Source organism: Rana temporaria, chromosome 1, assembly GCF_905171775.1.
Source record: "Rana temporaria chromosome 1, aRanTem1.1, whole genome shotgun sequence".
Lineage (NCBI taxonomy): Eukaryota > Metazoa > Chordata > Amphibia > Anura > Ranidae > Rana > Rana temporaria.
In genome coordinates this window covers 643,046,792-643,623,507 of record NC_053489.1, presented here as the reverse complement: position 1 = coordinate 643,623,507, position 576,716 = coordinate 643,046,792, and the positions used below count along the sequence as shown (strand labels likewise).

Genomic DNA, 576,716 nt, shown 5'->3' with positions numbered 1-576,716 from the left:
CGCCCACTGCCTTGCTACTTTGAATTACGCCGGCCCATTCACGCTATGCCGACGTAACTTTGGGAGCAAGTGCTTTCTGAATACAGTACTTGCCTCTCAATGTTACGTCGGCGTAGCGCATATGAGATAGGCTACGCCCGCTCAAAGATACGACAATGTATCTGAATCGCGGCCTGTGTCTACACACTGTAAAATCAGACCTTCTGGCACTACTCGTTCCCCTTGTTTTTCCACCCCTGTTTATTCTGTTTGTTGTTTTTCGCCTTTCTTTTAGGGGCACTTAACAAATAAAATTCCTAATTCTTGGCATAAATGGCATGTTCTGTCCTAAGTGCATTCTCTGGAAACATGTCCTTCCTTATCGGATGTAGCTCACCACTTTTCCTAACATTCCTCTTTTTTATGTTCTTGCTCCTTGCAATTCCTGCACAAAATAGCCATGTCATCATGTGATCTTTCCCAATGTAGCTGGATGGTGAGAAGAACCAATGGTTACCAGTCCATTCAACATACATTCTGAATTTAACCTATGTATCTTCTATTCAAGCAAAACTCTACTGGAACCGTGAGATGTTTATCATCACAACTATTCTTTCTATATACCGGTAATGTGGATAATCTTTAAAATGTAGCTGGATAGTGTGAACAGATGCTTACCAGTCCATGTGCAAAACTTTGAGTTTTTCCCCATCTATCTCCAGCTCAAGCAAAACACTTTGAGAAAACGGGCAATGTGCTCTACTAAAAATGTACATTTTTACCACTACAACTTTTCCTTCCTTATAATACCTAATAACTTCTTTCAAACACTTGTCATCACAACTCCTTTAAGACCTAGAAAACAAGTCTTTATAAAAGACCAAAGACCACTGATTGTTTAGTTCTGGGTCTTTAGTGAGCTTGGAGCCATAACATTCAGTCACCAGCTCTCTGCTCTGCCCCTACAGTGCTCACTGGAGTGACTGGCTGTGGAGGGAGCTTGGAGAGGCTCTTAGCAGCATGCTGGGAGGCTGAGACAGCTGCCAGTCAGACATCAGGGTGGATCCCAACATTATTGTCAGGGGCCCTGCAGAACCTGGACCGACTCTGTGATGTTAGCTGACAGATCTCAGTGCACTCCTGTGATAAATATGAGAAGCATAGCCAAAATGGCATTAGTCATACTTCTTGATATTTCTTTAGTCATGACTATAGTAACTAAAAAAGATAAATATGTACAAAACCTCTATGTATTCCTTTTAGATGATTTTCTAATCCTCTTTTTTTTAAAAACATTTTTCAATCTAAACTGTGTATATTACCATTCCTCTGCACAATACCGGGGGCCAGATTCACATAGAATTGCGGCCGTGTAACGTAACCCATTTACGTTACACCGCCGCAAGTTTTCAGTGTTAGTGCCCGATCCACAAAGCACTTACCTGTAAACTTGCGGCGGTGTATCGTAAACACGTCCGGCGCAAGCCCGCCCAATTCAAATGGGGCGGGTACCATTTAAATTAGGTGCGCTCCCGCGCCGGACGTACTGCGCATGCTCCCTTATCAATTTTCCCGACGTGCTTTGTGCGAAATTACGGCGGCGCAACGTGTTTGTGAATCGCGACGTGCGTAACGTACTTACGCCGGGAAAAACAAAAAGTTCAAAAGCGACGTGGGAACGACGGGCATACTTTAACATGGTGGAGTAATTTTACACCATGTTAAAGTACCTCTAATTTTGCGACGGGAAACTAAGACTTGCGCCGACGCAACGACAGGAAAAACCTTTGTGGATCGCCGTAACTGCTAATTTGCATACCCGACGCTGGAATACGACGCAAACTCCACCCAGCAGCGGCCGAGGTACTGCATCCTAAGATCCGACAGTGTAAGTCAATTACACCTGTCGGATCTAAGGGCTTTCTATGCGTAACTGATTCTATGAATCAGTCGCATAGATACTCAGAGATACGACGGCGTTTTAGAGAAACGCCGTCATATCTCTTCTGTGAATCTGGCCCCCTGTGTTTAGGCTCTGCTAACAAACATACTTCCTGTTGAGCTACTTGTAGGTTTCAAACCTGACAGCTCAGGGTCCTCACTAACAATAAAGAACCAACCAGAGTGGTCCCCAGTTATGTGATCACGATGTCAGCTATGACAGTAAAAACATGTGGGCTGAAGGTTCTATTGACAAAATAAAAAATAAGTCTTCAGCCTGCAAATGGTGCTGAAAATGCCATTGAAGCCTGAAGTGTCCTTCTGTTTAATACTGCTTCAGATACAATTACAGTGTTAAAAAGATAATACATTTTTTTTGTTTTTGCGCAATTGTCAGCCTATAATAAAAACAAAAAAAAAGCAGGGTTTAAATTAAAACAGTGTACCAAACAAAATAATTTTACAAAATGTTTTAATTATGCATATTTGACAGGTTATTGTCAACTCATGCTAATAAGTTTGGCCTATGCATATAAGCACCAACGGCCTCGAATCACCAAAGGGCAAATTGCCTGATCGCTTAATTCCAAATATAAACTAATTTTACAACTCCCAATTCATGCAACTTTCCATGACGTCTCTATAACAAGTAGATTTGGGACTGGTGACACAGCGCTCAGTATACTAAGCTGCAGCTGATGCCCAGTTAGTTGTATTGATTGCAGAGACTGAATGATGGATGGCGAGTCTTTTTTGTCCGACAAACCTTTTGCTGTTATCTTAAAGACTTTAGTCGTTTTCAGACCATTTGTACAGTCATACCTGATCTAATGGTGCCACATTTAATCAAAACACAGCTCCAAATAATATGAAGATCTCAAATTAAAAAACAAAATAGAAAGCTTCTGGTATTAATAAACAGAGGAAATCCCTGCCAGCAAAACATTAAGCGTTTTAATAAAATAATATTTTGCCAATGAGAAAGAAAAGTTTTCCCAGGAAAAGTTCCTAATTCCTAATTAGTACACTCTTCTGCTATAAAGCCATTCTGTGCAATCAACGTACATCTCCAGCCACTTGCTGACCTTGGCTTTTTCTGACTAAAAAATATATTTTTCTGACTAGAATATTATATGACTGAATAATTTGTTGTTTACAAGTAAAAATCAGAATTTTTGTTAGAAAATTACTTAGAACCCCCAAACATTATATATATATATATATATATATATATATATATATATATATATATATATATATATATATATATATATATATATATATATATATATATATGATTGCAAAGACCCTAGAGAATAAAATGGTGGTCATTGCAATATTTTATGTTACACTGTGTTTGCACAGCGGCCTTTCAAACGCAAAAAAAAAAAAATACTTTAACTGAAAAATAAAACAGTAAAGTTAGCCCAATGTTTTGGTATAATGTGAAAGATGATATTACGTCGAATAAATAGATACCCAACATGTCATGCTTTAAGATTTACATAGGCAACGCTTTAAAAATGTTTACAGGTTACCATTTTAGCGTTACAGAGGAGATCTTGTGTTAGAATTATTGCTCTCGCTCTAAATGATCGCAGCGATACCTCGCATGTGTGGTTTAAACACCACTTATATATGCAGGTGTGACTTACGCTTCTGCGTGCAAGTACAGAGGAATGGGCACTTTAAAAAAAAAAAACATTTTTTTTTACACTGTATGTTTATTTTATTAAAGCGGAGTTCCAACCACTATTAGCATTTTTTAAATGTATGTCCTTTCATCCTGCGTTTTTATAATATAAATCCGGTCACTTACTATTTCATAATCCGCTGCCGATCCGCATAGATATTCAAAAAAGATAGTTTATAAAACTATATCTACACCGTTGTCATTTTGCTTGTGGCCATTGTGAAGCCTACAAGCACTTACTTCCTGGAAGTCTTGGATGGGGAGTGATAATTGGACAGCGCACTGCATCCTGGGAAATTATGACACACATTTCCCAGGAGCATTAGAGGGAGATGATGTCAGAATCCTAGGTGGTTTCAAAGGCAGATTTCGTAGCAACAGGCATTTTCAGATGAGTAAAAAAAAAAAAAAAATATGTTTTTTTCTTTTTTAGGTGTAAGCTACAGTTTAAAGCAAAATAGTTTTTTTGATGGAACCTCCACTTTAATATTATTTTTTATCACTTTTATTCTTATTACAAGGAATGTGAACATCAGTTGCAATAGAAATAAGCATGACAGGTCCTCTTTATTGAGAGACCTGGGGTCAAATAATCTAAAAGCTGGCCACCTAACAAACAAGAAAAAGATACCTGGGTTGTGGCAGCTATCTATCTATATGTAATCCCAGTGCACCACTCACCCAAAATACAAAAAAAATCCCCCTGTAGGGATGGATTTATAGTTGTGCCATCGAGTTTGACAGAGAGAGAGATCAGGGGAAGGGACACATGGGGGAGGAAGAACTATAAGTTCGGTTTCGGATAGATTGAGTTTGAGGAAGTTGTGTGACATCCAGACTGATATGTTTGTTAGTACCATATATACTCGAGTATAAGCCGAGGCACCTAATTTTACCACAAAAAACTGGGAAAACCTATTGACCCGAGTATAAGCCGAGGTACCTAATTTTAACACAAAGAAAATGGGAAAACCTATTGACCCGAATATAAGATGAGGTTGAGAACTACTGTTAGGCCTCGTACACATGACCGAACATGTCCGCTGAAACTGGTCCGTCGTGTGTAGGGCCGACCGGACAATTTTCCGGCCGACTGGACAGGTTTCCAGCGGACAAATGTTTCTTAGCATGCTAAGAAACATGTCTGCTGGACATGTCCGATGGTCAGTATGACTCATCGGACATGTCCGCTGGCCCGAGAAGTGATTCGACGCATGCGTGGAAGCATTGAACTTCCGGGTTCGCGCACGTCACCGCGTCATCGTCGCCGTCACGTCACCGCGTATTCTGTCCGCAGGGATTTTGGTTTGATGGTGTGTACAACCATCAGACCAAAATCTGCTAGCAGACATGTCTGATGAAAACGGTCCGTGGACCATTTTCATCGGACAGGTCCGCTCGTCTGTACGAGGCCTTAGCGGAAAAGAGGGTCAACAATGCCCATTTGCACAACTCACTGTGCCCATTGCAACCTCACTGTGCCAACCTCACTTTGCCAAGTGTCACTGTGCCAATCCTCACCGTGCCCATCGTCACTGTGCCCATCGTCACTGTGCACATTGCCATCTGAAATTGAGAGGCTGCGGGCGTCCATTCGTTGTTTAAAACTCGCTGTCTTCTCCTGGTCCCTTCCGTTATAGGCGTTTCTCAGCTGACAAAATTTCGCCCATCACGGACGTTCTCTCATCCTCGGACTCAGTTTCCCAGCAGACACTGTTCAGTATTCCACCAATCACAGGCATCCGTGATTGGCGGAACACTGAACACAGTGTCTGCTGGGATGGATGAGGATGAGAGAACGTTCGTGATGGGCGTTTCTCAGCAGACAGAGTTCCGCCTATCACGGAAGGGACAGGGGGAGACCGCGAGTTTTAAACGATGAACGTCCGCAGCCTCTCAATAATTTTAGGTACACTGACTCGAGTATAAGCCGAGGGGGGCAAACTGAAGTTCCTGACGTACATATCGCTACCATTACCAGTAAAAAAAAAAGTCCCTAAATCTATTCAAAACCAATCAATATACGCCAATTGCGATTTTTTGTTTTTTTTTAGCAAAAATATATAGAAGAAAATATATCGGACTAAACTGATGAATACATTTTTTTTATACATTTTTGGGGAAAATATTTATTATAGCAAAAAGTTAAAAAAAAATGTATTTTTTCAAAATTGTCTTTTTTTTTTGTTTATAGTGCAAAAAATAAAAAAACCACAGAGGTGATTAAATACCACCAAAAGAAAGCTCTATTTGTGGGAAAAAAGGATGTAGATTTTGTTTGGGTACAGCGTGGCACGACCGTGTTAAAGCAGCACAGTGCCAAATTGTAAAAAGTGCTCTGGTCAGGAAGGGGGTAAACTCTTCCGGAGGGTGAAGTAGTTAAATATATACAGGATATATACAGGAGTTGAACCTGAATACCTGGCTTGTGCACAATCTTGCTGGAGCAGGAAAGGCCCCACCCCAAATGTTGCCACAAGGTTGGAAATGCGCAATTGTCTAAAATGCCTTTGTATGCTGTAGCATCATAGTACTGACCACCAGGGCTGCTGTTGGAAATCATGGGGCCCTATACGGACTACCTTAAATTTCAGAGGTCTAAACAGAGGTCTGGTGGTATTTGATCACCTCTGCAGTTTTTATTTTTTGCGCTATAAGCAAAAATAGAGCAATAATTTTGAAAAAAAAAATGCAATATTTTTTACTTTTTGCTATAAATATCCCCCCCCTCCCCCCCCCCCCCCCAAAAAAAATCTTTTTTACCTCAGTTTAGGCCGATACGTATTCCTCTACATATTTTTGGTGAAAAAAAAACGCAATAAGGATTTATTGATTGGTTTGCGCAAAAGTCATGGCGTCTACAAAATAGGAAATTGTTTTATGGCATTTCTATAAAAAAAAATGTTTTACAAGTAATGGCGGCGATCAGCGATTTTTATCATGACTGCGACATTATGGCGGACACATCGGACACTTTTGACACCATTTTGGGACCATTGTAATTTTTACAGCGATCAGTGCTATACAAATGCATTGATTACTGTAAAAATGACACTGGCAGGGATGGGGTTAACCTGTAGGGGCGCTGAAGGGGTTAAGTGTGTCCTAGGGAGTGATTCTAACTGTTAGGGGGTGTGGCTATGAGTGACATGTCACGGATTGCTGCTCCCGATGAGAGGGAACAGATGATCAGTGACATGTCACTAGGAAGATTGGGGATTCGTTCTTTAGCTCTTTGACCCGATCACGGGACACCGGCGGACATCGAGTCCGTGGGTCCCGTAGGCACGGTCACGGAGCTCGCGTCAGGGTCGGGAGCGGCCCGCCAGCGACACGCGCGTGACCACGCGGTGGCAAATTAAAGGGGACGGTGGCAAATTAAAGGGGACGTATATATACGACCATTTGCCCAGCCGTGCCATTCTGTCAACGTATAAGTTCCTGCGGTGGTCGGCAAGCAGTTAATAATTACTGGATACGAATAATACAGATTTGCATATTTTTAGAGGAAAAGTGTAGAGTTCACCGAGTGTGTGTAAAAAAACAGTTGACAGATGATTCGGTGTCTGCTGGGGTGTTGGCATCCATTCTGGGACACGCTGCGCTCTCATCTTTTGCCATTATGGACCATCTCGGGTCAAACAAATCTCAAACCAGAAATCTCACTAAATGACTTTTCTTAGATGACCCAGAATATTTCTGAGAATTGGTTCTGGCATTGATGTCCTTCTCTGGAAATAAATATAACTTACATTATAATTGTGTTATTATTTATATCAGGTTCTCACAGTCTGTTCTGAGCTTTTCATCTGCTACCAATTATTTGGCGCTTCAGTTTGTACCTATATGTGTGCGCAATAGCTGTTACTACATTAACCACTTCTGGACTGCCCCAGACAGATATGCTGCCGCAGGGTGGCCCTCCTGTCCGAAATCACGTACCTGGACGTGATTTTGTGCACGTGGTATGGGGTGCGCATGTGCGCCGCCGGCGAGCTGCTACCGCTCTTATTAAACACAGCAGGAACCAACCAGCTGATCATTCTGAGGAGAGGCAGAACAGAGGTCTGCCTATGTAAACAAGGCAGACCGCCGTTCTGCCAGAGGGGAAAATGGAGATCTTGTGATCTTGGCAGCCCGTGCATTAAAGGGGTTGTAAAGCTTCGTGTTTTTTCACCTTAAAAGCGGAGGTTCACACAAAAAGTGAACCTCCGCTTTTTGGATCCCTCCCCCCCTCCGGTGTCACATTTGGCACCTTTCAGGTCTGAGACAGGTATTTGCACCACTTCCAGGTTCCGACTCCCGCGGGGAATACAGCCCCTTCACGTCACCCCCCCTCCCTGCTGTCTTCTGGGAAACACTGTGCAGTAGGGAATCGGGCAGTGAAGCTTCACTTCCTGATTCCCTCACCGAGGATGGCGGCGGAAGCAGCCGAGGACTGGGCGATTGCTCAGCCGAGGCTGCTGACATCGCGGGCGTGCTGGACAGGTAAGTGTCAGCAGCTGCAGTATTTGTAGCTGCTGGCTTTTAAAAAAAAAAAAACGGCGGAACCTCCACTTTAATGCATCCTATGCATTAAGGTGAAAAAACACCTTGCACTCTCGGGCCCCCCAGCCCCCAGTTTTACTTACCTGAGCCACAAAGGCAAGTATGGTATGTTTGTTATTTAACCACTTCCCGCCCAAGGACGTCATATGACATCACGCCCGGGTCCTGGAATGTAAACACAGCCGCAATCGCGGCTGAAAGCATTAGATCTGTGATTTTTTTTTCACGATCTAATGCTTTCCAGCCTGGAGGAGAGATGTGGGGTCTTATTGACCTCGCATCTCTCCATAAAGAGTACCTGTCACAAACTATTCCTATTACAAGGGATGTTTACATTCCTTGTAATAGGAATAAAAGTGATCAAAAAAAAATGACAAAAAAAGTGTAAAAATAAAAGAAATTGAGTAAAATAAAATAAAATAAAAAAAATAAAAATAAAATGACCAATGGATACATTTATGCATTGCATGAATCTATCCATGGCCGCCGCTGCCACCCTCCATTCAGGCATCCGCCGGGCACCTGAATTTCAGTGGTGGGGGGTATTTTTGAAGCACCTGATTAGAGCCATAGGCTCTAATAGGCATCAAAAATGGTGACCTGCGAATGCCATTGTTGGCGCTCGCAGTTCACTCAGCTGTGTTAGGAAAGTGAATGAAGATTTCGCTTTCCTAACACTGAACCGCCTCTCTGCCAATAAGGTGCTCGGGTCTGTTACCTGTCACCCGATTGGCTGAAACAACAGGCGCCGCTATTGGACGCCTATCCGGAGGAGAGGAAGGGAGTCGGGAGATGAGGACGGCATGAGACGCTGATTTGAAGGACCCCACTCGTCGCCGTCACCCGCTGCCTCACTGAGATGGGGTAAGTGCTGAGCGGGATGGGGCACAGGTCTGGGCAGGAAGGGAGTTTAAGTGCCCAGTAAGCAAGTGGTTAAAGGGGACATAACCCCCCAAAAAAGGGCTAATTAACTATTTATTTTTTTACCAGTACTTTTCCTTTATATTGGCTTTAAAAATTGACAAATGCAGCAATTTGGATGAAAAGTTTAGCACTGGGAAACACTTTCTGAAAGTTAAAAAGTGCATTTTATGTACAACTATATAGATCAAATGATGAGGAAAGAGGGACAGAAGGACATTGCTCCAAATCAGGGACAGTCCCTCAAAATCAGGGACAGTTGGGAGCTATGTATATACATATGGCAGTCAGGAAGTGATTCAAGCGACCTTGTCACTGAAAGGAAAATTATTTAAAGCGGGAGTTCACCCATAAATGTATTTTTACCCTTAGATGGATGCTCATTTAGTCTAGGGGAATCGGCTAGTTGTTTTAAAATCCGAGCATTACTTACCGTTGTAGAGGGCGATCTTCTCCGCCACTTCCGGGTATGGGTCTTCGGGACTGGACGTTCCTTCTTGATTGACAGTCTTCCGACAGGCTTCCGACGGTCGCATCTATCGCGTCACGAGTAGCCGAAAGAAGCCGAACGTCGGTGCGGCTCTATACTGCGCCTGCGCACCGACGTTCGGCTACTTTCAGAAAATCCTGACGCGATGGATGCGACCGTCGGAAGCCTTTCGGAAGCCTGTCGGAAGACTGTCAATCAAGAAGGAACGCCCAGTCCCGCAGCCCATACCCGGAAGCGGCGGAGAAGATCGCTCTCTAAAAAGGTAAGTACAGCTTCGTTTTTAAAAAAAAATAGCCGATTCCCCTAGACAAAATGAGCAGGAATCTAAGGGTAAAAAGTTGTATGTCCGGGTGAACCCCCGCTTTAAGAAAAAAAAGCTTCTGTAAAAGAAGACGCTGTATACCTGAAACTTCCCACTTCTATAGAATCTGCTCTCCGAAAAAAAGCCATCCAACAGATTTTCACATCTGATGCATGTGTGACTTCTGTCCCCTGCCCTATTGTTTGGTTCCTCCAAATGACCACTTTGTCATGTACTGATGTAGGTGCTAGCAAGAGGAACATAGAATGGAACTGGGACAGAGGAATCCCTAGAAGTGTCACAACAGGATATGTATAGCGCCAAAAGTGAGTGGTTTGCCACAGACTCCATCGTTCAGTCCCTGGGTGCTGGTCTGGCTCATTGTACTTCGGCCAATATAACAGCACCGAAAATGACTCGCTGCACTCCAGGTCGCAGCACAAGTTCTCGTGTGTTTAACCACTTGCCGACTGTCACGCAGATATACTGCGGCACAATGACTCTCATGGGCGAAATTCCCTATGGGTACGTCCTACCCATTTTCGGCCACCAGAGGGCACGTGCTTGGCCCACTGCAAGGCGGGGGACCCCATGCACGCTCGCTGCCGTCCACGCGTAATTGCCGGCACGAGCGCCAGGACGGGGATTTGTGTGTGAAAAAAAACCCCTGTGCTGTCAGAGGAGAGGATATGACCTCTCTCCTAGTCACTCACATCCCCACACAGTTAGAACATGCTGAGGGAACACACATTTAACCCCTTGATCGCCCCTGAGTGTTAACCCCTACCCTGCCAGTGTCATTTACAAAGTATTCAATGCATTTTTATATTACTCATACACAAAAGTGTCAAAAGTCTCTGATCTGTCTGTCACAATAAAAAAATTAAAAATAAATCGCAGCTCACCGCCATTACTAGTAAAAAATAAATAAAATAAAAAAGCCATAAAAATGCCAAAAATCTTTTCCATAGTTTGCAGACGCATAACTTTTGCGCAAACCAATTTATATGTGCTTATTGCAAGAAAATTTTTACCAAAATTATGTAGAAGAAGAAGAAGAATATATATCGGCTTAAACCGAGGAAAAAAAATGTTTAAAGAAACCTTTTTAGGATATTATAGCAAAAAGTAAAAAATATATTTTTTTTTTCAAAATTGTCGCACTTTTTTGTATATAGCGCAAAACATTAAAAAAACGCAGAGGTGATCAAATACCCCCAAAAGAAAGCTCTATTTGTGGGGGAAAAAGCATGCAAATTTTGTTTGGGTACAACATTGAACGACTGCACAATTGTCAGTTAAAGCAACACAGTGCCAAATTGTAAAAAGTGCTCTGGTCAGGAAGGGGGTAAAATCTTCTGGGGCTGAAGCGGGTTAAGGGGTCATCTCTGCAATCGGTGGTAATGTGGGGGGCTTAGTTGAAGCGAGGGTCACCAAAAAAAAATTTAACATTACATTCAGCCGAGTTGTTAGAATGACAATCGGCTGTTTTTTTTTAATCTCCTTGCCGTACATACCGTATATATATATATATATATATATATATATATATATATATATATATATATATATATATATATACACACCGTATTTATCGGGGTATTGCGCGCTTCGGCGTATAGCGCGCACCCCTAATTTTGACCCTAATATCCTGTAAAAAAAACATTTTATTACATTTTACTACTTACAGTTTTGGTGTCTTGCCCGGCGTCCTCGTCCGGTCCGGCGTCCGTCTGCGGCCTCGGTGGTGTCCTCCTGGCTTCTCCCGCGCTGTCTTCATGTCGAATCCCCGCTTCCCACGCTCAGTTTGAAGCCTCCGCTGACGTATACTGAGCGCAGTACACTCGGGTATATTCGGCCAGGCTCGGCTTCTCACGCATAAACGTCACAGAGCGTGACTACGAGCGAAGCCGAGCCTGGCCGAATGTACCCGAGTGTACTGCGCTCGGTATATGTCGGCGCAGGCATTCAAACACGGCGCAGGAAGAGGGTATCGGCGTATATGGCGCACCCACGATTTTGCGATCTCTATATATCTATCTCTATATATTATACTCGCAGTCCGGCTTCTTTCGGCAACTCGTGACGTGCTGTATGCGCCGGTCGGAAGCATGTCAATCAATTAGGAACGCCCAATTCTGCAGATTCCATACCGGAAGCCGCGGTGAACATTTTTTTATATATATATATGTAAAAAACGGTATGTACGGCAAGAAGATTAAAAAAAAACAGCCGATTGTCATTCTAACAACTCGGCTGAATGTAATGTTAAAACATTTTTTTGGGGGTGAACCCCCGCTTTAAGAACCACATGGGAGGTGTAAACATCCAAAAAAAAAAACAGATGTGTGTCAGAGCTCAGCAACAGCTCAGGGCAACAGTTTTATGTATGGCTGGTTAGTGGTGCAATGGGGGGTGTTTACTAAAACTGGAGAGTGCAAAATCTGGTGCAGCTCTGCATAGAAACCAATCAGCTTCCAGGATTTATAGTCAAAGCTTAATTGAACAATCTGAAGTTAGAAGAGGATTGGCTACAATGTACATCAGCACCAGGTTCTGAGTGCTCCAGTTTTAGTAAATCCCCACTGATGCCTTATTTTATTTTTTTTAAACCACTTCTGACCCGGAAGGATTTACCCACTTCCTGACCAGGCCATTTTTTGGGATACGGCACTGCGTCACTTTAACTAACAATTGCGCGGTCGTGCGACGCTGTACACAAACAAAATGTATGCTCTCTTTTTCCTACAAATAGAGCTTTCTTTTGGTGGTATTTGATCACCTCTGCGGTTTTTATTTGTTGCGCTATAAACCAAAAAAAGACAGACAATTGTGAAAAAACACAATATTTTTTACTTGTTGCTATAATAAATATCCAAAAGAACAAAATGTCTTCATCATTTTAGGCCAATATGTATTCTTCTACAAAAAAAAAAACACGCAAAAAGCGTATATTGATTGGTTTACGCAAAAGTCATAGCGTCTACAAAATAGGGGATATATTTATGACATTTTTATTATTATTATTTTTTTTTTTTACTAGTAAAGGCAGTGATTAGCGATTTTTAGTGGGACTGTGACATTGCAGCAGACAGATCGGATACTTTTAAAACTTTTGGGACCATTGACATTTATATAGCGATCGGTGCTATAAAAAAAACACTGGGCCAGATTCAAGAAGCAATTGCGCCTGTGTAACCATAGGTTACACAGCGCAATTGCTTACTTGCTCCGGCGTAGCGAATGCTCCTGATTCAGGAACATCGCTACGCCGACTGCAGCCTAAAATCTGCGTGGCATAAGGCTCTAATGCCACGCAGATCTTAGGCTGCATTCTTGCGTTGGCCGCTAGGGGGCGCTCCCATTGTGATCTGTGTATAGTATGCAAATTGCATACTAACACCGATTCACAACGTTGCGCGAGCCCTGCGTACGCAAATTACGTAGTTTGCGTACGTCGGGTTTCGCGTAAGGTTACACATCCTAATAGCAGGCGCAGCCAATGCTATAGGATACCCACGTTCCCGCGTCGCGATATTTTAAATCGTTTGCGTAAGTGAATCGTGAATGGCCCTGGACGCCATTCACGTTCATTTTGAAGCAAATTACGTTGTCATTTGCCGCAATGCACGTCGGGAAAGTTTCCCGACGGAGCATGCGCTCTACGCTCGGCGCGGAAGCGCGCCTAATTTAAATGATTCCCGCCCCCGGCGGGATCATTTACATTGCGCGTGCTTACGCCGGGCAATTTTGCCGGCGCGCCCTCGCAATTTACGAAGCTACTGCTCCGTGAATCGAGGGCGCGCCGGCAAAATATTTGCGGGGGCGCAGGGCAAAATCGTTGCCCTGTGCCTCCGCAAATAAAGCGCAAATGTACCTGAATCTGGGCCACTGATTACTGTGTAAATGTCACTGGCAGAGAAGGGATTAACACTAGGGGGCAAGGTGTTTCTAACTGTGGGGAGAGGGGACTGACTGGAAGAGGAGAGAGATTGCTATTCCTGATCACAGCAGATCTCTCTCTCCTCCCCTGTGTCTGTTTACATTAACAGATCCCCATCCTGGCTCTCTGTGGAGCGATTGTGGGTGGCCGGTGGACATCGCAGCCACGCGCATTGGTTCCAGCGTCGCTCCTCCGGCGGAACGTAAGTGCCTCCCACAGCACTTAAAGTATCTGACGTACAGTACATTTACGGCAGTTTGCGCAGCCGTGCCAACCTGCCGCCGTATAACGACGCCGGATGGTCGGAAACAGGTTATAGAGAATTCTTATTAAAAACAATTTTTTTATATTTAGATTTTCAATTCCTGATGGCATTTCTTATTGATCAGTTGAGGAAACTTTGAAAATCTTTACTGTATATATAACAGAAAGCTACATGGAGCCTAGAAGTTTGGATTTTTCAGAAATAGCACCACATTGAATGTAGTGTTATATTTAATATTATTCTGTACATTGGTGGGCTCAGAAAAAAAATAATAATACTTTATTGAGCTTCTATAGGTATTGGAGATGGGATGGAGATGGGTGATGCAAGCTCTAGAGTGGTTGTTTGATGTTGAGTCCAGGACACAAAAGCAAGCTCTGAAGGATCTCTTATACTGGTGTACACCATCATTACTCTGAAAGCTTTCAGCTTATGACCTTGAGTCTTGACACTTTACAATAACCATTATTATGTGCGGTAAGAGATACTTCTATCCTGTATGAAGCCTGTTCTAGAAATTTATTAGGACTGCACAGAAAATCTACAGCTATAAAATTCTTCATTTCTAAGGACTAATCTATCTGGGGCAAAATCAATTTTTAAGCCATTACTATCATTAAAACGAATCCCTATAGAATGAGCCAACTCTGCTTTTTTTTTTTTGGGGGGGGGGGGGGGATAGAAATACTGTATGCATTTTATTTCTCAAAAGGAAATGTGTTTAAAGTGAATGTCAGGACAATAAAAAAATAATAATAATAATAATAATGCATTCCTGAAAGACATGTACGTATATTTCCTCATGTTTATTTATTTAAAGACCCTGCAGTTATAGAAAATACCCGTTGATCTGACAGCTAACTACCATTGTGGGATTACAAAACACAGCATTTTTGTACACTTAGTGACACTAAGGCCCCTTTCACACTTATGCAACTTCAAAGTGGCGTGATTTTACCGCGATTTGCGGCCGCGATTTTTACAAGACAGTCATACGACTGTGGATCCGACTTTGCCCCACGACTTGAAGTACGACTTCAAAGAGCAGGGATGCCGACTTTGATCCACAATAATTATGGGGAACTCCACGCCAATTTTTTTGAAAAAAAAAAAAGAAAAAACGGCATGGGTTCCTCCTTCATGACTCATGAGCATACCGAGTCAATGGGTCTGGTATGGATTTTAAGGGGAGACCCCACGCCGAAAAAAACAGCGTGGGGTCCCCCCCAAAATCCATACCAGACCCTTATTCTGCGCCCCCCCCACCCCAAAGCACCTTCATTCCACGGGACTGTGAAGTCCTATGGGGTGGGGTCACCAGGTGACATCACCTGGTGACCACGCCCCATGCCTATATAAATGGTTGCGCACCAAACACACGGCATTACAGCCAGAGAGATCATTGTGTCAACATCGGGACAAGAGTAGAGGGAAGAAGCCGACGGGGAAGACCGGGCCGCTGCTAGTAAAAGAGCTGCAAGAAGATAGCAGAGCCCGGCAGAAAGCACCGAAAAGCGCAGAGAAGGCACCGGAAAGCGGGAGAAGAGAGCGGAGAGTCGGAAGAAGACCCCCGGAGTCGAAAAGAAGACCCCCAGTGTCGGAAGAAGACCCCCGGAGCTGCCTAATAAAATTACTTTAAAAACCTGTGTAGTGTGTTTTTTTTCTTGACATCCCCCCCCCAGGTGAATGGCTAGGGGTATTCATACACATAGGGTGGGGGGCCCGGGAATTTGGGGGCCCCTTAAAGGGGGGGCTCCCAGATTCCAATAAGCCCCCCGCCCGCAGAACCCGACAACCAACGGCCAGGGTTGTCGGGAAGGGGCCCTTGTCCTCATCAACATGGGGGCAAGGTGCTTTGGGGTGGGGGGGCGCAGGGCCCACCTGCCCCAAAGCACCCACCCATGTTGAGGGCATGTGGCCCAGTACGGCTCAGGGGGGTTGGGCACTCGCTCGTCCCCACCCCCTTTCCTGACCGGCCGGGCTGGTGCTCGGATAAGGGTCTGGTATGGATTTCGGGATGACCCCACAGTGTTTTTTCAGCATGGGGGTTCCCCTTAAAATCCATACCAGGCAGGAATTTGGCGGGAGCGCCATGGATTCCAGCTGCCTATAGGGGATTATTGGAGTACGTATCCCCCCTGACTAAAACAACACTTACAATATGGGATAGAATGAACAAGACAGGAAGGTTTGCTCCCCCGATATCACCCATAACGCCCCTAGAAGGGTTCCCTTGGTTCCCCCTGGGAGAGGAGAGATGTAGTTGGGGTAGGGGAAACTGTGCTGGAGTGGCCCCACAAAGGAAACTACTGCCATTGGTAGATATGAAAAATAATTTGGGGGAAGTATCAATGGCAGAGTGGAAATATGGTCAGTTGAAGGATTTATTTAACAAATGGAAACATCAGATTAGACCTGCAAGTTTTGAAGAGGGGTGTGTTAACTTATTAGAACCGGGTGACATGTTATCCCAAATGTATAAGTTGGTATTGAGTGCCCAAGGCCGCACAACCCCTTACTACATAAGGTAATGGGAAAAGGAGTTGGGCCATAATTTTATGACAGAACAATTGGACAGATTGATGGAGACAACACACCACTCCTCAATAAGCTCTTATGAGATGTCCTATAAATTTCTCACTAGATGGTACCTCACACCTACTCGACTGGCACAGATGTATCCATCGGGAGATGCCAAATGTTGGAGGGGGTGTAACCAGAGGGGCTCATTTCTCCACTCATGGTGGTATTGTCCCAAGATTAAAACATTTTGGGAAGAGATAACACCCTGGATAAAAAAGTTAACACTTAGATCTATAGAACCCTCCCCGCTACATTTCCAGGTTATTACATGAAAGTGGTCTAAAGACAGGAAAACACCTTAGATTTCAGTATATATATAATCCTTCCTTTATCTACTTATGTCACTATGGTTAAAATGTCTTGGAGAATTTTTTTTTTTTTTTTTTTTTCCCCCCTTTCCCCTCCTTCCTGCCCCTTCCCATACATCGGTAAGAATATGCACTTACATACGCATACATATATTTCTTCTTTCTTGCTTCAGTTAGAAAAAAAGAAGAAAATGAGAAAACACAACTTAAAGCGGGAGTTCACCCATTTCTAAATTTTTTTTTTTTCTTCCCCTAGATTCCTGCTCGTTCGGTCTAGGGGAATCGGCTATTTGTATTAAAATATGAGCAGTACTTACCCGTTTTCGAGCTGCATCTTCTTCCGTCGCTTCCGGGTATGGTCTTCGGGAGCGGGCGTTCCTTCTTGATTGACATTCTTCCGAGAGGCTTCCGACGGTCGCATCCATCGCGTCACTCGTAGCCGAAAGAAGCCGAACGTCGGTGCGGCTCTATACTGCGCCTGCGCACCGACGTTCGGCTTCTTTCGGAAAATCGTGACGCGATGGATGCGACCGTCGGAAGCCTCTCGGAAACCTGTCAATCAAGAAGGAACGCCCATTCCCGAAGCCCATACCCGGAAGCGACGGAGAGGATGCATCTCGTAAACGGGTAAGTACTGCACATATTTTAAAATAAATAGCCGATTCCCCTAGTAATAACGAGCAGGAAGCGAAGGGGGAAAAGTGCCCTCTAAGGGTGAACCCCCGCTTTAAGGTGGCGGATCTGCTATTTATGCTCGATTTCCAAAGATAATCCATGTAATAACTGAATGGTTGTATTCTAACTATGCCAAAATTATCTTATTGTCAAATTGCCTTCTTATTGTATTATGTACTATGTATGGTACACTGTTATTCACCCAATAAAGAATTTGTGAAATAAAAAAAAAAAAAAAAGAACCCTCCCCGCTACATTTCCTCTTTCATGGGATGCCGGCTTCTATTACATTTTATAAAAGAAGCGTTACTCCACATTTGCTAAATGCAGCCAAGGCACTAATCCCTAGATACTGGAAGCAATCCACATGCCCCACGATAGGGGAATGGAAAAGGGAGGTGGAGAAGATTATGGAAGCAGAGAGATGGGTGCATACGGTGAGAGACCAACAGGACAAATTTAAAGATACATGGGCAGGGTGGATATATTACGCTCCCGAAGTGGGGATGGATTGATTTAGGAGTGGGGGGGTGGGGGAGGGGAGAGCCAGGTAACTTTTTTTTTCCTTTGTTTTATTTTATTTTTTTTGCGGGGGGGGGGGGGGTTTCGAGTGGGAAAGTGTAGCCTCCCCCAATCCCGGGGAAGTGCGCTGGAGGGAGGAAGAGAGCCATGGAATGGGAAGGGGTAGAAAGATAGGGCCAAATCCACAAAAGGGATACGACGGAGTAACTGCTGTTACGCCGTCGTATCCCTGTTCCTAACTATGGAACTGATCCACAGAATCAGTTTCCCATAGTTAGGCAGAAGATCCGACATGTGTAAGGGACTTACACTGCCGGATCTTAGGATGCAGTACCGCATCCGCCGCTGGGGGCATTTTGTGTCGAAATGCCGCCTCGGGTATGCAAATTAGCACTTACGGAGATCCACAAAGCTTTTCAGCTTCGTTTTTTCTCCGTAAGTTTTAGTTTGCATACGCAAAATTAGGGCTGCTTTTACAAAGTGTAAAGTTAGTACACCATGTAAAAGCAGACCCTTCTGTCCAGCGACGCGTTTTTTTTTTTATTTGAATTTTTTTTTCCGCGTCGTATCTTTTTTTTTTCCCGACGCGACTTTATTGACCCGTCGCAATCCACAAAGCTCGACGTAACGTAATTTTGCGCTATGCAGGTCGGGAAAATGACGTCACGAGCATGCGCAGTACGGCCGGCGCGGGAGCGCGCCTCATTTAAATGGGAATCGCCCCCATTTGAAGAGGAACGCCTTGCGCCGGCGGAATTTAAGTTACACAGCCCAAAATTTCTAGGTAAGTGCTTTGTGGATCGGGCACTTAGGTAGAAATTTTAAGGCAGTGTAACTTAAATGGAAACAATTAAGTTACGCACGATCTTTGTGGATTTGGCCCATAATCCCTTTTTTATTTTTATTTTTTTTATTTATTTACTTACACCTTTATGAATTTCACAGAGAATATCTACAAGAAAGCAATAAGTATTTAAAGTATTTTAAGTATTTAAAAAGTGTAAAATGAAATAACACATAAAGGGAGGTAGGAAAAGAAGGATTGGGTGGAGGGGGGGAAGAAACACACAAGGAGCAATTTAGCTCCTTTCGAAACTTAAAAGCACGAGGGGGTGTAAAGTGTAGAGTGGAGGAGGACGACGAGGACGACGAGGATGACGAGGAGGACGAGGAGGACGAGGAGGAGGAGGAGGAAGAGGAGGAGGAGGTAAACGTAAACCCACTCTCATCCTTTCTGAACTACTGCCATAGTTTTTCACAACATTGTGTTGATCCATCTAAGGGCTTCTACACCACATCCTATGTCCTTGAAAGGTAGTCTTGTTTGGGGGCCTGGTCCTGCAAGAGTTTGTGTGGGTAAGCATGCAAACTGTCTTCCTTTGGGGGCACCTATTTTGGTCGTACATCATGTACTATATTTCATTTATTGTTTATTGATGATTCTTTGGCAAATGAAAATGTTTTTGTTCCACTTAGTTATAAACATTTGAATGGATTTTGCTTTCCCCTGAAGAAGCCAAAATCGCGAAACATGTCGGGAATATGCGATTTCTGTATGCTTTAAAACTGCAATTTTGTAATTTGATGACCACAACAATTGATGACCATGTTTGGATCAATTTTAATATACTATGTATTTAATAATTTATTTTTGTAAATTCTTTTAAAAAAAGATACGCATTTCTCATCATTACTGCATCACTAATTAGCACCGTAATTTATCCCTTCCTGCTTGTCCTTCACAATTTCAATGTTTTTTGTCTGGGATTAGGTGCTTTAACTAATGGGTGATTCTATAAGTGCTTGGACGAATCAAAAACTACTGTCATAGTGATTATCTAGAAGGATATACATGACATGTGCATGTACCCTTACCTGTCAAATGTTTCCCCTCTGTCTGTTACAAGAACAGAAAAACTGCAGATTCTGTGGGTGGATCTGTTGTCTGGAGCTCGGTGGCTGGAGTTGTGATGTCAGTAGACTCCCAGCCCACCTCTACACTCTCCTTACAATGAATTCTGCTATGATCACTTAGGCCTCCTACACACGACCGAGAATCTCGTCGTAAAAGAAACGTTGTTTTCCTCGACAAGGTTCTTGACAAGCTTTCCTTGCATACACACTGTCAAGACAAAATCTCGTCATTCTCAAAACACGGTGACGTACAACACATAAGACGGCACTATAAAGGGGAAGTTCGATTTCACTGGTGCCACCCTTGGGGCTGCTTTTGCTAATCTCATGTTACTGCGTGTTAAATAAAAGTTTGGTGAGAGACGATTCGCGCTTTTCAGTCTGTTACAGCGTGACGAATGTGCTATCTCCATTACAAACGCCACTTTTACCGAAGGTGCGCTCCTGTCTCATACTTTATTCTGAGCGTGCGCGGGTTTCCAAGCATACACACGAACGTGTTTCTCGTCGTAAACCAGCCCGATGAGAAACATGACAAGGAAATTGAGACTCCCGATGAGAAAAAAGAGAGCATGTTCTCTTTTTTTTTCGTCGAGATCCACAACAGTTTTCTCGATGAAAAACATACACACGACCGAGAAAAACGGTCGTGTGTACGAGGCCTAACATCCAGGCAAAATCCAGAAAAGTAACCACATGACTTCAGAAAAGGAGTTGGGGTTGGAATTAAAAAATAATGCCTGCCTCCAGGCTAGTGCATGATATATGTAAATAATCTGTCACTCACAGCAATGGGGCGGAACGGACTAAGGTTTTTCTCTGTAAGTCCGTTTTTTTTTCACTAAACAATAAAAGAGGATTGCTCGGAGCTGGATTAACTCTGTGTGGCAAGACTGGGCACAGATGATAGGAAATCTTATACCGTACATTGTGACATCAAAAAATAAAATAAAACATTTTCTGGTTTACATCCACTTTAATGCATAGTATGCATTAAAGTGAAAAAACATGATGATTTACATCTGCAGAATATTGAAACAACATTTTTAATTTTTAAATGGAATACAATAAACGAAAAAAAAGTGCTTGTAAAGTAAACTCCAAACGTGCTCATTCCACTATTCTTCCCTGTGAGCCGCCATCAACATTTGAGTGAGAATTCACACTTTGATTGACCCCCGGCCTAGATCGAGTAGGTCACACGTGATTTGGCAGATGGAATGGGTGAACCAAAGCTCCACACAATATTCTCCAATGAGTATTAAAAGCAGAAGATGCAAGATCCCATAGAATGTTATTTGTGCAGCAGCCCAAGAGACAAATAAATATTGGGAACTGGAGAGCACAAAAATTAAGGAGAAATACATGGCTGATTCGGTTTCAGCCAAATGAAATCAGTCATTACAATTTATAACTATTCTAATTTCTAAATTGTCTTAAACGTGGATACATTGATATCAAATTTGGTCATACACACATACAGCTTTTTACATTTTTCTTCCCCAATCCTTTTTTCTGTTACATTGATCATTTCATGAACCCGGTCCGAGGGGAACTGAGCGCCACTTGTTGCATATTATTCTTTTTAATCATTCAATAAAAACGTCTGGAATGGAAATAGATTGTCCTATGTTCCGGCATTCTCTGTCTCCCATTGAAGCTGTTCTGTTATTTAATATCAAAGGTGATAATTTTCTCAGCCTTTATAATCTTTACCTACTTGGGATTCCTCGGAGTCTGTTACTACTGATTATATACTTGAAGGGAAGTGCACATTTTTGCAGAATGGAACCGAAGAGCAATCATTTACTGCAAGCATAACAATTCACTGAGACATCGAACAATTGTCAATCTTAAAGCGGGAGTTCACCCGATTTTTTTTTTTTTTAACATTAGATTGGGCCTAATTACGGGAAGCAGAATCGGGTGTTTTGTTTAAAATCAATGCAGTACTTACCGTTTTAGAGATAGATGTTCTCCGCCGCTTCTGGGTATGGTCTTCGGGACTGGGCGTTCCTATTTGATTGACAGCCTTCCGACGGTCGCATACAGCGTGTCACGAGTTGCCGAACGTCGGTGCGGCTCTATACGGCGCCTGCGCACCGACGTTCGGCTACTTTCGGAAACCGGTGATGCGCTGTATGTGATGGTCGGGAGGCTGTCAATCAAATAGGAATGCCCAGTCCCGCAGCCCATACCCGGAAGCCACGGAGAACATCTATCTCTAAAACGGTAAGTACAGCATTGATTTGAAACAAAACACCCGATACTGCTTCCCGTAATTAGGCCAAATCTAATGTTAAAAATAGATTTTTTGGGTGAACCTCCACTTTAAGACTCATAAACACAATCAAATTTTCTGACGGGAATTGTGTGATGACAGGATGTTGTTGGATGTATGCTCCATCGCACAATTGTCTAAATTTCCGACAACAAATGTGGCATAGCATGCTTTAGTCCCCTTTCACACGGACGGCTGTTCTGCTGCAGTTAAAAGCATGTTTATTTTCTGTGAAATTCAAGACGCGATCAGCTGCACTTGTACGATTAGCTGCGTTTACATGCGGTTGCGTTAAGCTGCGGCACGATATTGAACAGGGATCCGACTTGTACATCGTACCCCTACCCATTCACCTGAAGGAAAAAAAAAGTGTAAAAAAAAAAAACACACACTACACAGGTTTTTAAAGTAATTTATCAGGCAGCTTCGGGGTCTCTTCCGACTTTTGGGGTCTCTTTTTCTGCTCTCCGGTGTCATCTCCGCGCTCTCCGGTTCTTCTCCCGCTCTCCTGTGCCTTCTGCCGGGCTCCTCCGCTATCTACTTGAGCTCTTTTACTAGCGGCGGCCCGGTCTTCTCTGTCGTCTCCTCCTGCTCTCTGTGGTCCTTCTCCCGGGCTCCTCCGCTATCTTCTTCCAGCTCTTTTACTAGCGGCGGCCCGGTTTTCTCCATAATCTTCTTCCCTCTTCTCTTCTTCGATGTTGACAACGCTTCCTCCCGCTGTAATGCCGGGTGCACAGTGATTTATATAGGCATGGGGCGTGGTCACCGGGTGATATCACCCAGTGACCCCACCCCTTATGTCGTCACCACCCGACGCATTATGGGACTGTGACGTCATAAGAGGCCTATATAAATCGTTGTGCACCGCGCACACGGCATTGGAGAGGGAACCCATGCCAGTTTTTTTATTTAAAATTTGTCGTGGAGTTCCCCCTCATGATTCATACCAAATGCAGCTGACACTGCGATTACCAGCAGTTATGTGCAGATAGCTGCGCCAAATCGTTCCTGGACGCAGTCAATTTTATTTTTTCTAACTGCACCAAACTGCATGTATCGAAACTGCACCTAAACGCAGTGTGTGAATGGGACCATAGGAAAGCATTGTGTGCTAACTTGAGAATCCGCAGCTAAATGCACCATTCTATCTGTCCGTGTGAAAGGGGCCTTTCAGGACAACAAATGTGTGGTGTTGGATTTTCCAATTGTGTGTACACAATTCCGTCAAGCAAAAAATCTAAAGTACAAACACGCGTGCTCAGAAGCAATGCTAACCATAAGACAACATTAGCAGAAGTTGCCCAAAGGGTGGCGCTAAAGAGCAGAAAAATCACGCAGTTTTTGTTTGTTAGCCGACAAAGTTTTGCCGTTTGTATGCAGAACAAGTTCACGGCCAACGCCCTCCTGACAAAATTCCACGGCTTTGTCCGATGAAATCTGATTGTGTGTACGAGGCTTAAAAACCAAAAATGTCTCGTCTGTCTCAGGTCATGGTGACCCCCTGAGTAAAGTAACTGCCATCATATTTATATATAGGAGGGTATAAGGGGGCAGTCATGGATTTTTTAATCACATATTTTATCAGGATTATCTAGAATTACCATTGTTTTGCAGAGTAAAATGCAGTATACCAAGAACATGGAGCAGGGATAATGCAGTGTAAAAATATCTATGCAAACAAAGCGTATCTCTGGCTAAAACCATTTTTTCAAATACATGTTGAAAATACAACATTTCATTTTCGTTATTGTATGGAAGAGCTGAATAAGTAAAACAGAGTGCAATAGCGTAATGCAGGTTTTAATAAAACACAACTTAAAATACAATACAAAGTGCCCACTTACTTTTCCCCCCCACACATATTGTTGTGTGTTTCTTCCAAACAACCAGTGATGTATTATGGCCTAGGCCGACAAGGCCCAGGCCTAGGGCGGCACTTTGCGGGGGGCGGCAAAATCCCATCCCACCCTGCCCCCCTGTGCTCATCCCACCCTGCCCCCCTGTCCTCATCCCACCCTGCCCCCCTGTCCTCATCCCACCCTGCCCCCCTGTCCTCATCCCACCCTGTCCCCATGTCCTCATCCCACACTGTCCTCATCCCATGAAAATGACAGGACGGGTCTTAAAAAGGAAGCGGTGTGTCATATATAAAGTAGGTGGTGCGCGAGTTTCACCAGGCCTCGGGCGGCACAAAACCTAAATACACCCCTGCAAACAACTCAACTTTGGTTTCATCTGTCCACAGAATATTTTGCCAGTACTGCTGTGGAATATCCAGGTGCTCTTGTGCAAACTGTAAATGTGCAGCAATGTTTTTTTTGGACAGCAGTGGCTTCCCCTGTGGTATCCTCCCATGAAATCCATTCTTGTTTAGTGTTTTACGTATCGTAGATTCGCTAACAGGGATGTTAGCATATGCCAGAGACTTTTGTAAGTCTTTAGCTGACACTCTAGGATTCTTCTTCACCTCATTGAGCAGTCTGTGCTGTGCTCTTGTAGTCGTCTTTACAGGACGGGCATTCCTAGGGAGAGTAGCAGCAGTGCTGAACTTTCTCCATTTATATAAAATTTGTCTTACCATGGACTGATGAACAGCAAGGCTTTTGGAGATATTTGATAACCCTTTCCAGCTTTATGCAAGTCAACAATTGTTAATCATAGGTCTTCTGAGAGTTCTTTTGTGCGAGGCATCATTCACATCAGACAATGCTTCTTGTGAAAAGCAAACCCAGAACTGGTGTGTGTTTTTTTATAGGGCAGGGCAGCTATAACCAACACCTCCAATCTCATCTCATTGATTAGACTCCAGTTGGCTGACACCTCACTCCAATTAGCTCTTGGAGATGTCATTAGTCTAGGGGTTCACATACTTTTTCCACCTGCACTGTGAATGTTTACATGGTGTGTTCAATAAAAACATGGTAACATTTAATTCTCTGTGTGTTATTAGTTTAAGCAGACTGTGATTGTCTATTGTTGTGACTTATGGGCCGTACACACGACCGAACATGTCTGCTGAAACTGGTCCGCGGACCAGTTTCAGCAGACATGTTCGGTCGTGTGTAGGCCCGAGCGGACAGGATTCCAGCAAACATTTGCCCGCCGGGCCTTTTTCCAGCGGGCAAATATTTCTGGACTTGTTTTAAAACAGCCCGCTGAAATCCTGCCCGCTCGGACATGTTCAGTCGTCTGTACAGACCTACTGTACATGTCCGAGCGCCCGCCATCCCTCGCATGCGTCGAATGACTTCGACGCATGCGTGGAAGCATTGAACTACGCACGGATTTCTGTATGATGGTGAGTACAGCCACCATACAGAAATCCCCGGGCATACATGTACGGTGAATACGGTCCGGCGGACCGGTTTCATCGTACATGTATGCTCGTCTGTACGCGGCCTAAGATGAAGATCAGATCACATTTTATGACCAATTTGGGCAGAAATCCATATCATTCCAAAAGGGTTCACATACTTTTTATTGCAACTGTACATAGCGGCACATTTTGCTCTTAGATCTGGGGAAGTAGAAAACTCAGAGCTGGTTGGATTTAATGACAGGAATTTGAGGAAGGGTTTGATGACAGTATGCTTATAAACTGAAATGAATATCCCTGTGAAAAAAAGATAAGGTATAGGAGTAAGATAGGGGAGAAATGAATGCAAAAGAAATAACATGTAAAGAAATAAGGAGGAAAGTCAAGATGTGCTGAAATAGCCTATAATGAGTGAGCAAAAGAGATAGACACATGAGAGAAGACTTCAAGTATAAATACAAAATGTTCTTTATAAGCAATAATAACAGGCAGTGACGGCTCATGATTTTTTGTTTGGGGGACGTGGCAAACAACAACCCCTCGTGGCACCTCAAAGCCCCCCCGCTCGCTGTCTACTTACCCCATCTAGGCGGAGTGTATCGGGCATCAGTGGACATCAAGGAGCAGCAGGCATAGGCAGACGTCAGGCTGCGCCGAGTATTGGGACATCGTGTATCGGCTTCTTGGTCTTCCTCTCCTCCGCCTCCTCCTCCTCCTCCTCGCTTCCAGCATGCGTCTCCTCCCATTCTCCTAGGCGTCCAGTAGGATCACCTGTTCTTTCAGCCAAACTTGTGACGGGTATCAGACCCACTTCCCGATTGCCTGGGAGGAGGATCAATGTTGCAACAGCAAATGTTCATTCTCTGCGCTACGAGCCCACTCTATTTTGAAGCCTATTAGAGCCTCTGGCTATAATCATTTCCTTAAAAAAAAAAAAACACCCCTGACGCTGTAATTCAGGCTCCTGTCATCCTGAAAGGGGCTGGATGCATGAATAGGGGTTGGCAGCGGCGATGGATAGAGCATCACATTGGTAGAAGGTGGAGGAGATGTGGGCCATGAATAGTGGGGGCGGCGCTCGGGCCACCACTGATAATAGGAAATAAAATAAATTTACCACGCTTAGAAATTGGCCATTACAGTTAAAGCTCCACTCCGGGCATTGGGGAAAAATTATCCTCACAGAGAGGCCTACCTGCATTGCATTAAATTAAATCTAGATTAAAGTGATTGTAAAACAACTGATTCAGTTTAAAATGGAAACAAAAGCAAAAAAAATTGTGTATAAATAATAAATATATATATATATATATATATATATATATATATATATATATATATATATATATATATATATATATATACACCCTTTTTTATAAGTGATCACATTCCCTCTGTTCTCAGCTACATAAGAGGTCGGGGGAGGAGAAGCAGCAGTACACTGAGCTTCCCAGTGAATGGCTGAATGTGAGGGGAGAGAAGAGTTGGCGCTGGATTGAATGAGGCCTCAGGTAAGGGGGATGCTAATGCCAAATTTTTTTTTGCAAGGAATGCATTAAAGCGGAGCCCCACCCAAAAGTGGAGCCTACGCTTATCTACTCCAACTCCCCCCCCCCCCCCATTTGGCACCTTTCAGTGGGAACAGGTACCGGTTTCTGACAGGTACCCTTCCCCACTTTTGGGAGACAGCACTGTGGCGCTGTCCCTCGAACCTTTGGCCCCCTCTTCCTTCCCCCCGCCGCCGAGCCAATTAGAAAGCGTGCAGTTGCAGTTAGGAACCGTCAGTGAAGCCGAAGGGCTTCACTGCCGGTTTCCCTTACGAAGAATGGCAGCGACAGCACCCATTAGCCGATATGCAAAAAAAAAAAAAATTCCCCCCCAGACGCTTTAAGGTAAAAAATGTTTGGGCTTTAGAACCACTTTAACACATAAAGCACAATAAAAAACATTCTTCAGTAAAGTACTGGATTTGTTAACATTCTTATTAGACAGGTGCACTGCCGAAAAAAAAATTAATTTTCATTTTATTTGTTTTTGTTTTTGTTTGTTTTTTTCAGGTTATTCGTTGTTTTCGCAATTCAAAAAATGTGTAAATTCGAAAATTTGTAAAACCTTTATCTCCAAATAAGAAAGTCGTTTGCTTTAACTGCTTATAAAGTTGTAGCTGGAGTTTGGCTTCAAATTGTGATGGCTCGTACACACAACCGGTTTTTCAGATGGGAAAACTGCCATGTTTTCTTTTGGTCGAGAAAACCGTCTGTGTGTATGCTCCCTAGCAGTTTTCCCGACGGAAAAACTGCGGGAAAAAAAATTAGAACATGTTCTATTTTTTCCCGTCGTGAACCACGCCGTTTTTTTCCCCCGCAGTTTTCCTATGGGGAAACACAGCTGTGGAGCATACCCACGGCCGGTTTTCCGGACCAAAGCTCTAATGCTGCGTACACATGATCATTTTTCAGGTTGTAAAAAACGACGTTTTTCAGGCTCTAGAAAAAACAAAGGGCTAGATTCAGCAAGAATTTACGCCGGCGTATCTATAGATACGCCGCGTAAATTCAAAGCTGCGCCGGCGTATCTTCTTTCTGTATTCAGAAAGCAAGATACGCCGAAATTAGGCAAAGATCCGACTGGTGTAAGTCTCTTACGCCGTTGTATCTTAGGGTGCATATTTACGCTGGCCGCTAGGTGGCGCTTCCGTCTTTTTCGGCGTAGAATATGCAAATTACCTAAATACGCCAATTTACGTACGTGCGCCCGGCGGAATTTTTGACGCCATTTGCATAAGGCTTTTTCCGGCGTAACGTTGCTCCTGCTATATGAGGAGCAACCAATGTTAAGTATGGACGTCGTACCCGCGTCAAATTTTTTATTTTTTACGTCGTTTGCGTAAGTCGTTCGCGAATAGGGCTGGACGTAATTTACGTTCACGTGGAAAGCAATGATGAATTGCGGCGGAATTTCGAGCATGCGCACTGGGATTCTTTCACGAATGGCGCATGCGCCGTTCGTATAAAACGTAAATTACGCGGGGTCAACAATAATTTAAATAAAACACGCCCACATCATCCCCATTTGAATTAGGCGGTCTTACCCCAGCCCACATACGTTACGCCGCAACTTACTGCTTTAGCTGATTTCATGTTAGTAAAAGACGATTCGCGCTTTTTTGTCTGTTACAGCGTGATGAATGTGCTTACTCCATTACGAACGGTAGTTTTACCAGAACGAGCGCTCCCATCTCATCACTTGCTTCTGAGCATGCGCGGGTTTATCACGTCGTTAAAGCCCACACACAACCATTTTTTACAACCCGAAAAACTACAACGTTAAAAAATAGCATGTTCGAAAAAAAAATTGCCCGTTTTTCAGACCCTGAAAAATGCTCTGAAGCCCACACACGATCGTTTTTAACAACATAAAAAAAAACGTAATTTTTTACAACCCAAAAAACGGTCGTGTGTCCCCGGCATCAGGCAGTTTTTCTGTCTGTACACAGGGAAAAGTGACCGAGCCGGTTCTCGGTTTTCCCCTCGGGTTTCCTGGCGAGAAACTCGATTGTGTGTACATTAGGGCATTAGTGTTTCCATTTATTCTTGTGCATTAAGCACACCCCTCCCCCCAGACTGACAATGTTGCTGTCCAAAGGTGCCCCTGTGCGCCTTCATCCAGAGTGGGGGGGGCACTCTAATACAGGAGGTGTGTTACTTATTTGAGAGAGGGGAAAAAAGCCTACAAATACAGAAAACTAATGCAGCCTCCACGTCTAATGGTCGGAAATATATTACATTTTTAATTTTGGGTTTAATAAGAGCTTAAAAGAACTTCTATGTCTACACGGCATTAATGGGCGGCAGCATTACATGCACTTCTGGGAAATAAAACATACATTCTCTGCAGCCGTACAAAACAATCTGCTTCCAATTTAGTTTTATTTTGCAAATATAAAATGTCCATTGCGTTTATTGTAAACTATAAAAGCAGCTCAAATAGACAATTGTCCTTTTTTTCAGTAACTTGGCAATATTATCGCATTAATTGTACAATGCAGATCCCCGCAGTGCATTAAGGAGCTATTACTGTATTTATCAACAAACTAGGCAATAATCCCTGTGGCCTAAACCGAACGTTCTCCGCTACTTTGTTATACTACTGAAGTTCAGAATTGACACACTTTAGTTACAATTCAATAAGAATACACAGTTCAAAGCTGAAGATTATTATTTTGAGAATTAAGCAATGATTTATAAATCGCTCACATAATGTTTGCTGAATTGGGAAAAGTTTGCTAACCAGGCCAATAATTGCAGCTTTTGATCAGTGCTTGGGCCACTTCATAGCTGAAAGAGTGGAGCATCTACCTGCAAATAGGTCCAGATCCTTTATATCAGGGGTCTCCAAACTTTTCATTATGAGTGCCAAATTGTAAATTTTACACAATTTTTTTATTTTATTTGTAAATAAATCTGCAGCAGCAGCAGAATAGAATACAATTTGGGGGCTTCAGGAAGTCCCACTCCTCCTGAAGCCCCCACCCCCCCCCCCCAAAAAAAAAAATTACATGCCAAATGTGGCATGTAAGGGGGCGAGGAGTGGATTAAGCGGAAGTTCCACTTTTGGGTGGAACTCCGCTTTAAGGCCACACATCTGTGTTCCCATCAGAGTCTTTCCGCACATTTGTGTCCCTATCACACATCAGTGTTTCCCTGCAAATTGATGTCCCCATCACACAACAGAGGACCCCTGCAAACTTGTGTGTCACCCAGAGCCCTTCCACACATGTGTGTGCCCATCAGAGCCCTTCCACACGTGTGTGTGCCCATCAGAGCCCTTCCACACGTGTGTGCCCATCAGAGCCCTTCCACACGTGTGTGCCCATCAGAGCCCTTCCACACATTTGTGTACCCATCAGAGCCCTTCCACACATTTGTGTACCCATCAGAGCCCTTCCACACATTTGTGTACCCATCAGAGCCCTTCCACACATTTGTGTACCCATCAGAGCCCTTCCACACATGTGTGTACCCATCAGAGCCCTTCCACACATTTGTGTACCCATCAGAGCCCTTCCACACAGTTGTGTACCCATCAGAGCCCTTTCACACATTTGTGTGCCCATCAGAGCCCTTCCACACATTTATGTGCCCATCAGAGCCCTTCCACACATTTATGTGCCCATCAGAGCCCTTCCACACATTTGTGTACCCATCAGAGCCCTTCTACACATTTGTGTACCCATCAGAGCCCTTCCACACATTTGTGTGCCCATCAGAGCCCTTCCACACATTTGTGAACCCATCGGAGCCCTTCCACACATTTGTGTGCCCATCGGAGCCCTTCCACACATTTGTGAACCCATCGGAGCCCTTCCACACATTTGTGTGCCCATCAGAGCCCTTCCACACATTTATGTGCCCATCGGAGCCCTTCCACACATTTGTGTGACTATTGGAGCCCCCCGCACATTTGTGTGCACATCAGAGGATTCCTGCAAACTTGTGTGTTCAGAGCTCTTCCACACATTTGTGTGCCCTTAACCCATCAGAAGATCCCTGCAAACTTGTGTGTCCATCAGGCCCTTCCGCACATTTGTGTACCCATCAGAGCCCCCCAGCACAATTTTGTGCCAATCAGAACCGTTCCACACATTTGTGTGCCCATTGGAGCCCCCCCGCACATTTGTGTACCCATCAGAGCCCTTCCACACATTTGTGTACCCATCAGAGCCCTTCCACACATTTGTGTGCCCATCAGAGCCCTTCCACACATTTATGTGCCCATCAGAGCCCTTCCACACATTTATGTGCCCATCAGAGCCCTTCCACACATTTGTGTACCCATCAGAGCCCTTCTACACATTTGTGTACCCATCAGAGCCCTTCCACACATTTGTGTGCCCATCAGAGCCCTTCCACACATTTGTGAACCCATCGGAGCCCTTCCACACATTTGTGTGCCCATCGGAGCCCTTCCACACATTTGTGAACCCATCGGAGCCCTTCCACACATTTGTGTGCCCATCAGAGCCCTTCCACACATTTATGTGCCCATCGGAGCCCTTCCACACATTTGTGTGACTATTGGAGCCCCCCGCACATTTGTGTGTCCATCAGAGGATTCCTGCAAACTTGTGTGTTCAGAGCTCTTCCACACATTTGTGTCCCCTTAACCCATCAGAAGATCCCTGCAAACTTGTGTATCCATCAGGCCCTTCCGCACATTTGTGTACCCATCAGAGCCCCCCAGCACAATTTTGTGCCAATCAGAACCGTTCCACACATTTGTGTGCCCATCAGAGCCCCTCTCCCCCAAACACACACACACATTTATGTGCCCATCAGCGTCTCCCTGCACATTTGCGTCACCCTCAGAGCCATCACACCCCCATTACAACTGTCACCATCACAGCCATCAGACTCCCACACAATTGTGTCCCCTTCAGTGACATACACCCCCCACAATATAGATCCTTCATTTCTTTGTATCTTTGTAAGTGGGCAAACTTACAAAATATGTAGGGGATCAAATGATTATTTTCCTCACTGTAATAAGGGTTCTGGGCATGAGCAAAGACACTTTGCGAAAACAGCTCAATTATACATGACAACAAAATGAATGCTGGACCAGATGAAAAACAGATATGTTCCATCTATCTATAGTAGTTTTTGTTTAAATTGGCTGGTTTATGAGAAGCATCCATTTAAAAAAAAAAAAAAAAAAAAGCAATTTCTTGTGAAAACACAATTTCACATGGCATTGCTTCTGAATACAGACCTGAACTATGGATAAAGTCTCAGGCACCATACACACGATAGAATCCATCCGCAGATAAATCTCAGCAAATGGGTTTCTGCGGATAGATCCTATGGTGTGTACACGCCAGCGGATCTGTTTCCGCGGAGAAATCTCCTCTGGGATGGATTCCAGCAGATCGGATATTTGCTGACATGCACAACAAATCCATCTGCTGGAATCCATTCCAACGGATGGATCCGCTCGTCTGTACAGACTTACCGGATCCATCCGTCCAAAGGGATTCCCCGCACGCGTCGTAATGATTTGACGCATGCGTGGAATTCCTTATATGACAGCGTCGCGCCCGTCGCCGCGTCATAATCGCGGCGACGGCGCGACACGTCATCGCCAGAGGATTTCAGCGCGGATTTCAATGCGATGGTGTGTACACGCCATCGCATAGAAATCTGCTGAAATCCTCGAGAGGATTTATCCGCGGATATGGTCCGCTGGACCGTATCTGCGGATAAATCCTCTCGTGTGTATGGGGCCTCAGATCTCTTCCATGGTGTGGATTGCACAGATCCCACAAGTTAAAGCAGATCTTGATCCAATAAGTAAAAGTCTTATTAGACTTAACCCTAATGCCGCGTACACATGACCGTTTTTCGGGTTGTAAAAAACTACGTTTTTAATGGTCTAGAAAAAATGTTTTTTTTCAACCCGATCGTTAAAAACGGCCTTGCCTACACGCGATCGTGAAAAACAAATGCTCTAGCAAAGCGTGGTGACGTACAACACGTACGACGGCACTATAAAGGGGAAGTTCCATTCCAATGGCGCCACCCATGGGGCTGCTTTTGCCAATTTTGGGCCGGATTCAGGTAGGAGATACGACGGCGTATCTCCAGATACGCCGTCGTATCTGAGTTGCGGCGTTGTATCTATGCGCCTGATTCATAGAATCAGTTACGCATAGATTTCCGTAAGATCCGACTGGCGCAAGTGTCTTACACCGTCGTATCTTAGGCTGCATATTTACGCTGGCCGCTAGGTGGCGCTTCCGGCGATTTACGCGAGGAATATGCTAATTAGGTTGATACGCCGATTCACAAACGTACGTACGCCCGGCGTAAGGTTGCTCCTGCTCTTATGAGGCGTACGCAATGTTAATTATGGACGTCGTTCCCGCGTCAAATTTTGAAATGTTTACGTCGTTTGCGAATAGGGCTGTACGTAAGTTACGTTCACGTCTAAAGCATTGACGATTTGCGGCGGAATTTTGAGCATGCGCACTGGGATTTTTTCATGAAAGGCACGAATGCGCCGTTCACAAAAAACGTAAAATACGCGGGGTCATGTTAAATTTAAATAAAATACGCCCACAACATCCCCATTTGAATTAGGTGGGCTTACGCCGACCCACATACGTTAGGCCGCCGTAACTTAGGGCGCAAGTTCTTTCTGAATACGGAACTTGCGCCCAAATTTACGGTGGCGTAACGTATCTGAGATACGTTACGCCAGCAGAAAGATCCGCTGATCTTTCTGAATCCAGCCCTTTGTATTAGTAAAAGACGATTCACGCTTTTCAGTCTGTTGCAGCGTGATGAATGTGCTTACCCAGAACGAGCGCTCCCATCTCAAGTTATTCCATCAAATAGCTGGACTAGTCAATGTTAAGTATGGCCGTCGTTCCCACGTCGAAATTTGAAAATTTTACGTTGTTTGCGTAAGTCGTCCGTGAATTGGGCTGGACGTAATTTACGTTCACGTCTAAACCAATACGTCCTTGCGGCGTACTTTGGAGCAATGCACACTGGGATATGTACACGGACGGCGCATGCGTTCGCTTCTGCGCGTAAGCTCGTCGGGACGGGGCGCTTTAAAAAAATCATTTTTTTGTTTTCTTATTTATTTTATAATTTTTTACACTGAAATATAAAAAACTTTTTTTTTTTTTTATCACTTTTATTCCTATTACAAGGAATGTAAACATCCCTTGTAATAGAAAAAAGCATGACAGGTCCTCTTAAATATGAGATCTGGGGTCAAAAAGACCTCAGATCTCATATTTAGACTTAAATGCAAAAAAAATTGAAATTTTGTCATTTGAAAAAATGACAACAAAAAAATGTCTCTTTAAGACGCATGGGCAGGACTGACGTTTTGACATCACTTCCGCCCAGCAATGCTATGGGGACGGGTGGGGGCCATCTTGCCCTCACTCGCATCCCCACACAGCAGGCATCAGGACCCGATCGCCTCCGCCGCTACCGACGGCTCCGGTAAGCAGCGGAGGGCGCGGGAGAGCCCTCTCCTGCCACCGATAACGGCAAACTTGCGGCGAATCCTGCCGTTACCGAGATATCCATCTTTAAAAACAGGACGTATATTTACAGTGGGCGGTCGTTAAGTGGTTAAACATCATTAAAAATCAATGCTCCAGAAAAAAAACGACCGTTTAAAACTTTTTTTCCATTGATACATGTTCCCTGGGGCAAGACCCGGGTTCTCAAACCCGTTTTACGACAATAACTTGCATATTAGGTTTTAAAATGAGCACTTTTGAATTCGAACGTTCGAGTCCCATAGACTTCAATGGGGTTCTAAATGTTTGCGCAAACGTTCGGTCCGTTTGAAGATTCTGGTGCGAACCGAACGGAGGGGGGGGTGTTCGGCTCATCCCTACATAGGAGTCCCGCTGAGATCCCAGTCTCTGTACTGGGAGCAGGCCGTGCGGCTCACTCTCAGCATAAATGGAGAAACACATATATGCAGCCCCATGTAATAAAGCTCAGTGCAGTGAGGCCGCATATATGTATTATGTTAGCATGAAGGGGTTAAAGATCTATTGGTTGCAGAACTTTAACAGGAAAGGAATGAGGTGGTATGGGATACTCCAAAGTGCCTAAAGGTCAGTTGGCAGAGGACACTCTTCTATTTTGTAAAGGTAGCACAGTCTAAGTCCCCATTCACACCTAGGCGTTTTGTCGCCTGTAGTGTGACGCCGCTGCCGCCAGAGGGCTGGAAACACATTGTCCTCTATGGAGATGGTTCACATCTCCACGCCGAACGCCGGACGCCTGTTTTTTTGTCGTTTTTCAGAAGACATAAAACAACGTTTTCCCCACACACGGTCATTTAAAATGGCGTTTTTAAAAACGTTGTTTTTTTGCATAACTCTCACAGCTGGGAACTGTGACATATTTCAGAATAGTTAAAGTCTTATAGCTGGGGACCATGAGATACCTCCAGAACAATTTAGGTGATTGTAAATAGTTTTTGTTATTATTATTTTTTAAATAACAAACATGTTATACTTACCAGCTTAGTGCAATGGTTTTGCACAAAGCAGCCCCAATCCTCCTCTTGTCAGGTCCCGTGTGGGCTTGCTCCCAAGCAGGCTCTGTGTGTCCATTGGCTCAGCCCCCCCATTCCCTCTTCACTGGCTGTGATTGACAACAGCATGTGCAAATGGCTCCCACTGCTGTGTCTTAACCCTTTAAGGAGGGGGAGAGCCAAGAGTACCTCCGCTCTCATGCACAGCGCTGGATCGAGATCAGGCTCAGGTAAGTATAGGTGGGGTTGGAGGGATGAATGCAGAGAATGCATTAAAGGGTCACTAAAGGCAAAAAAAATTTTTTTAAATAAACATGTTATACTGTACTTACCTCCACTTTGCAGCTCGTTTTGCACAGAGTGTCCCCTAATCCAGTCTTCTGGGGTCCCTCGGCAGCTGTCTCAGCTCCTCCTCGCAAAAGCTTTCTACCTTCATGCGAGCAAGCTTGCATGGTGGAAAGCTTTTGCGAGCGCACTCCCATGATACAGCGGCGGGCATAGCCGCCGACTGTGTCAGTCGGCCCTGCCCCCGGCGCGCTGCGTCATCCACTGTGATTGACAGAAGCGCCAGCCAAAGGCTGCGCTGCTATCAATCCGTCCAGCCTAGCCAATCAACGGCCAGGCTGGGAACCGAAGACCATCACATGGACGCGTGCGGGACTTTCGAGGGGTCGGGTAAGTAAAACGGGGGTTCGGGGGGGGGGCTCTACCATCGGATGATTTTTCACCTTAATGCATAGGATGCATTAAGGTGAAAAAACATTTACCTTTACAGCCCCTTTAAGGTACAAAAACGCTTCAGCCTTACGAACAACTTTAACGTCTCACAGCCAAGGGCAATGAGATGACTCCAGAATAGTTAGAATCTCATAACTGAGGACCATGAGATACTGTATGCCTCTGCAGGGGAGTCACTCTATTCACAAGTCATAAAGCAGCTCCTCTGACTCAATCCTTTGATAGAGAGTCCAGAGGTGCTACAAGGTCAAGCAGACCCTGAAGCTTACTGATCTATTCCTGACAGAGAAAAGGGCAATCTCCTCAAGGCTTCAAGCTATTTACCACCTTCCAGGCACACCTCCCCAGGGCTTGTGGCTGGTCTTTTGAACTTCATGCCCTAAGCCCTGGAAAATTCTTACAGAGGCAGGAGAAACATACTTCCAGCCTGTCAGGACCTGGGCTTGAACCTGGGACCTCTTCTGTGTCTGGCATTAAAGCGGAGGTTCACCCTAAAACAATTATATATCATTCCATCCAGCATACTGCCGACATGTACATTATGCTGTTTTTTTTCGCTGTACTTACTGTTTTATCGTTGTTTTTCTTTTATGCCTCACGCGGGGAATAGGCGTTCCTATGAAGAGGCGTAGATGATTGACAAGCGGCTAAGGCGCGTCACGCGTTCCGAAAATAGCCGGACTGGGATTTGGGTCTATACGGCGCTATAAGCGCCAGCGCACAGACTGGGAGCTGACTGCGCAGGCGCCGTATAACGGTAAGTACAGCGGGGAAAAAAAACAGCATACTGTACATGTCGGCAGTATGCTGGATGGAATGATATATAATTGTTTTAGGGTGAGCCTCTGCTTTAACTCTTCCCATTGAGCTATCTGGAATGCTGGACAGCTCCCTGTCTGATCTGCTGGATAAATCTGATCCATTAGACTACTCTGCTTGGTGTCTTGATTTCCTTGAACCTTGAACCCCTTGTTCCTCCCATGAACTTCCTACATAAGCCTTATCTCAGCACTTCCTCTTTGCCAGGTTATTGTGCCTTTTAATAAATGGACACTTACCTGTCCTGGAGTTCAGCGACGTCTGCAGCAGAAGACGAGCAATCGCTCGTCTATCTGCTGCCCCCACCACCATCCTCGTGAGGGAATCAGGAAGTGAAGCCTTCCAGCTTCACTGCCCGATTCCCTACGGCACATGCGTGATTCGCGCAGCGCTGTCCTCGCCGGTCCCTGTTGTGTTCTGGGAGCCGAGTGTTTCCCTGAACACAACGGGCGAAGGCGGGAAGTGACGCACTACCTGCAGAATCCCAGCAGAGAGGACTCCTGGAAGTGGTTGCAAATACCTGTCTTAGACAGGTATCTGCACCCCCTCCCCCCTGAAAGGTGTCAAATGTGACACCGGAGGGGGGGAGGGTTCCGATGGGTGGAGGGTGGAGCTCCGCTTTAAGTGGTTAAGGCAGGAAGTGTGTTACTAGCAGGAGCACAAGGTAAAAAGAAAATAAATGCAGCCACCAAGTCTAAGGACTGGTAAACTCTAATATATATATATAAAAGTTTTGGGGTGTAGTAATTTAAGTAATTAAAAATATTTCACAATGTCTACCAAGAATCTACAAAGAGTAAAAAGAATATTTAAAGTTATTTTTGTGTAGACTAAAGAAGTAGCTCGACCAGGCTAATGAAAGCCATATTAACATTTATTATCCTGAGTATAGGACAAAGCCAGGCTTTTAAAAAATTAGCATACAATAAAAAAATAAAAATCACCTTCAGTGTCAAAACATCATATCGTCTTGTCATTATAGTGAATGTTCAGTTTGAACTGCCCATCTTTGTGACAGATTTACTTTGGAATGAACAACGGTTATTAAGTTGTTGGCAGTGAAAGTGACTTAGCATTAGCTAATCTATGCATTCAATGTATTAACTCTCCTGCAGGCAGTATTTTATTTCTGGATGTCAGCCTGCAATTTGTAAAAGGTATTCTCTGTGTGACATTGCTGTCCTAAATAAAAAAATAAAAAAATACAACCTCCTTGTTCAGCCTGTGGCCTTTTTTATTTTTAATTTAATTTTTTTTTTTTAAGTTGGTGTAGTCGGAGCAGAACATTAACTGGACTTACCATTTGTTCTTCGAGTTGCCTTGTGTTTGCAGTTCAAGAACAGTGTGCAAGTACCTTACAATTTACTACTCACATTCACTGCCTCCTACAATTTATTCATTGTAATAACTTATGAATTATTATCATTAACTTATTATTTTTAAGTATGTATTTTATCATGAATTTATTAATGTTTTTATTAATTAAGTATGCAATAAACCTTACAATTTATTACTTATGTAGCATTTCCCCCAGTGGAGCTGCTGGCTTTTTGGGCGGAGTGTTACCTCGTGGCTCCTCCGAAATTCCTAGGGGTGAATGATGCGTATTGCATGTAGTAGAAGTAAAGGAATGTCCAGACAGGTGCTCTTTGCTGTGCTCTTTATTACCCAGCCGGGTAAAAACAATAAACTTGTGGTGAGGAAAGTAAAGCTGAGGAAGATAGGAGAATAGCAGATTCAGGCGTAATGATAGGAAACAGTCCTGCTCCCAAACGTAACACTTCTCTGCGCCACTCCCGCCGGAATGGGTTCAGTGTACCCGGATAGGCCTCTCTCACTGACCTGGCGGCCGGAGTATCACTCGGACAATTGTAGGATAAAGTCTCTGCCACAGGCCCCTCTCAATGAGCCTCAGAAGATATCTCTGCCACCAGTGCTGGGACAAGGTCATTTGGTGCCCAGGGCAAAGATGGCAAACTGCGCCCCCCCACCAATTATCGTCACCGTTCATCGTCACCATCTGTGCCTGTCTGGAGATTTCCACAAGTATTCTTGCCCACTCAGAACCCTTCCCTTTTGCTAAAAGGTACTTCTCCCTTATAAAGGGCTTTTGCAAGAATGGAACATTTTCTCTCCTGCTACCCCTATATTTTACTTGGGAGGGGCTCTTTTTCTTGAAACAAAGTACCCTAGAAGCCTGGAAGCCAGTCCTCTGCTTCCCTGGGGATTTTCCTATGACCTTTTATGAGAATGTCCTCCTTATTCCCCCTGTCTTGCCCCAAGCTCTGTCAAAACATGTCCTTATTCCCATGTCAAGCTCTTTCCACATGTCTTATGGATGGGGTCGGTGCTCTCATGCATTAGTAATTGACAAGTAGCAGTAAATTAACCCCTTTGCGCTGCATTAGTGGCACCAGTGCCAGGGTTAATTAATGTCACTGACCTCCTCTCAGGTGCACCATGCAGGGATCAGTCGGCCCCAGCTTGGTGGCTCTGGTTTTCCTATGGTCTCCTCTCCACAGTCCACACATGTCTGACTTCTCCCATGACCCCAATCCCGGTGATGATCCCTCTCTTGACTCCTCTCCAGACTCCCTCAGAGACTGCAGACATAATATAAGAGATGGTTAGAGGCTGCGGGCATGATACAGGAGATGGTTAGAGGCTGAGGACATGATACAGGAAATGGTTAGAGACCGCAGACATGATACAAGAGATGTTTAGAGACTGTAGTGCTTCACTGTGCCCATGATGCAGCCTCACTGTACACACCATCACAGCCTTACTGTGCCCCCCACCATTACAGCCTCACTGTGCCCGCCATTACAGCCTCACTGTGCCCATGAATGCAACATAACTGTGCCCACCATTACAGTCTCACACTGTGCCCACCATTACAGTCACTGTGACCATCAAATGCAGCCTCAACTTGCCCAACCATTAGTCTCACTGTGCCGACTAATTCACAATTCACACTGCTGGCTGAGTGTGCTGGCAGGGGGGGGGGGGTCTGGCTGAGTCTGCTGGCAGGAAGGGGGGGGGGGGTCTGGCTGAGTCTGCTGGCAGGAGGGGGGGGGGGTCTGGCTGAGTCTGCTGGCAGGAAGGGGGGGGTCTGGCTGAGTCTGCTGGCAGGAAGGGGGGGGGGTCTGGCTGAGTCTGCTGGCGGGGGGGGGGGGCACTGGCTGAGTCCGCTGGATGGCTTCTGTGTTGAGCTGAAGGAGAAAGAAAGAAAGAAAGAAAGAAAGAAAGAAAGAAAGAAAGAAAGAAAGAAAGAAAGAAAGAAAGAAAGATTTTTTTTTTCTATATTTTTTGGGGATATTTATTATTATAGCAAAAAGTAAAAATATTGCTTTTTTTTTTCAAAATTGTCGCTCTATTTTTGTTTATAGCACAAAAAAAAAAAAAACGCAGAGATGATCAAATACCACCAAAAAAAAGCTCTATTTGTGAGAAAAATAGGACATAAATTTTGTTTGGGTGCAACGTCGCATGACTGCACAATTGTCAGTTAAAGCGACGCAGTGCTGAATCGCAAAAAAATGGCCCAGTCATTGGGCAGCCAATTCTTCCGGGGCTGAAGTAGTTAAATCACGCATAAAACAATGCCTGAGCTACTAAAGAACCAATTACGGTACAGAACTTATTTTAGTGTTTCCAGTCTTACATGACAAATAGCGATAATTTATCCAGAATCAGTAGGAAAGTGCGTTTTATCGTTAGCCAGGCTTTGTACAACACGGAGCTCAATGCGTTGATCACTTTGCATTCTAGAACACACTTTACTGTTCTCTTGCATTGTGTCTTTCTCCTACAGAATACTTAACAGCAAGCTGAAGGACTTCTATTTCCCACCTGAGCCACTTACTGTAAGCCCTCCACTAAGAAACAGAATCCCATTCTAACACAGAAAGCATCACATGGGGTTCTGTACTTTGTACACACCACAGTATACTGGCTTTTCAGGTACGTGATTGTTACCATCGCTGGTGGGATTGTGTATTATATAAATGTATTTGTGTAGGAAAAAGGAAACGTATGAAAACATTATTGTGTGGGAAGAAATTAGCCTTCTCCAAGTAACGCTGGCATTATATCGGGCAATGTTTTCCTGCCAAGCTTTAGTATTATTTTAATTGCATTTATGGAGTTGGTATACTGCTAATAATGGAGCAAATAAGGTTACGGAGGTGGCCCATTGCTGGAGAAAGTGGACCCATGCTGTAGAAGGACATTTTATTTATAGGAGAAAGTAAATATAGGTCTTGGTGACCTTTAGCCAGTCAAAACAGTACATGTAATAGGTAGTGGGGTTTGATTAAAAACAAAACAAGCTTGTACGGCGCTGGACTTCTACATCACCATATTGGTAGATAACTGCAGCCAAAGTGGAATGTAATGACAATTAATCGTAGAAAGGGCTGCCTCAAAGTGACCACTGGGGTAGGGGGGCAAGGGAACACGAAGACATGATATTGGCAAGGCGCTCCTAGAATAGGGTGACCAGACATCCCCGGGTCCCGCCTTCCGGAGCCTGCATCACCTATGATGGATGTCCCACTGGTCCAATACCGGGACGTGTGACGTCCATCATAGGCTCTGCACGCTCCAGAAGGCGGGAATTACAATGTGGCCGCCGCATCACATCACTGTGACAAGATCCCCACTCGGCGCTCGGGCAGGTGGCTCTCCTCTTGTCCTGTCATGGCTCCTGCTGCCTGGAGTCCCTGCTGTCTACTGTACTTCGATGGGCGCGCCACACTCTACTGTTGAGTTACAGAATGAGGTCACGTCAGTGTGTGTCAGCGTGTGTCAGCCAGGTAGGTCAGTGGGGGTCAGGTAGGGGTAGGGCAGTGTGCATCAGGTAGATCACACACACAGACCCCCACACAGTTAGAATCACTCCCTAGGACACACTTAACCCATTACCCACCCCCTAGTGGTTAACACCTTCCCTGCCAGTGTCATTTACACAGAATCAGTGCATTTTTTTTAGCACCAATCGCTCTATAAATGACAATGGTCCCAAAATAGCATCAAAAGTGTCCGATGTGTCCGCCATAATGTCACAGTCACGATAATCGCTGATCGCTGTCATTACTAGTTAAAAATATATATATATATATATATATATATATATATATATATATATATATATATATATTACTAAAAATGCCATAAAACTATCCCGGGGAACCATGCTCCACATCTGGTGGGAATGCCCTCCTGTGCAGGGATTCTGGCAGCGGATTTTCAAACTATACTGCAAACTGATGGTGACCTCTATTCACCCTTCCCCTGAGATGGCTCTCCTACCTATACTTCCTGGCACGTTCAAATCCATCAAAAACTATGTACTGCGACACTTCCTAGAGTGGTGATCCCCTGTCATTGGAGATCGGCAACCATGCCTTCCCTGGGGATTGGGCTGTTGAAGTGGACCGCATAAGGGACCTTGAGCGTCTGTTGGCGGAAGAGGGTGGTAAAAGCGAACAGTTTTCTCTCACCTGGACTTCATGGTCCATGTTCCGATACTCTTCTGAGTTTATCTCTTGGGCCGAGTGTGGCCTGGATGATGTGAACCTGATGCCGTGATGGAGCGATTCTTGTCCCCTGTCTCTCTGCCCCCCTTTTGTCTGCCCCTGCTTCTTCTCCTTTTCTTGATCTCTAAATACTTCCTTAGGAATTCATTGAGCTAACGTATCATGGCCTCGTCCCGCTTATTGTTACGGATTCGTTATGTGACCCCATATGTCTTATTTTACTTTCAGATTTATGCATAATCTCTCCTAATGTGCCGAGTGCGGTGCAACACTGACCCCCTCACTAATGTGAGGTTGGTGGATACAATTAATGTTTATTTTATATATCTGGGGATTGTTTAATTGACCGGCCTTGTGGTGGTCCGCGTACACATGCTCTCGTTCCTTTTTCTCACGTAACTTAGACATGATTTCGTTATGTCAAATACGTTGCTTACTGTTGATGTAATTGTTTTCACTGTATGTAATGTTTGAGACGTTATCTGTCTTTATGTCTCTTCCTTTTCTTCTTATGAATAAAATAAGATTGAATTAATAAAGTCATGGTTTCATGAGTTTGGTGTGAAGGAACTCAAGTTACCCGGACAGAGCCCTGACCTCAACCCTACTGAACAGCTTTAGAAAAACTTGGAACACCCATTATGAGCCATTTTGTTTTTCTCCGGCATCAATACCTGACCTCCAAATGCTCTTTTGGCTGAATGGGCTCAAAATTTCCACAGACATACTCAAATTTTGTAGAAAGCCTTCCCAGAAGAGTGGAAGCAGTTATAGTCGCAAAAAGAAGCCAACTCCATATTAAAGCTCATCGTTTTTGAATTAGAAGTCCAACCAGCTCATATAGGTGTGTTGGCCAGGTGTCCACAAACTCTTGGCAATATAATGTAATTTGAATGGTGGGAGAATTCACCCGGAATGCTTGGCAAGCTTTCACTGAAAATGCTAAACAGCTGCAATTTTGTTTTTTCTGGAAGTGAATACAGATGGCTTGAATTGCATCAATAGCCATTTTGCCTCTATGTGTTAATAGGAGATCAAGGCTTGGTTGGTCTTTGTGGACATCACAGGAAATCACAACATATTCAGTGAGCATGAAAACCCATTTTGATTAGTAGACACTGTACACTGCAGAGCTCATTCACCACCCCATAGTTCTAGAAAGGAGCTTCACCCAAGCAAAGTCCCACCAACTGCTGTAGACTGGGGCCGGTCTTGCTGTGTTTAAAGGAAACTAAAGACAAAAGGCTGGAATGTGGAGGCGAAATACATGTCAGGAGAACTCAACTAATGAACTGGAAATGTTATATATTCCCCTGACAGTGCTTTATGTAAACAGTTAAACTAGAAAAAAAAATGGAAGCCCCACTGTTATGACAAAGGCTGTATGAAAGTCTCTCTGGTATGTGCGATTGGGACATTGATGCCGCGTACACACGTCGGAATTTCCGACAACAAATGTTCGATGTGAGCATTTGGTCGGATATTCCGACCGTGTATATCAGGGGTCCTCAAACTTTTTAAACAGGGGGCCAGTTCACAGTCCCTCAGACTGTTGGGGGGCCGGACTATAGTTTAAAAAAATATATAAACAAATACCTTTGCACACTGCACATATTTTTTTTGTAGTGCACAAAAAACAGTTAATCAACATAAACTTATTAGTATTTCACATAATCCCTTCATCACAGAGTGCCCTCATATGACAGAGTCCACCTCATATCAAAGAGTCCACCTCATATCAAAGAGTCCACCTCATATCAAAGAGTCCACCTCATATCAAAGAGTCCCCTCATATCACAGAGTCCCCTCATATCACAGCACGAGTCCCCTCATATCACAGCACGAGTCCCATCATATCACAGCACGAGTCCCCTCATATTACAGCACGACTCCCCTCATATCACAGCACGAGTCCCCCTCATATCACAGCACGAGTCCCCTCATATCACAGCACGAGTCCCCTCATATCACAGCACAAGTCCCCCTCATATCACAGCACGAGTCCCCTCATATCACAGCACGAGTCCCCTCATATCACAGCACGAGTCCCCTCATATCACAGCACGAGTCCCCTCATATCACAGCACGAGTCCCCTCATATCACAGCACGACTCCCCTCATATCACAGCACGACTCCCCTCATATCACAGCACGAGTCCCCTCATATCACAGCACGAGTTCCCTCATATCACAGCACGAGTCCCCTCATATCACAGCACGAGTCCCCTCATATCACAGCACGAGTCCCCTCATATCACAGCACGAGTCCCCTCATATCACAGCACGAGTCCCCTCATATATGACCGTGTGTACGCGGCATCAATGTCCCAATCGCACATACCAGAGAGACTTTCATACAGCCTTTGTCATAACTGTGGGGCTTCCATTTTTTTTTTTTTTTTTACTTCTTTTATTTTCTAATTTAACTGTTTACAGAAAGCACTGTCAAGGGAATATATAACATTTCCAGTTCATTAGTCGAGTTCTCCTGACATGTATTTTGGGATTTTCCAAAATATTCCAATTTGGATTTAGTATTTTCGTTCTTTCGAAAAATTAGTTAACCACTTGAGGACCACCGCACGCCGATATACGTCGACAAAATGGAACGGCTGGACACAAGTTCGTACATGTACATCCCCTTTAAGATCCCAGCCATGGGTCTTAAAGGGGACACGGTCCTCTTCTTCGTGACCGTCCCTGCGGGAACAGCAGACCCAATCGCTGCTGGTGTCCCGTGATCGGGTCACAGAGAGAAAGAACGAGGAGGGGTAAGTGTAAACAAACCTCTCCCCGTGCTTCCTAGTGAGCCTGTCACTGATCGTCTGTTCCCTGTCATAGGGAACGATGATCAGTGACTAGAGTTGAGCGGACACCTGGATGTTCGGGTTCGGACCCGAACCCGAACTTTAAAAAAAAAAGTTTGGGTTCGGGAACCCCAACCCGAACCCCATTGAAGTCAATGGGACACGGACTTTTAGTAAAAAAAAAAAGACGTAGGGTTCCCCCTAAATATCCATAACCAGACCCTCCAGGTCTGGTGTGGATTTTAAGGGGAACTCCACCCCAATTTTTTTTAAAAAAAGACGTGGAGTTCCCCCTAAAATCCACACCAGACCCCTTATCCAAGCACGTTGACCTGGCCGGCTGCAGAAAAGATGGGGGGGACAGAGTGCGGCCCCCCTCTCCTGAACAGCACCAGGCCACATGCCCTCAACATTGGGAGAGTGCTTTTGGGTGCCCCCCAAAGCACCTTGTCCCCATGTTGATGGGGACAAGGGTCTCATCCCCACAACCCTTGCCCGGTGGTTGTGGGGGTATGCGGGCAGGGGGCTTATCAGAATCTGGAAAACCCCTTTAACAAAGGGGACCCCCAGATCCTGCCCCCCCGTGTGAAATGGTAATGGGGTACACTGTACCCCTACCATTTCACGAAGGAAGTGTAAATAGTAGTTTTCAGAAAAAAAAACACACACACCGTAAAACAAATTACTTTATTAATTAAACCAAATAAAAATCCAGCGGTGAAAATAGACGATCGATGCTGCTCGCTGCTCCATCGTTGTCTCTATCCAGCGTCGGGTGATCTCTCCAGCGACGGGTGAGGTCTCCAGCGATTGGTCCAGCGATGAGAACATCCATCCATTCAGAGCACAGCTCAGCGAATGACGCGCCAATGCTTTGACGTTTCTTTTAAAGGGGAGGCGGGCCACGCGTCACGTGATCCCGTCCCCCTCTGGGACAGCCCTTGCGTCAGAGGGGGACGGGGTCACGTGACGCGTGGCCCACCTTCCCTATAAAAGAAACATCAAAGCATTTGGTTTAATTAATAAAGTAATTTGTTCTACGGTGTGTGTGTTTTTTTTTTCTGAAAACTACTATTTACACTTCCTTCGTGAAATGGTAGGGGTACAGTGTACTCCATTACCATTTCACACAGGGGGGGGTCAGGATCTGGGGGTCCCCTTTGTTAAAGGGGTCTTCCAGATTCTGATAAGCCCCCTGCCCGCATACCCCCACAACCACCGGGCAAGGGTTGTGGGGATGAGACCCTTGTCCCCATCAACATGGGGACAAGGTGCTTTGGGGGGCACCCCAAAGCACCCTCCCAATGTTGAGGGCATGTGGCCTGGTGCGGTTCAGGAGAGGGGGGCCGCACTCTGTCCCCCCCTCTTTTCTGCGGCCGGCCAGGTCAACGTGCTCGGATAAGGGGTCTGGTGTGGATTTTAGGGGGAACTCCACGCCATTTTTTTTTTAAATTTGGGGTGAAATTCCCCTTAAAATCCACACCAGACCTGAAGGGTCTGGTTATGGATATTTAGGGGGAACCCTACGACTTTTTTCTAAAATTGACGGCGGGGTTCCCCTTAATATCCATACCAGACCTAAAGGGTCTGGTTATTGAATTTGGGGGGACCTCCGCGCATTTTTCCCCCAAACTCCGAACCCGGACCCGAACTTTCAGCAATTATTCGGGTTCGGGAAAAACCCAAAGTCCGTACCGAACCCGAATTTTACAGTTCGGGTTCGCTCAACTCTATCAGTGACGTCACACACCCAGCCACGCCCCCCCCCCCCCCCCCCACAGTAAGACTCACTCTCTTAGGGCACACTTAACCCTTACAGCGCCCCCTCCTGGTTATCCCCTTTACTGCCAGTGTCATTTTTACAGTAACCAGTGAATTTTTATAACACTGTTCTTTTTTTTGCCACCATTACTAGAAAAAAAATATTAATAAAAATGCACTAAAACTACCCCCTATTTGATAGACGCTATAATTTTTGAACAAACCAATCAATAAACGTTTATTGTGATTATTTTTTTTACCAAAAATATGTAGAATACGTATCGGCCTAAACTGATGGAAACATTTTTTTTTTTTATATATATATTTTTTGGGGATATGTATTATAGCAAAAAAGTAAAAAATATTGTATTTTTTTTTCAAAATTGTCGCTCTATTTTTGTTTATAGCGCAAAAAATAAAAACCGCAGAGGTGATCAAATACCACCAAAAGAAAGCTCTGTGGGAAAAAAAGGACGCCAATTTTGTTTGAGAGCCACGTCGCACGACCGCGCAATTGTCAGTTAAAGTGACGCAGTGCCGAATCGCAAAAAGGGGCCAGGTCCTTTAGCTGCATAATGGTCCGTGTCTTAAGTGGTTAAATGGGTTTTCGTTAATTTGAATATTTCTGAATGCAGGGTTTGACAAATTTGCTTGGAATCTAGGAGCTAGCTAAAAAGGTTAGGAGCCAGAAAACGCACCCCGTCCCGACGAGCTTGCACGCAGAAGCGAACACATACGTGAGTAGCGCCCGCATATGTAAACGGTATTCAAACCACACATGTGAGGTATCGCTGCGATCGTTAGAACAATAATTCTAGCCCTATACCCTTCTAGCCCTCTAACTCAAAAAATGCAACCTGTAGAATTTTTTAAACGTCACCTATGGAGATTTTAAAGGGTAAAAGTTTGTCGGCATTCCACGAGTGGACACAATTTTGAAGCGTGACATGTTGGGTATTAATTTACTTGGCGTAACATTATCTTTTACAATATAAAAAAAAAAAAATTGGGATAACTTTACTGTTGTCTTTTTTTTTTTTTTTTTTATTAAAAAAAATTGTATTTTTTCCCCAAAAAAGAGTGCTTGTAAGACCGCTGCGCAAATGCGGCGTGACAGAAAGTATTGTAACGATCGCCATTTTATTCTCTAGGGTGTTAGAATAAAAAATATATATAATGTTTGGGGGTTCTAATTCGAGTGAAGGAGATGGCAGTGAAAAATTACACATTAGAAGTAGAACTGGTTTTACTTGTAATGCCAACGGCCACCACCAGATGGCGCCAGGTCACAGAAGGAAGCTTGGGACTTCACAAGGCCGTAAAGCCACGGCCTCAATTACCGGCCATCGCGGGCCCACGGCGGGGGAGGTGGGGGCGCACGGAGACACAGGATCCTGTGCCTCCGTGCGCCCCTACTTCTCCCGCTGCGCGATCGCGGCGGACCCGCGACGGCCGGTAATTGAGGCCGTCTTTTTACGGCCTTGTAGGCCGCAAAGCCGCGGCCTCAATTACCGGCGGGCGCCAGGTCACAATTTCTTGTCGCAATTGCGACCTGGCGCCCGGATATTGTCGAGCCCTGAATTAATGAATTTGTCAAATTTTGTTGAAAAACGAATTCGGAACAAAACTAATTGCACATGTCTAACCCTAACCAATCCATCAGAATGTACTCTAATCCAGTGTAGCATTATTCATACGGCAGTTTATGTTTATTTGCACCGATTATTGCCGATTTGCTTATTCAGGTATTACTCTTAGTTTAGTGGTATAGAACCTAGGGCCAGATTCACAAAAGAGATACGACGGCGTATCTCCTGATACGCCGTCGTATCTCTGTTTCTATCTATGCGACTGATTCATAGAATCAGTTACGCATAGATAGCCAGAAGATCCGACAGGTGCAATTGTTTTACACTGTCGGATCTTAGGATGCAGTACCGCGGCCGCCGCTGGGGGGAGTTTGCATCGTAAACCAGCGTCGGGTATGCAAATTAGGAGTTACGGCGATCCACAAAGATTTTTTCCCGTCGTTACGGCGTCGCAAGTGTTAGATTTCTGTCGCAAAGATAGGGCACCTTTAACATGGTGTAAAAGTACTCCACCATGTTAAAGTATGCCCGTCTTTCCCGCGTCGCTTTTGAATTTTTTTTGAATTTTTTATTTTTCCCGGCGTAATTCTTTTTTCACGTCGCGATTCACAAAACGTCGGCACGTCGTAATTTCGCGCAAAGCACGTCGGGAAATTTGCGACGGGAGCATGCGCAGTACGTCCGGCGCGGGAGCGCGCCTAATTTAAATGGTACCCGCCCCATTTGAATTGGGCCGCCTTGCGCCGGACCTGTTTACGATACACCGCTGGCAAATTTCCAGGTAAGTGCTTTGTGGATCGGGCACTAAATCGGAAAAATTGCGGCGGTGTAATGTAAACCGGTTACGTTACGCTGCGCCCACTCTACGTGAATCTGGCCCCTAATTCTTAGTCACTGTGACTGTGATTGTGTCTGAATTTAGCAGTTGTGTGCTCATTTATGTTTAAAACACCATTTAGGTTTGGTCGAGGTCGAGGCGCAGAAGAGAAAACCCCAAATTACCAAGCTGCTTCGGGAGAAACATGCACCTTCCTTCCTTTCTCAGCCAAGTGGTTAAATAGGACATGTATTTGTTACTTAAATTAAATAAGCATTAGAAGTTGAGATTAATATGGTCTCCGTTTTCCTTAATGTTTTGTCATGATGATGATGATTGTATAATTGAATTCCCCATGGCCTGTTCACATCAATATATGGATCTAGATTTACTATATGTAATTACCAGACCGCTGTGAAAGCCTGTTTTCAATACAACATACAGTATTCATCAGTTCAGATGAAGCTGTGTTTGGTATTTGCCTTCTGCCAGGGATTGTTCGGGTTCTCAAACATGACAAATCACATAAACAGGGACTAATATTATATGATTTATGGAACAGCAGCTGCAGTGTGAACTCTGTCTGGACCAGCGGGGCTGAATGCAGAAAACAGGCACCATTTTTCTGGCAGATAAAGGGGCTCGCTATATCTGTACACTGCTTAAAGCGGACCTGTGTATGTCGAATGGAGACTATGATGTAATAACGCAAAAGATGGGGAAAACCCCACCAGTGAAAATCACATGCTGCAAAGATCAGCAGATCTAGAGGTAGAAACAACAATTATACACTATGGGCCAGATTCAGAAAGAATTACGTTGCGCAGCGGCAGCGTAACGTATCCCATTTACATTACACCGCCGCAGGTTTACAGCGTAAGTGCCTGATTCACAAAGCACTTACCTGTAAACTTGCGGCGGTGTAACGTAAATCCGCTCGGCGCAAGCCCGCCTAATTCAAATGGGGCGGGAACCATTTCAATTAGGCGCGTTCCCGCGCCGAGCGTACTGCGCATGCTCCGTCCGTCAAATTACCTGACGTGCATTGCGCTAAATGACGTCGCAAGGACGTCATTGGTTTGACGTTAACGTAAATGGCGTCCAGCGCCATTCACGGACGACTTACGCAAACGACGTGAAATTTAAAATTTTTACGCGGGAACGACGGCCATACTAAACATTGCTTAGTCCAGTGTTTTTCAACTCCAGTCCTCAAGGCACACCAACAGGTCATGTTTTTAGGCTTTCAATTATTTTGAACAGGTGATTTGATCAGTTTCACTGCCTTAGTAATCACCACAGTCGTTTCATCTAAAGGAAATCCTGAAAACATGACCTGTTGGTGTGCCTTGAGGACTGGAGTTGAAAAACACTGGCTTAGACCACCTAGGAGGCAGCCTTAAACTTTACGATGCGTATCGCTACGGAAACGACGTAAATTTAGATCGAGGGGCATCGCGGACGTTCATGAATCGCCGTAACTAGTCATTTGCATATTCTACGCCGACCACAATGGCCTCGCCACCTAGCGGCCGGCCTAGAATTGCAGCCTAAGATCCGACGGTGTAACACAAGTTACACCTGTCGGATCTTAGGGCTATCTATGCGTAACTGATTCTATGAATCAGTCGCATAAATACGACAATCGTATCTCAGAGATACGACGGCGTATCAGGAGATACGCCGTCGTATCTCTTCTCTGAATCTGGCCCTATCTTACCAAAAGTATTGAGACACCTGCCTTTATACGCACATGAACTTTAATGGCATCTCAGTCTTATGCCGCGTACACACGATCGGAAATTCCGACAAGAAAAACGTGGATTTTTTTCCGACGGAATGTTAGCTCAAACTTGTGTTGCACACACACGATCACACAAAATTCCGACCATCAAGAACGCGGTGACGTACAACACTACAACGAGCCGAAAAAAAATGAAGTTCAATGCTTCCGAGCAAGCGTTGACTTGATTGAGCATGCGTGATTTTTTTGTGCGTCGGAATTGCACACAAGTCGATCGGAATTTACGATAAGAACTTTTCTTGTCGGAAAAATTGAGAACCAGCTCTCAAATATTTATTGTCGGAAATTCCCGGCATAAAAAGTCCAATGGAGCCAACACACAGTCGGAATTTCCGACCAAAGGGCTCACATTGAACTTTTTTTTCAAATTCCAACTGTGTGTAAGCGCCATTAGTCCGTATCGAGTTGGCCCACACTTTTGCAGCTATTTTTTTTTTTTTTATTATTAACTTTTTTCTAAATCTTTTTATTGAGTTTTTGTACAAACAAAGAACCTTACACACTTTTCCAAAAACCATTCATAAAAACACAAGAATGAAACTAGAATGAAACTATCCATAACATAAACTCCTTTTTAGTTTCCCTAGATGAAAAAAGAAAAAAAAGTAGAAATAAACATAGAGCCAAAACAACTATACCAGAAACCCAACGGCCACTCTTTTTTTTTTCTTTTGGCACGCACATGAACTTTAAAGCGGTGGTTCACCCTAATTGGCAACTTTTCTTGTTTCAAACCAGCTTCCACAGTACGCTCTGCATCCGTTTTTTTTTTTTTTAATCGGCCTCCTTACCTTTGAACGAGGGCCTTTAGTGAGCTGTCACTCACTTTTCCCCGCGGGAGTGGGCGTGGCTTTCAATCCCCCACCAGCGCTATGTCTCCTGGGAGTTAGTCCTGAGAATCCCAGGAGACGCGCCGTGTTAGAAAATCCCGCGATATCTCGCGGGTCACGTGACTAGTAACTTGTCTGCTAGTCACAGCGGGGAGTGTCCTTTTCAGGACGCTGCCGGCCGTTGTCCTAGCAACGACGCAGTGTTGACGGCGCTGCTCGTCGTCACACTGTGCGTGCGCCTGATACATTCACCACATCCCGGAAGGGCTTCAGGAGGGCTTCAGAGTGCCCGCAGTCAAGATGGCAATGTCCATCATCGATTTTTATAAGATATTCTTTTGGGGGAAATCGTCTTGGTAGCGGCTGCAAGTAGGAGACTGGTGAGTACAATTTTCGTTGTACCATCAGTGTTACAAAAACTTCTTTAAAAAAAAAAAATGTTTTCCCGCGGAACTCCCGCTTTAAGTCTGTAGGGTTCAATATTGAGTTGGCCCACCCTTTGCAGCTGTAACAGCTTCAACTCTTCTGGGAAGGCTGTCCACAAGGTTTAGGAGTGTCTATGGGAATTTTGACCATTCATCCAGAAGCGCATTTAAGAGGTCAGATATGGATGTTGACAAGAAGGCCTGACTCGCAGTCTCTGCTTTTATTCATCCCAAAGATGTTCTATCAGGTTAAGGTAAGGACTCTGTTCCGGCCAGTCAAGTTCCTCCACCCCAAACTCGCTCATTCATGTCTTTATGGACCTTGCTTTGTGCACTGGTGCTCAGTCATGTTGGAACAGGAAGGGGCCATCCCTAAACGGTTCTCACAAAGTTGGGAGCATGAAATTGTCAAAAATGTCTTGGTATGCTGACACTCTGTGTAGCGGCCTCATTGGCTTTGAGTAAATAACAAGAAGAGAGTCTGACGGGTGCAGTACTTTTATTTATTTTTCCTCAAAGGTGTGCATTAAGGTTGAACAACACCATAAGTACCATTTGCACCGTGAAAACTGTAAAATTACATACAATACATTAGTTTACAGAGATCACCATAAAAGAGAGTTACAATAACAAGTGGACGGAAATTGAGAAGCTATGGCTGGCCCCAGTCCACCCCAATAGTCTCCTGTGGAGCGCAAACGTAGACCCTGATCGTATGCTTGGCCCAATGTCGGTGGCGTAAGCTGATACCCCACCTCTGATAGCTTGCTCCTGACCTTGTTTGCCTGTAACCCCAAGGTAAATAAAGAGTTGCCTGTAACCCCAAGGTGCCAGACAGCCTCACCCACCGCATGTCATTCCCGTGGACCTCTAGGAACCTCTTCCACTTTGGCAACTTGGTAGACCCTCTGACCTGTAAATTACGCTCCTTTGCTGAACTACGGACCCAACATGATCTCCCGAACCAGGAATTCTACGGGTATCTCCAAATACGCCATGATGCCTTGTCAATAGCTCCAAAATTGCAGTTATTGATAAAAAAAAAAAAAAAAAGAGTTACAACAGAATTACAAATGTGGAGTTACAAAGTGGTGTTCCATTATCTACACGCATATGTCTAAATTAACGTAGCACTACCCCGGGAGGAGCTGCTGGTTTCTTTTGGGTGACACATTTACCTTGTGGCTCTATGGTGCATATAGCAGTAGTAAAGAAATGTTCGCAACAGGTGTCTTTTGCCGTGCTCCTTAATACCCATCCGGGTAAAAACAATGAACCAGTGATGAAAGGGATAGAGTTTGGAAGAAGAAGAACAGCAGATTCAGGCGTAGTATTTGGAACAGTCCTACTCCCATACTAAAGGCCGCGTACACACGGTCGTTCCAAACCGATGAGAATGGTCCGACGGGCCATTTCCATCGGTTCACCGCTGAAGTGGCCTGATGGTCTGAAGTGCGTACACACCATCGTTCCAAAAACCGATCGGGTCAGAACGCGGTGATGTCAAACACACGACGTGCTGAATAAAACGAAGTTCAATGCTTCCAAGCATGCGTCGACTTGATTCTGAGCATGCGCGGGCTTTGAACCGACGTTTTCTGTACTAACCATCGGTTTGGACCGATCGGGCATCGGTCCATTGGTTCGATTTTGAAGCATGTTTTAAAATTTTGGACCGAAGGACAACAGACCGATGGGCTATACACACGGTCGGTTTGGACCGATGAAACTGAACCTCGGTCCATTCTCATCGGTTTTGTCCAACCGTGTGTACGCGGCCTAACACTTTCAGTACCACTCCTAACTGAGTGGGCTTAGCGTACCCAGACAGGCCTCTCTCACTGACCCGGCAGCATCACTCGAACCTTTTGAGGAAATGTCTCTGCCACAGACCCTCCTTGGAATGAACTTCAGGGAGACACCTCTGCCACAGGCCCTCTCTGATTGAAAATGCGGAGGCAATCCTCCTTGGAAGAATTACACCTGGATCTCCTTCTTAACGTCGCCCCGGTACCAACTGACAGGTGATCAATCCTTCAGTGTTCGGCTACCTTGATCCCTGATGGTTTGTCAAAAATCCTTTTGGAATGCCAGCCTCTCAATGGCGCTCCTCAGATTAACTCCCCACCGAACAGCTCTACCACTTGGGATCTTCAAAAATGGGAACCCAGTCGATCACTGGGTCCCCACCGTTGCTCAAACGTTCCGGACCAACATGGTCCCGGAACCAAGAACACCGCGTGGCACGCGCACTCCGGACAGGTAGGCCATAACAGAATCAGTCGCATAGATACAACGGCCCAGATTAGGACTTACGACGGCGCAAATGGCGTTGCGCCGTCGTAAGCCCTTTGAGAATCTGGGCCTATAACTTTTGCGCAAACCAATCCATATACGCTTATTGCATTTTTTTTTTACTAAATATGTAGAAGAATACATAACGGCCTACACCTAGGATTTTTTTTTTATATATATACATATTTTGGGGGGATATTTATTATAGCAAAAAGTAAAAAATATAGATTTTTTTCAAAATTGTCGCTATTTTTTTGTTTATAGCACAAAAAATAAAAACCGCCGAGGTGATCTAATAAAACAAAAGAGAACTCTATTTGTGGGGAAAAAAAGGACATCAATTTTGTTTGGGAGCAACGTCGCAAAAAATGGCCCGGTCATTGGGCAGCCAAATCCTCCGCGGCTGAAGTGGTTAAAATAATACCTGGTGATCCTGCCATGAAGGTCATATCTGTGCACTTTCCTGGCTGAGACTACAACTGATATAGTACGGTATCTTGTGTTATAAAAATTACAATTACGGTATTTATGATATGCAGTGCTTTAGCCAATTGAATGTAATCCGGTTAAGGTTTAGATTTACAAAATACGGGCTCCCTGGAAATACTATACCGTCAAACGATTTTTCGATGTGATCATCTGAGTATCTTTATAAAAACATAACTCACTGTAATCCTTCATGTGTGGAATCTAGAGACCTTGGGCCAGATCCTCAAAAGAGATACTCCGACTTAAGTGCTGTTCAGTCTGTGTGTAACTTTGGAAACGATCCTCAAAAGGCTTTTTCCAAAGTTACACAGAAGATCCGGCATGTGTAATTGATTTACACTGCCTAATTTTAGGATGCAGTACCGCATCCGCCGCTGGGGGCATTTCGAGTCGAAATGCCGTTGCTAGTATGCAAATTAGCACTTAAGGCGATCCACAAAGCTTTCTAGCTTCTTTTTTGCGCCGTAAGTGTTATTTTGCAAGTGTAAAATTAGGGCTCGTTTTACAAAGTGTAAAGTTAGTCACACCTTGTAAAGGCCCATTGCAGCGACGGCATTTGGTATGCTTTCCCGAGGGAGAACTCCACGTCAATTTGTAAAAAACAAAACCGGCATGGGTTCCCCCCCAGGAGCATACCAGGCCCTTATCAAAAATTGACGTAGGGGGTCCCCCTACAATCCATACCAGACCCGTATCCAAAGCACGCTACCCGGCCGGCCAGGAAGGGAGTGGGGACGAGCGAGCGCCCCCCCCCTCCTGAGCCGTGCCAGGCCGCGTGCCCTCAACATGGGGGGGTTGGGTGCTCTGGGGCAGGGGGGCGCACTGCGGGCCCCCCCACCCCAGAGCACCCTGTCCCCATGTTGATGAGGACAGGACCTCTTCCCGACAACCCTTGCCATTGGTTGTCGGGGTCTGCGGGCGGAGGCTTATCGGAATCTGGGAGTCCCCTTTAATAAGGGGGCCCCCAGATACCGGCCCCCCACCCTAAGTGAATGGATATGGGGTACATCGTACCCCTATCCATTCACCTGGAGGCAAAAAGTAAAAGTTAATAAACACACAACACAAGGCTTTTTAAAATATTTTATTATTCTGCTCCGGACGCCCCCCCTGTCTTCGTTATTAGCTCAATTACCAGGGGGGGCTTCTTCTTCCGCTCTCCGGGGGTCTTCTTCCACTCTCCGGGGGTCTTCCGCTCTCCGGGGGGGCTTCTCCGGACTCCGGGGGGGCTTCTCCGGACTCCGGGGGGCTTCTTCCATCTTCTCCCCTCTTCCGCTCTTGACTCGGCGAACCCCGGTTCTTCTGCAGCTCTCCGGTGCCTTCTTCTTCAGCGCTGGCTGCCTGCTATGTTTGTGTGTTAGCTCGATTTCAAACAGGCAGCCGGCGCGGTCTTCTGTGGCGTCAGGGTCTTCTGGTCTTCTGTTCTTCCGATGTTGTCTCGTCGCCTGTTGTCGCTGTAATGATGGAAGCGCGCCTTGCATCACATTTATATAGGCATCACCGTCCCATCATGCTCCGGTAGGTACCCACGTGGTGGGTGCACGTGGGTAGGCACCCACCACGTGGGTACCTACCGGAGCATGATGGGACGGTGATGCCTATATAAATGGGATGCAAGGCGCGCTTCCATCATTACAGCGACAACAGGCGACGAGACAACATCGGAAGAACAGAAGACCAGAAGACCCTGACGTCACAGAAGACCGCGCCGGCTGCCTGTTTGAAATCGAGCTAACACACAAACATAGCAGGCAGCCAGCGCTGAAGAAGAAGGCACCGGAGAGCTGCAGAAGAACCGGGGTTCGCCGAGTCAAGAGCGGAAGAGGGGAGAAGATGGAAGAAGCCCCCCGGAGTCCGGAGAAGCCCCCCCGGAGTCCGGAGAAGCCCCCCCCGGAGAGCGGAAGACCCCCGGAGAGTGGAAGAAGACCCCCGGAGAGCGGAAGAAGAAGCCCCCCCTGGTAATTGAGCTAATAACGAAGACAGGGGGGGCGTCCGGAGCAGAATAATAAAATATTTTAAAAACCCTTGTGTTGTGTGTTTATTAACTTTTACTTTTTGCCTCCAGGTGAATGGATAGGGGTACGATGTACCCCATATCCATTCACTTAGGGTGGGGGGCCGGTATCTGGGGGCCCCCTTATTAAAGGGGACTCCCAGATTCCGATAAGCCTCCGCCCGCAGACCCCGACAACCAATGGCAAGGGTTGTCGGGAAGAGGTCCTGTCCTCATCAACATGGGGACAGGGTGCTCTGGGGTGGGGGGGCCCGCAGTGCGCCCCCCTGCCCCAGAGCACCCAACCCCCCCATGTTGAGGGCACGCGGCCTGGCACGGCTCAGGAGGGGGGGGGCGCTCGCTCGTCCCCACTCCCTTCCTGGCCGGCCGGGTACCGTGCTTTGGATACGGGTCTGGTATGGATTGTAGGGGGACCCCCTACGTCAATTTTTCGGCGTGGGGGGGTCTCCTTACAACCCATGCCAGACCTAAGGACCTGGTATGCTCCTGGGGGGGGAACCCATGCCGGTTTTTTCTTTGAAAATTGGCATGGAGTTCTCCCTCAGGAATGCATGCCGCTGTCATTTTTTTTTTCCCCGACGCAACTTTAAGCCGTCGCGATCCTCAAAACTCGGCGTAACGTAACTTCGCGCATGCGCAGTACGGCCGACGCGCATGCGCAGTACGGCCGGCGCGGGAGCGCGCCTCATTTAAATGGGACTCGCCCCATTTGAATAGGAACGCCTTGCGCCGGCGGAATTTTAGTTACACAGCCTGAAATTTCTAGATAAGTGCTTTGTGGATCAGGCACTTAGGTAGAAACTTTAAGCCAGTGTAACTTAAATAGGATTTTTTAAGTTACGTCAGGTTTTTGTGGATCTGGCCCCTTATGTCATCAGAATAATTCCTATTACACTTAATATTTTTCTTTAGACTAAATCCTTGTAAGTCCTGTAAAAAAAAAAACTGTCAACATTTATCAACTTCTGCAACCACATGACTGGTAGTATGCCAACGCTGGTAATCATTAAAAGGCCAGTTATATGGGATCGAGAAAAGCCCTTGTTTGAGCAATTAAAAAATTCATATTTGCTTTCATTTGTCAATGAATTTTTTTGGAACTGCAAAAAAAATAACAGAAAATGTTCATAGAGCCAAATCAAAATACTGTAAGGCCAACTTTACCGCAACTTCTAAACATTAGTGCCTTACTTGTGTCAGTGCTTCAGAGGTGAATGGTCATGCTGGCCACACGTGTAATGCCGCGTACACACGACCGTTTTTCATGATGAGAAAACTGCAATTTTTAAGATTGGTCATGAAAACCGCTCGTGTGTATGCTCCATAGCATTTTCTCAACAAGAAAACTGCCCGCAAAAAAACTTAGAACCTGCCCTATTTTTTCTCGTCGTTTTTCCCCGTCGTTCTTTTTCTCGTCGTTAAAATCGCTTGTGTGTATGCTTTTCCGAGGGGGAAAAAAAGCGCATGCTCAGAAATAGCAACAGAGTCCCAAAGGGTGGCGCCATTCGAATGGAACTTCCCTTTTATAGTGCCGTCGTACGTGTTGTACGTCACCGCGGTTTGCTCGACCGTTTTTTTCATGAACGTGTGTATGCAAGGCAGGCTTGAGAGGAATCACGACAAATCACGTTGAGAAAAACTAAGGGCCAGATTCACAGATATCTGCGGCGGCGTAACGTATCGTCTTTACGTTACACCACCGCAAGTTTTCAGCGCAAGTGCCTGATTCACCAAGCACTTCCGTGTAAACTTACGGCATTGTAACGTAAAGCCGTCCGGTGCAAGCCTGCCTAATTCAAATGGGGCGTGTACCATTTAAATTAGGCGCGTTCCTGTGCCGAACGTTCTGCGCATGCTCCGTGTGAAAATTTCCCGACGTGCTTTGCGCGAAATTACGGCGCCCCAACGTATTTTTATAACGACGACGTGCGTTACGTCGTTTCGTATTCCCGGACGTCTTACGCAAAAAAAGAAATTTGAAATTCGACGCGGGAACGACGGCCATACTTTAACATGGCTGTTCTAAATGTAAGCCATGAAAAAGCAGGCTTATGTTTGCGACGGGAAAAACCGACTAGCGACGACGTAAGAGATTGCGACGAACGCGCGTATCTTCGTGGATCGCCGTAATCAGCTAATTTGCATACCCGACGCTGGAAAACGACGCGAACTCCACCTGGCGGCCGCCGGAAAATTACACCTAAGATCCAAAGGCGTACGAAGCCGTACGCCTGTCGGCTCTTAGCCAAAAGCCGTCGTATCTTTGTTTGTGAATTACAAATAAAGATAAGACGCTGCAACTTTGAAAGTACGCCGGAGTATCAGCAGATACTCCGGCGTACTTTTTCTGTGAATCTGGCCCTAAGTTTTTTTGCAGGACAGGAAAAACGGTCATGTGTACGGGGCATAACAGTTTCAGAAATATCACATTTTGATTGACATAAAAAAACAATTGCGTGGTACTGAATGTTCTGCAGCAATTTTTCACCCACTTTTTTAATCATTAAATTTTTTTTATTGAATTTAAAAGTGTTTTTACCTACGCTTTAAGGTGAAAAAATACCTCACTGTCACAGGCCCCCAGCCCCCCCCCCCCCGTTTTACTTACCGGAGCCCGTTCACCTGCTGTGCGCGTCCCCCGGCGTCCTATTCTCCACGGAGTGTCGGCATTGATTGGATAGATTGATAGCAGCGCAGCCATTGGCTCCCACTGCTGTCAATCAAATCCAATGTCTATGGACGCCGAGTGTCTGACAGGGAATGCGCTCGCAAGCTAACCCCCCTTTGGGAGAGAGCTTCTCAGAGGGGGTTAGCTATTGTGGGGACAGGGGCGTCCCTAGGGGGGGGGCCAGAGGCGGCCCTGACCCCCCCAACATCATGCTGTGCCCCACCATGTGCCCCCCCCAAAAAAAATTTTTTTTTGCAATTTTTGTATTTTGCTCCCCGAGAGGGAGAGCGTCCCCAGTCAGCTCTGCGGGGGATTCCTCCCCCTCCCTCTGCTCGCCATCACTGCATAATGCGAGCGCTCACACAACCAGATATTCTAGCCTGGACCGTGTTTAAGTGTGTGCACTGCAGACTGCAGTACACTGTAATCACTGAACTACATTATCTCCATCCCTTCTCTCTCCCCCCATCTGTCTCCCTCCCCCTCTCCTGTTCTTTCAAAACATTCACAATTTACTTTCACTTTCAGTTAGGCAGATAATATACGGTGCAAATTTCTTTCCTGCATCCACAGATTGCAGGAAAGAAACTTGCATGATTCCCCCATCAACAGACAGTGGTGACAGGGGAATATCCCTCCTGCCCAGCAATTATATTCTACCGACAAACAGTGATTATCACCAGTGGCTATACAGCAACCACTAGTGATAATTATAAGAGAATCTGCTCATTAATGGTTCAAATCTCAGCCAGTTTCTGCTGAACCAGCTGAGATTTAAACTGTCTATGGCTGGTCTTAGCTCTTAGGCAGCCCATACATTGATTAGCACTGTGGAGTGTCGGCTTCCTGGCGGGATCGGGCATGTGGCATTTCAAACACACCCGAGCCCATCTCTATTGGTTGTAGACAGTTGAGCTCCCTGCAGGTTGCTTAGCAGCAGTGGACCCTTCTCTGATATGCTGATCGGGATGCAATCCAGGTGATGCTCTTAGTCAAATCCTAGTGTTAAATATCAGTGATTTTATTGATCAAAGCCCACACTTTACAGGCATAGAGCCCACATGGCTGCTGATCATACGGTTGATTATATTTATGTGGTTGTACTCCTGATGCTAATAAATACTGTGTTTATTAGATCTGACTGGGAGCATCACCTTGATCACATGCCGATCAGCATGTCAACAGAGAAGGTTATACAGCATTACTGCTGCTAGGTGACCAGCTGGGGGCTCGGCTCTCTATAACCAATAGTGCCAGCCTTCCCCTGCATGCACCCATAATGTCACCAGCACTAGGTCCTAATAGACTGCCGCCGCTGCCAAGGAGACAGATGCCAGACCAGTGCTGTAAATAGCAGGGACAGGACAGCTGGGGATCCCCACTGTGGCAGAACACCAGGGCCCGGTGGCAAGATAACCTTTGCAACAATGATAGTTCTCCCACTGCTTTGGACCCTTATATTTTCTTGGTGTGCTGGTGACATATATCTCTTGTTTTCTGCCACCCTGGGGGGCCCCAGTATAGTAGGAAGGGAGCTCACTGCAGAACATATGAAAGGGCCCATAGTGGGATCGTAGTAAAGGGCCCCAGGATATATATATATATATAATTGCATTTTATAGTTGGCCCCCCTACTTTTGTCCCTGTCCCCCCATGTGCCCCCCCTAAATATGAAAGCTGGAGACGCCACTGTGTGGGGAGGAGCCGAGACAGCCGCCAAGGGGGACCCCAGGACAGGAGGATCGGCGCCACTCTGTGCAAAAAAATAAAGCTTTACATTTACTTTAAAGCAGTGTTCCAGCGGTAAAATAAAAATGTTTTAAAGTCAGCAGCTACAAACACTGTAATTTAAAATTTAATAAGGACACTTGCCTGTCCAGGGAGCCCGTGATGTCGGCTCCCGAGGCCGATCCGTGTGTTTTTATTTTTTAGGGTGGACCTCCACTTTAACCTAGAGGATTACTACATGCTTGTGAAGCATCCCCAAGTACCCATTGGTCACTTTAAAGGGGCCCTTCACCCCCCCCCTTTATAAAAAAACACCATCCATTAGTGGTGAGAAGTTTGAAGAATAACTAAAGGCAAAAAATTAGTTTTCAATTTTGTATGGTGGTAAGGGATTCAAACACCTTTCCATTTTTATTGCTGTCTGTTCCCCGTTAGGGAAATTCACCCCCTCTGTTGTCCTGTGTACAATTATAATTGAAAGTGGATGTAAAAGAAAATTCAACATTTTTTGTTGTCCCCAGAAAAGTAATAGAGGGGAAATCTTCCAATGGGGACACCAATTCTGGTGACCTGGGGGTGGGGGCAAGGAAATCCCTTAATTTGCAGGAATTTCCACTCACTTCCTGTTTTGGCTATGAGACAGGAAGTCAAAGTGAATCTTTACAATGGGACAAAAAAAAACTGACAGGGGTTATAACCTTCCCTTACGCTATCCAAAGTCCAAAAAGAAAAAGTTTTGTCTATAGTTCTACTTTAACATTGCTGTGATTTCAGAAGTTTACTCTTATTCTACTACTGATCTGTGGTGCCTTGTAAATACTGTATATATTGGCGTATAACGATCACTTTTTTACCCTGAAAAAAGAGGGTAAACTGTGCCTGCGTGTTAAGCCGCATACACACGACCGTTTTTCATGATAAGAAAAATGCAATTTTTTTAATTGGTCATTTAAAACGACTGTGTGTAGGCTCCAGAGCATTTTTCTCGACATGAAAAATGGGCATAAAAAATTTAGAACATGCTCTATTTTTTCTCGTCATTTTTCACGTTGTGTAAAACGGTCGTTTGTAGGCTTTAACGACTGGGAAAAAAAACGTGCATGCTCAGAAGCAAGTTATGAGAAGGGAAATTTGCACAATCAGCCCAAAGGGTGTCGCCAATCGAATGGAACTTCCCCTTTATAGTGCCGTCGTACGTGTTGTACATCATCACGCTTTCCTCGAGCCTTTTTTTTCACAATCGTGTGTATGCAAGGCAGGCTTGACAAGAATCACGTTGAGAAAAACGTTTTTTCCATAACATGAAAAATGGTCGTGTACGCGGCTTAATACGCAGGGGGCTGTGGAAAGTTTGTTCCTGAAACGTCCCACTTAAAGTTAGAGTGCGTGTTATACGCCAATAAATACGGTACCTAATAGCAAACAGCCTGAATTCCCAATCTAAGCTCATGTATGACAATAAGGTAAAGCTGGGTTTTGTATTTTTCCTATACTAGAAAGAAAAAAAAACACAACTTGTCTTGTCGAAAACGGTAGAGGAATTCCATCTCTATAAATCTACAACTGTTTCACAGGGGTAAGTGAATAGTTTAGAGCGAATGTTTTTTCTTTATGTAAAATGTGTCTTCTTAGTAAGCAATGTACAGTAAAAAGACAATTTATAGCATTGCATGCTCGCAGTAAAGGGTACGTCAGCACCATTAATCCTGGACAGGGCACTCACGGCTGAAACACAGGAAATAATAGAAGTCGATAACGGAACCATCCATTCAGTATAAGCAAGCACAAGTTGCACATAAAACTGGATAGATGCGGAATTACTGCTGAACCATCCAGTAGATGTCATAGGAGGCATATAGGACTGATGGTTCTGTTCAGCTGATTCATATATATTTGATTTAAAGGTAACCTATCAGCACAGGTAACTGTTATCTGTAAAAGGTTGTTATGCATGGCTGGAGAATGGTGTTGTCCACATTTTTGGAGATGGTGCCATCTTCAAGTTCCATAGTAGTGTTTCTTATGCTGGGATACTCTTCCCCGGAACTAGCACTACCTCCGGGAATCAGACAACATCAACTCTTAGGCCCTGTACACACGATCAGTCCAAACTGATGAAAACGGACTGAAGTTCAGTTTCATTGGTTAACCAATGAAGCTGACTGATGGTCTGATGTGCCTACACACCATCAGTTCAAAAACCAATCGAGTCCAGCGCGGTGACATAAAACACAACGGCGTGCAGAGAAAAATGAAGTTCAATGCTTCCAAGTATGCATCGACTTGATTCTGAGCATGCCCGGGTTTGGAACCGATGCTTTTGCGTACTAACCATCGGTTTTGACCTATCAGTCAGGCGTCCATTGGTCCAATTTTAAGGCAAGTTGTCTGTTTTTGGACCGAAGGACAACAGACCGATGGGGTGTCACACGGTCGGTTTGGACCGTTTTCATCAGTTTGGACTGATCGTGTGTACAGGGCCTAATACTTGATCTGAGGTTTTTTTAAAGAGATAACTGTACTAAATTAAAAAAAAATAAAAAGAAACGTGTGTATATGAAGATGTGTGGAGTAATGAGTGACACAAAATTTAGGATTTGGCCAGCATTTTTTTGTCAGAACGAGAAAATCTCAATTACTATTACTGAGCTGCTTAGGCAAAATTTGCTTGAAAGAAAACAAATAACTGTTACTCTTTCTTTCTTTGTTTTTTTATTTATTTATTTAGAAGATTTCTTATTTTGGGTGTATGCACTCAGGGGCGGATCTAGGGGGGGCAACGGGGAAATTGCCCCCTCCGAGAATGCAGGTGAGTGAGAGAGCCGGCAGGTGGCTCCGCGGGTGAGAGAGCCGGCGGGTGGCTCTGCGGGTGGGAGAGCCGACGAGCAGCTCTGCGGGTGAGAGAGCCGACGGGCGGCTCCGTGGGTGAGAGAGTGGGTGAGCAGCTGTGTGGCTCGGTGTGTGAGCAGGCTGCTGGCCAATCAGGGACAGGGAGCAGGCGGGTGGGGGAGCAGAGAGATGACATCATCACTCACCGCCCGGCGCCTGACCTGAAACCCTGCAGTTCCACCCTCACTGTGCAGGCAGCCGTGGCAGCAGAGAGATTACATCATCTCTCTGCTGCCTGACTCTGGGACACAGCAAGAGACCACCATAGAAGGAAAGTGACACAGCAAGTGACAATCTGCAATGTGTGGCATGAGACGTGGCAGGTGACAATCCGCATCTGGTGACAGGCGACGTGGCAAGTGACAATCTGCATTTAGTGACAGGTGACGTGGCAAGTGACGTGGCAGGTGACAATCTGCATTTGGTGGCAGGTGACGTGGCAAGTGACAATCTGCATCTGGTGACAGGCGACGTGGGCAGGGACAATCTGCATCTGGTGACAGGCGACATGGCTAGGGACAATCTGCATCTGGTGACAGGCGACGTGGCAAGTGACAATCCGCAATGTGTAGCAGGAGATGTGGCAAGTGACAATCTGCATCTGGTGGCAGGATATGTGGCAAGTGACAATCTGCATCTGGTGGCAGGAGATGTGGCAAGTGACAATTTGCATCTGGTGGCAGCCGATGGTGGCAAGTGACACACTCGGGGCTCCCACTGATTCTGCATTATGGTGAGTTGAACTATTTCATTTTTTATAACAATGTAATAATAGTAATAATGCGCTTCAATCATCCTGACACCATAACAACCATGGTGCCATGATGATTGAAGCGCCAACACCAGCCATGTCCCCGATAAATTTACCCCCAAAAAAGTATTTTCTGGCAGTGCCCCTTGCGAGACTACACTCTGGATCCGCCCCTGTATGCACTGTATAGTAGTTTAGTTAATTTAGTGTTCGCATTTATTCCCCTTGATGATTATGCTGAGCCACCCGAGATGCTGGACAGCGTCCCGTCTTATTAATTTCGTAAACCTTGCCATGTACCTTGAACTCCTTGCTCCTCCCAGGAACTTCCTATTTAAGCCATACCTTTGCACCTCCTGTTTGCCAGATTATTGTGCTCTCTACAGAAGATATATTGTTCCTTGTGTACCTGCAGCTGTCCTTATCTCCACTACCACTCGCTACTGACCTTTGGCTTGTTCCTCCACTACACTTCCACTTGATTCCAACCTTCAACCACTTGTTACCATCCTTTGGCTTGTTTACTGACTGCTTTATCCCTACCTGCTATATCTGCTACTGGACCCCAGCTTGTTCACCTACTGGTGGGGTGATCCTGAAGGACCGCAACCTGGTACTAACACACAGCAAAACGCATCTCCATCAGGATCTCTGGTGAATGCTGGTTAGTGCTTAGACCCTGCACCTCAGGTAAACCTATATCATCCACCAGGGTGACCTGTTTATGTACTTATCTAGCTGGTCGGTTGGAGCCTCTCTAATGCTATAGTTACTGGTCTCCGAATCTGACCCCTGACCGTGACACCCCACCAGAATCCTCTCTTACTTGAGAGTCACAATCAGAGTTCATCTTATATGACACGGCTCTATAAAATTTTGCAGCAGGCCAAAATTAACATACAAGTCGTAGTTTGAAGATCACTATTGTATAAAATGGGACTTTGAATTACAATACTTCAGGACACAAGAAATCAGAGAAATCTTTCATGCACAAGTATATAATTTTTAAATAGATTACATATTATCACTAGTGTTGAGCGGAATACGCCATATTCGATTTTGCGATATATCACGAATATATAGCCGAATATTCGTGAAATATTCGCTAAAATCGAATATTCGTGATATTTTCTCAAAAAAAAATGTTCGCAAAATTTCGCTAATGCGAATGCGAAACTGATTGCGAAATTTCGCTAATGCGAATGCGAAATTGATTGCGAAATTTTGAAACATTCAATTTCACCTGCCCTTTGGAAAAAGTGTGGTTTTACGTTATTATATAGATTTGAGGGTTTACTTTGACCAATTTGTATATTGATTAGTTTAATAAATATTGAATAACCATAGATTTGGAAAATACAAGTAAACCGTTTACGTTGACATCTCATAAATGTCTTTATGTTAAACAGTTATTATTCTCATTAAAGAGGTGAAATGCAAATGATGATGACACGGGACAAAAGATGTAAAATTCTTTGAAGATGTGATACACTGGTAAAAAAACGCACAGAAACACTCCACTCTCTCCTATGACAACTGTGGTAGGAGAACTCTGATTGGCTCTGATGCAAAATAAGGGCGGAGAAAGTATTTGCGAAATATTCCGAAATCGAATATTCGCGATTGCGAATATTCGGCAACATAAAAGGATCGCCTCAGCTTAGCTACTCGGCCCAGGGTCTCTAATCATACCAGCAATGCTTTTAGGCCCCGTACACACGACAGAGTTTCTCGGCAGAATTCACCGAGAAACTCGGTCAAAACCCGGATTCTGCCGAGAAACTCTGTCGTCTGTACAGTTTTGGCTCGATGGAGCCGCCGAGGAGCTCGACGAGAAAATAGAGAACATGTTCTCTATTTTCTCGTTGTTCTATGGGAGAAGGCGGCCCGCCGAGCTCCTCGGCGGCTTCATCCCAGAACTCGACGAGGAACTCGACGTGCTTGGCACGTCGAGTTCCTCGGCCGTGTGTACGGGGCCTAAGACGTCGATGGAGATCACTAGGATGTGATCTGTTTTAAAAATAAAATTGAAAAAATACGAATATTCGGAATAGCGAATATTGGCCGGGAAATTCGAGTTATTCGCGAATATTCGAATATGCCATATTCGTAACGAATATTCGCAATGCGAATATTCGTGAGCAACACTAATTATCACATGGACCATTAAAAAATACATCCTACACAATAAACCACCTTTAAAAATATTAGTTAAAGCCACCATTGGCAATTTATGTAACGTTATTTCCTCAGACGTTATTTGGTCAATTCATTTTGTACATTACCATGCTTACTCAGGACCAAAAAGGAAATAGCTAGTATACAATATTATCCAAAAAAGACCCAGTATGTGAGCCACTCAGGCTTTAGAAGGGGTGCAAGTCCTTGGTATCCACTGCTGTAAATGCTAGCTTGGGAGGGAGATCATCCCAGCTCCTAGCTTTACTGAGTATAGGAGAATGCCTCCCTGTGACTGCACATCAAAACAATCCCTTCAATCTATAAAGTGTGGCAACCTCAGCCTGAGCTCCAACCAGGCCATGCCCCCAATAGGTTTGACTCCGCCCATGATCCACATTATTAAGCTCTGAGGGAACGGAATGAAATGTGTTGGGGCATGGCCTGGTCGGAGCCTAGGCTGAGGTTGCCACACTTTACAGATTCACGGACTTGTTTAGATGTGCAGTCACATTGAGATTTTCTTCTGTACAATATTATCCAATTATAGTTATGCCATGGCCGGCTACTTATTAAATAAAAAGACCAATGCATATAAGAGAATAAGTGAAAATTCACACTAATGCCCCGTACACACGATCTGATTTTATGTCGGAAAAACCTTGGATGGTTTTTCCGACGGAATTCCGCTCAAGCTTGGCTTGCATACACACAGTCACACAAAAGTTCTCTGAACTTTCGACTGCCAAAAACGCGGTGACGCACAACACTACGACGAGCCGAGAAAATGAATGGGATTGTAAAGGAAAACAATTGTTTCCCTAAATAGCTTACTTTACCTTAGTGCAGTCCTCCTTCACTTACCTCATCCTTCGATTTTGCTTTTAAATGTCCTTATTTCTTCTGAGAAATACTCACTTCCTGTTCTTCTGTCTGTAACTACACACCGTAATGCGAGGCTTTCTCCCTGGTGTGGAGAAAGTCTCTTGAGGGGGCGAGCAGGAGGGTCAGGACACTCTCTACTTTGCAGATATAGAAAGGAGCTGTGTGTTAGTAGGCGTCCTGACACTCCTGCTCGCCCCCTCCCCCCTCAAGGGGCTTTCTCCACACCAGGGAGAAAGCCTTGCATTACTGTGTGGAGTTACAGACAGAAGAACAGGAAGTGAGGATTTCTCAGAAGAAAAGAAGGACATTTAAAAGCAAAATCGAAGGATGAGGTAAGTGAAGGAGGACTGCACTAAGGTAAAGGAAGCTATTTAGGGAAAAGAAAAAAACTTTACAACCCCTTTAAGTTCAATGCTTCCAAGCATGCGTCAAATTGTTTCCGAGCATGCTTTGGACTTGCTGCAGATGATCGGATTTTTCGATAGGAATTTTTTTCCGTCTGAAAAATTGAGAACCAGCTCTTAATCTTTTGTTGGCGGAAATTCCGACAGCAAAAGTCCGTTGGAGCATACACACGGTCGGAATATCCGTTCGAAAGCTCACATCAGACTTTTGCTGTTGGAAAATCCAATTGTGTGTACAGGGCATTAGGCTAAAACCCTTAGAACACACACTAAAAATGTATTCAGGAGAATCCTAGGTAAGAAACGATATGGGTTCAGGCATAGGAAGGCTCCAGGGCTCAGACTAGTCGTATGATCAGATGTCAAAAACAAGGAAAAGAGTCCAACGGCGCCCCAGAAGTGAATGGCCACTTGTAGTCTCCATTGAAAGCCCATGTTACAGGGTGATGGTGCAGGACGGAGCACAGCTGGCAGACCAAGAATATAACAGCAAAGGCCTGAACAAGGACCTTTATGGTAGGTTCTCCAAGTTACACTTATAATAAAAAGGCCGAAAGACTTTTGAAATAGAATTAACTTCAGTTATAGGGTTTATATATACTGTCCCACTACATATATACTTTATTTGTAGATAGAATAGAGTTATTAATAAGAGACTGTCCATGGGAATATATTGGTTTTCACGTTCCTTCAATATATTTCTGTTTCTTTTGATGCATTTATTCATTTTCTTTTTGCTCAGTGCTTTTGGGGGTCCCAAATCTGTTTTCAGGAAGGAATTTATGAGAAGTACCACAGTAAAGATGGTAGTAAAAATAAGACATAAAACTGACATTGGTGGCTCGTAGGAGAATTTATATCCTTGAAAATCTGCTTCTGCTCGCTTTCTTTATCTAAACACTGTGGCTTCCCATCTCATGCATGGTAATCCTACAAGCAGCTCCAGATGGAATGTTTTATTTAGAAACGTCCTAGATCAGGGTAGAGGTCTCATGGGCTTGCAGAAAGTTGGTTATATAAAATGTGCTCTACAGATAATCTACTCCCATCATCTATATTCCCACCTAAGACTTTATTAGCGCTGCATCTTTACCTTGTATCTGTATATATAACTTGTATCCAATCAATCTAATCAAAGCAATCCTGGAAAACATATATTTTTCTTGTATCTCTCGAAAAAACCTGAAAGAGAGTTATTTTTTTACTATGCCTAATTGTGGACGGAGTCTACTTACCCTACACATGGAGGTACCTTTCACGTGGAGCACGCTCATCAATGCCCGGGACCAGACGAAGATTGTGGTCTTGTGAAGAATCTAACATTAACTTCTTCAGATCTGCGCTATAGCCGAATGACAGCTACAGCGTCAATAGACTATCTCCCCTTTGCACGCTCCCCGCGCGCCCCGTGTAGGCCGATCCATGCCCCTTACCACGTGATCAGCTGTCAGTCAATGACAGCTGATCACGTGATGTAAACAGAAGCCCAGTAATCTTTTTTTTCCCTCGCGCTGACAGTGTGAGGAGAAAAAAAAGCTGATCACCGTCTTCTGTGCAAGGGACATCGGTCCCATAGAGGAAGAGGCGCATCTGCCTCATCTGTGCTAACCAGTACCCCCTGCCAGTGCCACCTGCCAGTGCCCACTGTGCCACAAATCAGTGCCCTCCAGAGCCCACCAGTGCAAAACAGTGCCACCTATCAACGCCTACCAGTGGTGCCAATCAGTGCCACCTAGCAGTGCTGCCTATCAGTGTCAACTACCAGTAACGATCAGTGCCCATCATTGCCACCCATCAGTGCCCATCACTGCCTCCTATCAGTCCCCATCATTGCCAGCTATCAGTGCCACCTATCATTGCCACTTATCAGTGCCCACCAGTGCCACCTATCAATGCCCTTCAGAGCCACCCATCAGTGCCACCTCTCAATGTCACCTCTCAGTGCCCACCAGTGCCATCTCTCAGTGCCCACCAGTGCCGCCTATCAGTGCCTATTAGTGCAGCCTATTGGTGCCCATCAGTGCAGCCTCATCAGCCTACATCAATGAAGGAGGAAAATTACCTGTTTGCAATTGTTATAACAAAATATAAAACGGTTTTGTATTTTTTTCTATTCTGTCTTTAAATTTTTTTTAACAAAAAATAAAAACCACAAAGGTGATCAAATTCTGTGTGTACTCAGAGTAAGACTCCACGGCACCTTCCAGTGGGCCTCCTACAACCCATACCTAGTGGCTTAGGCATTTAACCTTCCTTCTAATATGCGTATCTCAAATGTGTTTCATGTTTCCTTATTGAAACCTTTGGTCTACAACCGCTTTACCACCGCGGTGCCACATCCTCACCCTATACTGGTTGAGAACCATGAGGTGTATGAAGTACAGTCCATTGTTGACTCCTGTAGGTTCCATTGGCGCATACAGTACCTGGTGCATTGGAAAGAGTGTGGTCCAGAGGAACGCTCTTGGATTTCATCCTCGGACATACATGCCTCTGTCCTCCTCCGTGATTTCCAGAGACGTTTTTCCCTCAAGCCCGGTGGTCCTCCGAGGGCGAGGGGTCATTGAGGAGGGGGTACTGTCAGGGCTAGGCTCAGCCCTTCCTTCTCTAAACTGGCCGCTCAGCTGTTGGCTAATTGTCAGCTTCCATCTCTCCACAGTGACTCGTCAGTCCTGCCTACTTAAGCTGTCCAGTTCAGATGATCTCTGCCTTCGCCTTGGTCAACATCACAGAGACTATCTCCTGTGTTTCTGTTAAAGACTTGCTTGGCTGACAATCCCTTTTGGCTCCTGATCCTGCTTGCTGTTCTACTACGTTTATCTCTGGCTCCCTGACGTTTGGCTTGTCTGACGATCTGATCCGGTTCCCTAACTCTGGCTTTGTTTTGACCATGTTTACTCTGTTTATAATTTTTTTATTATTATTAAACAAGTGTGATTTAACTGTACTTCTGTCACTGTCAGGGCCAAAGCGCTGTACTTCCTCCTTTAACACACCAGCGTAGTAGATTAGCTTCCCGGCGGCTAACTGGGCACTTTAGGCGTGTGCGCATACGCATGTGACCTCTCGGGGCCAATCACCAGCGTGACCGCCCTATTTAAACCAGCTCCTGTCAGTAGACAGGTTGCTGGTTTATCGTCAGCTACTTCCTGAACCTGTGTCTCTGGAAACCATTTCCTGTTGGAATTCCGTTCGACTCACCTCTCACCTGGAACTTGACCTCGGATTGCTTCACCACTCTATTGAACTCTTCTGACCCCGACCTTGGCTTGTGACCTGGACTCTGTTGTTGTTTCTCCTGCCCTTGAACCTCTTGGCTTGTGACCCGGATCTGCTGTCTTCTCTGCTCCCCGAACCTTGGCTTGCACCCCGGACTTTCCAATTTGTTTCTTGGACTCTTTCAGTACCGGTTATCCGGCTTCAGTATCGTTTGTTCCTGTTTCTGTCTGCAGTCACCCAGAAGCACCTGTCATCTACAACCGTCACCGGTCAACGCTTCTCCACTGGCACCGGTACCGCCTCGTGCTTCCGCCACCTGTTCCAAAACTCAGTGGGTGGGCGCGCTTGGTCGTAAAGGTGAACCACCCTCGGCAGTTTGGTCTCGGTGAGTACTTGATTCCTGATAGTCTCGCTCTGATTCATGGTTCCTGACAGCCATATACGACAGCGCCGACATACTCGGCGCATGCGCACTGAAGAAAGGGCACGATCCGTGCAGTTTCTATAGTGCTTGTGCCATAACCATCGGCTCCCGCTCGCATGTGCGGGAGTGACGTCACAAGACTCTGGCCAATAGCATAGCTGGAGTCCTCGGCCGTAGAAGGAAGATGGGTTGAAGATGGACGCGATTAGACAGCGCTGACATTGCAGGCTTGTTCTGCAGGTAAGTGGCACCTAATGGGCTAGTATGCGACGCATACTAGCCCATTATGCTTTTTTCTTTGCAGGGGAATAAAAAGGAAGTACAACCCATCTAGTTTACTTCCTCTTTAAGGTTATCATGCATGGTTAACTCTAAACTGATGAGCTGCAAAGGATTTTACAGCGTTGCCTATGGACAACGACACAACTCAACCTCATCTTTTATATTTATCAAAAATTTGGGTAAGATAAGTTAATTGTAATGTTACTTATGGGGGGAGAGCGAGAAGTGGGACTTTAAATGAAGCACACAGCAGTAAATTGAGAAGTCAAGTGAGTTGAAATATTGGATTTATTTTGTATTGTACATTTACTTATAGCATATATTGGGCATACAGCCTCTAAACCATAAACATTTAAATGTTTACAAAACAAATACATAAAAATACATAATTTGATATATATTTACACAATGAATACAAAGATTGCATGATTCAAGTAGCAGACAATTAAAAACATGATTAGGGTCATAAAAGATAATAAAGGGTCCATGGTAAGAAATGATGATGGTAATTACTGGATTTACGCATTTTGCGACCTTGTAATCGCTCATCAGGAGTAAAAACCATGGAATTTAAATCTAAAAATTAGAAAATAATACATATCTAAATAATAATAATTTGGGTTGGGAATTAGGAAAACAAAAAATGATAATCATGAGCATGGGGAGATTTTTTTTTGGGGGGGGGGGGGGGGGAGGGAGATTCATTTGGTAGAGAAAAACTTATATCTGCAAACCACACGAACGTGGCGCGCCAGCGGGAATCGCCAGTGCACATCTGAGCTCCAACTCAGGGCACTGTAGTGGTCTGAAAGGGTAGCAACATCCAATAGAGACAAGTCCCAGGCAGGTAGTGTTGGTTGATGCCCTACACAAGAGTGAAGAAATTGCCCCATTGGGGGGAACCTGAAATGTAAATAGGTGTAGTAGTGTGTGGCAAGTGTTACTACACTACAGCTCCCTGAGTTGGAGCTCAGATGTGCACTGGCGAGTCCCGCTGGCGCGCCACGCTTGCACGGTTTGCAGATTTAAGTTTTTCTCTACCAAATGAATTTCCCTTTCTCTCCCCCCAAAAAATCTCCCCATGCTCATGATTATCATTTTTTGTTTTCCTAATTCCCTACCCAAATTAATTTAATATTATTTAGATGTATATCTTCTAATTTTTAGATTTAAATTCCATGGTTTATGCTCCTGATGAGTGACTACAAGGTCGCGAAATGCGTAGAGCCATTAATTACCATCATCATGTCTTACCATGGACCCTATATTATCTTTTATGACCGTAATCATGTTTTTAATTGTCTGCTACTTGAATTATGCGATCTTTGTATTCATTTTGTAAATGTATATCAAATTACCGGATTTATCGGGCTATAACGCGCCCCGGGGTATAGCGCGCATCCCCGAACTTGAAGGAAGATTCCTGCAAAAAAAAAAAAAAAAATACTTACAGTTTGGATGCCCCTCGTCGTTGTCTTGCCCGTCGTCCATCGCGTCCTGTCCATCGGCGGCCTAGTCCGGTCCGGCGTCCTTCTGCGGCCATCCCCGCTCGATCCCCGCTTCCCGCGCTGTGTTCGAACCACTGCACCGACATATACTGAGCGGAGTACACTCGGGTATAGTCTCGCGTAAAGGACGTACAGGACCCACAGGACGTGACCGCTAGAGGAGCCGAGCCTGCCCGACTATACCCGAGTGTACTGCGCTCGGTATTTGTCGGAGCAGTGGTTCGAACAAAGCGTGGGAAGCGGGTATCGGCGTATATCGCGCACCCACGATTTTGCCCTGATTTTCAGGGCAAAAAAGTGTGCGGTATACGCCGATAAATACGGTATGTATTTTTATGTATTTGTTTTGTAAACATTTAAATTTTTATGGTTTAGAGGCTGTGAATGTACAATACAAACTAAATCCACATTTTCTACTCGCTTGACTTCTCAATTTACTGCTGTGTGCTTTATTTAAAGTCCCACTTCTCGCTCTCCCCCCATAAGTAATTTTGATAGGGATGGAGTCAGTTACCCCTTTGGTTCCTGCCTCATTTAAAGTCCCCAAAACTCTCTTTTCTCTTTAATTGTAATGTATTTTTTACTGAAAATATGGGTTTTATAAAGATTAAAATCATAAAATTGCAACCACCATTGTTTTATTTTCCAGGGTTAGAATTAGATTTTATATACTATACAATGTACAATGATTTTAACTAATCTTCAGGTCTGAAATGTGCATTTTAACAGGTGTGCAAAAAAAATGTAAATAAACGTCTCAGGCAGTGAAACCGTTATAGACAGCCAGCAGTATAATAACAATAACCATCATTTCTATAAACCATAAGGTCTGTCTTGGTCTTTGAAGTCTAATTCAGATTTACATCTTGACTGAATTAATTATTTTTGAAAATTGAATTGAATTAATTTCCTAAATATCAATGCTGCATCAGAGCTTAGTCTTTTGGGAGCAGCGAAATGATAGAAAATAGCTGTAGGCTCCTGTGTTTTGGCCTTTTATATTGTTTTTGTCTGGAAACAGATTATGTATTTATGTATTGAGGATGTTTAGCACTTTGGAAACTATTACAAGGGCATGAAAAGATCAAAAATTAAGACAAATATCTGGCCGTAGTCTCATTTTGTGGAATGTTTTCCAGTCTGTGGACAACAACATGGCAAATTATGAAATGGAGATCAGTGGACTGGAAGTGGAGATGTGTGACCTGATCACGGAGCTGAGACAAAGATACGGGTGAGATATTTTGACTTTAACCACTTAAGGACCGGGCCTATATTTTCAGACTTGGGGGCAGATCCACAGAGAGAGTACGCCGGCGTATCTACTGATACGCCAGCGTACTTTCAAATTTCCCGCGTCGTATCTTTAGTTTGAATCCTCAAACCAAGATACGACGACATCTGGGTTCGATCCGACAGGCGTACGGCTTCGTACGCCTTCGGATCGTAGATGCAATACTTTGGCGTCCGCTGGGTAGAGTTCGCGCCGTTTTCCGCGTCGGGTATGCAAATTAGCTTTTTACGACAATCCACGAACGTACGCGCGGCCGTCGCATTCTCTTACGTCGTCTCTAGTCGGCTTTTTCCGGCGTATAGTTAAAGCTGGTATTTTGCGGCGTATAGTTAGACCTGCCATGTTAAGTATGGCCGTCGTTCCCGCGTCGAAATTTGAATTTTTTTTGTTTGCGTAAGTCGTCCGTGAATAGGGATGGACGTAATTCACGTCTAAGTTAAAAAAATTACGTCGTTGCGACGTCATTTAGCGCAATGCACGGCGGGAAATTTCGGGACGGCGCATGCGCAGTTCATTTGGCGCAGGGACGCGCTTCATTTAAATGAAACCCGCCCCCTACTCGCCGATTTGAATTACGCGCCGAGAGATACACTACGCCGCCGTAACTTACGGCGCAAATTCTTTGTGGATTCAAAGAATTAAAAAGTAAGTTACAGCGGCGTAGCGTATCTCACATACGCTGCGCCCATCTAAATGTATGTGGATCTGGCCCTTGGTGTTTACAAGTTAAAATATTTTTTTTTTGCTAGAAAATTACTTAGAACCCCCAAACATTGGGCCAAATCCTCAAAAATCCTGCCTAACTTATCTTTTCCCATTTAAGTTACACTGACTTAAAATTTCTACCTAAGTGCCCGATCCACAAAGCACTTACCTAGAAATTTCAGGCCGTGTAACTTAAATGTCTCCGGCGCAAGGCTTCTCTTCTGCAGGGGGCGATGACAATTTAAATGAGGCTTCGCTCCCGCGCCGGCCGTACTGCGCATGCTCGTGACGTCATTTTCCCGACGGGCAGCGCGCAAAATTACGTTACGCCGGGCTTTGTGGATTGCGACGGGACAATAAAGTTGCGTCGGGTAAAAAAAAAGTTACGCGCCGGGAAAAAAAATTCAAAATTTAAAAAAAATCGCGGCGATCGAAAAAAAGGTCTGTTTTTACAAGGTGTTACTAGTTTACACTTTGTAAAAGCAGAACTAATTTTACGTATGCAAACGTAAACTTACGCAGAAAACACAAAGCTGAAAAGCTTTGTGGATCTCCGTAAGTCCTCATTTGCATACGCTAGGCGGCATATCGACACAAAATGCCCCCAGCGGAGGATGCGGTACTGCATCCTAAGATCCGGCAGTGTAAGTCCCTTACACATGTCGGATCTTCTGCCTATCTTTGGAAAACTGCTTCTGAGGATCAGTTCCAAAGATAGGCACAGAGATACGCAGGCGGAACAGCAGTTCCACCTGCGTATCCCTTTTGAGGATTTGGCCCATTGTGTATATATATATATATATATATATATATGTGTGTATATATATATATGTGTGTATATATATATATGTGTATATATATATATATATATATATATATATATATATATATATATATATATATATATATATATATATATATATATATATATACCGTATATACTCGAGTATAAGCCATCACGAATATATGCTGAGGCACCTAATTTTACCACAAAAAAAATGAAAAACGTATCGACCCGAGTAAAAGCCTAGGGTGTCCATCTGCATGCCTCACTGTGCCTCACTTTGCCTCACTGAGTCCATGTGCATTCCTCACTGTGTCCATGCCACACTGTGTTAATGCCTCACTGTGTTAATGCCTCACTGTGCCCATGCCTCACTGTGCCCATGCCTCACCTGAGATCTCATTTAAAAAAAAAAACTTCCCTTTAAGAGTATTGGGCGTAAGTGACGTTTGACGTTGCTTCCGCCCTCCAATGCTATGAAGCTGAGGGGGGGCCACCTTTCCCTCACTCGGCCTCCAGGATCAGAGGAGAAAGGACGCAATCGTCTCCGCCGTTACCGAAGGCTCTGGTAAGCGGTGGAGGGCACCGGAAGAGGGGCCCTCTTCCGCCGGCGATAAAAGTGATCTTGCTGCGAATCCGCTGCAGAGACCACTTTTATCTTTAGCTTACCAATCATTAGATGTGGTGACTGCATTTGTATTCTGTTTTTTTCCCCTTTGTGTTCACCTGGTGATCTGACCAGTAATCCCCCTCCTGTATTAGAGTACCTCCACTCTGGATGAAGGAGCACCTTTGGACAGCAGCATTGTCAGCCTGGGTGGCGGGGAGTGTTAGACAGACTAGCAGATAAAGAAACACTAACAAACTGAAGCCAAAATAAAGACGCGTACACACGACCATTTTTAATGTCCTAGAAAAAACAACGTTTCTTTCGACGTGATTCTTGCTCGAGCAAAGCGCGGTAATGTACAACACGTATGACGGCACAATAAAGGGGAAGTTCCATTCAGATGGCGACACCCTTGGGACTGCTTTTGCTGATTTTGTGTTAGTAAAAGTTTGGTGAGAGACGATTCGCGCTTTTCAGTCGTCATGCTTTTCAATCTGTTACAGCGTGACACTAGTTTTACCAGAACGAGCGCTACGTCTCATAAACTTGCTTCCGAGCATGCACGTTTTTTTTCCTGTCGTTAAAGCCTACACACGATCGTTTTTCACGACGTGAAAAACGACGAGAAAAATTAGAGCATGTTCTAAATTTTTAATGCCCATTTTTCACGTCGCGAAAAATGCTCTGGAGCCTACACACAATCGTTTTTAATGACCATTTAAATATTTTTTTTTTTTCACGTCATGAGAAACGGTCATGTGTACGCGGCTTAACACTGGAGATACACAAGCAGTGACAACAACTGTTTTTTTGTTTTGTTTTGGAGGGGGGGGGGATAAAGGTGATCATTGTAAGAACCCCTGTCAGTGGTAAATGGTTTCTCTCAATGCTCTCAATGCTCTTGAAGAGGAAGTAAACAAAAAGAATACTTGCTCATTATGAATTATTTACCTGAGAACGAAGCCCCCACAGCCGTCCTCGGACACCTCCTCCATCGCTGCCATGATACCCGGAGTGCCTTCCGGGTATCGCTGCTCCAGCGCTGTGGGGCAGCAGCAATGGGGTCTTAGGACAGGAAGTTGAACCACCTAGGACCAGGAACTAGGCAGATTATGAAATCTGCCTAGTAAAAGCCAGATAGAAGTGAGTAAAATTTTTTTTTTTTTAAATCGCTTTTTTTTTACATTAAAAGCAAGTTGTTAATAGAAAGTTCATTTTTAGGGTGGAACTCTGCTTTAATGGCTGTATGCAGCCTTGTTCAGGTAAATGACAATGGATTCTTCATCTCTTAACGAGCGTTTCGCAATAGGAGCATTTTTTGGTTAAAATCCTGACTCGGTTTTGCGAGTGTTGTCTCGCAAAACGAGCAGGATTTAAGCCACAGCGGTGTGCAGTACCGCATTTGGCCAGAGGTGCGGGGGCGCCGGAAGTTTTTCGCAAATACTCAGAAATACTCTGTTCCCGAGCCTTTTCCGAGTTCAGCCGAACTGTCCCGAGCATTTTCGTGGCTCTCCGGTGCCCCCCCACTTCTGACCACATGCGGTATTGCATGCCATAGAAGTCAATGCGCGACAAATTATTTTTGCTTCCATTGAATTCTATGGAGAAACTCGCTTTGATATGCGAGTGCTTTGAATTACGAGCATTCTCCTGGAACGGATTATGCTTGTAATCCAAGGTTACACTGTATTAGTTTATACATTATTTATTTATGTACCATCATACATTTATGCAGAGTTTTTTTATATATATATTGTACAATCACATCAGTTCCTGCCCTCAAGAAGCTTACAATCTAAGGTCCCCAACTCACATTGATATATACACATACTAGGGCCAATTCAGACGGGAGCCAATTTACCTTCCAGCATGTCTTTGGAGTGTGGGAGGAAACCCACCCAGGCACAGGGAGAACATACAAACTCCAGGTAGGCAGTGTCATCACTGGAATTCAAACCGACAACCCTAGGGCTGCTAGGCAGAAATACTAACCACTTAGCCACTGTGCTCAATAGACATGTGCAATTTGTTTCATTCCAAATTCTTTTTTTAACAAATTTTGATGTAGCACTACCCCCTCAGGAGCCGCTGGTTGTTTTGGGATCGGCGTATTAAGTTACCTCTAATCGTTGTCTAGGGGTGATAGTAGTGAGTAGAGCAGTAAACGAATGTCCAATCAGCGAATAAGATTTTCTGAATGCTTTATTTCTCGGCCCAACACGACCAACATCAACATGAGGTAGAGAGAGAAAAGGTTGATGAAATAAGAGAACCTTGCAGTATCAGGCTTGGATAAGAGACGAACAAGCCTGCTCTCAGTAGTAATGAATACAGTTCGTCGCCACTCTAGCCAGAGTGGGTGGAGTGCCTCCAGACAGACTCCTGCCACGAGCCTGGCAGCCGAAGTGCCACTTTAAAGTTGCTGAGAAGAACAAGTCACTGCCACTGACTTGGCTCTGATTTTGAATAAGATGGCAGATGAGGCCTCTGCCACAGGCTCAATGCTGACAATGGTGAACAGCAGAGCGAATCCTCCCCAGTCTTTCTCCTTGGGGTCACCGACTGACAGTGCCGAGGTTATCTGTCAGTCTTCGGTTACCCAGATCCCCGATGGTTCGTTCAAGTCTCTCAGACAACCTGCCTCCGGGTTCTCTTGAGCCGATCCCCCACCGCACAGCACGTAGCTTCAGTAGAGTTGGGGACCCAGTAAGTCACTGGGGCCCCTGGTAGCATCAATCGCTCCAGGCCATGAGGGCCCAGAGTCAGGAACTCCACGTTGCGCGCGACCCCAGGCCTGATAGGCCATAGTGGTGGGGCCCGCGATGTGCGCACACCCTAAAGGTGGGTGCCGCACCTGGAACCCGCGAAGAACCAAGAACAACGGCCTCCGCCACAGAAATACTCCTCCCCAGCATGCCCCACGAGGGAAAACTCCTCTAATTGGCTGCTAGGAAAAAGCGTCTCCGCCTGGACCTCTATGGTGCCACCTGCCGCCCAGGGATGGCACCTCATCCCTAGAACGCAGTCTGACACACAGAACAATCCAGATTTGGCGACAGCCAAATTTGACATAATTCGGAATGAGAGCAAATTATCTCTCTCATTCCCCCGCTAACTTTAGCGTAGTGCCTTTACTGAAAGTTGATATGAATCAGTGGTCTCCAAACTGCGGCCCTGGGGCCAGATGTGGCCCTTGGCTTGCCTCTATCCAGCCCTTGGAGCATTATTCCTCCAACTGACACCAATTACTGGGCACTATTCTTCCCACTAAAACCAATGATGGAGTATTTTCTACTCCCACTGGCCACAGTCTGACCCCCCCCCCCCCCCCCTGAAATCCTGAAGGACAGTAACCTGGCCCTCTGTTTAGAAAGTTTGGGTTTCCGGATTTTAACCATCAAATGAGAAAAAATGTCATGCGAGGAATGACTCAGATTGTGCTAATATCCCCGTCAGCAAGCAGCCAGTGACTCAGCGATGTCTGAAAAAATGAAAGCCAAACCATTAAAATTATCCATGAACAATACAGAATTTCGCAGAGGAGCGTAAAAAACATGCAACAAAGGGGAGAAAGTCAATAAAAATGTTCAAAGATGAGATGTAATAATAAATAAAAGAATAATTTTTTTCTTTATTAAAAATAAAATGAATACAGAAGCCAATACTAAGACTGGTAGACATATTTGTAATAATGAGAATCCAGGAACATTCCTGATTTCATCCTCTGGCACTTACAACTTCCTGTGCAAAAGTTTTAGGCAGGTGTGAAAAAATGTATGCTTTCAGAAAGTGTTATTGGTTTATTTTTATTTTTTTTATTAGGTAACAAAATGAAAAGTAAATGAACAGAAGAGAAATCCGAATCAAATCAATAATTGGTGTGACCATCCTTTACCTGCAAAACACCATCAATTCTTCTAGGTACACTTGCACACAGTTGTTGAAGGAACTCGGCAGGTAGGTTGTTCAAGACATCTTGGAGAACCAACCACAGATCTTCTGTGGATGTCGGCTGCCTCAAATCCTTCTATTAGCCGGATTCACGTAGGCGGGCGCATTGTTAGGCAGGCGTAGCGTATGGCATATACGCTACGCCGCCGTAAGTTAGAGAGGCAAGTGCTGTATTCACAAAGCACTTGCCTCCTAAGTTACGACGGCGTAGCGTAAATGGGCCGGCCTAAGCGCGCCTAATTCAAATAAGGAACAGGGGGGCGTGTTTTATGTTAATAACTCGTGACCCGACGTGATTGACGTTTTTAACGAACGGCGCATGCGCCGCCTGTGGACATATCCCAGTGTGCATTGCTCCAAAGTATGCCGCAAGGGCGTATTGGTTTTGACGTGAACGTAAATTACGTCCAGACCCATTCACGGACGACTTACGCAAACGACGTAAAAATTTCAAAATTCGACGCGGGAACGACGTCCATACTTAACATTGGCTAGTCCAACTTTTTGTTGAACTAACTTTACGCCGGAAAACGCCTTACGTCAACAGCGTATCTTTACTGCGACGGGCAAGCGTACGTTCGTGAATCGGCGTATCTCGCTGATTTACGCATTCTAGGCGTAAATCAGCGTTCACGCCCCTAGCGGCCGGCGGGAACTAGACAGCTAAGATACGACGGCGCAGGCTGTCGTATCTTAGCTACATTAAAGTGTAACTCAATTTGAGAATACACTAAAATGTACGACGGCTTGGATTCAGAGTTACGCCGGCGTATCTACTGATACGCCAGCTTAACTCTTTCTGAAGCCGGCTATATCTCTTTATGTAATCTCAGACTAGACATGGGCACTGCCGAAAAATGTGTTTTTTTTTCGTTTCAATCTCTTTTTTTGTTTGTTTCTTTGTTTTTCAGGTCATTCGTTATGATCAAAATTTGTAAATTCAAAAATCCGAAAATGTGGGAATTCGTAAATTAAAAAATAAGAAAGACAATTCGAAAGAATGAAAATCAGAAAATTTAAAATAGCTAACTAACTAACAATAACTAACTATTAAATTATAGGTATTGGAATTTTCTTTCAAATTTGTCTGTAAGGCCGCTTACACACGATCGGTCCATTCGATAAAAACGGTCTGATGGACCGTTTTCATCGGTTAACCGATTAAGCTGACTGATGGTCAGTCGTGCCTACACACCATCGGTTAAAAAAACAATCGTGTCAGAACGCAATGACGTAAAACACAACAACGTGCGGAAAAAAAACGAAGTTCAATGCTTCCAAGCATGCGTCGACTTGATTCTGAGCATGTGTGGATTTTTAAGCGATGGACGTACCTACAAACGATCGTTTTTTTTCTATCGGTTAGGTATCCATCGGTTAAATTTAAAACCAGATTGCTTTTTTTTAACCTATGGATAAATAACCGATGGGGCCTACACACGATCGGTTTGGACCGAGGAAAACAGTCCATCAGACCGTTCTCATCGGTTTAACCGATCGTGTGTACGCGGCCTTAGTCAACATAACGAATACAAATTTATCTGAAGTAAAAAATTATCCAAAATAACGAATGCCGCATCTAGACAAATGGAACAGAACAAAGTAACAATAAATAATAATAATAAAAAGTTTTTATTATTATTATTATTGTCATTTATTATTAACAATTAGTTACGTTTCATTCATTTAGATGCAGCATTCGTTATTTCGGAGAATTCGTAACTTCGGAAAAATTTGTATTCGTTACATTCACTAACAGCCAAATTGAAATGAAAAGTCCAATACCTATAATTTAATAGTTAGTAATAGTTATTATTAGTTAGTACTTCAGATTTTAGAATTTTCGGGTGTTTGAATTTTTGGATTTGGTTCTTATTTTCGCAATTTCGTTCTTTAGAATTTTCGTTTTTAGTTTTAGATTTTCGAATTTCCGAATTTTTGGATTTCCAATATACGAATTTTTGAATTTCGAATTTCTGATTTTGCAAAATCTCGAATTTTCATAATTCCGGATTTTCGAATTTACAAATTTTCGAATATTCGAATTTATGAATTTACGAATTTTCAAATATTCAAATTTAATAATTTACCTTTGAACGACCCACTGCTCTTATTCCCACCCATTTTCTGTCTTCTATAGTACTGCACAAGTCTGTCTGGGACTAGAGATGTGTAATTTGTTTCGTTCCGAATAATTTTTTTAACAAATTTCGCCAAATGTATTAATTTGGAAACATTCAAATTAACAAAACCGTTTAACAAATTTTTCAGAATGTTCATTAAATGGGTTTTTCGTTAATTTGGATATTTCCAAATGAATACATTTGGCAAAACTTGTTAAAAAACGAATTCGGAACGAAACAAATCTCTAGTCCCAGACAGACTTTGCAGTACTGTAGAAGACAGCAAATGAGTGGGAATAAGAGCAGTGGGTCGTTCACAGGTAAATATTTGATATAAATAATGATTTGAACATTTTGTAGAAACAATCAAGGCTAGCAAAAGCAAAATTTACCTTACTGTAAGTATAGAAAATGTTGCTAGAATTATTCTTTTCTTTTCTATTCCACTTGATTCTATTTGAATTTTCGGAAATGGTTGTATTCTTTCTATTTCATTCTATTCTATTCTTTTATTCTTTTCTATTTTATTATAGTCTATTCTATACTATTCTTTTTTTTACTATTCTTTTTTTTCTAGTTTGTTTTGTTTTACTCTTTTATATTATATTCTTTTAATTGCTGTTATATTCTTTTCTGTTCTATTATATGTTTTTTCTACTATATTCCTTTATTTTCTATTCTATTTTTTTTCATTGGAAAATGGAAAACTATTTGAATTCAAAAACTATATAAAATTGATTCGAAAATGATTTGAATCGATTCAAATTCCGTCCTAATTTTTTCCGTTATTTCGGATTCGTTTAAACACGGTACTATTGCAATTCGGAAATTTGAATCTATCTGAATTTCTGAAAAAAACTATAATAGATTTGAATTTCAAGTTGTAACAAGTTCTATTTTATTCTATTCTATTATTTTCTATTCTATTCTACTCTTTTCTAATCAAATTCAAATTTCTTCTATTCAAATAGAAGGAAGATGGTTATATTCTTTCTATTCTGTTGTTTTTTTCTATACTATTCTGTTATTTTTTTAGTCTAATTTATTATTTTCTATTCCATTCAAATTTGAATTGATTTTATTACAATTTTGGGAAATGGTTATATTATTTCTATTTTATTCTATTACATTTTTTTTATTCTATCCTTTTCTATTCTATTAACCACCTCAATACAGGGCACTTTCACTCCCTTCCTGCCCAAGCCATTTTTCAGCTTTCAGCGCTGTCACAATTTGAATGACAATTGCGCGGTCATGCAACACTTTACCCAAATTAAATTTTAATAATTTCCCACAAATAGAGCTTTCATTTGGTGGTATTTGATCACTGCTGCGGTTTTTATTTTTTCCGCTATAAACAAAAGAAGAGCGACAATTTTGAAAAAAAAAGCAATATTTTTTACTTTTTGCTGTAATAAATATCCCCAAAAATATATAAAAAAATGAATGTTTTCTTCGGTTTTGGCCAACACGTATTTTCTACTTATTTTTGGTAACAAAATCGCAATAAGTGTTTATTGATTGGTTTGCGCAAAAGTTACAGTGGCTACAAAATAGGGGATAGATTTATAGCATTTTTTTCAGTGATTTTTATCGTGACTGCGATATTGCGGCAGACACACCGGACACTTTTGACACTATTTTGGGACCATTCACATTTATACAGCGAACATTGCTATAAATATGCACTGATTACTGTGTAAATGTGACTGGCAGGGGTTAACCACTAGGGAGCGATTAAGGGGTTAAATGTGTACTGTAGTGAGTGATTCTAACTGTAGGGGGAGGGGACTGACTGAGGGAGGTGACCAATCTGTGTCCCTATGTGCAAAGGACACAGCATCGGTCTCCTCTCCCTGACAGGAAGTGGATCTCTGTGTTTACACACAGAGATCCGCGGTCCTGCTCAGTTACAGGGAGATCGTGGGTGCCCGGCGGACATCGCGGCCACGCTGCCGGCGGCGCACGAGCGCCCCCTGGTGGCTCGGCAAGGCAAGGACGTCATATGACGTCCTCACAGAGATGAGAGCATTATCATGCCGCCGTCAATTGACGGCGGGCAATAGTAAAGAGGTTAAAGTCTTTTTTATTATATTCTTTTTTTCTACTCTTTTATTTTCTATTTTGTTCTGTTTTACTCTATTATTTTCTATTCTTTTAATTTCTGTTATATTCTTTTCTATTCTATTCCCATTTTTTTTCCATTACATCCCTTTCTTTTCTATTCTATTTTATTCTCTTTGGAAATTGAAAACTATATGAATTCAAAAACTTTTCAAATTTGAATTTGAAACAATTCTAATTTGAAAACGTTTCTAATTCGAACACTTTTCGAATTCGAAAAACTTTTTTATTTTGAAAACTTTCAAAAAAGTTTCGAATTCGAAAACTTTTTCAATATAAAAACTATTCCAATTCGAAAACTATTCCAATTTGAAAATGTTTTGAATCCGAAAACTACTGTTAGACCCCTTTCACACTGAATCGTTTTTACAGCGTTTTAGTGTTAAAAATAGCGCTGTTAAAACGCTCATAAAATGCTCTCCATGCATCTCAATGGACCCTTTCAGGCCCCGTACACACGGCCGAGGAACTCGACGTGCCAAACACATCCAGTTCCTCGGCCAGTTCAGCACTGAAGCCGCCGAGGAGCTCGGCGGGGCGAGAGCTCCCATAGAACAACGAGGAAATAGAGAACATGTTCTCTATCTCCTCGCCGAGCTCCTCGTCGGCTTCCTCGGCCGAAAGTGTACAGACGGCCGGGTTTCTCGGCAGAATTCAGCCAGAAACTCGGTCGGAAGCTGAATTCTGCCGAGGAAACTGGTCGTGTGTACGGGGCCTCACACTTTCACAGTCCTGCAAGCAGCATCTTTGGAGCAGCTTTTGGGCGCTGAAAAAAACGCTCCAAAAACGCCCCTCTCCATTGAAATTAATTGAAATGCGCTGTAAAAACGCCTTGCCCTTTCACACTGAGGCACTGCAAAAACGCCCTAAAACGTTAGGGTCTTAGCGGTGCTTTACCAGCACATTGGGATTGCAGAAGAGGCTTCGCTCAAATAACGGTCAAATAACGCTCGAAAAAAAACCCCAGTGTGAAAGGGGCCTTATATTCTTTTCTATTCCAATTTTTTTCTATTACATTATTTTTATTTTCTATTCTATTTCATTCTCTTTTGAAATTGAAAAATATTCCAATTCAAAAACTTTTCAAATTTGAAATTGAAAACTATTGTAATTCGAACACTTTTCTATTTTGAAAACGTTTTTAATTTGAAAACTTTTTGAATTTAAAAACTATTCCAATTCTAAAACTATTCCAATTCTAAAACTTCTCTATTTCGAAAACTATTCCAATTCAAAAACTTTTTGAATTAAAAAAGCTATTCCAATTTAAAAAAAAATCCAATTCGAAAACTTTTTTGAATTCGAAAACTTTTTGAATTCGAAAACCTTTTGAATTTGAAAACTTTTTGAATTTGAAAACTTTTTGAATTTAAAAACTATTCAAAATTGGTTAAAAAAATTATTGATAATTATTCAAAAACTATTAGAAATTGATTTGAAAACTATTTGAATTACTTTGAATTCGAATTCCGTCCAACAAAATAATTCTGGGCCAGATTCACAGATACCTGTGGCGGCGTAACGTATCGTCTTTACGTTACACCGCCGCAAGTTTTCAGCGCAAGTGCCTGATTCACCAAGCACTTGCGTGTAAACTTACGGCGGTGTAACGTAAAGCCGTCCGGCGCAAGCCCGCCTAATTCAAATGGGGCGTGTACCATTTAAATTAGGCGCGTTCCTGCGCCGAACGTACTGCGCATGCTCCGTTTTGAAATTTCCCGCTGTGCTTTGTGCGAAATGACGTCGCCCCGACGTAATGTTTTGAATGGCGACATGCATAACGTGCTTTCGTATTCCCGGACGACTTACGCACAAAAAAAAAAAAAATTAAATTCGACGTGGGAACGACGGCCACACTTTAACATGGGCTGTCTATTGTTACACCACCTCAATAGCAGCCGTAACTTTGCGACGCGAAAAGACGACTAGCGACGACGTAACGAACGCGCATACCTTCGTGGATCGCCGTAAAAGCTAATTTGCATACCCGACGCTGGAAAACGACGCAAACTCCACCCAGCGGCGGCCGAAGTATTGCATCCTAAGATCCGAAGGCGTACGAAGCCGTACGCCTGTCGGATCTTAGCCAAATGCCGTCGTATCTTGTTTGTGAATTACAAATTAAGATACGACGCGGCAAATTTGAAAGTACGCCGGAGTATCAGCAGATACTCCGGCGTACTTAGTCTGTGAATCTAGCCCTCTGTTCTTTTGGATTTGTTTAGATTCGGTACTATTGTAAGTCGGAATTTCAGAAAAAACAAAAATGCGTCTGAATTTCAATTTTGAACGAAACAAACTTCACATGTCTACTACTCTCCATCGGGGACCCTGGCAGAAGCAAACGCTGTCTGAAGAACTAACCTAACTATTTTTTGTAAAGAAAAAAAAAGTTTGGTCTGGAGTTGCACTTTGAAACGAAAGTTACTTTTCCGTGAATAGAATCACATTATCTTAGCCAAAGATTGGAAAGACGCACATATTTAGAAGAGTCACAATGGGGCCAGCACAGCGATGATCTCAGGGAAGGTATTTGCAATTACAGAATTGCTGCAGGAGAAAAGGAATAAATAAAGATGAATGCACTAGAAGTGCACTTACCCTTTACTATAAACATTATTATCATTCCATTATGTTCCCATTTGTGAAAGGTCATCTTTATACATCCTCTGTGTGGGTATTAGAAGTCAATGAGTAAGTCATTGATGGCTGTGTAAATACAGATCTGCCTCATCAGGATAACACGTCCTGCACCATTTACTAACACTCCACTAATTACAGGAGGCACATAATAAGCCCAAATGTTCTCCAGAGGTCCATTTCTCAGGGATCTTTTCCCATGCATTATGGAACAGTGTGCCGGGCTCTCCCTCCCTACATATCTATAGATTTGTATCATACATTCTTATTGCTTTTCATTACTATAGTTAGGATTAAGATATTAGATTGTGTATACATTGAGTTATGATGTCGCATTAATAATAATATTACCCGAAGGCATACTCCATTTACGTTCTAAACTGACTGTGACGCTCGTTAATTATCGGACAGATTGATTTTTGTGTTGCTTTGCTTTTCAATACAGAATTATTGTATTTTTTATACCAGATCCACAAAGAAGTTATGTTGGCGTATCTATTGATACGCCGTGTAACTTCTAGGAAGCGCCGGCGTATCTTTTTTTCTGTATCCAGAAAGCAAGATACGCCGGATTTTTGCTTAGATACGACTGACATAAGTCTCTTACGCCGTCGTATCTTAGTTGCATGTTTACGCTGGCCGCTAGGTGGCGCTTCCGTAGATTTACGTGTAAAATATGCAAATTAGGTAGATACGCCGATTCACGAATGTACGTGCACCCGGCGTATCTATATGCGTCGGACCGGCGAAAAGTTACCCCTGCTATAGTGAGGCGTACACAATGTTAAGTATGGACGCCGGGATAGCGTCGAATTTTCCGTCGTTTGCGTAAAACGTTCGCGAATAGGGCTTTACGTAAGTTACGTTCACGTCGTCTAGGCATTGAGCCGGCGTAATTTAATTAGAAAATTCGACGTGATACTGAGTATGCGCGTGCATGCGGCGTTCGAAAAAAGCGTCATTTACGTGGGGTCATGCTTAGTTTACATAAAACATGCCCCCCTGTTCCTCATTTGATTTAGGCGCGCTTACGCCAGCACATTTGCGCTACGCCGCCGTAACTTACGGCGCAAATTGTTTCTGGATAAGGAAACTACGCTCTAAGTTATGGCGGCGTAGTGTATCTGAGATATGCTACGCCTGCCTAAAGATAGGCAGTTCTTTGTGGATCTGGCCCTATTATGTCAAATATACAGCCAACGGCCACTTTATTAGGTACACCTTGCTAGTACCGGGTTGGATTTTTGTCTTCAGAACTGCCTTAATTCTTCATGACATAGATCAGTGGTGGCTGGTGCTCAAAATTGTTGGGGGGGAACAAACTGAAAAATTCTGAAAAAAAAACCATCAATTGCAGCCTTACTGTGCCCATAAAATGCAGCCACTGTGCCCATCAAATGCAGCCACTGTGCCCATCAAATGCTGCCACTGTCTCCCATCAAATGCAGCCACTGTTCCCATCAAATGCAGCCACTGTGCCCATCAAATGCAGCCACTGTGCCCATCAAATGCAGCCACTGTGCCCATCAAATGCAGCCACTGTGCCCCATCAAATGCTGCCACTGTCTCCCATCAAATGCTGCCACTGTCTCCCATCAAATGCAGCCACTGTCTCCCATCAAATGCAGCCACTGTTCCCATCAAATGCAGCCACTGTGCCCATCAAATGCAGCCACTGTGCCCCATCAAATGCAGCCACTGTGCCCCATCAAATGCTGCCACTGTGCCCCATAAAATGCTGCCACTGTGCCCCATCAAATGCTGCCACTGTCTCCCATCAAATGCAGCCACTGTTCCCATCAAATGCAGCCACTGTGCCCACCAAATGCAGCCACTGTGCCCCATCAAATGCAGCCACTGTGCCCCATCAAATGCAGCCACTGTGCCCCATCAAATGCAGCCACTGTGCCCCATCAAATGCAGCCACTGTGCCCCATTAAATGCTGCCACTGTGCCCCATCAAATGCAGCCACTGTGCCCATCAAATGCTGCCACTGTGCTCCATCAAATGCTGCCACTGTGCCCCATCAAATGCTGCCACTGTGCCCCTATCAAATGCTGCCACTGTGCCCCATCAAATGCTGCCACTGTGCCCATCAAATGCTGCCACTGTGCCCATCAATTGCTGCCACTGTGCCCCATCAAATGCTACCACTGTGTTCCATCAAATGATGCCATTGTGCCATCAAATGCAGCCACTGTGCCATCAAACGCTGCCACTTTGCCCCGTCTTTGTATTATACAAAAAAATTATTAGTTATCCACTTGCCTACCGACATATTGTAAAATGACGGCAGCAGGAGCCCTTCCTCCCTCCAGGCGGACGTCATATGATGTCTTTGTCTACCTGGCATTGTGCCGAGCGTGATCGCCGCATCACTGTGGACCCGATGCGCGTGCCCAGCGGCCGCGATGGCCATGGGCACCCGCGATGGCCACCGGGCACCCGCCATTACTCTTTACAGAGCCGGGACGTGGATCTGTGTATGTAAACACACATGATACACGTCCTGTCAGGGGAGAGGAGAACTTATTGTACGTTCCTTGTATATAGGAGATCCCTTCACTGGTTGCCAGTAAAAGGCAGAATCACTTTCAAGGCACCCTGCCTAATGCATAAGTGTATTCAAGGTAACGCCCCTCAATATCTATGCGAAAAGATAAAAGCCCACAACCCCATTCTGCGATCCACCAATCAAAACCTACTCCAGATACCCAAAGCCAGATACAAGTCCAAAGGAGAACGAAGATTTGCAGTCCAGGGACCTCGACTGTGGAACGCTCTACCAACCACCATTGTTGGATCTTAGGATGCAGTACCGCAGCCGCCGCTGGGGGCATTTCTCGTCGAAATGCCGCTTCGGGTATGCAAATTAGCACTTACGGAGATCCACAAAGCTTTTACGCTTTGTTTTTTCTCCGTAAGTATTAGTTTGCCGTCGCAAAATTAGGGCTGCTTTTACAAAGTGTAAAGTTAGTACACCATGTAAAAGTAGACCCTTCTTTCCCGCGACGCTGTCAAATTTCTTTTAAAAAATGTTTTTTTCCCGCCGCATCTTTTTTTTTTCCCCGACGCAACTTTTTTTACCCGGCGCGATTCACAAAACTCGGCGTAACGTAAAACCACGCAAAGCACGTCGGGAAAATCGTGTCGGGAGCATGCGCAGTACATCCGGCGCGGTAGCACGCCTAATTTAAATGGGACTCGCCCCATTAGATTAAGGAACGCCTTGCGCCGGACGGATTTAAGTTACACCGCTCAAAATTTCTAGGTAAGTGCTTTGTGGATCGGGCACTTAGGTAGAGATTTTGCGGCGGTGTAACTTAAATGGGAAAAATTACGTTGCGCCGGGTTTTTGTGGATTAGGCCCCAAGTGCCCAGAGGCGATTCAGTTTGCATGTTGTTGCGCTATATACGTTTTTTACTCACTCATAGGAACAACGATCGGTCTGCTCTTCTCATCAGTCCCCTCCCCCCACAGTTAGAATCACTCCCTAGGACACACAATTAATCCCTTGATTGCCCCCTATTTTTAACCCCTTCCCTGTCAGTCAAATTTATACAATAATCAGTACATGTTTATAGCACAGATCGCTGTTTAAATGTGAATGGTCCCAAAATAGTGTCAAAAGTGTCTGATTTGTCAGTCATGATAAAAATCGCAGATCGCCGCCATTACTAGTAAAAAAAAAATATTCCTTAATATTGGCTTTTGAAGTATACAAATGCAGCAATGTAGTAATTGGATGAAAGATTTAGCACATTGAAACACTTTGTGAAAGATAAAAAGTGCATTTTATATACAACTATATAGATCAGACCAAAATAAGAGACAAATGAGGAGGAAAAGGGACAGAGGGACTTTGTTCCAAATCAGGGACAGTTGGGATGTATGCAAGTTCAGTTATGTTGTTCAATGTTCATCCCACCACAGGGGGCACTGTGGCTGAATTCTCATGCTGTAGACTTGCAGGGCTCTTGCTGTAGACTCACCACTGCAACTTTGCTCTTGCTAGGGACTTACAGCCAAATTTGCTACAAATTTGAAAAGTGTCAACTAGAACTTGTGCTTCAAGTGCTCTGCAAGTGTACAACTTGTCAGTGAAAATGTTCTACTTTTTTACTGAGATCTTAGTAGCAAAACATAGGGCCATATTCAGGTAGATCTGCGGCGGCGTAACGTATCACATTTACGTTAAGCCGCCGCAAGTTTTACGGGCAAGTGCTTGATTCACAAAGCGGCGTATCGTAAATCCCTCCGGCGCAAGCCCGCCCAATTCAAATGATCCGGGTAGGGGGCGTGGATCATTTAAATTAGGCGCGTTCCCGCGTCGAACGTACTGCGCATGCTCCATTTTGAAATTTCCCGCCGTGCTTTGCGCGAAATGACGTTGCACCAAAGTAAGTTTTTGAACTTCGACCTGAGTTACGTCCTTTCCTATTCACGGACGACTTACGCAAAAAAAAAAAAAATTGACGCGGGAACGACGGCTATACTTTAACATGGCAAGTCTATCTATAGGCCACAAAATAGCAGCTTTAACTATACGCCGGGAAAAGCCGACTAGCGAAGGCGTAAGAGAATGCGACGGCCGCAGGTACCTTCGTGGATCGACGGAAAAAGCTAATTAGCATACCCGACGCGGAAAACAACGCAAACTCCACCCAGCAGGTGCCGAAGTATTGCACCTACGATCCGAAGGCGTACGAAGCCGTACGCCTGTCGGATCGAAGCCAGAAGCCGTCGTATCTTGGTTTGAGGATTCAAACTAAAGATACGACGCGGCAGATTTGAAAGTACGCCGGCGTATCAGTAGATACGCCGGCGTACTCGCTCTGAGAATCTGGCCCATAGTTTTTGCAGTAAAAACCACCAACATTTTGGAGACACAGACGTCCACTTTCTGTAGCCTTGAGAAAGGGAGTCTCTTTGGTGGTTTTTATTGTCTAAACTACTAAGATCTCAGTAAAAATTAGAGATCCACAATTTTTCGTGTATTGGCCATTTTATGTCTTTAGAAATAAACACCCAACGGAAGTTTAGGATCTTTCCCACTCTAGACAACAAATAAACCAATAATGTTTTTGGCTGAATTTAGGCTTTGAAGCGACACCATCAGTGAACCAAAAAAAGTTTTAATGGCAGTTCCTGACCCAAAAGAAGTTTGAGATTTTCCACATTTCCAAATAAATAAATAAATAAATAAATCAATAATGTTTTTGGCTGAAGTTAAGTCAGTGAACCAAAAAGCCTTTATGGCAGCTCCCAGCAATAAAAAAGCTCTTATAGAAGGCCCGGTGTCTGCTACCTTTCCACGGTCAAGATTTACAGCCTCTGTCCAACTCTTTAGTATTTGACACTTTGATGGCCCCCTCAGGCCTTAATTGTCTCTAGTATGTGTATGTATGAATGTGAGTTAGGGACCTTAGATTGTAGGCTCCTGGTGGGCAGGGACTGATGAGAATATACAATATTTTATCAAAAGTTTTGGGACACCTGCCTTTACACGCACATGAACTTTATTGGCATCCCAGTCTTAGTCTGTTGGGTTTAATATTGGGTTGGCCCACCCTTTGCAGCTATAACAGCTTCAACTCTTCTGGGAATGCTGTCCACAAGGTTTAGGAGTGTGTCTATGGGAATGTTTGACCATTCTTCTAGAAGCACATTTGTGAGGTCAGGCACTGATATGGAGGAGAAGGCCTGGATCCAATCAAATTCATCCCAAATGTGTTCTATCGGGTTGAGGTCAGGACAGTCAAGTTCCTCCACCACAAACTTGCTCATTCGTGTCTTTATGGACCTTGCTTATGCACTAATCCAAATCATTAAACCCTACGAATTAAGATTTGGTTCAATACATTTGCCAACATATGCCCGGATTCACATACATCATTGCATATTTATGCCGGCGTAGTGTATCGAATATACACTACGGCGACACAGCGCAGAGAGGCAAGCACAGTATTCACAAAGCACTCGCTCCCACTCGCTCTTAAATCTACGCTGGGTTTCCCCGGCGTAAACCAGCGTAGGTGAAAGTGGGCGTGAGCCATGCAAATGAGGCGTGACCCCATGCAAAGGATGGGCCGAACTCCATAAAGATACGAATAACGTACGGCGCATGCGCCGTCCCGTGGACGCATCCCACTGCGCATGCTCAGAATCACTTCGGAACTACTCCCTAAGATACGACGGATCACTGCCTACGACGTGAACGTAACCTACGCCTAGTCATATTCACGTACGACGTAAACGACATAAGATACGACGCCTGTGTTCCCTGGCCCATACCTTAGCATGAGTTGCGCCTCCTATATGGGGAATAACTTTACGCCGGACGTACGACTTACGCAAACCGCGTATATTATGCGCCTGGCGCAAGTACGTTTCTTGAATCGACGTATCTCCCTCATTTCCATATTTGAATAGGAAATCAATGGGAGCGCCACTTGCGTCCAGCGTAAATATGCGCCCACGATACGCCGGCATAGGCAAGTTACGTCGGTCGGATGAAGCCTATTTTTAGGCGTATCTCGGTTTGTGGGCACGGCGCACAGCTACGACGGCGAATATTTGCACTTACGCGGCGTATCTCGAAATATGTCGGCGTAAGTGCTTTGTGAATCCGGGCCATAGTGTATGTCAGGCGCTGCACAAATTGTCAAAGCTACATAAGTACCTGTAATAAATACATTTTCAGGCTTCCTATTGGGTTTTAAGATTTTTTTAGTTGGCTGTATCACTTAAAGGGGTGGTTCACCCTAAAAACTACTTTTTTTTATTACAATGGCCCCCCACATTACAATACGATTAAGGCTATTATTATTTTTTTGAAGCTGTACATACCTTTGTACAGCATTTTCACCCGTTGCGAGTCCCGCGGCAGTGGGCGTTCCTCACATGTCTGTGATTGACATTTTGACCAAAAACGAGCTCCCCCCATCGCGTAAGCCGCGTCACAATTGGCGAAAGGAGCCGAACGGCGATGCGCATGTGCAGTATAGCGCCGACTCGCCTCCTTTCGCCAACCGTGATGCGGCTTACGCGACGGGGGGGAGCTCGTTTTTGGTCAAAATGTCAATCACAGACATGTGAGGAACGCCCACTGCCGCGGGACTCGCAACGGGTGAAAATGCTGTACAAAGGTATGTACAGCTTCAAAAAAATAATAATAGCCTTAATCGTATTGTAATGTGGGGGGCCATTGTAATAAAAAAAAGTAGTTTTTAGGGTGAACCACCCCTTTAAACATCCCATGCCTAAACTTAAAGGGGTTGTAAAGGTACAATTTTTTCCCTAAATAGTTTCCTTTACCTTAGTGCAGTCCTCCTTCACTTACCTCATCCTTCCATTTTGCTTTTAAATGTCCTTATTTCTTCTGAGAAATCCTCACTTCCTGTTCTTCTGTCTGTAACTCCTGGTGTGGAGTGTCATGCTCGCCCCCTCCCTTGGACTACAGGAGAGTCAGGACACCCACTAACACACAGCTCATTTCTCTATCTGCAACATAGAGAGCGTCCTCGTCCTGACTCTCCTGTAGTCCAAGGGAGGGGGCAAGCACGGCACTCCCCACAGTGCGCCCCCCTGCCCCAGAGCACCCAACCCCCCCATGTTGAGGGCATGCAGCCTGGTACGGCTCAGGAGGGGGGCCACTCGCTCGTCCCCACTCCTTTCCTGGCCCCCGGGTAGCGTGCTTTGGATACGGGTCTGGTATGGATTGTGGGGGCACCCCCACGACAGTTTTTCGGCGTAGGGGGGGGGTCTCCCTACAACCCATACCAGACCTAGGGGCCTGGTATGCTCCTGGGGGGGGACCCATGACGGTGTTTTATTTAAAATTTGGCGTGGGAGCTCTCCCTCTCAGGATTCATACCAAACACCGCAGCTAGAATTGGCGGGAATCCAAGTCGGATCTCCCGTCGCTTCTATGACGGCTTTGTCTCTATCGCGGCAAGCCAGCTTTGCTCTGGCTCCCGCGATGGGGCTCGTAGGTGGTCAATCTCGCCGAGAAAGGGAGCGAGATTGACACAATATCGGGGTCACCTACTGTAACCGCGCTTTGCTAGAGCATTTTCAGAAAGCGATGGTGTGTGGGCAACGTAGTTTTTTTGTATTTCATCACAAAAAACGACCATGTGTACGCGACATTATACATACATTCATAAAAGTTCTGCATATAAGTTTTAATAACAAAAAAGTCCTAAAGGGGAGATAAACCAGACCCAGTCTTCCGAATGAGTGCTTGTGTGATTGACTCACTGATTTTAAAGTCTGGACTGAGATAAAAGTCTGATTTTTGAGCATCCAATCTTCCTGCAAATCCTCATTTTTGGCGAGATAGGGAAATTACATCTAAAGCAATGCAGACCCTGCCAATTTCCTCATTAGAGCCTTGCAGGTGCAGCAGCTGATAATTATAAAACCACTCCCATACGGATTCACTCCGCATATAGACACAGACAAGCAATCAGATATTTCTTCAGAATAACAAAAAGGTAGAAATTTGCAACAAACGTTGTTAACCACTTGCCGACCGCCACTTGTATATTTACATCGGCAGAATGGCACGGCTGCGCAAAGGGACGTACCGGTACGACCCTTTGAATTTTGCCGTGGTGTGGGCGCGCGGACTTGACGTCCGCTGGGTGCCCGCAATCGCGTCACGGAGCTGCAGAACGGGGAGATGCCTATGTAAACAAGGCATTTCCTTGTTCTGCCTAGTGACAGGAAAGCGATCTACTGCTCCCTGTAATTGGGAGCAGTGATCAATGTCATGTCACAGTAAGCCCAGCCCCAAAACAGTTAGAATCACTCCCTAGAACACACTTAAACCCTTCCCTGCCCCTAGTGTTTAACCCCTTCCCTGCCAATGTCATTTACACAGTAATCAGTGCATTTTTATTGCTCCGATTGCTGTATAAATGACAATGGTCCCAAAATAGCGTCAAAGTGACCAATGTGTCCGCCATAATGTTGCAGTCACGATAATAATCGTAGATCGCCGCCATTACTAGTAAAAAAAAAATGCCATAAATCTATACCGTTGTCCTCTGTTTAACCTATCGTGTGTACAAGGCCTAATAAGTGCATTTTTATAGCACTGATCGCTGTATAAATGTGAATGGTCCTAAAATAGCGTCAAAAGTGTCCGATGTGTCCACCATAATGTCGCAGTCACGATAAAAATCGCTGATTACCGCCATTACTAGTAAAAAAAAATATTAATAAAAATGCCATAAAACTATCCCTATTTTGTAGACGATATAACTTTTGCGCAAACCGATCAAATACACTTATTGCGATTTTTTTACCAAAAATATGTAGAAGAATACGTATCGGCCTAAACTGGGGGGAAACATTTTTTTTTAGATATTTTTTGTGGATATTTATTATTGCAAAAAGAAAAATATATAGTTTTTTTTTTCAAAATTGTCGCTGTGTTTTTGTTTATAGCACAAAAAACAAAAACCGCAGAGGTGATCAAATACCACCAAAAGAAAGCTCTATTTGTGGGAAAAAAAGAACGTCAATTTTGTTTGGGTGCAATGTCGCACGACCGCGCAATTGTCAGTTAAATCGATGCAGTGCCGAATCGCAAAAAATGGCCCGGTCATTGGGCAGCTGAATGCTCCGGGGCTGAAGTGGTTAAAATCTTTGCAATGTACATATGTAGATCACCAACAGGGAACAAAAAAAATTCTCAACAAAAGTGGAGTTAAGCCTCGTACACACGATCGGATTTTCCGCAGACAAAGCGTCTGACTTTTGTCTGAAGGGCGTGTGCCTGGATTTTGTCAAACAGCACACAATTGTCGATCAACAAACACGAACGTAGTGACGTATTACGTGTTTTTTCAGCTCTTTAGCACCACCCTTTAGGCACCTTTTGCTAATGTTGTGTTTGGTGAGCATTGCTTCCGAGCATGCGTGTTTGTACTCAGGCCGTTGTCTGCAGAAAAATCGTCAACAATTGTCCGATGGAGTGTACAAATTGATTCTGACCGAAATAATAGAAAACAAACATTTGGCCACACATTCTATTCTAGATCCGATTCTCTGTGAGCACATTCTTTTCTGTCTTTCATAACAGCACAATTCATTAGAACAGACAACGGAGGATACTGGTACACAATGCCCCATGCTGCATGTGATTTCATTTGGCACAGAGGCTGAGTAGCGTCATACAAGCCTATAAAACAATCAATCCTACTTCAACTTTCATAAAACTTTGAAAGCGTCACAATAGAAATTCCTCAATTGGTCCACGCCACTCAAAATACCTCAATGCTTTCTGATTGTATATGAAAGATACACACAAAAAAAAACAGTTTAAATCACACTCCAGAGAACCATAAAAGTGGAGATAGCGTTTGTCTGTGGCCCAATAAATCAGTTTATTGTCTGGTAGATCAGACACTAGACAGTTTGTTATTGTCGGGCTCCAGTTCACTTTTACGCTTTTCTGAGCTGGAAACTTTCAGCAACTCTACTGATAAATGATGTTAAAGTTTTACCAAAGTTTATCCAAGTATGGAAAAACAACTTTAGTGAGAGTGTTGTGTGATAGATAAAGATTAGGGCTGTGCAAATTAACTTTTAATTAATCGATTAATCTTTAATTTTTTTGATCGATCAAAATCTTTTGGATTCATACTCACCTCTCCGTCGGCTTCTGGGCCTTCAGGGAGTTCCGTCGGAGATCCAGTAACGTCACGGACACCGGCGGGGCTTGCCATGTCCATCTGAAGGGCTCCTTTGCTGTGCCTTCATATCTGCATGCCGGCGGGACCTTACTATCTGCCACACACAAGGGCCCAGATTCAAGAAGCACTTGCGCCCGCGCAACCATAGTTGCGCGGCGCAAGTGCTTACTTGCTCCGGTGTAACGAGTGCTCCTGATTCAGGAACCTCGTTACACCGAATGCAGCCTAGGATGTGACAAACATAAGCCTCCTTATGCCTTCACATCCCAGGCTGCATTCTTGCGTTGGCCGCTAGGGGGCGCGGCCTTTGTGATCGGCGTGTAGTATGCAAATTGCATACTACCACCGATTCACAAAAGTTGCACGGGCCCTTCTCACGCAAGGTACGGAGTTTCCGTACGGCGCCTTTAGCATAAGGCTGCTCCTGCTAATAGCAGGCGCAGCCAATGCTAAAGTATAGCTGCGCCTCCCGCTCGCGACGTTCAAATTTCACGTCGTTTACGTAAGTGAACCGTGAATGGCACTGGACGCCATTCACGTTCACTTACAAGCAAATGACGTCCTTGCGACGTCATTTGCCGCAATGCACGTCGGGAAAGTTTCCCGACGGAGCATGCGCTGTTCGCTCGGCGCGGGAGCGCGCCTAATTTAAATGATTCTCCTCATCTGGATTCAGCAGTGGTATCGTTGTACACATTTTTATACCAGTATCATACTTGGCTATATGTTTTTATGACTGCTTTTGTTACCGTTTGGTATTACTCACACCATTTTTACAGTTTATGTAGCTACATCAACTTTATCTCCAGTGCAATATTTATTTTGTTACCTACTTGAAGACTATAAACTTTTTAATGCTATTCCCATCGAGCGCTGCCTTTGTGTGTTTTTTGTATCCTGCTATCCATTTTTCCAGTGGTTGGTAGCTGCACGGGAATCAGCCTGCAAGGAGATCAGCTAAAAGTAGTTGGATCTGTATGTGCGTTATAATTAATCGAAATTAGTCGATTAATCGATAAAAAAAAAAAAAAATTAATCGAACAGAAAAATTTTGATCAGTAACAGCCCTAATAAAGATAGATAGATAGATAGATAGATAGATAGATAGATAGATAGACATATACAATAGGACAGACAGACATATAGATAGATAGATAGATAGATAGATAGATGGATAGATACAGGGCATTTTTTCAGCGGGAACGCAGTTTCGGCACCACCTGGACTGACTGTATGTAATGACAGGGGGTGCTGGGGTGTGCTGCGGGGTATTGATGCTGGGGCATCTATTCTACCTGGAAGGCATCTATTTTTGCAGGGGGCGATCTATTGTTGCTGGTGGGAGATCTTAAGTTGCTGGGGGGGGGTCAGTTGTTGCTAAAAGAGATCTACTGTTGGGGGGAGGGGTCTATTGTTGGCTGATGGCTGCCGGAGAGTCTATTAATGCTGGCTGTGCAGAGATCTGTTGATGCTACTGGGAGTCTATTGTTGCTGGGGGGGGGATTTTATTCTGGGTTGATCCTTTGCTGTTAGCAGGGTCTATTGTTGCTGGCTGCAGGGGATCTGGCTTTTCTTGATATCATTACAACATTCCATACAAATTACTTAAACAAAAATGATACTTGGTTCTGTATTGTCCAAAAGGGGCGGTACTGGGAGATGGGTAGGGGGATGGAACCAAGGGACAGTGCTCGGAGGTGGGTAGGGGGCGGAGAAAGGGGTGACTCAGAAGGGGGGGAGTTCCTGCACCTATTGTCTGAGAAAAAAAGCCCTAGATAGATAGATAGATAGGCCCCGGAACCAGGAACACCACGTGGCACGCACGCCCCGGCCAGGTAGGCCATAACGCCGGGGTGCCGTGATGTGGCCACCCTAAATGTGGGCGCCACACTGGACGAAGGAGAACCCAGAACCAATGGCGTCTGCCCCATAAATACCCTCCCCCAGCATGCACAGCGAGGCTCAACCCTCTTGATTGGCTGCAGGGGAAGAGCACCCAAACCTTGACTCCACTGCTGCCATCTACTGCACAGGGGTGGGAAGTACACCCCTGCACAACAGAATGAGCCCACAGCATAGTCAAGCTGAGACAGAGACCCTGCTTTGCACATAACAATTTGGATCAGAGTTTAACTACACTCTGATCTCCCTCTAAATTTAAATAGCACCGGTGCTTAAAGTAACCAGGCGCTACACATGTTTCTGACTGTAACGGTGAGGCCCGTGGGACCCAGAGGCTCTTGAAGGGTGTGGGGTACTCCTGTTTCAGCTTCACCAATGACTCTTGTGTCTAGGGTCATCCTATGTCCACTAGGGGCATAGGATGACTGAGAAATGATATCATGGATTACATGAGATGGGACAGTAATGATAATTCACAATATATTGCAGGATATCTTGAAATATTACAGGTTGTTGATTCTAAACCCAACCGGTCAATAGAGTGATTCATTCATGTGGGAACACAGACTGTTAAGGTGGTAATTAAGTCTGCTACTGTCATGTAAAATAACCTTAGATTGGCTTCTAAGACCTTTCATTGTGTGTGCTAATTGACACTGTATTGTGTGAAGTTCTATTGATGATAAATGTGTTGTGAGCTAGCACAGTCTAAAATGTCAGATGTCTGATGTGTCAGACCTGGTGCCAGAAAGTCTACCCAAGATGTGTATTAGAGGCTCGTTAGGAAGCATTGTATAATGTTGTGGGTGGAGTTGAGTCATTGTTCATATTTGGTTGCTAACTGTATAAGAGCCTGAGTTTACCATTAAACTGTCTATTCGTTTTGAACCAGAGACAGAGCTGTGTGTCTCGTTTCTGGGGAATTCTTATGGGTCCTGTTCGCCGTATTGTGGAGTGTCGATAAGCTGTCGTGGGTTGGTGGAATGGAATATCGTAAAGGGCGTTAACCCCTGACCGTTACACTGACATTTTATACATTAACATGTGTGTGTGTATAAGCAGAATGCCTGAAAACTCCCATCTAAACATAGTAAGGTATATTTAAAGTGGTTGTAAAGGCTGAAGATTTTTTACCTTCAGGCATTCTATGGTAAAAAAAAGCTTCAGTGTCCAGCTGCCCCATCTGCCCCCCTATTACTTACCTAAGCCCATAGCGCCCAACTGTCCCTGATTTTGAGGGACTGTCTCTGATTTGGACTAATGTCCCTCTTTCCTCCTTATTTGTTCCTCATTTTGACACTTGTGGATTTAATTTACTTTTTTAAAAATAATTCCCCTTTAAGGGGGTGTGGCAGGGGCGTGTCTTATGCCTACATACAATTGCTAGTAGGTGTCCCTCGTTCCCTTCTCAACACGGTATGCCTAAGCCCGATCCTGATCCAGTGATGTGCATGAGAGTCAAGGCTCTCACGGGTCTGTCCCTCCTGACTGGTTGAGATGCAGGAGCCATTGGCTCCCACTTCTGTCAATCACAGCCAGTAAGGCAGGACTGAGCCACGCTCTCTGCGTCCTATGGACACAATTAGCCAGGCCGGAAGCGAGCATGCATGAGTGCCCCCCATAGCAAGCTGCTTTCTATGGGGGGCACTCGGCAAGGGGGAGGGGCCCAGAGCACCGGCAGGAGACCGGAGAAGAGGAGGATCGGGACTGCTCTGTGCAAAAACCACTGCACAGAGCAGGTAAGTATAACATGTTTGTATTTTAAAAAACGGCCACACATATGCATTCATATGTTATATGTTCACAGCGCAGTGAATGAGCTGTCACTGACAGCTCGCTGGCCTCTATTTAACCACTTAAGACCCAGACCTTTAGGCAGGTAAAGGACCTGGCCAGTTTTTGCGATTCGGCACTGCGTCGCTTTAACTGACAATTGCGCGGTCGTGCAAAGTGGTTCCCAAACAAAATTGGCGTCCTTTTTTCCCACAAATAGAGCTTTCTTTTGGTGGTATTTGATCACCTCTGCGGTTTTTATTTTTTGCGCTATAAACAAAAATAGAGCGACAATTTTGAAAAAAAATCAATTTTTTTTTTACTTTTTGCTATAATAAATATCCCCCAAAAATATATATAAAAAAAAAAAATATTGCTCAATTTAGGCCGATACGTATTCTTCTACATATTTTTGGTAAAAAAAAAATCGCAATAAGCGTTTATCGATTGGTTTGCGCAAAATGTATAGCGTTTACAAAATAGGGGATCGTTTTATTGCATTTTTATTAATTTTTTTTTTTTTACTACTAATGGCGCCGATCAGCGATTTTTTTTTTTGTGACTGCGACATTATGGCGGACACATTGGATAATTTTGACACATTTTTGGGACCATTGTCATTTTCACACCAAAAAATGCACTAAAAATGCATTGTTTACTGTGAAAATGACAATTGCAGTTTGGGAGTTACCAATAGGGGGCGCTGAAGGGGTGTGTTTCTAACTGTAGGGGGGCGGGGCTATATATATATAAAAAACCTTAGTTTAGGCCGATTCATATTCTTCTACATATTTTTGGTAAAAAAAAAAAACGCAATAAGCGCATATTGATTGGTTTGCGCAAAAGTTATAGTGTCTACAAAATAAGTTTAGTTTTATGGCATTTTTATTAATATATATATTTTTTTTTACTAGTAATGGCGGTGATCAGCGATTTTTATCGTGAATGCGACATTATGGTGGAAACATCGGACACTTTTGACGCTATTTTAGGACCATTCACATTTATACAGCGATCAGTGCTATAAAAATGCACTTATTAGGCCTCGTACACACGATAGGTTAAACAGAGGACAACTGTCTGATGGAGCGTTTTCATCGATCAAAACCGATCGTGTGTGGGCACCATAGGTTATTTAACCATCGGTTAAAAAAGCCAACTTGCTTTAAATTTAACCGATGGATTCCTAACCGATAGGTCAAAACCGATCGTTAGTAGGCACGTCCATCGGTTAAAAATCTCGGAATCAAGTCGACGCATGCTTGGAAGCATTGAACTTCATTTTTTTCAGCACGTCGTTGTGTTTTACGTCACCGCGTTCTGACACGATCGGTTATTTAACCGATGGTGTGTAGGCGTGACGGACCATCAGTCAGCTTCATCGGTTAACCAATGACAACGGTCCTTCAGACCGTTCTCATCGGATGGACTGATCGTGTGTACGAGACTTTACTGTATAAATGTGACTGACAGGGAAGGAGGTTAACCACTAGGGGGCTAGGAAGGGGTTAAGTGTGTCCTAGGGAGTGATTCTAACTGTGTGGGGGCTGGGCTACAAGTGACATGACACTGATGATGACAGGGAGCAGTAGATCACTGTTCTGTCACTAGGCAGAACAGGGAGATGCCTTGTTTACACCCCTGTTCTGCCACTTCGTGAAACGATCGCGAGACACCGGCGGACATCGAGTCCGTGAGTCCCGTGGGCACGGTGACTGAGTTTGCGGCAGGGGTGCGCGCGCATCGCCGGCGGTTTGTGTGTGTGCGCGCCCACGCGCCAGCAAATTTAAAGGGACGTACCTGTACGCCCATTTGCCATTCTGCCGACGTAAAAGTGCATGCACTGGTGGGTAAGTTGTTAATGGGAATGTTTTATTGCAGAAAGATTTTTTTCAAAATTATCGGTCTTTTTTTGAATATAGCGCAGAAAAAAAAAACACGCAGGAGGTATTCAAATACCCCCAAAAGAAAGCACTATTTGTGCGAAAAAAAGGACATCAATTTTATTTTGGTACAACGTCGCACGACCGCGCAATTGCCAATTAAATAATGCAGCACCATATCGCCTGGTCATGAAGATGGTAAAACCTTTCCGGAGCTGAAGTGGTTAAGTTCGGCCTTCACATGGATGAAAAGAAAAACGAACCTTACAAGGAGCTCCTTTGGCCGGCGTGGTGAGCCGAGACTGTGTCTGGTTTTCTGTGATGTCCAGAAGATTTAGGAGGCGTTAAATATTAAAAACAGATGATCAGCGATGGGCGGTGCAGATAATGTATGGAGCAGACAGAGCCCCCGAGAGGTGAAGGTCTGGGAGGTCAGAGGTGAATGTTGGGGTTGTTTTACTGAAGAGGTGACCTCTCCCTCGGCCCTTATCAGTCTTTTCACAGAGAAGTCACCCGGCTATGACAATAGACATGAATAAATATGGAAACACAGTCGTTAAATTTCAGTTTCAATTCGATTTTCCATTAAAAAAAAGAATCTAATAAACAATCGGTCCACCACTGGACGATCAAGTAGAAGAAATCCCATTCATAGGTGGTGGAAATTCCAAGGGCTTTCTATCAGATTGCTTCACGGGGTTGATCTCTATTCAATTGCAATTATTCTATAAAAGTTAAACTGAGACTATCAGCAGTGGAGTTCTCCCTGTGACTCCATTTCTAAGCAGGACATGGCTAGATATCCTGGAGTGAGGCTACCCAGGGCCGCCATCAGGGGGGTACAGGCAGTACACCTGTAAGGGGCCCAGAGGTCTCCAGAGGCCCGGATGGCAACCCCCTTTAAAAAAAAAAAAAGGGGGTCCAGAGGTTCCCAGGGGCCTGGAGGCCCACAGGGCCACAGATGGCAACCCCCCCCCTTTTTTTATTTATTTTTTATAAAAAAATATATATTTTTTTAATATATTTTTATTTTATTTTTTATTAAAGGGACAATTTTTTTTTTAGGGGTCCGGAGGTCCCCAGGGCCCCGGATGGCAACCCCTCTTTTTTTTATATAATTATTTTATTTCTTTTTTTTTTATTTTTATTTTATATATATATATATATATATATATATATATATATATATATATATATATATATATATATATATATATATATATATATATATATATATATTATTAAAGGGCTCAGAGGTCCCCAGGGCCCCATGTGATAAACCCCCTTTTTTTATTTTTTTATTTATATATATATATATATATATATATATATGTATATATGTTTTTTATTATTAAAGGGCCCAGAGGTCCCCATGGCCCTGGATGGCAACCCCCCCCTTTTTTTTTAATAAATGTTTATTTTTATATTTTTTATATTATTTTTAAAAACCTTTTAAACCTCTGGGCCCTTTATTTTTTATAAAGGGCCCAGAGGTTTCTTTTTTTATATTGTTAAAGGGCCCAGAGGTCCCAGATGGCAACCCCCTTTTTTTGTAATTTCTTTTTATAAAAAAAAAAAAATTGTGTAGATATATATAAAGGGCCCAGAGGTCCCAGGGCCCCGGATGGCTACCCCCCTTTTTTTATATATATTTTTCTTCACTTCTTTTTTTTGTAAAGCCCCCCCCCTTCTCAATTCACGGCAGCCCCCCCCCCCGTTTTTTTGCTCCAGGGGGCCCATGCCTGAAGCTGTGTAAGGGGCCCCATAATTCCTGATGGCGGCCCTGAGGCTACGTAAAGGGACATCTGATTGGAAGATGGAGATCTCACAAGAACTCTGGATATGTCAAGAGTTCTCGCTCTTCACATTAAGGCTGGCTTCACACTGAAGGGTCAGCCGCGGTGACGGTATAGCCGCGCTATTTGTAGCGCGGCTATACCATCGTTTTTACCTTGATATTCGGGTGCTAGCGGTGAGGTTTTAACCCCCCCTAGCGGCCGAAAAAGGGTTAATACCGCCCGCGTTGCGGCGGTATTACAGCGGTATTACCGCGCTTTCCCATTGATTTCAATGTGAAGGCGTGGTATAGGAGCGGTGAACACACCGCTCCTATACCGCGGTAAAGAAGCGGCTAGCAGGACTTTTGGAGCGTTCCTGCTAGCGCGCCGCTTCAGTGTGAAAGCCTTCGGGCTTTTACATTGAAGAGTACAGGGCATGATTTTTCATGCGGTATAGCAGCGCTATTTTTAGCGCTGTACCGCATGAAAAACGTCCCAATGTGAAAGGGGCCTTAGGGTTCATGTCCATGGGCATTGTTTGACTCGATTTGGAATGCACTTCAAACACAAGTCCATTCCCATTGACATTATTGCGCAGGAGACATGGCTGTTCTTTGAGATTCAGGGGTAATGCCTCAATTAAAAGATTAAACAGATAGGGTTGGGTCATAGGTGTGCGCAGCCTATTGCATTAGGGTGTGCACCCCAAAGCCCAAACACACTCTACCAATCACTCTCGATGTTCATTCAGAAAGGGAAGGGGTCGGTAAATTACATATTTACTGGCCCCTTTCCCACTTCTAAAACATTTCAGCAGCAACAGCCCATAGGAGAGAAAGGAAGCTGGCAGCGCTGCGGCGGGAAAGATAGGAGCCAGGGCAGTAGGGGGAATCTGTGCTGCTCAGGGCGATTAGGGTCGGCTCCCCTGCGCAAGAGCCCGTACTATAACGTCGGCTCTCTACGCGGCCTCTACTCGTCCCTGACTCCCGTGCACGTGCCCGCCGGGCACCCGCGATTGCTCGTTACAGAGCAAGGACTGGGAGCTGTGTGTGTAAACACACAGCTCCTGGTCCTGTCAGGGGAGAAATGCCTGACTGTCTCTTAATACAATGTATGAACAGCGATCAGTCATTTCCCCTATTGAGGCCACCCCCCCCTACAGTTAGAACACACCCCTTCCCTGCCCCCTAGTGTTAACCCCTTGCCTGCCAGTGGCATTTTAATAGCAATCCAATGCATTTTTATAGCTCTGATCGCTATAAAAATGCCACTGGTCTCCCAGCATGCCCAGCGAGGCCCAAACCTCCTGATTGGCCGCTGGGAGACAACACCCAAACCTCAACTCCACTGCTGCCACCTACCACACCAGGGTGGGAAGACACCCCAGCACGACAGAATGAGCCCACAGCACAGCCAAGCTGAGACAGAGACCCTCTCTAGAATTGAAATTGAAATCAGAGTCACTTACACTCTGATTATACTCTAAATTTCGATAGCACCGGTTACCTTGGAAGTAACCAGGCGCTACACACCTTTTTAATAAAGTGCCCATTAAATGCAGCCCACCAGCACCCATAAAATGCAGCCTACCAGTGCCCATTAATGCAGCTTCACCAGTGTCCAAAAATGCAGCCTACCAGCACCCATCAATGCAGCCTCACCAGTGCCCCTCAATGCAGCCTGATCAGTGCCCATCAATGCAGCCTACCAGCGCCCATCAATGCAGCCTACCAGTGCCCATCTATGAATGTTTGCCTGCTTCCATTCATTCAGGAGTCGGGACACAGACACAGTCCTCCAGGGATGGACTGGCCATTGGGACTACAGGGAGTTTCCCGGTGGGCCGATGGCTCAGTGGGCCGGCTTCAGTGACAGCGGACTGCCGCCCCCCTCCGCTTCTCTGTCTCTCCCTCCCCGCAGCGCTCACCTGGGGGTAATAAAGAAGCAGGGGGAGGAGCAGAGGAGCAGGGCGGATGACACAGGAGCATGGGGGAGGGGACAGACAGATGACTCAACAGCTATGGCCTGGGAGTTTCTCACTTCTGCCTAATCTTGTCCCATAAGGGGGGGGCACCAAAATGATTCTTTGCCCTGGGTGAAATAATGTCTAGCTTCCCCACTGGTACTGCCTATAATAGTACCAGTACCAGCCGTTCTACTCTAATAAAGTAGAACGGCTAGTGAAGGGGGAGAGGGGGCTTGGGTGGCCAGGGGGGGGGGGGGGCGGGAGTTGTCCGGCCGCCATGGGAGAGACCTGTCAAAGTGGGCCAGTCTGGATGAAGTCCAGGGCCAAATTTCTGTCCCAGTCCAGCCCTGCAGTCCTCCGCCGTTGCTGCCCCTTTGACACTATGTGCGAACGGAGCGACGGCTGTCTGCTGATGCTGAGACTTAGTTACTTGCTGCAGAGAGAAGAGAGTAGGAACACCAGTAGCCGGGCGCCCTGGGCAGCAGTGTGCCCTAGGCGGCGGCCTAGTTTTCCTAGTGGTAGCACTGGCCCTGGTTTTGTAGTGCTACAGACTAGATATCTGTAAACACAGCAGTGAATGCTGGCTCTTGTAGTTCTACAGACCACTTATCTCCTGGCGTTACTAGTAGCAGAGACCCTAGACCAAGTGGGATAATGCAATGTCATTATATAGAAAACAAGGAATGCTGGCTCTTGTAGTTCCTCAGCCTAGTTATCTGTAAATGCTATAATCATATTAAGTACCCTAGTGCGTGCTGGCTCTTGTAGTTCTACAGACTACTTATCTCCTGGTGTCACTAGTATCATGGGCCCTAGACCATGCTGGATGATGCAATGTCATTATATAGCAAACAAGCCATGATGGTTCTTGTAGTTCTTCACCCTAGTTCGTACCAAGTACCCAAGTGCATGTTGGATCTTGTAGTTCTACAGGCTACATATATGCTGGTGTCACTAGTATCAGGGACCCTAGACCATGCTGGGTGATGCAATGTCATTATGTTGCAAACAAGGCATGCTGGCTCTTGTAGTTCTACAGATCACATATGCTGAATGGTGCAATGTCTTTATATAGTAAACAAGGTATGCTGGCTCTTGTAGTTGTTCCCCCTAGTTATCTGTAAATGCTGTAATCATACCCTAGTGTATGCTGGCTCTTGTAGTTCTATGGACTACTTTTCTCTGGATGCTGTCTCTTATACCAAGAACCCTAGATCATGATGGTTCTTGTAGTTCTACAGACCAGATATCTATAAATGTGGCAATGCTTACAAAGTACTCCAGTAAATGCTGCAATCATACCGAGTACCCTACTGTATGCTGGCTCTTGTAGTTCTACTGACCAATTATCACATGGTGTCACTAGTATCACTGCCAGGGACCCCAGATCGTGCTGGATGATGCAATATCATTATATAGCAAACAAGCCATCCTGGCTCTTGTAGTTCCTCAGCCTAGTTATCTGTAAATGCTGTAATCATACCAAGTACCCTAGTTCATGCTGGCTCTTGTAGTTCTAGAGACCAGATCATGCTGGGCGACGCAATGTCATTATAGAGCAAACAAGGCATGCTGATCCTTGTAGTTCTACAAACCAACTTACTGTATCTAATGGTGTCTATGCTGGATGAGATTTCACGTTAGTAAAAAAAAAACAAGCCATGCATGCTGGCTCTTGCAGTTCCACAGACCACTTATCTCCTGGTGTCACTAGTATCAGGGACCCTAGATCAGTGGTCATCAACTCCAGTCCTCAGGGCCCACTAACAGGCCAGGTTTTATGTATTACCTTGGGGAGATGCAGACTAGAATACTGCAATCACTGAGCAGCAAATGATATCACCTGTGATGTATTTCTTGTTATCTTGCAAACCTGACCTGTTAGTGGGATCCTGAGGACAGGGTTGATGACCACTGCTCTAGACCATGCTGGGTGATGCAATGTCATTATATAGCAAACAAGGCATGCTGGCTGTTGTAGTTCTTCAAACCACTTCCTGTACCTAATGTCTATGCTGGGTGAGATGCAGTGGTAACTGGTGCTCAAAACTTTTGGGGGGGCGCAAACGGAAAAAAAAATTGCAGCCTCACTGTGCCCATCAAATGCAGCCACTGTGCCATCAATTGCCACCACTGTGCCATGCCATCAAACGCAGCCACTGTGCCATCAATTGTCACCACTGTGCCATGCCATCAAACGCAGCCACTGTGCCATCAATTGTCACCACTGTGCCATGCAACACAGCAACTGTGCCATCAATTGTCACCACTGTGCCATGCCATTAAACGCAGCCACTGTGCCATGCCATCAAATGCAGCCACTGTGCCATCAATTGTCACCACTGTGCCATGCCATCAAACGCAGCCACTGTGCCATCAATTCGCACCACTGTGCCATGCCATTAAACGCAGCCACTGTGCCATGCCATCAAACGCAGCCACTGTGCCATTAATTGTCACCACTGTGCCATGCCATCAAACGCAGCCACTGTGCCATCAATTCGCACCACTGTGCCATGCCATTAAACGCAGCCACTGTGCCATGCCATCAAATGCAGCCACTGTGCCATCAATTGTCACCACTGTGCCATGCCATCAAACGCAGCCACTGTGCCATCAATTCGCACCCCTGTGCCATGCCATTAAATGCAGCCACTGTGCCATGCCATCAAATGCAGCCACTGTGCCATCAATTGTCACCACTGTGCCATGCCATCAAACGCAGCCACTGTGCCATCAATTGTCACCACTGTGCCCTTTAATTGTCACCACTGTGCCCTTTAATTGTCACCACTGTGCCCATTGTCCCCACTGTGCCTATTGTCGCCACTGTGCCCATTGATGTCGTCGCTGTGCCCTGTAAAGTGCCCCTTCCCCCGCCCGGCACTTACCTTTACTGGAGTCAGCCATCCACGTCCCTCGATGTCTTCTACCGCCCTCGATGACTGACAGGTGTCTCAGCCAATCAGGTTACCGGTAGCCAGAATCAGCCAACCTGATTGGCTGAGACGCCTGTCAGTCCTATCCAAGGAGCGCATCCCTAGTGCGTTCCTTGTATAAGCTCTGATAGGCACTTCCGTACAGCCAACCAGCTGCCATTATTCAGATGGCCGGACATGAGCGCCAACCATCTGAATATAACAGCGGCAGCGGCGATAATAACATAGATTCGTGCAATGCATGAATCTATGTTATTAGACTGTGGCGGTGAGAGCCAGAGGGGGCGGTGCTCCAGCGCCCTCTATGGAAGAAACGCCACTGGTGAGATGCCATTTTAGTATAAAAACAAGCCAGGCATGCTGGCTCTTGTAGTTCTAGAGACCAGACCATGTTGGATGTCATGATACAATGCCATTATATAGCAAACAAGGCATGATGGTTCTTGTAGTTCTACAAACCACTTACTGTATCTAATGGTGTCTATGCTGGATGAGATTCCATGTTAGTAAAAAAACAAGCCAGGCATGCTGGCTCTTGCAGTTCCACAGACCACTTATCTCCTGGTGTCACTAGTATCAGGGACCCCAGACCATGCTGGATGATGCAATGTCATTATATAACAAACAAGGAATGCTGGTTCTTGTAGTTCTACAAACCACTTACTGCACCTAATGGTGTCAATGCTGGATTATATACAATTTTAGTACAAGCCAGAGATGCTGGCTCTTGTAGTTCCTCAGCCTAGTTATCTGTAAATGCTGTAATCATACCAAGTACCCTAGTGCATGCTGGCTCTTGTAGTTCTAGAGACCAGACCATGCTGGGTGATGCAATGCCATTATATAGCAAACAAGGCATGCTGGCTGCTGTAGTTCTACAAACCACTTACTGTATCTAATGGTGTCTATGCTGGATGAGATTCCATGTTAGTAAAAAAAACAAGCCAGGCATGCTGGCTCTTGCAGTTCCACAGACCACTTATCTCCTGGGGTCACTAGTATCAGGGACAGGACCCCAGACCATGCTGGGTGATACAATGTCTTTATATAGCAAACAAGGCATGATGGCATGATTAGGCGCTTACTGCACCTAATGGTGTCAATGCTGGATTATATACAATTTTAGTACAAGCCAGGCATGCTGGCTCTTGTAGTTCCTCAGCCTAGTTATCTGTAAATGCTGTAATCATACCAAGTACCCTACTACATGCTGGCTCTTGTAGTTCTAGAGACCAGACCATGCTGGGTGATGCAATGTCATTATATAGAAAACAAGGCATGCTGGCTCTTGTAGTTCTACAAACCACTTACTTTATCTAATGGTGTCTATGCTGGATGAGATTCCATTTTAACAAGCTCTTGAAGTTCCTCAGCCTAGTTATCTGTAAATGCTGTAATCATACCAAGTACCCTAGTACATGCTGGGTCTTGTAGTTCTGGAGACCAGACCATGCTGGGTGATGCAATGTCATTATATAGCAAACAAGGCATGCTGGATGTTGTAGTTCTACAAACCACTTACTGCACCTGACGGTGTCAATGCTGGCTGAGATACCATTTTAGTAAAAAAAATACAAGCCAGGCATGCTGGCTCTTGTAGTTCCTCAGTAAATTGGTATTTTACACCCAAGGCAGGCACATGTAATAAAGTCATGGCCATAAATATAAAAATCTCATGAAAACATCTGAAAGCATCCTTGGAATCACCTTGGAATTTCATGGCTCTTCCAGGAAATCATTAATTGGCTTTAACAATAACAACACGCGTATGTAGGCAGGCTAAGCAGCATGCCATGTTTTCCTCTTTCCTGAGAAGAAAGCACACAAGGAAAATCCCAGAGACTCTTTGATCTCACTGTGTATTCTTAGTAGCCATAAACACGGAACCACCTGCCGCCCTCTGGTGGAGATGGAGGATAATACAGGAGCATTCCTTATCACAGAGTAGCAATGAAAGGAGGCGGGGAGGGGACCGGCAAAGTGAATGAAGCACAGCCAGGGTTGCTTTCATTTATCCATTCAGAGAGCTGCTGCCTTTTTTTTTTTTTTTTCTCTCTTGCAAGCAACTCAGGCTGATCTCATGCACTGCACAGGACTGCCATGGAGAGTGGAGTCAGCATCACTCTGTGCCATGTTGCTGGAGGGGGGGATCTGAACCATCATAAAGGGGAGTAGCAATTGCTGTGTTCTGCATTTGACTCAGTGAAGCATCTTTGGGCACAACAATGACACTCACAGGAGGAGGTGCAAGGCACTGAGAAAAGTTTTAGTGCTGACACCTTTCTGGAGAAGCTCTCATTGCCTCTCAGCATGTGGGACCAAAGAGTGAGTGCCAGCCTGGGATTTGGGGCAGGAGAAGACTTACTGAGACCCCTGGAGATAAGATGTGCCAACCTTCAGCCATAGGATCTGGATCTGCTTCTTATATGGAGAGGAGCTTGGATTAACATGACTTGGTTAGAGCCCAGCAATGAGAGCCTGTGGAATGAATCAAGTGCCTACCTGCCAGGTGAGAATGGGACTGATAATGGCACCTCCCTGGCAGAAGCTTTGGACCTGCAGGCTCTGAGTGTGGGCATTGTCCTGGCAGTTTTCATCCTCTTTGCCATTGTTGGGAACATCCTGGTGATCTTGTCTGTGGCATGCAACAGGCAGCTGCAAACGGTCACCAATTATTTCATCATCAACCTAGCCATAGCTGACCTCCTGCTGAGCACCCTGGTGCTGCCCTTCTCTGCCACCCTGGAGGTGCTGGGCACTTGGGTCTTTGGTAGGATCTTCTGCGACATCTGGGCAGCTGTGGATGTCCTCTGCTGCACTGCTTCTATCATGAGTCTGTGTATCATATCCATAGACAGGTATGTAGGTGTCAAACATTCCCTCAAGTACCCAACTATAATGACTGAGAAGAAGGCTGTGGTCATCCTCATCGTCCTGTGGGTGTCCTCCATGGTCATCTCCATTGGACCTCTGTTGGGTTGGAAGGAGCCTCCACCAGAGGATGACAGCCAGTGCAGCATCACTGAAGAACCTGGATATGCCCTCTTCTCTTCCCTCTTCTCCTTCTACCTGCCCCTGCTAGTCATCCTCATCATGTACTTCAAGGTCTACATTGTGGCCAGAAGGACCACCAAGAGCCTGGAGGCTGGTGTCAAGAAGGAAAGGAACAAGTCCATGGAGGTTGTCCTCAGGATTCACTGCAGAAGTTTAGTGGAGTCCAATGCCAACTCCAGGAACAAGGGGCACACTTTTAGGAGTTCTCTGTCTGTCAGGCTGATCAAATTCTCCAGGGAGAAGAAAGCAGCCAAAACGTTGGCCATAGTGGTTGGGGTGTTCATCCTCTGCTGGCTACCTTTCTTCATTGTGCTACCATTAGGTAAGTGGGCACTGCCTATAACCCACCACTTGTGGTTTGAGATCTCAGGTTTTATCAGCATTTCTATTGGTAAACGTGAAAGTTGTTACATTTGTTGCTGTTTTGTTGTTTCAGTTTATCCATTTGTGTATGTTTTGTAGCTGTTGTTGTTATATAGTAAGGACTTTATTTTATGTTTGTATTATTGCTATGTACAAGTGTTCTGTAACACTATACATTGTTCCTAATCTGCTTGTTTTACGCTTCACTTCACATCCTTACTGTCGTTGCCAGTGTTGATTTTGGCAGCAAATTTCGATTGTGTTTAGAGCCCATTCACACCTAGGCGTTTTGTCGCCTGTAGCGCGACGCTCACAAACGCCAGAGGGACCAAAATACATGAAAGTCTATGGGGATGGTTCACATCTGAACGCTGATGCGCCTGACACCCATCGCCTGTAGCCAAAAAAAGTTCCGGACCCTTTTTTGTCGCGCGTATCGGGCGGTTTGGGCATATTTGAGCGTTTACATTTCCCATAGAAAGTAATGGAAACGCTCGATTCAAGCGACTTGCGAGACAACGGGCGTTTGCTACGGGCGTTTCGTCGCTTTAATCAATAGAACTTGTCGCCCATGCAGAAGATTAAAAAAATCTACCAACATAGCAACAAGTGATGAAAAGATGATAGTTTTTCCTATTGGCTAAAATAAAAAACGTCAAAGTACAAAAACGTCGGACAACGCTGTATGCAAACGCGCAAATAAGCATGAATACGCCGAACGACCGACGCTCAGGTGTGAATGCAGCCTTAGTCTTAATCTTAGGACTAAAATGGCATTTCAGTTTTAGTCCCATTTTAGTCTTCTGCAATTGTTTTAGTTGTATTTAGTCGACTCAGGGGCAGATCCACAGAAGAATTATGCCGGCGTATCTAGTGATACGCCGCGTAATTTCAAAGTTCCCGCGTCGTATCTTTGTTTTGTATCTACAAAACAAGATACGACTGCTTCTGGGCTCGATCCGACTGGCGTACGTCTTAGTACGCCGTCGGATCGTAGGTGCATTTTTCCGCCGGCCGCTAGGTGGCGTTTCCGTCGAAATCCGCGTTGAGTATGCAAATTAGCTAGATACGGTGATCCACGAACGTACGTCGGGCCGGCACATTTTTTCACGTCGTTTGCGTTTGGCTTTTTCCGGCGTATAGTTACCCCTGCTATATGAGGCGTACTCAATGTTAAGTATGGCCGTCGTTCCCGCTTCGAATTTTGAATTTTTTACGTTGTTTGCGCAAGTCGTTCGCGAATAGGGATTTGCGTAGAATGACGTCACCGTCGTAAACATTGGCTTGTTCCGGTTTAATTTCAAGCATGCGCACTGGGATACCCCCACGGACGGCGCATGCGCAGTTGAAAAAAAACGTCATTTACGTCAGGTCAAGACGTATTTACATAAAACACGCCCCCATCACATCCATTTGAATTGCGCGCCCTTACGCCGCCAAAGATACACTACGCCGCCGTAACTTACGGTGCGCTTTCTTTGAGGATACACAAAAAAAAGTAAGTTACGGCGGCGTAGTGTATCTTAGATACGCTACGCCCGACGCAAATATGCGCCGATGTACGTGGATCTGCCCCTAAATCTCCAGTACATTTAATGCCTCGTACACACGATCGGAATTTCAGATGGAAAAAGTCAGATGGAATTTTTTCATCAGATATTCCGACCGTGTGTGTTACCTTCGGACTTTTTCCGACGGAGTTAGAAAGAGAACAGAACGGAAATTCCGTTCATCTGTATGGAACTCCGACGGAGAAAAAAAACACGCATGCTCGGAAACAATTTGACGCATGCTCGGAAGCATTGAACTTAATTTTTCTAGGCTCGTCGTAGTGTTGTACGTCACCGCGTTTTTGACAGTCAGAATTTGGTGTGTCCATGTGTATGCAAGACAGCTTGAACGGAATTCCGTCGGAAAAACCCAGTCGGAGTTTATTCCGACGGAAACTCAGATCGTGTGTTTTAGGATTAAAATGGCATTTTAGTTTTAGTCCCATTTTAGTCTTCTGCAATTGTTTTAGTTGTATTTAGTTTTAGTTTTAGTCTTTTAACTAAAATGCCATTTTAGTTTTAGTCTTATTTTAGTCATCTCAATTGTTTTAGTTTTAGTCTACTAAAATAGTATTCATTTAGTCGACTAAAATCATTTAGTCGACAAAATGAACACTGCTATTTGCTAACAATTTTAAATAAGGATCAATGCTGGACATACAATTTAATCCAGCTGTCAATATTATTATTATTATTCCAGCTGTCAATATTATTATTATTATTATTATTATTATTATTGAAAAGAATGAATAGAATGGGACAGTGGCGGACTTATATGGGGGGGGCAAAAAATAATATAAAACAATATAGAAAAAATACATAAAAAAATAATAATATAATACAATATAAAAAGTATATAAAATATCTAATGATTCAAAATTACTTTCTTTAGATAAAATAATAATATAAAACAATATAAAAAGTTAAAATATATAAAATAATGAATAATAATAATAATAATAATAATAATAATAATAATAATATATACATTATACAATGATTAAAAAGAAAAATGATATAATAATATAATATAAAACAATATAAAAAGTATATAAAATATCTAATGATTAAAAATTACTTTCTTTAGATAAAAGTATTTTGGCAAGTAATATTTTGCCAGCCATCATCCGTAAAGTCTTTACTTTGGACAGAAGGGGCCCCCTTCTATGCAAAAAATAATATAAAACAATATAATTTTTTTATAAATAATAATAATAATATATATAATATACAATTATAAAAAAAGAACATAAAGAAAGAAAAATGACATAAAATAATAATAATATAAAACAAAATAAAAAGTATATAAAACATCTAATGATTACATTTTTTTTTTTTAAATGTAGCTTGGCAAATAATATTTTGTCAGCCATCATCTGTAAAGTCTTTATTCTGGACAGAAGCCCCATCTATGCAAAAAATGATATAAAACAATATTAACAAAATGATATTTAATAATAATATATACAGTATACAATGATTAAAAAAAATACTTTTGTTAAATAAATGTATCTTGGCAAATAATATTTTGCCAGCCATCATCTGTAAAGTCTTTATTCTGGACATAAGCCCCCCCCCCCTCTATGCAAATAATATTATAAAACAATATAAAAATATATAATAAATAATAATATATATATACATTACTTTCTATTAATAAATGTATATAATATGTTTCCGGCCATCATCTGTAAAATCTTTACTCTGGACAGAAGGGGCCCCCTCTATACAAAAAGTAATATAAACCAATATAAAAATTATAAAAATATATATAAAATAATAAAAAATAAACAATGAAAAAATATAAAACAATATAAAAATAATAAAAACTAAAAAAATAAATAATATATAAAATATACAATGACAAAAAAATGTAGTTTCTTTTAATAAATGCATCTTAGGAAATAATATTTTTCTGGCCATCATCTGTAAAGTTTATACTCTGGACAGAGGGGGCTCCCTCTATACAAAAAGTAATATAAAACAATATAAACATTATAAAAAAAATAAACAAATAAATAATAAAAAATATAAAACAATATAATCAAATATATAAAATAATAAAAAATATATAAATAAAATATATAATAATAATAAAATTACTTTCTGTTATTAAATGTATATTGGGAAGTCATATTTTGCCGGCCATCATCTGTAAAAGTCTTTCATCTGTACTGGTATATTGTATCGTTTTTAACAACACTATTTTGTCAGCTCAAGCAAACCACACAGAGAGCACTACGAATGCAATGCGCGTGTGTACGCATGACCTCAGAATGACATTGTATTGTGCATTTTAAAAATGTGTGACTGTCATTGAGAATGTAAACTAACTCTGTGTATGAGGGGCCCCCCGAACCTGAACTGCCCAGGTCCCCCCCCCCCCCAGGTTTAAATCTTGCCCTAGGAGGGGGCATTGGACACTAAACATCTAAACTGGATCACAGATATTTTTATTTTAGAAACGTAAAGGAAACCTACCAAGGAGCCTGTCGTCGTTCACTTTTCCTTCTGAAAATGCCACCTGCCTGGCTGTCATAGGGACCCAAAACAAGTGAGCTGATCAGGTTTATTTATGATCTAAATAAGTGTTCTGGATATGTGACTCAGAAAGTAATGAAGACAGAGTGCCAGAAATATAGCAATTTCAGGAATGATCACCTCTGTATTACTCTCACCATAGGTTGATTTTAAAAAATACTAAGGGCCAGATTCACATAGAAGAGCGGTGGCGTAACGTATCGTAGATACGTTACACCGCCGCAATTTTTCATCGCAAGTGCCTGGTTCACCAAGCACTTGCGATGAAAACCTACGCCGGCGGCCTCCGGCGCAAGGCGGGCCAATTCAAATGGGCGTGTGCCATTTAAATTAGGCGCGGTCCCGCGCCGGACCTACCGCGCATTCTCCGTTTCCAAACTCCCGCCGTGCTTTGCGCGAAGTGACGTCATTTTTTTGAACGGCGACGCGCGTAGCGTAATTCCGTATTCCCGGACGGCTTACGCAAACGACGTTATTTTTTAAATTTCGACGCGGGAACGACGGCCATACTTTACACAGCAATACGATTGCTGTGTAAAGTTAAGGCACCAAAAAAAACGACTAACTTTGCGACGGGAAACTAGACTAGCGGCGACGTAGCGAACGCAAAAAAACATCAGGGATCGCCGTAACTCCTAATTTGCATACCCGACGCTGGTTTACGACGCAAACTCCCCCCAGCGGCGGCCGCGGTATTGCATCTTAAGATCCGACAGTGTAAAACAATTACACCTGTCGGATCTTATGGATATCTATGCGCAACTGATTCTATGAATCAGTCGCATAGATAGAAACAGGGATACGACGGCATATCAGGAGATACGCCATCGTATCTCATTTGTGAATCTGGCCCTAAAGTCCTAAAATCCCCTCTTGCAGTGAGGTTCCCCCACAGTGCAAGGGTTAGATGCTCGTTTAGATCTAGGGTACTGGAAAAAAAATGTTTTACTCACCTGATCCCTTGCTCGATCCCCTGGCAACTGGCACTCTCCTCCCCTCTGCTCCAGCGGTGGACTGTGCGCTGGCGTCCTTACATCCAATGCAAAGCTATGGGTGTTGATGGCGTCAGAGGACCTGCGACAGTCTGAACATTGGGGGGAAGAGGCTGCTGGGACTTGTCTAGTATTGCAGAGGGGTCCGGCACCCTAGACTAGTCTTCCTCACAACCTTTTCAACATAGAGGAACCCCTGAAATAAATTTCCGGTGTCAGGGAGCCCCTGATAAAAATGACTATATCTACAACTCATGATACATTAGTGTGATGGTCAGCGGGAAGAATGGTCCTTACACCTGTGGTCTTTGGAAATAATTCCCCCCTTACAGATAGCTGAGTGGCCGGGCAATCTTCTGGGACCTGTGACGTGTCCCAGAAGATTGCTGGGAGAGGAGGAGTCGCCTTGGCGGCCCGGAGCGGAAGTGGGAGCTGGGTACCTGTGAAAACTAGGTACCCGCTCCCCCCCCCCCCAAAAAAAAATTGTTAGATGGTCAGGATGCCACTTTTGGGATAAACTCTGCTTTAACTGCTTGCTGCCCACCGCCCGTCAAGTGACGAAGGGGCGGTGAAGCTCTCTTTCTCGGATGACGTCATATGATGTAGTCCCAGAACGGCATCTATTGGTCGCGCAGCGCTGCGATCGTGGCCGTGCCGCGTTGCTATGACACAGCGCAACCCCAGATCTCTATAAATAGTCGCGGCTCTTTAACCATGTGATCGGCTGTGTCCAATCACAGCTGGTCACATGTAAACACGGAAATTCCGATAATCATCTCTCATCGCTTCACACTGACCGAGTGTGTGGCGAGGAGAGCCGATCAGCGGCATCTCCTCACAGTCAGTGCTGCCCATTAATGCCCGTCATTGTATCCCAACAATGGCCATCATTGCTGCCCATGAGTGCCGCCCATGCCACCTATCAGTGCCCACCAGTGCCAACTATCAGTGCCCACCAGTGCCACCCATCAGCGCTGCCTCTCAGTGCTTATCAGTGCCACCTATCCATGCCCATAAGTGCCACCTCATCAGTGCCCAAGAGTGCAGCCTATCAGTGCCCATCAGTGCCGCCTCATCAGTTAGTTTTGCATTACTGTGACCCGTTTTCATCAGAGACCTGGCTGAAATCCTTTCACTGCTGACGTTACAGAAGACGGTCCAGGCTCTGCGTCATCACGACAATGGAGTCGGGATCCGCCAGATCCCTGGACCGCCTCTCAGCGAGCTGCTAAGAGCCTGAGTCGGCTGCCCCTCCACAGCTCAGCGCTCCAATGAGCGAGGAGGGAGCAGAGCGGAGAGCTGTGATTGACAGGCAGCAGCTCTCTGCTCGAGGTGCTGTGAGAATCGAGTGATCTGTGGGGTTCGATCGCTCGGTTCTCAGTGTTAGAGGTGTCGGGGGGACAGATGCAGCATTGAACTGATTCTGCATCTACCTAGGTATGTATGAATCTAAAAAAAAATACCTACTTCAGTTGTAAGTAGCGCACTAAAGCCTTCATTGAAATGCCACATTATTCAGTTTGATAAAATGAAGAGCCAATATAAAGGAAAAGAAGTGCAGTTACCCAATCATTTTTGTCAGTTAAAATAGTTGTAAAGCCTGAAGGTATTTTACTTTCATGCACTGTATGCATGAAGGTATAAAATCTTCAGTATGCAACTCCCCCTAGAGCCCCCCCCCCCCAATACTTACCTGAGCCCTATTGCGATCCAATGATGTGCTCAAGAGCGACTGCTGTCTTGGCTCTCTGCCTCCTCATTGGCTCAGAGACAGCGACTGGAGGCATTGGCTCCCACAGCTGTCAATCACAGGCAGTGAGGAGGTAGCAGAGGTGGGGACGAGCCCCATTCTGTGTGTCTTATGGAGAGAGAGGGGCTTGGGAGCGAGCATGCATGCGTTGCTATGGAGGGCACTCAGAAGGGGGGAGGAGCCCAGAGTGCCAGCAGGAGACCCGAGAAGAGGAGGACGGGGCTGCTCTTTGCAAAACCAACTGCACAGAACAGGTAAGTACAACGGACCAGATCCACAAACGAATTACGCCGGCATATCTATGGATACGCCGCGTCATTTTTAAAAATGCCCCGTCGTATCTGTGTTTTGTATCCACAAAACAAGATATGACTGAATCTGGGCTCGATCCGAAAGGCGTACGTCTTAGTACGCCGTCGGATCGTAGGTGCATATTTACGCTGGCCGCAAGGTGGCGTTTCCGTCGAATTCCGCGCCGAGTAAGCAAATTAGCTATATACGGCGATCCACGAACGTACGTCCGGCTGGCGCATTTTTTTACGTTGTTTCTGTAAGGCTTTTTTCGGCGTATACGGTAGTTACCCCTGCTATATGAGGCGTATCCTATGTTAAGTATGGCCGTCGTTCCCGCGTCGAATTTTGAAAATGTTACGTCGTTAGCTTAAGGCCCCATACACACGATAGAATTTATCCGCGAATACGGTCCAGCGGACCGTTTCCGCGGATAAATCCTCTCGAGGATTTCAGCAGATTTTAATGCGATGGAGTGTACTCACCATCGCATTGAAATCCGCGCCGAAATCCTCTGGCGATGACGTGTCGCGCCGTCGCCGCGATTATGACGCGGCGACGTGCGCGACGCTGTCATATAAGGAATTCCACGCATGTGTCGAATCATTATGACGCATGCGGGGGATCCCTTCGGACGGATGGATCCGGTGAGTCTATACAGACCAGCGGATCCATCCGTTGGGATGGACTCCAGCAGATGGATATGTTCTGCATGTCAGCAAATATTCGATCTGCTGGAATCCATCCCAGGGGAGATATATCCGCGGAAACAGATCCGCTGGCGTGTACACACCATAGGATCTATCCGCAGAAACCCATTCGCTGGGATTTTTCAGCGGATGGATTCTATCGTGTGTACGGGGCCTAAGTCGTTCGCGAATAGGGCTTTGCGTAGAATGACGTCACCGTCGTAAGCATTGGCTTGTTCCGGTTTAATTTCGAGCATGCGCACTGGGATACCCCCACGGACGGCGCATGCGCAGTTGAAAAAAAACGTAATTTACGTCGGGTCAAGACGTATTTACATAAAACACGCCCCCATCACATCCATTTGAATTGCGCGCCCATACGCCGTCTAAGTTTCGCTACGCCGCCGTAACTTACGGCGGAAATTCTTTCAGGATACAAAAAAAAAAACTGTAAGTTACGGCGGCGTAGCGTATCAGAGCTACGCAACGCCGGACGGAGGAATGCACCGCGCTACGTGGATCTACCCCAACATGTTTGTTATTAAAAAAAAAAAAAAGTGATGAGATGTGTTCTTTGCATACTTTCTGCTCTAATGTGATTTGTTTTCCTGTATCAGAGTTAAAAGGAATACTGAGTGGTGGAAAATCTAAAGCCTTCCCTGGTGAACGGCTCTACTAATCATATTGGATCTGCTTGTGTTGAGTGGAAATCTATGTAATCAGTGGTGTTCTAATAGGCAGGGCAACCCACACAGCTGCTATGGGGCCTGGGGGTAGGAGGGGGCCCCATTAAATTGATACGAAAGGCTTAAATTAAAAAAAGATATAACAATAACAAACATGTTATACTTGCTTGCTCTGTGTAATGGTTTTACACAGAGCAGCCTCTTCCCCCCCCCCCCCCTTCACAACTACCTTAAAAAGTCGGTTAAATAAAACTCTGCAGTCTAGAAGTCGTTAGGATTTTCCTTGTCAGAGACCCCCATTGTTTTCTAAGTGTAATTAGGATAATTCGTTTAATGTATAACTAAAGGCAATTTTTTTTCCGTTTTGGATAGAGTGGAGATGGATCAGAACGCTTATCAGTTTTTATGGCTGTCTGTGACCCCATTAAAGCGGAGTTCCGGCCACAATTTCACTTTTTAAATATAAATACCCCTGTAATACACAAGCTTAATGTATTCTAGTAAAGTTAGTCTGTAAACTAAGGTCCATTTTGTTAGGTTGTTACAGAATTTAGACACTTTATAAAATAGAAATTGACTGGGGCCATCTTAAGTGTGGGCATCATGAAGCCAGACTGTATGACTTCCTGGATTTCAGCCTTGCAGATCTCGCACATGCTCAGTGCTGCACAAGCAGTGTCAGATCAGGTTTCAGCACCTGTGCTGTCCGAGTCACATGATTCTTTGAGACTGGGGAGTGCACAGACTCCTGGAAAGTTACACCCACTACATTCCCAGGAGTCTGTGCGGTGTAGTTTTGGAAGCATTAAGCACCTAGGTGCAGGAATTGGGAAGATTAACTATTCTGCCTAGCAACAACACTTTGAAGGCATCTAAAAAAAAAAAAAAAAAAACGTAAAGGACTAATGACATGTTTTCAAAACTACTGATGTAATGTTATATTTATGGGTGGAACTCCACTTTAACCTTTTCACAAATCATGCTATATCTAAATGACAGCTAGGGCTCAGTCACACGTTTCCGGGAGGGAGTCTATAGATGTGCTGTGATTGCTCTTACCATGCGCCCCCTGCGGCGTGCATCGGCAGGGATCTGTGATTGCCGTGTCCTTTGGACACAGCTGCTTACAGATCGGGGTAAAGAGCCAATCAGAGCGGCTCTTTACCACGCAATCAGCTGTGTCTAATCACAGCTGATCACAGTGTATACAGGATTTGCTGGTTATTGACAATCCTCCCTTCACACTGACAGCGGTGGGGAGATAAGAGCCGGTAAGGCCGCGTACACACGGTCGTTCCAAACCGATGAGAATGGTCCGACGGGCCATTTCCATAGGCGTGCGCAGGGAGTATGCCAGGTGTGCCTGGGCACACCCTAATCACTCTGTGCATTGCCAATTTCCCCTACTGCCCAGGCTTCCCTCTGTTTTTTGCCCCCCACAGTGCTGCTGGTTTATTTCCTTTCCTCTCCTCTACCCCTGGCTGTTATGGGGGATGTTTCAGGATGGAGAGCAGGGGAAGGGGCTAGCCCATGGGTGCCCAACCTGTGGGCCCCCAGCTGTTGCGGAACTCCAAGTCCAATGAGACACTGCGGTCAGTTACAAGCATGACTCCCAAAGGCAGAGGCATGATGGGACTTGTAGTTCCGCAACAGTTTGAGGGCCACAGGTTGAGCACCTATGGACTAGTCAATATGTCATTGACTGGCCCCTTCCTTTTCTAAATGAACATAGTGAACACACTCGCTCTCTGTGTTCATTCATAGCTGAAGCATATTATATTGTGATTACTATGCTTCAATTTGTGAATGAACAGGAAGCTTCTCAGCAAACCCCTCCTATTCATTCCCTGTGCAGTGCACTGAGGCTGCAGAGAAAGGGGTGTGTATTTGAGCTTTGGGGTGCACACCCTAATACAATGGGCTGTGCACACCTATGGCCATTTCCATCGGTTCACCGCTGAAATGGCCTGATGGTCTGATGTGCGTACACACCATCGTTCCAAAAACCGATCGGGTCAGAACGCGGTGACGTCAAACACACGACGTGCTGAATAAAACGAAGTTCAATGCTTCCAAGCATGCGTCGACTTGATTCTGAGCATGCGCGGGTTTTGAACCGATGCTTTTGCGTACTAACCATCGGTTTGGACTGATCGGGCAGCGGTCCATCGGTTCGGTTTTGTATCCTGATCTCCCAGTGAGGAGCTGTGGAAGGGGGGTGGGGATGGGGTTGTCAGCAGGAGGCAGAGAAGCAGCAGTTTACAAATTTTCCCAGTAAGGAGCTGTGTGGGGGTGTGTCAGCAGGAGGCAGAGACCCAGCAGTATACAGATTTCCCAGCGAGGAGCTATGCAAATGTGCATTTCAGCAGGAGGCAGAGAAACTGCAGTACACTGATCTCCCCAGGGAGGAGCTATGCAGGGTGTGTGTGTCACAGAAGGCAGAGAAGCAGCAGGACACTGACCTTCCCAGGGAGGAGCTATGTAGGGGGAGGGGGGTTTGTCAGAAGGAGGTGGAGAAACAACAGTACAATCTTCCAAGTGAGGAGCTATGCAGGGGCAGAGAAAGAACAGTACATTAATCTAATGAGTGAAAAACTGTGGGGGTGGGGGGGCAGAGCTCCCAACTAGAATGCAAAGAAGAAAACTGACCACGCTAAGTTGGATGTGCTTTGTAGTGTTGAGCAGAATATGCCATATTCGATTTCGCGATATATCTCGAATATATATTCGAATATTCGAGATATATTCGCTAAATTCGAATATTCGTGATATTTTATCGAAATGAAATTATTGCGATTTTTCGCTATTGCGAATGCGAAAATAATTGCGATTTTTTGATAACTGCGGTAGGAGCACTCTGATTGGCTCAGAATATTCGTGATATTTTATCGAAATATCGCAACATGCGAATGCGATATTTATTGCGCAATTTCGAGAAATGCTGGAGGAGCGCTCTGATTGGCTCAGAATATTCGTGATATTTTATCGAAATATCGCAACATGCGAATGCGATATTTATTGCGCAATTTCGACAAATGCTGTAGGAGCACTCTGATTGGCTCAGAATATTCGTGATATTTTACAATACAAAATAATTGCGAATATTCGGCAAATGCGGAAGGAGCACTCTGATTGGCTCAGAATATTCTTGATATTTTACAATACAAAATAATTGCGAATATTCGGCAAATGCAGAAGGAGCACTCTGATTGGCTCAGAATATTCTTGATATTTTACAATACAAAATAATTGCGAATATTCGGCAAATGCAGAAGGAGCACTCTGATTGGCTCAGAATATTCTTGATATTTTACAATACAAAATAATTGCGAATATTCGGCAAATGCAGAAGGAGCACTCTGATTGGCTCAGAATATTCTTGATATTTTACAATACAAAATAATTGCGAATATTCGGCAAATGCGGAAGGAGCACTCTGATTGGCTCAGAATATTCTTGATATTTTACAATACAAAATAATTGCGAATATTCGGCAAATGCAGAAGGAGCACTCTGATTGGCTCAGAATATTCTTGATATTTTACAATAGAAAATAAAAAGTGTTTTGCATTGGTGGTGATTCTTTACTCTATCCATCTGTCACAGCCATTTGTCAATCAAACACCTTGAAGATTGAACACGTTCATGCTGCATGCTTTGGACTTTTTTTCACTTCACATATCAAAGACATTTTTATGAAAGATTATTTTTCTATTATTGGGACTATATTTCTTTATATATTTGTTTCACTGTGTATTTCACAAGTTATTTGCGCTTGCTTATTTTATAATTTGCCCACATGTCTTGTCACTAGACATATTTTTTATTCTTGTAGAGCGACTCCATTTTCTGTCTTGTATTAATTTATGTTGTATAACATTTTTGAGTTGCTGCTGTATTCTCCCCTTTTTTAAGGTATGCGCAATTTTTTCCTTCTTACAAAAAATAATAATATCAAACATACAAATATTCATAACATACACATACACAAAGCCCCCCCCCTTTTGCATCAGAGACAATCAGAGTTCTCCTACCACAGTTATCGAAAATTCGCAATTATTTTCGCATTCGCAATAGCGAAAAATCGCAATATTTTTTTTTTCAATTTGGCAACATAAAAGGATCGCCTCAGCTTAGCTACTCTGCCCAGGGTCTCTAATCATACCAGCAATGCTTTTAGACGTCGATAGGATGTGATCTGTTTTAAAAATCAAATTGAAAAAATGCGAATATTCGGAATTGCGAATATTCACCGCGAAATTCGAAATATAGCGCGATTTCTCGAATATGCTATATTCGAGCCGAATATTCGCAATGCGAATATTCGTGAGCAACACTAGTGCTTTGGTGGCTCAACACGATTGACACGATTCACCTCTGCAGCTAGGGGTTCGGATCCCGGTCTCAGCTACATGTGAATTGAGTTTGGTGGTCTCAGCCCGGCTCCTGGTGGGTGTGCTATGCGAGGTAAGCCTGCGCTTAGTACTCCCACCCCCCTCCCACAAAAACCACCACACTTACACGCGCACTCGAAATTGGGTTAACATGCACGCACTTTGACCATGCGGTCTCTAAAAAGAGAGGCGAAGGACTAACGGGGCTGGTTGAGCGGGCAAATCCTCTCACTCCCTTATAGGGAGTCCCTCTGCCCCGTTGGGCTTCAAAGCGGAGCTGGTAGGGCGGGCTGTGTGGGAGGACCCCCTCACACACCCACCATTGCCACCCGGGGCATGGAGAAAGGTGGCAGATTGCCTCTGGGGGAGGCCTGCCTACTCCCAACTCCTGCAGTCCGGCTCCTCTCTCGAGTTCACGCACAAAATGCACTTTAAAAAAAGAAAAAAAAAAAGATGGATGTGCTTTAATGCCTGGCATGGTCAGTTTTAGGAACACAGTAGGAAGTCTGGCAGGATCACAAATTTCGCACAAAGGAGCACTACAGAGAGAACAGAACACTTTTGAATACAATACATGGTAGAACAGGCACATATCAGGAGCATGAAAAGTTGGGGTAACAAACACTTTAACAGCATCAGAAATCCTCCGTTTGTACTTCTGGAAAACATATAAAAGCTCCTTGACCCGGAGTCCTCTTTTTTTTCGGGGCGTTTCATGTTTATTGTGATTGGCCACAGTTTGCGGCGTATTAAGAACCTCGCCATGGGGGGGAGAGAAGAAATAAAAGTGCCTCTCCTCTTGTTTTCTGGTGTACACAGGAGGTCCTGTATCCGCCCAGCGTGCCCTTTGATTGTGTAAATATCAGACGTCTTTTGAGTTCGGTGTCGGGATGGTGTTACACAACAGGTTGTAGGGAAGTGTTATTTCTTCCCCTCCTCGCTCTGCTGGGTGACAGAGCCGCCTTTATGTGAGCGCTGAAGGCTCGCTGATCCCAGCACGGCTGATAAGTATGTTTGGCACAGAGGAAAGTTGTCTGCTAGGTCTTGGCACACGAGCGCGGTGTGGAGTAGCAAGCTGACTGCTAATGTTAATCCCGCTGAGCTGTCATATGTCTGCAGAGCGGGGTATTTACAATTAGTCATCAGTACCACCTGCACTGCATGCTGAACACGGGGCCAGGGATTCATTTTGGCCATTTCTTTGGAATCCATTAACATCAATCAAACCCATAAACTGGCTATTAGACATGTGCATTCGTTTTCGTCCGAATTTCGTGTATTTTCGCTATCGTTTTAACAAACGAAAACGAACGCGCAGAATCCGAAATCTGACATAAAAAAATGCTTTATTTTCCTTTTCGTTGCTACAACAGTTTGATATTGATAGGATATTTGACATGACGCTGACAATATCGATCTGTGTCTATCGTATCTGTGGTCGAATGTGCCCTCTATTAATCCAAGATTATTCTACATAGAGAGGAAAGATTCGACATTATAGAGACAGTGGGGTGGATTCAAGAAGCAATTGCGCCTGTGTAACCATAGGTTACACAGCACAATTGCTTACTTGCCCCGGCGTAACGAATGCTCCTGATTCAGGAACCTCGTTACGCCGACTGCAGCCTAAGATCTGCGCGGCATAAGGCTCTTATGCCCGCATATCTTAGGCTGCATTCTTGCGTTGGCCGCTAGGTGGCGTTCCCGTTGTGCTCAGTGTATAGTATGCAAATTGCATACTAACACCGATTCACAACGTTGCGCGAGCCCTGCGTACGCAATTTACGTTGTTTACGTACGGCGGTTTTCGCGCAAGGCTGCCCCTGCTATTAGCAGGGGCAGCCCATGTTACGTATACCCGTCGTTCCCGCGTCGCGAAATTTGAATTTTACGTAGTTTGCGTAAGTGAATCGTGAATGGCGCTGGACGCCATTCACGTTCACTTTGAAGCAAATGACGTTCTTGCGACGTCATTTGCCGCAATGCACGTCGGGAAACTTTCCCGACGGAGCATGCGCTCTACGCTCGGCGCGGGAACGCGCCTAATTTAAATGATTCCCGCCCCCTACGGGATCATTTAAATCGCGTGCTCTTGCGCCGGGCATTTTGCTGGCGCGCCCGCGCAATTTACGGAGCTTATGCTCCGTGAATCGAGGGCAGCACAAAAAAATTGCGGGGGCGCAGGGCAAAATCGTTGCCCTGCGCCTCCGTAATAAATGCGCAAATCTCTTTGAATCTGGCCCAGTGTTGGGGTAGATCATTCGTTATGAACGGCGAAGATTCGACGAAGCAGCGAAAAACATACAAACGTCGAATCTGTCATTGAAGGCTTATGGTGTCTGTCGAATGTTCTAAGAAGATTCGACAAGCAGCTAAACTGTACATTTCGGTCAAATTCCCAGCCCATAGACTATAGCAGAATTTGAATGTTGGTTGACTAGTAATAATAATTTATAAATATAATTATTACTAGTGTCATACAACATTAGAATTTCTTCTATAGCTTGTAGGCAGAACATTCGGCCGGAAACGTACAATTGCGGCGTCGTACAGTTTAGCTGAGATCACTCAGATCTCTCGTGTCCCTCAGCCGCCACCTCCTCCCACATCCACACAGGAGGGGGAGGAGACCGAGGAACACATAACACTGTGTGTTCTTAGGTCTGTACACTTTACTATGTGTAGTCTAGATGGACATGTACAAGGGGGGCGCTATGGGAGGGCAGAGGGGGTGTCTATACTGATGTGGGAGTCTGCATTAGGGGGGTGTTTATACTGATGGGGGTTCTGGACTGGGAGGGTGTTTATACTGATGGGGGGTCTTCCTTGAGGGGGGGTGTTTATACTGATGAGGGTCTGCACTCGGGGGTGTTTTTACTGACGGGGGTCTTCATTGAGGGGGGATGTTTATACTTATGGGGGTTCTGCATTGAGGGAAGGTGTTTATACTAATAAGGGTCTTCACGGGGGGGGGTGTTTATACTGATGGGGGGTCTGCATTGAGGGGGTGTGTATACTGATCGGGGGTCTGCACTGGGGGGGGGTTAAAACTAATGGGGATCTGCACTGGGGGGGTTTATACTGATGGGGGGGTCTTCATTGAGGGGAGGTGTTTATACTGATGGGGGGCCTGCATGGGGGGTGTTTATACTAATGGGGGGTGTTTTATACTGATGGGGTCTTCACTAAGGGGGGATGTTTATACTGACGGGGTCTGCACTGGGGGGTGTTTATACTGATGGGGGGGTCTGCACTGGGGGGTGTTTTTACTGATGGGGGTCTTCATTGAGGGGGGTGTTTATACTGATGGGGGGGTCTGCACTGAACGGGGGGTTTATACTGATGGGGGGTCTGCATTGGGGGGGAGGGTATTTATACTGATGGGGGGTCTTTACTGAGGGGGGGTGTTTTTACTGATGGGGGGTCTGCACTGAGGGGGGTGTTTATACTGATGGGGGTCTGCATCTAGGGGGTATTTATACTGATGGGGGGTCTTTACTGAGGGGGGTGTTTTTACTGATGGGGGTCTGCACTGAGGGGGGTGTTTATACTGATGGGGGGTCTGCATTGAGGGGGGTGTTTATGCTGGTGGGGGGTCTGCATTGAGGGGGGTGTTTTTACTGATGGGGGTCTGCACTGAGGGGGGTGTTTATACTGATGGGGGGTCTGCATTGAGGGTGGTGCTTATACTGACTCACATGCCTGACAAAGGAGTCCTGCGTGATTTCGAAACATTGCACTTTTCTTGTGTTGTGATCATGCAATAAACTACCCGTTTGGACGCCACTCTGTGCTGATCCTTGGTGTGCTGGCAAATATCTACCTTATGACTTGAACCAGTATCCAGCTGGTTGTTGCTACAGCACCCTATTTCTGAGTGCTTATACCAGGAATGTGTGTGATGGGAATATGAAACATTATACTAATGGGGGGGGGGGTCTGCATTGAGGGGGAGTGTCTATACTGATGGGGAGTCTGCATTGAGGGGGGTGTCTATACTGATGGAGGGGGTCTGCACTGAGGGGGGGGGTCTCTATAGTGATGGGGGATCTGCACTGATGGAGGGGAGTCTGTACTTAGGGAGGGGGTCTGTACTGATGAAGGGGGGTCTATATTGAGAGAGGGGGTACTGAGGGGGGACTATAGTTGGTGGAGGAGGGGTGACACTATTTTTTTCTGCACCGGGTGACACCAACCCTAGTGACGCCACTGGGACAAAACACACCCTTAAGTGCACTTTTCAGTGTGTGTTTCACATGCACATTTTTTTCTGTTTTGGATCTTCAGCACCACCACAGATTAAAAAAAAAGAAAGAAAAGAAAAACAGAATAGGGTCCCGTTGAGCACCAAGCATGGACCTCATACAGGCTCTCACTTAACTGTTCCCTTCCTGTATCTTGTCACCAGACCATAGATCTCTGTAATGTGGGTTTGGATCCAGTTGATATTGGATACTGGCCACTAGGGAGAGATCCAGAACATCGAGCCCCTAGCAGCTTCCTGGTGCCCAAATGCTGAGGGGGGGGGGGGGGCATAGTTAGGTTCTGGCACCCATTCTCTAAGAAAAAAAGCCCTGCCCTCCTACAGATGTCCTCTCGTCCGAAGCTGAGGATTAGAAGACATTCGTGATAGGCAGAACACCGATCACAGGCTCTGCTGGGAACCCGAGTGTTCTGCCTATCACGGAACAGCACAAGGAGGAGGCGCGGCTTTTGAATAATAGATGCCCGAGACAGGTACCGGCGTATAAGACGACCCACGAGTTTTGAGGCAAGTTTTTAAGCACAAGGAGAGCCACTGACCATTAGACATGTGCGTTCCCGTTCGTAACAAATGGATTTTCGTACGAATTTGTTAGTATTCGTACATTCGGATCAATTCGAACATCCGAAAAGCTGAAAGAACCAAAATACGAAAATTACGGAATTCCGAATAAGCAAAATAAGGAACAAGCGAAAATACGAACGTATGATTGGACAATCTTACTAAAATACGAAACACCGAAAACGCAAAAGAACGAAAATGACATCTATAACGAAAGATTTGCATTCCGTATTTTAAATCCTTTGTCTGTTCGTATTTTCATTTGTGTGTTTTGTAAATCCGTTTCTTTGTCTGTTCGTAAATTTGTGTACTTGTATCGTTCTTTCGAATGGGCACTGGGCAGTGTAGTTAGTGAATGATGTATCTTACTTAAAATCTTAGCCAATCAGCTTATCTCTTTTGTGCTGAGTCACATTGTACAGTGTAAAGCCTCGCACACACGATCGGACTTCAAACAAACTTTTCCATGGATTTTTGTCTGAAGGGAGTTGGCCGGACTTTTGAAACCGAAAAAGTTTGTCCGATGGACACGGTCGGATTTTTTGGAAAACGCTCATTTTGACGTTTGTTGGCAAAAAGTCTGACTGTGTGTACGGGGCTTAAGAGAAAGTCTATCTTAATATGGATTAGCGTGTATGTATTTACGAAAGTACAACATTTCAAATCCATTAAACGAAAATTATTATCTAACAAAATTACGAATTTCGAATCAACGAAAATAAATTAGACAGAATTACGAATCATTCAGCATAAACGAAAATAAAACTGTTACGAAAATACGAACGGGTCCGAATAGGAAAACTTGCGTCTTACGAAAAAAGAACGGGTCCGAGTAGGAAAACTTGAGTCTTACGAAATTACGAATCTTTACGAATCTACGGAACGAGACGAAACGGAACAAAACAATATGAATTTTTTTTGTTGTGCACATGTCTGTTGACCATAATAGGTGACAATAAATTGAAAAGGTACCTAGTATTTGCAATGGTGTAAATGGATTATTGTTGGAGATGTAGGGACTGTACCATCAGAAGCTACAGGAATGTTTTGTTTAGAGCAACGTTTGTTAATTTGTGAGGTCACGGGGATTAGAGCTGCAAATTACCTGTAAACTGGTTATTGTTTGAAGATGTAAATTGGTTATTGTCGGAGATTGAGGCTCGGTTCACACCTATGCAAATTGGATGCGGATTTCCCCGCATCGAAATCGCATAGCAGCAGATTGTGACGGGCTCTCCGTTGAGCCGGTTCATACATACCTGCAGTGGCTCCAGTGCGAATTGCACAGGAGCCATGTGCGTCTTTTGGACGGTTTTAAGTCGGAATTCAGCCCAAAATTCGGGCTTAAATCAGACTTGAAACGGTTAATGGGGACGCACCGTAGTGCTGCGGTGTGAATCCAGCCTTACTTTATATTATTGTAAACTGGTTATTGTTTGGAGATGTAAATTGGTATTTTTGGAGTTTTACAGTAAATTGGTGTGAACTGGTTATTGTTGGAGATTTATGGGTTCTACCATTAGAGGCTACAGGTAAGTTTTGGTTTAGAATGAAGTTTGTTAATATTTTTGTCACCAGGATCAGAGCTGCCAATTAGCTGTTAAGTAATTATTGTTGGGAGATGTAAATTGGTGTAAACTGGTTATTGTTGGAGATGTATGGCTTGTACCATTAGAGACTACAGGAAAGTTTCAGTTTAGAACAACGTTTGTTAATATTTGAGGTCACCAGCATCAGAGGTGCAAATTACTAGTAAACTGGTTATTATTGAAGATGTAAACTGATGAAAAGTGGTTATTGTGGAAGATGTAAATATTTTTTTACTGGAGAAGTATGGGCTCTACCATTAGAGGCTACAGGTTTTGGTTTAGAATGAAGCTTGTTAATATTTTGGTCACCAGGATCAGAGCTGCCAATTAGCTTTAAACAAATTATTGTTTGGAGATGTAAATTGGTGTAAACTATTTATTGTTGGAGATGTACAGTAAATTGGTGTATATTGGTTATTGTTGGAGATGTACAGTAAAATAGTGTACACTGGTTATTGTTGGAGATGTATGGGTTCTACCATTAGAGGCTACAGAAAAGTTTCAGTTTAGGGTGATGTTTGTTAATATTTGAGGTCACCAGGATCAGAGGTGCAAATTATCTGTAAACTGGTGTACACTTTATTGTTGGAGATGTATGCGTTCTACCATTAAAGGCTACAGAAAAGTTTAAATTTAGAACAAAGTTTATTAATATTTGAGGTCACCAACATCAGAGGTGCAAATTAGCTGTAAACTGGTTATTGTTGGAGATGTAAATTGATGTAAATTGGTTATTGTGGAAGACAGGGATGGACTGGGCATTGGGACTACAGTTTCCCGGTGGGCCGATGGCTCAGTGGGCCGGCTTCAGTGACAGCGGACTGCCGCCCCCTTCCGCTCCTCTGTCTCTCCCTTCCCGCAGCGCTCACCTCCTCTCCCTGCCCACAGCGCTCACCTGGGGGGAACAAAGAAACAGGGGGAGGACCAGAGGAGCAGGGACGACGACAGAGGAGCATGGGGGAGGGGACAAACAGCTGACTCAACAGCTATGGCCTGGGAGTTTCTCACTTCTGCCTAATCTTGTCCCATAAGGGGGGGCACCGAACTGATTCTTTCCCCCGGGGGAAATAATGTCTAGCTTCCCCACTGGTACTGCCTATAAGAGTACCAGTACGAGCTGTTCTACTCTAATAAAGTAAAACGGCTAGTGGCTAGTAAAGGGGAAGAGGGGGGTTGGGTGGCCGGGGGGGGTGCGGGAGTTGTCCTGCTGCATTGGGAGAGATCTGTCAAAGTGGGCCAGTCTGGATGAAGTCCAGGGCCAAATTTTTGTCCCAGTCCAGCCCTGGTGGAAGATGTCAATTTGTTGGGCTCTACCATAAGAGGCTACAGGCAGGTTTTGGTTTAGAATGAAGCGTGTTAATATTTTGGTCACCAGGATCAGAGCTGCCAATTAGCTGTAAACTAATTATTGTTTGGAGATGTAAATTGGTGTATATTGGTTATTGTTGGAGATGTACAGTAAAATGGTGTACACTGGTTATTGTTGGAGATGCATGGGTTCTACCATTAGATACTACAGGAACGTTTCAGTTTAGGGTGAAGTTTGAGGTCACCAGGATCAGAGGTGCAAATTAGCTGTAAACAGGTTATTGTTGGAGATGTAAATTGGTGTAAATTGGTTATTGTGAAAGATGTCAATTGTTTTTTTTTTAACCAGAGAAGTATGGGCTCTACTATTAGAGGCTACAGGTAGTTTTGGTTTAGAATGAAGCTTGTTAATATTTTGGTCACCAGGATCGGAGGTGCAAATTAGCTGTAAACTGGTTATTGTGGAAGATGTCAATTGTTTTTTTTTTTTTACTAGAGAAGTATGGGCTCTACTATTAGAGGCTATAGGAAAGTATTGGTTTCGAATTAAGTTTCTTAATATTTAAGGGTACCAGGATCAGAGGTGCAAATTATCTGTAAACGGGTAATTGTTGACGATGTAAATTGGTTATTGTGGTAAATGTTTTTTTACTAGAGAAGGTAGGGCTCTACCATTAGATGCTACAGGAAAGTTTTGGTTGAGAACAAAGTTTTATTAATATATGAGGGCATCAGGATCTGAACTACACATTAGCAGTTAATTTCAGATCATCATGTACCTGACTTATGTTCTCTTTGTAAGCAAAAAAAGTTCTGTGGAAAGCCTCTTGCATGATAAGACCGCGCATAATCAGAGGCGCTCTGCTTCAGTAATCTGCACAATTAACAAACAGTGCTGCTGCTAGTAATCTTGTGATTGCTACTGATGGAAGGTGAAATTGTACAGGAAGCCGTAATGAAATTTGGCGATCCTCCAATAAGTGCCCGCAGTGTGGAGTTTTCTGTTGTTTTGTGGTAACAGATTATTGCAGCATAATGTTATACAGTGAAAAGTTGTACGAGAGCATTGCAATTGAAGAATAGAGACCATAGTTGATGCAGCATCTCAAGCTTTTATTGTAGTGCAGTTTAGACAGAAACATTATTCATAAGTGGGATGGCAGGTCTCCATAAAGCCCAGCTCCAGCCAAAAACCTTTCTCTGTGAAGTTTTCAGTGGAGTAGGGAAGGGTTAGGACACCTTTTTATTGCTCTCTGGGTCTTCTTGCCCTGGTTACACCCTTCCCTTCCATTCCTTTTCATGAAGCAAAGAGTCTGACATAGGGTTGCCACCTGTCCGGGATTCACCCGGACGGTCCCGGTTTTAGATCCTGTGTCCGGGTTTCAGTCAACCTGAAACCCGGACACATTAGTGGTAGCCCTGCAGCACCAGTCCTCCCATCCCCCTCTCCCCTCCCAATCATCTTACAGTGTTTTTAATTATATTGGTGAGGGGTACAGACTGGCCTGGTGGGGATTAATTATACTGGGGGACAGACTGAACTGGGGGGGGGGTGTACTGGGGTACAGACAGACCTGGGGGTGGGATTGTACTGGGGGACAGACTGACCTGGGGGGTGGGACTGTACTGGGGGACAGACTGACCTGGGGGTGGGACTGTACTGGGGGACAGACTGACCTGGGGGGGGGGGTGTACTGGGGTACAGACTAGGGTTGCCAAATCATCCCTTTAATCCAGGACACACATTCATTACAGAGGTTCTAGGGATACTTATGGTGATAATTAAACTCACTTAGTGCCTTATCTGCATTAAATCAGCCTCAGAACCTGTGTAATTCATATGTGTCCTGGATTAAAGGAATGATGTGGCAACCCTAGTACAGACAGACCTGGGGGGTGGGACTGTACTGGGGGACAGACTGACCTGGGGGGGGACTGTACTGGGGGACAGACTGACCTGGGGGGTGGGACTGTACTTGGGGACAAACTGACCTTGGGGGGTGGGACTGTACTGGGGGACAAACTGACCTGGGGGTGGGACTGTACTAGGGGACAGACTGACCTGGGGGGTGGGACTGTCCTGGGGGACAGACTGACCTGGGGGTGGGACTGTACTGGGGAACAGACTGACCTGGGGGGGGACTGTACTGGGGGAAAGACTAACCATGTTTGATTTAACTACATTCCTTTAACTTCTCCCATTATTAAACACAATTTGGCCACACCCACTGTTCCTCACAGGATTCTACATGGGCTGCAGTACTACTCTTCTTGGGGCACCCGGGTCTTTTACAATCCTAAAATGCAAAAAGTGTTTGGGTTTGGCTTGATGCAATGGTGGCAACCCTAGTCTGACACTTTACACTTACAGTGTGCTAATAATAATTCTGGAGCATACTAGCTCATTATGTAATACTCACCTCCGATCGAAGCCCCCGCAGCTGTCCTCGTATACCGCTCGGGTGGTCGACATCTCCCCCGGGGGTTACTTCTGGGTATCGCGGCTCCGGTGCTGTGATTGGCCAGAGCCACAATGACGTCACTCCAGTACATGCGTGCGGGAGCCACCAGTCACAGCACGGGCTCCTTTAGGAACGGCACGACCGCTGTTGCTAAAGTGCGCCTGCGCCGTTGTCTACGGCGCAAGCGGCGTAGACATCGGCGCTCGTCATTTCTATAAATATCTCCTAAGCCGTGGAGGTTTGGGAGATATTTCGAGCACCTACAGGTAAGCCTTAATCTAGGCTTACCTGTAGGTAAAAGTGGTTGTAAAGGGTTTACAACCACTTTAAAGCTGAACTCCAGTCAGTGGAAAAAGAAGTGCAAGGGTTAATTGCTTATTTGGTCTAAGGGTAAAAAATAAAGTGAAATACTTACCTCATTCCTCACTCCAGCAGGCCTCCTCCTTAAAGTGGAAGTCCAGGCTAAAACTAAAAACTCTACATCTATAGCCACCAACATTCTAACACTAACCTATCTAGCCCTGAAAAGAAAAACAATCAATATACATACCTGTTCTGCAGGCGATCCGACCTGATCTCCAGCAGCAGAAGCTCTGCAGAGGACACAGCCGAAACAGCTGTGAAATGAATGGGAAGTAACATCAGTTATTATGGGGCTTGACGGACGTTTCCTCTGTACCCACCTGCACAGCGAAGCTGCGGCTGACAGCGGCATGATACAGAGGAACATAGCAAAACCTTAAACACACATTTTACATGTGAAGTTGAAGTTCTAAAGTCAAAACTTTTTTATTTTAATTTTAAAATTGGGAAAAGCTAAAACCCTTGTCAAGTTTTCCTTAATGTCTGTGTCCCCACTGGGCAGATTTACCATCTGTGTCCATCCTGGTGACCATTGTCACTGGTGCAGATGTTGACGGAAAGTCCAACATTTTACAGGTGTCAACAGATAATCAGGAGGATAGTGGAAATCTTCTATTTGGAGACACTTGTCAAGGTGACAGTTCTCTAATACAGGATTTCATCTAACTTTGGAAAGATTTCCTATCCTAGTTTTTCTGTCCTTCCTAATGTGTGTTTGGCACATCAAATCTCCTTAATAGGCTTGCCCAGAAAAAAAGTTCAGATAGAGTTCTAAGCATTCTTTAGATTCCCTGATTTTTTAATAATGTTTATGTTTTTGAAAGAGAAGGGAAGGAGTAGAACCATGGTTAAGTTTTTATTGATTTCCGTGCTTCACCAGGGAGATTAACCTATCTGTAGGGAACTTTTCTACAAGAAGAGGTAGTCAAGGTAAATCTTCCAATGGGGACACCTGTTCTGGTGGCATCTGTCTTATGCCGCGTACACACGATCGGAAATTCCGACAAGAAAACCGTGGATTTTTTCTGACGAAATGTTGGCTCAAACTTGTGTTGCATACACACGGTCACACAAATCTTGTCTGAAATTCCGACCGTCAAGAACGCGGTGACGTACAACACGTACGACGAGCCCAGATCAATAGGCAGTTTGGCTCGATTCTGAGCATACGTGTTTTTTTGCGCGTCGGAATTGCATACAGATGACTGGATTTTCCGATAGAAACGTTTTCTGTCGGAAAAATAGAGAACCTGCTCTCAAACTTTTGTTGGCAGAAATTATCGACAGAAAAAGTCAGATGGAGCCTACACACGGTCGGAATTTCCAACAAAAAGCCCACATCGGACTTTTCTTGTCGAAATTTTAGTGTGTACGTGGCATAAGAGGAAAATTCTCCTCACTTTGTAGAGATTTCCTCTAACTCCATGTTTTTTCTCCAAGACGAGAAGACAAGGGGGGTCTCTCTTAAGCAAAAAATACATTTACAAGGAGTATAGCCCTTCCCTACTATATCCAAAAACACCAAAAACATTTTAGCTATACATACACTTTAATCCTGCTCTGGGGCAGACATACTTCTAAACGTCTGATTCCTTATACTTTGTGGAGATTGAAGACCAAATTGAATTCTATTCAACCAAGTTGGCTCATACATACTGATAGGAATCATCCTCTAAAAATGTGTTAGACAATTCAAATGTTTTCCTCCTTTAACCATTAAAGAGAAGTATTTTCAGATAAATTGGCCACGTCTCATGCTGCATTCATGTCTTGTTTTATGCTACAAACCATACTTAGTCATCTCAGATGATTAAAAGATGATAGGGTAGGGAACTGGTGAGGAAAGGTTTGAATTTGCAGCATCCTTATGAATTAGTAAGAACGGAGTTATCCAAGTACATAAGATGTCTCTGATGAGCTGCATGGCTTGGGAATGTAGCCCCCTGGCAAATGAGTGCCTATTTGACTTATTAGATAGATTGTGTCTAAGTGTATATAGGGCAAGCACAGCACACACCTCACCCTGGCCCCGGGCACTGGATGCTCTTCCCTTCTTTAAGTGTTTCAGTTTAACAAGAACATTCTTGCCATGCTTGAGATAATAATAATTACTAATCTGATGACTGTGCTGCAGTGTCTGCCAGCTTCTGCTGTTGCCTATTATTGTACATACCGACATTGAAAAAGCTGGTGAATGGCTTTTTATGAGGCAACTTTTTAATAAAAAACATTTAAGTAGGCATTATAGAAGACCTACACTAAGCACTATTTGCATTTCATTATATCTACCAACATAATTTAGAGGTAGTTTCAGAAAAAACACTGACTACAACAACAAAAGCAGAAAGGTGTAATTGGATGCTTTTTAGCCCCCCAAAAAAACAATAATATGGTTATTTAATTACTTTAAAGAGACCCTTTTAGTGTCCAAAAAATTGTACCTGAAGCTCCCTGTGATAGAAAAGCCGTTATGCTCACCTCTTCAGTGGCCTGTGTCTTTGATCTCTGCTTCATTCCAGTGCTGCAGCCTCTCCAGTCTCTTTGGAATCCAACACCTCCAAGAGTGTTGGGTGCCGGTGTCCCGCAAAGCATGCTGTGGTCTTTATGTCTATGCTGAATCCTGGAGTGACGTAAGTTTCAAAGGATGGAGCCAAAGTGCATAGCGGAAGGGAAAAGGCATCCAGAGTCAAATGGAGGCTGTAGAGTTGGAATAGAGGGTAGATAGGAAACATGGACTGCTGTGTGATAGTAAATAAAATTGCCTTTCTCTTAAAAATTTTACCATGGAAGAAATTTACCTCGATTTCCTGTAATTTCCTGCCAAAGTAGACATGGCTGTTTACAACTCTAAGCAGCCATTGATGTAAAAATGGCTGAAAGACTGTTGAAGAGAGGTGAACTGGGAGGATCTAAATGGAGTCATCCAAAGGTGGTCATGCCTTGACTTTACATATGTACAGACAGGTGGTGCCGGATTGGTCATCTTGTCTGTAGTATTTAAGTGATCACTGGTCAGTTTTTAGTGGTGTCAGTGGGGACATTCAGGGCTAGATTCAGGTAGCCCTGCGTAATCTTGTGTGGGCGTAACGTATCTCCGATACGTTACGCCGCCGTAAATTAGGGCGTAAGTTCCGTATTCTGAAAGAACTTGCGCCCTAAGTTACGGCGGCGTAATGTATGTGCTCCGGCGTAAGCCTGCCTAATTAAAATTTGGATGATGTGGGCGTGTTTTATCAAAATTTAGTGTGACACCACGTATTTGTTGTTTTTTACGAACGGCGCATGTGCCGTTCGTAAAAGAATCCCAGTGCGCATGCTCGAAATTCCGCTGCAAATCGCCAATGCTTTAGACGTGAACGTAACTTACGTACAGCCCTATTCGCGAACGACTTACGCAAACGACGTAAAAATTTCAAAATTTAACGCGGGAACGACGTCCATACTTAACATTGCGTACGCCTCATAGACCCAGGAGCAACCTTACGCCGGAAAAAGCCTAACATAAACGACGTGAAAAAATTCACTGGGCGCACGTACATTTCTGAATCGGCGTATCCAGGTCATTTGCATATTCTACGCTAAATTAGACGGCAGCGCCACCTAGCGGCCAGCATAAATATGCACCCTAAGATACGACGGCGTAAGAGACTTACGCCAGTCGGATCTTTGCCTAATTTCGGCGTATCTTGCTTTCTGAATACAGAAAGAATATACGCCGGCGCAGCTTTGAATTTACGCGGCGTATCTATGGATACGCCGGTGTAAATTCTTGCTGAATCTAGCCCTTAGTATCTTAAGTGGGTAGTTTTTAGTAGTTTTAGTGGGCAGATTTTAGTAGTGCCAGTGGGCAGATTTTAGTGGTGTTAATGGTCAGATTTTAGCCATGCCAGTGGTCAGATTTAGTAGTCAATCAGGAGCTGGACATCACACAAAACGCTCATGTGAAGAGTTGTATGAGGTCAGATTTTCTAGTGTCAGTGACAGATTTAAGTGGTGTCAGTGGTTAGATTTTAGTGGTTCTAGTGTTCAGATTTAGTGGTGTCAGGGGTCAAATTCTAGTAGTGTCAGTGGTCAGATTTAATGGTGTCTCTGGTCTGATTTTAGTAGTGTCAGGGGTCTAATTTTAGTGGTGACATTGATCAGATTTAGTTGTGTCCGTGGGCAGATTTTAGCAGTCTGTGATTAGGTTTTAGCAGTGCCAGTTGTCAGATTTAGTGGTGCCAGTGATAAGACTTTAGTGGTGTCAATGGTTACAATTTAGTGGTACCAGTGATTGATTAAGGCTGAGGCATTAAGAGCAGGCATTTGAGAGGCGTTAAAAAGGCCCCTCAAACGCCTATGCACAAGATACAATAGACAGCACATAGTGCTGTTCACACTAAGCATTAGTGTCAAAATTGAAGCCTCATGTCGAGTCAGGAGGCATTTGAAGCCTTTCAACACCTCCCATTTAAGTCTATAGAAACACCTCGCAAATGCATTGGCAGGCAGTTAAGGGGGCAGTTGTGGGGCGTTAAGATTAGTTAATTTACTGTAATGGACTAGGCATTTGTGGAGCATTTTTAACATTTGTCAAACGCTTCAAAATTGCCCATAGGGCATTTGGGGAGCATTTTGAACTCCTCATTAAAGCTTGTAAAATGCCTGTCTAATGCCCATACTAAAGCTCATTGACGTCTGTCTGACACCCATACTAACGCCATACAAACGCTATAGGAGCGTTTGTTGAGCGTTAGAAATTTAGTCAAGTGTGAACAAGCCCTTAAGCCTTGTACACACGCTCGGTTTTATACAGAGAGTGTGTACGAGGCTTACAGGTTTCTCATCAATAAAACTGCCTAAAATCTCGACGAGAAAAATAGAGAACATGTCCTCTATTCTCTCGTCGTGATTCTCGGCAGTGTTTTCCTGCCGAGAAACCCGAGCGTGTGTATACTTACCTGTCGCCGTGAAAACCTGCGCATGCTCGAAATGACTTTGACTCATGCGCGGTAGCTTCCTAGGCACAGGTAGGATTCAGCAAGATGGGGGTGACGGCATCGAATGTGACGAGCGCATGCTCGTTGTACTCAATGACGTCACCGTGTTCTTGCCTTTCAATAGAACCGCGGTTCTTTTGAAAGGAGTGTCTGTACACTCGGGCGGCAAGACATTCTTGCCAAGAATCTCATCGGGAAAAATTGAGTTTTTTTCCTGATGAGATTCTGGCAGTGTGTACAGGGCTTTAGTGGTGTGGTCAGTGATTATGTTTTAGTGGTGCCAGTTGTCAGATTTAGTGGTTTATCGGTTAGGTTTAGTGGTGCCTGTGGTTAGATTTTAGCGGTGCCAGTGGTCAGATTTAGTGGTGCCAGTTGTCAGATTTAGTGGTGCCAGTTGTCAGATTTAGTGGTGCCAGTGGTCAGATTTAGTGGTGCCAGTGGTCAGATTTAGTGGTGCCAGTGGTCAGATTTTAGCGGTGCCAGTGGTCAGATTTAGTGGTGAAAGTGGTCAGATTTAGTGGTGCCAGTGGTCAGATTTAGTGGTGCCAGTGGTCAGATTTAGTGGTGAAAGTGGTCAGATTTAATAGTAGCAGTGGTCAGATATAGTGGTGCCAGTGGTCAGATTTAATAGTAGCAGTGGTCAGATATAGTGGTGCCAGTGGTCAGATTTAATAGTGCCAGTGGTCAGCAATGCCAGTCACATCAAGAACAGACCAGTCACCTGAAACTATTTGAAATCTTATTTTTTTTCCTCTATATTTCAGGATCAGGTATAATAACAAAATAGCCCAGAAAGAAATATTTTATTTTCTAGCCGATTGAGCTTTTTATGGCATATTTAATGATCTCTCAGTACTGTACTTTAAATAAAACCATAAAACAGGAGGCATTTAATGCTATCTGTGAATTGTTTATAAATGCTTACACTTGCAAAGAGATAAAAAAAAAAAGGAAGCTGCAACATAACTTATCACAGAAATTCCTTGGGTTGTACATGTGTTATTGTTATTTTACAGATAAGGCCATCACTGTGTTGCCTTAATCAAGTCCATTTGTCAAATGGAATTTCATCTGGATGTGCCCTTCGCAGCTTGAAACATTGGTCTGTTCAGCATCAGATCCTCAGCCTCAAACAAATGTCCTGCTGGCCTCTTCATCACCGTAATGTTCTTAGCGGCTGTTAGTTTGATCTTATCTACTCTTTTCCATGGTACACTTGGCATCACTTCACATGCCATTGCTCAGTACTGCTGGCTTAAGCTTCGCACTCAATGCCCCCTGAAAGGATAGCCATCAGGGCCATCATCAAGGGGCAGCATTATGGTAGAATACCTGCCCAGAACGGAATGATGTCTCTGCATTATCATCCCCCAGGACTAGAGATCTAGTGAAGTTAGAACTTTACAATGGGCCAGATTCAGGTAGATCCGCGCAATATTTGCGTGGGCAAAGGGCAACGATTTTTGCTCTGCGCCCACGCAAATATTTTGATTTGCCCGCGATTCACGGAGCAGTAGCTCCGAAAAATTGCGCGGGCGCTATGCTAATTAGCCCGGCGTAAGGGCGCCTAATGTAAATGATCCCGCCGGGGGCGGGAATCATTTAAATTAGGCGCGCTCCCGCGCCGAGCGAACAGCGCATGCTCCGTCGGGAAACTTTCCCGACGTGCATTGCGGCAAATGACGTCGCAAGGACGTCATTTGCTTCTAAGTGAACGTGAATGGCGTCCAGCGCCATTCACGAATCACTTACGTAAACGACGTGAAATTTAAATTTCACGAGCGGGAAGGGCGGCTATACTTTAGCATTGGCTGCCCCTGCTATTAGCAGGAGCAACCTTGCGCTAAAGTCGCCGTACGGAAACTCTGTACCTTGCGTGCGCAGGGCCCGCGCAACTTTTGTGAATCGGTGGTAGTATGCAATTTGCATACTATACGCCGATCACAATGGCCGCGCCCCCTAGCGGACAACGCAAGAATGCAGCCTGAGATATGAAGGCATAAGGAGGCTTATGCCTGTCATATCCTAGGCTGCAGTCCGCGTAGCGATGTTCCTGAATCAGGGGCATTCGCTACGCGGGAGCAAAACAGCTATTGCGCCGCGCAACCTATAGTTGCACGGGCGCAATAGCCTCTTGAATCTGGGCCAATGTCTACAAGTTGTCTAGTAGCAGAGGTCTCCAAACTACAGCCTGCAGGTCAAATCCACCCGCTGTTAGATTTTATCTGGTCACCAGATAGGATTAATGGTCTCTCAAACATGTCTTAAAGCGGGGTTCCAACCACAATTAGCATTTTTTAAATGTATGTCTTTTCATCCTGCGTTTTTATAATATAAATCCGGTCACTTACTATTTTATAATCGGCCGCCGCTCCGCATTGTTATTCAAAAAAGATAGGTTTATAAACTATGTCCACACCGTTGTCATTTTTCTTGTGGGCATTGTGAAGCCCACAAGCACTTAGAGCCAGATTCACGTAGGTGAGCGGCGGCGTAACGTATCGTAGATATGTTACACCGCCGCAAGTTTTCATCGCAAGTGCCTGATTCACAGAGCACTTGCGATGAAAACTACGCCGGTGCAAGGCGGGCCAATTCAAATGGGCGTGTGCCATTTAAATTAGGCGCGCTCCCGCGCCGGACCTACTGCGCATGCTCAGTTGCACAATTCCCGTCGTGCTTTGCGCGCCGTGACGTAATTTTTTCGAACGGCGACGCGCGTAGCGTAATTCCGTATTCCCGGACGGCTTACGCAAACGACGTTCATTTTTAAATTTCGGCGCGGGAACGACGGCCATACTTTAGACAGCAATACGTTTGCTGACTAAAGTTAGGGCACCCAAAACGACGAATAACTTTGCGACGGGAAACTAGACTAGCGGCGACGTAGCGAACGCGAAAATCCGTCGTGGATCGCCGTAACTCCTAATTTGCATACCCGACGCTGGTTTACGATGCAAACTCCCCCCAGCGGTGGCCGCGGTACTGCATCCTAAGATCCGACAGTGTAAAACAATTACACCTGTCGGATCTTAGGGATATCTATGCGTAACTGATTCTATGAATCAGTCGCATAGATAGAAACAGGGATACGACGGCGTATCAGGAGAAACGCCGTCGTATCTCTTTTGTGAATCTGGCCCTAACTTCCTGGAAGTCTTGGATGGGGAGTGATAATTGGACAGCGCACTGCATCCTGGGAAATGATGACACACATTTCCCAGGAGCATTAGAGGGAGATGATGTCAGGATCCTAGGTGATTCCAAAGGCAGAATTTGTGGGACTGCATAGCAACAGGCATTTCCAGAGGCATTTATTTTTTAGGTCTAATGAGTACAATAATGAAAAAAAAAAAATTGGGATGGAAACTCCACTTTAAGCCTCGTACACACGACCAGTTTTCCTGTCGGGAAAACTTCCATGACAGCTTTTGTCTGGTAAAACTTGCCGTGTGTACGCTCCATGGCAGTTTTCCCGTCAGGATCGTGGCGGGAAAAATGAGAACGTTTCCTTTTTTCCCGCCAGGATTCCCAATGGATTTTAACCCGGCAGTTTTCCTATGGGGAAAGCCTGTGGGGGAGCATACACACTCCCATGGCCATGGGCATCCGCTCCATAGGGCAAGGGGGGGCAATTGACCCCCCCTGGAAAATCGAGAAGGTGTTGAAGAGTTTTGCGGCTGCGGGCTGTCTGAGCGGTCCCGGGCCGCATGTCACACAGGCACAGCGAGCAGAGTGAAGCCGCCTCCCCCTCCAGTGTTTATGTGTACACAGGGGGAGGGAACCTGCTGTGCCTGTGCCACACTGATGGCTGATCTGAGGTACTGAATGGGGTGGGGGGAGGAGGGTCCATCTGTGCTGAAGGGGGGGTCAGTACATTCTCTAGGCTATATTCATATGGGCATGGAGTGAAGATGAATTATCTCAAGCTATTTCAAACTGCCAGCTGGCCGCGTTATCTGTAAAGCTCCGCTAAAAAGTGGCGCTTTACCATCGTTTTAGCTGCGCTGTTCGGACACTAGTGGGGCACGTTTAACCCCCGCTAGCGTTTGAAGAAAGGGTTAAATGCGACTGTGTATCGCCGCTGCCGAAGCGCCCCTCCCTGAAAAAATTTCAGCGGATGCCCATGCTCATGGCATCACTAAAATCTGACCACCGTCCGTATGTAGAGGAAAAAAAGCTGCCAAGCCGGTTCTCGGCTTTCCCCAACATCCACAACCCCCACCCCTGTCCTCAGCACTGGTTCCCCTGGCTGTTCCTCTGGCTGTGCTGTTCCACAGTCGTTATTATCCCTTAAATCCCATACATTGAATTTCCCCCTTTCATAAGAGCCCCTGTCTGAGTTCCTCCTTACATGAGAGCCCTCATAAGAGTACCCATCACAGTCCCCCCTTACATCAAGGACGCTGGTGGCTCAAGATTCATTGGAATTTCATTGCTTTGCTTTTCTGTTTTTCTGTTGTTCTGACACATATCACAGTGATTAAGGCTCCATTCATACCTAGGTGATTTGAATCGTGGGAAAAGTTGCTGCGACTCTGCCCACGATTCCAAATCGTGGCAAAATGCGGGACTCGTTTTGCAATGCAATTACTTCTTAAAGGCAAAGTCAAAGGTAGGAATGGCGGTGAAGTAAAAAAAAAAGAAGGTTGACACAAGGCGTCATATGTGGGTATAGAAAAAGCATCACCCACTTTTTGCTGCATCTGTGCCTTGAGGTCTTTTAGGAACCCACCAACATCCTTGCAGAAGATTTGGGGCCAGATTCTCGTCCAGCGGCGTATCTTTGCGGCGGCGTAACGTATCCGATTTACGTTACGCCGCCGCAACTTAGACAGGCAAGTGCTGTATTCTCAAAGCACTTGCTCCGTAAGTTGCGGTGGCGTAGCGTAAATCGGCCGGCGTAAGCCCGCCTAATTCAAATTTGGAACAGGGGGGCGTGTTTTATGTAAATGTTGTGTGACCCGACGTGATTGACGTTTTTCACGACATGCGCCGTCTGTGGAAATCTCCCAGTGTGCATTGCTCCTAATACGCCGCAAGGACGTATTGGTTTTGACGTTAACGTAAATTAATTCCAGCCCCATTCACGGACGAGTTACGCAAACGATGTAAAATTTTCAAATTTCGTCGCGGAAACGATGGCCATACTGTACTTAACATTGGTACGCCGCACTTACGCCACCATATAGCAGGGGTAACTATACGCCGGGAAAAGCCTAACGTAAACGGCGTAACTTTACTGCGTCGGCCGGGCGTACGTTCGTGAATTTGCGTATCTAGCGGATTTACATATTTCGAAGCGTAAATCAGCGTACACGCCCCTAGCGGCCAGCGTAAATATGCAGTTGCGATCCGACAGCGTAAGAGACTTACGCCTGTCGGATCTAAGGCCTCGTACACACGACCGAACATGTCTGCTGAAACTGGTCCGCAGACCAGTTTCAGCAGACATGTTCGGTCGTCTGTACGTCCGACCAGACAATTTTCCGGCGGATCGGACAGGTTTCCAGCGAACAAATGTTTCTTAGCATGCTAAGAAACATGTCCGCTGGAAGCCTGTCCGTCGGACATGTTCGGTCGTCTGTACGACTTACCGGACATGTCCGCTCAGCCGAAAGCCCTCGCATGCGTCGAAGTGATTCAACGAATGCGTGGAAGCATTGACCTTCCAGGGTCGCACACGTCGCGGCGACGGCGCGGCCACGTCACCGCGTATCCTGTACGCAGGGATTTTGGTTTGATGGTGTGTACAGCCATCAGACCAAAATCCGGCAGCGGACATGTCCGATGAAAACGGTCCGGCGGACCGTTTTCATCGGACAGTCTGTCCGTGTGTACGAGGCCTAACAGATATCTATGCGTAACAGATTCTAAGAATCAGGCGCATAGATACGACGGCACAATGCAGAGATACGACGGCGTATCTGGAGATACACCGTCGTATCTCCACTGAGAATCTGGGCCAAGGTGTACAGTAGGGTGATGGTCTCCATAGAGTGTTTATATGACAACTCGTGTTGTTTCTGCACTCTTCATATGTTACCGCCACGCTCTTTTCATTGAAGATATCAAAGGTCTTTTATCATAATAACCTCCTTAACCTAATCTCAACAGGCGAGGTTCTTTGAGGTTTCCAGATGTCCCTAACTAAGTGTGACAATTGGCATCTGGTTCCACTTAGGTTGGAAAGTTATGCTTACAATAATTAATAGAATATGTTGAAAGGAAAAAAATATTATAAATGGAGGAGGAAAGCTGGGAAATACCTCCAATGGTTAAGTGGAGTTAAAACAAATGCCTTGCAGGTCTATATTATTATTTATTTATTACCGGTATTTTTTATAGCATTGACAATTTTACATAACACATCAAATGCTGTACATTCCCATCAGTCCCTGCCCTCAAGGAGATCACAATCTAAGGTCCTTATCTCACGTGCATGCATTGATTATTATTATTATTGTTATTATTATTAATATTATTATTATTATTATTATTATTATTATTATTATTATTAATAATAATATTATTGTTATTATAATGCAGGATTTATAAAGTGTCTGTTCAGTACCGTATTTGCCGGCGTATAAGACGACCTTTTGTACTTAAAAATATGCCTCCAAAATCGGGGGTCGTCTTATACGTCGGATGCAGAGCAGTAAGAATGCAGGCGTCCATTTTTTAAAAGCCGCGCCTCCTCCTCGTGCTGTTCCGTGATAGGCGGAACACTCAGTTTCCCAGCAGAGCCTGTGTTCAGTGTTCCGCCTATCACGGACGTCCTCCGAGGACGAGATGACGTCCGAGATAGGCGGAAAACACTGAACACAGGCTCTGCTGGAAAACTGAGTGTTCCGCCTATCACGGAACAGCACAAGGAGGAGTCGTGGCTTTTAAAAAATGGACGCCCGCAGTCTGACTGACTCTGCCAGGGATAAGGTATGGAGATCGTTGAAGTGAGGTGAGGCAATGGCACGGTGAGGCAATGGCACAGTGAGGTGAGGCAATGGCACAGTGAGGTGAGGCAATGGCACAGTGAGGTGAGGCAATGGCACGGTGAGGCAATGGCACAGTGAGGTGAGGCAATGGCACAGTGAGGTGAGGCAATGGCACGGTGAGGCAATGGCACAGTGAGGTGAGGCAATGGCACAGTGAGGTGAGGCAATGGCACGGTGAGGCAATGGCACAGTGAGGTGAGGCAATGGCACGGTGAGGCAATGGCACAGTGAGGTGAGGCAATGGCACGGTGAGGCAATGGCACAGTGAGGTGAGGCAATGGCACAGTGAGGGGGGAAGGGGGTCGTCTTATACGGCGAGTATATGCCAAAACCAACATTTTAGCTGGAAAATTAGGGGGTCGTCTTATACGCCCAGTCGCCTTATACGCTGGAAAATACGGTAGTTGTCTAGCGCTTTACAAAAAAAAGGAAGACTACAGTTATATTACAATTCAAAACAAAGAATTATGAGAGCCCTCCTTAGAGAGTTTACAATCTAAAAGGGAGGTGCAAGTGATACTAATGATAATACCTGTAAGGTGAGCTGACGGAGAAGGTAAAAGGCAGGATAGACATCCTTGAAGAGATGAGTTTTCAGGAATTGCCTAAAGGCAGAAGATAGCTGGACAGCTTGGGGTAGGGAATTCTAGAGCAGTGTTTCTCAAACTTTTGTCTTGCGACGCACAAAAAAGATCTAAAAATTTTCACCACACACCTGAACAGATTTAACATTTTTTTTGTGTGAAAAACGTATTTATTTTTACATATATATTTAATTTAAAATTTATTGTGAAGGATGTGCCTGTTCTTGAGAGCAAATCAGATTGAAGCGATTGTAATCTTCTTTGTACTTTCGCTTCCTTCCTTGCTTTTCATTTAACAGTTTCTTGTTTAGAGTTCCAGACTTGATTAAGTATTTTTCCATGGCTAAACTTTATTTATAAGCATCAAAGTTGGAATGGAACAGCCTCTATTATTACAATATAAATAGAGCGATCGCGTTCTCCCGAGATCTAGAACAAGTCTTATGTTACGAAAGGAACCAATGAATGTCAGACTGAGAGATTGCGTTTTTATATATGTTACTTTTTTTACTTTTGTGACATTGATTTAGCATAAAAATGTTCAATATGTTCAAGGTTTCATGTGCGTGTAAAGGCAGGTGTCCCAATTCTTTTGGTAATATAGCATAGATTCCTGCCAGCATCAATAGACAATCCAACATACCCCAGTACCCCTTGCCATTACATACATTCAAGGCTGGAGGTGCCGGAACTGCGTTCCCCCACGTTCCCGTTGACAAAAAGCCCTGACTAAAATAATTGTATTTCCATATTCTGTGTACTGTGGGAGACCAGATATAACAAACGCAGGGGCCATGGGTTTAGTAACACTTTAACCACTTAACGCCCGCCGCACGACTATTTACGTCCGCAAAATGACACGGACAGGCAGAAGGGCGTATATATACGTCCTTGCCTTTCCGCGGGTCGGGGGTCCGATCGGGACCCCCGCTGCATGCGGCGGGCGGCTTACCTCGGGGAGCGATCCGGGACGACGGCGCGGCTATTCGTTTATAGCCGCTCCGTCGCGATCGCTCCCCGGAGCTGAAGAATGGGGAGAGCCGTATGTAAACATGGCTTCCCCGTGCTTCACTGTGGCGGCGCATCGATCGAGTGATCCCTTTATAGGGGAGACACAATCGATGACATTAGACCTACAGCCACACCCCCCTACAGTTGTAAACACACACTAGGTGAAGCCTAACATGTTCAGCGCCCCCTGTGGTTAACTCCCAAACTGCAACTGTCATTTTTACAATAAAGAATGCAATTTAAATGCATTTTTTGCTGTGAAAATTACAATGGTCCCAAAAATGTGTCAAAATTTTCCAAAGTGTCCGCCATAATGTCGCAGTTATGAAAAAAATCGCTGATCGCCGCCATTAGTAGTAAAAAAAAAAAAATTTATAAAAATGCAATAAAAATATCCCCTATTTTGTAAACGCTATAAATTTTGTGCAAACCAATCGATAAACGCTTATTGCGATTTTTTTTTACCAAAATTACGTAGTAGAATACGTATCGGCCTAAACTGAGGAAAAACATTTTTTTATATATGTTTTTGGGGGATATTTATTATAGCAAAAAGTAAAAAATATTTTTTTTTTTTTTAAATTGTCGCTCTATTTTTGTTTATAGCGCAAAAAATAAAAACCGCAGAGGTGATCAAATACCACCAAAAGAAAGCTCTATTTGTGGGGAAAAAATTACGCCAATTTTGTTTGGGAGCCACGTCGCACGACCGCGCAATTGTCTGTTAAAGCGACGCAGTGCCGAATTGTAAAAACGCCTTTGGGCATTTAGCAGCATATTGGTCCGGGGCTTAAGTGGTTAAAGTGGAATTCCACCCAAAAGGGCAAGTTCCAGTTTTCTGCTACCTCTACTGTGACCCCTTGAGAAAAGCCTCAAGGGGTCACTTCTGGCTTCTTACACTAGACATGGAGACACAGCGCTGGATCTATGGACAGCTAAGTATCCTTTAATTAAAAGTTATCTACAGTATTTGTAGTTGCTGACGACTTTTTATTTATTTTCATTTTGGGGGGGGGGGGGGGTCTCTGAATTGGAACAAGTATGTCCATCAGATCTAACTTCACCCTGACTTTTTCTAGGCCAGTGACCGGTCTAAGTAGTGGATCCAGAGATAACCTGACTACCACTTGTGTTTTCAGAAGTAGGTCTGCAATGGTATGCCTGCATTCCCCTCGGAGCAGATTTCCTTCAGATACATTTATTGACTAGAGACAGATAAGATCTGCAAATCTGTTGACATTAACATTCCCCTCCCTCTACAATCCATCAAATTCCTTGGAAACTCTAATTAAGGGTGCAGGCACAGTGTCCTTATTAGAGTAATGATATCATAGGAAGCAGGGAAACCCTCTGTCTTCCTTACAGTGTATTACAGGGAGTTCTTCCCTGCTGGACTAAAGAACACCCCCCTCCCAAGGTATTCTAGATGAGAAGAGAAAGGGAGCTCTGTATAGACATGTTACATATATAGTTACATCAGGGCTCGACAAATCCAGGTCGCCATGGCGACTAGAATTTTTTTTTTTTTTTTTTGCGAGCTGGGGCCATCTGGTGGTGAGCCGTTGGTATTACAAGTTATTACCACCAGATGTGAGCTGGCGCCATCTGGTGGTGGCCGTTGGTATTACAAGTTAAGCATTACAAGTTAAACAGCAATTCTAATGTCATTTTTCACTATTTTCACTGCCATCTTCTTCCCTCTAATTAGAACCCCCAAACATTATATATATTTTTTATCCTAACACCCTAGAGAATAAAATGGCGATCGTTGCAATACTTTCTGTCACGCCGTATTTGCGCAGCGGTCTTACAAGCGCACTTTTTTTGTGAAAAAAATTACACTTTTTTTAATTAAAAAATAAGACAACAGTAAAGTTATCCCCATTTTTTTTTATATTATGAAAGATAATGTTACGCAGAGTAAATTCATACCCAACATGCCACGCTTCAAAATTGCGTCCATTCGTGGAATGCCGACAAACTTTACCCTTTAAAATCTTCATAGGCGACGTTTAAAAAATCTACAGGTTGCATGTTTTGAGTTACAGAGAAGATATAGGGCTAGAATTATTGCTCTCGCTCTACCAATCGCGGCGATACCTCACATGTGGTTTGAACACCGTTTACATATGCAGGCGCTGCTCACGTATGTGTTCGCTTCTGCGCGCAAGCTCGTCGGGACGGGGTGCGTTTTCTGGCTCCTAACTTTTTTAGCTGGCTCCTAGTTTCCAAGCAAATTTGTCAACCCTGAGTTACATAGTTAGTGAGGTTGAAAAAAAAGTCCAATCTGTATGTGTGCTTTTAAATTCCTCCAATCAGCAATTTTTATCTATCTTGGCTGTATGCTCAGACATCACACTCTGTGTTACCCAAGAAGAGAAAACCTCCTAACACGATCTGAACTTTTTAAACAGTATATAAATGTGAAGACAGCAGATATACATGTAAAACCTATGTAGGGAGATTTGTTTCATCTCTGTGTATTAGGGCCGAAACAACTAATCGATTAATCGACAACTAATCAATTATGAAATTAATCGATTACAATTTTCATAATCGATTATTGGCCAGTAACATAATGGGGTTAAAAAAACTAAAATTAGCCCTTTTATAGTACAAAAAAAGCAAATCGCTACTGTAAATATTACTTTCACTGTCCCACAGTAAAAAAAATGAACCCCTTACAGTAGCGATTATTTGCTCTATTTGTACTTATCTTTGTTTTTTTAACCCCATTATGTTACTAAACATCTCAGGCCTGGGGTCACACCTCTGTTTTTTGTGCTTTTTTGCAGAAACACACTACAGTTTATTTACATGTTTTCCTATGGGACACGTTCACATCCATTAATATTTTTTTCAGCTGCTGCGTATTTGGAAAGGGCACGGACTTTTTAACGCAAAATGGTGCTATTTTTTTTTTTTTTTGGTTCAATATACTTCAATGGAAAAGCTGCAGAAAAGCATGTAATGTGTTTTTGCGACAATTTGTGTTTTTTATTCTGCCCAACAACAAATTGGCCCAAAAAAATTTAAAATGCAATTTTTTTTTAAGGCTATTATCCGATTAATCGAAACAATAATCGGCCAACTAATCGATTATGAAAATAATCGTTAGTTGCAGCCCTACTGTGTATCATCTGAGGCTGTTCACTTCAGTGGGTGTATGGAGGGTTTACATCCACTTTAATGGCACCCCCACACACACAAAAACGCAGTGTGTTTTATGAGTGCACCCCAAACCACATGGTGCTGCAGTTCCATGTGGACCTGTGAGGCCGCTTTTTGCATTCAAATTAATTGCCTGCTGTGCATGCGCAAACGTTGCATGCAGGACCCACACTAATGTGAATTTAGACTAATAGCTGGATTCAGAGACGCTGCTGCAACTTTAAGTGGGCGTAGCGTATCGTATTTACGCTACGCCGCCTTAAGTCAGAGAGGCAAGTACTGTATTCACAAAGTACTTGCCTTCTAACTTACGGCGGCGTAGCGTAAATAGGGCCGGCGTAAGCGCGCCTAATTCAAATTAGGATGAGGGGGTGTGTTTTATGTTAATGGAGGGTGACCTGACTTGATTGACGTTTTTTACGAACGGCGCATGCGCCGTCCGTGTACATATCCCAGTGTGCATTGCGCCAAATTACGCCGCAAGGACGTATTGGTTTTGACGTGAACGTAAATTGCGTCCAGCCCTATTCACGGACGACTTACGCAAACGACGTAAAATTTTCAAATTTCGACGCGGGAACGACGGCCATACTTAACATTGACTGGTCCAGCTATTTGATGGAATAACTTTACCCCTGAAAACGCCTTATGTAAACGGCGTATCTTTACTGCGACGGGCGCACGTACATTCGTGAATAGGCGTATCTAGTAATTTACATATTCTACGCCAAACTCAACCGAAGCGCCACCTAGCGGCCAGCCTAAATATTGCACCCTAAGATACGACGGCGCAGGCTGTCGTATCTTAGCTAGGTTTAAGTGTATCTCTGTTTGAGAATACACTTAAATTTAGGACGGCGCAGATTCCGAGTTAGGTCGGCGTATCTACTGATACGCCGGCCTAACTCTCTCTGAATCCAGCTATAAAAGAGAAAACTAATGTGGGCTTGTAAGCTGCGATTGATCCAATTTTTTTTCTTAGGTTTAGACGCTGTATACTGTACTTTGATGGCTTTTGAGATCTTATAGTTTTTGGAATGTGTTCTTCATTTCTTTATATATTTATCAGGGAACCTAGAGTTAGACATTCTTACTGTAATCCTCCGTGTAGACCGCAGCATTGCGTGATTGCAGCAATTGGCATTAATATCCTGGACGTGCCTTGTAAATCCCGGTGATTGGGGTCTACTTAGCTTCATGTCTTTTGGGGAAATTAGTTTCTATGGCCTTCTCGCACACATGGTTACAATTGTGGCCACGCTGTTGTCTGGTATCGGGGAAGGTTGTTCTGGTGCCTGGGAGGCTCCTAAACCTTTGATTCTGGAAGGAAAATAAATCCATGAATACGGTCCCTTGTTGCATCTAAATGGCTTAATTTGTATCGTTAAATGGTGTTTAGTTATTCACAAAGTAAAAAGGTGCTGATACTTGGCAGATTGCTGAGGCAGAGCACAATCATGAATTATTAATCAGAAAAATGCTAATTTTGTCCAGTTTTGCATATTGTTTAAAAAACACATTTTAAATGCCTTAAAGGGCAGGTACATCTGAAGTATAGGATTTTATTATGATGATAATAATAAACACAGTGGACCAACACCAGCAGATGACATGGCTCCCCAAATCATCCCAGACTGTGAAAAATGTTACATTTAATTTGCAAATCGCGGTCCCAGAGTCTGGAGGAAAAGTGGAGAGGAACATATAATCCAAGTTGCATGGGGTCCAGTGTGAAGTTTCCACAGTGATGATTCGGGGAGCCGTGTCATCTGCTGGTGTTGGCCCACTGTGTTTTATCGAGTCCAAAGTCAGCGCAGCCTCTACCAGGAAATTCATGCTTCCCTCTGCTGACCAGCTTCATGGAGATGCTGATTTCATTTTCCAGCAGGATTTGGCACCTGCCCACACTGCCAAAAGTACCAATACCTGGTTTAATGATCATGGTAATACTGTGCTTGGTTGGCCAGCAAACTTGCCTGACCTAAACCCCATAGAGAATCTGTGGGGTATTGTCACGAGCAAGATGAGACACCAGTGGCGGTTCGTCCATAGAGGGCGCTGGAGCGCCGCCCCCTCTGGCTCCGCACTGCCACTGACTAATAACATAGATTCATTGCATTGCATGAATCTATGTTATTGTCACCGCTGCCGCTGGTCTAATTCAGATGGCCGGACCTAGAGTGCCGGCCACCTGAATAACGGCAGCTGGTTGGCTGTACGGAATTGCCTATCAGAGCCAGCGGCTTTCCGAGTACAGCCCTCAGGCTGTAGTCGGCTTCCGAATGCTTATCCTCGGGACGTACCAGCGGTGCGTTCCTTGGATAAGACTGACAGGCGTCTCAGCCAATCAGGTTCACCGGTTCTGGCTATCGGTAACCTGATTGGCTGAAGCGTTATCGAGGGCGGGAGAAGACATCGAGAGACGTGGATGGCTGACTCCAGTAAAGGTAAGTGCCAGGCAGGGGGGGGAAGGGACATTTTACAGGGCACAGCCGCGACGAAGGGCACAGTGACATCAATGGGCACAGTGGGGACAATTGGCACAGCGGCATGAATGGGCACAGTGGCGACAATTTGGCACAGTGGGGGGACAATGGGCACAGTGGGGACAATTGGCACAAAGGCATGAATGGGCACCGTGGCGACAATTTGGCACAGTGGCATTTGATGGCATGGCACAGTGGTTGGGTTTGATGGCATGGCACAGTGGTGCGAATTGATGGCACAGTGGCTGCATTTGATGGCATGGCACAGTGGCTGTGTTTGATGGCATGGCACAGTGGCTGCGTTTTGATGGCATGGCACAGTGGCTGCATTTGATGGCATGGCACAGTGGCTGTGTTTGATGGCATGGCACAGTGGCTGCGTTTGATGGCATGGCACAGTGGTGCGAATTGATGGCACAGTGGCTACGTTTTATGGCATGGCACAGTGACTGCATTTGATGGCATGGCACAGTGGTGACAATTGATGGCACAATGGTGACAATTGATGGCACAGAATTGTACAAAAAAACAAGATTGGTTAAGCCCACAAGTGCTTTTTTTACCACTACTATTCCTTTTTATTGGCTTTTGGAATTTACAAATGCACCAATTTAGAAATCCAATGAAATGTTTAGCTCTGGAAAACACTTTTTGATAAATAAAAAGTGCATTTTATATACATCTATATAGATCAGACCAAAATGAGAGACAAATGAGGAGGAAAGAGGGACAGAGGGACATTGCTCCAAATCAGGGACAGTCCCTCGAAATCAGGGACAGTTGGGAGCTATGGACACCAGACCCAACAATGCAGATGAGCTGGAGGCCGCTATCAAAGCAACCTCTTTGATTTTCAAAAATAAATTGTTTGTAGTGCTGCAGTCTAATGCCGCATACAGACGATCGGACATTCCGACAACAAAACTGTGGATTTTTTTCCGATGTTGGCTCAAACTTGTCTTGCATACACACGGTCACACAAATGAATTTCAATAGCCAGTGCGGCTCTTCTGCTTGATTCTGAGCATGTGTGGAATTGTGTGCGTCACAATTGCGTACACATGCTCAGAATTTCGGACAACACGTTTTGTTGTCGGAAAATTTGAGAACCAGCTCTCAAATTTTTGTTGTCGTAAATTCCGACAGCAAATGTCCGATGGAGCCTACACAGGGTCGGCATTTCCGACAACCATCGAACATTTGTTGTCGAAAATTCCGACCGTGCGTACGCGGCATAAGTCTTCCCTTTTATATGTTGTGGCTGCTTGGGACAGCCATGTTGCATGGCACTCGTTGCATAAAGCCCAGGTGCTGTTGACCTTATTTTTATAGGGCCGGATTCAGAGAACACTTACGCCAACGTATCTACTGATATGCCGCGTAAGTGCACGGATGCGCCGTTGTATCTATGCGCCGGATTCTTAATACAAGATACGCCTGAATTTTGGCTTCCTCCGACCGATGTAAGTTTTCTACGCCGTCGGAGCCTGGGCACATATTTACGCTGGCCTCAAGGGGCGCTTTCATTGATTTACGCATTGAATATGCAAATGACCGAGATACACCGATTCACGAACGTACTTGCGCCCGTCGCAGTAGTATACGCCGTTTACGTAAGGCATACGTCCGGCGTAAAGTTATTCCACCTATAGGAGGCGCATCACATGCAAAGGTATTGGAGTGCGGCTGTCCAATTTCTTTTCTTCAATTTTGCCATGCAAAGGTATGGACGACGGAACAGCCGTCGGATTTTACGTCGTTTACGTAGGACTACGTGAATAAGGCTGGGCGTAGGTTACGTTCACGTCGTAGGCATTGAGCCATCGTATCTTAGGGAGTAAATTCGACGTGATTCTGAGCATGCGCGTGCATGCGCCGTTCGTTCGGCCCATCATTTGCATGGGGTCAAGCTTCATTTAAATGGATCACGCCCACTTCCTTCCTACTTTGAATTAGGCGGGCTTACGCCGGACAATTTACGTTACGCCGACGCAACATTGGGAGCGAGTGCTTTGTGAATACTGTTCTTGCCTCTCAATGTTACGTCGGCGTAGCGCATATGAGATGCGCTACGCCCGCACAAATATACGCCACTCTACGTGAATCTGGCCCATAGTATATAACCTCCTCTCCAACTCCTCTTAGCATTTGGGTCCCTTACCATTGGACCTCTGCTATTCCCAAGCTTCACGCCCTCCTTGGGTCAGCTGATACCCTCCCATGGCTTCTGCTACCATTTATATGCCGGTGGCACCCAAATCTATCTCTCTACCCCTCAGCTCACCCCAGTCTCCTCAATCATCACTGATTTACTAACACACATATCAGCCTGGATGTCACACAACTTCCTCAAACTGAATCAATCTAAAAATAAAAGGAAAATATTTCCTCCCCCACGTGCCCCTGTCCCTGACTTCTCTGTCAAGATCAATGGCACAACTAAGGCCCCGTACACACGATAGAATCCATCCGCAGATAAATCCCAGCAAATGGGTTTCTGCGGATAGATCCTATGGTGTGTACACTCCAGCGGATCTGTTTCCGCGGAGAAATCTCCTCTGGGATGGATTCCAGCAGATCGGATATTTGCTGTGATGCACAACAAATCCATCTGCTGGAATCCATTCCAACGGATGGATCCGCTCGTCTGTACAGACTTACCGGATCCATTCGTCCAAAGGGATTCCCCGCACGCGTCGTAATGATTTGACGCATGCGTGGAATTCCTTATATGACAGCGTCGCGCCCATCGCCGCGTCATAATCGCGGCGACGGCGCGACACGTCATCGGCAGAGGATTTCCGTGCGGATTTCAATGCGATGGTGTGTACACTCCATCGCATAGAAATCTGCGGAAATCTTTGAGAGGATTTATCCGTGGAAACGGTCCGCTGGACCGTATCTGCGGATTAATCCTCTCGTGTGTATGGGGCCAAACAGTCCGTCCCCATATGCCAGGGTGCTAGGTGTAACCCTAGACTCTGAACTGTCCTTTCAGGCCCACATCCAATCCCTATCCAAATCACGCCGCTTTAGCCTCTACAACATTTCTAGAATACGCCCCTTTTTAACCAATGACAGCACAAAGCTTCTAACTCACTCCCTGGTCATCTCTCGCTTCGACTGCTGCAACTCCCTCCTCATTGGATTACCTCTACTAAGGCCCCTTTCACACGGGGCGGATCAGTAATGATTCGCCCCGTGAACCTACGCTTGCTCAGCAGGGATCGCTCCGTTGATCCCCGCTGAGCCAGTGGATGACAATGCGGTCCCCGCACACTGTGCAGGGCAGTGTCATCTTAAGAGCATTATAGGCCCCCGGGCAATACAGTGCACTGGGGCCCTGTCTACACAATCACGCACGAGAATTTACTGACAAAAATCATAAAATTTACTGGCAGAACCACGTCTTTTACTGCCAGTGCAAAAAAAGTACCTAAAATTACAGTTTTCAGTGCCCAACAATGCAAATGTCATTATTTAAACTATAAACATATACAGTAGCTAGTGCTACGGTATTAGCAAGTTATTAAGTTAAACAAAAGTAAAAAAAAGAAAAAAAAATGTCTTCATTGACATGAAGGTCAGGTTACTATAACCCAGCCAGCACAGAGTTTCCTCTTACATCAGAGTCTGCAGGATTCCCCCTTACAGTGAAAGGGAACTCTTATGTAAAGGGAAACGCTGCAGATCATGATCTAAGGGGGGAACTCTGATGTGGAGGGGGGCTCTGGTGACCAGAGACCACCTTATATAAGAGTCCACTGCTTTCTCTTTCCCACTTACATCAGGGTCCGCAGACTGAGTTCCCCCTTGCATTGTAAGGGGGAATCCTGCAGACTCTGATGTAAAGGGGAACTCTGATGTGGGGGGCACTCTGGTGACCAGAGACCACCTTCCATAGAGTAAATACACTAAGGTAAGGGGGGTCACTAATATAGGAGGGGGAACCTTTATATCAGTGCCCCCTTACATTTTTGCATTCACTCCCCCCTTACATCAGCAACCCCCTGTACTCGTGGAGGATCGGATCTTCTCTGTGATTTCCGCAAACTGGGCATGGGCAGTTCTAACCCGTCACTCTCCACAATTTTTTACTTGCTGGGCAGTCGGTGGGGCCCCCCAGGCAAGCGGGGCCCCCGGGCAACTGCCCAGCGTGCCCAATGGAAAAGATGGCCCTGGTGCAGGGACCGCCCTGTCTTTTCTCCGCTCTCCCCTATGGGGGATCGGTTGAACACAGACCGTCTGTCCGTGTTCACCCGATCCGCCAGACAGATTGAAAAGTAGTTTTTTTCTCCGTCACACCTCGGCGGATCGGAGCGGGTCGGATGTCAGCGGGCATGTCACCGCTGACATCAGCGGCTCCATAGAGGAGCACGGAGCGCCCGTTCAGGTCCGCCTAAAAAACTGGTAGGCGGACCTGAACCGCCCGTGTGAAAGAGCCCATAGACTCTCCCCCCTTCAGTCCATCATGAATGCTGCTGCCAGACTCATCCACCTTACCAACCATTCAGTGTCCTCCACCCCTCTCTGCCAATCTCTCCACTAGCTTCCACTTGCCCAACAAAAAAATTCCAAAGTACTAACAATAATTTACAAAGCCACCCACAACTCTGCCCCAGCTACATTACTAACCTAGTCCCAAAATACCAACCAAGCCGCTCTCTTCGGTCCTCCCAAGACCTCCTGCTCTCTAGCTCCCTTGTCACCTCCTCCCATGCTCGCCTCCAGGATTTCTCCAGAGCCTCTCCCATCCTTTTAAACTCCTGGGGCCAGATCCACAAACAAATTACGCGGCGTATTTATGGATACGCTGCGTAATTTTTAAAATGCCCCGTCGTATCTTTGTTTTGTATCCACAAAACAAGATACGTCTGAATCTGGGCTCGATCCGACTGGCGTACGTCTTAGTACACCGTCGGATCGTAGGTGCATATTTACGCTGGCCGCTAGGTGACGTTTCCGTCGAATTCCGCGTCGAGTATGCAGATTAGCTAGATACGGCGATCCACGAACGTACGTCCGGCTGGCGCATTTTTTTACGTCGTTTCCGTAAGGCTTTTTTCGGCGTATAGTTACCCCTGCTATATGAGGCGTACTCAATGTTAAGTATGGCCGTCGTTCCCGCGTCAAATTTTGAATTTTTTACGTCGTTTGCGTAAGTCGTTCGCGAATAGGGCTTTGCGTAGAATGACGTTCACGTCGTAACGTCACAGCTTGTTGCGGGTTAATTTCGAGCATGCGCACTGGGATACCCCTACGGACGGCACATGCGCGGTTAAAAAAAAACACACCCCCATCACATCCATTTGAATTGCGCGCCTTTACGCCGCCAAAGTTACACTACGTCGCCGTAACTTACGGCACAAATTCTTTCAGGATACAAAAAATACGCTGTAAGTTACGGCGGCGTAGTGTATCAGAGATACGGTACGCCGGACGGAAAGATGCGCCAGGGTACGTGGATCTGGCCCTCGACAAGTATGTCCATCAGATCTGACTTCACCCTGACTTTTTCTAGGCCAGTGACAGGTCTAAGTAGTGGATCCAGAGATAACCTGACTACCACTTGTGTCTTCAGAAGTAGGTCTGCAATGGTATGCCTGCATTCCCCTCGGAGCAGATTTCCTTCAGATACATTTATTGACTAGAGACAGATAAGATCTGAAAATCTGTTGACATTAACATTCCCCTCACTCTACAATCCATCAAATTCCTTGGAAACTCTAATTAAGGGTGCAGGCACAGTGTCCTTATTAGAGTAATGATATCATAGGAAGCAGGGAAACCCTCTGTCTTCCTTACAGTGTATTACAGGGAGTTCTTCCCTGCTGGACTAAAGAACACCTCCCTCCCAGTCCCAAGGTATTCTAGATGAGAAGAGAAAGGGAGCTCTGTGTAGACATGTGCAATTCATTTTGGTCTGAATCTAAATTCAGAAGAATTTTTGGTAATTAGGAGATTTGGATGCATTAAAATCTCTGGATGATAGTAGTAGTGTCGATACCAATGATTCAACACTGTTCCTCCCACTGACACTAATGAAGGGGCACTGTTACTCTCGCTAATACCAATGATAGGGCACTATTACTTCCAATAATACCAATGATGGGGCACTATTCCTCCCACTGACACCAATAAAGGGGCACTATTCCTCTGACACCAATGATGGGGGACTATTCCTCTGACACCAATGATGGGGGACTATTCCTCCCACTGACACCAATGATGGGCCACTATTCCTCCCACTAATAACAATGATGGCCCACTATTACTTCCATTGACACCAATGATGAGGCACTATTGCTCCCACTGACAGCAATGATGGGCCACTATTCCTCCCGTTTGATATCAATGATGGGCCACTATTCCTCCCACTGACACCAATCATGGGCCACTATTCCTCCCACTAATACCAATGATGGGCCACTATTACTTCCATTGACACCAATGATGGGGCCCTATTTCTCCCACTGACAGCAATGATGGGCCACTATTCCTCCCGTTGATACCAATGATGGGCCGATATTTCTTCCACTGACACCAACGATTGGCAATATTCCTCCAACTGACACCAATGATGGGCCACTATTCCTCCCGTTTGAGATCATTGATGGGCCACTATTCCTCCCACTGATACCAATGATGGCCCACTATTACTTCTATTGACACCAATGATGGGGTACTATTACTCCCACTGACAGCAATGATGGGCTACTATTCCTCCGTTTGATATCAATGATGGGCCACTATTCCCCCCACTGACACCAATGATGGGCCACTATTCCTCCCACTTACACCAACGATTGGCAATATTCCTCCAACTGACACCAATGATGGGGTCACTATTTCTCCTACTAATACCAATGACAGGGCACTATTCCTAATCCTACTTCGCGTTAGCAGGCATTGCACTAAGGCAGCCTATTGAAACCACTGGACTTCCAATACAGAAAATTAGCCCAATTATCAGACAGATTTTTGCAGCAATGCGTTATGGTGTGTTGCCGTGCATTGCAACATATGTGCGTTGCCTGAGTGCATTAGGGTGCTACACAAAAAGAATGGCACAGCAATGAATTAATGTTTGTAACATGCTTTGCCATCTTTTGCAGTAATGTATGTGTTGACGCAAGTATTTCCACACATAGATGTAAAGTTGCAAATTTTGAAGGAAAAGATCCCCGACGTCCCAATAGGCAGATACAGTATAGCAGTAGCGGCTGGTGCTAAAAAAAATAAAAAAAGTTTAGAAAATTAAACAATTCCGCCACTGTGCCATCAAATGTTGCCACTGTGCCATCAAATGCAGCCATTGTGCCATCAAACGCTGCCACTGTGCCATCAAATGCAGCCATTGTGCCTTCAAACGCTGCCACTGTGCCATCAAATGCAGCCATTGTGCCATCAAACGCTGCCACTGTGCCATCAAATGCAGCCATTGTGCCTTCAAACGCTGCCACTGTGCCATCAAATGCAGCCATTGTGCCTTCAAACGCTGCCACTGTGCCATCAAATGCAGCCATTGTGCCATCAAACGCTGCCACTGTGCCATCAAATGCTGCGACTGTTCCCATCAAACGCAGCCACTGTGCCATCAAATGCAGCCTTTGTGCCATCAAACGCTGCCACTGTGCCATCAAATGCAGCCATTGTGCCTTCAAACGCTGCCACTGTGCTATCAAATGCAGCCATTGTGCCTTCAAACGCTGCCACTGTGCCATCAAATGCAGCCATTGTGCCATCAAACGCTGCCACTGTGCCATCAAATGCTGCGACTGTTCCCATCAAACGCAGCCACTGTGCCATCAAATGCAGCCTTTGTGCCATCAAACGCTGCCGCTGTGCCATCAAATGCAGCCATTGTGCCATCAAACGCTGCCACTGTGCCATCAAATGCTGCGACTGTTCCCATCAAACGCAGCCACTGTGCCATCAAATGCTGCCATTGTGCCATCAAACGCTGCCACTGTGCCATCAAATGCTGCGACTGTGCCCATCAAACACTGCCGCTGTGCCATCAAATGCTGCGACTGTGCCCATCAATTGCAGCCACTGCGCCATCAAACGCAGCCACTGTGCCCATCAATTGCACCCACTGTGCCATCAAATGCAGCCACTGTGCCATCAAATGCAGCCACTGTGCCTTCAAATGCAGCCACTGTGCCTTCAAATGCAGCCACTGTGCCATCAAATGCTGCCACTGTGCCATCAATTGCAGCCACTGTGAAATCAATTGCAGCCACTGTGCCATCAAATTCTGCGACTGTGCCATCAAATGCTGCCAGTGTGCCCATAAAATGCTGCCACTGTGCCAAATGCTGCCAGTGTCTCGAATTATGTCAGTGTGAGTGTGCCCCCCGCCCGCTCACCGTCTGCCCAGCACTTACCCTGTCTTGTGGGGAGCGGGTGACGGCGACGAGCGGGGTCCTTTATGTCTCCTGCACTTCTTCTCCTGTCCTCTCCTCCCGTCAGGCGACCAATAGCGGCGCCTGTTGTTTCAGCCAATCAGGTGACAGGTAACTAGACCTGAGCAACCTGATTGGCTGAGAGGCGGGTTAGTGTTAGGGAAGCAATTTATTCTGTTTCCTAACACATCACTGAGTAATCGGAGAACACACAGCAGCGCGCCCGCTGTTTACCCTTTTGGAAGCCTTTTAGAGCCCACAGGCTCTAATCAGGAAGCTTTTTAGCGCCTATGGCTCTAATCAGGCGCTTCCAAAACACACTCACTGCTGTAATTCATATGTCCGGCGCCCAACAAGGGGCTGGGCACATGAATAGGGGGCGGCAGCGGCGACCATAGATAGATTCATGCAATGCATGAATCTATCTATGGTGAGAAAGAATGAGTGACAGGGGGGGGGGGGCGCATCTGCACCCTTTATGGACGCACCGCCACTGCAGTATAGGTGTTCAGTATTTTTTTTATTTATTTTTTGTATATGTGTATCCCTATTTTCACATAGAGGCCCAGATTCATGTAGGAGATACGACGGCGTATCTCTGAGTCTGAGGCATCGTATCTCTGCGCCTGATTCAAAGAATCAGATACGGCAGAATTTGTATAGGATACGACCCGCGTAAGTCTCCTACGCCGTCGTATCTTAACTGCATGTTTACGCTGGCCGCTAGGGGCGTGTACGCTGATTTACGCCTAGAAATATATAAATCAGCTAGATACGCCAATTCACGAACGTACGCCCGGCCGTCGCATTACAGATACGCCGTTTACGTTAGGCTTTTCCCGGCGTAAAATTACCCCAGCTATATGAGGCGTAGATGAGGCGTACCAATGTTAAGTATGGACGTCGGGCCAGCGTCAAATTTTCCGTCGATTACGTCGTTTGCGAATAGGGCTATGCGTAATTTACGTTCACGTCGAAAGCATTGGCTTTTTGCGGGTTAATTTGGAGCATGCGCACTGGGATACTTTCACGGACGGCGCATGCGCCGTTCGGAGAAAGCGTCATTTACGTGGGGTCACAATACATTTACATAATACACGCCCACATCTTCCACATTTGAATTAGGCGGGCTTACGCCGCCGCAACTTTGCTTTGAGAATACGTAAATAGGATACGTTACGCCGGCACAAAGATGCGCTCTCCTACGTGAATCCGGGCCAGAGTTTCTAGCGCTACATTCCTTCCATCATTGTTCAGTAAAATGTCTACCTTTTAAAAGCTGTCCGTGAACACTAGTTAAGTAGCTGCCTAGTCTGAGATGATGTCATCGGTCTGCTGCAAGCAGGAGCAGCGTGTCCTCAGTCTCCTCTCTCCAAGTGACATTGTAATTTTGTAGCAAGTCAGGAAGAGAGTTGATGCAGCAGAGGCCAATCTGCGTTAGACCTTCATGGACACAGCCAAGAACTGTGCAGGCACCAGAACTGATATGGTTGCATAATCTCTGAGTCAGCATCTCGGTTCTGGAAGGAGACATTGACCCTGGATGATGATGGTGGAATCTGACTCTAGCTTTATCTCTTTACATTTCAATCAGAAGTTAGAATCCAATATTTGTGCTCATGGATCATACCCTAAATGACTTTTCCTGGTGTTTTATATTGCTTGGACTGCATTTTACATCTATTACATTGTTGTTGTTTTTTTTAAGTATCCCTGATTTACTCGCTGCCTCTGGGCCAGTTATCTATTTGAAGGAATTTGATGCTGACAGCCTGCACACTATAATTGTCTTCATTGCCTAATGTGCTGATCACTGATGAGATAATCATGAGGAAGAACACATGTGTCTGGCTTCCATGATGCTTTGTTTACTGAGCTTTTTGTTAATAGCGCACAATAAAAGGACAGTCCCCTCTCCCTCCTCGCTTCCTCCACCGTATATTTCAAAGCTGAGATGACATTTAGTTGAATGGGCTGCTGCTGTGTCTGGAGCTCAGACAGAATCCAAAGTGATTTGTGGCTCGGCGGTGTTGCAACAACTGTCCACTTGCCATTTTAAACTGTAGGAAAAAAATAAAACAAATCATTCTCATGTAAAGCATTTCGAAGCCTTCACAAAGGCACCCCTACAACAGCTCCATTCTAACAGAATTCTACCAATTTTAAAGGGATCCTGTGGTCAGGTTTGGGAGAGGGACTAAACCCTGATAGGTTTTACTTCCTCTTTAGCCAGCTGCAAAGCCTGCAAATGAAAAGCATAATGGGCTAGTATGCATCGCATACTAGCCCATTATGTGCCACTTACCTGCAAAATAATCCAGTGATCTCCTATGTGTAGGCAGCGTCCATCTACTGTCCCCTCTTTCTTTCGGGCTGCGGACTCCGGCTCTGTGATTTGCCGGAGCCACGTGACGTCACTCCCACGCATGCGCATGAGAGCCGCCATTTATGGCACAGGTTGGTTTTCGTTTCTTCCCCACGCATGTGCGGTTGGGATTTTTGGCGGACTACAAGTGAAATATCTCCTAAACGCTGCACGTTTAGGATATATTACCACTACCTATAGGTAATCGTCATTCTAGGCTTACCTATAGGTAGAAGTAGTCAAAAAGGGTTTACAACCACTTAAAAGCACCACTCTGGGATACCTTTCACTAGCAGCCCACCCCATCCTTCCACCCCTCTCTAGATAAGTACCGTATTTATCGCGGTATAACGCGCTCCCGCGTATACCGCGCACCCCTAAAGTTGCCCCGAATCCTGTGGGAAAAAAAGTTTTTTTTGTACTTACAGTTTTGGTGTCTTGCGCGGCGTCCATCGGTGGCTTCGGGTGTCCTCTTCGTCGGGTCCAGCGTCCTTCTGCGGCGTCCTCCCCGCTCGTTTCCCGCGCCGAGTTTTGAATACTGCGCCGACATATACAGAGCGCAGTACACTCGTGTATTGTCGGGCAGGCTCGGCAACACTCGCGCTTACGTCCTGTACGTCCAGGACGTGAGCGCGGAAGGAGCCGAGACTGGTCGACTATACCCGAGTGTACTGCACTCGGTATATGTTGGCGCAGTATTCAAAACTCGGCGCGGGAAAGCGGGTATCAGCGTATACCGCGCACCCACGATTTTGCCCTGATTTTCATTGCAAAAAAGTGCGCGGTGTACGCCGATAAATACGGTAAGTACTTTTTTTAACTTACCTGATGTGTCTTCTGGGGTGGTCCTTCTTTGGAGGACCATGTCACTGTCTGTGATACCCAGAAACATCCAAGTAGTGGGGTGCTCTCAGGAGAGAAAAGAGGACAATGTTATTACAGGGGGCAGCAGGGAACTAGTGGTCTTAGTACTGGATCATTGGTCCCCACCAGCGGCAGTGAGGGACCTGGACAGGGGACTTAAAAGAGAAATAGTATTTTTTTTTTATGTTAATCATACTTACCTAGGTGGATAAAGCATCTGGCTGATGCTGCATCTGTCCCCTGCTGGCTCTAAGGCTGAGAACTGAGCAATCAAGCGCTCAGTTCTCAGAGCTCCCTGAGCAGAGAGCTGGTGACTGTCAGTCACCAGCTGTCATGTATCTGGGTGTATTCCGGGGGGTTCCTGGTCCCACAGCTGCAGCCTTACTTGTTGTGCCACGGAGGAGCTCTGGAGTTATGGCAATGTTATTCCAGTTTGATGCATTACCTTGGACTCACTAGCCCCACCTGCTGCCAGCTGTGGACAATCTACAATCAAAGCAGCCCATAAATAGCAGCACTTCCTGTCTCTCAGTGCCCATTTGTGTGGACTAGATCCCTGGGTGTTGTGATAGCTTTGTGACTCTGATTACCGTGTATGAACTTCTGCCTGTATTCCTGACTACTCTCTAGCCTGCTGATTTTGTACTTCACCGCCAGCTGGTGTATGACCTCTGCCTGCCTGACCACTTTTTGGATTTCGATCGTGTACCACTTTGCCTGATCTGTTGCCGACCTGACCTGCCTGACTAAGTTTTCGTCTAAATTCCTCAGCACGCAAGCTCCACTTTGGGCACTACCTATCACAGGTACCTTACACCGGCTCTCTGCTCTGCGCCCCCTCACTCACTGCAGTGCTGGGTTGTGGAGGGGGCCGAAGAAGTCGGCTCAGGTTCTCTGTGGCTCGCTGAGAGGCTGAGCTAGGTGCCAGTGAAGGCATATGTGGGTCCCGACCATATGGTCACGATCTTTCCAAAGCCTGGACCGGCTCTGTGACATCAGCTTCTGCCCGCTGTCTGCTGAAAATGGGTCACAGGAGTGCAGCATGAACTACACTCCTGTGATTCACAGGAGAATTACAGCCACACAAGCTTTGGCTGAAGGTAAGGGGGATGGATTAGAGAGGGGTGTCAGAGAAGTACATTAAAAACTTGTTTTATCCTGGAGTGGGGCTTTAATAGCTTCACGTAGGGCGGCGTATGTTTGAGCCGGTGTAGCGTATCGTATTTACGCTACGCTGCCGTAAGTTAGAGAGGCAAGTGCTGTAGTCACAAAGCACTTGCGTCCTAAGTTACGGCGGCGTAGAGTAAATGTGCCGGCCTAAGTGCGCCTAATTCAAATTGTGAAGAGGTAGGCGTGTTTTATGCAAATTAATCGTGACCCGACGTGATTGAAGTTTTTTACAAACGGCGCATGCACCGTTCGTGGACATATCCCAGTGCGCATGCTCCAAATTACGCCGCAAAGACGTATTGGTTTCGACGTGAATGCAAATTACGCCCAGCCCCATTCACGGACGACTTGCGCAAATTACGTAAAAATTTAAAAATTCGACGCAGGACCGACGTCCATACTTAACATTGGCTAGGCCAGCTTTTTGTTGGACTAACTTTACGCCTGAAAACGCCTTACGTAAACGGCGTATCTTTACTGCGACGGGCAAGCGTGCGTCTGGAATAGGCGTATCTCGCTGATTTACGCATTCTAGGCGTAAATCAGTGTTCACGCCCCTAGCAGGCGGCCTAAATAGAAAGCTAAGATACGACGGCGCAGGCCGTCGTATCTTAGCTAGATTTAAGTGTATCTCATTTTGAGAATACACTTAAAGATACGACGGCTTAGATTCAGAGTTCCTATGGCGTATCTACTGATACGCCGGCTTAACTCTTTCTGAATCTAGCTATAAGTATTTATTTACTTAAAGTGATAGTAAATTTAGGCATTGTGGAAGAAAAACCCTGCAGGGTAAAGGCAATATGAAACACATACCCTACAACGAAGCCCTCCAGTGGAGCGCTGTCACTGCTGACAGGGCTTCCATTTTCACCTGGTCTTCCTTCCACCTGACTGGCCGAACCATGATGACATCACTCCCACACATGCGGGCATGGCGCACAGGTCTGAAGCAAAAAATGGCCTGGTCATTAAGGGGATAAAACCTTCCGGGGGTGAAATAGTTAAAAACTAAGCAAACCAAACAGTTTTCTGGAAGCCCATAACTGACACACAGTCCACAGTTATGCCGCATACACACGACCGTTTTTCGGGTTGTAATTTTTTATTTTTTTTAATGTCATTAACCACTTAAAGCGGGAGTTCACCCATTTCTAAAAAAATTTTTTTTCTTCCCCTAGATTCCTGCTCGTTCGGTCTAGGGGAATCGGCTATTTGTATTAAAATATGAGCTGTACTTACCCGTTTTCGAGCTGCATCTTCTTCCGTCGCTTCCGGGTATGGTCTTCGGGAGCGGGCGTTCCTTCTTGATTGACAGTCTTCCGAGAGGCTTCCGACGGTCGCATCCATCGCGTCACTCGTAGCCGAAAGAAGCCGAACGTCGGTGCGGCTCTATACTGCGCCTGCGCACCGACGTTCGGCTTCTTTCGGAAAATCGTGACGCGATGGATGCGACCGTCGGAAGCCTCTCGGAAACCTGTCAATCAAGAAGGAACGCCCATTCCCGAAGCCCATACCCGGAAGCGACGGAGAGGATGCGTCTCGTAAACGGGTAAGTACTGCACCTATTTTTAAATAAATAGCCGATTCCCCTAGTAATAACGAGCAGGAATCTAAGGGGGAAAAGTGCCCTCTAAGGGTGAACCCCCGCTTTAAGCCCCGGACCATATTGCTGCCTAAAGACCCAAGGGGTTTTTACAGTTCGGGACTGCGTCGCTTTAACAGACAATTGCGCGGTTGTGCGACGTGGCTCCCAAACAAAATTGGCGTCCTTTTTTCCCCACAAATAGAAAACACAAAAATAGAGCGACAATTTTGAAAAAAAATGCAATATTTTTTACTTTTTGCTGTAATAAATATCCCCCAAAAACATATATAATTTTATTTTCCTCAGTTTAGGCCGATACGTATTCTTCTACCTATTTTTGGTAAAAAAAATCGCAATAATCGTTTATCGGTTGGTTTGCGCAAAATTTATAGCGTTTACAAAATAGGGGATAGTTTTTTTTGCATTTTTTTTTTTTTACTACTAATGGCGGCGATCAGCGATTTTTTTCGTGACTGCGACATTATGGCGGACACTTCGGACAATTTTGTCATTTTCACAGCAAAAAATGCATTTAAATTGCATTCTTTATTGTGAAAATGACAGTTGCAGTTTGGGAGTTAAACACAGGGGGCGCTGTAACATTTAGTGTTCACTTTGTGTGTGTTTACTAGTGTAGGGGGGTGTGGCTGTAGGAATGACATCATCGATCGGGTCTTCCCTATAAAGGGAATCACCCGATCGATGCGCCGCCATAGTGAAGCACGGGGAAGCCGTGTTTACACACAGCTCTCCCGGTTCTTCAGCTCCGGGGAGCGATCGCGACGGAGCGGCTAAAAACAAATAGCCGCGCCGTCGTCCCGGATCGCTCTCCGAGCGGACCCGACCTCCGCATGTACCGGGGGGGGGGGTCCCGATCGGACCCCCCACCCACGTCTAGCAGAGGACATACAGGTACGTGATTGTGCCTGTCCGTGCCATTCTGCTGACGTATATGTACATGAGGAGGTCGGGAAGTGGTTAAAAACGATCCTGTGTGACCTCCAGAGCATTTTTTCACGATGTAAAAAATGGCCATTAAAAATTAAGACCATGCTCTTATTTTTCACAACGTTTTTAACGTCGTAAAAAATAGTCGTGTGTGGGCTTTAACGACGTAAAAAAAACACGCATGCTCATAAGCAAGTTATGAGACTGGAGCGCTCGTTCTGGTAAAACTACCGTTCATAATGGAGTAAGCACATTCATCACTCTGTAACAGACTGAAAAGCGCAAATCGTCTTTTACAAACACGATATCAGCTAAAGCAGCCCCAAGGGTGGCGCCATCCGAATGTAACTTCCCCTTTATAGTGCCGTTGTACGTGTTGTACGTCACCGCGCTTTGCTAGAGCATTTTTCTCATAAGTCTCAGTTTTCGGCATAAGTCTCAGTTTGTCCATGTTGAACCTAAGGCTCCATTCACACCTAGGCGTTTTTACACCCGACGCTATTGCAGCCTGCAATACGCTGGAGGGGTGAGTTAACATTGTCGGCTATGGAGATGGTTCACATCTCCACGCCGAACGCCGAAACGCCGTACGCCTGAAGCTCAAAACAAGTCCCGGACCCTTTTTTTCAGGCGGCTTCGGCATAGCCGACAATGTTTAACCACCCCTCCGGCGTATTTTAGGCTAAAAAACAACGCGTTTTGTCGCGGCAAATCGCGGGACAAAACGCCACAATTTGTCGCGGCAAATCGCTGTACAATACGCCGCGTTCAGGTTTGAATGCAGCCTAAGCCCTGTTCTCCGCTAGAATTAAACCTCACTCCATCCATTGGTTAGTCCAATGCCGAAGCTTCTGTTGGCATAGATTATACACCTAATAGGTTTACTTCAAGTTTTATTTTTATTTTCAGACTGCAATCACTGGAGATGTGTTCTATTATCTCAAATGGATCAGTTCTCCTCCTGAGGGCTGTTTAGTGTAACACATCGTGCACATTTCCAGATGGAAAATTTTAGTAGACCTACATTGCCAGCTGTTGGAAGCTTCCCCAGTCTTAGAAGGTAGCAAAAGACATTTCTATATATAATTGTTGAAGTTATCCATCTGGACTGAGAATGAGGTTACTAACCTGGAACTAGCATACAGTATATGGAGCGAAGAATACTTGTTCCCATTGGAGATTTTTTGGTTTTCTTTATTTTTTTTGCGTATTTGTTGGCCCAAGAAAATCCGGTCCATTGAACCTTAATGCCGCGTACACACGATCGGAATTTCCGATGGGAAAAGTCAGACGGACTTTTTCGGAAATTCAGTTGGTGTGGAGCCCCATCAGAGTTTTTTCATCAGAAATTCCGATGAATTCCATCGGAGTTTAGATTTAGAACATGTTTTATTTTTCTCCGATGGAATTCCGATGTGATTTGGCCGGATCGTATGTACGCGGCATAAGCCACCTTAATGCCCTGTACACACGATCGGTTCATCCGATGAAAACAGACCGATGGATTTTTTCATCAGATATTCGATGAAGCTGACTTTCATCAGTCTTGCCTACACACCATCAGTTAAAAAAACATTTCTGTCAAAACACGGTGACGTAAAACACTACGACATGCAGAGAAAAATTAAGTTCAATGCTTCCGAGCATGCGTCGACTTGATTCTGAGCATGCGTGGATTTTTAACCAATGGATTTACCCACAGACGATCGTTTTTTTCTATCGTTTTTTTTAACCATCAGATAATTTTAAAACAGGTTCTTAGTTTTTTCACCGATGGGAAAAAAAACGATGGGGCTCACACATGATCGGTTCGTCCGATGAAAATGGTCTATCGGCCGGTAGGAGGATCAGTGTTGGGGAAGTGATGTGTGGAAATGGCACTCTTCTCAAGGTGGAAGCAGCAGGTGCAGGCTAAGCATATAGGGCCATATTCTTATACATCTAAGGCGGCGGAACGTATGTACTTTACATTACTCCACCGCAAGTTTAAGTGGCAAGTGCCTGATTCACAAACCACTTACCTGTAAACTTGCGGTGGCGTCGCGTAAAGTCCACCCGCGTAAGCCATCCTAATTCAAATGATCCTGGCAGGGGGCGTGGATCATTTAAATTAGGCGCGCTCCCGCGCCGATCGTAATGCGCATGCTCCGTCGGGTAAATTACCCGACGTGCATTGCGCTAAATGACGTCTCACGGACGTCATTTGTTTTGACTGTAACGTAAATGGAGTCCAGCGCCATTCACAGACGACTTACGCAAACGACGTTAAATTTTGAAATTTCGACGCGGGATCGACGGCCATACTTAACATTGAGTACGCCACCTAGGGGGCATCTTTATCTTTACGCCGCGTATCGCTTACGGAAACGACGTTAAAACACTACGGCGGGCAAGCGTACGTTAGAGAATCGGCGTGACTAGTCATTTGCATATTCTACGCTGACCGCCACCTAGCGGTCAGCGTAAATATTGCAGCCTGAGATACAACGGCGCAAGCCGTCGTATCTTAGGCATGTTTAAGTGTATCTCAGTTTGAGAATACACTTAAACATAGGAAACGGACTTACGTAGGCGTATCTGCTGATACGCCTACGTAACTTGTTTAAGAATATGGCCCATAGCAATTAGAAGAGGGAAGGTCTGGACAGCCTCACTCCAATAAAAACGCCTTTATTGTGCAAAATAACAAAAGTACAAACCACAGCAGTGTACAGGATAAAAAACTGACGCGTTTCACACTCTCAACAGTGCTTAGTCATTTGCTATTGTAACACATCTGGGTGGGCTCGGAGTGCAGTGCTCTGAGTCCCGGGCCTACCCTTTTTTGTCACGTTGTGACAGGACCGCAAGAAGGGGCTTCAGGGCTCTCCTCTTTTGAATAGTAGTTGGTGAGAGATCCGCAAATACTTGAATGGCAAGTGAGAGGGTTTTGGTGTCTGCACAGCCTCATCACCTCTTCCTTCACTGAGAAGTAGTGTGGTTTAACCACTATGTCCCTGGGGTTGCCTTATTTCCACGGGGGCCCCAGGGTTCTGTGGGCACAGTTGATCTCCAGCTTCTGTTGAGGAATGTTAGGGATGAGCTGCTTGAGGAAATCCTGAACTATAGATAAAGTATCAGTGATCGATTCAGGGAGCCCCCTGATCCTGAAGTTCTCCCTCCTGGATCTGTTCTCGAGATCATCGATCCGTGATAAGGCTGTATTCAATTGGTCCTGCAAGACCTGTATGTGATTAGAATTTTGCCTGGTTGTGGTGATCGTCTGATCAAGCTTGCTCTCTATGCATACCTCCCAACTTTCTGAGATGGGAATGAGGGACACCTATCAGCAAAAGTATGCAGGCATAGGACACACCCCTTGCCACGCCCCCTTAAAGGAGAATTGTACAAAAAAAAAATAAGATTGGTTAATCCCACAAGTGCTTTTCTTACCACTACTATTTATTTATATTGGCTTTTGGAATTTACAAATGCAGCAATTTAGAAATCAGATGAAAGGTTTAGCGCTGGGAAACACTTTTTGATAGATAAAAAGTGCATTTTATATACATCTATAGTGATCAGACCAAAATGAGGGACAAATGAGGAGAATGAGGGACAGAGGGACATTGCTCCAAATCAGGGACAGTCCCTCGAAATCAGGGACAGTTGGGAGGTATGCTCTATGGCCTCCATCCTGGATCCTAGCATCTGAAAATCTTCCCTCAATTCTCCAGTAATGTTAGCAGCAGTCTGCCCTAACCCTCTGTCCAGCAATAATGATAGCTGAGAAAAGAGATCTGGGGTTGGTGGCTGTGAGTGTGAGGGAACGTCCGCCATGACAGGCCTGACTGCTGCCTGTGGGGAGGTAGGCCCCAAGGGGGAGTTTAGCATATCCTCCATGGTCTGCTCCAGTAGTGATTTGTGGAGGCTGGGGAGTGAGCCATGCTCAATAGGGGACACACTGATGTCCCAGGTGCGTGAGAGCGGGCCACAGAAGCATAATATGGCCGGATGTCAGGGGAGTCCTCCGTGCCTGCATTATGTACCTGAGGGATGCCCGCCATCTTGGAAACGACCGCCTCACTTGCTGCCGTTAACTGAGGTCCCAGATTCCTCCTTGTCACCCCCGCCGACATGGACGTGTGCCATGGATGTTCCGCCACTCGATGGGGTAGCTATGGTGGCCCCCGGCGTCCCGACTCCCCCGATATGTGCGTCGGAAGCCTGAAGCAGTGCGGAGCTCCTGCCTTAAACGGCCATCCCGGAGCTGTCCGCGCCTACCCTATTTTGAAGCCTATTTGAGCCTCTGGCTCTAATCAGGTGCTTCAAAAAAACAGACCCCATCCTGCATGGGGGTCGGATGTATGAATGGGGGGGGGGGGCGGCCGTGCCTCATGCATGGCCCCTGCTAAATTTGCTAGTGCATCTAACACTCCCCTCCTCCCAGACTGTCAATATTGCTGTCCAAAGGTGCCCCCTGTGCTTCTTCATCCAGAGTGGGGGGGGGGCGCTCTAATACAGATGTGTGCTACTGGCCAGATCACCAGGCAGAAACAGAGTGGGGGAAAAAAAGAAAACAATTGCAGCCACCACATCTAATGATTGATAAACTGCAATATATGACATTTTTTATTTTGGCGAGCAGTAACCACTTGACAAGGGTTAAATTCCTCCCCAAATCTATACAATGTAAAAAATTAATTGGCTGGACATAAACTTTATTTTTTTTTCACAAATTAAAAGGTGAAAAAATATTTTTTTGGCACCAGCTTTATTTTCTTTTCTCTAGTGGTTGTTATGAATCAGCCAGCAGAGCTTGAAATCCATCAGCGATCAGAAGTCAGAGAGAGACGCTCAGAGCGCGGCAGGAGAACGATGAACAGAATGTAATAGGCCGGGCACATCATCGCCTGTCGCAATAGTGCGGTATTTATATTGGCGATAGAACACTTGTGTGGGCTGTAATTATAGAGTGATTCCGAATACATAATACGGCAATATGTTGTGTCAGTGATGTTAATGCCATGTAAATATGTTCTCCCCAGAGTCATGGGTCTGGGACTACGCTAGCCAATTGAACACCCTGGCAGTTCCCTGGTAGTTTTCACCTAAAACGTATGTCAAGGCAAAAAAAAAAATATTTTTTGCAATAGATGCCCATTTCCCCATGTTTTATCCCTTTAATGACTCTGCATGTACAGAAAATACCTGTTGAGTTGCCAGAAATACACACAGCATTTTTGTGAATTGTGTGGTGTCAGCCCTGCCTTTTGTCTTTTGCTAAACAACTTAAAGCGGAGTTCCAACCAATTTTGAGAGGTGGTCTTAACTACTTGCCGACCAGCCGCCGCAGTTATACGGCGGCAGGTCGGCTCCCCTGCGCAAGGTCACGTAGATCTACGTCATCTCGCGGAGCGGCCACTAGGGGCGCGTGCGTGCCCCCCTGCTTGTACCTGATCCCGACGCGCGTGCGATCACCGCCGGGCACCCGTGATCGCTCGTTACAGAGCGAGAACCGGGAGCTGTGTGCGTAAACACACAGCTCCCGGTCCTGTCAGGGGGGAAAATTACCTATCGTCTGTTCGTACAATGTATGAACAGCGATCAGTCATTTCCCCATGTCAGTCCCACCCCCCCTTCAGTTAGAACACACCCAGGGAACATGATTAACCCCTTCCTCGCCCCCTAGTGTTAACCCCTTCACTGCCAGTGGCATTTTTATAGTAATCAATGCATTTTTATACCACTGATCGCTATAAAAATCCCAATGGTCCCAAAAATGTGTCAAAAGTGTCCGATGTGTCCGCCATAATGTCGCAGTACCGATAAAAATCGCTTATCGCCGCCATTACTAGTAAAAAAAAAAAATATTAATAAAAATGCCATAAAACTATCCCCTATTTTGTAGATGCTATAACTTTTGCCCAAACCAATCAATAAACGCTTATTGTGATTTTTTTTAACGAAAAATATGCAGAAGAATACGTATCGGCCTAAACTGAGGAAAAATAGTTTTTTATATATTTTTGGGGATATTTATTAAAGCAAAAAGTAAAAAAATATTATTTTTTTTCAAAATTGTCGCTCTGTTTTTGTTTATAGCGCTAAAACGAAAAACCGCAGAGGTGATCAAATACCACCAAAATAAAGCTCTATTTGTGGGAAAAAAAGGACGCCAATTTTGTTTGGGAGCCACGTCGCACGACCGCGCAATTGTCAGTTAAAGCGACGCAGTGCCGAATCGCAAAAAGTGGCCCGGTCATTGACCAGCAATATGGTCCGGGGCTGAAGTGGTTAAACAAACTTTCCACCCCTCATTTTTGGATATCATTTTTTTTTTTCTCTAGCACCTTTTTTGGAAGTACTAATGGCGCGTACACACGATTGGAAATTCCAACAAGATTTTATTCAGATGGAATTTTGGCTCAAACTTGTGTTGCACACACACGGTCACACAAAATTCTGACCATCAAGAAAGCGGTGACGTACAACACTACGACGAGTCGAGAAAAATGAACTTCAATGGTTCCGAGCATGCGTCAAATTGATTCTGAGCATGCGTGTTTTTTTTTTTTGTGCGTCGGAATTGCATACAGACGATCGGAATTTCATCCAAGAACTTTTCTTGTCGGAAAATTTGAGAACCAGCTCTCAAATTTTTCTTGTCGGAAATTCTGACAGGAAAAGTCAGATGGGGCCCTACACGCGGTCGGAATTTCCCAGCAAAAGCTCACATCGAACTTTTGTCGTCGGAATTTCCGATCGTGAGTACGCGACATTAGAGTCACATCCTCTTCTGCAGCGAGCTCCCCCGTGTGTCCCAGAAGACAAGCTGACCATTCACAAAGCGCCGCGCTACTCGCTCTTGCGCAGTCGAAAACCGGATGTGAAGCCGTAAGGCTTCATTGTCGGTTTCCCTTAGGGCCCTTTCACACGTACGGACCGTGGGCCAGATTCATCAATAGATACGCCGGCGGATCTCCTGATCCGCCGTCGTATCTGTGAGACCCGACGGTCGGATCTGTGAGATCCCACGGTCGGAGCTATGCGACTGATTCATAAGAATCCGTTCCGCATAGATCTCCCTTGGATCCGACTGGTGTAAGTGACTTACACCAGTCGAATCTTAGGCTGTAATCTCCCGCCGGCTGCTAGGTGTCGTCGCTTTGTTCTACACGTCGCATATGCAAATGAGGAAAACCGCCGATTCACGTCTGTACGCCCGCCCGTCGCTCTTTTTCAACGTCATTTGCGTTCCGCTTTTTCCGGCGGAGAGCTACTCCTGCTATATGAGGGGTAGCTAATGTTAAGTATGGCCGCCGTTCCCGCGCCGAGATTCAAAATTTTTACGTCGTTTGCGTAAGTCGATCGGGAATCCCAATGGCCGCAATTGACGTACCCGCCGCTAACAATGACGTCCTAGCGACGTCATTTGGAGCATGCGCACTGGGCTTTTTCGCCGGCGGCGCATGCGCAGTTAAATCGGCGCGGGAACGCGCCTGATTTAAATTGTACACTCCCCCTAGCCGCGGAATTTGCATTCCGCCGGGGGGAGTTAGGATCCAACGGTGCAATTTGCGAGGTAAGTGCTTTATGAATCATGCACTAGCCTCGCTAAATTGCACCGGCGGATCGTAAACCAGGTAGATCTAGCGGATCTAAAGATCCGCTGAGCTACATGAATCCGGCCCCGTATGTCCGCATTTTCATCCATCCGTTGCGGATGAAAACGGGACATACATGGGTCCCTATGTGATTACGGGTGTCAGCGGATGACCATCCGCTGACACCCATAATTGTCCGCCTCCGCAAAGATCCGCATTTGCGGACGGAAGAAAATCCTATTTTTCTTCCGTCTGCCGGATCGGATGAACATACGGTCTGTGTTCATCCGATCCTCCATAGGGGAGAGCGGAGGAAAGACAGGGCGGTCCCTGCATAGTGTGCGGGGACCGCCCTGTCAGCTGCCAGCTCAGCAGGGATTTTACGGAGAATCCCCGCTGAGCTTCCTACAGGCTGCCTTGTGTTTAGATGTGGCTCAGTGCTGATGGGCTCACTTTAACTGCCCACATATAGAAGTGGGGTTGGTTATATCCCAGTATAAAGTAGACAACCCGTTTAAAGACCAGCAAATTGAAAATAATTGTATTTTATTCTCATCATTGTACAAACCAGAGTTCCCTGCGGTCAACCCAGTAGGCAGGGCCGGCCCTATGGTGGGACCGGGCGGTACCATGGGTACCAGGCAGCACTTTTAGGGGGGCAGCATACTGATTGCCTGCCAGCCCGTTCCGCCACCCAAATAAAATTGATGTCCTTTGTTTCCCACAAATAGAGCTTTCTTTTGGTGATATTTGATCACCTCTGCGGTTTTTATTTTTTGTGCTATAAATATATATATTTTTTAACTTTTTGCTATAATAAATATCCCCAAAATTTAGAAAAATAAACTATTTTCTTCAGTTTAGGCCAATATGTATTCTTCTACATATTTTTGGTACCAAAAAAAAAAACCACAATTAGCGTACATTGATTAGTTTGCGCAAAAGACATTGTGGCCGACGGCAATTCACAGGTCCCTTTATACTCCTAGATACATGTATATAGCCATGGCAGGTCCTTTTATACGCCTATATACATGTATAGAGCCATGACAGGCCCTCTTTATACATGTATAGAGCCATGACAGGCCCTCGTTATACTCCTTTATACATGTATAGAGCCATGACAGGTCCTCTTTATACTCCTATATACATTTATAGAGCCATGACAGGTCCTCTTTATACATCTATAGAGCCATGACAGGCCCTCGTTATACTCCTTTATACATGTATAGAGCCATGACAGGTCCTCTTTATACTCCTATATACATTTATTGAGCCATGGCAGGTCCTCTTTATATTCCTTTACATGTAAAGAGACTCGACAGGTCCTCTATATACATGTATAGAGCCATGACAGGTCCTCTTTATACTTCTTTATACATGTATAGAGCCATGACAGGTTCTCTTTATACATCTATAGAGCCATGACAGGCCCTCGTTATACTCCTTTATACATGCATAGAGCCATGTCAAGTACTCTTTATAGTCCTATATACATTTATAGAGCCATGACAGGTCCTCTTGATATTCCTTTACATGTAAAGAGTAATGACAGGTCCTCTATATACATGTATAGAGCCATGACAGGTCCTCTTTATACTCCTATACATGTATAGAGCCATGACAGGTTCTCTTTATACTCCTATACATGTATAGAGCCATGACAGGTTCTCTTTATACTCCTATACATGTATAGAGCAATGACAGGTCCTCTTTATTGTCCTTTATACATGTATAGAGCCATGACGGGTCCCCTTTCGTTATCATGATATAAAATAATGAATGTGGGGGCCTTTTGGTTGGCGTGATTTTTTTTCTGGGGGGGGGGCAGCATTTCATTCTTGGTCCCAGGCAGCACAATGTCTTGGGCCGGCACTGCCAGTAGGGAATCATTATCCCTGTCATTTTCCCTCTGCATACTCTGATTTATGGCCAATTACAGACACTTAGCTGTACTTTGCAGCTACTTGAGTGTAAGACAGATGATTTAGCCGTTGGATTTGCAGTGTGTAGAGGGACTTCTCCGCTTACAATGTTGTCAATGGCCCTCCAGTCAAGGCCTTCTGTCTCCATTCACAGATCAATAACCCAACCACATGACTCGTCTGCCTGATCCAATATTCCTTCTCATGGCGCTGATTTGGGATTTATCACCAACCAGACCTTGATCCTTGATCCGTCAGCCTTGATCTGTGCAGACTACACATCACACATTGTTTGTTGGAGTACACATCCCATTGTTCCTGCTGATCCTGTTATGGCAATGCAAATATACCAAGGAAGCCATCTGATCACTGATCAATCTATGCAGACTTTGGGGCATATTCTTATAGATCTGAGGCGGCGGAACGTATGTCCTTTACGTTACGCCGCCGCAAGTTTAAGTGGCAAGTGTCTGATTCCCAAACCACTTACCTGTAAACTTGCGGCGGCGTCGCCGCGTAAAGTCCACCCGCGCAAGCCCTCCTAATTCAAATGATCCTGGTAGGGGGCGTGGATCATTTAAATTAGGCGCGCTCCCGCGCCGATCGTAATGCGCATGCTCCGTCGGGTAAATTACCCGACGTGCATTGCGCTAAATGACGTCTCACGGACGTCATTTGTTTTGACTGTAACGTAAATGGCGTCCAGCGCCATTCACGGACGACTTACGCAAACGACGTTAAATTTTCAAATTTTGACGCGGGATCGACGGCCATACTTAACATTGAGTACGCCACCTAGGGGGCATGTTTATCTTTACGCCGCATATCGCTTACGGAAACAACGTTAAAACACTACGGCGGGCAAGCGTAGGTTAGAGAATCGGCGTGACTAGTCATTTGCATATTCTACGCTGACCGCCACCTAGCGGTCAGCGTAAATATTGCAGCCTAAGATACAACGGCGCAGGCCGTCGTATCTTAGGCATGTTTAAGTGTATCTCATTTTGAGAATACACTTAGGCCCCATACTCACGAGCAAACATGTCTGCTGAAACTGGCCCGCAGGCCAGTTTCAGCAGACATGTTTGGTCGTGTGTGGGCGCGAGCGGGCCGAATTCCAGCAAACATTTGCCCGCCGGGCCTTTTCCCAGCAGACAAATATTCCTGGACTTGTTTTAAAACAGCCCGCTGGAATTCAGCCCGCTCGGACATGTACGGTCGTCAGTACAGACCTACCGTACATGTCCAGGCGCCCGCCGTCCCTCGCATGCGTCGAATGACTTCGACGCATGCGTGGAAGCATTTTAAAGGCGGGCCGCCCACGTCGCCGCGTCATTGTCGCGGCGACACCGCGTCATCGACGCGGCGACACCGCGGACACGCCCCGCGTATTGTTTACGCGCGGACTTCTGTACGATGGTGTGTACAACCATCGTACAGAAGCCCTCTGGCAGACATGTATGGTGAAAACGGTCCGACGGACCGCTTTCACCATACATGTTTGTCCGTGTGTACCCGGCCTAAAACATAGGATCGGACTTACGTCGGCGTATCTGCTGATACGCCGGCATAAATTATTTGAGAATATGGCCCTTTATTTGTAGTGAAATACATTCATGGTTGCTTGTAAATATTTGTGTATGCCTACAGCTAAGCTTTTAAGGGATAAGTTCATCTTTTTTATTTCTTCTAAATTCTATCTCCCCTATGTACCAATATACCATTAGGGGTGAGGGACTCTAATAGGGACACCTTGGTCAGGAATATGTAATGAACAACATAATGCGTAGAGTGCGGGGGTCAGGAATATGTAATGTACAACATAATGCGTAGAGTGCAGGGGTCAGGAATATGTAATGTACAACATAATGCGTAGAGTGCAGGGGTCAGGAATATGTAATGTACAACATAATGCGTAGAGTGCGGGGGTCAGGAATATGTAATGTACAACATAATGCGTAGAGTGCAGGGGTCAGGAATATGTAATGTACAACATAATGCGTAGAGTGCAGGGGTCAGGAATATGTAATGTACAACATAATGCGTAGAGTGCAGGGGTCAGGAATATGTAATGTACAACATAATGCGTAGAGTGCAGGGGTCAGGAATATGTAATGTACAACATAATGCGTAGAGTGCAGGGGTCAGGAATATGTAATGTACAACATAATGCGTAGAGTGCAGGGGTCAGGAATATGTAATGTACAACATAATGCGTAGAGTGCAGGGGTCAGGAATATGTAATGTACAACATAATGCGTAGAGTGCGGGGGTCAGGAATATGTAATGTACAACATAATGCGTAGAGTGCAGGGGTCAGGAATATGTAATGTACAACATAATGCGTAGAGTGCAGGGGTCAGGAATATGTAATGTACAACATAATGCGTAGAGTGCAGGGGTCAGGAATATGTAATGTACAACATAATGCGTAGAGTGCGGGGGTCAGGAATATGTAATGTACAACATAATGCGTAGAGTGCAGGGGTCAGGAATATGTAATGTACAACATAATGCGTAGAGTGCAGGGGTCAGGAATATGTAATGTACAACATAATGCGTAGAGTGCAGGGGTCAGGAATATGTAATGTACAACATAATGCGTAGAGTGCAGGGGTCAGGAATATGTAATGTACAACATAATGCGTAGAGTGCGGGGGTCAGGAATATGTAATGTACAACATAATGCGTAGAGTGCAGGGGTCAGGAATATGTAATGTACAACATAATGCGTAGAGTGCAGGGGTCAGGAATATTTAATGTACAACATAATGCGTAGAGTGCAGGGGTCAGGAATATGTAATGTACAACATAATGCGTAGAGTGCAGGGGTCAGGAATATGTATTGTACAACATAATGTGTAGAGTGCAGGGGTCAGGAGTAAGTAACTTACAAAACAGCATAAAGAATGCAGCAGTCAGGATTAACCCTCTTTTCACATCAGAGTTCCCCCATACATCACAGTCCCCAGCATTTCCCTATAGTTCAGGGTTCCCAGAGTCTCTCTTTACATCAGAGATCCCAGTGTTTCCCCTTACATCAGAGTGCACCCCTTACATAAGAGTTCTCCTTTACATCAGAGTCCACAGAGTCCCCCCTTAAATCAGATTATTTCCAGCATTCCCTCCTTAAATCAGTGTCTACCCTTACATCAGGGTCTACAGATTTCCATTTACCGTATTTATCGGCGTATATCGCACACTTTTTTGCCCTTAAAATCAGGGCAAAATCGTGGGTGCGCGATATATGCCTATACCCGCTTTCCCGCGCCGAGTTTTGAATACTGCGCCGACATATACCGAGCGCAGTACACTCGGGTATAGTCGGCCAGTCTCGGCTTCTTCCGCGGTCACGTCCTGGATGTACAGGACGTGAGCACGACAGTTGCAGAGCCTGCCCGAGTGTACTGCGCTCGGTATATGCTGGTGCAGTATTCAAAACTCGGCGCGGGAAACGAGCGGGGAGGATGCGAGGACGCCGCAGAAGGACGCCGGACCCGCTGAAGAGGACACCGGATCCGCCGAAGAGGACACCGGACCCGCCGCAGAAGGACACCCGAAGCCGCAGAAGGACACCCGAAGCCGCAGAAGGACGCCGGACCCGCCGAAGAGGACACTCGAAGCCGCAGAAGGACGCCGGACCCGACGAGGCCGCCGATGGACGCCGCGCAAGACACCAAAACTGTAAGTACAAAAATAACTTTTTATCCACAGGATTGGGGGTCACTTTAGGGGTGCGCGGTATACGCGGGAGCACGTTATACCGCGATAAATACGTACATCAGAGTCCACAGAGTTCCCCCTTAAATAAAATTCTTTCCAGAATTACCTCCTTACATCAGTGTCTACCCTTACATCAGTCCACTTCATGGTTGCCATACACCATGCCCCTCCCCACTCACATCAGGGTCCTCCTAGCTTATCCCCCTCCAGAGTCTGGGCAGCAGGTCTCACTGCAGGGCAGAAGGGAGGCAGAACAAGTCTGGACAGCAGAAGAAAGTTACATCCTCCTTCTCAGATGCGGGGCATGGGCAAATACTTAATTGGTTGTTTGGACGCTAGGTGATCCCCTTTAGAGTCCCCCACCACTGGAGGGGAGGTGGAGCAGGACCACCTAGCATCCTAACAACCAAAAATTTGGACAGGTCGGGCAGCCGACGGGATTTCCTGCTTAAAGCGGAGTTTCGGCCACAATTTCACTTTTTAAATATAAATACCCCTGTAATACACAAGCTTAATGTATTCTAGTAAAGTTAGTCTGTACACTAAGGTCCGTTTTGTTGGGTTGTTACAGCATTTAGACACTTTATAAAATAGAAATTGACTGGGGCCATCTTAAGTGTGGGCATCATGAAGCCAGACTGTATGACTTCCTGGATTTCAGCCTTGCAAATCTCGCACATGCTCAGTGCTGCACAAGCAGTGTCAGATCAGGATTCAGCACCTGTGCTGTCCAAGTCACATGATTCTTTGAGACTGGGGAGTGCACAGACTCCTGGAAAGTTACACCCACTACATTCCCAGGAGTCTGTGCGGTGTAGGTTAGGAAGCATTAAGCACCTAGGTGCAGGAAGTGGGAAGATTAACTATTCTGCCTAGCAACAACACTTTGAAGGCATCTAAAAAATATTTTTTTTTTCTTAAAGGACTAATGACATTTTTTTAAAACTACTGATGTAATGTTATATTTATGGGTGGAACTCAACTTTAAAGACTTACAGGGGAGGCCATTTTTTACAGATAATTTGTACTATCCATCAGTGCTGGGACAAGGTCATCTGGAGCCTAGGGTGCACATGCTAAACTACACCCCCCCCCCCCAAACTGTATGACCACTATGTGTCAGCATGCTTACCCCCTAAGAATAAATTCCCCCTCCTTGCAGAATAAATCCACACCCTGATGAACTCCCTCCTCAAAGCAAAAATCTTTGCTCCCCCCCCCAGAAAGAAAAAATCACTTCTCTTTCAAAATACACATTCTCTCGCCCACTCCAAATCCCCCCTCCCAACACAAATCCCCCACATTTCCCCTCCTAGCCAACCCCTTGTCCCGTTCCTGCTGTCCATGAATGCCACCTGCCACCTGGCAGATAAGTGACATAGCAGGGATGACGGAGAGCTCTTGTAGTAAGGGAGTTTTTTGAGCGTAACCTCCTCCCTAGCAATCGATGCCTCATACAATGTCGCGGCACAGAGTCCTTTTTACCTGCTCTAAGGTAAGGTGACCAGATTTTTTTAATGAAATCCAGGGGGCTTTTTTTTTTTTAAACTAGTAATGCCGGAAATCAGCGATCTTTTCCCCAGCAGTTTTCCTATAGAAAACACTGCGGTGGAGCATACACACGGCCAGGATTCCCGGTCAAAGCTCTCATGGCAGTTTTCCTGCCAGGAAAACCGTCCGTGTGTAGGGGAAAAAAGTTACTGAGCATGTTCTCAGTTTTCTGGCTAGATAATGGAAAAAAATACACCCCCCCTAAGCTAATAGGAGCGGTGGGGGGGTGTAATTCAGAATTATATTATTTTTTATTCTGCACTGACTGTCTTGGAAATTGCCCCAGCCCAAATCCAATCCAGGGACAAAACCAGGGACAGTGTCCTCAATCTGGGGACAAAACCAGGGACAGACTTGGTCCGGGGACAGTGTCCTCAATCTGGGGACAAAACCGGGGACAGACTTGGTCCGGGGACAGTGTCCTCAATCTGGGGACAAAACCAGGGACAGACTTGGTCCGGGGACAGTGTCCTCAATCTGGGGACAAAACCAGGGACAGACTTGGTGTGGGGACAGTGTCCTCAATCTGGGGACAAAACCAGGGACAGACTTGGTGTGGGGACAGTGTCCTCAATCTGGGGACAAAACCAGGGACAGACTTGGTGTGGGGACAGTGTCCTCAATCTGGGAGCTGACCCCGGGAAGTGGGGATGTCTGGTCACCCTACTCTAAGGAAACCCTGTACTGCAAAATATGGTGGAGCACGGGAGTTGTTTCACTGTATCCCACAATGCATTGCTCAATGCAAAGCCAGCCAATCACCAGTCCCTAGCACTGTCAGGTGAGGTGGGGAGAGTGACCATTGTCTTGTGTAAACTCTAAATAATCAGAACAGCAATTTTGGGGGAAAATAGACAAGAGCCTGTGTTGTAAAGTTACTTCTCTGATTAAAAGAAAAGTACAGCTTTGCTTTAAGTTTTTACAAAAAGAGTTCTTGAAGAGCTTTGATGTCTTACAAAACCCTGAAACAATTCCACGTATATGATGATGGAGATCAGTTGGGGAGACAAAAGCGTGTCTGAAAAGATTCATCTTTCATACTGCAAGTTTCTGACTATTGTGAGGCAATATTATGACAGCTGTTATTCTGCCTGATTTTTGGCAAGTGAGAACGATTTCCCTTTGAAGTTGAATCTTAGAGATGGAGCAATAAATGTTTCCAAATTTGTAAAACAAAGTGGATGATAGTAACATTATGCTTCCCTTGGTTAGGAAGCTACCGAGCAAACAAATGTCAGCATACAAGCTCGGAGCCAGTCTATGAAGTAGCTGGCGGCTTCACCATAGATAATACCGACCTAAAACCCAATATTATTCATTAAAGCGGTGGTTCACCCTCCTTAAAGCGGGAGTTCACCCATTTGTAAAAAAAAAAAATTTCTCCCCTTAGCTTCCTGCTCGTTCGGTCTAGGGGAATCGGCTATTTGTATAAAAATATGAGCAGTACTTACCCGTTTTCGAGCTGCATCTTCTTCCGTCGCTTCCGGGTATGGGTCTTCGGGAGCGGGCGTTCCTTCTTGATTGACAGTCTTCCGAGAGGCTTCCGACGGTCGCATCCATAGCGTCACTCGTAGCCGAAAGAAGCCGAACGTCGGTCTTCTTTCGGAAAATCGTGACGCGATGGATGCGACCGTCGGAAGCCTCTCGGAAGCCTGTCAATCAAGAAGGAACGCCCATTCCCGAAGCCCATACCCGGAAGCGACGGAGAGGATGCATCTCGTAAACGGGTAAGTACTGCACATATTTTAAAATAAATAGCCGATTCCCCTAGTAAAAACGAGCAGGAATCTAAGGGGGAAAAGTGCCCTCTAAGGGTGAACCCCCGCTTTAACAACAGTCTAGCATTACATTCGGCATAGTAGCGCGAGCTACAGTATGCCTGTCTGTATTTTTTTATCCCCGTACTCACTGTGCTTTTGTACATTGAAGATTCCGACTCCCGCGGGGAATGGGCATGCCTATGGAGAGGGAGGATGATTGACGGCCGGCTCTGGCACGTCACGCTCCCCGAAGACAGCCGGAGTAGGTCTCGGCTCTTCACGGCGCCTGCGCACAGGCTATGCGCAGGCGCCGTGAAGAGCCAAGCCTATTTCAGCTATTTCCGGAGAAGCGTGACGTGCCAGGGCCGGCCGTCAATCACCTTCTCTCTCCATAGGAACGCCCATTCCCCGGAATCTTCAATGTACAATAGCACAGTGAGTACGGGGATAAAAAAATACAGACAGGCATACTGTAGCTCGCGCTACTATGCCGAATTTAATGCTAGAGGAAAAAAATAAAATAAAATTTTATATAGGGTGAACCCCCGCTTTAAGATCAGAGGTCTCCAAACGTATTATTACAGGGGCCACAATGTATATTTTACAAATATCTGTAGGCCAATAAAATCAGTTGTAGAAATTAATCTGTCCTACCCTAACATCAAAGTTCAGAAAATGTCATCAGCGCCACCAAGGATTCCTTGAAAGGGTCCAAAGCTTTATTTTAGTGTCCACACAATAAGGCCTCATGCCCACGGACGTTTTTACAGCCACTTTTCTGAGCGTTTTTTGCAGCTTAAAAACGGCTATCCATGTATGGCCTCATACCCACTATGACGTTTTTGAGCTGTAAATGGCTGAGCCGTTTTTTTTTGTTGAAATTTTTTTATTGGAGTTTGTACAGTATAATGAAATAAAGTACTGTAGAATCGACACATATACAGCTGTATACATAGAAAAATCTAATAGAAAATAAAAGCACAGAAAAACAAAAAACAAAAGCAAACACAGAAATAAAAAAGAAACAAAAACATAGTAAACCAATAGCACAATGATTACACGTAGGGCAGTGATAAAGCACCAGGTGGGCGTAGCATCCCAAATCCCAGTGCTCAAGGGGGCAGAAGCAACATTCGGGGCAGTAAAAATGCAAAAAAAAAAAAAAAAAAAAGAACAAAATAGCTAGGTAAGCAATAACCTCAGGATTGAACTGGCATCTGAATTGACGATGGGCGATGTGGACAGAGAGAGGTATAAACGAGTAACATGCGTCAAGGGGCAAATAAAGAAGGTTCTGAGGTTCAGGGCGGCAGGACCGCAGAAGGGCCCCCTCTAAATTAACAATAGCACCGGCTCTGAAAATATCCAAGCGCTACAGTAGTAAACAGGCTTCAGTACAATATATATTTTCCTGAGCAAAAAACACATTTACAATTCGAATTACATTTGTTCAAGAAAAGTTTTCCGTCCTGCGCCTTCAACTTTCCTTATCATGGTTGACAATGATCATCAATCTGAGTCTACTAACCATTAGAAAATTAAACAAACATTCCAAAAATGAACATTTTAATACAACATTTTTGTAGTGTCTGGCCAGAGTTGGCAGAGGGAAGGACATTGGTGATTCAATTAGAAGCAACAATGGATCACGACCTTGCAGAGTATAGAGAGGGAGTGTGGGAGAGGAAGGGGGGGGGGCAAAGAAGAAATGACTAGAGTCCCACCAATAAAAATCCCTCGTGAATTCACCCAGCATATTTTTATAAAAAGGCTGAATTATTAGAATGAAGATATCTTGAGAAAAAACTTTTTTATCACTTTCAGCCTTTTATAAATATTTATCTAAATGTTTTGCCGTTGTGGCCAGTGTTTAATTCATTTTCTTTTACTCCTTTTTATCCATTAATTAAACTGTCGTTGTTATGAAGTGGAAGAAACAGACTGGAAGCAAATTGCTGTTTATACGATATGTGTGATTGGCCGGGGCAGTAATCACTCCCTGGGACAATGTGTAATGTACTTTCTGGACTCCTCCAACACCGTAATTAGTGGCTGACCCACATAGGACGGGGACGAGCTGTGAATACAGAGAGTTGTACGCTGTGTGATGAGCAGACGGGCAGGCTCATTGGTATGTTCTGGCAGGTTTGTGTGACAATCAGTTGCCTTTACTTTGTGTTCCCAGCTTCATTACTGGCAATTGTACATTTGGGGCTTTCAAAAGGGGGAAAGCAGTTTTCACTTCATTTAGGAGCCCTCCTATGGTTTGACTGCATTTTCTCATAGGAGAGTTTTTTTCAGCCTTATGCCATACAGAGATACACTGTTCAAAAATAAGGACTGTTTTGAAGCAGCTATAATCGCCACAGGTTGCAAGCGGCATTTCTCAACCTTTTTAACATAAATAAAATAGTCAAAGGGTTCAGGGAACCCCCGTAGACCCTGAAACACCAACACAAAGGGGTGGGCGGGGAGGACTATAGCGGTACTAGATAACGTGAATCTACTCAAACCAGAGCTATCACATAAGTAAATTTAAAGCGGAGTTCCGGCCACAATTTCATATTTAAATATAAATACCCCTGTAATACACAAGCTTAATGTATTCTAGTAAAGTTAGTCTGTAAACTAAGGTCCGTTTTGTTAGGTTGTTACAGCATTTAGACACTTTATAAAATAGAAATTGACTGGGGCCATCTTAAGTGTGGGCATCATGAAGCCAGACTGTATGACTTCCTGGATTTCAGCCTTTCAGATCTCGCACATGCTCAGTGCTGCACAAGCAGTGTCAGATCAGGTTTCAGCACCTGTGCTGTCCAAGTCAAATGATTCCTTGAGACTGGGGAGTGCACAGACTCCTGGAAAGTTACACCCACTACATTCCCAGGAGTCTGTGCGGTGTAGGTTAGGAAGCTTAAGCACCTAGGTGCAGGAAGTGGGAAGATTAACTATTCTGCCTAGCAACAACACTTTGAAGGCATCTAAAAAAAAAAAAAAAAATTCTTAAAGGACTAATGACATTTTTTTAAAACTACTGATGTAATGTTATATTTATGGGTGGAACTCCACTTTAACAACATTTATTGACATGATATACTGTACATAAAAAGAATTAAAATCATACATGGACAATTTAAAAAACAGTACACATAACATGACAAGGGTTGCCTGAACCCTTCGACTATTCTATGAATATTAGGATGATGGTACATTTCTAATTTTCTTGTATTTTTCTAAATGTTAGAGGTTTAATTTACTTTTTAACATAAAGAAACCCTTAAAACAACTTTTACATTTTAGAAAACCCCTGCTAATATACAGCGGGTAAAATAAGTATTGAACGCGTCACCATTTTTCTAGGTGAATGTGCTATCGGCATGACAATTTTCACCACGTCGGTAACAACCCATACATACAAAGTAACCAAAACAAAAAACTTAAAAGAAAAAAGAAATTAAGTTATGTGTAATAAAATGGAATGACACAGCGCAAAAGTATTGAACATATTAACTGAAATGTATTTAATTCTTAGTACAAAATCCTTTGTCGGTAATGACAGCTTAAAGATGCCTCCTGTATGGAGAAACTAGTCCCATTCCTTGCTCAGGTGTGATTTTGGCCCATTCTTCTACACAAACATTCTTCAAATCCTGAAGGTTCTGTGGGCCTTTTCTATGAACTCTGATCTTGGGTTCTTTCCATAGATTTTTCATTGGATTCAAGCCAGGTGATTGACTGGGCCATTCTAGCAGCTTTCTTTCTTTGAAACCAATTGAGAGTTTCCTTGGATTTGTGTTTGGGATCATTGTCTTGCTGAATGTCCACCTTCATTTCATCTTCATCATCCTGGTAGATGGCAGCAGATTTTTATCAAGAATGTCCTGGTACATTTTTCCATTCATCCTTCCTTCAATGACATGAAGTTTGCCAGTTCCATATGCTGAAAAACAGTCCCACACCATGATATTCCCACCTCCAAACCTCACTGTTGGTATTGAGGGTGTTTTTGGGGTGATGTGCAGTGCCATTTGACTTTCAAACATGAAGTTTAATATGGCATTCAAAAAGTTCAATTTTGGTCTCATCTGACCAGACTATATTCTCCCAGTATTTCACAGGCTTGCCTAAGACCCCTTTCACACTGGGGCGCTTTGCAGGCGATATATCGCTAAAAAATAGCGCCCTGAAAGAGCCACTGCTGTCTCTCCAATGTGAAAGCCCCAAGTTGGTTTAGTAGGATGGGGCCTGCAGTACCCCTTCTTGTGGCTGTGGACATTACTTAAAAAGGATGTTTGATGATGGGCTACTGATCCCAGCAAGCCCGACTTGCAAATCCTACCCACCCTTATGGCTCTGCAACGATTTGGCACAACTCTCCACAGTCTATCCCTCTGGCTCTGTACCCAGCTCCCTTGACATGCCATTTCTAGATCCCCACTGTATATATATAGCATCCACTGCCATAGGTAGGTGCTAGAAGTGTCGTGTTTTGAATGTTCTGTAAGTGCAGGCAAATTTTTCCAGGACACCTATCCTTGACCGTGTAAGGAGATGCCCCAGAGCTCCTCCTCCTGAGTTGCACCCCCCCCCCCCGATGGGGGTGTTCCTCCTGCACGCAGTCTAGCACTCCATCATTCAGTGCACCCAGCCGACAACTCCACCCAGCAGGCTGACTCTGAGTATATGTAGGAGGCCTGCCCCCTGCCAATCCTAGTTGGGGATTAGTCAGAGCTCCTTACATGTACTCAATGCCACTCCAACTCTCAGACATGCCCCTCTTCCAGAACATTCTCACTGAAAGCAGGGGAGACACCCAAAAGCTCAAGTACATGTCAGTCACCTACTGCTACACTAGCCACTCCCTGCCCCCATATCAAAAACAAACAGGCCTTTTAAACGTACCCTCTATTTATTAGATTAGAACTGAACTTCATGACAAATAAAAAAGAACTGGAATTCTAAAGTGACAAAAATTCGCACAGTGTAGGGTTGGGAGAATACATTATGCCTAATTAAATGAAGCATTTATTTTTGCGTTAAAATAATGTGTGGCATATGCAGCTAATTGGCCTCAGCTCTTTGAAATTAACAATCTGGCACAGCTGTGAGAAAGAACTTTATCTGTTAAAAAGGACTTGGCACCTTTCAGTTAGGTCAGGATGGCCAAAAACCGTACAATAAAGTAATAATTGAGATCTTCCTAAACCACTGGGAAGGACTCATTAGCACACAGGGAGATTTTCTATTTGTAGAACATTCATTGTGAGTGGACTGCAGTGTCATCTTAAGAGCATTATAGGCCCCCGGGCAATATAGTGCACTGGGGCCCTGTCTACACAATTACGCACGAGAATTACTGACAAAAATCATAAAATGTACTGGCAGAACCACATTTACTGCCACTGCAAAAAAAGTACCTAAAATTACAGTTTTCAGTGCCCAACAATGCAAATGTCAGTATTTAAACTATAAACATATAGCTAGTGCTATTAGAAATGTGTTTAAGTTAAACAAAAGTAAAAAAAAAAAAAAATGTCTTCATTGACATGAAGGTCAGGTTACTATAACCCAGCCAGCACAGAGTTTCCTCTTACATCAGAGTCTGCAGGATTCCCCCTTACAATGAAAGGGAACTCTTATGTAAAGGGGAACGCTGCAGATCATGATCTAAGGGGGGAACTCTGATGTGGAGGGGGACTCTGGTGACCAGAGACAACCTTATATCAGAGTCCACTGCTTTCTCTTTCCCACTTACATCAGGGTCCGCAGACTGAGTTCCCCCTTGCATTGTAAGGGGGAATCCTGCAGACTCTGATGTAAAGGGGAACTCTGATGTGGGGGGCACTCTGGTGACCAGAGACCACCTTCCATAGAGTAAATACACTAAGGTAAGGGGGGGTCACTAATATAGGAGGGGGAACCTTTATATCAGTGCCCCCTTACATTTTTGCATTCACTCCCCCCTTACATCAGCAACCCCCCGCACTCGTGGAGGACCGGATCTTCTCTGTGATTTCCGCGAACTGGGCATGGGCAGTTCTAACCCGTCACTCTCCATAATTTTTTACTGGGGTTGCTGGGCAGCCGGTGGGGCCCCCCAGGCAAGCGGGGCCCCCGGGCAACTGTCCAGCGTGCCCAATGGAAAAGATGGCCCTGGTGGACTGGACTCTGTTCTGAATGAAGCATCAAAGTACAACATGTGCGAAAAAGTATGGAGGGCCTGGTATGAATCTGATCAGACGGTTGGGTAGTGAGGAATGGTAAATAATTTCTGAATTTTCCTACATTGTGTACTTACATTGGTTTACTTCCGGTGCATCGGGACTACGATTAGAGATGATCATTAAGCGAGGTGTAAATCCTTTTTTCAGAGGAGCCCTGCGCTGGGTTTTCCGCAGGGGAAAGGGAACTGAGTAGAGGGGGGAGGGAGGGTGGGAGTTCTGTTGGTTATTGCCATCTGCGATGGCTCTGTTGTATGTACATGGTCATGTTGACCAACGGTTTACTTGGTGTTATACCAAGGAATGTATGTTTTGTTATGTCAAAAAAAAACTTTCAATAAACAGAAATTAAAAAAAAAAAAAAAAAAAAGTACAACATGTGCACCTCTGTCACCTACTGGCAAGGTTGGTCCTGATGTTCTATACTTTGGTTCTTCAGTCAGAAGTCAAGAACCAAACTATAGTGTGTGTATCACTATCACCTTTGGATATGGTCAGCCCTTGCACTCTTTACTTTACTCTTTCAATTAAAGGAGGATCCTCAAATTATTATTGTTATAAGCATGGAAGCTGCACATGGACCCATACTGAGTGAAGAACCATTACAAAGCTTTTATAGCACAGTAACTTTTGGGTATGATTGATCATGGTGGTCTACAGTCAGGGCCGCCATCAGGGGGGTACAGGCATTACACCTCCTGTTTTTTTTTGCATTACACCTGAAAGGGGCCCGATGGTCCCCAGGGCCCCTTACAGGCCCAGTCGGCCCCCTCCTGTTTTTTTTTTTTGCATTACACTTGTAAGGGGCCCGATGGTCCCCACCCCCCCCCCCCTCGCTTATTATCTCGCAGAGAAGAGATTACACCCCCCCACCCGGTTCTCTGCTCCAGGGGGACCCTGCCTAAAGCTGTGTAAGGGGCCCCCAAAATTTGTGATGGCTGCCCTGTCTACAGTTATATTCTTTATACAGGAAGGATTCCAGCTAAGAAAGGTCCCTGAGGGAAGGACACATGTACATCACGTGCACCACTAACACCTTTCAGAATGATTGGGATTAGCACTCTGTAACGCGATCCTTCAATCAGGAGGGGGTCTCCATAAAGGGGACATATCCTGAATAAAGGACCAAGTACAGCACATGTTCCACTGTCACTTCTGAGTGAGGTGGGTCCTGGAAGTCTGATGACACGTGAGGATAGGCAGATATGTCTCTGCCTATTATTCTTGAAAAGGTACAGTATTTATCAAGGTATTGCGCGCTCCGGCGTATAGCGCACACCCCTAATGTTGACCCTAAAATCCTGTAAAAAAACATTTTATTACATTTTACTACTTACAGTTTTGGTGTCTTGCCCGGCGTCCATCGGCGGCCTCGTCCAGTCCGGCGTCTGTCTGCGGCCTCGGTGGTGTCCTCCCGGCTTCTCACGCGCTGTCCCCGTGTCGAATCCCAGCTTCCCGCGCTCAGTTTGAAGCCTCCGCCGACATATACCGAGCGCAGTACACTCGACTATATTCGGCCACGCTCGGCTTCTCACGCATAAACGGCACAGAGCGTGACTACGAGCGAAGCCGAGCCTGGCCGAATGTACCCGAGTGTACTGCGCTCGGTATATGTCGTCACAGGCATTCAAACTAAGCACGGGAAGCGGGTATCGGCGTATATCACGCACCCACGATTTTGCCCTGATTTTCAGGTAAAAAAGTGCGCGGTATACGCCGATAAATACGGTATTTGCCCATATTTTTTTTTACTTTTCTAATATACTTTGAAAATTTTTATTTTTCAAAAGTTACCTTTATACATAAAAGTAGTTGACCTGACCCTTGACTGGCTATTTGGCCTATGATGATCATTCCAGGACAACCATACTGCATTGACTATCTGGCCTATGATGATCATTCCAGGACAACCATACTGCATTGACTATCTGGCCTATGATGATCATTCCAGGACAACCATACGGCATTGACTATCTGGCCTATGATGATCATTCTAGGACAACCATACTGCATTGACTATCTGGCCTATGATGATCATTCCAGGACAACCATACTGCATTGACTATGTGGCCTATGATGTTCATTACACTAGAAGCCTTCTGTGTTGACTATCTGGCCTAAAATGTGCATTACAGGACAACCTTACTACAGTAACTATCAGAACTATGATGTTCATTGCCTACTGCATTGACTATTTGGCCAACGATGTTCATTTCAGGACAACCATATTGCATTAATTATCTGGCCTATGAAGTTCATTACAGGACAGCCCTACTTCTCTTTGACTATTTGCTATATGATGCTCATTATAGGGCACTTCCACTGCATTGATATTTGTCTTATGATGTTCATTACAGGACAATCTTATTGCGTTGACTATCTGGCCTACAATGTCCATTACTGGACAACCCTACTTCTTTGACTATTTTCCCTATGACGCTCATTACAGGGCAATACTTCTGCATTGCTATCTGTCTTATGATTTTCATGACAGGACAACCCTATTGCATTGCCCTATGCAGTTGATCACAGAGCAACCCTTCTGAATGTAGTATCTGCCCTATGATGTTCTTTATAGGACAACACTACTGTGACGGACCCAACTAGGACAGGGGCTTTTGGAGGGGACTGTAGTGTGGCCTCTTGTCAACTGACTATGAGCCCTGGCTTTAAGGGAACAATGGTCTTTGGGAGATGTGTGCCTGGGGGACCATTGCTTTAGAAGTTCATGTCTCCCCAGAATACACAGACTCTGGGAACTGGAGGACCCAGATACATATTTGGGACTTCTATGCCCAAACCAGCATTGTATGTATTGTGATAAGTGAAGGATAAAGAAATGTCAGGTAGGCGAGATGTGTTAAAGTTGACACCGACCTTTAGGCCGCGTACACATGATTGGTCCATCCAATGAAAACGGTCTGATGAACCGTTTTCATCGGTTAACCGATGAAGCTGACTGATGGTCAGTCGTGCCTACACACCATCGGTTAAAAAAACGATCGTGTCAGAACGCGGTGACGTAAATCGCAACGACGTGCTGAAAAAAAACGAAGTTCAATGCTTCTAAGCATGCATCGACTTGATTCTGAGCATGCGTGGATTTTTAACCGATGGTCGTGCCTAAAAACGATCGATTTTTTTTTCTATCGGTTCGGTATCCATCGGTTAAATTTAAAACAAGATTGCTTTTTTTTTACCTATGGATAAATAACCGATGGGGCCCACACACGATCGTTTTGAACCGATGAAAACGGTCCATCAGTTCGTTCTCATCGGTTTAACCGATCGTGTGTACGCGGCCTTAGTTGAGTGTCTGGACATGTGTCTCTAGAAGAAAAAGACGATTCTAGGAATAACTGAAAGTAAAAGAGAAAATATAACTTTCATCCAGCTGAGACAGACGATTTAATTTAAGAAGTGGCCTTTAAACGTGTAGCAGACCGAAGGAATGTTTAAATGTTAACATTAAAAATTCACACTGTACTGATGGTACCATATTCACTTAGACGCCAGGAGTCAGTCCAGAAGGTTATACCGTGAGTTACGGATTTTGAAGGATTGTAAGAGATTTTGTCAAAATTCTTCTCCACTAGTTGTATTCACCTAGGGGGGTAAAGTGCATTTCTTCATGTGAAATGTATTTCCCCAGACTCTAGTCCTCACATAACCCCAACAATTCACAAAGGAGTAAGACAAAATGAGGCATCACTAGACCACACATGTGCAGGAAATAGGTGGTAATTGCAGGAGGTATATAGACTGTACTGTTTTAAGGGGTGTGTAATGTATAGCACAGTGTACAGAGTGTTGTGGCTTGGGGTACATAATGTATAGCACAGTGTACAGTGGGCTGTAGTCTGGGGTATGTAATGTACAGCCCACTGTGCAGTGTGCTGTGATCGGGGGGTATGTGTAGCACCACCCCTGAAGGAGCCACTGTAATCCAACTGGTTCTTTCCCAAGATTAGTGCAGAGGCAGCCAGCCACACAATAACAGTTCATTCACTCTGGCTCATCAATCAGTCTAGGGCAGTGATGGTGAACCTTGGCACCCCAGATGTTTTGGAACTCCATTTCCCATGATGCTCAACTAGTTTGCAGAGTGCATGAGCCATACCTCCCAACTGTCCCTGATTTTGAGGGACTGTCCCTGATTTGGAGCAGTGTCCTTCTGTCCCTCTTTCCCCCTCATTTGTCCCTCATTTTGGTCTGATCTATAGAGTTGTATATAAAATGCACTGTTTATCTATCAAAAAGTGTTTCCCAGAGCTGAACCTTTCATCTGATTGCTAAATTGCTGCAATTGTAAATTCTAAAAGCCAATATAAAGGAATAGTAGTGGTAAAAAAAAGAACTTGTGGGTTTAACCAATCTTGTTTTTTTGTACAATTCTCCTTTAAGGGGCGGGGCAAGGGGTGTGTCCTATGCCTGCATACTCTTGCTGATAGGTGTCCCTCATTCCCATCTCAAAAAGTTGGGAGGTATGCATGAGCATCATGGGAAATGTAGTTTGAAAACATCTGGGGTGCCAAGGTTCGCCATCACTGGTCTAGGGAATGTCTTTTTATCCCTTTTATTGCTGAAGAACTTGGAAAGGGTATAGAGCAGTGATGACGAACCTTGGCAACCCAGATGTTTTGGAACTACATTTCCCATGATGCTCATCTACACTGCAGAGTGCATGAGCATCATGGGAAATGTAGTTCCAAAACATCTGGGGTGCCAAGCTTTGTCATCACTAGTATAGGGTGATATGGGATACTCCAGAAATACTGAACACTTCACCTTGCTAATCCTCTCTGAACAGTCTTTTTGTAGGAGGAGCAAAGAAACATGATCAGAACTGAGCCCTGGTAAAAGCTATTTCAATTGGAGCTGCCACTGGCACTCCCACCCAAAGAAAAACAGCAGACAGTCATTAGGACCCCGAGCTCATGTCAATACTCACAATGCAACAGGATCCTTCCTGTATCCACCAGCCCATCTTCAGTGAGGGAGAGGTTAATGTCCACAATGCCACAGGACAGCAAGACCCTTTTAAAATTCCATCAGGCACTCTTCAATGAGCTCTCAAGACCAGGTCTTTAGGTGAAATCCCTTAATTAGCTTCAGAAAAGGATTTTGGAAATCCGAAGAACATGCAGAAACATGCAGAAAACTCCAGTAATCTGTTTAGAGCCACTCAGGCTGGGGACTTCTTCCGCAGGACGAGACTAAGGACTTAGACTCAGGGCTTACAACAAGGCTGCCCCAGGCATCAGACTATTTATGTTCTCTTCAACCACCTCCCCAGGGATTGTCTGAAGTCCCATAAATATTCAGACTGTTAATTTGTCTATCCAGCCCACTATGATTATAGAATCCTCTAGAATACCAGAGCAAACAGTCAAACCTGCAGCCTGTGAAACACAGAACAGCCAAAAGCAATCAACAACTGCTCCACTGACTCCTGACACCACAGACCCAATGACAAACACTGTATTCAAATCAATATTTAATGGTTTATAAACTGTCCCACAAACACCCACTGCATATACAGAGCTCCGAGTATGTGTGTGTGGGCCCATATGGCACTAGTAACTTCAATCCCCTTGAAGAAAGATGAGGCTTTGTATCTTCTGATAGCCACTCTCGTTAGTGCACTTAAACTCCTAAATAGCAGAGCCAAACAGCACAACTGGCCCGAATTATCAAGTAAAGAATGTAGAATCTTCCTGAGCAGTGTAAAAGGACAATGGTGTATGTATACAGTGTCACTGTTTCTGAATAACCTCGTGTCCTGTGGCACTACAGGTGTCAGCAAGGTGACTAGGAACAATGATGTCTACAGTGGGGATCGAAAGTTTGGACACCCCAGGTAAAAATTTGTATTAATGTGAATAACGAAGCCAAGGAAAGATGGAACAATCTCCAAAAGGCATCAAAATACAGATTAGACATTCTTATAATATGTCAAAAAAAGTTAGATTTTATTTCCATCATTTACACTTTCAAATTTACAGAAAACAAAAAAATTGCGTCTGCAAAAGTTTGGGCACCCTGCAGAGTTAATATCTTGTACTGCCCCCTTTGGCAAGTATCACAGCTTGTAAACGCTTTTTGTAGCCAGCCAAGAGTCTTTCAATTCTTGTTTGAGGTATCTTTGCCCATTCTTCCTTACACAAGTCTTCCAGTTCTTTGAGATCTCTGGGCTGTCTGCCACGCACTGCTCTTTTAAGGTCTATCCATAGATTTTCAATTATGTTGAGGTCAGGAGATTGTGAAGGCCATGGCAAAACCTTCAGTTTACGCCTCTTGATGTAATCCCCCGTGGATTTTGAGGTGTGTTTAGGATCATTATCCATTTGTAGAAGCCATCCTCTCTTTAACTTCAGCTTTTTCATCAAGTTACCATCCAAAATGTGCTGAAATTTTATTGAATCCATTTTTCCTTCTACTCGTGAAATGTTCCCTGTGCCACTGGCTGCAATACAACCCCAAAGCATGATTGATCCACCCCCATGCTTAACAGTTGGACAGAGGTTCTTTTCATTAAATTCTGTGCCCTTTCTTCTCCAAACGTACCTTTGCTCATTCCGGCCAAAAAGTTCTATTTTAACCTCATCAGTCCACAGAACTTGTTTCCATAATGCATCAGGCTTGTCTATATGTTCATTTGCAAAGTTCAAAAGCTGATTTTTGTGGTGAGGACATAGAAGAGGTTTTCTTCTGATGACTCTTCCATGAAGACCATATTTGTACAAGTATCTCTTTATAGTGGAATAGTGTACCACAACTCGAGTGTCTGACAGATCTTTCTGGAGGGATCGTGCAGTCAAATGTGGGTTTTAAATTGCTTTTCTCACAATCCTGCGAGCTGTTCTGTCTGATATTTTTCTTGGTCTTCCAGATCTTGCTTTAACTTCCACTGTTCCTGATGACTGCCATTTCTTAATTACATTTCGTACAGAGGATAATGACATCTGAAAATGCTTTGCTATCTTCTTATAGCCTTCTCCAGCTTTGTGAGCGTCAACTATTTTCAGTTTCAGTTTTCTAGACAACTGCTTAGAAGAACCCATGGTGCTGATTGTTGGGGCAAGGTCAGATGAGTCTGGGCATTTAAAACCTTTGAGATTGACATCACCTGGTCTCCCCAGACGATGATTGAGAACAATCCATGACACTGGCAGGTCTCAGCTTTGCAAAGGGGGCAGTGCATGCTATAAATTCTGCAGGGTGCCCAAACTTTTGCAGACACCATTTTTTTGTTTTCTGTAATTTTGAAAGTGTAAATGATGGAAATAAAATCTAACTTTTTTTGACATATTATAAGAATGTCTAATCTGTAATTTGATGCCTTTTGGAGATTTTTCCATCTTTCCTTGGCTTCGTTATGCACATTAATACTCATTTTTACCTGGGGTGCACAAACTTTCGATCCCCACTGTATATACAGTGTTCATACAACTCTATCTTTGTGCAGTGTCCTTGTTTCCTGAAAATGGGCAAGTTCCCCCCTCATCAAATCCTGTGGTCAGGCCCAAACGAACGTCCTGGAACAGACAGGCTCTTCTGGTGACCAGGATACTGCACACAGATAGAGTATTCACAAAGCAAAGTTGCGGCGGTGTAGTGTAAATAGGCCGGCGTAAGCCCGCCTTATTCAAATGTGGAAGTGGTGTGCGTGTTTTATGGAAATTAATCGTGACCCCACGTAATTGACGCTTTTTTCGAACGGCTCATGCGCATGCATGCTCAGTATCATGTCGAATTTTCGAATTTAATTGCGCCCGCTCAATGCCTAGTTGACGTGAACGTAATTTACGTCCAGCCCCATTCACGGATGACTTACGCAAACAACGTAAAACGTGAAAAATTTGACGCTGTTCCGACATCGTGAATCTGGCCCTTAGGGCCAGATTTACAGAGGAAATACGCCGGAGTATCTGCTGATACTCCGGCATATTTTCAAATTTGCCGTGTCGTATCTTTATTTGTAATTCACAAAAAAGATACGACGGCTTTTGGCTAAGATCCAGCAGGCGTACGGCTTTGTACGCCTTCGGATCCTAGGTGTAATTTTCCGGCGGCCGCTGGGTGGAGTTTGCGTCATTTTCCAGAGTCGGGTATGCAAATTAGCTGATTACGGCGATCCACGAAGATACGCGCGCGTTCGTCGCAATCTCTTACGTCGTCGCTAGTCGGTTTTTCACGTCACAAACTTAGGCCTGCTTTTTCATGGCTTATATTTAGAACAGCCATGTTAAAGTATGGGCGTCGTTCCCGCGTCGAATTTCAATATTTTTTTTGCCTAAGACGTCCGCGAATACAAAACGACGTAACGCACGTCGCTGTTCAAAAAATACGTCTGGGTGCTGTAATTTCGCGCAAAGCACGTCGGGAAATTTTCACATGGAGCATGCGCAGAACGTTCGGCGCGGGAACGCGCCTAATTTAAATGGTACACGCCCCATTTGAATTAGGCGGGCTTGCGCCAGACGGCTTTACGTCGGGGCGCCGTAATTTCGCGCAAAGCACTTCGGGAAATTTTCACACTGAGCACGCACAGAACGTTCTGCGCGGGAACGCGCCTAATTTAAATGGTACACGCCCCATTTGAATTAGACGGGCTTGCGCCAGACGGCTTTACGTTACACCGCCGTAAGTTTACACGCAAGTGCTTGGTGAATCAGGCACTTGCGCTGAAAACTTGCGGCGGTGTAACGTAAAGGGGATACGTTACGCCGCTGCAGAAATCTATGAATCTGGCCCTTAGTGTTTAAGTGGTTAAACTTTCCTAATTTACATACAGAAGTCTATTCCTTTGATGTAAAAGACAAATAGATACAATGTTTAGACTTCCACTGATAAAGAATGTTGGGAAACTTGGCAGACTGCCCAGACTTTTGGTGGCTGAGAGCAGAGAGAATTCTCTACATACCAAAGATCGGGAAACACTTTGTCAAGATCGCATTGGGGAAAAAATTGCGATAACGATTCTTGATGATGAATCGTGCAGCTCTAGCACACCCTAATGCAATAGGCCGTGCATACCTATGGGAATGGGGTATAACACAGAATGAAGAGTGCAGTGGTCTTTGAGTATGAATCATTGAGCACAACATAACGATTACAGTTGCCTATAGTATGTAATGCACAGCACAGCATATAGAGTGCAGCCGTTCAGAGTATGTAATGTACAGCCCACAAGATATATCATACGGAGTGTTTTAGTCTATAATGTTTAATGTACTTCAAATTAAATTAACCAAAATCATTAGTTTCTATTTATGTATATGTCACGTGGAATAGATGGCCTAGATCTGGATTTACATGACTTGGCTGCTTGGAATTTAATAATACATTGTGATCTGGACTTACACTGTCTCATCTCATTATACACAGCCAGGGTACGGTCCATGTCATTGCTTTGTTATGCTGATTTGGTTGTGTCCTTTATGTCCTCTCTGATCCTGTCTGCGGCTTATACCGTACATTGTCATTATGCACTGATACTTTATTAAAGCTCCATCAGGAGGTATTTGTAAAAACATGAACTGAAATGTCAATCACATAAAAGGGAAAAAGAAACTCATTAACTCAGAATTGTAGCCAAACATAAAAACATTTTTTTTTTATCTAATTAAATGCATTTTAAAATACTGTTAACAAACCTGTCTTAATTTTGTACAGTATTTCACAAAAGTGAGTACACTAGGGCTGCAACTAACGATTATTTTCATATTTGATTAGTTGGCCGATTTATTGTTTCGATTAATCGGATAATAGCCTTAATAAAAATAAAAAAAAATTAGCATTTTCAATTTTTTTTTTTTTTTTGGGCCAATTTATAGATTACAAAACACAAATTGCCGCAAAAACACATTACATGCTTTTCTGCAGCTTCTCCATTGAAGTATATTGAACTAAAAAAAAACAAAATAGCGCCGTTTTGCGTTAAAAAGTCCTTGCTCTTTCCAAATATGCAGCAGCTGAAAAAAAATCATGAATGTGAACGTGTCCCATAGAAAAACATGTAAATGAACTGTAGTGTTTCTGCAAAAAGCACCAAAAAAACAGAGGTGTGACCCCAGACTGAGAGGTTTAGTAACATAATGGGGGTTAAAAAAATACAAAAATAAGTACAAAAAGAGCAAATAATCGCTACTGTAAGGGGTTCATTTTGTTTACTGTGGGACAGTAAAAAGTAATATTTACAGTAGCGATTTGCTTTTTTGTACTAAAAAAGGCAATTTTTTTTATTTTTTTGAACCCCATTATGTTACTGGCCAATTAATCGATTATGAAAATTGTAATCGATTAATTTCATAATCGATTAGTTGTCGATTAATCGATTGGTTGTTTCAGCCCTAGAGTACACCCCTCACATTTTTGTTCATATTTTCATGTGACAACACTGAAGAAATTACACTTTGCTACAATGTAATGTAGTGAGTGTACAGCTTGTATAACAGTGTAAATCTCCTGTCCCCTCAAAATAACTCAACACACAGCCATTAATGTCTAAACTGCTGGCAACAAAAGCGAGGACACCCCTAAGTGAAAATGTCCAAATTGGGCCCAACGTGTCAACATTTTGTGTGCCAACATTATTTTCCAGCACTGCCCTAACCCTCTTGGGTATGGAGGTCACCAGAGCTTCACAGGTTGCCACTGGAGTCCTCTTCCACTCCTCCATGACGACATCACGGAGCTGGTGGATGTTAGAGACCTTGAACTCCTCCACCTTCCGTTTGAGGATGTCCCACAGATGCTCAATAGGGTTTAGGTCTGGAGACATGCTTGGCCAGTCCATCACCTTTACCCTCAGCTTCTTTATAAAGGCAGTGGTGGTCTTGGAGGTGGGTTTGGGGTCGTTATCATGTTAATGCTCTGCGGTCCAGTCTCTGAAGGGAGGGGATCACGATCTGCTTCAGTATGTCACAGTACATGTTGGCATTCATGGTTCCCTCAATGAACTGTAGCTCCCCAGTGCTGGTACTGCCCCAGACCATGACACTCCCACCACCATAGTTGCCTGTAAGCAAGACACACTTGTCTTTGTACTCCTCACCTGGTTGCCGCCACACACGCTTGACACCATCTGAACCAAATAAGCTTATCTTGGTCCCATCAGACTACAGGACATGGTTCCAGTAATCGAACGGTACAGTTCGATCCTCTTGTTATCAAGTCCTGCTTTGCAGATGCCAAGAGATCCAGCTTGGTTGTCAGAAAATATTTTACCAAAGCTCGTTTGTGAGTAGGACCATTGCTTTTATTTTAATTTTAAGTAAAACTTATGTGGTAATGCACTAGGTCGGTGCGCCCTCCTTTTTTTATTTTTATTTTTAGTTACATGAACACCCATTGTTCTAAGGAGGGCAGCAAGACCACAGACCTTGCCCTAAATTAAAGACTGGACTATACTACCCATGTCTAGCTAAACACCGGAGCCCAGGAGATTTTCTGTTGTCCAGTAATCCATGTCCTTAGTCTGCTTGTCTTCAGCAAACTGTTTGCAGGCTTTCTTGTGCATCATCTTTAGAAGAGGCTTCCTTCTGGGGCGACAGCAAGGCAGACCAATTTGATGCAGTGTGTGGCGTATGGTCTGAGCACTGACAGGCCGACCCCTTCAACCTCTGCAGCAACGTTGGCAGCACTCATACGTCTATTTCCCAAAGACAACCTCTGGATATGATGCTGAGCACGTGCACTCAACTTCTTTGGTCGACCATGGCGAGGCCTGTTCTGAGTGGAACCCGTCCTGTTAAACCGCTGTATAGTCTTGTCCACCATGCTGCTGCTCAGTTTCAGTGTCTTGGCAATCGTTTTATAGCCAAGGTCAGCTTTATGCAGAGCAGCAATTCTTTTTTTCAGATCCTCAGAGAGTTATTTGCCATTAGGGTGCCATGTTGAACTTCCAGTGACCAGTATGAGAGAGTGAGAGCGATAACACCAAATTTAACACACCTGCTCCCCATTCACACCTGAGACCTTGTAACACTAATGAGTCACATGACATCGGGGAGGGTAAATGGCTAATTGGGCCCAATTTTAATATTTTCACTTAGGGGTGTACTCACGTTTGTTGCCAGACAAATGGCTGTGTGTTGAGTTATTTTGAGGGGACAGAAAATGTACACTGTTATACAAGCTGTACACTCACTACATTACATTGTAGCAAAGTGTCATTTCTTCAGTGTTGTCACATGAAAAGATATAATAAAATATTTACAAAAATGTGAGGGGTGTACTTACTTGTGTGAGATACTGTATTTGTATTATCTTCTTACAACCAACTACACAACATATGTTATAAATAGAGATAGAGCTAATGCACTGTTAGGCTCTTTTGCATTCCACAAAGCTGCAAATCTAACAAAAGTGTTCAGGTACTAGGAGCTGGTTGGGTGGGTTAAGATGTGGAGAGCACTGGGTGGACATAGGGCCTAACTGGTTTGGTCACACGATCAGTCCAAACATTGTTGCAGAGATCACATAAGTCTTTGATGTATATATAGTAAAAAAAAAAACTTTGTACATACTTTACATTCTCTTTAAGATCAAAGTAGTCTTATAGCTGGATTCAGGTAGATGCGCGCATTTTTACGGCGGCGTAACGTATCGTATTTACGCTACCCCACCGTAGGTCAGAGAGGCAAGTGCTGTATTCACAAAGCACTTGCCTCCTAAGTTACGGCGGCGTAGCGTAAATGGAGCCGGCGTAAGCGCCCCTAATTCAGGATGAGGGGGACGTGTTTTATGTAAATGGGTGGTGACCCGACGTGATTGACGTTTTTTTACGAATGGCGCATGTGCCGTCCGTGTACATATCCCAGTGTGCATTGCTCCAACGTACGCCGCAAGGACGTATTGGTTTCGACGTGAACGTAAATTACGTCCAGCCCCATTCACGGACGACTTACGCAAACTACGTAAAATTTACAAATTTTGACGCGGGAACGAGGGCCATACTTAACATTGACTAGGCCAGCTATTTGTTCGATTAATTTTACGCCGGAAAAAGCCATACGTAAACGACGTAAAAAAATGCGCCGGGCGCACGTACGTTTCTAAATCGGCGTATGTAGTCATTTGCATATTCTACGCCAAACTCAACGGAAGCGCCACTTAGCGGCCAGCGTAAATATTGCACCCTAAGATACGACGGCGTAGGAGACTTACGCCGCTCGTATCTTAGCCTAATTTAAGCGTATCTGGTTTCCAGAATACGCTTAAAATTAGGATGGCGTAGATTCAGAGTTACGTCGGCGTATCTACTGATACGCCGGCGTAAAGCTTTCTGAATCCAGCTATTAACCTTTAAAGCCCACATCTGGGCTTGGGCCCCTCCTTCCACCTTCAGCTCCCTTAGACTGCATTCACACTTCAGCGTTTTGAATTGCAGGCAGATTTGCCACAATTCTGCCCGCGATTTGAAAGCGCTCATGTGTGAATGACAAATCGCAAGAGTCGAATTTGAGATACCATTCATTTGAATGATACCTTAAATCGCGGTGCGGGTCTGCCGGCGTTTTCAAATCACGGGTAGACTTGCGGCAAATCTGCCCGCGATTCAAAACCCTGACGTGTGAATGCAGTCTTGGGCATTAAAAGCAGGTGTTTGAGAAAGACTAAAAATGCCCCTCAAACACTTACGCAAATGATACAATGGACCGCACACAGTGCTGTTCACACTATCAAAATATGAAGCGTTAGTGTTGCGTCACTTCAATACTGAAGCTTCATGTCGGGTCAGGAGGTGTTTGAAGCCTATCAACATGTTTGAAGCCTCCCATTCAAGTCTATGGTAACGCTTCTGGCAGGCAGTTGCCGTGCGGTTGCGGGCATTAAGATTCGTTTTTTTCCTGTAGTTGAATAGGAGTTTGTGGAGCTGTTTTAACACACACCTTAATGCTCATCAAATGCTTCAAACAGCCCATAGGGCATTTGGGGAGCATTTTTAACTTGTCAATAAAGCTTGTAAAATGCCAGTCTAATGTCCATACTAAAGCTTATTAATGCGAGTTTAACGCCCATACTAAAAACCATTAATGCGAGTCTAATGCCCATACTAAAGCTTATTAATGCAAGTTTAACGCCCATACTAAAGACCATTAATGCAAGTCTAATGCCCATACTAAAGCTTATTAATGCGAGTCTAATGCCCATACTAAAGCTTATTAATGTGCGGATGCCACGAGAGCAATGTCCGGAGTGGTGGCGGGGGGGGGGGGGTGGGGGATTTACCTCCAGAATGGGATTGCTATATCTGTACATGTTAGTATGGCCTTGATCTTTATCTCTATTTTATGTTTATGTCCCCGATGTGTCGAGGGGATTCTGTATGCCTTGTACCTCTGCAAACTAAATAAAACTTTTGTTGGATTTAAAAAAAAAAAAGCTTATTAATGCAAGTTTAACGCCCATACTAAAGACCATTAATGCAAGTCTAATGCCCATACTAAAGCTTATTAATGCGAGTTTAACGCCCATACTACAGACCATTAATGCAAGTCTAATGCCCATACTAAAGCTTATTAATGCGGGTTTAACGCCCATACTAAAGCCCATTAATGTGAGTCTAATGCCCATATTAAAATCCATTAATGCGAGTCTAACGCCCATACTAAAGCTCATTAATGCGTATCTAATGCCTATACTAACGCATTTGTTAAGCGATAGAAATTTAGTCAAGTGTGAACAAGCCTATAAAGGCCAACTTTTGGCTCAGACCCTCCTATTTGCCTCCCCCCAACCCCTGCAGCATTCTCCTATGAGTCTCAGGCAAGGGTGCAGAGCCATGACAATCTGGGTCCAATGGAAGTGGACTGAAGGACGATGGGCATCAGTGAACCTGTAAGAGGAGGTACACCACATCACTGGTTTTGTGAGCTTGAAGTAGAGATGAACTTAACGTATTTCTACAGTCAGAATGTTTTTTTTTTAGCCTAGTGCCTTCTATGACTGATGTGCAGTAACTCAAAAAAGGGCCTTAACTGAGGGATATGCAGCCACAAGTGGACGGTTCCTGCATAATTATGGTACTGCTAGGAAAGTGGGCATTATCTGGCCCGGGACAATCCGGAAAGTGGGCATGTCAAGTATAAGCCATAGGCAGAGGTGTCCTGGGAACTGGGACAAATATGTTGGCAAGTATGCCAATGCTGACCTCTTCTTCTGATAAAATTCATCTGTCTGATTGTTATGTAGACCATCTGTCCTCAGTACTTTCTGAGATACTGATCCAGATACAATTTTTTTTTTTTTTTTAACTGTTTGAAAACAGCGTCCAACAAATGTTCACAGTTTCAGTTAAAATAAGGTTGTGTTTTCAAATATACCAAAGACAAGTGGACCTATACCACAAACCACAAAATGCATTAGGCCCCGTACACACGGTCGGACCAAACCGATGAGACTGGCCCGTCGGACCGTTTTCATCGGTTCACCTCTGATATGTGTACACGCCATCAGTCCAAAATCCGATCTGATCTCAGTATTGTGGCCTCGTGACCCCTCCTGTACTGTGCCCCTCTGCATTCCCCCCTGTACTGCGCCCTTTGTTTTGACTAGTCTTTGATTTATGGAATGTCTTCCTTTTGTAAAATCGATTTTATTGAAAGTGCTAATGAATATATGTTTAATTCTATCAACTATTTATACTTTATTTCTTGAAAGTAGGTGTGTAAATTGGGGCAAGCTGGTAGAGGCCCCCGTGCATTACTTTGCCCAGGGGCCCATGATGCTATTAAGACGGTCCTATTGATAAATGTATTTTCTTTGTCGTCTCTCTTATATCTCTAGTTGTCAACTTAAGTTACAAGCACTGACAGCCATTAATAACTCAATTTCTGGGTGACACTATATTTCTAACCCTTTTGTTAATGCATCTCTGGCTAGAATAGCTTCTCTCAGGGAACAAACATAAATCATAAAGTGAGATGTAGAGACGCGGCTCTACCACCACTCTGTCACCACACTTGGAAAAACACTATTTTCAAGCAGATCTGATGGTCTTCCCCAAGCCAAAAAATTTCAGTATTTTAATTTACCCGGTCTATTGGTGTCTCCTATGCAACATGCAATCTCTACTCTGGAATCTAAAACATTTTTGAAGTTCATTTTTTTTTTCTGTAGATTTTAACTTTGCCTCTTGACATGCCTATGTGAACACCTGCCCCTCCACAAACCAACATTTGTACAATATATTAGCTTTTAACACTGGTAGTTTGGGACTGATTGATTTCAGCGTACTGTTCCTGGCACTAAGAAAGAAGTACTAACCTAAGACCTCTGAGGCCCCAGCCACCTCCAGTTCCCAGCTCTCCTTAAACTTCAGACTAACCATCACACTGACCATCTCTCCAACCCAACTTTTAGACAGAGACCTGTCCTGGCACTGAGACTCTGAGAGAAGCCCTAACCTAAGACCTCCGAGGCACTAGCCTCCCTATAACCTCAACCCATACACTAACCTTTCCTGTAGCCACAATCCTAATATTACTCTTCTTATACCGCGTTTCCCCGAAAATAAGCCTGGGTCTTGTATTCATTTTGAGAAAAAAAGATACAGTAGGGCTTATTTTCGGGGTAGGTCTTACCTACCTCTCTCTCCCTGCCGGACAGGAATCCCCAGTGTGAACAGAGTGTAAAATCCTATAATACACTCTATTACAGTAGTAAATAATGTACAATGTGTGTGTTTCTGTAATATAATTGTGCCAAATACGTTTGTTATAGCGCCACTCTGCGCTTCTGTGACCTGCCAGAGTCCACAGCCTCAAATCTTTGCTGTGCCACCTCTGCACCCACAACCGCAAACATTCACCCTGCCTCCTCTGCACCGCATCCTCAAACCTTCACTGTGCCACCTCTGTACCCAGAGACTCAAACCTTTACTGTGCCACCTTTGCACCTACAATCTCAAATCTTCACTGTGCCACCTATGCCCCCACAACCTCAAATCTTCACTGTGCCACCTCTGCACCCACAACCTCAAATCTTCACTGTGCCACCTCTGCACCCACAACCTCAAATCTTCACTGTGCCACCTCTGCATCCACAACCTCAATCCTTCACTGTGCCCCCTCTGCACCCACAACCTCAAACATTCACTGTGCCACCTCTGCACCTGCAGACTCAAGCATTCACTGTGCCACCTCTGTATCCGCAGTCTCAAATATTGAATGTGCCACCTCTGCACCCACAACCTCAAATCTTCACTGTGCCACCTCTGCGCCCACAGCCTCAAGCATTCACTGTGCCACCCCTGTATCCGCAGCCTCAAATATTAATTGTGCCAACACTGCACCCACAAACTCAAATCTTCACTGTGCCAACTCTGCACCCACAACCTCAAATCTTCACTGCGCCCATAACCTCAAATATTCACTGTGCCACCTCTGTATCCGCAGTCTCAAATATTGACTGTGCCACCTCTGCACCCACAACCTCAAATCTTCACTGTGTCACCTCTGCACCCACAGCCTTAAGCATTCACTGTGCCACCCCTGTATCCGCAGCCTCAAATATTAATTGTGCCAACACTGCACCCACAAACTCAAATCTTCACTGTGCCAACTCTGCACCCACAACCTCAAATCTTCACTGCGCCCACAACCTCAAATATTCACTGTGCCACCTCTGTATCCGCAGTCTCAAATATTGACTGTGCCACCTCTGCACCCACAACCTCAAATCTTCACTGTGTCACCTCTGCACCCACAGCCTTAAGCATTCACTGTGCCACCTCTGTATCCGCAGCCTCAAATATTGACTGTGCCACTGCTGCGCCCACAACCTCAAATATTCACTGTGCCACCTCTGCGCCCACAACCTCAAACATTCACTGTGCCAACTCTGCACCCACAACCTCAAATCTTCACTGTGCCACTACTGCACCCACAACCTCAAATATTCACTGTGCCACCTCTGCTCCCACAACCTCAAACTTTCACTGTGCCACCTATGCACCCACAAACTAAGACCTTCACTGTGCCACCTCTGCACCTGCAGCCTCAATCCTTCACTGTGCCACCTCTGCACCCGAAGCCTCTAACCCTCCCTGTACCACCTCTGTACCCACAAATGCAAACCTTTACTGTGTCACCTCTGCACCCACAGCCTTAAGCATTCACTGTGCCACCCCTGTATCCGCAGCCTCAAATATTGACTGTGCCACTGCTGCGCCCACAACCTCAAATATTCACTGTGCCACCTCTGCACACACAACCTCAAACATTCACTGTGCCAACTCTGCACCCACAACCTCAAATCTTCACTGTGCCACCACTGCACCCACAACCTCAAATATTCACTGTGCCACCTCTGCGCCCACAACCTCAAACATTCACTGTGCCACCTATGCACCCACAACCTAAGACCTTCACTGTGCCACCTCTGCACCTGCAGCCTCAATAATTCACTGTGCCACCTCTGCACCCGAAGCCTCAAACCCTCCCTGTACCACCTCTGCACCCAAAACCGCAAACCTTTACTGTGCCACCTCTGCACCCATAAGGAGTCCTTGGTGGAACACCAGCTAACTTTTATATTCGCCTTGCAGAGAAAGCAATAGCCACTCGTTTTAAATGTTCGATTACACCAGAGTTTGTGTTTGTCACACTTTAGAAGAGAAGGCATTTTTCACAGCTAACCCTTTAAAATAAAACTACAATTTGTATAACGGAGCCCCTTGTGTTTTGGTTCTCATGGGTAGCTTCCATGCCTATCTAAAGGTTTTGTCATTGGTTTGTAGGGTTACTTTAATTTAGCTGCTTATGAACTATTGCTGCTCAAAACGTAAAAGCAACCCGTCAGAAAATAAATATGGGAATTACTGTGACAGTCAGAGGTCACCTGAAGTCTGAAAGTAGGTGGCCTGTCAAATGCGTGACCTCAGTGCCTCCCGTCTACCCAGTGTGCAGTGTGTGAGGTCAGGCATACGAGATCCAGCAAATGTCCCTCACGCTCCAACTGAGGTGTCAGGCTTGGCACAAAGTAAGTTCAAGCTAAACAAGCGGAAAATATAAATCTTTCAGCCAGAACAGTTATAATAACAAAAAACGTATAATATTCAGATTCCTGCATAAGTCAAGTGAAGCATCTGCCCAGAGCTATTCAAGTGTAGAGAACGTATCGCACACAATAGAACTGTCACCCTCAAAAAACAGTAATTAGTAAAGCAAACCTATAAGGAAAAGTGATTCTTTAGTTGCAGATGGAATGTTCTGTTTCAGATGCTGCTTTATGCATTGGCATACACGATTAGCCAGATTCAGAAAGACTGGCTTAACTTTGTGCGGGCGTAGCGTATCTCAGATACACTACGCCACCGTAACTTGAGAGGCAGGAACCGTATTCACAAAGAACTTGCGTCCTAAATTACGGCGGCGTAGTGTAAATGGGCCGGCGTAAGCCCGCGTAATTCAAAGTAGGCTGGTAGTGGGCGTGTTGTATGGAAATGAATCATGACCCCATGTAAATCACGCGCCTAACGAACGGCACATGCCAGTATCCCAGTGCGCATGCTCAAAATCACGTCGCAAATAGTCAATGCTTTAGACGTGAACATAACCTACGCCCAGCCCCATTCATGTACGACTTACGTAAACGACGTGAAATTCGATGGCTGTTCCGACGTCCATACTTAACATTGACTGCGCCATCTTTTAGGTGGTTTATCTTTACGCCTGAAAAACGCCTTACGTAAACGACGTAGCTTACTGAGACGTGCGTACGTACGTTCGTAAATAGGCGTATCTTGCTGATTTACATATTCTAGGTGTAAACCAACGTACACGCCCCTAGTGGCTAGCGTAAATAGGCAGCTAAGATACGACGGCGTAGGAGACTTAGGCCCCGTACACACGAGAGGATCAGTTCCAGCGGATAGATCCGCTGGTGTGTACAACCCAGCGGATCTTTTTCCGCTGATTTTTTTCGGGCCGACCGATTTCCAGCAATCCTCTCGTCTGTACCCGGCATTATGCCGGTCGTATCTTAGCAACTGAGAAGCGTATCTCATTTTGAGAATACACTTAAAGATACGACGGCGCGGATTCGGACTTACGACGGCGTATCTACTGATACGCCGTCGTAAGTCTTTCTGAATCCGGCTAAAAATTTTCAAAAGTACTGGGACGCTTGCCTTTACACACACATGAACTTTAAATATTGAAAATGAGGGAATAATTGGGACTTTAAATGAGACGCCAGGGAAAGTTTGTGCCTCCATCCCTAGTTGCAAAGCAAAATTGGGGGGGGGGGGTTTGACTTTAGCGGAAGTGTGTGTGGTGGAGCCAAATATATATATAGATGTGTAATATTTGTATATTTATTTAGACTAAATAATGGCATAAATCAACCCATATAACATACATGATAGCATATATGAGCATATGAAGACATCAATATACATATAATAACATTATAACCGACATGGCACAGATAATGAATATTGTACATAAAGACACCCCAGATGGAGTAGGCATTGACATTTTACCAAGATTGGTACAACAGTAAAAGCATCTAAAATCTTTAGTGTGGAATGGATGCATCAAAAATTAGCTCAACGCGTTTCATGGACTTCTATCCACTCATCAGGAGCAAGTGCATCAATGTTCTAAAAGGAGGGGGGGGGATAAAGATCACCAATATAATTTGATGTATCTGCCAACTGGGTGGGGATTGGAAAAAATAATATAATAGAAACAAACAGACAACCAGCCGTGACTGAAAGTACTCACATGAGAGACAATACTTGGACCAGGTAATGTGAACTTCAGGCATCCCAGTCTTAGTCCATAAGGTTCAATATTGGCCCACCCTTTGCAGCTATAACAGCTTCAACTCTTCTGAGAAGGCCATCCACAAGGTTTAGGAGTGTGTCTATGGGAATGTTTGACCATTCTTCCAGAAGCGCATTCGTGAGGTCAGGCACTGATGTGAGACGAGAAGGCCTGGCTCATAGTCTTCGCTCTAATTCATCCCAAAGGTGTTCTATCGGGTTGAGGTCAAGACTCTCTGCAGGCAAGAAAAGTTCCTCCACCCCAAACTGGCTCATCCATGTCTTTATGGACCTCGGTGTCCGCTCGTCCATTAGGGGCGCCTGGGTGACGCCCCCCCAATCTATGCCACACCCTTAATGGTTAATGGATAGATTCATGCTAGCACCTTTTCGGGCACATTTAAAACAGGGGTTAAAAGCTTCCTGCTAGCGGCCGAAAAGCACCGTTAAAATGACGGTAAAGCTTTAACGCTAACGCGGTCACGCTGTGTGTGTGAAAGGGGTCTTATGCCGCGTACACACGATCGTAAATTCCGACAACAAATCCGTGGATTTTTTTTCCGACGGAATGTTGGCTCAAACTTTTCTTGCATACACACGGTCACACAAATGTTGTCTGAAATTCCGATCGCCAAAAACGCTATCACGCACAACACTACAAGAAAAAGGAAGTTCAGTGATTCCGAGCATGCATAGGATTTTTGTGAATCGGAATTGCATACAGACGATTGGAATTTCCGAATTTCCAAACTTTTCTTGTCGAAAATTTTGAGAACCAACTCTCAAATTTTTGTTGTCGGAAATTCCGACAGAAAATGTCCGATGAAGCCTAAACACGGTCGAAATTTTCAACCAAAAAGCTCACATCGAACATTTCTTGTCGGAATTTACGATCGTGTGTACACGGCATTGGTGTGCACTAAGGAGGGTAGAATGGAGCGCTGACAGGGGGCACTGGTGAGATAAGTAGACAATATTAAAGTGGAGTTGCAACTACAATTAGCATTTTTTAAAAATTTTAAATGTATGTCCTTTCATCCTGCGTTTTTATAATATAAATCCGGTCACTTACTATTTAACAATCTGCCGCTGCTCCGCATTGCTATTCAAAAAAGATAGTTTATAAAACTATGTCCACACCGTTGTCATTTTGCTTGTGGGCATTGTGAAGCCTACAGGCACTTACTTCCTGGAAGTCTTGGATGGGGAGTGATAATTGGGTAGCGCACTGCATCCTGGGAAATGATGACACACATTTCCCAGGAGCATTAGAGGGAGATGATGTCAGAATCCTAGGTGATTTCAAAGGCAGATTTCGTTGGACCGCATAGCAACAGGCATTTCCAGATGAGTAAAAAAAATATATATTTTTTTTAGGTCTAATGAGCACAATAATGAAACAAATAATTTGGGATGGAAACTCCACTTTAACAAAAGTAAAATTAATAATTAGAGTGCAGTTAATGTTTGGAAGTTTAAGTCCATTTTTCTTTCTGGATCCAGACCTGTGTTAAAGGTTCTGGTGGAAGTTGAAAGCGGCAGCCAGCTCAGGAGAGCAGAAGAGACTCTATGATAATGAGGGAAGGGAAGCGAGAGAGCAGCGCCGCTCGAAGCGTAATAAATTAGTTTAAAAGAGCTTTAAATTGCTTAAAAATTCACTCACATTTGAGTAATAAATTTGTTAAATTGTTAAAATGTGAGTGTATTTTAAAGCAAATTAAAGCTCTTTTAAACTAATTTATTACGCTTAGAGCGGCGCTGCTCTCCCTCTCTTAGGCCGCGTACACACGGTCGTTCCAAACCGACAGGCCATTTCCATTGGTTCACCGCTGAAGTGGCCTGATGGTCTGATGTGCGTACACACCACCGTTCCAAAAACCGATCAGGTCAGAACGCGGTGACGTCAAACACACGACATGCTGAATAAAACTAAGTTCAATGCTTCCAAGCATGCGTCGACTTGATTCTGAGCATGTGCGGGTTTTGAACCGATGCTTTCTGTACTAACCATCGGTTTGGACCGATCGGGCAGTGGTCCATCGGTTCGATTTTAAAGCATGTTTTAAAATTTTGAAGGACAACGGACCGATTTGACCGATGAATCTGGACTTAAGGCCGGTTTCATCGGTTTGGACCGACCGTGTGTACGCGGCCTCAGTGTGCACTAGATTATTTTTGTTTTAGCTGATGACAGGGGGCCATATTCTCGTAGATCCTGCCGCGGCGTCGCGTAAGCCATTTACACTACGCCGCCCCAACTTACAGGAGCAAGTGCTGTATTCCCCAAACACTTGCTCCGTAGTTTGGGGCGGCGTAGTGTAAATGGCCCGGCGTATCCCCGCGTAATTCCAAGGGGGCGGCTTGTATTTAAATTAGGCGCGCCCCGGTTTCATTCGAACTGCGCATGCGCCAGGCTTAAAATAGCCCAGTGCGCATGCTCCAGTTCTCGACGGAAAACGTCAATGACGCCGACGTGTACGTCATTGACGTAAAGTCATATTCAAGAACGACTTAGTAAAACGACGTACCCGACGGGAAAAGACGACGCGGACCCGACGCCATACTTAACATGGCATACGTGGGACTGGCGTAAGGTTACCCCTTATATAGCAGGGGTAACCTTACGCTTATTCAAACGACGTAAGCGACGGTTACGCGACGCAAATTTGTTCGGGAATCGGCGTATCAGGCTCATTTGCATAAACAAATGAGACCTGAACGTAAACGCCATCTAGCGGCCGGCGGCGAATTACATTTAGGATCCGACAGTGTAAGTGACTTACACTAGTCGGATCCTAGCCTAAATCCGGCGTATCTTGTTTTGTGAATACAAAACAATGATACGCCGGCGGGAAATTCGATTTACGCCGGTGTATCAGTAGATACACCGGCGTAACTTGTTTGAGAATATCGCCCAGGGTCTCTTTAAATGTCCAAAACGTGATTTACTGTATGTCTTTAAAAACAGAAATACTTGTGCTTCCTATGTCCACGCAGCATATTAAGGATTTGGAGGAAATGTGCCAATTTAGCGCGAGCTTGTGTCCAATATTTGAGTGTGAAATTCCCCGCTCGGTGTGAATTACTTCAAGCTCCGCTAGAACAGATCCAATATCACCGGCGAGCGAAACAAGCCCACGTTGTCTGCGGAGAGTAATGAGAATTGAATCTGATGATTGTAAGCAGGGAACAGTACATAATCACATGTACCAAGTGTAACAGGAAAACCCCACCGTTCTAGAAAGTATCTGCTGTGACTGATCACGTGACCCATGGATCAGGGATTTAAAGGGGACCTGTCAGAGGAAAAATATGGCAGCTTTCACCTTTGCTTTCCATAGCGAGGCACCATCCTGGAATTTACAGTACCTCACAAAAGTGAGTACACCCCTCACATTTTGTAAATATTTTATTCTATCTTTTCATGTGACGACACTGAAGAAATGACACTTTGCTACAATATAAAGTAGTGATTGTACAGCTTGTATAACAGTGCAAATTTGCTGTCCCCTCAAAATAACAATACACAGCCATTAATGGAGGCGGCGGGGCGGGGTTACACTGGACGGCTGCCGACTGACTGCATGACACGGAGATCAGGTATGCAGACTGGCACAGTGAGGCTTGCAATGGACACAGTGAAGCTGCAAATGGGCATTGTTTACCCTCTTTTCCACTTACAGTAGCTGCTGCATTTCCTACCCTAGGCTAATGCCGCGTACACATGATAATTTTTCGGGTTGTAAAAAAACAACGTTTTTTAAAAACGTCATTAAAAACTATCGTGTGTGGGCTTCAGAGCATTTTTCGGGTTCTGAAAAACTGACAATTTTTTTTTGCGAACATGCTCTATTTTGTCACGATGTTTTAAACGTTGTAGTTTCAGAGGTCCCCAGGGCCCCATATGGAAAACCCCCTTTTTTTTATTTTTTTATAAATGTTTATTTTTTTATTTTTGTTTATATATATATATATATATATATATATATATATATATATATATATATTATTATTTTTTTTAAAGGGCCCAGAGGTCCCCAGGGCCCTGGATGGAAACTCCCCCTTTTTTTTTTTTTTATAAATGTTTATTTAATTTTTTTATATATTTGTTTTTATTTATTTTTTATTAAAGGGCCCAGAGGTTTCTTTTTTTTTATTATTAAAGGGCCCAGAGGTCCCGGATGGCAACCCCCCTTTTTTTGTATATATATATTGTATATATATATTTTTTATTTCTTTTTATTAAAGGGCCCAGAGGTCCCCAAGGCCCCGGATGGCTACCCCCCTTTTTATATATATATTTTTATTTATTTCTCCTTTTTTTTGTAAAGGGCCCTCCCTCCGCTTCTCAATTCGCCGCAGCCCCCCCCCCCCCCCCCGCAATTTCAGGCAGCAGCACCCCCCCCCCTGGTTCTCTGCTCCAGGGGGCCCATGTCTGAAGCTGTGTAAGGGGCCCCATAATTTCTGATGGCGGCCCTGCATGTCAGTGTGCTTGTATCTCAGTCTTATGGATTTGTGTAAGTTCCCAGGTACCATATATCTAGTAACATCATGGCTGCTGGTGGTGGGGTCTCCATGATAAAGTTTGGGGTCAATGTCTGGGTGAATCATATTATAAATAGCCCAGCATTGTTTTCTACCTAGCACACTTATCCTTTAAATAAGTTCCTAATATTGTAGCCAGTCTTGGTGTCATCTTACTGCATCTGAAAGAGACGTCTACGCTAGACGCACGTACCATACATCGGGCTGGGAAAATGAAATTTCTCCCCTTTGTAACTGTTATCCTTTTTTATATTCACCAGCGATGTCTCATTTTTTCTCTCCCTGCCCGAGGATCAGGGACAGTGAGTCACAATCTGCGCACTTTCATTGCATGCTGAAGACTTTCCAGTCTATTTTTAGAATTCCTCTGATAGCTGAAGCAAAAGTTCCGATCACAGCAGGTTACACCGTCTTCAGCTGTCAATTTAATCTCTTAGATGGTGAAGTGCTAGGCAGCATGCCTGTGCCTTCTGCCAATGACTGTATCAATGCATTTGTTTCACTGAGCAGAGCCAGTACATCCATCAATAGAAGAAGGGAAATACTTTTTTTGTAACAGAAAACAAACAAAAAAAAAAACACATAAAAAACATGAAAATTATCATAACCATATATATTTAATCATGACAGTATCCCAAATTTGCCCACATTTTCAGAGAAGTTGGGATGACACTTGGCAAGGTAAGCGTGCCGCCTGCCATCACGTGCAATGTGCTGCCCCCTGCTGGTACCAAATATAGTATAATTAGGGCTGCTGCCTTAACCACTTCAGCCCCGGAAGAATTTACCCCCTTCCTGACCAGAGCGCTTTTTGCAATTCGACACTGCGTTGCTTCAACTGACAATTGCGCGGCCGTGCGACGTTGCAAACAAACAAAATTGACGTCCTTTTTTTCCCACAAATAGAGCTTTCTTTTGGTGGTATTTGATCATCTCTGCGTATTTTTTGGTTTGTTTTTGGGTTTGTCGCCAATCGCGTGACCGTGGGATTTACTGCAAATCGCGGGATTTAACGAGAATCACGGTAATCGCCGGGGGGGTGCCGCAAAATCGCGGGACTATAGCACTGCTCGCAGGACCGCGGGATTTACCGCGAATCGCCGGACATTCCCGCGAAATCCGGTGCGGTTGGGAGGTATGGGGGTGGGTCATATTTAAATTAGGGGGTGCACAAGTTTAGTCAGGCCTAGAGCAGCACAAAATCTAAATACACTACTGCCCCCCCCCCCTCCGTTCTCATTGGCTGAGGACAAGCTGTGAGACATTTCCTGAATGGAGAGAAGCAAAGGGTGTATTGCAGATGTCCTGGCCAACGTCCAATAAACTGTACTGTGCCCTTCTGATCCCAGTATTCTGCCTGCCTGACTACCCATGTACTGTGCCCTTTGTGTTGATTAGTCTTTGATTCATGGCATGTTTTTTTATTGTTTAAGATCAATTTTATCATGTTTAATTCTATCAACTACCGTATTTATACTTTAATTCTTGAGAGTAGGTGCGTGAATTGGGACAGGCTGGTAGGGGCCCCAGTGCATTACTTTGCCCAGGGGCCCGTGATGCTATTAAGACGGCCCTGCGAGCGAGTACCCATAAAAATCAGGTACCCGCTACCCCCCCAGTAAGGTGCCAAATGTGACAGCGGAGGGGGGAGGCGGAAAAAGCAAAGCTTCCCCTTTTGGGTGGAGCTTAGCTTTAAACTTGCTGTTTAATATATAAACAGTGTGCTCCATTAGAGGTCTCCTTTTAGTGGCAGCATTTTTATAGTATGTTACCTTCATGTGTTTGTCAACCATAGCTGGTGTGAGCAATAATGCCAGAAAAACATGTTTGGTTTCGGATTTGTTCGTTAAGTTAATAAGTTGTTATGTTAGAATGATTTGTTATCGGAATTTGTTTCATATATTCGGATTTGTTTCATATACCGTATATACTCCCGTATAAGCCGACCCGAATATAAGCTAATTTTACCACAAAAAAATGAGAAAACGTATTGACTCGAGTATAAGCCTAGGGTGTCCATCTGCATGCCACACTGTGCCTCACTGTGTCCATGTGCATGCCTCATGGTGCCCCTGCCCCACTGTGCCCATGCCTCACTGTGCCCATGCCTCACTATGCCCATGCCTCACTGTGTCCATGACTAGACGTTTAACATGGGAGTCTATGGAAGGGGTGCCCAGCTTTGAAAAATCAGTGCTCCCCAGCCATAGGTCCCCCGGACAACAAACTTTGCATACTTGTAGAGGAAGAGTGGGGCTACATGTGTCCCAAAATCCGGGAGATCATGCGCAAAAAGGTGATTTGAGTATAAGCCGAGGGGGGCATATTCAGCACAAAAAAAAATGTGCTGAAAAACTCGGCTTATACTCGAGTATACACAGTATTGGCTATTTTCAAATCAATTTGAAATTTTAATTTCGGAAGACAGTTATATTACTTCTTTTTTTTTCAATTTGAATCTGTTGTATTTTTATTATTTTCTATTTTATTATTTTCTGTTTTATTCTATTCTATTTGTTTATTTTCTATTGTACTTGTTTATTTTCTATTCTGTGTTATTTTGTTCAGTTTTATTCTATTCTTTTATATTATTGTTTTCTATTTAATTATGTTGTGTTCTATTCTGGTTCATTATATTAGTTTATTTTCTATTCTATTGTTTTCTACTCTATTCTTTTATTTTGTATTTTATTATTTTCTGTTCTATTCTGTTTCATTGTATTTTATTTTAATTTCTATTATATTTTGGTCTATTCTGTTATTTTATTTTCTGTTCTATTCTATTATTATTTTTTATTATAGTCCTTTATATTCTATTGTATTCTCTTCCAATCTATTTTGTTTTTTATTTATTTATTTTCTATATTATTCTATTATTTTCTATTCTATAAGGCAGCTTAAGTAGGAATAATTTTATTTCACTTTTATACCTTACTGTATTTATTGCAATATGATCTACTTCAAATTAATTTTCAAATTTAAATTCATATTCATTTTCAAATTCAAAGTTTATTCAGTTATAATATATTTCAGATTAGTTGAAATTACTATTGTGATTTGGAAATTTGATTACATCAGAATGTTTGAATAATGAAAATGTGTCCAAATTTTGTTTCGTAAAAAAAAGAAAAGCAAAACGAAACACTCATGTCTAGTGGGCAAGCATCTGCAATAAGTGTTGAAATTTTAGATGCTTCTCCATTTGTATAACTCCATCCCATAGCAGCTACAGAATGCTTTGATCAAAGGTCTTTACGACCCTCTGTTATATGCTGCCAATCTGAATGCATGATTAGAACATGCGGTCTCTAGACCGTGATCTCTCATGTCACCAACATCTTCATCTCCAGGAAAGAACCCATTAGTGATTCTGCTGGGATAGGGGATACGAGGTGGGAGAGGAAGATACGAGGTGGGAGAGGAAGATACGAGGTGGGAAATGGAGATGCAAGGCGTTGTGTTGGGCTCCTCACTGCCTCAGATCTTTGTTTTTATAGAGTATAATAAACAGAGCTGCACTGCTATTAGTGAAGTGAATTTGTGATTTAGGTTCTGTTAGAATTTAGACAATGTATCTCTCGGATGCCGGTATAGGGTGCCGACATATATATTACTCTATTACTGTTTTTTTGGTGAAAATACAAGTTTAAAATGTTCTATTCCATTTTTAACCCCTTCCCACACGGCCACTGCATATGTACGAACGGGTGGACACTCTCTCCTTCTGGGTGGACGTTCAGGAACGTCCCTAAGAAGAAGGGGTTGCCGCGTCTATGCGTTCCACATAGAGTAGCAAGAAGGAAGCTTCACACTGTGGAACGAAAGGTCTCTTGGGAGATGTAGTTATGGGGGTGTGCTTAAAAGAGAAGTATGGCTTACAAATTAGACACTCCAACTGCAAAACTGTCAGCTTTACACCGGTGTGTGGCAGCTCATTATCAAAGTAAAGTTCATAGAGATAATTTGAAAAATTATTCCATGCCTTTTGAAGGATTACATAAATGAATTAAAGGTTGTTTTATACATCCGCCAGGAGTCCATCTGTAGAGCTGCTGATAAATAAGGTACATCAATGTGATTGCGGTAGGCACTAAACACTTGTCACAGGGAACTCTACATAATCAGAATCAGATTGATCTTTTTACGGAGCCCTTCTGTGATTTAAGGGAGGAAATTTCTACTGACACTTGAGGCATCTGCTAGTTAAAGAAGGAAACTTCGTATTGAAGCAGCGAGACGTAGAGTGAATGTCAAAAGTACTTAAGTAATCCTCCTGAGATGTTATTTGGCAAAATCAATTTAAAAAGGAAAACACAGAATGTTCAAAGTTAAGAGGAAAAATGCAATCTGGATGAATATTTAACGTGCCGCAGCCAAGCCGTGTCCCGTGCCAGATCCAAGATATTTTGCAATGTTACATGACTTTATTCTTGTATATTGTCATAGAAATGTGAAGTCTTTTGGAAATGTTCTCACAAACAGACTCGTCCTTGGGAAAGGCATGTGAAATGCCTGTTCCTTGTCTGGTTTGGAACAGGTTTCATGGACTTTGACCTTTGTACTGATTTTACTTTTTTTTTTTTGTTTTGTTTGTGTTTGTCTAAGGGAATACGATGAGTTTAACCACTTCAGCCCCGGAAGAATTTACCCCCTTCCTGACCAGAGCACTTTTTGCGATTCGGCACTGCGTCGATTTAACTGACAATTGCGTGGTCCTGCGACACTGTACCCAAACAAAATTAATCTTTTTTTCCCCTACAAATAGAGCTTTCTTTTGGTGATATTTGATCACCTCTGCGGTTTTTATTTTTTGCGCTATGAACAAAAAAAAGCTATATTTTGAAAAAAGCAATGGGCCAGATTCACAAAAGAGATACGACGGCGTATCTCCTGAAACGCCGTCGTATCTCTGAGATACGATTGTCGTATCTATGCGACTGATTCATAGAATCAGGTTACGCATAGATAGCCCTAAGATCCGACAGGTGTAAGTGACTTACACCGTCGGATCTTAGGCTGCAATTCTAGGCCGGCCGCTAGGTGGCGAATCCATTGCGGTCGGCGTAGAATATGCAAATGACTAGTTACGCCGATTCACGAACGTCCGCTTTGCCCGTCGCTCTAAATTTACGTTGTTTCCGTAGAGATACGTCGCGTAAAACTAAGCATGCCCTCTAGGTGGTCTAACCAATGTTAAGTATGGCCGTCGTTCCCGCGTAAAATTTTTAAATTTCACGTCGTTTGCGTAAGTCGTCCGTGAATGGCGCTGGACGCCATTTACGTTAACGTCGAAACCAATGACGTCCTTGTTACGTCATTTAGCGCAATGCAAGTCGGGAAATTTTAGGGACGGAGCATGCGCAGTACGTTCGGCGCGGGAACGCGCCTAATTTAAATGGTCCCCGCCCCATTTGAATTAGGCGGGCTTGCGCCGGGCGGATTTACGCTACGCCGCCGCAAGTTTACAGGTAAGTGCTTTGTGAATCAGGCACTTACGCTGTAAACTTGCGGCGGTGTAACGTAAATTGGATACGTTACGCCGCTGCAGCGTAGCCCATTTCTACGTGAATCTGGCCCTATATTTTTAACTTGTTGCTATAATAAATATTCCCCAAAAATATATAAAAAATATCTTTATGCCAATATGTATTCTTCTACATATTTTTATTAAAAAAATCGCAACAAGCGTATATTGTTTTTTTTTTTTACTATTAATGGCGGCGATCTGCGATTTTTATCGGGACTGTGACATTATGGCGAACACATCGGACACTATTTTGTGACCATTATAATTTATACAGCGATCAGTGCTATAAATAGCCACTGATTACTGTATAAATGACACTGGCAGCGGGCGATCAAGGGGTTAAGTGTGTCCTAGGGAGTGATTCTAACCATGGGGGGATGGGCTACCACTGACATTATTATTATTATTATTATTATTATTATTATTATTATTATACAGGATTTATATAGCGCTAACAGTTTGCACAGCGCTTTACATCAGGGAAGACAGTACATTCACAATACAAATCAATACAGGAGGGATCAGAGGGCCCTGCTCGTTAGAGCTTACAATCTAGAAGACATGACAACGATCACTGCTCCCGATGACAGGGAGCAGGAGATCCCTGTCATGTCACTAGGCAGAACAGGGAAATGCCTTGTTTGCATAGGCATCTCCCCATTCTGGCTCTCGGTCTCACGATCGCGGGCCGCCGGTGAACATCGAGTTTGCGGGACCCGCTGGCACACACGCGCATGGTGACAAATTCAAAGGAACGTACAGGTATGCCCATTTGCCTGTATGAGCCCTTCTGCCGACGTACATCTGTGTGCGCTGGTCGGCAAGTGGTTAATGCCCCGTACACACGCTCGGGATTTCCAACGGGAAAAAGTCAGTCGGGAATCCCGACGGTAAAAAAGAGAGCTTGTTTGCCCGTCTGAAAAACTGCGAGGGAGCATGCACACGGCCGGGATTCCCGGCCAAAAGCTCTCCTCGCAGTTTTCCCTTCGGAAAACCCAGTCGTGTGTACGGGGCATTAAGGGTGCGCTCCAGTTAAAACTGGCTTCTGTTTTTCATCCAGCTATCACTAGAACAAACCAAACTAATGGTTTAGTCAATGGGCAAACCGGGCACTCCGTATGAAGAAGCTAGGCGACAGAGAAACAATGTGACATGTCACAACAGTCCAGTTTTAGGCTGGGTTCACACTGCCGTATGGAGCGTCCGATTTTCGTCTGAATTTTTGGCAAAATTCAGACCTGAAGCAGACCAGAAGATGCACAGGACTCCTGTGCAATTTGCTCCGGAGATGTGTAAACTGGATCCATAGAGAGCCGTTCACAATCTCCTAACATGCAAATTGAATGCGGAAAATCCACATCCAATTAGCAATAGTGTGAACCCAGCGTAAAGTGTCACTAAACCCACATCATAAAAACTATCAATAATTGGTGTATTACATGCAGTTCATACTCACTCACTATGAGATTTGTTTTCTGTATTCTGCAAAAAACCTGGTTAATCCTTCTGTTTCCTATTTCCGCCCTTCTGTCCATGTCCCCAGTGCAGCTAGGGATCTTGCAGAGCTAGGGTGGCAGCTCTGCACATGCCCAGTTTTCAGTGAGTTCCTATGCTGAGCATTTCCTCCCTATCTGAGCAGCCCATGTGACTATAGAGTCACACATGTGGGTGTATACACAATGGTAAATGACAGACCACTGCCTCCTTCCTTCTCCATGCCCACTAATCAACTAAACACAATGGGGGCAGAATAATAAATTTAGGTTGATGGAGGCTTCTTCTCCCTGTTATTCTAAAGCCTTGTACACACGATCGGATTTTCCGATGTGAATTGTGTGATGACAGGCTGTTGTCGTAAAATCCGATCGTTTGTATGCTCCATTGGACAATTGTTGTCAAGAGCATCCTGGGAAGATGATGTAGTTCACCTGCTGCAGATTAAAGCAAACCATTCTATCCGTTTTCTTTGACTGATGATTTTCTTTTCCATCAAGTCACAGGGTGAGAGGCAGCAAACAGATTAGCAGTGTGATAGTGCTGGATTTCAGTTAGTGGTGGATACCAGAAAACCGTACAAACATAGTCAAGAAGGTAAGCGTTAATTTGAAGAAACTACACAATTTCTTCTTTGTGGACTGATATCATAGTTCAGCAAGTAGATTCAAACCATATGAAGACGTAATTATTTAAAGGCTAAACTCTATTATTTTGTACTATGGTAGAGTATTTAAAGTTGACAGTCTGGAAATGGCACAGGTCAGATGTTAGGCCAAGTCATCAACAGATCGGTGTGGTATCAGGTCGACGGGCAGAGACATGGGTCAGAGGTCAGCAATACCCAGCTGTAGTATAAAGCAAACAAGCACAAACTGTAGTCTGAGGGTCAGGCTTGGTCAGTAGGGATGGGCGAACAGTTCGGCTCGAGCATATGTTCGGGCCGAATTTTTGGTTGCTCGGATGTTCTGGCGAACACCGAACAATATGCTGAGTTCGGGGAAAAGTCGAAAAAAGCCGCGGACCCCGTTAAAGTCTATGGGACTCTAACATGAAAAACCAAAAGTGCTAACTTTAAAGACTTATATGCAAGTTATTGTCATAAAAAGCTGTCTCTTGTGTTTTTTTACAATTTTTTACACTTTTTTTTATGAAATGGTAGGGGTACAATGTGTTTCAATGAGTTTTATGTATATTGCCAGGACCCGACAATTCATTCTAGCCGCAATCAGTGTTAAAATACTTTTTTTCCATTATAAATGTCATTTTGCTGTGGTAATGTTCTAAATGCGGGAAAAATGCGCCACTTTACATGCATAATATAGACACCCCCAGGCACCAAATTTAAAGGAATATTTCATTTTTATTGTTTCACTTCACTAAGCATTAATAAAATCACTGCTCCCGAAAAAACGTCAGTTTTTAAAACTTTTTTTTGCATTGATCCATATTCCCTGGGGCAGGACCCGGGTCCCCAAACACTTTTTATGGCAATAACTTGCATATAAGCCTTTAAAATGTGCACTTTTGATTTTTCATGTTCGTGTCCAATAGACACTTCTGGTGCAAACCAAACCGAGGGGTGTTCGGCTCATCCCTAGTCAGAAGTTGGTTGTCAATAGCCAGCAATGGCAGCAACAAATACCAGAAGTAAACATGCAAGATTTTAGCTTACTTTTATGTCTTAGTGTGACAAGCTTTGATAGAGTGCCACCAGCAGGATGAATGGAAGACACCATCCCATCCAAAGAAAAAAGATTTTGGCTGGAGTTCAGCTTTTATTTTGTAATAGCTGTCCTTCAATCGTCCAATATCCATAGGTCAGTTTTAGTGCCCCAAAGATTAAAAAAAAAAAAAAAGAACCTTTCAATGCTGATTGGTCTTCCGTAATAGTGTTTAAATTGTAATCAAATGATCTAAAGTGGTTATGTATACATGAGCTGAAGGGCAGGCTGTTGCAATTGCTAACAGCTGAGCTGCCTGCACATTATCTGTACTGTAGCCATAACATGGAGGTCCTGGTATACAAACAGCATTAGCAACACATGCACTGTATCTCTAGTCGTGTTTGGCAAAACGCCTGGAATTAATTCCTTCACATAAATACTACATTCACTGACCGGTCAGTGGCCATTCGGGAATAGAGATCCCAAGTGAGGGCAAGTTTCTTTTTTTTTTTTTTAAAGGAGAGAAAAATAAAATATAGTGGCCCAGATTCACAAAGCACTTATGCCGACGTATAACAAGTTACGCAGATGTAAGTGCAAATGTACGCCATCGTATCTGTGCGCCAGACCCACAAACTAATATGCGCCTAAAAACAGGCTACACCCCACCGACGTATCTTGCTTACGCCGGCGTAGGGTGGGCGTGCATTTAGGCTGGGCGCATGGTGCCGCTCCCATTGATTAGCCATTCAAACATGCAAATGAGGGAAATACGGCGATTCACGAATGTGCGTGTGCCCGGCGCATGCTACGCAAGATGCGTGTAAGTTGTACGACCGGCGTAAAGTTATTCCCCATAAAGGAGGTGCAACCCAGCAACAGACATGCTCAGGTCTGCACCAGGGAACACAAGCCGGCGTATTGTGCGTTGGACGTGTGTCTGGCTGGGCGTACGTTATGTTCACGGCTGACGCAGTGATCCGGCGTAGCTTAGGCAGTTGTGCCGGCATGGTTATGAGCAGGCGCAGGGCAGCCTCTACTTTTACCTTATGACAGACTCTCTTCAGTGTTAAGCCAGAGAAACACTTAAAGTAGTAATAAACCCTCAGTGTTTTTAGTTAAATACACTGAACTCAAAAAAGTCCCCAGTAAATTACTTGTTAAACTTTACAACTTTCAATGCTGCTGCCTCCTGCTCTCTCGTTGCTTCTTCCTTGACCTTCTGCTCTTCACAGAAAAGAGTTAACTGTGGTCCATGGAGTCTCCAGTCAGTCTAGAGAAGGGAGGGGGGAGGAGGAAGAGGAAGGAGCAGAGGAGTGCTTTTCCATCCTAGGCTATGGGGCTGTGTGTTTCTATTGATGCACATAGTGTACAACTCTAGTTCTTGCATGCAAGGGTGGCTTTGTAGGATGCTGCAAGAGAAAGGAACCACCCGAAAACAAGAAACCCGGGACAGCGGTTATGGCACCAGCTCAAACTGGAACATAGGCAAGGATTAAAAGATGACTGTATGATTAGTGATTAAATCAGCTGCAGAAAGTGCTTAACCCTTTCCTGTCCACGCTATAGCCGAATGATGGCTACAGCGTGAACCCACATACGTCCTCCCCTTTGCACGCTCTGTGATCACAGGTTAAATGAGACTCGGGTGATCACAGATCGGAGTAAGGGGTTGATCCTGGCCCCTTACCACGTGATCAGCCAATGACAGCTGATCACGTGATGGAAACAGAAGGGGCTAGATTCAGGAAGAATTTACGCCGGTGGATCTATTGATACGCCGCGTAAATTCAAATCTGCGCCGGCGTATCTTCTTTCTGTATTCAGAAAGCAAGATACGCCGAAATTAGGCTAAGATCCGACTGGCGTAAGTCTCTTTACATTGGCCGCTAGGTGGCGCTGCCGTCGAGTTCAGCGTAGAATATGCAAATAAGCTGGATACGCCGATTCAAAAAGGTACGTGCGCCCTGCGGATTTCTTTGCGTAAGGTTTTTTCGGCGTAACGTTACTCCTGCTATATGAGGCATAGCCAATGTTAAGTATGGACGTCGTTCCCACGTCGAATTTTGAAAATTTTACGTTGTTTGCGTAAGTCGTTCGCGAATAGGGCTTTGCGTAAATTACGTTCACGTCGAAAGCATTGACTATTTGCGACGTGATTAGGAGCATGCGCACTGGGATACGTTCACAGCCGGCGCATGCGCCGTTCGTAAGAAACGTAATTTACGTGGGGTCGTGTTTTATTTACATAAAACACGCCCACCTCCTGACAATTTGAATTTGGCGCGCTTACGCCGGCAGATTTACGCTACGCCGCCGCAACTTACGGAGCAAGTGCTTTGTGAATACTGCACTTGCCCGTCTAAGTTGCGGAGGCGTAGCGTAAATAGGATACGCTACGCCCGCATAAACCTACGTCCCCCTACCTGAATCTAGCCCATGATCGGTAATCGTTTTTTTTCCTCCTCACGATCACTGGTTTCTGTGAAAGGGACATTGGTCCCGAAGGGGAAGAGGTGCAGCCACCTCACCTGTGCGCACCAGGGCCGCCTGCCAGTGCCCACCAGTGCATATAAGGTGCCATCTATTAATGCCCACCAGTGGCACTTATCAATACCCACCAGTGATGCCAATAAGTGCCTCATCAGTGTCGCCTATCAGTGCCCATCACTGACACCCATCACTACCACCCATCAGTGTCACCTCTCAGTGCCCATCAGTGCCACCTCTCAGTGCCCACCAGTGCTGCCTCATCAGTGCCCACCAGTGCCACCTATCAGTGCAGCCTAATCAGTGTACATCAATGAAGGAGAAAAATTACCTGTTTGCAAAATTTTATAACAAAATATAAAACTGTTTTGTTTTTGTTTTTTAATTATTATTATTTTTTTAAACAAAAAATTTACAACCCAGTGGTGATCAAGTACCACCAAATGAAAGCTCTATTTGTGGGTAAAAAAATATTAAAAATTAATTTGGGTACAGTGTTGTATGACCGCGCAATTGTCATTCAAAGAGTGAGAGCGCTAAAAGCTGAAAATTGGTCTGGGCAGGAAGGGGCTTTAAGGGCCAGATTCACGTACAGCGGGCGCAACTTAACTTTTCCGATTTAAGTTACACCGCCGCAAATTTCCCAAGTTAGTGCCCGATCCACAAAGCACTTACCTGGAAATTTGCGGGGGTGTATCCTAAATCAGTCCGGGCAGGCCAATTCAAATGGGGCGAGTCCCATTTAAATTAGGCGTGCTCCTGCACCGGACGTACTGCGCATGCTCCGGAAGCTATTTTCCCGACATGCTTTGCGCGAAGTTACGTTGCGCCGAGGTTTTGAGAATCACGACGGGTAAAAAATATATGCAGCGGGAAAAAAATAAAAAATGTAAAAAAAAATTTACAGCGACGCGGGAAAGACGGGTATACTTTTACATGGTGTACTAACTTTACACTTTGTAAAAGGTACCCTATCTTTGCGACGGCAAACTAACACTTGCGGCGACTTCACGAAGGGAAAAAGTTTCGTGGATCTCCGTAAGTGCTAATTTGCATACCCGACGCTGGTTTACGACGAGAAATGCCCCCAGCGGCGGCCGCGGTACTGCATCCTAAGATCCGACAGTGTAAAACAATTACACCTGTCGGATCTTATGGATATCTATGCGTAACTGATTCTATGAATCAGTCGCATAGATAGAAACAGGGATACGACGGCGTATCAGCAGATACGCCGTCGTAACCCTTTCGTCAATCTGGCCCTAAGTGCCCAGTAGGCAAGTGGTTAAAAAAAACTGGGGGTTTAATATCGCTTTAATAGTTCCATTTAATGGTCACAGACATATTCATTTCCGCTCATCTGCATGGTTTAGATACCGGCCAATCTTGTGTAATGAATGCGAGAGATATTACATTTCAGAAATGCGTCCAATCACTGTTATGAGCTTGCGTTTGTTGTGTCATAAAGAGGCCCAGGGGGAGACTTGTCTCCATATTGAAGCATTGTTTAATAATTCCTCCAGCAGAACAATAGCTGGATTACCGTGTTCTCTTGTTATTGGATCTGATACAGCAGATCAAAGGACAATTATTTTTTAATCACATTTGGAGTGTGAAGATCAATGGCTGGCAGGGTGCAGGTTGCTTCCTGGCTTCTCACACTTGTCTGCATATCATTTTAAATGTCATTCCCTATCTGTAAAGATTGTAATGCTTTTCGTGAAATTGTCTGCATGGTTCGGTAGTCAGCGTACGCTTTCCCATTCAGCTTCTCATTCAGTTTACTTTTATCAATAGAAGTTCTTGCACTCGAGCCTAGTGTCTGTACATAGATATATATACTGGGGCAGATTCACATAGAAATAGATGGGCGCAGCGTATCAGAGATACGCTACGCCGCTGTAACTTACTTTTGGCCGGTTCGAATCCCCAAAGAATTTGCGCCGTAAGTTACGGCGGCGTAGTGTATCTCTGGCGGCGGAATTCAAATCGGCGATTAGGGGGTGTGTTTCATTTAACCACTTCCATACAGGGCGCTTACGCACCTTCCCACCCAAGCCAATTTTCAGCTTTCAGCACTGTCGCACTTTGAATGGCAATTGCGTGGTCATGCCACACTGTACCCAAACAAAATTGGCGTCCTTTTTTCCCCACAAATAGAGCTTTCTTTTGGTGGTATTTGATCACCTCTGCGATTTTTTTTTTTTTGCGCAACAACTAAAAAAAGACTGAACATTTTGAAAAAAAATTACGTTTTTATTTTTTTCTGTACTTTTTTTGTAAATAAGTAAGTTTTCTCTTTCAATTACGGGCACTGATATGGCGGCACTGATGGGCACAGATGAGATGGCACTGATGGACATCGATGAGGTAGTACTGACGGGCACAGATGAGGTGGCACTGATTAGCGGCGCTGGTATGCGGCACTGATGGGCTCTCATAGGCGGCACTGATGGGCACACATAGGCGGCACTGATGGGCACACATAGGCGGCACTGATGGGCACACATAGGCGGCACTGATGGGCACACATAGGCGGCACTGATGGGCACTCATGGGCGGCACTGATGGGCACTCATGGGCGGCACTTGGCACTCATAGGCGGCACAGATGGGCACTCATGGGCGGCACTTATGGGTAGCACAGATGGGCACTGTGGGGTGGCACATATGGGCACTGTGGGGTGGCACATATGGGCACTGTGGGGTGGCACATATGGGCACTGTGGGGCGGCACTGATGGACACTGTGGGGCGGCAATGATTTACTTATGTTGCCAGTCAGTGCCCATTTGTGGGCACTGATTGGCATCTTTTTTTTTTTTTTACTTTTTTTTTTTTTTTTTTTCATGTGGCGATCCGAGGGGGGGTTGCGCTGATAAACAATCAGCGCGAACCCCCCCTGTCAGGAGAGCCGCCGATCGGCTCTCCTCTACTCGCGTCTGTCAGACGCGAGTGAGGAAGAGCCCCGGGGGCGCGCAGCGGCTCAGAATCCTGAGGACGTCATATGACGTCCAGTCAGGATTCTACAACCACTTTGCCACCGTCAATCTGTCATTGGCGGGCGGCAAGTGGTTAAATGAAGCGCGTCCCCGCGCCGAATGAACTGCGCATGCTCCGTTTCTAAATTTACCGCCGTGCATTGCGCTAAATGACGTCGCAACAACGTCATTTTTTTAAACTTAGACGTGAATTACATCCATGCCGATTCACGGACGACTTACGCCAAAAAAAAAAAATTCAAATTTTCGACGTGGGAACGACGGCCATACTTAACATGGCAAATCTAACTATACGCCGCAAAACAGCAGCTTTAACTATACGCCGGAAAAAGCCGACTAGAGACGACGTAAGAGAATGCGACGGCCGCGCGTATGTTCGTGGATCGTCGGAAATAGCTAATTTGCATACCCGACGCGGAAAACGACGTGGACGCCGAAGTATTGCATCTTAGATCCCGAAGCCGTACGAGGGCGTATACCTGTCGGATCTAACCCAGATGCCGTCGTATCTTGGTTTGAGGATTCAAACTAAAGATACGAAGCAGGAAATTTGAAAGTACGCCGGCGTATCAGTAGATACGCCGGCGTACTAGCTCTGTGGATCTGCCCCACTGTGTGTGTGTATATATATATATATACACAGGGCCGTCTTTAATGTTGATTGGACCCTGGGCAAAAAAATTCTTGCCCCCCCATGCAATTTCGCTCTCCACCTGCCCTGAGACAATAAATATCAGCTAGACTTAAAATCAGTTTACTGTATCAGATCAGGCAGTGACTGTGATTGGTTGCCAGAGGTTACAGCATATCATTACCACTTACTGACGGCCAGGGCTTTTTTTTCCTCAGACAATAGGTGCCGGAACTTCCCCGGGTCACCCCTTTTCTCCGCCCCCTACCCACCTCCGAGGACCATCCCTTGGTTCCATCCCCCTGCCCATCTCCCAGTACCGCCCCTTTTAGACAATACGGAACCAAGTATCATTTTTTTAAAGTAATTTGTATGGAATTTGGTAATGATATCAAGAAAATCCGGATCCCCTGCAGCCAGCAACAATAGACCCTGCTAACAGCAAAGGATTAACCCACAATAAAATCTGCCCCCCCCCCCCCCCAGCAACAATAGACTCCCGGCAGCATCAACAGATCTCTGCACAGCCAGCATTAACAGACTCTCCGGGAACAACTGACCGCCCCCCCCCCCCCCCAGCAACTTAAGATCTCCCACCAGCAACAATAGACCTCCTCAGCAACAACAGACCACCCCCTGCAAAAATAGATGCCTTCCAGCTAGAATAGAGGCCCCAGCAGTGATCGTCAATACCCTGCAGCACACCCCAGCACCCCTTGTCATTACATACAGTCAGTCCAGGAGGTGCCGGAACTGCGTTCCCCCGCGTTCCCGCTGAAAAAAAGCCCTGCTGACTGGTTGCTAGAGGTTACAGCACACATTACGGCTCACTGATTAGTTGCTAGAGGTTACAGAACATGAGTTTTGCTTGTTGATTGGTTGCTAGAGATTACTGTACATCAATACTGCTCACTGATTGGTTGCTAGAGGTTACAGCACATCATCTGCTCACTGCAGAGGGGATGATATACATATGAATGCTGCCTTTACTTACATATCATTGCCGCCGGCCACGGATATTTACATATAAACACAGGGTCTGCGGGTGAGTCATCTGTACACAACAATAGGGCAGCATTAGTAGCAGCACTTCACACTGAGATATCGGGACACAGCACAGGACTAAAACTTCAAGGGACAAGGGAATTTCAACTAGGATAGTTGGCAAGTATGAGGCAGCTGCTTTGGGCTCACACTATAAAACGCAGCGGATCACAGCAGGAGTCCGGTGCGTCTCCATTCACCATATCAAGTCAGATTTCAGCCCGTATTTTGGGCTGAATTCAGACCTGAAACAGATCAAAACGTGCACAGGGCTCCTGTGCAATTCGCACCTGAGCCACTCTGGAAATGTGTGAACCGACACTATAGAGATTGAGGGAAGCCCACATCCAATTTGCATATATATGCATGTGTGTGTATTATAATATAAAGGGACTCTTTTCATGTATTCAAGTATTTTAGGTATGCAAGTCTGGATTTGTGGAAAGGCCACAGCCTAGGGCAGCAAAGTCTCAGTGGCGATATCTGGCTTTCCCTTGTTTTATTCTAAATGCAACCTGTCATTAGGAAATGTCGTAGAACTTTCCTGGCATAACTGACTGATGAAATGCTATGGGGTATAAAGTTCATGTTATTACAAGAAGCTCAGATGCTATCATGCTCCCATGGTGTACACAGTATGTGAATCTCAGATTTTCTCAGCCAGAACTCTCTTTAATACGACTTCACATACAGTATGCGGGCTTCTCCACAGGTCACTGTGGTGCCCATATTGCATTGCGGAATATTGCATTGCGGAATGCAGGGAGGGGGCACCTGAGGTCAGCCTTAAAGCAAAGTTGAGGTCTGCATGCTCATGGCCTGGCTATTGGGGACTATGGAGCTTTGATACGAAATTACAAAAAGGTAAAGGTTTCTGTTTGTGCTGTACATACAAAAGATAAAAACTCAGGGCCAGATTCACAGACATTTGCGTTACGCTGCGGCGGCGTAACGTATCCCATTTACGTTACACCGCCGCAAGTTTACAGCGTAAGTGCTTGATTCACGAAGCACTTACCTGTAAACTTGCGGCGGTGTAGCGTAAATCCGCCCGGCGCAAGCCCGCCTAATTCAAATGGGGCGGGGACCATTTAAATTAGGCGCGTTCCCGCGCCGAACGTACTGCGCATGCTCCGTCCCTAAAATTTCCCGACGTGCATTGCGCTAATTAACGTCGCAAGGACGTCATTGGTTTCGACGTTAACGTAAATGGCGTCCAGCGCCATTCATGGACGACTTACGCAAACGACGTGAAATTTAAAAATTCGACGCGGGAACGACGGCCATACTTAACATTGGTTAGACCACCTAGAGGGCATGCTTAGTTTTACGCGACGCATCTCTACGGAAACAACGTAAATTTAGATCGACGGGCAAAGCGGACGTTCGTGAATCGCCGTAACTAGTCATTTGCATATTCTACGCCGACCGCAATGGAATCGCCACCTAGCGGCCGGCCTAGAATTGCAGCCTAAGATCCGACGGTGTAACACAGTTTAGCATACAAAAAAAAATGGACGATCATTCGTCCGATAATCGGTTAGTGTGTACCGGGCAATACACACATACACATATACAGTGCCTTGAAAAAGTATTCATACCCCTTGACATTTTCCACATTTTGTCATGTTACAACCAAAACGTAAATATATTTTATTGGGATTTTATGTGATAGACCAACACAACGTGGTGCATAATTGTGAAGTGGAAGGAAAATGATAAATGTTTTTTAAAATGTTTTACAAATAAATATGTGAAAAGTGTGGGGGGGCATTTGTATTTGGAGTCAATACTTTGTAGAACCGCCTTTTTACTGCAATTGCAGCTGTAAGTCTTTTTGGGGATGTCTCTACCAGCTTTGCACATCTAGAGAGTTACATTTTTGCCAACTCTTCTTTGCAAAATATGTCAGGCTCTGTCAGATTGGATGAAAAGCATCTGTAAACAGCAATTTTCAAGTCTCGCCACAGATTCTCAATTGGATTTAGGTCTGGACTTTGGCTGAGCCATTCTAACACATGAATATGCTTTGATCTAAACCATTTCATTGTAGCTCTGGCTGTATGTTTAGGGTTGTTGTACTTCTGGAAGGTGAACCTCCACGCCATTCTCAAATCTTTTGCAGACTCTAAGGCCTTGTACACACGAGAGGATATCCGATGAAAACGGTCCGCCAGACCGTTTCCAGCGGATAAATCCTCTGGCGGATTTTGATCTGATGGCTGTACACACCATCAGATCAAAATCCCCGCGGAATACATCCGCGGTGATGTGCCGCGCCTTCGCCGCGACGATGACAAGGCGACGTGCGCGACCCTGGAAGGTAAATACTTCCACGCATGCGTCGAATCACTTCGACGCATGTGAGGGATGGGGATCGGGCGGACTTATCCGGTGAGTCTGTACAGACGACCGGATAAGTCCGAGGGACTGGATTCCAGCGGATAGATTTCTTAGCATGCTAAGAAATTTTTATCCGCTGCAAATCCGTCGGCTGGATTTTTATCCGCTGGGAAATGTCCGCTCGGGCCTACACACGACCGGATCTGTCTGCTGGAACTGATCCGCGGATCAATCCCAGCGGATAGATCCGGTCGTGTGTACGGGGCCTAACAGTTTTTCTTCTAAGATTGTCCTGTATTTGGCTCCATCCATCTTCCCATCAACTATGACCAGCTTCTCTGTTCCTGCTGAAGAAAAGCATTCCCATATGATGCTGCCACCACCATGTTTCACGGTGGGGATGGTGTGTTCAGGGTGATGTGCAGTTTTAGTTTTTCACCACACATAGCATTTTGCTTTTAGGCCAAAAAGTTCAATTTTGGTCTCATCTGACCAAAGCACCTTCTTCCACATGTTTGCTGTGTCCCCCACATGGCTTCTCACAAACTGCAAACAGGACTTCTTATGGCTTTCTTTCAGCAATGTCTTTCTTCTTGCCACTCTTCCATTAAGGGCAGATTTGTGGAGTTCATTATGACTAATGGTTGTCCTGTGGACAGATTCTCCCACCTGAGCTGTGGATCTCTGCAGCTCCTCCAGAGTTACCATGGGCCTCTTGGCTGCTTCTCTGATTAATGCTCTCCTTGTCCAGCCTGTCAGTTTAGGTGAATGGCCATGTCTTGGTAGGTTTGCAGTTGTGCCATACTCTTTCCATTTTTGGATGATGGATTGAACAGTGCTCTGTGAGATGTACAAAGTTTGGGATATTTTTGTATAACCTAACCCTGCTTTAAACTTCTCCACAACTTTATCCCTGGCCTGGTGTGTTCCTTGGCCTTCGTGATGCTGTTTGTTCACTAAGGTTCTCTAACAAACCTATGAGGGCTTCACAGAACAGCTGCATTTATACTGAGATTAAATTACACACATGTGGGCTCTATTTACTAACTAGGTGATTTATGAAGGCAATTGGTTCCACTAGATTTTAGCTAGGGGTATCAGAGTAAAGGAGGCTGAATACAAATGCAGACCACACTTTTCAGATATCTGTAAAAACAATTGAAAACTATTTATCATTTTCCTTCCACTTCGCAGTTACAGTATTTTTCTGTCCATGCAATAAATCCAAAACTAAAAGGAAAAAATTACCGGGAGTTAAATGAAAAATTGCACCTTTGGTACAGTTCCCAGTGAAGCACAGCCTTTTCATCAAAGAAGTCCTTTTCTTGGTGTGCACCGCCCAATTAGTTCCTATGGGTAAGCTGTATTCTGCTTGACCACTATAAACCAGCATGAGTCTTGTTTACCCATAACAATGAATGAGGGACCACAGCATTAATTTTCACTAAGGCTGCATTCACACCTCCGCGACAAGATACGCCGCGTACGCTGCGTATTTTGCCGCGAGTGTGTAACTTTTTTTTTTTTTTTAAACAAAGCCTTCCCATTGCTTTGTATGGCCGAACGCCAATGCCGCCTGAAAAAAAGGGTCCGGGACTTTTTTTCAGGCGGCAGGCGTACGGCGTCTATGAGATGTGAACCATCTCCATAGACAGCAATGGGAATTCTCCCCTCCAGCGGCACAAGCGTCAGGCGTTTTGTCGCGGAGGTGTGAATGGGCTCTAAGAGGCACACCATGTTTGCTGGAAAGGCTGTGTAGGGTCCACCAGGGTAGATTGCTGGATCAAAAAAGAAGGGGCCAGATTCTGGTAGATCCTGCGGCGGCGTCGCGTAAGCTATTTACACTACGCCGCCACAACTTACAGGAGCAAGTGCTGTATTCCCCAAACACTTGCTGTGGCGTAGTGTAATTGGCCCGGCGTATCCCCGCGTAATTCCAAGGGGGCGGCTTGTATTTAAATTAAGCGCGCCGATCGAACTGCGCATGCGCCGGGCTTAAAATAGCCCAGTGCGCATGCTCCAGTTCTCGACGGAAAACGTCAATGACGCCGACATGTGCGTCATTGACGTAAAGTCGTATTCAAGAACGACTTAGGAAAACGACATACCCGACGGGAAAAGACGACGCGGACCCGACGCCATACTTAACATGGCATACGGCGGACTGGCGTAAGGTTACCCCTCATATAGCAGGGGTAACCTTACGCTTACGCAAACAACGTAAGCGACGGCTATGCAACGCAAATTCATTCGGGAATCGGCGTATCAGGCTCATTTGCATAAACAAATGAGACCTGAACGTAAACGCCACCTAGCGGTCGGCGTTGTATTGCATTTAGGATCCGACGGTGTAAGCGATTTACACCAGTCGGATCCTAGCCTAAATCCGTCATATCTTGTTTTGTGAATACAAAACAATGATACGCCGGCGGGAAATTCGAATTACGCCGGTGTATCAGTAGATACACCGGCGTAACTCTTCTGAGAATCTGGCCCAAGGTAAGTATCTCAGCCTGTGGGCTGCACTTGGAGTGGTGGGGAAATTTAAAGCAGGACTTAACTGTTTCTGAGCACCACGAAGTGAGAGTGCTATTAAATTCATGGGGTGGGTGTATATGGACCATAGACAAAATGCACACTACTGACCCCACATATTACAGAACTATCCTTTGCTGAAGTCAATAGGATTTGATGGGGCTTGAGACTGTTCATCCTATTCCTCACCTTCCTTTTTCAGCATTTATACCTTGCAGCGAACACACAGCACATGCATACAAGGCATATCGTTTATATAATTTCCCAGCCTTTGGAAACCCTGTCTCAATGTGACAATGACAGTAACGTGTAGCAGTACAGATGTGGATGACATGACACATCCGCTTCTGAGTCACATTGGCAGTTTCTCTCGACGCCAGGTTGTCCCTTCAGTCCACTCCAGTCCAAACAGCACTGACAGTCCCGCTCCCGACTTGCTTTGCTCCCGTCCCGCAGACCCGCACACGAGGCTCCGGCCACTCCGCTCGGCTCCCTTGCACCATGACATCACTCGACACGCTCAGGCACCGCCTCCGCCAACTGGCGCTGCCCGAACACACTCTAGCAGGCACCCGACTGGTCTTGGCCTGGTACGGACCAGAACTATGCATGCATAGAGCCGAGCGTCAGCCATATTTTTATTTTTTACTTGTAACCTTACCTGTCACTGGCTTTTACTGGCAGGAGAAAAGTGCCCGTATTTTATTGGCTGTCAGTAAAAATACTGAAGGTTGGCAACACTGGTCAGACTTTCCCTAGAGAACATAGGTGTGCGCAGCCTATTGCATTATTGTGTGTGTATGTATATATATTATATTATATATATATATATATATATATAGCAGCAGGGCAATGGAAAGTATAAGTAGAGGAGCAGTGGACGTGTCAGTAGTTTTTTTATTTTATATATATATATATTTTACTATTACTTAACATTTCATATTTATATATTTTTTACCATATTTAAAAAAAAATATTAGATTTTTTACAGTTTTTTAAGAGCCCCATTAGGGTGCTTTGGTGAAATATCAGGGGTCTAAACAAACCCCTGATGTCTCACATTTGAGACAGAGAAAAGCACTGGGGATAGAGGTTCCTCAGTCTCGTTTTCTACAGCCAAGCAGCAGGGGGAATCTGCGCAAAACAGGGTGATTAGGGTGTGCCCAGGCACACCTGGTACACCCTGTGCGCACGCCTATGCTAGAGAATAGGTTTGGTCTTAAATTTAACCACTGTCCCTGTGTCACCTGTCCAGAGTTCACCAACCTTTCAGAGACGGGTAGCTTCTGTATCCAACTCCGATGAGATGTGTCCACCATTGCCTTCTTCTGACATTTACGAAGTTGTATGTTTTTTTGGTTGAACCTATTTTGTCCAGTCGCTTATTGCCAAATAGCTGTCTAGTGGGGAATTTAGATGGGCCGCGTGCTGCCAATAAATACAGAAAGATTCCAGATAAAATAAAGGAACAAGGCTTATAGAAGGAAGGGGTAGACTGTCTTTACAATGTAGTTGGAAGAGAAGAAAACAATGTTCTGGGGAGGAACGTTAGATCTCGTTATATTATGTTACATGTACAATGCTTTGGAGAAGCCTTGCAACTTGTAAAGAAGCAAAGTAGAAATGTAATGTTCTCTTCAAATCCTTTCTGACATTTCTTTGGAGATCAGACTTAGATGCTGATATGAGACCAAAAGCCACAAGGCAGCTTTTCACATATCCACAAAAATGTTTCCTGGCCATGTTCACGTCAATCCGTAAATTTACAACTCTGATGCCGCGTACACACGGTCGTTTTTCGGCATGAAAAAAAACGTAATTTTTCAGCATGTCCAAAAAACGAAGTTTTTACAACTTCATCATTAAAAACGATGTTGCCCACACACCATCGTTTTTGAAAAATGATGAACAAAGCGCGGTGACGTACAGCGGCACTCTGAAGGGGAAGTTCTATTCGCCTTTGGGCTGCTTTTAGCTGATTCCGTGTTAGTAAAAGACGATTCACGCTTTTTTGTCTGTTACAGCGTGATGAATGTGCTTACTTCATTAGGAACGGTAGTTTTACCAGAACGAGCGCTCCCGTCTCATAACTCGCTTCTGGGCATGCGCGGGTTTAAAACGTTGTTTTAGCCCACATAGATCATTTTTTACAACCCGAAAAACGACATTTTAAAAAAACGACGTTAAAAAATGCAGCATGTTCGAATTTTTTTTTTGTCGTTTTTCAGAAGCCAAAAAACTTTGTGAAGCCCACACACGATCATTTTAAATGACGTTTTTAAAAACGTTGTTTTTTTTTCATGCCGAAAAAAGGACCGTGTGTACGCGGCATGAGCCTTAAAAGGATACCTAGGGGGGGTTTAACCACTACAGCCCCAGAAGAATTTACCCCCTTCCTGACCAGAGCACTTTTTGTGATTCGGCACTGCGTTGCTTTAACTGACAATTGCGCGGTCGTGCGACGTTGCACCCAAACAAAATGGACGTCCTTTTTTTCCCCACAAATAGAGATTTCTTTTGGTGTCATTTGATCACCTCTGCGGTTTTTATTTTTTGCGCTATAAACAAAAAAAGAGCGACAATTTTGAAAAAAAAAACAATATTTTTTTACTTTTTGCTATAAGAAATATCCCCCAAATATATATATATATATATAAAAAAAAATGTTTTCCTTAGTTTAGGCCGATATGTATTATTCTACATATTTTTGGTAAAAAAAATCGCAATAAGCGTATATTGATTGGTTTTCACACAAGTTATAGCGTCTACAAAATAGGGGATAGATTTATGGCATTTTTTTTACTAGGAATGGCGGCGATCTGCGATTTTTATCGTGACTGTGACATTATGGCAGACACATCGGACACTTTTGACACTATTTTGGGACCCTTGTCATTTATACAGCAACAGTGCTATAAAAATGCACTGATTACTGTGTAAATGACACTGGCAGGGAAGGGGTTAACCACGAGGGGGTGAGGAAGGGGTTAAGTGTGTCCTAGAGAGTGATTCTAACTGTGGGGGGGGCTGGGCTACAAGTGACACAACATTGATCACTGCTCTCGATGACAGACAGCAGTAGATTACTGTCCTGTCACAAGGCGGAACAGGGAAACTCCTTGTTTACACAGGCATCTCCCTGTTCTGCAGCTTCGTGACACGATGGCGACCCGGTACCTTGGATTTGTCGACCCATTTTCTTCTGTTATCAATAGAAATACAGTCATCTCATATAAACCTGCTTGTGCAATATTCGAAAGAAGAACTAGGGAGGAGCAAAATTAAGTTTTCATGTCTGTGAAATTTGGAGAAAATCAGCAGATTTTGTTGAAATATTTGCAGAATGTGGCGGTTAAGGAAGTTGTTGTTGGTTTTTAAGAGCGCAGCCAGCTTTAATGTCTCCTAAGAGTTAGGGAATCTTTTTAAAAACTATCCTGGGCTGGTTCTTCTGCCAAAAAGGACTAAATGCTGTATTTTAATGCAGGGTTGGTTTACAGAAATTAAAAAAATATATATATATTTTAAATGACAGTTAACAAATAACACACAAAAGGGAAAGAAAAGAAATACAAAGAACGTTAAATGAGATAAACCCAACTTCTGTACATATAAGCGAGAACCTCAGCTTCAGCTACTGAGCCCTGTGGCAATTTTTTTTTTTTTTTATCAACTTGCTAAAAACATACAACAATATGAATTATTTGTATATGATATGCCATTTTGAAAACAAAAAGGAATCTAAATATAAGATCTTTTGCTTCAGCTACCGAGCCTTGAGGCAGACAAGTTTTGTTTTAACTTCACCTGCTGATTACATACAAAAAATCTAAATTATTCATATGTGATATGTAATTTAAAAAATATAATGAAGGAAGGAGGCTAAAGGAGAGAACTTCAGCTTCAGCTATTGAGCTCTGTGTGTTTTTTTTTTTTACTTTAAAATTATTATTTTTTGTTAAACGTTACTTGCTGACTACATACAAACATAGAATTATTCATATGCAATATTTCACTGTTACTTTTGAAAAGAAAAAAATATATATACATTTCCTTTAAAAATAAAGATGCATCCTGGGGGGAAGGAATCTAAATGAAGGAAAAAACTTAATTCAGCTACTGAGCTCTGTAGCAAACAAGTTTTTTTTTTAAACTTCACTTGATGACTACATACAAAAATATTCATATGCAATTTATCACAGTTACCTTTGACAAGAAAAAGAAACAAACACAACAGTCCCTTATACATTTTCTTTTATAAAACAGACGTGTCCCTGTGGGAAGGAATCAAAATATAGGGAGAAAAAAAAACGATTTAATTACTGAGCTCTGTGGCAAATGATTTATTTTTTCCAAACTTCACTTGCTAACTACATACAAAAATATAAATTATTCATATGCGATATGTAATTGTAAAAATGTTATGAGGAAATGAGGCTAACGGAGAGAACTTTAGCTTCAGCTACTGAGTTCTGTGGCAAACAAGTTTTTTTGGATTTTATTTATTTTTTTGTTAAAAGTTACTTGCTGACTACATACAAACATCTAATATGCAGAATTTCACTGTTATTTTTGAAAAGAAAAAAAAAATAAGCCCACTATACATTTCCTTTAATAAAACAGATGTATCCACATAGAAAGGAACCTAACCAAGATTTTCAGCTTCTGCTACTGAGCTCTGTGGCAAACAAGTTTTTCGCCTTTTGGATTTTTATTTTTTTTGCTAAACATTACTTGCTGACTACATACATGTCCTTTAATAAAACAGATGCATCTTGAGGTGAAGTAATCTAAATAAAGGAACAAAAACTGATTTAGTTACTAAGCTCTGTAGCAAGCGAGTTTTTTTTTTTTTAAACGTTACTTGATGACTACATTTTGAATGACCTAAGTTATTCATATGCGATTTGTCACAGTTACTGTACCTTTGACAAGAAAAAGAAAAAAACACAACAGTCCCTTAAACATTTTATTTTATAAAACAGATGTATCCTCGTGGGAAAGAATCAAAATATATGGGGAAAACAGATTTAACTACTAAGCGCTGTGGCAAATTAGTTTTTTTTTTCCAAACTTCACTTGCTAACTGCATACAAAAATATAAACTAAGGGCCGGATTCATAAAGAAGATACGACAGCGTATCTCCTGATACGCCGTCATATCTCTGAGTCCGGCCGGTCATATCTATGCGCCTGATTCATAGAATCAGGTTACGCATAGATCTCGTCGTTACGCCGATTCACGATTCACTGCCCGTCGCAGTAAATTTACGCTGTTTCCGTAAGAGATACGCGGCGTAACGATAAAGCTGCCCCCTAGGTGGCGTAGCCAATGTTAAGTATGGCCGTCGTTCCCGCGTCGAAAATTGAAAATCTAACGTCGTTTGTGTAAGTCGTCCGTGAATGGCGCTGGACGCCATTTACGTTAACGTAGAAACCAATGACGTCCTTGCGACGTCATTTAGCGCAATGCACGTCTGGAAATTTTAGGGACGGCGCATGCGCAGTACGATCGGCGCAGGAACGCCCCCTACCCGGATCATTTGAATTAGGCGGGCTTGCGCTGGGGGGATTTACGCTACGCCGCCGCAACTTTACAGACAAGTGCTTTGTGAATCAAGCACTTGCCCGTAAAACTTGCGGCTGGGTAACGTAAATGTGATACTTTACACCGCCGCAGATTTGCGCGATTATATGTGAATCTGGCCCTAAGAGTCCACTATACATTTCCTTTAATGAAACTGATGTTTCCTCATAGAAAGGAACCTAAGATTTTCAGCTTCAGCTACTGAGCTCTATGAAAAACTGTTTTTTTTAAGCAGAATCTGAACACATTTATGTAATCCTCAGTTGCTGATTATATATGAAAATATAATTTATTTGTATGCAAGTATGTAGTGATTACCTATAAAAAGAAAAAAAATGAGTCCACTATACATTTACTTTAAAAAAAAAAAACTGCTGTACCCTTACGGGAAGGAATCTATGGTGATATAAGTATACATTATGCAGATATGCATTTTTTGCCTCTTCCTTATGTGGCCGGCGGTTTTCCTCTATTTGCTGCCTTTCAATTATGCTTTACTCTAAATGTTGCAATGTTCCAGATGCCTAAAATTTTGTATAACAAAAAAATAAAATACTCAATGTTCCTGTATGTTTGACCTCAAGATCAGTTCTAACAACAGAATACTGGACCAAACCCTGAAGACCAAAAGCTTTTCTTATCGAACCATCTCCTAAATGTGATATATTTGTGTTTCCCTGAGCTGAACTGTAATCCTATGTACAAAATTTGTTACTTGATACTAAAGTGACTTTTTACTTTTAAACAAGTTTTCTGAATGAACCTCTTTTCTCTAAGGTCTTGCTTGTTTATTCCTTTAGCTTTTAAGGAAATATTTTACAAAATAATTAAATTAGGCCGAAGGATAACTGGTGACTCATTTAAAGTGGAGGTTCACCCAAATAACATGTATATAAGATCATATTCTTTATACTTCCAACATGTACAGTATGCCCTTTTTTTTTTTTTTGGCTCTACATACCTTATTATGGCTATTTTCCACCCGGCTTCCAGGTACTCACTCCCGTGGGAGTAGGCGTTTCTATGCAGAGGCGCAATGTCACCTGGGACTTCGCCCAGATGAATGACGTCCTTGAGAAAATGTTCCCCCCCGCGCCCCCCTATTGCGTTTGCGCGTCACGAGAGTCATGGAGCTTCCGAAAGTAGCCGAACTGCGAGTCAGCTCTACACGGCGCCTGCGCACCGACTAGGAGCCGTGTAGAGCTGACTGCGCAGGCGCCGTATACAGCTGACTCGCAGTTTGGCTACTTTCGGAAACTCTGTGACTCTCGTGACACGCCTACGTAATAGGGGGCGCAGGGGGGGGGGGGACTTTTTCTCAAGGACGCCAATCATCTGGGCGAAGTCCCAGGTGACATTGTGCCTCTGCATAGAAACGCCTACTCCCGCGGGAGTGAGTACCCGGAAGCTTGGTGGAAAATAGCCATAACAAGGTATGTAGAGCCAAAAAAAAAGTGCATACTGTACATGTTGGAAGTATAAAGAATATGATCTTATATACATTATTTGGGTAAACCTCCGCTTTAAAAGCATCCCCATCCGGAAACTAAAAATTGCCAGAAAACATCCCAGAACATAGGCATGCACATGAAGCGTGCCGGATGTGCCTGGGCACGCCCTAATCACCCAGTGTGCCAGGGCCCCGGGTAAGGCAATACAGCTGGCCCTCCTGTACCGAGGCCTGGGCCCGATCAGTTCAAAAGGAGGGCCTGGGCACCTGCCTAGCAGGAGGACTGGCTGTATTGCCTTATTGCAGACATCGATCCTCTTGTTCCTTCCCCTACATTGCCCATTATTAGCTCTTTCTTGTGAAGACCAGAAGTTCAGGTAAGCAGCACTGAGAGAGAAGAAGCCAGCAGCATTAAATGTATACTGCAAGTGCTGGGGTAGGAAATGTTTATTTTACTGCTAAGGGTATAATAATGTTTTAACTGTATCCTGATTTGTGATGAGTCAAACGTACCTGGGTTCCATTCTAACAAGGTCCGGCAAACGTAACTAAAGTTTCGGTACCGTATATGAACCTATCTGAAGTCAATAGGAATCTAATGTTGAAAATCAGTAATGGCCAATTTCAAGGTTAATAGAAATGGGATGGTCAAACAAATATCATGGGGGGCTAAGCACTGCCATGGGGAACATGAGTCAACAAAAACTTTGCCTCTAAGGCTTTATGGCAGCTTCCTCCTCTGCATCTTCCCTCCTCCTTCCCTCGGCGTGGCAGCCAATATGATTGCTTCTCCTCCCGCGTCTTAGGACCAGCTTCCTGATTGGCCGGGAGGAGAATCAGGAAGACCATAGCGAATATTAATTCAATATTGTCACACAACTGGGTGGACTCAGGGCGCCGTGCTCTGCGTCCCAAGCCCACCCTTTTTTAAAGCCAATTAGAGCCTCGGCTCTAATCACATGCTTATGAAAAAAAAAATCCCCATTGGAATCCATGCGTCCGGTGCCCTGCATGTAGATTAGGGACTGGATGCATGAATTAGGGGGGTGGCACCCCTGCGCCACGGATGGATGGGCCACCACTGGTCAATACACTGTATACAACCTGCTACAGCAAAACTGGAATTTACAAAAGAAAAAAAGAATTCTGTTTAACCACAGATTTTACCCCCTTGCTGACAGAGCACTTTTTACAATTTGACGCTGCGTCACTTTATCTGACAATTGCGACGTTGTCCCTGAACAAAATTTTGCGTCCTTTTTTTCCCACAAATTGAGATTCCTTTTAGTGGTATTTGATCACCTCTGCGGTTTTTATTTTTTGCGCTATAAACAAAAACATAGCGACAATTTTGAAAAAAAAACTATATGTTTTGCTATAAATATCCCCCAAATAATAAAAAAAAAAAATTCTTCCTCAGTTTAGGCCAATATGTATTCTTTTACATATTTTTGGGAATAAAAATCGCAATAAGCGTATATTAATTGGTTTGCTCAAAAGTTACAAACTATGAGAAAGATTTAAGGTATTTTTATGGCGTGTTTATAATTTTTTTACTAGTACAGGCATACCCCGCTTTAAGTACACTCACTTTACATACACTCGCGAGTAAGGACATACCCGCAAGTGTATGTAAAGTGCCTTACAAGTACTGTACAGACATTTTGCAGCCGCAGTAGAAAGAGCTGAAGCTCAGAGAGCATAGCCTGCCCTGTTCCAGTGTGCCCCTCAGACCTCAACTACAGCTCCTGACACCCCCACTACAGCCCCTGATCCCCCACTACACCCTAGAAGTGAAAAAAGGTATTGTTTCACTTTAAGTACATTTTCGTTTTACATACATGCTCTGGTCCCATTGTGTACTTAAAAGTGGGGTATGCCTGTAATGGAAGTGATCTGCGATTTTTAGCGAAATTGCGACATTGCAGCAGACAGATTGGACACTTTTGACACATTTTAGGGACCATTGACATTTATAGAGCCATCAGTGCTATACTGTTAATATGCACTTGGTTACTGTGTAAATGTCACTGGCAGGGAAGGGATTAACACTAGGGGGGGATCGAAGGGTTAAGTGTGTGTTCCCTCACTGTATTCTAACTGTTTGGGAATGGGACTAACTAGGAGAGATGACAGATCATTGTTCTTACTTTGTAGAAACAGACGATCTGTCTCCTCTCCTCTGACAGCACAGGGATTTGTGTGTTTACAAATCCCCACGCTAGCTCTCGTGCACGCGACCGGACGTGGCCGGCGGCGATTGCACACGCTGGCCACACGCATCAGGTTCCCCGCTGTGCCCTCTGGTGGCTCTCCTGGGCAAAGCCGATTTTGCCCAATAGAGCCATTCTGCCGCAGTATATCTGTGTGAGCCGGGTAAATTCGACAATTAGTGCACTGTTGAAAAATGTGTTTGTTTTTCGCTTTATTCGTTTTTTTTTTTCTTTTTTTTTTTTTTTTATATATTCTTTATTTTACATTTTTCACCTTTTACATTGTCTTGAACTCAGTTTAGTATCAATACACACAATATAAACAGTTTTCTATTGCTGTGTTTCTTGCATTTCCAAGAACTGTTATTCCTTTCTATCCCACTTCATCCTATTGTATCGTCCCCTTACTCGTGTTCTCCCCTGGTTCAAAACATCACATCCCCCCCTCCCCCCCTTGCCCCCAAGCCCTTCTTCCGGGCTTAGAGAAAAAAAAAAAAAAAAAAAGGGAAAAAATCCCCTCTCTCTCTCCTTCCCTCCTCCTCCCACACCCCGTCATCCCTCCCTAGTCCCCCCCCCGCTCCCATCTCACAAAGGGTTCCCATGTCTCCCTCACTATCTCCTCCCTCTCCCCTAGAAATGCCGTAAGGTTCTCCATGCATTGCATTTCCTTGATTTTAGCTAGCCATTGTGCTTTACTTGGATAGCATGTGCTCTTCCAAAGTACCGGGATACACGATCTAGCTGTAACCACTAAATGTCTCACAAGGGATCTTTTGTATTTCTCCATTGACATAGGTATCTGTCTCCTCTCCTCTGACAGCACAGGGATTTGTGTGTTTACAAATCCCCGCGCTAGCTCTCGTGCACGCGACCGGACGTGGCCGGCGGCGATTGCACACGCTGGCCACACGCATCAGGTTCCCCGCTGTGCCCTCTGGTGGCTCTCCTGGGCAAAGCCGATTTTGCCCAATAGAGCCATTCTGCCGCAGTATATCTGTGTGAGCCGGGTAAATTCGACAATTAGTGCACTGTTGAAAAATGTGTTTGTTTTTCGCTTTATTCGTTTTTTTTTTTCTTTTTTGGGTCATTCGTTATGATTACAATTTGTAAATAAAAAAATGTGTAAATTTGTAAATGCGAAAATTTGAAGATCCAAATATTCTGAAATTTGAATATTAGTAAATTCTAACATTTCTAAATTTCCGAAGTTACAAATTTTCGAATATTCTAATTTCCGAAGTTTCTTTCATTTGGATATATCCGAATTAACAAATTTGTCGAAATTTGTTAAAAAAAAATAATTAGGATCTAAACGAATTGCACATGTCTAGTTTAACTGCTTGCCGACCAGCCTCCGCAGTTTTACGGCGGCAGGTCGGCTCTGCTGGGCGAGAGTACATAGCTATACGTCACCTCGCCCAGCAGCCAAAGGGGCGCGCGCGCCCCCCGCTCGTCCCTGGCTCCCGTGCACGTGCCCGGCGGGCTTGATCACCGCCGGGCACCCGCGATTGCTCGTTACAGAGCGAGGACCGGGAGCTGTGTGTGTAAACACACAGCTCCCCGTCCAGTCAGGGGAGAAATGCCTACAATGTATGAACAGCGATCAGTCATTTCCCCTAGTGAGGCCACCCCCCCCCCTACAGTTACAACACACCCAGGGAACATACTTAACCCCTTCCCCGCTCCCTAGTGTTAACCCCTTCCCTACCAGTGGCATTTTTATAGTAATCAATGCATTTTTATAGCACTGATCCCTATTAAAATGCCAATGGTCCCAAAAATGTGTTAAAAGTGTCCGAAGTGTCCGCCATAATGTCGCAGTACCGAAAAAAATCGCTGATCGCCGCCATTACTAGTAAAAAAATAATATTAATAAAAATGCCATAAAAATACCCCCTATTTTGTAAACGCTATAACTTTTGTGCAAACCAATCAATAAACGCTTATTGCGATTTTTTTTAATGAAAAATTGGTAGAAGAATACGGATCGGCCTAAACTGAGGAAAAAAATTTTTTTTATATATTTTTGGGGGATATTTATTATGGTAAAAAGTAAAAAATATATTTATTTTCAAAATTGTTGCTCTATTTTTGTTTATAGCGCAAAAACGAAAAACCACAGAGGTGATCAAATACCACCAAAAGAAAGCTCTATTTGTGGGAAAAAAAGGATGCCAATTTTGATTGGGAGCCATGTCGCGCGACCGCGCAATTGTTAGTTAAATTGACGCAGTGCCGAATCGCAAAAAGTGCTCTTGTCTTTGACCAGCAATATGGTCCAGGGGTTAAGTGGTTAAATTGACAGTAAATGACAGTTCCGAGCTACTTCCTTTATTTATAAACAAAGCGGCCAGGGATTCCTTTCATCTGTAACAGACCCTTATCCTAGATGAGGGTCTGGTATAGATGTTAATGGGTGACCTCACAAAAAAATAAAAGTTCATCCTTCAACATCACATGGATATCTTAATTCTATAACCACTATCTATGTATGACGTTACAAAAAGAAATACCGTAATCAATATAAAAAGTAAAAAAAAAAAACATTACAAGGAAATAAAAATGTAACTTTTTAAAAAATCATTAGCTTGATATAATAAACAAAAAATAAATAAAAAATGACTATTGGCAGATGGACGTTGGGATACATTGAACAGGCCTCCAGGGTAATCCAGGGCACTTATGAAAAACACACTTTGCATTTAGTATTAAGCCAAGAAATCTAGAGATTTCCTTGCATTTAATCAGGATTATGATGTCTTAGTTATGACATCCAATCTAAGCTATGTGCAAGTACAGACAAACATAAAAAAACAAGGATTCTGCATGTGGATAAATCCTCAGATAGGCAGAAATAATTAGACCATCATCCAAATTGTTCTTGGGTAAACTACAGGATTGAATATCATCCGCTCTTTAGCCGACTGCTACCGTGTCCTGACTGTCATCCCCAATACAGTCACGAAACCGTCATTTCACAAAACAGCGCAGGGGGAAACCAAAATAAAAAAAGGCAAAGCAGAAACATGTGTGCTCCATTACATCAAATATTTTTATAGACTGCTGAAATATCACAAAGGCCGCAAGAAAATAACAAGCACAAATATGGATGTGGAACAGGGGACGTTTAGCCAAGACTTGAACTAGGGTATAATTAAATCGAGAACAAAAAAAAAAAAAATTAGCATAGCAATTCGCCCAGACAAAAAAGTCCATGTACATTCGTTCTCAGCAAATGGGTTTAAAAAAACAAATGTTATTAGGCTATTTCCTGTGATGGCCGAATGTTTTTCATTGATTTAAAATGGAAAATACAACATTTGGCCACTAGATGTCTCAGAGTATCACATTACATCTATCTATCTATCTATCTATCTATCTATCTATCTATCTATCTATCTATCTATCTATCTATCTATATCTCTATCTATCTATCTATCTATCTATCTATCTATCTATCTATCTATCTATCTATCTATCTATCTATCTATCTCTCTATCTCTCTATCTATATCTCTATCTATCTATCTATCTATCTATCTATCTATCTATCTATCTATCTATCTATCTCTCTATCTCTCTATCTATATCTCTATCTATCTATCTATCTATCTATCTATCTATCTATCTATCTATCTATCTATCTATCTATCTATCTATCTATCTATCTATCTATCTATCTCTCTATCTATATCTCTATCTATCTATCTATCTATCTATCTATCTATCTATCTATCTATCTATCTATCTATCTATCTATCTATCTATCTATCTATCTATCTGAATTATACCATTATTAGTCACTCTGTGTAAAGTTAGCTAACTCTCTGTACAAATCAATGGCCGGCACTGTCACTGTTCACTCATCTACCCTGACTGGTCCTGGATGATGACAGTTCATGGCCAGGGGCTGGTGTTTCCAGCAGCATACAAACAGCTAATCCTCCAGTTTGTATGCGACTATATCACTTTCAATCATCGCAAGTTTACAGCACACAATGGAAAATATTTCAAGCTGCACTGGAAAACAATTCCACACGCTTTGGAAACATTTGTTAGTAATGTCGGCAAGTTTTCATTTCAGACAGGATAGATAATACACAATATACACAAAAACTATAGAAACATGCAGAGGGGACCTAAACAAAACCTTTACTGCACTTCTAAATCGGTATTAACCACTGGACCTCCAGAAGGTTTTACCCCCTTCATGGCCAGGCCATTGTTTGCTATTCAGCACTGCACTACTTTAACCACTTAAGGACCGGACCAATATGCTGCTAAATGACCCAAGGGGTTTTTACAATTCGGCACTGCGTCGCTTTAACAGACAATTGCGCGGTCGTGCGACGTGGCTCCCAAACAAAATTGGCGTCCTTTTCCCCCCACAAATAGAGCTTTCTTTTGGTGGTATTTGATCACCTCTGCGGTTTTTATTTTTTGCGCTATAAACAAAAATAGAGCGACAATTTTGAAAAAAATGCAATATTTTTTACTTTTTGCTATAATAAATATCCCCCAAAAATATATATAACATTTTTTTTTCCCTCAGTTTAGGCCGATACGTATTCTTCTACCTATTTTTGGTAAAAAAAACACGCAATAATCGTTTATCGGTTGGTTTGCGCAAAATTTATAGCGTTTACAAAATAGGGGATAGTTTTATTGCATATTTTATTTTTTTATTTTTTTTACTACTAATGGTGGCGATCAGTGATTTTTTTCGTGACTGCGACATTATGGCGGACACTTCGGACAATTTTGACACATTTTTGGGACAATTGTCATTTTCACAGCAAAAAATGCATTTAAATTGCATTGTTTATTGTGAAAATGACAGTTGCAGTTTGGGAGTTAACCACAGGGATTTAGGGTTCACCTAGTGTGTGTTTACAACTGTAGGGGGGTGTGGCTGTAGGACTGACATCATCGATCGAGTCTCCCTATAAAAGGGATGACACGATCGATGCAGCCACCACAGTGAAGCACGGGGAAGCCGTGTTTACATACGGCTCTCCCCGTTCTTCAGCTCCGGGGAGCGATCGTGACGGAGCGGCTATAAACGAATAGTCGCGCCGTCGTCCCGAGGGAATCCGACCGCCGCATGTATCGGGGGGGGGGTCCCGATCGGACCCCCGACCCGCGGAAAGGCAGGGACGTACAGGTACGCCAATGTGCCTGTACGTGCCATTCTGCCGACGTATATGTACATGCGGCGGTCGGGAAGCGGTTAACTGGTAATTGCGTGATCATGCAACACTGTACCTAAATTAAATGTATAGAATTTTTATATACTTTTTTTTTTTAACGTACTGTGACCAGAGCAGTACAGTGATACCATAATGACACTTTACTACTTTGGGGAGGTGATCATATTATCACTGTAATAAGCAATCTCTAACACTGTTCAAAGGTTTCATTGGCCACAGCTATTATATGGTACAAGTACTGTGATTATCCCCTGTACCATGTGATTACTGTGACCAATCGCAGAGATCACAGTAGTAAAACAATGGCTGTGAACGAAAGCTATCGTTGACAACTGACATGTGATCATTGCGATTAGTCACAGCAATCACCTGGTACCAGGGCTGCGTACGGCAGCCCAGTACAAGGATATGCGTCTGCACGCCTCTAGGGTGCACAAGTGGCGCATGAATGGGGGGGACATCATATGACATCCTCCTAGGATAACAATGCCCCCCCCCCCATCTATGTTTTTTTTGCAATAGGCAGGAAGGGAGGTAGCTAAAGAGTAACTCCACCTTTGTTGACAAAAAAAACCCACCAATCTCCTCTGGGTGATCAATGTACATTGCAGGGATTTTAACAAAACCAGGTAGCTGATTCCTCCCTTTTGTTGCTCTGAAGAAATAGCCATTTGTTTCCCCATGTCCTGGACAGACTGATTCTGAATTGGAGGGTCTGGTTCATTATAATCACCTGGTACTCTATCAGTGTTCTTTCTTAAGACAAGAGCTGCAGTGTCTGAATCCCTAGATGTATATAACCCTTGTAAAGCTATTCACCAAAACTGAAATTCCTATAAAATCAGGTGCCCAAAATCTGACTGGTATCTTATGCCGCGTACACACAACCATTTTTCGGGTTGTAAAAAATGACGTTTTTAATGGTCTAGAAAAAAACTACTTTTTTTTAACCCGATCGTTAAAACGGCCTTGCCTACACACGATCGTGAAAAAAAAATGCTCTAGCAAAGCGCGGTGACATACAACACGTACGACGGCACTATAAAGGGGAAGATCCATTCGGATGACGTCACCCTTGGGGCTGCTTTAGCTGATTCCTTGTTAGTAAAAGACGATTCGCGCTTTTCTGTCTGTTACAGCGTGATGAATGTGCTTACTCCATTACGAACGTTAGTTTTACCAGAACGAGCTCTCCCGTCTCATAACTTGCTTCTGAGCATGCGCGGGTTTTTCACGTCGTTAAAGCCCACACACAACCATTTTTTACGACAACGTTAAAAACGTCGTGAATAAATTAGAGCATGTTCTAAATTTTTAATGGCCCTTTTTTTACATCGTGAAAAATGCTCTGGAGCCCACACATGATCGTTTTTAATGACATAAAAAAAAACGTCATTTTTTACAACCCAAAAAACGGTCGTGTGTACGCGGCATCAGAGCAGACTCAGTGAGCCAACCACACAAGCAGGAAATAACACCCCCAGATTGACATACTGCATTGAGTTTTAGGCTAGGTTCACACCTATGCGAATTGAGTGCGGTTTAAACCGCATCTAATTCGCAGGACATTTCAAAATACATTGTTTTCAATGAGGCTGGTTCACATATGTGCGATGCATTCGCACTGCGTATTGCCTCCAAACCGCATGCGGTTTTTATGTCTTGCGGTGCGGCTCAGGTGCGAATTCAGTCCCATTATCTTCTATGGGTACGCATCTAATTCGCACATGTGTTCAGTTCTCTGCAGGAGTTTCTCTCATTCAGCTCAATACAATTCTCCCCCACTCTCCTCTCACCCGGAAGTTCTCCCAGGTCTCCAAATTCGCACCTGATCTGCAGCTAAACCGCAGTTGATCTGCAGAACACCCTCTAGAGAAATCTGCAACGACAACGCAGCTCCAAAACGCAACGCACTAGTGTGATTCCGGCCTCACAGAAAATTAAAGTGGCTACAGACTGAAAAGGGAAAGGTCATTTTTATAATAATAAATCACATCATGGCTTTGGTATGTGTTATATAATGTTTTATTATTTGTTAGATTTTTCTCCACAAAAGTGGTATTATCCTTAAAGCGGGGGTTCACCCAAAAAATCTTTTTTTAACATTAGATTGGACCTAATTACGGGAAGCAGAATCGGGTGTTTTTTTTAAATCAATGCAGCACTTACCGTTTTAGAGATAGATGTTCTCCGCCGCTTCCGGGTATGGTCTGCGGGACTGGGCGTTCCTTTTTGATTGACAGCCTTCCGACCGTCGCATACAGCGCGTCACGAGTTGCCGAAAGTAGCCGAACGTCAGTGCGAAGGCGCCGTATAGAGCCGCACCGACGTTCGGCAACTCGTGACGCGCTGTATGCGACCGTCAGAAGGCTGCCAATCAAATAGGAACGCCCACTCCCTGAAGACCATACCCGGAAGCGGCGGAGAACATCTATCTTTAAAAAAAACCACTCGATTCTGCTTCCCGTAATTAGCCTCAATCTAATGTTAAAACATTTTTTCGGGTGAACCCCCGCTTTAAGCTGGCCATACATTATACAATTTTCTTAGTCGCTTTCCTTTATATTTACCTTTAACTATGTAGTAGACGTGCACTGCCGAAAAATGTGTTCGTTTTCGTTTCATTCGTTTTTAGTTTTTGTTTTCCTTTTTTGGGTCATTCATTATGATCGCAATTCGTAAATTGGAAAATTTGTAAATTAGAAAATTCGAAAATAAGAAATAAAATCCGAAAATTCGAAAGAATAGCTAACTAATAATAACTAACTTTTAGAATATAGTTATTGTAATTTCCTTTCAAATTTGGCTGTTAGTGAACGAATACAAATTTATCCAAAGTTACGAATTGACCGAAATAACAAATGCTGCATCTAAACAATTGGAATGGAACAAAATAATAATAAATAATAATATTAATATTAATGATAGCAAAAAGTTTTTATTTTTGTTGTTTATTATTAAGTCATACAGCATTCGTTATTTCAGGTCATTTATAATTTCGGATAAATTTGTATTCGTTACATTCACTAACAGCCACATTTTAAAGGAAATTCCAATACCTATAATTTAATAGTTAGTAATAGTTAAGTTATTATTAGTTAGTTATTATTTCAGATTTTAGAATTTTCGTATTTCCGGATTTATACATTTTACGCATTTTTCGAATTTACACATTTGCACATTTTCAAATGTACAAATTTATAAATTTTACGAATTTTTTAATTTACAAATTTTCGAATATACAAATATTACAAATTTAGGATTTTTTCAAATTTACGAATTTTCGAATAGTCAAATTTAGAAAAATGTGTTAAACGGGTTTTCGTTAATTCAGATATTTCCATTGAAATTAGTTAAAAAAGTGGAAGTGGCTGTTCTTTGAAACAAAACAGGATCATAAAAAAGAAAGAAAAATTGCGCCAACCAATATTAAATTAATAAAGACAGTGAAGTCCTTAGTCCCTTCTAACAGTGAGGCACAGAAAGGGTGTGCACTAAAAAAGTGCATAAATAATAAACGAATGGTGAACAAAAGAGTCCAATAATAAAGTCCATAAACTGAATTCCGATCCAACCAGCACCCAGTGTGAAGATGAGACAGTTGTGACCCGCCACCATATGGACTGAGGCTTACCACAAAGTAATTTGATAACAGCGTTAATCAAATTATTGCAGGATATTTCCAGAACATCGGATAATGGCTAAACATGCGCCGGGTCACGCTCCCTTTAAGAAATCCACGATGGGGTACAGCAGCATACAATAGCGAATAGCGTCCTCACACCATGTCACATCCCAGTCAGTGTCAGCATAAAAGGAAGGAGACCGCACATAGGGTAGTATGCACTTAACAGGTTTTAATTTAAAAGAAGATTAAAACTACTTACAAACAGATGTAAATAGAAAGCGAACAAACAATTGCCGGCCGGCATCTAACAGGAGCCCTTCCTGTACGCGGAGTGCAGTGACGTCACCGCGTACAGGAAGGGCTCCTGTTAGATGCCGGCCGGCAATTGTTTGTTCGCTTTCTATTTACATCTGTTTGCAAGTAGTTTTAATCTTCTTTTAAATTAAAACCTGTTAAGTGCATACTACCCTATGTGCGGTCTCCTTCCTTTTATGCTGACACTGACTGGGATGTGACATGGTGTGAGGACGCTATTCGCTATTGTATGCTGCTGTACCCCATCGTGGATTTCTTAAAGGGAGCGTGACCCGGCGCATGTTTAGCCATTATCCGATGTTCTGGAAATATCCTGCAATAATTTGATTAACGCTGTTATCAAATTACTTTGTGGTAAGCCTCAGTCCATATGGTGGCGGGTCACAACTGTCTCATCTTCACACTGGGTGCTGGTTGGATCGGAATTCAGTTTATGGACTTTATTATTGGACTCTTTTGTTCACCATTCGTTTATTATTTATGCACTTTTTTAGTGCACACCCTTTCTGTGCCTCACTGTTAGAAGGGACTAAGGACTTCACTGTCTTTATTAATTTAATATTGGTTGGCGCAATTTTTCTTTCTTTTTTATCTGTTTTGTGTTAGTTCACGCTATTGCAGCCTCCCCATTAATTCATTTAATTTACAATTGATTAGCGCAATTTTTCTTTTTCCAAAACAGGATCATATACAACACAGAAAGGGAGTAAGTGCCCACCTGAGACTGTTTAGTGGGATAATCTAGAATGATTCCCGATGTGTGTTACAGAGTGGTCCAGGGATGCAGACAATCATTCGAGGGATTCCCAATCATCAGCCCGTATAATGAACAACATGTGGGACACGAGCAATCAATATTCTACCGAGTATACATAATATCTACGGAATGTGACACTATCACTCAAGAAATATTTTCCATAACATAACAATGTCAAAGACCGTGACAAGAAAGGTTATAGATATTATCGGCATATTACCAGCAATAACCCAAGGCTCACTTACATGTGATGGATTTTTTTAATATGTTCAAAGCTAAGCTCCAGACATATAGGCCCGGATTCACAAAGCACTTGCGCCGACGTAAGTGCAAATGTGCGCCGTCGTATCTGTGCGCCGGACCCACAAACTAAGATACGCCTAAAAACAGGCTTCATCCCGCTGACGTAACTTGCCTACGCCGGCATAGCGTGGGCGCATATTTAGGCTGGATGCATGTGGCGCTCCCATTGATTTTCTATTCAAATATGCAAATGAGGGAAATACTGCGATTCACGAATGATGTGCGCGTAAGTTATACGTCGGGCGTAAAGTTAAGCCCCATAAAGGAGGTGTAACTCAGCAGCAGACATGCAAAGGTCTGCACCAGGAAACACAAGCCGGCATATTTTACGAAGTTTACGTTGGACGTGTGTGTGGCTGGGCATAGGTTACGTTCACGCCGTGGGCAGTGATCCGGCATATTTTAGGCAGTTGTTCCGACATGGTAATGAACATGCGCAGAGGGATGCGTCCTCGTCCCGACGCATGCGCAGTTGGTGATACGTATCTGTCTGGCGCTCGGCCCATCATTTGCATGGGGTCACGCCTCATTTGCATGGCTCACGCCCTCTTCCACCTATGCCGACTGATGGGCATCAGTGCTGCCCATCAGTGCCACCTGTCAATGCCAATCAGTACTGGCAATCAGTGTCACCTGTCAGTGCCCATCACAGCCGCCAGTCAGTGCCACCGATCAGTGCTGCATATTAGTGCCGCCTATCAGTTCCCATCAATTCTACATATCAGTGCCTCCTCATCAGTGCTACCTTATCAGTGCCAACTCATTGGTGCCCATCAGTGCCGCATCATCATCAGTGCCTATCAGTGCCACCTCAATAGTGCCCGTCAGTGAAGGAGAAAACAAAATTTTCTAACTGAAACAATTTTTTTTTTCAAACATTTCGGTATTTTTTAGTTTGTTTAGCAAAAAATAAAAACCAAATCAAATACCACCAAAAGAAAGTTCTATTTGTGGGAACAAAATGATAAAAATTCTGTTTGGGTACAGCGTTGCATGACCGCACAATTGTCATTCAAAGTGCGACAGCGCTGAAAAATTGTCCTGGACGGGAAGGGGGGAATGTGCCTGGTATTGAAGTAGTTAAATGAGACTTTACAATCACTTTAGGCTTTAACCAGTTCCCGACCCCCGCATGTACATATATGTCCACAATATGGCACGTACAGGCACATGGGCGTACACGTACGTCCTCGCCTATTAGCGGGTGGGGGGTCCGATCGGGACCCCCCCCGCTACATGCGGAGGTCGGGTCCGCTCGGGGAGCGATCCGGGACCACGGCGCGGCTATTTGTTTATAGCCGCTCCGTCGCGATCGCTCCCCGGAGCTGAAGAACGGGGAGAGCCGTGTGTAAACACGGCTTCCCCGTCCTTCACTATGGCGGCGCATCGATCGCGTCATTCCCTTTATAGGGAAGACACGGTCGATGACGTCATTCCTACAGCCACACCCCCAAACAGTTGTAAACACATACTAGGTGCACCCTAACTCCTACAGCGCCACCTGTGGTTAACTCCCAAACTGCAACTGTCATTTTCACAATAAAGAATGCAATTTAAATGCATTTTTTGCTGTGAAAATGACAATGGTCCCAAAAATGTGTAAAAATTGTCCGAAGTGTCCGCCATAATGTCGCAGTCACGAAAAAAATTGCTGATCGCCGCCATTAGTAGTAAAAAAAAAAAAAAATAATAAAAATGCAATAAAACTATCCCCTATTTTGTAAACACTATAAATTTTGCGCAAACCAATCGATAAACGCTTATTGCGATTTTTTTTACTAAAAATAGGTAGAAGAATACGTATCGGCCTAAACTGAGGAAAAAAAATGTTTTTATATATGTTTTTGGGGGATATTTATTACAGCAAAAAGTAAAAAATATTGCTTTTTTTTCAAAATTGTCGCTCTATTTTTGTTTATAGCGCAAAAACTAAAAACCGCAGATGTGATCAAATACCACCAAAAGAAAGCTCTATTTGTGGGGAAAAAAGGACGCCAATTTTGTTTGGGAGCCACGTCGCACGACCGCGCAATTGTCTGTTAAAGCGACGCAGTCCCGAACTGTAAAAACACCTTGGGTCTTTAGGCTGCATATTGGTCCGGGGCTTAAGTGGTTAAGCAAGTCATCCACCTCGGCAACTCAAATTGAGGATATAATAAAAAATACATAAGCAGAGGTTACCTTCAGCGAAACTGTAACTCCAAGCAATTGGGTTTGGCAAACTCACAAGTCAGTAGGGAAGTTCGTAAGCCTGTAGAAGTGACAAACGTGACTTTTACAGGAAAGGTCATAATTTGCATTTGACTTCATCTGTTTGTTTTTCTGGATCTGCTGAAGTAATGTTTGCTCGTGTTTATTGCTTTTTTTTTTTTTTCTCAGAATAAATGTACCAGTTTTATGACTGGTTTACACTGATATAAAGTGGGTCTCCAGCACATGTTCAAGCTGGCCAGCAAAATAAGGGCCACTGTAATGTGTGGTTTCTAACCCCAAACAAATAAAGTCCTCAACTGTGGGGTATACACAGCAACAGGGCTGATCCTAGGCAGGTGTGTGGGGTGCAGTGCACCCAGGCGCCACAGAGGTGGGGGCACTGAAGAGCCAGAATGCTCCATTCCCTCCTCCTCTCCTTGTTCGTGTCCACTGGTGGCTCTGTCCGCCGGTCATCGCAGCCGCCACTGTGTTTCCTGCCCAAGCCTGTCCCCCCTCCCTCCTCCTGTCAGAGGAGGAGAGCGAAGCAGCGGCTGTCTTTGTGTGGAGAGAGACCAGCCCTGCAGTGGCGTTGCTGGGGGGCGGTCTGTGCCTGACGTGTTCTCCTTGTCTGTGTTTGAGTAGTTGCCATAGAAACATTTGTAAAGGGGAGGAGTTGGTAAGATGACCACGCCCATGTAGGGGCGTCAGAAATATTTCTGCACCCAAGCGTCTGTGATCCTAGGATCGGCCCTGCACAGCAAAGTATAACCGAATTGCATTTTTTGTTGTCTTCAAACTTTTTCTGTGGCTCCATACCTGAGATGTATACCAGAGCTGCACTAGTCTCTTGGCAGAGCATGACCAGGGTGCCATAGGAGGCCACAGTTAGGATTTTTAAACCCATACATAAACTCACCGGCCACTTTATTAGGTATACCTGTTCAATTGCTTGGTAACACAAGTTGCTAATCAGCCAACCACATGGCAGCAATTCAATGCATTTAGGCATCTAGACATAGTGAAGCCAACTTGCTGAGGTTAAAACCGAGCATCAGAATAGGGAAAAAAGAGAATTTAACCACTTCAGATCCACGCTATAGCCAAATGATGGCTACATCGCGGATCTGCTTTGCCGGGAGGCCGTCAATAGACGTCCTCCCCTTTGCATGTTCCCCGTGCGCTGTGATCACAGAGTCACTGAGACTCGGGTGATCACAGATCCGAGTAAGGCCTCATACACACGATAGGTTAAACAGAGGACAACGGTCTGATGGACCGTTTTCATCGGTCAAAACTGATCGTGTGTGGGCCCCATCGGTTGTTTAACCATCGGTTAAAAAAAAAGCCAACTTGCTTTAAATTTAACCGAAAAATCCACGCATGCTCAGAATCAAGTCGATGAATGCTTGGAAGCATTGAACTTCGTTTTTTTTTTCAGCACGTCGTTGTGTTTTACATCACCGCGTTCTGACACGATCGTTTTTTTAACCGATGGTGTGTAGGCGCAATGGACCATCAGTCAGCTTCATCGGTTAACCGATGAATACGGTCCATCGGTCCGTTCTCATCAGATGAGATAAGCAGATTTTGTCCTGGGCTGCTCCCTGCTCCTTAAAGTTACAGTCACACTTTAGAAAACCCAGACATACACCAAACATAAACAAAGCAACACTGGCAGCTACTCAGATCAGCTTAAAACAACCAAAAAAAGAATCCATGAAAAAAAAAAGGAAAATTACGGGACTATTAGGCCCCTTTCACATTGGGGCTCGATGTGCGGTGGCGGCATAGGCGTGCGCACAGGGTGTGCCAGGTGTGCCCAGGCACACCCTAATCACCCTGTGCAGCATAGATTCTCCCTACTGCCCTAGCACCTCCCTCGCACCGCTGCTGGCTTCCCTCCTCTCCCACTGGCTGTTGCTGCAGGGATGTTTTAGGATGAATGGGGGACGTAAATATGGTATTTATTGACCCCTTCCCTCTCTGAATAAAGATATTGAGTGATCCGTGGGTAGTTTGTGAGCTTTGGGGTGCACACCCTAATGCAATAGGCTGCGCACACCTATGGGTGGCGGTATAGAGGCGCTATTTTTAGCGGCGCTATACCGTCGGAATTGCCACGGACTTGTTTTGATATTCGGCCTCTAGCCACATTAACCCCCACTAACGGGCGAAAAAGGGTTAATACCACCGGCAATGCGCCTCTGCAGAGGTGCATTGCCGGCGGTATTACTGCGGTGCCCATTGCTTTCAATGGGAAGGAGCGGTGAAGGAGCGGTAAACACACAGCTCCTCTTACCGCTCCAAAGATGCTGCTGGCAGGACTTTTGGAGCGGTCCCGCCAGCGCATCACCTTAGTGTAAAAGTCCTCGGGCTTTCACATTGAGACTGCAGGGAAGGAGTTTTTCAGGCGGTATTTAGGTGCTGTTTTTAGCGCTAAACCGCCAGAAAAATGCCTCAATGTGAAAGGGGCATTAAGGTGTCAAAATGAATAATTCCATTTTATGAAAAAATTTTAATTTTATTAATATTAAAATTCAAAAAAAAATTCCTTGTTGAACTATTGGATTAATTCATATACAGATACAGACACTACCGCTCTACATGTTTCGCTTCAAATAAGCTTCTCCAGGAGACTTTAAAGTGCTGTATAAATTGAATGGAAGAAAAGAAAAGAAGGATACACATGGACAGGACACTACATTGATGTCAGAGCTTGTTTCTTCTGGCCATGGGTCCAATAGAACTTGCTACCTCTGTTACTGAGCCACATGTCCATGCACAGCTTTAGAGCAGTATACCATTGTCTGTGTTACTTGCTTCACCATGATGGCTGATCTATTTTCTATATTTTTAACTTTGCATGAAACTTTCTTCCTCTGCCTTTGGGCTGACCGCGAAGAGCTATTATGCTATTATGTAATTCATTCATTTGATTACTGTGTGTTCTTTTATGCATCTGGTTTCGCTCTGCTCTTCCTCTAGCAGACTTTGACAATATAGAATGTGATTTATGATGTAGTAGTTTGGGATTCTGTTCAAGTTATGTATGCAATGTTCATCGGACATTTTTAAAGTTTGTGTAAAGTTTTGTGTAAAGTTTTACATAAACCAATTTAAATTCCGGTATCTGAGAAGACAGTCTACTTGTCCTATACGTTGTTTTTTTTTTTTCTTTTACATGAAGTAAGAGCAAATTCATCATATTCATCACACTTCAAAAAATTTTTTTTGCAAACAACAAGTTTGAACATTTTCAAAGACATTATAAGGCCACTAGGTAAGAGAGAGGGCAACTAGTACGGTAATGGGAAATAATCGAACAATAAAAAGGTAGAGGGAAGCCAATGAAGAAGCCCACATTGGAACACAAGGACATGTCTCCAGGGTTCTTTGTGGGCCTTTGTATGTATTCTGAATCTGAAAAAAAATTCCCTTTGGGATTAATAATGTATTCTGAATCGGAATGATGTAGAACCCCCTGGCCCCAGAAGCACATTAGGAATCCACAGAGACAGGGTTTCTAGCTGAGTCCATGGCCAAAACGCGAGGGATGATCAAAGGGAGATAGGGTTCAAGGCATTAGCTACCTAGAGCACGTAAGAGAGAGGGAAACTAGTAGCGCAATGGGAAATAATGGAGCAACAAGAAAGGGAAAGCCAATGAACAGGCCCACATGGGGACACAATGTCTCCAGGGTTCCTTTTGGGCCTTATGTAGAACCCCCTTGACTCCAGAAGCACATTAGGAATCCCCAAAGATGGGGCAGGCCAAAATTTCACGCCAGAACTTAGACCATAGTGAAAGAAGTTTGACAAATAAATTGGGATACTTTTTTAAGTAATTGGTCAAAAGGAGAAAGGGTTTATGGCATCAGATACCTAAAGCACTATATAAGAGAGGGGGAACTAGTAGAGTAATTCTAAATAATGAAAGAACAAGATGGGGAGATGGAAGCCAATGAAAAGACCCAGATGGGGATAAAAGGACATGTCTATCAGGGTTCTTTGAGGGCCTTATGAAGAACCATCCTGACCCCAGAGGCACGTTGGCAGGCAGGGCAGGCTAACACTTCACCCCAGGGCTGAAATTTATTTGGCAGCAATTGATCAAAAGGAAAGAGAGTTTAGGGCATCAAATACCACGAGCACAGTTCTGCACAGATGCTAGTCTCCACTTCTATGTTCACAGAATCAGAGCATTTAACCCAAGACTGGCATTTCAGCAATTAAGCAGTACACTGGATGATGAGTAAAGGGTTCTATTAAGTTACAAGTCCTCTGTGAGACCCCGGATGCTCACAACTAATCAGGACACCTACTCCAGTAGAGAGTTTTCCCCTTGGTACTCCAGCTTGAGAATAGCTTCTATTATTCTAAACAAAACAACTCCAGACCATGGCCCAGGCCTGACCTTCAAATGCATGTAGGTCATCCTTAGGCAGCAGGCCTAGGATGCTAACAACACTGAAAGCACTCCTCCCGCAGGTCTAAGCCTTGGGGAGAAAGACTATATCCTCAAAGTTAACCGAAAACGCTACATCCTTCCCCAGCATGCACCACTGGTAGCAAAACTCCTAGCGCTTGGCTAAAGAGAACCACAAATATTCATCCTACTCCAGCTCTATTGCCTCTCTCCACTTTATTAACAGGGGCACATTTGTTCCCTGCAAATGGGGCAAACTTCAGTACTTATTAGGCTATTTCCTGTGCTGCTCAAATGCTTTCAATTGGTTTAAAACTGCAGGTACAGCATTTTACCACTAGATGGCGATAAGTATCATAAAGTAAGTTTCAGATATGTAGGCATAGGCTAGAAAAATTGAAGTACAATGTGGAAGTTTATATATGATTTTACATTTTGACCATATATACACTGTAATGTTTACTGCTACGTTTTACGTGTCCGGCTGGTTGACTTAAAATATTATTAAAAATACGATTCTGGGACATCTTTGAGCAAATGCCTCTACAAAACACGTCAGTTATTTAGAAGCACTCGGATCGCAGATTTTATTATACAAAATCATTCTTCATATCGCTAAAAATGTGCTTTGCCAATTGTGCCAACCTTTTTATAAATGTAAAGTTTTAAACTGAAGCTCCATTATAATGTGTAATGATCTTTCACTTTGTTCTAAAGACTTTGACTTTTAGAAAGTGCAACGGACCAAAAAATTATTCACTCAGTTTCACATAATGTAGGACAGAATGAGTTTTTAGTTGTTAAAGAGAGTTGTTTGCTTTGCAAGGCCCGGTAAGGCCCCCCAGACCCACCCATTAAACAATTGTATGTAAAGTCCAGAATTGCAGTCTGGATTCCTCCGGCCATTATGAGCCTCCAATTCTCAAGAGGAAACTAACATTTACTCCATTCACAAATGAGTGTATAGACCATCCATCCTTCCTTCCTCCATTAGTTCTTTCCTTTTCACTTTTCCTTTCTTTGCCTACCCTCCCCTCTCATCTCCTCTTCTATTCTCTTCTTCCCTTTTCTTTTTCCTCCTTTGCTCCGTTTCCCTCCTCTCTACTCCTTTATCATTTCCTTTCCTATCCTCCATACTTCTTTCTCTTTTTTCTTATCTCTTTTCTATTTCCTTATCTCTTTTCTTTTCTTCTCTTTTCTTTTTTTGATCTTTTCTTCTCTTTTTTCTTGTCTATCTTTTTCTTTTCTTTATATTTCTTTTCTTTCATCTTTTGTTCATCTTTTTTTCTCCTTTTTCGTTGCTCTCCAATCCTCTCACTGTTTTTTTTTTTGTTTTTGTTTTTTACTTTTCTTTTCATTTTCTATTTCTTTCCTTTCCTTCTCATTTTCCTTTACTTTTCTTTCTTTCTTTATTGTCATTTTCCTTTCTCTTTTCTTTCCTTTTCTTTATCTTTTTTTTTAAAGTGGAGGTTCACCCTGAAATAACGTTTTTTAACATTAGATTCATGCTCATTTTGTCTAGGGGAATCGGCTAGTTTTTTTTAAATCTAAGCTGTACTTACCGTTTTAGAGATGCATCTTCTCCGCCGCTTCCAGGTATGGGCTGTGGGACTGGGCGTTCCTATTTTGATTGACAGTCTTCCGACGGTCGCATCCATCGCGTCACGATTTTCCGAAAGTAGCCGAACATCGGTGCGCAGGCCCAGTATAGAACCGCACCGACGTTCGGCTTCTTTCGGCTACTCGTGACGCAATGGATGCGACCGTCGGAAGCCTGTCGGAAGACTGTCAATCAAAATAGGAACGGCCGCTCCCGAAGACCATACCCGGAAGCGGCAGAGAAGATCGCTTTCTAAAACGGTAAGTACTGCTTCGATTTTAAAACAACTAGCCGATTCCCCTAGACAAAATGAGCATCAATCTAAGGGTAAAACATTTTTTATGGGTGAACTCCCGCTTTAACTTCCTTTCATTTACTTCCCTTTTCTATACTTCCCTTCACCCTCCTCTCCATTCCTTTACTCTTTCATTAAAGAAGAAGTCCAGCCTGAGCTTTTTAGGCTGGGCTTCTCCTCTGGGTCACAGGAGTGCAATTTGTTTTGCACTCCTGTGACCCGTTATCAGCAGAGAGCGGTCTGAAGTCCGCTCTTCGATGACGTCACTGCCATCAGACGGGGCAGTGCGTCATCCCGACTTCCAAGTTGGGATCCGCCAGCTGCCTTGATTGATGGCAGTCTCAGCCTCTCAGTGAGCCGCTGAGATGGCTGCTCCCCGCCCCTCCACAGCTCAGCGCTCCAATGAGAGCTGAGAAGTAGAGCAGAAGCGATGCTGACTGACAGTCAGCATCGCTCTGCTCGGGGAGGAGTGAAAACCAAGTCATCGGTGGTGTTCGGTGGCTCGGTTCTCAGTGCAGAGACGCTGGGGGACAGATGCAGCATCCACTGAGGTAAGTATGGATAGGAAAAAAAAACTATACTTTTCATTTTCATTTACCCTTAATTTATTTTCCAATTTTTCCTTTTCATACCATTTTTTCTCCTATTGTTTTTTCCTTTCCTTTCAATCTATTTCTTTATTTTTCTTGTCCTCCCTTTTTTTCATTTACTTTATTTTTATTCAGAAGTAATGAGGTTGAGCATGATACTGTACTTATACATAATATAGTAACATTTGTATATAAACATCATCAGAAATGTCTTCACCCCGTAGGGAGTAAATGAATCCGTAACATTTGAAAACTCTCCCCGGTAGGAAAGCGAGGCATGCTTTGTGCATCCAGTAATGGATAATGAAGTTGGTAAGACCGTAGGGGATATTGAACCGAGCGACACCAAAATCAGGGCTTGACAGTTTTGCGTTGAATCTAGGAGCCAGCTAAACAACTTAGGAGCCAGTTTTTTGGGGTTTTCACCAACAAAGCTTTATTTTCATCAACAAAACCCTCCTCTTATGTAGCCCTGATGTGTATCTTTATGGATGCATGACACAGGTTTGCACACTGAGAATACACAGAGGTGCCGTTATGTGAAGAAGAAAAGATAACTTTAGCTTTCCTACGGGTAAGCAGCAGAGCTAAACTTTTTTGTTGTTTTTGTTTTTAGATTTTAACTACTTGTCTAGTGGACACTTTCACCCCCTTCCTGCCCAGGCCAATTTTAAGCCTTCAGCGCTGTCACACTTTGAATGACAATTGCGCGGTCATGCAACACTGTATTCAAATTAATTTATAATCACTTGTTCCCCACACAAATAGAGCTTAATTTGGTGGTATTTAAAGTGGAGGTCCACCTAAAAAAATGTATTAAAAACCAATCCACAACTTGTGGCAGGTGACGTGGCCAGGTGACATGGCAGGTGACGTGGCAGGTGACGTAGCCAGGTCATGTGGCAAGTGGACAATCCACAACTTGTGGCAGGTGATGTGGCAAGTAACATGGCCAGGTGATGTGGCAAGTGAACAATCCACAACTTGTGGCAGTTGACGTGGCCAGTGGACAATCCACAACTTGTGGCCAGGTGACGTGGCCAGGTGACGTGGCTGGTGATGTAGCCAGGTCATGTGGCAAGTGGACAATCCACAACTTGTGGCAGGTGATGTGGCCAGGTGACGTAGCAGGTGATGTGGCCAGGTGACATGTCCTGGTGACATGGCAAGTGGACAATCCACAACTTGTGGCAGGTGACGTGGCCAGGTGATATGGCAGGTGACGTGGCCAGTGGACAATCCACAACTTGTGGCAGGTGGCATGGCCAGGTAACGTGGCAGGTGACGTGGCAAGTGGACAATTCATAACTCGTGGCAGGTGACGTGGCAAGTGGACAATCCGTAGCTTGTGGCAGGTGATGTGGCAAGTGACACGCTAAATACAAGAGCACTGCTGCTCTCTCAGCTGCTACTTACTCTGGTCTCACAAAATGACTGAAATGGTTAAATAATACTGTTTTTTGAGCTTAGGGAGGGTCTTATGATGTTTCTTAAAGTGGAGGTTCCCCCTAAAAAAAATTCTAACAATACATTGAGAAGACTGATTACACTGCGGGTATGCTGTTTTTTTCGTACATACCTCGTTATCGCCGTTTCATCCCTCGGCTTCCGGGTATGATTCTTGCGGGTCTGGGCATTCCTAGTTGATTGACGTTCCTCCGACCGACGCACACTGCGCGTCACGACTTTCCGAAAGAAGCCGAACGTCGCTGCGCAGGCGCCGTATAGAGCCGACTCTATACAGCGCCTGCGCAATGATGTTCTGCTTCTGTCGGAAAGTCGTGACGCACAGTATGCGCTGGTCGGAGGAACGTCAATCATTTAGGAACGCCCAGTCCAGCAAGAATCATACCCGGAAGCCGAGAGATGAAACGGCGATAACGAGGTATGTACGAAAAAAAAAAAAAAAACCCCAGCATACCCGCAGTGTTATCAGTCTTCTCAATGTATTGTTAGAATTTTTTTTTAGGGGGAACCACCCCTTTAACTAAACGCTTATAAACGCAAACGAGGTAAAACGCTGCAAAATTCACGGCAAAACTGGCATTTTTAAACGCCGGTTTTAGCCTTTAAAAACGTGTGTTTAGCAGAGTTTGCACCGACGTCCCGTGTGCATGGGGCCACAGTTTTTTTCATATTTTTTTGCTAAACACATAAAAAAAGCCAGAAAAAGTTTGAAAAAAAAAACATATTTTTTAAAATGTTGTAAATAAGTAACTTTTCATCTTCACTGATGGGCACTGATAGGTGGCACTGATGGGCGACTTTGATGGGCACTGATAGGTGGTATTGATGGGCACGGATGGGCGGCACTGACAAGTTGCACTGATAATCAGGGCACTAATTATCAGTGTAAATGTGCCTCTCAGATGTGCCGATTACTGGCTCTCCTTTCCTCATGCTGTAACAGTCTGTTTGGAGTTGGACATAGCTGATGACATGGCAAAGCTCCGATGTGATTGGCTCTTTACCTTGATCTGTGATCAGCTGTGTCCAAAGGACCCAACGATCACAGAGCATGCCCCTGGGGCATGTGAGGTTCTGAGAGGATGTCAATAGATGTAGTGCCCAGAACTAGCCAACCAAGCAGTTGCTAACCAGATGCCTGGAGCCTGGAACTTCAGTTCCGGGGGGCATTAGGCAATAGGACTTGCTCACCTGGCAATAAGCTGACAAAAGCCCAGGCGCCAGGATGCAATTTCTAGTTGACCTAGCGCCAGGCATTTTTCAATAGACGTCCTCCCAGAACTATCCGACCAAACGGTTGGCAACCAGCTACCTGGCTCCTGGAACATCAGGTCCAGGGCATCAGACAATAGGAATTGCTCGTCTGAGAATGAGCTGGGCATTTGTCGGGCCCTGCTCAAAATTATAAAGGGAACGTTGGCCCATTTAAAAAGAGTCTCAATAAAGCTTGTGGAAATTCGTTGGAAATTGTAAATCTACCATATTCTGAATACTACAGCTGCTTTTTCGATACTGCCCAAGAAGGAAGGAGGGGGATCTGTATTGCGGGGAGAATGCCAAAAAAGGAAGATAAGACCATAAAGGACAGAAGACAGAGAAGTTGGAGAAGGAGATGAGGGGTAAAGTGGATTGGTAAAACAAGGGGGAGGGAAAGTACAGAAAAAGGAAGAAAAAAAAGGGGGGGGGGTACCCCAGAGGCCCATCATGGCCTTAGCATATGTGGGTGGCTGCGAGTCCTCCATTTTTTTTTACATTTCCTTTTACTCCTTTTTCTTTTCCTTCACTTTGGGGCAGATTCATCAAGAGATACGACGGCGTATCTCCTGATCCGCCGTCGTATCTCTGAGATCCGACGGTCGGATCTATGCGATTGATTCATAAGAATCAGTTCCGCATAGATCTCCCTAAGATCCGACTGGTGTAAGTGACTTACACCGTCGGATCTTAGGCTGCAATCTCCCGCCGGCCGCTAGGTGTCGCTTTGTTTTCTTACGCGTCGGATATGCAAATGAGGAGAACCGCCGACTCAGTAACGAACGCCCGCCCGTCGCTTTTTTTTCACGTCGTTTGCGTTCGGCTTTTTCCGGCGGATAGTTACCCCTGCTATAGCAGGGGTAACTGCGGCGTTTCCTATGTTTAGTATGGCCGTCGTTCCCGCGCCGAGTTTTACATTTTAACGTCGTTTGCGTACGTCGATTCAGAATTCGGCCCGACGCAGGTTACACTCACGTGGAAACCACTGACGTCCTAGCGACGTCAGTGTGAGCAATGCACGCCAGGAAATTTAGCCGGCGGCGCATGCACATTTAAATCGGCGCAGGGACTGATTTAAATACTACACTCCCCCTAGCTGCGGAATTCGAATTCCGCCGGGGGAGTTACGATCCGCCGGTGCAAGTTTCGAGGTAAGTGCTTTGTGAATACTGCACTAGCCTCTCAAAATTGCGCCGGTGGATTGTAAATCAGATAGATTACGCGGATCTAAAGATCCACTAATCTATCTGAATCTGGCCCTTTATCTTTTTCCCACACTTTTATTTATCTTCCTCTCTTTTGCCTTCCTTTTCTTGATTTTCCTTTTTTTCCATTCTTACACTCATCTTTATTTTTCTTTCCCTTTCCTTTACACTGCTTTCCTTCTCTATCATTTGTTTACCTTTCCTGTCCTTTCCCTTTTCCCTTTTTTTTTTTTTTTCTTCCTCTAATTTCCTTTTTTTCCCTTTTATTTTTTCCTTCCTTTAATATTTTTTTCCCCTTTTATTTACTTTTTAAAGTTTATAGAGACATTCAGACTAGCAGGGAGTGACGGTGTCTATACCCTCATGTGTGATGTATACACAATGCACAGCATTCTTTGCCTGTCAGTGTGGAATAGAAACCGTGCCAGCAATAGGTGTGTCTGTGTTAAAGAAAAACAGTTCTCAGCAGAATTTTTATAGAACACACAAGGTCAGCGCTATGCTGAAATAGGACTAACATAGAGGAAAAATGGAGCTGGACTAAATAGGTCTGTACATGGATGATACCCCAATGCCGCGTACACGCGATCGGTCCATCCGATGAAAATAGTGTCATATTGTTGGTATCAGTGTCAGGAGTTATGCCCCATTGTTGGTGTCAGTGGGAGGAATGGTGCCCCAATGGGTGAATAAAGGCAAGGCCACGTCCGGCCAGTTTTGAGACCACTGATTTAATGGACAATAGTTCTTTAAATGATGGTGGCTCAGGATGGTCTATCCAGGAAAACGCACTCCTCCAAACTGGCACCCACCCATGAAGGGATTTTGATATTTGCAAAACCCCTTCCAAGAGCCAACCCACTGCTTGTATCACAGCTAGGGGGTCTTGTGAGGACTACTGTGATGTCTTCAGGAAGCTATGTACAGCCCCTATCCCCATCCATGATCTTCCTGCATTGCATATAAAAGCACAGGGACCTAGGGCCAGATTCACAAAGGGGATACGACGGCGTATCTCCTGATACGCCGTCGTATCTCTGTTTCTATCTATGCGACTGATTCATAGAATCAGTTACGCATAGATATCCCTAAGATCCGACAGGTGTAATAGTTTTACACTGTCGGATCTTAGGATGCAGTATCGCGGCCGCCGCTGGGGGGAGTTTGTGTCGTAAACCAGCGTCGGGTATGCAAATTAGACTACGTCGCCGCTAGTCTATTTTCCCGTCGCAAATTTAGTCGTCGTTTTGGGTGCCCTAACTTTAGTCAGCAATCTTATTGCTGTCTAAAGTATGGCCGTCGTTCCCGCGGCGAAATTTAAAATTAAACGTCGTTTGCGTAACACGTCCGGGAATACGAAAGTACGCTACGCGTGTCGCCGTTCGAAAAAATTACGCCACGGCGCGCAAAGCACGACGGGAATTGCGAAACGGAGCATGCGCAGTAGGTCCGGCGCGGGAGCGCGCCTAATTTAAATGGCACACGCCCATTTGAATTAGCCCTCCTTGCGCCGGAGGCCGCCGGCGTAGTTTTCATCGCAAGTGCTTTGTGAATCAGGCACTTGCGATGAAAACTTGCGGCGGTGTAACGTATCTACAATACGTTACGCCGCCGCGATTCTACGTGAATCTGGCCCCTAGTGATGATGTCACTTGGTCTAAAAAACAATACATAATGAAAATGGAAAGATTTTATTTAAAAAAGTGTCATTAGCATGTTGATGAGGGGCAAAGGAAGAATTATGGAATGCAGATTAAACTTCCGCTTTAAATGATCTCCTCTTACCCCCTTCATGGGACAAGGGGGAAGAAAAATGCACTAATGGGAAACAGACAGTAAATTCTCCATATTACATAAATCTTTTCTTTTTGACTTCAGGTTGGCTTAATTCAAAGCCGATGTGTTGTTTTTATGTGATGAATGTTGGATCACCCCTTGTTTTCTTCTACCCTTCAGACACCCCGGAGTGTAGATATCACATCCCTTCCCCTCATTGCAGCTACAAAGATCTCGGCTTGTTCTATAGAAAAGTCACGACTTGTAGCAGTTTATAGATCCTTCCTTTCTTTGGCTCTGGCTCAACTCTGTGATGTATTCAATGAAGAGATTGCAAGTTGCAACAGTGTATTTGTTACAAATCCATCAGTAACAGTGAGAACAAATGCGGGATGATGGTGCACTTGGGCCGTGGTAATCATTTATTTGTCACCAATGGGGGAGCTGATTGTCTGTTCTTTTTTGATGCATCACAAATAAAGGTCAGCGATAACTCATTTTCTTTAAGTGTTACTAAAAAATCTTGGCTTGGGAATATGAATAAAAATAAAACATAGGCGATGCCATGGCTGTCTTACGTATATCAGAAGGTACATGCTCCAGTGGGATCATTAACAAGCAGTGAAGGAAAGGCACTGAACAAAATTCAGAGGGGCAGATTCACGTACCTCGGCGCATTATTCCGCAGGGCGCAGCGTATCCAAGATACACTACGCCGCCGTAACTTATTTTTTTATTTTTCGAATCCTCAAAGAATTTGCGCCGTAAGTTACGGCGGCGTAGTGTATCTTTGGCGGCGTAAGGGCACGGAATTCAAATGGATTAGATGGGGGCGTGTTTTATGTAAATACGTCGTGACCCGACGTAAACAACGTTTTTTTTGAGCGGCGCATGCGCCGTCCGTGGGAGTATCCCAGTGCACATGCTCGAAAATAAACCGGAACAAGCCAATGCTTACGACGGTGACGTCATTCTACGCAAATCCCTATTCGCGAACGACTTACGCAAACGATGTAAAAAATTCAAAAGCCGACGCGGGAACGACGGCCACACTTAACATTGAGCAACTGAGACCCCCTTCCTTTGCAAAATAGATCCCCTCCAGCAACAATATTTTCCCCAGCAGCCATCATCAATAGACTCTCCAGCACACCCCAGAACCTCTTTCCATTACATACACTCAGTACAGGAGGTGCCGGAACTGCGTTCCCCCGCGTTTTGCCCAGCTTATAAAAATACTGACTAGGTGCAGATTGAACCAGAAAGGTAACAATTTCTTCTGTAATAATCATATGCATTATCTCATGTGTTAATGAATTGGTTTAAGTATCTTAGATTGGGCTGATTGGCTCCATTCTAAGTGGCTCGTTGTTAATGTGGTATAATGTAAAATATAAAGACATAATTTCTCCGTACAGTACAGATGTAGTAGTGACTAAATCAGGATGGGGAGAGGTTAGGGGGGTCACCGTGTGCACACGCTGCTAGTAAGGTTTCAATTTAAATATCTGACCTGTTCTGCTGCTTTCAATTTCCATCCTTCACTACAAAGAGACCCCGTCAGCTCCATCACCTATCAACTCCCAGAACGACTACTTTCATGTCATGACCCCCCCCGCAATGTCTTGGCCTCTACGTCAAATCTTCTGCCTGTCTTAGAGAACACAGGAATATGTAAACGTTATACTGTATGTCAGGTGATTGCAAACAAGAAGCTCTATTGGCTTCCTTTAGAAAGTCCTCGGGGCACTGAGCTCTGAGCCCAGAATACTCCCACTATAGTATTGTTCTCTGCTGTGGTGTGTGATTGGCGGGTCCTGTGCCTTCACTTCCGGCTTCTCTGACTTATCCGCTGGTCCGAAGGTGGATGACAGGGGACTTGCTGTGAGAGCTGTAAGTATGACGGGGGAGACGAGGGAGGACTCTGATTGTGACATCTGATGTAAGGGAGGACTCTGATGGGAACATCTGATGTAAAGGAAGACTCTGATGGGAACATCTGATGTAAACGAGGACTCTGATGGGGACATCTGATGTAAAGGAGGACTCTGATTGGGTCACCTGATGTAAAGGGGAACTCTGATCGTGTCACCTGATGTAAAGGGGGACTCTGATGGGGAAATTTGATGTAAAGGAGGACTCTGATGGGGACATCTGATGTAAAGGAGGACTCAAATGGGGACATCTGATGTAAAGGAGGACTCAGATGGGGACATCTGATGTAAAGGGGGACTCTGATAGTGACATATGCTGTAAAGAGGGACTCTAAGGCCCCGTACACACGACCGAACATGTCCGCTGAAACTGGTCCGCGGACCAGTTTCAGCGGACATGTTCGGTCATGTGTACGGCCTATCGGACAGGTTTCCAGCGGACATTTGTCCAGCCGACCGTTTTCCAGCGGACAAATGTTTCTTAGCATGCTAAGAAACATGTCCGCTGGAAGCCTGTCCGTCAGACATGTCCGGTCATCTGTACAGACTCACCGTACATGTCCGCTCGGCCGAAAGCCCTTGCATGCGTTTAAGTGATTCGACGCATGCGTGGAAGCATTGACCTTCCAGGACCACGCACGTCGGCGCGTCATCGTCGCGGCGACGGCGCGGCCACGTCACCGCGTATCGTATCCGCACGGATTTCTGTCTGATGGTGAGTACAACCATCAGACAGAAATCTCCGAGCGGACATGTCCGCTGAAAACGGTCCGGCGGACCGTTTTCAGCAGACAGTCCGTCCATGTGTACGAGGCCTAATGGGGACATCTGCTGTAAAGGGGTCTGTAATAGCACAGACAGTGCTCTGGATGGTTGTCTTACTGAGGAGGCCTGTAATAATCCCGCACACAATGCTCTGGATGGTCGAGAGGACTGTCAATGCTGCACAGTGCTCTGGATGATGGTTTGAGGAGGTCTGTAATGTACACAGTGCTCTTGACGGTCTGAGGAGTCCTGTAATGCATCCAGTGCTCTGGACAGTGATCTGTGAAGTTCTGTAAAGGCACAGACAGTGCTCTGGGCGGTTGTCTGTCTGAGGAGTCCTGTAATAATGCCGCACACAGTGCTCTGCATGGTGGTCTGAGGAGGCCTGTCAATGCTGCACAGTGCTCTGGACGGTCCGGAGGCCTGTCAATGCTGCACAGTGCTCTGGATAGTCGGGAGGCCTGTCAATTCTGCACAGTGCTCTGGACGGTCGGGAGGCCTGTCAATGCTGCACAGTGCTCTGGATGGTCGGGAGGCCTGTCAATGCTGCACAGTGCTCTGGATGGTCAGGAGGCCTGTCAATGCTGCACAGTGCTCTGGATAGTCGGGAGGCCTGTCAATGCTGCACAGTGCTCTGGATAGTCGGGAGGCCTGTCAATGCTGCACAGTGCTCTGGACGGGCGGGAGGCCTGTCAATGCTGCACAGTGCTCTGGATGGTCAGGAGGCCTGTTAATGTTGCACAGTGCTTTGGACGGTCGGGAGGCCTGTCAATGCTGCACAGTGCTCTGGACGGTCGGGAGGCCTGTCAATGCTGCACAGTGCTCTGGATGATCGGGAGGCCTGTCAATGCTGCACAGTGCTCTGGACGGTCAGGAGGCCTGTCGATGCTGCACAGTGCTCTGGATGGTCGGGAGGCCTGTCAATGCTGCACAGTGCTCTGGACGGTCGGGAGGCCTGTCAATGCTGCACAGTGCTCTGGATGGTCAGGAGGCCTGTCAATATTGCACAGTGCTTTGGACGGTCGGGAGGCCTGTCAAGGCTGCACAGTGCTCTGGACGGTCAGGAGGCCTGTCGATGCTGCACAGTGCTCTGGATGGTCGGGAGGCCTGTCAATGCTGCACAGTGCTCTGGACGGTCGGGAGGCCTGTCAATGCTGCACAGTGCTCTGGACGGTCGGGAGGCCTGTCAATGCTGCACAGTGCTCTGGACGGTCGGGAGGCCTGTCAATGCTGCACAGTGCTCTGGATAGTCGGGAGGCCTGTCGATGCTGCACAGTGCTCTGGATAGTCGGGAGGCCTGTCAATGCTGCACAGTGCTCTGGATGGTCAGGAGGCCTGTCGATGCTGCACATTGCTCTGGACGGTGGTCTGAGAAGGCCTGTAATGCTGCATAGCGCTAAGCATACCACTAGGCACACTATGGTTGCTAAATTACTTTCTGGGAGGGGAAACACTCGCGGGCTTTGAGCTCAGAGGAAACCAGAAGTTATAGATGATGATATGTGCGTTCCCTTTAAATTATGACGCACTCTTTTCACATCTGTCCTTGCAGGGCGCTCACAGTACAAATGTTATATACTGATATATTTTAGTAATTACTTTTTTTCGGCTGTGATCCTACAACAGAGGATAAAGATCATTGTGAAGGATATTGTATTAATCATTAGGAGGATTATGACATAAGTGAATCCCCGCTGACAGCGAGGTTTATACAGCACAGACGAGCGTCCAGTTGGCACAGATTATTGAACTAAACACAGTTTTATCCTTCTAATCCCACTGACAGATCTGGATGCAGGTCTTCCAGCTCTCACTTCTGCTGGCTCCAGGACTAGGGTCTGATTACACACATCTCATACAATTTACAAATGACCCCGCCAGGGAGAAGAAGGTTCTGATCCCATTATCAAGGCCAAAGTTAAGAGAGGTGACTTGTTGCAGAATAAGAGGACTAGTGTGGTAAAAAATAATACATTTGCAAATCTGTATGGATAAATTCTTGACGTGTCATAGTATACAGAAAACAAATCATTAAAAAGACGTTATTGGGCTCCTCTTAAAAAAAAAAATGAAAGAATTCCAGGAAGAAAATGCTCATCCTGGATGATGACTGAAGGAAAATGGTACTGTCCTTCTGGAGATAAAACCGTCTAGCCACTTAAGACCCGGATCTTTAAGCAGCTAAAGGACCTGGCCCCTTTTTGCGATTCGGCACTGCGTCGCTTCAACTGACAATTGCGCGGTCGTGCGACGTGGCTCCCAAACAAAATTGGCGTCCTTTTTTTCCCACAAATAGAGCTTTCTTTTGGTGGTATTTGATCACCTCTGCGGTTTTTATTTTTTGCGCTATAAACGAAAATAGAGCGACAATTTAGAAAAAAAATCAATATGCGCCGGCGTAACGACTTTTCTGTATTCAGAAAGCTCGTTACGCCGACTGCAGCCTAAGATATGACTGGCATAAGGCTCTTATGCCGTCGTATCGTAGGCTGCATTCTTACGCTGGCCGCTAGGTGGCGTTCCCGTAGTGGTCAGCGTAGAGTATGCAAATTGCATACTCACGCCGATTCACAACCCTACACGCGCCCTTGCGACGTCATTTGCCGCAATGCACGTCGGGAAAGTTTCCCAGCGGAGCATGCGCACTACGTTCGGCGCGGGAACGCGCCTAATTTAAATGATCCACGCCCCCTACGGGATCATTTAAATTATGCGCCCTTACGCGGGCATTTTTAAGGAGCGCCCGCGCAAATTAAGTAGCTACTGCTTCATAAATGAAGCGCAGCGCACGTAATTTACGGAGGCGCAGCGTTAAAACGGTACGCTGCGCCTCCGTAAGAGGGCGCAAGTCGTACCTGAATCCACCCCATTGTCATTTTCACAGCATTGTTTACTGTGAAAATGACAATTGCAGTTTGGGAGTTAACCACAAGGGGGCGCTCAAGGGGTTAAGTGTGACCTCATTTGTGTTTCTAACTGTAGGGGGGTGTGGCTGTAGGTGTGACGTCATTGATTGTGTTCTCCCTATAAAAGGGAACACACGATCAATGTCGGTGCCTCAGTGAAGAACGGGGAAGCTGTGTTTACACACAACTCTCCTCGTTCTTCAGCCCTGGGGACCGATCGCGGGACTCCAGCGGCGATCGGGTCCACGGGTCCCGCGGTCACGGTCACAGGTCCGCGACCCACGGCTGGGCACTTAAAGAGGACGTACCTGTACGTGCTTGTGCCCAGCCGTGCCATTCTGCCGACGTAAAGCGCTAGTAAACTCTGACAATGATACCCATTTAGGCAATATATCAATCAAGTTAGTTATCTTGAATTACAATGCTACTAATGATATGCTCCAAAAGTGTTCTTACTTTTACAAATAAAGAGACTTGTGATCGCTCCCGCATGTTCCCAGCCGCGGCCATCACAACTATGGTCCTTCTGTGTTGGTGCGGTGCTTTATTTCTGCCCTCAGCAGGTTTTCCAGGACATAATCCTGCGCATGCGCATTAACAGCCGAATCCACGTTTTTGTGTCCGGTTACTATGGAAACCTTCTCCAGCGAATAGGAGCCGATCCTGTTGCTTCCCTACTTCAGAAGGGGAATGAGTCTTGCGGGATCTCGGGGCCGATGCCAGCAGTAGGAAGTGACGCGCCTGGCATAGACCCAGCATTTTTCTCGGCAAGGTATGTTGCTTGCCGGAAAATTAGTTCTTACGGCGCTTGCGCAGACAACGTCATTTAGAAGTAAAATAACGATTACTCGGTAAGGAAGCAGGTAAGAGAAAAATTAAAAATGGCAAATTATACTATAGCCTGCTATTATTAATTTATTGAAAAGTTATCAAAATGGGTATACAACCGCTTTAACTGTAGTCCAACCACGTGGACTGCGCATGCACATGCACAAGCGCATCCACGAGAACGTCTTTCTTGGTGTGTGATAGGGGATTATCGTGCGTTAACCACTTGCCGCCCGCCAATGACAGATTGACGCCGGCAAAGTGGTTTCAATATCCTGAGTGGACGTCATATGATCCTCAGGATATTGAGCCGCTGCGCGCCCCCGGGGGCGCGCATCGCGGTGATCGTTGTTGCAGGGTGTCAGTCTGACACCCCGCAACACCGATCTAGGTAAAGAGTCTCTCACGGAGACTCTTTACCACGTTATCAGCCGTGTCCAATCACGGCTGATCACGATGTAAACAGGAAAATTGGCTTTTCCTCACTTGCGTCTGTCAGACGCGAGTAGAGGAGAGCCGATCGGCTGCTCCTCTGACAGGGGGGGTTTGTGCTGATCGATTATCAGCACAGCCCCCCCCCCCCCGAGGATGCCCACTGGACCGCTAGGGATGCCACTGGACCACCAGGGATGCAAAACCAAAACACAGGTATGCCACCCTAGACCACCAGGGATGACAATGACACAAATAATGGATGCCAATCAGTGCCCGCAATGGATGCCAATCAGTGCCCACAATGGGCATCACTGATTGGCAGGCATTGTTTGGCACTGATTGGTATCCATTAGTACAACACATACAATAGTGCCACCTATCAGTGCCCATCTATGCCCATCCGTGCCACCTATCAGTGCCCATCCATGCTGCCTATCAGTGCCCATCCGTGCCGCCTATCAGTGCCCATCCATGCCGGCTATCAGTGCCCATCCATGCCACCTATCCGTGCCCATCCGTGCCGCCTATTTGTGCCCATCCATGCCGCCTATCCGTGGCCATCTGTGCAGCCTATCCGCGCCCATCCATGCCGCCTATCAGTGCCCATCCATGCCGCCCATCAGTGCCGCATATTAGTGCCCTTTATCAGTCCTCATCAATGCCACCACATCAGTGCCACCTCATCGGTGCCTATCAGCACTGCCTTAACAGTGCCCATCAGTGCAGTACCATCAGTGCCCATCAGTGAAGGAGAAAACGTACTTATTTACAATGTTTTATAACAGAAACAAAAAAAACATTTTTTTAAAAATTTCCGGTCATTTTTTAATTTTTTTTGCAGAAAATAAAAATCCCAGAGGTGATCAAATACCACCAAAAGAAAGCTCTATTTGTGGGTACAAAATGATAAAAATGTTAACCAAAATAAGGGGTTCTAAGGAGACATGTATGTGTTGTTATATGTATGTCAGTATATAAATGTAAGAATGTCATGTTGATGTTAAGTTTTTGTCAAAAAAATATTTAATAAAAAGTTAAATGGAAAATGATAAAAATTTTGTTTGGGTACAGTGCTACATGACCGCGCAATTGTCATTCAAAGTACGACAGCACTGAAAGCTAAAAATTGGTCTGGGCGGGAAGGTGTATAAGTGCCCTGTATGGAAGGGGTTAAACGAAGGCCGCGCAGGATCGGTGTGGCGGCTAGTGGAGTTGGTGTATTTTATGGGTTGACGATGTGCAGCAGAAAGACGTTCTCGTGGAAATGTTCACGCATTCACAGTACACCCGGTTGGGGAATTTGATAAGTTTTTTCCCATCGTTAAAGCCTACACATGACCGTTTATCACGACGTGGAAAACAACAACGTGAAAAACGAAGAGAAAAATTAGAGCATGTTCTAAATTTTTAATGCCCATTTTTCACGTCAAGAAAAATGCTCTGGAGCCTACACACGATCGTTTTTAATTACCATTTTAACCACTTAAGGACCGCCTCCTGCACATATATACGTCGGCAGAATGGCACGGCTGGGCACAAGCACGTACAGGTACGTCCTCTTTAATTGCCCAGCCGTGGGTCCCGATCGGAAGCTCCGTGACCGCAGCCGCGGGACCCGCGGACCAGATCGCCGCTGGAGTCCCGCGATCGGTCCCCGGAGCTGAAGAACGGGGAGAGCTGTGTGTAAACACAGCTTCCCCGTTCTTCACTGTGGTGCCGTCATCGATCGTGTGTTCCCTTTTATAGGGAACCACGATCAATGACGTCACACCTACAGCCACACACAGTTAGAAACACAGATGAGGTCACACTTAACCCCGTGTGCTTAACTCCCAAACTGCAATTGTAATTTTCACAGTAAACAATACATTTTAAATGCATTTTTTCCTGTGAAAATGACAATGGTCCCAAAAATGTGTCAAAATTGTCCGAAGTGTCCGCCTTAATGTCGCAGTCACGAAAAAAATCGCTGATCGCCGCCATTAGAAGTATAAAAAATAATAATTAATAAAAATACAATAAAACGATCCCCTATTTTGTAAACGCTATAAATTTTGCGCAAATCAATCGATAAACGCTTATTGCGATTTTTTTTCCAAAAATAGGTAGAAGAATACGTATCGCCCTAAACTAAGGAAAAAATAATGTTTTTATATGTTTTTGGAGATATTTACTATATATATATATAAATTGTCGCTTAATTTTTGTTTATAACGCAGAAAATAAAAACCGCAGAGGTGATAAAATACCTCCAAAAGAAAGCTCTATTTGTGGGGAAAAAAGAACGCCAATTTTGTTTGGGAGCCACGTCGCACGACCGCGCAATTGTCAGTTAAAGTGACGCAGTGCCGAATCGCAAAAACTGGCCAGGTCCTTTACCTGCCTAAAGGTCCGGATCTTAACCGGTTAAAAAATTGCATTTCTCTCGTCATGAAAAACAGTCGTGTGTACGCGGCATAAGTGTTCTCTGTAAAGCGCTACAGAATATGTCAGCGCTAAATAAATGAGACAGATAAATAAACAGATCATTCCGCAACATCAGACAGCCCAGCATGTCACAACAAGCGGCAGGTAACCAAAGTAGCCGGAAGGGTTTACAAGTGCTTGATAAATAAGTAGAGCTGATGTTCCCTTTTATTTCCTATGTGAGAGGCATTGTCATCCAGCAGGATTAGATTGCGGCCTGGCTGGTAGGAAATGTGTAGAACACGTGTTGTAATCCGGCACATGTGTCCCCGGGGCCCCGGGCGAGTCTCTCCGCCTACACAGCCAAATACAAACCAGGTAGACTTGATTAGAACTCGATCTGTCTGCCCTCTGCATGGACCTGTCAGTGTAAATACAGAAAGCCGTAAAGGGCTCTGAAGGTTTGTAAAGGAAATTTAACAGGACCTTGCCGGGTCCTACTAATGTGTACTTGTCACACAGCGATTGTACGGCACACAGAGAAAACATTGCTACACCACTTTGTAAAGCTGAACTCCAGGAGGCAAAGTGCTGGAAAAAGCAGCTGGAGTGCGCGCTTGTCAACTATTCTCCGCAACCCAAAGATTTCTAATTCTGTCCATCCAATTTCATGTTTTACACATCTCTGCCAGACAGCACAGCCAGGAGGGTGACACCACTTTATCGGCTAACCACTTCAATACCAGGAACTTGTACCCCCCCACCCCCCAAGGCCTATTTTCATCTTTCAGCGCTCTCGCAATGAAAATTGCGCGGTTATGCAACACTCTACCCAAACTACTTTTTTATCATTTATTTCACAGGAAAAAGGTTTATTTTGGTGGTATTTAATCACCACTGTATTTATTTATTTTTGCTAAAAAAACAAAGACAACCGAAAAAGTGTTTTTCTTGTAAGGCCCCTTTCACACGATAAGCCTGCTCCGATCCGTCTGTCCATTTTTCAGGCGGTTCCGAGCGGGACATCCATTGACTCATCCCCCTCCCTTCCTGGCAAACTCTCACGAGAGTGAGAGAGAGAGAGAGAGCGAGCTGTGCATGATGTCATAAGCCTAGGCTAATGACCAGACAAGAAACAGGAAGTGGGCTGTATAAGGTATTTACTGGCAGAAAAAACATGTTTTACTATCCAAAGTTAAAACAACAACAGAAGATTTAATAGATGACTGAAAAATGACTGAAGTTCCGCTTTAACCACTTAACGCCCGCCGCACGACTATTTACGTCCACAAAATGGCACGTACAGGAAGATGGGCGTATATATACGTTCCTGCCTTCTAGCGGGTCGGGGGTCCGATCGGGACCCCATCCGCTGCGTGCGGTGGGCGGCTTACCTGCGGGAGCGATCCGTCCTGAGGGGCCGGCTGTTTGTTTCTGTCTGCCCCCTCGTGATCGCTCCCAGCCAATCTCGCGAGCCCCCGCCGTGTCACTTCCTCTGCCTGTGTAATGTAAACACTGGCAGAGGAAGTGATGCAGCTCTCCTCTCGGCGGTATTTTCAATCCGCCGAGAGGAGAGAACACTCACAGTAAGTCGCACCAACACTACACTGACACCAGTACACATAGGCACATTTAACCCCTTGCGATCACCCCCCCCCCCACACCCCCTGTCACAGTGTCACTAATAGCAGTGATCATATATTTACTGATCACTGCATTTAGTGTCAGTGTGACAGTAAGGCCGTGTACAGACGAGCATACATGTACGATGAAACCGGTCCGCCGGACCGTTTTCACCGTACATGTATGCCCGGGGATTTCTGTATGGTGGCTGTACTCACCACCATACATAAATCCGCGCGTAAACAATACGCGGGGCGTGTCCGTGCCGTCGCTGCGACAATTCCGCGGCGACGTGGGCGGCCCTGCCAGTTCAATGCTTCCACGCATGCGTCGAAGTCATTAGACGCATGCGAGGGATGGCGGGCGCTCGGACATGTACGGTAGGTCTGTACAGACGACCGAACATGTCCGAGTGGGCAGGATTTCAGCGGGCTGTTTTAAAACAAGTCCAGAAATATTTGCCCGCTGGAAAAAGGCCCGGCGGGCAAATGTACGCTGGAATCCTGTCTGCTCGGCTGAACAGACGACCGAACATGTCTGCTGAAACTGGTCCGCGGACCAGTTTCAGCAGACATGTTCGGTCGTGTGTACGGCCCATTACTGTGACAGGCAGTTAGTGTTAGGTCCAGGGTAGCCCTGTACCCCCCCCTAATAAAGTTTTAACCCATTGATCACCGCCCTAGTTAACCCTTTCACTCCCTATTGCCAGCGGCACTAAGCGATCATTTTTCTGATCGCTGTATTAGTGTCGCTGTTGCCGCTAGGAAGCTAATTTTTTTTATTGCGATTTTTTTTTTTACTAAAGACATGTGGCTGAATAAATTTTGGCCTAAATGTTTGACTAAAATTTGGTTTATTCGATTTTTCAAAAAGTTACAAATATTGTTTTTTTTTCAAAAATGTCGCTCTATTTTTGTTTTAATAGCGCAAAAAATTTAAATCGCAGAGGCAATCAAATACCATCAAAAGAAAGCTCTATTTGTGGGAAGAAAAGGACGCAAATGTTGTTTGGGAGCCACGTCGCACGACCGCACAATTGTCTGTGCCGAATTGTAAAAACGCCTCTGGGCATTTAGCAGCATATTGGTCCGGGGCTTAAGTGGTTAAGGTCACTCCGTAGACCACAATGGCTTGGATAGTATAAACTGTAGACATTCGTAGAAGGCAACCTGTACCTCCAGGCTCCAGCCTGGAGAACTTGACAGAACACCGGGCTAAATGCTTCTAAATGCGGCTAAGCACTAGGGGCATTTAGCACTTAAATGTTTATTAATTTCAATGGCCCAAATAAAAAAAAATTCTGGCCAATTCAATTAATTAACACCCAAACACTAATTGCGGCTAAACGTGCCTAAATGCGGTAGAAAAACGTGGCTTAGGTACATTTTTAATGCAGATTTTCTCATAGCTTGAGAATCAGTGTTTACAATAAACCAGTGTGCATGGGGCCCAAGATGATCTACTGAAGGTACTTGGCTTCTAAATCATAACTATAGGGTAGAATTGGGGTCAACATAAGCCACATGGAACCCACCTGTAGAATGTGCCGTTATTTCTAGTGGAAAATGACTGTTTAAATTATAAGGTCTTAGAATTACATGGGCAATTTCAGCAAGACAGCCGTACTGCAAATGCTGGTGAGTCGGAAAAGTCAAGTGGGGACACAGGTGATTGGAAAACGTGGTGTGAGGTAAGATTGATGGGCGGGAGAATTGGAAACAGAGACAGAAGCCATGAGATGAAAGGGTTGAGATGACCAGAAAGGAAAAGGAAGGGGGGTGCAGGGTAAGCTTAGAGAATAATCTCCAGATGTTAGGAGGAAATAAATATTGTGGGGAGACAGAACAGAAGATCAATGGCTGCACAGAGAAATTTGAAAATGTCCTAAATTTAACCTTAATCCCCCCCTTTCTCTCTAGGGCATGTCCCGGCATTTACTTTTTTTTCTTTTATCTTGTTCTGTCTTATTACTCCTTGTAATATTATCACCAGACTTATACAATTTTTGCAATCTTTTGCAATTTTGGATCTGAGCTCCCAACTTCCGGAAGCTCAGATCCTATTGACATAGGCATCCCCAAGAGTCTTTTCTCAAAACAAAGTGGGGCAGATCCACATACATCTGCGACGGGCGCAGCGTATGTAAGATACGCTACGCCGCTGTAACTTACCTTGCATTGGTTTGAATCCTGAAAGAATTTGCGCCGTAAGTTACGGCGGCGTAGTGTATCTCTCGTGGCGTAAGGGCGCGGAATTCAAATTCGGCGGGTAGGGGGCATGTTTCATTTAAATGAAGCGCGTCAGGGGTCACCGAATCCTGGGCTGTTACTAAATCCCACACCGCTCTTCCAGAATTTTCACAGTGCTGTCCCTGTAGCCTGTGGCCGCCCAGCTGGGCTGTTCCTGGAGCCCGTGGCCACCCACTCAGCCTCCTAGCAGCCGATTCAGTTCATGGCATGGCTGGGGGAAGACAGTAGAGGTCAGCTGACTGATGTGGAATGTGAAGTGGGAGGGGCTAGAGGAGACCCGATCTCCTAATTTTGGCATAGGTGTCAATGTTGCGAGACACCACAGAGCCGGAGACACACAGAGTAACACTACCTGTGATCAGAGTTGCCAATAAAAGTCCCCACTACAGTTTTCAGATCAGCAGATGACCTTGATCAAGAGCACCTAAATTGGCCAATCAGAACTCCCCCCCCAGCACTGCCACTCATCCCATTCTCCCCAGCCGCTGTCTTACAGTTTTTTTTTTTTGCGGGTTACTACCGCTTTAAGTCAGTAACCTAAAATAGGAAAGCAGCAAGTAAAGTCCGAAATTCCAACTTGAACGCTTGTTCCAGGTGACTTGCTAAGAAGGCATTCAAGCCATTAAACCAGGGTTAAACCAACCTTTTGAAGAGAAAGGGCCACTTAAGCGACTTGGTAACCAGTCGCGGGCCACAATGAGCGGAGCAAGTGGATGGCAGCCCACTCGGCTCTATAGAGCTCGCTCTACTCTGAGCACACCAAACTCGCAAGTAATAGAAGTCTATGGCTCAGTGCAGGTAACACACAGGTGCACTTCTCTGTACCTGTGGATCAGTTTGAAAGCCGCCCAGTAACCGTCCATATATACACTGTGGGGCAGATTCACGTACAATTGCATGGGCGCAGCGTATGTGAGATACGCTACGCTGCTGTAACTTACTTTTCAAAGCTTTGAATCCAGAAAGAATTTGCACCGTAAGTTACGGTGGCGTAGTGTATCTCTCGTGGCGTAACGGCGCGTAATTCAAATCAGCGAGTAGGGGGCGTGTTTCATTTAAATGAAGCACGTCCCCGCGCCGAACGAACTGCGCATGCGCCGTCCCTAAATTTCCCGACGTGCATTGCGCTAAATGACGTCGCAAGGACGTCATTGTTTTGATGTGGACGTAAATTACGTCCAGCCCCATTCACGGACGACTTACGCAAACAAAATAAAATATTTTCAAATTCGACGCGGGAACGACGGCCATACTTAACATTGAGTACGCCACCAAATAGCAGCTTTAACTATACGCCGAAAAAAGACGAACGAAAACGACGTAAAAGAATGCGACGCCCGCTCGTACGTTCGTGGATCGTCGGAAATAGCTAATTTGCATACTCGATGCGGAATACGACGGGAACGCCACCCAGCGGACGCCGAAGAATTGCATCTAAGATCCGAAGGCATACGAAGACGTACGCCTGTCAGATCTAACCCAAATGCCGTTGTATCTTGTTTTGAGGATTCAAAACAAAGATACGACGCGGTAAAAATTTGAAAGTACGCCGGCGTACTTTCTTTGTGGATCTGCCCCTGTGATTTTAGTAATAAACTTACCTTTAATAACAGTATTTTTTTTTATTCCATCCCAGAGCAGGAGGTCGCGGGCCACTTTAGAGGGCTCCGCGGGCCACATGTGGCCCCGAGGCCACTGGAAGGGCATCCCTGCATTAAACCATCAGGCAGCCTGATAGCGGTTAACATATTTCTTTCAGTTCAGGTTTCCTACAACTTGTACATTTTTTTCTATCTTAGAAATAAAACACACATCGCACAGAACCGAGTGTCACTTGTGAGAAACAAACATAGAATCCTGATGCTACAAAGCCAAAGTTCCAGCCCCCCGATGAGGCACCAAAATACAATGTCCTACCACCATGGTAGAGTTTCATACTCTGTAAAATATAAATTCTCAACAAATCAATGTTTTGCTTTAGCTATTACTTATTGGTTATGAATATTCTTTTTATTTTTGTGAGTTTGGACATTGGGGCTTTTGTTATCACTCTTGTAAGGGCCAATTGATTCTTCGTTTGGAAGTATTTTAAGACAATACTTTTGTCTTCATAATTCCCATTCTTCTACAATAAGGCAGCGCATAGAGGCAAATAAAAATACGTTGATTTATTTAATGAGAGAGATAAGGAGATCCATTCTTATTTCACATTATCTTTCTTATGTGGTCTCCATTGTCTAGGCTAGCATGACTAATGGAAGTGACTTCACAAAATGAATATGAAACATAGACTACTTTGCTTTTAGAAATAATTGCCTTCAATAAGGGCTGACCTCATGCCTTATCAATGCACTATTCACAGCGCTATAACAAAGTTACAACTTAATTAGCTTTTTATTCAGAGAATTCCTAAACCTGTTTGGCTCTGTTTATCTTGTCATATTACAGAGAGAGCGCCATTCGGAGTAGCGACCTCCACAGGTCACCTACAAGGTCATGCTATCTACATTATTAAAGCAATGTCTGGAGCCTGCAGTGATATTGTAGCCCAATAACTGAGATATTATCAGAAACTTTATATTTTTTTCTTAAAAATATCTCAATGGTTTGCTAAAATATAAATTTTCTGTAATAATGTTTTAAATTAATAAATCTATTTTTATATGCAGAAATTAAAAAGCTACATTTGACAATTTGGCAAGACCCTTCTGCCCCACCAGACACCCCATGCTTCCCATAACACAGTAATATATTTATGTGTATGTATATATATATATAATATATAATTACTTTGTTATGGGAAGCATGGGGTGTCTGGTGGGGCAGAAGGGTCTTGCCAAATTGCCAAATGTATATTTTTAATTTCCGCATAATAAAAATGTATTCATTAATTAAAAAAATGATTCCAGGAAATTTGGATATTAGCAAACCATTAAGATATTTTTAAGAAAAAAATATAACGTTTCTGATAATATCTCAGTTATTGGGCTACAATATCACTGCAGGCTCCAGACATTGCTTTAATAATGTAGATAGCATGACCTTGTAGGTGACCTGTGGAGGTCGCTACTCCGAATACTGCGTACAGGACGTCAGTGCGAGAGGCGCCAAGACTGCCCGAAGATTTACGAGTGTACTGCGCTCGGTATATGCCGGCGCAGTATTCAAACTCGTGGCGGGAAAGTGGGTATCGGCGTATATCGCACATCCACGATTTTGCCCTGATTTTCAGGGCAAAATAGTGCGCGGTATACGCCGATAAATACGGTATATGTATATATATATATATATATATATATATATAAATATATATATATATATATATATATATATATATATATATATAAATATTATACAGTACAGACCAAAAGTTTGGACACACCTTCTCATTCAAATAGTTTTCTTTATTTTCATGACTATGAAAATTGTAGATTCACACTGAAGGCATGAAAACTATGAATTAACACATGTGGAATTATACATAACAAAAAAGTGTGAAACAACTGAAAATATATTTCATATTCTAGGTTCTTCCACCTTTTGCAGCAGACACATCTCTAGAACTGTTAAGAGGAGACTGTGTGAATCAGGCCTTCATGGTAGAATATCTTCTAGGAAACCACTGCTAAAGAAAGGCAACAAGCAGAAGAGACTTGTTTGGGTAAAGAACACAAGGAATGGACATTAGACCAGTGGAAATCTGTGCTTTGGTATGATGAGTCCAAACTTGAGATCTTTGGTTCCAACCCCCGTGTCTTTGTGCGACGCAGAAAAGGTGAACGGATGGACTCTACATGCCTGGTTCCCACCGTGAAGCATGGCGGAGGAGGTGTGATGGTGTGGGGGTGATTTGCTGGTGACACTGTTGGGGGTTTATTCAAAATTGAAGGCATACTGAACCAGCATGGCTACCACAGCATCTTGCAGCGGCATGCTATTCCATCCGGTTTGCGTTTAGTTGGACCATCATTTATTTTTCAACAGGACAATGACCCCAAACACACCTCCAGTCTGTGTAAGGGCTATTTGACCAAGAAGGAGAGTGATGGGGTGCTGCGCCAGGTGACTACCTCTTGAAGCTCATCTAGAGAATGCCAAGAGTGTGCCAAGCAGTAATCAAAGCACTAATCAAGGCTACTTTGAAGAACCTAGAATATGAAATATATTTTCAGTTGTTTCACACTTTTTTGTTATGTATAATTCCACATGTGTTACTTCATAGTTTTGATGCCTTCAGTGTGAATCTACAATATTCATAGTCATGAAAATAAAGAAAACTCTTTGAATGAGAAGGTGTGTCCAAACTTTTGGTCTGTACTGTATATATATATATATGTGTGTATATATGTGTATGTATATATATATATATATATAATATATATACATATATATATATATATATATATATATATATATATATAATGTGTGTATGTATATATATATATATATACTGTGTATATATATATATATATATATATATATATATATATATATATTACTGTCTTATGGGAAGCATGGGGTGTCTGGTGGGTCAGAAGGGTCTTGCCAAATTGCCAAATGTATATTTTTAATTTCAGCATAATAAAAATTGATTCATTAATTAAAAAAAATATTACAGGAAATTTGGATATTAGCAAACCATTAAGATATTTTTAAGAAATTAAGAAAAAAATATAACGTTTTTGATAATATCTCAGTTATTGGGCTACAATATCACTGCAGGCTCCAGACATTGCTTTAATAATGTAGATAGCATGACCTTGTAGGTGACCTGTGGAGGTCGCTACTCCGAATGGCGCTCTCTCTGTAATATGACAAGATAAACAGAGCCAAACAGGTTTATATATATATACATTTCACATAAATATATTACTGTGTTATGGGAAGCATAATATATATATATATTATCCTACCCAAATTCTTCTTTTGTATTTTTTTTTCTTATATATATTTCTTTTGACATGAACATCTTTAAAAACACCTTTTATTTGTTTAGTGAGTCATTGCAATAATACTTATTATAACATAAGAATTAATTATTAAATATTAATTAAATATCTTAATAATTTATATCTTATTTGTTTGATATATCCCTACTTTATTTTTATTAGGGATACCTTTATATATCTATTGTTTTTTTTATATATCAAACGTTATTTGATGTAACAATTTATTTCTTACACTATCTTAAGAAAAAAACAATAAAATTCTTGAACTCTAAAGAATATATATACAGTATATTGGCAACTTTCCTCAAAAGAGAAGGTAGCCTTCCAAGAATGAAAATGTAGAGATTTTGATTCAATAGAATAATTTAAATAAAGAAATAAATGAAATGATATGGGCCAAAATGATAGGAACCTTAACCGAATAGTTTGTTGCATACCATTCTGGGGCAATCACTGCAAGCAAGCGATTTCTGTAGTTCTCAATGGGATTGGCCCACTTGCCTTGAGCATACTACTCTAATGCCGCATACACACCATCACTTTATGTGATGAAAAAAACCGACACTTTCTGTGAAGTAAAAAATGACGTTTTTGAAACTTCAATTTTCAAAGACGAAGTTGCCTACACACCATCGTTTTCTCACAATGTTCTTGCAAAGTGAGGTTACGTTCCACCACGTTTTACCATTGAAGCTTGCTTCATAAGTAGCTTCTGGGCATGCGCGGATGAAAAAACGTCTTAGAAAACGAAGTTTTTCCCCACACACAGTCAATTAAAGTGACGTTTTTAAAAACGTCATTTTTTTTCATCACATAAAGTGATGGTGTGTACGCGGCATCAGGGTTGAAGGGCGCCTTGCCCACACTGAATGTTTCAGTTCCTTCTATAAGGCCCCTTTCTGTCCACTGTTTAGGTCCCTGATATTACATCCCAGCCCCCCCACCCCCAATGGGGCTCCTAAATGTAAAAAAATAATAATAATAATATTGTAAAAAATAATAAAAATTCAATTGAAAATAAAAAATAAATAATGACACCAATGACTGTTAATCTCCACTGCTCTACAGACGCTGTACACTGCCCTGCTGCCATATATATAATATATTATACATAATAACATACGTGTGTTTGAGCTATGCAATAAATACAACAGGCTGTTCACACCTATGAATGGTGGATTATTGCGGACATGTGAAATCTGTTTTGCTGATTCGGACAAAATTCTAGTTATTTGGATGTATCCGAATAGCCAAACTACAATAGTAACACATTTTTACGAATCTGAAGTAAATTATAATGAAGCAACACATTCATTCATATTCATTCATTTCATATGGTCGACTGGATGCAATAGTTTGGACCTTTAGTTAATGTTTCATGCATGCAAAATTACGTTATAGATTCAGATCCATTTTGATTTTTTTTTTTTTTGCATTGACAATTTTCATTATTATAAAAAATAAATACAGTAAGGTGTAAAAGTGAAATAAGATGATAATTTCTACGTGTTTGGATTGGATGGATGTGGATCCATCAGAATCTCCAAATCATAACATAAACTAATCCAAAATTAAAGGGTCACTAAAGGAGATTTTTTTTTTTTTAGCTAAATAGCTTCCTTCACCTTACTGCAGTCCTGGTTTCATGTCCTCGTTGTTCGTTTTTGCTCTAATTCTTCTCTGTTCTGAACACTTCCTGGTTGTCTGTTTCCTGATGAAAAAAGTCATGGGAATTTTCTCTCTGTGGTCACTAATCAAGGAGGTGTGATTACTGTGTGTCTAAAACCCCTCAACACCAATCAGTTTCGTTTTCCAAACCATCACTGCCCTGTATTGGCTCTGTGTCTCTGTACATCAGAGAGCAGGAAACAGCATGCACAAACGAAACTGAAACTGCAGGCACATTATATGATTGATTGTTATCTATTTTTAATCATTTTGAAAAGGAATCAGTTAACTATTAGGTCTCTATACCCTGTAAACAGTAATTTCAGCAAAAAAAAAAAATTCCTTTACAACTCCTTTAATTTAGTTCCATTCATTACTTTTGGATGTATGCGACTCCATTCGATATTGTCCAATCAGCTCATTCCGTTTTTGGGTTGGACTAACAGGGATGACTCAGAGTGCATAAGTAATCTCCCAAAATAACGAATTAAAGTGGTATTAAAGCTTTATTTATTGTTATTTTTATTAACCACTTGTTGACTGGCTCACACCGATATACGTCGGCAAAGTGGCAAGGTCCCGCAAAACAACATATGGGTATGTTGTCCCCTTAAAGAGACTCTGGTGGCGCGCGTGATCGCGCGGGGGGTCCCAATGTGCCGGCCACGTGCATCGGCGCCAAAACGGGGATTTGTGTGTGTAAATCCCTGTTCTGTCAGGGGAGAGGAAACAGGTCATTTGTTCCTAGTAAGTAGGAACCGTGATATGTCTCCTCCCCAGTCAGTCCCAACAGTAAGAAACACTAATGCCCTGTACACACGATAGGTTAGTCTGATGAAAACGGTCTGATGGATTTTTCCATCAGTTATCCGATGAAGCTGACTGATGAACAGTCGTGCCTACCCACCATGAGTTAAAAAAACGATCGTGTCAGAACGCGGTGACGTAAAACACAACGACGTGCTGAAAAAAAACGTTTAATGCTTCCGGTCGACTTGATTCTGAGCATGCGTGGATTTTTAACCGATGGACGTACCTACAGACGATTCGTTTTTTTAACCTATGGATAAATAACTGATGGGGCCCACACACGATCGGTTTGGTCCGATGAAAACGGTCCATCAGACCGTTCTCAACGGTTTGACCGATCGTGTGTACGCAACATAACTAGGGAAAACACTTAACCCCTTGATCGCCCCCTAGTGTAAACCCCTTCTCTACCAGTGACATTTACACAGTAATTTACACAGTAATTAGTGCACCGATTGCTGCATAAATGTCAATGGTGCCAAAAAAGTGTCAGATCTGTCCGACGCAATGTCGCAGTACTGCAAAAATCTCAGATCACGGCCATTGCTCGTAAAAAAAATAATAATAAAAATGCCATAAATCTTTCCCATAGTTTGAAGATGCTATAACTTTTGCGCAAACCAATCAATATATGCTTTTTTTTGGCCAAAAATATGTAGAAGAATATATATTGTCCTAAACTGATGAAGAAATTTGTTTTTTGAACATGAAGGTAAAAAACGTTCAGCCTTTAGAATCACTTTAACACTTTAAAACGAATATAGACAATCTTCTGAAATAACTTCTGAAAATACGAATCGATTAGGATGAGTATAAAAAATGAATTCGTAAATTAAATCATTCTAACTAATAAGATGAAAAACAAAGATATTTACCTAACGAATGATTCTGAATTGAAACAAATGTTTCCGTTGTGTACATCTCTCAATTGTTCTATAAATGGGTACACTTTATTCTAGGCCCTGGGACGGTGGTTTTATATGATGTCGAATATAATCAGAGACTCTGGGTATACAGTACTCAGAAATCTGCAGAATTTTAATTTTGCCTGGACTGAAGGAAAGGAATACATCTCCCAAAAGCTTGTCCTGAAAAATGAACTAATAGTGCAAAATAGAAACTTTCTCATCCGGTATTGTGTTGCTTGTGTTGTTTCAATTGAACCAACACGGCTACAATCCCCTTACACATGATGGAAGAGCTTTGACACTAAACCTAAACTGAGCAGGATGTCTGCCGCTCAGAACAATAATCATGTGTCCATCTTCCAGCACCTTGAGCTTAGAAAGACAGAAACAGTTCTGTATGTATATATGAACATCGGCCATCATTCACTGTTTAGATAAACCCAGAGAGTAGTTTTCAGAAGCTTGTCAAGAATGTTTTTGGTTAGGAGAAGCGTCTTGTCTCTTTGAGGAGTGAATACGCAATTCATGAGTTCGGTCTCTTGCTGCCTACTAGTGGACATTCCAGAAAGTGCAAAGAAAAGACATCATGACAGCTGTCAGCAGTCGCACTTTGGGCCAGATTCTGAAAGGACTTACGACAGCGCAGCTCCATGTATGCCGTCGTAAGTCCTAATCCGAGCCGTCGTATCTATGCGCCTGATTCTTAGAATCAGTTACGCATAGATATCCATTAGATCCGACAGGCGTAAGTCTCTTACGCCGTCGGATCTTAATTGCATATTTTTGCTGACCGCTAGGTGGCGCTTCCGTCGTATTCCGCGTCGAGTATGCAAATTAGCTAGATACGCGAATTCCTGAACGTACTCACGGCCGACGCAGTAAAGATACGCCGTTTACGTTAGGCTTTTCCCGGCGTAATGTTGCCCCTGCTATATGAGGCATAAGTGCGGCATAGCAATGTTAAGTATGGCCGTCGTTCCCGCGTCGGAAGTTAAAAAAGGTACGTCGTTTGCGTAAGTCGTCCGTGAATGGGGCTGGACGTCATTTACGTTCACGTCGAAACCAATGACGTCCTTGCGGCATACTTTGGAGCAATGCACATGCGCCGTTCGGGAAAAACGTCAATCACGTTGGGTCACAGTAGATTTACATAAAACACGCCACCTTTATCCAAATTTGAATTAGGCGGGCTTACGCCGGCCGATTTACGCTAAGCCGCCGCAACTTACGGAGCAAGTGCTTTGAGAATACAGCACTTGCCCGTCTAAGGCCGCGTACAGACGAGCAAACATGTACGATGAAACCGGTCCGCCGGACCGTTTTCACCGTACATGTCTGCCCGGGGATTTCTGTATGGTGGCTGTACTCACCATCATACAGAAATCCGCGCGTAAACAATACGCGGGGTGTGGCCGCGCCATCGCCGCGACGATGACGCGGCGACGTGGGCGGCCCTGCCAGTTCAATGCTTCCACGCATGCGTCGAAGTCATTCGACGCATGCGAGGGATGGCGGGCGCTCGGACATGTACGGTAGGTCTGTACAGACGACGAACATGTCCGAGCGGAGAGGATTCCAGGCGGGCAAATGTACGCTGGAATCCTGTCCGCTCGGGCCTACACACGACCGAACATGTCTGCTGAAACTGGTCCGCGGACCAGTTTCAGCAGACATGTTCGGTCGTGTGTACGGGGCCTAAGTTGCGGAGGCGTAACGTAAAGCAGATACATTACGCCCGCACAAAATTACGGGAGGGGCGACGTATATTGTGTGTCTGTGTTTATATACTGTGTATGTATACTGTATGTGTGTGTGTGTATACTGTGTGTGCATATTGTGTGTCTGTGTGTGTATACTGTGCATGTATACTGTATGTGTGTGTGTGTATACTGTGTGGCCCCATAATCTATTGCCTGGGGGCCCCATAATCTCCTATTGCCCGGGGGCCCCATAATCTCCTATTGCCCGGGGGCCCCATAATATCCTATTGCCCGGGGGCCCCATAATCTCCCATTGCCCGGGGGCCCCATAATCTCCTGTTGTCCGGGGGGCCCATGGGTTGTCAGTCCTACCCTGGTCACGTTTAGATCTGAAAAAAGAATAAGGAAACAAACTTTTTTTTTTTGGACCTCAGAGGCAATTGAATGTAAACAGATATACACAGGGCTTTTTTTCTCAGAGAATAGGTGCAGGAACTCCTCCCTTCCAAGTCACCCTTGACTCCACCCCCTACCCACCTTCGAGCACCGTTCCTTGGTTCCACACCTTATCCACCTCCCAGTACCACCCCTTTTAGAAAATACAGAAACAAGTATAATTTTGTATAGAATTTGTTAATGATAACAAGAAAGGCAACAAAGCAACAATGGAAACCCCAGCGACAGTAGATCCAACCCAGCAACAATGGACTCCCAACAGCCAGCATCAATAGACTCTCCAGCAGCCAGCAGATACCTCCCAGCAAAGATTGACCCCCTGCAACATAAGACCCACCCCCGGCAACAATAGACCCCCCCTGTAAAAATAGATCCCCTCCAGCAACAATAAATTCCCCAGTAGCCAAAATAGATCCCCTCCAGCAACAATAAATTCCCCAGTAGCCATCGTCAATAGATCCTCCAGCAGCCAGAAACAAAGACCCCTCCCCTAACAGTACATCCCTCCTAGCAATGACTGACCCCCCCGGCAACAATAGATCCCCCACAAGCAACAAAAGAACTCCCCAGCAACTGAGACCCCCTTCCTTTGCAAAATAGATCCCCTCCAGGAACAATAGATCCCCCAGCAGCCATCATCAATAGACTCTCCAGCACACCTCAGAACCTCTTTCCATTACATACATTCAGTACAGGAGGTGCCGGAACTGCGTTCCCCCTGAAAAAAAGCCCTGGATATACATTCCTTTACACATACCTGCCCATATACTGACACTGAGCTCTGATATGGTATGCTGGTCTTCTCCACCTATAATCTGCAATTATTTGTATGCTGCTTTTCAAACTTCTCTATGACACGACTAGAACTCATGTCTATATTTCACCTGTTAGTCACCAAAAACAAACACAATGTTCGAAACGCTTTTTGAAAGTTAAAAGGACCTAAAGATAAACCGCCCTCCCCCGCTCTCCTGCCTATGATTTATTTGAAAGATGTTTTGTCTTCACAGAAAATCGCTTATCTCCTCATTTTGTACTCAGAAATTAAAGAAAGAAATCAGCCTACATAATTAAATAGCTGTCTTGTCCCATCAGGTTTAATTGCCATGTTTAAGGCTGGGTGGATCAACACAAAATAGGAAAATTCATGCGCTATTGTTCGGCGTTTATGAACGATGGATCTCTATTGGGAGATTTGTCCTGAAGAAAGGTTACTGATCTTTTAGAAGTTTCTTTTTATTTTTTATATTAGTACAACGTGACTTGTCACAGCATTCTTTGAAGAGTAGATAAAAACATTCATGTCAGTCCCTGCCCCCGAGGAGCTTTTGTGTAATACACATTTACTACACAAAAACCAGGAGAACATAGAAATTCCATGCAGCACTGCTAGTAGAAAATGAGATTGGTACCACAAGACTAGAATGCTACCCTCTTCACCGAAATGCTGTCCTTTCCTAAATGATACAGTTAATATTCCAGCATTACACCCAAAGTGAAATATCCGGCACTTTTGAGCATGGAGGAACATGTGAGGCCTCGTACACACGACAGAGTTTCTCGGCAGAATTCACCGAGAAACTCGGTCAAAACCCGGATTCTGCCGAGAAACTCTGTCGTCTGTACACTTTAGGCTCGTTGTTCTATGGGAGAAGGCGGCCCGCCGAGCTCCTCGGCGGCTTCATCCCAGAACTCGACGAGGAACTCGACGTGCTTGGCACGTCGAGTTCCTCGGCCGTGTGTACGGGGCCTCACTCTCTTTGAAATGCTAAATATTCTTTAGGGATTACAGTTTGTATGTAACAGTGTCATTTTCATTGGCCACCTTGTTCACTCATTAACCTCTTGACCACTGGGCACTTAAACCCCCTTCCTAACCAGACCAATTTTCAGCTTTCGGTGCTCTCACAATTTGAATGTCCTTTTTTCCCACAAATAGAGCTTTCTTTTGGTGGTATTTGATCGCCTCTGGGTTTTTTATTTTTTGCGCTAAAAAAGAAAAAACACTGACAATTCTGTAAAACAAAATTTAAAAAAATCTTGTTTCTGTCATATTAGCGGGTATTGCAGTGTATTTTGGGGTATTGCGGAGTATTGGGGGTATTGCAGAGTATGGGGGAGTTATTGCAGAGTATGGGGGGGTTATTGCAGTGTATGGGGGGGTTATTGCAGAGTATGGGGGGTTATTGCAGCGTATGGGGGGGGTTATTGCAGTGTATGGGGGGGTTATTGCAGCGTATGGGGGGGTTATTGCAGAGTATGGGGGGGCTATTGCAGCGTATGGGGGGGTTATTGCAGCGTATGGGGGGGTTATTGCAGAGTATGGGGGGTTATTGCAGCGTATGGGGGGGTTATTGCAGCGTATGGGGGGTTATTGCAGCGTATGGGGGGGTTATTGCAGCGTATGGGGGGGGTTATTGCAGAGTATGGGGGGGTTATTGCAGAGTATGGGGGGTTATTGCAGAGTATGGGGGGTATTGCAGAGTATGGGGGGTATTGCAGAGTATTGCGCAGGGAGGGATGGCTGGATCTGTGACTGCATTTGTCACAGATCCAGCCACAGCAGCTGCTGCTGCCTCCGCTCTCCCCCCCTCCTCTCACACTGTACCGATCGGTACAGAGAGGAGAGGGAGGAACCGGCGTCATTACATGACGCCGGTTTGTTTACAAGTGATCCCCTCCTTCATTTGACGGAGCGATCACATGGTAAACCGCCGCAATCAGCGGCGATTTACCGCGATCTGTGATGCGCCGGGTCTTCTAGACCCGGCGCTCACAGATGATTCCGGGAGCGCGCGAGTGAAGGATTCTGGGAGGACGTCCCCACTGCGCTGTAGACGTCTTTTGTCTATGGCGCGGTGGGGAAGAGGTTAATGGGACATTTTATATTGGTGTGGAATGTTGATTGCACACTAAGCACCTGGATGCAATGGTTCCTCAGGGCCAGATTCATAGAGAACTGCGGCGGCGTAACGTATCGTCTTTAAGTTACACCGCCGCAAGTTTTCCTTGTAAGTGCTTGATTCACAAAGCACTTGAGTGCAAACTTGCGGCGGAGTAACGTAAAGACATCCGGCGCAAGCCCGCCTAATTCAAATGGGGCGTGTACCATTTAAATTAGGCGCGTTCCCGCGCCGAACGTTCTGCGCATGCTCCGTTAGGAAATTTCCCGACGTGCATTGCGTGAAATTACGGCGCCCCGACGTGTTTTTTGAATGGCGACGTGCGTAACGTACTTTCGTATTCCCGGACGTCTTACGCAAAAAAAAACAAAAAATTGACATTCGACCCGGGAACGACGGCCATACTTTAACATGGCTCGTCTAAAGTTAAGCCATGAAAAAGCAGGCCTAACTTTGCGACGGGAAAAACCGACTAGCGACGACGTAACGAACGCGCGTACCTTCGTAGATCGGCGTAAAAGCTAATTTGCATACCGGACGCTGGAAAACGATGCAAACTACACCCAGCGGCGGCCGAAGTATTGCATCCTAAGATCCGACGGTGTAAGTCAATTACACCTGTCGGATCTTAGGGCTATCTATGCGTAACTGATTCTATGAATCAGCCGCATAGATAGGACAGGAGATACGACGGCATATCAGGAGATACGCCGTCATATCTCTTTTGTGAATCTGGCCCTCAGTGCCTAGTTGCCAGACCCAAGCATCGGCACATGAAGGTGGTGGGGAGGGGCTTTATTTCTGTAAAAGTTTTAACCAGGCCAACCTGGAGCTCACATGGGGGGAGCGAACAGAAGTTGGAGGACCAAGCTAACGATGAGGTTCCTCTTGCACCTCTAGTCCAAACAGGTTACAGGAAGTGCTAAGTTGGTGGAGTAGAACGAGTGCAGGATGAAGACTCAACAGCAGCTGTAAATCTGTTGGCCTACTGGAAGCTGAAGTCTTCTGATCACTAGTAGGTAGGTACTAGTGATTGGAAGACTTCAGCTTCCAGTAGGCCAAAACATAGGTCAAGGTTGAGTTCAGGTAGAAGTCAGTGCAGGGTCATTAGACAAGACAAAGTTATGATGTCTGCTCATCATTCTTTGCACACCTTGGCCAAAAGGACCTTCCTGACAGGGGGAGGTGTGTGTAGGGGGTGGGGGGGATAGGTAAAGCTGGACCTGGTACTTTGCCCTGAATGGGAAATGTTCAGGTTCACTTTAACTAGTTCCAGTATTGACTAATTTAGAATTTTTTTCTCATACATGTGCAAATCAACATTTTACCTTGATTGATGAGGTCATCTAATTACATCTTTTTAATTGCATATGTGTATATATATATATATATATGTGTGTAGTTTTACATTGTACATTGTGCTGTGAACAAGGCTTCTGCCGAAACGTGTTAGCATTCACCGTTGTTTTACATGGTCATATAGGAATAAAGACTATCAAGACTTAATTTCCAGAAGTGGCGGCTCCTTTATGCTTTGATTTCATTGTTTCCGTCTGGGATGCTGAAAGGACGTCCTGAGCCAGGGCACTTGGACTGGGTGTGCCGTTTACTATCCAGCTACACTGCTCAGAGCGGTGTTTCCTTGTGCTGCATATACTTTTCTCTATATAGTGGCCCTTGGGAAGCCCTGATTGCATTGCATGAAACATCCATGACCGACGTGCACGTAACCCTTGGAACTTTGCTATATATATATATATATATATATATACACTGTATTTATTGGCGTATAACATGCACTTTTTAACCCTGAAAATCGGGTGCAAATAGTGTGTGCATGTTATACGCCAATACTACAATTTATGCTGCCTCGGAGGGAACGGGGAGTGCCGTCAGATTACATACAGCGACAATCTCTTGTTTACTCAGCGGCCTCTGTAATAGGAAGTCCCTCCTCCTGGGCCGGCATTGGACCAGTGTTCTGTCTATCATAGAAGCTGGTCCAAACCCCTCCAATCTGAGGTGATGCTGCAGATGGGCATTGATCAGGCTGCATTGATGGAAACTGAGACCCTTCAGATGGGCATTGATCAAGTTGCAATGATGGGCAATTGTGAGGCTGCATTGATCAAGCTGCATTGATGGGCAGTTGTGAGGCTGCAGATGGGCATTGTTCAAGCGGCACTGATGGGCAGTTGTGAGGCTGCAGATGGGCATTGTTCAAGCGGCACTGATGGGCAATTGTGAGGCTGCAGATGGGCATTGTTCAAGCTGCATTGATGGGCAATTGTGAGGTTGCAGATGGGCATTGATCAGGCTGCATTGCTGGGCAATGGTGAGGCTGCAGATGGGCATTGATTAGGCTGCATTGCTGGCAGGGGTCAAGTCCTGGGGAAAAAAGTGTGGGAACTCCCACCCAAGATCCACTCCCCCACCAAAAAAAAAAAAAATTATACGCTCATATGCATAATTACTTAACCGCAAGTTCTTTCTAAATCCCGCGATAACTCGCAGCAGACCTCCGCAATGTCTCCTGGGAACAATGACAAAAGCTCTCAGGAGACATTGCGGCATCGAGGAAGTGACGGAATACCCACACACTACCTGATGAATCCATATGCAGGAAGCGGCCAGTAACATAAAGGATTACTAAGGTTCGCCTGCCCCTGACAGTGAGTCGAGCTGGTCATCGCCGCTTAGTGAAGGATTGGCTTGGGCGGCTCGGCTGCTCTAGTCCTGCAAAGGCAACTGAGTTCCTGCTGTGAAAAAGTGCAGGAACTCCATTCCCACGCGTTCCCGCAGGACTTGAGCCCTGATTGCTGGGCAATGGTGAGGCTGCAGATGGGCATTGATCAAGCTGCATTGATGGGCAATTGTGAGGCTGCAGATGGGCATTGATCAAGCTGCATTGATGGGCAATTGTGAGGCTGCAGATGGGCATTGATCAAGCTGCATTGATGGGCAATTGTGAGGCTGCAGATGGGCATTGATCAAGCTGCATTGATGGGCAATGGTGAGGCTGCAGATGGGCAATGATGAAGCTGCATTAATGGACACTGACCCTTATTTTGTTTCAAAGTTCTTTATTTATTTATTTATTTTTTCCTAAACCTTCCCTCCTAAAATGAAGGTGTGTGTTATTTGCCGATAAATCCGGTATATATGGTGAGTGCCTGGACGGCCCTAAGCCCTGCCACTGGGCAAATGACTTGATCAAAATCATTATTTTTTTAAAGACACAAAAGGTAAAAGGTATATCATAGCTCCCAACAGCTACCATTTTGAAGAAACAGTCCCTTTTTTGAAGAAACAGTCTCTATTTTGAAGAAACAGTCTCTATTTTGAAGAAACAGTCCCTATTTTGAAGAAACAGTCTCTATTTTGAAGAAACAGTCCCTATTTTGAAGAAACAGTCTCTATTTTGAAGAAACAGTCTCTATTTTGAAGAAACAGTCTCTATTTTGAAGAAACAGTCTCTATTTTGAACTGCAATCCCTGACGCTCTTTCATTAACAAATGCCAAATGCCATCATCTACATCTGAAGATCTGAATAATTAAGTGTACCATTTAAATGAAGTGTTTCTATTGTTCCCAACTTTATAATAGGCTTCGCTCAGTAAATTAATCTCCTTATTTCAAAACCCCAACGGTACCCATACCAACCAGTCAAATGTTTGTCTTCACTTCGTAACTTAATCCAGAAACCGATGCCGCACAGGAATTCCATTGTTACGAAAAGCAATTTTATTTTTGGAGAAGCAATGTTGTGTGCAAGTGATTTGTGTTTTTGGTAGTAACCATTCTTTGATGATATGGACCATTGTAGGTAGTACAAACATTCAGGGCCAGATCCACGAAGCAGTTACGCTGGCGTATCTATTGATACGCCGCGTAACTGCTAGTTTGCTCCGGCGTATCTTTGTTTTGTATCCACAAAACAAGATACGCCTGAAGCTGGGCTAGATCCGACTGGCGTACGTCTTAGTACGCCGTCGGATCTAAGGTGCATATTTACGCTGGGCGCCAGGTGGCGTTTCCACTGCTATATGAGGCGTATCCTATGTTAAGTATGGCCGTCGTTCCGGCGTCGAATTTTGAAAATTTTACGTTGTTTGCGTAAGTCGTTCGCGAATAGGGCTTTGCGTAGAATGACATTCACGTCGTAAGCATTGGCTTGTTGCTGGTTAATTTCGAGCATGCGCACTGGGATACCCCCACGGACGGCGCATGCGCCGTTCAGAAAAAACGTCATTTACGTCGGGTCAAGACGTATTAACATAAAACACGCCCCCATTTCACCCATTTGAATTGCGCGCCCCTACGCCGACACAGATACACTACTCCGCCGTAACTTACGGCGCAAATTCTTTGAGAATACGGGAAATACGCTGTAAGTTACGGCGGCGTAGTGTATCTGAGATACACTACCCTGGCCGGAAGGAAGCGCCGCGCTTCGTGGATCTGGCCCTCAGTGTGCAATGATTTTCTTTGTAAGTATTAATGGCCATTTGTTTTAGTTTTTTTTTTGGTATCAGGAATGATGTATCTTTTGTTAATAACCATTGGCAATAGGTACAGCTCCCTACTATCTTGGAAGGTTGAGTAGTTTGTAGTATGGTATATAATTGATGGTTAGCTCCTGAGCTGCTGGAGATGTTTGCCCCGATGAGGGGTTTGTGAAAAGGCAGTTGTGGCATGTCTTCTTTCCGCAAATGCTAGGGTTGGTGCTGGATGAACAGAGTTAATTTATAAAAAAAAAAAAAAATGTATTACAAACTAACCATTTCCTATGTAAGCTGAAGTGCAACTCTCAATTTTGCTCATTAAGCTGTCTAGCCAAAATTTTCTTTAAAAAAATGTCAGTCTAGTTTTTTTTTTATTATTATTTGATGGGTGTGTTTTCTTTTTTGAGTATATTTAATTTTTTTTTATATTTTTTTATTTTGTGTTATTTGCATTTGTGTATTGAATTATTTTTTACTGCCTCTTTTCATTTTATTTTCCTTTTTTACCCTGGAAAATAAAATGTTTCAAATTCAAAAGAAAGAAACGCCTGGTTGTTCCAAGTACCAAAAACAAACTGAACTTCTTGCACTTGATCTAGATTCGCAAAAAAGTTAGACCAGTCCGGTCCCTTATTAATGACTTCATTGCCATAAGCTGAAGTGTAATGCCCCGTACACACGATCGGAGTTTCCGTCAGAATAAACTCAGAGGGGTTTTTCCGACGGAATTCCGTTCAAGCTGTCTTTCATACGTGTTGTACGTCAAAAATGCCGTGACGTACAACACATACCACGAGCCCAGAAATTTGAGGTTCAATGCTTCCGAGCATGCGTCGACTTGATTCTGAGCATGTGTGTTTTTTTCTCCGTCGGAGTGCCATACAGACGAACGGAATTTTTTCCATTGTCCATGTTCTCTTTCTAACGCCGTCGGAATTTCCGATGGGAAAAGTCCATGGGGCACACACGGGATATCTGATGAAAATGTTCCGTCTGACTTTTTCCATCTAAAATTCCAATCGTGTGTACGAGGCATAACTCTCAATTTTGTTCACTGATCTGCTTGAGCAACATTTTCTTAAAAATTAAGAAAGTCAACTTTTTTTTTGGTTTTTATTTGGAGGGTGTGCTTTCCTTTTTTTGAGTATATTTAGTTTTTTTTTTTTCATTTAGTGTTCTTTGCATTTTATTTAAATTGTTTTTGTGTATTCGATTATTTTTTACTGCCCCTTTAATTGTATTTGTCTTTTTTTCTTACCATGAAAAAATAAAATGTTTCCAATGCGTAAGAAACATACGCCTGAGTGCCAATAACAAACTGGGAACTTCTTGCACATGATTTGGAGTTGTGAAAGGGTTAGACCTGGGGTTTCCAAATTATGGCCCTCCAGTTGTTCAAGAACTACAATTCCCATCATGCCTAGTCATGTCTTTGAATGTCTGAGTTTTACGATTGCCTCATGGGCAGGACTTAGGGTGGTGGGGGCCCCTGGGCTTGAGTGTTGATGGGGCCCCCCTGGAGAGCCGAGAGGGGGGGGGGGGAATTGGTTGTTGAGCGGGGGGGGGGGGGCATTAAAGTTGTTGAGTGGGGGGCGAATATTGAAGTTGTTGAGCGAGGGGGGGGGCATATTAAAGTTGTTGAGCGGGGGGGGTGCCTCTCACCTGTGCACGGAATGTGTCGGCTCTCTTCCCTTCAGCAGACATCCACAAACCGCTCCGGGGGGTTTTGTAGTTGTTGAGCGGGGGGGAGTGCCTCTCACCTGTGCCGACAGCCGGGGCCACAGACTGTCATTAGCCCGACTGTCGTCTTTCTTCACTTCAGCAGCCACAGTCCTCCACACACCGCTCCGGTTCCTCCTGCTTCTGTGCTGCCTCCTCTTGCAGTGCGGGAAAATTAACCCTTTCGCGGGACTGTGGGAAGAAGCTGTCTGTGCGTGAATCCGTGCGTGTTGGGAGGTATGCGCAGGGCCGCCATCAGGAATTTTGGGCCCCTTACACAGCTTACGGCATGGGCCCCCTGGAGCAGAGAACCGGGGGGGGGGTGCTGCCGCCTGAAATTGAGAAGCGGGGGGGGGCTGCCGCAAATTGAGAAGCGGGAGGGGGCCTTTACAAAAAAAAAACTTTTTTTATATTTTTTTTTTTTTTTTTATTTATTTCTTTTTTTTTGGGCCCTTTAATAAAAATAAAAAATAAACCTCTGGGCCCTTTAATAAAAAATAAAATAAAAAAAAATAAACATTTATAAAAAATACATAAAAAAAGGAAGGTTGCCATCCGGGACCCTGGGTACCTCTGGGCCCCTGGGGACCTCTGGGCCTTTTAATAATAAAAAAAATATATAAACAAAAAAAAATAAAAAATAAACATTTATAAAAAAAATATAAAAAAAGGGGGGTTGCCACATGGGGCCCTGGGGACCTCTGAGCCCTTTAATAATAATAAAAAGAAAAAATATATATAAAAAATGTTTTAATTTTTTTATAAAAAAAAAGGGGGGGGGGGTTGCCATCCGGGGGCCCTGGAGACCTCTGGGCCCTTTAAGAATAATTAGGGTTGTCCCGATACCACTTTTTTAGGACTGAGTACAAGTACCGATACTTTTTTTCAAGTACTCGCCGATACCGAATACCGATACTTTTTTTTAAATGTGTCCCCAAATGCAGCCATGTCCCCCCACAAATGCAGCCATGTCCCCCCACAAATGCAGCCATGTCCCCACAGAAATGCAGCCATGTCCCCCCCACAAATGCAGCCATGTCCCCCCACATATGCAGCTCTGTCCCCCCACATATGCAGCCATGTCCCCACACATATGCAGCCATGTCCCCACACATATGCAGCCATGTCCCCCCCATATATGCAGCCATGTCCCCCCATATATGCAGCCATGTCCCCCCCATGATGCAGCCATGTCCCCCATATCCCCCATATATGCAGCCATGTTCCCCTCATAGATGCAGCCATGTCCCCCATACCTAGATGCCTCCGCAACGCTGCTGCCGCCACCGCCGCTTAGTTAATACGGGCGGGGAACATTACAGCTTTCATTTGAATAGCTGTAGTGTGCCGCGCCACGTATAGACACTCCCCCTTGCTCGGGATTGGACAATTCCGAGCAAGGGGGAGTGTCTATACGCGGCGCAGCGGGAAACACTACAGCTATTCAAATGAAATGCAGCCATGTCCCCCCCACAAATGCAGCCATGTCCCCCCACATATGCAGCTCTGTCCCCCCACATATGCAGCCATGTCCCCACACATATGCAGCCATGTCCCCACACATATGCAGCCATGTCCCCCCCACATATGCAGCTCTGTCCCCCCACATATGCAGCCATGTCCCCCCACATATGCAGCCATGTCCCCACACATATGCAGCCATGTCCCCCCCACATATGCAGCTCTGTCCCCCCACATATGCAGCCATGTCCCCACACATATGCAGCCATGTCCCCACACATATGCAGCCATGTCCCCCCCACATATGCAGCTCTGTCCCCCCACATATGCAGCCATGTCCCCCCACATATGCAGCCATGTCCCCCCACATATGCAGCCATGTCCCCCACATATGCAGCCATGTCCCCCCCATATATGCAGCCATGTCCCCCATATCCCCCATATATGCAGCCATGTCCCCCATATCTGCAGCCATGTCCCCCCCCACATATGCAGCCATGTCCCCCCACATATGCAGCCATATCCCCAAACATATGCAGCCATGTCCCCCCACATATGCAGCCATGTCCCCCACATATGCAGCCATGTCCCCCCCATATATGCAGCCATGTCCCCCATATCCCCCATATATGCAGCCATGTCCCCCATATCTGCAGCCATGTCCCCCCCATATATGCAGCCATGTCCCCCCATATATGCAGCCATGTCCCCCCCATGATGCAGCCATGTCCCCCATATCCCCCATATATGCAGCCATGTTCCCCTCATAGATGCAGCCATGTCCCCCATACCTAGATGCCTCCGCAACGCTGCTGCCGCCACCGCCGCTTAGTTAATACGGGCGGGGAACATTACAGCTTTCATTTGAATAGCTGTAGTGTGCCGCGCCACGTATAGACACTCCCCCTTGCTCGGGATTGGACAATTCCGAGCAAGGGGGAGTGTCTATACGCGGCGCAGCGGGAAACACTACAGCTATTCAAATGAAAGCTGTAATGTTCCCCGCACGTATTAACTAAGCGGCAGCGGGGGGAAGTATTCTATTTAGGCATCGGGGGCATTTGCGGGAGTACAAGTACTCCCGCAAATACTCGGTATCGGTCCCGATACCGATACTGGTATCGGGACAACCCTAAGAATAATAATAATATAAATATATATATATATATATATATATATATATATATATATATATATATATATATATATACCTCCGGACCCCTAAAAACAAAACAAAAAGTTTTTTTTTTTTTTTTAAAGGGGGTTGCCATCCGGGGCCCCCTTTTGGGCGGGGCCCATGGGCTTGAGCCCAGTCAAGCCCAATGGTAAGTCCGGCCCTGCTCATGGGACATGTAGTTCTGCAATAGCTGGAGGGCCGTAGTTTTGAGATCCCTGGGTTAGACCATTCTGGTTCCTGATTCTGGTCCCATTACTGATTTCACTGCCACTCATTTTGACTTACTTTTTGCAATCCTAAATGGTGCATATTAGATATTTTTGAAGATCGCTGAAATAATAATAAAAAAAAATGTATATCTCTATTTTATTATGCTAAGAAAACAGTGGTTCTCCAGTGGATTTAACCTGACCCCATCAACATCAATTTGTGGAAAAAACTAATTAACCACTTCAATTACCGGGCTTTTATACACACATCCATACCGGGCCTATTTTGGCACTTCTCTCCTACATGTACAAATCATCATTCTTTTGCTAGAAAATTACGCAGAACCCCCAAACATTATATATGTTTTTTTAGGAGACACCCTAGGGAATAAAACGATGGTCATTGCAATGTTTTATCTTGCACGGTATTTGCGCAATAATTAATTTTTGGGGAAAAAAAATGTTTCATGAATTAAAAAACTAACAAAACAGTAAAGCTAGCCCAATTTTTTGGTAAAATATGAAAGATTATGTTACACCGAGTAATTAGTGTTTCTATTTGTTTTTATTCAAAAGATTTTTTAAAACATACACACAATTCACATTACATTACATTTACATTAGACATACACCAGAGTTCATGTTTAAGTACACTCACTGTAACATTACATAAATATACATAACAACAATAATAACAGTGCTGACGATATGGGTCTATCCTGCACCTTTTCCCTCCCCCTTCTCTTGTCCTTCCCCCGCTCACTGGATATTTTCTCTTTTCGGACCATTCTCTGTAAAACCTAGAGATGGTTGTGTGTGAAAATCCCAATAGATCAGCAGTTTTTTTTAAATACTCAGACCAACCCGTCTGGCACCAACAGCCATGCCATGTTCAAAGTCACTTAAATCCCCTTTCTTCCCCATTCTGATGCTCGGTTTGAACTACAGCAAGTCATCTCCACCTAGGGTGACCACGTGTCCCAGATTGCCCGGGACAGTCCCGCATTTTGCAGGTCTGTCCCGGGTACCTTCATTCCAGGACAATACAGTGTCCCGGAATGAAACTGACACAGCCACCCCCCGGGCCAATCTGATGCCCCCCAAAAAAACGCCACATCACTGCTTTACTCACCGACAGTACTTGTCCTGGCCGGGAATGCCTGGAGGAGCACAATCCCCGCCCCCTACTTGTGATTGGAGAAATCATAAATGCCGCCTCTTGTGTCCAATCGCTGTGCTGTGATTCGTTACAGCACAAGCTGATTTTTGGGAAGGGAGGGTGCCCCTGAATGGTAGTTGGAAATGTGGTCAACCTATCTCCACCACGTCTAGGTGCCTAAATGCATTGAATTGCTTCCATATGATTGGCTGATTAGCAACTGGTGTTACCAAGATATTTTACAGGTGTACCGAAGATAGTGGCCAGTGAGTGTACAATGCAGTAATAGAGATATTGGAAGCCCCTTTGAGCTCAGGGACTTACCGTATTTATCGCGGTATAACGCGCTCCCGCATATACCGCGCACCCCTAAAGTTGCCCCGAATCCTGTGGAAAAAAAGTTTTTTTTGTACTTACAGTTTTGGTGTCTTGCGCGGCATCCATCTGCGGCTTCGGGTGTCCTCTTCGTCGGGTCCGGCATCCTTCTGCGGCTTTGGGTGTCCTCTTCGTCGGGTCCGGCGTCCGTCTGCGGCTTGGGGTGTCCTCTTCGTCGGGTCCGGCGTCCTTCTGCTGCGTCCTCGCGTCCTCCCCGCTCGTTTCCCGCGCCGAGTTTGAATACTGCGCCGACATATACCGAGCGCAGTACACTCATTGGATTGGATTGGATTGGAATAAATACTTATAGAGCGCCGAATGCGAGTTGTGAAACTCGCGTCTAAGCGCTTACAAACAAGCTGGGGGTATCCAGTTCCCAAGAGCAAAAAGAAAAAGCTAGGACATCTAAGTAAAAGAGGGGGGGGGTGTCAGGGCACAAAAAGCCTATCCCTACTCCCTGACCATGGACCGCAGCCTGGGATTAAGGCAGCGTCCTGCTAAAGGCTTGGAAGGCCAAGTCTCTATCTGTAGGCTTGTGAAAAAAGAAGTGTTTTCAAGCCCTTACGGAAGGCCATCAAGGAGGAGGATGCTCGGAGCCGATGAGGGAGCTGGTTCCAAAGAGAGTTCCCCAGTGTTTGGAGCCGGCGGCCACCTTTTGAAGCTGATCGACTAGATTTAATAATTGCTAACAGGGCGTCAGTCGAGCGAAGCTCTCTGGGTGGACAGTAGTGTTGTGTCATATTCGATAAGTACATCGGACCTAGTTGCCAATAGGCCCGAAACACCAGACAGAGTGCCTTGAACTCAACCCGTTTTGCTATCGGGAGCCAGTGTAGATTCTTAAGCACCGGGGAGATGTGATTCCGCCTTGGGCAGTTTGTGACTAGTCTTGCAGCATGATTCTGTGTAATCTGCAATCGTTTTATCCACTTCTGTGGGAGCCCTAGAAAGAAAACATTAGAACAATCTAACCTAGAGTGGATAAGTCCATGAACTAAGATCATACGGTTGTGCTGAGTGAAGAGATTCTTAATTTTCCGTAATAATTGCAGATGATAGTTGGCTGATTTTATGCAATATTTTGCGTGAGGTACGAAGCTTAGTTCAGCATCAAAAATTATACCCAGATTTTTTACCTGCTTAGCTGGAGTTGGGGCAGGGCCAAACGAGGATGGCCAGGCAGGTAAAAAGGTAGAGTTGGCTTGTGGGCCGATCAGCAAAAGCTCCTGTACGCTCAGGACGTCAGCGCGAGAGGCGCAGAGACTGCCCGAGGATACACGAGTGTACTGCGCTCGGTATATGCCGGCGCAGTATTCAAACTCGTGGCGGGAAAACGGGTATTGGCGTATACCGCGCACCCACGATTTTGCCCTGATTTTCAGGGCAAAATAGTGCGCGGTATACGCCGATAAATACGGTATGTTAATGGTCTACATCATGGGTCTTCAAACTACGGCCCTCCAGTTGTTGAGGAACTACAATTCCCATCATGCCTAATCATGTCTGTGAATGACAGTGTGTTACAATGCCTCATGGGATGTGTAGTTCTACAACAGCTGGAGGGCCGTAGTTTGAGGATCCCTGGTCTACATACTGTGAAGAGTGCTATGGAATAAGTCAGGAAGTGATATAAATGAACAATATAAATAAAAGCACTGTAATGAAATCAGCTTGTTATGTCATTGAAACGGGCCGGTTTTTTATCGTTTCATTTGGATTAAACCATAAGAAAGTGAATGACTATCCTGAGATCAGAGGTGAGAAGAAAGTTCATTTTCATAGCTGAGCCGGTGATACTCAATATATTCTCCGCTCTGCCGTAATCCTCAGACGTATTGGAATGGAGCTGACTGCGAATGAAGGTGGCACAGGTGACGCGTTCAGAGAGATTGCATCAGAACCTTATCTATCTCAGTATTGTATGCAGATGTCTCTTGGTAGACGGTCCTTTGTATATTGCTCATACATTCAGCCTCATGTTTGCTTCTCCCTCAGGCCCGAGGGCAGGGGCGTTGCTAGGTAGCAAAAAGACCAGGGGCTTCAGCCCGAAGCTGGAACCCGGGGGGGGGGGGGCGGCGCGCGGTGCGACTCACCTGACCTACGCGCGCGTGTGTGTGTCAGTACACACACTAACGTGTGTATGTATGTCAGTTACACACTCCATGAGATCAGCATGTACGGAAGCTCGAAGGCACACTAGCATGTCTTTCAGGGTTGGTTCTGACACATGACCTACATACACCACTGTCCTGACCAACATACACTAACCTGTCCTGTCCAACACTAACACTAACCTGTCCTGTCCAACACTAACACTGACCTGTCCTGTCCAACACTAACACTGACCTGTCCAACACTAACACTGACCTGTCCAACACTAACACTGACCTGTCCAACACTAACACTGACCTGTCCAACACTAACACTGACCTGTCCAACACTAACACTGACCTGTCCTGATCCCACATACACTGACCTGTCCTGATCCCACATACACTGACCTGATCCCACATACACTGACCTGTCCTGTCCCACATACACTGACCTGTCCTGTCCCACATACACTGACCTGTCCTGACCCACATACACTGACCTGTCCTGACCCACATACACTGACCTGTCCTGTCCCACATACACTGACCTGTCCTGACCCACATACACTGACCTGTCCTGACCCACATACACTGACCTGTCCTGACCCACATACACTGACCTGTCCTGACCCACATACACTGACCTGTCCCACATACACTGACCTGTCCCACATACACTGACCTGTCCTGACCCACATACACTGACCTGTCCTGACCCACATACACTGACCTGTCCTGACCCACATACACTGACCTGTCCCACATACACTGACCTGTCCCACATACACTGACCTGTCCCACATACACTGACCTGTCCTGACCCACATACACTGACCCGTCCTGACCCACATACACTGACCTGTCCTGACCCACATACACTGACCTGTCCTGACCCACATACACTGACCTGTCCTGTCCCACATACACTGACCTGTCCTGACCCACATACACTGACCTGTCCTGACCCACATACACTGACCTGTCCTGACCCACATACACTGACCTGTCCTGACCCACATACACTGACCTGTCCCACATACACTGACCTGTCCCACATACACTGACCTGTCCTGACCCACATACACTGACCTGTCCTGACCCACATACACTGACCTGTCCTGACCCACATACACTGACCTGTCCCACATACACTGACCTGTCCCACATACACTGACCTGTCCCACATACACTGACCTGTCCTGACCCACATACACTGACCCGTCCTGACCCACATACACTGACCTGTCCTGACCCACATACACTGACCTGTCCTGACCCACATACACTGACCTGTCCTGACCCACATACACTGACCTGTCCCCGGGCCCACATACACTGACCTGTCCTGACCCACATACACTGACCTGTCCCACATACACTGACCTGTCCTGACCCACATACACTGACCTGTCCCACATACACTGACCTGTCCCACATACACTGACCTGTCCCACATACACTGACCTGTCCCACATACACTGACCTGTCCTGACCCACATACACTGACCCGTCCTGACCCACATACACTGACCTGTCCTGACCCACATACACTGACCTGTCCTGACCCACATACACTGACCTGTCCTGACCCACATACACTGACCTGTCCCCGGGCCCACAGTAACCTCAAGCCAAAGGGTTCATTCCACCCCACCAGGGGAGGGGGGCCAAGAGCCTAAATCAAACCTCCACTTGACTGCCTCAAGGCCTGCCCTTGTCTCACACTTCAGCATAATTCCTTCAAGATTTAAAGCGGAGGTTCACCCAAAAATCAACTTTCTGTCACTAGATCCAGCATACTGCTGACATCTGCAGTATGCTGGATTTTTTTTTTTTGTACATATCGTTTTAGCGGTCTTTCTTCTCCGGCTCTGAGCAGGGAATCCTGCGGGGAGTAGGCGTTCCTAAATCAAGCGCAGTTGATTGATGGGCTTGGATAGCGTGTCACGCCATCCGGAAAAAGCCGACGTGACTCTCGGCTGCTTACGGCACCTGCTGTGTAGAGCTGACTGCGCAGGCGCCGTAAATTGCCGAGAGTCACGTCGGCTATTTTCGGATGGCGTGAGCCCGTCAAACAACTGCGCTTGATTTAGGAACGCCTATACCCGGAAGGATACGCCGCTCGGAGCCGGAGAAGAAAGACCGCTAAAATGATATGTACAAAAAAAAAAAATCCAGCATACTGCAGATGTCAGCAGTATGCTGGATCTAGTGACAGAAAATGGATTTTTGGGTGAACCCCTGCTTTAACCTGGGATTTAGAAATTAAATTCTGTTTGGGGAGTATAACTGACAACCATAAAAAAAAAACATGTTAAGAACATTAAATACATCTATTTGTCGCAGAGATGGTAATTAGGGCTTACTTGGAGTTGGACTAGTAGCTGAAAATTACTGACCGCCCTGCGGCGCATGGCCGAGACGTGGTCCGACTCCTAAGTTGTCCGGGGCGGGTGGTGTGTCCTCCTGGGCCGGCTCTCCCCTGTAGTCACTCACGCTGGCTGGCTGCTTTAGCCGTCGACTGGCTTAGCCGTTCTCCACACCTTCTCCTCGGTCACACAGACTGTTAGCTGTGCCGTCAGGGAAGTCAAGCTTAGCGCGCTTTGTCTCCCCCAGCCATGCGTGACGCGTCATCACGTCCCGGCTGCGGATTTGTCCACTGTGATGTCCATCATAACAGCACAGCGCGCCTATGATGGACATCTCACTGGCCAATCCTGGGATCGCGGGCGCCGGGCGGGACCGTGATGTGGATGGATGCGTCGCACTCGCACGGCACAGGACAGTGAGCTTGACTGCACTTGACAGTTTTTAATGGGACCGGCCGATTCGGGGCTAATAATGTTAAAATAAATAGCCGAGACTCGGGGCTTTTCGGGGTACCTTTCGGGGCTCCAGCCCACCAAGCCCCGCCCTAACGACGCCCCTGCCCGAGGGTCAAAGCTGAATGTCTTTTATATTCATCCACTATTGTCATACAGTTCTTGGTAAATATTATCTCTGAATTGATTTCAAAATATTGTTCGGTTCTGTTCAAATGCCACATTATGCATTGAAATACCTCCTTAGACCCAGTCTGTCCAGATAGCAGTGGTGGCCGGTTCTCAAGATCTTTGGGGGGCGCAAACAAACTGAAAAATACTGAAAAAAACCATCAATTGCAGCCACTGTGCCCATCAATTGCAGCCACTGTGTCCATCAATTGCAGCCACTGTGCCCATCAATTTTAGCCACTGCGCCCATCAAATGCAGCAATCGTGCACATCAGTTGCAGCCACTGTGCCATCAATTGCGCCCACTGCACTCATCAAATTCAGCCACTGTGCCCATCAGTTGCAGCCACTGTGCCCATCAATTGCAGCCACTGTGCCCATCAATTGCAGCCACTGTGCCCATCAATTGCAGCCACTGTGCCCATCAAATGCAGCAACTGTGCCATAAATTTCAGCCACTGTACCCATACCGCACCAGGCCACATGCCCTCAACATGGGGAGGATGTCCCCATGTTGATGGGGACAAGGGCCTCATCCCCACAACCCTTGCCCGGTGGTTGTGGGGGTCTGCGGGCAGGGGGCTTATCAGAATCTGGAAGACCCCTTTAACAAAGGGGACCCCCAGATCCTGCCCCCCCCTATGTGAATTGGTAATGGGGTACACTGTACCTATATCATTTCACGAAGGAAGTGTAAATAGTTAAAAAAAAAACACACAGACACCGTAGAAAAAATCCTTTATTAATAATTAAAAAAAAAAAAAAAAGTCCAGCGATGTGAATCCACTCTCGGCCCGGCCCCTCGCTCCAACGTTGTCTTCTATCCAGCGATGGATGATCTCTCCAGCGACGGGTGATCAGCGGTCCGGTCCAGCGATGAGAAGATCCATCCGTCCAGAGCGCAGCAGGCAGCTCCACTCTCCGCAGGACACAGCCCAGCGGAATGACGCGCTGGAGCTGTGACATTTCTTATATAGGGGAAGCGGCCAGCCGTCACGTGACCCCGCCCCCTCTGATGCACCCTCGTACGTCACTGGGGAAGCCCGGTCTTTTAGGACAATAACTTGCATATTAGCCTTTAAAATTAACACTTTAGATTTCAAATGTTCGAGTCCCATAGACTTTAACAGGGTTCTAATGTTCACATGAACATTTGGTGTGTTCGCAAGTTCTGATGCCAGGGGGGTGTTCGGCTCATCCTTAATCCTGGAGCCCGTTACGTAACCCCCTCGTATATGTTGCCTCTGTACCCAACCCTTCTATTACATAATGTAGACGGATGACACAACTTCATAGGGAAAGTCCCTGTTTCGTTGCAGGAGCTGATTTTTTCCTTGTTCAGTATCCGTAACTCTTATATCTGTAGGACTAGATGTCCAGAGCCTCAGGGCCATCTTAATAGCATCATGGGCCCCTGGGGAAAGAAATGCTCTGGGGCCCCTACAACGATGACAGTGCAGGCAAACAGACATCAAGTAGGTAGGAGGCAGACTGCCTCCCCTGTGTATCTATAACTCTCAGTGCCATCATGGGGCCCCCAATTTTGGGACAGCGTGGGCTCAAGGACCAGCTGGTTTGGGGAAAGTGCAGGGGCCCCCCATGCAGCTGGGGCCCCTGGGCAGTGCCCAGGTGTGCCCTCTCATTAATACAGCCCTGCAGAGCCCCCCTACTTACATCAGATGTCAAGAGCCCCCACCATCAGAAGTCAAGAGTCCCCCACCCTCCCTTGATTCACAGTGCACCCTCCTCCCTACCTTACCTTGTGCTGCTGCTGGGAAGAAGCTGGGGGTGGAAAAGGGAAGTAGAAAGTGCAGAGTCTGGAGGAGGAACTGAGGAGGGCTGGAATCAGCTGCTGGAGTTTGCTGAATTCTGAGACCAGGGGAGGCGGAGCCAAGGGGTTGCTACCGTAACAGAGAGGCACAGGATCTGCAGGAGGAGCTCTGTCCTCCTCTCTGCTGCCAACTGCTGAGGCGAGGTAGGGCACAGCTGATCCTCTCTGTGGCTGCATGACGGGGGTGCCGCAGCTGCAGGAGAGGTGTGAGGGACAAATGATATGGCCTGGTGGGCTGGACTCAACACATACTGTATGAGCTACATTAACGGAGGAGTATGGCTCATCATTTCCCAATCATTTCAGTTGTCCTACATGGACCAGGCTGTAATTGCTATTCCATAGTCATTGTTTTGTGCACACATGGGACTGCGATTGGTCAGAGTACATAGAAATAATGGTTCGCGGGGTTTTTCTTTAGAATACCTGGAATTGGGGAAATTCCATGTTCTGCTTTTCCCAGGACATTTTACGACACAGAAAATCTATGACTTCGAATACTGGGAATAGTTTTCGTTTCCAAGAAAAAATGATACTGGCAGAGCAGTATTTATATTGGCAGGATCAGAGCAAGTTGTATGTAAACGATTCAAGGGCTTTATGTTCCTAAATCATTTTTTGGTGGCTATCCTGTGTGACCGTAATACAGCATAGACCCTAAGGATTCATTACAGTGGAATAGTCACAGAAGGTCCCATTTATACCGGGCGGGATAGGAACGGTTAGAAGCAAAAAAATGTAAATATCAGAAGAAGATTTGAAACAACTGTATGACCTATTTTATATATACAGGCCCGGATTCACATACATCGGCGCATATTTATGCGGGCGTAGCGTATCTAATATACGCTACGCCGACGCAGCGCACAGAGGCAAGCACTAGATTCACAAAGCACTCGCTCCCACTCGCTCTTAAAGATACGCTGGGCTTCCTCGGCGTAAGCCAGCGTAGGTGGAAATGGGCGTGAGCCATGCTAATGAGGCGTGACCCCATGCAAATGATTGGGCAAGCGCCATAGAAGTACTTAAAATGAACGGCGCATGCGCCGTCCCGTGGCCGCATCCCTGTGCGCATGCTCAGAATCACGTCGGAACTACTCCCTAAGATACGACGGATCACTGCCTATGACGTGAACGTAACCTACGCCCAGCCCTATTCACGTACGACGTAAAATACGACGGCTGTGTTCCCTGGTCCATACCTTTGCATGAGTTGCGCCTCATATATGGGGAATAACTTTACACCGGACGTACGACTTACGCAAACCGCGTATATTATGCGCCGGGCGCAAGTACGTTCGTGAATCGACGTATCTCCCTCAGTTGCATATGAAAAATTAATGGGAGCGGCAAATCCGCCCGGCGTAAATATGCGCCCACGATACGATGGCGTAGGCAAGTTACGTCGGTCGTAGGAAGCCTATTTTTAGGCGTATCTCAGATTGTGGGCACGGCGCACAGATACGACGGCGCATAGTTACACTTACGCGGCGTATCTCGAGATACGTCGCGTAAGTGCTTTGTGAATCCGGGCCATACTGTGTATATTTACATTATTATGTGTGTGCGTAATACAGTGGAAACTTGGACTACGAGCATAATCCGTTCCAGGAGAATGCTCGTAATCCAAAGCACTCGCATATCAAAGCGAGTTTCCCCATAGAAGTCAATAGAAACAAAAATAATTTGTTCCGTGTTGACGTGCATTGTCTTGCAGAGTGTGCACCGTTTTTTTACACATCAGCCTCTGGATGCTAATGTAATCATTGGACTTTTTCACTGGCGCAGCTCTCCAATAATTAATCTGATTATTTGTGTGTTATCTCACTAGTGCTGCTGCCTTTTTTGTTTCTTTTTTCTTGTTCCTTATTCAAGCGCAGTTTTTCTTGTTTAACAATTACTTTAAGATCTGGACAATCTGGAGTCAACACCTCAAAGGCAGACTCTTCTATTGCTCCATGGTCCAGTTCTGATACTCACATATTGTAAGTATCAGCCTATATTGACTGGTTTGCGCAAAAGTTATAGGGCCAGATCCACGTAGATCGGCGCTTCTTTACGGCCGGCGTAGTGTATCTCAGATACATTACGCCGCCGTAACTTACAGCGTATTTCCCATATCCACAAAGAATTTGCACCGTAAGTTACGGCGGCGTAGTGTATCTGTGTTGGCGTAAGGGCGTGCAATTCAAATGGATGAGATGGGGGCGTGTTTTATGTTAATACGTCTTGACCTGACGTAAATGACGTTTTTTTTTAACGGCGCATGCGCCGTCCGTGGGGGTATCCCAGTGTGCATGCTCGAAATTAACCCGCAACAAGCCAATGCTTACGACGTGAACGACATTCTACGCAAAGCCCTATTTGCGAACGACTTACGCAAATGACGTAACATTTTCAAAATTCGACGCGGGAACGACGGCCATACTTAACATTGAGTATGCCTCATATAGCAGGGGTAACTATACGCCGAAAAAAACCATACGGAAACGACGTAAAAAAATGCGACGTACGTTCGTGGATCGCCGTATCTAGCTAATTTGCATACTCGACACGGAAATTGACGGAAACGCCACCTAGCGGCCAGCTTAAATATGCACCTTAGATCCGACGGCGTACCAAGACGTACGCCAGTCGGATCTAGCCCAGCTTCAGGCGTATCTTGTTTTGTGGATACAAAACAAAGATACGCCGGAGAAAACTAGCATTTACGCGGCGTATCAATAGATACGCCAGCGTAAATGCTTCGTGGATCTGGCCCATAGCGTCTACAAAATAGGGGATAGATTCATAGCATTTTTATTAATAATTTTTTTTTACTAGTAATGGCGATCTCCGATTTTTATCGTGACTGCATTATTATGACGGACACTTTTGACGTTATTTTGGGACCATTGTCATTTATACAGTGATCAGTGCTGTAAAAATGCACTGATTACTGTGTAAATGTGACTGGCAGGGGGCGAGGAAGGGGTTAAGTGTGTCCTAGAGAGTGATTCTAATAATGGGGGGCTTGGCTATGAGTGACACGACACTGATCACTGCTCCCGATGACAGGGAGCAGTAGATCACTGTACTGTCACTAGGCAGAACAGGGAGATGCCTTGTTTATATAGGACCTCCCCGTTCTGCAGCTCCGTGACACAATTGCGGGACACCGGTGGACATCAAGTCCATGGGCACGGTCACAGCGCCCACTATGCCGCGATTTGAAAGGGGACTTACAGGTACGTCCCTTTGCGCAGCCGTGCCATTCTGTTGAAGTATATAGTCGTGCAGCGGTCGGCAAGCGGTTAAGGCTCTGTTTCCTCCTGGAATTGCGATTCTGCCCTGATTCCAAATCAAGGCAAGTCACAGAACGCTTGTGCAATGTCATTACGTCTTGTCGTGTGACATTAATGGTAAAATCGAGGAGCTATTGGGGTGCCATTAAAGGGGTTGTAAAGGTAAAAAAAAAAAATCCTAAATAGCTTCCTTTACCTTAGTGCAGTCCTCCTTCACTTACCTCATCCTTCCATTTTGCTTTTAAATGTCCTTATTTCTTCTGAGAAATCCTGACTTCCTGTTCTTCTGTCTGTAACTCCACACAGTAATGCGAGGCTTTCTCCCTGGTGTGGAGAAAGCCTCCTGAGGTGGGAGGGGGCGAGCAGGAGTGTCAGGACGCCCACTAACACGCAGCTCCTTTCTCTATATGCAAAGTAGAGAGCGTCCTGACCCTCCTGCTCGCCCCCTCCCCCCTCAAGAGGCTTTCTCCACACCAGGGAGAAAGCCTCGCATTACTGTGTGGAGTTACAGACAGAAGAACAGGAAGTGAGGATTTCTCAGAAGAAATAAGGACATTTAAAACCAAAATGGAAGGATGAGGTAAGTGAAGGAGGACTGCACTAAGGTAAAGGAAGTAGGGCTGTTACTGATCAAAATTTTTCTGTTCGATTAATCGTTTTTTTTTTAAATCGATTAATCGACTAATTTCGATTAATTATAACGCACATACAGATCCAACTACTTTTAGCTGATCTCCTTACAGGCTTATTCCCAGTGCAGCTACCAACCACTGGAAAAATGGATAGCAGGATACAAAACACACACAAAGGCAGCGCTCGATGGGAATAGCATTAAAACTTTTATAGTCTTCAAGTAGGTAACCAAATAAATATTGCACTGGAGATAAAATCGATGTAGCTGCATAAACTGTAAAAATGGTGCGAGTAATACCAAACGGTACCAAAAGCAGTCATAAAAACATGTAGCTAAGTATGATACTGGTATAAAAATGTGTTCAACGATACCACTGCTGAATCCAGATGAGGAGGGGGTTAACATCCGTCCGTCGGCATGTAGATGTCCCATGAAGGGAACTATCACAACTCCCAGTGGATGGTTGTAGAATCCCAGGTTGATAGAGGGAAGTGTAAGAGCCCTTGCGTGTGGCAGATAGTAAGGTCCCGCCGGCATGCAGATATGAAGGCACAGCAAAGGAGCCCTTCAGATGGACACGGCAAGCCCCGCCGGTGTCCGTGACATTACTGGATCTCCGACGGAACTCCCTGAAGGCCCAGAAGCCGGCGGAGAGGTGAGTACCAATCAAAAGAATTTTAATCGATCAAAAAGATTTTGATCGATCAAAAAAATTAAAGATTAATCGATTAATTAAAAGTTAATTTGCACAGCCCTAAAAGGAAGCTATTTAGGGGAAAAAAATCCTTTACAACCCCTTTAAGAAGTAATGGCATTGCACAAGCGTCCTGTGATTTGGAATTGCGGGCAGAATCGTGGCGATTTTGTTTTTTTATTACAAACACTTGTACGTGATGCAAATGTGTCATGTAAACGTGGCTAAACGGACGTTTTTAGATGCTGGTTTCTAGCTGTCAAGTTAAATCGCTCAGGAGAGGTTAAACAATGTCCCGTGTACATGAAGCCTAACTGAATAATAAATTCACCTCTGGAGCTAGGCAGGCACCACTGCTCAAGAAACTCCTTGCAACTTCTGGAGGAACCTTAGTGCTCCACAGAATCCTGGTTGTAAATGGCTGGTTTAGAAACACCTTTTGAGTGCTTCCAAGACTTGTTCTCCATAGCATAAAGGTGATTTCTGCGTCTCTGTTGTGAACTTTGAAAACTAATTTCTCCATAATTCTTATAGCTACAGCTGTGAACTGGGTCTTGTTTTGAGGTGTGTTTACTGCTTTTTCAGAATATGCAAATACTTTGGTGAGGATAGTCTGGGCACTGTTTCACTTTAAGAAGATTTTCTTAAAGCTATTAATTTTACAGATACAAAAATATATTCCTCTACTTCAGATTCCTTTTAAAATAAGAGTTTGCCACCGTGGTCTATTTAGGTCATCATTATCTGTACCGAATGTGACTTTAAAGAAAAATAGATTTATAGGCAGAGATCCATTTTTGGATTCAAACTGGTTCAAGTTTAATGTGGACTATTAGGATGAGCTATTTAGAAATAGCAACATCCAAGAGCATCGAAATGGACAGATAATATCTTTTCCTAGAAATGAAAGTACTCAAGTCCATTACCAGGATAGGCAGCCTGCCGTTCTCAGAAGATAAAGTCGATTTTTTTTTTATGGACAGGATGCTCAACTCTTTCTGTCACATAGCATGCCGGATGATTTAATTAGACATTCACTTACATAACATCTCATGTTTTCAGGTATCAATTATCTCTTATATGTTACACAAACATATTCAATAAATCTATGAGGTTTTTTTTCACTCATCTTCTGCCTATATCATAAATCTTTTATGCCCTGTACACACGATCAGTCTGATGGATTTTTGAGAACGGTCTGATGGATTTTTTCATCAGTTAACCGATGAAGCTGACTGATGGTCAGTCGCACCTACACACCATCGGTTAAAAAAATTGATCGTGTCAGAACGCGGTCACGTAAACCACGTACGACGGCACTATAAAGGGGAAGTTCAAATCCAATGGCGCCACCCTTGGGGCTGCTTTAGCTGTTTTTGTGTTAGTAAAAGACGTTTCGCGCTTTTCTGTCTGTTACAGCGTGATGAATGTGCTATCTCCATAACGAACGCTAGTTTTATCAGAACGAGCGCTCCCGTCCCCTAATTTAGTCTAAGCATGCATGGATTTTTAACCGATGGACGTGCCTACAAACAATCGTTTTTTTTTCTATCGGTTAGGTATCCATTGGTTATTTTCTAAACAAGTTTAAAAAATTGTAACCGATGAATAAATAACCGATGGGGCCCACACGCGATCGGTTTGGTCTGATGAAAACGGTCCATCAGACTGTTCTCATCGGATTGACCGATCGTGTGTACACGGCATAAAAGCTCTGAAAGATACAACAATGGGCTTTAAAGGGAACCTGTCTCAGACCTCGTACACACGACCGAGTTTCTCGGCAAAAATCAACAAGAAACTTGCTGGGAGATATTTTTTTGCCGAGGAAACGGTCGTGTGTACATTTTTTTCGAGGAAACTGTCGAGAAACTAGACGAGCCAAAAAGAGAGCATGTTCTCTATTTCCTCGACGGGAATGGAGAAAATTGGCTTGTCTAGTTCCTCGACAGCCTAACAAGGAACTTAACGAGGAAAACAATGTGTTTCGCCGGTCGAGTTCCGCCGTCGTGTGTACGAGGCTTCAGACTTGGGCAACTTCGGAATGAGAATATTTCCTTGGTCTTCGACGGTTTGATTTTTAGTACATTTTATGTGTCTGAACTAAACTAAAGCTAGCTGGCCATCAGAGATCATCCATATTTTTGTAAAATTTATACATATATATATTTAAAATGTTTTATGTGTCTGGACTAAAGATGGCCATTAGAGACCACTCAGATGTTTTCTATGGGCCAGATTCACGTAGATGGTCGTATTTGTGGGCGGGCGTAACGTATTTAATTTACGTTACGCCGCCGCAAGTTTATCAGGCAAGTGCTTTATTCACAAAGCACTTGCCTGTAAAGTTGCGGCGGCGTAGCGTAAATCACCCGGCGCAAGCCCGCCTAATTCAAATTAGCCGGGTAGGGGGCGTGGAGCATTTAAATTAAGCGCGTTCCCGCGCCGAACATACTGCGCATGCGCCGTCTAGAAAATATCCCAGGGTGCATTGCTCCAAATGACGTTGCAATGACGTCATTGGTTTTGACGTGAACGTAAATGGCGTCCAGCCCCATTCACGGACGAGTTACGCAAACGACGTAAAATTTTCAAATTGCGACGCGGGAACGGCGGCCATACTTAACATTGAGTACGCCACCTAGGGGGCATGTTTATCTTTACTCCACGTATCTTTACTGCGACGGGCAAGCGTACGTTCGTGAATCGGCATAACGACTCATTTGCATATTCTACGCCAAACTCAATGGAAGCGCCACCTAGCAGCCAGCGTAAATATTGCACCCTGCGCCGTCGTATCTTAGGCATGTTTAAGTCTATCTCAGTTTGAGCATACACATACGACGGGCTTAGATTTAGAGTTACGTCGGCGTATCTCTTTGTGAATCTGGGCCACTATCTTTATATATATTTGGATTGGTGAAGGACTCCACTGTGGTGGAGTCACTTGATGTTTTGTGTGTATTGACTTAGAGAGTCATCATATTAAACAAAACATTTCACTTTTTCTTTTAACATTTTTTCATATTTTGGAATTTTGTTCACATTTTGGGACACTATATGATTATTGGTGTATTTCATAATTCTAGATTATTTTGGCACTAGAAACCATGTTGAGTTATTTTAGGAGGACAGCAAATGTACACTGTTATACAAGCCGTAGACTCATTCCTTTACATTGTAGCAAAGTGTCATTTCTTCAGTGTTTTTACATGAAAAGATAGAATAAAATATTTTCAAAAATGTGAGGGGTGTACTTACATTTGTTAGATACTGTATATATAAATATATATATATATATATATATATATATATATATATATATATATATATATATATATATATATATCCTACAGTATCTCACAAAAGGGGTGTACTCAATTTTGTTGCCAGCAGTTTAGACATTAATGTAAGGGGTGTACTCACTTTTGTGAGATACTGTATATATCTATAGCTATAAAGATGTATATAAAAGTCAAGTGTGATTGCTGCACATCAAATTTATTGAACACAAAAAATAGACAAACGTGTCAGAAGTATTTCATTGTATGACAGTGTCGGGCTGACATGATCGCGTCCTTCCTCAGATAGGAACACATCTAAATAGTAGTCCACATAAAGACATTTAAATACATCTCAAAATGTCTGGAACCAATTATTCAATTAATAATCAGTCAAAGTAACATCATCATGAAATATTCATCATTCAAAAGGCAGTGGTTAATGGGATAGGTGCATTCCATGACATCTCTCCAAGAGCATCCCAGTAATGACCTATTATTGAAAAAATATAATCAAATAAAACTATAAAAAAAAAGACCACGGGATGCATCCTGTTTTCAGCTTTTAAAGTCTTAAAAAAGTATATGGGCCAGATCCATAAAGAAGTTGCGTCGGCGTATCTATTGATACGCCACGTAACTTCTAGGATGCGCCGGCGTATCTTTTTTCTGTATCCAGAAAGCAAGATACGCCGGATTTTTGCTTAGATACCACTGACGTAAGTCTCTTACGCCGTCGTATCTTAGTTGCATATTTACGCTGGCCGCTAGGTGGCGCTTCCGTAGATTTACGCGTATAATATGCAAATTAGGTAGATACGCCGATTCACGAACGTACGTGCGCCCGGCGTTTCTATATGCGTCGTTTGCGTAAGGCGTCGGACCGGCGTAAAGTTACCCCTGCTATAGTGAGGCGTACGCAATGTTAAGTATGGACGTCGGGACAGCGTCGAATTTTCCGTCGTTTACGTCGTCTGCGTAAAACGTTCGCAAATAGGGCTTTGCGTAAGTTACGTTCACGTCGTCTAGGCATTGAGCGGGCGTAATTTAATTTGAAAATTCGACGTGATACTGAGCATGCGCGCGCATGCGCCGCTCGAAAAAAGCGTCATTTACGTGGGGTCATGCTTAGTTTACATAAAACACGCCCCCCCGTTCCTCATTTGATTTAGGCGCGCTTACGCCGGCACATTTACGCTACGCCGCCGTAACTTTAGACGCAAGTGCTTTGTGAATACAGCACTTGCCTCTCTAAGTTGCGGCGGCGCGGCGTTACTACGATACGATACGCCCGCTTATATCTACGTGGATCTGGCCCTATGTGTGTATATATATATATATATATATATATATATATATATATATATATATATATATATATATATATACATACATACATTGTTTTAAGACTTTAAAGTCTGATACAAGAGAGGAAAACATCTCTTCTTCTCATAGTGCACTTTAATCCCTCCTCTAATCATAGGATGGTGGATGGGAAAGTCAAAATGCTGAAAGTATTCCCCAGTTGGCCACTAGATGGAGCTAAAGCATGACTAGGGCATTTATTACAGGTAGGCAGCTATAATATTATGGCCTATTTAAAAAAAAAAACTTTTTCTGCTAGGTATTTCTTTTTATTATTGCCTGACCTGCTCAGAGGCTGCGGCATACATTGCTAACTATGGGCCAGATTCACAGAGCAGATACGACGGCGTATCTCCTGATACGCCGTCGTATCTGTTGTTCTATCATAGATTCATAGAATCAGTTACGCATAGATAGCCAGAAGATCCAACAGGTGTAATTGTTTTACACTGTCGGATCTTAGGATGCAATACCGCGGCCGCCGCTGGGGGGAGTTTGCGTCGTAATACAGCGTCGGGTATGCAAATTAGGAGTTACGGCGATCCACGAAGATTTTTCCCGTCGTTACGTCGTTGCGAGTGTTAGATTTTCGTCGCAAAGATAGGGCACCTTTAACATTGTGTAAAAGTACTCCACCATGTTAAAGTATGCCCGTCTTTCCTGCGTCGCTTTTGATTTTTTTTTTTTTTTCGGCGCAAGTCTTTTTTTCACGTCGCGATTCACAAAACGTCGGCGCGTCGTAATTTCGCGCAAAGCACGTCGGGAAATTTGCGACGGGAGCATGCGCAGTACGTCCGGCGCGGGAGCGCACCTAATTTAAATGGTACCCGCCCCATTTGAATTGAGCCGCCTTGCGCCGGACCTGTTTACGATACACCGCCGCAAATTTTCAGGTAAGTGCTTTGTGGATCGGGCACTAAATCGGGAAATTTGCGGCGGTGTAACGTAAACGGGTTACGTTACGCTGCGCCGCCAGACTGTGAATCTGGCCCTATGAAACAGAATGGCAGTAATAACAAAGCTTTCCCTTGCCTTTAAGGCAATTAGGAAGTTTTATTTATGTTAGTTCAATAAAGAACCTTTTACTTCCCTGCAATCATCTTCTCTCTAGTTCCTCTGATTAGAACCCCCTTTAAGCATTCATTTAATGAGGCTTTTAAAAGACTTATTTGATCCATCTAAATGCTTCTTTTTTTTTTTTGCATAAATCTCTGAAAGATCTCAACAAGCTATGACGATCAGAGACACTTAGTAAACTGGATGTTCCCTCTTCTATAATATCAGTTGGAACGGTGGAGACTGCTCTTTGGTTTGTGAAATGATTCAGTGTTCTCTTTCTATCGCTTTATTCAACAAGGTAAACTAAAAAGCCATGTGGGGGCGGATTACTGTTTGTACAATTGGGGATATCATCCAAAGGACACAGAAAACCGTTGGTGAAAAGTAAAAAGCAATCATGTGTCGTCTTTCCAATTTAATGGTTGGATTGCTTTTGTTTGGAACACATCAAACTTTTGAATGCAGGAATACATTAAATGAGAGCTCTATCTAGGTGGAACCTCGGTCTGATATGAATGCAGCAGGGCAACTCATTGGATCTTTTCATAGAATATACAAGGTCTTCTCGTATACTAGAACAATGTGGAGTATCATAATGTATGAAGAAAGAAAAAGGAAGGGAATGGACGGGAAGCAAGGGGAGGGGAAGGAAGGAATACAGGAAGAAAGGAAGATCAGACATGAAGGAAGTGGAGGGGTGTGAAGGAAGTAATGAAAGAAGGAAGCATCAGGCATGAAGAAAGTGGAGGAGTATGATAAAAGGATTGATTAGACATAAAAGAAGCAAAGCGGTATGACGGAAGTAAGGAAAGAAGGAAGAATCAGACATAAAGGAAGCGGGGAGGGGGGTATGAAAGAAGGAAGGATGGATCAGACATGAAGGATGGATGGATCAGACTTGAAGGAAGCCGATGGATTCAAGGGAAGTAAGGAAAGATCAGACATGAAGGAAGCGGAGTGGTACGAAGGATAGATGGATCAGACATGAAGGAAGCAGAGGGGTATGAAGGAAGTAAGGAAAGAAGGAAGGATCAGACATAAAGAAAGTTCAGGAGTATGAAGAAAGGCTGGATTAGACATAAAGGAAGTGGAGGGGTATTGAGGAAGTAATGAAAGAAGAAAGGATCAGACATGAAGAAAGTGGAGGAGTATGATAAAAGGATTGATTAGACATAAAGGAAACAAAGCAGTATGAAGGAAGTAAGGAAAGAAGGAAGAATCAGACATTAAGGAAGCGAGGAGGGGGGGAGGGTATGAAAGAAGGAAGGATGGATCAGACATGAAGGAAGCTGAGTGGTACGAAGGATAGATGGATCAGACATGAAGGAAGCAGAGGGGTATGAAGGAAGTAAGGAAAGAAGGAAGAATCGGACATTAAGGAAGCGAGGAGGGGGGGAGGGTATGAAAGAAGGAAGGATGGATCAGACATGAAGGATGGATGGATCAGACTTGAAGGAAGCCGATGGATTCAAGGGAAGTAAGGAAAGAAGAAAAGATCACACATGAAGGAAGCGGAGTGGTACGAAGGATAGATGGATCACACATGAAGGAAGCAGAGGGGTATGAAGGAAGTAAGGAAAGAAGGAAGGATCAGACATAAAGAAAGTGGAGGAGTATGAAGAAAGGCTGGATTAGACATAAAGGAAGTGGAGGGGTATTGAGGAAGTAAGGAAAGAAGGAAGAATCAGACATAAATGAAGTGGAGGCGTGTGAAGGAAGGATGGATCAGATATAAAGGAAACAGAGGGGTATGAAGGAAGGAAGGATGGATCCGACATGAAGGAAGCGAAGGGGTTTGAAGGAAGGATAGATCAATAATGAAGGAAGGATGGATCAGACTTGAAGGAAGCAGGTGGATTCAAGGGAAGTAAGGAAAGAAGAAAACATCAGACATGAAGGTAGCAGAGGGTTACGAAGGAAGGATGGATCAGACATGTAGGAAGCGGAGAGATATGAACGAAGGATGGATCAGACATGAAGGAAGCAAAGGGGTATCAATGAAGGAAGGAAGGATGGATCAGACATGAAGGAAGCAGAGAGATATGAAGGAAGGATGGATCAGACATGAATGAAGCAGTAGGGTATGAAGAAAGGATGGATCAGACATGAAGGAAGCGGAGGGGTATGAAGGAAGTAAGGAAAGAAGGAAGGATAAGACATGAAGAAAGCAGAGGGGTATGAACGAAGAAAGGAAGAACGGATCAGACATGAAGGAAGGAGAGGACTAGGAAGGAAGGGTGGACCAGACATGAAGGAAGTGGAGGACTATGAAGGAAGGAAGGATGGAATGATGGATCAGACATGAAGGAAGCAAAGGGGTATGAATGAAGGAAGGAAGGATGGATCCGACATTAAGGAAGCGGAGGACTATGAAGGAATGAAGGAAGGAAGGATGGCAGGATGGATCAGACATGAAGGAAGCGAAGGAGTATGAATGAAGGAAGGAAGGATGGATCAGATATGAAGGAAACGGAGGACTATGAAGGAAGAAAGGGAAGGAAGGGTGGAAGTATGGATCAGACATGAAGGAAGCAAAGGGGAATGAATTAAGGAAGGAAGGATCGATCAGACATGACGGAAGCAAAGGGGTATGAATGAAGGAAGGAAGGAAGGATGGATCAGACATGAAGGAAGCGGAGGACTATGAAGGAAGAAAGGGAAGGAAGGGTGAAAGGATGGATCAGACGTGAAGGAAGCACGTCTGGTCTCCTCTCTGGTAGCACAGAGAGGAGAAAGCCTGCAAGAGTGGACTGACAACTCATGGGGCCCCCGGGCAATAGAAGATTATGGGGCCCCCCCGGGCTTACAGATGGCCAACCTCGCCAGGAGGCAGCTAAAATCTCAGGATTTTCACATCAAAAGCATGTCGGTTTTGGACATATCAGGGACAGATGTAAAAAAAAAAGAAAACACAGATTTTTACACACTGTCCCTGGTTTTATTGAGGCTGGCAACCCTGATGGGGCCCCCTAGTGGCATGGGGCCCTCAGGCAGTGCCCAAGAGTCCCAATGGTCAGTCCGCCCCTGGTGTAGGATAAGGCAAGTAAACTGCTTTTTATTGGTATCCTGGCAAAAAAAGAGCATTTATCCCTTGTAGTGCAGGAGAAGCCCCACTGCAAGGGTAATTCTGAAATTTCCCCAAACTTTAGCTTGAACCACTATGACTGAAAATTGTAATATTCACCCAGTGGATGGAATAATGGAGTTCACCATCACACTACCTGTCTGTACAGCTTCTACCCCTTCTTCAAACCGTTGTCTGCAAGACCGTATTTGGTTAGTGGAGACGGCTTTGTGATTCCTCTTTGATCTGTGATACCATCGGTACAGCAGTTAAACAAGTCAAATATTTAAGAAATACGGAGGGTAAGAGTTCCTAAAGAAGCCAAACAGTGCCGAGACACGTTCTCGCCGCTTTGTTATGATTTCGCTGAGCTTGTGAGGGAAGTGTACAGCCAATATCAACACACATGGGTTTATTTAATAAAGATAGGAACAAACAGGGACTTTTATCACTGCCATGTTATGAAAGGCATTGGAGCAACACTTTAGCCATCCATTTATCTGAAAAACGTGCAGAGAGAGGCTCGTTTGCAACTCTGGAAAAGGCCTCGCAATCAGCAGGGTTCTTACATTGACAGCACAAGAGTCTAATTTATCAATGTGCCCGAAAATAGAACAGACTCTATTGTACCTGGCAAATTAACAGGCTTTTTTTTTTCAACTATTTCCAAATATCAACGAGAAAAATAACCTTTTGTTGGAATCTGATTGGCTGCTATGGGCACTCAGGACTAGTGTTGAGCAGAATACGCCATATTCGATTTCGCGATATATCACGAATATATAGCCGAATATTCGAGAAATATTCGCTAAATTCGAATATTCGTGATATTTTATCGAAATGAAATTTTTGCGAAATTTCGCTATTGCGAATGCGAAAATAATTGCGAAATTTCGACAACAGCGGAAGGAGCACTCTGATTGGCTCAGAATATTCGTGATATTTTGCACTCTGATTGGCTCAGAATATTCGTGATATTGTATCGAAATTTTGCAAAATGCGAATGCGATATTGATGGCGAAATTTCGGAAGGAGCACTCTGATTGGCTCAGAATATTCGTGATATTTTACAATACAAAATAATTGCGAATATTCGGCAAATGCGGAAGAAGCACTCTGATTGGCTCAGAATATTCGTGATATTTTACAATAGAAAATAAAAAGTGTTTTGCATTGGTGGTGTTTCCTTACTCTATCCATCTGTCACAGCCGTTTGTCAATCAAACACCTTGAAGATTGAACACGTTCATGCTGCATGCTTTGGACTTTTTTTCACTTCACATATCAAAGACATTTTTATGAAAGATTATTTTTCTATTATTGGGACTATATTTCTTTATATATTTGTTTCACTGTGTATTTCACAAGTTATTTGCGCTTGCTTATTTTATAATTTGCCCACATGTCTTGTCACTAGACATATTTTTTATTCTTGTAGAGCGACTCCATTTTCTGTCTTGTATTAATTTATGTTGTATAACATTTTTGAGTTGCTGCTGTATTCTCCCCTTTTTTTAAGGTATGCGCAATTTTTTCCTTCTTACAAAAAAAAATAATATCAAACATACAAATATTCATAACATACACATACACAAAGCCCCCCCCTTTTGCATCAGAGACAATCAGAGTTCTCCTACCACAGTTATCGAAAATTCGCAATCATTTTCGCATTAGCGAAATTTCGCAATTTTTTTTTTTTTATATTCGGCAACATAAAAGGATCGCCTCAGCTTAGCTACTCGGCCCAGGGTCTCTAATCATACCAGCAATGCTTTTAGACGTCGATAGGATGTGATCTGTTTTAAAAATAAAATTGAAAAAATTCGAATATTCGGAATAGCGAATATTGGCCGCGAAATTCGAGATATTCGCGAATACTCGAATATGCCATATTCGAGCCGAATATTCGCAATACGAATATTCGTGAGCAACACTACTCAGGACTAAGCCTCGAAATTCTGGCACTTATCTGTCTGAGGATACTTTAGAATTGGTGTGACATCCTGGGAGCTTCACTTTGAGTATCTCAATTTCTAATAGAGGTTTCTATAGCTTATGCATACAAGTAAAGAATATTCAATAAGGCATTGTAAAGCAACGATGATGTGTAGCAAGAAGAATTCCATGGCGACCAGTCCCTTTAGGTTACGGTAATTATATCATTGATGGATGAGTTCTGACTGGATACTGGTAGCTACTGCACCTTTCACATTGCTCCTTGCCTTAAGCCTCGTACACACGACCGAGAAACTCGACGGCGAAACACATCGTTTTGCTCGTCGAGTTCCTTGTTAGGCTGTCGAGGATCTCTGCGAGCCAAATTTCTCCATTGCCGTCGAGGAAAAAGAAGACATGCTCTCTTTTTGGCTTGACGATATCTTCGACAGTTTCCTCGTTGAAAAGTGTACACACGACCGGTTTCCTCGGCAAAAAAAAAAAACAGCAAGTTTCTTGCTGGTTTTTGCCAAGAAACTCGGTCATGTGTACGAGGCCTAAGGCATATAGTCCAACTTTCTGAGGAAAGAAAGAAAGAAGGACACCTTTTGGCTAAACTCACAAGCTCTTTTTTCATTGCCTACCTTTCCTTTTTACTGACTTTTAATATAGTTACATAGTTACATAGTTAGTCAGGTTGAAAAAAGACACAAGTCCATCCAGTTCAACCATGAAAAATAAAATTAAAAATAAATAATATCATACAATCCCATATACCCAATTCTATACCGACAGTTGATCCAGAGGAAGACGAAAAAACCCAGCAGAGCATGATCCAATTTGCTACAGCAGGGGAAAAAATTCATTCCTGATCCCCGAGAGGCAATTGGATTTTCCCTGGATCAACTTTACCTATAAATGTCAGTACTAAGTACTTACCTCGGAATGAGGTAGGGAACTTACCTGGTCCACGCCATACCGAGCCAAGCGTGTCTTCCGGGTATCGCCGCTCCAGCGCTGTGATTGGCTGGAGCGGCGATGACGTCACTCCAGCACATGCGCACGGGAGATTTCCTTTCCGGCATGGGTCGGCGGTGCCGGCCCTTCAGCCGAGGATCCCCCCTGCGCATGCGCCGCTGCAATCAGCGGCGCATTGCGAGGGGAATATCCCCTAAACCGTACAGGTTTAGGAGATATTCTTTATACCTACAGGTAAGCCTTATTATAGGCTTACCTGTAGGCAAAAGTGGAAAAAAGTGGGTTTACAACCACTTTAAAGCAATCTACTGAGCTGGCCAGAACCACCCCTACAAGGAGTCTATTCCACATTTTCACAGCTCTTACTGTAAAGAAACCTTTCCGTATTTGGAGATGAAATCTCTTTTCCTCTAGACGTAAAGAGTGCCCCCATAAAGTAAATAACTCAACACCAAGTTCACTATATGGACCCCATATATATTTGTACATGTTGATCATATCCCCCCTAATTCTCCTCTTCTCAAGAGTGAATAGATTTAGTTCCTCTAATCTTTCCTCATAGCTGAGCTCCTCCATGCCTCTTATCAGTTTGGTTGCCCTTCTCTGCACTTTCTCCAGTTCTCCGATATCCTTTTTGAGAACTGGTGCCCAAAACTGAACTGCATATTCCAGATGAGGTCTTACTAATGATTTGTACAGGGGGGTAAAATGATATCTCTCACTCTGGAGTCCATACCTCTCTTAATACAAGAAAGGACTTTGCTCGCTTTGGAAACCGCAGCTTGGCGTTGCATGCCATTATTGAGCTTATGATTTACCAAAACCCCCAGATCCTTCTCCACTACAGATCCCCCCAGTTGTACTCCCCCTAGTATGTACGATGCATGCATATTCTTAGCCCCCAAGTGCATAACTTTACATTTATCAACAAATACATATAACAAATGCAATATTTTAGAGGTAGGATGAAAGCCTTAGCATAGTACAGACTTTCTCAAACAGGGTTTTGTGGATCCCTCGGGTTCCTCCAGAGGTTGTAATGGGCTCAATGAGTAATTTATGCCTCTCAAATACGTAACCACTTACAGCAATTACCATTTCTGCTATCTGTAAGGGGCATTCTTTCCACTGACCACCATTGTAGGAAGCACTCTTTCCATCGACCATCAATGTAAAGAGCATTCCTCCCACTAACTACCAATGTAGGGAGCATTCCTACCACTGACCACCAGTTGAGAAGCCACACACATACAATCCAATGAGGTTGCCAAACACACATCGAAGATTCCAAGGTAATTTAATAATAAAATCGATTCATAAGATAGCAATTCCTTTGCTGCCTTCACCCACACTGGTGTAACCCATCCTCCTGAAACCTCCCAAGCAGTAAATCACAGTGCAGTTTTTTTTTGGTATGTGCTTATTTCTATTTTCAAATTTAGACGCGGGAACGACGGCCATACTTAACATTGACTAGTCCAGCTATTTGTTCAACTAACTTTATGCCGGAAAAAGCCATATGTAAACGACGTAAAAAAAATGCGCCGGGCGCACGTACGTTCGTGAATCGGCGTATCTAGTCATTTACATATTCTACGCCGAACTCAACGGAAGCACCACCTAGCGGCCAGCGGAAAAATTGCACCCTAAGATACGACGGCGTAGGAGACTTACGCCGCTCGTATCTTAGCCTAATTTAAGCATACCTGGTTTCCAGAATACGCTTAAATTTAGGACGGCGTAGATTCAGAGTTACGTCGGCGGATCTACTGATACGCCGGCGGAAAGCTTTCTGAATCTGGCTATTAGATTGTTAATTACATTTTTTTATGTTATTTGTATTTCTACATTTTGTATACATGAGTCAGATGCACATTGATTATGATTGTTAGGCCCCTTTCACACCTGCGGACCGTATGTCCGCTTTTTCATCCATCCGCTTACGGATGAAAAAGGTACATACATTGATCCCTATGAAATTGCAGGTGTCAGCGGATGAACATCCGCTGACACCCGATCTCATCCGATCTCATCCGGGTCCACAATCCTCCAATTCTGCAGACCCTATTTTTCCATCCGTCTGCGGATCGGATCGGGTGAACACGGACAGACGTTCCATGTTCATCTGATCCCCCATAGGGGAGAGCGGAGAAAAGACAGGGCGGTCCCTGCACAGTGTGCGGGGACCGCCCTGTCATCCGCCGGCTCATCGGGGATCAATGGAGCGATCCCCGCTGAGCAAGCGGGGTTCACGGGGCGTCCCCTGTGAAAGGTCCCTTATATCATTATCTTATAGTAGCGTGACTCTTTTAAATTAAAATTAACCGGTTCCCGACCAGCTCACACAGATATACTCCGGCAGAATGACAGTGAAACCCTGTATGGGTACGTCCCTCTCTATTTCGGCCACCGAAGGGCGCATGCACGCCCACTGCACGGCGGGGAACCCGATGCGCGTGGCCAGTGGGCACGATTGCATGCACGAGTGCCAGCGCAGGGATTGTCAGGGATCCCTGTGTTGTCAGGGAAATAGGAAAAACAATATGTCTCCTCTCCTAGTCACTCCCATCCCCACACAGTTAGAACACACTGAGGGAACACACAGTTAATCCCTTGATCACCCCCTAGTATTAACCCTCTGCCAGTGACATTTACACAGTAATCAGTGCATTTTTTTAGCACTGATCGCTGTATAATCGTCAATGTTAAAAAAAAAGGGTCAAAAGTGTTCGATCTGTCTGTCAGGAGATCACTGCAATTACTAGTAAAAAAAAAAGAATAAAAATGCCATAAATCTTTTCCATAGTTTGTAGACAGAGGGCCAGATTCACAGAAAAAGTATGCCGGAGTATCTACTGATGCTCTGGCGTACTTTCAAATTTGCCGCGTCGTATCTTGTTTTGGAATCCTCAAACCAAGATACGACGTCTTTTGGCAAAGATCCGACAGGCGTACGGCTTCGTACGCCTTCGGATCCTAGGTGTAATTCTCCGGCGGCCGCTGGGTGGAGTTTGCGTCGTTTTCCAGCGTCGGGTATGCAAATTAGCTGATTACGGCGATCCACGAAGGTACGCGCGTTCGTCGCATTCTCTTACGTCGTCGCTAGTCGGCTTTTCCCGTCGTAAAGTTACGAGTCCTATTTAGATGGTGTAACATTAGACCATCCATGTTAAAGTATGGCCGTCGTTCCCGCGTCAAATTTCAATTTTTTTTTTTTGCGTAAGACGTCCGGGAATACGAAAGTACGTTACGCATGTTGCTGTTCAAAAAACACGTTGGGGCGCCGTAATTTCGCGCAAAGCACGGCGGAAAATTTCCTAATGGAGCATGCGCAGAACGTTCGGCGCGGGAACGCGCCTAATTTAAATGGTACACGCCCCATTTGAATTAGGCGGGCTTGCGCCGAGCAGATTTACGCTACACTGCCGCAAGTTTACAGGTAAGTGCTTTGTGAATCAGGCACTTACGCTGTAAACTTGCGGCGGTGTAACGTAAATGGGATACGTTACGCCGCCGCTGCGCAACGTATTTGTCTGTAAATCTGGCCCTATAACTTTTGCACAAACCAATCAATATGCGCTTATTGCGATTTTTTTTTTACCAAAAATATGTAGAAGATTACATATTGTCCTAAACTGATAAAGAAATAATAAAAAAAAAAATGCGGATATTTATTATAGCAAAAAGTAAAAAAAAATAAAAAAATTGACACTCTTTTTTTGTTTATAGTGCAAAAAATAAAAACCGCAGAGGTGATCAAACACCAGCAAAAGAAAGCTCTGTTTGGGTACAGCGTTGCATGACCGCGCAATTGTCAGTTAAAGCGATGCAGTGCCAAACTGTAAAAAGTGCTCTGGTCAGGAAGGGGGTAAAAGCTTCCGGGGCTGAAGTGGTTTAAAAAATCTGTAAAAATGAAAAAAAAAGACTAAAAACCATTTACCTTTTACGTCAACAGCAGAAGCTTCGTCTCTGGCGAGGGAGAGTCTGTAGCGTTTCAGCTGATGAACGAGCAAAGCCTCTCTCTTCTGGCCACTGATCAGCAACGCCATATGGGTATTTTTTCCCGTCATGCGATTCCGTCATGGCGAGTTGACACCACGGCTGCAAGAAAGAGACATTCGAATTTTCCAGCCGTGTTAGAAACTCATAGCAGCTGGAGATTGAAATGCAAAAGTCATATTTAATGACAATCATTTACAAAACAGCTTGTGTAGCATTGATATATAAAATAGATCACTTTTTAGAGAAAGTGGAATTTTCCCTTTAAAATTTCTAATGAGTTGTAATAAAGAACAGCTTGGGTTCCAATACAAGTTTGAGTGTTGTTCTAAATCCTGGCATTCTTCGTTTTCTTTGTCTGCGTCTGAAGATATATTTAATATCTTTTTTGGCTCCACGCTACCATGCTCATTTATTTCCGAGTGGAAAAATCATGTGTTTTCAGCTTTTAGTAATTAGTTATCGTTGGGATTCTGCAGTACTTGGAGGGGGAAGATACGCTGCAGGGAGTATGTGATTGCACAAGTGTTCCGAGGGTGATAGGGTAGCTGGCTGCTTCAAGTATTTTTAAACAGGTATTTGTTATTATAATGAAGTTCAGAAAAGCTGCTGTCCTCTGTACATACAATTTACTGTATCTACAGTATACACACAGTATATATATAACGCTGTGTGTCTATATATACAGTGGGTATAGAAAAGAATCATCCCCCTTTAACCACTTACCCCCCGGACCATATTGCTGCCCAAAGACCAGAGCACTTTTTGCGATTCGGCACTGCTTCGCTTTAACTGACAATTGCGCGGTCGTGCGACGTGGCTCCCAAACAAAATTGGCGTCATTTTTTCCCCACAAATAGAGCTTTCTTTTGGTGGTATTTGATCACCTCTGCGGTTTTTATTTTTTGCGCTATAAACAAAAATAGAGCGACAATTTTGAAAAAAATTATTATTTTTTACTTTTTGCTGTAATAAATATCCCCCAAAAATATATAAAAAAAACATTTTTTTTCCTCAGTTTAGGCCGATACTTATTCTTCTACATATTTTTCGTTAAAAAATCGCAATAAGCGTTTATTGATTGGTTTGCGCTAAAGTTATAGCGTTTACAAAATAGGGGGTATTTTTATGGCATTTTTATTAATATATTTTTTTTTTACTAGTAATGGCGGCGATCAGTGATTTTTTTTCGGTACTACGACATTATGGGGTACACTTCGGACACTTTTGACACATTTTTGGGACCATTGGCATTTTTATAGCGATCAGTGCTATAAAAATGCATTGGATTACTATAAAAATGCCACTGGCAGGGAAGGGGTTAACACTAGGGGGCGGGGAAGGGGTTAAGTATGTTCCCTGGGTGTGTTCTAACTGTAGGGGGGGTGGCCTCACTAGGGGAAATCACTGATCTTCTGTTCATACATTGTATGAACAAAGGATCAGCATTTCCCCCCCTGACAGGACCGGAGCTGTGTGTTTACACACACAGCTCCCGGTCCCCGCTCTGTAACGAGTGATCGCGGGCACCCGCACGGGAGTCACGGGAGTCACGGGAGTAGGGTGACCACATTTCCAAACTGCCATTCAGGGACACCCCCCCCCCCCAAAAAAAAAATACGTTTTTTTACATATTTTTTTGCCAGTTTTGGGGGCAGGGGCGTATCCTGAAATCAGCGGGCCCGTGACAGAGGGCTGGGTGACAGGGGACTGGGTGACAGAGGGCTGGGTGACAGAGGGCTGGGTGACAGAGTGACAGAGGACTGGGTGACAGGGGACTGGGTGACAGGGGACTGGGTGACAGGGGACTGGGTGACAGGGGACTGGGTGACAGGGGACTGGGTGACGGAGGGCTGGGTGACGGAGGGCTGGGTGACGGAGGACAGGGTGAAAGGGGACTGGGTGAAAGGGGGCTGGGTGACAGGGGGCTGGGTGACAGGGGGCTGGGTGACAGAGGGCTGGGTGACAGAGGGCTGGGTGACAGAGGGCTGGGTGACAGAGGGCTGGGTGACAGGGGACTGGGTGACAGAGGGCTGAGTGACAGAGGGCTGAGTGACAGAGGGCTGGGTGACAGAGGGCTGGGTGACAGAGGGCTGGGTGACAGAGGGCTGGGTGACAGGTGACAGAGGGCTGGGTGACAGAGGGCTGGGTGACAGAGAGCTGGGTGACAGAGATCTGGAGCTGGGTGACAGAGGGCTGGGTGACAGAGGGCTGGGTGACAGGGGACTGGGTGACAGGGGACTGGGTGACAGGGGGCTGAGTGACAGAGGGCTGAGTGACAGAGGGCTGGGTGACAGAGGGCTGGGTGACAGGTGACAGAGGGCTGGGTGACAGAGGGCTGGGTGACAGAGGGCTGGGTGACAGAGGGCTGGGTGACAGAGAGCTGGGTGACAGAGAGCTGGAGCTGGGTGACAGAGGGCTGGGTGACAGAGGGCTGGGTGACAGGGGACTGGGTGACAGAGGGCTGGGTGACAGAGGGGGACAGGGGGACTGGGTGGCGGAGGGCTGGGTGTGGGTGACAGAGGGCTGGGTGACAGAGGGCTGGGTGACAGGGTGACAGAGGGCTGGGTGACAGGGTGACAGAGGGCTGGGTGACAGAGGGCTGGGTGACAGGGTGACAGAGGACTGGGTGACAGAGGACTGGGTGACAGGGTGACAGAGGACTGGGTGACAGAGGACTGGGTGACAGAGGGACTGGGTGACAGAGGGACTGGGTGACAGAGGGACTGGGTGACAGGGTGACAGAGGGCTGGGTGACAGGGTGACAGAGGGCTGGGTGACAGGGGGTTGGGTGACGGAGAGCTGGGTGACGGAGGACTGGGTGATGGAGAGCTGGGTGACAGAGGGCCGGGTGACAGAGGGCCGGGTGACAGAGGACTGGGTGACAGGGTGACAGAGGACTGGGTGACAGAGGACTGGGTGACAGAGGACTGGGTGACAGAGGACTGGGTGACAGAGGACTGGGTGACAGAGGGCCGGGTGACAGAGGGCCGGGTGACAGAGGGCCGGGTGACAGAGGGCCGGGTGACAGAGGGCTGGGTGACAGGGTGACAGAGGACTGGGTGACAGAGGACTGGGTGACAGGGTGACAGAGGACTGGGTGACTGGGTGACAGAGGACTGGGTGACAGAGGGCTGGGTGACAGAGGGCTGGGTGACAGAGGGCTGGGTGACAGAGGGCGGGGTGACAGAGGGCGGGGTGACAGAAGGCTGGGTGACAGGGTGACAGAGGGCTGGGTGACAGGGTGACAGAGGGCTGGGTGAGGGGGGACTGAGTGACAGAGGACTGGGGGACAGAGGACTGGGGGACAGGGTGACAGGGGACAGGGTGACAGGGGACAGGGTGACAGAGAGCTGGGTGACAGAGAGCTGGGTGACAGAGAGCTGGGTGACAGAGAGCTGGGTGACAGAGAGCTGGGTGACGGAGGGACTGGGTGACGGAGGGCTGGGTGACGGAGGGCTGGGTGACGGAGGGCTGGGTGACAGGGACTGGGTGACAGAGAGCTGGGTGACGGAGGGCTGCCTGACGGAGGGCTGGGTGACGGAGAGCTGGGTGACTGAGAGCTGGGTGACGGAGAGCTGGGTGACGGAGAGCTGGGTGACGGAGGGCTGGGTGACGGAGAGCTGGGTGACGGAGAGCTGGGTGACGGAGGGCTGGGTGACGGAGGGCTGGGTGACGGAGAGCTGGGTGACGGAGGGCTGGGTGACGGAGGGCTGGGTGACGGAGAGCTGGGTGACGGAGAGCTGGGTGACGGAGAGCTGGGTGACGGAGAGCTGGGTGACGGAGAGCTGGGTGACGGAGAGCTGGGTGACGGAGAGCTGGGTGACGGAAGGACTGGGTGACGGAGAGCTGGGTGACGGAAGGACTGGGTGACAGAGGGACTGGGTGACAGAGGGACTGGCTGACAGAGGGACTGGCTGACAGAGGGACTGGCTGACGGAGGACTGGGTAGAGAGAGATTATACAGTCCAGATTACAATTTGCAGGGGCAGCAGAGGTGACAGAGAAAGGGGGGTGCACCATGCAACCCCCCCCCCCTTTCTCACTGTCACCTCTGCTGCCCCTGCAAATTGTAATCTGGACTGTATAATCTCTCCCCCCATTGCATGGTCAACCCCCCCCCCCCCCCCCTGCACCTACCTTTTCTGCCCCTGCTCCAAGGATGGCCGGCGCGGCGCAGCGGAAGTCGGGACTCGCGGGAGGTCGGGACTCAGGACGGGCGGCGGATCGAGTCCAGCTGAGCAACCAAGGCCTGAAGGGGAGGAGGAGGATGTCTTGGTCTGTGCCGCGGTAGGTGAGTGACTCACTGCTGTGACGGTGCTGTCTCTCTGCCTGTTACGCTGGCGCTGCTGCTCTCTCTGCAGCAAGAATCGCGGCTGGCCGCTGGAGGAGGAGGAGGTGGGGGAGGAGTCGGAGGCGCAGAGAGCGGGACACGGTGACGTCACTGGTTGCTACAAGCCAAGCGGGGCTTCCCTAGCAACCAGTGATTTAGAATCATTTAATTACAGCGACAGCAGCGGCAGTGAGTGTGGCAGGCAGTTGATTCCGGGACTCTCTATTGTCCCGGTTTGAAGGCTCCCGGGACACGGGACAAAAATGTATATTACGGGACGATCCCGGGCAAACCGGGACACGTGGTCACCCTACACGGGAGTCACGCGCACCTAGTAGCCGCTAAAAGAGCCGACGTAAAGCTACGGGCTCTCGCCCAGGAGAGCCAACCTGCCGCCATTCTACGGCGGCTGGTCGGCAAGTAGTTAAAATAACCATGTTTTGGTGCATTGTAGCCTGAAATGAATGAAGGCAGACATGGTTTTTGTTTTATCCTTAACCACTTCCATACCGGGCACTTACGCACCTTCCTGCCCAGGCCAATTTTTAGCTTTTAGCACTTTTCGCAATTTGAATGACAATTGTGCGGTCATGCTACACTGTACCCAAATGAAAGTTTTATCATTTTGTTCCCACAAATAGAGCTTTCTTTTGGTGGTATTTGATCACCTCTGCGATTTTTTTTTTTTTTTTTTTTTTAAATTACGTTTCTATTTTTTTCTGTCAATTTTTTTTGGAAATAGGTTTTCTTATTCAATTATGGGCACTGATATGGCGACACTGATGGGCACAGATGAGGTGGCACTGATGGGCGGCGCTGGTATGCTGCACTGATGGGCACTCGTAGGTGGCACTGATGGGCACTCATAGGCGGCACTGGGCACTCTTTGGCAGCACTGATGGGCACTCATGGGTGGCACTTATGGGTGGCACTGATGGGTACTTATGGGTGGCACAGATGAGCACTGATAGGTGGGCACTGGGCATAGATGGGCACTAAGAGGTGGCACTGATGGACACTGGGTGGCACTGATGGACACTGAGGGGTCAGTCAGACAGTCAGTGCCCATTTGTGGGCACTGATTGGCATCGATTGTGTTAATTTTATTTTTTTATTGGTGTTTTTTTTTGTTTGTTTGTTTGTTTTTGTTTTTTGCTCTATTGAGCACCGGGGGGCACTCCCTGGTGGTCCAGTGTTTGCATCCGAGGGGAGGCTGCGCTGATAAACAATCAGCGTGAACCCCCCTGTCAGGAGAGCCGCCGATCGGCTCTCCTCTACTCGCGTCTGTCAGACGCGAGTGAGGAAGAGCCGCTTAACGTCTCTTCCTGTTTACATCGTGATCAGCCGTGGTTGGACACGGCTGATCACGGAGGCTCTTTACCGAGATCGGTGATGCAGGGTGTCAGACTGACACCCCGCATCACCGATCGCCGCACAACGTGCCCCCCGGCATGTAATCCTGCAGGACGTCAATAGAAGTCCAGTCAGGATTTCACAACCCCTTCCCAGACGTCAATTGACTATTGACCGGGCGCGAAGTGGTTAAGCCTTGGTTCACATTGGAGCGATTTGTCATGCGATTTGAGAGATCAAATCACATGACAAGTCGCAGCCTATTGGAGGCAATGGCGCTGTTCCAATTGGTGCGACACCGATTTTGGGGCGTTGCACCGATTTGCAAAAGTAGTTCCTGCACTACTTTTGCAGATTTCAGGTGCGACTTCAATAGACATCTGTGCATGAAGCCACACAGATGTCTATCAAGTAGCACCTGAAATCGCGCTGACCTTTCAAAGTAGCATCAATGTGAACCAGGGCTAAAACACAGAAAACAAATTCTCCTGCGCACGAGAGGATAATCCAAAAGTCAATTGCCCAATGCCCATAAGGATGATACCAACATGGATGGGGATATCCTAGTGGCAAACAAGAGAAAAGAAAACAAAGGTGCACCAGCCTAGCGTATTACCGTTAAAAGATTTTAATAGAATTTTAATAATTTGTTTTATCCACCTGTATTTACTAATGCAACTTATAATAATATCCAAGTGAAAGATACACTATAATGTCAAAAGTATTGGGACACCTGCCTTTACACACACACACATGAACTTTAATGACATTCCAGTCTTAGTCCGTTGGGTTCAATATTGAGTTGGCCCACCCTTTGCAGCTATAACAGCTTCAACTCTTCTGGGAAGGCCGTCCACAAGGTTTAGGAGTGTGTCTATGGGAATGTTTGACTAGCACTGTGTTGGACTTGAAGGCCTGGCTCGCAGTCTCCACTCTTATTCATCTCAAAGGTGTTCTATCGGGTTGAGGTCAGGACTCTGTCCAGGCCAGTCAAGTTCCTCCACCCCAAACTCGCTCATCCACGTCTTTATGGACCTTGCTTTGTGCACTGGTCCAAATCATTTGGTGGAGGGGGGATTTTGGTGTGGGGTTGTTTTTCAGGGGTTGGGATGGCCCCTTAGTAACGGTGAAGGGAACTCTTAAGCCTCAGGCACACGATCGAACTTCCATCTTACTTTTCTGTGGATTTTTGCCTGAAGGGCACAGTGCACAGTGTATAACACCAACATGTCAGAAAATTTTAAAGAAAATCAAAAACAGAATTACTGAGTTGGAAAAAGGATCAACTACCCCCCCCCCCCTTCCTTATGTCAGTATTTCATTGGACCACAGTTTGTTTTAATTAGAGTCTTTAGTCTGTTGGGATGATTCTACTAATTTTGCACATCTGGGGCTAGATTCACATAGATTAGCGGAGCTTTAGATCCGCGTAATCTATGTGATTTACGATCCGCCGGTGCAATTTAGCGAGGCCAGTGCAGTATTCACAAAGCACTTACCTCGAAAATTGCGTTCCCGCGCCGATTTAACTGCGCATGCGCCGCCGGCGAAATTGCCCAGTGCGTATGCTCCAAATGACGTCGCTAGGACGTCATTGTTTTTGGCGGCTACGTAAATTCCGGCCATCCGTATTCCCGATCGACTTATGCAAACGACGTAAAAATTTGAATCTCGGCGCGGGAACGACGGCCATACTTAACATTAGCTACCCCTCATATAGCAGGGGTAACTATCCGCCGGAAAAAGCCGAACGCAAACGACGTAAAAAAAAAGCGTTTGGACTTGAATCGGCGGTTCTCCTCATTTGCATATCCGACGCGTAAAAAACCATGACGACACCTAGCGGCCGACGGTAGATTGCAGCCTAAGATCCGACTGATGTAAGTCAGTTACACCAGTCGGATCTAAGGGAGATCTATGCGAAACTGATTCTTATGAATCAGTCGCAGGAGATCCGCCGTCGTATCTCCTCGTGAATCTGGCCCCTGGACTTTGCAATATTTGCCCCCTCTTCTTTGCAGAACTGCTCAAGTTGAATTAAATTTGATGGTGACCATCTCTGGACTGCAGTCTTCAAGTCATTCCACAAATTTCAATGCCTAAGCACAATTGTGCAACTTTGACTTGTTAGTAAAACCGTACATATCATCATCACAACTACTTTGTGTATCCAAGGTGGATTATGACTTGTTTTTTCAGGACAAATTGGGCTTTAATTTGGTGGTAAATAGTAATAGATCTCTCTTAATGTTTTATATTATCAAAGGAGAACTGGTTTTAATAGGAATCTTTTTTTTTTTTTTTTTTTTTTTTAGCTATATATTTCTTGCTACTACCATAACCTATGATCACAGTGATACCACATATGTGTATGTTAGTTGTTGTATATACCTGTAGAAACAATAGTGCACATTTTTCTTTTTTCTCTTTTTAATCCTACATTACACACACTGGGCTAGATTCACAGAGAGATACGACGGTGTATCTCCTGATATGCCGTCGTATCTCTGAGTTAGGCTGGTCGTATCTATGCGCCTGATTCATAGAATCAGGTTACGCATAGCTATGCCTAAGATCCGACAGGTGTAACTGTGTTATATGAGAAATATGTAAATCAGCAAGATACGCAAATTCACGAACGTACGCGGACCCGAAGCAGTGTTGTTACAACGTTTCCGTAGCGGTTTTCCCGGCGTATACTTACCCCTGCTTCTATGAGGCGCAGCCAATGTTAAGTATAGCCTTCGTACCCGCGTCGATTTTGATTTTTTTTTACGTCGTTTGCGTACGCCGATTCAGAAACCCGCGCGCCGCAAGTTACGCTCACGCCAAAACCACTGACGTCCTAGCGACGTCAGTGGGAGCAATGCACGCCGGAAATTTCGTGAACGGCGCATGCTCATTTAAATCGGCGCGGGGACGTGCCTGATTTAAATAGTACACTCCCCCTAGCCGCGGAATTTGAATTCCGCCGGGGGTTTTTACGATCCGCCGCCGCAAGTTTGGAGGTAAGTGGTTTGTGAATTACCCACTTGCCTCTCAAACTTGCGGCAGCGGATCTTAAATCACATAGATCACGCGGATCTAAAGATCCGCTGATCTATGTGAATCTAGCCCATTGACACCAACTGACAATAATATTAATTTAAAAAAAGCTTTTTTTTTTTTTAAATCCTACCCTACTCGGCCCAAACTGACATCAAACCTTCATCTAGGTTTTTTTTTTTTTTTTTACACATTGTTATTTTTTTGTCTGCAATGAGAGAGAGATACAATAGTATCTCTGCCCTCTATTCAGAGAGGAAAAAAACACAGGGGCAGGCTTTACAGTGATTGATCCCCGTGACAGCCAATCAGAGGCTATCACAGCAATCAGGTGACCCGGGTAAAAAAAAGTTGCTCGTTATTCAAAACGCTCGTTAACCGTGTTACTCGTAAACCAAGGTTCCACTGTATATGCATACGGTTAGCGGGAAAGTGTTAGGATACCCTCTCCTACTTCAGCCTATATACATGGACAAGGGCATGGTGAGGATTGGTGGGGAAAAGTCATGAAGAAATTGAGACGCTTGCATGTAATCCCTAACAATGAAATTCTCTAATTTGCTCCCTTTTTGTTCTGCTAAATATATAATTCAAAGTGTTTCCTTATATCTGTTTTACAAGTGCAAAAAATATATAAATCCAGTGATGTCCTTTGCTCTTTGGGGTGTTACCAAAAGAAGTCTTATCTTCCCCTCCAGGTTACCTTTGTGAACTACAACACCCCCTCCTGCATGTATCCTTACCTGTCAAATGTCTCCCCTCCTGTCTGTTATAAGAACTGAAAAACTGCAGATTCTGTGGGTGGATCTGTTGTCTGGAGCTCTGTGGGTGGAGTCGTGATGTCAGTTGACAAGGGGAGTGTAGAGGAGGGTGGGGAACCCTCCTCTACACTCCCCTTGTCAACATGCATTTTTTCCTGTGTATTCCTTACACTAAATTCTGCTATGATCACTAACATCCAGTCAAAATCCAGAAAAGTAACCACATGACTTCAGAAAAGGAGTGGGGGTGGGAATTGAAAAATAATGCCTGTCTCCAGGTTTAGTGCATGAGATATGTAAATAACCTGTCACTCACAGCAAGGGGGCGGAACGGACTAAGGTTTTTCTCTGTAAGTCTTTTTTTTTTAACTAAACGATAGAAGAGGATTGCTCAGAGCTGGATTAACTCTGTGTGGCAAGACTGGGCACAGATGATAGGAAATCTTATACCCTACATTGTGACATAATAAAAAAAATATTTCGGGTTTACATCCACTTTAATAAACTGAAAAAACACAAAAAAATGCAGTCACCATGCAAAATATAGAGGTAAACTTGGACAGCCGCACTCCAAAAAAAACTTTCCTTTTATTAAAACTGGTCACAAAAAATACATGCCACAGCAAAAAATAGAACAGAAGCGGACGCGTTTCACACCGTTACACAGTGTAGCTATGATTAAGCACTGTGTAACGGTGTATTTTTTTGCTGTAGCATGTATTTTTTGTGATCAGTTTTAATAAAGGGAACGTTTTTTGGAGTGCGGCTGTTTCCTCTATATTTTGCATCATCATTGCATTGCCGGCACCCATGGTTTGGATCCAGTGAGAAGGCTCTTTGGTTCATCTGAGCGGTTACTCTTTCCTCTACCAATGCAGTTGATGAGGATGAGGCCCTGATACAACCTCAGGGCTAACTCCATTCTGCCGTTTGATTCAAATTAATATGGTGAGACTGTGCAATCCATAGACAAAAAAGACCACATCTCACCTCTTTCAGCATTCACCAGCAAGAGCAGGGCTATGGCCCACACAGCTTCCTTTTATTAAAAGCATAGAATCACAAATACATGCATTTGATTGGTTCACATTATACATACACACCCACTCTATCCTCCCAATCACACACTACTCCTCCCATTCACAATCCCCTCACCCACCCTCCTGCGAGCACATGTCCAAGTCTTTGTTTAATACTAAAACACAGGGGTTTCTTGGTCATCTTTGCAAGGGTTCTCTCCTCAAACCCATGTAAAAGAAAAAGTAGGAGGAGAAGTTTGTATCTAGCATAAACAGCTCTTGTTACAAGATCCAAAGTTCCTTTCAAAAGTCACGCAAGCTCCGAGTGAGGGGAAGGGGGAGGGGTCCTTGCACAAGTCCATATCTGTTTCTCTCCACGGAAGGGCTTTGAATGTGAAGCAAAGGGGAATGCAATATGGGGATAGGAGGTTGAACACATCAGAAGCATAATGTCCTTCATATTATCCTGTTACTTTAAAACAATATCTGATAGAAAATCCTCAAGGAAAATAAGCAGTATTGTGACATACCCATACATACGTATGCATAATGCATATAAAAACAAATAAACAGTATAAGGAATATAGGAAAGAGAAACATTTCAGTGATTCTAATAATAAAAAGAATTCGCCTAATTTGAAAATAGGAATTTTAGAATCATCCACCACACAGTCACTAGTTGCAATGTATTAAAATTCTGTTCTTGGGTTTAAGTAGACTATATTGTTAAAGCGGGAGTTCACCCATTTCTGTTTTTTTTCCTCTTTTCCCCATAGCTGGATGCTCGTTTTGTCTAGGGGAATCGGCTATTTGTTTTAAAATATGAGCAGTACTTACCCGTTTTCGAGATGCATCCTCTCCGTCGCTTCCGGGTATGGGTCTTCGGGAGCGGGCGTTCCTTCTTGATTGACAGTCTTCCGAGAGGCTTCCGACAGTCGCATCCATCGCGTCACTAGTAGCCGAAAGAAGCCGAACGTCGGTGCGGCTCTATACTGCGCCTGCGCACCGACGTTCGGCTTCTTTCGGAAAATCGTGACGCGATGGATGCAACCGTCGGAAGCCTCTCGGAAGACTGTCAATCAAGAAGGAACGCCCAGTCCCGCAGCCCATACCCGGAAGCGACGGAGAAGATGCATCTCGTAAACGGTAAGTACGGATCATATTTTAAAACAAATAGCCGATTCCCCTAGACAAAACGAGCATTAATCTAAGGGGAAAATGTGTTCTCCATGGGTGAACCTCCGCTTTAAGGATTACAATCGTGCATACTAATCTTGTTTTTCTGTTTCCTTCCTTGTTCAGGATCTTTCTTTCCTAATCTGAAGCCTTCAGACGGTGTCTTCAAAGTGATCTTCTGGCTGGGCTACTTCAACAGCTGCGTCAATCCTATCATATACCCATGTTCGAGCAAGGAATTTAAAAGAGCATTTATCAGGCTGCTAAGATGCCGCTGCCGCAGGAGACGGCGCCCTCTCTGGCGGGTCTATGACCATCAATGGAGGACATCAATGAACAGTTCACGGAGAGGCTCTGAAACCACAGATTTCTCTTCTATGAACTCCTCGTTTATTTATAACCCTGGTAACCAGGGGATAACAACAAAGAGGAAAAACGTGGATTGTAATAGCTGGAAATTAATCTCCCCTTTTCAGAACTCTTCTTCTCAGCTGAAAGAGAAAATGAACAACCTTTCTAATAAAATTCGCAGCAGCTCCACGAAGAGCAACATGTCAGCGGCCTACAAGAGTGAAGTTGAGTCCATCTCAATGGCCGTCTCCAATGACTTTACAGAACTTGAGTGTCAAATGTACGATTTATCAGACTGCTGTGGACTTCGAGAAACTGATATATAGATGTCATCTATTATTGTTTTATCTGTGGGCGGGATGGTTGTTTAAAAAATTGTGATTTTATTGGAAAAACAAATGTGGATTATAAAAGATTTTTGGTATGCAGTAAAAAAAACTAAAAACTAAAAGAAAAATGTGTGATCGTCTCAGACTACAGGTCTCTCTTCTTTTTTTTTTTTTAGAAAACGATGTCTGCTAAAAGAAAACTGGAGGGATAGAGGTTACAACAGGTGATTTCTCATAAAATGTTTACTGTCTGGCTGCCATGGTGAATTTTTAGGGTGATTTTACTAAAGACTATGGGCCAGATTCATAGAGAACTGCGGCGGCGTAACGTATCGCCTTTAAGTTACACCGCCGCAAGTTTTCCTCGTAAGTGCCTGATTCACAAAGCACTTGAGTATAAACTTGCGGCGGAGTAACGTAAAGACGTCCAGGGCAAGCCTGCCTAATTCAAATGGGGCGTGTACCATTTAAATTAGGCGCGCTCCCGCGCCGAACGTTCTGCGCATGCTCCGTTAGGAAATTTCCCCACGTGCTTTGCGTGAAATTACGGCGCCCCGACGTGTTTGTGAATGGCGACGTGCGTAATGTACTTACGCCAAAAAAAAATAATTAAATTTGACGCGGGAACGACGGCCATACTTTAACATGGCTGGTGTAAAGTTAAGCCATGAAAAAGCTGGCTTAACTTTGCGACGGGAAAAAACGACGTAACGCACGCGAGTAGCTTCGTGGATCGCCGTAAAAGCTAATTTGCGTACCCAACGCTGGAAAACGACCCGAACTCCATCCAGCGGCGGCCAAAGTATTGCAGCCTAAGATCCGAAGGCGTACGAAGCCGTAAGCCTGTCGGATCTTAGCCAAATGCCGTCATATCTTGTTTGTGAATCACAAATTAAGATACGACGCGGCAAATTTGAAAATACGCCGGAGTATCAGTAGATACTCCGGCGTATCTCTTCTGTGAATCTGGCCCTATGCACTTTGCAAGTGCAGTTGCACTCAGTTTTGTTAGTAAATGAAAATGTGGTAAAGCTTCATTTTGTAAAGAATACCCAATCAGGTGCAAGGAAAATTAAAAAAATAGGATTTTTATAACAGTTTACCTGTAAAATCCTTTTCCTGAAGTACATCACGGGACACAGAGAAGCATAGTAATTACTATGTGGGTTATAGAGAGTACCTTCAGGTGTGGACACTGGCACGCCCTTAAGGCAAGAAGTTCCCTCCCCTATATAACCCCCTCCCATACCGGGAGTGCCTCAGTTTTGTAGCAAGCAATAAGTGTCCCAAATACCCCAAAAAGAGGGGCGGGTGCTCTGTGTCCCGTGATGTACTTCAAGAAAAGGATTTTACAGGTAAACTGTTATAAAAATCCTATTTTCTTTATCGTACATCACGGGACACAGAGAAGCATAGTAATTACTATGTGGGACGTCCTAAAGCAATGCTATGAGGGGAGGGAGACCCCAAGAAATAAGCCGGGCGGCATCAGACATGAGGAATCAAACTGCAGCCTGCAGCACACTGCGCCCAAAGGCGCTCTCCTCATTCTTTCTTATGTCCAATTGATAAAACTTGAAACGTGAAAGTATGGACAGACGACCATGTCGCGGCCTTGCAGACTTGAGCCATGGAGGCTTGATGATGCACTGCCCAGGAAGTACCCACCGCTCTAGTGGAATGTGCTTTAACCTTAAACGGGGGAACCTTTCCCCTCAAGCCATAGGCTTGAGTAATGACCTGCCGAATCCATTTGGAGATAGTGGACTTTGACGCTGCCTGCCCACATCTGGGACCTTCTGGCAGGATAAACAATGTATCAGTTTTCCGGACCTGAGCAGTAGCCTTAAGATAGATCTTAACTGCTCTTAATACGTCTAGCGCATGTAAAGACTTCTCCCTTGCAGAACTAGGTTCTGAGAAAAAAGACGGGAGAACAAGATCCTGATTCAAATGAAATTTTGAAACAACTTTAGGTAGGAAAGCCGGGTGGGGCCGTAGGACCACTCTATCCTTATGGAATATAAGGTACGGTTCCTTACAAGACAAGGCCGCCAACTCCGAAACCCTCCTGGCGGAGGTTATGGCTACCAAAAATATCACCTTCCTGGTCAGAAGGACCAAAGGAATATGAGCCAAGGGCTCAAATGGTTGTTTCTGTAAGACAGAAAGGACCAGATTCAGATCCCATGGACACAAGGGAATCTTGACTGGTGGACTAATCCGAATTACACCTTGCAAAAAGGTTTTGATCAGGGAATGTGTAGCTAGTGGCCTTTGGAAAAAAATCGATAAGGCCGAGATTTGGCCCTTAATGGTGCTTAGGGCCAACTTCATGTCTGCCCCTAACTGCAGAAACTCCAGAATTCTGCCAATGAGATACCTCCGGGGATGCCAACCCCTGGTCTCGCACCAGGCCACATAAGATTTCCAAACTCGGTAATAGATAAGTCTGGATGCCGGTTTTCTGGCATTAATCAAAGTAGATGCCACCGCATTAGAGAGACCCCTTTTCTTTAAGATATGGGACTCAATAGCCAAACCGTCAAATTGAGAGACGGTAAGGAAGGATGGAATATTGGCCCCTGGGACAATAGGTCCGGCCGAAGCGGAAGGGACCACGGTTGCCCCACGGACATCCTTACAATGTCCGCGAACCAGGCCCTTCTGGGCCACGCTGGAGCCACCAGAATCACTGGTCTTCCTTCCGACTTTACCCTGCGAAGAAGACGGGGTAATAATTGCAGCGGAGGAAATGCATACATTAGGGAGAACTGGTCCCATGGGAACACCAGTGCATCCGTGCCGTAAGCAAGTGGATCCCTTGTCCGGGACAGAAAGTTGCCCACCCTTGCATTGAACCTCGATGCAAAGAGATCGACATCTGGTGTTCCCCACCTCTGACAAATGCTCTGGAAGATGTCGGGGGGAAGAGTCCATTCCCCTGGAAGCACCTGTTGGCGGCTTAGATAGTCTGCTCGCCAATTGTCTATTCCCGGAATGAACACTGCAGATATGCATGGGACATATTTCTCTGCCCAGGTCAGGATTCGATTCACCTCTCTTTGGGCTGCACGACTTCTTGTGCCCCCCTGGTGATTTATGTATGCCACGGCAGTGACATTGTCTGATTGAACCCTGACCGGAAGACCCTTCAACCTGTCTGACCAAGCTGACAGGGCTAGATAGACTGCTCGAATTTCCAGCAGATTTATGGGTAGAGACCTCTCGGAGGCTGACCATTTCCCCTGGAGAGACAAACCTCCCAGGACTGCACCCCAGCCTAGCAGACTGGCGTCCGTGGTCACAACCTGCCATGTCACGGGAACAAAGGACTTCCCCTTTAGCAGGTTCCGGGGGAACCAGCCACCAACAAAGGCTCTGCCGGACTGACCGGGAGAGAGACATAGGGAGATCCAAGGCTTGAACCTTTTTGTTCCAAGCGGACAGAATGGCATGTTGAAGCTCCCTTGAGTGGAACTGCGCAAATGGAACGGCCTCGAGCGAGGCTACCATCTTTCCCAGTAACCTCATACAGAGGCGAATGGGAGGCTGACGCTTTGCTTTGACTAGTTGAACTAGTTCTCTTAAAGCCTCGAACTTCCTTTGGGGCAGGAAGACCCTTTTTAGCTTTGTGTCTATGAGTAGACCCAAATATTCGAGCCTTTGCACAGGCATTAAGGCTGACTTGTCCAGGTTGAGAACCCAACCCATGGATTCCAGAAATTTTACGGTTCTGTGTACCGCTGAGTTTAGATCGGCCACTGACCGGTCTACTACCAATAGGTCGTCTAGATAGGCTACTATGGATATGCCTTGAGACCTTAGATAGGCTAACAGTGGAGCCAATACTTTCGTGAAAACACGAGGAGCGGTGGCCAGACCAAAAGGTAAGGCCACGAACTGGAAGTGGCGCTGATTTACCGCGAAGCGAAGCAGCTTCTGATGGTCGAGAAAGATAGGAACGTGCAAGTATGCGTCCTTTATATCGATGGACGCTAGTAGTTCCCCTCCTTGCAGGGAGGCCACCACTGACCTGATCGATTCCATCCGGAATGATTGGACCTTTAGGAACTTGTTTAAGGCCTTGAGGTCCAGGATGGGTCTTACATCCCCGTTTGGTTTGGGGACGGTGAAGAGATTGGAATAAAAACCCCAAACCTTGTTCTTCCACTGGCAGTTCTCTGATTACCCCTTGGGATAACAGATGATCTAAGGCCAATGCTAAGGACCTTCTTTTGCCGAGGTCCTTTGGGACGTTCGAGGTTAAGAAGCGCGGTGGAGGAAATTCGCTCAACTCCAGCTTGTAGCCCCCGGAGACCGTAGAGAGAACCCACCTGTCTTGGATCCTGTCTAGCCAAGCCTCCGCAAACAGCTGAAGCCTTCCCCCCACCCGGCTGAGTGGGGGAGAACCTTCATAATGCTGACTTAGTTGCTGGCCTGGCCTGTGGCTTACGGTTCCAAGGCTTTTTGGAAGCCTGAGGCTGGGCCTGTGGCTTCCCACCTGCATTGAATCATCCAGGAGGCCGTCGGAACTGCCTGGTACCGGAAGTACTAGGGATAGGAGAGGAGGATCTCTTAAAGGAGGGGGAACCCCTAAACCTTTTCTTTACTGGCAACAGTGTACTTTTGCCACTGGAAATTTTCTGAATATAAGCATCCAGATCTTCCCCAAACAAACGCTCTCCATGAAAGGGAAACCCCGCCAGTAATTTTTTACACGGGGCTTCAGCAGACCAGTTCTTCAGCCAGAGTAACCTGCGCATATGAACTAGCGAGAGAGTGAGACGTGAGGACTGCTGAATGGAGTCCTTAATAGCATCTATGGCAAAACATAATGCTCTGGGAAACTCAGCCAAATTGTGGGCCTGTTGTGCCGGCAATTCCTTTAAGACCCCTTTAAACTGGTCTTTCAAGGCCTGGCAAATCCCAATAGCCGCAATTGCAGGCTTGGTTATTCGTCTCGCCGAAGCAAAAGAGGTTTTTAATAAAGTCTCTAATCTCTTGTCTGTCGGATCTTTGAATACCAGAACGTTGTCTACTGGACAGGTCAAAGTTTTGTTTACGCAGGACACAGCTGCGTCAACCTTGGGGATGCCCCATTTTTTAGTGAATTGTTCCTCCATGGGGTAAAAAACCGAAAACTTCTTAGGAGGAAGAAAATATCTATCTGGATGTTCCCAATACTTGTAGATAAGCCCTTCCAGCAGGGGGTGAACCGGGAAGGAATAATTAGCTTGAGGAGCTTTTAAGGAGCCTAAAGACGAGACTGCACTTGAAGCTGGCTCTGAAAGTGGCAACTTGAAGGCCGAACGGACCATCTCAGTGAGGGACTGGACCAACAATTTTTCGGATTGCGACGCCGAAAAGGGTTCTCCCAATGGAATCCTCAGAGTCCACTACTTCCAGCTGACCTTCTGCCAGATCTCCAGAGGGTAAATCAACCTCTTCTGAGGATGCATGCCCCAAATCGAGGGACTCCTCAGAGGGAGAGGGGGACCTTGTGCGTTTTTCCCTTGAGAGAGAGGATGCAATCAAGGTCGCTAATCTCTGCTCCAGACCCCCCATAGCTGAGGCCAGAGCCTCCTGTGTCACAAAAACTGGAGCAGGTGGGACAAGGGCAGAACAGGCATCTGACAGCCCTGATGGTTCACCCTGGGCCTCCTTCAATTTTTCAGGAGAGGAAGCAGCCGCAGGAGCATGCCCGAGATCCTCTGAGCCAGATGGCGATCCCTTTGCTTTTTTGCTTCTAGTCCCTGAGCCTTTAGCCATGATAAAGCTGAGGTACTCACAATAGTTGCAACTACTTGCGAACCTATAGACCAGCACTGACGCTGCTATTTGATGGTTGGCAAGGTGCAGAGCCCACTATGCGCCTTAAGCAGATGTCACTGTCCACCACCAGTACTAAATACTGAAAGTATGTGCACAAGATCTCTGTGTCCACCGTCAGCCAGAACCAGTTAGGTGGACTGGAGCATATAAGGACTAGGTGTAATCACCTGACCTGCTCTGTCCTGTAATCTCAAGTCTCATAGAGAACAGCTGAGATAGACCCCCTGCGCGCATGCGCATGCGCGCGCCGCTGTTAGGCGGGCACCACGAGGCTACGCGCGCACACGTAGCCGCACGCGCGCACATGTCGTCACACGCATCTCACGGAGCACGCCGCGCACATTCGTGCGCACTGAAGCAGCGTACAAAAAATTCATTTGTGCGCGCGCGTGCGCCTAAGACACATCAATGTCGCGCGCGCATGACGCTACGCGCTCATGCATGAGGATGGAACACCACAGCTCCATGTGAGGACCAGGTAAGCCAAGTGAAGCCAAACATTTTGGACAACTTTTTTCTGCTTTAACCTGCACAGGAGGGGCTAACTACCTGACTAGAGATACCCCTCCTCCCCACAACACACAGGACCATATAGGAGAAGCACAGACAGATAGCTTTAGGCAAACATAATGGCTCAAATAAAGGAAGGTTACTCCTAGGACCAAGTCCTGAAGCACCTTCACTTACCTGATCCAACGCTGCAGGACTCTGCAAAAACAGACAGTCCAATCTTCACCCATCACGGAGAGCAGCGTCTATAGACCTTCAGGGACCGGGGTCCATGGACAGGAACACCACACCCCTGGACCCATATCGCACCCTGTCAGTAAACTTTTGGTATTAGGAAATTGACCAAAGTACTGAATAACCAGGATCCAGCTCTCAAAGAGAAGCATTACAGGCCAAACCCCGTTCTTCTTAACCGGGGCCCGGGTACCGTCCACTTTGGCTCAGAAGCACTTTGGACGGATCCGGATTTCATGGAGGCTTTTTACATCCAATATGGATCCCTCCAGTGGAGCTCCTTGGAGCACATGTTCACTCGTGACCAACACCTTAGACACTGGCAAAAAAACTGAGGCACTCCCGGTATGGGAGGGGTTATATAGGGGAGGGAACTTCTTGCCTTAAGGGCGTGCCAGTGTCCACACCTGAAGGTACTCTCTATAACCCACATAGTAATTACTATGCTTCTCTGTGTCCCGTGATGTACGATAAAGAAAAAGCATTTATTTGGATGATGGAAATCAACAGAGCTTTACCACATTAACCACTTGACGGCTGTGTCACGCAGATATACTGAGGCACAATGGCTCTTCTGGGAAAAATCCCATACAGGTACGTCCTACCCGTTTTCGACCACCAGAGGGCACACGATCACCGCGGGCCAGGCGCGATTGTGCGAGGGCCAGCACGGGGATGTGTGCGTGTAAATACACACATCCCTGTGTTGTCAGAGGAAGGGGAGCCATATCATTTCTTTCTACAAAGTAGGAAAAACTTTATGGCTTCTCTCCTAGTCACTCACAAATATGTGTACCCCAAAATTGGGGTTGTGTTTCCTCGGTGGGACTTTTAGATTGGGAGACTGGTTGTAAATAAAGTGAAAAATTGATTGGTAAACAATGATATTGTCACAAAGTATCAAATTTTATTCAGTGTTGTTAAAGTGAACAACACATCAAGGCCAACACATCAAGGCCTAGTCACTCACATCCCCACACATCCCCAAACAGTTAGAACATGCTGAGGGAACACACATTTAACCCCTTGATCGCCCCTCTAGTGTTAACCCCTTCCCTGCCAGTGACATTTACACAGTAGTCAGTGCGTTTTTACAGCACTGATCGCCGTATAAACGCCAATGGTCCCAAAAAAGTGTCAAAAGTCTCCGATCTGTCCGCAATGTCGCAGGGGGCATGGTGGGGTGATTTTACATTTTAAAGTAGGGGGGGGTGCTAGATATAGGAACCGCCGGGTGCCAAATGCCCTAGGTACGCCCCTGACATACAGCAAAACTTTTTTGTAAGACAAGACAAGTGGCATGGAAAAGCCCCAGTGTCTACACCAGAATGCAAACATGGAGTCACTTTTCCAGAGGGTATGAAAAGGTGTATAGGAATGTGTTGAACAGAGGACGCAAAATACAGTCTATTTGTCTTTAGTAAATCCCCCCCAATGGTTTTAGAATTTTCGGAGTAACTGACCTCTGTAGATTAGGACTTCACTCTATACATGCATGTTCAGGTTCAGCACTCAAAGAGTATTGGATCGATCAGATCAGACTGAGAGCTAGCAACTGACATGTTTAGAATAAGGTCAGCAATGGTGGTCTCCATTGTTATCACAGGACAGGTTTTAAGGGATTTTTTTTTATGTCTGTTTATACCTGGTTGTGCTGGAACATAGCTGAAACGGACTTCACTCAGTCCCCACATACTAGATCCAGAGCAATTTGTTTCTGTTCATCTTCACCGAGATTTATAAGTCTCCCACATAGCTAATTTTTGTCCTGGCGTTATGTTACTGGCAATTTCTGCACAGGATACAGAACTTGGTTCAACCACACAGAAAAAAAAACGAATGTATGCAGGTACTCTAGATCAGCCTTTCTCAACCAGGGTTCCATAGAAACCTAGGGATATTCCAGAGGTTGCTAAGGGTTTCTTGAGCAATGAGTAATTTCTGCCTCTCCAGTGGCAACTGGTGCTCAAAATTTTTGGGGGGGCGCAAACGAAAAAAAAAATTGCAGCCTTACTGTGCCCATCAAATGCAGCCACTATGCCATCAGTTGTCACCACTGTGCCATGCCATCAAATGCAGTCAATGTGCCATGCCATCAAACGCAGCCACTGTGGCATCAATTGTCACCACTGTGCCATGCCATCAAACGCAGCCACTGTGCCATCAATTGTCACCACTGTGCCATGCCATCAAACGCAGCCACTGTGCCATCAATTGTCACCACTGTGCCATGCCATCAAACGCAGCCACTGTGCCATCAATTGTCACCACTGCCATCTAACACAGCCACTGTGCCATCAATTATCACCACTGTGCCATGCCATCAAATGCAGTCACTATGCCATCAATTCGCACCACTGTGCCATGCCATCAAACACAGTTACTGTGCCATGCCATCAAATGCAGCCACTGTGCCATACCATCAAACACAGTCACTGTGCCATGCCATCAAACACAGCCACTGTGCCATCAATTGTCACCACTGTGCCATGCCATCAAACACAGCCACTGTGCCCCTCAATTGTCGCCCATTGTTGCCACTGTGCATGTCACTGTGCCCTTTAATTGTTGCCACTGTGCCCATTGTCACCACTGTGCCCATTGATGCCACTGTGCATGTCACTGTGCCCTGTAATTGTTGCCACTGTGCCCATTGTCACCACTGTGCCCTTTGTCGCCACTGTGCCCTTTGTCACCACTGTACCCATTGATGCCACTGTGCCCTTTGTCACATCTGTGCCCATTGTCGCCGCTTTGCCCTGTAAAATGCACTTACCTTTCTGCTTCCGCACAGCCAACCAGCTGCCGTTATTCAGGTACCCGGCGCCCAAGGTCCGGCCATCTGAATAGACCAGCGGCAGCTGGCAACAATACCATACATTCATGCAATGCATGAATGGATGTTATTTGCAAGAGCCAGAGGGGGCGGGGCTGCAGTTAATATTAGTAAAAATGAAATTTTAACGAAAAAATAAATTCTTAAAGGGGCCTTTTTTTTTGTGACTACAGGAGGGGGGGGGGGCGGGCGCCCCCTATGGACGGGCCGCCACTGTGCCTCTCAAATATGAAATAATTGCCCCCAAGTATAATTTTTGCTATCTGTAAGGAGCATTATGTCCACAGACCACCAATGTAAGGAGGGTTCTTCTTACTGGCAACCAATGTAAGAGGCATTCTTGTTTACTGACCAAAAATGTAATGGGCATTCTTCCAACTGGCCACTAATGTCAAGAGCATTATTTCTACTACTCCTAATGTGAGAAGCATTGTTCCCACTACCACCAATATAAAAAGCCTTCTTCCCACTGAGCACCACTCCAATGTAAGGCCCCTTTCACACGTGTGGACCGTATGTCCGTATTTCATCCATCCGTTTTCAGATAAAAACGGACATACATGTATCCCTATGGGATAGCGGGTGTCAGCGGATGAGCATCTGCTGACACCCAATCTCATCGGTCCCCGCTATCAGGGGCGGACTGACAACTCATGGGGCCCCCGGGCAATAGAAGAGTATGGGGCCCCTCTGGCTTACAGATGGCCACCACGCCAGGAGGTAGTGCAGAGGCGGGCAGCTAAAATCTTGGGATATTCACATTAAAAGCATGTCCTTTTCGGACATATCAGGGACAGATCTAAAAAAAACACCGATTTTTACATACTGTCCCTGGTTTTACTGAGCCTGGCAACCCGGATGGGGCCCCCTAGTGGCATGGGGCCCTCGGGCAGTGCCCGAGTGACTCAATGGTCAGTCCGCCCCTGCCCGCTATGGTCCGATTCTGCAGACGGAGGAAAATCCTATTGGGTGAACACGGACAGACGGTCCGTGTTCATCCGATCCCCACATAGAGGAGAGCGGGGATGCAGGGACCGCCCTGTCATCTGCCGGCTCAGCAGGGATCAACGAAACGATCCCCGCTGAGCAAGCGGATGAGAAAGGTAGGGATCCTCAAGGGATCTGTACATGTAAAAGGGCCCTAAGGGGCATTATTCCAACTGGCCACCAATGTAAGTAGAATTCTTCCCACTGACCAATATAAGGAGAATTCTTCCCAATGACCAATGTAAGGAGCATTCTTCCCAATGACCAATGTAAGGAGCATTCTTCCCAATGACCAATGTAAGGAGCATTCTTCCCAATGACCAATATAAGGAGAATTCTTCCCAATGACCAATCTAAGAAGAATTCTTCTCAATGACCACTAACCTAGGGAGCATTCTTCCCAATGACCAATGTAATGAGCATTCTTCACAATAACCACTAATGTAAGGAACATTGTTCCCACTGACTACTAACCTAGGGAGAAGTCTTCCCAATGACCACTAATGTAAGAAACATTGTTCCCACTGACTACTAACCTAGGGAGAAGTCTTCCCAATGACCACTAATGTAAGGAGCATGCTTCCCACTGACTACTAATATAAGGAGCAGTCTTCTCACTGACTTCAAATGTAAAGAGCATTCCTCGCACTGACCACCATGTATATACACAACTGTATATACAGTATAGTAATTATTAGCAGGAGTTCCCTGAAACTTGAAAATTATTTCAGTGTTTCCTCCATGTTAAAGTGATCAGAAAGGCTGCTCTAATTGGATACTGCAAAGCTGAAAATACTTTGTTGTTTTCCTATCATTGCTAAGAACAAAATAGTTCCAGAATTTGTTTAGTCTAATTTAAACTTAGAGCAGCCTTTTCAATCTTTTTATAACAGAGGAACTCTTGGTTTCCGGCCTCAAGAAGCTTGTGCTAAAAATGTACCTATCTGCAGCCTATTGTACATTAGCAGGATCAGTAAACTTTATATATGATCATAAAAAAGAATATATTCTACCTAGAATTTAGACACCCAGATAGTCACACCCAGAGGCGGCTCTAGGCTTTGTGAGGCCTTAGGCAAAACTTGACATGGGGCCCCACTCACACCCATGATGGGAAAAATAATTCAAGGACAAGAGCCTCTTCCCCACAACCCTGGCCGGTGGTTGTGGGGGTCTGTGGCCAGGGGGCTTATCGGAATCTGGAAGCCCCCTTTAACAAGGTGGCCCCCAGATCCTGCCCTTTATTAACTAAGGGGCGGGGGCCACTCAGAGATATCAACTTGTGAACCCGCCCCCTTGTGACGTCATTGACTGAGGGAATGCTGGGTCATTGATGTCACAAGGGGTGGTGTCACTGATATTCACTGGTTGTTAGGGACGCTGGCGATTTTATGTGATAGACCAACACAAAGTGGCACATAATTGTGAAGTGAAAGGAAAATGATAAATGGTTTTCCATTTTTTTTTTATAAATATCTGAAAAGTGTGGTGTGTATTGGTATTCAGTTAATACTTTGTAGAGCCACCTTACAGCTGCAATTCTTTTAGGGTTTCTACCAGCTTTGCACATCTACAGAGTGACATTTTTGCCCATTCTTCTTTGCAAAAAAGCTCAAGCTCTGTTAACAGACATTTTCAAGTTTTACCACAGATTCTCAATTGGATTTAAGTCTGGACTTTGACTGGGCCATTCTAACACATGAATATGCTTTGATCTAAACCATTCCATTGCAGCTCTGGCTGTATGTTTAGGGTCGTTGTCCTGCTGTAAAGGTGAACCTCCGCCCCAGTCTCAAGTCTTTTGCAGACTCTAACAGGTTTTCTTCTAAGATTGTCCTGTATTTGGCTCCATCCATCTTCCCTTCAACTCTGAACAGCTTCCCTGTCCCTGCTGAAGAAAAGCATCCCCACAACATGATGCTGCCACCACCATGTTTCACAGTGGGGATGGTGTGTTCAGGGTGATGCGGAGTGTTAGTTTTCCGCCACACATAGCATTTTGCTTTTAGGCCAAAAAGTACAATTTTGGTCTCATCTGACCAGAGCCCCTTCTTCCACATGTTTGCTGTGTCCCCCACATGGCTTCTCGCAAAGTGCAAACGACACTTCTTATGGCTTTCTTTCAACAATGGCTTTCTTCTTGCCACCCTTCCATAAAGGACAGATTTGTGGAGTGCATGACTAATAGTTGTCCTCTGGACAGATTGCCACCTGAGCTGTGGATCTCTGCAGTTCCTCCAGAGTTAATATGGGCCCCTTGTCTGCTTCTCTGATTAATGTTCTCCTTGCCCGGCCCAATCAGTTTAGGAGGACGGCCATGTCTTGGTAGGTTTACAGTTGTGCCATACTCTTTCCATTTTCAGATGAGGGATTGAACAGAGCTCCGTGAGATGTTCAAAGCTTGGGATATTGTTTTTAACCTAACCCTGCTTTAAACTGTTCCACAACTTTATCCCGCCTCTGTCTGGTGTGTTCTTTGGCCTTCACGATGCTGTTTGTTCACTAAAGTTCTCTAACAAACCTCTGAGGGCTTCACAGTATTTATACTGAGATTAAACTACACACAGGTGCACTCGATTTACTAATTAGGTGAATTCTGAAGGCAATTGGTTCCACTAGATTTTAGTTAGGGGTATCATAATAAAAGGGGCTGAATACAAATGCACACCACACTTTTCAAATATTTATTTGTAAAAAATGTTGAAAACCATTTATAATTTTCCTTTCACTTCACAATTACGTGCGTCGAACTATCACATAAAATCCCAGTAAAATAAATTTATGTTTTTGGTTGCAACATAACAAAATGTGGAAATTTCAAGGGGTATGAATACTTTTTCAAGGCACTAACTCAAGCATGCGTCTTACATTGGTGGTCAACTGAGAAGAATGCATTTCACATTGGCAAACAGCTAAAAAGATAACTGGTTACCTGAGAGACTAGACGAAGGGCTCAACTTTTCTTACACTATTGGCTCTGCCACGTGACCCTAGTTCTAGAATTATGCAAGTAGGAGATTGAACTGTTCAAGAATCCCCTTGCAACCACCAAAGGAACCCTAGTAGGGTGCCCACGTGTCCCGGATTGCCCGGGATTATCCAGTAATTGACATCTTTGTCCCTGGTCCCGGGCACCTTCATTTCGGGACAACACAGTGTCCCGGAATTGCCCCCTTGGCCGATCTGATGCCCCCTAAAATTGCCGCTGCATTGCTGCTGTCCCTCACTGCCCGCTGTGCTAGTTCTGTCCGCGATCGCTTCATTTCCCCCCCAGACGCTGCCTGGCTCACTGGCAAAACAACTGGTTGCTAGGCATGGCCCGACTGGTGTTTAACAACCAGTGACGTCATGACGAGGAGGAGAGTGGAGCCCCAGCATTCCGAGCAAGCCGCGCCTAAGCTTCGCCCCGTCTCCGCCTCTTCCCTGATGGCTGTTCCTGCGCTGGAAGAAAGGTAGGCGAAATGCTCCCTGCACTGCCCTGACTCAGACTGAGTAGCTCACGGTCACTCTGCTCCCTCCCATACACTGCACCCCTCCAGTCATGCTGTACATTATACTGCCCTCCACTACCACCCCCTCCCAACATACTACCCTCCACTGCCACCCCTTCTATTATACTGCCCTCCACTGCCACCTCTCCTTTATACTGCCCTCCACTGCCACCCCTCCTATTATACTGCCCTCCACTGCCACTCCTCCTATTACACTGCCCTCTGCTGCCACCCCTCCTATTATACTGTCCTCCACTGCCACCCATCCTATTATACTGCCCTCCACTGCCACCCCTCCTATTATACTGCCCTCCAATAACCCCCCTATTATACTGCCCTCCACTACCACCCCCTCCCATCATACTGCCCCCTCCCATTATACCGCTATCCACTGCCACCCCTCCCATTTTACATTATACTGCCCCCCTCCCATTATACTGCCCTCCATTGCCACCCCTCCTATTATACTGCCCTCTACTGCCACCCCTCCTATTATACTGCCCTCCACTGCCACCTCTCCTATTATACTGTCTTCCACTGCCACCCCTCCTATTATACTGCCCTCCACTGCCACCCCTCCTATTATACTGCCCTCCAATAACCCCCCTATTATACTGCCCTCCACTACCACCCCCTCCCATCATACTGCCCCCTCCCATTATACCGCCCTCCACTGCCACCCCTCCTATTATACTGCCCTCCACTAACCCCTGCCCCAATATACTGCCCTCCACTACCATCCCTTCCATCATACTGCCCTCCACTGCCACCCCTCCCATAATGGTGCCCTCCACTAACCCCCCTCCCATTATACTGCCCTCCACTACCACCCCTCCCATCATACTGCCCTTCGCTACCACCCCTCCCATCATACTGCCCTCCACTACCACCCCTCCCATCATACTGCCCTCCACTACCACCCCTGCCATCATACTGCCCTCTACTACCACCCCTCCCATCATAGTGCCCTCCACTACCACCCCTCCCATCATACTGCCCTCCCTCCCATCATACTGCCCTCCACTACCCCCTCCCATTATACTGCCCTCCACTGCCACCTCTCCCATCATACTGCCCTCCACTGCCCCCCTCCCATTATACTGCCCTTCACTGCCCCCCCTCCCATCGTACTGCCCTCTGCTCCTACCCCCTCCCATAATATTGCCCCCTACCAAATATACTGCCCTCCATTGCCACCCCTGCCGCCAGAGTGCCCCTTTACTTCCTCCAGAGTGCCCCACCACCAAGGTGGTATAGCAGTGACTGACAGACTTTCAGAAAGTGGTATTGCACTCCTCTTCCTCCTCTCTCCACTAACTACATCCGCCATACACTCTGCACTCCTCTCCTGTACATATTACCCCCTGCCATACACACCGCACTCATCTCCTGTACATATTATCTACCTCTATACACTCTGCACTCCTCTCCTGTACATACTACTCACCACCATACACTCTGCATTCCGTATTTAACATTCTGCACTATATAAGTCATCTCAGACTCTCTTTAAACAACACCCCATTTAAGCCAATATTTAGCGCAATTTAAGACATGTCCACTGTTCACCATGACACGCTTTGTGTGCCATAATGTTGTTCTTCCTGATGCCTAGGGCCCACTTTTGATCTTGCACACGGGCCCGCTGATTTCATGATACGCCCCTGCCCCAAAATTCGGCAAAAAAAATTTCAAAAATCATCTTTGGGGTGGGGGGGTGGGGGTCCCTGAATGGCAGTTTGGAAATGTGGTCACCCTACCTAGGGGTCCATAGAACTCTGGCCGTGAAAGACTACTTTAGAGGATACTGGTCTTAACAGAAATATGAAGTATGGCAAATCCTCTGAAATTCATTGCTTTCTATTTGATTGATTGATTGATTGATTATTGGGCTTAGTTAGGCGCCAAATGCCCACTGTGAAGTGAGCGTCTAAGCGCCGCTGGTGAGATGTTACTTTGAATCAATCCGCAGTGAGGAAGAGAGAGAAAAGAGAAGAGAGGGCGGTGAAAGGAAAGGGTATCCAGCCCTTAGGGGAGCAAGAGGAAAAGAGCCGTGAAGTGTATGAGAGAAAAATAGAAAAGAAAAAAGGAACAGTGGGGATACTAGAGGAGGGGTAGAAGACATCATAGTTATTAGAGAGGCAAGTGGCCCCTTCAATGAGGGGGCGGATGCAGCACAAGCCTGTGGCCAACATGGTCAGAAATTCTGATGTCCATAAGGCCTGGTTCGCACTAGTGCGATTTCAGATGTGAGTCACACAGAGTCCAATGACAAGGGAAATTACATCGGTGTCCCTTCACATTAATGCGACTCAATATGTCACAATTTTGGCAAAAGTTCCTGTACTAATTTGGTGCGATTCTAGTGCGATTTTGGCCCCATAGAATATACAAACCGTATCAAAGCTGCATCCAAGTTACATCCAAGTAGCACTTCATAATTGCACTGAAAGTCACAAATTGTATAGGTGCCGTGTGAACCTAGCCTAATTGTTTTGGATCAGAAACTCAAAAATAACATCAGTCGGAGAATCAGCGTAACAGACAATCCAGCTGACATGTGTAGAAGGAAACCAATACAGTGGAACCTCGGATTATGAGTATAATCCGTTCCAGGAGAATGCTCGTAATCCAAAGCACTCGCATATTAAAGCAAGTTTCCCCATAGAAGTCAATAGAAATGAAAATAATTTTTTCCACATTGACTTCTATGGCATGCGACCATAGAGATGAGGCAGCGCCGGAGAGACTCGGAAATACTCGAAAACCATTTGGCTACATTCAGAGACCCTTGGAAAGGCTCGGGAACTGATAGGTAGATTCACAAAGAGTTAGGCCGGCTTATCTACAGATAAGCCGACCTAACTCTGAATCTAAGCCGGCCTATGTTTAAGTGTATTCTCAAACAGAGATACACTTAAACATACCTAAGATAGGCTGGCTTGCGCCATTCTATCTTAGGCTGCAATGTTTCTTTTGCCCGCTAGATGGCGCTGCCATTGCGGCCGGCCTAGATTATGCAAATGAGAGGCTACGCCGATTCCCGACGATTTACGAGAGTACGCCGGGCCTACACCGTCGAGTTACGTCGTTTCCGTAAGGGATAGGCCGCCTAAATTTAGAGCTATGCTCTAGTGGACTAACTATTGTTAAGTATAGCCGCCGTTCCCGCCGCGAGGTTCGAATTTTTAGCATCGTTTGCGTAAGTCGTCCGCGAATCGGGAGTTATGTAGTTTACGTCCGCGTTGAAATAGGGCCGTACGGCGTACTTAGCCGCAATGCGCCCTGGGAAATGTAGTCGCCCGGTGCATGCGCAGTATGCAAAAACGTCGAAAAACGTGAGGTCAAGCCTCGTTTCAATAATACACGCCCCCCTCCCAGTCATTTGAATTAGGCGCGCTTACGCCCGCTCGTTTTAGGCTACGCCGCCTAAAATTTGAAGGTAAGTGGTTTGAGAATCACTTTTAACCTAAATAATTTAAGGCGGTGTAGCCTAAAAAGACTAGGCTAGGCCGTCCTAATAATAGGCCATTCTACGTGAATCTACCTATGAGTATTTCCCCGTGTGTACGAGTATTTCTGAATGGCTCCGGCGTCCCCCCGCACCTCTTGGCCAAATGCGGTACTGCACACCGCAGAGGCTTGAATCCTGCTAATTTTGCAAGACAACACTCGCAAACCGAGTCAGGATTTAAAAAAATAATTTGCTTGTAATGCGAAACGCTCATTAACCGCGTTACTCACAATCCGAGGTTTTGCTGTAATGGCATCCAACGTATTCCTTGCGTGACAGGTTTCCTTAAACAGTAAAGTAGCTAGGGTTAGCCTCTGTTATATACTCACCATGTCTTTCATGGTTCTTTTAAATGACTTGCAGACAAACTCAGAGAAAAGCACACCTAGGGCCAGATTCTCAGAGGAGATACGACGGCGTATCTCCAGATACGCCGTCGTATCTCTGAGTCCGGCCGGTTGTATCTATGCGCCTGATTCATAGAATCAGTTACGCATAGATTTCTATTAGATCCGACTGGCGTAAGTCTCTTACACCGTCGGATCGTAACTGCATATTTACGCTGGCCGCTAGGGGCGTGTACGCTGATTTACGTGTCAAAATATGTAAATCAGCTAGATACGCGAATTCACGAACGTACGCCCCGCCGACGCAGTACAGATACGCCGTTTACGTTAGGCTTTTCCCGGCGTAAAGTTACCCCTGCTATATGGTGGCGTAAGTGCGGCGTACCAATGTTAAGTATGGCCGTCGTTCCTGCGCCGAAATTTGAAATTTTTACGTTGTTTGTGTAAGTCGTCCGTGAATGGGACTGGACGTCATTTACGTACACGTCGAAACCAATACGTCCTTGCGGCGTACTTTGACGCCGTAAGTGAAAAACGTCAATCACGTCGGGTCATGGATAATTTACATAACACACCTCTTCACAATTTGAATTAGGCGTGCTTACGCTGGCCGATTTACGCTATGCCGCCGCAACTTACGGAGCAAGTGCTTTGAGAATACTGCACTTGCCCGTCTAAGTTGCGGAGGCGTAACGTAAATCAGATACGTTAAACCTAGTGAGATTCAGCTTCGGCGGGAGCAGTAAAAGCCCCAAGATGGCGCCGACACGAAGCGCAGATGACATGGAGGACGACGAGATTTCTCTCCCAGCCTCTGAAGGCTCCTCCAGGGGTAACATCCCGCATGACCACCCGCTGAATTACGCCATTATGACGGACATCGCGGCGGATATTAAGAATTCATTCGCGGCAGCCATCACAGACATTAAATCTGAATTGCTAAGGCTCTCGGAGCAGATGGCAGTAAACGACAGGGCGGGCAAACGGAGGGACCGGCCTTAGTCAGATTGGATGACATCGCTACAGCACACTCTGCCCATCTCATATCCATGAATAGACAATTAGAAGATCTGGACAACAGGGGACGGAGAAACAACATAAGGGTAAGGGGGATCCCCGAATCCATTACCCCCGACCAGATCAAGCCCACCCTTACCTCCATCTTCAACGGCCTCATAGATAGGCCCGAGGCCTCTCCCATTGAATTCGACAGGGCACACAGAGCCCTTCGTCCTAAAGCTCCAGATGACAACCCCCCGAGGGACATCATTTGCTGCCTTCCAAATTACACCCTGAAAGAGGATATCTTACAAAAAGCGAGGCAGAATGACCAGATCACCTTCAACGAAACCGCAATCCAGCTCTTCCAGGACCTGTCCCCCATAACGCTGCAAAACAGGAGAGCTCTCCGCCCGCTGCTGGACGTGCTAAGAGGAAAAGGTCTACAATACAGATGGAAATTTCCATTCGCACTTCAAACTACCTACAATGGCAGACAATATATGCTCAAGACCCCCGATGACCTCCAGAGATTCTGCGAAGCCCTACAAATTGCCCCGGTGGAGCTACCGGAATGGTACGCAGACTTCCGCCTTCCTCCGGAGATTAACAACCATCCACCCAGACAAGGTCCATCTCCAGCTAAATCTCCTTACAGGCAAGGCACTCCCAGAAGAAATGCGGGCTGGAGTGATCACAACTCACCGGCTGCTAAGAGCCCCAAGATATGAGGTACAAAATTATGCCTTATTTCTTTTTTCTTTTTTTTCCTTTTAATATTCTCAAACAACTGTCTGGTTCGTTCCTTCATCCTTTAGTTCCCCAGGGATGACCCTTTCAATTTAAACAGTATGATCTGCATGCTCTATCCCCCGAAGCCTGCACTGAACTTTAGATCTGTAATGGCAGACTTTTCATCTATCATAGAGGCGATCTGTACCTCGGCCACTAGGTGGCAGTGATCCACTTACAGTGCCCGGTCAGCTTGCGGTTCCCGCGGGGGGGTGGGGAGGAGGTGGGAAGGGAAAGGAGAGAAGAAAGAGAGAGACAAGACTGGCAACGGAAGATCCACTCGGACATCCTCTTCCTCCCCGGCCAACAAATTATCATACCACAATCGACGAGCTGACTACCGCTACCCATTCAGGCTAACATGGGCAAATCGACCTATAGTCCCAACGGAACCCTAAAGACTGAGCCTCCTAGGGAAACCTCAAAAGATGCATGCCAGGATGTGATTTGCCGCGGAACCTATCAGCATTTTCTTACTAGACTTGACAGACTGGTTCTCTGCTCTAGAAGAAAGCATCGTGCCGTTACATCTCACAGGGCTTGGATTCAACCCCCCCGTGTCGAGGGGTGGCAGCACACAGAAAATTTCACTGCCATGTATGTCTCCACCCTGCTCGCCCTCTCGGAACGGGAGATATCTACTTAACAACCCCGCTGGCACAACTTTTGACCAAAGGCTCATCCTGCCATCACACAGACCGGGACAACACTCCAGGTATAATAATTTTGACGCTATGAGGATTCTACCTAAGCCGGCAAACCTATCAGTGCCCCAGGTCGGCCCTTGTACCTGCTGAAATGTCGATAGTCTCCCTCTTAGACTCCCCATTGGACATCACAGAAACGGATTGCAATGACTTAATTGGGCTAAGACAGGCTCGGGCATAACCACTTAGACTTATGGCCAACCATCAGAAACTCTGCCATGTTATACACCACCTGGCTTAGCCTACAGACAGCCTTACTGTATTACTACACAAATAACACTCTTAACAGTACTTGTTTTGTTCTTGATTTCACTACCTTTTTAGCATCTCTTACATTATGTTTTAAGTCAACAACTGTTAACAGGTCTTCTACTTGGGGACCGACGCCACAATACGAAACACCTTATCACAGCAGACTGACTCCGGCTTCCCGAATCCCCCGGCACCTGCCTCCCGTTGAACATCACCTGGTATAGTACCTACAGCACCTTTACTGTGTGAATGCCCTACTGAGATGTGCACTAGCTTAGGTTTAACAGATGTATGGGTTGCAAAGCATTGTTATATAGTTGATGACATAGACCTTCAGGTCAGATGATCATGTTATCCCATCACCCTCCTACCACTATTGGTGCCTGGGTTCAGACCTGTGGTCTCACGTTTAGTTAAGGGACAACACGGTTATGTAGTAAGAACTATCTGACACTCCCGCTCACTTCCATGCTAGCGGAATAAATCCGCCTAGGCCTTTCACTGCCCCCATACCAATATACTGGACATAAGCACTTATCCTTGCTAAACACTGACCGTGGTTGCGCAGGGAGTGTCACAACCAAGGACCACACTCACTTACATCCCAGGGGTTTTCCCCCCCTTTTATTTCTTTTTTTTTTTTTATGTTGCTTTTCTCTCATCCACTCACTTGGCTATCCCTGGGGAAGCGTTCTAAAAGTTATTTAAGTTTTATTGTAAATGTTATTCAAAACAGTTGTTACTGACTCCCTTGTATAGGGTTGTGTTACATGCATGCCTCACCTTACTGTTTCTTCACAAATTCTCCCTGGAACCTAATGTTCTCAATATTCGGATTTATAGTATATTCCAACTACAAACATCCACTTTGACACCTCCCACTTTCCCCCCCGGAGACACTAGAGGTGATCACGCGGTGACACCTGATATCTCTGCGCTTTTACAAGCGACACCCAGAGTACAGTCTCGATCTCAGTGTATTGCCTTCTCAGGCCTTCCTTACAAATACCCCTCCCTTTCCTCTCACTCACCTATACTATCCCACCCCCTCCCTTCACACGGCCCATTCTACTCTCCCTCCCCAACCACCCCCACCTTTCATTCTCCCTTCCCCCCCTCCCCCCCCCCCAAAAAAATGTCATACTCTCACCTGGGCAAATCACCTACGATCATCTCCCACAACGTCAATGGCCTCAACGTCCCCGAAAAACGGACAAAACTCCTGAGGGAATTAAAACAGACGAGCCCCTTAATAACCTTCCTTCAGGAAACCCATTTTAAAGGCCCTAACATCCCTAAACTCACCAATAACTTTTTCAACAAAGTATACCACGCCACAAATCCCCTGGCAAAAACCAAAGGAGTCTCCATCTTACTAAGCAAACACGCTCCATTTGAACTTTCCAGTCAACTGTCAGACCCAGAAGGCCGTTTCATCTTCCTTAAGGGCACCTGGGGGGGCACTCCGGTCACTTTGGCCAATGTATATTTTCCAAATTCCGCCCATATCTCGTTCTGCTCTAAAATTGTGTCAGAGCTGAAGTGGTTCGGAGAAGGCTGTATCATCTTGGGCGGGGATTTCAATATCCCTCTCAACCCCGCACAGGATACATCCAATGGTCACTCCCACGTTTCTTATAAGATCCTGAAGAGAATTAAGGTCCTGCTACAGTCACTTAAATTAGTGGATACGTGGAGACTTCTCCACCCCACAGACAGGGATTTCACCTTTTTCTCCCCCCCCACAAGAAATATGCTAGATTAGACCTGATTTTTGTCTCCCAAAGAAACCTATCGGCTCTGTCAAAGGCAGAAATAGGCATTATTGCACTCTCCGATCACGCCCCAGTCGCTGCGACACTTTCTCTAAGACCCACACAGAAGACCCCATTCAACTGGAGACTTAATGCAGCTCTGTTGACAGACCCGACTATCCATGACGACATCCGAGATTCAATTGAAACATACTTTAAACTGAACAAGGACTCTGACACTAACCCTCTCAACAACTGGGAGGCACACAAGAGTGTTATAAGAGGTGAACTAATTAAATGGGGCGCGAGACGAAAAAAGGAAAGAGCATTGGAAATCACACGCATCTCAAACACCATAGCCAATCTAGAGACACTACACAAGAAATCCCTGTCTGATAGAGTGCTAGACGACTTGACCAGACATAGGAAGTCCCTCACACAATTATTAACCTTCCAGACCCAAAAGTCTCTGTTTTTCAAGAAAAACATCTTTTATGAAAAAGGAGACAAAGGAGGGAAGCAACTTGCCAGAGCCCTTAGGGAAACTACCCTAGCAAACCAAATCTATTCGATCCGTAACAACTCAGGTACATTGGAACACGCCTCAGAAAAAATAGCCGCAATATTCCATAACTTCTATGCAGGCCTTTATGACCTTCCACCACAACACAAACCGCCCCACGTAAACTCACCCAAAGAAGAACTGATTCAAAAATTCCTTGCTGACAGCAATCTCCCAACGCTATCTACGACAGAGGTCTCCATCTTAAACGAACCCATTACCGCTTCTGAACTCCAAATGATAATTAAAGATCTCAAATCAGGGAAGAGCCCAGGTCCTGACGGCTACACGTCCCAATACTATAAGACATTCTCCCTTACCCTCACTGATCCCCTGCTTAAGGCCCTTAATTATCTAGCACAACAACCACATAACTCCAACTCCCTACTTTCGGCACATATAGCTGTAGTGCCCAAACCAGACAAAGACCACACAGAAACAGCAAATTACAGACCCATCTCCCTCCTAAATTTGGATATTAAAATCCTGGCAAAAATCCTGGCCAATAGGATAAAACCACTCCTATCTAAAATCATAGGTCCCGAACAGGTCGGCTTCATGCCCGGCAGAGAGGCCAGGGACAACATAACTAAATCCCTTAATCTGATCCATCAAGCAACCGTCTCTAAAATCGAGGGCCTTCTCCTGTCTACTGACGCGGAGAAGGCCTTTGATAGAATATCATGGGATTACTTATTCGCAGTGTGCTCCCATATTGGCCTCTCGGGGAACATTGCGAATTGGATTAAGGCCCTCTACCATAACCCGACCGCACGGATCAAGATTAACACCACCCTATCGGACCCTATAGACATACGTAATGGCACACGTCAAGGCTGCCCCCTCTCCCCCATTCTTTTCATCCTGTCGCTAGAACCACTCATTAGGACCATAAACTTATCCCCAGATATCAGAGGCTTCTTGATTAAGGATAGAGAATTTAAACTAGCGGCCTACGCCGATGATCTTCTATTTTTTATCACCCGCCCACACATCTCCATACCAAATTTAACTAAATTATTTAAAACGTTCGGCTTCATCTCAAACTTCAAAATAAACCCGACCAAATCTGAGGCGCTCAACCTTTCCCTTCCCCCAGACGTACTCAATTTACTTAAAGCAAATTCCAAATTTAAATGGGAAAAAGAATCCCTGAAGTATCTCGGAGTCAGACTCACCCCTGACTTACACTCCTTATATAAAACGAATTTTATCCCCCTACTGGGATCAATCTCAGAGGACCTGAAGAGATGGAACGCTAGATTCTTCTCCTGGTTCGGAAGGGCCGCCATACTGAAAATGGTGGTGCTTCCGAGGCTGCTGTACCTCTTTAACGCCCTCCCGATCCATATTCCAAACTCCTTTTTTTCTTCTCTTCAATCGGCCCAAAGGAGATTCCTCTGGTCTAATAAAAATCCCAGGATTTCGCTGAGAATTCTCAAACTCCCCAAAAACAAAGGCGGCTTAGGCCTCCCAGACTACAGGAAATATAATTTTGCCTCCCATATTACAAGGGTAATAGACTGGCACTGCAACGGCCCCAATAAGGATTGGGTACAACTAGAACTAGCCCATTCCTCCCAACCCCTCCTTTACTACCCCTGGACCCCCCACTCTAAATCCCTCAAATCCTCTACCAACCCCCTCATAGCCAACACACTACAGATCTGGCACAAACTAGCCCAACCATACAACCTGGCCACAATCCCAGGCCCTCTGACCCCGATCGTAGGCAACCCTGACTTTATACCTGGGCTGGACCAAAGACTCCTTCCATGTCCTGATCCCTCCAAAAAAATTCTAGTCACCCACTGTATGACAGGCAACACAGTCAAAACCCTTACTTCCCTAAAAACTGAATTTGGCGACTCAGCCCCGAACCCTTGGTTTTACATGCAACTCAGGAATTTCCTGACAAATAGTAAACACAAAACCTCTTTCTTCCAAAATCTAACCCCTATAGAAGACATCTGCCTCAAGAGGTCCCCTGTTCTCAAAACCACTTCCTTAGCCTACAAGTGGCTGATCTCACATGACTCTTCGGAAGCTCGAAAACATAAAGAAAGATGGGAAAGAGATTTGGGCCAACAATTCAGCGTACGTCAATGGGAAAAGGCATGTTTATTCGCACACAAATGCTCCTTAAGTACAAAACACCAGGAGACTTCTTACAAAATACTTACGCAATGGTACATTACCCCTGTGAAGGCTCACAAATGGTCCTTAGCGATCCCTGACTCCTGCTGGCGCTGTAACTCAGACAAGGGCACCTTCCTACATATTTGGTGGGATTGTCCTATAATCAGTAAATACTGGGAAGAGGTCTCAACCTGGATCAAGCACATAACCGAAACCTCAATCACCCTAGACGCCGCTGCATGCTTGTTACATATCAATTCCCTCTCCATCCGAGGGTACAAAAAATCCCTAACAAGGCACCTGCTTACAGCAGCGAAATCATTGATTCCTCTGTTTTGGAAAACAAACAGGGTCCCAGGGGTCAGGGATTGGCTGGAAAAAGTGAGATACATTTACAAAATGGAAGAACTTGTTGCAATGAGAAACGAACACAGCTCCTCCTTCATTGAAAACTGGTCCCCCTGGGTTGCCTTCTCATACTCAAAAGAATATAAATCCCTCATCACCGATTCCCACACAATAAGCTAAATATCCCTACGAAACAAACACCCAACTCATCCTTTTATCACTTCCTTCCTGAAATACATTTCAGACTACAGCCCACCATCTCTCCCCTCTGGACCTGACTCCATTTCTCTCTCCCTACCCTCCCCCCTCGTCCCCTCCTCTCACCCCCCTCCCTTACCCCCTTTTCCTAATGTCTTCCCATTTGTGATATACAAGATTTTACCTTTTTCAGAAACTGTTCTTTTATCTGTTATGTTCAGATTTATGTTATACCTACGCAACTTGTGTATGTTATTGTATTTACAACCTATGTACGATCTTTCTTTGGCTCCAATAAACCTTGGATTGTGAAAAAAAAAAAATCAGATACGTTACGCCCGTACAAAGTTACACACTCCTACGAGAATCTGGCCCCAAATGTATATGGTATAAAATTGATAGAATCTACAGGCGGAGATCAGGATTGGACTTGCAGCTTGCTATTCATTTTTAAAGTAGGTACAATGGACAGCGTGATTTAGTGCTGAAACGCCTTTTCTTGATCCTCAGTCTCAAGAACACTCAAGTGCTTCAAACTTAATTCTTCTGTTATACTGCTTGGTTCACTCCCTTGTCACAACAAAGGCCAAGTCAGATCAAATATAAACACACCAGAAATAGTCACTTCACAATTATATTAAAGTGGTAAAAGTAGAACAAATAGGACTTTGTGCATTTAAAAGGATGCAATCTTTATCCTAAAGTGGTTGTTAGTCCTTACATATACCCAGTAAAGTGACTGGCCTGAGGTGATACACAGAGATGAAGCAAATCCTCCTCCTTAAGTTGTACTTGTTTATCTGAAGCCCCTTCTTCTCTATATCTGTACAAAGTCCAGAGTTTATTAAAGTGTAAGAGCCGGTTCACACTGGGGCGGCACAACTTGGGGGGCGACTCGGCAAGACGTCCTGAAGACGACTTTAGAGGCAACTTGCAAAATGACTTCTGTATAGAAGTCAATGCAAGTCACCCCCAAAGTCGTACAAGAACCTTTTTCTAAGTCGGAGCGACTTGCGTCGCTCCTATTAGAACGGTTCTATTGAATAGAATGGGGCGCTACTTGTCAGGCGGCTGAGTCACCTGACGAGTCGCCCAAGTCTGAACTGACTCTTACTAAACCCAGTAATATGAAAATAGTTCACCCCACCTCCCCCCTTCCCCCCACAGTGCCCACAGCTTATAAATCTTCTTTTTACATTAAAATACTGCCAATATGAACATTTTGGCTGATCTGTATACCACGGTCACATGAGTGCCCGAGTGCTGAGTGTGCTTATACTGTTATGGGAGGTGGATCATCCATCAATCAACATTTGACATCCCACCCACTGTGTTCTTTTTTAGTTACTGGGCATGAAGGAGGAGGAGGGGGGAGGGACTAGGCTGTCGTTTAGGATCTGTACACACACACACATTTGTGATTACAATATCATGTGTCCTTAAAAGCTCAGCTCAACCCGGGAAATGTTCTCTACAGCAATAGGGACCGAACCGAGCATGTGCAGCTTTACTACCCTCACTGTGTCTTATCTGGTCTTGCCAAGAGAGATCCTGCAGGAGGAGGAGGTTCTGTGCATAGAGGATCAAAGAGCCTTTTTACACGATACAGAGGATTAACCCCTTAAGTTCCACAGTGAGTATAAAAAGCATGCTATTCTGCATATACAAACAGATTTTACTGTTGTGGGTTTAGTAACACTTTAAGCTTGTCTGAGCTGTCAGAAAAAAAGGGGATGGAGAGCTGAAATTACACACTGCAGAGCTCAGTGAGGAGATCTCTGAAAGCTGATTGGAGGGAAGGGACACACCCCCCCCCTTCACACAGTACACAGGAACAGAACTGAAACTGTCAGCTAGATGTTCCTCCCCTGTCACCATTTTTCTATTTATGTGTGGAAAACTTGTCAGAAGTGATACATGCTGATAGAAGAGGAATGAAGCAGCAGACAGAAATTACACTTAGTGCTCTTATTTGAGACACACTACAGAGAGCATAGTTACATAGTAGTTAGTCTGGTTGAAAAAAGACACAAGTCCATCCAGTTCAACCCATAGAAAGGAAAAAAGAACAAAGAAATACAATCCTATACCCACAGTTGATCCAGAGGAAGGCAAAAAAGAAAACAATAAAGCATGATCCAATGTGCACCATGCAAGGGAAAAGTCCTTCCTGATCCCCAAAGAGGCCTTTCTTAAACAATCTACTGAACTGGCCAGAACTAGATTTAGAGGGATCTATTCCACATTTTCACAGCTCTTACTGTGAAGAAACCTTTTCGTATTTGGAAATGAAATCTCTTTTCCTCTAGACGTAAAGAGTGCCCCCTTGTCCTTGTTATGACCTTAAAGTGAATAACTCAACACCAGGATCACTATATGGACCCCTTATATATTTGTACATGTTGATCATACAGTATCCCTCCTTAATCGCCTCTCCTCAAGAGTGAATAAATTCAGTTCCTCTAATCTTTCCTCATAGCTGAGCTCCTCCATTCCTCTTATCAGTTTGGTTGACCTTCTCTGCACTTTCTCCAGTTCCCCGATATCCTTCTTGAGAACTGGGGCCCAAAACTGAACTGCATATTCCAGATGAGGTCTTACTAATGATTTGTACAGCAAAATGATATCTCTCTCTGTGGAGTCCATACCTCTCTTAATACAAGAAAGGACTTTGCTCGCTTTGGAAAATGCAGTTTGGCATTGCATGTTATTATTGAGCTTATGATCTACCAAAACCCCCAGATCCTTCTCCACTATGGATCTCACCAGCTGTACTCGCCCTAGCATGTATGATGCATGAACATTCTTACCCCGCAAGTGCATAACTTTACATTTATCAACATTAAACCTCATCTGCCACTTCGTTTCCCAATAAAACAGTACATTGAGATCGGCTTGTAAATTGGAGACTTCCTGTGAGGACGTTATTACACTGCATAGCTTGGTGTCATCTGCAAACACTAAAATTGTACTTTTAATCCCAGAAGGATATGCTTTGTTCATATTTAATGGCTGAGGTTTATAACCCAGGTAATACCTTATAAAACTAGCAGTGACGTCATCATTATGCTCTGCAGAGACCAGAGCTGCAGAAGGGACTCAGCAGGCTCCTCCCACTACAGGCTGCCTGCAGAAATCTACAGCAGGGGGCGGAGACAAGACCAGTCACCCTGCACAAGGTGAGAGAGCAGCATCGGACAGTCTTTATTACAGGAAGCTCCCGGGGAGAGATAAAGTTTAACACTGAATTACTACAGAAATGTAGAAGAAATACACAACGCACACCAAGATTCAAGGAAGAATACACATGACTCTTGTATTTAGATCATATGTGCTTACCCTGGAGTTCGGCTTTAAGGAATACATCCTTTTAAATGCAGTCATTTCACCTATTCACTTTCCTGTGAATATTAGCTGGGATGCTGATGAAGATTTATAGCAGCAATTAGTATTCAGTAAAACAATAAGAGGCATGGCAAACAAATATCACACACAACTAAGTGACAGCAATAAATGTATGCATAACCTGATGACAACGGTATTAATGTTCAGTCCCTCACAGACACATAACAGGGTTTAATATACTAGTTGTTCCTATTATTTTATTACACTAGTTGTTCCTAGGGTTCCTCCTGTTCCCTGTAAGCATAATAACCTTTTATTTGTTCCTATTATTTTAGTACACTAGTTGTTCTCATGGTTCCCCTTGTTCCCTGTAAGCATAAAAGTCTCTTAGCCTACAAGCATTTCCATATTTCAAGGGAAAACCAGATTAAAAAAGGAGATGAAAATAATTCACACTACCAGTTTGACAAGCTTACTGTCACACAGGTTGTCTTATGTTTGTTATACACTATACAATCTGATGGTACAATCTCCAAACAATCTCCTTTTGATTCACCAAACAGAAGGACAAACCTAAGCAATTCATTCAATTATTATCTAATCAGAATCAGTGGCGGCTGGTGCTCAAAATTTTTGGGGGGGCGCAAACGGAAAAAAAAAATTGCAGCCTCACTGTGCCATCAAACGTAGCCACTGTGCCATCAATTGTCACCACTGTGCCATGCCATCAAACACAGCCACTGTGCCATCAATTGTCACCACTGTGCCATGCCATCAAACGCAGCCACTGTGCCATCAATTGTCACCACTGTGCCATGCCATTAAATGCAGTCACTGTGTCATCATTTATCACCACTGTGCCATGCCATCAAATGCAGTCACTGTGCCATCAATTGTCACCACTGTGCCATGCCATCAAACGCAGCCACTGTGCCATCAATTGTCACCACTGTGCCATGCCATCAAACACAGCCACTGTGTCATTATTTATCACCACTGTGCCATGCCATCAAATGCAGTCACTATGCCATCAATTCGCACCACTGTGCCATGCAATGAAACGCATTCACTGTGCCATGCCATCAAACACAGCCACTGTGCCATCAATTGTCACCACTGTGCCATGCCATCAAACGCAGCCACTGTGCTCCTCAATTGTCGCCACTGTGCCAATTGTCACCACTGTGCCCTTTAATTGTCGCCACTGTGCCCATTGTTGCCACTGTGCATGTCACTGTGCCCTTTAATTGTTGCCACTGTGCCCATTGTCACCACTGTGCCCATTGATGCCACTGTGCATGTCACTGTGCCCTTTAAATGTTGCCACTGTGCCCATTGTTGCCACTGTGCATGTCACTGTGCCCTTTAATTGTTGCCACTGTGCCCATTGTCACCACTGTGTCCTTTGTCGCCACTGTGCCCTTTGTCACCACTGTACCCATTGATGCCACTGTGCCCTTTGTCGCCTCTGTGCCCATTGTCGCCGCTGTGCCCTGTAAAATGCACTTACCTTACTCCTTCCACGTCCCTCGATGTCCTCTCCCGCCTTGGTGACGCTTCAGCCAATCAGGTTACCGATAACCAGAATCGGGGAACCTGATTGGCTGAGACTGCCATCAGTCTTATCCAAGGAACGCACCCCCTGTATGTTCCGAGGATAAGACATGCAGGAGCCTGTCAGAGCCGCTAGCTCTGATAGGCACTTCCGCACAGCCAACCAGCTGCCGTTATTCAGGTGGCCGGCGCTCAAGTTCCGACCATCTGAATAGACCAGCGGCAGCTGGCAACAATAACATACATTCATGCAATGCATGAATGTATGTTATTTGCGAGAGCCAGAGGGGGGCCGTGCATTTTAAGAAAAAAAAAATCTTAAAAAATCTTTTTTTTTTGTGACTACAGGAGGGGGGGGGGGCGGCGCCTGGGCACCCCCTATGGAAGGGCTGCCACTGATCAGAATACCACATTGGTCAACCTTTCTCCCCAAGAGGAACCCTTAAATAATTTTCAGGGCCATGACCCCTGCTAAAATTAAGTAATCGGGGGTCAGTGGGACCAATATTCCTTTAATTTGTGACCAGTGGGAAGAATGCATCCCTTCCAAACAACTAAAAAGATCATTGGTGCCCTGGCACCGGCAAGTGGCACTAGACCTATTCAGGCACTATCAGACGGGAGGCCAATCAACTACAGCTCAAGGAAGCCCTATCAACCTCTGGAGGAACCCTAGGGTTTCACAGAACCCTGGTTGATAATGGCTGACATATGTGCTTGTATATCCAAAGGAGAGGGTACAGTTAGATTCATGGTCAGCCTTAATTAGATCACAATCGATGAATGGTAGGTACACCCAAGGCAGGAATGAGCAAGACAAAGGATGGGAGTGATCTTGTGGGCACAGTTCAACCAGTGCCTCTGCTCACCCCAGCACTTCCGGACATCACAGTCCCCTCTTGATAAAACAATTTTCCATTGTCATTTCTCTTTTTTAAAGCTAAGCTCCTGGCAAGCAACTAAATACATATTTGGAATATGGGAAAAGTTTTAACTGCTAAATGATCTGTATTTCTCTCCATCCAGTCCAAGTTTGTGAGTTGAGTTATCTCTACTGCAGTACAGTTTGCTAATATGACTTGGTTACCTCCCCATCCCCAGAAAGTTATTGGACAGTAGAGGCATAGCAGAAGATAGAGTAGGACATGTTCACAGTAAGAGCTGTGAAAATGTGGAACAGACTCCCTCCAGAGGTGGTTCTGGCCAGCTCAGTAGATTGCTTTAAGAAAGGTCTGGATTCTTTCCAAAATGTACAGAATATAACTGAGTACTAAGATTTGCAGGTAAAGTTGATCTAGGGAAAGTCTGATTGCCTCTCGGGGGATCAGGAAGGAATTTTTTCCCCTGCTGTAGCAAATTGGATCATGCTCTGCTGGGGTTTTTCGCCTTCCTCTGGATCAACTGTGGGTATAGAATTGGCATATGGCATTGTATGATATTTTTTATGTTATTCACTTTATGGTTGAACTGGATGGACTTGTGTCTTTTTTCAACCTGACCAACTACCCGTGTTTCCCCGAAAATAAGCCCGGGTCTTATATTAATTTTGGCATCAAAAGACCCAGTAGGGCTTATTTTCGGGGTAGGTCTGAACTTATTCTCTCTCTCCCTGCCTGTCAAGAATCCCCAGTTTGAACAAACTTAAAATGCCCAAATCTTTTATTTTACAGTAGCGCAAAATACAGAATGTGTGTGCCCCTGCAATCAAACAGTGCCAAACACCTCCGCTTTCCTCCATCTCTCCCAGCCGCCAGCGAGAGACCCCGGCTCCCCTCCCTCTGCAATGCTTGAAGCAGGGAAGAGAGCACACCAGCATGTGAAGAAAAACATCTGTAAATACCTTGTGGAGACAGCAGTATCCATTCCGCATACCGCACACAGTATGACATGTTTATTGATTGCAGAGGCTCTGCACCGTACCTTCAGTGACCCGCCGAAACTCTGTGGAGGGAGGGGGGCGAGATCCTCCTCAGACAGCCGGGAGAAGAGGAGACCAGCGGGGAGATCAGCTGAGCGCCACTCTGTATCAAAGGCACCTGACACCGCTAGAGACAGACACACATCACACTGCACACCGCCGCAACAGAGGATTATACCTTGTTTCTTCGAAAAACACACAAGCACCTCGAACTAGGGCTTATTTTCTCCTGGAAAGTAGCGATAGGTCTTATTTTAGAGGTAGGTCTTATTTTTGGGTAAACACGGTATGTAACTATATATCTCTCTGCTCACTGTGCTTTCTACTTTTGCCAGAATATTCCTTGTCAGAACATATGTTTGCTGCACTCCTGATTGGTCAGTAGTGTTCGTTTTCCTTCACCCAGTCTGAGTGCTGACACCAAGACGCATTTGTGCTGTAATTATACTAGTTGCTTTACAAAATACATTTACTTATTTAATGATTATATACAGCAGGGATATGCAATTAGCGGACCTCCAGCTGTTGCAAAACTACAAGTCCCGTCATGCCTCTGCCTCTGGGTGTCATGCTTGTGCTATCAGAGTCTTGCTATGCCTCATGGGACTTGTAGTTCTGCAACAGCCGGAGGTCCGCTAATTGCATATTCCTGATATACAGTAACTGCACTTGTCTGCTAGCTGGATTCCAGTATTCTCATTCTCTGAAAAAGTCTGTGAAAATGCAGTGATCTTCCTATCTCTGAAGCCATACACACATGGACATGAGTGGCGGGTTTGGGGCTGCTGTTAGAAATCACGGGGCCCCGTACAGCCTACCTGACAGGGCCCCCCAAAAATATATCAAAACAATATTTTCACAAACAAAATACACTAAAATCATTATTAGCAGACACAAACATAACAGAGAACCTGTGTGAATTGGCCCTTTTTAACCACTTGTTTACTGGGCACATAAACCCCCTTCGTGCCCAGGCGAAATTTCAGCTTCCGGCACTGCGTCGCTTTAACTGACATTTGCTCGGTCGTGCGACGTGGCTCCCAAACAAGACGTCCTTTTTTCCCCACAAATAGAGCTTTATTTTGGTGGTATTTGATCACCTCTGTGGTTTTTATTTTTTGCGCTATAAACAAAAAAAGAGCGACAATTTAAAAAAATATATATATTTTTTTTACTTGTTGCTATAATAAATATCCCAATTTTTTAAAAAAAAAACAATTTTTTTTCTCAGTTAAGGCCGATACGTATTTTTCGACGTATTTTTGTAAAAAAAAAAAAAAAATCGCAATAAGCGACTGGTTTGCGCAAAAGTTATAGCGCCTATAATATATAGCGCCTATAGATTTATGATTTATTTATTTTTATTTTTTTACTTGTAATGGCGGCGATTTGCGATTTTTTTGTCAGGGCTGCAATATTGCGGCGGACATATCGGACACTTTTGACACAATTTTGGGACCATTCACATTTATACAGCGATCAGTGCTATAAAAATGCACTAATTACTGCATAAATGTGACTGGCAGTGAAGGGGTTAACACTAGGGGGTGAGGAAGGGGTTAAATGTATTCCCTCATTGTGTTCTTACTGTGTGGGGGGAGGGGACTGACTGGGGGAGGTGACCGATGCTGTGACCCTATGTAAAGGGACACAGATCGGTCTCCTCTCTCCCCTGACAGCACGTGGAGCTCTGTGTTTTCACACTGAGCTCCACGTCCCTGCTGTGTTACCGACGATCGCGTGTACCCGGTGGACATCACGGCCGCCAGGCACTCGCATCGGCTTCCCAGCGATGCGCCGGGCACGTTGTTTTCCCGCTGCGCGCCCCCAGCGGCGCGCACAGGGAACAACAACAACAGGACGTCCACCCGGCACTTGAGAGCCGCGCTGTGGACGTCTTTCGACCATAGCGCGGCTCTCAAGTGGTTAAAATAGTTTTTAAAAATCTTTAAAAAATATATATAATAGAATTTTTAAAGAATGTAAAATGTATTAAAATGTATTTTATTTTATATATATATTTTTTTTATGGGACAGTTAAGCCATCAGTGATGTGTGTGTGTTGGGGGGGGGGGGGGGTAGCACAGTGACAGGGGGCACAGAGGGGGATCAGAAGCAGGCAGAACAGGGAGGGGGATCAGTGCGGGGAAGTAATTCTGTAATTGCCCCTCCATCCAACCCCAATGATTCCCTCTGCTGTCGGGGCCCCCATGTTTTCCCGAGCCCCCTACACGAGGGCTGGTGCCCCCCCCTATCAGCGGCCCCGGGCAGGTTGCTCAATGCAGAATTGTGTGACACTGTGTGGCTGCCAATCAGACCAGAAGCACACACATGTTCCGTTCCTTACTAAATCTGCCAACACTAGACTTTAAAAAAAAAACTGATCTGTGGTCATGTACTAGTTGCCTGGATTTCATGGTCACCCAAATAAATGTTCAAACCAGCTCTCCTTCCGTATGCTCTCATTGGAGATAGATCCTGGAGGCACCACCTGTATGCTCATCTGCATTGTCAAGTCCAAAACCACAAGATAATCAGCATGACCCGAATATAGAACAAAATCTTTTATTATAATCCATTTACAAACATTGCAGGGCTGGTATGACACATTTCAACCACTAATGTCTTTATCAAATCTATGGTGAGCAAGCCAAAGGTCTCATTAAATCATACAGCGCCTGGATGGCACCATTACATGCCATCTGAACCAACACATTAAGCATATTCAAACATTATTGTAACTAATGCTCAGAGGGCAGGAGGGGGAACAAAAAAATAAAAAGAATTGCTACAAAATCTGCTTGTTGAAACACATAAGGAGTAAGTAATGTATCAAATAATTTATATATATATATATATATATATATATATATATATACACACACACACACACATACGTATATACAGTATATATACAGTATCTCATAAAAGTGAGTGCACCCCTCAGTCACATTTTTGTAATTATTTTATTATATCTTTTCACGTGACAACACTGAAGAAATTACACTTTGCTACAAAGTAAAGTAGTGAGTGTACAACTTGTATACAGTGGGGATCGAAAGTTTGGGCACCCCAGGTAAAAATTTGTATTAATGTGCATAACGAAACCAAGGAAAGATGGAAAAATCGCCAAAAGGCATCAAATTACAGATTAGACATTCTTATAATATGTCAAAAAAAGTTAGATTTTATTTCAATCATTTATACTTTCAAGATTACAGAAAACAAAAAAATGGCGTCTGCAAAACCTGGTTTGCGCAAAAGTTATAGGGCCAGATCCAGAGAGAATTACATCCGTGCAGCGTATCAGAGATACGTACCTTACCTGGCGGAATTTCGAATCCTCAACGATTTTGCACCGTAATTTACGGCGGCGTAGTGTATTTCTGGCGGCGGAATTCAAATCGGCGATTAGGGGCCGTGATTCATTTAAATGAAGCGCGTCCCCGCCCCGAATGAACTGCGCATGCGTTGTCCCAAAATTTTCCGCCGTGCATTGCGCTAAATGACGTCGCTAGGACGTTATTTTTTTAACTTAGACGTGAGTTACGTCCATCCCTATTCACGGACGACTTACGCAAAAAAAAAAAAAAATTCAAATTTCGACGCGGGAACGACGGCCATACTTAACATGGCAAGTCTATCTATACGCCGCAAAATAGCAGCTTTAACTATACGCCGGAAAAAGCCGACTACAGACGACGTTAGAAAATGCGACGGCTGCGCGTACGTTCGTGGATCGTCGTAAATCGCTAATTTGCATAACCGACGTGGAAAACGACGCAAACTCCACCCAGCGGGCGCCGAAGTATTGCATCTAAGATCCGAAGGCGTACGAAGCCATACAGAGACTCGCGCGACTCCTTTTTTCTCTATATGTTTGTTTGATGTTGTATGACATCTTTGAGACGCAGCTGGTGCACATTTATTGTTAATTTGGTATGCGCAATATTCTTCTTTGTTGTTGTACGAAGCCATACGCCTGTCGGATCTTACCCAGATGCCGTCGTATCTTAGATACGACGTGGGAAATTTGAAAGTATGCCGATGTATCAGTAGATACTCCGGCGTACTTTCTCTGTGGATCTGCCCCATATTGCCTACAAAATAGGGGACATAATGATTTATTTTTTTATGTATTTTTTTACTAGGAATGGCGGCGATCTGCGTTTTTTCGGGACTGCGACATTATAGCAGACACATCAGACACTTTTGACACATTTTTGGGACCATTTACATTTATACAGTGAACAGTGCTATAAATATGCATTGATTACTGTATAAATGTGACTGGCAGGGAAGGGGTTAACTACTAGGGGGCGGGGAAGGGGTTAAATGTGTAGCCTATTGAGTGTTCTAACTGTAGGGGGAGGGGGGTGACTGGGGGAGGTGACCGATCTGTGTCCCTATGTACAAGGGACACAGCATCGGTCTCCTCTCCCTGACAGGAACGTGGAGCTCTGTGTTTACACACAGAGCTCCACGTCCCTGCTCAGTTACTGGGCAATCGCGGGTGCCTGGCGGCCATCGTGGTCGCCGGGCGCGCGCACTGTGTTCCCAGTGACGCGACGGGTGCGCGCGCGCGTGCTCCCTAGAGGCTTTAAATGACAGGACGTCATATGACGTCCTGTCAGAACAATAGAGCATTCCGCCCGCGGTCATTTGACGGCGGGCGGGTGTTAAGTGGTTAACATGTACACACAGATTCTTAAAAACAGGCTTGGTCCTTAAATGGTTAAAAGACGTCCATCGCTGGTGATGCTGCTAAGCCAACTTTCTCTCTCTTAAGCAGGAAATACCACACTGGTTACCGCCAGCAAAACCCTGGTGTTAAATATTTACTGACAAATTTCTTTCTAACATTGTTTAACCCAAAATCGTAATTGTTTTGATAAATTTTACTTTTTTTTACCACATGCAATCATTTATGCAAATTAGTCTCATGACCATGTTAACGCATGGAGTACATGTTAGTGAATTGACCGCAATGTCCAAAAGAAAATAAAAATTATTTTTTAGATACACCTTGAGAAAAAACTGAGTGGATTGTATAGATGCACATGCAGATGCTTTAGTAAATAATTGTCATATAAAAGAAGAATGCGCACACTAACACCTATTATAGAATTTAATGACTTCTATGTTATAAATCATAATGAACAGAAGTTTTCTGTAAGCAAAGGAAGAAATTATTTTTAATAAGCATCCAAAGATAAAACATTTCAAGCACATTACAAGTTAAATGGGATTGTTGACACTTTCAAAGAAAATTAAAGTTATTTTTAATTCTAAGTGGGAAGTCTTTTATTTTTAGACTGATTATTTTTCTTGTTGATGTGTTTCATATGTTGGATTGTTAAAGTCTGTAGCAATCACTTTCACAAAACGCAATTGTTTTGATAATGAGGGTGAGCTGCCATATGACATAACAGCAGTTTAGCGTAGTCATACTAATTCACAAATTATCCCCAGAAGATGATATTTTATTTCTTAACTATTAATGTATTTATAATATAAACCCAGCTGCTTTAATATAGGGTGACCAGACATCCCCAGTTTTAGGGGACAGTCCCCTGATTGAGGACACTGTCCCCGGACCAAGTCTGTCCCTGGTTTTGTCCCCAGATTGGATTTAATAAGGGGCAGGGGCAATTTCAAAGACAGTCAGTGCAGAATTAAAATAAAAAAACTAGAATTACACACCCAGCCCCGCAGTGCCTACTAGCATAGGGGGGGTTGTATTTTTCCCATTATCTGTGCCCCTTTCTGATGATCATGTGCTGGTCGGAGTGGAGGGAATATTTCTTCAGCTTCGCTCGCATGTTATTCTGCCTAGGCTCAAATCCTGGCCAGCCACCTGCCTATCTCCTTGCCTTCCCTGGCAGAGTGATCTTCCTCCGCTCCCCATCCAGTAGTAGCCGGGGCCCGAAGAGTAAGACTTGAGAGGCTGTGAGGCGGGCGGCGACGGGCAGAGAGTCGCTGATTGTTGCCACTACTAGTAAAGAAAAAATATGTCTCCGGATTTCATTTAAAAAATCTGGTCACCTTACTTTAAGAGAGAAAAAGATACAGTGGATATATAGGGCCAGATTCAGATAGATCAGCGGATCTTTAGATCCGCGTAATCTATCTGATTTAAGATCCGCCGCCGCAAGTTTTAGTGGCAAGTGGGTAATTCACTAAACACTTACCTCCAAACTTGCGGCGGCGTATCTTAAATCCCCCGGCGGAATTCAAATTCCGCGGCTAGGGGGAGTGTAGCATTAAAATCAGGCGCGTCCCCGCGCCGATCGTGAATTTTCCCTGCGTGCATTGCTAGGACGTCATTGGTTTCGGCGTGAGCGTAACTTGCGACGAGCGGTTTTGTGAATTGACGTACGCAAACGACGTAAAAAAAAAAATTGACGCAGGAAGGACGGCCATACTTAACATTGGCTGCGCCTCATAGAAGCAGGGGTAAGTATACGCCGGGAAAACGCTTACGTAAACGACGTAAAGTGACTGCGTCGGGCCCGCGTATGTTCGTGAATTGGCGTATCTCGCTGATTTACATATTGTCGCCGTAAATCAGCGAGAACGCCCCCAGCGGCCATTTTTTAATTGCAGTTAAGATCCGACGGTGTAACACAGTTACAACTGTCGGATCTTAGGCATATCTATGCGTAACTGATTCTATAAATCAGTCGCATAGATACGACCGGCCTAACTCAGAGATACGACGGCGTATCAGGAGATACACCGTCGTATCTCTTTGAGAATCTGGCCCATAAAGTCTACACACTCCTGTTCAAATTTCAGGTTTCTGTGATGTAAAAAAAGAGACGAAGATAAATCATTTCAGAACTTTTTCACCTTTGATGTGATGTATAAACTGCACAATTCAATTGAAAAACAAATTGAAATATTTTAGGGGGTTGGGAGTAAAAATAAAAGATAAAATAATGTGGTTGCATAAGTGTGCACACCCTCCTATAACTGGGGATGCAGCTGTGTTCAGAATTAAGCGATGTCATTTAAAGTGCCTCCCATTTACCCCAAATCAAGTTCAGCTATTCTAGTAGGTCTTTCCTGACATTTTCTTAGTCATATCCTACAGCAAAAGCCATGGTCTGCAGAGAGCTTCCAAAGCATCAGAGGGATCTCATTGTTAAAAAGTAGGAAAAGGGTAACAAATAATTTCCAAGGCATTAGATACAGTATACCATGGAACACAATGAAGGCAGTCATCATCAAGTGGAAAAAATATGGCACAACAGTGACATTTCCAGGAACTGGACATCCCTCCAAAATTGATGAAAAGTTGAGAAGAAAAATGGTCATGGAGGCTGCCAAAAGGCCTACGGCAACATTAAAAGGAGCTGCAGGAATGTCTGGCAAGTACCGGCTTTGTGGTACATGTGACAACAATCTCCTGTATTCTTCATATGTCTGGGCTATGGGGTAGACTGGCAAGGCGGAAGCCTTTTCTTAGAAAGAAAAACATATCTGAAGTCTTCCAAAATCATGTAGGAAAATGTGTTCTGGTCTGATGAAGCCAGGATTGAACTTTTTGGCCAACTTCTTGGCCATAATTCCAAAAGATATGTTTGGCGCAAAAACAACACTGCACATCACCAAAAGAACGCTATACCCACCGTGAAGTATGGTGGTGGCAGCATCATGCTTTGGGGCTGTTTTTCTTCAGCTGAAAAAGGGGCATTAGTCAAAGTAGAGGGAATTATGAAGAGTTCCAAATACCAGTCAATATTGGCACAGAATCTTCAGGCTTCTGCTAGAAAGCTGAACATGAAGAGGAACTTCATCTTTTAGCATTACAACAACCCAAAGCACACATCCAAATCAACAAAGGAATGGCTTCACCAGAAGAAGATTAAAGTTTTGGAAGGGCCCAGCCAGAGCCCAGATCTGAATCCCATTGAAAATCTGTGAGGTGATCTGAAGTAGGCTGTGCACATGAGATGCCCTCACAATCTGACAGATTTGGAGTGTTTTTGCAAAGAAGAGTGGGCAAATATTGCCAAGTCTAGATGTGCCATGCTGATAGACTCATACCCAAAAAGACTGAGTGATGTAATAAAATCAAAAGGTGCTTCAGCAAAGTATTAGTGTAAACAGGGCCGGCGCTACCACTAGGCGAAGTAGGCAGCCGCTTAGGGTGCAGTACCATCTAGGGCGCAACCACAGCCCCTGTCCTGTGTGAGCTTGGCTCTCCTCTCCTGATCGCTGTCCCCATTCGGTGTCGAACAAATTGGTTGTGTGCCGCCACCAATCCCCCATGTGTCCCGCTGAGCGCCCCGCTGCGCTTTTAAATATTCTTAGACAGGAATATCACACAGCGCTGCTCCGGGACTCCTTTGCTCCAGCCTGTCCCTCTGGTGCGGCGCTGTGTGTCTGTGTGTGCAGCGGAGGGGCGGGGCTCAATGGAGATGGGAGCATTGAGAGGAGCAGCTGACCTCCCGCCAAGCGAGGACACCGTGGAGCGGGTGGATGCCGCTGGCCTGGTCTCGGCGAGGACACCGTGGAGCGGGTGGATGGCGCTAGCCTGGACCCTGAGCAGAGCCCTGATGATGGTCGATGAAGCCACAAACAGCAGAGGTAAAGGAGGAGGACGGATCCTCCCCGAACTACATTAAGCTGTATGTGGGGTGGGGGTGGTGTGTGTAAGAGTCAGGTGGGTCAGTTTATGTGTCAGGGGGGGTCAGTGTATGTGTAAGGTAGGGGGGGTCAGTGTATGTGTCAGGTAAGGGGTGTCAGTGTATGTGTCATGTAGGGGGGCAGTGTATGTGTCAGGTAAGGGGTGTCAGTGTATGTGTCATGTAGGGGGGGCAGTGTATGTGTCAGGTAAGGGGGGTCAGTATATGTGTCAGGTAAGGGGGGTAAGTGTATATGTCAGGTAAGGGGGGTCAGTGTATGTGTCAGGTAAGGGGGGTCAGTGTATGTGTCAGGTGGGGGGGGTAAGTGTATGTGTCAGGTAAGGGGGGTCAGGGTATGTGTAAGGTAGAGGGGGTCGGTGTATGTGTCAGGTAAGGGGTGTCAGTGTATGTGTCAGGTAAGGGGGGTCAGTGTATGTGTAAGGTAAGGGGGGTCAGTGTATGTGTGAGGTAATGGGGGATCAGTGTATGTGTCAGGTAAGGGGTGTCAGTGTATGTGTCAGGTTGGGGGGTAAGTGTATGTGTCAGGTAAGGAGGGGTCAGTGTATGTGTCAGGTTGGGGGGTAAGTGTATGTGTCAGGTAAGGAGGGGTCAGTGTATGTGTCAGGTAGGGGGGGTCAGTGTATGTGTCAGGTAAGGGGGGTCAGTGTATGTGTCAGGTAAGGGGGGTCAGTGTATGTGTAAGGTAGAGGGGGTTGGTGTATGTGTCAGGTAAGGGGTGTCAGTGTATGTGTCAGGTAGGGGGGGTCAGTGTATGTGTCAGGTAAGGGGGGGTCAGTGTATGTGTCAGGTAAGGGGGGTCAGTGTATGTGTCAGGTAGGGGGGATCAGTGTATGTGTCAGGTAAGGGGGGGTCAGTGTATGTGTTGGGGGGGCGGCAAAATTAGGATTCACCTAGGGTGTCAAAGATCCTTGCACCAGCCCTGAGTGTAAAGCCCTGTACACACGATCGAAGTGTCGATGGAAAAAGTCAGACTCACTTTTTCCATCTGAAATTTCGACAGTGTGTATGCCCCATCGGAGTAATTCCATCGGAAATTAAGATGAATTCCATTGGAGTTTAGATGGAGAACATGTTCTTTTTTACTCCGATGGAATTCCGTCGGAATTCCGATGTAAGTTTGTCCGGGCAAAAGCCTGATCGTGTGTACAGGGGATAAGGGTGTGCACACTTATGCAACCATATTATTTATTTATCTTTTACTTCCCTCCACCAAATAGATTTCTGTTTGTTGTTCAATTGAGTTGTACAGTTTATAGGTCACATTTAAGGTGGAAAAAGTTCTGAAATTATTTATCTTTGTCTCATTTTTAGCCTTACAGAAACCTGACTTTTTATATGCACTGTACATTGGCAGCTATCTTAGTTCCATTTAGAGATTACAGTCTACAGCTACAATGTATTTTGCCTTCTGGTTCGATCAATACCGCCTCTTGAGCCGCGAAGCTGAATAGAGAAAACTGGACTCAGCAAATGTCAAAATGTGCTTTGTTATACGCTGTATTTATTTTATACTTCAGCCGTCTCCTTTTGTTTCACGGTGACAGATCGAATCTAATTCAATTTGGTGAACAGCGATGGTTATTATATTGTTTACTGTAGCCCTGAAGTGAGAGCGTGCTCCGCGGGTTTAAAGGGTAGCCCTGAAGATCGGACCGATAAATGCAGATGGTGATATAAATGGCTGCTCAGATGTCTTAATGTGCTCTGAGTGGTTAAACCTTAAAGCGATACTAACCCCCCCCCCCCTTTTTAATCACTTTCAGCAGCAGGTTCATTCACTAATGCCGCGTACACACCATCACTTTATGTGATGGAAAAAAAACGACATTTTCTGTGAAGTAAAAAACAACGTTTTTGAAACTTCAATTTTCAAAAACGACGTTGCTTACACACCATCGTTTTTTCACAATGCTCTAGCAAAGCGAGGTTACGTTCCACCACTTTTTTCCATTGAAGCTCGCTTCATAACTAGCTTCTGGGCATGCGCTGGTTTAAAAATGTTGTTTTAAACGTTGTTTTTTGCTACACACGGTCAATTTCTGTGACACAAAAAACTACGTTTTGAAAAACGACACATAAAATTGAAGCATGCTTCAATTTTTTTTTGTCGTTTTTCACAAGACACACACGGTCATTTAAATTGACGTTTTTAAAAACGTTGTTTTTTTTCATCACATAAAGTGATGGTGTGTACGCGGCATTAGTGAATGAACCTGCTGCTGAAAGTGATTAAAAAGGGGGGGGGGGTTAGTATCGCTTTAAGGTTTAACCACTCAGAGCACATTAAGACATCTGAGCAGCCATTTATATCACCATCTGCATTTATGTGATGAAAAAAAACAACGTTTTTAAAAACGTCAATTTAAATGACCGTGTGTGTCTTGTGAAAAACGACAAAAAAAAATTGAAGCATGCTTCAATTTTATGTGTCGTTTTTCAAAACGTAGTTTTTTGTGTCACAGAAATTGACCGTGTGTAGCAAAAAACAACGTTTAAAACAACATTTTTAAACCCGCGCATGCCCAGAAGCTAGTTATGAAGCGAGCTTCAATGGAAAAAAGTGGTGGAACGTAACCTCGCTTTGCTAGAGCATTGTGAAAAAACGATGGTGTGTAAGCAACGTCGTTTTTGAAAATTGAAGTTTCAAAAACGTTGTTTTTTACTTCACAGAAAATGTCGTTTTTTTTCCATCACATAAAGTGATGGTGTGTACGCGGCATTATTCAAAATGCAGCTTCCTTATCTTTGAATCTTCGTCTATGTTCCAGTTTACCCACTTCAGCCCCGGAAGGATTTACCCCCTTAATGACCAGGCCATTTTTTGCGATACGGCACTGCGTCGCTTTAGGTGACAATTGCGCGGTCGTGCAACGCTGTACCCACAAATAGAGCTTTCTTCTGGTGGTATTTGATAACCTCTGTTTTATTTTTTGCGCTATAAACAAAAAAAGGCCGACAATTTTCAAAAAAATACTTTCTGCTATAATATATATGCAAAAAAATATAAAAAAATTCTTCATCAGTTTAGGGCGATATGTATTCTTCTACATATTTTTGGTAAAGAAAAAACGCAATAAGCGTATATTGATTGGTTTGGACTTTTTTTTTTTATTATTGATTTTACTAGTAATGGGATGCATTAAAGCGGATGTCCGCTGAAAAAAAAAATATTAAAAGCCAGCAGCTACAAATACTGCAGCTGCTGACTTTTAATATAAGGACACTTACCTGTCCTGGAGTCCAGCGCCGTCCACAGCAGATGACGAGCGATCGCTCGTCACCCTGCTGCTCCCCCCTCCATCCACGCTGAGGGAACCAGGAAGTGAAGCGCTGCGGCTTCACTGCCCGGTTCCCTACGGCGCATGCGCGAGTCACGCCGCGCCCACCGATTGGCTCCCGCTGTGTGCTGGGAGCCGAGTGTTCCCAGCACACAACGGGGGGGGGGGGGGCGACGGGATGTGACGCAATGCCCCGTCTTTTGCCCGTGAATGCCGGGCCGGAAGTGGGTGCAAATACCTGTCTTTAGACAGGTATCTGCACCCCCCTCCCCCTGAAAGGTGCCAAATGTGACACCGGAGGTGGCGAGGGTTCCGATCAGCGGGACTTCACTTTAGGGTGGAGAACCGCTTTAAGGTGAGCAACACATCAAGGCCAAAGTTTACAAAATGTAGTAAAAGCATCCAGTATGACCAAGAAAAGGGGCAAGCAAATCCGGGCATACAGAGGTCAAACATCTTTAAACATCAAAAATTACAAGGATAATAACAAAACATAGAAAACAATATACATGTATAATAGCGACAAAAAATTGTGTATAGAAAACACCCCCTAAAACACCTGTCTATTACAGTAAAGACAGACGTGCCAACGTTTCGAGGCTTATATAGGGTAGAGCCTCTTCATCAGAGCGAGGGTCAAGCAAGGTTGTCGCTGTATAATCTAAAATAAAAGAAAAAATATAAATAGTAATGCAAAAGTAAGATACCAGAAAACAAAAACACAGAAAGTATCAATATTCCCTCATTCAGGTCGTTCCCTGTGTGTGAAGAGATGCATAAATGAACATACAGGTGGAGGCAGAGTCGTAACTAGAAACTTCTGGGCCCGGGTGCAAGAAATCACAAAGGACCCCCCCCCCCCCCCCGCAAAAAAAGCTTGATTTTGATACTTTTTTTTGAGGAGGTGGCAACAGCGGTAGATGAGGGGGGGGTGGCAGTTGTGTTACTTGAGGGGGAGGTGGCAATGGTGGTGTTGAGGGAGGTGGCAGTGGTGGTGTTGAGGGGGTGGCAGCGGTGGTACTGGAGGGGGTGGCTGTGGTGGTACTTGAGGGGGGGTGGCAGTGGTGGTGCCATCCTCTCCCACCACCACCTGTGCCTCTTACTGATCCAATCCTCCCACCACTGATCTCAGCCCTATCCCCCATCACCTCTGTTGTAGAAGTAATGGGGGGGATAGGGCTGAGATCAGTGGTGGGGGGGGGGGGGGGGGATCAGTAAGAGGCACAGGTGGTGGAGGTTGGCATCGATTGCTCAGCTCTGAAAAATGTCACTTACTGTCAATCAATCGAATCCCTGGGAATTCCGTTCGATCAGTTACGGTCACCATCACTGTGCCATCTCCCGCCAGGATGCCTTCTTGTCTCATGGGTAGACGGGATAGGTACTCCACACAGAGAGGAAAGCTCCTCCCCCGCCTTCTCTCATTGGTGTCAGCCCCCAGTCTCAGCTCTGCCTCTGCCCAGGCCCAGATTTATTCCCTTTGCTGCCCCAAGGCCAGGTCCTTCAATGCCACCCCCCCCCCCCCACACACACACACACCATCACATATGGGGACTCCCCAGAGAGCCTTCCTACTTACATCAGGGTCCCCAGGGAGCCTTCCCCTACATTAGTGTCCCCAGAGAACCTCCCCTTACATTAGTGTCCCCAGAGAACCTCCCCTTACATTAGTGTCCCCAGAGAACCTCCCCTCATACATTAGTGTCCCCAGAAGCCCCCCCTCTTACATTAGTGTCCCCAGAAGCCCCCCATCTTACATTAGTGTCCTCAGAGGCCCCCCCTTACATTAGTGTCCCCAGAAGCCCCCCATCTTACATTAGTGTCCGCAGAAGCCCCCCCTCTTACATTAGTGTCCCCAGAGGCCCCCCCTTACATTAGTGTCCGCAGAAGCCCCCCCTCTTACATTAGTGTCCCCAGAAGCCCCCCCTCTTACATTAGTGTCCGCAGAAGCCCCCCCTCTTACATTAGTGTCCGCAGAAGCCCCCCCCCCTCTTACATTAGTGTCCCCAGAGGCCCCCCCTTACATTAGTGTCCGCAGAAGCCCCCCCTCTTACATTAGTGTCCCCAGAGGCCCCCCCTTACATTAGTGTCCGCAGAAGCCCCCCCTCTTACATTAGTGTCCCCAGAAGCCACCCCTCTTACATTAGTGTCCCCAGAAGCCCCCCATCTTACATTAGTGTCCGCAGAAGCCCCCCCTCTTACATTAGTGTCCCCAGAGGCCCCCCCTCCATTAGTGTCCCCAGAAGCCCCCCTCTTACATTAGTGTCCGCAGAAGCCCCCCTCTTACATTAGTGTCCGCAGAAGCCCCCCCTCTTACATTAGTGTCCGCAGAAGCCCCCCCTCTTACATTAGTGTCCCCAGAAGCCCCCCCTCTTACATTAGTGTCCCCAGAAGCCCCCCATCTTACATTAGTGTCCGCAGAAGCCCCCCCTCTTACATTAGTGTCCGCAGAAGCCCCCCCCTCTTACATTAGTGTCCCCAGAAGCCCCCCATCTTACATTAGTGTCCGCAGAAGCCCCCCTCTTACATTAGTGTCCCCAGAAGCCCCCCATCTTACATTAGTGTCCGCAGAAGCCCCCCCTCTTACATTAGTGTCCGCAGAAGCCCCCCCCCTCTTACATTAGTGTCCCCAGAGGCCCCCCCTCCATTAGTGTCCCCAGAAGCCCCCCTCTTACATTAGTGTCCGCAGAAGCCCCCCCTCTTACATTAGTGTCCGCAGAAGCCCCCCTCTTACATTAGTGTCCCCAGAGGCCCCCCTCTTACATTAGTGTCCCCAGAGGCCCCCTCTTACATTAGTGTCCCCAGAAGCCCCCCCTCTTACATTAGTGTCCCCAGAAGCCCCCCCTCTTACATTAGTGTCCCCAGAAGCCCCCCCTCTTACATTAGTGTCCCCAGAAGCCCCCCCTCTTACATTAGTGTCCGCAGAAGCCCCCCCTCTTACATTAGTGTCCCCAGAGCCCCCCCTCTTACATTAGTGTCCGCAGAAGCCCCCCTCTTACATTAGTGTCCGCAGAAGCCCCCCTCTTACATTAGTGTCCGCAGAAGCCCCCCATCTTACATTAGTGTCCGCAGAAGCCCCCCTCTTACATTAGTGTCCGCAGAAGCCCCCCTCTTACATTAGTGTCCGCAGAAGCCCCCCCTCTTACATTAGTGTCCCCAGAGGCCCCCCTCTTACATTAGTGTGCCCAGAGCCCCCCCCCCTCTTACATTAGTGTCCCCAGAGGCCCCCCCTCTTACATCAGGGTCCCCAAACAGCTGTCTCCCCCTTGCAAGAGGTTCCCCGGTACCTGGCTGGTGAAGGTGGCGATCGGCCGCTCTATGGTGTCCACAGGCAGGGGGATCTCACTGGGGCTTGTAGTTCTATCTCCGGATCATGTATACAGCAGAGGGGGAGGGGCCTCTGACCCGGGCATCAACAACAGTGTGCAAGCAGAGTGAAAGTGAAACCTGCCTGGGTCAGAGGCCCCTCCCCCTCTCCTCTGTATACACTGACACTCGAGTACTACAAGCCCCAGGGAGATCCTGCTGCCCACACAGGCACCATAGAGCTGCCGATCGCCGCCTTCCACCTCCTACCACATCTCCCCACTGCACCCTAAACGGCCAGCCAGAGGAGATGCCAGGTCTTGGGGGGGGGGGGTTGCTGCGATGCCGCCCCTGCATCTACTGCCTTGTCGGCACCCGATCCCCGCAGCGGAACGGCTCCTCACACGGGCGGCGGGCGGGCCCCCCGGACTACAGGGCCCAGTCGCAGCGGCGACTGCTGCGACTACAAAAATTCCGCCACTGGGTGGAGGGGCCACAAAAAATGCCCCCTTTGTCAGTGAATGTCTGTCTGACTGCGCATCCCAAAGTATTGACTTTAGGGGGGGGGGGGGAATATTTATGCACATTGACTTTTTCTTTTTTTTTTTTCCCCTATTTGTTGTTTGCTTCACAATAAAAAAAAAAAAAAAAACATCTCTCAAAGTTGCAGGCATGTTCTGTAAATTGAATGATGGAAATCCTCAAACAATCCATGTTAATTCCAGGTTGTGATGCCAAAATGCCAAAATGCCAAAGGGGGTAAATACTTTTGCAAGGCACTGTACAATATAAACATAGAGGGCCAGATTCACAGAAGAAATACGCCGGAGTATCTACTGATACGCCGGCGTACTTTCAAATTTGCCACGTCGTATCTTTAGTTTGAATCCTCAAACCAAGATACGACGGCTTCTGGCTTCGATCCGACAGGCGTACAGCTTCATACGCCTTCGGATCGTAGGTGCAATATTTCGGCGCAGGAGATTTTTTTCTCTCCCGCCAGCGCATCGCCCTCGGGCTTTCACATTGAGTCTGCAGTGAAGGAGTTTTTCAGGCGGTATAGCAGCGCTATTTTTAGCGCTGTACCGCCTGAAAAACTCCTCAGTGTGAAAGGGGTCGAACTGCTACATCTGCAGAACAGCTTGTCTACATTAAAAAACAACAAACTTACTGCCCGGATCGCCAGTTGAAAACAGAAGAAAGATAAAAAAAAAATAATGCAGCCGTCACATTTAAGAACTGGTGAGCTACAATATAATAAATGTTTGCTTATGGGTTGAATACTGCTTTAAGTAAAAAAAAAAGCCTTGGGGTTAATATTACTTGAAAGGTTATACTGCAGAATGTTTTGATCACAGAGTACATTTAATCTCCTCTCTCTCCAGTCCCCTAATCTACGAACGTCTGTCACTATCCCCAGACAGGCAATGCTATGTTCCACTTAGCTGATGTGATAAGCATGTTGAGCTATGTTTAAAATAAATCTGTGCATGGTCCAATGGTGAGATATTTCTGCTGCTGGCATTGTGGGGTGTGAGACATGGCGGGACTGCCAACGTCTGTGTGAGAACCCGTCTCATCTACTGCAGGAACTAGAGATATTCTTTACTTGCTGCTCTGTGAAGCCTACAGCGTTCGAAAACTCTGACCTCCTATGTGAAGGGTTTCGGGGATTTACATCGGGATCATATTTGGTCCTACTATGGCAGGGTTTAGCTTGAAGCCCAAACCTGCTCCGGTCACTCCGTCCTACCCATTCCCCATTCATTAAAAAAAATCCTCTTTTCGGCACTAAGCATGGCAATGGTGGCAAGGAGACCACTTAGCCCCCCCAACTTTGCTTCTGTGCCCCTCTTCCCCACCCTTCACTACCCTCTCGACTAAAACCACAATTTTTCACCCCTCCTTTACTGCTATTTCTACCAGGGGCGTATTTACTGCAAGGCAAACAAGCAGCTCTTTAACCTCTTCCTGTCCTTTTGAGGGTTGTACCGGGATGCAGCTGCAGTGGTTGGCTCTCTTGTAATCACAATCAGAGAGGTTTACCAGCCGCTTGATTGCCATTTTCAAGCAGCAGGATGGGACACCCCCCCCCCCTATACCTCCCGCTGCTCTCTCAAGCTCTCCCGTCCGCTAGCATGACCACATTTCCAAACTACCATTCAGGGACACCCTCCCTTCCCAAAAATCAGGCTTGTGCTGTAACGAATCACAGCACAGTGATTGGACACAAGAGGCGGGATTTATGATTTCTCCAATCACAAGCAGGGGGTGGGATTGTGCTCCTCCAGGCATTCCCGGCTAGGACAAGTACTGTCAGTGAGTAAAGCGGTGATGTGATGGCCTTTTTTAGTGGCATAAGATTGGCCTGGGGGGTGGCTGTGTCAGTTTCATTCCGGGACACTGTATTGTCCTGGAATGAATGTGCCCGGGACAGACCTGCAAAATGGCAATCCGGGACATGTGGTCACCCTACCGTCCGCCTGGGAAACCTGAGCGACCAATCAACATGTCAGACAGCTGGCCGGACAGCCAAGCAAAGCCGGGATCGGCTTTGATAGGTTGTTTGTAACAGTAAATCGGAAGGGATGACATGAAATCATGTCCACTTTACTCAGAAACCATTTGTTGGCAGTTTTTAAAAATCTTTAAAACAAAAAAAGTTTAAAAAACCTAAAACAGATCTTGGTGTTTTAAATGCTTTAAAGTACAGACGAGGGATTTGGGGTCTTATAGACCCCAGATCACTCCATAAAGAGTAGCTGTTACATGCCTATTTTGGCAATGGGGTTTCCCTTAAAATCCATGTCAGACCCGAAAGGCCCGGTATGAATTACGTTTTTTTTTTTAGCATTTTTATTGCCGGCATCTTAAATTTTATTCATTTTTTTTTCCTTAGAAATTTCATTTTTGCTGCAGCAGGTTCTATACACTTTACAGGCAGACTCAGGCCTCGTACACACGATTGAGTTACTCGTCGGGCGAAACACATTGTTTTCCTCATCGAGTTCCTTGTTAGGCTTGTCGAGGCACACTGTCAAGACAAAATCTCCTCGTTCTCAAACGCGGTGACATACAACACATACAACGGCAGGGGAAGTTCGATTCCACTGGCTAAACTCTTGGGGCTGGTTTTGCTAATCTCATGTGTTTGCGTGTTAAGTAAAAGTTTGGTAAGAGACGATTTGCACTTTTCAGTCTGTTACAGCTTGAAAAATGTGTTATCTCCATTACAAATGCTACTTTTACTCCCGTCTCATACTTTATTCTGAGCAAGCGCGGGTTTCTTAGCATACACACGCTCGAGTTTCTCATCTAAAACCAGCCCGTCAAGGAACTTGACGAGCCAATTTGAGACTCCCGTCGAGGAAATAGAGAACTTGCTCTCTTTTTGGCTCGTCGAGTTTCTCGATAGTTTCCTCGTCGAAAATGTACACACGACCGGTTTCCTTGGCAAAAAAATATCTCCCAGCAAGTTTCTTGCTGGTTTTTGCCGAGAAACTTGTCGTGTGTACGATGCCTGAGACTCCCGTCGAGGAAATAGAGAACTTGCTCTCTTTTTGGCTCGTCGAGTTTCTCTACAGTTTCCTCGACGAAAATGTACACACGACCTGTTTCCTCAGCAAAAAAATATCTCCCAGCAAGTTTCTTGCTGGTTTTTGCCGAGAAACTCGGTCGTGTGTACGAGGCCTGAGGCCTCGTACACACGACTGAAGAACTCGTCGTAATTGAAACATCATTTTCCTTAACGAGTTCCTTGTTAGGCTTGTCGAGAAACTTGACAAGCTTGCTTTGCATACACACGGTCAAGACCAAATATCCTTGTTCTCAAATGCGGTGACGCACAACACATACAATGGCAGAGGAAGTTCGATTCCACTGGCGCAACCCTTGGGGCTGCTTTTGCTAATCTCATGTTACTGCGTGTTAAGTAACATTTTGGTAAGAGACAATTTGCACTTTTCAGTCTGTTACAGCGTGACGAATGTGCTATCTCCATTACAAACGCTACTTTTACCGAAGGTGCGCTCCCGTCTCATACTTTATTCTGAGCATGCGCGGGTTTCTTAGCATACACACGAACGTGTTTCTCGTCTGAAACCAGCCCGACGAGGAAATTGAGACTCCCGTCGAGGAAAAAGAGATTTTGTTCTCTTTTTTTCTCTTTGAGTTCCTCGACAGTTTCCTCGATGAAAAACATACACACGACCGTTTTCCTCGGCAAAAAAGCTCTACCACCAAGTTTCTTGATGGATTCTGTCGAGCAAAACGGTTGTGTGTACGAGGCCTCAGGGGACCCCTCTTCACCATATTTAAAGGAATTTTTCATTTTTATTATTGCACTTTAAGCATCATTAAAATCACTGCTCCTGTAAAAATTATGGTATCTTTTTTAAAAAAAAAAAACATTCTCCCCAGGGCAATAGCCAGACCCCCATACCCTTTTTGTTGCCAATTACTTGCATATAAGACCTTCAATTATTTGCTCGGGTCTGTCACCTGATTGGATGCCTGATGGGAGGAGAGAATGGGAGGAGACGCATGGAGGGCACAGTGGTGGCATTTGATGGGCACAGTGGCGGCATTGGATGGGCACAGTGGCAGCATTTGATGGGCACAGTGGCAGCATTTACTGGGAACAGGGGGCATTTGATGGGCACAGTGGCTGAAATTGATGGGCACAGTGGCTGGAATTAATGTTTTTTTTTCAGAATTTTTCAGTTTGTTTGCACCCCCCCAAAAATGTGGAGCACCAGCTGCCACTGCTCCTGATGCAACATACAAGTACAATGCATAGTGATATGGGGCAAGTTGCTTTTCAGAAGAACTCTGTATTGTTACTACACACAGTGAAGATCTCTGAGGAGGGGTACTGCCTTAATGGTAAATATTTCACATGGCCGCAGTCTCCACCTGATCACAGTAGGCCCTGCCCAACACTGGTACAACTTACCTAAAGAGTATATAAGGCAGGGGTGTCAAACTCAATTTCATCATGGGCGGCATCAGCATTATGTTTACCCTCAAAAGGGCCGATTGTATCTGTAAGATTAGATGTCCAGCGTATCCCCTCCCCTTACATGAGATGTCAAGAGCCACCCCACCATCAGAAGTTGAGTCCCCCACCCTCACTTAAATTACAGTGCACCCCTCTTACCTTATGCTGCTGCTGGGTAGAAGCAGAAAGTACAGGGTCTGGAGAAAGACAAGAGGAGGGCTGGAGCTCTCCTGCGGCTGCAGGAGAGGTGTGAGGCCTCGTACACACGACCGTTTTCCTCAAGCTTTTTTGCAGAGGAAAACGGTCGGGTATGTTTTTCCTCGTCGGGAGTCTCAATTTCCTTGTCATGTTTCTCGTCGGGCTGGTTTACGACGAGAAACACGTTCGTGTGTATGCTTAGAAACCCGCGCATGCTCAGAATAAAGTATGAGACGGGAGCGCACCTTCGGTAAAAGTAGCGTTCGTAATGGAGATACCACATTCGTCACGCTGTAACAGACTGAAAAGCGCAAATTGTCTCTCACCAAACTTTTACTTAACACGCAGTAACATGAGATTAGCAAAAGCAGCCCCAAGGATGTCGCCAGTGGCATCAAACTTCCCCTTTATAGTGCCGTCGTACGCGTTGTACTTTACCGCGTTTGAGAACAATGAGATTTTGTCTTGACAGTGTGTATGCAAAGAAAGCTTGTCAAGATTCTCGGCAATCCTGACAAGGAATTAGTCGAGGAAAACGATGTTTCATTTACGACGAGTTCCTCGGTAGTGTGTACGAGGCCTGAGGGCCACATGAAATGGCCTGCAGGGCCGGATTCGGCCCTCGGCCTTGTGTTTCACACCTGTGATATAATGGGTACAATGGATATAATATTAAATCACTATTATTATTATTATTATTATACAGGATTTATATAGCGCCAACAGTTTGCGCATCACTATTTTTGAAGGTTAGCTGGCCATCATACCTGATCCATGTAAAACACTGGATTACTGCACCAATCTGGAAGGAATATGCAAAGCACACCAAGATTCCAGTAAGAATACACATGACTCTAGTATTTAGACAATATTTGCTTATCCTGGAATTCAGCTTTAAACAGAGTTGTATTTAAAGCCCACAATATCGGAGCAAATGTACATTTCACGCAGGTGAATTTTGGATATGATAAGCCCTGCCTGTCACAATATCTATAACCCCTCAAAGTGATAAAAGACATGAGACCTTCAAGTGATCTGGCCAAGTCTTCGCCAAGGCTGGAACCCCACAGGGTGCAGCAGGAGCATGAGATGTATGAAGGCTTGGCTAAAGTTCAAGCATCATGGTTTCTTGCTTGATGTTTCCATACGATTACATGGGGCTTTGTGACCTATATATAGATATACTGTGTTATTCTGTATGGCTCTGAAGAGTCGATTTGAACTCAATTTGAAGAAATTTGTATAGTTCACATTTTTTCCACAGAATGTTGAGCTGTAATCATGAAAAATACCCTCATGTGCTCATGAGAATGTCTCGTATCTCACTGTCTCTGGCAATAGACAGCACTGGACAAATATGATTTTAAAGAACCCATTTAATTTAAAATGTACTTTGTATAACTACATAAAGATTCACAAATACTTAAAGGACCTCGAAACCCGAATTGGATGACTTTTAGAAAGCCTAACTAATTTTCATGCATTAAGATGCAATTTACTAAAACTGGAGAGTGCAAAATCTGGTGCAGCTCTGCATAGAAACCAATTAGCTTTCAGGTTTTGTTGTCAAAGCTTTATTGAACAAGCTAAAGTAAGAAAGTGATTGGCTACCAGTAGCGGTCATTGTTTTTTTTTGGGGGGGGGGGGCGGCAAACAATCCTACGCCGACTGTCCGCCCACCTCCCCGGTTGGCCAGGTCATGGGTCACTTACCCCATCTCATGAGCAGTGCGGCGGGCCGTGTCAGCCTCTCTCTGGGCTGCGGGCTGCTTTTTGACTTGGTTCCCTTCTTCTCCCTCCTCTCCACTGTGAGTCTCCTCCCTCCTCCTCCAGCTGGCCAGTCCGATCTGATCTTCTTTCGGCCAATCGGGTGATGGGTCTTATGACCTGCTTCCTGATTGGCCAGGAGGCGAATCAGTGTTACAATAGCAAATTTTCATTTGATATTGTAACTCACCTGGGTGGGCTCGGAGCGGAGTACTCTGCACCCAGATTAGAGCCTCTGGCTCTAATCACGTGCTTCAAAAACAACAAACAACATGCGCCCCTAGTGGATGGAGCGCCAATGTTGACTACCGTTTAGAGTTGCACCAGATTCTGAGTGCTCCAGTTTTAGTAAATCTCCCTAATGCGTAAAAGTAGCCCAATATCTGGGAGCAAATCACCAAAACTTGGTACTGTTGGTACTTGGTACTGTTCACGGCAACTGCAAGGTGTTTGGGTCAGGACAGATCCTATTTCATACATAGAAGCTGCTATTTTGTTTTCTGTGGAGTAGATGAGTGGAAAGGGCAAGCATAGTCGGGCACTCTTGATGAGAGCTTGTGCCAGCCCCTTAGTTGTATTAACCCCCCCGCCACATTGAAAGATTATGGTAGCAAGGGTGGGGGGGACAGGATGGAGGAGACTATATTCTAAAAGATGAGGAACCAGCACATGGGACACATTCTACTGACTGTAAGTTACAGTGGATATAAAAAGTCTACACACCCCTAAAATGTCAGGTTTCTGTGATGTGAAAAAATTAGACAAAGTAAAAAACCTGCTTATAACTGGGGATGTAGCTGTGTTCAGAATTAAGCAATCGCATTCAAACTCATGTTAAATAGGAGTCAGTACACACCTGCCATCATTTAAAGTGCCACTGATTAACCCCAAATAAAGTTCAGCTTTTCTAGTAGGTCTTTCCGGGCATTTTCTTAGTCGCATCCTACAGCAAAAGCCATGGTCCGCAGAGAGCTTCCAAAGCTTTAGAGGGATCTCATTGTTAAAAGGTATCACTCAGGAGAAGGGTACACAAGAGTTTCCAAGGGATTACATATACCATGGAACAGTCATCATCGAGTGGAGAAAATATGGCACAACAGTGACATTACCATGAACTGGACCTCCCTCCAAAATTGGTGAAAAGACGAAAAGAATAAAACTTGTCAGGGAGGCCGCCAAGAGACCTACAGAAACATTAAAAGAGCTGCAGGAATATCTGGCAAGTACTGGCTGTGTGGTACAAGTGACAACACTGAACATCACCAAAAGAACACCATACCCACCGTGAAGCCGGGTGGTGGTGGAATTTCTTCAGCTGGAACAAGGGCCTTAGTCAAGGTAGAGGGAATTATTAACAGTTCCTAATAACAGTCAATATTGGCACAAAACCTTCAGGCTTCTGCTAGAAAGCTGAACGTGAAGATGAACTTCATCTTTCAGCATGACAATGACCTAAAGCAGGGATAGGCAATTAGCGGACCTCCAGCTGTTGCAGAACTACAAGTCCCATGAGGCATAGCAAGACTCAGACAGCCACAAGAATGACACCCAGAAACAGAGGCATGATGGGACTTGTAGTTTTGCAACATCTGGAGGTCCGCTAATTGCATATCCCTGACCTAAAGCATACATCCAAATGAACCTTGGAATGGCTTCACCAAAAGAGGATTAAAGTTTTGGAATGGCTTAGCCAGAGCCCAGACTTGAATCCGATATGAAAATCTGTGTGGTAATCTGAAGAGGGCTGTGCACAGGAGATGGCCTCGCAATCTGACAGATTTGGAGTGGGACAAATATTGGTAAATCAAGATGTGCTATGCTGATAAACTCATACCCAAAGTGCTGTAATAAAATCAAAAGGTGTTTCAACAAAGTATTATTGTAGTTTAGGTTGTGCACCAGATTATTTTCGTTTTTTCGTTTTCTTCCCTCCACCTAAAAGATTTCAGTTTGTTGTTCAACTGAGTTGTACAGTTTATAGGTCACATTAAAGGTGGAAAAAGTTCTGAAATGATTTATCTTGATCTAATTTTTTACATCACAGAAACCTGACATTTTAACAGAGGTGCGTAGACTTTTTATACCCACTGTATGTCTCTTGTGCTTGTTTTTTAGCTTTCTATTTTGGCTGCACGTAGGCTTAAAGCGGATGTTCACCCTAATAAGATGTATATAACATTACATTCTGCATACTTCCAACATTTACAGTATGCTGTTTGTTTGTTTTTTGTTTTTTGCTGTACATACCATATTATTGCTATTTTCCACCCGGCTTCCGGGGGAGTAGGCGTTCCTATGCAGAGGCGCAGTGTCATGTGGGACTTCGCCCAGATGATTGACGTCTTGAGAAAAACTTCCCCCCGGCGGATAAGGCGCGTCACGAGTTTCCGAAAATAGCCGAACTGCGAGTCGGCTCTATACGGCGCCTGCGCAGTCAGCTGTACACGGCTCCTAGTCGGTGCCCTCGGGCTTTCACACTGGAGAAACAGCAGCCGCTGTTTCAGGTCGGTTTGCAGGCGCTATATTTAGTGCAATAGCGCCTGCAAACCGCCCCGTGTGAAAGGGGTCTAAACTTCCACCAATCAACAGAATAAAACCTGCTTAGATTTAAAAAAATTTAATATTGGTTTTATTCAATTTCCCACATACAGAGAAGAGAAACAGTTTTCAGGTTCATGTTTGTTTTATGACTGTTCTATGTTCAGTTGTCATCGGTTATCTCAGTGCTTCTGAATATTTGAAAGTTTACGCTAGCTATTATCTTCAGTGTTTGGCTAGAATGAGTCATTTCACTTTCCACCATAGTTTCCCAGGCAGTTATCAATTGTAGAAGCTATAATGTATCAAAACATATCACTTAATGGATGTAGCCATCATGGCACTCAATTTTTCTATTTTTCTCAGTCAACTGTATAAAGAGATTGTGACAACCTCATTTGAAAACCTTCAATTGTGTGCGTTCTACTGATGTGAACACGAGTCTTTCATCATCAGGAAAGAAGCTAGATAAATGAACATTATTTCCTATATTTAAAAAAACATAAAATACACTTGGGGAGATCAGGGAAAAGGGGTGGCGGTGACTGGGGGTTGGGGTCCTCTGGAGGGGTAGAGCCTAGGGCCCACAGTTGGAAAAAAAATGCTATGTATATTTTGTTATTACCGTATTTATCGGCGTATACCGTGCACTTTTTTCCCCTTAAAATCAAGGGGAAATCGTGGGTGCGCAATATACGCGGATCCTCCTCAGAGACAGCCGATCCTCCCTGTCTCTGAGCGCCGCCAAAGCCCGACAAAGACCGAGCCGAGTGTACTGTGCACTCGGCTAGGCTCGACTAGGCTAGGCCACGCTCTGCTCCGTCCGCAGCCACGCAAGAGGAGCCAAGAGAAGCTGAGAGGAGCCGAACACACCGGAAATCCGTCTCTGCACAGCTTGACAGAGGCGCCAAATTCAACGATGCAACCCCCGGGAGACGGACGCGACAGACAGCGACAAGGCTGGACGGACCGGCAGATGGACAAGACGGACACCGACAAGGCTGGACGGACCCCGCGCAAGGCCGCAGATGGATGCCGGACAAGGCCGGCGATGAACGCCGGGCAAGACAGCAGACGGACACCGACAAGGCTGGACAGACCCCGCGCAAGGCCGCAGACGAACGCCGGACAAGGCCGCCGATGGACGCCAACAGCAGACGGACACCGACAAGGCTAAGCATCCAAAAAGTACGTTTTTTCCCTAAACTTCCCTTCTCAGGTTGGGGTGCGTGCTATACGCCGGCGCGCGGTATATGCCGATAAATACGGCATATGCATATATATTTACACATTACATAGGCAGTCCACACTTCTACTTTTCTTTTCCTTACATAATGAAAGTCTATGGTATCTATTTACTGTACTAAAGCTTTCACTCAGAGTTCAGACAACGTTCACCCAAGATTCATACATTTTTCAGATTGAATTTTAACAGGATAATGTGTGACTCTTAGGTGAAAGTTGTGTGAATCTTGACTGAAAAATATAATAAATAGGTCCCCTGAGTTTACCAATTGTGTCTGAAAGCTTAAAACAGATTTCCAGTTCTATTTCTTACAAATAACTTGTCCAGACTTTTTGAAAATAATAAATACCCCTCTCACTGCTGAAGCGCCTTGTCTCCAGGGCTGTTCCCCAAACAAACTCAGCTCTGCTGCCAGTTCTATTCCAGATTGAATGGCGGCCAGCATCATTCAGCCCACTTCATGTGAGCCCAGGCTGTCATGGACACACCCTCTGAGGATTCATCATCATATAGCCCTGGGCTCACAGTATCACACTGCACAAAGCTGCACTGATGTCAGCATTGAAAACTGCTCTTCTCTGCCATAGGAAGGAGAGAAGGTAGATCCCAGAATGTAATTTGACAGGTAGGAAGAGTCCAAGAAAAAGGCACTTTTTGGATATCTACTTGTTAAAGTCAGTCTCATCTGTTCAAAATTAAGTCCTTTAGGGATGTGGGATTCGAGTTTAAAAATCCAAAAGACTTCTCTCTTACTAAGGAGAGAGGAGTTATCTCCTCCCCCAAGGGCAGTGTCCCCTCTTTCCACAATCTGAATTTTTGAGGCATGAAAGGACCAAAAATGTTTGGCAACATTGGTGTCCTTATTGGTATTGATGTTCGAGATGTGACCCCATAACCTGTCACACAAGCGTCTTGTGGTATAACCCACTTATTAAATATTACAGTGGGCACAGGTAATCACATATATTACATATCTTGTTTGACAGCTGACTAGCTGTTTAATTTCATAAGTGGTGCCCTTTGAACTAGATGTAACATAGTGAGGGTCACCGGCATACCGACAACTTGAACACTGAGTTGCATTGCATTTGAAGAAACTGACAGTATGCAACCAGGTGCATGCTTGTTGTTTGGAAGTAGAAAGATTTGGGGAAATAATGTTACCTATTGTGCGTGCTTTTTAACAATGTACTTTACTCCTTTAGAAAGTATTACTTTGTACTCTGAATCACCATATAAAATGGGTAAATACTGGGAGAGGATATGTTTGATGTTAAAAAATGTATTACTATAGCGTGTTGAAAAAACTACTGATGTAGTATCAATGCCTGGTGGAAATGTCAAGGATTTCTTTCCTTGTAATAGTGTTTCCCTGAATGTGTCACTTGCAGAGGTGTGTGCTTGATTGACAACGTATCTGATGTAACCTCGTTCTTGAAACAAGTATTCAATGGCATCAGCTTCCCCTTCAAATTCCGTGAGGGTAGAACAGTTGCATTTTAGTCAAACGAATAGGCCCTTAGGATCAGCTCTTATTAAATGCTGAGGATGACAACTTGAGGCATGTAACAGTGAATTTTTAGATGTAGGTTTTCTATACACTTATACTGTTACCATATGTTCTTGAAGGGAGCCTGTGTGATGTCTAAGCAATTGACTTTAATGGATTGTTCTTCCCCAGTAAACTTTAAATTTTGTGAATTTTTATTAAAATAAGTGAGAGAATCCTCCAAATACAGATTTTTATTAACTATAAACAAATGGTCATCAATGTAGCGAAAATATGTCTTTATCAAGTGTATATAAGGATTGTGGGCTCCAAAGATAAGAACCTCTACAATTGCCCATGGGCAGGTTGGCATACGTGGGCGCAAATCTGGCCCCCATTGAGGCTCCCTTTTTTTGTAGATAGTGTTGTTTGTCCAAAAAAAAGAAAAGTAGTTATGTATCAGTAGAAAATATACACTTTCCTGGATAAACTTTTTTATTTCTTGTATTTACTCTGTACATAAATCCATATGATGGCATATGGCCTGAAGTCTAGATGTATGTGGAATGCATGGGTACAAAGATTGTACATCACTGGTTGTCCATCTTAAATCATCCGACCAAGGGAGACCCTCGACTGCTAAATGGTGTGTTTGGTTTCATGAAGGTAGGACGATAGATAGGACTGGGAGTGCGGCGGTCATCCTTTGCAAGATATACAGTACACTGCTGGATCGGTCTTGGATAAGATGATGAACAAAGCAAAGAGGAGAAATCTTACAATAGGGACACATGCTTTTTTGACAACTGCACTTCCTCTCATCTACCTTACCAACCACTCATTGTCTGCCACCCCTCTCTGCCAATACCTACACTGGATTGCCAGCGGATTAAATTAAAAATACTAACAACAACATACAAGGCCATCCACAACTCTGCCCCGAGCTACATCACCAGCATCATCTCAAAATATCACCATAACCAAACCGCTACTCCCAAGACCCCCTGCCCTTTAGCCCTTTTGTCTTCTCCTCTGATGCTCACCTCCAAGACTTGCCTCTCCCATCTTCTGAAAGTATCTACCTCAATCTGTCCTGCTATCTCCTACTCTGGCCATCTTTAGGCGATCCCTGAAAACTCATCTCTTATGGGCACCAATACAAGTAAGGAGCCACTCGGCACTGTGTTCTTTTATACGTTTTAAATAAATAGAATTATACTATGGCGGTTTCTTCTTTTCTTTGTCCCGCTATATGATGTTGAAGTCAGAATGAAACCAAAAAGGAACCAAGCTGCATACATAGTCCATTGTGACACAAAGCTACTACTGACCTCTTTTTAAGTAAATTGGTCAACACCATCTAGTAAGGTGCCATCCTTTGAACACGTTTGTGGTGACCTTTAATTGGTGAAGGTGGAAACTTTCTTGCACAGCGCAATTTGAAGATATTTGAGCACTAGCACTTTATTCATCCTTTTTTATCATATATGGACGTCTGTTTATTGATTTATTTTTATATGGACATTTGTTTTTTCATGCATCTATATATGGACTCTTGCATTTTTCACTTTGCATAAAATCCACCAGCTGGGTGGTACTTTTTGGAGATTGCACTCAGTTAACCATTGTTGGATATATATATATATATATATATATATATATATATATATATATATATATATATATATATATATATATATTATTTTTATTACACCTGTTTAGTTAGTATTAATATTGTAGTGCCCCCTGTATTGCACTATTTTTAATATGTAGCGCCTGGCTACTTTCATAGCAGGTGCTGCTGTAAATTTAGAGGGTGATCAGAGAGTTAGTTGCCTCTGATCATGATTATTTGACTAAATTTTATGGCCTCTGTACCAGTTTTGGCTGTGCTGTGTGTTCACTGTCGTTGTCTGGGGAACCTCACACCCCCAGACCGACAGGTGGCAACAGTAAAGCCAGGGTAGTGTGGATATTTCTCCTCGGCAGCCAATCAGGAGGGTTGATCGCCTCGCTGTGCATGCTGGGGAGGGGTATTTAGTGGGCAGACGCCATTGGTTTGCATTGTCTTCGCCGCCATCCGCCTGGGCAGTCATCCCACCACCTCTATGTGTGGCCCTCCTGGCCGGGGTGTGTGTTCCTGGCTCCGGGACCACGTTGGTCCGGAGCAAATAATCTACCTTGTAGGCTCAGTGTGTAGACTGAGTCTGCGGCTGCAGAGTTGTCTGGTGCTGTCCGTCCCGAGGGAGGAAGCCGATTGATGGAGAACCTGTCTGGAAAATACTGAGCACGAGGCTGGTATCTCGAGAGAGGCCAACTGTTTCATAAAAGGACACATTGTTTCTGAGAGGCTGAACGAAGGTCGCCTATCAGTATTTGAAAATTAAACAAGCTGTTCAAGGGAGATCCGGGTGCTTAATCCAGTGTTAAGAAGGAATTTGGACTGAGAACATCTCCGCCCTTTGGGAAGGTCTGTGGCAGAGACTTTCCTAAAGAAAAATATATCTGCAGTGTGGACATTGACTTTATTATAGCTCTCATCCAGGACCCTAGACAGCGGAGAAACAGAGGTAACGTGCCACCCAAATCAAACCAGCAGCTCCTTCGGGGGTAGTGCTACAAATAATTTTGGAGAGACTTTGGGGTTGATTTACTAAAATTGGAGAGTGCAAAATCTGGTGCAGTCCTGCATTGAAACCAATCAGCTTCCAGCTTTTTTTGTCAAAGCTTATTTTAATAGGTTGAAGTTAGAAGCTGATTGGCTACCATGCACAGCTGCACCAGATTTTGCACTCTCCAGTTTTAGTAATTCAACCCCTTCCTCTCGTTTTCTGTTGATTCTTCAATGAGATACATGAAGCAAGAAAAAAAAACACAGGTTTTAACCCTTTCCTACTCTATGCAAAGCTAAAATCAAAAGTGTAGGACGCAAATGCAGATTAATACATCATTATGCAGTAAAGTGTCAGTCTTTATTATAATGACTTTAAATATTAAAAGAGTTTAGCAGAACCTTGACACAACACAGCATTGATCTTGAAAACAATTTCTTGATGAGTTTGGCACAATGGTCTATCCCACCAAATTTGCCTAATGCACACTTTTGTTTTTGGAAACTGCTGAAGATGTCACTTTTAGCAATCTCTCCAAAGTACATATCCTGAATTTTTAAAGGACATTTCATGGAATGACTGAGTCTCTGAAGAGAAAAATTGAGAGGACAGTTTCCTAGTTACAAGCACGTTCATAAAACTGTACCGGACTTGGGAATGAAAACCGAGTCTTGTTTAAAGATCATGCCAGTCCACATTTACACTTGCACGTTGTTAATCAAACAGCAGCAATAACCTTTATGTATGAGTATCATTGGGAAAAAAATAAAAAAGGAAACTAATGCAGCCACCGCATCTAAGAATTGGCAAGCTGCAATATAATACATTTATTTTTTTGACCAAATAGGTAATTTTTTGATGCCTAGCCAAAATCTCCAAATACTTTCCCACACTCGGGGAGCTGCATGTTCCATATTTAGCCCATTATTTTAGTAAATGGCTGTACATGGCTGTACTCCTTTAAACACAAATAGGTAGATTCAGTAAGAGTTAGGCAGGCTTATCAGTAGATAAGCCGACCTAACTCAGAATCTACGCCGACTTATGTTTAAGTGTATGCTCAAACAGAGATACGCTTAAACATATCTAAGATAGGACGGCTTGCGCCGTCCTATCTTAGATTGCAATATTTCGGATGGCCGCTAGGTGGCGCTTCCATTGCGGTCGGCGTAGAATATGTAAATGAGTAGATACGCCGATTCACGAACGTACGCCCGGCCGACGCAGTACTTTTACGCCGTTTACGTTAGAGATAGGCCGCCTAAAGTTAGAGCTTAGCCCTACATGGAATAGTAATGTTAAGTATGGCCGACGTTCCCGTGTCAAAATTCTAAATTTTTACGTCGTTTGCGTAAGTCGTCCGTGAATCGGGATTTACGTCATTTACGTCCATGTCAAAATCAATAGGCCCGTGCAGCGTACTTAGCCGCAATACACACTGGGAAATGTAGGCGCCCGGCGCATGCGCAGTAAAGAAAAAAACGTCAAAAACGTAAGGTCAAGCCTTATTAACATAAAACACGCCCCCCTTAAACACATTTGAATTTGGCGCCCTTACGCCCGCCCGCTTTAGGCTACGCCGCCGTAACATAGCAGGCAAGTACATTGTGAATCATATACTTGCCTAGCGAACTTACGGCGGCGTAGCTTAAATGCCTTAAGCTACGCCGCCGCAAAGTTGCGGCAACATACCTGAATCTAGGCAAAAAGCTTATTTGCATCAGCGCTTGAATGCGCAACCAATGTGTCTCCTGAGCGTGATACTTCCACGTTCAGAAAAAAGTTGGATGCACAGGCGCAGGTAAATACTGATCGAAAGCTCCAGAATATTTATGCTAATCATATAAAATACCTATTTTAGTCCGTGTGCATGAACTATTAAGATTGCATGAGTAAAGTGCTCATTTGGCTAAGTACAAGTACAAATCCATTTTTCCTCGCTTTAGTTGGCCCTTTCTAATACAATTTATAGATTAACATTCTTAGACATACAGTGTCGTGAAAAAGTATTCATACCTCTTGAAATTTCCCACATTTTGTCATGTTACATCCAAAAAGGCAAATGTATTTTACACAAAGTGGCACATAATTGTGAAGTGGAAGGAAAATGATAAATGGTTTTCAACAGTTTTTACAACTAAATATGTGAAAAGTGTGGCATGCATTTGTATTCAGCCCACATTACTTTGTAGAACCGCCTTTCACTGCAATTACAGCGGCAAGTCTTTTTGGGGATGTGCCCATTCTTCTTTGCAAAATATCTCAAGCTCTGTCAGATTGGATGGAGAGTGTCTGTGAACAGCAATTTTCAAGTCTTGCCACAGATTCTCAATTGGATTTAGGTCTGGACTTTGACTGGGCCATTCTTACACATGAAAATGCTTTGATCTAAACCATTCCATTGTAGCTCTGGCTGTATGTTTAGGGTCATTGTCTTGCTGGAAGGTGAACCTCCGCCCCAGTCTCAAGTCTTTTGCAGACTCTAACAGGTTTTCTTCTAAAATCTCCCTGTATTTGGCTCCATCCATCTTCCCATTAACTCTGACCAGCTTCCCTGTCCCTGCTGAAAAAAAGCATCCCCACAACATGATGCTGCCACCACCATGTATCACGGTGGGAATGGTGTGTTCAGGGTGATGTGCAGTGCTATACACAATTTTGGCCACACATAGCTTTTTGCTTTTAGGCCAAAAAGTTAACTTTTGGTCTGATCTGACCAGAGTAGCTTCTTGCACATGTTTGCTGTGTCCCCCACATGGCTTCTCGCAAACTGTAAACGGGACTTCTTATGGCTTTCAACAGATAGTTGTCCTGTGGACAGATTCTCCCACCTGAGCTTCTGCAGCTCCTCCAGAGGCACCATGGGCCACTTTGCTGCTTCTCGGATTAATGTTCTCCTTGCCCGGCCTGTCAGTTTAGTTGGAGGGCCATGTCTTGGTAGGTTTGCAGTTGTGCCATACTCTTTCCATTTTTGGATGATGGATTGATGGATAGTGCTCCATGAGATATTCAAAGCTTGGGAGATTTTTTAACACAAAACCCTTATACTTATATTTGTATATCTGCAGGGTGAGATCTAAGGCACTGCTGCCCTGAGTCTCAAAAGATTTTTTATGAAATTTGGTGAAGGCTGTTTACTTAGTGTTGTTTTAGGAAAGAAAATGAATCGCTTTCCTAACACTGACCCGCCCCTTAGCCAATCAGGTGCTCGGGTCTGGTTATCCTTCACCTGATTGGCTGAAACAACAGCCGCTGTGATTGGATGCCTGATAGAAAGGACCGGAGACAATGATGAACGTGGATGTGGAGGATGCCACTGTGACCCGCTGTGAGACGGGTAAGTCCTGACTCCTGGCAGCATTTGATGGGGCACAGTAGCGACAATTGATGGGGCACAGTAGTGGCAATTGATGGGCACACTGGCAGCAATTGCTGGACACACTGGCAGCAAATAATGGGTACAGTAGTTGCGTTTGATGGCACAGTGGTGGCGATTTATGGGTACAGTGGCTGCATTTGATGTGCACACTGGCTGCGCTTGATGGGCACAGTGGCTGCGTTTGATGGGCACAGTGGCTGCAATTGATGGGTTTTTTTTCAGTTTGTTTGCGCCCCCCAAAAGTTTTGAGCACCAGCCGCCAGTGCTAGAGTCTGTATATGATAAAATTCAAAAAACTAAAAAAGACAGGTACCTGCAAGGGGGACTCCAAGGTTTTGACTGCCTATGGGCCTCCACAGGGTTTAATCTGGCACTGGATGTGGGAGTTTGTTTTGACTATCAAAATTCCTGCTGCCCACATAATACATATGTGTGGCATTAACGCCCTTTAACCCCCTTAGCGGTAAACCCGAGCGTGACTCGGGGTAGGTTTCCAATGTTAGGATCGGTATCCCCGAGTCACGCTCGGGGTGGACGTGCAGAGTGTGCAGCAGTGCGGCTTACCTTTCGCTGGATCCACAGGGAAGTTACTTACCTTGTCCCTGGATCCAGCGATGCCTCCCCGCTGTGTGAGCGAGCGGGTCCTCCTCGCTCGATTCACAGTGTCCCCGTGTGTCGCCGATCTCCGTTCCCTGCGACGTTACGACGCACGGGGGCGGAGAATGGCGCCAAATTCAAAAAAGTAAACAAACACTTTACATACAGTATACTGTAATCTTATAGATTGCAGTACTGTATGTAAAAAATACACACCCCCCTTGTCCCTAGTGGTCTGCCCAGTGTCCTACATGTACTTTTATAAAATAAAAAATGTAATTTCTGCCTAAAAACTGTAGATTGTCCAAAAGTGTCCCTTTATGTCAAAAATGGTTTTAGATCAGCTAGAAAACAGCGATAATAAATTATAATCACTTGTAGAAATGTGCGATAGCGATTTGTGGGGAAATTCGTCATAAAAAAAAAAAAATTATGACAGCAACAATTCTGCAACTGAGCAAATTTCAGTGATTTTGAGTTGATTACATTATTGAATAATTTTTATTATAATTATATTATTATTTGTTATAATTATTTATAATTATTTATTATATTATAATTTATAATTTTGTTTTAAAAAAAAAATCATACCCGGGATGCCTACTAGACTCTTGCTTGGTCAGATTTAAGTGAGTTATTTCTAAAAATTACAGACCTACAGTATAAAACGCCAAATTTCCTTACAAAATAATTGTACCGCTTTTGGTACGTAATTCCAGACAGAATCATACCGCCAGGGAGGTTAACGCCCACATACTACATGCCACACATATGCGTCTATTGGTTGCAGAGGTTTCTATGCTGACAGCTCAATGATAGCTCCCAGTCTCTCCCGGGTGATAGTTATAATTGTAGTTGGTGGAACCAACTCCCTATCATATGAGGACTGTGACATCCAATCACAGTTGTCACGTGATTGGGCAGACCTTACTGCCCGCAGAGCATTACCAGCTAAGGGATGCCAGGGCTGAGCGGGAAGGGGTTAAGGTAAACACTGCAATAAGATTCTAAATATCTGCCTTTTTACGGGAAGTCTGTAATTACTTGTTAGAATTGATTGATCTTCAAAACTAGTATTTATCTTTATTAAAAATGTCCTTATGAATTACTAGAGAAAGTCTCATAAATAAGCTCTAAGGTGGAACTAAAGTATTGAGAAAATAATTAGACCGGAAAACAAATAGATTACGTAAGAAGAGGAGCATCGCAGAAAGTTCTCAAACTCATTAAACTTCATGTAAATACCAAAGCGGGCTCGGAGAACACGCAAGGAAAGAAATAAATCCGCCCAGGCAGAGAAAGCGAATAAATTAAGTACATAAAGCCTTTGTGTGGGAGACGACAAGGACTTTCTCCCTAAACGTGTCTGACAAATTACCTAGTACTGTTTTATGGTGAAATAAGGACATTGCAAGAACAATTTGGTCCATAGGCTATTTTATGAGGTTTTTGGTTTACTTGTCCTCCAGAAGATTCACCCCTCTTCATGAACAGGTCATTTGCTAAACAGCGCGGTGTTATTTTAACTTTAAGCGATACTGTACCCAAAAAAAAAAAATTTGGTGGTATCTGCGCTTTTATTTTTTGTGCTATGAACAAAAAAAAGGCTGACAATTTTGGAAAAAAAAAAAAACATTTTTTTTATTACTTTATGCTATTTCAAATTGAAAAAAAAATCGAATTTCTTCATCAATTTAGGCCAATATGTATCCTGCTACATATTTTTGGTAAAAAAAATCTCAATAAGCATATATATTCAATGGTTTGCACAAATGTTATAGCGCCTACAAACTATGGGATATTTAAAAAAAATATGTTTTACTAGTAATGTCCACTATTAGCGACTGCAATATTGTGGCAAACATTCTGACACTAACTGACTCTTTTGACACTTTTGGGAACCAGTGACACTAATACAGGTGATCAGTGCTAAAAATATGCACTGTCTCTGTACTAATGACACTGGCTGGGAAGGGGTTTAAATTGAGGGGCGATCAAAGGGGTAACTGTGTGCCTAGCCAGTGCTTGTGTAGTGTGGGGAGGTGCTTTTACTAGGGGAAGACATAGATCTGTGTCTCTGCTTTGCAGGAACACAGGATCCATGACTTCCCTACTGACAGAATAACAAACAACAAAGAAAAAGCGCCTTTTAGTGCAAATATTTAATAGCTGCAGCAACATGTAATTCCACTCTTACACATAAGTAATGGATGACAAGTGCCCAGAGGGTGAAGAAACTGGAATCTCCTGAGTCCGGCGGAGCTCCGTGTTGCGAGGAAATCAGTGTGTAATGCCGTGTACACACGGTCGTTTTTTGTGATGAAAAAAAAACGACATTTTTAAAAACGTCATTTAAAATGACGGTGTGTGGGGAAAACATCGTTTTATGTCTTCTGAAAAACGACCAAAAAAAAATTCGAGCATGCTTTAATTTTTTATGTAGTTATTCAAAACGTCGTTTTTTTGTGTCATAAAAAAATCACCGTGTGTAGCTAAAATGACGTTTAAAACCACGTTTTTAAACCCGCGCATGCCCAGAAGCAAGTTATGACGCGAGCTTGAATGGAACAGAGTGCCGCCGTACGTGCTGAACATAACCGCGCTTTGCTAGAGCTCTTTGAAAAAACGATGGTGTGTATGCTACGTCGTTTTTTAAAATGAAGTTTGAAAAACGTCGTTTTTTTTTCATGAGAAAAAATGGCGTTTTTTTTCATCACAAAAAATGACCGTGTGTACGCGGCATAAGTGTGGAATTACATGTTGCTGCAGCTATTAAATATTTGCACTAAGAGGCGCTTTTTTTGTTTTTGTTTCTTGTCTTTTACTCTGCAGAGCTGGCTTCGCTCTTTAGGCAAGCTTGCCCTCAGTGCTTATAATTGTCACTTTTCAGATGTGTCACAACATCATTTATAAAAGACTGCCTATTTCATCGACATTTCCAAAAACTTTCATCCATGGACTAGTATATTTATTTTGTTAGTTTTATGCATTTTGGGTTATTTAGTCCTGACTTCCTGAATTAATTTTTAATTTCCTTAGCGCTGACATAATTTGTATATTACTGAAAGAACAACAATCTGCCTTGTTTACATAGGCAGATTGCAGTTTTGTCTCTCTGGCTGACGATCGTCGGGTGCCAGCAGACATTGGCCCAGATTCTCAAAGGGCTTACGACGGCGCAACGCCATGTACGCCGTCGTAAGTCCTAATCTGGGCCGTCGTATCTATGTGACTGATTCTTAGAATCAGTTACGCATAGATATCCTTTAGATCCGAGAGGCGCAAGGCTCTTACGCCGTCGGATCTTAAATGCAATTTTTTGTCCGCTAGGTGTCGCCTCCGTCGTTTTCCACGTTGAGTATGCAAATTAGCTAGATACGCGAATTCCCGAACGTACGCGCGGCCGACGCAGTAAAGTTACGATGTTTACGTTAGGCTTTTCCCGGCGTAAAGTTGCCCCTGGGTATAAGAGGCGCAACCAGTGTTAAGTATGGCCGTTGTTCCCTCATCAAAATTTATAAATTTACGTCGTTTGCGTAAGTCGTCCGTGAATGGGGCTGGACGCCATTTACGTTCACGTTGAAACCAATGACGTCCTTGCGACGTCATTTGGAGCAATGCACCCTGGTATATTTTACGGACGGCGCATGCGCAGTGCGTTTGGCGTTTGGCATTATAATGCTACACGCCCCCTACCGGCCTAATTTGAATTAGGCGGGCTTGCGCCGGGTGATTTACGCTACGCCGCCGCAACTTTACAGGCAAGTTCTTTGTGAATAAAGCACTTGCCTGAAAAACTTGCGGCGGCGTAACTTAAATGAGATACGTTACGCCCGCCCTAAGTTACGCCATTCTACGAGAATCTCACCCCATTGAGTCTACGGTACCCGCTGATCGGCTCCTGCTGTGTGTAATGTGATGATGTATATATACATGATCGTGCGCACAGTTGCCATCCTGTAGCAGTGAAACTGCTATAGGGCGGTCGCTAAGGGGTTAAAGAAGAATTCCAGCTATGGAAATTTTTTCATAGTTATATTGGTCCAGCTTAGATTAATGTAGCTATGCACTATACCATACCTGTGGGATCCCACTGAAGGCTGGAAATCACTGCAGTGGACATCCCTACTCCAGTGATCTTCACTTGCTTCTGAGTCTTGTGCTGAGTGGCTGCCCTGCTGCATTCTGAACACAGGTGGTCACCCACTTGGCACGGGTGCAATTCAGAGAAGGTTTCGCATATTTTCAGTGAATTGTGAGAACTAGCTTCAAGTGGTAGCACGTTTTCTTCTTTTTAGAACTGCACAAGTTAAACAAACCAAACGGATCAGTTTCCCTGGCAGGGGTTTTCAGCATTTATCTTCCGTCCAAAGAACAAACAGCGTTAAAGGGGTTGTAAAGGTTTGTTTTTTATTTTCTAAATAGGTTCCTTTATGCTAGTGCATTGTTGGTTCACTTACCTTTTCCTTTGATTTCCCTTCTAAATGTTTTTTTCTTTGTTTTCTTTGTCTGAATTTCTCACTTCCTGTTCCTCCTCAGTAAGGTGTTCAGTAAGCTGTTCCAAATGACTTTCCACTGCTCAGATGATGGTGGAAAGCTTACTGAGGAGAAACAGGAAGTGAGAAATTCAAACAAAGAAAAAAAACATTTAGAAGGGAAATCGAAGGAAAGGGTAAGTGAACCAACAATGCACTAGCTTAAAGGAACCTATTTAGAAAATAAAAGACGAACCTTTACAACCCCTTTAAGCCTCCTGGTATTTAACCTCTTTACCACCGCGCTATAGACAAAACACGTCTACAGCGCGGTGGAGTTATTCTGGGAGGACGTCCCTGGGACGTCCTCCCAGAATCCTCCTCTCGCGCACCCCCTGGGCGCGCTCCCGGAATCATCTGTGAGCGGCGGGTCTAGAAGACCCGGCGCATCACAGATCGCGGTAAATTGGCGCTGATAGCGGCCGTTTACCATGTGATCGCTCCGTCAAATGACGGAGCGATCACTTGTAAACAAACCGGCTTCATGTGATGACGCCGGTTCCTCCCTCTCCTCTCTGTACTGATCGGTACAGTGTGAGAGGAGATGGGAGAGCGGGTGGCAGCAGCAACTGCTGTGGCTGGATCTGTGACAAATGCAGTCACAGATCCAGCCATCCCTCCCTGTGCAATACTCTGCAATTAACCCCTCATACTCTGCGATAACCCCCCATACTCTGCGATAACCCCCCCATACTCTGCAATAACCCCCCCCATACTCTGCAATAACCCCCCCCATACTCTGCAATAACCCCCCCCATACTCTGCAATAACCCCCCAATACTCTGCAATAACCCCCCAATACTCTGCAATACCCCCAATACTCTGCAATACCCCCAATACTCCGCAATACCCCGCAATACCTGCTAATATGACAGAAACAAGATTTTTTATTTAATTTTTTACAGAATTTTCAGTGTTTTTTCTTTTATAGCGCAAAAAATAAAAAACCCAGAGGTGATCAAATACCACCAAAAGAAAGCTCTATTTGTGGGAAAAAAAAGGACAAAAATTTCAGATGGGCACAATGTTGTATGTCTGAGTAATTGTCATTCAAATTGTGAGAGCACCGAAAGCTGAAAATTGATCTGGTTAGGAAGGGGGTTCAAGTGCCCAGTGGTCAAGTGGTTAATCTGATCTCACAGACCGTGACACAATACCACTCAGTACCTCTCCCAAATCCTTGACCCATACACTTGGAACCCTCTTACCGCTCTGGCTCCCATCTGTTCTCCTGGACAGAGACCTCCTATGTCTGCCGGGGTGAAGCCCCAAACCCTAGTCAGGTCTCTCCTAAAAGCTCAGCACACACCTGCCCAATTAGTGTGCTGGTGGTTCTCAAAACACAGACCCAGGATTAGAGACTTCATCCCTCCCATGTCCCTAGGAAATCTCTAGGCTCCAGGTCCCAAACCAGATGTTACCAACCAATGAGGAAACAGAAAAGTCAGGTTCCTCTGAATGACACAAGTTCCCTGGAGCCCCTCAACCTGCCCGGATGAGAATCCTGGGTCAACAATTATTTTTATATAGTAGCAGGGCTTAGCTCTGCCACATAATGCAAAATGTTTTTCCATTGTATGAGGTGAAGAGGCGAGCTAGGGATGTCATGATCTCCACCTCATTTAATAAGGGAACACTTTGCCAACAGGACTAGTTTTCTTTGTTCTCTCACCGAGAACAGGAGAAGCCTTTAGGCAGATTGAAATGCGTTTAGTCGTCCCAGGCTGGGAAAGAGTTAAAGCACTTTGGGCCTAGTTCCCAGGCTTTTTGTGTTGTGGTGACAGTTGAAGTTGTAGTTGCAGGGTCAGCAGCATCGGAAGAAGACACCAGGAGTCATGGACAGCATCCAAGTCATGGACAATACCTATATGGATGGACTCTCACCTCACAGAGCAATTCCGGGGTCACTACATCATTATAGTTAGGATTAAGTAAACAACATTGTTCGTTCTGTATTATCATGCTGCATTTCGACAGTAACAGTGGTGGCTGATGCTCAAATGTGTTTTTTTTTTTTTTTTTGGGGGGGGGGGGGGCAAACAACCTGAGAAAAAAAAACATCAATTGCAGCCACTGTGCCCATCAAACACAGCCCTTGTGCCCATCAAACGCAGCACCTGTGCCCATCAAAAGCAGCCACTGTTCCCATCAAACACAGCCCTTGTGCCCATCAAACGCAGCACCTGTGCCCATCAAAAGCAGCCACTGTTCCCATCAAACGCAGCCCCTGTGCCCATCAAAAGCAGCCACTGTTCCCATCAAACGCAGCCACTGTGCCATCAAATGCAGCCACTGTACCCATAAATTGCCACCACTGTGCCATCAAACGCAGCTACTGTACCCGTCAATTGCTGACACTGTGCCTATCACTCGCCGCCACTGTGCCATCAAACGCAGCTACTGTACCCATCAATTGCTGACACTGTGCCTATCACTCGCCGCCACTGTGCCATCAAACACAGCTACTGTACCCATCAATTTCTGCTACTGTGCCCATCAATTTCTGCTACTGTGCCCATCAATTGCTGCCAGGATGCTCATTGATTGTTGCTACTGCACCCATCCACTGCCGCTACTGTGCCCATCAACTGCTGCCAGTGTGCAACCCCCGCCTGCCTGGCACTTACTTTGTCTCAGTGGGGCATCGGGTCATGGTGGCTTTGTCCTCTATGCGCCTTAATCTCTTCTCCCGCCCTCTCTTCCCATCCTCTGCTATGATTGGACGCCTGATAGGCGGCGTAAAATCACAGCGCCTGTCGTTTCAGCCAATCAGGTGACAAGTAACACAGACCCAAGTACCTGATTGGCAGAGAAGCGGTTCAGTGTTAGGAAAGTGATTCATTCGCTTTAGTAACACACAGCTGAGTGAACAGTGAACGTCCAGCATGGTGCCCATTGTTCACTGTTTTGGACGCCTATTAGAGCCTTTGGCTTTAATCAGGTGCTTCCAAAAAACAACCCGCCGCTGTAAATCAGGTGCCTGGCGCCCGACAAGGGGGTGGCTGTGGCAATCATAGATAGATTCATGCGATTCATGAATCTATCTATGACAATGGAAGGACGGCAGGAAAGACACTTTGTGGATGCACCATCACTGAACAGTAAAGTTATGTTAACCGTTCTAAGCCTGGTCTGAAGTTATTCAAAGGGGCGCATGTTGGTTCTGGCATATTCCAAAGAACTTGGATCTGTAAACCACATATGGGGTATGAAGTAACACTACTGCAGAGGGTTAACTTGGCAAAGCCAAGAAGAGCACTGTAGCTGCTTTGGGTAACCAAAGAAAAGAACAAGCTACAGCAACCAGTCGTGAAGCGTGGTATTTGGTAAGGTGGCAGGTCCTCCAGTAGCGAAGGGGTCAGTGTTCTGACTCCCTCCCTAGCAGTCCATCTTCCATAGCAACCGGGCGAAGACTAGCGTTACAGAGATCTATGGCCTAGTCATATGGTACGGAAAGGAAGAAGTTAAGTGAGGTCCACCCTAGGTGCTCTGCACTTTATTGCTGCACGCAGGGAAAGTTCATCATTAAGTCGGGGAACTGTCTTAATGTTTGATTGTTCACATGGCTGCAGTCTCTGCCTGGTCCCGGGCATTGGTGAGCGCACACCGAGCAGGTGTTACCCAACAAACCAATTTTTTCCAGTTTTTAATAGTAGCGGGAACCACTGCCTGGTTTCTACTGTCATGTTTTGCATTAAACCACACTGCACTGACACAAACTTACACAAATGTACCAAAACAGGTGCCCCCACTGGAAGATTCTTTATGTCCATCGTCCAACTGGATGTAGCCCTCCCCCTCTCTTGATCACTTCCAACATGGACTATGGGATGTGTAGTGTGCATAGAGCAATGCAAAAGACCATAACCAACGTGTACTGCTCATTCCAAACAAATGGAGTTGAAAAGGAAAGGTTCAGGGGCTCATGGAGGACTTTACAAGAAGGAAGAAAAACACAGTTAAGCCTCATACACACGATCGGACTTCCAAATGACTTTTCCGTGGATTTTTGTTTAAAGGGCGTTGTCCGTGAACTTGGTATGCATACACACGGCAGGGCTTTTTCAGCCAACAAACATGAACATAGTGACATACAGTGGGTGACTGCGATATTGTGTCAATCTCGCTCCCTTTCTCGGCGAGATTGACCACCTACAAGCCCCATCGCGGGAGCCAGTGCCGTATCCAAAGCACGCTACCCGGCCGGCCAGGAAAGGAGTGGGGACGAGCGAGCGCCCCCCCCCCCCTCCTGAGCCGTACCAGGCTGCATGCCCTCAACATGGGGGGGTTGGGTGCTCTGGGGCAGGGGGGCGCACTGCGGCCCCCCACCCCAGAGCACCCTGTCCCCATGTTGATAAGGACAGGGCCTCTTCCCGACAACCCTGGCCGTTGGTTGTCGGGGTATGTGGGCGGGAGGCTTATCGGAATCTGGGAGCCCCCTTTAATAAGGGGGCCCCTAGATACCGGCCCCCCACCCTAAGTGAATGGATATGGGGTACATCATACCCCTACCCATTCACCTGGAGGAAAAATGTTAAAAGTTAATAAACACGACAAAAGGGTTTTTAAAATAATTTATTTGTCTGCTCCGGAGGCACCCCCTGTCTTCTTTAGCTCTTTTTACCAGGGGGGCTTCTTCTCCCGCTATCCCGGGGTCTTCTCTGCTATCCGGGGGGGGGGCTTCTTCCACTCTCCGGGTCTTCTCCGCTTTCCGGGGGGGCTTCTCCACTCTCCGGGTCTTCTCCGCTATCCGGGGGTCTTCTTCTATGTTCGCCGCTCTCCGCTGTTGACTCGGCGCACCCCGGTTCTTCCTCCCGCTGTCCGGTGCCTTCTCCTTCAGCGCTGAACGTCTTCTTCTTCTTCTGTGCTGTGACGTCTTCTTCTTCTTCTTTGCTGTGACGTCTTCTTCTTCTCTTCTCTTCTTCTGCCTTCTCCCAATGTTGACACGTCGCCTCTTCTCGCTGCAATGACAGGTGCGCGGTTTGCATCTGACTTATATAGGCCTCACAGTCCCATCATGCTCTGGTACCAACCCATGTGATACCTACCCACGTGGGTAGGTATCGGAGCATGATGGGACTGTGAGGCCTATATAAGTCAGATGCAAACCGCGCACCTGTCATTGCAGCGAGAAGAGGCGACGTGTCAACATCGGGAGAAGGCAGAAGAAGAGAAGTGAAGAAGATGACGTCACAGAAGAGCGGACTGGCCGCCACTAGTATAGCGGCGGCCAGCCCTGAAGGAGAAGGCACCGGACAGCGGGAGGAAGAACCGGGGTGCGCCGAGTCAACAGCGGAGAGCGGCGAACATAGAAGAAGACCCCCGGAAAGCGGAGAAGACCCGGAGAGTGGAGAAGCCCCCCCCGGAAAGCGGAGAAGACCCGGAGAGTGGAGAAGCCCCCCCCCCGGATAGCGGAGAAGACCCCGGGATAGCAGAAGAAGAAGCCCCCCTGGTAAAACGAGCTAAAGAAGACAGGGGGTGCCTCCGGAGCAGACAAATAAATTATTTTAAAAACCCTTTTGTCGTGTTTATTAACTTTTAACATTTTTCCTCCAGGTGAATGGGTAGGGGTACCCCATATCCATTCACTTAGGGTGGGGGGCCGGTATCTGGGGGCCCCCTTATTAAAGGGGGCTCCCAGATTCCGATAAGCCTCCCGCCCGCATACCCCGACAACCAAGGGCCAGGGTTGTCGGGAAGAGGCCCTGTCCTCATCAACATGGGGACAGGGTGCTCTGGGGTGGGGGGGCCGCAGTACGCCCCCCTGCCCCAGAGCACCCAACCCCCCCATGTTGAGGGCATGCAGCCTGGTACGGCTCAGGAGGGGGGGGCGCTCGCTCGTCCCCACTCCTTTCCTGGCCGGCCGGGTAGCGTGCTTTGGATACGGGTCTGGTATGGATTGTAGGGGGACCCCTACGCCGTTTTTTCGGCGTAGGGGGGTCTCCTTACAACCCATACCAGACCTAAGGGCCTGGTATGCTCCTGAGGGGGGAACCCATGCCGGATTTTTATTTAAAATCGGGCGGGGAGTTCCTCCTCAGGATTCATAACAAACGCTGCACACGTGTAGAATTGGCGGGAATCCAAGTCGGATCCCCGTCGCTTCTATGACGCGCTCGCTGGAATGTGCTTTTACTATTTCAGCGAGTGCGAGATGTCGGCACCCTGTCGCCGAGAATCAGCGCGATGCTGTCGTGCTAAAAACACATTCTCGGCGGCAGGCACTGTAATCGTACTACATGTTTTTTCTTCTCTTTTCCACCAACCTTTGGGCAACTTCTGCTATTATTGTCTGATCTTTAGCATTCATTCTGAGCATGCGTGTTTGTACTTTGGACTTTAGTCCGATGGACTTATGTACACACAATCAGATTAGCCGACGTAGGACATTTGTTGCCAAAAAGTTTGTCTGTTCTTACAGCGAACATTTGTCCGATGAAAAAGCAAAAATGTTTGTCCGATGGAGTGTACACACGGTCAGGTTGTCCACTAAAACATGTCCGTTGGACATTTGTTGTCAATAAAGTCCAATCATGTACGGGCCTTAAGAAATGATATCATGAACAATAGATTATAGGGTCAATACATAGTATGGGCTAGATTCAGAAACAAATGCCTATCTTTAGGCGGGCGTAGCGTATCTCATATACGCTACGCCGCCGTAACTTTGAGAGGCAAGTCCCGTATTCAGAAAGAACTTGCGCCCGAAGTTACGGCGGCGTAGCGTATATGGGCTGGCGTAAGCCCGCCTAATTCAAAATAGGCTGGTAGGGGGCGTGTTGTATGCTAAATAATCGCGACCCCACGTAATTGACGTTACTAATGAACGGCGCATGCGCCGTCCGTGAAAGTATCCCAGTGCGCATGCTCTAAATCACGTCGCAAATAGTCAATGCTTTCGACGTGAACATAACTTACGCACAGCCCTATTCGCGTACGACTTACGCAAATTACGTAAACTACGGAAAATTCGACACTGTCCCGACGTCCATACTTAACATTGGCTACGCCTCATATAGCAGGGGTAACTTTACGCCGAAAATAGCCTTACGTAAACTTCGTAAATCAATGCGCCGGGCGGACGTACGTTTCTGAATCGGCGTATCTAGCTCATCTGCATATTCTATGCGGAAATCAACGGAAGCGCCACCTAGCGGCCAGCGGAAATATGCACCCTAAGATACGACGGCGTAGGAGACTTACGCCGCTCATATCTGGGCAACATTGAGGCGTATCTGATTCTATGAATCAGGCGCCGAGATGCGACGGCCCGCATTCGGAGTTACGACGGCGGATCTGGAGATACGCTGACGTAACTCCTTTATGAATCTAGCCCTATATGTATATGGACATTTTTTGGAGAGTAGGGATAAAATTTAGCGTCACTTTAAAAGTTTGAACTTCTAGAGCCCTGAAAACTTTTTCTCATATTCATGTTGCTTCTGTGGCTCTGTAAAGTCATATCCAGAAAAGTATTAGTTATTTATGCCATTGATCAGATCCAGTAGCCGGTATTGATGGTTCTTTCTCTGTTTATGTTTGTACGGCAGAAAGCTAAACCTTGTTCACCTTCTACTAATGTGTTCTTTAGTAATAAATCAAAGATTTAATTTATTCGCTCGTATTGACTTCCCTGTCTGTCTTAACTGTAGGTGATGAGTGGTCTGAAGATGAAACATATGTGTTTATATTGGAGGAAATCAATACCACCTCCTATTTCACTCACCAGTCTAGGAAATGAGCTTCTCTTTTAATCTGGTGAGGGGTCAATACTTGTCTACAGGCTCATTGCTACTGGTAGAAGACATGAGCTTATTACAGACATAGAACTGCTGTATTATAATCACATCTACGATTGATGAGAGCTGGTATTATAATCCTCCTTGTCATCCCTAATGGATTGTACATCCCCTCTGTACCTTAATTAGTATCATATACAATATATTTTCAAACGTATTGGGGCGCCTGCCTTTTCACGAACATGAACTTTAATGGCACCCCAGTCTTAGTCGGTAGGGTTCAATATTGAGTTGGCCCACCCTTTGCAGCTATAACAGCTTCACCTCTTCTGGGAAGGCTGTCTACAAGGTTTAGGAGTGTAGTGGCTTACAGTCTCTGATCTATTTCATCCCAAAGGTGTTCTGTGGGGTTGAGGTTAGGACTCTGTGCAGGCCACTCAATTTCCTCCACCCTAAACGTACTCATCCATGTCTTTATGGACCTTGCTTTGTGCAATGGTGTGCAAACATGTTGGAACAGGAAGGGGCCGTCCCCAAACTGTTCCCAATTGGGAGCATTACAAAATGGTCCAAAATGTCTTGGTTTACTGACGCCCTTCCTTCACGGAACTAAGGGGCTAAGCCCAACCCCTGAAAAACAACCCCACACCATATTTCCCCCTACTCCAAATGATTTGGAGGGGTGGCACGATACTTTTGTCAATATAGCAATTGTGGGCCAGATTAAGGTACATCGGCGCATCTTTGAGCCGGCGTAGCGCGTCTCATATGCGCTACTCCGACGTAACATTGAGAGGCAAGCTGAGTATTCACAAAGCACTCGCTCCCATATTTACACCAGCGTAACGTAAATAGGCCGGCGTAAGCCTGCCTAATTCAAAGTAGGCAGGTAGTGGGCGTGTTGTATTAAAATGAGTCGTGACCCCATGTAAATGCAAGGCTGTACGAACGGCACTTGCGCGCACATGTTTAGAATCACGTTGCATATACTCCCTAAGATACGCCGGCTCAATGCTTATGACGTGAACGTAACTTACGCCCAGCCCCATTCACGTACGACTTACGCAAACAACGTAAAATCCGACGGCAGTTCCGACGTCCATACCCTACACGACTTAGGCCAACTATTTGGTGGTTTATCTTTATGCCGGACGTACGCCTTACGTAAACGGCGTAGCTTACTGCAACGGGCGCAAGTATGTTCGTGAATCGGCGTATCTAGGTCATTTGCATATTCAATGCGTAAATCAATGGAAGCGCCCCTATCGCCCAGCGTAAATATGCACCCAAGATACGACGGCGTAGGAGACTTACGTCAGTCGTATCTTGCCACAATTCAGGCGTATCTGATTTAGAGAATCAGCGCATAGATACGACGGCGCACATTTGGACTTACGACGGCGTATCAGTAGATACATCGGCGCAAGTCTTTCTGAATCTGGCCCATAGTGTGGATGAGTGAGTTTGGGGTGGAGGAACTTGACAGAGTCCTGAACTCAACCCGATAGAACACCTTTGGGATGAATTAGAGCAAAGACTGTGAGCTTGGCCTTCTCGTTTAACATCAGTGCCTGAACCCACAAATGCACTTCTGGAAGAATGGTCAAACACACTCCTAAACCTTGTGGACGGCCTTCCCAGAAGAGTTGAAGCTGTTTTAGCTGCAAAGGGTGGGCCAACTCAATACTGAACCCTATGGATTAAGACAGGGATGCCATTAAAGTTCATGTGCGTGTAAAGTCAGGCGTCCAAATACTTCTTGGCAATATAGTGTAGTTTTCTATTGATACATTGTTGCAAATAACAAGAAAAAATGGACGAAGGGGCTGCCATTTCTTGTTTCATTTCATTTCTATATTGAGAAAGAAAAATGCACATGTAGGGCCAGATTCACAAAGAGATACGACGGTGTATCTACAGATACACCATCGTATCTCTGACTTACACTGGTCCTATCTATGCGCCTGATTCATAGAATCAGATACGCATAGATAGGGCTAAGATCTGACAGTGTTACACTGTCGGATCTTTTTTTCGATTTAAAAATGGCGCCGGGGGCGTTCCCGCTGATTTACCTTGAATAATATGTAAATCAGCGAGATACGCAAATTCACGAACGTACGCGGACCCGACACAGTCTTCTTACGACGTTTCCGTAGCGGCTTTCCCGTCGTATACTTACCCCTGCTTTTATCAGGCGCAGCCAATGTTAAGTATAGCCAGCGTTCCCACGTCAAATTTGAATTTTCTAACGTCGTTTGCGTACGCCGATTCACAAACACGCGCATCGCAAGTCACGCTCACGTCGAAACCACTGACGTCCTAGTGACGTCAGTGGGAGCAATGCACGCCGGGAAATTACCCGGACGGCGCCTGCGCATTTAAATCGGCGCGGGAACGTGCCTGATTTAAATAGTACACTCCCCTAGCCGCGGAATTTGAATTCCGCCTGGGGATTTAGGATCCGCCGCCGCAAGTTTGGAGGTAAGTGGTTTGTGAATTAGCCACTTGCCTCCTAAACTTGCGGGAGCGGATCTTAAATCACGTAGATCGAGCGGATCTATAGATCCGCTGATCTACGTGAATCTGGCCCATTATATTATTTTTGATCCCTACTACTGGTACAAATAACATTGAACACACACATACTGTATGTGCTATTGTTGTGAAAGTCAGAAGTAGGAGATTTATTTTCAGGTTTTGAAATGGTGATTTGAATGGTTTTGATATGGTGATAGAATAGCTTTCTGTTAAACCAATGCCATGTCATTTTTTTTAAAGCATATTTCACCAAGTTTTGAAGCAAGTGAAGGCAATATCAGAAATGTTTACTTATTTAAAGTGGAGTTCCACCCAGGAAAAAAACATTTGCCCAAAACTCATAAAAAAAATTGAAAAAAAAAATGTGAAAAAAAATAAATTAATACTCACCCGAAATACCTGTTGCTATGCGGAAGTTCGTAATCTGCCTCTTCCGTAACCTCGGTTTATCTCCTCTTCATCTTCTTCTAGTGAATGGGGCGCAATGCTTTCTGGGAACTGTGTGTGTTCTCAGAGAGCAGCCGCCTATTCACAAGTCGGCGCGAGACTCGCGCATGCGCAGTAGGAAATGGGCAGTGAAGCCGTAAGGCTTTACTGCCTGTTTCCCCTAGTGTGAATGGCGGCGCGGGACCTGCATCGATCGTGGGATCGGCATCGTGGGGGCCATCAGCGCGGGCAAGTAGGACAGGTAAGTGTCCTTATTAAAAGTCAGCAGCTACACTGTTAGCTGACTTTTAAAAAAAAAAATTGCGGGTGGAATCCCGCTTTAACAAGAATAACATGCTTCAGTTATATCTTTTTTTTTTTTTTACTGAATCCTTTCTATGCTTTAAAGAATACATGTCAGGTAGCTGAATTTAATCTTAGGTCAACTTTAACCACTTGTCTATCAATATGTGTTTATAAACAGCATGGTAGACAAGTGGTTAAATCAAGTTTACCGCTGCTGCAGCTGTGAGTTTGGTACCGGCTTTAATAGCCAGCAAATGGTCTTCTGATAAAAGTGAACAGGGCAGCTCAGATGGGGGTCTAAACCACTTAAGAGCAGGACCGTTATGCAGGTTAAGGACCTCACCCCTTTTTGCGATTCGGCACTGCGCCGCTTTAACTGACAATTGCGCGGTCGTGAGACGTGGCTCTCAGACAAAAGTCCGCGCCCCCCCCGCCAACGGTACCCACGGTGGTTCCCAGGCTCTCTGGGCCAGATTCAGCAATAACTGCGGTGGCGTAACGTATCGTCTTTACGTTACACCGCCGCAAGTTTTCAGCGCAAGTGCCTGATTCACCAAGCACTTGCGTGTAAACTTATGGCGGTGTATCGCAAAGACGTCCGGCGCAAGCCCGCCTAATTCAAATGGGGCGTGTACCATTTAAATTAGGCGCGCTCCCGCACCGAACGTTCTGCGCATGCTCCGTTTGGAAATTTCCCGCCGTGCTTTGCGCGAAATTACGGCGCCCCGAAGTGTTTGTGAATGGCGACGTGCGTAACTTACTTACGCCGAAAAAAAAAAATATTTTAATTCGACGCGGGAACGACTGCCATACTTTAACATGGCTGGTGTAAAGTTAAGCCTTGAAAAAGCAGGCTTAACTTTGCGACGGGAAAAAACGACTTGCGACGACGTAACGCACACGAGTACCTTCGTGGATCGCTGTAAAAGCTAATTTGCATACCCGACGCTGGAAAACGATGCAAACTCCGGCCAGCGGCGGCCGAAGTATTGCAGCCTAAGATCCGAAGGCGTACGAAGCCGTAAGCCTGTCGGATCTTAGCCAAATGCCGTTGTATCTTGTTTGTGAATCACAAATTAAGATACGACGCAGCAAATTTGAAAATACGCCGGAGTATCAGCAGATACTCCGGCGTACTTCTTCTCTGAATCTGGCCCTCTGTTCCTCCTCTAAAGTCTTTAAGACTTTAGAGGAGGCCCCTTTGTGATAACAATAAAATAGAAAGTTATATAACATAACTAAAAATACTTAAAAAAATTAAAGCACCCCTGTCACCCCTGTACACACCTCATGTTAAAACCAGGTGCATATACAAATCAATTGCGCCACACATGTGACATATTACAAACATGTCACAAGCATCAAAGTGAGCGCAATAATTCTAATTCAATAATTCGAATTCATGGTTAACTCTAAACTGATAACCTGTAAAGGCTGTTAAAGTCTGGCCTAAGAAATATTTTGGGTGCCATAGTTTTTTGAAATTACACAGGCTTGACATGTTTGGTATCTATTTAGGTGAGGCAACCCAGTCTTTTATATTTTACCTGCAAAAAAAAAATATGTTTGTTTCCAATAAAATAATTGTAGTGTATTTTTGCCTAAATTTACAAACCCTTTTTGCATAAATAGCTGCCCTAATATTATGCAACATCAATTATTGCAACTACGACCATTTCATTCTCAGGGTCTCTGCTGTCTATAAATAAAAATTGGATTTTTAACATGGGTGTAGCACCCTCCAGTGTACTAGAAGGATAGTGCATGTTTTTATGAGAGTGGGTGTATTTCAAGGCTTGATCTGGGTTGGGAGTGACTCAGAGAAGAGCTGGGTGAGTCACAGGCAGCATCACCAAGACCTCCCACTTCTTTCCAGAATATTCTGGTGTTTTCTGGAAAGGAAGGAGGAGAGGGGAGGTGGAGCTGTCTGGGGTTTTCTGGGGAGCCCTGACCAATCCCCAACCTGGATTGGCAGGGGGCAGGCCTCCTTAAATACCCAGGGTCAGTCCAGTGGGGGAGGAGTTGTTTGAGTGGAAGCTGGAGATGGAGTGTTAGGCTGTCGGGGCCTTTGAGGGAGCTCCCCAGTATGGAGGGGGTGACCTTGGGCCTGGGACTCGGGTGCGGACAGGACCCTTCTCCCGACACATGAGGTGTCCTGGACAGGTGGCACGGGAGCAAGAGAGGACAGCAGGAGAGTATTACCAGGCAGAGTGTCCAGGAGGGTATCTCATGAATTTCCCATCCCTATCCAAGTTTATCTCCCCCCCCCCCCATAAAAATACAAAGCAAAGTTTTATGACTGGTTTTCTGCCCGAGGGTGAATGAGAACTGTGGGCCAGATTCACGTAGAATCGCGACGGCGTAACGTATCCTAGATACGTTACACCGCCGCAATTTTTCAACACAAATGCCTGATTCACCAAGCACTTGCGATGAAAACTACGCCGGCGGCCTCCGGCGCAAGGCGGGCCAATTTAAATGGGCGTGTACCATTTAAATTAGGCACGCTCCCGCGCCGAACCTACTGCGCATGCTCCGTTTCTTAACTCCCGCCGTGCTTTGCGTGCCGTGACGTCATTTTTTTGAACGGCGATGCGCGTAGCGTACTTCCGTATTCCCCGACGGCTTACGCAAACGACGTTAAATTTTGAATTTCGACGCGGGAACGACGGCCATACTTTAGACAGCAATACACTTGCTGACTAAAGTTAAGGCACCAAAAAAAACGACTAACTTTGCGACGGGAAACTAGACTAGCGGCGACGTAGCGAACGTCGTGGATCCGTCGTGGATCCGCCGTAACTCCTAATTTGCATACCCGACGCTGGTTTACGACGCAAACTCCCCCCAGCGGCGGCCGCGGTACTGCATCCTAAGATCCGACAGTGTAAAACAATTACACCTGTCGGATCTTAGGGCTATCTATGCGTAACTGATTCTATGAATCAGTCGCATAGATAGAAACACGAGATACGACGGCGTATCAGGAGAAACGCCGTCGTATCTCATTTGTTAATCTGGCCCTGTGTGCCTGACTGGACAGGGTGGCAAACGGACTACAATACTCAGCAGCCCTCAAGAGGGTACCACTACATGTGCAAAAAACAAAAAAATTGTCCTGGTAGATATGTGGTTAAAGATTCATCATCCAAACTAAAGCTGCAAGCCACAAACAAAAAGAGTCATCCATTGCGGATAATCAGATAATAAAGCCAGAATGTAGTTACAAGAATCTTGTATTTAATCACGATGTCTGACAACGCACAAAGCTGGAGTCTATGCCATGGCAAGGCACTTCATAACCAGGACTGTCATACGCTGAGTGTGTTTAGACTAAAATATTATTGGAGGGCTTTTTCACATTACTTTCTCAGCTTCTGATCTCAGAGATTAATCCCATTTGTATTGTTGAGCAACTCCGCTAGATCAAAAAGAAAGTCGATTGTTCCAAGAAATGAATTGATCAAGTATTGCATTATGTTTAAAGCGTAACAAGCAAAATATTTTTCTTTCCGAATGAGAACTCCAGGAAAATGCGAGCAATTATTTTCAGGCAGATGTAAACTCTAATGCCGCGTACACGCGATCATTTTTCGGCATGAAAAAAAAAACGAAGTTTTTCGGCATGTATAAAAAACAAAGTTTTTCCAACTTCATCATTAAAACGACGTTGCCCACACACCATCATTTTTTAAAAATGCTCTAGCAAAGCGTGGTGACGTACAACACGTACGACGGCACTATAAGGGGAAGTTCCATGCGGATGACGCCACCCTTGGGGCTGCTTTAGCTGATTCCGTGTTAGTAAAAGACGATTTGCGCTTTTCTGTCTGTTACAGCGTGGTGAATGTGCTATCTCCATTACGAATGGTAGTTTTACCAGAACGAGCGCTCCCGTCTCATAACTTGCTTCTGAGCATGCGCGGGTTTTTAACGTCGTTTTAGCCCACGCACGACCGTTTTTTACAACCCGAAAAACAACATAGTTTAAAATGGTGTTAAAAATGCAGCATGTTCGAATTTTTTTTTTTTCGTTTTTCAGAAGCCGAAAAATGATGTGAAGCCCACACACAATCATTTTAACCACTTAAAGTGGAAGTAAACCCTTCTATTTTATCGTTTCAAAAAACAGTTAATATTTCCCGGCATGCCGGAAATGCTAGCGGTCACATTGGTTGTGCTCTCAACCAAACTGTCAAACCATCCAATGACCGGTGTCATAATGGATCAGAGGTGCAGCATTATGGCAGTTGCAGATTAAACAGAGGCCAAGATGGCAGCTTCCTTGGCTGAAAACAATAGTAGGGTTTACTTCCACTTTAAGACCCGGACCTTTAGGCAGCTAAAGGACCCAGCCAGTTTTTGCGATTCGGCACTGCGTCGCTTTAACTGACAAATGCGCGGTCGTGCGACGTGGCTCCCAAACAAAATTGGCGTCCTTTTTTCCCCACAAATAGAGCTTTCTTTTGGTGGTACTTGATCACCTCTGCAGTTTTTATTTTTTGCGCTATAAACAAAAATAGAGCGACAATTTTGAAAAAAATTGAATATTTTTTACTTTTTTCTATAATAAATATCCCCCAAAAATATATAAAACATTATTTTTTTTCCTCAGTTTAGGCCGATACGTATTCTTCTACCTATTTTTGGTAAAAAAAATCGCAATAAGCGTTTATCGATTGGTTTGCGCAAAATTGAAAACGTTTACAAAAAAGGGATAGTTTTATTGCATTTTTTATAAAAAATAATTTTTTTCTTACTACTAATGGCGGCGATTAGCGTTTTGTTTTCATGACTGCCACATTATGGCGGACACTTCGGACAATTTTGACACATTTTTGGGACCATTGTCATTTTCACAGCAAAGCATGCATTTAAAATGCATTGTTTACTGTGAAAATTGCAGTTTGGGAGTTAACCACAAGGGGGCGCTGAAGGGGTTAAGTGTGACCTCATTTGTGTTTCTTACTGTAGGGGGGTGTGGCTGTAGGTGTGACGTCATCGATTGTGGTTCTCTATAAAAGGGAACACACGATCGATGACAGTGCCACAGTGGAGAACGGGGAAGCCGTGTTTACACACAGCTCTCCCCGGTCTTCAGCTCCGGAGACCGATCGCGGGACTCCAGCGGCGATCGGGTCCACGAGTCCCGCGGCCACGGTCACGGAGCTTCGGACCGGGTCACGTGCACGCGCCCGCGACCCCACGGCTTGGCTTAAATAGCCACGTACATGTACGTGGATGTGCCCAGCTGTGCCAATCTGCCGACGTATATTGGCGTGAATGGGTCCTTAAGTGGTTAAATTACATTTTTTTAAAACAACATTTTTTTCATGCCGAAAAATGATCGTGTGTACGCGGCATTAGACCCCTTTCACACTGAAGCGTTTTTACAATGTTTTAGCGTCAAAAATAGCGCTATTAAAACGCTCATAAAACACTCTCCATGCATGTCAATGGACCCTTTCACACTGAGTCCTGCAAGCAGCATCTTTGGAGCAGCTTTTGGGTGCTGAAATAAAACACTCCAAAAACGCCCCTCTCCATTGAAATGAATTGAAATCGCTTTAAAAACGCCTTACCCTTTCACACTGAGGCACTGCAAAAACGCCCTAAAACGTTAGGGTCTTAGCAGTGCTTTACCAGCATTTTTCGGGCGCTGGCAGTGTGAAAGGGATCTGAAAGCACTCGGTCTTTTCCATTGGGATTGCAGATGAGGCTTCTTTCAGGCGCTTTACAAGCTTTTTTTTAATGCCAAAGCGCCTTAAAAACGCTTGAATAACGCCCGAAAAACGCCCCAGTGTGAAAGGGGCCTAACAGAATTAAATATTGTTTTCGAAAGCTCTGGGTATCACAAATAATTGTCGTTTTGTTTTTTAAATAATATTATTTTCACCTATTTTCAGCTTTTTTTTTTTATTTGCATCTCAGTGATCTTCTGCGGCCTCTTTGCATCCAAGTCCTATCTACATGCAATGATGGCTGTATGCAGGGGCAGGCTGACAACTCAAGGGGCCCTCTGGAAATAGGAGATTATGGGGCCCCCAGGCAATAGGAGATTATGGGGCCCCCAGGCAATAGGAGATTATGGGGCCCCCAGGCAATAGATTATGGGGCCACACAGTACTGTATATACACATACACACATACAGTATACATACACAGACACACAATATACACACACAGTATACATACACACACACTGAGAAGGTACTGGAGAGGCGGGGCAGCTTTAATCTTGGGATTTTTAGACCAAAAGGATGTCGATAAGGGACATTTCAGGGACAGATGTAAAAAAACACAGATTTTTACATACTGTCCCTGGTTTTATTGAGGCTGGAAACCCTGATGGGACCTCCTAGTGGCATGGGGCCCTTGGGCAGTGCCCGAGTGCATGAGTGGTCAGTCCGCCCCTGGCTGTATGTTGTTTGTCCGGGAGGTCTTCCTAATGGTGACTGTAGTGGAACATGCCTATGTGATGCGTGTGTCATTTGTAGTGTTCATCAGCGGCCTGTGTGACAGGGTGACAACACTGGAGGCACAACTGGCAGTGAGGGATACAGTGGTCACCCTGAACAAGGACCTTCATGTCCGGATCATCAGGTGTTATTTTAGAAAACTGCAGATTTAAAAATGCTGTAAATTACATTAAAGTGGACTTAAACTCACAATTTAGAAAAACTGCTGACAGTTTTTTATAACAGAAGAGACCCTAATGATCTCTTCTGTCATAAATGCTTCTCCCTGCCTGTTAGCAGTAATGTAGACTAAGCCATGCATATGCACTTCAGAGTACGTTTACAGCACCACTCTCTGCCGTGGTGATGCGTCCCGTGCACATGGGTTGGAGTGATGTCATTGTGGCCTCGCCATTTAAGTGGACAAGCAGAATGAACCCAGAAGGAAGTGTAGGAGAAGATGGAGGTACCAAAATACTTTATTGGTTTTCATATCCAAAGCTGGTCACCTTATAGCATAAACCACCAAATTAGCATTGCTCAACCCTGGTGACCCACAGTTTGTTTAGTGTGCCGCTCAGGCTCGATCACTGTGCAGAGTAGTGTGGATGATGTGTGTGACGGTAGTAGAAAATATCCCCGTGAAGCATTCCCTTCTTCCCATAAAAGAAAATCACCCAGTATTCCATGAGTAGAAATCCCTGGAATCGCCTAATAATCCACACATGAGCCAAAGCTTAATGCTGGAACAAGAGACACTTTAATGGCAGCGTTCAGCTAGTTATATACAGTTTACAAGCTAATCATCAATCAAAGAACAATGAAATCTCCACCCCCTTTCCACACACTGGGGGCTCCCATACAGATTATAGGTAGACACTTTGGAGCCGACCCTGACAAGGCATATTTCTTTAGATAATGACATCAGTGAAGTTAATTACTACAACGAAGCAATCAGAATAATTAACATGAGTCAATTATCTAATCATTTAGCCTGAGGATACAATACACATCTCTTAAGGGTAAACACAGGTCTTCTTCACACACACAATAGATCAATTACCCTTTAGAATAGAGAGCTGGCTGGGGATGGGACATTAACATTTCAACAGTCTGTTATGCAGAGGAATGAGTCATTCGGGTCCCCATGAAATCACCTTCTACACATAACACACAGACACTAGAATAGCAGGGAGGGAATTAAACTGAAGCATATAGGCAATTGCATAAAAGTCCTTCACAATGTGCATCCACTACAGGAGTGCCAGCATGGGCTGAAGATCATCCCAGCTCCTATAGTCCTACTCCAAATCCCCAAGTCCCGCTACAAGTCTAAAGGAGAACAAAGATTCGCAGTCTAAGGACCACGGCTATGGAACGCTCTACCAACTAACTTCCGTATGGAAGAAAATCATCGGGCCTTCAGGAAAAAACTTAAGACCCACCTCTTCTGAAGGATCAGGACGACACTGGATACAAAGCGCCTTGAGGCGATTCAGTTCACATTTGTAAGGCTATACAAGTTATTCACTCACTCACTCACTCATAGTCACTGTAAGGAAGAGAGGAAAGATCCACACATCCACTAAGTCCTATTGTGGTATAAGAGTGCCAACCTCAGCCTGCCCACAGCCCACCCCCCCCCCATCCAAGCTACGTCCATAACGTGTTTCGCTCCACCGGAGCTTAGTCATGGGGATCGCTCAACCACGACCAGTCTACGAGCTGGAAAGAACAGTGACCAGGCTTCAGTGTCTCCGCATTTGTATGACATCCAGAGGTAAGATCAAGGCGGCAACACAATATTATGTAAACATGAAGGACTTATTTTGACTATATGCTCAAATACAGTGCAAATACACTAATGCTGCATACAAACGATCAGAAATTCCGACAAGAAAAGTTCAATGTGAGCTTTTGGTCGGAAATTGTGTAGGCCCCATCGAACCTTTTCTGTTCTCAATTTTTCAGATGGGAAAAGTTCTGAAATTCTGATAGTCTGTATGCAATTCCGACGCACAAAAAAACATGCATGCTCGTAATGCTCGTAATCAATTGGACGCATGCTCGGAATCATTGAAATTAATTTTCTCAGCTCGTCATAGTGTCGTACGTCACTGCATTCTTGATGGTTGGAATTTCAGACAACATTTGTGTGACCGTGTGTATGCAACATAAGTTTGAGCCAAAATTCAGTCGGAAAAAAAATCCACGTTTGTAAAGCAACGATGATGTGTAGCAAGAAGAATTCCATGGCGACCAGTCCATTTAGGTTCTGGTAATTATATCATTGATGGATGAGTTCTGACTGGATACTGGTAGCAACTGCACCTTTCGCATTGCTCCTTGCCTTAGGCATATATTCCAACTTTCTGAGGAAAGAAAGAAAGAAGGACACCTTTTGGCTAAACTCACAAGCATAGGCGCGCGCATAGGGTGTGCCAGGTGTGCCTGGGCACACCCTAATTAACCTGTGTGGTGCAGATTGCCCCTGCTTCCCGTCTCCCCCTGCAGTGCTGCCAGCTTCCCTCCTCTCCTCTCAGGAGCGGGGAAGGGGCTGGTAAATATGTAATTAACCATCCTTCCTTTTCTAAATAAACTGTACTAATCGCTCCTGTCTTCATTCTTAACTTAATCGTAGTAAATAATGTTTACTGCAGGTTGCAGAGAAAGGGACTGAGGAATCTCTGTCCTCGGTTTCTTTCTCTGTCTGTTCCTCCCAGCGATCTACAAGTGACACTTCGGCTGCCAGGCTTGTGGCAGAGGTCTGTCCGGGGGCACTTCACCCACTCTGGCTGGAGTGGTGACGAGCTGATTTCATTGTTACTAAGAGCAGGACTGCTCTTTCCATATCCAAGGCCTGATACTAGAGTTGTCTTTATGCTTCATCAACCTTTCCTATCCTGTCTTATGTTGATGTTGGCCATGTTGGGCCTTGGAATAAAGCATTGAAGAAAATCCAATTGATGACTGGACCTTCGCTCATTGTCTCAACTCACTAGTATCACCCCTAGACACCCTGCAAGGTAACTCAATACGCCGATCCCACAAACAACCAGCGGCTCCTGCGGGGGTAAGCGCTACAATATGAAAAGTGTGTGGGGGGGGATTTGTATTCAGCCCCCCCCAAGTCAATACTTTGTAGAATCACCTTTCACTGCAATTACAGCTGCAAGTCTTTTTAGGGATGTCTCTACCAGCTTTGCACATCTAAAGAGGGAAATTCTCAACTGGATTTAGGTCTGGACTTTGACTGGGCCATAACACATGAATATGCTTTGATCTAAACCATTCCATTGTAGCTCTGGCTGTATGTTTAGGGTCGTTGTCCTGCTGGAAGGTGAACCTCCGCCCCAGTCTCAAGTCTTTTGCAGACTCTAACAGGTTTTCTTCTAAGATTGCCCTGTATTTGGCTCCATCCATCTTCCCTTAAACTATGACCAGCTTCCCTGTCCCTGCTGAAGAAACGCATCCCAACTACATGATGCTGCCACCACCATGTTTCACGGTGGGGATGGTGTGTTCAGGGTGATGTGCAGTGTTAAGTAGGGATGAGCTTCGTATTCGAGTCGAACTCATGTTCGAGCCAAACATCGTATGTTCCATCGTTTGTCGAATTACGAACGTTTTGGGCCGCTCGCGCCAAATTCGAGTTGCGTCTCATGGCCCATAATTCACTGCGGCATCGCAGTGCATTGCTGGCTGATGATTGGCCAAGCATGCACTATGACCCGCATGCTTGGCCAATCACAGCTTGCAAAAAACGGAGAGCTATAGTTGGCCAAAGCCAGGGTGGCTTTGGCCAATTATGGCTCAGGGGGTTTAGTACATGCCCCACACTATAAAAGGCCACCTGCAGGTCAGCCTTGTGTAGTGTGTTGCAGTGGTTAAAAGAGAGAAGACAGAGAGTGTCATTTTTAGTAGGTAGATAGAGCAGGCAGGCTAGTCAGTTAAAGTTACAGTGTGTAGAGGATATATATGCATCCCAGGTGTTGTATATATATTTATACACTGTATAGTTTAGCTAGATCTGCACTTCCTAATTTATTGGCAGGCAGGTGATTGTGCTAGCTGCAGTATTCTCACGTGGTGTACTGCCCGTGTCCTCTGCAGTGTGCACCTAAAGCTACGTGGTGTGTGTACTGTCTGTGTCTGTGCTATTTTTCTCAATGATTTTCATCCATATTGCAGGGACCAGACATTACATTAAAGCCGCAAGCCGTTTTAAATGACTTTTTCTTATAGTAATCTCATTTTGTGCAGGGACAGTTCTAAACACATGTCACTTCACAAGAATACTATAGACACCCAGCAGGTACGATATTTATAGGAATTTTTCATTTTTTTTTTCACTTTAAGCATCATTAAAATCACTGCTCCAGAAAAAACGGCAGTTTTTAACCACTTAACGCCCGCCGCATGACTATTTACGTCCGCAAAATGGCACGGACAGGCAGATGGGCGTATATATACGTCCCTGCCTTCTAGCGGGTCGGGGGTCCGATCGGGACCCCCTCCGCTGCGTGCGGCGGGCGGCTTACCTCCGGGACGACGGCGCGGCTATTTGTTTATAGCCGCTCTGTCGCGATCGCTCCACGGAGCTAAAGATCGGGGAGAGCCGTATGTAAACACGGCTTCCCCGTGCTTCACTGTGGCGGCGCATCGATCGAGTGATCCCTTTTATAGGGAGACTCGATCGATGACGTCGGTCCTACAGCCACACACCCCTACAGTTGTAAACACACACTAGGTGAACCCTAACTCCTACAGCGCCCCCTGTGGTTAACTCCCAAACTGCAACTGTCATTTTCACAATAAACAATGGCCCAAATTCAGGTAGCAATTGCACCTGCGTAATCATAATTACGCAGCGCAATTGCTGACTTGCGCCGACTCTTATGCCACGCAGATTTTAGGCTGCATTCTAGCGATGACTGCTAGGGGGCACTCCCATTGTGATCTGTGTATAGTATGCAAATTGCATACTAACACCGATTCACAACTTTGCGCGAGCCCTGCGTACGCAAATTACGTAGTTTGCGTACGTCGGGTTTCGCGTAAGGTTACACATCCTAATAGCAGGTGCAGCCAATGCTATAGGATACCCGCGATATTTAAAATCTATGTCGTTTGCGTAAGTGAATCGTGAATGGCGCTGGACGCCATTCACGTTCACTTTGAAGCAAATGACGTCCTTGCGACGTCATTTGCCGCAATGCACGTCGGGAAAGTTTCCCGACGGAGCATGCGCTTTACGATCAGCGTGGGAACGCTCCTAATTTAAATGATTCCCGCCCCCGGCGGGATCATTTACATTGTGCGCGCTTACGCCGGGCAATTTTGCCGGCGCGCCCTCGCAATTTGCCCTGTGCCTCTGCAAATAAAGCGCAAGTCGTACCTGAATCTGGGCCCTTGCAATTTAAATGCATTTTTTGCTGTGAAAATGACAATGGTCCCAAAAATGTGTCAAAATTGTCCGAAGTGTCCGCCATAATGTCGCAGTCACGAAAAAAATCGCTGATCGCCGCCAATAGTAGTAAAAAAATGTTTTTTATAAAAATTCAATAAAACTACCCCCTATTTTGTAAACGCTATAAATTTTGCGCAAACCAATCGATAAACACTTATTGCGATTTTTTTTACCAAAAATAGGTAGAAGAATACGTATCGGCCTAAACTGAGGGAAAAAAAATTTTTATATATGTTTTTGGGGGATATTTATTATAGCAAAAAGTAAAAAATATTGCATTTTTTTTCAAAATTGTCGCTCTATTTTTGTTTATAGCGCAAAAAATAAAAACCGCAGAGGTGATCAAATACCACCAAAAGAAAGCTCTATTTGTGGGGAAAAAAGGACGCCATCTTTGTTTGGGAGCCACGTCGCACGACCGCGCAATTGTCTGTTAAAGCGACGCAGTGCCGAATCGCAAAACCTGGCCTGGGCATTTAGCTGCCTAAAGGTCCGGGGCTTAAGTGGTTAAAACTTTTTTTTCCCATTGATAAATGTTCCCTGGGGCAAGACCCAGGTTTTCAAAGAATTCGAACGTTCAAGTCCCGTAGATGTCAATGGGGTTCTAAATGTTCGCGCAAATGGTCGGTCCGTTCGAAGGTTCTGGTGCGAACCGAACAGGGGGGTGTTCGGCTCATCCCTAGTGTTAAGCCTCGTGAGGAGAGCTTTTGGCCAGGAATCCCGGCTGTGTGTATGCTCCTCGCAGTTTTTCCGATGGGAAAACTGCCCAAAAACCGCCGGACAAAAGAAGAGAACCTGCTTTCCTTTCCCCCCCCAGTATTTCCGACGGATCTTTTCCCGTCGGGGAATCCCGGTCGTGTGTACGAGGCATCAGTTTTTCACTAAACATAGCATTTTGTATTTAGGCCAAAAAGTTACATTTTGGCCTCATCTGACCAGAGCACCTTCTTCCACATGTTCCACATGGCTTCTCGCAAACAGGGACTTCTTATGGCTTTCTTTAAACAATGGCATTCTTCTTGCAAAATCGTATGCAGGTCAGAGGGAGGGCACTGCAGGTCAATTGCACTTGTCAATGATTGAATGATGTCAGAAGTTACCTGCTCAGCCTGAGCTTTCTGTGGACACATTGGGGACGCCAACCTTCTAGGACTACAATTCCCATGATGCATCCCCAGTGTCTTCTCTGCTGTGGCCAATTGGGAAAGCAGACAGGAAGGTGGGCGTTGCGGCAAACCAGATTGGAGCTGCTCTCTATTCTCCCGTTCGAAGTGGCGGCCCGTCCATAGGGACGCACGGGCGCCGCCCCCCCTCCCACAGTCACAAAAAAAAAAAAAAAAATGAAAAAAAAAAAAAAAAAAAGGGCCCTTTAAGAACTTTTATTCGGCTAAAATGTAATTTTGACATTTTAGCCGCAGTTCTGGCGGCCGTCTATAGAGGGCGCTGCAGCGCCACCCCCTCTCGCAAATAACACACATTCGTGCATAAATGCACGAATGTATGTTATTGTTGGTTGCCAGCGCTGCCTGGTCTATTCAGATAACCGGATGCGGGACGCCGGTTACCCGAATAGCGGCAGCTGGTTGGCTGAGGGGAACTGCCTATCAAAGCCAGCGGCTCTGATAGGCTTTTCTCCGGCTCTCAGCTGTCTATACTCTGAGCGCAGGCAATCTGCGCTCATTGTATAAGACAAACGGCCGTTTCAGCCAATCAGGTTCCCGGATTCTGGTTATCAGGAACCTGATTGGCTGAAGCTTCACCACAGCGGCAGAAGACATCGAGGGAGCACATGGAATCCTCAGGTAAGTGCTTTTTACAGGGAAAGGGGCACAGTGACATCATGGGGCACAGTGGTGACAAAGGGCACAGAGGTGACAATTGGCACAGTGGCATCATGGGGCACAGTGGTGACAAAGGGCACAGAGGTGACAATGGGCACAGTGGCATCATGGGGCACAGTGGTGACAATGGGCACAGTGGCATCATGGGGCACAGTAGTGACAATGGGCACAGTGGCATCATGGGGCACAGTGGTGACAATTAAAGGGCACCGTGGTGACAATTGGCACAGTGGCAACAGTTGAGGGGCACAGTGGCTGCGTTTGATGGCATGGCACAGTGGTGACAATTGATGGCACAGTGGCTGCGTTTGATGGCATGGCACAGTGGTGACAATTGATGGCACAGTTGCTGTGTTGCATGGCACAGTGGTGACAATTGATGGCACAGTGGCTGCGTTTGATGGCATGGCACAGTGGTGACAATTGATGGCACAGTGGTTGCGTTTGATGGCATGGCACAGTGGTCACAATTGATGGCACAATGGCTGCGTTTGATGGCATGGCACAGTGGTGACAATTGATGGCACAGTGGCTGCGTTTGATGGCATGGCACAGTGGTGACAATTGATGGCACAGTTGCTGTTTGATGGCATGGCACAGTGGTGACAATTGATGGCACAGTGGCTGCATTTGGTGGCATGGCACAGTGGCTGCGTTTGATGGCACAGTGGCTGCATGTGATGGGCACAGTGAGGCTGCAATTTTTTTTTTTCCGTTTGCGCCCCCCCCAAAAATTTTGAGCACCAGCCGCCACTGCCCGTTCGGCTGACAGGCGAAGGGGGAGGGGGCGAGCGGGGAAGATACACCCGCAGCTCTCCTCTCCCCTGACACATCGCCGTGAAGTGCGTGCTGTTACCACGCCACCTGACCTCCGTATTGCATCCCCCTAGATCGGAGCTGGTCCTGATGGGGCCCCATGAGCACTTGGGGCCCTTGGGTGGTGCCTGCTCGATAAGATGGCCCTGCCTGGCTGGGAGAAGGGGGCGGCTCGGGCTGCTGTGGCTGACAGCTGGGAAATCGTGCCGCACTCGCCAGTGTCCGTGAGCCCGTTGTCAAATGCAGAAAGTGTCTCAAGCTTATTTTAAACTGCTGCCATCAATATGGGCTATTTTACATTTTTTTTAAGTAGCTTGGAGTTGGACAAAAAAAGAAGTAGAAGGGTTAAATACAGTAATGTTACTGGTACACACAAGCTCTATGCCTTTTATTTGATGTCCATTTTCAGGATCTGATATTGTTTGTAGGAAGCTGCACTTGAGTTTGATCTCTCCTCTATGAAATTTACTGCAGATGGAAGCACTTCTGTTCTGGTAATAATTATATTATAGGAAAAATATGATCAAGAGACAAAAGTCTCCGTTTAATAAGGGTTTTGCTGTACTTCCCGGCACTTTGATGTTAGCTGTCGTTTTTATTTTTTCTATGACCAGAAAGCTGTCATTGATGAACCTGGTGCCAGCCAGGTTTGTTCTTTTCAATTAGTCCATCTGTTGGATTCGGATCAATACCGTCACTCTCTCTAGACGTCGATACAAAGTTGTCTAACCGCTTGAAGACCGGGCATTTTCTGGCACTTTTTGTATAAATATGAAAATCAGTTTGTTGTTTTTTTGCTAAAAAATTACTTAGAACCCCCAAAAAATGTTATTATTTTTTTTAAAGCAGAGGCCCTAGTGAACAAATTGGTGGGTTTTGCATTTTTTTATGTCACACAATATTTGCGCTGCTGTTTTTCAAATGCAATTTTTGGGGAAAAGTACACTTAAAAAAAAAATGTAATTCCTTTACTTTTTGAAATTTGAATGCCAAAAAAACACGATACATAATCCCATGTTTTTGTAAAATATAAAAGATGTTGTCACGCCCAGCAAATAGATACCAAACATGTTATGCTTTAAAATTGCGCACGCCACACAGCAGCGACAAATGACATAAATGTTATTATCCATAAGCGATACTTTAACCACTTCTATACCAGGCACTTACGCACCTTCCTGCCCAAGCCAATTTTCAGCTTTCAGCGCTGTCGCACTTCCAATGACAATTGCGCGGTCGTGCTACACTGTACCTAAACAATTTTTTTAATAATTTTGTTCCCACAAATATAGCTTTCTTTTGGCGGTATTTAATCACATCTGCAGTTTTTATTTTTTGCGCAACAACTAAAAAAAGACCGAAAATTTAGAAAAAATTTAATTTTTTATTTTTTTGCTGTAATTTGTTTTTGTAACTAAGTAAGTTTTCTTCTTCAATTACGGGCACCGATGAGGTGGCACTGATGGGCAGTGATGAGGTGGCACTGATGGGCACAGATGAGGTGGCACTGATGGGCACCGATGAGGCGGCACTGATGGGCACTGATAGGCGGCACTGGTATGCGGCACTGATGGGCACTCATAGGCGGCATTGATGGGCACTCAAAGGACGGCACTGATGGGCACTCATAGGCGGCACTGATGGACACTGAAGGGTGGCACTGATGGACACTGAGGGGTGGCACTGATGGCATTGCTGGGCATCACTTATTTATTTACAAATTTTTGACAGTGCCCATGTTGCCAGTCAGTGCCCATTTGTGAGCACTGATTGGCATCTATTGTATTTTTTTTACCATGGGGGATGTACCTGGTCATCCACATGTTGCCTCCTTCCCTGGTGGTCCTGGTGACTTCCCTGGTGGTCCAGTGTGGGCATCCGAGGGGGGCTGCGCTGATAAACAATCAGTGCGAACTGCCCCTGTCAGGAGAGCCACCGATCGGCTCTCCTGTACTCGCGTCTGTCAGAAGCGAGTGAGGAAGAGCCGATCAACGGCTCTTCCGGTTTAAATCATGATCAGCCGTGATTGGACACGGCTGTTCAAGTGGTAAAGAGCCTCCGCCATCACCGATCGCCAGGCTGCGCGCCCCCACAGGCATGCTCCAACATGTTATCCTGCAGGACGTCAATAGACGTCCAGTCAGGATTTCAGAACCACTTCCCGGACGTCAATTTACTATTGCCCGGGCGGGAAGTGGTTAAATGCCTTTACAGGTACAGTGGAACGTTGGTTTACAGGTAACGAGCGTTTTGAATAACAAACAACTTTTTTTTTTATTCTGACCTGGTTTGCTAGTGTTGTCTCGCAAAACAAGCAGAATTCAAGCTAATGGGGTGTGCAGTACCACATTTGGCAAGAGATGCCGGGGCGTCGTTGTCGGCTCGTCTGTTCGGAGCCATTCCGAGTCAATCGGAAATACTCAGAATCACTCGAAAATACTTTCCAAGGGTTTCCAAGATCAGCCGAGCTGTCTCCAAGTATTTCTGAAGCTCCCCACCTCTGGCCACATGCGATATTGCATGCCATAGAAGTTAATGCGGAACAAATTATCTTTGTTTCCATTGACTTCAATGGGGAAACTTGCTTTGATATGCGAGTGCTTTGGATTGCAAGCATTCTCCTGGAACGAATTATGCTCATAATCCAAGGTTCCACTGTACCACTTTATATCTACAGAGGAGGTCTAGTGCTAGAATTACTTGCCATGTTCTGATATTCACGACGATACTTCACATGTGTGGGACAACTGCTGTTTGCGTGCGTGCGGGACCAACGCACGTGTTTGCCTTTGCGTGCTAGTACAACAGGACGGGGACACTTTAATTTTTATTTCAATTATTAATTTATTTATTTTCACTTTTATTGCTATGTCAAGGAATGTAAACATCCTTGTGACAGCAATAGGCACATGACAGGTACTCTTTATGGAGGGATCTGGGGTCGAAATTGTGCCGTTCTATCTTAGCTTGCAATGTTTCTGATGGCCGCTAGATGGCGCTTACATTGCGGCCGGCGTAGATTATGTAAATGAGGGGATACGCCGATTCACGAACGTACGCCAGGCCTACGCCGTCGAATTACGTCGTTTCCGTAAGGGATAGGCCGCCTAAAGTTAGAGCTATGCTCTAGTGGCCTAGCCAATGTTAAGTATGGCCGTCGCTCCTGCCGCAAAATTCGAAATGTTAACGCCGTTTGCGTAAGTCGTCCGCGAATCGGGATTTACGTTGTTTACGTCCATGTCTAAATCAATAGGCCCGTACGGCGTACTTAGCTGCAATGCGTACTGGGAAATGTAGTCGCCCGGCGCATGCGCAGTGTCAAAAAACGTCAAAAAACGTGAGGTCAAGCCTCATTTACATACAACACGCCCCCCTCCAAGTCATTTGAATTAGGCGCCCTTACGCCCGCTCGTTTGAGGCTACGCCGCGGTAGATTAGCAGGTAAGTGGTTTGAAAATCACTACTAGCCTAACTAATTCATGGCGGTGTACCCTAAACAGGCTAGGCTAGGCCGTCCTAAAGATAAGCCTTTCTACGTGAATCTACCTACTTGAGCTCCTCCACCTTCTGTTTGAGGATGCTCCACAGATGTTCAATAGGGTTTAGGTCTGGAGACATGCTTGGCCAGTCCATCACCTTTACCCTATATATATATATATATATATAATATATACACACACATATTAAATACCCTTTTCCCCTTATTTTATAAGTAATAAAATAACCTTTATTCTCAGCTGCATAGGGAGCTAGGGGGAGAGAAGCAGCAGCACATTGATCTTCACAGTGAATGGGTGTGGGTGTGTCAGCACAGCTATAAAACTGGCCATTTCATGCTCTCATGCCTAGCGTGGTCAGTTTGTAATAGGAAAGCAAAAGGACTGGCAGGAACACCAGGGATTTCACACAAAGGAAGCAATGCAAGGATAACAGGATACATTTTCATACAAGTACAAGTGGTAGAGCAGACGCATATCAGGAAAATCTACAAAGAAGGCTGGGCACTGAACCTCAACACAAGCATGTGAATTGTAACCACAGCCAGCTGCAAAGCCAGGCGCATGGGTAGCTTCAAGCAAAATAGAAAAAGAAAAGTATCCCATGCACTGACCTATTACATGAAGTAACTAATAATTCAGAGAAGACCACCCTAAAATTTGAAGGGTTTTTGCCATAGCCAAAAAACCAACTAAAAATATACAAAATACCCAGACGGTGACCCTAAAGAGTAAGGTTACCTCTGGGCGAGAGGCTACTATAGGCAAAACACGGACTATACTCAATTTATACAAAAATATGAAATTTAATGAATTATTAATTAGTTACATGACATAATTAAAATCGATCAACTGTAAATATCAATTGAAAATGTGGCAGAGCTATTTGATGAAACAAGAAGCTCCCGCAATAGCGGTTATGAAATTATCAGACAAACAAACATAAAACAATAACAGACATATAACAGTAAAACTCAGACAGTCCGGACACAAGAGGTATCACCTCTGTGGTGGTTCACCAGGGAAATTCCCCTAATAGTTAAACAATAAGAAAAATAAACATATTTGTATTGGCATAGCCAAATAAATGGTGAGCAAACCACAGAGGTGACACTGCGGGGAGGGGGGAGCAGCTAACTACACAAAGAAAACACCCTATGTAACTAGTATTTTCTGTGATAGTAAATATTCCATAGGTGATGGTCTGTGCATACATCAAATAATAGAGCCCATTGATGGAAAGGAAAATGTCCAATAATTGAGGAGGTATAGACCTATCAGCAATGAAGGTAGGGGTATCCTCAAAAGTAGCGAATGAGACAAGAAACAATACTGTTTATAGCATAATAAGTAGTAGACCGCTAGATCATATTTCTAAATAGTCTCGCTCATGAATCATAGATATGACTGGACTCAATGTCATTCCTGGAAAGAGGTACAACTCTGAAGTGTAGTTCAATATACAACCAGTTTGAATGAAGACAATTTAGTGTTGAAACAGTAATTAGTGGAACGGTCTTACCACATCCACGTGTTTAGAGTTGATGGGCCGTGTTAGAAATTCTCCATATCATTTGAGAGGATTTATCCTTCATATATAGCTCATATATATGGCTCCTTATTTAAGGCTTTGAGTAGCACGGTCAAACACTGTATATACCTTATGAGAAGGTGCCACCTCGAGGGATAACCCTCGTATAGATCAATATCTCCGTGACATAAAATCAGATTGTCTGGAGTGCAGGTATATTGGCGTGTGTGCGTGCTGATATGCAACAGGCTGACGATGATCTCATCCGTTTCTTGTCGGGTTAGCGCTCCCTCCCACACCTGATCCCAGCTGGTTAGGGGTGTGTGTGTCTGTCCGGCGTCTGAGCGTGTGACGTCAACGCGTTTCGCAAATGACTTGCGTAGCTTCGTCTGGACACTTTCAAGCAGCCTTGAAAGTGCCCACTAGGATAGTGGAACAGATGAAAAGCAAGAAAGTATACTAAGCAGGCACCACAGTGCAAACAAACAGGAAACTAGTTACCAGGACGACATGTTTCAGGGCTTGCCCCTTTTAAGAAAGGGGAAGGTGCCGAAACATGTCATCCTGGTAATCGGCTAAGTCTATTTTTCCTTGGTGTTCTTTCAGTTTGTTTTTCCGTGTCAGCGGCTGAGGACTTCTGGGTTCTGATGACATCACTTCCTGGTTAGAGTCCCTTGGAACTTCCCCGTCATGCCTGGCAGCCATCTGACTTCCTGCCCTTGCTGGATGTTAAATTGGAGATTGGCACTCTACATCTGCGCTGGTCAAATTTCGAAATAATTTTCTTTTGAAAATCAGAAAATTAGTGCGTTTTGTGTTCCGAGCTTCGACCAACCAAGCCTTCAATTTCACCTCATGTTGCTACAGAAAACAATTTCCAACATGTCCGAACGTGGCCGCACGAAAATTGGGTGTTGTTGAAGCCCACTAATAGTGGGAAATACAAATAAAAATTCTTAGATTTTCGAAAAGAGAATGAATGGACTGCCTAACTTTCCATCTCTGCCTGGGATTACTGCTTGCCACCATGGAAGATTTATTTAATAAATTCTATAAACTTGGCATCTTTCTTGGACTTTACCATAAGACACAATAGTTGGACATTTTTGGGCACAGTAGGTGCATGTCTATAGCCTGCAGTGACAAATAGATGGAATTTTACTATATACAGTGGAACCTCGGTTTAAGAGTAACTTGGTTTGAGAGCGTTTTGATTTGCGAGCAACTTTTTTTTTTAAATTCTGACTCGGTTTGCGAGTGTTGCAAGATGAGCAGAATTCAAGCTAAATAGGCCTGCAGTACCTCATATGGCCTGAGGTATGGAGGCGCAGAAGCCGAGCAGAGCCGAAAATAGGCCTGCAGTACCTCATGTGGCCTGAGGTACGAGGGCACAGGAGCTAAGAAAAGCCGAACATTGGCCTGCAGTACCTCTTTTGGCCTGAGGTACGGGGGCGCAGGAAACGAGCCGAGGGGTCCTCGGGTCTTTTCTGCACTCTCTGGCGCCCCCCCACCTCTGGCCACATTCGGTATTGCATCCCATTGAAGTCAATGCGGAACAAATTATTTTCGTTTCCATTGACTTTAATGGGAATACTTTGGATTACGAGCATTCTCCTGGAACGGATTATGCTCGTATTCCGAGGTTCAACTGTATATATATTTGGATGCTTTTTATTCATCAGTATTTATGATTATCTCATATAAGGTTGTTTACACATTATTACAATATTCTAAGCCCGGCAAATACCAACAAAACAAGTAAATTATGCTCTGTAAAAGAGGTAATCGTAGCAAAGCCTACAGTCTCCAGAGAAAATGTGGCCTATTATGTATATTTGTAGCATTACTTTATCCTCTCTCATGGTGACTTTATTTTCCTGTTAGTGTGGGAAGTAAACAAAGCGGGTCACTTTTACCCCAGAGACTACGCTGTAAAGTTGCAAATCTGCTCCAAGCCTCATTCTTAATTTTATTAGCTGCTAATAGATTGTTTTCTTTGATATTAAATAGCTGGTTTAAATCTTCAGTAACAGCTGGCATAATCTCTGTTTATCTAGCAATCCAAAGCACAGCTTCGCATTTACACAGGAGTAAAATGTTTCATTTTCAGCTATAGAGTTGCATATGGCTTTATCGAGCCTTCGATGTCTACTACACAAGCCAAGTCAATGTATGCGCATGGGGTCTGTAGTAGACATGTGCGTTCCCATTCGTAACGAACGGATTTTCGTACGAATTTGTTAGTATTCGTACATTCGTATCAATTCAAACATCCGAAAAGCTGAAAGAACCAAAATACGAAAATTACGGAATTACGAATAAGCAAAATGACGAACAAGCGAAAATACGAACGTATGATTGGACAATCTTACTAAAATACGAAACACCGAAAAAGCAAAAGAACGAAAATTACATCTATAACGAAGGATTTGCATTCCGTATTTTAAATCCTTTGTCTGTTCGTATTTTCATTTGTGTGTTTTGTAAATCCGTTTCTTTGTCTGTTCGAAAATTTGTGTACTCGAATCGTTCTTTCGAATGGGCACTGGGCAGTGTAGTTAGTGAGTGATTACTTAGGGCCAGATTCAGGTACAAATGCGGCGGCGTAACGTATTGTCTTTACGTTACACCGCCGCAAGTTTTCCTCGTAAGTGCTTGATTCACAAAGCACTTGAGTATAAACTTGCGGCGGAGTAACGTAAAGACGTCCGGCGCAAGCCCGCCTAATTCAAATGGGGCGTGTACCATTTAAATTAGGCGCGCTCCCGCGCCAAACGTTCTGCGCATGCTCCGTTAGTAAATTTCCTGACGTGCTTTGCGCGAAATTACGCCGGAGTATCAGTAGATACTCCGGCGTATTTCTTCTGTGAATCTGGCCCATAATATCTTAGCCAATCAGCTTATCTCTTTTGTGCCGAGTCACATTGTACAGTGTAAAGCCTCGTACACACGATCGGACTTCAAACAAACTTTTCCATGGATTTTTGTCTGAAGGGAGTTGGCCAGACTTTTGAAACCAAAAAAGTTTGTCCGATAGAGCGTACACACGGTCGGATTTTTTGGAAAATGCTTTTGACGTTTGTTGGCAAAAAGTCAGACCGTGTGTACGGGGCTTAAGAGAAAGTATATCTCAATATGGATTAGCCGTGTGTTGCTATGTATTTACGAAAGTACAAAATTACGAATCCATTAAACGAAATTTATTATCTAACAAAATTATGAATTTCGAATCAACGAAAATAAATTAGACAGAATTACGAATTATTCAGTATAAACAAAAATAAAACTGTTCCGAAAATACGAACGGGTCTGAGTAGGAAAACTTGCGTCTTACGAAATACGAACGGGTCCGAAATTACGAATCTACGGAACGAAACGAAATACAATTTTTTTTGTTGTGCACATGTCTAGTCTGTAGTAGGTTCTCTGTGCAAACATTTTCCTCAAAATTCTACAAACAATACCCCATGATGACAATTAGAAAGAAGTTTGTTTGAAATCTGCAAATTTATTGAAAAAAAAAAAAAATCCCATGTACATAAGTATTCAGTCTGCAAATGCGTGCGGACTGAACCCCTGTTTTTAACACATACTGTAGACAGGTTAATTGGTTTTCTGCAAGCTGGTCGGTAAGTAGGCTTGGTTTTTCCCTGGGCATTCCCCAGGTTTTTGTTGTTATCTGCTTTAGCCTTCCAATGCTACTTACAGTTATGGCCAGCTATAGATGGGGGCAGTGGACATGTTTATGCTTCACCTGTGGTGTTTATATTGGTCCAACACCTTTGCAGCCATTGTGCTATATGCTGGGTGCTTGGTGTGCTCTTGTACCTTTAAAGGAGGGGTGGCTTCCCTTCAGTTCACCTGCCCCTGTCTATCCATTAAAATGCATGTGCCTCCACTGTGGGGACGCTCATTGTTTAGTGTTAGGACCACAGATATTACAGGGTGCCTTGGCGCGGCTCTGTGGCTCACGCATGCGTTTGCAAATGCGTGCAGACTGAACCCCTGTTTTTAACACATACTGTAGACAGGTTAATTGGTTTTCTGCAAGTTGGTCGGTAAGTAGGCTTGGTTTTTCCCTGGGCATTCCCCAGGTTTTTGTTGACATAAGTATTCTCAGCCTTTGCCATGACACTGTAAATTGAGCTCAGGTGCATCCTGTTTCCACTGATTATCCTTGAGATGTTTCTACAACTTGATTGGAGTCCACCTGTGGTAAATTCAGTTGATTGGACATGATTTGGAACGGCACACACCTGTCTATATAAGGTTCCACAGCTAACAGTGCATGTCAGAGCACAAACCAAGCCATGAAGTGCAAGGAATTGTATGTAGTCCTCCGAGACAGGATTGTATTGAGGCACAGATCTGGGGAAGGGTACAGAAAAATTTCTGCAGCATTGAAGGTTCCAATGAGCACAGTGGCCTCCATCATCTGTAAATGGGAGAAGCTTGAAACCACCAGGACTCTTCCTAGAGCCAAACTGAGCATTCAGGGGAGAATGGCCTTACTCAGGGAGGTGACCAAGAACCCGATGGTCACTCTGACAGAGCTCCAACGTTTCTCTGTGGAAAAAGGAGAATCTTCCAGAAGAACAACCATCTCTGCAGCTCTCCACCAATCAGGCCTGTATGGTAGAGTGGCCAGACGGAAGCTGGGATCTGTCAATGTAAAAAAACAGATCCCTGTCCCTGTACAGAGTGATCGTCTGTTCCTAGTGATTAAGAACATCGATCTTTCCGTAATCAGTCCCCTCCCCTAACAGTTAGAAACCTCCCAAGGAACACATTTAACCCCTTGATCACCACAGGTGTTAACCCCTTCCCTGCCAGTCTAATTTATACAGTAATCTGTGCATTTTAATAGCACTGATCGTTGTATAAATGTCACTGGTCCCAAAAAAGTGTCCAATCTATCCGCTCTGTCTGCCGCAATGTCGCAGTCTTGCAAAAAATTGCTGAAAAAGATACGGCGCGAAAAAAATAAAAAAAAAATCGCGGCGCTGGACAGAAAGGTCTGTTTTTACAAGGTGTAAACAGTTTACACTTTGTAAAAGCAGCCCTAATTTTGCGTATGCAAACTAAAACTTACGGAGAAAAAACGAAGCTGAAAAGCTTTGTGGATCTCCGTAAGTGCTAATTTGCATACCCGAGGCGGCATTTCGACACAAAATGCCCCCAGCGGCGGATGCGGTACTGCATCCTAAGATCCGGCAGTGTAAGTCCCTTACACATGCCGGATCTTCTGCCTAACTACTGTATGGAAAACTGATTCTGTGAATCAGTTCCATAGTTAGGAACAGGGATACGACGGCGTAACAGCAATTACGCCGTCGTATCTTTTGTGGATTTGGCCCTATAACTTTTGCGTAAACCAATCAATATACACTTATTGCGATTTTTTTATACCAAAAATATGTAGAAGACTAAAAAATGATGAAGAAATGTGTTTTTTTATTAGTTTTTTGGGATATTTATTTAGCAAAAAAAATTTTTTTTTAGAAAATTGTTGCATTTTTTTGTTTATACAGCAAAAAATAAAAACGGCATAGGCGATCAAATACCACCAAAATAAAGCTCTATTTGTGTGAAAAAAAGGATGTAAATTTTGTTTGGGTACAGCGTTGCATGACCGTGCAATTGTCAGTTAAATCGACGTAGTGCCGAATCGCAAAAAATGGTCATAAAGGGGGAAAATCATCCAGTCCTTAAGTGGTTAAAGAGGAAGTAAACATACTCTGCAGACTTTTACCTATAGGTAAGCCTATAATAAGGCTTACCTATAGGTAGTGAAAATATCTCCTAAACCTGTACAGTTTAGTTGATATTTCCAGTGCATGCAGCCAGTGACATCACTGGCGCATGCGCTCTGACAAAACGGCCCATGGGTGCCGTTCCTTCTGAGCTGGTGCCTTGAACAACGGCATTGACGCGTGGGAGTGACATCATCGCGGCTCCGGAAAATCACAGCGTCGGAGCCCGTGAACCCGAAAGAAGCTCCGGGAAAGATGTTGGTCATGACAGCGGTGTGTGGGGACCACTGCAACAGCTTAGTTCTAAGATAAGTATTTCATAATGAGCTAGTGTGCGATGCATACTAGCTCATTATGCCTTTGTCTTGAAGGGTCTTTTTTTGAGGGATCTTTTTCCGGAGGTCTACAACCTCTTTAACCGCTAAAGCCCCGGACCATTTTGGTGGATAACGACTTGCCACTTTTTGATATTCGGCACTGCGTTGCTTTAATTGATAATTGCGCGGCAAAGGCATTCCCCCGTTTAGCTCTTGCCGACCGCAATCGCGGGACTCCCGGGAACACCGAGTTCCCGGTACCCGCGGCCGCACTCGAGAGGCACGCGGCAGGTGCGTGCGCCCGCTGGGCGGCAGATTCAAATGGACGTACCTGTACGCCAATCTACCTGCCCGTGCCGTTATGTCGACGTGAATTGGCGTGCGGCGGTCGGCAAGTGGTTAATGAACAAACACATGGAGGCTAGATCAATTTTAGCCACGTTTTTTGAAGCTTCTTAGATTCACCTGCCCTGTTTTGAAGATTTCTATGGGTAGAGATTTATTGACTGTAGCACAGCAAGGCGGAACACAAGTTCATTGAATTGTGTTTTTAATACAAGGACAAACTGTACATACAGATTATACAGAGAAAGCTGAAAAACACAACACACATAAACCTATTAGCAGTTTGTGATATCCAGTGGACTTTAATGGGACATTTAACAACTTTAACAATGGTGATTTAATAACATTTCTCACCTTTTTGCCACGTGGCTCAAACAATTAACACATGTCACAATCATCATGGCAGCATGGGACTGGGACATAGAAATGGAACAGGAGGATTTCATAAACGTTCACACCATCCAGATATTTACTGTAACATCTACTTTGACACATTCCAAGGTGACTGAGCTACCTGTATGGCTATAATTGTGGGGTATGTTTCTCACTCAGTGGAGATGATGAAACTACTTGGATGAGCAGTGAAATGTCTTCATTAGCACAATACAGTTGAATGTAACTTTTTACTAGCTATTTAATTATCTGGATAATTGAGAACTTTCAAAGACACAATATATAAGAACATCCATCAGCGCAGTGCCAGATTTAAAAGGGGGCAAAAGGGAAAACTGCCCCTGGCTCCCCTGGCAGAAGGGCCCCCTTATACAAAATTATAAAAAAAACAATTTCATTTTTTTTATAAAAAAAATTATATAAAATGTTTAATAAAGTAAATTACTTTTTAACAAATGTATTTTGCAAAAGTAATATTTTGCCGGCCATCATCTGTAAATGTTTTTACTCTGGACTGGTATATTGTATCATTTTTAAAAACAAATTTTGGCAGCTCAATCAAACCACACATGAAGATCGTTGTGTCACGCATTGTAAACCCAAATCTGTGTATAAGGGGCTCCTTAATCCCAAAGGGGCAGATCCTCAAAGATCTGCACCCGCGCAGCGTATCTGAGATATGCTACGCCGCCGTAACTTACCTGGCTTTGGTTTGAATCCTGAAAGAATTTACGCCGTAAGTTACGGCGGCGTAGTGTATCTCTCGCGGCGTAAAGGCGCGAAAAATTAAAATGCGGCGAGTAGGGGGCGTGTTTCATTTAAATGAAGCGCGTCCCCGCGCCGAACGAACTGCGCATTCCCCATCCGTCAAAACTCCCAGGGTGCATTGCTCCAAATGACGTCGCAAGGACGTAATTGGTTTTGACATGAACGTAAATGGCATCCAGCCCCATTCACGGACGACTTACGCAAACAAAATAAAATTTTTAAAATTCGACGCGGGAACGACGGCCCTACTTAACATTGCGTACGCCACCACATAGCAGCTTTAACTATACGCCGAAAAAAGCCGAACGGAAACGACGTAAAAGAATGTGACGGCCGCTCGTACGTTCGTGGATCGATCGTCGGAAATAGCTCATTTGCATACTCGACGCGGATTATGACGGGAACGCCACCTAGCGGACGCCTAAGAATTGCATCTAAGATCCGAAAGGCGTACGAAGACGTACGCCTGTCGGATCTAACCCAGATGCCGTCGTATCTTGTTTTGAGGATTCAAAACAAAGATACGACGCGGCAATTTTGAAAGTACGCCGGTGTATCAATAGATACGCCTGCGTACTTTCTTTGTGGATCTGCCCCATAGTGCCTTGGGCCCCTTAAGGTCTAAACCTGGCCTGCATCAGCCTATACATTAGTAGCATGGGGTAAGCCAGTGACAGCAACATAATTTGATTCAACAGATCTCTATCAATGTAGCATGCAGAGCATTCATGATTTACTATTTATGCTCACACAGCACATAAGTTGGTGTGAAAAGCCTCCACCTATGGCTTTGTCCAGAGCTGGTCACCTGGTAAGTGAAAAGGAATGGACCTCAGCTATTTAAATCGAATGCCACATGCCCATGCTTTTTCTTGACATGCCAGGCTATTAACTACCAATTAAGGATGTGAAGAGGAAGAAGATGGAAGGGCAAATGCCATCACCAGGCATGCTACACAGAGTCAAGGTAGGTACTTGCTACCCATCCTCACATCCAGTAAAAAAACATTTTGCCTATTTATCCACCTATTTTATATCTAGTATCTGTCTGTCTGTGTAATACAACTAGTCATATGTTCATTTATCAACCCACCGAGATGAAGGAATTTATTTGGGGCAGCTGCTGTATCATAAAAAATTGTTGTTATTTTTTTAATACAATTTTTGTATAGCGCTTACCTCTGAGGGAACTTCTGATGTATGTGTCTCCTGATTCCGGATGACAGCGACCGTTCTGGCAATGTCACACCTAATAATGCATGTGTGCATAAGGTTGTTACCGGATTCTTCCTGCTGCGGAGAACCTGGTCTTCCTTACATCTATCTTTTAATAGCCTATTCAATTATATTGGCTCTTTCCCCGTACACACGACCGGTTTTCCCGTCGGAAAAAGTCAGATGAGAGCTTTTTGCCAGGAATCCCGACCGTGTGTATGCTCCATCAGACTTGTTCTTACAGGAAAACTGCCCGAAAAAAAAGAGAGCAAAAAAAATCCTGGTGGGAAAACTGTTCGTCTGTATGGAATTGCGACGGGGAAAAAAACATGCATGCTAGGAAACAATTCGACGCATGCTCAGAAGCATTGAGCTTCATTTTCTTGGCTCGTCGTAGTCTTTTACGTCACCGCATTCTTGGCAGTCAAAATTTCACCAAACTTATGTGTGACCGTGTGTATGCAAGGCATGCTTGAGAGGAATTCCGTTGGTAAAACCATTGGTTTTTTTTCTGGCGGGAAAACGGCTTGTGTGTACGGGGCATAAGTGGTTAGCACTTCTGCCTAGCAGCACTAGGATTGTCAGTTCGAATCCCAACCACGGCACTACCTGCATGGAGTTTGCATGCTCTCCCTGTGCCTGCGTGGATTTCCTCCAGGCACTCCAGTTTCCTCCCACACTCCAAAGACATGCTGGAAGATTAATTGGCTCTAGTCTATATTGGCCCTAATACTGTTTGTGTAAATATGAATGTATGTTAGGGACCTTAGATTGTAAGCCACTTGAGGACAGGGACTGATATGAATGTACAATATATATGTAAAGGGTTGCATAATTGATGGCGCTATACAAGTATCTGTAACAAATACAAAACAAAAAAATCTTGCTATTTTTAGCTAGAGTTCTGCTTTATAGTATTTATAAACTGCTGTATAGGTCAGGGGTCTCCACGCTGTATGAACGAAGGGCCAGTTTACTGTCCTTCAGGCTTTTGGGGGGGCCAGACTGTGGCCAGTGGGAGTAGAAAATGCCCCAGCATCAGTGGGAGTAAATAGCGCCCCATCATTTATTTTAGTGAAGGGAATAGTGCCCCATTATTAATATTAGTGGGAGGAATAGTGCACCACCAATTGTGTCAGTGGGAGGAATAGTGTCCCATCCATAGTGTCAGTTGGAGGAATAATGCCCCATCCATAGTGTCAGTGGGAGGAATAGTGTCCCATCCATAGTGTCAGTTGGAGGAATAATGCCCCATCCATAGTGTCAGTGGGAGGAATGGTGCCCCATCCATAGTGTCAGTATGAGAAATAGTGCCCCATCCATAGTGTCAGTGGGAGGAATAATGCCCCATCCATAGTGTCAGTGGGAGGAATAATGCCCCATCCATAGTGTCAGTGGGAGGAATAATGCCCCACCCATAGTGTCAGTGGGAGGAATAGTGCCCCATCCATAGTGTCAGTGGGAGGAATAGTGCTCCATGATTGGTGTCAGTTGGAGGAATAGTGCCCCATCCATTGTGTCAATATGAGTAATAGTGCCCCATCCATAGTGTCATTGGGAGGAATAGTGCTCCATGATTAGTGTCAGTTGGAGGAATAGTGCCCCATCTATAGTGTTAGTGGGAGGAATAGTGTCCCAAGGCCTGGATAAAGGCAAGCAAAGGGCAGCAGCTAGCCCCCCGACCACAGTTTGGAGATCACTGGATAACCTATAAATCTTGTCTACAATAAAGCCTCGTAGACACGCACGGTTTTCTCAGCAAGAAAACTGCTGGCAGAGCTTTTTGCAGAGAAAACTGTTCGTGTGTATGGTTTCTCGATGAGAAAAATAGAGAACCTGCTCTCTATTTTATCGTCGAGAGTCTCAATTTTCTAGTCGTGATTCTCATCGAACTGGTTTACGACGAGAAAACCGTTTGTGTGTATGCTTTTCCGAGTCTTAAAAAAACGTGCATACTCAGAATCAATTATGAGACTGGAGCGCTCCTTCTAGTAAAAGTAGCATTCGTAATGGAGATAGCACATTCGTCACACTGTAACGGACTACAAAATCACAAGGCTGAAAAGCACGATTTGTCTCTCACCAAACATTAACTAACACGCAGTAACACAAGATTAGCAAAAGCAACCCACAGGGTGGCGCCAGTAGAATTGAAATTCCCCTTTATTCTGCCGTCGTACGTGTTGTACGTCACCACGTTTTAGAACGACGAGATTTTGGCTTGACAGTGCGTATGCAAGGAAAGCTAGACAAGAATCCCGTCAAGCTTGACAAGAATCCTGTCGAGAAAAACAAAGTTTTTTTAACGACAGGACTCTTTATCTGTATTAACTACTTCCCAACCGGCCACTGCATATATACGGCCGGGTGGGGGCTCTCTCCTTCTGAGTGGATGTTCAGGAACGTCCCTCAGAAGGAGGGGGATCGCGCACGCGATCCCGGTGCACTCGTGTCACCCGGACACGGTGCATCATAGATCGTCAGGAGGGCTCTGTGAAAAAATAAATAAAAAATATATATTTTTTTTATTTAAAAAGGGGGTTGCCATCTGGGGCCTTGGGGACCTCTGGGCCCTTTAATAATATATATATACAAATTATTTTTTTAAAGAAATTACAAAAAAAGGGGGGTCCTCTGGGCCCTTTAATAAAAAAAATAAAAACTCTGGGTCCTTTAATAAAAAAATAAATAAAAAAAAAATATATAAAAAAAATAATTAATTATAGATAATGCGCTAAGAACAACTAATAATGTGATTCCAATACAAAAAATCAAGTGCAATCAATAGTGACTCAACGATGGATGTACTATTGATTGCACTTGATTTTTTGTATTGGAATCACATTATTAGTTGTTCTTAGCGCATTATCATTAATCATTTTTTCTTTGGTTTGGTCACCATTCACTTAATGCAGCTTTTTTCATTTGGTTATTAATTTATGTGTTGTAATTTAAGTTTTAGTAGCGCTGTGTTTTTTCACATTTTTCATAAAAAAAAAATAACATTTATAAAAAAAAAAAAAATTGGCCCTTTAATAAAAATATATTAAAAAAAATATATATTTTTTATAAAAAATACATTTAAAAAGGGGGGGTTGCCACCCGGGGCCCTGGGGGCCTCCGGGCCCCTGGGGACCTCCGGACCTCTAAAAAAAAAAATGACCCTTTAATAAAAAATAAAAATATATTAAAAAAATATATATTTTTTGTATAAAAAAAAAGGGGGGTTGCCATCTGTGGGCCTCTGGACCCCTAAAAAAAAGGGGGTTGCCATCCGGGCCCCTGGGGACCTCCGGGCCCCTTACAGGTGTACTGCGCCCTGGGTGGATCGCTGCAGCTGGCTGGTGATCAGTGAGTATGAACAGTTTTTTTCAGCTTTTTACTCACTGATCACCAGTCTAGTGTCCCACACAGAGTGTAAAACACAAAGTAAACACACATGTCCCCAAAACACATATCACTACACATGTCCCCACATAGTAAAAACACCTGCCCCCCACATATGTAACAGTAAAATCACATGTCCCAATGATCATTTGCACACATATTTCCGTGATCTCCTGTGCACATCTGTAAATGATCATTTGTGTACATATGTCCATGATCACACGAACCAATTATTATACACTTAACGGATTTTTACCAAAAACATGTAGTAGAATGCATTTGGCTTAAATTTATGACAAAATTCGATTTTTGGGAATTAAAAAAAAAAATAGAAAAACGAAAATATTTTTTTTTTTCCCCCAATATCCGCTCTTTTTCCGCTTATATCGCAAAAAATAAAAAACAGAGTAGTAAATGTTGTAATATATGTTGTAATATGTTGGCCGATTTGTGTGGGATATTATATATATATATATATACACCTTATGTATTATTATATTATAAGTCCAAAATTGACCAGGCCAGATTTCAGTTGACATTTGGTACCTGTTAAGACAATTACAAGTTACACATCAAAAGAGGCTTGTCGATTGTCAATAGGCAAAGAGACAGGATGAGTCTATTTTACACATCAAACCATTACTCAGGCCATATGTATTCTAATTACATATTAGAGGAAGCTTATCAGTATGCAAGAATGGAAAATTAGGAATAGGTGATGATTGAAGCCGTCTCCGGCTGGGGTCATTATCTGTCACTCTGAAAGACAGGATGTAGATCAAAGACGGCCAATCAAATTGCTCAGCTATTCAGTGGATAGGGGCTATAATCCTGGAGGTGAGTCTTGTCACTGAGTATATTCTCTGTATATTCTCTGTATATTCTCTGTATGAATATGGCACAGGTCTAGGAAAAGATGAGACTTTGAATTACTCTGTTGGATTTGTATCATCTGTGGAATTTGGACTATATTCTGTATTGGAAGTCAAATAAACGCACTCTCTGGAGAGCCTGGTGTGTTGCTGCGGAACATCATAATTTATAGTCATCATACTAACATCTAAATATCAATTATCTAACCGGACTACACTATACATTTATATCACTACAGTGAATAAATACCACCAAAAGAAAGCTCTATTTGTGTGAACAAAATGATAAAAATTTCATTTGGGTACAGTGTAGCATGACCGCGCAATTGTCATTGAAAATGTGAGAGCGCTAAGAGCTGAAAATTGGTCTGGGAAGGAAGGGGGCGAAAGTGCCCAGTATTGATGTGGTTAAAAAAATAAAAAATAAAATAGATTTATTAAAAAAAGAAAACATTGTCTACTCTACATTTCCATCATTCCTGCACAGCAGCTGTTATTTGATAGTGGAAGTGCCTATGCTGACTGGTAAAATTATACAGAGGTCATAAAACAGAAGGGACACAGTGTCATGTCCCAGTCAGAGGGACTTAATAGGCAAAGACAGTATTTTCCAGGTGGCCAGTTTTATTTTCTTTAATAACAGAAGTCGTTGGGTGCAGTGACTTTATTATTGTGTTGTAATGAGCGTGTGACACGGCAAGCTATTACACCGTATTAAAGAACAGTGCAGGTAAGAGACTTAAGAAGGTCACAAAAGGGATTACATTTCCGAATTGACGTTTGCTCAGGTAGGACAGAACGAAATTCAATGTGTATTGTTCACTTTCATAGGACGCCAAACTCCGCAAGTCAGTACAGGCTACCGCGGCAGCTTATATCGTAAGTATATGACAACATTGGCGCACGTAGGTGATATTTATTTCAAGTGTGTTATTCTTGTTATCACTGGGACTCAAACCTCCCCAGACCTGTTTTACGTGTTTCTAAAAGTTTATGTTACATCAATTTATGAATGATGTAATATACAAGGTACTGTGTGTTTTTTTTATTATTTCTCTTTGATTGTAAATCATGTTTTTAATTTAAATTAGAAACATTGCTAGAGATAATATATTTATTGTTATTTATTTAGTTATTATTTTTTTATTTAGTTGAATTTAGGCCCTATTCACACCTGAGCGTTTTGTCGCCTGAAGCGCGACGCCCCAAAACGCTAGAGGGAAAAAAATACATTATTCTCAATGGAGATGGTTCACATCTCCACTCCAAAACGCCTGACGCCGAACGGCTGAAGTTCAAACAAGTTCCGGACCCTTTTTTGTTGCGCGAATTGGGCGGTTTGGGCGTTTTTGAGCGTTTGTATTTCCCATAGAAAGTAATGGAAGTGCTCGATTCAAGCGTCTAGTGCAGTGGTCTCCAAACTGCGGCCCGAGGGCCGGATGCGGCCCTTTACTTGCCTTTATCCGGCCCTTGGGGCACTATCCCTCCCACTGATACAAGACACTATTCTGCCATCTGACACCGACAATGGAGGATTATTTCTCCCACTGACACCACTAATAGAGCACTATTCCTCCCCCTAATACCAGATGTTTACTAACAATGATGCCAGGAAAATTTCCACTCCCTCTGGCCAAAGTCCGGCCCTCCAAGAGTCTGAAGGACAATAAACCGGCCCTTAATGTCTCTTAATCAATAGAACATTTCACCCAGGCAGAAGATAAAAAAAATCTACAAACATAGCAACAAGTGATGAAAAGATGATAATTTTTCCTATTGGCTAAAATAAAAAAACGTTGAAGTACAAAAACGTCGGACGACGCTGTAAGCAAACGTGCAAATACGCATGAATACGCGCGACAAAACGCCGGAAAAAATGACCAAAAACGCTACGCTCAGGTGTGAATGCAGCCTTATAGTCACATAATTAGTACAAGGCATTTCCCTGTTCTGCCTAGTGACAGGACAGGGATCTACTGTTCCCTGTCATCGGGATCAGAGATCACTGTCATGTCACTTGTAGCCCAGCCCCCCTACAGTTAGAATCACTCCCTAGGACACACTTAACCCCTTCATCCCCCCCTAGTGTTTAGCCCCTTCCCTGCCAGTGTCATTTACACAGTAATCAGTGCATTTTGATCGCTGTATAAATGGCAATAGTGTCAAAAGTGACTGCTGTGTCCGCCATAATGTCACAGTCACGATAAAAGTTGCAGATCTCCACAATTACTAATAAAAAATAAAATTGAAAAAATGCCATAAAAAAATCCCCTAGTTTGTAGACGCTATAACTTTTGCGCAAACCAATCAATATATGCTTATTGTGATTTTTTTTTTACCAAAATATGTAGAAGAATACATATCGGCCTAAACTGAGGAAAAAATCATTTTTTATATATATTTTTTGGGGATATTTACTGTATTTGCTGGCATATAAGACTACCTTTTACACTTAAAAAAAATGGCCAAAAAGCAGGGGTCGTCTTATACGCCGGGTCAGCTGCTCGGATGCCTGCTGGATGTGCGGTAATACTGTATATAGCTTCTGCTACATACAGTATATACCAGTTAGCCAATCCCGGTGAGCGATGTATTCAAATGAATTGGGCGCGCAAATTCATTTGCGCGAATTGGGCGGTTTGGGCATTTTTAAGCGTTTGTATTTCCCATAGAGAGTAATAGAAACGCTCGATTCAAGCGTCTAGCGCGACAACGAGCGTTTCTACGGGCGTTTTGTCGCTTTAATCAATAGAACATTTCACCCAGGCAGAAGATAAAAAAAATCTACAAACATAGCAACAAGTGATGAAAAGATGATAATTTTTCCTATTGGCTAAAATAAAAAACGTCGAAGTACAAAAACCTAGGACGACGCTGTATGCAAACATGCAAAACTCTGGAAAAAATTACCAAAAACGCTACGCTCAGGTGTAAATGCAGCCTTATAGTCATACTGTTACATAATTAGTACAAATGTTAGTCTGATTGATATATTTATATTTTATTAAAAGGACAGATCACCCATGAATTATACTTTGGTTGTCGGTGGAGGTTGGAGGCATAGCACTCGCCAAACATGACCTGTTCAACTGAATGGGGCCACTCTGCAAGGGCCCCGCAACTGTGTGCATTGCACCTGCCATACCGTGGGGATCAAGGGGATTAAAGCAGGTGGTGAGGAGGAAATACGACACCACCTCACCGCCTGTTAACCACTTGCCGACCACTGCACGACTATTTACGTCGTCAGAATGACACGGCTGCGCAAAGGGACATACCTGTACGTCCCCTTTAAATCGCGGCATAGTGGGCGTGCGTGCCCGCCGTGTGCTCCGTGAATGTGACCGCGGGTCCCGTGAACTCGATGTCCACAGGTGTCCCGGGATCGTGTAATGGAGTAGCAGAATGGGGAGATGCCTATGTAAACAAGGCATTTCCCTGTTCTGCCTAGTGACAGGACAGGGATCTACTGCTCCCTGTCATCGGGATCAGAGATCACTGTCATGTCACTTGTAGCCCAGCCCCCCTACAGTTAGAATCACTCCCTAGGACACACTTAACCCCTTCATCGCCCCCTAGTGTTTAGCCCCTTCCCTGCCAGTGTCATTTACACAGTAATCAGTGCATTTTTGATCGCTGTATAAATGACAATAGTGTCAAAAGCGACTGCTGTGTCCGCCATAATGTCGCAGTCACGATAAAAGTCACACATCTCCACAATTACTAATAAAAAATAAAATAGAAAAAATGCCATAAAAAAAACCCTAGTTTGTAGACGCTATAACTTTTGCGCAAACCAATCAATATATACGCTTATTGTGATTTTTTTTTTTACCAAAATATGTAGAAGAATACATATCGGCCTAAAAAAAATGTTTTATATATTTTTTGGGGATATTTACAGTATTTGCTGGTGTATAAGACTACCTTTTACACTTAAAAAAAATGGCCAAAAAGCAGGGGTCATCTCATACGCCGGGTCAGCTGCTCGGATGCCTGCTGGATGTGCGGTAATACTGTATATAGCTTCTGCTACATACAGTATATACCAGTTAGCCAATCCCGGTGAGCGATGTATTCAAATGAATACAGAGCCTACTCGGATTGGAGTAACAACCTCTGCCAACCTGAGCAGGATACATACAATAGCCTGCTCTGATTGGCTTTGAGAGTCAGAGAGACGTGGGCTGATGATGTTACAGCCTCTGCCACTCCAAGCAGGGTTTGTATTCATTAATACAATACATTGCTCGCTGTGATTGGCTCCAGCTCCAGCAAGAAGGAAGAAGAATATGGCTCCAGAAGGAAGAAATATGAAGTGTCGGAAGCCTCGGAAGGGGGGTCGTCTTATACGGTGAGTACAGGCAAAAAATCTTAAAAAAATGTAAAATTAGGGGGTCATCTTATACGCCTGGTCGCCTTATACACCGGCAAATACGGTATTATAGCAAAAAGTAAACAATATAGCTTTTTTTCAAAATTGACGCTTTTTTTTTGTTTATAGCGCAAAAAATAAAAACCGCAGAGGTGATCAAATACCACCAAAAGAAAGCTCCATTTGTGGTAAAAAAGGATGTAAATTTTGTTTGAGAGCCACGTCATACGACTGCGCAATTGTCAGTTAAAGCGACGCAGTGTTGAATCCCAAAAAGCGCTCTGGCCAGGAAGGCCAGGAAGGGGGTAAATTCTCCCGGGGCTGAAATGGTTAAATGCTTACTAAGGCCCAGCGTTTTGCGTTTTTCACTGGAACTAGTTCACACATGTCCAGGGAAGCCGCAATCCGGGGGCCGGTTTATGTGAAAGTTCCCCAAAAAAAGATTTGCACCTGAATCGCATGTAAACCAGTAAACAAAACTGCACCAGACTCCGGACTGAAAATCACAGCTGGACATTTGTGAACCTAGTCTTAAGAGGAATTTGAACACACATTGCTCCTCAGAGAGCACCGCTAGTGTAGAGCTGGGCGATTTTGGCCCCAAAAAAATTCTGCGAAAAAAAAATCTATTCATGATTTGATTTGAATCAAGTTTTTTTTTCTGATGGACACCGCGCCGGCCCTAAGGAGCTGCGGGCAGGAGTTTTTAGGAGAGGCCGCGGCTTCGGCCTAGTTCGCCGCGATCCTGGGAAAAGGCAGCGGACTAGGTCGAAGCCGCAACCTCAACTAAAAAATCCTGCCCGCAGCTCGCCGCGATCCTGGGAAAAGGCGAGGCTGCGTCTTCGGCCTAGTCCGTGGAGCACCAGTCCTATGAAATAAAAATAGATTTAGTCAAAATCTGAAACGATTTGATATGACAACTCGATTCAAGATTCTAATGAATTTTTTCTCCAGCCCTACGCTAGTGGGAACGAGACCTGAACGTTTTATGAACTGTAACCAGGGATGGACTGGCCATCGGGACTACCGGGAGATTCCTGGTGGGCCGATAGCTCAGTCGGCCGGACGGAGGTCCGCGGCGATCTACCCGTCAATCGCTGACAGCTGGTGCCTGACGGGTAGATCGAGATTTAGCGAGCATGCAGAGTAGCGCAGAAAGCGTGTGTAATATGTTCTCTCTCCTGTCACGGCACTCATGCTGCTCACCGGCAGCCCCTCCTCTCTTCTCATCCATCCCCATTGCTTGTGACATCATCTGGGATGGACGAGAAGAGAGGAGGGGCCTCCGGTGAGCCGAGTGAGAACAGATTACAGCTACTCTGCATGCTGGCTGGTAAACGATGTGCACCATAATGTGCCCTAATGTGCTATGTGCCCTGATCTGCTATGTGCCCTGTGCCTCAATGTGGCAGGGATGGACTGGCCATTGGGACTACAGGGAGTTTCCCGGTGGGCCGATGGCTCAGTGGGCCGGCTTCAGTGACAGCGGACCGCCTCCCCCTCCGCTCCTCTGTCTCTCCCTCGCCGCAGCGCTCACCTCCTCTCCCTCCCCACAGCACTCACCTGGGGGCAACAAAGAAGCAGGGGGAGGAGCAGAGGAGCAGGGGGGACGATAGAGGAGCATGGGGGTGGGGACAGACAGCTGACTCAACAGCTATGGCCTGGGAGTTTCTCACTTCTGCCTAATCTTGTCCCATAAGGGGGGGCACCCAACTGATTCTTTGTCCCGGGTGAAATGATGTCTAGCTTCCCCACTGGTACTGCCTATAAGAGTACCAGTACCAGCCATTCTACTCTAATAAATAGAACGGCTAGTGGCAAGTGAAGGGGGAGAGGGGGCTTGGGTGGCCGGGGGGTGCGGGAGTTGTCCGGCCACCATGGGAGAAACCTGTCAAAGTGGGCCAGTCTGGATGAAGTCCAGGGCCAAATTTCTGTCCCAGTCCAGCCCTGCAATGTGGTGTGCCTCAATGTGGTGTGCCTCAATGTGGTGTGCCCTGATGTGCTGTGATGGGCCCTGATATGATGTGCCCTGTACGTGTTGTGCGCTGTACCCTGATGTGCTGAGCTCTGTACTGTGCCCTGATGTGCACTGTACCCTGATGTGCTGTGCCCTGGGCTGGTCTGGATGAAGTCCAGGGCCACATTTTTGTCCCAGTCCAGCCTTGACTGTACCATACTGCCACATAGTGCCCTTTGTAAGAAACTGCTTCTAGGCAGCTCCAGATATTGTAATAGAAGCACTACCTGTTATTGTTTGTTCTGTGCTTACTGCATACCCCATGAAACCATCCTGTTTGCATTGTCAGTTCATCCTACATTCGTTCAGCAAAGCTCCAGTACCACATTACTATTTGTCTGATCATTTGGCTGATACTTCTACGTCCTAATGGGGTTAAATTACTAGAACTGGGGAGTGCAAAAGCTTTCCATGCGGACACCCATGCTGGCTCGCTCCCGAGTCCTGCTGCTGCGTCAATTGACACAGACAGCAGGACTCTGCCACAACCCCCCACTCCCGTGTCACAGCTTTTGATTGACACCTTAAAGAAGGTTTTTATGTATTTACCTATATGGTGACAATCTTTGGAACTGTATATTTTAATTCAATATTTAATTTTGATAAATATGTATAGTTGTGAATAAAAACTCTTTTTTTACTTCAATATCCCGTATATTTGGAATTAATACTATCAGTGCCTTGAAAGTCTACCCCTACGGGTAATTACTGATTTTCTGTTGGTCCGATTTGAGGAAACATGTTTTTTTTTGTTTTCTATATCTCTGACTATAGAGTGTCTCCTTGATCGGAACCAAAGTAATGTTAGGAAAAATTGTACTACTAAAGTATGTCTTTCTGTAACACAATGTAATGAAATTTTTATTGTATAAAAAAAAATGTACCATACACATTTTCAAAATAAACTTAAACTTGATTGAAAAAAAGAAAGTCTACCCCTTTTTTCTTTTCTACATTGGACTCTATAAGTCCAATCTTGAATGAAAATCAACTATAAAAGAACAATATTGTGAAAAATATAGATTTAAATGCACAGTCCCATAATAGGATCAGCAATATAAACTTATTGGTGAAAACACAATAGTTCAGTGCAAAGATGTGCACAAAAAAATGGTGGTGACTTAAAAAGTGAAGAGGTGATCCAGTACAGTGATCCAGAATCATCCGCTGCACCCCTGTAAAAAGGAAACACACCGAAAAAGCTGGGAGCCGTTACAGCAGCAAACACGCACTCAGTGTAGAGACACCATCTGTTGTGGTGAAGACTGTTCAGCAACTCGCACCATCCAGATGTAGCCATAGTAAATAAAGCTCACTCTGAGTCAGATGAAGTCTCCATAGTGTAGTATTTATTGTATTTGTATGTTAAAAGTCAAAATAAAAGGAATCATAAAAGCATATGACAATGGAGGCAACTTCCGACCCGGTATGGGACAGTGGTCAGCACTAGCGCCTCCTCTCCGATGCATTTCATCCAATAGGACGTTATCAAGGGGTCCTGACTTTATATATAAAACCGGCCGTGTGTATGCTCCATCGCAGTTTTCCCAACGAGAAAACTGCCAGAAAAAAAAGAGAACCAGCTTTCCTTTTTCCCGTCGGGATTCCCGGCGGACTTTTTCCCATCGGGAAAACCGGTCGTGTGTATGCTTTTCCGAGGGGAAAAAACGTGCATGCTCAGAATCAAGTATGAGACAGGAGCGCTCGTTCTGGTAAAACTAGCGTTCGTAATGGAGATAGCACATTCATTACAATGTAACGGACTGAAAAGCACAAGGCTGAAAAGCGCGAATTGTCTCTCACCAACCTTTTACTAACACAAGGATCGTCAAAAGCAGCCCAAAGGGTGGCACCGTTTGAATGAAACTTCCCCTTTATAATCCCGTTGTATGTGTTGTACGTCACCGCGCTTTGGACGGGCGCTATTTGGCCTTAACGTGTGTATGCAAGGCAGGTTTGAGGAATCCTGTCAGGAAAATTTTGTTTTTTTTCCTGCCAAGAAAAACAGTTGTGTGTACGAGGCATAACACTTTTTTGGACTTTATCTCAATGCGCTCTCCATTATAACACAGTATTTACAATAAAGTAGAATTAAGCATTTCGCACATGCTGTCCGATCAGGTCTGCCTGTCCATTTTTCAGGCGGACCTGATCAGACGGTATAGAGCGACGGATGTCAGCGGTGACATGTCTGCTGACATCCGATTCGGTCCACCAAAACCAGACGGATGGTGGTCCTACAGTATTTTCCATCTGTCTGGCGGATCGGATAGGATGGGATCCGATGAAAATGGACAGGCGGTTTGTTTTCACCTGATCTCCCGATAGAGGAGAGTGGAGCACTTAGGCCCCCGTACACACGTCCGAGAAACTCGACGGGCAAAACACATCGTTTTGCTCGTTGAGTTCCTTGTGAAGCCGCCGAGGATCTCGCGAGCCAACTTTTCCCATTGACTAACGAGGAAATAGAGAACATGTTCTCTTTTTGGCCCGACGAGTTCCTCGTCGGTTTCCTCGGCGAAAAGTGTAAACACGACCGGGTTTCTCTGCAGAATACGTCTCCCATCGAGTTTCTGGCTGAATTCTGCCAAGAAACTCGGTCGTGTGTACGGGGCCTAACAGGTCTCAGCACAGTGAGCGGAGGCGGCCCTGTCATCCCCCCTGCTCAGCGGAGATCAACGGATCGATCCCGGTGAGCAAACGGATTTCGTCAAAATGGATGTTTCCCCCGTGTGACAGGGTCCTTATTCTAAAATAAGAAGGACTAGTTTGATAACATTGTAGAATATTTTTCTATAAACACATAATAAAATATAATGAGACTTTTCTCTGGGGACAAGAAACATACCAAGATATCCCTGATTGAAGTTTATTTTTATGTGGCCGCTGCAGACTATTGGTCATATAAATGAAGATTAAAAGATATCTGTCTCAAGTTTCATCAGCCATAATAATATTTTTGTAACTTTAACAAGTACACAAAGTTCAATCCAGATTTATTTACAGATATGGTGTCATAACTTATAAAATTGGATTTACTATCGCTACTGCCAAATAAAAAAACAGTAATTCTTGTTTTCTGTAGTCTAGCGTGTATACTGGAACTAGTAAATAGAACCTTTCATCAAAAATTAGCTGAAGCATCAATTATATACAGCGCATCTGTATATACTTCACTTCACTTCACTTTTTCCACATTTTGTTATGTTACAACCTTATTCCAACATGGATTAAATTCATTATTTTACTCATAATTCTACAAACAATGCCCCATAATGAAAACATCCCATATACATAAGTATTTACAGCCTTTTCCATGACACTCAAAATTGAGATCAGGTGCATCCTGTTTCCACCGATCATCCTTGAGATGTTTCTACAACTTGATTGGAGTCCACCTGTGGTAAATTCAGTTGATTGGACATGATTTGAAAAGGCACACACCTGTCTATATAAGTTCCCACAGTTATCAGTGCATGTCAGAGCACAAACCAAGCCATGAAGTCCAAAGAATTGTCTGTAGACATCTGAGACAGGATGGTATTAAGGCACAGATCTGGGGAAGCGTACAGAAACATTTCTGCAGCATTGAAGGTCCCAATGAGCACAGTGGCATCCATCATCCATAAATGGAAGAAGTTTGGAACCACCAGAACTCTCCCTAGAGTGGGCCGCCCGGCCAAACTGAGCGATTGGGGGAGAAGGGTCTTAGGGAGGTGACCAACAACTCAATGGTCACTCTTACAGAGCTCCAGCGTTTCTCTGCTGAGAGAGGAGAACCTTTCAGGAGAACAACCATCTCTGCAGCACGCTACCAATCAGGCCTGTATGGTAGAGTGGCCAGACAAACGCCATTCCTCAGGAAAAGGCACATTACAGCCCACCTGGAGTTTGCCAAAAGGCACCTGAAGGATTCTAAGACCATGAGAAACAAAATTCTCTGGTCTGATGAAACAAAGATTTAACTATTTGGTTTGAATGGCAAGCATCATGTCTGGAGGAAACCAGGCACCGCTCATCACCTGGCCAATACCATCCCTACAGTGAAGCATGGTGGTGGTAGCAGGGTGGTGCGGGGATGTTTTTCAGCAGCAGGAACTGGGAAAATAGTCAGGATCAAAGGAAAGATGAAAGATGGCAACTTGTTAAACAGTTCAGATGTGAAGTTTGCAATTGCAAAGCTGAACAATGTCAAGTACCAGCTATAGAAGTTTAAACTAGAAATGATTCTAGGCAAGCATGACTTGTGGCAAGTGCTGAATACAGACACCCACAGACGGAGGGACGGAGGACTGGGATAGGAAGGATAGGCAGTCAAAAGCAAATATAAGCTTACTCGTTGAAGATGACCTGCTTATCCTCATAAGAACAGTGAAACGGCCAAAGGTACATGGACTTCAATACAGAAACTGCATGAGCGTTCAAGTCTAAACAGCAAGTTATTTCTGCGAAGGAAGCTATATAAAATGAGACTAGAAGAAGACCAGCAAATGTGGGACCGCAAAAAAGCTATGCTAGAGATCATAGAGCAGCTATGCACCATCCGAGAGGACATAAAAGATAATCATGTTGTTTCCCTGCTCCTCTGCAGCCTTCCAGAGACATATACTGCTCTTATTCACCCTTTAGAAACCAGACCCGAGCAGGAGCTGACACTGGAATATGTCAAAGGCAAATTAATTGAGGAATATGAGAGGACAGAAAATGTGCACCATGATGACAAAGCTCTTAAGATGTACAAAGTCACAAAGCACAACAAAGAAAGCAGAGCCTGTCTTCGCTGTAATAGGACCGGTCACTTAAAAAAGGACTGTTCTATCTGGAAAACCGAGCAGCAAAAGCTAAAGCTAACCACAAAAGAAAGAGTCAAAGCAATCACAAAGGAAACTGCAGCTACATCATAAAGTGGAACCTTTAGAGCCCTTCCACACTGAAAGCGCGGGGGCGTCGGCGGTAAAGCGTCGCTAGTTTTAGCGGCACTTTACCATTGTTTTTCAGGCGCTTTTCGGCCACTAGGGGGCGCTTTTAACCCCCGATAGTGGCCGAATAAAAGGTTAAAAGCGCCCGTTGCCAAGGCGATTTGCAGGTGCTTCAGCGCCGCTGCCCATTGATTATAATAGGCAGGGGCGCTTTAGGAGCGGTGTATACACCGCTCCTAAATCGCCTCAAAGAAGCGGCTTGCAGGACTTTTTTTTTAACGTCCTACCAGCGCAGCGCCCCAGTGTGAAAGCGCTCGGGCTTTCACACTGGGATTGCAGATGAGGCATTTTTCAGGCGCTTTACATGCACTATTTTTAGCGCTAAAGCACCTGGAAAACGCCGCCAGTGTGAAAGTGGTCTTAAATTGACACAAAGTGGCAAGCCACGTGACTGGTGCATAGACTCAGGAGCGACAAGCCACATGACTAGCGATGATACCTTCTTCGCAAACACTGATTACAGTGCAAAAGACAATGTTTTCCTAGCAAACGGGAAAAGCATCACATCCGAAGGTAAAGGCCAGGGATTCCTGAACTGCATTTTACCACAAGGAGGAAAGTCAGACTTCCACTTTAATTGGCTCTTGTGAACTTCCTGTAAAGAAAGTGCTGTATGTTCCAGAACTAGAAGGCAGCCTTCTATCAGTGAAAAGTCTTGCAAGCAACGGTCTCACAGTTAAGTTCCAGGGTGATGAATGCACAATTCACAATAACAAGCGATTCCTCCCAAAAGGAAAACTGGATGATCACCTATACAGGCTCATCACAGGCTCATCACCACAGAGCAGCAAGTCAATATAGTCTCTAATGACCTACACAGCAAATGTATTCATCTATGGCACAGGCGGCTGGGACACAGAAGTCCAGAAGCTATACAGGACATTATAAAGAGAGGCTTATCAGAAGATTTGACAATAAAGCCTTGCAAAGTGCTCATGAAATGCAAATTCTTTATAGAAGCAAAAGCCACATGTGCTCCCCTTCCACAGGCAACTCAATGAAAAACTACCCACCCCCTGCATATCATACACAGTGATGTATGCGGTCAGGGCCGGCGCTGCCACTAGGCAGATTAGGCGACCGCCTAGAGCGCACTGCCGCTAAGAGCGCCCCGCCACTGGTTATTCCATTGCTCCCTCACTGTCCTATTTCCTTCACAGAGCTTGCACCGTACACCAGTGCCTTGACAAGCAGCGTCGACACCCCCGCATCAGGACGCGCACCAGCACGCACAGGAACACACAGGCGTGCGCCGCGGCGACCAGCAGGAGGACCTCGCTGACAGTTATCTCTCTAAGTGTATGTAGTTGTATGTTCTATTTTCTGTATTCATGATGTAAAGACATATTCAGATATTACAGATTATTACTGCATCCAAGAAGCTTATATCAATACTCTTCACAATAGTGCCAAGCTTGTAGCATCATACTCAAAAAGACTTGGGGCTGTAATTGCTGCCAAAGGTGTTTCAACAAAGTATTGAGCAAAGGCTGTGACTACTTATGTACATGGGATTTGTTTCGTTTTTTATTTTTATCAATTTGCAAAAATTCTTTCACATTGTAATTATGGGTTGTTGTTTGTAGAATTTTGAGTAAAATAATGAATTTAATCCGTATAGGAATAAGTCTGTAAAATAACGAAATGTGGAAAAAGTGAAGTGCTGTGAATACTTTCCAGTTGCACTGTATAGAAAGAGGGCTGGGTTATAATTTCCTTCAAATTATTGGCTTTTGTGATTTGTATGACCAGGGCCAAAGGCTATGAACTGCATTATAGGTAGTTTCTTATTTTTGATGGAAAAACATCAAGGTTTTTATACAGAAGGACTTCATTGTAAATTTAACATGCTCCAAAATTGGGATTAAAGGGCCAGATCCTCAAAAGAGATACGCCGACTTAACTGCTGTTCAGTCTGTGTGTAACTTTGGAAACGATCCTCAAAAGGCTTTTTCCAAAGTTAGGCAGAAGATCCGGCATGTGTAATTGAATTACACTGCCGAATCTTAGGATGCAGTACCGCATCCGCCGCTGGGGGCATTTCGAGTCGAAATGCCGTTTCTAGTATGCAAATTAGCACTTAAGGCGATCCACAAAGCTTTCCAGCTTCGTTTTTTTCGCCGTAAGTGTTATTTTGCAAGTGTAAAATTAGGGCTGGTTCTACAAAGTGTAAACTAGTCACACCATGTAAAAGCCCATTCCAGCGACGGCATTTGGTATGCATTCCCGAGGGAGAACTCCACGGCAATTTGTAAAGACAAAACCGGCATGGGTTCCCCCCCAGGAGCATACCAGGCCCTTAGGTCTGGTATGGGTTGTAAGGAGACCCCCCCACGCCGAAAAATTGACGTAGGGGGTCCCCCTACAATCCATACCAGACCCGTATCCATAGCACGCTACCCGGCCGGTCAGGAAGGGAGTGGGGACGAGCGAGCGCCCCCCCCTCCTGAGCCGTGCCAGGCCGCATGCCCTCAACATGGGGGGGTTGGGTGCTCTGGGGCAGGGGGCGCACTGCGGGCCCCCCCACCTCAGAGCACCCTGTCCCCATGTTGATGAGGACAGGACCTCTTCCCGACAACCCTTGCCATTGGTTGTCGGGGTCTGCGGGCGGGGGCTTATCGGAATCTGGGAGTCCCCTTTAATAAGGGGGCCCCCAGATACCGGCCCCCCACCCTAAGTGAATGGATATGGGGTACATCGTACCCCTATCCATTCACCTGTAGGCAAAAAGTTAGTTAGTAAACACACAACACAAGGCTTTTTAAAATATTTTATTATTCTGCTCCGGATGCCCCCCCTGTCTTCGTTATTAGCTCAATTAGCAGGGGGGGCTTCTTCCGCTCTCCGGGGGTCTTCCGCTCTCCGGGGGTCTTCTCCGCTCTCCGGGGGGGGCTTCTCCGGACTCCGGGGGGGGCTTCTCCGGACTCCGGGGGGCTTCTTCCATCTTCTCCCCTCTTCCGCTGTTGACTCGGCGAACCCCGGATCTTCTGCAGCTCTCCGGTGCCTTCTTCTTCAGCGCTGGCTGCCTGCTATGTTTGTGCGTTAGCTCGATTTCAAACAGGCAGCCAGCGCGGTCTTCTGTGACGTCAGGGTCTTCTCTTCCCTTCTTCCGATGTTGACTCGTCGCCTGTTGTCGCTGTAATGATGGAAGCGCGCCTTGCATCCCATTTATATAGGCATCACCGTCCCATCATGCTCCGGTAGGTACCCACGTGGTGGGTGCACGTGGGTAGGCACCCACGACGTGGGTATCTGCCGGAGCATGATGGGACGGTGATGCCTATATAAATGGGATGCAAGGCGCGCTTCCATCATTACAGCGACAACAGGCGACGAGTCAACATCGGAAGAAGGGAAGAGAAGACCCTGACGTCACAGAAGACCGCGCCGGCTGCCTGTTAGAAATTGAGCTAACACACAAACATAGCAGGCAGCCAGCGCTGAAGAAGAAGGCACCGGAGAGCTGCAGAAGAACCGGGGTTCGCAGAGTCAACAGCGGAAGAGGGGAGAAGATGGAAGAAGCCCCCCGGAGTCCGGAGAAGCCCCCCCGGAGTCCGGAGAAGCCCCCCCGGAGAGCGGAGAAGACCCCCGGAGAGCGGAAGACCCCCGGAGAGAGGAAGAAGCCCCCCTGCTAATTGAGCTAATAACGAAGACAGGGGGGGCATCCGGAGCAGAATAATAAAATATTTTAAAAAGCCTTGTGTTGTGTGTTTACTAACTAACTTTTTGCCTACAGGTGAATGGATAGGGGTACGATGTACCCCATATCCATTCACTTAGGGTGGGGGGCCGGTATCTGGGGGCCCCCTTATTAAAGGGGACTCCCAGATTCCGATAAGCCCCCGCCCGCAGACCCCGACAACCAATGGCAAGGGTTGTCGGGAAGAGGTCCTGTCCTCATCAACATGGGGACAGGGTGCTCTGAGGTGGGGGGGCCCGCAGTGCGCCCCCCTGCCCCAGAGCACCCAACCCCCCCATGTTGAGGGCATGCGGCCTGGCACGGCTCAGGAGGGGGGGGGGGGCGCTCGCTCGTCCCCACTCCCTTCCTGACCGGCCGGGTAGCGTGCTTTGGATACGGGTCTGGTATGGATTGTAGGGGGACCCCCTACGTCAATTTTTCGGCGTGGGGGGGTCTCCTTACAACCCATACCAGACCTAAGGGCCTGGTATGCTCCTGGGGGGGGAACCCATGCCGTTTTTTTATTTGAAAATTGGCATGGAGTTCTCCCTCAGGAATGCATGCCGCTGTCATTTTTTTTTCCCCGACGCAACTTTTTTAAGCCGTCGCGATCCTCAAAACTCGGCGTAACGTAACTTCGCGCATGCGCAGTACGGCCGGCGCGGGAGCGCGCCTCATTTAAATGGGACTCGCCCCATTTGAATAGGAACGCCTTGCGCCGGCGGAATTTTAGTTACACAGCCTGAAATTTCTAGATAAGTGCTTTGTGGATCGGGCACTTAGGTAGAAACTTTAAGGCAGTGTAACTTAAAGGGTCACTAAAGGAATTTTTTTTTTTAGCTAAATAGCTTCCTTTACCTTGCTGCAGTCCTGGTTTCATGTCCTCATTGTTCGTTTTTGCATTCATGTTGCTGTAAATCCTCTCTGTTCTGGACACTTCCTGGTTGCCTGTTTCCTGATGACCACAGTACTGGGAGATTTCTCACGGTGGTCACTAATCAAGGAGGTGTGAGTAAAACTAAACTGGATTGGTGCTGAGGAGTTTTAGACAAAGTATCACTGCTCTCTATTGGCTGACTGCCCTCTAGTGGCTCTCTGTACATCAGAGAACCAGGAAACAACAGCAAAAACGAAACTACACTGCAGGCACATTATATGATTGTTTTTTTATCTATTTTTAATCATTTTTAAAAGGAATCAGTTAACTATTATGTCTCTATGCCCTGTAAACAGTCATTTCAGCAAAAAAAATTTTTTCCTTTAGTGACCCTTTAAATGGGATTTTTTAAGTTACGCCAGGTTTTTGTGGATCTGGCCCAAATTGTGCACCAGCCTTTCTTTACATTTTTTCCCTAGAGGAACCTCTACATAAAATGTAGGTCTAATGCCTTGTACACACGAACGTAATTTCCGACGGAAAAAGTCAGATGGGAGCTTTCCATTGGATATTCCGTCCGTGTGTATGCCCCATCTGACTGTTTCTGTCGGAAATTCTGACGTAATTAGATAGAGAACATGGGCCAGATTCACATACAGCGGGCACAATTTTAAGTAACCGGTTTACGTTACACCGCCGCAATATTTCCGATTTAGTGCCTGATCCACAAAGCACTTACCTGGAAATTTGCGGCGGTATATCGTAAACAGGTCCAGAGCAAGGCGGTCCAATTCAAATGGGGCGGGTACCATTTAAATTGGGCGCCGGACGTACTGCGCATGCTCCCGTCGCAAATTTCCCGACGTGCTTTGCGCGAAATTACGTCGCGCCGACGTTTTGTGAATCGCGACGTGAAAAAAGATTTACGCCGGGAAAAATAAAAGATTTAAAAAAAATTCAAAAGCGACGCGGGAAAGACAGGCATACTTTAACATGGTGGAGTACTTTTACACCATGTTAAAGGTGCACTATCTTTGCGACGGAAATCTAACACTCGCGACGACGTAACAACGGGAAAAAGCTTCATGGATCGCCGTAACTCCTAATTTGCATACCCGACGTTGGTTTACGACGCAAACTCCCCCCAGCGGCGGCCGCGGTATTGCATCCTAAGATCCGACAGTGTAAAACTATTACATCTGTCGGATCTTAGGGATATCTATGCGTAACTGATTCTATGAATCAGTCGCATAGATAGAAACAGGGATACGACGGCGTATCAGGAGAAACGCCGTCATATCCCTTTTGTGAATCTGGCCCCATGTTCTCAATTTTTCAGTTGGAAAAAAATTAGAGGAGAAATTCCGATCGTCTGTATGCTTTTCAGACGGAATAAACACCAGACATGCTCGTAAACAATTCAATGCATGCTCGGAAACATAGGGCCAGATTCACAGAGGAAATACGCCGGAGTATCTACTCCGGCGTATTTTCAAATTTGCCGCGTCGTATCTTTATTTGTAATTCACAAAAAAGATACAACGGCTTTTGGCTAAGATTCCGACAGGCGTACGGCTTCGTACGCCTTCGGATCCTAGGTGTAATTTTCCGGCGGCCGCTGGGTGGAGTTTGCGTAGTTTTCCAGCGTCGGGTATGCAAATTAGCTGATTACGGTGATCCACGAAGATACACACGTTCGTCGCAATCTCTTATGCCGTCGCTAGTCGGTTTTTCCCGTCGCAAACTTAGGCCTGCTTTTTCATGGCTTACATTTAGAACAGCCATGTTAAAGTATGGCCGTCGTTCCCGCGTAGAATTTCAAATTATTATTTTTTTTGCGTAAGACGTCCGGGAATATGAAACGACGTAACGCACGTCGCCGTTCAAAAAATACGTTGGGGCGCCGTAATTTCACGCAAAGCACGTCGGGAAATTTTCACACGGAGCATGCTAATTTAAATGGTACACGCCCCATTTGAATTAGGCGGGCTTACGCCGGACGGCTTTACGTTACACCGCCGTCAGTTTACACGCAAGTGCTTGGTGAATCAGGCACTTGCGCTGAAAACTTGCGGCGGTGTAACGTAAAGGGGATACGTTACGCCACCGCAGATATCTGTGAATCTGGCCCATAGAACTTAATTTTCTCAGTTCGTCGTAGTGTTTTACGTCACCGCGTTCTTGACGGTCGGAATTTAGTGTGACCGTGTGCATGCAAGACAGCTTGAGCGGAATTCCATCAAGTTTATTCCAACGGGAAAAACGGTTGTGTGTACAGGGCATTAGGGAACCCTTAATAAAACCAATTAATCAATAGGAAAAATGCCTTTTTTCATTGGTGGTGGTCAGCTAAGAAGTCTATTGGTGTTTTGCCGTTAGCTTTGCAAAGTGGAGTTGGCCCTGGAACTATGCACACCCTCAAATGGAAGGTCAATCAGCTACAGCTGAAGGAACCCTGGGGTTCCATTGAAACTCTTGTTGAGAATGGCTGCTCTAGGCATTTACTTTAAGCCAATGGCGTTTTAAAAATACCTAAAAAAGTTTGTCAACCATAGTTTACAACTCAAGCTAACTACAAACGTTTTGTATAATTAATTCCAGATAATATTTTTTAGACAGCTTCACGCTAGAAACAGAACATTCCTGTTAACAAAGGCCATTGTGCAGTTAAATACTTGCCGCTGAATACCCATGTGTATTGAGTTCCAGGATCTTTATATAGTTTTATGATTTTATTGTGTTTAGTGTTGACAGTTAGACACATAATGTATCATATAGCAATAAACAATAATGACATATAAAGTTTGTTCTATAATTGGGAATAAAATTATGCATATTTGTGGTAAAAATATATTAATTGCTATTCTGTGTTAAGTTCCACTTTAATTAAAATATTTGGAACATTTTATATGGACTTGACTGTCATTCTTCCCTTGTTTACTTAAATAAAATATTGCTGGCTTAAAGAAATATGAGGCCTAAAAACTCCCCTAATCTACATTTCTGCTCTTAAACTAAGCTGCACTAAAACTCCCCTACCCATGCCCCTAGTTCTATCGCATGCATTCTACTGCATTGTTTATTCCACCGCTGGCAGGAGTCTTCTTTGGTGCAGGTTGTGCCTGCACCTTATTGACTTTTATATGCCCAAATTAAACCCATATGGGCCCATTAGATCTTCTTCTAGTGCAGCCCCATACAAGTCTATGGGGCTAGATTAATAGAAGTTGCCAGTGTAGAGAAGGGCATTGCATTGTGGGGCAATCGGTGGGCAAACATCCTGCCGAGCGCTTCGCAAATTTGGGTGTTCGCTGAACGGGCAGACAGTTCTTGTTCGGACTGAACTTTTGCTCGGCCCCAGAGGCGTAGCTTGTGAAAATGGTGCCTATGGCAAGCACTGAAACTGTGCCCCTGTCAAAACAATTTTTATATCTCTGTTTCCCTTACATAAGTGACCCCCTGAAGATTATTTTCAGCAGATGGCAGCACAGGGCAGTCTGTCTGTGGCGTGGAGCATGCACTGGCCTAAGGTTTCTGATGTAGTTCAGGGTTGGGCAGGAATGGATCCTCTTCTCCTCCCTCTCCCCCTACTTGCAGTATGTTTAAAATTTGTCAAAAAGGTGCCTTTATGTCTCCATCGCCAAACAGTGTGCACCAGGTCAGCCGACCGTCCCACCCCTCACCCGAGCCGAGTCGTGCCGAGCTGTCAGTGGACCACCCTGCCCTCCGCCCAAGCCATGTTGAGCCTAGCCGAGCCATCAGTGGACCGCCCCGCCCTCCACCGGAGCCGATCTGTCAGTGGACCACACCCCACACCGCCCTCCACCCAAGCCAATCTGTCAGTGGACCGCCCTGCCCTCCACCCGAGCCGATCTGTCAGTGGACTGCCCCGCCCTCCACCTGAGCCATGTCAAGTCAAGCCCTTTCCTCCAACCAAGCTGATCTGTCCCCTCCCAAGCCAAGATTTAGGCAAACTAAGTGGCCTGGAGAGAGGAGGGGGAGTGGGAACTCGGCAGCATGACAGCGGATCGACACAGGAGCTCACCTCCCATCCATTGACAATTCGGACGGGAACGATGGCAACGTTTTTTTTTTACACAAACATATCTTTGTACTCACGAGTGCCCCCTTCATATGGCACCCAAGGCACTTGCCATATGTGCCATACCCTGGATATGCCACTGCTCGGCCCAAACCGTCCGTCTAACACTAATGAAAACTTAGAGTAGAGGTTTAATTTAAAAAGACCACATCTCCAAACCCTTAATTGTATTATTTATATTATATGCTTATTTAAAGTGTAATTCTTTAAAAGAATAAATAATAATAAAAACACATGTTTGTGTTGCATGCAGATTTTACCCCCAAGCGCAAAGTTATAAATTTGCCTTCACTAAACAACTAAAGTCACTTGGCTGCCAAACCAACAATTGCATTCAGATTGGCTTGTAATGATAAAAAGAGAGATGGTGTGACTGTTTCCAGATACAAACGACAATATCTCACAATCCCGTGGTTGAATGCAAATAAAAGAAAGAAAAACAATTTGGGGGAGAAGAAATACTCCCCCAAATTTAGGGAGTTTAATGTGAGAGGTGTCAATTTCTGTAAAAAGGCAAACACACTAAACACAGGTTGTTTTGTGAAAAAATATCAAAATTTAATAATTGTTAAAAACAGAGATTCCGGTTATTATGGACCACAATAGTTACAAAAGCAGAGTGTATGACAGTGTGCAGGTAGCCAACAAGTTTCGCACAGATGTGCTTCGTCAGGGCCTTGTAATGTGCTATGTAATATTATATGTTGTGTATTAATGGCGTATTCTTATGTCATACACAGACATAACCGTTGGAATCTCTGTTTTTAACATTTATTACGTTTTGATATTTTTTCATAAAACAACCTGTGTTTAGTGTGTTTGCCTTTTTACAGCAATTTAAGAAAGATTAGTTCGAACATTTGTCATTTGACATTTGTCTTTCTTAAATCCATATCGGCCATTGCAAAACATAATTTCTTCTATGATACTATACAGCAGGGGTGCCCAACCAGTGGCCCGGGGGCCACATGTGGCCCGCGGAGCCCTCTGATGTGGCCCGCGACCTCCTGCTCTGGGATGGAATAGAGTACTGTTATTAAAGGTCAGTATTATTACAAAAATCTGTGTATATATGGGAATATCTGTTCTGTAGTGGTTACTGGGCTTCTTTCGAACTAATCTGCAGATGCAGAGCAGCGCACCCGAGGGTTGCACTGAGCCATAGACTTCTGTTATTACCTGCGAGTTTGAGCTTTCAGAAAATGCACCAAACCTGCAGAATATAATAGAAGTCTATTGCAAAGTGCAGAAAAGCCAAAGGTACACTGCGTTGCACCCGCAATGCGGGTAAACCACAGCGCATTAGTATGAAAGCAGCCATGGGCCCCTTTCACACGACCCAGTGCAACCCAGTTGGACCCTCCATTCACCTCCAAGGAGTGGCAGACGTAAACCGACTTGTGTCCTACCTCCAATCTGATCCGGCTGTGCCCGTGTCCACTCTGCATATGCAGAGCGGTCATGGACCTGTTATCCGCCCGCTTCGCTGATTGTGGCCCGCGACCAGTTACCAAGTCGCTTAAGTGGCCCTTGCGCCTCAAAAGGTTGGTCCCCCCTGCTATACAGTATATTCTTGTAGTTATTTCTTACCAATCCCTCTAAAATCTTTCCTTTCCTCTAAGCATAAAAGGAAATATTACATGTCTGTGGTTTTGGGTAAAGACACTGATAATTTTTTCAAATATGGACACCATACTTGCTTTAAATAGTGTCCAAAAATTAGGGGAAAATGGGTTAAAATAATTAAGCTCAACTCTTTGAAGACTCATGGGTGTAAGTCATATAGTCCCCCTTCATTTTCCAAAAATCACATGATTTATGCTTTTTTTCTGAGTTATTTAGTTCTGTCTGTTGAAGTCCCATGTCTTTCCTCTGCAGCAACGGTGGGTTGTCTTTTCCCCATTGACTGAGCTTTTTAAGGTGTTGAAGGGTTGAATGCAGTTGGCCAATCCTTAAGCCTGAAACACTAGTGCCGCCAAAGACTTAATTCACAGTACAATAGTATTCTCCCACGCTCAAGGGTGGTGTAATGGTGTAGGATGCATCACAGAATTTAGGTGGTTCAAAAAGGAAGCACAGGTATTGCTGACCTCTGAGGGTCGGAAGAGAAACCCAATGGAAACACTGTAAATAAAAAAAAAGAAGGCACATCAACCTAGCGCATTACCCAAGTGGTATCCTTAATAATGTATTAAAAGAAGTACACTCACAAACACATTAATGATAAAAGCATATCAAGGTGTATAGTAGACACAAAGGCCCGGATTCAGAAAGAATAGTCTAAGTTGTAGGCGGGCGTAGCGTATCTGAGATACACTACGCCACCATAACTTAGGGCGCAAGAAAGAACTTGCGCCCCATGTTACGGCGGCGTAGTGTAAATGTGTCGACGTAAGCCCGCCTAATTCAAATTTGGCTGGTAGTGGGCGTGTTGTATGTTAATCTATCATGACCCCACGTAATTGACGCTCTTTACGAACAGCGCATGCGCCGTTCGTGGACGTATCCCAGTGCGCATGCTCCAAATCACGTCGCAAAAAGTCAATGCTTTCGACGTGAACGTAACTTACGCAAAGCCCTATTCGCGAACGTCTTACGCAAACGATGTAAACGACGGAAAATTCGACGCTGTCCCGACGTCCATACTTAACATTGGCTACGCCTCATAGAGCAGGGGTAACTTTACACCGGTCCGACGCCTTACGTAAACGACGCATATAGATAGGCCGGGCACAACTATGTTCGTGAATCGGCGTATCTACCTAATTTGCATATTCTACGCATAAATCTACGGAAGCGCCACCTAGCGGCCAGCGTAAATATGCAACTAAGATACGACGGTGTCAGGCCTCGTACACACGACCGAGTTTCTCGGCAAAAAACAGCAAGAAACTTGCTTGGAGAAATTTTTTGCCGAGGAAACCGGTCGTGTGTACATTTTCGTCGAGGAAACTGTCGAGAAACTCGACGAGCCAAAAAGAGAGCATGTTCTCTATTTCCTTGACGGGAATGGAGAAAATTGGCTTGTCGAGTTCCTCGACAGCCTAACAAGGAACTCGACGAGGAAAATTATGTGTTTTGCCCGTCGAGTTTCTCGGTCGTGTGTACGAGGCTTAAGAGATTTACGCCGGCCGTATCTTAGTAAAATTCTGGCGTATCTTGCTTTCTGAATACAGAAAGAAGATACGCCGTCGCTTCCTAGAACTTACACAGCGTATCAATCGATACGCCAATGTAAATTCTATCTGAATCCAGGCCTAAGAGACCAGGTCACCGAGACTGTTCCCAGCAAGCCGGAGGACCTCCGTGATGGCTGACGCATTTCAAGGGCTCTGAGAAATTCTGTCAGCCATCTGGAAGGTCCTCTGACTTGCTGGGAACAGTCTCGGTGACCTGGTCGCTTTGTGTTCACTATGGACCTTGATATGCTTTTATCATTATTGTGTTTTAAGTATACTTCTTTTTATTCATTACTAAACATACCACTTGGGTAACACCCTCTTTTCTTTGTTTTACAAATACCTAATTCACACCTGTCTGATTCAATCCAATACATTAACACATACCTGTTAACCTCCCTGGCGGTATCCCCGAGCGTGACTCTGGGTTGGTTCTCAATGCTAAGATCGGTATCCCCGAGTCACGCTCGGGGTGGACGTGCAGCGGCGCGGCTTACCTTTCGCTGGATCCACAGGCAAGTTACTGACCTTGTCCCTGGATCCAGCGATGCCACCCCGCTGTGTGAGCGAGCGGGACCTCCTCGCTCGATTCACAGTGTCCGTGTGCCGCCGATCTCCGTTCCCTGCGACGTTACGACGCACGGGGACGGAGAACGGCGCCAAATTAAAAAAAGTAAACAAACACTTTACATACAGTATACTGTAATCTTATAGATTACAGTACTGAATGTAAAAAAAACACACCCCCCTTGTCCCTAGTGGTCTGCCCAGTGCCCTACATGTACTTTTATAAAATAAAAAATGTTCTTTCTGCCTAAAAACTGTAGATTGTCCAAAAGTGTCCCTTTATGTCAAAAATGGTTTTAGATCAGCTAGAAAACAGCGATAATAAATTCTAATCACTTGCAGAAATGTGCGATAGCGATTTGCGGGGAAATTCGTCATAAAAAAAAAAAATAATGACAGCGACAATTCTGCAACTGCAAATTTCAGTGATTTTGAGTTGATTACATTATTGAATAATTTTTATTATAATTATATTATTATTTGTTATAATTATTTATAATTATTTATTATATTATAATTCATAATTTTGTTTTAAAAAAAAAATCATACCCGGGATGCCTACAAGACTCTTGCTTGGTCAGATTTAAGTGAGTTATTTCTAAAAATTACAGGCCTACAGTATAAAACGCCAAATTTCCTTACAAAATAATTGTACCGCTTTTGGTACGTAATTCCAGACAGAATCATACCGCCAGGGAGGTTAATGCACATTGACGTGAATTTACTAAAGGCAAATAGACTGTTCACTCTGCAAGTGCTGTTGCACTCATTTCCCCCAGAGCTTAGTAAATGTGGCAAAGCTCTGCCAATATCCGTCATCCAATCACCTGCAAAAAAAATGTTTTTTTTTTCCTTGCACATGATTGGGTAGTCTTTACAAAGTGAAGCTTTGCCACATTACATTTACTAAGAAAAAATTAGTGCAACTGCACTTTTCACAGTGCACAGTATATTTGCCATTAGTAAATCAACCTTGTTATTTATACAGGGAACTTCAATGTTGCAGAGAAAAAAAAAAAGAGAAAAAATCAGTTCAGCGATAAGAACTAGTGGTACAGTCTTCCAGCAATGCAGGGAATATCTATTTCTCTCCTCTAATACACTTTGGGAAAGGATTAATAATCACAAGCAGAGATGGACAGGACACCCCATGTTCAGTTTGCAGAAGAACTCCTGAATAGGAGAAACGTTCTTTCCTAAACCGCAAGCTCCATTGAAGTCTATGGGAGCTGAACATGAGAAATCAAAATTCCCCATTTATTTTGAAGACTTATATGTAAGTAATTGGCCATACAAAAGGGTATGGTACTGCCCTGGGGGACATGTGTCAATGCAATTTTTTTTTAAAAAAAAACAATTTTTAAAGGAGCAGTGATTTAGTGATGTTTAAAGTGAAACAATTTTTCCTGGGGTGGGGGGTCCCCTTAGTCTGCCTGTAAAGTGCCACATATATAGCATGTATAGAATATGCTGCAGCAAAAATAAAATTTCTAAAGAAAAGAAAACAAATAAAAAAAAAATCACATCATGGTTGCAATTGCCGACACCCAGCTATTTAAAACAAATTAAGAAAAAAGTTTCAACCCCTGCTAAAGGCCGAAAAAGGGTTAAACCCGATGGCAAAGCGCCACTGCAGTGGCGCTTTGACGGCGGTTCAGCGGCGCTGCCCATTGATTTCAATGGGCAGGGGTGGCAAAGATATTGCTAGGAGGACTTTTTTGAGCGTCCTGCCAGCGCACCGCTCCAGTGTGAAAGCCCTAGGGGTTGTTGATTTTGTGCTGATTTATGCAATTTGGAATTCTTGAAGAAATGGACACATTTTGAACATTTATTTATTGATTAGCACAAGAACACTTTATAATTGTGTTTGCACAGACAACACATTTGCACCTGTATATGATGACGTCTTAAATAGACAGTACACTTTATTGAATTTTCAATTGAATTCATTTTTTATATACCGTATTTATTGGGGTATAGCGCGCTCCCGCGTATAGCACGCACACCTAAAGTTGCCCGAAATTCCTGTGGAAAAAAGATTTTTTGTACTTACAGTTTTGGTGTCTTGCGCGGCGTCCATCGGCGGCCTCGTCGGGTCCGGCGTCCTTCTGCGGCGTCCTCGCGTCCTCCCCGCTCGTTTCCCGCGCCGAGTTTGAATACTGCGCCGACATATACAGAGCGCAGTACACTCGTGCAGGCTCGGCTACTCTCGCGCTGACGTCCTGTACGTCCAGGACGTCAGCGCGAGAGGAGCCGAGACTGCCCGACTATACACGAGTGTACTGCGCTCGGTATATGTCGGCGCAGTATTCAAACTCGACGCGGGAAAGCGGGTATCGGCGTATATCGCGCACCCAAGATTTTGCCTTGATTTTCAGGGCAAAAAGGTGCGTGGTATACGCCGATAAATACGGTAGTCTTGTCAGATTGTTAACACTTAGCAGCGCCAATTCACCCATATACCTATCCTTTACATTTGTGGGTACAGCTGGGGTGGGCTACGGCTAATTTCATTTCTCTGGCATGGAATACTTTGTTTCTTTTCATATGCTGGATGTTATCTACTATACTGTGAGTTACTAGCACTATTTTATCTCAATAAACGTGTTTACAGTTTTACACTGTGTGGGTGTTTTCCATTTATCCCCCATGTTCATCATGATGGAATGATCCTCACTACTAGCCATGACACTACCCTTATTATCATAAAAGGGGAGAAAGATTGGATTTCCTACCTTGGGCTTACACACAGGGCTTCTGACTCTTATAATTTAGAGTCCAATGTTTCTAGTGGAGGCGCACCTGGGTGATCGATATACCGATTTGTCACGTTTAATCCCATTGGATGCACACCATGGAAGTTTCTGATCAATGGAATCTGCGCTATTGTTTTGTCACCATGGATAACAATATCAACTGTTTCACCATATAGACTTTAAACCTTTTTCGTTATATTCTATTCATTTTTATGATTGTTCAGCGTGGCCATTTTTTGTTGCTAATACAATTTACTTAAGTTTGTTCTCAGCAGAAAAAAATATATTTATTCTTTAAACTACAAGGAATTTGGGTTCCTCTCTAACTGCACGTATTTACTAGACTATTTCTCTATATTGCAGTGAAATAGTATAGGGAATACATGCATTTAGAAAGAATTGCCTTCGCCAGACTGACATCACAGTGGTCATATTGGAAAGTAACCTGGAATGAATTATTGGTTCCAGGGGCTGAGCCTCCTCTTCCTTCTTTATGTCATTCCCATCGGGGAGCAGTAAATACATGTATTCTTTCTGCTAACATCCAGTGGTGGGACAAGGTATTTCAGTGCCCAGGGCGGGGATGCCAAAATGCGCCCCCCCCCCCCCCGCAGAGCAGGGGGTGGAGCTAGAAGCAGCATAAAAAAACATATGTAATGGTTGCGGAGTGCACCATTATTTCTATTTAAATTTGTGATTGGTCATCACAATGATCACAAAGTACACCGCTTTGCTTTGATGGGGTTCGCAGCCAATAATGAGTAACTTGGCTGCCCGAGGGTGATTTCTGAAGATTATAAATGATGCGCTAGAACGAACTAAACCTGATCTTGGTCTTGCTCAAAAACCTCTTTCGATGTATGGGCAGCTCTGATCATTGTATTCTGACAGTGGAGGAATCCTGCTGTCAGAATACTAAAGCAAAGAAGGGGGATTCCTCCATCCATCTTGTTTGAGTGAAGGCAGGAATCTGTTCAGCCTGCTGGAAAAAAATAGCGTGTACTAGTACTTGTACTCATGTAAATGCTTCGATACCTAAAAACAATATTTTGCAGCGTGATTTGAGCTCATACATAATGAATGGGCTCATATCCCACTGCAAAGAATTGCATGTGATATGAACAGGAATACGGTGCGATTCCTGTCCGAATCCCATGCCTTGTCATAGTGACTTCAGCCTGGGTTCACACAGGAGTGGTGCAGGAAATCGCACTGCATTCCTGTTCAAATCACATGCGATTCTTTGCAGTATGATATGAACCCATTAATTTTGTATAGGCTCATATCTCGCCACAAAAGGTATCGGTTACTGGTATCAGTGAGTACTTGAGCACAAGTATTGGTACTCGTAATTGCCAGTGCAAAACAGGTATTGGCGCAACCCCAGTGTGTACCCATCTTTAGACAATGTGTCCGGGTGTTTAATGGACTCAAAGACAAAGCTCCTAGGAAAACAAATCTGCAAAGATGAGAATAAAGATAACAGGGAAAACATGAAAACATTTGTCATTGTTATTACTCATGCACAAGAACACTATTCTGTAGGTGAGCATACACTATACAATCTGATTGTACAATCTCTACACAATCTCTGTTAGATTTACCAAAATATTGTAATATATGGACAAACCTAAGCAATTAATTTAACTAGTATCCAATCAGTCAGGCCTTTGTACTACATAGTTGGTGGTAGATCCAAAAGATATTGTACAATCAGATTGTATAGTGTATTGTAAGCTGGAGGCTGCCCATAAATGAATCCATATATATTTTTTTTTAATCGGCCTATGTCCGATCACAGAAAACTGAGCAGATCCCCCCCATCCACACAACTAAGGTGGTGCAGACATGTGTGTCCTGTGCAGAGCTCTCTTTTATCAGCAAGGGGATGTACAGACATTGTGTGCATCCCTGTGCCAGCGTCCCATTCACTTCTATTGGGACCCGCACCTGTATGCATCCCTGTGCCAGCGTATCATTCACTTCTATTGGGACCTGCACCTGTATGTCATGTTAGGATACGGTGGCTGTGTCCATGCAGCCTCATGTCCCAGTAGATAAGAATGGGGTACTGGCATGGAGATACACACAACACCTATGCAGTTAGTTTTGCACAGAGTGACCCTGATCGCCGTCAACGCCGCTCGCGGCTCCTTCTCGCATCGGAAAATCCCCTAGGAGAAGCACTCTCCCTGGGGGTTTACCAAGCGTGCGCGCTCCTGAGTCCAGCATTTGCGTGCATAAACACAGAGTGCCAGACTCAGCCCCACCCCCGGCGTCCGCATCATTGGATTTGATTGACAGCAGCAGGAGCCAATGGCTGCGCTGCTATCAATCTATCCAATGAAGAGCCGAGACCCCCGGCTAGAGAGCGTTTGCGTGTCTCCGGCACGGGAACAAACGGGCTCAGGTCAGTAAAACACGGGGCTGGGGGCTGGTCAGTGACAAAAGTTTTTTCACCTTAATGCATAGGATGCATTAAGGTGAAAACAACATGAAGGTTTACAGCCCCTTTAACAGTGATATGAAGCATGAAAGTATGTTAGTTACCTGTTTGCTGAATAGTGAGTGGCAGCCCAGCAGCACAGAGACATCAGTCAGCTTGGCTGATCAGCTAGAGAGGAGGGGGTCCAAGGAAAAGGACACAGGAGGAGGGGGCACTACAAAGAGGAGGAATGGGCTCCAAGAGAGAGATAACATTTAGGAGATTAGGGGGCAGAGCTGGTGATGTCCCTCAGACACCGGGACATTGTGAAAGTGAAAGTAGGAGTGATAGAGATGAGTGGAGAGGGGGAGAGAAGACGCTGTTTAGGAGAGGGAAAGCACTGATAGCCGATGCTCCACTCTATCACTCACATGTACTGGTATAGTGCACAGTGCAGACAGGGGGCGGGCGCTACGATCGAGCTTACATGTAGGGACAAAGCCGCTCTCTGTCTGCTGTGTTACATTCTGCAGCCTGTTCTGTGGTGGACATGATTGTACCAGGCAAACTGCGCCCTCCTCCTGCACTAAATCATTGCGCTCAGGGCAGCTGCCCGCCCCGCCCCTGCCTAGTACCGGCCCTGCTAACATCTAAACAATCTTTATTTTCAGTATATGTGAAGGATATGTTTTCTTTGTGATCAATGTAGACCCGTATTGTTCCTGATTTGGCACGTACGATTCTGGATGATGTACTGAGCAACATTGCTCATCTACCAAATAAACTTTCCACTCACTTTACATACTATTATAAATAAATAGATATTGCAAATGTGGATAAACCAATTAAATGGTTTACTGGTGCACAGTAAGTATGTAGTAGTATGCATGATAATGAAGACTGGAAGAATCATTAATAATTGAAAACAGTACAGAATACCAGTGACATACCTGCCACATTTGACATTTGGGGTGGATATGATTTTAACATCTCCCATCTTTATAAAGCAAATATATTTTCAATAATTATGAAATGAAATTAATATAAATGATGATAAGAAAATAAACACTGCCAGTAATAATTGTAATTTCCACATAAGTGTGTGGTCTGTACTGTAGGAAACTGGAGGAAGGGTAAAAGAAAGCTTTACATCAGTGATCAGTAAGAGGAAGAATGCCTTCTTTACATTGCTGGACAGTGAGAGGAATACCACGTATATTGGTGGCCAGTAGGAAAAAGAATGTCCCTTACATTTGGGATCAGTTGGGACAAGAATGGCTCCCTTATAATGCTGATTCGTCAAAAGATTAAGTACCATTTCATTGGTGATCAGTGAAAGAAAGAATCTTGGTCAGTGGGAGGACGATTAACATTAATGTTGGTGGCAGTGGCGGCTGGTGCTCAAAATTTTTGGGGGGGCGCAATCAAACGAAAAAAAAAAGAAACACAATTGCAGCCTCACTGTGCCCATCAAAGGCAGCCACTGTGCCCATCAAAGGCAGCCACTGTGCCCATCAAATGCAGCCACTGTGCCATGCTATCAATTGTCACCACTGTGCCATGCCATCAATTGTCGCCACTGTGCCATAAATTGTCGCCACTGTGCCATCAATTGTCGCCACTGTGCCATGCCAAACGCAGCCACTGTGCCATCAAACGCAGCCACTGTGCCATCAAACGCAGACACTGTGCCATCAATTGTCACCACTGTGCCCATCAATTGTCACCACTGTGCCATGCCAAACGCAGCCACTGTGCCATCAAACGCAGCCACTGTGCCATGCCATCAATTGTTACCACTGTGCCCACATCAATTGTCCCCACTGTGCCCACATTAATTGTAGCCACTGTGCCCACATCAATTGTCCCCCACTGTGCCCACATCAATTGTCCCCACTGTGCCCACATCAATTGTCCCCACTGTGCCCACATCAATTGTCCCCACATCAATTGTCCCCACATCAATTGTCCCCGCTGTGCCCTGTAAAATGCTGCCACTCGCAATTGCCTAAAAGGGTATTTATGGAACAGGCATGAGGTTTTAGCTGCTACCATGCTACCATGGGTTTGAGATTTCTGTCTCTCAAAATTTATGAGCAGATTGACGCGGGAGACATTTATTAAACTACATTACACTTCATGGCTATTCAACTATGGCCAGCAGGCTTAGAAGGGACAGTTAGGGGGATTTTGGTACCCCCCCACCCGGGACTTACCTTTCTGGGGTTCGCCATCCTCTTTCCACGGTCCCTCGATGTCTTCTGCTGCCCTCTATGACGCTTCAGCCAATCAGGTTACTGATAACCAGAATCAGTGAACCTGATTGGCTGAGACGGCCATTAGTCTTATCCAAGGGACGTAGCCCCCTACGTTCCGAGGATAAGACATCCGGGAGCTGAAGGGCTGTACTCGGAAATCCTATCAGAGCCGCTGTCTTTGATAGGCACTTCCGCACAGCCAACCAGCTGTCCTTATTCAGATAACCGGCGCCCAATGTCCGGTTATCTGACTAGGCTGGACACAATAACACACACTCATGCAGAACAAATTTTTAAAAGCCTTAAAGGGCCCGTTTTTTTCTTTTTTTTTTTTTTAATGACTACAGGAGGGGGGGGGGGGGAGCGCCCGGGCGCCCCCTATGGACGGGCCGCCACTGGTTGGTGGTCAGTTGGTGGAAAAATGACACTTACATTATTAGCAGACAGTGGAGGGAAAAATATCTCCTTGTATTGTTGGTCAGTGGGATAAAGAACTGCTCAGCACGTTAGTGGACAGTGAGAGGAAGAATGCCCCTTAAATTGATGGTCAGTAAAACCCAGAATATCACGTACATTAGTTGATCAGTGGGAGGAAAAACATCTTCCTATCTACCTACCTTGTTTATCAGGGGGAGGAAAATAATCCCCTTATATTGATGGTCAATAGGAAGAAAAATGCCCCTAAGGCCGGGTACTCACGACCAAACATGTTCGCTGGAAATGTCCGACGGGCTGTTTCCGGCGTACAAGGCTGTTTTTTCATTTGGCCCGCTGGCTTGTACACACCAGCGGACCATATTTCCCGGCCGACCTGAACGCGTGCACGTAATCCACGTTTGACGTCACTATAAAGGGAAAGGCCAAAGTCAATGGCGACGCCCTCTGTTCCGCTTTTTCTAGTTACGGCTTTGCTCGTGTTAGTGAAGGTTTGGTTAGAGCTGATTCGCGCTTCTCGGTCTCCAGGCTTTAGCAGGTAGTATTTTCTCGTTCAGTGCGTGTGCTTGTGGGTACGTAGTTGGCATTCGGGTACAGGCGTGCAGTTCGTTCTGCTTTGCAGTTTCGTACTGTGCGTTCGTATCTGTGTGTCGTGCGTTCTTTGCAGGTACCGCTGGATTTGATTGTGCTTTCTGTTGGAGTGTGTTCTTGACTGACCAGCCGGCCGGTTTGAAGCCATGATGGAGCAGCAGCGTCAATTTTCGCGAGTTGGTGCTGTTTATGGGATGGCTGCTGGATATGTTCATTATTCCAGTACTTTGGCCAGAAACAGGGGGCGGAGGCGTTTCTGGACCAAGAATTGGTTGCGCCAGCGTGACCAGTTCTCACATATGCCTCTGCTTAGGGAAATCCAGGAGAATAATCCTAATGACTATAGGAATTTTCTCCGCATGACGGACCCCGTATTCAACAGTCTGCTGGAACTTCTGTCCCCCTATATCACGAGGCAGGACACTGTGATGCGCCAAGCCATCACGGCCAAGCAGAGGCTTATTGCCACGTTGCGGTACCTGGCGACTGGGAGGAGCCTGCAGGACCTCAAGTTCTCGACAGGCATCTCTCCGCAGGCGCTTGGGGTCATCATACCGGACACGTGTGCTGCCATCATCAAAGTTCTGCACGAGGAGTATATTAAGGTAAGTTCCCTCATTTGAACCTCACAATGTGTCTTTAATAATGTTGTCAACTAACATTTTTTTTAAGTTCCCAGATATGCTGTGTGTTTAACTTTTACTTTCCCTTTTCTCACTATGCATGTTGATATCAGCTTTTACATGTTCTTGTTATTTTGGCCTACCTGCATATTTGGATCTTACCCAATATTAACCTGTCCAGCATGCTATCTTCGGGCCAACCCCCACCTTGCCACTTTATATTTTTTTTGTTTTGTTTTCTTAAAACAGTTTAAACACCCCCCACCCCCCTTCAAAGTGTTTTTGTCCCCATCAGAGGGCTGTGGAGTCTCTTATTAATTAAGTGGGCCTATCTATTTGTGCCCCGAAATTCTCCCTTCATAATTTGAAAATGCTATTTTAAAAATGTAAAGTTGCACAAGGATGCTTGTAGGATTATGTTTGCAATGTTTATGTGCCAAAGTACTAAATCTCTTTTTTTGTTTGTCCCCACAGCTACCCTCCACACCACAGGAATGGCAGTCTGTGGCTTCCCAATTTGCCGAGCGGTGGGATTTTCCTAACTGCGGTGGAGCAATAGATGGGAAACACGTCCGCATTGTGCCCCCACCCCACTCGGGGTCCTACTATTATAATTACAAGGGTTATCATAGTATCGTGTTGATGGCGGTGGTGTCGGCACAGTATGAGTTTCTCTATGTGGACGTGGGGAAGAACGGCCGGATGTCAGATGGGGGAGTGTTCTCACGGACTGATTTCTATGATCGTCTCCAAGCTGGTGGTCTGGCACTGCCACCAGATGAAGATAATGTGGAAGGACTTCCGTTTGTGTTCCTAGCGGACGAGGCTTTCGGGCTTGGACCTAACCTAATGCGGCCTTTTCCCCAGAGGACCCTCACCTTAGAGAGGAAGGTGTTCAATTTTCGGTTGTCCAGGGCTCGGAGGGTAGTCGAGAATGCCTTTGGGATACTCTCCAACCGGTTCCGCCTGTTCCTGACATCGATACATTTGGCGGAATATAAATTGAACACCATTATATTTGCCTGCTGCATTTTGCACAATTTTCTACGCAGGCACTCCCAGACGTACCTAGCCCCCATGGGCTCTGAGGCAGGACTACCCTCAGAGAACATTCCTGGCCTGGACACTGGTCGCGCTGGCTTGGCCCCCCAATCTGCTCGTGAGGTACGCGACAAATATGTTGAGTACTTCATGGGTCGGGGGGCCATTGCTATGCCAGATCATATTTCTTTCTAATTCGGCCCCCAAAAGAAAGGAATATTCTCAGAACTAATAAATAATTAGACCATTGGACTTTATACAGTTGTTTGTCATTACTGCTTTTTCTCTATTTTTCTGTCTTCCAGGTTCTCTCCAAAAATAGTGCACTTCTAGTGCCAAATTTACTTACTCAGATGTATTAACTAACCACATTTGCACATTATTCACTCATCTACAAACTGGGTATTCAGTCTAGAAATAAGAAGCCACTCATTTTTCAGCTTTTGATGTCACAACTATATTTTTTTATTTTAGTCATTTTTCCCCAAAAAATGTGTCTTTTTTGGATGAATACATTTTTTTTGAATTTTGTGTTGTAAATATTTGCTTTTAATTCTTTATTTTTTTGTCTTTATTGACAGTGATTATCAAGAATACTGATCAAAACACAATGTAATAATAATTTCACTGAAAATATACGCCAGAATTTTTTGGCTTGTCTCCTATATATCTATCTCTATATATATATATAAGAAGGCCAGTATGGTGGCCTGAGTTTATGGGAGGAGCCCGGAGGGTATTTAAGCAGCCCACTCACACATGCTCTTTGTCGGTTCAGTGTGCAGTACTACACGTCACTGGGCCGACTCTTCCCAGCTCACCTCATGTCCGTGAGTCTGCACGTTCAATCGCATTCGACATCGCAAGCGCTTTGCGGCTTCTCCCTTCATGGTCTTCGCCGGCGGTTCCCGCTTACTGTCGCAGGTAGGATTCAAACCTTTTCGTATCTTGTGCAATCTTACAATTCGTTATGCTTCCTATCCTGCATCCCTTTTGGGAAAAAATCTGCCTGAGTTACTTTTGCTCATGTTCCAACATCATTCGGCTCAGGCATAGTACATTTGCAACTTCCTTCTGCCAAACATACGATTCATTTGTAAATCCATTTGGAGATTGACATGTGTTTGTATGGGTTCTTTGGCAGATTGAGGTGGTAATTGGACTCACATGGTGCCTTCTCTGCACTTGATTAGCCTGGGGGGATGGGTGGTTGGTAGGTGTTCGGTTTCAAAGCAAAGGGTAGCATACACTCTACAACCAATTCGTATCAGATTCGTTCAATACTCCTTACTATGAATTTGTATCGGATTCATTTCATGCATTTTACAACCGTTTCGTATCAGATACATTGCATACTTTCTACCGTTGTCATTCATTGTTTCCCCCATGTCGTGTGTTTTAGTTCCCGCAGCCGAACTTACGAATTGCTTTTACACGGTTCTTCTCTCTCATTTATTTACCAAAGTTATTGCCTGTGTGTCATGCATGGCGCAACACCGCACTCTTGGGATGTGTTGCACATCCACTCCAGACCAAAGCAAACCCAGTCGCACGTTCACTGTCCCAGGTAGGATCCGTTAGCTTGTTTGTCACGTCAAATTTGTGGCCACTCATGGTGTCACCTGTACCATATGTTTGGTTCCCGCAGTGGAGCTTACAAAGCATTGATACGCACTTCTCGTGTTCTATTTTCTACACCAAACCTCGTTGTTTTCCCCCATGCACGGCATCACGCTACACGTTCCCGACATGTTTCACTCCAGCCACAGTCCGCCGCAAACTCACTCGCATGGCCCACTGTCGCAAGTAAGATTTGTAATTACGTTCTTTATGTCTTATCAATTTGCTACCATTCGTTGTCTCCCATATCGTTCATTAGTGGCCCCTATGGAACCTACGATTCAAACAGGCGTTGTCATTCTACCTTATACTGCTTGCTTAAGGTACAAACAAACCAGGTGTTTCTATCCTTTCTCAGTAACCCAATTCTTATAGATTGAGACCTTACAACCATGCAAATCATCTCAGCAGTCTGATACCCTTGCTGAGACCCTTGCAACACATGACCCTTACAAAATGCAAAAAAAAAAAAAAAAGAAAACGCAAAAAGGAAAAAAATATATAAAACGCAAAAAAAAAAAAAAAAACAATTGCCACCACGTAATCTCAGCCCAGCAACCTGACACCTGTTGAGACCGTTGCAACGATGCAAAGTTCGTCTCCACAGCCTGACACCCTTGTTAAGACCCTTGCAAACGCAATACCGTCTTAGCAGCCCCACACTCATCGAGACTCTTGCAACCACACTAAATCGTCTCAGCAGCCTGACACCCTTGTTAAGACCCTTGCAACACATGACCCTTACAAAACGCAAAAAAAAAAATTATATAAAAAAAAAACGCAAAAAAATAAAATAAAAAAAAAACGCAAAAAAATAAAATAAAAAAAAAAAACGCAAAAAGAAATATAAAAGTGCAGGAAAAAAAAAAAATTGCCACCACACAATCTCAGCCCTGCAACCTGACACCTGTTGAGACCGTTGCAACGACGCAAAATTCGTCTTCGCAGCCTGACACCCTTGTTGAGACCCTTGCAAACGCAATACCGTCTCAGCCGCCCAACACTCATGGAGACTCTTGCAAGCACAGAAAATTGTCTCAGCAGCCTGACACCCTTGTTAAGACCCTTGCAACACATGACCCTTACAAAACGCAAAAAAAAATAAAAAAAGCAGAAGAAAAAATAAATTGTCACCACACAATCTCGGCCCAGCAACCTGACACCTGTTGAGACCATTGCAACCATGCAAAATCGTCTCAGCAGCCTCACACCATTGTTGAGATCCTTGCAAACGCAATACCATCTCAGCAGCCCTACACTCATCAAGACTCTTGCAACCACACAATACCATCTCAGTAGCCTCACACCATTGTTGAGACCCATGCAAACGCAATACCATCTCAGCAGCCCTACACTCATCAAGTCCCTTGCAACCACACAATACCGTCTCAACAGCCTCACACCATAGTTCAGACCCTTGCAAACACAATACCGTCTCAGCAGCCCCACACTCATCAAGACTCTTGCAACCACGCAATACCGTCTCAGCAGCCTCACACCATTGTTGAGTCCCTTGCAAACACAATACCGTCTCAGCAGCGCCACACTCATCGAGACCCTTGCAACCACGCAATACTGTCTTGAGCAACCTCCCACTCGTCAAAGACCTTTGTGACCATACAGTCTCGCCCCAGCAACCTAGCATTCATTGAGACCCTTGCAGCCAGAAAAATCATCTTTGGCCTCATGTACACTGCTGTTGGTAAAAAAAAATGGGTTCAGACGGATGTTCAGAGGCATTCGAAACGCATTCGAAACGCCAATGCCTGTAACAGCTTGTAAACACTGCCAGATGCGGTAACTCATGTTTACCAGCGTTTCATTCACAGTCGTTTTCATAAAAAAATTAAAATAAAGGGGAATATTGTCTCAGCAACTTGACACTCATTTGAGACCCTTGCTAAATGTAATATCATCTCAGCTACCTCACACCCTTCTAGACCTTTGCAACCACACAATCTCATCTCAGCAACCTGACACCCGTTCAGACCTTTGGAGCCATACAAGTCATCTTAGCAACCTGACACACATTTGAGACCATTGCAAATGCAATATCGTCTCAGCAACCTGACACCCATTCAGACCCTTGCAGCCATACAAAGTTGTCTCAGCGGCCGACACTCATTTGAGACCATTGCAAAACGCAACATCATCTCAGCAACCCCTCACTTGTTGAGACCTGTGCAACCACACCATGCCATCTCAAAACAAACCTCATAATCATTGAGACCTTTGCAACCACGCAATATCGTCTCAGCAAACCAGACTGAGACCCTTGCAACCACCAATACCATCAAACCTTCATACTCAAGGCCCCTGCCACCACACAATATCGTCCCAGCAACCTGACACTCACTGACACCCTTGCAACCGCACAATATTGTCTGCAGTAGTATAAAACACTTAGCGGCACGCACCTACGTGCAAACCCGAATACAAACTAAACTTGCAAACACACCTCAGTGACAAACAATCAGCCACACAAACACACAGTGGCACCCAGTTGGCCATTCATCTTCAGTGGCACACGGGCCACTCATCCTTTCTCTGTTTTTCCCTGCGGTTAGTTCAGGTTTTCATCCAGCACCAGCAAGTGCACGTTGGCCTGCGAGTGCACGTTGGCCTGCGAGTGCTCGTATATCGTCTTGTTGAGCACCTGTGTATTGTCTTGATTTTCTCACACCAATGCAATATCCAGTCCAAGTTCTCAAACTAGACCAAGCATCAGTAGCAGACTTAGCTATGTGGGACAACTTCCCCACCTGATAGAACATCATTTCAATCTTCATCCCGGCAGTGTCAGCCGAGCCACCAAAGGCTTTTGGAGTCATTTTTAGGCTGCCACTGGTTCTCCAAAACTTGGCCCCCAGAAATTCTCTTAAATTTTTGCTTCACCCAGTCTTCATCACGCCTCGTGCTGCACCCCATCGTGGCAGCTGCCCAGGTCTGGGACCACACTTGAACAGGACAGACACTGTTCTTCACCACAGACAATCAGGCCACAGCCGACATCATCAATTAAGATAGATCTAAGTCACTCCCCATCACTTCCTGCGCAGGCTCGCGCAGCTGTCACTCCGTCACCAGTTAATATCTTATGTAGACCTTTTCCAGGCAAATGCAAAAAGCAGCTGATGCGCTTTCCTATTCCAACCTTGGAATGGATGTTTTTTCCAGCAAGAGCCTGGAGCCGACCCAACAACTATCCCTGTCCCACCATGGACATTGCTGACGATGGACTGAAGTCGCATCTCGCCAACACAATCCAACTTATTAACCACTCCTTGGCACGCAACACACTGAAGGCCTATCGCACTGCTTGGAACACTAATCGCAAACTTTTGGCCCCTTGCCCTGGAGCAGCAATAGGCAACGTTGGACACATCCTAGCCTTCATATCGTATTGCCACATGCAGCTGACCATTTCTCAATACTATCACGCCATATCTAGATGGCATCCAGCATTTCCTGTCCCTGCAGGACCCCAGTAAACCGTCAGTATTCTCGAGCCCATGCAGTCAAGTCCCTCCTACAGAAGCACCAACCTGTAGTCAGTGGCAAGCACCTACCTTTCAAGAGTCCCCTCTTTAGGGACATGTCTAAAATCCTTACTCGTTCCCTGTTTAGGGCTTTGCCCAGTCTAGTCACCCAACAGCCATCTACCAGGCCTTCTACGGTTCCCTACAACCTAGTGAATTTAGTCAGCGGCTCCGGCAGTCACACACTGCTCCGACGCCACCCGACTCGCTTTCGAACCACTACACTCTCACAGTCTGCAAACGCAACAAACCAGCCCCTGGGGTTGACATCAACCTGTTTCAGACTGACAACGCCTGACGCCCAGTGACGGTGCTCGACCCACTACTGCTCCATCTACCCAGCCAATCTGATGGTAGCTCGTTGCTACCCTTTCTAAACCAGCTCCCTGAGTGTCAGCCAGTGTGTCAAGCATGTCAGAATCCTCCTAAGTAACTTGGGCTTCAAAGCCCAGTCAGTTCTCTGGACATTCTTTCCGAACTGGAGCAGCCTCAGTTGCCTCCCAACAGGGAGTACCAGACTACGTAATCAAGATACCAGGCTGATGGAAGTCTCCTTGTTTTGCCACATACATCCCAAATCCTCATGAAGGAATGGCACAAGCCTTTACCAAGCTGGCTCAATAAATACAAGAAATCAATATAAACTATTTCCTTATCTGAGTCTTTTGCCCCCTTTTCTTGGCATACTGACCAGACCACCAAGGCACACTTCAGGTCTATTTATGTTGTAAGTCTTGTCGCGTGTTTATGTGATCCACATCTCTCTCGGTCAGAGGGTAACGACCATAAATAAGAAGGCCAGTATGGTGGCCTGAGTTTATGGGAGGAGCCCGGAGGGTATTTAAGCAGCCCACTCACACATGCTCTTTGTCGGTTCAGTGTGCAGTACTACACGTCACTGGGCCGACTCTTCCCAGCTCACCTCATGTCCGTGAGTCTGCGCGTTCAATCGCCACCGACACCCTCCCGCCCTTCCCTTTTTCAGGGCACTTCTCAGCATGTCCTTCTTCAATTAACTACCTATTACTTACCTTGGGTATGCCCCCTTTTCTTGGCATACTGACCAGACCACCAAGGCACACTTCAGGTCTATTTATGTTGTAAGTCTTGTCGCGTGTTTATGTGATCCACATCTCTCTCGGTCAGAGGGTAACGACCATAAATATATATATATATATATATATATATATATATATATATATATATATATATATATATATATATATATACACACTTCAAAACATATATTTTTACTACTTTTGATCAAACTTAAAGGTATTATTTAGTTTGGTTTTCAGTAACCCAGAATAATTTATATGTTTCTATTTTTTTGGGGTGTTTTTTAAAATATTTTTTAGTTTTTTTTAAAAAAAAAATATTTTTTTTATAAGACATTTATTTACATTTAAAAAATTTTGGGTATTGTTTTTCTACCAAACATTTTTGTGCTTTGTATTTTTTTGTGTATATTTTTTTTTGGTAAATTTTAACACAACCAAAAAGTTTTGTATTTTTTTAAGATAATTAGTGAACTTATTTCTTTCGGTGATATTTCTTTTTCGTTTTGTGATCTGAAACTGTAAACATTTACAACCAAAAAAAGATCAACACCAAACCAAAATATAAAAAAAAGAACAGCAGTCAGTCATGGATGGTGTGCTTTCACACTGGAACACGCCAAAATTTCTAAATGCACACATTCAGTGAAAAATCGCCAAATGTCATTGGTTAAACAGACAAATGGCCACATGTGCTATCTGACATCATGGGTGATCAATGTCTGTGTTTTGTGGGAGCAAACCCTTCTTCCTCTCAACTACTTGAGGATCGAGGAGGGGTTTGTACCCACAAAGCACAGACAATAGATAGTCTGTGATGGCAGATAGCACATATTGGCACACTGTGTGTGCATTTAGAAATTTTGGCGTATTATAAAGTACAAAATTTAAAAATGGTTTTGTGGGCGGGGAATGGGCTTTTGTGTTTCAGTCTTTGACACGGCCCATCATGTCAATGATATTTTTGAAATTCTGTTCGATGACTAGCATCCTTTGGCGCATGTTGTCCATTTCCGTGCTGCACTCTGAAATGACATTTCGAACATTCTGCTCCATGACGACCATCCTTTCCCGCATATTGTCCATTTCCGTGCTGCACTCCATTACTTGCTGTACAATTATTGAAGCACTTGCACGTGAAAAATGTGCTACACCATCTTCATCCCCTAAAAACAAACAAATTGGCATTCAAAATATGTAAAGAGTTTCCGGCCTATCTGCATATGTTTGGCCCTATTAATGTTGGGGTGACACTGACCTGATGGCCTGATAATTTCAACATCCACAATTTCACAATCTTCTATGACTCCTCCTTCTTCCACCACCTCAGCCTCATCCTCCACGACTCCTCCTTCTTCCACCACCTCCCCCTCATCATCCACGACTCCTCCATCTTCTTCCAGAACTCCTTCTTTATCCATCATTACCCCTTCAAAATCACGCAATTCTGCTTCGTCCAGTTCCGCCTCATCTTCACCGAATTCTAAATCCAGAGTTAAGTCTTCCTCCTCTCTTCCTTCCACAGCCTCCTCTCTTCCTTCCACAGCCTCCTCTCTTCCTTCCACATCCTCCTCTCTTCCTTCCACAGCCTCCTCCACATGTGGAGGTGTTTGATTTTGTGGGTGTCTGGCCCTCTCTGCCTCCTCCAATTGCTGGCGTCTTCTTTCCCCTATAAGAAATACGAAAAAACAAAAGGTATACTCATCAGCACACAGATATTGTATATCATAAATCGCACACATTGCATAGACGATACATTTATGATGATTTTTGTTTGTTTATTCTTTCAGCAATCCTCCATTTTTGGCGTAGTTCTAGGCCAAGCTCTGATCCTGCCCCTTTTTTGCAAAGAAGTGACACACATGGATGTCCCCCCAAAACATTAATTCTCGTCGACAGTGTCATCTTAAGAGCATTATAGGCCCCCGGGCAATACAGTGCACTGGGGCCCGTCTACACAATTACGCACGAGAATTACTGTCAAAAATCATAAAATTTACTGGCAGAACCACATTTACTGCCACTGCAAAAAAAGTACCTAAAATTACAGTTTTCAGTGCCCAACAATGCAAATGTCAGTATTTAAACTATAAACATATAGCTAGTGCTATTAGAAATGTGTTTAAGTTAAACAGAAGTAAAAAAAAAAAATGTCTTCATTGACATGAAGGTCAGGTTACTATAACCCAGCCAGCACAGAGTTTCCTCTTACATCAGAGTCTGCAGGATCCCCCCTTACAGTGAAAGGGAACTCTTATGTAAAGGGGAACGCTGCAGATCATGATCTAAGGGGGGAACTCCGATGTGGAGGGGGGCTATGGTGACCAGAGACAACCTTATATCAGAGTCCACTGCTTTCTCTTTCCCACTTACATCAGGGTCCGCAGACTGAGTTCCCCCTTGCATTGTAAGGGGGAATCCTGCAGACTCTGATGTGGGGGGTACTCTGGTGACCAGAGACCACCTTCCTTAGATTAAATACACAAAGGTAAGGGGGGTCACTAATATAGGAGGGGGAACCTTTATATCAGTGCCCCCTTACATTTTTGCATTCACTCCCCACTTACATCAGCAACCCCCCGCACTCGTGGAGGACCGGATCTTCTCTGTGATTTCCGCGAACTGGGCATGGGCAGTTCTAACCCGTCACTCTCCATAATTTTTTACTGGGCAGCCGGTGGGGCCCCCCAGGCAAGCGGGGCCCCCGGGCAACTTCCCAGCGTGCCCAATGGAAAAGATGGCCCTGCTCGTCGACCCTCCAAATAAATATCCTTTGATTGTTGAGACACAGGTGCTTTGCATTTCCAGATGTTAAAACATCAGCTTTATTTGCATTTTGGAGAATGAATCTTGTTTGCCTGTCACATGCACTCAAGTAAATTTCTGTGATTTTGCTATTCAAAAATGTTTGCAAACAAAGTTTGTGGCCAGTCAGCCATGTCCAGGTGTGTTGTTCCTGGACTAACCTCGCATTTTTGCGAAACAATGTCATATTACGCGTGTTTACTATTTCACGAAATTTGGTAAAGGTTGTTATTTTACATAAACACAATACAGTATCTACACGTGTTCAAAAGTACAAGCAGGCCAAGGAGGCAGATGTCAAAAACTACATGTCAACACATTATTGCAGACATTTCCCCCCCCCCCTTAAATAATATGGACTTACTTTTACGCAGAATTTTGAGAATCTTCTTCATGTGATGTGGCTCCCTCAATTTTAAATCGGACCAACGCTTCCGCAGTTGCTCCTTGGACCTGGTGACACCAAACATTCTCCTCATTCTCCTTGCCACCTTGTCCATTATGTGTGACTTTCTACAGTTCGGTGTTTTGTAGGACCCACATTCACCATCATAATCCTTCCTCCTCATGATGTAAACCAACTCCACCATTTCTTCAAACGCCATTAGTGGCTTTATATCTTTTAGGCCTGGATCGGGACGGTCCTGCCTCTGTCCCTTCACTTGCGCCATGAGAGCTCCGTGCCCGCTCGTGTGACATCGCCATCTTTCCTTCCCACAGAGATTAGGGGCGTGGAAACGAGGAAATGTCCCGTCAGGGGCGGAGATGAGGGCGGGGATTCTTGCATATGCGGAGTGTCGCGAATGCCAACAACGTATTGACGTAGGTTACGCGGAGAATATTCGCGCGATTCCAGAACCTACACAGTTAACGCCATATTTATATTTTCAATTGATTAGGGGCATGGCAAAGGTGACGAGGGCGGCGTTTCATACATACGCGGAGTGGATAAAAGGCGCATGACGTGATTACGTTGGTTACGTGTTAATTCATCGAGCGTAACAAACGAGGATTTTGAGAGAGGCAGGTAAGAAATTTAAACATGGGATCAGCAGCGGGCTATCAAATGTAGAGCCATGGGATGGGGGTTTGGTCTGTTGGTTGCACAGTTTTATTAAGCTATTATGTCTCTTGGATACCAGAATGTGATTTTCGTACCCAAATGCTTTTGTAGACATCACAAAATATAGATGTCAAAAATGATGTAACTCATTAGCAATTATGTAGGGTGTATTCAGATCAGGCCAAGTATTGTTCTGTGTTGGTTGGACAGAGGTCATTAGGAAGTGTCTTTCATGTAATCAATGCTGAGGGGCAGGATATCTACACATGCAATAGTGCCTTGATGAATGCTGTCATTTGTAATAATTGGGTATGGTTGTATCTTTATATTATTTCCTGCAATGTAACCAAAGGGGCGGCATGTTTTTAAAAAATGTTAGCTACAACCAACCAATGGGGCAGAGCTGGCCAGCATTTTGTAAACAAGAGACACTGTGTTTGTATTTCTATATAGGTCCTACTTTTTTAACAGATTCTATCAATGTAAATGCTGAGCCTTTTTTAAATTGAGTTTTTGGTTTCTTTTTCTTTTTGTAATCTAGACTAAAATTACAACACTAAAATTTGGAAATGGATCTAATGCAGACCCAAGACATAATCCAGCACTTGCTGGATACATTTAGGGAAATGCCCATCCTGTGGGATTCAAAGCAGCCCACCTACCACAACAAGGACGTACGAGCGGCAGCACTTGAACAGCTAGCAGCATACATGAGGACATGGGTGCCAGAATGCAGTGCCAACATGGTGAAGGATAAACTTGCCAACCTCAGGGGCACATATAGGAGAGCATACAAAGCTCACAAAAAGCAGCTAAGATCTGGAGCAGCAGCAAGACCACCAAAGGAACCCAAGCTGTGGTATTACAACCAGATGTTGTATTACAATTCAGAGGGTGAATTAGAATTACATCGAGCAGACAGGTCAGTTAGTGGTCAGACATTAATGGAGAGTGGAATGGGGATAGATGGGGGAAGGGTTATGGCAGGTGACAAGAAAGTTCCCATGTTGCAAACAGCCATTGGAAATAATAGTGCCATTTGTACTACTATAAATTATATGAAAAACACCAGAGAAAAAAAATGTAACAATACATTTAAGTGTTTGTTCACCAATGCCAGAAGTCTGCCAAGCAAAACAGGTGAGCTGGAAGCTCTGGTGCATGAGGAGAGCTATGATGTAATCGGTATTGCTGAAACTTGGCTTCAATCCTCACATGACTGGGCTATTAATATTCCTGGCTATGCTCTCTTTCGGAAAGACAGGGTAAAAAGGAAAGGTGGAGGGGTCTGTCTCTATGTGAGAAGTGACCTCAAAGCAAGCGTGAAAGAGAACCTGGTTGATGGAGAGTGTGATGAGGCTGAAGCATTATGGGTGGAACTGCATACAGATGTGCGTAGTTCAAAATTAATCATTGGAGTTTGTTATAAACCACCCAATGTTAATGAGGAGGTGGAGACTCAGCTCCTTGCACAGATGGAAAGGGCTGCAAGGTCTGGGACGGTGATAATAATGGGGGATTTTAACTACCCAGAAATTGACTGGATTAATGGCACTTCTGGGACAGTTAAAGGACAAAAATTTAAAAACCTATTGCAGGACAATTTTATGGTGCAGTTTATTGAGGCCCCAACTAGGAATGATGCCCTGTTGGACCTGATAATCTCAAACCATGCAGAGCTTATTACTAATGTTCAGATAAAGGAACACCTGGGTAGCAGTGATCATAACATGATTTCATTTAATATTAACTATAAGCAAGAAATACATACAGGAAATATTAAAACACTAAATTTTAAGAGAGCAAATTTTCCAAGGATGAGGGCTGCTCTCCAGGACTTGGACTGGGAGGGACTATTGGCACAGCTGAACACAGAACAGAAATGGGAATTCTTCAAAAAGACTGTGTGGAACCTCACTGCAAAGTATGTTCCCATGGGCAATAAGTTTAAAAGGCTAAAAATAAAACCTATGTGGCTCACGGTCAAAGTTAAAAAAGCTATAAACAAAAAGAAAGCAGCTTTTAAAAAATATAAAAATGAAGGAACACTAGTGTTGTTTAAATGTTACAAAGAATATAACAGGATATGCAAAAAGGAAATCAAGGAAGCAAAAATTCAAAACGAACGACAGATTGCAAAAGATAGTAGGACAAACCCCAAAAAATTCTTTAAATATATTAATAGTAAAAAGGTGAAGTCTGAGCATGTAGGCCCCTTACAAAATAATCTAGAGTGGGTGACTGGGGACAAAGAGAAGGCAAATTTATTAAATGTTTTCTTCAGCTCTGTGTATACAATGGAGCATGGGGGAGCTCATGTCCAAAATGGGGGTGGGAGTGACACAGCCTCAAATCCACAATGGCTCAAAAGTGATATGGTCCAGAAATATTTAGACAGAATAAAGGTGGATAAAGCACCTGGACCTGATGGCATCCATCCACGGATCCTAGGTGAGTTGAGCTCTGTCATTTCAAAGCCACTGTATCTAATATTTAGGGACTCATTAAAGACAGGAATAGTACCACTGGATTGGCGCAGGGCCAATGTGGTGCCCATATTTAAAAAGGGAACAAAGTCTTTACCAAGTAACTATAGACCTGTTAGTCTAACTTCTATAGTTGGGAAGATACTGGAACGTTTAATAAAAGACCACATGGATGAGTTCTTGCAGGAAAAAAACTATTTAAGCAGCAGACAACATGGATTCATGAAAGACAGAAGTTGTCAGACAAACCTGATTTCCTTTTATGAAGAGGTAAGTAAAACCCTGGACAGAGGCGTGGCTGTGGACGTGATATATTTGGATTTTGCAAAAGCGTTCGATACAGTTCCGCACACACGGCTCATGTGTAAGGTAAGGTCTACAGGATTGGATATATCAGTTTGTAAATGGATAGAAAATTGGCTGAAAGACAGAATTCAGAGAGTCGTGGTTAATGATTCTTACTCTGAATGGTCCAATGTTATCAGTGGTGTACCCCAAGGTTCAGTGCTGGGACCCTTACTTTTCAATATATTTATAAATGATATTGGGTCTGAGATCAAAAGTAACATTTCTGTCTTTGCAGATGACACCAAGCTATGCAGTGGAATAACGTCCTTGCAGGATGTCTCCAATTTACAAGCCGACCTCAATGCTCTGTCTAATTGGGCGACTAAGTGGCAGATGAGGTTTAATGTAGATAAATGTAAAGTTATGCACTTGGGGGCTAAGAATATGCATGCATCATACATACTAGGGGGAGTACAACTGGGGGGATCTGTAGTGGAGAAGGATCTGGGGGTTTTAGTTGATCATAAGCTCAATAATGGCATGCAATGCCAAGCTGCGGTTTCCAAAGCGAGCAAAGTCCTTTCTTGTATTAAGAGAGGTATGGACTCCAGAGACAGAGATATAATTTTGCCCCTGTACAAATCATTAGTAAGACCTCATCTGGAATATGCAGTTCAGTTTTGGGCACCAGTTCTCAAAAAGGACATCGGAGAACTGGAGAAAGTGCAGAGAAGGGCAACCAAACTGATAAGAGGCATGGAGGAGCTCAGCTATGAGGAAAGATTAGAGGAACTGAATTTATTCACTCTTGAGAAGAGGAGAATAAGGGGGGATATGATCAACATGTACAAATATATAAGAGGTCCATACAGTGAACTTGGTGTTGAGTTATTCACTTTACGGTCAACACTGAGGACAAGGGGGCACTCTTTACGTCTAGAGGAAAAGAGATTTCACCTCCAAATACGGAAAGGTTTCTTCACAGTAAGAGCTGTGAAAATGTGGAACAGACTCCCTCCAGAGGTGGTTCTGGCCAGCTCAGTAGATTGCTTTAAGAAAGGCCTGGATTCTTTCCTAAATGTACAGAATATAACTTGAGTATTAAGATTTGTAGGTAAAGTTGATCCAGGGTAAATCCGATTGCCTCTCGGGGGATCAGGAAGGAATTTTTTCCCCTGCTGTAGCAAATTGGATCATGCTCTGCTGGGGTTTTTTGCCTTCCTCTGGATCAACTGTGGGAATGGAGTTGGGTGTATAGGATTTTACTGTGTTTTTTATTTTTGTTTTTTTATTTTTTGTGGTTGAACTGGATGGACTTGTGTCTTTTTTCAACCTGACTAACTATGTAACTATGTAACTATGTATGTCATTTTTGCGGGATCAACTGGAAGGCAGGCCATCAATGTCAAGTCTGAATCCCAACCTTCCCTCCACGCTACCTTCCAGCGGGACTTCCCCAGAGTCGGATGAAGAGGGCCTGGCTGACAGAGAGGCAGATCTGCGCCTCTACGATGATGAGGTATAGTAGTTTCCTAACTATTTATGGAATAATATTAATTATTGTTTGATTCTTGACTTGATATTGGTTAATAAAATACAAGCTGGGAAGCAAAAATCAAAAGTCGTGGGCAAACAAATAGGTGTCAGGGATGACAACTGCAGGGGTCAGAGGGTGAGTCTGTTTTCAAGTTTAAATTAGCGGCAAAAAGAAAATTCAAGCATGAAAATGTGAGTGATTATATTTATAAATATATTACAACATGTCCCTTTTTTTTACACAGGAAGAAGAGACCAGCCAGGAGGTGGCAGATCCTCTCCTCACTGACAGCCAGGCCGAAGGGGTCAGTGGCAGCCAGGAGGAGGCCGGGCCCAGTGGCGTTCAGCAGCTCCCCAGGACAACCACCACCAGCCAGGCTCCTCCCCTCCATATTAGGCCACCAGGCCGAAAGAAGAAATTGGGGGCAGTGGAGGAAGCCAGCCTCCAAATGATTAGGGAGGCGAGTGCCATCATGAGGGCCCCCCTCAACCCCACTGAGGCCTACAGTGCCTCCCTGGCACATGATCTAAATAAAGGCACGGAGGAGCAGAGGCAACTGGCAAAGGGTGTGATCAACCAGGCCCTTTGGTGGATGCAGAGGGAGCTGCTGACCCCAGACACTGGGCTATGTGACCCGGCCCGGCTTGCTCAACACCATACTCCTGCTGCCACATCATCCCCACCTGCAAGGGCCCAGGGAAGACCCGCTGTAAGGCAGCCTGGAAGGAAGGTTGCAAGGAAGAGGAGACGTTGATGCCCTGCCTTCCATTTGATCCCCCACAAATGGCATCTTGTTTGGACTACCACAGCTTGGGTTCCTTTGGTGTTATGTGCTGCTGCTTCTGATTTTAGTTTGTGTGCCTCCTGAGGTTGGCTAGTTTAGCCTTCACCATGTTTGACAATGCAAGTTTGCATGTATTTTGCTAGCTGTTCAAGTGCTGCCATTCTGTTTTTGTTCCTTTTTATCATTTGCTAAAATAAAAGCCTTTTTGTTGAATTTAAAAACGTGCCTATTGTTTGTAATACTGTGGGGATTATTTTAGGCATCAAACATTACAAACAAATAAAATGTTTCATCTAAAATATTCACTAACTCATGTGGGGGGGGGGGGGCATTTGGTGTGCCAACATGGTAGACAATTTAAACAACCTTCAAAATAATCCAGTTAAATATACAAACAAAAGCAAAATCCTAACAATTTGCTATAAAAAAATTCTAAATGGTGACATAACTATAAACACATAAATAAAGTGGGAAAGATAAACATTAAACATTAAAATCAAAAAATTATACATGTGGAGGACCACTAAAAAAATGATACGTCGGGCCAATAAAAGATTGCTAAAATCTTACTACATCACAGCTAACAAATGTCACTTTTCAGTATGGAACAACTCAGTTGAAATAACATGAGCTAAATAACTGATTATTTCTAGCAAGAGAAGAATGAATAAAACGACGGCATCAAGCGTTGTTTATTGTGTGGTTTGCTTCAGTGTTCTATTGCTAGAATTAATCTTTCTATTGACGAATGTGCCATATCCCAAACAAACGTGAGTTTTACCTGAACGAGCGCTCCCGTGGCCTCATTTAGTCTGAGCATGCGCGGGGTTTTTGTACGTTGGTTTTGTGTACTCACCACCAAACATGTCCGTTCGGACAGGATTTGAGCGGACGGTTTTAAAACAAGTTTGCAAATAAATGTCTGCTGAAAAACGGCCCGGCGGGCAAATGTACGGTGAAATTCTGTACGCTCGTAACTACACACGACCAAACATGTCTGCTGAAACTGGTCCGCGGGCCAGTTTCAGCAGACATGTTTGGTCGTGTGTACGGGGCCTTAGATTTATGGTCAGTAAAACAAAGGATGCACTCAAATAGGTGGTCAGTAGGTGGGAAAATGCCCCTTATATTGGTGGCACTGGTCAGTGTGAGGAAAATGCTCTTACATTGGCAAACAGGGAGAGCAGGAAGATCTTTCCTTTATGTTCAATGGGAGAAATGCCCCTTACGTTGGTAGTCAGTGGGGGAAATAATGCATCTTACATTGGTGGTCAGTGGAAGCAATAATCAAAAAAGGAAAAGGTACCCCTAGGGGCTTTGAGTTGCAGCAATGAGTAACGATAATACAGATAATGAAAATTTGTATAAAAGTATAAGGTTTATTACAATCCAAATGGTATCAAATGTAAAAAATTGTCTGATAGGAATCAGGACATGAGCTCCGAAAAGAACATATAAACAAAGGCTAATACACGTAAAAAACGTCCGGTAACAGTCAGTACATCATAAAAGATAATTACTATGGACGCATTGCCCCAATGCGTTTCAACCTTTTATACGATTGCGGTCTTCTTCAGGGGGAGGCAAAAGTTTGCGACCATAAATTCTACAATGGAATACATATATGTTAGACATTGTATACACGTTTTTGCAAACAACTATGTACAACTTTCACATGACATGTTATTAACATCATTGCCAAGAGATACATACCAGAGTGACTATTGGAACCCAAAGACAGCAGTCAACCAGCGACCGGCCACTAATGAGCAACCCTTGAGGGTCCTGCCAGTTGAGAGGATGGTCAGATGGAAAAAGGGGAAGACCATATTGTGGGGCAGACAAGAAATCACCCCAGGGCCTACAAGAGGCCGCAGGCTGCGATCCCACATCAGCGAAGCCGGAAAGTGGGAGCAGGGGGAGGGGGAAGGGAGCAGGGAAGGGCCCAAAGGGCGGGGAGTGAGGGGAAAGGGGCGAAGGGCCAACCAAAGGCGGTAGGAGGGGAGAGATCGATGGGCGTGCAGCCCAGTGTATTAGCCTTTGTTTATATGTTCTTTTCGGAGCTCATGTCCTGATCCCTATCAGACAATTTTTTACATTTGATACCATTTGAATTGTAATAAACCTTATACTTTTATACAAATTTTCATTATCTGTATTATCTTTACTCATTACCTTTTCCTTTTTTCCTTTTTCAGGGGTGTGCAGCGTAATTGTCCACAGTGGGTATCGCTTTTCCCTTGCAAGTGGAAGCAATAATATCCCTTACATTTGTGATTGGTGAGAGGAATACCCCTTACATTGGTGGCCAGTGAGAGGAAGAATGCCTCTGTCATTGGTGGTCAGCAGGAGAAAGAATATCCCTTGCATTGGTGGTCAGTGGGAGGAAGAATATCCCTAACATTAGTGGCTAGTGGGAGGAATGCTCCTTACATTGGTGGTCAGTGAGTACAAGAAAATCCCCTATGTTGGTGATCAATGTAAGGAAAAAATTCTCCTATTGTTGGTCAGTGGGAGAAAGAATATCCACTTACATTGGTGGTCAGTAGGAGGAAGAATACCCAAAGAATACCTGCACATTGGTGGTCAGGAGTAAAAATGCCCCATATAGTGTGATAAAGACTGCGCTCACATTAGTTATCTGTGTGATCAAGACTATCCCTTACATTTGTGGTCAGTGGTAGGAATGCCCCTTACATTGGTGGTCAGTTGGAGGAAGAATACCCATTGTATTGGTGGTCAGTGAGAAGAAGAATACCTGTACATTGGTGGTCAGAAGGAGGAAAAATGCCCCGTACAGTGTCATAAAGAATGCACGTACATGTTCCTTATATTGGTGGTCAGTTGGAGGAAGAATGACCCCTATATTGGTAGTCAGTGAGTGGAAGAATGCTTCCATATATTGTTGTTCCTTACATTGGTTGTTATGGCGCATACAATGGTAGTCAGTTGGATAAGTGCAGACAGCTAATCATGGAGTATTTTCAGACAAAATTCTGAATAAGGCAGAGGTTTGTGTTTGCCTAAAGTGGATGTAAACCCTCCATACACCCAGTGAAGTGAACAGCCTCAGATGATACACTGAGATTAAACAAATCTCCCTACATAGGTTTTACATGTATATCTGCTTCAAAGTTCAGATTGTTTAAGGAAATTTTCTCTTCCTGTTTAACAGTGTGATGTCTCATAGCTAAAATTGCTGATTGGGGGAAAGGCACACACCCCCCATCACATTGGCAGAGACTCTCAGAGGTGTTTTGTAACAGGGCCAGCTGCCTGCTTAACTATTTATAGCAACCTCCCTGGACAGAAATTCCAGGCTGCTTTTATCTTATGTGTCCGAGAATTTGTCAGGAGTTATCAGGCTGATAACAGAGGAACGGGTCAGGAGAGAGGTAGGGGACTTAGCTCTTTGTAGAGAGATCACAAAATACTGCAGATATATGTGCTCAGCTCAAATTTCATGAATTGGGTTTACATCCATTTTAAGGACCTTAACGAGACACCCAACATTTCTATAAATCGGGCATGTTATTTTCTTTGGGTTACAGTTTCCAGCTGTAGATAATGTTCATAATAAAACATGGAAAATGTAGCTGTTCCTCTCTATTCTCTCACTTCTTCCACCCAAAGTAGCCAATTGAGCTAAATTATTTCATTCTACCCAGCCAGTCAGCTACCACCTGTGAAGCTTCTCATGGCATCTTATAACCAGGCCCAGACTGGCCATAGGGCATACCGGGCATTTGCCCGGTGGGCTGCCGGGCCGCATGTTCTAATGTCGATCCCATGCCTACACTCTTCTCCCTTCTGTCATCTTCCAACTTCTGGGGGGCAAGGCAATGCCGAGCGAGCGCCATTCAGTTCCGGCCGTGGTTGCTCGGTGACAGCTGCAAGGCCTGCCCCCAGGGACGGACTGACCATTCAGGCTCTTGGGCTGAGTGCCCAAGGGTCGGGCAAGTAGAGGGACAGTGTAACAGCAGCTCCTCGCGCCAGCTGTTTCCTGTAATAACAGGCGCTTTCAGCGGCGTAATGCATTTCGTCCTGGAACGCATACGCCGCTCGCGCGATGATGTCATCGCCCAGCGCTGTGTGCGTTTCAGCTTGGAACGCGGAAGTGCGCCTCACCGCCGGGCCGTATCGGTGCTTATGCACTGCACCTGATCCCTTGCCTATAATGGCATTCATTGTACATACAATCCCGTTCTATTATTGTCGGCCATAGCCAGCTTGGCTAACAAATCCTCAGCCTGCAAACTTATGCCATCCTGGATGCCTGCCATAAGGAACTACAGGTAGCATCAATCCCAGGCTGTAGCATCAAAACCATCCTCTCCTGCATCTGCGCTGCAGACCCTAAAGATATCTTCCTTCTTGGAACCCTACACTACGGAATCACTACTTGCTACACTGAAGCTCTGCAAACGGATAAGTAGCCATAGTGTCACTTGTAGTGCTATAGAAAGATCTGCTGTATGCTTTCCACCTAAAACAATTGCTGTTATTCATTATGGCTTGTGGCTAGGGTTGTCCAGATACCGATACTAGTATCGGTATCGGGACCGATACCGAGTATTTGCGGGAGTACTCGTACTCGCGCAAATGCTCCCGATACCTAAATAGAATACTTTTTTTGTATTTATCAACATGTTCTATGAAAATTCTTTGAGTTTTTTACTACTGCGTGACAAGCAAATAAAACATTTTTATTCATTTTTACTAATTTTTATTCTTTTATAATGTCTTGAGTTAGAGTTCTTCATAATTCTAAAGAAAATATCCTTAGTCTGTATTGTGGTTTGAAAACTGTCACATGACATTTAAAAAAAAGTATCGGTATCGGCGACTACATGAAAAAAAGTATCGGTACTTGTACTCGGTCCTAAAAAAGTGGTATCGGGACAACCCTACTTGTGGCTATTAACATACTACTTGGGATAGACGGTTGTGCCTTTGACTGTTTGCTAAGGAATATCTTAAAGGGACATCTACACTCAAATTACCTGAGCTATATTTGCCTTTCATATGCAACTATTAGTTGTCTCTACAACTCCTATTTACTAAGTGTACTCTCAAAGTACCTGAGCTATAATTGCCTCTCATATGCAACTATTAGTTGTTTCAACTACTCCTTCTTACTACGTGCTTGACATAAGTGTATTTTGCATATGGGCCTTTCCTCTAAGTTGCAAAAACATGTTCGCCTAAACTTTTCTATGCTAAGGATTGACAGATTTCATACCTTCTCCCTTAGTGGCCTAATGCACGACGCTATGTAATACTGATAATCGCTTGCATACAGTTGTGCATTGGAATCTTTAAATGCATACTATAATTTTAAACGCTACGCTCTGGTCGCATGTTGTAATGCATCCAGGCTCAGTAGCTCAACGCCTTTCTTTATGTGAGATAGAGATGATGTAGAGAACCCCCAAACTCCTGTTTGTGTGGAGTGACGCCTGGGGTCTAATACTGAATTCTCACATAGAAAAGAGCATTGAAATCCTTTCTACCGCAGTTGTGGTTCACTCTGTTCATCAGTGCTGTTACAGACAGGGACCTATGAGATGTTCCTGGGTGGACGTGGCAGGATGGATTCAGCCGTAGGATGGATGGTGTCTACAGGCTCCTGGTCCTGAGAGGAGCGAGAGGGACCGAGAGTGCCCGGGGAAGAGGACACTTCCTGGACTGGGTAACTGGCTGTGACGGTGGGAGGAGGGACTGGCGAGCAGCCAAAAACCGGAGTGTGACAGCCTGCCTTCTACACGGACAGGGGTGAGACCACTCTTAGAGGAAACCTGTGTATGTGGGTGTGGGACATAGCAGACATACTGATCAACCCCCCTCCCCGTACCCCCCCTCTCCCACTACCTCCCCCCACTTTCTACACCCCCTCCCCCTCTCTCACTACCCCCACTTCCTACACCCCCTTACCCACTACCCCCCACTTCCTACAACACCCCCTCCCCCTCTCTTACTGCCCCCCCCACTTCCTACACCCCTCTTCCCCACTACCCCCCACTTCCTACACACCCTCCCCCTCTCTCACATTCCCCCACTTCCTACACCCCCTCCCCCTCTCTCACTACCCCCCACTTCCTATACCCCCTTCCCCACTACCCCCCACTTCCTACACCCCTCTTCCCCACTACCCCCCACTTCCTACACCCCCCTACCCCTCTCTCACATCCCCCCACTTCCTACACCCCCTCCCCCACTAGCCCTGCTTCTTACACCATCCTCCCCCTCTCTCATTACCCCCCACTTCCTACACCCCTCCCCCCTCTTACTACCCCCAACTTCCTACAACCCCTCCCCCATAACCCCCCCCCCCACTTCCTAAACCACACTCCCCGTCTCTCATTACCCCCTCACTTCCTACACCCCCTCCCCCACTACCCCTCTCTTCCTACACCCTCCTCCCCCTCTCTCACTACCCCCCACTACCTACACCCCTCTCCTCCCCCCCCTGGTCATGAATGGGGGTAAGTCTTCCATGGAAAAAAGCTGGGAACTTTCAGCAGGCTATGCTGCAGTTAATTTAAATGTTCGCTCTATGCAGCTTAGCTGCAATATGTAGGTGGAGTTTGTGTAGCTGTGGCTTGAGTGTGGGCAGGGACACAGGGGGCCCAGCGATCTCCTATTGTCCCGGCATGGGCTGCTCAATCTAAAATGCAGGGGCCTATTATTTGTCCCAGTCCGGGCCTGCTTATAACTACGGTAGTTAGAAAATGAAAATGAAAATGAAAAGTAGGGGGGGGGCTTCATACATACATTTTTTTTTTGCGTATCCAAAAAATATCTTAAATCTATTTTCCCTCCCAAAGATTTGTTGTCATAACACTTCAGGAAACTCTGACATATCCAGCAGCCAAATGGTTAGCATGAGGACTGAGGAAAAAAAAACTGTAAAAAATCTCTGTAACTCTGAGTTATCTAGGAATAAATGACCCTATTAAATCTGCAGTGACATTAGCTTTTTCAGTACGATCATCAGTAGGCGTGTGTCTAAGTTAATCAAGCTGACCTTCATCCTGTGTGACATCATCTCACTTGAGGAAACAATTCAGCCAGCAAGTGACACAATAAACGGCAATCCCTGCAGAGCGGAGAGAAAGGGACAGAAGTGCAGGATGCTGGTCACGACTTCAATGGCGCGTTTATTTGTTTTGGCACCTTCTGAGACATAAATCTTCAGAAAATGCTTTTTGCCACTGATAACAAACAACTTCATCAAGAAAAAGACTGCTATTGAAGGACTTTCTATTTTACCTGAATACCATTACCTTAAAATAGGAAATTAAGGCTTTTTTTTAATGCATTTTCTTTATCAGAGCGTATATCTAGACATTATCCCAAATGTATACCCAAATCACCCGTTACCCATCAAGAGAATGTCCCAAGAGAATGTATGAGCAGAATTTTAGGCATCAAGGCAGAAACATTGTTTTTCTTAGAAAGAAATCTATGTACTGTATGTGTAACACCTGGGAGGTGATCATAGGCGTGCGCAAGGGGTGTGCCTGGGCACACCCTAATCCTGGGGTTGGCAACCTGTCAATGGTGGGCAGGTGACAGGTAAATCGCAATCCTTCCTTGCCAATCTTCAGAACCTGGACAGGAAAGGTGGTGGGGGTGGAATCTACTGTATTTTCCTCCTGCAGCAGCTGAAAGTAGGCTTCTCCTCCTCTCACTTTTGTCAACATTCAATTGCCACAGGAGGAAAATATAGGGGAGCAGTACTAATATATGCCACCCCTCCTTTCCCTGCTCCTCTTCCTTCTGTTGCCCGTTTCCCCCATGTGCTCCCTTGCTCCCCCTTCCTCCCATTGTTTCAGGATGGAGAACGGGTAAGAGGCTGATAAATATGTCAAACCTATATGTGTGGGAGCTTTGGGGTGCACACCCTAATGCAATACGCTGCGCACACCTATGGAGGTGTTTTGAAACCCCCAGGGGGCTTAGTGGGCTAGAATCTCAAACTTCAGGGTAGAATACTTGATTTATTGCTTGGTGGAAGAAATTGGGCCTCGGTCTCTTTTCAGGACCATTTCGTGGCCTGAAGACCAGAGCATTTTTTTGCGATTCGGCACTGCGTCGCTTTAACAAAATTGATGTCCTTTTTTCTTTTTTTTTTCACAAATAGAGCTTTCTTTTGGTGGTATTTGATCACCTCTGCGGTATTTATTTTTTGCGCTACTGTATAAACAAAAATAGAGCGACAATTTTGAAAAAAAATTCAATTGTACTTTTTGCTATAATAAATATCCCCCCCAAAAAAAAAAAAAAAACCTAAAATGTTCCACAGTTTAGGCCGATGTATTCTTCTACATATTTTTGGTAAAAAAAACAAAACACAATAAGCGTATATTGATTGGTTTGCGCAAAAGTTATAGCGTCTACAAAATAGATGATAGTTTTACGGCATTTTTTTTTCTACTAGTAATGGCGGCAATCAGCGATTTTTTAACGTGACTGCGACATTATGGTGGACACATCGGACACTTTTGACATATTATTGGGACCATTGTCATTTTTACAGCTATATGCTATAAATATGCACTGATTACTGTGAAAATGACACTGGCAGTGAAGGGGTTAACCACTAGGTGATGCTGAAGGGGTTAAGTGTGTCCTAAGGAGTGCTTCTAACTGTTAGGGGGCATGGCTACGAGTGACATGTCACTGATCGCTGTTCCCGATGAGAGGGAGCATGCGATCAGTGACAGTGTCACTAGGCAGAACTGGGAGATGCCTTGTTTACACTTGCCTCTCCCCGTTCGGCAGCACTGTGACACGATTGCAGGACACCGGCAGACATCGAGTCTGCGGGTTCCGTGGTCACAGTCACGGAGCTAACGGCAGGGGCACGCGCGCCCACCCAGCGGGAATTTCAAAGAGACGTATATATATGTTACTTTGCCCAGCCATGCCACTCTGCCAGTCGGGAAGCGATTAAGCACAATACATTCAAGTCAAGAGGGTTTAGGCACAGGATGTCCAAAAATGTACCAAAAATTACTTTAGGCATTTCTGCTAGCAACAGTCTATACCTGCTTTGGACCTTTAAGCTGAGCCGAGCCATCTGTTCTCATCAGAATGTTGAGTAGCTTCAGGTATAACAAACACAGGTGAGCCACTAGGCTTCCTGCAATGTCCTCTGGCAGTAGCTTGTACCCAGCTGGAACACTCTTCAGTAGCGAAGCTCAGTGATGTAACATCCCAAATCTCCACCTCGTCCAATCAGAGAACACTTTACATTCATTCATAAAAAGTAGGGTTGTCCCGATACCAAACATTTGCCTGAGTAATTGTACTCGGTGAAAATGCTCCGATGCTTCACCCGATGCCTGGGCAGTCAGGGATGATCGGTGCGGTGGGGGGAGTTACAAGCACCGATCTCCTTGTATAGATTTCAATACAGCCTGACAGCTTCTCCCCAACCCCCCCCCCCCCCTTTCAGCTGTTTTAGTGAAATCTATACAGCGGTGACCAGTGTTTGTAACTCCCCCCAAAGCCGTGCACCGATCACAGCTGATCGTCCCTGTATCCTCCTACAGTAACCTCATCCGTGCTGCTCTCCCCCTCTGTGCTTCGTGTCCCCCCTCCATGCTGCTGCAGTCTTTCTCCGTTTTTCTGCACTCCCCCCCCCCCCACGCTCCGTGTCCCCCCTCCATGCTGCTGCTGTCCTCCTCCGTTATTCTGCTCTCCCCCTTCGCACTCAGTGTCTCCCCTCCGTGCTGTTGCTGTCCCCCTCCTCGCTTGGTGTCACCCTCCATATCCCCCTCTGCGCTCCGTGTCACCCTCCATATCCAACTCCGCCCCCTCTGTCAGGATGGAGAGTGGAGGTAGTAGCTGCTAAACCCGGCTCCTACCTTTTCCGAATGAATACAGTCAGTGATCACTGACTGTCCATTCATATAACTAAAACATCATAACCTGTGTTTACGATGCTGCAGTTTGTGAATGGAGATGAGCCTGTGTCTCCTCTCCATTCATTTTCAGTGCAGATGAGAAAGGGTCTGGGGAATCTGTGTCCTTAGTCCCTTTCTCTGTCTCAAAGGGGAGATGTCAGAGGTCTGTAAAGACCCCTGATATCTCACCAAAAACCCCCAACAGGGCAAAAAAATAAAAATTGCAATAAATAATAAAAAAATGATGGTAAAAAATAATATATCTTTTTTTTAAAAAACACACTGGCCTCACACAGGGGCGGATGCGCGTCCACGTGTGGACGTGATGACGCGAGGCGTCCACGGGTGGGGGAGCGAAGAGCGATGGGACCGCTAGGAGGAAGGACGGACCGGGCCGAATGAGAGAGGGAGATAGTAGCTTCCTCACGCTGCCGCTACACGCCGCCGCACGCGCTGTCCATCGGCTCTCCAGTGAATCACCGGACCCGCTCGTCCCTGGCAGTGCTGAGGGCTGCGGGCGGTGAAGTATCGTGCCGCGCCGCAGCACCGGAAAACGGACATAGGATGCGGGGTAAGTAGTGGGAGGACATAACCCGCCGACTGCAGTGGCCACAGCTGGGACCTTAGCCCACACCGAGGTGAGTGTGTCAAGACAGCGTGCACGCTGAGCCTAGATGGATACCATCCGTACTCCTCCTCTCAGCTGATCCAGACCCAGAGGTACATTCGATGCTAACAATCAATTATGGGAAGATAAAATCAGCATTTAAAAATAGCAATTTAATGCAGATCAATGAAGATTTTTTTTGCTGTGAGAAGTTAAATTAGAACTGCATTGCATGGTATGTCATAGAACATTTCAATACAATTGACCACATGAGAATAGAAGAAGCGAATGGGAACCCAGAGATAATTAGCTGTATAAGCTATGTGAACTGGTATAATGAGGTGGATAAGATGTGTCACTATGAATGACTGACCGCTGCAGCACTCTTCTATACTATTTGATTGGGGGAGATTATCTATACTGGATGTGAAAAGCCTATAATAGGTAAAGCAGGCCTATACATTTTGTACCCAAAATTCTATCTGCACGCTCTGCTGGGAGCTCGGCCATTCGTATTTTCAAAATTATTTGTCTAGTTGGCTCTGTTTTCTTTCCTTTGATGGGGGGGATCCTATACGCTCCGTTGCCCTGGGGGAACTCTTAGGTACCCCGGGTTTTTGGACCTTTTCTTCCCTTGGACACCTCCTAAACTCCCTGGATGATAAACAGCAGGAAAAAGGGAAAGACCCTTGGAGATACCCTGCCCCCCTCTTTAAAACCCCATCAACGAATGGTAAACAAGGGAACTCCGTCTATCCATATCCCTACAAATACTGTGTGATGTAAATTGAGCAGGCAATATTCAAGGAAAAAAGAAGGGAAAGAGGGGGGGGGGGGAAATAGGGGGGGAGTAACGATATTATCTAAAAAAAAAAGGGATATATCAAGTAAGAAAGTAATATTAAATAAATGGGACCCTGGACAAAAATTTACCCACAAATGTAGGATATGATCTGTGCAAGCTAAAGCGGGGACACTGGAATCAATAGTGAATGTGTTTCTCCGAATTGAGGAGATCATATACTTAGAGAGTCCTTTGGTGCCCCTTGGCACCGAAAAGGGGATATAGCTCACATTCACCCCGAGAGCATTTTTTTTTTTTATCCCGGGCCTCAAATACTTAGACATTCAGACGATCCGAAGAACTGACTGTCTATACGCCTCCCCTGGACTAAAAAGAGAAGGCAGTAGGAGATAAAGAGGAGATAGAACTCAGAGTAAATCTGAAGCTCGGATTTCGTTTCCTCCTATCACCCCCATAGATAGAGGAGTATAGGGAGACCCTCTTATCCTCTCTACCTTATCTTGCCCTTTGTGCACACAAATATTGGATATATTGGTACACTGATAAGCATTGTTCAAATTATCAGAACCGCTGAAATATTATTAGTTGGGTAGGAGCCAAAAAGGGGGTAGAGGGGGAGAAAATAAAACTAAAATAGTAAATCCCTACAAAGAAAACCGCTGGCCCAACCCAGTATAGTACTTTTTATCGGTTTCTCCCTTGATATTTTGGTTTCTATCTCAATTGGGGAAACAAGAGGTCAAGCTGGGGAAGAGAATCAGAAAGAAAGAGACTAATATGAGTAGAATGACGAGTAGATCAACAAAAGGGGGACCCCCAACTACTCCAAGTAACACAATAGCAACAAGCTCAATAAGGCCATTTGTAACTAGAGGGGAAAGTCCGCGTGTCCCCGGAGCCCAGGGAGTAACAAAGCAACAAGTGAATAAAGTAAAAAAGGTTGAAAATAAGAAACCCCAGAGTGATAATTCCAGAGAAACATCTATAGATCTAAGAGAGGAGGGGTCCACTGGAAACGTATTAGAAAGCAGCAGGATGGATGAACGAAGCACGGATACTCAGTCCCCCTCAAAGGGAGAAATGGCGGAGATGCTATTAAGATTGGAAAACGTGATAAAAAGTGAAATACAGAACTTAAGGACCGACTTTGGCCATATGCTCTCCAGATTAGAAACAGTTGAGGAACAAATAGAGAAACAAGAACAGGAATCAAATACACTAAAAGCCCAGATGGACCAGATTCAACTGCAACAGAGACATATTCTATACAAATTGGAAGATCAGGAAAACAGAAGCAGGAGACAAAATTTAAGGATAAGGTCCATACCGGAGAAGAGGGGCGAGGACCTCAGGACAATAACACAGACGATATTTAATCCACTACTGGGAAGAACAATGGACAATCCAATTAGGATAGAAAGGGTACATCGAGTGGGAAACCCGAAAAGAGTGACCACCGAGCGAACAAGAGATGTCATAATAAGGTTCGGATTCTATGAAGAAAAGGAAGCAATTTGGAAGAAGCTGAGAGGACAACCCCCGATAGTGTTTGAAGGGATGGAGCTGCAGATATTTACCGACGTGGCCCCAGAAACCCTGGCAAGGAGATGGTTGTTAAAGCCACTCTTAAAACAGATGATAGATCTGAATATTAAGTACAACTGGGGTTTTCCTGCTTGCCTAATTGGAACAAAAGAGGGGAGATCTGCGACACTAAGATTTCCCGAGGACTTAAATGAATTCTGTGGGAAATTAGATATCCAGGTCCCTAGCCTGCCAGGCTGGGGGTAGGAGAGGAGGTGGGGGCGGAGGAGGAGGAGGGGAGGAAAATGGAAACTCCCCCCCCTTCTCGTTCCCTCAGCTCTCTCTCTAGTTGCACTCTTTTTTTTCTCTTTTTTTTTTTTTCTCTCTTTCTTTCCGTTTTTTTTTACTGGGCTACTGTCAAGTACCTTACCAGAGGCCGAAGTGCTGAGAGGGCTTCCCTTGCGACTGAGTGCAGAACGCCCCCTGGAGGTGAGACAGGGGGTGCTGTGCCCGGAGATGCAGGGGTTGCCAGCTGCGACTTGCTGAGAAGGTGTAGAAGCTCAGCTATCCACCAGGATACGTAGTTAGGCAGGGGTACCACGGAAGTACCAGATGAGGTAGGTTCGCAGGGAAACCCAGGGGCGGAGTCAGTAGCCAAGCCGGAAGTCATGCACAGGAAGCAGGATGTAGTTGGAGTAGGTCAGAAGGCAAGCCGAGGTCATACACTGGAACAATCAGGCAGGAACAGGATAAGGGTAATCCGAAAGACAAGCCGGGGTCATACACTGGAGAAGTCAGGTCAGGCAAGCCGGGTCGTCAACGGGTAAACAGGAACACAGGAACAAGGGCTCAGGAACACACACAGGCTAACGATCATGCAGCAGTTGGTAACTGCTGCAGCAAGTCTTTAAATAGGGCACTGACGCCAGGAGTCCCGCCTGCATTGCGTGCGTACTGGCGCACACGCATGCGCAGTGAAGAATACAGGATTTGCAGAGTTGTTGCCCGTTTGCGCGCGCATGCGCGTTGCGCGCATTTGCGCGCGCATGCGCACTGCGCTTGCTGGTCCGTGAAGAGCACGTCTGACAGCTCTTCCACGGTTGGTTCCCTGACAGTGCCCCCCCCTCAGGGGCAGCCTCCGGATGCCCAGACGTACTTGCTTCTCTGGATATTTCCTGAAGAATTCAGCCAACAGTTTAGGGGCATGAACATCCTTTGCAGGTTCCCAAGAGCTTTCCTCGAGAGAATAGCCCTTCCATTTTACTAAATATTGAATTTGTCTACCTCTCTTTCGACTATCCAAAATGGCTTCCACTTCGAATTCTGTGTCCTCACCCACTGTAACTGGAGGCGGAGGTGGATCTTCTCTTCCAGGAAAGGAACCGGTAATGGTTGGTTTGAGAAGTGAGACGTGAAAGACTGGATGAATCTTGTAGGTATTTGGCAGGGATAATTCGAAGGCCACAGGATTAATTTTTTTCTTAATTTCGAAAGGACCAATGAACCTAGGACCCAGTTTCTGGGATGGGCAGGACAGTTTAAGGTTCAAAGTGGAGAGCCAAACCTTGTCTCCTACTTCCAAAGTCGGACTCTCCTTCCTCTTTCTGTCATAGTATTTTTTATAGTCCTCCTGGGATCTTTGCATAGTTTCTTGAAGAATCTGTAAATTGTCTTGGAGAAAGGTTAATCTGTCTTGTACGGCAGGCACCGTTGCTTCAGGAACGGTATTGGGCAAAAAGGACGGATGAAAGCCGTAATTTGCCCAAAATGGAGACTGGTTAGTGGTGGAGTGTACCGAATTATTGTATGCAAATTCGGCACATGGAAGTAGGGCTACCCAATTGTCCTGAGAGGCGGTGGAAAAACAGCGGAGATATTGCTCTAGTGTTTGATTGGTTCTCTCAGTTTGGCCATTACTTTGTGGATGATAAGCGGATGACAAGCAGATTTCGATGTTCAAGGCTTTACAGAGAGCCTTCCAAAATCTTGAGGTAAATTGCACCCCTCTGTCGGATACAATACTACTGGGCAGGCCATGCAATCTCACAATCTCCTTGATAAATGTATGTGCCGTGTCCATGGCCGAGGGGGTCCCTAATAACGGCAAAAAATGGGCCATCTTCGTTAGCCGGTCGACCACCACCAGGATCGTGGTAAACCCTTCAGAGGGGGGTAATTCCACTATGAAATCCATAGATATCGCTTTCCATGGATGGTCAGGGACAGGTAGCGGTCTTAACAGACCCCAGGCTTGCGTGCGGCTTCCTTTACTTCTGGCACAAACTGTACAGGAACTTACAAAGTCCTTGCAATCCTTCCTCAGGTCCGGCCACCAATAGGATCGCTGAATCAACTCAGAAGTCTTATGGACCCCAAAATGACCCGCAAGCTGGTGTTCATGAAGGGTCTTGAGAAGCTGAAGTCTGGCTCCCTCAGGTACAAAAATCTTATTTCCGTGCCACAGGAGCCCTTCTTGTTTTCTGAATGCAGAACTCTCGGATTCAGGACATTGAGCAGAGGCTTGTTTCAGAGCTGACTTTAGGTCGGGCTGAATCAACAAAAAATTCTGGGGGGACAGGATGGTGCTAGGAACGACAGTCTCTGGAGTTTCTGGGAACATGCGTGAAAGGGCATCTGCTTTACCATTCTTGGACCCCGGGCGATAGGTAAGATGAAAATTAAATCTTGAAAAGAATAAAGCCCATCTGGCTTGCCGTGGTCTTAATCTCTTGGCAGATCTGAGGTACTCGAGATTCTTATGGTCTGTGAATACCATGACGGGATGAGCAGCACCTTCCAGGAGATACCGCCACTCCTCTAAAGCGGTTTTTATTGCCAGTAACTCCCGGTCCCCCACGTCATAGTTCTTTTCCGGCTGGCTCAATTTTCGGGAGAAAAAGGCTATTGGGTGTAACAAAGCTTTAGGGCCCTGTCGTTGAGACAGGACGGCCCCTACGGCAACTTCTGATGCGTCGACCTCGAGGACATAAGGTAGCGTTGGATCCGGGTGTCGTAAGATGGGAGCTGAGGTGAACAGAGTCTTTAGTTTACTAAAAGCCTCCTGGGCCTCCTGGGTCCACTGAAAACGGGTATGCTGGCGGGTCTGCTGGGTAATGGGGGCAATGATGCCAGAAAAGTCTTTAATAAACCTCCTATAGAAGTTTGCAAACCCGATGAACCTTTGGATGCCCTTCTTATCAGTAGGGGCTGACCATTCCAAAATAGCGGACACTTTCTGAGGATCCATGGAGACTCCGGACGTGGAAATGATTAGACCCAGGAACTGTATGGAAGATTTTTCAAATTCGCACTTTTCCGCTTTTGCGTAGAGCCCGTGCAACCTTAATGTGGCTAGTACCTTCCGGACATGGGTTCTGTGTAATTCCAAGGTAGCAGAAAAAATAAGAATGTCATCTAAGTAAACAATAACAAAGTAATCTAGGAACTCTCTAAAGATGTTGTTCACGAAATGTTGAAACGTCGCCGGGGCATTACATAGGCCGAAAGGCATAACGAGATATTCGAAGTGTCCAAAACGGGTTCTAAAGGCAGTCTTCCATTCGTCCCCTTCCCGGATGCGCACAAGGTTGTAGGCACCTCGAAGATCGAGTTTCATAAAGATTCGTGCAGTACGGAATCTTTGAAAAAGTTCGGGGATGAGAGGTAGAGGGTAGCGATTCTTGATGGTGATTTTATTGAGTTCCCGGTAATCCACACAGGGCCTGAGGGTGTGATCTTTTTTCTCCACGAAGAATATCCCAGCACCGGCTGGAGAGGAAGATGGGCGGATGAACTTCTTTTCTAGGTTTTCGTCAATATATTGACGCAAGGTCTCGAGCTCAGTCTCTGAAAGTGGGAATATTCGCCCAAAGGGGATTTCTGCACCAGGCAACAACTCAATAGGGCAGTCGTAAGGACGATGGGGTGGTAACGTATCGGCCTTCTTTTTGTCAAAGACATCTAGAAAATCATGATAGACTGACGAAACATCTGGGTTAGAAGTGGAGACTGGCTGGACAGTGAGACAACTGGGATGAACTATAAGCTCGGGCCTAATGCAGTGCTGGCGGCAGTAACTTGATTTGAAGGAGATACTCCCTTTGCTCCAGTCTATCTGTGGGCTATGTGCCCGTAGCCAAGGGAGTCCCAGGATCACAGGAAACATCGGTGAACAGATAACATCAAGACAGAGGAACTCTTGATGACCAGAATCAGTTGAGGTGAATATAGGGTAAGTCTCTTGGGTAACAGGCCCTGAACAAGGTGGAGATCCATCAGCTAAATGAATCTCAAGTTTATGTGTCTTGTTCCGCAGAGGAATTTGGTAGTCTTTAGCAATGGAAATGTCCAAAAAGCAACTACAAGCCCCGGAATCGATGATTGCTGGGAATCTGACCTCCCCACTTGCCAACTGTAATGCGACATGGAGAACCAGGTGAGTTGAGGAGGGGTTCGGAATTCGGAGATGCAGCAGGTTGCGGGGAGAAGATCTACAGGGTCGGATTGGACAGTTGGAACGAAGATGTCCGGCCTCTCCGCAGTAAAAACAAAGGTTCGCCTGCCGGCGATGAAGTCTTTCATTGGGGGTCAGGGCAGGGCGAACCATGCCAACCTGTATAGGCCTCCTATTGAACGTGGCCGAAGAGGAGGGCGCGTGAGCGTCTGGAGCCGTAGACTGACAGTGAGAGGGCCGGCAGGCACGTTCAGACAGACGCTCCCGCAGGCGCCTGTCAAGTTGAATGGCGAGTTGAATGAGCCCCTCCAGGGTGGCAGGAGCCTCTACTCGTGCCAGTTCGTCCTTAATAAGTTCAGACAAGCCCAGGCGGAATTGATGCCTGAGGGCGACCTCGTTCCATCCCGTGTCTGCAGCCCAGTTACGGAAGTCCACCGTATAGTCCTCTACAGGGCGCTGTCCTTGTCGTAGAGCATGGAGAGCTGCCTCCGCGGTGGCCGGACGTAGAGGATCATCGTATAAGGTGGCCATAGCTTTAAAGAAGGAGTCCAAAGTGTTGATGGCGGGGTCTTTTCGTTCCAATAACTGATGGGCCCAGGATTGGGGTCCCCCAGACAGCAGAGTGATAACGAACCCCACTTTAACAGTTTCTAAGGCAAAAGTTCTTGGCTGCAGGGTCAGGTACAGGATGCAGGAGACTTTGAACGCTCGGAATTTCTTTCGGTCACCTGAGAAATGTTCAGGAGTGGGTACACGGGGCTCCGGAGGAGGGAACATCGTTTGATTCGGGGGGTCGCTTTCAAGCTGGGAGTAGCGGTCCTGTAGGCACGTCACTGTTTGCGTAAGGGCTGCGACCTGCTGGCACAAAGTCCCAAGCGGGGAAGCACCTCCGTCGGCCTCTGAAACTTCTGGCTGCATGATACTGTCAAGTACCTTACCAGAGGCCGAAGTGCTGAGAGGGCTTCCCTTGCGACTGAGTGCAGAACGCCCCCTGGAGGTGAGACAGGGGGTGCTGTGCCCGGAGATGCAGGGGTTGCCAGCTGCGACTTGCTGAGAAGGTGTAGAAGCTCAGCTATCCACCAGGATACGTAGTTAGGCAGGGGTACCACGGAAGTACCAGATGAGGTAGGTTCGCAGGGAAACCCAGGGGCGGAGTCAGTAGCCAAGCCGGAAGTCATGCACAGGAAGCAGGATGTAGTTGGAGTAGGTCAGAAGGCAAGCCGAGGTCATACACTGGAACAATCAGGCAGGAACAGGATAAGGGTAATCCGAAAGACAAGCCGGGGTCATACACTGGAGAAGTCAGGTCAGGCAAGCCGGGTCGTCAACGGGTAAACAGGAACACAGGAACAAGGGCTCAGGAACACACACAGGCTAACGATCATGCAGCAGTTGGTAACTGCTGCAGCAAGTCTTTAAATAGGGCACTGACGCCAGGAGTCCCGCCTGCATTGCGTGCGTACTGGCGCACACGCATGCGCAGTGAAGAATACAGGATTTGCAGAGTTGTTGCCCGTTTGCGCGCGCATGCGCGTTGCACGCATTTGCGCACGCATGCGCACTGCGCTTGCTGGTCCGTGAAGAGCACGTCTGACAGCTCTTCCACGGTTGGTTCCCTGACAGCTACGTTTGAGGCTCTTTTTGTGTCTCTCCTCTAAAGTCGGGCTTGGTCCCCTCCCCCCCCCTCTCGGGTGGAAAACCGGAGGGGGGAGGTGGTCCCAGACCCCACCCGGAATGATCTGAACCATGACATGGAAGATGGTTCAGAGGTCGTTAATAGACCAGATAGGGGGAGGTAGGGGGGAGGAGGGAGGGAAGGGGGGAAGGAGGGGGGGGAGGAGGGGGGGGGGGGGGGGGAAGGGGGGGAGGAGGGGGAGGGGGGGAGGGGGGAAGATATCCTATCTCACCAAAAACAATCGGAAGAAACTATAACCAACAACCAAGATGCCGGTAATTAAATGCCTATCCTATAACGTAAAAGGCCTCAATAGTCCATCAAAGAGACATAAGGTACTAAAGGAACTAAAGAGGTATAGGTCGGATGTAGTCCTCCTACAAGAAACCCATCTTACATTAGGATCAAACATAAAGCTATATTCCCCTGACTTCCACATATGGTACTATGGTGACACCATTACTAAAAGGGCCAGAGGGGTAGCAATCGGGATAGCTAAGGGGATTAGGTTCGTGTTAACAGACCGATTGACAGACCCAGAAGGGAGATTCCTCTTTTTAAGGGGAAAACTGGAGGAGGAGGAATATACTCTTGTAAACATATATGCACCGAATACCTCCCCGATGAAATACCTCCAGGGAATCCTGGGGAAATTAAAAGACTTCAGGAGGGGAAAGATATTATTGGGAGGAGACTTAAACTTCTGTATGGACACAAAGGCCGATAAAACACACCAGACATTAGAGACTCAAGAAAGGCAATTAAGAAAGGTAAAGGGTAGTCTACATAAAAGCCAATTAGTAGACACATGGAGGATCTTTAACCCAAGCAAACGAGATTATACATTTTACTCTCATGTACATGAGAGCTACTCCCGGATCGATCACATTTTCATTGAGCATAGAATGTTAGATGCGGTGGTCGAGACAAAAATAGAGACCATGACGATTTCCGATCATGCTCCAATTAGCATATCCATAAATATCATAGGCAATCAAAGGACCTATCTAAATTGGAGACTAAATGAGAAACTACTAATAGAAGAGAAAAGTTTAATGAGGGTTAAAAAAGAATTAGAGGAATATTTTAAGATAAATAAGACAGATGAAATTTCGGCAGCAACATTATGGGATGCCCATAAGGCGGTGATTAGAGGGGTGTTAATCTCCGAAGGGGCAAGGAGGAAAAAAGAAATGAACAGTAAGAAGGAAAAATTAGTAGATGAGATCTTCAATTTAGAACTAACACATAAGAAAAATGGTAAACAACGAGATATTTATTTGGACCTAGTTAAAAAGCGGAACGAACTTAAAGAACTTATTGATCGGGAAACAAGAAGGGAATTTAACTTGGTGGCAAGGGAGAGATATAGGTGGGGAAATAAAACAAGCAAACATCTGGCCCGGATGGTACAAAAAAAGAAATCAAGGAACTATATAGATAAAATTAAAAACGAAAAAGGAGAGGTCTTGCACACAACAAAAGATATTGCTGAAACATTTAGATTATATTACGAAAAATTATACTCAGTAGAACAAAAAAATTGGCAAAAAGGGGAGAAAGACAATAAAATCTCAGCATTCTTAGAAGAAGCAAGGTTATCAAAAGTTAGTCAAATAGACGCAGAGGGGATGGACAGGCAAATAACGGAAAACGAAATTAAAGCAGCATTATCAAGCTCTGCCTCAGGTAAAAGTCCGGGGCCAGATGGCTTTACAGTAATGTATTACAAAAAATTTAAGGAGATACTTCTGCCAAGGCTATGCCAGTATTTTAATGGGCTTGGAAAGGAGTACGAACTAAGTAAAGAGGCATCAGAGGCAACTATCACCGTTATCCCTAAGGAAGGGAAGGACATCGGAAATTGTTCAGGATACCGGCCGATATCTCTGCTCAATACAGATTTAAAACTGTTTGCAAAGGTATTGGCCGGGAGAGTTAAACAGGAAATGACGAAATTGGTGTACCCGGACCAGACGGGTTTTGTCCAGGGAAGAGAGGGGAGAGACAATGGGGTTAGAACACTGTTAATCCTCCGAAAAATGAAGGCGGCGGGGTCCCCAGGTCTACTCCTGTCGATAGACGCAGAAAAAGCGTTTGACAGGGTAGACTGGGGACTCATGTTGCTCACCCTGAAGGAAATGGGGTTTGGACAGAGGATGATGGAGTGGATTGGCACCCTCTACAGGTCCCCCACGGCCAAAATAAAAATAAATGGAAGTCTCTCCCAAACCTTCTTAATGAGAAACGGTACAAGGCAAGGGTGCCCTCTGTCGCCATTACTGTTTGTGCTCGCATTGGAACCCCTGCTGGCTAGGATCAGAAACTCTCAAAAAATAAAAGGGGTTAAAATAGGAGAGGAAGAACATAAACTTGCAGCTTTTGCAGACGACGTCCTCTTCTATTTAATGGAACCCAAAACATCAATCCCAAACCTTCTAAACCTATGTAGCGAATACGGAGAAATCTCAAACTTTAAATTAAACATCACAAAAACGGAGATTATGAGTATAAACATAAGCAAGACAGAAGAGCAACTCCTGAAAACGAAGTACAAATTTGCTTGGGTTAAAGAACTCAAATACCTAGGAATACTGCTAGCAAAATCTACTAGGGAGATGTATACGATAAATTTTATCCCTTTATTAAATGAAATTAAGACAGAAACAAAAAGGGTGGAAAACAGGGCAATATCATGGATAGGACGAATTAATTACTGCAAAATGGTTATTCTACCAAAAATTTTATATAAATTCCAGATGATCCCCATTACCCTCCCCGGGACATTGCTCTCGGCTCTTAGAAAATTAATAATGAATTATATATGGAGAAATAAGAAACACAGGATAGCACTTCAGACCCTAAAACAGCCAAAATAAAAGGGTGGATTAGCGGTCTCCGATGTCAAGAGATACTACGAGGCGGTGATATTAACAAGAGTGGTGGAGTGGGCCAGAGCTAGCAAAGAAAAAAGGTGGGTTAGTGTAGAAAATTAATTATCACAGGCAAGGTTAGATAAGATAATTTGGAACCCTCCCCAATTTAGGACAATAGATAAAAACGCACACGAGATAACTAAAAATGCACTTAAAGTTTGGGACACGGTCTATAAAAAAACCGTGAAAGAGTACAATTCACCCCTTATATCACTAAAGAATAACGATTATTTTGCACCAGGTAAAACACAAGTGGGGGGAAATTGGATTAAAATGGACACTATACAATTAAGAGATATAACGAAGGAAGGGCACATGTTAACACTACAGGAGTTGAAATTAAAAAACTTTTTCCTGGAAATTAATGAATGGAGATATCGGCAACTAAACCATTTTTTCCAAGACCTTCCACACCCACTGAGGTCGGGAGATCAGTTATTGGAATTGGAAAAAATATGCTCTACAAAAAATGCCAGAGGATCTATCTCGGGACTATATAAGATGTTACTGAAGATGGAAGAGCAGAACATACCCCCATTCATTAAAAAATGGGAAAGGGAACTAGGGACACATCGGGATAGGATCACAATAGAGAAAATGCTGACCCTGACACACTCCTCCGCGGTGGACAGCCGCACAGCAGAGATGTGTTTTAAATGCATAGCCGGATGGTATATGACACCAGACAAATTAAAAAAGTTTAAAGAGGGACAGACTGGAGAGTGCTGGAGGGGCTGCGGCTCACCAGGAAATATGGCGCACCTGTGGTGGGGATGCCCTAAGATAAGGAGGTACTGGGAAAAAATATTGGCCTGCGTTGAAGAGATTACAAAGAAAAAGATAAAAATGGACCCTTGGGTTGTCCTGTTCCACGGGGGGGAAGAAGGCATTAAAAGTTACAAAAAATCGCTAGTACCACACCTACTGAATGCTGCCAAAAGATTAATTCCAAGGGGCTGGCAAGAGGTGGAATGCCCATCGATCTGGGAATGGATCGATGCGGTTGAAGAAACGTATAAAATGGAGGAACTGCAGGAGGACATGGAGGGCAATAACATATTACAAAATATGAAATGGGAAAATTGGAGAACTTTTAAGAAATCGTGGAGTTACGCGGAAAAGTTAAGAGAAGATATTTAAGGCCACTATAGAGAAATCAGAGAGAAGTAGAGGTATAAGGAGATTGTTTTGGTGAGATAGGAGGGGGGGGGGGGGAGGGATGGGTAAGGGGGGTGAAGTATTAAGGGAAAAACTTTTGTATACGTCTAGCAAAAGAAGTTAATAATGTATTCAAGAAAATAATACATATATATATTTATAAAAAAAAAAAAACATAAAAGAGGAAAAACAAAAACAATTCACATAAGAAACAGAGACACTAATGATGCAAAACCGAAATAGAGATGCAATGGGCTGGTACGCAGAACATGAGCATGTAAATGCACACTCTATGAGGTGGAGTCTGAAGTAAAGAAAAAAAAACAAAAAAAAAAACACACTGGCTCAGATTCAAGAAGCACTTGCGCGGGAGCAAGTGTGATTTGCGCCGCGCAAGTACTGATTTGCTCCCAGGCAAATTTGCGGCTGATTCTGTAAACCAGTTAAGCCTGAAATGCGGCCATTTTCCCGCGCACGCAGCCTAGCTGCTCCGGCGCAATTATAGCGCAATTTTGAGCGGGGTGTAAGTTGCGCCTTCATGGAATTCCCTCAGCGAATATGCAAATTAGGTACTGCCGATGATTCAGAAACATGCGCGTGTGATGCGCATCTTGCGCTGGAAGCGCACAAGCTTTTTTCCCCGGGCAAACTTGCTCCTGCTAAAAGCAGGGGCAAGTTAGCAAAAGATGGCCAAATGTCATCTGCAGGAGCGCGCAACTTCAGCAGCACCTAGACAGACGAGCTGAACAAGCAGAGCACCCACATTTTCGGGACCTCACATCTGTGCACCAACATGCCAGGGGCAGCTATGGTTCTTGATATTCTATTGACTGAGCCGACTCGTAGGAGGGCACGGGAGAGGATTTACAGAGGGCGCTACAACCTTTTTGAGATGAGTGATAATGAGGTGTATAGCATGTTTCGCTTTAGCCCTGAAGTCATCCTTGAGTTGGTAACAATCCTGCAGGATGACATCAGCAGCCCGACCCATCGGGGACAGGCAGTGCAGCCACTGGTGAAGGTAGTGGCAACCCTTCATTTTTTGGCAAGTGGCTCATTTCAGCGCACAGGTGGAGTGGTGGCGGGGATGTCCCAATCCAGCATTAGCAGGTGTGTGCACCAAGTGATCCCTGCAATACTCAGACGCATGGGCACACAATTTATCAAACCAACCACGGCTGACCTGCGGCAGAAGGCAATCAGTGATTTTTATGAAATAGCCAGATTTCCACGCACTGTGGGTGCAATAGATTGTACCCATGTGGCACTACGCCCCCCCCCCCCCCGGCACCTCGAGCATATCTACTGCAACAGGAAGCATTGGCATTCGATAAATGTGCAGGTGATTGTGGATGCACATGGCCTCATATGGCATGTCCGTGCCAAACACCCAGGGTCAAGCCATGACAGTTTTATTTACCGACACAGCCCCATCCCAACCGAGTTTGACCAGAACATGTATGGAGACAGCTGGCTGATTGGTGAGTGACATGGGTGTCAGGTATGACTGCCCCCCCCCCCCCCCCATGATGCAGACATCACAAGGGGCACATGCACGACTAACATCCTCCTGTCTTTTCCCTTCCAGATGACTCTGCATATGCCCTGGGACCTCACATGATGACCCCATTTCGTAACCCTCAAACACCAGGAGAGGAAAGATTTAACGAAGCCCATGCACGTACCCGTGCGGTGGTGGAGCGCACATTTGGCATCCTTAAATCTCGATTCAGATGTCTGGATAAATCAGGGGGGACCCTGTTGTATTCACCCAACTTTGTGTGCCAAATCGTCGGGGCATGTTGTATTCTCCACAATTTTGCTGAGAGAAGGGGCATGCACATTGAGCTACGCAATGACCTTACCCCCGAACCACGCAACCCCCCCCCCCCCCCAATAAACACTACCGGATCTTCTGAGGGAAGAGCAATCCGGAATGGTCTTGTGGAACGTCTCTTTGCACATTAAACACACCCTGATCTTGTCACAAGTATAATGCATGTATGCACACCACTGTAGTCCCTAGCACACACACGACACATGCACCCCAAATTGGATTAGACCCAACAATACCCCATGGTATTAGGGAGCAGCAACGCCGCGTCAAGGCTCCAATTATGTTGCTGTCCATTCATACACCTTTCACATGGCAGAGGGTGACACCCCTTTTCCAGCAGGAGTGCCACCCCCCCCCCCCATTCACACACCAGTCACACTGTAGTATACACTCCTCACCGTGTGTAGGGACTACAAATAAATATAAAAGCTCATATTCTGAGCATATATATATAAAAAAAAACTCATATTCTGAGCATATATAAAAAATAAATAAAACTCATATTCTGAGCATATATAAAAAAAAAATAAAACTCATATTCTGAGCATATAATAATTGTAGAAATTATATCATTTTTTTGATTTCTTCTTTGGGCCAAGGGTGCCCCGGCTCTGGCTCCTCAATCTCCGTGGTGCGGAGGAGGCATGGGGTGGGGATGGAGGGGGGGGAGGAGCATCAACCCCTACTTCCAGACTCCTCGCAGGTGGTGGCTGAATGCCCTCCATGGCGTTGGCCAGGCGGGCGAGGATGGTGTTGGTCTGGGCCAACATCCGCATTTGGCGGGTGGTGGTATCCCGCTGATGACGGCGGGTAACTCTCCCCTCCTCCCGCACTGCAGCGGTGTTGGCCTGCACAGCAGCGGTGTTGGCCTTCACCGCAGCTGCCATCCTGCTTAATAAAGCGGGGTTGTTCTCCTGAGCCACCAAGCAGGTGACTATGGCCTTGGAGTTGCCACTTATTTCCGCCAGGCTCTGTGAGACATGTTTGTCCCGGTCCGCATGCAGGGTGAGGGCATGCTGCACAGAGGTGGAGGTGGATGCCATGCTGTCCGCCAGACGTCGAACATCTCCCACCATGGCCCCTATATGGCGGGTCTGCAGGGCCTGCTCCTCCAGCAGACCGTCATGGAGGCTGGAGGATATATGCCTTGTTTTGGACTGAGCCTTCCTGGGAGGAGAGGCTCGGGCACGGACAGAGGGAGAAGGGGAGGGGTCCACAATGGAGGGGCTTGCCCTGGAGGGGCTTGCCCTGGAGGGGGATGACGTGCTGGGCGGGGGGGTGGTGGGTTGCTCAGGGATGGTGGTATCCTCCTGGAGGGAGCCAGAGTCCTCCTGGATGAGGAAAAAGGAATCCTCCTCCAAAACAACTTCCTCCACCATACTTGGCCCCGGTAGGATCTCCTCCTGGACCAGCATTGCCATAATGTCCATGGGGCCTGACTGGACCCCTGGCTCAGGTATGGATGGCGTGGGTCGACCCGCAGCCGAAGACGGCCCAGCTTCATCATCCTCATCACCACCTGTGGATGACACCAAAACGAAATATTTTGCTGGTGCAACACACTGCTCACATGTTCACTTCTACCCCCTCCCATGATGCACAGCAGATATGAAACAAAAATAATAGTTCCATCTTCACTTCTACCCACAAATATGTTCACTTCTACCCCCTCCCATGATGCACAGCAGATATGAAACAAAAATAACTTACCAGTCCCCAAGTTCCCAACAGTGGAGTCGTACCCTGCAAGTCCCTCCACCTGCTCCTGCACAAAAGTTTGGGCAATAAGCTCCTCCTCATGATTTAGGCGGATCTTACATTGCGGTCCACCTCCCGTGCCACCGGTATGTTTTCGGATAAGAGCCAGTTTATCCCGGACCCTGCGCCTCATATCATTCAGTTTTTTTTGAATGTCATCCCAGGAACGATCTTCATTACCCAGGGCATTGATGTCCAGGGCTATGGCTTCAAAGATAGCCCTCCTTTGGGCAACGGTGGTGTTTGCCCGCTGGGCACCATATAGGAGTTCTTTATGTTGCTGGAGTGCAGCAATTAAGATGTCCATCTCCGCAGCCACGAAGTTTGCCTTTCTTTTTTTAGTTCCTTTGGGAGGTGCCATCTCTTCAAAATGGGCTGAATTTCCTTGCTCAGGGGGGGTTGGAAAAAGCAGGATGAAATTCAGCAAAGAACCTGCGCAAGTCTGCTCCTATTTATTTGCTCAGTGCAAGCAGCTGAGCAGGATTTGCCCTGAAAGTATGCTAGGCGCAGTTTGACGCATGCGCAGACGGCAGCGCTCTAACTGCGCATGCGCGCGCCCGGCGCAAACCTCTGCTGAGCCGAAAAATCCTCATTTACATAGGGGCACACCCACTTTGACTTGCGCGGCCTTGCGCCCTCAGCTTTGCCTTAAACAGGAGCAAATTAAATGAACAAACGATTCCTGAATCAGGTGGCAATTTGGCAAAATTGCCCCAGCGCAGAGAAATTCAGCTGAGCAGCTCATGTGTAAGTAATGGGCAAATCTACCTGAATCTGGGCCACTGACAACATCAACTCAAGAAAGCATTGTAAAAAAAAAAAAATTGTAAAAAATAAAAATTGTAAAAAAAAAAAATACTGACACGTGTCACTGTCACATGACATAAAAAAGTATCGGTAATCGGTATTGGCGAGTACTTGAAAAAAAGTATTGGTACTTTAAAAAGTGATATCGGGACAACTCTAATAAAAAGCAAAGCATTCTCGAAATGGATCCCATGCTAAGCAGCCAAGCTTCTTTGTAAGGGGCCCAAAAGCAAGTGGAGATCACTGGAGTGGCGGTGTCTACTTCAGTGATTTCCAGCTTCCACAGGCATTGGCCAGGTATAGTACATACCAATGAAACAATGGAACTATGCATGTCCATACTTGTAAATCTTAACAACATCTGTAATGAGATGTTTTTGATTGTAAAGTATCCTGATTAGGCTACACAGACATTTATCAAGTACTCTTCTCCTTATTCATAAAATCAGATTCACATGATGGTGTTTTGCAATGAGCATTTGTTCTGTAAAACATCTCAAAACATCGTTTCTGTTCAAACATTAAATCATCGTGGAACCTGCACCAGATCCCTGAGCACAATACATTGCTGTACAGACCTCATGTTCTGTACATTATTAGTTACAGCTCTAATAAATGTATAGATCCTTGGTGTAGCAGATGAAACAAATATTAATATGTCTCATATATGGATCAGTCAATATTTAACTACTGTATGAACTGGAATATTTCCTAACATTTAATATGTACGGTATAAAGAACATGAATTTAATACCACTGGATACCAGCTGTCCTATTACTTCCATCCACCCTGTGTCTATTTACTTAAGCCTAGATGCCTTTTTTTTATTTGCTAGATATAAACACAGCATTAAAATAAAAAAATATATATAAATATATATATATATATATATATATATATATATATATATATAACCGGCTTTTGGGATAACTGGTGTCCACCTTGAAGAGATCTACTATCAGACCTCTAAAGCCCTGTACACACGATCGGATATCTGATGGAATCTAATCCGATGGATTTTTTCGTCGGATGTAAGATGAAGATGACTTTCATCAGTCTTGCCTACACACCCTCGGTCAAAAATCCGACCGTGTCCAATGCGGTGACGTAAAACACTACGACGTGCTGAGAAAAATGAAGTTCAATGCTTCCGAGCATGCGTCGACTTGATTCTGAGCATGCATGGATTTTTGACCGATGGACTTCCACACAGACGATCGTTTTTTTCTATTGTTTTTTTTATCCATAGGAAAAATTTAAAACAGGTTCTATTTTTTTTCACCGATGGGGCCAACACGCGATCGGTTTGTCCGATGAAAACGGTCCATCGGTCTGTTTTCATCAGACAAACCGATCGTGTGTACAGGGCTTAAGGGAATCCTCGGAGAAAAAGAAGCTGACTGCTGGTCGGATTTTGGCCACCTCCATCCCTTTTCCAACACTAAGCAGTCCATTTTTTTTATATTTTCATGCAAGAATTTGACAGATTGCACACAGGATTCACATATTTTTCCAATTGAACCCAGTGGGTGAGAGTTGTGTGAATCTTGTGTGAAAATATTTATAAATAGGCCCCTCATTGTCAGAAGACAATGCAGACAAGGAAAGAGATGTAAAACCAAGTGCCGTTTTATGTTGCAGTACAGACTTCATATTGATTAAAGGGGTTGTAAAGGCACAGTTTTTTTTAACCTTAATGCATTCTATGCATTAAGGTGAAAAAACATCCAAGGATTAGCGGCCCTCCATTACTTAACTGACCCCTCGAAAGTCCCGTGCCGTTAACGCACTGGCTTCTCGACCGGGCTTCTCAGTTCAATCATTGGTTGATTGAAAGCAGCGCAGCCATTGGCTTGCGCTGCTGTCAATCACATCCAATAACAAGAGCGCTGAAGTGTGATTACCTTGTGGTGCCTCAAATATCTCGTAGGGCCATATTCTTAAACAAGTTACGTAGGCGTATCAGCAGATACGCCTACGTAAGTCCGTTTCCTATGTTTAAGTGTATTCTCAAACTGAGATACACTTAAACATGCCTAAGATACGACGGCTTGCGCCGTTGTAGCTTAGGCTGCAATATTTACGCTGACCGCTAGGTGGCGGTCAGCGTAGAATATGCAAATGACTAGTCACGCCGATTCTCTAACGTACGCTTGCCCGCCGTAGTGTTTTAACGTCGTTTCCGTAAGCGATACGCGGCGTAAAGATAAAGATGCCCCCTAGGTGGCGTACTCAATGTTAAGTATGGCCGTCGATCCCGCGTCGAAATTTCAAAATTTAACGTCGTTTGCGTAAGTCGTCCGTGAATGGCGCTGGACGCCATTTACGTTACAGTCAAAACAAATGACGTCCGTGAGACGTCATTTAGCGCAATGCACGTCGGGTAATTTACCCGACGGAGCATGCGCATTACGATCGGCGCGGGAGCGTGCCTAATTTAAATGATCCACGCCCCCTGCCAGGATCATTTGAATTAGGATGGCTTGCACGGGTGGACTTTACGCGACGCCGCCGCAAGTTTACAGGTAAGTGGTTTGTGAATCAGGCACTTGCCACTTAAACTTGCGGCGGAGTAACGTAAAGTACATACGTTCCGCCGCCTTAGATGTATAAGAATATGGCCCCCAGTCTTTAGAATGATCCCTGGAGGCCATGACTTTTGGCATAAGTCATATTAGGCCATGCTTAACACCATTGATGTACTGATATTTCACAGTTGAATATCAGGGGTCCCAGACAGCAGTGAGAACTTGGGGAGGTTGGAGGGAGTTTCAAACCCTTTTGAACTCACCCAAAAGTGAGAAATTACTCTTTAGTTCCTTCCTTTAGTTCTTTCTAGATTTGCACCTTATAGCTCCAACGTATGGTCAGGATTAAAGGAGTAGTAAAGTCCGCTTTGTGATTTTTACCTACAAGTAAACTAATAATAAAGTTACCTGTAGGTAAAATGAATATCTCCTAAATGCAGGGCTCGACAAACCCCAGGCGACAGGTCACATTGGCGACTAGAATTAGCGACCTGGCTCCTGGTCTGTATCCAGCCTGTGATATCCATGGTGTGCCCCCATCCAGCCTGTGTGTATGTGATACAGCTTGTTGCTGTCCCCTCCTCGCAACCAGCCTGTGTGTCCGCTGTGAGCCCTCGTCATGTCCCGCAGCTGCTGTCATCTAGATAGAGCTCATGTCTTCCTGTGTGTAGCCGATCGATTGGCGCGCTCGGTTTCTTTGGTCTGAAACCGGCACATGCGCAGTAGAGGCAAGGGTACCGTCTTGTAACCTTGCTACACTGTCCCTTCCTAGTGAGCTGCTGCCCATCACATCATCAAGCCAAGTTCACACGGGCTAAAAGTCAGGCAACATTGGTCGGCTCAAAAAAAACTGGCTGCCATTCGGCTCGTGTGTATGGCAGTAGGTCTGAAAGAAGCCAGCTGTTCAGCTGGCTTCTGTCAGACGAGCATGCTGGAAAATCAGCAGCCGAAAAGACTGGCTCCTAACTTTTTTAGCTGGCTCCTAGATTCCAAGCAAATTTGTCAAGCCCTGCCTAAATGTACACCGTTTAGGAGATATTCGCTCTTTTGGGAGCCGTTCACATCACCGGTGCATGCCCTCTGAAGGAACGGCATACCTGTTAGGCCTCGTACAGACGGGCAAACATGTACGATGAAAACGGTCCGCCGGACCGTTTTCAGCGTACATGTCCGCCCGGAGATTTCTGTATGATGGCTGTACACAACATCATACAGAAATCCGTGCGTACACGATACGCGGCGACAAAGCCGCGCCGTCGCCGCGACAATGACGTGGCGACGTGCGCAGCCCTGGCAGTTCAATGCTTCCACGCATGCGCCAAAGTCATTCGACGCATGCGAGGGATGGCGGCCACTCGGACATGTACGGTAAGTCTGTACAGATGACTGAACATGTCCGACGGACAGGATTCCAGCGGGCATGTTTCTAAACATGTTTAGAAATATTTGCCCGCTCGAAAAAGGCCCGGCGGGCAAATGTACGCTGGAATCCTGTCCGCTCGGCTGTACAGACGACCGAACATGTCTGCTGAAACTGGTCCGCGGACCAGTTTCAGCAAACATGTTTGGTCGTGTGTACGGGGCCTTAGAGAAAAAGTTACCCTTGCATTGGGGCCCTCTGCTCTACAAGGTTTAAAAGCTTTGTCCAGATGATGATAAATAACGCAAATTACTTATATTTACCACCTTCTTCCCTCAGCAGCCAGCGTGCTCCTCTGTTGTCTGACTCTAACGATCCTGCATTGTGCATGATGATGTCGAATAGGGACCAATCTTAAAGAGGAAGAAGCCTGCCAGAGCTTCCTGTTTCCCTACTCTTGTAGCGTGAAGGGGGACCTAATGCAATGGTGACTCTTACTCCAGCCCAGAGTTCTGCTTTAAATATAGTTATATAAATATGATAGCGATATACAAATACCTCAATGATGATCCCAGCATAGGTAGAAAACTATTCAGTCTCATGTCGCGTGTAGAAAGGCACAGGCCACTCAATGAGATTGGAGGAGAAGTCGCTTAACCTTAAAGGATCACTAAAGGAAAAAATAATTTTTGCTGAAATGACTGTTTACAGGGTATGAGACATAATAGTTAACTGATTCCTTTTAAAAATGATTAAAAATAGATAAAAAACAATCATATAATGTGCCTGCAGTTTAGTTTCGTTTTTGCTGTTGTTTCCTGGTTCTCTGATGTACAGAGCCAAAGAGCCAATAGATGGCAGTGAAGGTTTTGCAAAATGAAACTGGATTGGTGCTGAGGGGTTTTATACACACCTCCTTAATTAGTCACCACAGAGAGAAATCTCCCAGTACTGTGGTGATCAGGAAACCGACAACCAGGAAGTGTCCAGAACAGAGAGGAATTACAGCAACATCAAAGCAAAAACGAACAATGAGGACATGAAACCAGGACTGCAGTAAGGTAAAGGAAGCTATTTAGCTAAAAAAAAAAATTCCTTTAGTGATCCTTTAAGCTGAGCAGAGGATTTTTAACTGTCAGGGAAATAAGGATGTGGAACTCTCTTCCACAATTGGTGGTGTCAGCAGGAAGTATTGATTGTTTTAAAAGACTCTTGGACATGCATCTTAGTAAACACAACATACAGGGAAATGGGTAATCATTATCGACAAGAACACACATACACCAATTACACAGGTTGGACTTGATGGACGAGTGTCTTTATTCAACCTTACCAACTATGTAACTATGTTGGGGAGCAGGGAAAGGATGTGATCCCATATACTGTATATACCCCATCAAGGAATACCACTAAATTGCTGATACTCTCCTTTGGCGCATATGAACCTGGCTATGAACATATGAACCTTTGGTATGACAGGAATGATATGCAGTTTACTCTTCTGGAACAACTCTTCATATGAAACACATGTAACCACTTCAGTTGGTGATGGTGATATTCATTCTGTTTTATTCTCTTCTATTAAATTTTTTATCTAAACTAGTCTATTCTATTATTTTATGTTCTACTCTTTCCTATTCTATTCTATTTGAATCTCTTCTATTCAAATATATTCTATTCAAAATTTAAATTTTGGAAGACGGTTATATTCTTTCTATCGTATTCCATTATATTACATTCTATGCTATTTTATTACATTATATTCTATTCTATTGTTTTTCCTATTCTAGTCTTTTCTGTTCTATTCCTTTCTATTATATCCATTTTATTTTCTACTCTATTTTATTCTCGTCTTATTTAGATTAGATTCAAATTTCAGATGAAATTTAATTTCATTATTTCCGATTTGTTTAACTGCTTGCCGACCGCCTCCTGTAGATATACGTCGGTAGAATGGCACAGCTGTGCAAAGCAATGAACCTGTACGTTGTTTTGAATTTCTGTGACGCTCTGTGACTCAAAGTCCACCGGTGTCCCGCGATCATGTCACAGAGCTGCAGAACAGGGAGATGCCTATGTAAACCAGGCATTTCCCTGTTCTGCCTAGTGACAGGACAGTGATCTACTGCTCCCTGTCATCTGGAGCAGGGATTAGTGTCGTGTCACTCGTAGCCCAGCCCCCCACAGTTAGAATCACTCCCTAGGACACACTTAACCCCTTCCTCGCCCTCTAGTGGTTAACCCCTTCCCTGCCGGTGTCACTTACACAGTAATCAGTGCATTTTTATAGCATATACGTAGCTGTAAAGATGACAATGGTCCCAAAAATGTGTCAAAAGTGATCAATGTGTCTGCCATAATGTCGCAGTCACGATAAAAATCGCAGATCGCCGCCATTACTACTAAAAAAAAAATTAGAAATATGAAATACATCTATCCCCTATTTTGTAGACGCTATAACTTTTGCGCAAACCAATCAATAAACGCTTATTGTGATTTTTTTTACCAGAAATATGTAGAAGAATACGTATCAGCCTAAACTGAGAAAGAAATGTGTGTTTTTATATATTTTTTGGGGATATTTATTATAGCAAAAAGTAAAAAATATTGCTTTTTTTCCCAACATTTTCGGTCTTTTTTTGTTTAAAGCGACGCAGTGCCTAATCTCAAAAAAATGGCCTGGTCATTGGGCAGCCAAATCCTATGGGGGCTGAAGTGGTTAAATCCGTTACTATTGTAATTTGGAAATTCGGATACATCTGAATGAATTTATCCGCATTTAGATTCAGAACAAAACAAACCATGCATGTCTACTTTAAACTGTTATGAGCTATAGTAGGACTCATAAATGCATCCTCAGTATCATTCTGATAGCACCAGACCCAGGGAACTAAAGGGTGATGATCAAGTACAAAGTAGTTCTACTTACAAATCAGTGGCGGCTGGTGCACAAATTTTTTTGGGGGGCGCAAACGTAAAAAGAAAAAAAAAAAAGCAGCCTCACTGTGCCCATCAAATGCAGCCACTGTGGCATCAATTGTCACCACTGTGCCATGCCATCAAACGCAGCCACTGTGCCATCAATTATCACCACTGTGCCATGCCATCAAATGCAGTCACTATGCCATCAATTCACACCACTGTGCCATGCCATCAAATGCAGTCACTGTGCCATGCCGTCAAACGCAGCCGCTGTGCCATGCCATCAAGCGCAGTCACTGTGCCATGCCATCAAAGGCAGTTGCTGTGCCATGCCAAACGCAGTCACTGTGCAATGCCATCAAACGCAGTCACTGTGCCATGCCATCAAACACAGCCACTGTGCCATCAATTGTCACCACTGTGCCATGCCATTAAACGCAGCCACTGTGCCCCTCAATTGTCGTCACTGTGCCAATTGTCACCACTATGCCCCTCAATTGTCGCCACTGTGCCAATTGTCACCACTGTGCCCTTTAATTGTCGCCACTGTGCCCATTGTCACTACTGTGCCCATTGATGCCACTGTGCCCATTGTCACTACTGTGCCCATTGTTGTCACTGTGCATGCCACTATGCCCATTGTCACTACTGTTTCCATTGATGCCACTATGCCCTTTGTCGCCTCTGTGCCCATTGTTGCCTCTGTGCCCTGTAAAATGCACTTACCTTAATCCTTCGACGTCCCTCGATGTCTTCTTCTCCTGCCTTGGTGACGCTTCAGCCAATCAGGTTACCGATAACCAGAATTGGCGAACCTGATAGGCTGAGACGGCAGTCAGTCTTATCCAAGGAACACACCCCGTACGTTCCCTGGATAAGACATCCAGGAGCCGGAGGGCTGTGCACGGAAAGCCTATCAGAGCCACTGGCTCTGATAGGCACTTCCGCACAGCCAACCAGCTGCCGTTATTCAGGTGATCGGCGCTCAATGTCCGGCCACCTTGAATAGACGTGACGTGACGTGCTCTCCGACCTGTGGAGCTAGCAGCTGGGAACTTGTGGTTGTGCTACGGCGGTGGTGGCGATCCCTGACGACCCAAAATTCGTACCGCAGATTGGCGGTGAAACGTCTGCAGCCCCAGTGCCGGGTAGGCACCTATACAGTAAGAGGCCATTTGGCTTTTCCTATGTTTTTAAGTGTTTTTTATTAAAGCAATATTACGCTATTGGCTTTTCCCTGTTTTTTTCATATATCCTTATTTGGAACGCCTGGGGACGAGGTCATACATCTATTTTCCTGTCAACATGTGTGCAGGCACAATCCTGTTCAAGCTCTTTTGACTATCTTTTTCATTAAAATAGTCAACTCGTTCTGGTAAGCGCATCCATTTTCTTCAGCACATTTTGGGTGTAAAGAAGATTCAAGTGTGGTGGTGGCACTTTTTTTTTACTTAAGCAAGATTACAACAAATAAGAAGATTCAATTACCTACTTATTTCCTACTTGATATTGGGACTTTATGTCATAGAGCCCGTCTATGACACCAGAGACACTATTTAATATATTAATATTTCACTTTATTTGTATTATATCCATGATCACGATTACAGGCGATTTAATAGTTTATCACTTTGTTGTCTAGCGCCCTCTACCTATCCTTTTCAACTATTGCAATCAGTATTGTATATGAGGAGCAGCTTTTTGTATTTTTAAGTTTTGTATTTATTGTTTGGCACTGATTTTCACTTTTTTCAATAATAACATACATTCATGCAATGCATGAATGTATGTTATTTTCATTGGCGGTGCGGGGCCAGAGGGGGCGGCGCTCCAGCGCCCTCTATGGACAGACCGCCACTGTTACAAATACTAAAATAAAAAAAATTCCCATTAGAATCTCTGTGAAGGATGCTTCAGTGTAATTCTCCCTGCTTGGTTAAATTGTGGGTTAGAGGTAAAATGGATTCATGTGTTACAAGCTATTGACATGTTAATGACCCGTCTGCAGCTAGCTCCTTATTTCAAAGGGATGTTAACCCTGTTTACTGTGATTAGAGGTGACTCATGTTATGTATTCTGATTGCTTCATTATGCGGTGCCAGGCTGCCCAGCTAATGTGTTCTGTACACCTTGTAATTAACTTCCCTGATGTCATTATTTAAAGAAAATGTGTCTCAGGTCGGCTCCGAATTGTCTGGCTATATTCTGTATGAGAAACTCCATAGTGGGTGAAAAGGGGGTGGAGCTCCCATTGTTCCTTGATTAAGGATTTAGCTTGTAAAACTGTATTTATAACCAGCAGCAAGCTGCCAATAAATAGGTCTTGGTTCCAGCATTCAGTCTTGACTCATGTGTGGATGATCCTGTGATGTTGTTGCATGGAGAGGAGGGAATGCTTGACAGGGATATCATACCGATACCGTCACAATTGGTTGGCAGCAGCGGGATTTTCCCTTCTACTCTCCCTTACACCAGGATTCCAAGCAGACACTGGGAACAGTGAATGGAAGGCTGGTACACCCTGCTTAAAAGAAATACACTGAAAGAACTACTGGAAGTTCGTGGAAGGATTGCTAGCAACAAAACCAAGCGGGTCATCATAGCAGAATTAATGGAGCTAGACCAGGAGAACGTGATTGCAGCAACGCCAGCAGTACAAGAGATGGAGACACCAGTGATGCAGGACGAGGAATCACCAGCCAACAAGCTAATGAGAGAGAAGCTAGCGTGGTTCGGCCCGAACCCAACGCCGGATGTGGTGCTGAAAGTGATGGACCTGTTAGTAAACGCAGAACTACAGGAGGCTAAACAAATAAGAGACGAAGAACTACAGTTAAAGCTGGCAGCAGTCCAACAAGCAGCCGCACATTCTCCAAACAGTGAGTACAGCACAGCAGACACAAGGAAGATTCCGTTTAGCGCTTTTAAAGCTTTTGATGAAAAGGACTGTGAAATTGATAACTACCTGGCAGATTTTGAGTGACAATGTAACCTGCACCGAATAGCTAGAGGAGAGTGGGTTGCAATATTGTCAGGCAAACTGTCAGGCAAAGCTTCTGATGCTTTCCGGACTGTGCCAGATCAGGATATCCATAGCTACGCCCGGGTTAAAGAAGTGCTCCTGGCTCGTTATGCAGTAACCCCAGAGTCCCACCGACAGAAGTTCAGGGACTCACGCAAAACCACGAAAGACTCTTACGCGGAATGGGCATGCCAGTTGTCCCTGTCGGCCTCTAACTGGGTTAACAGCAGCCAGGCCACCACCGCAGAGGACATTTTGCAACTAATGCTCCTGGAGCAATTTTACAATCACATCCAGACGGATGTCAAAGATTGGGTGAGAGATCGCAGGCCCATGACTCTACCAGAGGCCGCAAAGTTGGCGGATGAATATGCGGATACTCGCAAGACAAACCAGGTCACACCACGGGTACAACCTCCACGACCAACGGCGCCCTCACACCCACCAGCCGCTAGATACCAACCGCCTAACAGACCGATGACATCGAGCCCTCGCTATCCACGCCAGGAGGACAACGAACAACGCTGCTTCCGGTGCAAACAGTTGGGTCACTTCAAGCAGAATTGCCCCCTGAATGACAACACCAGATCAAATTGGTCTCAACCTGGGTACCGCCCACCAGCAGCAGCCCATTGTGTAGACTCGGCTTGGGATCCCCAGGAGCTGGGTCAGGAAGAACCATTGGGCACCCCTTACGAAGCCCTCATGGTACAATCTGTTATTACGGACAACAGGGAACACCATTGTCAGCTGGTCATGGGCGACAGCCATGAGCCGGAGGGGCCTTGGAGGGAGCTGGGCAGAAAGAGGCACCGCCGGCTACCCTCCAAGAAGAAGAGGTCCTGGAAGTCATATAACCAGCGGACCTGGGAGGAGAAGAAGCGACTGGAGGAGATGGAATCGCAGCGGGCACCCCAGATGCGGGCCGAGATGTTCGCCAAGGGCCCATCGGTGGCCCCTTACACCACCACCCAGTTCCTGATGATGAAGGACCACGTGGAGAGCCTGCAGGACATGAGCAAGCAGGATCTGATCCGTGAGTACATAGAGCTGGAGGAGTGCATAAGCCGCATGGAGGAGGAGAACAACCACCTGAGGTCACAGCAGGCTGACCCCCCCAGGCTCCATGAACTGGAGATGGAGCTGGAGAAGCTCCAAGAGGAGAACCGGTGGCTGCAGAGGGAGCAGGGGGTGGCTGACCTTATGGGGCTCTGATTCCCCTCCCCCCCCCCGGACTCTGAGCACCAGTGCTACAGCATTTCAACAAATATAACTTTTTCTTTTTATGAATCTCCTGTGATTGTCACTTCAGAGCCATAACCTGCCCCTCCCATAGCGGGACACCTAGACGGCGGCGCACAGACCCATTCGCCGTCTTCACACTGACTTCTGGTGACTCTGCAGATCGCACAAAGACTTGGGAACTGACCGGCGTGTGATCTGACGACCCGGTGGCATACCTGAGTCTGAAGCAGTTACCAATGGAGGTCAGTCACGCCAAACGGAGTTAACCTCGGACTAAAAGCTCTGAACCCGTCAACCCTACTGGACCAGGGAAGGTCCAACCGGGTTTGCCGGAGCAGGGAGAAAAAGGGGGGCCATTGTGAAGGATGCTTCAGTGTAATTCTCCCTGCTTGGTTAAATTGTGGGTTAGAGGTAAAATGGATTCATGTGTTACAAGCTATTGACATGTTAATGACCCGTCTGCAGCTAGCTCCTTATTTCAAAGGGATGTTAACCCTGTTTACTGTGATTAGAGGTGACTCATGTTATGTATTCTGATTGCTTCATTATGCGGTGCCAGGCTGCCCAGCTAATGTGTTCTGTACACCTTGTAATTAACTTCCCTGATGTCATTATTTAAAGAAAATGTGTCTCAGGTCGGCTCCGAATTGTCTGGCTATATTCTGTATGAGAAACTCCAGAGTGGGTGAAAAGGGGGTGGAGCTCCCATTGTTCCTTGATTAAGGATTTAGCTTGTAAAACTGTATTTATAACCAGCAGCAAGCTGCCAATAAATCAGTCTTGGTTCCAGCATTCAGTCTTGACTCATGTGTGGATGATCCTGTGATGTTGTTGTATGGAGAGGAGGGAATGCTTGACGGGGATATCATACCGATACCGTCACAATCTCCAATTTGGTTTGTCATATTGAAAACGTTACTGATAATACAGATAATAATGTCTGTTAAAATCTTTGCAATACCTGTACTGGGCCCTTGGGGTTTCACTTAAAACATCAAAATGAAAAGATCAGCTGAAGAAATAGCTTCTTCTGAGGCCTAGTACACACGAGAGGATTTATCCGCGGATACAGTCCACCGGACCTTTCCGCGGATAAATCCTCTCGAGGATTTGGATCCGATGGAGTGTACTCACCATTGGATCGAAATCCGCGCCGAAATCCCCTCGCGATGACGTGTCGCGATCTCACCGCGATGATGATGCGGCGACGTGCGCGGCGCTGTCATATAAGGAATTCCATGCATGCGTCGAATCATTACGACGCATGCGGGGGATCCCTTCGGACGGATTGATCCGGTGAGTCTGTACAGACCAGCGGATCAATCCGTTGGGATGGATTCAAGCGGATAGATTTTAAAGCATGTCTTCAAATTTTTATCCGCTTGAAATCCATCCCAGGGGATAAAAATCCGCGGAAACAGATCCGCTGGATCGTACACACCAGGGGATCTATCCGCTGGAGCCGGTCCGCGGATCAATTCCAGCAGATGGATCCTCTCGTGTGTACGGGGCCTGAATCATCGAACTTGCTGTCAAATAATGACAAATAAATGGAGCCATTACAACAGGCCCTGCAGCTGACTGACAATTGTCTTCTCACCGTCCCACCTATTAATCTTGAGATTGTTTACTGTTCATTGGACACATGTGTGGATGTCCATATCAAGAGGTTTTTATTAATCAATGGTCATCAGGCTCTCATCTCTCGAAGTCCTAGGAAGAGTGAAAACATTAAACTAACTGTAATAATCACAGACAATTGAGAATTGTCTAAAAATAATGGCCACACTGCAGTCACCAAGACTTCACATGGCCCCTGTTCCATTGTCTGCTTATTGTTGTTAAAGCGGAGTTCCGGCCACAATTTCACTTTTTAAATATAAATACCCCTGTAATACACAAGCTTAATGTATTCTAGTAAAGTTAGTCTGTAAACTAAGGTCCATTTTGTTAGGTTGTTACAGCATTTAGACACTTTATAAAATAGAAATTGACTGGGGCCATCTTAAGTGTGGGCATCATGAAGCCAGACTGTATGACTTCCTGGATTTCAGCCTTGCAGATCTCGCACATGCTCAGTGCTGCACAAGCAGTGTCAGATCAGGTTTCAGCACCTGTGCTGTCCAAGTCACATGATTCTTTGAGACTGGGGAGTGCACAGACTCCTGGAAAGTTACACCCACTACATTCCCAGGAGTCTGTGCGGTGTAGGTTAGGAAGCATTAAGCACCTAGGTGCAGGAAGTGGGAAGATTAACTATTCTGCCTAGCAACAACACTTTGAAGGCATCTAAAAAAAAAAATTTGTAAAGGACTAATGACATTTTTTTTAAACTACTGATGTAATGTTATATTTATGGGTGGAACTCCACTTTAAATGTTGGGAAACCTAGAGAAAAGAAGTCACATTTTTCTCACAGGTTTATCCAATCCAGTCTTGATGCTCTTGATAATTAAAGGGTAGGGCCATCAAAAAAAAATTCCTTATGCCCCGTACACACGATCGGTTTTCCCGGCGGTAAAAAACCCGCCGGGAAAACCGAGGGGAAAGCTGAAAAACCAGCTCGGCAGCTTTTTTCCCCTACACACCCCCGGTTTTCCTGGCAGGAAAACTGCCATGAGAGCTTTGGCCGGGAATCCTGGCCGTGTATATGCTCCACCGCAGTGTTTCCTATAGGAAAACTCCCGGGAAAAAGACCGCCGGGAATCCCGGCAGGAAAAAAGGAAACATGTTCTCATTTTTCCCGTCGGGATTCCCAGCGGTTTTCCTGTTGGGGATTCTGCCATGGGGCATACACACACGGTTTGTTTTCCATCGGTGAAAAAAAAATAGAACATGTTTTACATTTTTCCTATGGATAAAAAAACAATAGAAAAAAAACATTGTGGCCTCGTACACACGACCGAACATGTCTGCTGAAACTGGTCCATGTTCGGTCGTGTGTAGGGCCGGCCGGACCGGATTCCTGGCCTAGCGGACAGGTTTCCAGCGGACCAATGTTTCTTAGCATGCTAAGAAACATGTCCGCTGGAAGCCTGTCCATCGGACATGTTCGGTCGTCTGTACGACTCACCGGACATGTCCGCTCGGCCGAAAGCCCTCGCATGCGTCGAAGTGATTCGACGCATGCGTGGAAGCATTGACCTTCCAGGGTCGCGCACGTCGCCACGTCATCGTCGCGACCACGTCACCGCGTTCGCTGTCCGAGGGGATTTTGGTCTGATGGTGTGTACACACATCAGACCAAAATCCGGCAGCGGACATGTCCGATGAAAACGGTCCGCGGACCGTTTTCATCGGACAGGTCCCATCGTGTTTACGAGGCCTGTCTGTGTGGAAGTCCATCGGTCAAAAATCCATGCATGCTCAGAATCAAGTCGATGCATGCTCGGAAGCATTGAACTTCATTTTTCTCAGCACGTCGTAGTGTAAATAAAATAAAAGTGTGTGCAATAAAGGACTTGGTGGGATGGCTAGTGGGCGGATTTGGTAGGAAGGCCAGGGGGTAGAAATTTTGGTTGTCAGGCCCAGGGGGGGGGGGCCTGACAACCAGGCCTAAAGCTGTTTAAGGGGCCTCACAATTTCTGATGGCTGCCCTGAGTGTAAGCACCCGAGTTTGAGTTGGTACCCTGTCACAATCCTATTTACTGGATGGAAAGTAATACAACCTTTACCATTTAAAACAATTACCTTATATGTGTTTAAATTGTGCAGAAGAATACGCATCGGCCAAAAAAATGTTTTTTTTTTTTTTTTTTTTTTATGGGATATGTATTACAGCAAAAAGTAAAAAATATTGTGTTTTTATTCAAAAGTGACGCTCTTCTTTTGTTTATAGCACAAAAAATAAAAACCGCAGAGGTGATCAAATGCCACCAAAAGAAAGATCTATTTGTGGGAAAAAAAGGACGTTAATTTTGTTTGGAAACCACGTCGCACGACCCCGCAATTGTCAGTTAAAGCGACGCAGTGCCGCAAGCTGACATTTCGCCTGGGCAGGAAGGGGGTATACGTGCCCAGTAAGCAAGTGGTTAATGACCGTATTTTCGCACACTTGACATTTATTTTCAGCTTTTATTGTGTCTTGTTTTTGAGCCTAAACTTTTTTTATGTTGATGTCTGATATATAAACAACAGAAAGTCTTCTTTTCTCGTTTTCAAATGGTTTTTGTTTTGTCTCACTTCTCATAATTGCATTCCGCACTGATCTCAACCAAGAATTACGTTTTATTAAAAAGAACTCCTTGTATAGTCCTCACATTCAGCTTGCTAATGTCTCTGGCTAATTATACACAGTTTACGAGAAAAGCAAGAAAAGATTCAGTTTAGACCAATAATGTATCAGAAGAGCCATCTCAGAGCATGTCTCATAAACTGTTGTTGCGTATTATATTCTATAGCCTATGGCATTCATTGTTTATGGGATGCTCTTTGTCATCAAAAAGAAATCTATGTTAAAGTGAAATTGTCAGCCATGTCTTTACAATTACAGCAAAGTGCCTGCTGCTGTCTGTATTAGCTAGAAAAAGTTCCCCTTTTCTTTCTTTGGAGGTTGACTTGACTATGGTAACACAGATGTAAACTGCCTATTACCTATAATACCATACACCATGGGGGCCCAACCAGTGGCCCACAGAGCCCTCTGATGTGGCCCGTGACCTCCTGCTCTGGGATGGAATAGAATAGAATACTGTTATTAAAGGTCAGTTTATTACTAAAATCACAGGGCAGATCCTCAGAGCGAGTACGCCGGCGTATCTAATGATACGCCGGCGTACTTTCAAATTACCCACCTCGTATCTTTGGTTTGAATCCTCAAACCAAGATACGACGGCATCTGGGTTAGATCCGACAGGTGTACGTCCTTGTACGCCTTCGGATCTAAAATGCAATACTTCGGCGTCCGCTGGGTGGCGTTCACGTCGTTTTCCGCGTCGCAAATTAGCTATTTCCAACGATCCACGAACATACGTGCGGCCGTCGCATTCTCTTACTTCGTCTCTAGTCGGCTTTTTCCGGCGTATAGTTAAATCTGCTGTTTTGCAGCGTATAGTTAGACTTGCCATGTTAAGTATGCCCGTCATTTCCGCGTCGAAATTTTAAATTTATTTTTTTTGCGTAAGTCGTCCGTGAATTCGGGATGGACGTAATTCACGTCTAAGTTAAAAAAAATTACGTTGTTGCGACGTCATTTAGCGTAATGCATGGCGGGAAATTTAGAAACGGAGCATGCGCAGTTCATTCGGCGCGGGAACACGCTTCATTTAAATGAAACACGCCCCCTAATCGCCGATTTGAATTCCGCCACCAGAGATACACTACCCCGCCCTAACTTACGGCGCAAATTCTTTGGGGATTTGAACCGGCCAAAAGTAAGTTACAGCGGCGTAGTGTATCTCTGATATGCTGCGCCCATCTATTTCTATGTGAATCTGCCCCACAGTGTGTATGTATGGGCATATCTGTTCGGCAGTGGTTACTGGGCTGCTTTCAAACTGATGTGCCGAGCAGCGCACCTATGGGTTACCTGCACTGAGCCATAGACTTCTGTTATTACCTGCAAAATTGGTGAGCATATGCAGAGCAGATACTGACCTGCCATCCGCCATTGTGGCCCGTGACCGTTTACCAAGTCGCTTAAGTGGCCCTTGCGCTTAAAAAGGTTGGGCACCCCTGCCATACACGCTACATCCCCTCTTAAATAACCAGACGACACCCATTTTCTAGTAAACTGGCCGCATTGGCCATTTTATTAACATTTTAACCATAAAATGTATTTACAAACAATGCTCTCCCAGATATATCGTAACCATGTTGAGGATCATTGAAGGCACTGACCAAATTTTCTTTGTATCAGCGTGGCCACACAAGGTCCCCAGTCGCAGCACACCAACTTGAGGACAATACAACTGTAACGGAACCCCAAATGGGACAGGGGTTAAATCCGTGAACGCTTCACTGGCCCGGCCGGACAATTTCCCAGACAAAATGGTAACCCATTCCTCTGTGGGCACCCGGTGTAGGGCACATTGCCGTTCAAAATCAGCAAGGTACCCATCAATCTCACCTTCAGTTTCAATGAAGTTCTTAAAAGCAGCAAAATGTATCTTTCTCCTTTCAGCTGGTGCTGCTGTGACTTCTGCTGCTGCGGAACCTCTTTGCCGTAGCCAATTTGCATCCACAGCAGCTATAACCCGGTCTATGATCTCCGGTGGAGGGTTAGGACCATAGTGTGCCAGTCTTAGTTTGACAGCCCGATCAAAGCTTGCCTCCTCCGGGGTCCTGTCTGTTACGCTGGGCCTTTCCGTTATGTTGGGTCTTTCCGCTCCATCCATTTGGACAAGTTCTGTGATCATGTCCATCTTTTTACGGTTGCTGGCCGGTCTGCCCCGGCTCTCCAGTAAGTCCTTGAGGGTGGAGCGCTTCAGCCGTGCATACTGAGACTCCATTGTCCTGTGTCCTTGTAGCTGTCCTTTAAGGCTGTGGGATCATCTCACTGCTTGCCACCAATTGTAACGGAACCCCAAATGGGACAGGGGTTAAATCCGTTCATGATATTCCATTCCACCCAAGACAGCTTATCGACACTCCACAATCAGGCAAACGAACACGACCGATGATAATCCCCCCCAGAAACAAGACACACAGCTCTTGTTTGAGGTTCAAAACAGGGAATGAATCTTTATTATCTGCACATGGTAACACATTCCTCTTCAAAATACATCCCTCCCACCCTTGGGAAACAGGGTGGGTTAAATTGTCCAATGACAATGGTTATACAGGTCAGGTGTGTTCAAACTTCTCCTTCAGTAAACAGTCTTAGCAGGGGGGGATTGCTGGAGTTATTCCCCCCCTTTCCTCACAGCAAGACACTTTAACATCCCATAATAGGTATGCAGACTGCCTACCAAGCTCCAATCCACATAGCAGACTTAATTACCACAATAGACAATGGAATGCAATCACACCTCACCCCTTTCATCACAGCAAGCTTACTAGTATACATCAGCCAACACACAATATATATACAATATATACAATATCTGACTGCATTAAATGTGACTAGCACAGACCATAGTGGGGTTCTCATTCACCCTGTGCCCCTAAAGTCACTCCTGTTACATGGCTCCCCCCTTGTGGAACACTCTGGCAGACCCGGCTTGATCCTTTTCGGGTCAACTTGGGGATGTCCGGAACTAGGAGGCCGGGATAACGTCTGTTTGCCGGGATAACCCATCAGCATTGCCATTTGGCTTACCAGGTCTGTAGCTGATGGTGAAGGTGAATAATGGAATTCAGTTCTGGAACAGTCACTTGCTTTGCTCTCTCAATGGCTCCCAAAACCTGTTGCTGATGCTCTTGGGACAGATAAGACACCACCTGGATGCAAATCCCATTTAATCTTTTGACAATTTCAGCCTGTTTGTGCATTTCAATGTTCAAGCCACGGGACATCTCATAATACATGACGTAGTGTCGTTGCATCTCTGATTTCTCACGGGCCAACTTGTCACATTCCCATTTTAGACTGTGATATTGTGCCGGATCTACAGTACATTTCGGGGAAGGTAGTCTTACCCGGGACTCAGCAGCAAGCGAGTTGGTTCCAGCAACGCGGGTCTGGGCACAGGTAGTCACTGTGTGGGCTTCAGCGGGGCACATCGGGGCGTACGCAGAAACAAGGGGGGCCAAATCATTCCCCAGTAGTACATCTGCTGGCAAATCCTTCATCACCCCCACATTCACATGTCCCGAACCAACCCCCCAATCCAGGTGAACCCGGGCAACGGGCAGCCGGAAGACGGTGCCTCCCGCTACTCTTACGGCTACGGTGTCTCCGGTGTGCTGGCTCTCTGGGATGAGTTTCTTCTGTAGCAGGGTCATGGTGGCCCCAGAATCGCGTAGTCCATTGGCTACCTTTCCATTGACCCAGACAGTCTGCCTATGTTGCTGCCTGTTGTCCTGGTTAGCTGCTTGTATCGGATCTGCCTCGTGCAGAACGCCCCAATGTTCTTCCTCCTCAACGCAGTGGGCCGCAGGCATGGATGTGCGGGGGTTCCCCCTTTCTGGCTGTCTCCATGACTGTGACTGCCTGGGTGGATTCAATGGACAGTCTAGCTTTCTGTGTCCTAGCTGTTTACACCCAAAACACCTGATGGACTGTGAGTTGTCCTGGGAGTTGAACCTAGGCTTCTGAGGATAAGTGGCCGCTGGAGGTGGTGTTGTAGGACGGTCCGACTGGGGTTTGTAGGCAATAGCCGGCGGGGGTGCCGCTGATCGATAATCCACCCGAGCTGTGGTCTTGACCACAGAGTTGTCCAGTTTGCGGGCGTCTGTGTATTCGTCCGCCAGGCGAGCTGCTTCAGACAAGGAGAAAGGGTTTCTGTCCCGGACCCATTCTCTGACTTCCCGGGACAGTTTGTCAAAGAAGTGCTCCAGCAGGAACACCTGCAGCACCTCTTCCCCGGATTCTGCTTGGCATCCATCGACCCAGTGGGATGCTGTGCGGTGTAGGCGGCATGCCCACTCGGTATATGAGTCTCCAGTCTGCTTGCTCGTCTCTCGGAACCGCCTCCGGTATGCCTCCGGTGTGACGGCATACCTGGCCAAAAGTGCTTCTTTTACCAGTCCATAGTTCATAATATCCTTGTCTGGGATGGCCCTGAACGCTTCACTGGCCCGGCCGGACAATTTCCCAGACAAAATGGTAACCCATTCCTCTGTGGGCACCCGGTGTAGGGCACATTGCCGTTCAAAATCAGCAAGGTACCCATCAATCTCCCCTTCAGTTTCAATGAAGTTCTTAAAAGCAGCAAAATGTATCTTTCTCCTTTCAGCTGGTGCTGCTGTGACTTCTGCTGCTGCGGAACCTCTTTGCCGTAGCCAATTTGCATCCACAGCAGCTATAACCCGGTCTATGATCTCCGGTGGAGGGTTAGGACCATAGTGTGCCAGTCTTAGTTTGACAGCCCGATCAAAGCTTGCCTCCTCCGGGGTCCTGTCTGTTACGCTGGGCCTTTCCGTTATGTTGGGTCTTTCCGCTCCATCCATTTGGACAAGTTCTGTGATCATGTCCATCTTTTTACGGTTGCTGGCCGGTCTGCCCCGGCTCTCCAGTAAGTCCTTGAGGGTGGAGCGCTTCAGCCGTGCATACTGAGACTCCATTGTCCTGTGTCCTTGTAGCTGTCCTTTAAGGCTGTGGGATCATCTCACTGCTTGCCACCAATTGTAACGGAACCCCAAATGGGACAGGGGTTAAATCCGTTCATGATATTCCATTCCACCCAAGACAGCTTATCGACACTCCACAATCAGGCAAACGAACACGACCGATGATAATCCCCCCCAGAAACAAGACACACAGCTCTTGTTTGAGGTTCAAAACAGGGAATGAATCTTTATTATCTGCACATGGTAACACATTCCTCTTCAAAATACATCCCTCCCACCCTTGGGAAACAGGGTGGGTTAAATTGTCCAATGACAATGGTTATACAGGTCAGGTGTGTTCAAACTTCTCCTTCAGTAAACAGTCTTAGCAGGGGGGGATTGCTGGAGTGATTCCCCCCCTTTCCTCACAGCAAGACACTTTAACATCCCATAATAGGTATGCAGACTGCCTACCAAGCTCCAATCCACATAGCAGACTTAATTACCACAATAGACAATGGAATGCAATCACACCTCACCCCTTTCATCACAGCAAGCTTACTAGTATACATCAGCCAACACACAATATATATACAATATATACAATATCTGACTGCATTAAATGTGACTAGCACAGACCATAGTGGGGTTCTCATTCACCCTGTGCCCCTAAAGTCACTCCTGTTACAACAACTCTGCACCTTCCCATGCTGATACCCATCTTCCAATGCCAGTTAAACCTTGGTTAACTGGCATCAACCGAGGATCCCATACCATGATGGTTCCCCACTTATGCCATATTGGTCTTAATTTTGAATGCCTCCAAAGATCCCCAACCGCTACCCCTTACCCCCATAACCGACATATATACATTCCGACACAAAAAAATAAGGCAGGAGGGTGGGAGCTCCTTCTTCATCTGGTGACCAAAGACTGACCACCGGACCCTGGCCCCTTCTACCCTAGGGGGTGGCAAAGGAATAAACTTCCTGGGCCACCCCCTACCCTGGCCAGCTGCACTCCCTTAATTTTTAACCCCTATCACTGCTGTTTTGCCCTGCTACCCTGTCATGCCAGCCCTACGCCTAGCCTGCGTCTTCCCCTTGGCTTCTCTTTGAATTTTGAGATGTTTCTGGCCTCATGGATTAAGGCCTTTGGTAATTCTCCTTGTCCAATGAAAGTACTTCATTGATCAATCAAGAGTCATTCCATCCAAAAGCGATATATTTTAACAATACGTGTAACTTGGAGGGGTGGGTCAGCTCCTGGCCTCTTACATTGTCACAGATCACCAGCAAAGCTGACCCGCTACTTGTGGTTTAACCAAAATGTGATTTATTATTCCTTGCTGCAGAGGACTGAGAGGTATAGCATCACCGGATCCCACTTGCTGATTGCTATAGCTCCCGTCTAGCCTGTCAATAAACCTCAATAGCTGTGCTCAGACCAACACCCATTGCTTAAAAGAGAAGTATGTTTTTTTTTTTTTTTTTTTTTTTAAGAATCATACTTACCTTAGGTGGATGCAGCATCAGTCCCCGCCAATTGCTCAGGTCTCGGGACTCCCAGAGCAGAGAGCTGATGACTGCCAGTCACCGCTGTCTGCTATCCTCCCCTGCGCTCACTGGCGACTTGCTGAGAGGCTGAGCTGTGTGCCGGTCAAGGCATGTGGGCGGATCCAGACTTGATTGTTGCAGTCTTGCCAGAGCCTGCAACGGCTCTGTGTCATCTGCAACCAGAGGACTTCAGCCCGCTATCTGCTAAAAACAGGTCACAGGAGTGCAGAACAAACCACAGGAGAAGAACAACCAAACTAACTTTAGTTAATAAAGTTTACAAGAAACAGAAGAAAATGGATGGTTTATCTTTCCAGCATCCACTGAAAACTGAAATACCAAGTTGAATTAACTGTTCCACCAGGGCATAGACCACATACACATAACCGTTAGACCCCACCAGGCAGGTCCACACATAGATGCAACATAGCTGCAACCACCAGAACACTCCAGGGCATACCCACCCAAAGCATACGCCAACATCCAGTACAGACAATATTCCCAAACCAGAACAGACCCTCCCCCTGCCCAAAAATACAACCTACATACAGCCATCAGATCTTCTATAGGAAAGACCTCTACATGTAGACACACCAGATGCCCACCCCGCTCAAAAATTCCCCCTACATACAGCCACCGGACCTCCTACAGGGCAGACCCCTTCATATACAATCACCAGACACAGAGAGCAGACTGTAGAACCTTAGACACTGGACCCTTAGACATTGGTGAACAGTTGGACATGCAGATAGAATTTTTTTTGGAGCATCTTAGAGGGAAGAGTGAGTAGGAAAGTTGCACATGCTTTTAGTGCTGCTTATATAAGGGGAGGATAATAGTAGTCAGGGCAGGTTTTTTAGCCTATCTTATAAATGTTCTTGACTATTGTATAACAGATGCACTTCCTTTTACCAACAACCCCCTTTTTCTCCCAACCTCCAACCCATTACCTTATTTGAGATCACACTAGACCCTATATGCCTCTCCTATCACGTCCTGGTAACAAAAGAGCGCCGAACAGTATTCAGGCTTCTTTTCCCCTACTACACACGCCAGAATCGCAAAGGCCTGCAACCAGTTCCCGAACGTCCGCGGAATCAGCCGATACCTACGCTTCTCCTCCTCCTCCTCCTTCTTGGATTCGTCCGACTTGGCCCTATCCAAATTACATTTTTCTAACGGCAGCAGCGAGAAAATCTCACCCTTCCAAATCTTCTCTCTGACCTCCGCCTTCAAGTGTGCACCCAGTGGCCCCTCAAAACATTTGTAAACCTTGCATTTCGCCGCGTCAGCCAAGCGAACCACGTCCTGCTTGCCAGCCACCTCACCTGTCCCTGTCGCCTTACCCTCGGCCGACTGCACCAGAGCCGTGACTCCTGCCGCCACTGGCTGGACTGCCACCGGCGGGACCGTAGGGACCTCTGCTACAGGAACAGAACCACCAGCCCCCCCCCGCAGGGGAAACCCATGCCGCTCCCAGCCGCTAACTGTGCCACCAGTCTTCTCAAACCTGCCCACCAACTACTTTATACCAGCTAAAAATCCTGCAAAACCACCATCACTAGTCACCGTCACCCCTGCACCGTTACCGGACGCAGCGCCCTGCGAATCCGGCGGCCTCGCAGCCACTACATCACCCCCAGCCGGACTAACCCCACTGCTAGCAGCAACCAAACCACCCACATGTTCCAAAGAAGGTAAATAGTAAATGGACTTACCGGGATGCCTAGGCAATGACCCACCAGCTGACCGTCCCGTCTCCACCGCTGCCAATCCCCGCCGTGGAAGCCGCTCATCCTCTGACAGCTCCCGTTCCACCTGCAACACAGCTGGCTCCTCGTCCACCGACGAGTACTCACCAGGGGAGAGATCCCTGGCTGCCGAGAGTCTGGCCTCCAACCGACCCCTCCTCTGCGCACCAGACCCGCCCACCGACTTCTGCGCCGACTTCCCCGGACCGGGGGGGCTGGTACCTGCCCTGCTGACACCATCTCCGCTGTCACTCCCCCTCCCGACATCCAGCTCAGTCCTGCCGGCCGTGGATGTAGAAGGCCCGGCCACCGTGCCCCGCGATCTCCTGCGCTGAGGCGCCATCCCCGTGACGTCAACACAGGGGCGGGGCCCGCCGCGTCCGACTCCCTCCGCCGAGCGGGTCTTGTGGCCACCCTGGGGCTGACAGAGCCCCGTCCATGCTGGAGATTCCTTCCGGTACCCCCCTTAGCGGGCATAGCAGCGCGCTTCACGGGGGGAGGGGCCGGCGAGTGGGGATTCCCTATGTTACACTGGACTCTGGGAGAGGGCTCAGGGGAAAAGCGCTCCGGTGACATAGACCACTGAGCTTGCCCCGATTCCCTCCCCACTGCACTGGTGGATGCCGCCGGTCTCGCAAGCATAGACCCCAAGTTTTCTTGCAACCACTCCAGGCCATGTGTCTCAGCCTCCGCCCACAGTTGGGCCAGCAATGCATCTACCTGTGACATGATCCTGCTCCCTGAACTTCGCTCCACACTGTGTTGCCCGGGGGGCCTGAAAAGATAACCACCATAGACTCTTTTAGTAAACCCATATTGCTCTGGGAATCCTTTATCATGTAACACCGCCATCGATTTTTAGGACAAGAGTACCAACTGTCAGGACAGGAAATTAACAAGCCTGAGCTTTTCCAAGTGTACAAACTTTGTACAGGGGTGTTGCATGCTACTGTAACAATTCATTGGGATGACAATACAAATGAATGATGCTTCAATGGACATGGTGTGCATGTTATTCTGCACACATTTTACAAACGTGTTACCGTGTGTTATGATAATGCAACAGTGTGAATCTGGCCAATGTAGTAACCAAAACTGCAGTGCTTATCCTCATGCCACATCACAGGAAGCACCCTCATGGCTAACAGAGGACAGAATTAGAATTAGACTTAAAGGAGTTGTAAAGGAAAAACATTTTTAGGCTAAAATTTATGTCTGCAAGGTAGACAGACAGAATAGTGTAATGATTCTGTTAAAAAACGAGTAAATACCTATTAAATTCCTTCATCTATGTCACCTCCGGTGTTCTAGTTTCTGTTCTCTCATTCACTTCCTGGCTTGCGGCGCTCATTCATGTAAGAACTACATTTCCCAGTATGAATTGCGGCACGCCCAGTAATTCACACCTCCTTGAAGTCTCTAACACGTAGAGAACGTCCTGCCGCACAGATGTAGTTCCCAGGAGGGGGCGAGCACGTTACTGACCACTGCAGTAAAGCCTCCCTTCACGGTGGTGAGTGACAATCAGACAAGCAGGAACAGAACAGAGAAGAAATAGAGCAACTTCTGAGCAAAAACGAACAATGAGGAAGTGAAAAGAGGAATGTCTGCAGGTAAAGGATGCTTAATATGAAAAAAATGTTTTCCTTTACAACCCCTTTAAGAAATGTAACATTAATAAATCACTGGGACCGGATGGCTTGCACCCAAGGTACTATTGGATGTAGCACCAATATTTAAAAATGGCCCAAAATACATCCCTGGGAATTACAGACCAGTTAGCCTAACATCAATAGTATGCAACGTTACGTCACTTACCTCGTGACTACCTCAGGGGCTACGTGACGTAACGTCGTAGAGAAACAGAGGCTAGTGACCACATCACAGCAATCTCAACACTGACAACAGAGAAGATTGATGATAAGTTGTTGTGCCTATGACTATATGTCAGTGAGGTGAAAGTTCTGGGAGACAGGTGGAGGGAACAGATTATGGTTCAATACCACAATTAAAGAAATACCTGCATCAAGATTACAGATATATTGGAAAATGTATCCTGTTTGTTCCCATTACACGCCCAAATGGAACGACACAGAACTTTATTTCATTTTATTTATTGTTCATTGTTATATTGAACCATTTTTTCACATTTAGTCAATAATCACCTTGTGCAATTATGCACGATTTTGACACTTGACACTTTGCACTTTTACAATATTTTTTCACTTCGGGACTATTTCATAGACTCTGGGTCAGATCCACAAAAGAATTACGCCGGCGTATCTATTGATACGCAGCGTAATTTTAAAGTTCCCGCGCCGTATCTTTGCTTTGTATCTACAAAACAAGATACGACTGCATCTGGGATCGATCCGACAGGCGTACGTCTTAGTACGCCATTGGATCGTAGGTGTAATTTTTCCATCCCGATTTAAAAAATATATATATATATATATTTTTTTTTTTAGCTGACATGTGGGGGGGGGCGGCGAAATCGGAGCGCCGAGCGCCGCGGTACAAGAGGAGGGGGGTTGCGGGGTGACACCGCAGCACCATCCATCCCCTCCTCCCACAGCCATGGGCTGTTAGCGCGGTGCTCGGCAGTCGGCACACAGGCACAGCCCCCTCCTCTCTGTTTGTGTGTACAGAGGGGGAGGGGCCGAGGGGACCTTCTGTCCATGTGCCGTGGCGCTGCCTGCGATGATCTGAGGTACTGAATGGGGAGGGGGGGTGTTTGCACCTGGGGGGATTTCACTGAAGGGGGGGTTGTACTAAGGGGGTGTTTGCACTGAGGGGGTTTTCACTAAGGGGGGTTTGCACTGGGGGGGTTGTACTAAGGGGGGGGGGTGTTTGCACAGAGGGGATTTGCACTGAGGGGGGGGGTTGCACTAAGGGGGGGGTGTCTGCACTGAGGGGGTGTCTGCACTGAGGGGGGGCCAGAGGTGCAGGGTGCTGTGTAATGTAAAAGGGGTGCAGTGATGCAGGGTGCTGTGTAATGTAAAGGGGTCCAGAGGTGCAGGTGGCTGTGTAATGTAAAAGGGGTGCAGTGATGCAGGGTGATGTGTAATGTAAAAGGGTCCAGAGGTGCAGGGGGCTGTGAGATTTAAAGGGGTCCAGTGATGCAGGGTGCTGTGTAATGTAAAGGGGTCCAGAGGTGCAGGGTGCTGTGTAATGTAAAGGGGTCCAGTGATGCAGGGTGCTGTGTAATGTAAAGGGGTCCAGAGGTGCAGGGTGCTGTGTAATGTAAAAGGGTCCAGAGGTGAAGGGGGCTATGTGATGTAAAGGGGTCCAGTGGTGCAGGGTCTGTGTAATGTAAAGAGGTGCAGGGTGCTGTGTAATGTAAAGGGGTCCAGAGGTGCAGGTGGCTGTGTAATGTAAAAGGGGTGCAGTGATGCAGGGTTCTGTGTAATGTAAAAGGGTCCAGAGGTGCAGGGGGCTATGAGATTTAAAGGGGGCCAGTGATGCAGGGTGCTGTGTAATGTAAAGGGGTCCAGTGATGCAGGGTGCTGTGTAATGTAAAGGGGTGCAGAGGGCTGTGTAGTGTAAAAGGGTCCAGAGGTGCAGGGGCTATGTGATGTAAAGGGGTGCAGAGGTGCAGGCGGCTGTGTAATGTAAAAGGGGTGCAGTGATGCAGGGTGCTGTGTAATGTAAAATGGTCCAGAGGTGCAGGGTGCTATGAGATGTAAAGGGGTCCAGTGATGCAGGGTGCTGTGCAATGTAAAGGGGTCCAGAGGTGCAGGGTGCTGTGTAATGTAAAGGGGTCCAGTGATGCAGGGTGCTGTGTAATGTAAAGGGGTCCAGAGGTGCAGGGTGCTGTGTAATGTAAAAGGGTCCAGAGGTGAAGGGGGCTATGTGATGTAAAGGGGTCCAGTGGTGCAGGGGCTGTGTAATGTAAAGAGGTGCAGAGTGCTGTGTAATGTAAAGGGGCGCAGAGGTGCAGGGTGCTGTGTAATGTAAAAGGGTCCAGAGGTGCAGGGTGCTGTGTAATGTAAAAGGGTCCAGAGGTGAAGGGGGCTATGTGATGTAAAGGGGTCCAGTGGTGCAGGGGCTGTGTAATGTAAAGAGGTGCATGGTGCTGTGTAATGTAAAGGGGCCCAGAGGTGCAGGGTGCTGTGTAATGTAAAAGGGTCCAGAGGTGAAGGGGGCTGTGAGATGTAAAGGGGTCCAGTGATGCAGGGTGCTGTGTCATTTTAAAGGGGTCCAGTGATGCAGGGTACTGTGTAATGTAAAGTGGTCCAGAGGTGCAGTTGTGGAGGAGGGGTACACAGTAGTAACAAAAAGATATTGAAGGATGCAGAGGTATGCAGGGGGCACAGTGGGGTGTTTTTACATTTTAACGTGGGGGGGTGCCAGATATTGGATCCTGGCCCCTGGCCTATAGGCTCCTGAGATGTGAATTCCGGTTCTGGAGAAAGAGAGGTGGGGGGAGGGGACAAAGAAAAATGGAGAGAAAGAAGAAGGGATAGAACGAACGAGAAAGATGGATAGGGAGAGAGAGAAAAGGGGGAAGAAAGAAGAACAGAGAGCAAACAGTAGGGTAAAAAATATTTAAAAAATTTAATTGGGGGGGGGGGGTGACACCATATTTTACCGCACCAGGTGACACCAACCCTAGTGACGCCACTGCATTTATTCACCAGTAGCGTGAAAAATAAATTATTTTCAAATACACAAACACTCTCCAACTAACTAAAGCAAGATGTAAAAGAAAAGCTAGATGCGAGAAATGCAGGTGGCAAATTAAATAAGGCTTTGAGAAAACCAGTTCAGGGAAGACATCCAGGCCTTTCTTTTAAATTATTTAAGAATTAAAAAATGATTATCGGGATTACTTATATATAAACCCTTTTATTATCAAAAATATATGACAACCGGGTCTCATTAAATGCAGCTTTATCTGTGTGTGGCAGACATTATAAAGGGTTTGATTTATAGGTTTGATTCATAATAAATTTTAGGTGAATAGATTTCCTGAATTTAATTTCTCATTGTGAAATAAAAAATAATATGTATACAGTCATTTGGTAGACAAGTAGGGAGACAGAAAGACAGACAGTGATGTAAAAAAATAGAAACAGATTTATTGACACAAAGTTTGTTATTTTTTTGAAAAGATGCCACGTGTTCTCCTGTCCTGTTACCTTCAATAGACCTGTACATTCGCTCCTTGTATTTGTTAAATGCTACTATATTGTAACAATGAGCTGTATACTCTAAAACGTTTACAAAACTTCAATTACTGTATTTATTGGCGTATAACACTCACTTTTTTACCCTGAAAATAGAGGGTAAACTGTGCCTGCGTGTTATACGCAGGGGGCGGTGTAACGTTTTTTTCCTGAAACTTTACTCTTAAAGTTAGGCTGCGTGTTATATGGGTTTGTACACCCTTTAAGGCTTCAATTCATTTTAAATGGTGCATGAGATTTTTTTTGCTTAGTCAGATGTTTTTCTTGTTTTTTGGTACATTTTGTAGTAATTTGAAAGATTTTTGCACAGTAGAAACAGGAGCAAAAATAGTAACTCACAAAAATATAAAGAGCCTGTACTCATTTCTGTGTATTTTATTGGTGTATTTGATAAATATATCACATATATATCATATAGCACTATAATTCACTAAACAAGAGGACCCAAAGCAACAATATGCTCTTCTATACAGTCTTTTTTTAATATTATTTATTTTCATTATATCAAAATACTATTTTTTTTTCGTTCTATAGAGTCCTAACCACTTCAGCTCGGGAAGGTTTTACTCCCTTCCTGATCAGCCAATTTGCGATATGACACTGTGGTGCTTTAACTGACAATTGCGCAGTCATGCGACACTGTACTTGTATATGGGTCTCTCCGAGGGAGCTTGTATATGGGTCTCTCCGAGGGAGCTTGTATATGGGTCTCTCCGAGGGAGCTTGTATATGGGTCTCTCCGAGGGAGCTTGTATATGGGTCTCTCCGAGGGCGCTTGTATATGGGTCTCTCCGAGGGAGCTTGTATATGGGTCTTTCCGAGGGAGCTTGTATATGGGTCTCTCCAAGGTAGCTTACATATGGGTCTCTCCAAGGGAGCTTACATATGGGTCTTTCCGAGGGAGCTTGTATTTGGGTCTTTCCGGGGGAGCTTGTATATGGGTCTTTCCGAGGGAGCTTGTATATGGGTCTCTCCGAGGGAGCTTGTATATGGGTCTCTCCGAGGGAGCTTGTATATGGGTCTCTCCGAGGGAGCTTGTATATGGGTCTCTCCGAGGGAGCTTGTATATGGGTCTCTCCAAGGGAGCTTGTATATGGGTCTCTCCGAGGGAGCTTGTATATGGGTCTCTCCGAGGGAGCTTGTATATGGGTCTCTCCAAGGGAGCTTGTATATGGGTCTCTCCGAGGGAGCTTGTATATGGGTCTCTTCGAGGGAGCTTGTATATGGGTCTCTCCGAGGGAGCTTGTATATGGGTCTTTCCGAGGGAGCTTGTATATGGGTCTCTCCGAGGGAGCTTGTATATGGGTCTTTCCGAGGGAGCTTGTATATGGGTCTCTCCAAGGGAGCTTACATATGGGTCTCTCCAAGGGAGCTTACATATGGGTCTTTCCGAGGGAACTTGTATATGGGTCTCTCCGAGGGAGCTTGTATATGGGTCTCTCCAGGGGAGCTCAGATGCTTAAAACCTTACAGAGAGTATGTGCCGCAGAAGTAACAGATCCCTCTGTAGATGCTGGACTTTACATTATTGTTAAGTGAGGAGTAAAGCATTCATCTTATTATATAATTCTGGACTGGACTCTTGATCACAAACCCATATAAGGTGACAAAGGGAAGGTGTGGACGAAGATTGTGGGCTTGATAGTGGGGCTGAAATCTGGTTGGGCCAGGCTGGGCCTTATCTAGAGTTCCCAAGGGGTTAATTTGTCTCACCGTTCCATCTTTATAGAAGCAGGAACTTTGGGGAGCCCTATGCAAATAATTACAGACTGATGGCACGTGTATTGCACCAAACTTGAGGATGTTGAGCAGCAGGGGGTTAATGACCCTATTTTATTTCCCCTATGAGCGTATCTCACTACGTTACACGCTCGCTGGCTTCATCTCAGCTGCAGTGTAGCGTTACCCGAATCCTGACTAATAGCTTTTATTCTGAGAAAAGTGATATACGTCTCTGCAATTGTTCATTTCATAAAGCCTCAGCTTGTATTCTCATCTGATCTGATTCATTGAGGTCTTCTCGTCATTTCCCCTTTCACAGCCTAGTCATAGTAAAATAAAATGTAATCTGTACCTTCTCAGGTGATGAAAGGCTCTACATGCTCAGCAAGAAGAAAGCGCTGATGTTAAATATTAATATTTAATCTTTGAGTGTCAATGGATTTTTGCTGTCTGCAGGTCCTTGGAGTATTAAACGTTGGGATGATTCACAACAGCTCAATATGTTCTTGTTCAGACTTATAAGTATAAGTAGAGATTTGTTAAGAAATGGAGTAACATTCATTATTGTTAGAAAAAGAAAGGTATCCCCCCGGATGGGACTTTGAAGGCCAAAACACAATATGGATGTAAAAAGTAGTTTATTGGGACAAAATGGACCTATTGACATTGGCTCTGAACGTACAATCAGCACCTAAGTACATACAAACATAAAACATATTCCATATCCAAATGGAATCACCAAAAAGCAATGCGTGTGCCGGATGGCAAAAAGAAAAAACAGAACATAATACGATAACAACGTAAACTGTAACATCCAAAACACTCTCCAAATGGTAGATGCTGCCCAACGCGTTTCTGGTTTGTATCAAACCATCATCAGGGGCTTCAGGAGTAGATATTATGCGAGATATGACATTCACAGATAGAGTGGATGTGGATCTCCCCAGCGTTGTTCGTGTGCATGAGTTATATGCAGGAGAAGATAGAAAATGATAGCTTCACAACGAACGCTCCCGAAGAATGGAACTCCAAGACCTGCTGATATGTATGCAGACAGGTAGTTATCCAGATGCCCATGGAACTCATAGGACAAATTTCTATATTGGTCAAAATGGACCTGGGAGGTTGTGAGGGTGGCTAGGGGCGTTATCCCCATGTGTGGATGGGTGCCTGGGGTTCATTATTGTTGGCCTTGCTAGCACTTTTTAAATTAGCCTGGGGATGTGTCTTTACTATGACCACCTGATCATTCTCAGATTTGTAAAAAGTAAAGCCTGCACAGAAAGCAATTATTTTAGAATTGAAAGACTTCTTACCAGTTTTATACAATAATTGAAAATCATTTCTTTCTTATAGCTAAACAAATATATGTGCGCTGTGCGTTCCCAGCTAAATTCGATAAGATCTGGAAGCTATTTCTCATTATAATGTGGGATCATTAAAACCAACTTATGGACCCATAATTAGTTACTGAACTCTACAGGTGATTTACAAAGCAGTGGGAAAGGGGGAAGAAGGATGTGCATGAATGAAATAGATATGAATGGATCATTTTGTTGTTAGGCATTCATTTTTTTCCCCCTATATAATGCTCACCCCCGAAGGGGCTCCTGAGACCAGGTCTCGTTTGCTAGTACAGAGGCTGCCTGCTACAGACACAGTTCCAAACGTAACAACAACAACACAGGCTCTGTCTAGATCAGTGATTTCCAAACTGCTGCCCTTTGCTTGACTTTATCTGGCTCTTGGGGCACTATTCTACTGACATTAACAATGAGCCACAGTGGGTCATTATTCCTCCCGCTGACACTAATGATGGAGCATAACTCCTCCCAAAGACACCAACAATTGGCCACTATTTCTCAAAATGATAGCATTGATGGGACACTATTCTTTACACTAATATCATTGATGGGACACTATTCTTTACACTAATATCATTGACGGGACACTATTCTTTACACTAATATCATTGATGGGACACTATTCCTCCCACTAATTTCAATGATAGGACACCATTATTTATTCCACTCATGGTGTACTATTCATTCCACCAATACCACTTATGGGGCACTATTCCTCC

At 45.0% G+C, this 576,716-nt stretch overlaps 1 protein-coding gene across 1 annotated transcript; it reads left to right on the top strand.

Moving 5' to 3' along the window:
* Positions 1 to 113,808: 113,808 nt before the first annotated feature.
* On the top strand, positions 113,809 to 353,150 carry ADRA1D (adrenoceptor alpha 1D). The gene is made up of 2 exons (XM_040335488.1): positions 113,809 to 115,174; positions 352,482 to 353,150. The coding sequence occupies exons 1-2, from the start codon at positions 114,247 to 114,249 to the stop codon at positions 353,030 to 353,032; spliced, it is 1,479 nt and encodes a 492-aa protein (XP_040191422.1). The 5' UTR covers positions 113,809 to 114,246; the 3' UTR covers positions 353,033 to 353,150.
* Positions 353,151 to 576,716: the final 223,566 nt, after the last annotated feature.

Bases quoted from the DNA above. Each gene is read 5' to 3' on its own strand.
- ADRA1D (XM_040335488.1), top strand. From the start codon at position 114,247: ATGACTTGGTTAGAGCCCAGCAATGAGAGCCTGTGGAATGAATCAAGT. The intron at 115,175-352,481 runs GTAAGTGGGCAC...TTCCTTGTTCAG, and splicing joins CTTCATTGTGCTACCATTAG to GATCTTTCTTTCCTAATCTG.